Source organism: Tyto alba, unplaced genomic scaffold (genome assembly GCF_018691265.1).
Source record: "Tyto alba isolate M040663 unplaced genomic scaffold, T.alba_DEE_v4.0 Super-Scaffold_14, whole genome shotgun sequence".
NCBI classification, from domain to species: domain Eukaryota; kingdom Metazoa; phylum Chordata; class Aves; order Strigiformes; family Tytonidae; genus Tyto; species Tyto alba.
Window position 1 is genome coordinate 6,606,363 of NW_024881276.1, and position 576,716 is coordinate 7,183,078.

At 36.8% G+C, this 576,716-nt stretch overlaps 2 protein-coding genes and 1 long non-coding RNA gene across 18 annotated transcripts; 1 reads left to right on the top strand and 2 right to left on the bottom strand.

Annotated features, from left to right (window-relative positions):
- Nucleotides 1-128,014: 128,014 nt before the first annotated feature.
- On the bottom strand, nt 128,015-288,475 carry LOC104365725 (pseudouridine 5'-phosphatase). Of its 3 annotated transcripts, none has more exons than XR_006164900.1 (5): nt 288,206-288,475; nt 261,046-261,264; nt 248,988-249,217; nt 132,137-132,237; nt 128,015-128,210 (listed from the first exon to the last, which is right to left on the bottom strand). XR_006164900.1 is itself a non-coding variant. In XM_042788257.1 (5 exons), exons 2-5 carry the CDS (start codon nt 287,011-287,013, stop codon nt 215,007-215,009), a joined length of 657 nt encoding a protein of 218 aa, XP_042644191.1. In that variant the 5' UTR covers nt 287,014-287,073; nt 288,206-288,302; the 3' UTR covers nt 214,774-215,006. The 3 variants fall into 3 exon arrangements, 2 of the variants coding, with proteins under 2 accessions (XP_042644191.1, XP_042644190.1); XM_042788257.1 differs by lacking the exons at nt 128,015-128,210; nt 132,137-132,237 and adding exons at nt 214,774-215,183; nt 286,983-287,073 and having other exon boundaries at nt 288,206-288,302; XM_042788256.1 differs by lacking the exons at nt 128,015-128,210; nt 132,137-132,237 and adding an exon at nt 214,774-215,183 and having other exon boundaries at nt 288,206-288,472.
- LOC122152915 lies at nt 268,230-282,207 on the bottom strand. Its single transcript, XR_006164901.1, has 3 exons — nt 282,176-282,207; nt 279,424-279,428; nt 268,230-268,240 (listed from the first exon to the last, which is right to left on the bottom strand). It is a non-coding gene; the product is annotated as an uncharacterized LOC122152915 (long non-coding RNA).
- STS (steroid sulfatase) lies at nt 287,538-410,438 on the top strand. 14 transcript variants are annotated; one of them, XM_042788247.1, is made up of 14 exons: nt 288,011-288,236; nt 289,060-289,243; nt 299,450-299,545; nt 300,621-300,899; nt 302,217-302,318; nt 317,073-317,225; nt 319,017-319,138; nt 321,767-321,889; nt 327,539-327,962; nt 335,401-335,537; nt 359,963-360,100; nt 372,346-372,505; nt 375,104-375,225; nt 404,722-410,438. In XM_042788247.1, exons 6-14 carry the CDS (start codon nt 317,080-317,082, stop codon nt 405,102-405,104), a joined length of 1,755 nt encoding a protein of 584 aa, XP_042644181.1. In that variant the 5' UTR covers nt 288,011-288,236; nt 289,060-289,243; nt 299,450-299,545; nt 300,621-300,899; nt 302,217-302,318; nt 317,073-317,079; the 3' UTR covers nt 405,105-410,438. The 14 variants fall into 14 exon arrangements, with proteins under 14 accessions (XP_042644183.1, XP_042644182.1, XP_042644181.1 ...); XM_042788249.1 differs by lacking the exons at nt 288,011-288,236; nt 300,621-300,899 and adding an exon at nt 287,538-287,598; XM_042788248.1 differs by lacking the exons at nt 288,011-288,236; nt 300,621-300,899 and adding an exon at nt 287,628-287,836.
- The last annotated feature ends 166,278 nt before the right edge of the window (nt 410,439-576,716 follow it).

A 576,716-nucleotide genomic window follows, 5' to 3' on the forward strand; every position in this document is an offset into this window, starting at 1 on the left:
AAGATCACCTGCCTAGTGAATGAAGGGGAGGCAGTGGATGTAGTTTTGCTGGATTTTAATAAAGCTTTTGATACTCTCTCTCACAGCATCCTTTTGGAAAAGTTGTCCAACTGTGGGACGAGCAGATTCACAGTACACTGGGTGAAGAACTGGCTGAAGGGCAGAGTCCAAAGGGTTGTAGTGAATGGACCTACGTCAGCCTGGTGACTGGTCACCAGTGGTGTTCCTCAGGGTTCTATTCTAGGACCAGTTCTGTTCAATATATTTATCAATGATCTGGATGCAGTAGTTAAATAGACCATTAACAAGTTTGCTGATGATACCAAACCAGGAGGTGCTTCTGACTCTTGTCATTAGGGACAAGAGGCCTTGCAGAGGGATCTAGATAGAATGGAGCACTAGGCAATCATCAATGGCATGAAATTTAAGAAGCTCAGATGCCAGATTCTGCACCTGGGATGCAATAACATTGGGCATGAGAGTGGCTGGAGAGAGACCTTGCAGAAAAGGATCTGGGGGTGCTGGTCGGCAGCAGGCTCAGTGTGAGCCAACAGTGTGGCCTGGAAGCCCAGAGGGCAAACCGCACCCTGGGGTGCATCAAACAAGGCATAACCAACCGGGCAAAAGAGGTGATTGTGCTGTTGTATTCAACATTGGTGTGGCCTCACCTGGTGTGCTGTGTGCAGTTCTGGGCTCCACAATTTCAGAGGATGTGAAGGTCCTTGAATGTCTCCAGAGGATGGCAACAAAGCTGGTGAGAGGGCTGGAAGGCATATCTTGTGAGGAGTGGCTGAGGACTTTGGGCTTACCTAGTTTGGAGAAACAGAAGCTGAGGGATGACCTCATCACTCTCTACAGCTCCCTGAGGAGGGGAAGTGCAGAGGGAGGTGCTGGTCTTTTGTACCTTAGGATCCAGTGAGAGGACTTGTGGGAATGGTTCAAAGCTGCTTCAAGAGACGTTTATCTGGACATTAGGAAGCATTTATTTACCGAGATGGCAGTCAAACACTGGCACAGGCTTCCTAGAGAGGTGGTCGATGCCCCAAGACTGTCAGTGCTTAAGAGGTATTTGGCAAGGCCCCTAATAACATGCTTTAACTTGGTCAGCCCTACATTGCTCACGCAGTTGAGCTTGATGATCGTATCCTTCCAGATTAAATCTTCCCCTCCCTTCCCATGAAGAAAATATAAATTCCTGCCTTTAAGGTTAAAGACATAACCTGAATAAATAGTAAACTTAATTCTTATTTTCTAATCTAAAAGAAATTCTCTTCAGAATTCTGTAATTCTTAATTACCTGTTCACTCATTTAAAAATGACCACTGCTGTGTTAAACTTGATGAGATCATCTTAAAATGCAGCTGAGATCATCTCAGAGTAACATTAGAAGAGATTAATAATGATTATCATACATTTGTTGTATATAATGGTTCAAATTGAAAATATTTCTTACATGCACATCACGGAAAAAACAGAACGGGTGTGTATATCTATAACATAAATATAGCTACAGAGACATTTTATTGCAGATACTCCATGCAATATGAGAATATTTTTGTCTCAGGTTGCACTACTGTATTTTAAAATGTCTACCAAAGCTAAGGATTATTATTTTTAAGATGACATGGCCAAGTAAATCTTTCTAAGGAGTTGTTCATAGAAAAAGAGATTTAATCATTTAGGTTTACTTAGATACTTAGATATTCTCTAAGGCCATACCAACAAATGTAGATAAAGCAGTCACAATTTCTATCTCAAATAGACTTAAAAATAAGTGTGTTCTGTGACATCTCCACATAGTGTTACACCTGCTCAAATGAAAATAGTACATTCATGCAGCATGGTTTTTTCGTCGGTATAATTTTTTACCAATCTTAAAAATCCAGTCCCACAGTCATAGCCTGGCTCCTACTTATGGGGAACACAAGAATTAATTAGTAGTATTGCTTTTGAGAAACAAATGTAACTTTAATGTTGACATCCTATTTATCCCCTGTTGAGAAATAAAGTATTTTGTGTATTGAAATGATGAATTATAACCATTAAACAAAAATGTAATGCGTTTGTTACAGCCACCAAGTAGACAAATTACCATTATGCTGTGCAAGTAATACTTTACAAACCCATTTGTCACACAAGAGAGGTGTCATATGCAATCTGATTCACCCTGCTTAATGTATGAAATGAAACCTTGATTTTCTTCAGTAGATATAGAACAGTAACAACTAGCTTACATTCCAGAACCAGTGATAAATACTTTGTTTTCTTAAAAAAGCAAACAAAAATTCAGCACCTCTTGTGCAGTTGCAAGAAAAATCTAGGGTTACATTGGATTTTAATTGGTGTTAAGTATATTGAAAGCTTTTACATATCACACAAATCAGAGCAGTTACCACGTCACAGTTACCAATTCAGCAGAACTATTTAAACTTTAAACAAATTCAGCATGATAGATCTTTTGCTGATGGAAATCAGCAAAGATTTGGTCAATTTAAGTACAGCTTCACTGACTTATAACTCATTTAAGTGACAATACTTCTTTCCATATCAATACAATTTAAAGTTTGGGGGGGTTTATTTAAAACATATTGTAAATAAGAGATACCTATTCTAAAAAATCATGTCTGCCCCTTGGTCCTATTAACATAAATGAGAGCTTTGGCACTGAGCTCCAGAGGGGCATAATCCCTGTGATATTAACAAATCATCTAAATCAATGTCTTTTGGAGACTGCTGAGCTATGGTCCAGGACGCATGCAGGAATTCTGTAGATTTTATTACAAGAAATACAAGAGACCTCATGTGTACATGTATATATATATATCTTTGCCCTCCCAACTTAACTGCAACCTCAGCTCTGGTGAGATTTAGAAAGAAGAGCTAAATATGGTTACCTAGATATCAGATTTTCACATCAACTGTATTTGTCTAGGCATGCCTTTATAGTCAATATACAGCAAATGGTATCTAGACTAGCCCTAAGTAGATATTTAAGAAGATAAACCTTACCTAAGAATTCCAGTTACGTCTTTGGAGAGCCCAGTGTAGCAGGCTTACTCTGTGCAAAGTGTGAGAGAAAAAGAGTAAAAAAAATGATCAGAAAACACCGCCATTTAAAGAAAACAGTTATTTAGGAGTCTTATATATATAACAGCATAGAACAGGTCAGGAAAAAAAATCAAACATTAGCCATGAAGGAAGAATAATTACCTGTGCATAATGAAAGGTCATTCTGTCATTACTTCTCCAGAGCAGAGCTCTTGGGAATGTGTGAACAGGATAGAGAATGTGTATGTTCAAACAGGTAGGAAAAGACATGTCACTGTAAATAGTTTGCAATGCGAAGAGTTCAGAAGAGGAACTGAATAATCACCTTTGCAGGCCACTATATAAAATCTTCATGAATCGGGATGCTGACACTCTGGAGCATACCGTGAGTTTACAAATTCCCCATCCCACCAATACATATCTACTTTTTTACAGCAGTTCACAGCAATTTTGTGTTCTCATCACCTGATTTCTGACATCCTTACTGGATGTAAAAACACAGAGAACCATAGTAAAATATACTTATATGCTGGGAACTATGAAAGAGAGTAAAAATCTTCAGTGGTTCTGTTTTCCCTCCTATAATAGATGGTGAAAGAAAGAATTTAATCTCTTCTTGGTAGTTTTGTGATGTGATATTTTATATATGTCTTTCAAATTTGACCTTAAGTTTCCCTACTGACTTTATTAAAAAGCCAATTTTTTCAAGTGTTTTAATTCTTCTTCCATTCCTGTCTGCGTAGAGTAGTTCCATGGACTGGTCTTGTTCCTCATGAATTACTCAAATTCAAACTTCAGGTAATCATTCAGTGCTCTGTAAAACAAGTGAATTCATTCAGTTCTAGGAATTCAGTGAAACAGTCTTTCATTTACTTTTCTTGTTCCAAAATTAATTTCTTCCTATAAAAAGGTGTAACTCCTCATTCTTGGTAGTTTTTTATATACCAGACTGATAGATTTGGTGGCCTGGTAAGCTCTCCTTTCCTCTCCCATCAGTCCTTTGTCATTAAGTTTTTTGGTTTTGTATTTTTTTTTTAAAAAGTGCTATATATTTTGAGGAATTTTTTTTTCTGAGTTCTAGGTTTCTAGAGTTCTTTCTTTGATCCAGGACAGGTAGTTTTACCCTGTATAAAACTGAATAAGCATATAGAGATTACATCATGTCATTTTGGCCTTTAACCTGTTATTCTTGCTCCTTTACAAAGGATATATTCATTGTCAGCAGAGGCACCACAAATAACTTGGTCTTCAGTGGGACCTCAATTTATTAACTTCTTAATACTGATATTGACACAAAAGAAGTCATAAGTATAGTTACCTCAAATTTTCATTAGTTCTTATCTTGATTTCTCTAAAGTGACTTGAAATATATGTCAAGACTGTAAGAGGGGTTTACTTTGCCAGAGTCAGCAGCTCTCCTGGGTTTCTGCTCTATTTTTAGCAGCACTGTGGAGGTCTAAATTGAAATCCCAACACCAATGAGCCAGAGCAGTTGTCTTGAACTCTCAACCCTTTGTTCACAGCAGATGCCTTCAAGGCAGACTTTTTCTCTTCAGTTCAGACCGGAATAAAAAAGTGTCTATCTTGAGTAATACCAAAGCTGATACAACATTTTATTTTTAATTAAAAAATGCAAGGCAAATTCCCTCAAAAAAAAAAAAAAAAAAAAAAAAAAAAGAAGACATTTTAAACTATGAAGTCAATATCAAGTTAAAAGAGTGGTTAAATCTGTATTGTGTTATACACAAACTTTTCTGACTTACATTGATAATGAAATACAGCACAAAATCTCTCGTTTCAGTGCCTTAATGAAGATTAATTTTATATTGATGAAGACTTCAGTATCATGGAAAACATGGTATGTACACCACAATATTAACCTGAATGACTAGGTTCTGCTTACTCACCAAAGTTCTGTTTCAATATTTTAGAATGATCTGAGCATTATATTCCTCTCTGAGTACAGTTCCATTTGTTCCTATCGTAAAGTTGAAGGGATGATTCAACTGCACTTTTTTCCCTAAATCATTTAATAAAATTAACTACAAAAATTCGATAACAATAACTGTACGTAACAAACCTGTGTACCTTCAAACTGCAGTCTACAAAATCAATTAACATGTATTTTCAAGAGTAAAATTCCTGACTCTAAAAATCACATAGTTAACTTTTTAAAAAAACCTCATCGATGTAAAATGGAATTATACGTACATTATACATATTTCATCTTCTCTACATTCAATAATTACAGAGCAGCAGATGTTCACATGCTAATGAACAAACATCTGCAGGTGAAGAAAATGCATCCTTACCATCTCAAATTTTTAGGGACTATGGAACTGATTAATTCTAAATAGAAAAAGAATAATAATATCATGTATTTTTAAAAACAAGCAGATAGCAATTTTCTGATTATTAAGAACACTGATTCACAGGATTTATTTACTGAATACCCATTATGTACTTACCACCACCTGAATACTTACAGTTCATACTTGAGAAAAGGCACAATATTAGAACCATAGAAGGCTTTGTTCAGCTTCCATGAAACAGTAAAAAGGAAAAATTTTTTGAAGGAAATTCAATGTATATGAAATAAGTCCTAGGAATATTTGCTAGTTTCTAGTTGTAGGAGAGTAAATATGCAAAGTGTGAGAAGACTATAAAAAGAATAGTTCCTTCCTGGCAGAAAATAGTAAGGTGCAAAACAGAATAACAAATATGAGTGTATAGCTGCTATAGAGGTGAATTAAATTGACACAAAGTAAGGATTAGACAAGAAGACTGGACCCTTTTCCTGCTTTCATAAACATGTGCATAATGTAATCCCTCCATAAATACAATAAAGTCCCTTTTTAGAACCAGCTTTAGCTAGTTGTAAACTACTTAATATTTGTGGAGAACAATTATGTTCTTTCTCAAGCTTTCTTTTATCAAGCCAAAGAAGCAACATTTTTTTCAGCTACTCTGGTAATATAGGCTCTATATTTTCTAGTAACCTTTTCTGAGTCTAGTCAAGTTTAAGCACTTTTGTTCTCTGCTTAAAATACGTTACAGTTTTATAATCCCTGTCCTCAGATTGTTTGGCCCCAACCAGGGTTGAGTCATCTCAGTCCTGAATCCTCCTCCCTGCTTTCTTGGTGCACTATCCAATTGATTACTTAGCAGGTCTCTCCAACGAGATAATTAGTATATTTTTTCATGACTCTGCAGGGAGTGACTTTATGATTTACTCCAGCTCTTCATCCCTTTCAGGCTATGCCCTCTGGTGCTCTCAGCCAGAGAGCTCCTCTACTCAGCGCTAAGCAGCAGGGCAGGAGCCTCTCCAGGCATTACTGCTGGACACCCTGCATCCACGCCTTCCAACAAAGTAGTACCTCCACTGTTAACAAATCTATGTCACACATTAGTAGTGAATATTAATCAATTAATAAAAAATTAATTGTAATGAATTAAGTGCCCAAAAGAGTGCCCAAGAGTCAGGAAGCTCAAATGTTGGTGTGCTAGTTCTCACTTACATTAGACACAGACTTTCCAGTTACATTACTGTCTTACGCAGACATAAGAACTGTCTTGAAATATTCTCTACTGACTTAGGTTAAATAATTTACTGGATGAGATTGTGTTATCTTTTCTTCTTTCATTTGGGAAAAATAGAAATAAAATCCAAATAAGCATAGATGTCATCTGAAATAGTTACAATCCAGTGGCTGGAGAGAATTGGCATGCAGTATGCAGGCTCTTGTCTCTCTGGCCAGGGATTAGGTTCTTTCTAATTTATTTCTTGAGGGAGAAAGGTAGTGGAAAAAAGATTGTATCTGTCCTTACGAACATAGTCTGCATTCACTAACCAAAACTGGAATCCAAGCCTGTGTCTGTACTTTCTCAGGTGAAGGCTATAACTACCAGACAATTTCCCACTCCAGTGTAATTCTGCCTCTCTTATGTGTCTCAGGTCTGAGAAAGCTTCCTGATTAAGATGTTATCAAACCAGTATAATTCTGCAACCATTCAGATGCTTTTGTACCTACATTTTATAACAGCAAAATAAAAAACAAGATATTCTTCAAAAAATATTCTGACAGCTTTCTGCTAGCCAATAAAGACAAACCCTATGGTATTGTCTAAATGAGCATATGGGCTCCACCAAATACTAAATAATAAATGAGTTCTCATTCTGGCCCTATTATTTTTAAATACAGATGTTGTTACCTTTGGCAGAAGCATATAGTCTCTCCATCTTTCCCAGCTGTGTAATAGAGGAGCATTATTAGCTTTCATTAATTACTTTAGTGGTTAATATACAAGGAAAATGATAAGGTTTATTATAAAATCCAAAAGACAAAATATTATATAACTCAGTGTGGCAGTGTTAATGTTGGTCTGGTAAACATAACTGTTCATCTAACTTCTCATGATTAAAATCTTAAGTTCCAATGGCTTTTCTATTTTTGTTTTACTGTTAAATAAGTTTACATTGTAGAGCACAAATTAAATCAATTCCTGAACTTATCAATGAGCAAAGCTTTTTTTTTTATTTTTATTTTTTTTCCTCAAGTAAAAAAATATCTCTAAGCAACACAAATTTATCTTTTTAATATTCCTATTACTTTTTTATTAACTTAATGATACACAGTTGTTTGCATCTTCTTAAGCCTAGGAAGAGCTGGCTACTGGACCTGAAATAAGCATGTGTTTAATTAATTTACTTTGACACCTGAAACCTTTCAGATGGTGACTGAAATGGACAGGTACTTCCTGTACTAACCCTTTGACCAGAAATTACACACATTTAAATTATCAAATACATTAAATCCCACAGTGATGAAAGACAACAGCTTGAATTTCTTTACAACATAACTGTGTTGGAAATACATGTGAAAGCAGAAGCCTTCACTGCATTTGGTCAACACTGTATTCTTATTTTCACTAATTTATTCCAATGATTTAAGATTTTTTTATTTCATAGACGTGTAAAAATAATTTAATAATACTCTAGCATATGATCTTGTAAATTACAATACACTGAAGTGTTTTACATCAAACATTTAATATATACTTTATAAATCAAGAAGTCCAGTGTTCTTCTCATTAAGTGAAAAATATACAAGTCAGACTGAGCTCCCCCACCTTATTCCTCTTTCTAGAAATAATTCTAACCAGTAGAACTGTAACATCAAGCTCAAGTAAACATAGAAAAGATGTTAGCTATAACTGATTTTGATGATGCTAAATAATTTTGAACAACACTTAACCTTAATACAATCACATACCTTTTATTTTCTTATTCTTTTAAATACACGAGTCATACTTTTAAATATATTACTCATCCATGGTCTAGTTCTCAGAAGTAGGACATTACCATACAAAAGATATAGATCCATATAATGAACTGACAAAAGCAGAGAAGACAAACAGCTTAGATTGAAGAGCGTCAATATTTTTAATTCTTAGGATTTTTTTTTACTGCATTATATTTTTATTTCACCATTCTCTCTTTCCATTAACAGTATATAAAGTAAATCATAGAATCACAGAATGGTTTAGGTTGGAAGGGACCTTAAGGATCACATCCCCCACTACCAAAAACCCCTCCACTCACACAAATCCAGAACATGAAGGAAGTATTGTAGGATGTCAATGGTCATCAGAAGGAAGGTTTGGTCAATAGTATCAACAGAGAGGATCAAGAAAATGATAGTAAAGAACATGGATCTGAGGTAACATGGAAAAAGCAATATGACGATTTCAACAATTTCATGGAACAGAGATCATAGAAACAGGTAGAAAAGAGATGATGAATGATGGCTTATTCTAAAACATTGCTAAACAGACACACTATTATTTTCTAGGATTGTATCTTGCATAACAAGAGAGTAGTGTTCAAGATGGATAAGTTATTCACATTTAGAATGATGGCTTTATCAATGTCTGTTCACAATTTGTAACTAGTGTAACAATATTAGGTAGTATTGTGTACAGATGCACAGAAAGATGGACTAGCTACACTTAGCAATTATGCTGACAACAATTTTCTAGACATTACATTATCACTGATACCAGTTTCAAGAAAATCTGCACTAAGTAAATATGATTATGAACTAAGTATTGCAAGAATTAAAAACTGGCCACTGTGTTTACATAAAACAAATGTAAACTTTTTGCTAGGAAATCTCCACGGGAATCCATTTTCATTCATTCTCTGTGTACACACTGAAGCATTTCATTTTCCCAGTGGGTAAACTAATTAAATCACAGAATAATACTAATTCTTGAACACAGAACTGTGATAACTTTCAATGCAAAAAAAAAAAAAAAATATTGATGCACATTGCTTTAAACAAGACATATCAAAAAGAAATGAGAAAGCTGAGCACACACAGGTCTTCTGATTTGCAGATACCATAGGGATGTGTTCTTAGAATTTTTTTTTGTCCCTTCCCTTGAGAACAATATCAGACATAAATATAAAAAATCATCCCGTGCATCTAGGAAGTATGTATAATCAATTTACAATTAAAGAAATAAAAATTATAATTATTAGATGGGTCTCTTAGAGGAAGCATTTGAATTATCCACAGATAATTCTCTTCTACAGTTCATTCATCACCTGTTCAAATGTCCAGAAAACTTATGTGATAAATTATGAATGTGCTCTAACCTTATGTTAGAAGTTAAAAATTAGAGATGTTAGTGTTAATTCTCAGGAGTGTGATACTTAGGCTCTGTGGGAGGCAACACAGAAAGTAGTCTCTCAAGTGGATTCATAGATGACAGAGGAAGCAACGACATATACAAACACAGACCAGCAGAGAGGTTTGGAGAGAGCTAGGGTAAACATGTGTACTCTGTGAAATTAGGTGATAGCACTTAAACACCAATTTACCTGATAGCAGTTTGCATTTCTGCAAGTTCTTCATAGTGGAGGCTATAATCAAGGTCCTAAATTCATCAGGCTTAATTTTACATTTCTGAAGTGGCAACGAGGGCACTTTTGAGAAGATATTATCACTTGAACAGCTTTTTTCCGCCTTTACTGATGTTAACCATTGTCTCTCACTGAGACACTATGGCCTACTTAATCAGTGTAGAATTTACCTTGAGTCCATAACAAGACCATTTACTTCCCATCTGGTTCTACTCTGAACACTCAAATGGGACCTAAATGTCCATAGACCTTGTACTTGCCCTTTGAAAAGGATGATTTCACTGCCAATGAAAAATAAAGATGCCCATTAAACAACCCTTTAGTATTAGAAGATATCCTTCCCGAAATCATTACACAGGGGTGAGCTGTTTGTATAGCTGTAGCAGAAGAGTTTTCCTAACACTGATCCATTATAGGTTACTGTGAAACTCTTTATGTCAGTGAATGTAGCTTCAGGTCCTCCCATACCCTTAAAAAGTGCCTTGTCCTAAAATACACAGGGATAACAGCAAAAGTTTTTGTTCTGTCTAGGTGGGCCTTTGTAGCTACAACAATTTCCACAGATATTAATGGTAGTCTGGAAGTAATACAGAATCAAAAGATTGATAGATATAATTATTTAGAAATTTAAGTACTTCAAAGCCGTAATTCTTTTTTCTTGGACACATAAGAGAAAAGTGAGGTTATGAAGGCTCCATCTGACCCCATTCATGTTTGTTATTACTAATACTGGAGTCCTTTGACTTTTATTCCAGAGAACAAAAAACTTTTCCTTTGCTGCTCTCTATATCTCATACTATTTGAAGTGCCATAAGGGAAATCAGATGCAACTAGCCCTCCACTGAAATGTAAATAGAGTGTAACAGATCAAATTTACTTCACTGTAATCCAGTAGGACAGGAAATGAAAGTAAGAAAATACAGGGAATTTGTACATGTAGAATGTGTTTACCCCAACCTAAATAGAGCTAGAACTTTAGCGTACATATCTATGAGAAAAGAACATCACATACTGACCACATATAGCTTGTGTATAGGATGCGTATCTCCAGTAGATCCATAGTACCTCTTCCAGGATTACTATTTTAGTGTTGATTCTAAGACATAGAGACATCTGACATGTCCTATGCCAGCCTGTGAAGATGACTTAGAAACCTAAGGATATCTAACAAGGGACTAGGTATCACCCCAGGGTGATATCCTTTGTTATCAAATAATAGAAATAGGCATTCCTCATTTTAAGGTCTAACGGTACAGTAGGGAGGGTGGATGGAATCTTAAGCAACTCATCTTACCATTAATTATAGAAGAACATAGCATGGGCTCAGATGTGGATGCCTACATTATAAATATCTGAGTCTGGCTGATAAAATTGCAAACCACATACTTTGCTATAACAAGATCATGTCCACTAGATCAAGAGAAGTTATTTTCTCCCTCTACTGGGCACTGGTGAGCCTACACTGGTAGGCTGTGCTCAGTTTTGAGCTCTCCTGTTCAAGAAAGACGTATATAAACTGGAGATTGACCAGAGGATGTTACTAGGGTGTTCATCTAGGAGGGGGAGCCAAGAAAGCTGGGCTTATTTAGTCTGGCAAAGAGGGGGCTAAACTGTAGTCTAGCAGAGGCCTGTAGTTATCTGAAGGGCAGTTATAAAGTTATGGAGCTAAACCTTTCTGGTTAGCGTAAGGACACCAATAGAGAGCAACAGCTGCAAATTGCAGCTTGGGAGGGTGAGGTAAATGTCATGAAAGAAAACTCACTGTGCATGGTGCAGCATTGGAATGACTTGCTCAGGGGGGTTATGGAACCTCCCTCCTTGGAAGCCCTCAAGGTTAGATTAGACCAAGCCATGATGAATGAACCCATCTACTCTTGGCAATAGTCCTGCTTCAGTCAGAGCACTGGGATAATGATGTTCAGAGATCCCCTCCAGAGAACATTTCCACAATTCTGTGCTGTTTAAAACAGTACATATTAATGTTGGATAAGCTGAAATAAAATGTATTGATATATATTTTGTGTTCAGTTTTAATGGTGAAATCCTGGCCTCATAGAAAATCAACGGGAATTTTTCCCTGACTGTTACGGGGTGGAGAGGCAATGTTATTTGTTACTGAGGAAGGGCAGAATCATGCTGTAACTTAAGTTACAGAAAAGTCAAACTCAGAGGAAAACAGGAAACTTTAATAATGACCATTTTTCCTTTCTTAGTCATACTTTGATAAATATCAGAGACAGTTGTTATACAATCTAAGAAATAAAACAAGTTCTTAGATTTGTTTGATGTAAGTAAGTATCAATTCAGCACCTAATCACTATTCAGATATTCCATTTTATGAATCTATTAGTTGATCTGCTCTTGCATACTGTGTGTGCTGGAAAGGTGAATTTTCCAACTAGGTAAAACACAGATATGTAAGTCTATTTTCTGGTCTCTGTTCTAATAGCTTTAAAAATAACTAATACTTTAAGTCTCATCTTAAAAAAAAAAAAAAAAAAACACACAACAAAAAACCCACCAAAACCTCATAACTATATGCATATTAGCAGCATTATTCATTTAGTACGTTGAAAGCACATATTTAACTTCCAACTAAAAATGCCAAAAGAATCATCCCCCGAAAAATATCTAAATATAGATTACTTCATTACCTGTAGATCAGTCTCAAAAAGGATGCAGCATGTGATATTCTAAATGAGAACCGACTGGTTAAATTCTGTGCCTCTTGCAATCAGAAGGAATAATTATTACAGCACCAACTGTTAATCCTAAGAAATCACAACACAGCTAGGCAGCCACTAAATTCTATTATAAAGTGTAATTATTATTATTAGACTTCTTTCAGAAAATGAAGGGATGGAAACATTATGCAAGTACTCAACCTTTTTTAGTAGCTAGGATATTGTTCTTTACTGTGCTACTAAATATATTCATCTTTAAAAAGAAAAAAATCTCTCAGTTCTGAAAACACTAGCTGGTTCTTGTCTTTAATGTTTAATCAAAAATGTTGAGATATTCTAATTTTTTTCCTGAAGTAGATTAGATTGCAAATTAAGATATGTTAAGCAGGAAGAATATGTAATAATGCTTTGTAATTAGCCCGATCTTGAACTAACTGTATTACATTACTGATGAATGTACTTCTCATGTGTTGTTTTTCTTTTTTTTTTTTTTTTTTTCAAATACTTAACATATTCTGTCACTATAGTGCAAAGAAAAAAAAAAAAAAATCATGGCCATGATGTGTATAAAGAGTTATAACTTTGGGAATGTATATAAATATTGAAGGGATAATTTTATTAACTAAACTGGAATCACCTTCACTTTTTTTTTTTTTAAAAAATACTTATAGGAAATTAAATAGGTCTACGGATAAGTGAACGGATGCTACAGCTATAAACCCTGCCCTGCGACTAAGGCATATCTCTTTTCCTGACTAAAGAGTAATGGTTCCTGTGTTTCCTTCTATATTGCAACAGTTTTATTTTCTAGCCACTTATCTATATAGAGAGTTATTTATCCCCTTACCCTCTTGTTATCATTTAGAGCCAGTGGGCAACTATGCACCAAACAGCCACTTGCTCAACTCCCCTCTACCTGCAGTGGGATGGGGGAAAAGGAAAGGAAGAATGAAAACAAGAAAACTTGTGGGCCAAGATAAAAATTGTTTATTAATCAAGGATTGTTTAATAAGAAGGAGAAGTAGAAAAAGAGAGAAAGAAAAGAAAACAAAAGATACAAAGGCAATCACTCACCACCTCCCACGGGTAGACTGATGCCCAGTCAGTTCATGAGCAAAAGATGGCTAACATCCCTAAAAGCTCCTGGTTTCCCATTTTATTGTTGAGCATGATGTTATATGTCAGTGAATACTTCTTTAGCTAGTTTGAATCATCCACCTGGCTGTGTGCCCTCCCACACTCTCGTGCACACCCCCTCATCCACCCACTATCTATTCACTGTAGAGGCAGAGAGAAACAGAGAAGGCCTTGACACAGTGCGAGCACTGCTCAGCAACAGCTCAAGGTGAGTGTGTTATCAGAATTGCTTTTGGTCCCCAGTCTAAAACACATGCCCATATGAGCTCATATGAAGAAAATTAACTCCATCCCAGCCAGACCAAATACACCTCTCCACACAGAGAGCTGAAATGCTGTTTAAAAAAAATATTTAAATTAGCCATACATTTTATCTTCTGTGTTAACTGTAACAGTAATTTATCTGAGAAAAACCTACATGCCAAGAAAAAGAAATACAGTCCCAATTTTTCTCATAAATTCTTGTTGACTATTTCTAGCCAAATTACTCATCTTAAGGTATTTCTGAATTTTAACCAACAAATTGCTTCTAATAACTTCCTCACCAAGAACTAAATCTATATTGGTTAACTATTGACACTTTCTGAGGTGCATGTTCCACTGAATTATATTTGCCTTGGAAGTCTGAGCTTAGTAAGGTTGGAAATGAGATTCAGGAGTTTTCCATAAACGTTGTTATACTGACAGGTTTTCCCTGGGACTAATTTGTGATGACTACCTCCCACAAGCAATCCTACCCATCTTCCTGAACTGATGGCTGCCATTTGTTGCTTTATTTCATGTATTTGCTAATTAGCTTTATTCATTCAGAAAATTCTGTAAGTAATTCTCACCCTGTCAGCTGTTTGAGGACAGATTGGCTCTGGCAGCAGTGGCTCATTCTACTGGCTGGTGGCTCTGCCTGAAGCTGTCATGATGCTACTATTCAATGACCAAAAGTGACCAAACAGTCACATTTTTTTTTTTTCTTTTACACCTGGGGATTAGAAACAGGCTGTGAGTTCCTTACATGGCTCTACAAGAGGAAAGTTTTACCCTTAGCCTGGATTTGATCTCGTCTCTCCTGCATCCAGACCTGTGCACTGTGGGCATGATGTGCTGCTCCTCAGCCCTTCTGCTGGATGTTTGCTGCCCACATGGAAGCAGTGACTTCTGTGCACAGGTCTAACTCGCTGTGTCTGCTCTTCAGTGTTTAGGGCATTATCTTTTCCCATACTCTATTGTAGAGTCTAGTAGTTACTATACAGTCAAGCAGATTTGCAAAAAGTCATGTAGAGGGCATGTAGATACAATGAAAAGTGAGGGAGAGATAGAGACAAAGCACAAAAATATGCCAGCTATCTTAAAGCCAATGTCCTGGTCACAAAGTCTAATTTGCTTTTTTGACAAGTACTCCTTTTAGGGAAAGACAAACTAGGAATAGAATAGAATAGAATAGAATAGAATAGAATAGAATAGAATAGAATAGAATAGAATAGAATAGAATAGAATAGAATAGAATAGAATAGAATAGAATAGAATAGAATAGAATAGAATAGAATAGAATAGAATAGAATAGAATAGAATAGAATAGAATAGAATAGAAGTTGCAGATGGAAGGGACCTACAAGGAACATCTAGTCCAACTGCCAGGACAGTTAAGGGTGGTTGCAGGACATAGCTTTTTTACTATTCATTATCTTATAGTGCTTGCCCAGTCTTCAAGGATCTCAACAATGTAGGAGACAATCCTGAAATTCTACCATGTCACTGGCAGTAATGACATACTTCTTAGTACAATAGGACAAAGAATAATATATATTATTACAGGAAATGTGTTATTTAATATTATCAGCTTGCACACAGTGTCAAAACCAATTTTTGATAAGTTTAGATTACCATTTTCCTCTTACTGAGTGTTAAAAGTACATTTGTTTTGTTTTGTTTTGTTCTTTTTTCCTTTCCCAATGGATTTTCTGTTCTCTCTATATTTTAACTGCTCTGAAAACCAGTTTTCGTTTTACCTATATAATAAGTAATAACATTTCTCTTTTAATAACTGGGTTTATAATAACAGAGTTTGTTATGGAGGGAAGCTACTTGTTATAACAACAGTAAGAATTTAAGGTACTTCATGTCTATTAGAGGAAAACTAACTTATTCAAGTGATTTTATTCCTACAAGCTTTCAATTAACAAGATTACATAAAAAAAAAAAAACTTATCAAAGATAGGGGAATCATTCTAGAAGGCTAGAACTTTTCTTGGAAACTGTAATTACTTAGATATTGGTTAGGAAAACAGGTATGAAAGTTTATGAAAAACTGATTTTAAAGGTAATGCAGGACTGGTTTATTGCATAATTTACTTAAAATCTATATTAAAAACAGAACAGTAACCAAAAAGCTACTCTGTGTTTTGGGCTTGAAAACATGTTTTGTTTTAATAACAACAGAAGAGAAAGACCCATCTATTGTGTGAGCATAACATGCACTCGATGCCTTTTAATAAAAAAGACTATTTGTTTACTAAAATATTTACTCTTTCCTTGAAAGAGTAAAATCAATAAAGCAATATACACATAAACCTCCATATATATATATATGTATCTGAGAGTATATCCAGACTACTAGTCAGCACAAAAATATTTCATCTTCAGCTTTGACCTAACTATTCTATAAAAATGCACAAAGCATTTCATTGAAGGCAATGGCTCCCTCGAGATTTTCGTAACATTAAAGCAGACTCTATAACTCCTTTCCTCCAATTTCATATTGCACCACCATTTTTTCTGTTCTTTGTGTTTTTTATTTTGTTTTGTTTTGTTTTTTTTTTTTTCTTCTAACCTGGGTTCCTGATCAGCTTCTCTAGTGAGAACTGAAAACAAATATGGTTAACACAAGTAGTTAACATGAATGGGGGGGTGGAGCCCTGGGATGACAGTTATGCAATAACTTGCTTGAGTAATAACAAAATAACTAGTCCTTCATTGTATTTTTTTTTTTTTGTGTAATTATAACAGTTGAGTATTGTTTATTTAGCACTTTTCCTCAGCTCTGAAGATGTGGGTAGATTCTTTGTAAAATAGACACAGTGGGGAAAAAAAAAAAAAAAAAAAAAAAAAAAAGATCAACACCGTGGTAGTAAGACTCCACACTAAAGAATAATACAGACAGCAACAGCTCCAGAGAAAGCCCTTGAAGACCATGGACCTGAATCCTCTTTGTTTCGCTCCTCAGCAAGACAAGTACACCTACACATGACAGCTGGATGTAAATTTTTTGCCATTCTAGTCTAGAAACTTCTCATTACTAGATTTCACCATTGTAAGATTACTTTAAAAAGTACTAAGTGTTGGAAAATAAAGATGTATTATTTTTGAGTGCCCTGGAAATCTGAATAACTTTCAGAAGCTTTTGTGGATCAGTCTGCAGTTTCAAAGAAATGTTATTTTTGCCTTCAGGTGAACTTGTCCAAGTCCCAGAAGAGCATGAACTTGGACTGTCAGTTTTAGACCATGAATCTACAAGTGCTGTCTGTGACAGTCCCAGTGCAAGAAGTTCCCACCCTCCTGTGAGCCCTTGGCTCCTTGTTGCTAGTAACGGAGCATCACCTCTCAGTCGTTCTCACACCAGTATTTGTAGGATGAATCTACTGCTCTCTGTAAAAAAACAGACAACTTTTTGAATGGGAAGTGGAAGTAGAAAATCTCTTTTTAAAATTTATCAGCCCCTGACTGTCTTCCAGGCTGAACTCAGAAGCAGTTTCTTTGGCACAACTGGGAGGTGTCACACAACAGCGTGGGAATGAGAAACCAAGTGGCAGTGGTAGGCACTGTGACAAAAGTGATGCCACTGAACACTTCAAATGGTGAACCTATGGTTCCCGTTTATCACCTGCAGCTCCTTGAAAACAAATGTGTTTGGGATCTGGAATTTGCCTGAAAGTTTTAAGCTATTTAAATAATGTATCTTATGGAGGTTTTTAGTCACCTGTGGCTAAAACTTTAAAGTTACTTAAATCATAAAAATTTAGCCTACAAATTTTACTCACTCTGCTCTATGGAAATTTAAGTTCCGTAAATTGCAGCTACAGTTTTTTGATTTTATGATCCCTGTGGTATCCAACAATTAAATTTTCAGACTTTCTAAAAAGAAGCTGCTAAGAGTTAATAGATTTTGAGTTGTGCCTTTTGAGTTTTTTTGAAAGGGTTGCATCTGTGCTTGTCATGTGAAGGTTTTGTAAACTTTGCTGAATATCACTGTAAAGCTTCTTAGCTCTTCATGAGAAAAAGAAACATTTGTTTCCACCTGTTTTACCAGTGAAATTTTTAAAATATCCAGGAATTGAAGGTATGTATGCTGACTTTCAGAGTAGGTCTCTCATTCCCCTTGAAAACATGTAGACCACATGGCCACAGATATGTTTATGTGGTGGTTGATTTGTGGTATATGCCTATATAAAATACTAGAAGTAGCATTCTGTATTGGGCAAAAAATGTGAAACTAACAAAACTTACTAATTTTAATTAGTTAGTTACAACAAAAGCACTAGGTCTAAAATAGCCAAGATTTTTAGAATGTGATATGTCTCAGTCTAATTTAGGTTATTTTTTACTATTGGGACACCATTACTGTGTAGATACCAGCCCAAATTCTGGATGTCTACAGAAGTAAACCTCTTAAAGGAAATGCCTAATTTATCTTCACTTCACAAGAGGGGAATAAATGCCTGTGTAGACCTCCAGAGTAAAATCTTATTCACCCAACTTAAGTTCTTAACTTCTGTAAAAAGTTCCTCTGTAGTTTACAACTTAGGCTATTCCCTTGTTTCCCTTTTAAATAAAATTAATTTATGCTCTGCCTAGATGCAAATTTAGACCAAATAGAACTAAAGTATGTGGCAGGTACTACAGAAATAAATAGTATCTTGATTTGTGCAATTTTAAGATAAACATAGGTAATGGTGTTACTCTTAGTTTAACTTATCCTGTTTTTTTAAGATAAGGTAGAATAAATTGCATTCTGGCATTTCCATGTTTGTCTTTAGGGAGAGCAAGACAGTGAGCTTAATTTTTTAAACAGATAAAACCGAGAGCTATAGTCAAACCCAGCCAGCTAATTAACAGAAATTTCAACTTGGTTGGCTGAAAGGTATCAACATCAAGGCAATGTGACTACTGGTAACAATTTCTAAATAGGTCCATTGCAAGATGGAAACTACAGTCTATACAAATAGGGAAATATTTTCTGTACAGAAGTGAATTTAGTATTTCAATGATGACTGAAAAATGCCCTGGATAGTTTATTAACAATAGTAATACATACAGTAAATACAAACTCAAAGCTTCTATAAGCTGTCCTTCAGAATTCTCAAACATGTAAGAGATGATATTTATATATTAAGAGGGCTCTGCAAAGTATCTCATCTGAAGTAATAACTCATCTTCCTGTGAAGCATATCCCTTTGGATAATTACCTCACTGTTCAACAGAAGAATAGAGTTAAGAATCCGCAGGTTAAATGTCGTGATGCTCATGCTATAAATCTGGTTAGATTACCTCTAACAAACTTACAAAGTTTGGTTCAACTCACTAAGTAGTAGAATCTAATGATATTTGTGATACCATCTTGTATCCAGGATGTCAATATAGCAAAAGTAACACAAGCTCTATGGGAGACCAGTAAAACCAAGGTCAGACAGGATACATTATGTCACTGCAAACCAAATATTACTAAACGCTTACATTTAGGAGGTCAAACAGAGTAGTAAGTAACTGTTTTAGAGTTATCTGATAGCTCCCTAGATCCCGTTCAACTGTTCATTCAACACAATACTGTCACTTTCAATTGGAAAAATAACATTTTTTACAGTTATACAAATTTATGTAGAAATGTTCAGCTCAAATATTTACAAAAGCACAGAAGTGGAACCACCTCTGGGAATGAAACAAGAATCAAAAGGCGAATAGGTGTTGGAAAACACACTATGAACAGAGCTGCAGCTTGGGACTGTTTGCATCTGAAAGATTAGAGTGTATGTTAATTTAAAATATTCAGTGCAAGAATGAAGTAAGAGACTGGGGAATTTACATATATGAGAAGAATGGCATCTGATTTAGCTATTTGAACTTATTTGTGTTATAAATATGTACTACGACTGGGTTTTATCAAGAGCCATTTTCACTATTATTTTGATGGAAAAATGATTCCTTATGTTGAAAATTTATTCTTTTTTCTATGTATTTTTCAGCTTTAATAAAACCTTAAAATTTTCCAATGAACTTTGATTTTTTTAATTTTAGTTTAATATTTTTCTCTTCTTTTTTGACAAAAATGTTTTCATCTATGAGTCTCTCAGGAAGTACAAGTTACAAGCTCAAAGCAAAACTATAAAACAGAGTATATAATTTGTATTATATGAACTTTCAGAAGCAAAGATCTGAGAAGCTTAAGTTTCCTGATCCAGTTGTCAGGCTGAAAAGTCAAGAAAGAGTTTTGTGAGCCTTAGCCCTGTTTTGAAACAAAAGAAGAGCATATTTTTATTGGTTAGCTGAAAAATAGGAAAATCCTGTAAAATAATTCTCTGAAATGTACTCTGAAATACATACAGTAGACAAATTTAATATTTGAATTAGAAAGAGATGGAGACAAGAATGAAAAATATTACCTTATAGCTCTTAGTTAAATTAAGTTTATGTTTGACAATATATTCATAATAGTTTAAACAATTTCTTATTGAAGAGGGATTATACACATATGAATGTGTATTATATATTATGTTATATTTGCAGTACAGTAGATCTAGTTAACTGAGCAATAATTTTGAACAACTGGATTCTTTGTAGTTTCAAAATCATGAAATGTAGTGTAAAATAAAAACCCTAAATAATGAGAAAACAATGATATTTCATGCTGTTTATTAAATTTAAAAGATCGGTTCATGTAAAGACTCATTTAATGGCATTTTATAAATATCATAATAGTGAAACATCTCTGCACAAAGAACTCAAAGTAGGCATTTTCTGAATCCATTCTACTAAGCCATGACATTTGTCACTGTCATTGTGACAGCTAGGGATTAAGATCCCATAAGAAAGGCATGTCTATTTCTTGATACTGTGTGTCAGAAGTGCACTTTCACAGCTAGCTGTAGTAAGTGTGCATGTTTGTCTGCATGGTCACAATAAGATGAGAAGAATTTACAAGAACTTACAAGAATTATCATATCATAAAATCATAGGATGGTTTGGGTTGGAAGGGACCTTAAAGATCACCTAGTTCTGACCCCCCTGCCATGGTCAGAGACACCTTCCACAAGACCAAGTTGCTCAAAGCCCCATCCAACCTGGCCTTGGACACTCCCAGAGAGGGGGCAGCCACAGCTTCTCTGGGCACCCTGTGCCAGTGCCTCACCACCCGCACAGCAAAGAATTTCTTCCTTATGTCTAATCTAAATCTGCCCTCTGTCAGCTTAAAGCCATTACCACTTGTCCTATCATTTCACCTTCTGATAAAGAGGCCTTCCCCATTTTTCCTGTAGACCCCTTTTAAGTACTGGAAGGCAACTATAAGCTCTCCCCAGAGCCTCCTGTTCTCCAGGATGAACACCCCCAACTCTCTCAGCTTGTCCTCATAAGGGAAGTTCTCCAATTAAGTCCATTATAGCATAAAAATGCAGTAAGCATTATAGGATAAAAATGCGGTAAGCCTTTGCTATGAGTTATTTTTAAACTACAAGGTGAAGGCAGTAGTGCATGAAGCAAACAAATAGAATAGCTGAGGAGAATGTGCACATGCACGTATAATCTGTGGTAATGTGTTCTGTAGTCTGAAATGAGGCTGGGACTGGGATGGCCTGGAGGTACCCTAACAACGTGTCATGTTGTGGTAGAAAGGGCATTGAAGTATGGTACAGTCTCACTAGTGATTTTTGGTTTTCCTGTTTTGGTCTTTGTTTCCAAGAATCAGAAATAAAAAGTCAAGCATGAAAAAATGTATGGAAATTAATATATGCAAAGAGCGATAATAAAATTATTGTATGGCACTCAACAACAAAGAAGAGACTGATCTGTGTCCTGGTTGGGGCTGGACTAGAGTTCCCGTTGGTTCGGCAGCGGGAGGAGTGCTGCAGCACAGAGACCCCAGGGGCTCCCCAGGTCCCAGTGCCCTCACCTGTGTGCGGGGGCGGGGGGAGCACAGCTGGAGGGCTGGGCCCCGATTGGCCGATAGTCCATGTCACGTGACATCGTGCTCACTATATAAAGGCAGGAGTGGGCCAGGAGGGGCTCTCACTTCTGGGAGTGCTGCTGTGGGGCCTTTGTGTTTGGGATTGCTGGCTGGGAGCAGGTGGGTGTTGGTGGGTGGTGAGCAGCTGTATGGTACATTACCTGTTGATACTGCTGTCAGCGTGTTGTTCTGTCACTGTTATTAAACTGTTTTATGTCAACCTGTGAGTCTCCCTTTGCCCCTCCAATTCCTTCCCCATTCCCAAGTCGGGGGGGAGGCGGGGCAGTGAAGTGAGCAGCTGTGTGGCATTTAGCTGTTGACCAGGCTCAAACCATGACAATCTGCTTTTTCTTCTTATCCCCTTCACGTACAAGGCATTTAAGTATATTATGACGGGTTATCAGGATCTAGTCATATCATTTCTATGTCATTTGGTGATACCTCAGCGCACATGTATTTGTATAATCTGTCTCTTTGTCCACACTGGGCATTAGGTACACATTATAAAGAGCTAATAAGCCTATCTAGTTCTAATCTAAATAATTGACTAAAGGTTGCTGAAATGGAGGTGAATAAAGTAGAAGAAACTCTTAAGGTTTTACCAGTTTGATCTCAGTAGGAATAAAATCTTTCTTAACCCAAACAGTCACACCTCCAGTATCCTCAAGTCATGGCCCTATGACATGATGGGGGACCACTACATAGGAATAAGCTGTGCCTCTCCTCATCCTCCAGCCCTGAATAGTGAAATGACTATGAAATGGAAGCCAAAAATACACAACCACCATATTGCTTTGACTGGTCACTGTGAATCAGACATTGTGAGGAGCAACAAGGAGGTCTATTCTGAGACAACTCCTTTTTTTCTAGCTCCTTCCTAGTCCATCCCTTATAACCCACATCAATGATAAAAGTGCTTTTCCTTGTAATGAAGCACTGCTTCTATTTTGTAGAAAGAAATTAGGTTTGGAAAACATCAGTCAAAGGTCCTGACATCATATTTTTCTGCGTGGTTAATCTACTTTAATCAGTAATGGAAACTTGGGTTAATAAGGCCACTCATCTGCAGATTTAGCCCTTAAACATATCTGTAACTGATGAATAGAAAGCTCTAAAATCATCTGGTTGCATGAGAAGACAAACTTTCAGCGGACCAACTGGTTTAGCCTATGTGTACACTACTGCAACTGTGCTGAAGTCAGTGGAACTTTTACCTACACAAAGAGAAGTAATGCAGTTATAAAGAAAGTTAAGATATTTATCCAGAACATTCACACCTCTTTCATAGCTGTCAGACTTTTATCGCTCAGTTAAGCCAAAATACTAGTAACAGCCAAATACATTTTAGTGGTCTTTTTGTCTCTTTGTCTCATGTATTTAAAATGGGAAATAAGGTTGAATGTGAACTTGTAAAAGATTCCATTAATCTGTAATTTTCATCTTCATTAAAGTTCAACTTATTTCCAGATCATGAGGCAAAAATATATTTTTGCATGTTTTGTCTGAACAGGACTCTGTGCAGGACTCTGTGCAGGACTGGGGGAAATAAGCCAAGGAATTTTACCATTAACTTAAGCTTTCCTTAAATAGAACTTACTTAAAAACTGAGAAAATTAGAAAACCAGATTTGTCCAACTGAGTATATAGTTCTTATTGTTCGGTATATAATTTAAACTTCTGAGATTTTTCTAGAGACACAGAATATTCAGGTTAGAAGGATTTATAGTGGTTTTCTTTTTTAGTAATCCTTCTGAATTGCTGGGGAATTGATTTCTCTGATGAGGTGTCTCGTCTTGCCATAAGCGACTACAAAGACAGTGATTTCAGAGGTTTTCTATTTCTTGTTCTGTTGTCGAATACCATGTATTTACAAAATTTTCCTTGGCATACTAAGAAACAAGTTATTTTCACTCCTGACTCATTTCTAGCTGATTATTTCTCTTATTCACTTAAAAAAAAAAAAAAAAAAAAAAAGAGTTAAAATAGAGATTTGTGCATTTAATTCTCAAATAAGTATTTTCTGTTAATATTCTGTAATTATTTTCTGCAGCTTTTTATTTTTCTCTCCTTTAGAACACAATCTGGTAACCATTGTAAGCCTCTGACAACTTTTGACTTGTTTTCTAACAAGTTCCAAATGTTACACAGCAGCTACTGAAAATTAATGGAAAATAACGATACTGGTTTTTAGAAAGGTATTTTGTTCCTTCAGAATGTCACTACCTTAGTGAAAAGGTCTGAAAGAAAACTACAGAGCTCTGGATTTTTTCTTTATTAGTCTGACATGATATTTTTTCAAAAGACAGAATTTTGTCAGTGGAAAGTTCCCTTCTGTATGTAAATCTTCTACTGCATATGCTAAGATATTTCAACTCTTCAGTGTGTTTCATTTGGATAAACTTGAACTGAGTATTCTCTTATTTACAGAAAGGTCTTTTATTTCTAAATATAAACATATTTCCCTTCATTTTTGTTTGCAATGTAAATTACACAATGTGCTATTTGTGATATACACCTGTTGACCAGTATTTTATAATTAGCAAATGTGTTAAAGTAATAATTTCTTTTAGAGGCCAAAAAAAATCTAGCCCCCTTGCACAAAGTACATTTTATTAGGTAGAAGAGGTAGCAAAATGGTAAAAGGTGACCGTATCAGGTATCATTCCTCATTAGTCATAATTAATTATCTGAAAGGCGTGAGCTTTAAGGTTCTTCTTATCTGGACACATAATGCAATAAATTATATAATAAAAATATATTACTGTTTTTATCCTTATCTAACAAAAAGGAAGACCTAGATTCAGTTCTTCTGAAGACAGTGGAGCATTTTTTTAGGAGGGTAGAGGCTGATTTATGACCAATTATGATTTTTGTAAATATGCATATCACTTTTCATTTGAACTCTGTTTACTAGTCTACTTCCAGTAGAAACACATTATAGCAAGATAGTATTATGCATTTTTTCCTGCATAGATTAATTTTCCTCTTCTTTTTCTTTCTCAATACTTACTGTTGTTACCAGATGAAATGATTCTTCCCATGTATGTCACAATGCTGAATTGCTGAATTAGCCGTATTTCAGTCTGTTTAGCTGATAAATATAAGGACTGGTAAATTTGCAAAACCTCTACTTGAAAACAAGCACATAGCAATTACATTAGAGACCTGAGAATTCTGACCATCACCATGAGACTTTTTTTTTTTTTTTATTCTATTGTTGTGTACTAGGTTCACATGACAAGTTTTTGATAGTGGGGGTGCTGCAGAAGTGGCTTCTGTGAGAAAGATTAGGAGCTGACGTCTTGTCGGTCAAAGCCAGTTTCAGTCGGCTCCAATACAGACCTGCTGCTGCCCAAAGCTGAGCCTGTCAACAACTCTGATGGTGCCTCTGTGATAACATATTTAAGAAAAGGCAAAAAGTGCCTTGCAGCAGCTGGGAGAGGGGTGTCAAAATATATGAGAGAAACAGAGCTGCAGAAACCCAGGTCAGTGAAGAAGGAGGTGCCCCAGAAGCTGGAGTAGAGAGTCCCCTGCAGCCCATAGAGAGGAACATAGTGGAGCAGGTATCCATACTACAGACCGTGGAGGACACCAGAGCAAGTGGCTGTCCTGCAGCTGATAGAGAAATCATGCCAGAGCAGGCTCTTGGCAGGAATTGTGGCCTCTGGAGAGGAGTGCACGCAGAACCTGTAATGCTGTGGGGGACCCACACTAAGGGAGTCCACTCCTGAAGGACTGTACCAAGAGGAGAGGACTCACCCTGGAACGGTCCTTGAAAAATGGCAGCCTGTGGGAAGGGCCCACCTTGGAGCAGTCCATGAAGGACGGTCTCCTGTAGGAGGGACCCCACACTGGAGCAGGGGAAAGGTGTGAGCAAGAAGGAGTGTCAGAGACAAAGTGTTGTGACTTGGCCACGACCCTCCTTCCCCATCCCACCCTTGTGCCACTTGGAGGGGAGGAGGCAGAAGAATCATGAATGAAGTTGAACCTGGAAGAAGGAAGGGGGTGGGAGGGAAAGGTATTTTTAGTTTTGTTACTGTTTCTCACTATCCTACTCTATTTTTAAACTGCCAGTAAATTAAATTAATTTCTCCAAAGATGTGTGTGTTTTGCCAGAGATAGTAATTGATGGCTGATCTCCCTGACCTTATCTTGAGCCATGAGCTATTCATCTTATTTAATCCCCCTGTCCTGCTGAGGAGGGGGAGTGAGAGAGCAGTGTGGTGAGTACCTGGTAGCCAAGTAAGGTCAGCCCACCATATCATAGCAAAGTATGTATAGTATATATGCTATTGCATTATGGGAAACATATCTGGACATTTTAGATATGGCTGAAATTGAGAGGTTCAGATTATTTTTTATTATGACTATTCCTTTTTTCTAATCAATAGTGAGATCAGAGACATTCAGATTTTTTACATGAATGACTTAAGGCTTACAATCTACTTTGATTAGCTTTTCAAACTGCATTTAGGTAGGTAAAAATCAGTATCTTTCATAGTCTTTCTATAAGTAGTGAGATAATTACGTGCTAACTTAGAAAGGGTGACAGTTTTATGAAATCTGTCTCTCCTTCTGCTCTATTTTCCTTCTTTCATTCTCCCTCAAGTCTATGAGCTACAAATTGTTTCATTTGATTTCATTTCAATAGGGTTATTTTTCAGACCATGTGTGACCGTTCAAAGGCCCTTGATCTGGAGCTCCATGATGGGTTTATGGGATATGGACAGATGAGCTCAGAGTGAATGATGACTGGCAGGACTTTTCTTGGGCACTTCAGAGTCTTTGGGGTAGCTGGTGGGACCAGACAGATATTGTTATGTGCAGCAGGGAAGCTCCTGGGGGTGTCTGGAGCTTAGTTTAGGCCCTGCAGTGTTAAGGCAATCCAAGGGTACTTCAAGGGGGCAGCTTTCAGGAGCAGCTCCGTAGCAGTGAAATTGCCTGTGAATATATCCAACACATTTCACTGCTTTCTAAATGCCAAAGAGTGGGAAGCTTTACCATTAATAAGATAGATTGCTATGGTTTTCTAATGATCACAAATGGACATTTGCAAAATAAACTGGTGTTTTGAAGTATGCAGATTTCAGGACAAATCACTAATTGCAACCTATAGGAAGGCCCAGATTACAAAGTTTATGAAACAGTGACTACATTTTCAGTGGGCAGCATGGCAAAAGCTTAAGAACCTGAAAATTTAACTCCATACTCCTAAATGCATTTAGAGACGTTAAATGTTTAAAAGAGCAAATGGCTAACTAAAATAAGAATAGAAATGTGACATCATCCAGATAAGACTTGAAGAGTAAAGACACTAGAATTAAGTGTTGGGGAAGATAGACTCTAAATTCAGTGAAGTTAATATAATTCTATTTCATGTATAAGACTAAAATACTTAAAGCAAATACTACTTGCACTTTGTGAGGCATAGTGTTAGCATCCCTCTTTGAGGGCTTAGAGTCTTCAAAGCCTACTCTTAATTTTATAGTTTACATCCATTTTCAAATTAGAATCATGTAAGTGTCATGCCTTTTGAATCAGAGACAATATGACACTCAGTGTGTTAATGCATTAATACAACATTCAGTGCCAGTAGTACTTCAGAAATATAAAATAATACTATACAGAACTTTGTATGCTTATGCAGTCCTTTCACCTTTAACTATTCACATAACACTCCTTAGAAATGTAGCCCAGAAAATTAGTGTGTACTTTAGTGGATGTCAAGAAGTTAAATTATAGCTGTGCACTGTTTTTTCCCAGGTCATTTAACAAAGAGTACACATAGTCTTGAAAATTACATGTGTTTTATAAAAAACAGTTGTCAGAAGTGTCACAGGAATCATATAACTTTAATATGCAATTTTTAAATGAAAACTTGTGTCTCCAAGAGATGAGGAAAGTGCCAACGTATTTAAAAAAAAAAAAAAAATGAAAAATGGTTACTATTTTTAATCTGGAGAGGCATTCAAAGTTTCATGTACTTTCAGTTAATGGAAAAGTTTGAGCTCAACAGAGCTTGTGGGTTGCTATTCCCTGTGACATGTATGTTCCTGATGTTCCACAGGACATCTGCTTCTACCAGACATCTTGGCCTCCTTCCGTAGGAGAGATAAAAGCTAGAATTCCTCCTTAGTGCTAGCAAGCAGAAATAAAAGCTGACTGTCTAAAGCTGATGTGCTTACTAATTCATTCTTAAAATGTGGGCTTTTATGAAGACAAAGTTTCTTGCAGAACAAATAACATCTCTTCAGTGAAGGGTGATGATTATTTCTCTTTCACTTCAGAGAAAGACTTTAGTAACTCAAAAGCTCACAAAAAGCAGTAATAATCACCCTTCATAGATCAGATATCCTGTAGATATAAAATGCACAGTTGTCACCTCTATGAGTCTTCAGTTGTGGAGTTGACAAACAAAGAGAAAGTCTAAGATTTCCCTTCCATGTAGACACTTCCTAATTCTTTAAAATCTCTTTTTTCCTTCTTTTTTCCCCCCATCTTTTATCTTGTAGCCTTTGAAGAGCAGATCTACATGCAGCTGCAGGAGGAGAAGTCTCTGTTGTAGGGAAAGGTGAGAGACTGCCTCCATGGACTCTCCTGTGGACCAATGGAGCTTCCTAAGAGGTCTGACTGAAGGTCTTTTTTCTACTGTGCAAGGTCTACTTTATCTCATTTTGACTTCTGTGTCAAACAGTCATGCCACATGGGTGACAGAGTATCTGTGTTAAAGGACACCTCCTCCCTTTGTCAGGATGAAACAATTTCCATAACAAAAGGGCAGTCTGACATCAAAATTAAAATTCTTTTGACAACCAGCATAGGAAGTGTGTGTAGATAAATGAAGGTGACACCCATAGTGTTTTAGAGCAACTTCATGGATTCTTTGAATTTTACCCAACAACCAGTGTCCTAACCTGGAGGCTTGCATGTGGTAACTTCCTGGCATTCTCCAAAGGAAAGGGAGGTGACATATTAACCGAATGTATGAACTTTCTAGCTGCTGAAAAGATACTTCTGCTCTGCATGGAGGAGAATTGGAGCCTTACCTTTCCTGAATTTAAATAAATAAATGCTAGAAATATTTTTTATTATAAATTAATTGTATAAAAGTTTTCAAACTGTATAATTAGAACTTATTGTGACAATACAATTTAGCAAAAATGTAATTAGTTTTCTGTTTTTCTGCTAATTACAAGACACTTCTGATCTTGAGCTTAGATTAAACACAGGATGAGTATGAAGACCTATGAATCTTCAACCTCTGAATTCTCTGACTATATTTTTCTTTCACCTTGAGTCAAGACATTTAACAGAGTATTTTTCTAACTGTTTTATTAGCATAGAAACATTAATCTCTCCTTCCAAAATGATCTTGTGATGATAGTCAATGTTTGTAAGTCACTTTGGAGATTTTCAGCAGCAAGTACAAATTAAGTGCTATTATTCATTTGTCTCTTCTTGTAAGAGTTTTCCCCCCTTTCTAAGCCTTTGAGGGAAGCAAATAAGATCAAAGCCTTGTTTTAAGAAAAGTCTTTAGGAAATATTTTAGGGAAGCTATAAAGACTGCATGTCTTTAACAGCTAGATAACTCATCCCCTTAATTCTCTCTCTTCACAGGCACTGCTATCCCACTCCTTTCTCCAATATGGTATGAGACTGATGTAACTAAGATGCAAGAGATGACACAATGTGATGAGTTGTTTTGCATGTTATTTGAATTGCTTTACTTTCCAACAGCTTTTGTGGGTTGTTGCCCTGCTTGTTGATTCAACTTGGAGAATTAAATTCAAAGCTGGTAAAAACTCAAAATTCTGTGAGAAAAATTCAGAGGTTCTCATTTCAAGAGATAAACTTTGCAGTAATTCCTTTAAGAAATTTGTAACATTAATAAATATCTTGTGTTATGAAAAATATTTAATTGAATAAAAGTTATATTTGGTTTATTTTAAGTTATATAACTGATGATATTTTCAGTATTTCTTAACTAGTCTGTGGCAGCATTACATAAGATAAAATTGTAAATGACTACTGATACAACACAGTATGTTTAATAATTTAAATTGTCTTTTTATATAAACAACAAAGAAATAAACATACCTGCTACTTAGAAATAATCTTATTTTTTTCATAAAACTGATTTCTGTTTGCACTGAAAAGGTTTGACAGAAATTAAAAGAAAATTAGAAGGAAAAAATATAGCTGTCCTCAGTTTTCTTATTTTAACTTCCAATAACTTTTCTATGTCAATGAAAATAGCCTAAACGAATTTTCCCCCTCCCACACCAAAGCCAAGAGTATTGGTGGCTGTGATAATTTTGTTTCTTCCAGTAATTAACTACTCTGGGGAAGGAAGAAGCCTCTGGTTATATTATTATAAAGCTAAATAAGCTACCATCTATGGAAGATATAAAGTTTTCATGAGTACAGCTCCATCTTTTACAATGTGTATAAAATGAGACCTGAGGAGGTTTTTGTAAAACAAGAAGCAAGCCAATGACTTTTGAGGAAGGATGGTTACTAGAGCAACCTATTAAACATAGCTTTATACTATCAGCTAAATATATAACTTACACTGCTCCTGATAATTGTTTTTACTTATAACCCAGAGGTTATTTATATGGAAATCTTGTAGCAAGTTCTGGAATCAGGAAAAATGTGTAACTTCGCAACAGCTACCCACAGCTAAGGAAGGGCATGGCTGTGATCCTGGAATTGGAACTAAGAAAACTTGTCCTACCAGGAATTTAAGATTTTAGACTTTTTAAGTCATGAAAAGACCAGAAAATGGAGGGAGAGAATGTACACTTATTTAAAATATAAATAATACCCCTTCATTAATCTAGAGGTTAGGTTCCTCAATGTTCGTAAGAGACTTGAAGAGACTGGAACTTTATGTTTTGAAATGCTTCCTTGTTCTCAACTAAGATACACTCTTAAAAAGTACCTCAAGTATTCACATATTGTCCAACTTCTGGACACAAAAACTGACAAGACCCTTAGCACTGAGAGTACTATGAGCACTGCTCTGTGGGTCTTCCTCACTGGAACAGGGTTGTTATCTGATTTGGAGAATATTTAGGTCTAACTGTAATATGCTGCCATTAGTCTCACCTTCCCAGTACCACATGCACTGGTACAGTTCAAGAGATCTAACAGCCCACATTTATAGACACGTTTGTTCCAATATCCTACAGCCACCAACTAACCGGTGAAGAAATATATGTATCAAATCTTGATCTCCAGTAAGCTCTAATTTAGGTAAGAAGTACAGATAATACAATAGTCAGGCAGAACAGGAGGTAGAAAGTGCCACTTCTGATAGAGCCATCATAATAGGTTCCATTGTTACATCGTACTAATTGTTCTAGCCCCCATTTTTCTCATATCTGACCTGTGTGTTTTCCTTTTGGAAAGAGCTCTTGTTGTGCTTGTCCTGCATCTGCTTGTGTATTCAGTATGGACAATTCCTCTCTTTGTTTTGCCAGTTGTTATTGGCCTCAGTCAGAGACAGCTTTTAAGTTAAATGGCCATTTGGCAACTTCACTCCTCTTCAAACTTCTCTGAAAGGAAATTCATTTAGCAGGTGCACACTAAGCCATTGGCAAGTTATTGACAAATGAATAAAAGAGGTCAGCCTAGACTGACATGAGCACCCTTCAGAGAAAGAGCATTACATGCCTTATAAAACAGAAAATTGACAGTCAGAGGACACAGTCTCAGAAGCCAGACACATATTTCTAGATGTACTATTTCTTTTTTTTTTCTTTTTTTTTTTTTTTTTTGACTACAAAGATTAGTATGTCAGAAATAGAAACCAAAGACAAAGATGTACGAGTACTGGGTTTTCCATTTATACTTTTGTACTCTGCTACATAAAACGTTTATCTGAAGAAAAAAAAAAAAAAAAAAAAAGAGCAATAATCTAAATGAGGCATCTTCAATTACACTGCATTTCTAAGTTAATCACTTCCAGATATGTAAACTGCCTATAAGTCAGAAAGTGTGCAGTTTTTCATGAAAAATGAGTAGGAACAGGCCATCTGAGTTTGGTAGACAATATTTTTTTTAGAATGTTTAAGGTAGGGAGAAGAAAAAATTTAGAGTAATAGGGTTTTTTAGATAACAACTAGTACAAGAAAGAATACTTTCAATGATGCAGATAGTAGACTCTGACCATAGAAAATATAGTTATAGGTTAAATTATTATGTCATTATGCACAGATTTCAGTGAATGTGTCAAACTTTTAAACTAATTAGGCAGGGCTTCATGCTCTGACTTTTGGAGTATGCTGCAAAAGATCCTGTGGGCTGTTTTTAAATTCTTAGATACTAAGACTGTGATTCAGACATTCAACTATTTGCTTTACCTAATGAAAAAATATCAGATCTTCTTGTAATAGGCATGCGTTGACACTGAGGAAATAAAGCAATTATTGTCATGCTTTTCTAGGATGTTAAGGAGACATTTAATATCAAAATCCTGCCTAATATTGTTCTGAAGTCTGTGTCTAGAACAAGTATTTTGAAACTTCTGAGTCGAATGAGAACATTTGGAGCTATGATTCATTCCTAAATACTGAGTGCTCAGAATTATGCACAAATGTCTCCAGATGAGCTAAAGAGAGCAAAATTTTGCATAAAAATTCATTTACAGTATAATTTAAAAATTTTAACACTTCACAGATACAGTCTGAGACCTTACACTGACAGGAATATGATCAGTCATGGCAATATGTATGTCTTGGTCACTGAAGGATCAAAATATATAAGCATTTTAAACTATTTGAATATTCTTCTGTTTAGAGATAAATGTCACAGGTTCAAGAATAACTTCTAGATGTAAACAAATACAATTTTTGAATTGGAAAAGGATGGTATCATGAAGAAGACATTTATACCTTTCAAGCATCAGCTCAAAATGAGACTAGAAAGAACAGCGGATAGTGGAAGGTAAAGGTGATAAGAGAGTCCCTGTGGATGTTTCTTCCACAGATGGAGATTGAATGACAAGCTGTCTGAAGGACAGAACACAACTAAATGAGTCAGGAGTTGATCTAAACCAGAGTAGTCCCCAGGTAAATATCTTGTATTTTTATCTGTACACACCAATGTCTCCATTACTACTATCTTGACACATTCACCACTAAATTGAAAGGAGGAAGGGAATACTGAAGCATGGTACCACGTAAACACACCAGGCATTCATGAGATGGTCAGGATCAAGTGCTACCTCTATCTATATTAGAACTATACTATGGAGAAAACACAGTTACAGACTCTCTGGGACTGAATTATGTTACCACTTTGCCTTTTCCAGTGCCTGAGAGTTTCTTCTCAGATGTACAGCACCTCATGAACCTGTGTTCAGATTTTGTCACGTACCAAGCTAATTGATTCAGTGACATTACCAGGATCTTATATGGATAATCTTCACACTTTTAATATTTTACAAGTAGCTGCTTTTTTTTTTTTTTTTTTTATTCACCTCTATACAACTTTATTTGCCATATATATGTTTTCCTAAAAGAAGATGATTGTATTTCATTACCAGTTGTCCATAATAAAATAACTCTATTATTTGCATTTAATACTTTTCATATTGTAAACAAATCTTTAATAAAACTCTTGTTCTGAACTGTTAGGAACTTATAGAGCTTCAAAGAGTTAAGCGTAATTATTGTCACATTGTAAATTACATTATTTTGTCCATTTATAATTAGGTGATTTATGTTTATTTGTTCGGTTTTGTTGTTTTGTATGTGTTAATCACTGAAATCAATAAAAGTTTATAAACTTATGTGATGCATGACTTCTTTGAAATATTGTTGAGTCAGAAATACATCTATACAGGAAAATAAGAGTCTAATGGAAGAACTAGACATTGAGTCCTGATGCAATTTCTTGAATGTAGTATTCCTGATGAACCTTGTGCCTTTCTATAAGGCTCAGAGTATACCTACAATGAGAAAGTTGTCTTCAGTGTGTTGAAGACATAGCTCTCTGTAATCAGTCTTGGGCATCGGCAGCAGTACAGCTACCCTCTTCAGTACTTACAGTGGTCTACAAAAGCCACTGAGGAGACTAAATTAGCTTAAGTCAACTTTGATGTTGCTGTAGCTGTAGTAAAGCCATAGGAAATGTACACTGTACTGTTCATAAAAGGTCATACTGTTCAGAAAATCAGAGCATGTAACGTATTACATGCTGGATTGTACAAAAATTAATTTAGTGAAAAATATTTAGTAGATTTATGATGATAATGAGATCATGTCATAAGAGAAGATGTGACATCTAAATCCTGTGTATGAGGTGTTGTCAATACACAGAGAGAAATGTAAAAATTAAATGTGGGTGTTTGGTTATATAAGAATCTATGCAAGTAACTTAAAAACAGGTACATAAATTATATGTAAAAACAAAGCAACCATAGGTGAAATGATCAAATATTTTGGGATGGCTTTAGATATTCCAGATTATGTTGAAGTATTAGTTTCTTGTCTTAGATTTATTCTTCTTAAAGATTTACTAAAGCTGAGGTGAAGAAATGTACATAGGACTGTGAGGAAAAAGAAAAAGTAAAATTGAAAACAAAATCCCCCAAGTCTCAAATCTTCTATACTGGACCAGTTTGTGGTCATGCTACTACTAAAATCCTATCCTGTTTATAGTATAATGACCTTGAAACAGAACCGTTTCTACTTGTTTTAAAGGAAGAAATGTCCTGAAGAAAAACAGAAAAAAATACCAAACATGCACTAAACTTAATTTTCCTAGCAGTATGAATCTTTCTCAGGGCTTAATTAGTTTTAGTTCATTATTGTTTGTCTTGGTTCATAAGAATCCTTCTTAAGAGAAAAAGTCTACATTGTGTGAGACAATATACAAACAGAAAGCACTAAACCTCAACTAGACCTAGACCTGTGTTTACAACAGGACTTTAGGACAATCAAATATATGGGAAAGTTTCAGTCTCCTTGTTTTTAGACTGTTAACTGTCTAAACACTTTAGTGGGTATACTTTTCATCTTAGTCTCTCGGGAACACTTTGATAATGTGGGGGGGATGGCCAGTTGGGAAGTATGATAGATCTTTAGCTGTAGCATTTCCAGATATGATTTAATACTCTTGATGCTGGGAAATGAATCCCAGTGGCTTAAATACTTGGTAGTTTTCTAATGCATAGAATTTATATTTATTGCATACTATCCCTAAAAGAGATTGAGCTAAACCAAATCTGAATCTTTTTTTCTTACTAAACCCAGTGATTATTATATGAATATACATTCCATGTGCTAAAATTGCAGCTCTGGGAAACTTAATGATCATATTTGGTTTGTAAATAATCTTTGACTCAGAACAAAAATGGAAATAATTTAGAACATATTATATTGTTCAGTTCAATAGCTGATCAAACAGTGTAACTCATTTCTCCACATTTGATCATCAAGGGCAATTACATCTCTATCCTTAACAACTCCAAAACTATGCATGGGAAAAAGGAAGCTCATTCAGAATTGAAAAGAATACTTAGAAACATGGAGGATTACTCTAAACACTGAACCTCAGTTCTGCTGTTTGGAATATGCCTTAAATTCTAGGGAGGAGAGATTTAACAATTCAAGAGGTATGTACTTTTAAAGTTTCAATTAGAAATTATTTGTTATTAGCTTTCCATGCCACTTTTTATTTCCAATCTTCTAACTAATCTTTTACCTTTTTTTTTTTTTTTCTTTTGAGGAATTTTTTCTTAGTTTTACTGTAAGCCTTCTCTGTTAAGAGGGACAGGTTGAGTCATGGTGAGACTGACATACCCATGTTGTGTTGTCTGCATGGTAGTAGCAAATCCAAGAAAAGTAGTGTGTGACAGCATCCTGGATTGACTCGCATGTCTGTCTGGGGAATTAAAGGAGCTGAAAAATATTTCCTGCTAAACGGCAAAGAAGTAATTTAGGAGCTTAAATTGCCCCTAATGTGCTGACTTCTGGGAAGGCATTTCCTGTGGCAAATGTAAACCATTGCTTCTTTCTCTCCAAGGAGTAGGTGGCTGAGAGAAGATTCCGGATCTGGATGTACCTCAGATGATTAGTTCACTCTCTCCTTCTCACTTTTCTTGTCCTCTTGAAGTCTGGTTCAGTTCTATTTTACTTGCTAAACTCATCTTACCTATTCCTTCCCTCACTGAAAGATATATGCTTATTACAAGGGATGTTTATATTGGTGGGTAGTCGTTTGAGCCTGGTCAGCAGCTAAACACCACCCAGCTGCTCACCCACCCTCCCCCCACTTGGGAATGGGGAGGGAATCGGAGGGGCAAAGGGAGACTCACAGGTTGAGATAAAAACAGTTTAATAATAGTAGCAGAACAATACACTGACAGCAGTATCAATGGGTAACGTACAATACGGTTGCTCACCACCCACCGACACCCACCTGCTCCGGCCAGCAATCCCAAACACAAAGGCCCCACAGCAACACTCCCAGAAGTGAGAGCCCCTCCTGGCCCACTCCTGCCTTTATATAGTGAGCACAATGTCACGTGACATGGACTATCAGCCAATCGGGGCCCAGCCCTCCAGCTGTGCTCCCCCTGCCCCCGCACACAGGTGAGGGCACCGGGACCTGGGGAGCCCCTGGGGTCTCAGGGTGCTGCAGCACTCCTCCCACTGCCAAACCAACGGGAACTCTAGTCCAGCCCCAACCAGGACATGGTGGGATTGAAAAATGTATGATTTACTTGGCATATACAGAGCAAAAACACTTTCATAAAGCCTGATGAGAGAATCTGTTTTTTTTGCATCTGTAGCCAGTTGTATTAAGAGAAGGGATGGACAGGGGTAATTTTGAGGCATTTGGCACATCAAAGCATGGCAGTGCCTAATAAAAGTATTTCTTCAGACTCCAGTTCTTTCTGTCTACTTCCATATGCCCTCCTGATCTGACACTATGCTAAAACACAGTCCTCCAGAAAATGAAACATTAGGACTTTCACTGGTCCTTTTTTGGAGAAGTGCTGATTTTATGTGAGACTACACACACAGTAATCGGTGAGAGTCTGTGACCTACTATTTGTCTGACTTTATAAATTGGTCAATAGAGAAAAATCTGAAAGTATAGAAGTAGTCTCTATAAGGAACTGTTGCAGACACTTACGATATTGTACACATTTCTAAATACAATCATATCATATTATTTCTCCATAGCAACTCCATTTACAGCTTGCTAAAAATCTGCTTAGATGACATGTTATTTATATCCAGCTTTTTAAAAAGACTAGGATAATTTGCATGTTTTCAAGCAAGGCATACCTGAGGCAGTTATGAACTACTCCTTCAATTTGCATTTACCATTAATACAATTCGTCAGTAATATACAGATGTATATATGAACACAGAAGGATATCAGACACAAATATGTACCAAGCAGTTACAGTAGAATTAAATGTCTCTTAATGTTTCAGTTTTATTGGTAATTAATATAGCTATTAAGATTCTGTTGTAATTTATTGTAAACTGGTAATAAATGGTGTGGTTTTTTTTTTAAAAAAAAAAAAAAAGGTATTTTGTTTTAAATACATTATTGGTGAGATCAATAGAACTGAAACAATTTGTTTATATGCAATGAGAAACCAGTGTTCTGTACTTTATATTTACCCAACCACTGATATTTTTTAACAAAATTTATTGCTTATTTTTTGTAATTCCAGTTCTATAACATTTTTGTTATTAAGAGAGAAAACAGTAATCTTATAATCACTTATTGGGGACTTTTAAACTGTTATTATCCAAGATCTCTGTATTACACAAACCTCTTCCTGATAGAAAGGTGATGTTACATCAATATTCATGGTGCTTTGGTCTTAAAAACACATTGTGACTGACATTCATATTTCTTATTTCACTGGTTAAATTATTTCACCCCATAGTTTTATTTTTCAGTTCTGAGCCAGTCAAAACCATGAAAGCAATAGAAGATTTTAAAATAAAAAATTATTAAAAATCATTTGGGAAATTGTGTGGTGCTGGGAAAGGATAAAGTATTTGGATATAACTGTAGCTGTATCTTTTTCTCATATAGACATTTTATGGTTAATTATATATGTAGGAGGCTGTGTAAATTTGGTACACAAATGTTTGGACAAGAACAAGTCATGTTGGAAACCTGTTGTTCATAGAATAATTCTAAAATAATTATGTTGAAATGGAAGGATTGTGTGGTAAAGTCAAAACATCAGTGACATTTCTTATTGATCACTCTGAAAATCAGTTTGCATAGAAATGGTTTGTATGATACAAGAAAAGTTAACATAGGAATTTTTGTGCCCAGAAATGAGGATTATGGCTGTGTCAAGGCAAACCAAACCCTAGCTAACAAGATCTATATGACAAGATATTCTGGAGGTTATCATAAAGAAGAAAAAATCAAAACTTGGAAAATAAAATAGCTCTGGTTTTGGCCACGTTAAGTGAATACATAAATGGACAACTAGAATAAGATATTTGTGGGGGAGTCAGTATGAACTAATGGAGGTAGAGCTGGGGTGATGGGGAAAATCTGTAAGTCCCCAAAGCCAAACCTTGAAACTATAAGCATGAGTTCTCTCAGGGAAAAATCTTGACAAGACAATGGAAGAAACTCCTGAAGACTCCCAAAACAAGAAGCAGAAGATTGTCAAAATATATGCGGAACACAGAGATATAAGTGAGGAATCATGCACAAAAGTCTAGGATAATCATAATGAACTCTGGTTTTTAAATGTTGATAAAAGATAGTCATATTTTCTATTTCAGAATTTCTATGATACAGTTGTATAAACAGTTTAGGAGACTGAAGAGACTGAAGAGCAACAAGAAGAAAGTTCTCTTTTGGAAAAAAATGTTCTTCCAAATTGACAGTTTTAATGAAATCTGATACTGAAAGCCACTCACCACAAAAATTAAAAAAAAAAAAAAAAAAAAAAAAAAAAGTATGTAAATAGACTCACTTTCTCTGAGGAACATTGTCAAAAACTTACATGTTCACGAAAATCAGTGCATATGAGCCATTGTTTCTAAAATCTACAAACATTAGGCTTTTGCAAAAAATATTGATGACATGGAGTTGTGCCTGCAGCAATCCTATGTATAAAATATTACTTGCTTATCTGAAATATGAGATGGGTGCTTCTTAGTTTCTTCAGAAATGAAAAAAAGCAACCTATGTCTAAAATTCTACCATATTCAGATTGCACATTACATTAATGGTATCTTGCCACTAAGTGTTCAATCTGAGGCTGAGTTACTCAGATGAGATCTCTGATGCATTTATATGGATTTACTCTTTTGTTGATGCTCCAGCACTGTAAAATTTTGCACCATGTTCTCACTGTCATACATGTCTTTCCTTTTGATAGTGAGAATGAAGTATTATTAAGTTTTATGGTAGATTTACATAATGGAATCCGTAAAGGGAAAAATTTAGAAGTGTTGGTGACTCTTCAAACAATATTCTTAATTTTAAAATTACTTTGCCATAACAAATATTCATAATAGCAAAGTGACTATGACTCAGGTGAAATAGAACTAAAGAATGCTGAAAGAGAAAACCATTTAAAGATATGAGTGAAAATCTTATCTATATTTTTTTGCTGTAGATATATAACCTATTTTAACCCAAAGGCTTTGGAATGGATCTTCTGGCACTGGTATGCCGGGGATAATATATTTAGTTTATGCTAGAGTTATTTATTCATTTCAGCTTAAAGGAATAATTCCAATTATTGCAATAATTAGTATTCCATAACAAAATCCATTCAACAGTAAACCCAGCCTTCATAAGACCTTGGGCTACTTTTATCTTTATAGACTTACCTGACACGATAAAAATATTGAATATTCCCCTTCTCAAGGCCATTGCATTATTTTGTATTTTCTGTGAGTAAGATTCAGCTCATCCCAGATCATTCATTTAGGGGTTGAATGTGAGCTAAGTCTTTAAGGTTCTTTCACAATTCATACATCTCCAGTCATTGTGTTCAAAAAATTACTCAGTTCACCCTGAAGCACACAGTGAATGGCAGATTGGTTGCACTGTTCTTTAACCAGTTTTCTTGAGCAGAGCTTTGTTACAGAACAACAAGGAGTCATTTAAAAAATATCATGGTATTTAGTGCAATTAGTTAATAGTCAACACTTGATTGTTCTTTGACTGGGAATCCTGCTTTCGATTGTTTGCCCCTTATGCACAGCAAGACAACCACTGTAGATACCGTGGATTTGCACAATTCATCAGTCTTTCATGGCTATTTGTTGTGTCTACCTCCTTTCTACTGTACAGGAGAGCAGGAGGTTTTAGACACTTCTTTGAAGAGAAAAGTAAAATTCTGCAAGTCTCTTGATTTAGAAATAATCTTTAATTGCCCCAAGTTTCTATCTTTGGTGAGTTTCTACTTCTGAGAGAAATTGCTGAGGATCTAAAAATGCTTTTGGACTAACTGGCTGCTTTCTTTCTGATACACAGGAAGGTGTTAGTGATGGTATTTGTAAGCCCTGGATGGCCTTTTTGTTCTTATGCTTGCTAGAGTGAAGCCTTGTTAACAAGCTAGACCTTTATTTCAGTTCCTTGAGCAAAATGCCCTTGGACTCTTCCACAGACTTTCAATCAGATTCTCCAATGTGATCTTTTTCTAGTCTACTGTAATGGTCAGAACATTCATTGAGAACGTGGGAGATCAAAGTTTTTATTCTGCCCGAGGAAATTCAGATTTCTCCTGTTTCCTGGTGGGTCATCTAATCAGTAGGCTACAGGTTTTTTAGAATGTTCAATAAGATGAGTGATCGATATTGCTCCAGCTGAAACTTCACAGAGAATAATACAAGAGTCATTCAGAGATAGGAAACACAAGGATTAATAGTCTTCTGTTGTCTGATTTACTAAGTATTCACATGGAAGGGGAATAAAGATTTACTGGCTGATCCTAGAATTGTTCATGTATTTCATTTGTGCAAAGTGCCAGAGAAAAATGTGTAAGAAAGTAAGGAAGCAGTGACAAGCACTCAGAATCCTTGCATCTGTAAGTAGCTTCCCTAAAGGTAGATGACTATAGTATGTATCCTTCCACTTGCCTAAAGTTTTGTTCATCTATTGATCTGGATATGTAACGGATTTTTAGAAAAGTAGTACTTCGCATTTATTCACATTGGAGAAGAGGTAGGTTTGTTTTGTTTTGTTTTTTGTTTTCTTTTTTTTTTGTTTGTTTGTTTGTTTGTTTTTTCTTCGTTGTTGTTGTTGTTGTTGATGTTTTGTTTTGTTTTTTTTTTTCCCCTCTGTCAGTATTCAAATTTTTAGTCTAGGCTGACTTTAATAAAGATCTCTTCTGTTTCTAAGCATCCAGAAGTTTTTAAAGATAAAGATAACATGAAACACTTACTATTAGTTATTTTTAGTACTACTGATTTTTCTGTCACCTTCTGATAATGAGATGATAACTGTAAATCCACCACAGCTACACAGCTAGAACTAATCAAGCAGGAAATGCAGTGTATCACAGTAATTCTGTGGCTCTATTTGAGTGTGATGGGTTGGATTTATTGCAGTAATCAGCACGAGAGTGTTTTCTCCTTAAATTACTTTCATCATGACTAGAGTCTCCTTTTAAGTTGTGAAAGACTTGTTCCAATGAAGAAACAGTTCTTGTCTTAAGCAACATTGTACTTTAGTTTGTGCTAATGAGATAGGGAGTTATCATTAATTTGCTTACTTACACATGAGGCAGAATGTTGATCAGAATGACTTTCAGAATAGGACAGAGCCTGTTGGCCCAGGCAAGTCCCTGCCACTCATCTCCCAGAGAAATATCCTGGGAAATATAATGGGTCAGGGAAACAAAGTAAACAAACAAACAAAAATCCCCACGACACATTTTTGGTGCAAAATCCAGTCTTGACAGAACAAAAAAAACCCATGACATTTTGGAGAAATTCTACTAAAAGACGAGACCGATTTGAGACAGAGTCTGAGGTAGGGGAGCTAGCAGCTTGCCTGGGGAGATGTCTCTGCTGTGTGAGAGCAAGAGAATTCAGTTTCATTGAGCATTTGGGTGCTCCCAGGTATGACATGGCTCAAAGTGTTTCTTTCAGACCTGTCTTTATGACACTTGAGTTCAGTTCTGCATAAAGTCTTCTAGCATACAGAGTTTCAAAATATCTTTTTTGGGGGGATGAAAATCTTATATAGAAACTTTTTTTGCACTTGAAATCAAAGATTCAAATTATATTTTAGACTTTTTAGTTGTAGCTTGTTTGTTTTTCTCCTACATTTTAGGTTTCCGTTTTCATTACTGAAACTAAAACTTTTTCAAAATGTTAGAAATATCTACACATGGGAATTTTGACCACCTCCCTGGGGAAGCACAGATGTATCTTTGCAGACTGAATTGGCAGAGATACCAAAACAGTGATTCAATGGATTCTCCTTCAGACACTCATTCATTCTCTTCAAGTAAAATCACAGAGGAAAAGCCAGAGTTTCTCTATTTGCAGGGAATGTACGAAGATCATGAGATCTGAAGTGCAGTTTTAAAATACTTTTGTACATTTAAATATATATGAGGCTCAGAAAAGTCTCAATTAGAAAGAAAACCAACAGACAATCCTGAAATACTTAGATAGATGAGGAATAATTAAAAGCAGAAGGAACAAGTAATGGATTAAAATTCTCATAGCAATAGAGGAACTATTTACTAGATGCATTTTAATTATTTTAAGATAACCTTATAGACACAACAGAGAAAGTTAAATATAAATTTCAGATAGAAAATACAGATAAGAAACCATTTAGGAATGTTCAGTTTACTTGTTTCTGGCACTGCTTTGGAGAGCAGCACATGGAAAAGTAGTATTAAAATAGGCAAACTAGTGCTTTACAAAAAATACTACAAAATCAGAGAGGTGAATTGTTACTCTCCTGTAAATTAGTTATCTTAAGTTTTACTTAACATCTGTTTCCCTTTATTATTTCTTCATCATTTTAGATATCCTAACAGAAATTTATGGCAACTGAGATTGGTTAGGACCATAGATTTGATAATAAATGACATAGAACCAAATGAAACAATACAATCTTCTTCTGTATTAAAAAAATATTTTTAATTCCTTCTATTTTTTAAGGTCAATTGTTTTATTTTTCTTCCTAGTCAATCAGTGTAAAAGAACACAGTCGTCTTAGTTTCTGACTCCTATACATGTAGCAATTGGGCCTATATTTAATTTCGTTTTCATTCCTGGACTTCCTTCTACAAGACTTGTCTTTCAGTTTTTCTTACATTTTCTCAACTGTCCTAGTTTTTTTTTTTTTTTTTTTTCTTTCTTTGACCTTCAAATTGAAGACTTAATATTATCCTGTAACACTGTGTCTTTCTAAATGTTCTAAAACCTTTATTTTCTACATTAGAAGCTGTTGCATGACTCTCAGACATGATTTCTCCATCATGCTTTACATTTCAGTATTACAGCTCTGGAAAATATGACAGATGGGTTTTGTTATCTTAGTTTACTGTACGTCTAGTATTCTCCGCATTTCTTTTTCAACAGGTTTGTTCATACATCATTTCAATTATGATGATATTTTTTCTCATTTGAATTTTATTCTAAACTCTTTACTAGTTTCAGATTACACTTCAGCATTTGTACATTCTTTCTTATTAAATATCTATGAAGAATCATTGGTCATACAGGTAAAACAGGTAAGAAATATTCCACTGTACTTTTTTAACAGAAACTCTGGACTTATCATAAAGCAATACATCTCAAGAGAAAGACTTCATTTAAGTGAGTTTCCTAACAAAAGAAAAAAATTGAAGAGGAAAAAGTAAAGATTTTCTAAAACATTCTATTTCAACTTTTTAAAGTAAAATTTCCATTCATCAGTTTGTAGTATCTTCCTTCTGCGAATGATATTAAGTTATATTAAGAAAGGTTAAAGAATAAATATTTCAAAATTTAAATTTTTCAGCTACCTTAATCAATTTTTCTAGTTTGGAGTGTGTTGATGAAAACCCAAGATATCACTTTCCTGTCTCATTTCAGGATGAAAAAAGATCATAATATAAAGAACTTTCATGGAGGAGGAAGTCTTTTTCTGTGCAGAAATTGGTCAAAATAGGCCAAAAGTGAAATATCACAGCTGAATGCAGTGCACAACTTTGGCACCTCAGAGTACAGTGGGGTTTGATAAGAAGGGAAAATGTGTCAGATTTCTAATGGCAGCTGCCCCTGACTTAGTGAGATAAGAAATAATCTGTGGCAGTCAAAGATGTAAGGAGCCCAAAAGGCCAGTGTAATCTATTGGGCTGAGAGGAAGAAAGCCCTGAAGGCTGGAAGGAGATTTTGAGCTGGGGAGGAAAGAGCACTGGTGTGGGAACTAGAAATGCCCAGCTTGCCAAAACATCTTGCTGCAGTTCAGCCTCTCATTTGCAGATAAAATATTACAACGGACAACTAGTAACAAATAGCAAAATACAAGTCACATAAAAAAGAAAATAGGGCCTTATGCAGTGGCCATCAAACTCAGAAGAAAATTTCCTCCAAAATTTATGGCATTTTTAATTAGATCTATTATAAATGTATACCATATTTGTTTTAATATTAATAAGCAGTATAGAAAAGTATAAGATAATTTTAAATGTACTTTCAGTCAACATTTTAATAACATAGAATTAAGATTCAGCTTTGCATGTACTTTTTTACTAGAGATGAGTTAACACAGCCTCTCCATTTTTCATGTCACCTTTACTAATACAAATCTTTGCATATGATCCAATGTTGTTCCATAAAGACTAAGACAAAATAAAAAGACTAACAAAAGAATAAAGCTGTACACATAGGACTGACTCAGAAGAATTCTCAGGCTTCCAAAGACATAAACTTGTAGGTAGTGTAGAGCTAAATCATATTTTTTAGAGTCCTTCAAAGGATTGACCAGAGCTCTAGCTCCACAAGGAAGTTATCTTTTTCCTCTGGAAACAGTGATGCATCACACACCTTCTGTTCAAGTCTGATCATTAGCACACATCATAAATGTAACTTACAGCTTTAACACCACCAGCTGACTTAAGTACCTGAAGCAGACAGAAGACTGAAAGGGAAGAGAAAGGGGACATTCTGCATTGCCTAAGAGTGCAGGGATGGTACTGTCATGAAATCAGCAGAGGGAGTTTGTGACTATGACAGTATTTTCATCATCACTATTGAAGCACTGTACTCTGGGAGAGGAGAGACCAAAGACAGTGTGAACCAAACACAACTGTAGCATTTGCTCTACATAACTAATAAAAGGACTGCAATGAAAATGGAGCTAGTTCTTTATGCCCCTATATACAAGTTGTATCTCTACACAAAACTGTTGAGGAAAGTATTGGTGTTGATTGCTTATGAAAGAAGAATTAAGTTGCTGTTTTGTTTTTATTTAACCTTAGTTTTGCGGTACTCATTAAAGCCAAAGAGTTAATTATTAGATGAGCCTTATTAATACAAAATCATGCCACCTGTTATGCCTACTTTTCAAGACAACTAATCCAGCAAATGATGTATATTAATTTATCCACTTTTCCAGACTGTATTAAAATGGTTGTAATCTGTATGTACAGAATACTAGTTTTTAAGACAGAAATAAAAGAGATAAGGAAATATACCCAACACTACAGATGTTTGGACATGTGCTCAGCTCTTGTGTGGAACAGCTTGGAAAGATAAGAAGAATTTCAACAATGTTTAAATTCTATAACCCAAACCAGAAAAGGCTTAAAGCTTTGCTAACACAATTTTGAGGATAGCCTCTGATAAATTTAAAAGATTTATGATGATGCAAGATTATATGTCAGATGGCAGGGGGAAAAAAAATAAAAATAAATTTTGCAGAAGAAAAAGTAGATGTTCTATACCAAACGTCATAGAACAAAATACTATATTATGCAGTCTCAAACAAATGAATCAGTAGGTCACAGGTTTAGGTTGGTTTACCCTGTGGGTGTAATTGTGTTGACAGTGATTTACCTCCTTAGAAAAGAATTATCAGGTTTATCAGATTCCACAGAAACACTGGAAACTGTTGTGAAGGTCACAGAAAATAGACTTTTACACCTATCTGAAAGAATTAAATTACAGAGAAAAATGTGTAGGAATAAAATATGTTTTATTTAATGAGGTGAACTGTGTGACAGTTACATACAAGGGTGTTTGCATGCCTTCTCAAACTTGTTCTAAAAAAATTAGGAGAACATCAGCAGACCAAATGTCAGACATTGCTAGTCTGTATCTTTAATTTGAAGATCCCTAGTTGAGTTTCCAGGTGCTGGGCAATATGGTAACCATGATAGAAGTGGGGCTTTTGAGAGATTGTTGTTAACCTCAAGATCTTACAGGGAATGTTCTTTGAACTAGAAAAGTTTTCAATTTCCCAATGGCTTTGGGTCATAATATCTATGTTGAGCACAGTCTTCAAATGACAACTGCAGATGCACAATCATATGGCAATGAGAAATGAAGGTGTAATCTCTTAGCTATGCAGACTTTTTGTGTTAGCTCCAATGGCAACAGCTCTTAATTTTAACTTACTGAGAAAGAAATGCTGTTTCAAATTTGTTAGTTGAGATATGGTCACCAAAAAAATTCCTGCTAAAAAGACTATGTTACACAATTGATCTTACCCAGAAATTATATTTGGAGAGAATATTTCTATCTGAAAGTAATAAACATCAGTATTGTTCCTAAACATTAGTCCCTTTATTGACTATTGTCTCTTGAGGTGCATTAAAATGATGAATGTGAATCAGGAAAAATGTAACTTCCTAGTGGAATTTAAAATACACATTTCCTCATCCTGTAAACATTTCACTGGCTAAAGTTTTATATCGAGAAGCAAATATATAAACTATATTCAATATATGAATTGACAAATGTTAAGATGAAGTAATTTACTTTACAGCTTATCAGACAACTTTTCATCCTTCCACCACTCTTGTTTACATTTTCCTTTCAGATTTCTTGGTACTTTTCTACTTAGTGTAATAGATATTATCAGTGTGTTACAATACAAAATGTTTGTGTTACAAGTGTACTCAGTGTATCTGAACAAAAATTATGAAAAAATGCAATAGCTACTTTCAGATTTTAGAGGAAGAACTAGTAGTGTAAAAGGAGTAAAACCACATTTTCACTGTGGGTTTGTGAGGGGTGGAGTGGAAGATTTTTTCAACATTGGAGAAGGAATGGGGAAAAAAAAAAAAAAAAAAAAACCAGAAAAGGAAGTAAAAATAATCTAAACTGAAAACTAGAGAACAGTGATCAACCAAGTCTTCACATAACTTGCTTCACCAGAATCTCTGTTAATGCAAAAAAATTAGCACCACTATTATCCCTGAAACTCATAGAAAACTCTTAACCATCATTTTGCAGTAGAGACATCAGAAGAAATTCTGACAAGAGTCATATCAATTAATGAAAGACAGACACCTATTCAAAAGTCTTTAGAAGAAATTATTCATACTGAAAATGAACACTGAGAAAGGAAAAAAAAAAAAAAAAAAAAAAAGGACATTAACATCACAGGATAAAACCAGGGGAGAAAAGCAATAATGTAGGCCTTGGGATAAAATATTATGAAGAAATAAAAAAGGACCCTAGAAAAAAAATTCATAGGAAAATTCATTAGCTTTGTTTCTCTAGTGAGGGTGCTACACATTCTGTGTTGTTTTAATGAACATGTTGCCAAGGAATCCTTTAAAAGACAATAAGAAAGTAAGATATAAAGGAAAATCATAGAAACAGAGAAATATGGCTAGTTCGTAGCATTCACACTGCTAGCCTTTGAAGGAATATAATTTAAAAAAAAAAAAAAAAAAAAAAGAAAGAAAAAAAAGAACAAAAAAGAAGCTGTCACTGTGGACCAGAGATAGAAATATATGAATTCAGTTCATTAAGATTTAGATCCAAAATGATGAAATTGGCAAGAATTCTGCAAAGAACAATATTTTCAGATAAGAAATATAAAATAAATATATTCCAAAACAGCTATCCTATGCTTCAGATCTGAACATGCTTCATTAAGTATAATTTCTCTGGAAATCCTGATGAAATACTTCTAGAAGAATGATTTTTACTCCAAGTACTTTCTGTAATAATCTTTCATGAGTCTTTCATACTACTAAGGTCTTGTGTGTGCATCTAATTGTGTAGCTATATTACAATTAACTTTCTGCAGGAGAGAAAGCCAAGAAACTGAGCATTCAAAAAAAAAAAAATAAGCAACCCTTAATTGCATTCTCCTAGGTACAAAGAATAGCTGTGGCGACATTTTCAATACCCTTCATTCTTTAGTGAAGATTCTTGGGAACTGAGCATCCTAATCTCCTGTTCCTGTCTGTGAATAGGAATATTCTGTCTAATGCTTTCCCCTAAAATATTTCTTGTGGATTTGGAATTTGCCTTACCAATATCTTAATAAAGATGTTCAGGTTAGCATGGAAGCATTGTGCTCCTTCTTTGGTATCTTGTTCTGGAGTGGTGGGTATTGTGAGAGTTGGTAAAATACAGGAAAATATGGCAAAAGAGACGTATTTCAAATCATATCCCAGAAACAGAATGCCTGCAACTTGCTAGTCACTTCCAACTGAAAATGTCAATACCCATCAGATATATCCATGCAGAGCCATGTCTCATGGGTAGCAAAGGAAACTCTTGTCATGAGCTGGGGTTTAGCTTGACTAGAGAAAATAAATACAGTGCATATTTTGACTGGAATATCTTCTGAAGGCTGGGAGGCAATATAAAGCTCCATATGTAAATCTGTACTGAAAATATTTTTTACACAAGCTACAAGTTCTCAGATGCACTTTACACAAAAAATACTGAGTAAAAAGATTTGTTTCACTGTTAGTGTCTGAAAAGCCTAGTAACACTGAGTTTGAGATGAATGACCTAGCTTTTTAGGATTGAGGAATGTCATGATAAGTATTCAAAGGCTTTTGATAGAACATTCTTACTCGTTTTAATAGAGTATGTATGTGTTACTGACAGTGAAAAGCTCAAACTGACAATGGTGAGCACTAAGGGGAATCTCTAGGTTTAGATTTATGAATTCCTACTTATTAGGCTCAAGCTAGCTCTTATGAACACATAATCAGTCAGCTAAATATTTAATAATTATGTTCTATTGTAAAAATAACTAGAACTTTCAAAACACTCATAACATAAAATCAGTATAGCTTAGTTCCATTAAACGTAATTGGTAAGGTTATGAATGATATTAATAAATATGAAGACAACATTGTTAAGCAACATCTCTTAAAGCAAAATCTCCTTTAAAGGAAGGAAAAAGATAAATTATCTGCTAAGAGAGGAAGAACTGCCTCAAATGTAAAACACTAAGGAGTGCCTTAAAGATTTATAAATAAATTCTGATATGAAGAAAGATTTCTTTTTCTCATGACAAGAATGCACTGAAAATACCAAAACATGATAGGAATAGTTAAATACAGATATGTATATAACACAACAAAATTAAAATAACATACTTTTTCATGTACTGGAGTGAAATCTAATAGACTGTAGATACCAAGTACTATTAATTTAAAATTGGTTTGCATAAAAAGTATCTAAGGAGGAAAAAAACCCTATATGAATTATAGAATTGATAACAAGAATGATCCAGAAAGATGATAAGGTGACAGTGTAATTCAACATGGGACCAGATTCTTGTCTTCTTTGGACTTCCACTTGTTTATGGTAAAGTGTTATGAGTCCAAAATCCATTACTTCTGTTGTGTTAGGGACGACCTAAAATCACATGTTCCTTCTAGGAAACAGTTACAGGATTTTTTGGAAACCACTGAGTTTAAGGAACGAAACTAACAGCTGTGCTGCATTTTCATTTACTTTTGTTGCTACTTTAATTACAGTCTCTACTTATTTAAAGTGAAAATGTACCTTGAAGTACAATACCATTTTATTAATCTCAGGGTTATTTTACATATTGCTTCATACTATAAAACACTTCAGTATATGGTAATGACTTTTCTTTAGGAATGTATTGCATATTTGAGAGAAGTTATTCTACACAATTAATTCGATCCTAATAGAGAAAAAAGGGACAGAAAAAAAAAGTTATGGAAGAATACACAAAAAATTCTATGATACTGGTATAGAAAATTATTTTGAACTTTTAACCTTAAGGTTAAGCATGCTTAAATCTCAGTAATCTGCACCTCTAATAATTATAATTTTTGGTATTCCTATGCGGAAATAGACAGCTACACTTATTAGAGAGACTTACTGAAACTTCATCAATCTGTGATATACCTTTTTATTATCCCTTATCCCTACTGACTGTTTTGGAGCTGAAGTGTTAACGCATACTGTATTTTCCCAGTTGCTTTATTCTCTGATAATAATGTCAAGTGGTTTTGACATTACAACATCCTCCACTATGATCAGTCATCTTATTGCAAAATAAAGAACTTGGAGACTGCAGAGGAAGAAGAGATTACAGAGTAAGCTTCTATCTAGTTAAAATTTTTAGTATCATTAAGAAGAAAGACATTGACAAGCATGCTAAAATGAAAGAGAGATGTGCACTCCTTCAACTAGGTGGCTAGGGTCTGAATTTTGTCTGCAGTAGAAAATATAAATATTTCCAGAAGGTTAACTATTATCTAATATTGAGATCCACTGGCATGTTCTCCATATGGTTGAATTCTCTTAATTCCCAAAAAAGGGTACTTGTATGCAGATTGTATATTGAGGATTATCCCTTGTCTCTGTTGACTCCTAGAATGAGTCCAGAAGATGCTTGCAAGAGTGCTTCTTGTTCAATTGCAAAAATCATGCCAGGGACCATTCTAGCAATATGAGAACATGGATGGTTTAGTTTCAACTTCCGGGAACATTCCCTGACATTATTCAATTTACTAATATAGAGTAGCCAAGAAGTACAACAGAAGGACAAGCTCTGCTCTCTTATGTGTGTCTGTGGGAAACTTGACTTTAATAGGACATATAACAACTTCCTTTGTGGAAAGATGAATGGCTTGTATGTTGTCCCTCAAAAACAGTCACATCAATACAGGGTCACATGTCATCCTGTTTAGTGCAATATAATGAAACTCTCAGGGCAAGTTATTGAGAAATATTCTTGTTTTAGAAAAGGGCAAAGGAAATCAGTAGGACCTTTACTGTTTACATGTTCTGTCAAAGTTAATAGAATAAACTTAGTTTTTGTGCGTAGTTCATCTGATTCAACAGGGACATATTCATTGAACAGTTAAGTTAGTCTTTTTAGTTAGTAGTAAGAAAGTTGTTTATAGATGTGGTTTGTATCATCCTCAAATAGGCATCTAAAATAGATTAGATGAATCACATTCTGAACTTTTCAACATATCTCCCATTGACTATAAAGGTAACTTAGGTGGCTGGTTCAGTAGATACTCAAATTAGATAACCTAAATTGCTACCTTTCTTCCATGCCAGTGCCTTGCATGAGCTTTCATGTAACCAACATCCTACATTCCATCTATGCATGTTTTTTTAAACTTTCACAGTAGGACAGTGATTCTGTCAGAGTATCATACTCATTTTCCTGTCAACTGACTTGTAGTTTCATTCACAAGTATTGCAACACACAAAGCAAATAGAATGATTAAAATGCAGCACTGAAGATTCAAAAACACAGAAGTATAATCTAAAAAGTAGAAAGAAATAAAGGCAAAATTTGAAGCCTTATTTAGTTTATTGTATAAACATTAGATAATAGAATATACCAATATTCTACCACTGACTTTATTGGGTTTGTTCAGTTTCTCTGTACCACCTTTTAATCTTATAATACATAGCTTGAGTTGTTCAACTTTTAGAAAGAGGGACCAAAGAACATTTATAGATTTAAAAGCCCATGTCATTTTTTTATCTGATGTTTTTCCTGTCTTTTTACTGTTTGTTGGGGTTTTTCCCCCCCCTGACACTTTATCTGATGTTGATGTTTTATCTGACAGTTTAAGCTAGAAACTCAACAGAAAACTGGAGTTGCAGAGGTACATGAAAACTGTAGAAGAAGTTTCATTGCTACAGAGCTAGAAAATTACCTTTGATACTAAGAAGTGGCAGTTTTCTTTAGTTTTGCTGTTTGCCTCTTACCATTTATTAGTACATGCTTCCTTAAGTAGTTCCAGTCAGTTCTTATCAGCTTTAACATCAGTAACAAAATTTAGGACTTATCTTTGAGAATGTAATGTTAATGTTAAAAAAACAATCACGTGAATATAATACAATGAAGAAATGAGAAGCAATCAACAGCCAGAAGCTTGGGATAAATATTAGAGAAATAATGGTGTAGCTGTGAAAGCACTTGACTCAGACTCGAGTAACCTGGACTCAATATTAAATTCCCTAGTAGTCTCCTGGATTGTCTTAGGAGAGCATTTAACATATCTGTCTGTATCTACACTGCTTATTTTCAACAGTCTTAGCTACATCCTCAAGGCCTAATGGTTTGTCTTTCCATGCTGTTTTGGCGTTAGAACATACCTGAGCCATAATCAGAGCACTCAGGAAACACGTTAGAGTATGTGCTCCAGAAACCATACAACAGTCTTGAACAGGCTTCTCATAACATGCTTTAGATACTTAAAATATCCCCAGAAGGATTCACAAGCGTTTGTACCATGCCATTATATTAGGTTAATACACACAGGGAAAAGACTAAACTCTGCATCATTTACAGAGCATGTGTCCACGATGCCTGCACAGCAGGATAATCCCCTTCATACTGTGAAGGAATCATATGTCTCATAATCAAAAAAATTGTGAGCATAATGATTAATAGAACCAGAGCATTCTTTATATGTACAGGCTAATAAGCAGAGAGCTGTTCACCTGCCATAGCAGGACACCTTTTTCCCTAACGCTGTGTCTTTGAGGGATTGGATGTCTCACTTTGCAAACCTTATTCCACTGCCATCATTGTGTTGAGACTTGGGATGCTCAGTAATGCAGATTTTCCTCACCAGGAGTTATGTCAGAATATCACACTCACATTACACTTTGAAGGGTAATGCAGTGTTAAACTTATATGTATTTCTGAAATCCTTGGTAGCTGCTATTTCAGTATGTGGCTGTAGACAGTGTGCAGTACAGACACAAAATAGAGAAAAGTCTAACCATCTTTAGATGGATATGCATATTTCCTCTGCTATACAGGTTATGATGCTACTGCCTTCTTGCACAGCTGTCCCATGCTTCCTATCTTCTGCATGCCCTGTCCCTCTCCAAGCTGAAATTCTAAGGAAAGCCTCATGATCACATGGATTCTTTTCTATAGGACACTTTGAACTTTCACCCCTTGCTGACACACAAATTTCTGGAGTGTGCTGGGTGAAATTTTTAAATGTGTTGGAGAGGACAACAATGGGAAGTGATTTTGAGGATCTGTTATGCACACATCAATAAAGCACTGACCAGCTGATGACAGAGTAGACTGAATTGACCATGAGATGGCAAAATTTAAGAGCCTGAGGAGATAGAGGAAAACCATTAGCAGGCTGATGATCCCAGATTTCAGTAGAACAGACTTTGACTTGTTCAGGTTGAATGAAGTCCTGTTCTGAGGCCCATTTCAGGGAACAGCTAAAGTGGGGATCCTCCCCAGGGAAGGTGAGTCGGGAGCCAGAGGTGACCCAATGCTGGCCAGGCTGGGTGCTGTGCTGCTGCAACAAGGCACAGTCTGATCAGGGTGAGCAGAACAAGAGTAATGATAGCAACAGGGTCTTTCAGGGCTCTGGTGATAATCGGAGAAGTTGAGGTATTGAGTCAGGTCCAAGGTCATTCTGGGAAAGCAAAATGACAATTCAGTAACAGGTGGACACAGCTGGATATGTTTACTTAAAGCATAACTCCATGTGTCCATGCAGGCTGGGGACTGGCTAGCTAAGAGGCTCTGCGAAAAAAAGACTCTACTGGCTGAATCAGCATTACATCTTGCAGAGATGAAAGCTATTTGAATACTGGAGTGCATTATCAGGATTACAGCCAGTAGGTTGGAAGAAATTATTTTTCTTCCTTACTTACCACTTGTGAGTCCTCATCTTGAATATTGTGTTACTTATGGGCTCCCTGGAACAAAAGAGATATTGGTAAACTAGAGAGAGTTGATGGAGAGGTTAGCCTTGAGGAAAAAAATTCTGAAGAAGGGTCTAATTGCTCTTTTCCAGTATCTACTGGGTGATTACAGAGAAGAGAGAGCCAAAGTATTTTCAGATAGGAATGAAAAAAAAAAAAAAAAAAAAAAAAAAAAAAAAAGAGGCAATAGTGATAAGTTGCAAAAACAGAAATTCTGACTGAAGATAAGGTGACAGTGGGAGACATCACCAAGAAAGTTGTTAAACACTGGAACAGGTTGCCCCAAGAGGGTTTGGAATCTCCATCCTCAGAGATATTTAAAATTTGACTGAATATGGCTCTGAGCAACCCGATTTAACCTTGAATTTAGCCTTGCTTTGACTAAATGACTTCAAGAGATCACTTCTAATCTAAATAGTTGCATGATCTTGGAGCAAGGCAGGGGGCTAGGAACAGATTGATGAAACCCACATGGAACTGTCTCATATACAAGCCAAGTTTTACTGAATTTATGGCTATACATAAGAAAGCTAATCTGGACATGTCATGCCCATGCTGTGGATAACGCATGACACTTGTAGGTAAATTCACTCCTTCCTATCCAGGGCCTGCCCATGTGCCAGCTCAGTTCCCCCATCTCTGTCACAGTCCTGCCCCGTAACAATGAATGTGGCTTACATACCAAATCACCATTACATAAATAATAGAGTAAGACAGAAATAGTGCTATCATCCTCTTTATGGTTCCTGGGATGCATCTTTTTTTCAGGGATGCAGCCAAATGAGGAGCAGATCTGATGTTATCTGCATGCTAAGAGTATCTGTTTTGCCACTGCATAATCATTAATGAAAGTCAGGTGTTGTGCCAGCTGGAAAATTTCGTTGGTTCCCTCAGGGAAGTTCTGGCAGAATAATGCTATTAGGACAGGTGTCCACTGCCTGCCTCATCTTCTCTTCATCTGTGTGGAGGATACCTGCAAAATAGTCAAATAACAATCTTGCCAGCCTCACCTGGACTTTCTGAGGAAAGCAAAACTTTGTTGACATTTCTAAAAATGAGCTAAGGGAAAATATACCCCAAAACACACTTTGCCCTGTAGTTAGCTTAGTGTAGGTATATCTGTGCACTGAAGTGACTATTTACTTTATGCACTATAGTCATGTCTGAAAAAATGAAGCTTATCAGTTTTCCATAGACCATCACCAACACCAACTCCAACAAAGACCCTGAGAAATCAGAAGCTCAGGCACTTGGAGGCCAGCTACCTTTAGTGAGGCCAAACTACAGATTTTGGTCTACTGAATTTTGTTGCCTGAGGGAGGTAGAATAGAACTTAATTTTCTTTTTGGAAGGGGATTGTATTGTACAGACACACAATTAGTATTTACTCTCCCTTCTATTTTATTCTTGCTGCCTTTTCTTGATGCCTATAAGGAGACATTTAGAAGTCTTCTAGAAGAATCTTTCTTTAAGATAAATACTGTTATGACCTATGTCCTGAATAGTTAGCACTGTTGCCCAAAGGTTTCTGAGTCATCACCTGTTTATTTTAAAACATGTGTAAGGGAAAATCCAGATGTTTGTTCCAATGGCAAAAATGTCTGAAGATTAGTCATGGGAGTTTGCTTGGAAAAAATTGTGAGCAGCTGGGAAAAGTGCTAGACATAGAAAGAATGTAAGTGGACAGAAAAAAATCTTTATGTGATGGAAACAAAATTGGAGAGTTTGCTCTAAATCCAGCAGCAAAGGCAGCAGAAAGCTTCATTTGGTCGCGTGTGCCTTCATTCATACCTAATTCTGTTTGTTTTATGGAAAAAAATCTTGAATTCCTTCTTTTTTTCTGACACATACTTATTCCTTTAATGCTTTTTTTTCACCACAGAAAAGACTTAGGAGTTTGAAATTAAATTATCCCATAATGCAACTCTGAACTGTGCACTGGAAGAAATTCTTTCTGACTCCACTGCAGTGAACAACGTGCGCCAGAGGCATGCTATCTAATTACCATACACTTTCTTGACTAGTATTGTAGGGACGGAAAAGGTAGTGTGAGCAACCAAAATATGAAACAATAAAATGAATTAAGCTGCACACAGCAAGAGTAGGAAAAATGAGATGGGAGTTGTTTTTGTTAAATGTTTACTGTTCATGCATGGCCTGAGGCTTAAATTCTTGACTAGTAGAGGATTTTACAGTTTTATGGATACCATCTTAGGATATTAAAGTAATGTGGTATGTATTGCAATTCTTGTTGAAAGTGCATATTCCCTGCTTATCAAATACAATTTCTGGTTTGGTTGTTTATTCTGCATTTCTTGGAAAATCATTCTTCAACCTTTCTTAGCTCTAAATACAACCATAATTAGACTTACTCATCTAAAAAACAAATGTCACCAGAAACTCTTTGCATTCCTTCTCACGTTTTAAGATCTTTACTCTTTTCTTCTTCTACATAATTCACTTGGCAAAATACTTTACAAAGCCTCTGGTTTCCAATAAAGGAATAATTGTAGTAGGAGATTACCAAAAAAATTCTGTCCCTAGTCATGTTTTTTGTAATTACCTCCTCAAGTTCTCTCTTCTATTAGTTATAAATTTATTTAGAAAACAGCCTGTTCATCAATAGTTCAGTAAACAACAACAACAACAACAAAAAAGTATCTTTGTATAGAGGAAAGCATGTGGCAAAAGTGTTGTTAGGTCTTGAAAATATTTTTTTCTGTAGTATGGATACAAATCTTTGTGTCTCTTTGGAAGGTTAATGTCATTAACAGAAGAATGAACTTTTCCTACCTCCATCTTCCTTTGTCTCATATTACATACATGTCACCTGAAAGATTACCACATATTAAATGGTACATAAATTACATAAGCAACCAAATATAACTAAGCAGACATAAAGTACTTTGTAGCTTTGTACCTAAGTAGAGGGTTGCTTGCACAGTATAATATACATTTAATATTCTTTGATGGGTCAGATATCTGACTTTTTCCCCACAATAATGGAATGTGCAAGTGTTTACACACCATTTTCACAATATCCAGTATTTAACTTTGTTGCTAATACAAGCAATTTGCATGAGAGTGCCAGTATCTTCTATCTACTTGGCTTATTAAGATTCCCTGAAAAATGTTAAATTCACACTGAACTGAAGGCACTGTTTCTTTTCATGTAGGTATTTTCCAAGCTTCTTCAAGATCCTAGCCAGAAGTAAGAATTTCAAACATGTTAACTTGCCCATGTAGCAAATGACAGTGATGGGAGTACTCTGTCTCCATGAGGGGTAAGGTTAAGATCCAGTTAGAAATTGACAGGACTAGACAACATTTGGTAGGAGAAACGTTTTTTAACAAACTCAGAATGAACTTTGGCGTTTCACTTTAATGGCAGAGTAACTATATGCAATTCATTTGCAATTATATGACCTAGCAATGTGACATGCTTAATAAAATAAGTATTTGAAAGGTATGGCCAGAAAAAAAAGTAAGCTCCTGTTTTTACCTAAAATATTAAGTGATGCAGAGTATGAAGTTTTGTTTTGAGGTGTTCCCTTGAGGCTTAATCTATATAACTCCAAACACCCACTACAATTTAATTTGAAAAGCTGAAACTATTGAAGTAAATCCATGTCTGCAAAGAAATTAAAAGAAAAATCACAAGGTCATGATCAGAAGTAGACTAAATAGGTAAACCAACTCTGTCCCTGTATGTCTTGTAATTAATCTTCTTAACACTGCATAAATTATGGGTAGGACAGTTGGGACATTTTATGGGCTCAGCACTGCACCAGACAGGAAAATCTGCCAGCCCAAGTGTTGTCAGCCTCCCAAGGCAGTTGTATAAGGGAAAGGGTGATTTTCACTTCTTGGTCTGAAGTTCTGTTTTCCCAGTAGTGAGGATGTAGTTGATCTGCATAGAATATTGGCCGCTGGATTAAAGGTTCTTTCAAAGGAGGAATCAAACCCATTCTGTACAAGGAAGGTAAAGCTGAATGACCACATTTTGGATTGTGGCAATATATGCTCCTTATGTTGATAGTAATGACAAATTGAAACTTCATTGATCCTCTCTATTTCATTCCCTCTCTCTCATTAGAGGTTCGTTTAGTACATTTATAAGAGTAGATCTGTATTTTTTATTTGAGATTCATCAGTCCAGCTTCTCCAGGAATGTTCAGACTCCTATAGAATGCACTGCAGGACGGAATGTTAGCTTTAGGAAGGACAATAACTTTAGGAAGGACAGTGGTCTGCCGCAGTTATAGTGCTTCTTGAGGATAACTACTTGTATGGGTTCTCTCTCCCATCCAACTTCCTTGTCATTTTAGAACTTTCTGAATCATTCTTTTATGGATGAAAACTATATATGTAGGCCAAATGCTTATTACTATCTAAAAGCAAAATATTAACTCTCTTTTCCTCTCTCTCTCTCTCTGAAAATGAAATCAAAGAGTTAATATGCTCAATAACTACTGTATTTTAATTGCTTTCTAACCATTATACAGTTTCTTGAACAAAGCAATCTGGAAAAGGTTAGAATGCTTTCCTTCTATGTTGATAAACATTTATCAAAAATATTTTAGAAATATTTTTAACCATCTAATAACAAAGACATTTCTGCAGTATATTTACACTTAGTAGGAAAAGCTGTTATCTATATTCCTTTTTGTTTTAAGATATCAAAAATGTTTTCAGAATATTTTAGATGACATATAAGTGTCACAGAGTACATAATTGCAGAGAAAAAATGAAATGGCTCACAAAATAATACCGCAGCAATATTGCTGATCAGATATTAAATAACAATGTTTGCACTGATTACTTGAAACAAATCTTTAATTATTAAATAAAAATCTACTATGGAAAACCAGAAATGTGATTCCGTATTTAATAATTAAATGTTTTCAATTTTATTTCAGAGCAAGATAATTCTAGTTGTAGGATAAGGCTGGAAAATATTATATGCTCCCAACTGCACTCCTTATTATAATGTTAATATCCAAAATGTTGTGGAATACTTGTACACAATAGCCATTCCTTTAATGAGACCTTTCATATCAGTGAATAAACTAGGATCCAGCAGGGATTTGTTTTCCTTTTATTTACTTCATTAGCAGCACTACCAATGTTGCATATAAAGCCAGCTGGAAAAGCAGAACATTTTTGTATGCATACCTTCTTCTTAATGAAGCCACAGGACAATATTAAATTAGCTGTGGAAGTTGGTACTTTCTATTGTAGTTGTTGATAGCATGACACCTTCTCTGTGTTAATCTACAGTAAGTGAATACGTGACTGTCTTCCATTTGACCACATTTCAATACCCTACAAATGTGTTATAAAAGATTTAATTTATATAAATTATTTTAGATACTAAAAAAAACTTTTCTTATGGAATTCCATAACACTAATTCCAGTCTTGAAAAAAAACTTAAAATGGAATTGCAATTTATACTAATGAGAGGGCAGAAAGGAAAAAAGAAATCTTGCCTACTTCAACAATAAAGGCATGTGGTAAAACATCTTCTTTTATGTAAAATTCCTATTGATTTCAGTAAGGACATCTATCTAATAACTAACTGATAGTAGGAAATGTAAATGTCATTATCTCTACATAAATTTCTGCAAAAATGAGCCACACATTTCTAAGTTTCACATCCGTAAGACGAGAAAAAGAACAGGAATATCAAGACAAAACCTCCCACTTGTTAACAAGCTATAATACAAACAGAAAATTATGTACAGTTCTTCAGAACTGGAGAAGAGATTTCATTTATGCAACATGGGAAGAGGTAGGGAAAGATTGTGTATTACAAATAATGTAGCTAAAAACTCAGCCACATGAACCTTTCTTAAGAGCTATTTACCACAGAGTGGAGGGAAAGAGGACAGAAGAAGGGAATGAGAAGACATGCTGCAGTCTCTCATGTCTGGTAAGAAATCATTGTAAGAAGTTGGTGAGCAAGACTGTTCAGGAGGAGCTGCTCCAAGTAACAATCTATCACTCTGCTTGTCCCTATGTACTCCCAATAATTTCTAACCTGAAATCTCATGACTGTCTGTAAGACTTCTTCGGAACACAAGTCTTTGGGTTTCTCCATGCTAGCATTAACCAAAGCTGAGCACTCCAGCTCTCACATCACAGAGTAATTCCTAGGCTTTGAGGAAAGATCGAGATGCACAGCAAACAAAGTGATGGAGAAGGACAGTTGTCTTAAAACCTCATATAATGACTCAGCTTAGCTTCACACTTCCTTCTAACATGTCTAATCAGGAAAAGATGCTGTGGTATGATCGGTGGTTCTGGGATCTTGTAAATACCAGTGACTATTCCATTTGGTCAGACCACAGTTCAATGAACTTCAGTATTCTGGGCTTCTGGTTCAAGCCAGAAATGTTACTGGAAATGTAAGGCAGTAACTATTCAATTTTTCTGCCTTACCTGTCTTTCTGTCTCTCACAGAACATATCCAGATTGCCCCTGTGATGCTGCCAAGAAACTAATGTGTCCCTACAGGGCTCACTCAGAATTAACAGTCCAGCAGGATTTCATGACATAGAATAGATTTGCAGTCATAAGTCTATGTCTTGGCATAGCCAGAAATGTCTTCTTATCCAAGAAGTTAGGGCCAGCATTAGGACTTATCTCCAACAAGCTACTGCAATTTTCTGCCCTTCCATTGGCATACAGAACACAGCTTTCTCTAAAAACAACGTTAAATGTCTTCAGAGATGCTGCAAGGCTACCCCAAATTTCTGGAGGCAATGCCTCTGATTTTCAGGATAACAAAGGCCTGTTTTCTAACGGATCAGATCCAGAACTCTGAATGAGTCAGGGCATGACTGATTTTGGAGGGAAAATATGTGGTCTTTTGTGTGAAGAAGAAAATGAGGAGGAAATAAAAAAGAATGGTTTGGGTAGAAGTGCCTCATGCCTATAAGCAATGTAGATCAAGTTCTATATATCATGGATATGTTATCTACAGAGGCTCATCATGTTTTCTGAGATTTATTGGGATGGGCATGTGTAATGTTCTCACCACCCAAATATCTAGGGCATTCTTACTGAGAAGCCAACAGCTTCAGAGTTAGATAAGGTCCAGTTAGGGCTGTGCAGCCACTGCTGACTAGTGAACCTCAGGAACTTGCTGCTAATGTCTGCAGCCCTTCCCACGGTCTGCAGTTTCTTCAGGACACATTCACCTGTGCCAGGATGGGGTCCTCCATGGGATGTAGCATGGATATTTGATCCGGAACAGTCATTTCCATGGGATGCAGAGGAATCTCTGCTCCAGACCCTGGAGCACTTCCTCCCTTCCTTCTTTCTCTTTGGTGTTCACAGAGTTGTTTCACTTTTTTTTTTTTTTTTTTTCCCCTCACTTCTCACTACTGTGTGGCATTTTGATCTTTCTTAAATATATTTTTACATAGACTCCACCATCTTGGGTCCATTTGGGCTGGCTTGAAACTTATGTCCTGCACAGGGCAGCACCTGGCCTCTACTAGCAGAGGCCGTCCTGCAGCCTCTGCTGCCAATACCTGGACACCTACACCAAATACACTTTACATCCCATCAGTCCTTATCTGTTCACACTTTAGTATGTGATATGCTAATGTTTTGCAACAGTTTCATGAAAAGCTGTCTTTGACTACCCAGCTTGATCTTGTCTTGTGGAGTTTTGCTAAACCTAGAGACTAGACAAATGTGTTTGGCAGTGCTGTTTTCAAATTTTTGTTGAAAGCTTGTTGCTTCCCTGTGGGATCTACTCCAGAAACGCTTGGGGAGGGGGATACCTGTGGATCCACCACAACTTAAAATAACAACAGCTACCTAAGTGGCAAAGGTATACAGTAGATATCACAAAGTGGTAAGTGAATCAGTCTGAGAGACTTGGACTGTCATTCTACTTGTGTGGTGCAAGTATGGTAATACTGACTTATATCATTATCTGTTAAGTGAACATAACTGCCTTGTGAATGCTGATGCTCTGCACAGTCCCAGAGTCTGAGAGAGCTGTCAAGACTGATTTCTGCCAAGCACTAGGATGTCTGAAACATCATACTAGCTGGGAATTATGTGCTGCTACATGAAGATCAGTGAATCATTAGCTACTACTAAAAAAACAATACCCTCAGCACACAATTAATAATCAACTTATGGACTGAAATGTAGTTGCTTACAACATTCAGTGAAAAAAAATCTCAGACAATTTGTACAAACTGAAATCTTTGTGTTTTGAGTATGAGAGAGGCTAAGTTTGTTGTGGAAATGGCCTACAGCAAATAACTGTCTACTTTCTGCTAGTATATACTGTAAAAGATAGTTGTTCTGTGGATGTTGAGGGCTGAATCAGTCATCTGCAGATTAAGGCTTTATTAAAATGACTTTTGTCTGAGAGTGTATGGTGCTGGATAAAGTTTGATATGCTTCTGTAAGATACCCTATACAGTTAAGTGATCTCCATAAAAAAGGAGTTAGGAAATTCAAAGCTCAGCTGTAGCTGAAAACAGTAAGAGATGTGAAGGGCAAAAAGAAACAATTCTTTAAAAAAATTGGTGGCCAAGAAAAGACTTAAGAAACTGTAGTCCATGGGTCAGTGGGACAGGGGACATCATGAAAAGAGGCATGGAAAAGACATTGGTTCTTAATATCTGCTTTGCTTTAGTTTTCACTGGTAAGGTAAAAGTCTGCTCACAGGCCTAGTGGCAGTCTGCGAGCACTGCCCAGAGCAACGGAGGATGGAGTGAGGGAGCACTTTGGACTGTTGGGTCCATGGGATCAAATGGTGCATCCAAGGGTGCTTAGGGATGTAGCCAATGTCACTGTGAGGCCACTCTCTAACATCAGAAAGATCATGGTGATTGGGGGAAGTCCCTGAAAATGAGAAAAAGGAAAAACACCAATCTTCAAGAAGGACAGGAAGGGGTGTCTAGGGAGAATCAGACTGGTCAGCTTCACCTCAGTACCTGAGAAGATGATGGAGCAGCTAATGCAGGAAGTGGTTGTCAAGCTTATGAAAGGCAAGGAGTCAACATGAATTTACCAAGAGGAGGTAGTGCTTGACAAAACTGATTACCTTTTGCAGTTAGAAGACTGGCCCTGTGGACAAAGGGAGAGCTGTGTGCGTTGTTTACCTTGGCTTTAGTAAAGCCTTTGGTATGGTCTCCTGTAGTATTCTAAGAGGCAAACTGTTGAAATATGAACTGCATAAGTCAGCTAAAAGGCATACTGAAAATTCCTGGAAAATGGCTGGATCATCAGGATTGAAAGATTGTGATGAGCAATGTGAAATCTCACTGGTGGATGGTAAGCAGTAATGTGTCTCAGGGATGAATAGTGGTGTGAGTATTTTTTGATGTATTTGTTGATGATGATGGTGAAAGTTTTGGTATGACACCAAATTGGGGAAAGAAGGGCTGATGTGTTTCTATGATTTGGAAACAAGTTAGGAAAATCAAGGAGCATCAGGAGTCTTATGGATGAATGAGGAATCAGATGTTATGATGAGCATCTGGGGAGAAATTTGAACTGTAAAAAGATAACAGAATCAAGAACAGTGAAAAACAGGAAAAAAAAAAAAAAAAAAAGCAGTGGAACAGTTAATTGTTCACTCTACCTTATTTCTAACTTAATTATTCATTCCACATTTATTTTTGCATTTCCTACCTTTCCAATATTTAGTTCAGTAACCTTAAAAGATATTTTGTTTGTACAGTCTGACATATACAGGTTGTGTTTCTTTTCGTGTACTAGAAAACACTTACCTTTTAGCATGAAATTAAAGCCAAATAAAGTGATGTTATCAAACTTCTCATTTTCTACAGGAAAAAAAAAAAAAAAAAAAAAAAAAAAGCTTTAATTTGGAGATTTTAATCATTTACTTTTTCACCAAAAGATGTCCTAAAGATACAATAGTAAAATAAAAAGCAAAGCCAAACTATAGAAAAGGTGTAAGAAGACAATGAAAACAGTTTAATAGGTGGGAAAAAGGAGCCTGTGTTCACTCATATACTATTTCATATGTCATATAAATTATATCAGTCATTCTATGTGTCTTGAAATAGTCTGTGAATGTCATTGTCTTACAAATGCATCTATTGACAGGTGTTTTTCCATAGTTTGTGGCAATCCACTAGATTTTGCTGACAATAAGCCATTCTTTGGAGGATTCTGGCTGAATTCAACATTTAAGAATAGAAAAGGTTTTCCAAAAATGGCTTGAATCAAAAACAAAGAAGACAGCTGGTGGATAAACAGGTCAATTTTTCTCATTAAGGTACAGAAAAAACTGCCTGCTGCATACAGCCTGCCCTTCTCACCTACTGCAGCGAAGGCAGAACAGTCTTATCAGGTAAGGTCATTCTGCATGGCAGCTCTGCAATTTCTGTCTCACCCTTCATTAATCCACAGGGGTAACCAGTAGGAATCCAACAGCTCTTCGTCACTTCAGTATCAAGCGGCATCAAAGCGGGTTGTCAGGATCATCATTTCCTTCCACCCTATGTGAATAAATAGGAATAGTAAAAATCCAACAAAGTAAAACAAAAAACAACCGGTGTAAATTTTACTGGGCAGAGGGAAGTGTTACATTTTTTATTTTCTTTATTTCTTATTCTGATTGTTGGTAATGTGATCTGTATTTGTATTTTATCTAGGAGAACATTGGAAAACCATACAACAATTTCAGAAATCTTTTTCTGCTCAAAGACCTCCTTTATAGACATGTCGTAAACTGTTTCCTGCCCAGAATTCAATATGAATGTGTCTCTGCCTACTGAAGTAAATAAATACCTTTTTTTATAAGAAAAATATGGTAAATGTGGATATTTAGAGCACAATCATCATAATAAATTCTTACCTGAAGAGCTTCTGTCCCTTAAAATTTAAATGAACTAATAGTGTAAATTATCCTTTTGGCACAAGATTTTCCATAGATATCCATATTCCTGGTATGCTACATCATACATTATGATATCCATTCTTAATACTATAATTTCCTACTAGGAAAGACATAGTATTATTGTGGATTTCCCTATTTTTAGTGTAGAAACTCTGAAGAAATATAAGCAAGATAATAAGAACATGCAACGGTATTTGGGCAGAAGTTGTTGCCTGGCACCAGCGAAGACAAAATCACTAATATGATGATAAATTCCCAAATAAGTCCTGCCTTATAGCAGTGCCGTGTGCTCTGTGTGCTTCTCTCATTCATGATGTTTACTTCAACAGCCTTATGCTCCCCAGTGATAGAGCATGAATAAAAGAGCAAGCAGTAAACTGTCAATTTATCACAACTGTACTAATGCAAACTCCATGTGGAGTTCTATTCCTCTTTTCTTCCTTAATGCTTTTTATCAATGTTTCAGAGTGGTTGCGAAAAGCTGTTAAAAAAATCTGTTATCCCCAAATATTATATAGTTTACCAAACACTGCAGAACTCCAGTGGAGATGGTATAAGCAAAGCACAATTCGGCATCCAGTCAACATAATTCTTTAAGAGGACACAATGTAATCTCATAGAGCATACAATTTAAGTTTTAACTTAAAATGTTTTTTTTAGTGATAAATAACGCAAACAATAGGTTAACTAACAACAGACAGGCAATAAAGGTAAAAGAAGAAACTACATACCTTGTATTTTTAGACCAAAATTGGGAAAATTTTAGTTAATATAAATAAGGTAGGAGGGTTGTTGCAGAAGGCAGAGACTGGATTAGGAAGCTGTTTGCATTAAACAGTATAAGATTAAGTGGTTGGAGAAAGTACACTAATATTACCAACACAGGACCAAAACTATTTATTAAACTCTGACCTGTTTGATGTTTTCTCTTTGCCCTGGAAGTCTTCTGTGAACAAGTGAAAAAGAAAAATGAGAAAAGTAAGAACTACTCGAATAAAATACATTAGAAAAGAAAAAGAGACCAGGGCCTAGAAGTAAAATTCATTACAGTTAAAAGTCTTTACCTCAGCTCCAGTACACAGCTGTTCTTCCTGCCTGAGTAGCCATAAAGCATGTGAGAAGCAAAGCTTTTGTGATTTAACATTGATCCAGTGAAAAGCCAGAGCAGAGAAAAGATGATTCAAAATGGATACTTAGCAGAAAAGTTCTCTTTTAAAAATCCCATCAGTCTCACCATCATTTTTTTAATGATCTTATCTATCATAAATAAGTCTGTAGGATACCCTGTAAAAATCTATATGATGCAGATTTACATATGCTTTCGAAGTTATTTCTCAGTGTGAGAGACATCACATGCTATTGATTCTGATTACATACCTAACTGTCTAATTAATTTAGGCAAAGGATAAGGGTTACCTTATCAATGAAAAATTTAACCGGACTGTGTAAAGCTGTAGAGGTTTTCTTTTAAATACAGCTTCATCCATGGTGTTCAAGAACTGTACCTTGATTTGATGGGAATTTCTGGACCTTTTGAAATAAAAAACCACCAGAAACAGTGATTATTGGCCCTACAGCAATTTACTGTTAGTTAAACAACTTTCCCTAAAAAATTGATATTGGCTTGATGCCTTCATATTACCATCAGTGCATGACAATCATAACTTCTTTTATGTTTTTTTTTATTGTTCATTCATTCATTCATTAATTCAGCCTGTCAGGGAGTCAGTTATTTTATTTAATTGAGAAATCAACTGAAATTTGTTTAACGAACTTGAGCTGTGGTTTTGAGCCAGCATTCTTGCTTTGCTTCCATGATCTGTTATTATTTTTCATCATTTTCATCAAAAGCTTATTTTTTTCATTAATTACAGAATTTTCATTAGTGGCTTCTCATTGAAAGTTTGGCAAACAGCCCCTAGTTTAAGAAAATAAACACCAACCCCCCCCCAAAAAATTTAGTTAAATGTCCCTTACGTTAATCTGATTTAAGCAACTTAAGTATCTTTTTAAAACATTAACAGTCATAATTTTTAAAAAACAGGGACAGAGATTAGCAGGGTCTGTAAAATTTGTCCGTGAGCCAGATGCATGTGTGCTCTCAGGCTTCTTGAACCTAGCTGTGCTACATAGGAGAGTCTGTCTGTAGTCCCACACTGTAAGCTTTAACAGAAGTAAAGAATAAAGGGAGCAAAGTAGCAGGGAAGTATTGCTTATGCCAGTTCACTGCACACCAAACGTACTGAAAAAACAGGAGATAGAAGATGTTACCTCTTTTGTGGTTACTTAAATGCCAGTGGGTCTTTATGGCTGTAGGTATTCCAGATCTTCCTCTGTTAGGCACAGCAGGCACACCTCATCCTCGCACTATCTGGATGCCACTTTCTTCAAACTATCGTAATTTACCAAAATGGAAGATGACAGCTGTAGTTATGGGAATCTTTTTGTCTCTGAATCAGCAGATCTCTATTGATCTCATCGTATTTAAACATGATTACATTTGAAGCTCTGATTCTTCAGGGAATACTTCAGGATGTTTGTTTTGCCTGTTTATCAGCCATTCCCTTGTCCTCTACTCATGGTCTTTGGAAGGTTTTATTACATAACAGGTCCATAGGCATCCCACTCCAAGCTAAAATGTTTCCCAAATCTTTCTTTCTTCTTAATAATCCAGGCACAGTTTGTATTCGTAGGAATAGAGTGGATTCCTTTCCTTTGATTAACGGCTCCCATGAAACTGACTTGTGCTTAATGAATGAGAAAGGAGCTGGTTCCAACTTTTTAAATGAAGCCTGAAGATACTTCTTTGTTTTTCCACTCTCTAAATTTTACTCCATACTTATGGTGAGTGGGTCAGTATGTCTTAAAAAAAAAAAAAAACAAAAAAAAAAAAACAAACAAACATATTGTTAATACTTTTTGTGCTTCTTCTTGAAGAAAGCAAAATTTATTCTTCGGATTTTTTTTCTCTTCCTCTTGATTATGCTTCACATTGGCATGATGCTGTTTATTTTTCACTGAGATATACCTTTATATGAACTTCATAGAACAGTAAAAAGACATATTTCCACCATAGATATAACTGTTAGAGCTCTACAATGTGGTTGTAAAAGTGCCACATATATGTTCTAAATGAGGAAAATTTCTTGTCCTTTAAAAATACATGTAAGCAATAAATCCTTACACCAATATCTTAGGAAAAAAAAAAAAAAAAAAAAAAAAAAAGAAAACTTGAGTTTTCTTATATGATGTCTTCCAATAAAACTCTGTCTCTAAAAGACTGTTGTGGAGTAGAAAGCCTACGCTTCTGGCACATTATAATGAGATGAAGTGAGATGACGGTGAGAATGTGAACAACACAGCTTTAGAGGATTGTCTGGATGACAAAAGAACCATTTCAAAGTGTTTCATGGAGTGTGCTATACTTTTTGGTTTTCACTGTTATATTTCAGATAGGGGATCCACCAACAAGGATTGAGTGGCAACAAGGATAAGGGACATTGACTGTCAAATCAACTGTCTCTGTCTCTGTCTTACTCCTTCTAAGAATAGAATAATCCCATCTTTTCATAATACAGTGACACTGCTCAGATCTTTCATTATGCCAGGATTAAGAAGAAAAACTGGGGGTGGAACTGAGAGGGGAGAGCGACCTCAGTTTGATTCTTCTCATTCCACCAAAGTACAAATTCCCTCTTTGTACTTTCTCATCTGATTCAGGAGGCAAACCAACTCCACCTTTTGCTCTTTTAGATTTGAAGGTTATTAACAATTGCAACATTAACCTGCTCAAACCTTATTTTAATTAGCTTAGGTAGGATGGCAGGATTAAGGTAGCTGGTAGGAGCATGATGTGATTTAGTTCTATTTGATGCTTCTGCCTTAGTAAATGCCAGAAGAAGGGAACAGAGTATTAATAATCATTTGTATCCAGTATGCTAACAGCAGATCTCCAAGAGAATGCACCCTGTAAAATAAAGCTCCAAGGTAGCAATCCCCCCCCTTGCTTTTAACTCAGCTAAAAAAATACATGCAAACAAGCCCATTCAAGACATATCTGACAAATGCAGGGTTAAATAAAAACACTAGTATCCATTTAAAAGCAGAGAAGCAGTTTGCTGGAGCAGTTATTTCATGTTAATCACTTTGTATTTACTGCGGCTTGAGAAAGACGCATTTGTTATGCAGACAGTGTTCATTGTCGTAGCTTGATCATTAATGCACTGCTGCCAGCAACAAAATGAATTAGCTCTCTGAATACTAAACTGGGAAACCAACATTGAACCAGAGAGTGGCACAATGACACTTACAGGATTAAAATATACCACCCAGCTATGAGAGGGTGCATTTGTGGCCTCTGTTAACTACCATCTATTTTTAAGATTAGTATTAGTAGGAAACTCTCTGGAATGGTTGAAAATCGTAGGACAAACAATAGTGATCATTTATGTTCTCATGGGAGTTTATACTCTTTCTGGAATACAAATCTCTCATGGATTATTTCCCATGCTTGACCACAGCCATTTTTTCCCATCAACAATTTATCATTTATCCCTTTACATGCATGCTTTGAATTTCTGCAATTCCTAGCATACTGTAGATCCATAGCAGCACTGTGGAAAGTACATGAATACAAAACACCAACGAATCAAAGCCCTACTGTGCCTATGAAGCGATGTCACAGACATGTGCAAAAGCAGAATAACAAAGCAAATGCCACCTGTCACTCTGAATGTTTTTATACTGGTTTTGATGTCCCTGTGTCACAAGAATAACAACATTAATCTCAGAATGGTAGGTTGTTACTACTAGCTATAACCTGCTCTGCACAGGTCAGTAAACTAGAAAGGACTGATTGTATGTTTAAAATAAAAGGTGGGGGGACCAGAGGGAGTGAGGAGAAAGAAAAAGCAAGGAAAACCAAACAAACATACAAACCAAAAAACAAACAAACAAAACAAAACAAAACAAAACAAAACAAAACAAAAAAAAAAACCAAAACAAAACAGGAGGAAAAATAGCTCAGTCAGCCAAATTTTTTGGTGGATTTACACTGCATCTATATTTATTTTAGTGGGAGCTCAGGGTTTCCCCTCTAATAAAATGTGTTCAGATCAGAGCAGAAGACAGCAGCTTCCTCTATCTCCTAAAAACCCTGGGCTTGGTTCCCTGACATATTGCAAGCATGACACTCCCAAACATTCAAAAGGAAGGAAAGGGCATCCAAAACAATACGAGCCTATAAAAAAATTGTTGTACATTTTAGGAAAAGTATCACGTGCATAAGGTGGTCACAAATTTCAGCTTGATGAACAAAATCATGTACTGAGTCATATAGAAAAAATCCAGATTCTAGCTGAATTATTTATGTTCTCCTGGAAAGAACAACATATAAGTAGCACAATATTCCCAACTCCTGTGGGAGTTATTTCCATCCCAATTAGAAATAAAAGGCATTAAGATTTTTTTAACATTGATATGAAAGCACAAACATGTCAGAAATCACTTCATAGCAGAGATGATGCAGAGAAATGCCTAAAAACTATTGTATAATTGATGCCGATGGCTGATTATTTTTTCTGGATTATTATGTTTTAAAGCTAATATTTTATATTGCAAATTATAACTGAATCACTTGTTATGTTTACTCATGTATGATCTCTTTGAGAAATGCAGACCTTCAGGTTTAGAAAATAATATGTTCAAGACTAATGTTCAAGAATGAAAACAACCTGTGGGAGAGGGAAATTGTCATCAACATTATGCAGTTTTGTGACCTCAAAGACTATTATCTGAAATACTAATAATGTTAACTTACTAGTGAAGTAACACTCTGCAGTTAATTAAATGTTTGTACAGTAATATGAAACAATTAAATAAGAATATACCATAAACATTAGAGTTGCATGAATTGTATTTTCCTGTCGTTTTTGAAACACGTTACAAGAGCAACTTCAAGCTCCACAGAATTTCCTCTGTGTAGTTAATGCTTATCTCATTTGTCACAGCACTCCAGCCAGTTCTTTAGTGGAACGTATCAGGTGGTTAGCAGTAGATTGTGTGACCTGAAGTAACAGAGGGCAACACAAAAATGATACTTTATCCAACTTACTGGTAATTTCTGAAAGCAGAATGTAGTTTCAAAAGTTAAATTTGCCCCAGATACAGTGACAAGCACTGTAATTAGAAAAAAAAAAAAAAAAAAAAAAAAAAGTAAAAAAAAAAAAAGACATTTCAAGGTAAAAAACCGAAACATTTCATAACCAATGCACTTAGCTGCAAAGTATGTGCCAAAAATCTCTTAAAGGTGAAGCAGCCTGTTTCATTGTTTTAACTGTACAACACTGTTCAGATTACACAAGGATTCATCTTAATCATCTATTAACAAAAAGGATCTATGAAATCACATCCCCATTTTAGGAAACTGTACAGTGTAGTTTCCATTTCTAAGAGGATTTATAGCTTAACACATTAACTGGTAATAACACACTGATAATGATTAAAAAATAAACATTTTCCTTACTGAACAATTAGTTTGCGTCATACCAGAGTCGTGGTTGTGTGTTTTTCCTACATTTTTTCATAAGGGCTCTGAAATTTACTGAACCATATCATCATTTGTCTTGTAGTTGTTTTAGTTATATTTGGTTAGGTGCCTTGAGACCCACATGCACTGAAGTCATGATGGCTATCACTACTATTACAGAAAAGGACTTCGTATTTAATTATATTACCTTTCTTCTGACAGACTGAGAATCTTGAATGGGAAGAATAAGTACTTTCAATACTCCTTATTTGTATCTTAAATCAGAAATTACATATTTCACTGTGTATAAATGCATATAGCACTGAAAGAAAATAAAAATAATGCTGGAGGCTATGCCAATATAATTTTTTTGGGTGAAAATATCTTTGTATAGTAGGGAAGAGGTTTCCCTTGGAAAAAATAAACCAACTTCTTAACACTACCTAAAGCTGTGTGAAATAACAGAAAATACGTATGAAAATCTACTGACTTCTTCTCCAGCAAAAGAACAACTTTTTACAAATCTCATCCCATGTAATCGTGGATCTTCCTCTGATGTTCTTGAGATATTCCTCTGAGTTATTTTGCTTAATCTCAAAAGTGAGAAAAGTGAGTCTCAAAAGCTTTTTTTTTTTTTTATCCAAAATCTATTTTTATTTGCAGCCTTAGAAATAAATTATTCTGTCTCTACATTTTCCAAAATATTTGTAGTAAAAACATTGGCAAGTTCCTCCTATTATTCTTCACCTTTGGTAAAAGCAAAAATTCAGTAGTCTATATTGGTAGCTATGGGTTGTTCACAGTTTTTTCCCTCTTCCTCCCAAATTATTGATTCTTGGCTTTCATTCATTCATTCTAGAATTTTTCACCTTGTAAAGAGTCAGAATAGTCTATTGAGTGAGACAATTAAGGTCTTACTCCTTACTCTTTCATTTATCTTTCCTTACATCTTTGTGTTTGCCTTTCTTGAATATTTAGGTCTTTTCAGACTGTTATTTTGGGTCTCCACAGTATTAATCTATGTAGGACTTTGATCTTTGTCTTTAAATGTTCTAAAATACAATTACACTCTATTGATATTTTTCATAGATTTTAAAATTTCTGTTATCTTTTTTATATACTGACATCATAAAAATCTTGATCCTTACTTTTATTGACCTAAATGCAAGATAAAAATATTTCCTTTAGGCTTCTGATCCATATACAAATCTCTACCAATCCCCTTTTCTCTGCCCTCCTTGTATGCATTTTCCTGTTTAGTAGAACTTCTGTTTTCTTGTCCACTACAGTATCTATTTGGGGGATTTGTAGATTGTTCTATCTTTGTTTCATCAGGTACTCATAACAAGATCTTTCAGTCTGTCTCCAGTCTCATAAGTTTTATTGGTTCTCACTGCCACATTAGTTCTGTCCTTATTTTTGCAAAAGTTCTTTTCATGAAATCAAACTCACTTGTGTTGCTGCATGAATTAACTCTCTCACTGGGTAGGGGGGCGGGGGAGAAATCAAACCAAAGCAATCTCCCAGACAACCAAAAAATGAAATGGGGAGATTGAAATAAACTAACTATCAAATTCCACCTGTCCCAGAAATAACAGAGGAGGACTATTTCCATAAGTGGTTTCTTCACAACTGTTATTAAGTCCTACACTTACAACAATCACAAGGTCTGATAAAATTTTTATTTTATTATACATGTAGGATCTGAGAAATTTATCTGCAGCTCAGCAAACACTTCTGTCCTACATCCCATTTTAAAAAGTCTGTCTGAAGCAGCTGCTGTATAAATGCTAAGGGTACTTGAATGCTGTCAATGCATTATTCACCTTCTTTGCTGTTGTATCTCACTGCTTAACCATCTCCAGGCACTGTAATACAAGAGGTGCTTGACTGGGAAGAGAGATTTAGGGAGAAAATACAGGGAGATATTATAATTAATAGAAACATGGAGAAAAAGTTCCCACTGAAACAGTTACGAAGGATTATTTTCATTTTCCCACTATTTTTCATCACAAATTATGTCTTTGCTACTAACCATACCACCCATTCTGTTTTCAAGCTGCAGCAACATGCTGATCGGCAATTCCTGGTAGAACTCCAAGCACTAAGTTGTAGAGGAATTCCTTTCAATAACATGTATTTTTATAATAGAAAATCAGAATATTGTTTTGCATTAAGAAACAAAAAGGAACTATCTATGAATTATCAAGTAAATACATAAATACATGCATATGAGTTTTTCTGCATGATTATTTTTCTGCAGCAAGAAAGCAGAATGGAAAAATTGCAAGAAGAAAAACTGAAGAAAGAAAATTCCTTGGTAGAATATAACAAATGTAAAATCAATTCTATGACTTACAGCACTGTACACCAGCTGTTTTACTCATTATAATATGACCTAGATTTTAAGGGTTATGTTTACAGTGTAAAAATGAAGGCATCATATTGGCAGGAGATCAAACACCAAAATGGTTGGTGTCACAGACTTGACAGACAGATTGTATGCATTTCTACGATTTCACTTTAGACTGTCTCTGGGATAGTCCTGTAGAGTTAGTACACATTAGCCGTTTGTGGGATTTAGGTACATGCCTGGAACGTATTTCTTGGTTTGATACTTTGTACATGTGTGACAACTACCAGGTCACTTCCATCAACATCTTTTTTCATTTTTTCCTCTTACTGAATCAGATGCCCATTTTTCAGGCAGCTGGGACAAACTATTCAAAAATGTGACTCGCCTTGCTTTCTTTTAGTATTTAGAACACAGTGATGTTAATCACTCTCTGGAATGGCCTGGTAGTGACCAAGACTATCAATGAAATCACTGATCACAGGCTCAGATGTAGTTACCTACATTGTAAATATTCAGTGTTACAGAAGATGAAACCCACCTAATACCCATGAAAATCTTATCATCATGTCCTCATTTGCAGAGTAAATCAAAGTATTTAGGTAGCTTTCCAAGTCTGCATTTCATGAGTCATGTGTTGTGCTTTCACTAACTTTTTTTGTTACAGAAGACTGATTTCAGCTTGCACTGTTTATAACTAGCATTCTTCTGCTACTGAACATCACAGAGGAGATGGCATCTTCACCAGTTAATAAAATTGTCAGATGCAGTAGTCCTCGATAACTGCACAGATATTTGTACACTTTATTCTTCCAGCATAGTTTCCTTTGCTTTGGCTTATCTATTTCCTCAGTATTACCAGTACTAATCCTTTCTGTCACCAGTGCTATTAAAAAATATAAATGTCTTTATATTAATTGAAAGTTAGAGTGCTTTTCTTCTTTTGACACATTAGGATAAGGGAAATCATTATTTCAAACAAAAAACACCTGGCATAGTCAATTAATCTTTGGGGCTCACTTGATAGATGTGTTGCAATGAGTTGGTCAAATTTTTAGTGAGGAAGGGACAACATATATTTGCACTACAAATACAACCATACCCTCATTTTCACATGCAAATATTATAATCAAGTACCACTTGCTCACAGAAGTACCTCAGTTTCTTTGAACAATGTGCTTTCACATATTATTTAAGTGATCCTCTGAGCCAAGTTCCAGGGGAAAATATGTAAATGAAAAACAATAACAGAACAAAAAAATATATATTTTTTTTTAGCTTAGCCAGCCAGCACTAAACTTCATAAATCCATATATCTGAGTGTTCCTTTTTCCTCTTTTGGAAAAACTTTTTAGTCTGACATCTGTCATCGATTCTCACTTAGGAGCACGGCTTCACACAAATATTTATGTTGCACTCACCACTGCCACCGCTCCAGGATTATTAGGGAATTCATTCTCATATCACCTTGTGGTATGAGCTAGGATGGTCAACAGAAACACCAAGAAAGAAAAAGGATGGTGGCATCCATCTCCTACACCTTTATTCATACAGGAAGTTAAACGCTCATTTTCAGTTAGTAATTTAGGCTGCATGCATGGCCAATGAAACTAAGAAGCACTGCTGGGCAGTGGGTCAGCCTGTCAGTGTAGGCTGCTATGGTGGAGTGTGGATACCACTTCCTCAAATCATGCCAGCATTGACATTGGAGGGGGGTGATTGCAAGTCATCTCAGGTGGCACCTGGTAATCGTGTGTGAGAAAATGAACTGAACCCTAGATGATTAGTTTGAAGTAGGTATTTAATAGCTAAGCATGAAGACATCCATTGCTGTTTTGAAAGCCTTCGAGCAACTTCTCCAGCCTTAAGCTGTCCCTCCAGAAGGACAAGGATATCTCCTGTCATATCTGCCAGACTTTTATAAATGTCTCAGGTACCTCTGAAAGTATCATAAATAGTATAAAACACCTATGTTTGGTCTACAGAATGGTTCCCTAGAATTAGGTGTGCTGAACTAGTGAAATTTTTAAAATGAGAAAGAAAGTCTAGGTAGGATGAGGGAACTGAAATCAGGTGCCTACATCCTCACTTAGTATCGAACACTGAACTGTATTTCCATACCTGATGGTCCCTTATAACATATAAAATACCTATATTATTACCTCTAGGAGTAAACTGGTCTAATACTAATCTCTCATGAATCTTTAATTTCTTTAATCTTCTATAACGGACGAAATTCCTAGCTCTTGCATTTTTGTTCTGTTGTGTCATCACTCTGTGCTGTAGCAGTTTTATCTGAAGAAATTGAAAAACAAATAAGATGGATCCATGCTCTACACATTCTCCTTTTTTACTCACCTTGGCTGACATGCAGACTCTTTTTTTTGAGTCTTGGGCTTAAACATAATTAAATTAAATTAAATTAGTTCTATAACCTAAAAGATAATCGTGCTGAAATAAGTGCACCAACATGAAAATTACATGACGGTGAATTTGAAAAAAACTAAGTTTTGTCAGTTTTACCTTTTGACCTTTTCTGAAAAATAACATGACTAGTCCATTGGAGAAGATCAAACCTTATATTTATAATTATTATTTTATCTAATAATTATAGAATCATAATGTGTACTTAAGAGGGTACACAAAGAAATTCAAAGGGCACATTCCCTGGTAGAGGACTATATAATAATAATAATAGATGTGAGGCAAGAAACAGACATAAGCTGGAAATTAGAGCAAAGAAGTGTTAGGGTTTTAGCAATACAATTATTTAGTGATTTAGTTTACAGGTAGAAATGCACAGGTCAGGAGGGACATAAAGAGTGACCATCAAAATCCCTGTTATGGGAGATGGGAAGTGAGCAGATTCTCCCAGATAATAAATTAAAAAATTATTCATGTTTTTTTAATCATTTGTAGTGAAAACAATCGCTTTCTGATGAATACTGTTGATAATAGTAACAGCAATAGCCTAGAAAATGAGATCATAACACAAATAAATTACTTTAGTCCTTTGATCCCTATGCAACTAGTTTTATGTTGCTGCTCTCACCTATCAGCTACTGAAAAAAATCTCCCCATATGATATTCAACTGCATAAGTTGAAATCACACAATATATTCAAAAGATTTTTCTGTCCTATAGATATAAATCTTTGTATTTAATTGACTTCAATGAACATTTTGTATACTCATGTATAAAATAGAAGTATAATTTAATGGGATATTTCTACATTTAAAATTAAATTTTTATTTTAAATTTGACATATCTAAAAATTTTCTGAAAGAAAAAATATAAAACAAATTAAAATTAAAATATCAATACAAGGAAACAAACTAAAAATATTTTCCATTTAAATGAAACTATGTAATGTTCTCAAAAAAAATTCCTTTTCTAATAAGTTTTTTTTTAATTGATCCTTGAAAACTTTTTTAAAACCTAATCGTATGAAAATACATTTTATGATTGCTTTTTTTTTTTCTTGAAAATAATTATTGCTAATTTTAGCATATTATGTTTCAATTTGTTTCATTCAGCACATGGTAAATGTTTCAAGCAGTAGGATGAAATGTAAATGCACAGAGATATGGTTTTTACAAATGCTTTCTTACGTTCGGATGAGCAAGAGTGTCATACAAGAGCTACATTTTACACCATCCTTTTTTCAGAGTAAGTCTTATACTGATGAAACCTTATCTTCACTAGAAGATGAAGACTAATTTTTAAATTACTAAATCTAAATTTTGTCCATCTTGAATCAGCTGACAATTGGAACAGAGTTTATTTACTACATGCATATCTTTAATACAGAGAACAATTTGTCTGCACTAACATTATCTATAGTCCAAAACAAGTGTCAACACCATGTGAAGTTCATTAACTGCAGATATTCACTTTACACTTCAACAGGACTTTTTCTGTAAAGCACTTGTCTCTTAGATGTCAAACAAAGGAAGTCATTAAAGTTTCTTTGAGAATTTGAGGTTGCTTTTTGTTGATTTTGCTGGGCAGAGAACAAGTTCAAAGGATGTTTAAATTGGATATCATGTTATATCTTGAAGTTTTCTGGTCCTCTGTGTTCAGTTGTTTCTATTATTTGGTCTGTCTCTGTACTACAGAACAAGTAGAACTAGCATCAAATATTTATCAAATATTTAAAAGTCACCCTTTTTAAAAAAAAGCAGTTTTTTATACTAAGGAACTAAGATGTAGTGTTTAGTATTCAACTCTTTTAAAATCTATTAGCACAAAATTTATATTAAGGGCTGATGATGATCCCATAGACACACCATATAGTACTGGAAATTGTCTTTAGGAACAGTTTTAGGTTTATGACTTAATTCTATGTGTCTTACATGTAGCTCAGTACTACACAGCGTAAAAAGAAAGGAAAAGAAAGAAGAAACCTTTTGTCAGTCATCCTTGTAGCAGTCATTAGTTCTGCTTTCAGCCACCAATTCACACAAACCAGTCTGTGTAGGTGGGGGATGTCCGAAAAAAGAACATTTAAACAGATTAATAAATGATTTCATTACATAGAACTGCTTGAAGAATACATAGTGAACCAGCTGTTATCCTGGTGACAGGAACTGTCTGAACTCCACTAACTCTATGCAATAAATTTCAGGACAGAATGAGGCAGTATAATAAGAGAAATTAGTCATTCAGAGGAACTATCTAAATTGTTTAAATATGTCATAAAATATAGTAACTATTAATGTTTCAGTAGCAAAGAGAGAATCAAACATTTTGGTCAGTTTTTGACTGTCCTTCTCATGCACCTGCAAAGTGTGAAAGATGTGTATCTTCTCTCTAAGCTCCTAAACTCCAAACTTTATATGATAATCAGGCAAAATATTTTGGCCTAGTATTTATAGAGCAGAATCGTGTAGTTTTCTATACGCTCCTAGGACCAGTTGGGAGACCACTGTGTGCCCACACAGCTTTTATTATTTTAAATACACTTAAAGGCTAGAAAGGCATAGAAGGCATCAGAACATATGTTGCACTGGATATCCTTGGTTTGCTTTTCTGGTATTTTTTCCATCTGACTGCAGTGATTTACAAGAGAAACATATAGCTAGAACAGGATAGAGAGCCATGGCTAGGGCAAAATTTGTGAAGATGCCATTTTCACTCATCAGGTAAAGATGCATAGGTAGAGTGCCAAAACTGAGGGCCTAAGATTAAAAGCTTTCTGAATATTTAGAAGTTTTCCATCTAGGTGGTAATGAGGCTCTGTCCTCAGTGGTAGTTCAGGGAGAGTAGATGGATTGAGGTACAAAGTCTGACCAACATTTTTTAGGCAGATAGATTGACCTTAGCTCTGATGGAGATAGCAATCTTTATGCAAAGATATAAATTCATGATTTTATTTGCACTTGTTCTTCTGCTTTAATTCCTCTGTCTGTGTGATGTGTTCCTCTGAGATTTGTATAGCCATTTTGTAAAGTCTCCATGACCAATGTTACCAGGCACCAGAGTGAAATTTCCCGTGGGTAGCTGGGTAGTAGATATAAATGTTTTTTGAAAACTAATAGAACACAACTAGGATCTGTTTCTTATCAGCACAGTAAGGCTGCAGGGGTCCACCAAGACAGACATGAAGAAAGCAAAGTATATACTCTTCATTTAGGTGCATTGAAATTATAATCTTTAATTAGAAAGGAGTGTAATTAAATCCGATATGTTTTTTTCTGTTTCATTAAAAACTTCACAATTTTGTGCCAGTACCCAATCCTATATGGAAGATGGTTCTACAATACTGTACTGCAAATAAGAGACGAGTGAAGACCTCAGTGTGTGAAGTGTCAGCACAAGCTAAATAAAAAGACTGTATGAGCTGAGGCTCCTGAGAGAAAAATGCAGTGCACAGAATGTACATGTATATCCCTATGACTTTTGAAAGTCTATATGATAATTTGATTATGTAAAGGAATAATTATTTCATTTTTGTGTGACCAACTGCTGTAACACTGCTGATTGGTTGATTTACATTTTTTTTAATACACAGCCCTAAAAAAAAAGATTTATTGTCATTCTCGTATGGTGTGACATTTTATGAAATCTAAAGAATTTAAGTGCCCATTACTACAAGATTTAGAACTTGAAAAATCTGAAAGTGTTTGTGGCCAGTCATACTCCTGTCCTAACTGACCTAGATGTGTTGCATATCATAAAAAAACCCATATTGCCCACGTATTTAGAGCCTAAATAAATAATAATAATAAAAGGTCCTATAAAAGTAGGTAGAAAAACATAAACTTTCCAAAACTTTAAAATTGCTCAAAAAAATCATTAAATTTTTATATTTCTGTGCTTTTTCTTTAGTTGTATATGTAAATGAATAATAACTTCATCAAATATTTATTTCTGAAAAATGACTAGCATTTAACTCAGGACACAAAGATATCATTATACTGGGAAGCATACATATATTCTAGAGAACTTTTTCCCAGTAAGAATGGACACAGACAGAAAATTAATGCAATAAGAAGCAATGAATTTTGGAGATTAATCACTTGATAAATACACAGCCTAAGAATCATGTTCCTCTGATCACCCCCATTTCTTCCTCTTGGGATGTTCCACAGCCTCCATTCAGGCACATGAGTAATTTCTCAGGTGCTGGCAACATAAGCATGTTTGAATATGTCTTACCCTGACACAAAGCTGGAAAAGAGGTTGGGATGCAGCTGGACACTCCTAAATATAAAGTCTCAGATATGAAGACAGTATTAGTAAGCTGTAGCCATGAATAAAAATTAGAGAAGAAACTAAAAGAAATGCTAAAAGTTGAGCTGTAATTCTAATATACCTTTCAGAATATTTACCACATTGATGGAGATTGAGTGAAGTGACTGAAGGTTGGAGAAAGGCAACCATTGCACCCACCTCCAGAAAGGTCCAACAGTCCACCTGGGAATCATTCAGTCCCTGGGAAAATCATAAAGCAAGTCCTCTTGGAGCACTTTTATGGGCACATGGAGCAGTAATCATGGATTTTTTTGAAGGTAAATAATTCTGACTAACTTCTGTGATAAAATTACTGGATTTATGGACTAGGTGAGAACAGTGGGTGTCCACTCTACATTGAATTTAGCAAGGTTTTTAACATTATCTCCTACAACATTCTCATGTCCAACTTAGGTCACCCAGACATGTAAAAATCTGATAAGATAGTTGGGCACAGATACCCATAATCCTGTGGCAAGTGTTGTACCACACAGAGGTCTGTTCTGAAACCTGTACCATTTAACATCTTTATCAGTGATGTTGAGCCAGTGCTGAAAAACACACTTTTCACATATTGATGGTGATGACAAACCACAGGGTGGGAATGGGATGAACTAGCTAATATGTTAGAGGAGGCAGATCTGCCATCCAAGGAGTTGGCCAGTAAGAACCCCATAAAGTTCATCAACAGGGCAAATGTCAACTGTTGATCAAGGGAGGAAAAAGGCGTTGTAAAAACACCAGTTGGGGACAGGGGAGCTAGGGAATAACTCTGCAGGAAGGCCTTTGGGGTGCTGTTGACAGTGAGTTGAACATGAACTCATGGTGTGCCATGGGAGCAAAGGTGTCCAACAGCTCCTGAGCTGTATGAACAGTGTCACAGCCTGTAGATCAAAGGAAAGGATTATCCCCTTATGTGGCACTCATCAGACCACATATAGATGCTACATCCAGTTGTGGGACCCAACAGAGGAAAGACAGGGACATACTGGAGGGACCTCAGTGGAGGGCCCCTAAAGTGGTGGGGCTGGAGCACTTGCCCCATGAGTAGAAGCTGGGGGAACAGAGTTGGTTCAACCTGGAAAAAGGGTGGCTTTAGAGGCACGTAACAGCCGCTCTGTGCTTATGAAGGGTTATTGAGGAACCAGAGTCAGGCTCCTCACCATGGTGCAGATCAGGTTGTTGAGAGACCAGAAGCAGAAGTTACAACAAAAGAGGTCCATACTTGGTATAAGGAGTAAATTTTCCTCATGAGGACAATGATGCAGTGGGGCAGGTTGCTGTTTTTGTCCTTGGAGAAGACGCTGACTGGACCAAGCTCTGAGCAGCCTGGTCTGACCCCATAGCTGGTCCTGACTTGGTGGGTGGTGCACTAGAGACCTCCTGAGGTCCCATTCTGCTTCATTTATCCAGTGATTTCTATGATCATTCAGACATTGAAGAGTGTAAAATATGTTCCCTGTTGTTTTGGCTCTGGATAGCAGAGATAATCTGGCATATGTCAGATTATCCTATTAGAGATGTTAAAGTTCTCTCATTAATTCCAAAATTATGTAAAGAATCTAAGCAGCATAGAAGTAAAGAGGATCCAACCCATCCTTAGAAAAGAAAACTAGGCAAGATCCTTTTAAAAGGTTTTAAAAGAATCTGCTTTCCAATGAGATTCAATAACTACCCACTTGTAGTGAATTAAATGTATATATAAGAAAAAAAAATATATATAGAGAGAGATAAACAATAATCTGTTAGGGAAAGTTTTTGAATAAGTTTGGTTTATTCAAAATAAAACCCCTGTACAAATTCAGTACTAGCTTGTGCTGTTTAAAATCCAACTTTTTGGTTGTTTTTTTTTTTTTTTTCTTTTTCTTTTCTATCCTCCTATCTTCCTAGTCTATCCTATTTTGTGTTACCTCATTTGTCATACTTCTCCCTTCTCCCTCTCTTTCCATTGTTTTACTACATACATACTTCTTGCTATGTTATTGATAATTTTGCACTATAATTTTGTAGAACTCTTAATAATTACATCATTTAACTTATATCAATGATTGTTTGCTATGTAATGATCATTTCTTTCTTTCTTTTCTAAAAAAAAAAGGGTCACAAAGTTCTCAAGACATTACTTGGTTTCTATTTGCTTTTCATTAGTAGGATTTTAAGGGCCTGTCCACAGGCAATGAAAATGCATTACTGCAGTAATAATTTCTAGGCATGGCAATGTCATAAGAACTATTCAGCATTGTAAATGTGATCATCTTAGTGCAATTATGAAACTTACAAAGAGCACCATTAGTGAGATATTTCTACATAAATTCATATTTTTCAGTTATTTTATTGCAGAAGGTAAAAATAGGTATTGTAGCAGAAAATTCAAAGAGAAAAAAAATGATAAAAATCTAGTACAATGCTTCTCCTCAGCTATGTTGGGTATGAGAGGACTGTTCTTCATAGGAGCTACTGTGCAATACTACTGACAATCTCAGCCAAAGTCTTGGAACATAGGTGGAAATTGAAACCTGTAGAAATTCATCATTCAAAAATTCAAACAAAGATAGTTTTTTCAGTTTTGCTTATTGGAGATAAGAGTTTTGATGCACAGGTAGACCCAGGTGACATTCCTAGTCTCAATATCGAGTATTGCAAGTGCCCTTGAAAAAAACATAATTTTGAAACTTATATTTAGAGGTATTTGTTTATTTACAGAAATATATTTTACTTTCATTTAGTTTTTCAGCCCATACTGCTAAAATTAATGAAAAAATATCTAGGTATAATCCTATAATCCAACATTTCTTCCAAAAATAATTTAAGATAAGTATTTCAATATGTTACCTTTCCAAAAAGAAAGTCAGATAGAAACTAGTTTTACCTGTGCGTAGAAGGATGCTAGATTTCAAATTATATATTGATGAAATTATCTATATTTTTACATTTTTAAAACATAGCACACATCATATTCTGTTGTTCACTGAACTCATATTTCAAAAATACTTGTAACAGAAGTGAGACAACAACATATAAGAAAAAAAATACTTGTAAACCTTCATTTATTGTGACTCATATCCCTTTGATTCTTCAAAACTGGTTTAGAGAGAAGTTACAATTATGTGTGGATCTTGCAATCATAGTGTAACAAATCAAATAACAAAAAAACTCTGAAGAAAATTGTTATCTGTATAAAAATGAAGGGGAGACAATTCTGACTGGAGTCTAGAGGCTTCTACCTGTTGTGTTAAATGTCAGTTTTGGTCAAATGTCCCTGTTACCTATCTGAATTTAGGAGACTTTATCAAGAGTTTTGAAACATTGCTGTACTAGTTAAACATTGGAAAGATATATCAGAAATATTTCATAAAATATATTCTTAACTGAGATATTCAACCTGTGCTATCTAACAAAAGATAACACAAAAATTATGAGGACAGGTTTTTTCCTCATCCAGACTTACAATTTAAGCTCAATGCCACATTATTCTGTCACCTGGACTCTTAAATAAATTCAGCTGTTGCTTTGCGTGAGTTAAAAATACATGTCTTTCTTTCAATATCCTAAATGATGCCTTAGGAGCACTGTAAGGGTAATATTTAATTTAGAGGCTATGTCAAACCTACACCATACTGATTCAATCCAGCATGCTGTCTCTAAAAGGGGATATAAACTGCAGATTCAGAATATAGCATAATAAGCCCATGTAAACCTGTTTTTCACTCCATGTTTGACCTATTTTTAACCCGATGTAATAGATAGTTGTCTGATCTATTCTTGATCCTGTTATGAAATAAGAGCTTGCTTGGATCAGGTGGAACCAAATGAAATTCACATAGATCGAGTCAGGGGTACCATGTCTCATCCCACCAGTGACACACATGCCCAAGACAGAAGAGTGGGACAAGACCAATTCACACAAACACAGCCTTCTTCCTCTTCAGGACCAGCTTAGGCCTAATCACCTGACTTGCCCAGAAAAAAGCTCAGTTCATCACGTAGCTACAAAGACAAAACATCTGTAGCCATTAGATGGATATTGATATGGATATGATTAAATATAAATATAGATATATGTATATGATTATAAAATAATTTAGTGTGTGTTGACTATATGATTCTGTCATTTAGGCTCATTTTCCCTCATGATCCAGTGCTGTAATCTCATACATATCAAAAAGAAGGTACAAGAAATTTTCTTATAATAATGATTCATTATCTCCAATTAATAAAGTCTAATGGTCTCCTCTAATGTTATGACATATCTCTGTAATGCTACCTTCAGGCTTCCATTAGTGCAAAATGTTACCTACACAATGAATAAAATTCCCACTGCACGTCTTTTTGGTTTATGCCTTTCTATAGTAGAACAGGTTGCAACCATAGAATCTGAATGTCTAATTATATCCACTAACATAAAGAACATAAATACCTATTAAACTCAAACTTTCAAATAAAATTACTATTAATTGATGCCTTTGTTTCTTGTGGGTTTTTTGATTCATGTATGTTCAAAATTTTATTTTCTTTCAAGTGATTTTCATCATTTTTAAGGCATCTTTCTTTTCTTTCCTGAACAGATGGAAGATGTAATCCCTTTTCTGAATAGTTTATGATTCTAGATGTGGCATAAAAAGCATGACCATCTAAGATGTTTCAATCTCTACTCCCTTATTTTTTTACATCATATTGGCTAAAATATATAAAAATAACACAGTATTTATAAGCACAAAAATCATATTGTATCTCAGGAAAGTATGAGAAATGTTCCAGTTGATTAAATTCAAGTTGTTCTTTTTACACATTTAAATCAAGCAGGGAGGAAAAAAAAAAAAATCACCAAACACTTGGCAATGAAGAGACAAGAATTAGAAGAAAAAGAAACACAACATTAATTTTAGAAGCCACATTTTATTAAAATGCTGTGAGCTCAGAATAGCTATGGGTTTGTTAATAACATGAGATGAATGAATGGACCTTCAATACTGTATAACAAATGAAGAAGCAACTATGCTCCATAGTCCCATTTTCTCATTATTTAACTTATGTTTGCCACAGGGCGCTTTCGTTGCATATTTGTTTGCTGATTGTCTTTCTATATCTGTTGTTTGGCTGCACACTTTTATAAATATAACACCAAGTCACAAGTTTGTTTTCTGCATGTCTTTGACTTACTAATTGTTTACTGAATGATGATTAAAGGATAAAAACTATGTTCTAATGCCCATGGTTCTAGTTTAAGATCTCCAGATTGTATTCTTATTGTAACTGAACATACTGTAAAAATATTTAAAATACTTCTGATACTCTATTGTATTCACAGAATTGACTGAAAAATGTTAAATCCATTAGGCAGTTAGATACTGGTCTCTGTCAGCCATAAATCCTTGTCATCTTCATACATAATCTGTTCAGCAAATCAATGCGATAGAAGCTGATTTCTAGCTATTGATCTAAACCACTTTACATATAATAAAAACCTGATTCTGACAAATGATAGTATAAAAAGAAAAGGATGTGTAAATTGCTGTCATTTGACAGCTAGTATCTGTATTATCCCCCTACTTACAGAACAGAGCAGATCATTTTTCAAAGTTTTTAAAAGACTAACTGCTGTTTGAATGCCTGTGAGGATCAAGCAAACTGATATACATTGATGTACATAACCTTATAGTTTATGTCATTGACCCTATGAGCAACAGAGAACTACTGGAGTGATCCTTGTGCTGTAGTTCATAGGCAATCACAAATTCAAAGCTTATCCTGTTGTCAGTGCTGAGATCTTTCAGAAAGTTGTAGGAAGGCTGAAGAAACTGAAAGTCTCAGCTCTGTGATTTCCAGTATCCTGTCAAAAAGGTTGATACTTTCCACCAAATTAAGCTTTGAGGATTTTACACATGAATGCGTAATGATTACAGACAGAAGAAAAAGGTATTGATAGTGTCTAATTATGGTAATTTCAATTTCCAAGTTGCATTACTTTTAATTTATTGTATCCTGAATATTATGAGACATTCATTCCTTCCTCTCTCAAAATTTCTTGCTGACGGTAAGAAATTACTGTAAACTGGCAGATGAAGTATCATTTAAAACATTTCAGATTTCATTAAATGTCACCAAAATCAAAGAAGGGAAAAGGATATTCTAGTTTATGGCTGGTAAACTTTGGATCTACCCAGTGTATGCCTCAAAAATGCTGACTTCTGAAAGCATGAGGTTTTGGGGCATCCTGCCAAATAATCTTCCCTGGAGTACAATAAAAACTTCAACTGCTGTCACTGGATATCAAAGTCTGCTCCAAAGACAGAGTACTCCTGAAGCAACACTTCCTTTATCCTTAGCTTACAGGTCTCTATTTCAGACTCAAGTATTTACACTAACCTAAATGTTACATCTATAAATAATCTTACTGATCTTGCACATAAATATGAGTGTATACTTCCCTTCCCCTTATGCAGTACATCTGTGAATTTGTCCCTGACAGCAGAATAATTCACCAGCTGGGATCCAGGGCACATGTCTCCGAACAGGCTTTTCCAGAGCTATGCTCTACCTCTAAAGACTCGTCATCCATGGGAAAAGAAGCCTAGCAATCTCAGGAGTCCAGGTGGTGTAGCCTGATGAAAATCAAGTAAATTTAAGTGAAAAAGTTTAATAACTTCCTGTGACGGTCTGACGGAATCACAGTTAATGTCTCAAATGTCTGATAGAGCACTTTGGTAAAGGAAATGGTCTCTATGGAAACACCAGGGATGTTCTGTGTAATGATGGGAAGATGTGGTAAGAAGGGAGGGTCCCACAGACGTGGGACCACACTTTTCTGAGTCTGGACTTCCCTATCTTTAGCAACTGTGTAAAGAGCCAATAGAGAAGCCATTTTCACAACCCATGAACAGAGAAGGTCAGACACCAGTCATACCTGCAGGGAGGGGGAAGTAACTCCCCAACAACCCCCAAGGCCCACTGACCCATTTCCAGGAGACTCTGAAGATAGAAACAACCCATGCACCAAAGACAAGAGAATTCTAGAGGCATAGACTGCACATGACACATAATTAGCCTAATAAGTCCGAGTGCCCACCCAGAGGAGGTGCAAGGGATTATGAAAGGACTCAAACTGAAGCCCTCAGTGGTGGTGCCCATCCAGAACTGGACTTTTAGGCTGGCTGGACCAATGCTGGAAGCAGGACTGCTGAAATCTTTCTTTTTTGTCTCTCTCCCTTCCTTTCACGCCCTCTTTCCCTCTTTTTCTCTGTTTTTATCTCCCGTTCTCTTTCCCTATATCCCTGTATATACAGCAAGGCTTGTCAGGACCTGTTTTACAGCTTGCAGGGGCACGTTTACTTTGCATTTTGCCAGCATGCATTCTAAGATCTGTGTTTTGTTGGTGCAAATTGTGGGGTTTACATCCTGTTGCAGAGATTTCAAGGCTTACTGATAAATCTTCATGCCAATATCTGTTGTGAACAAATAAAAGTTGAATTTTGTGAATCGATGAATCCCTGGTATCATTTTACCTTAATCCTGACCTGGGAATCAGCAAATCTGAGTCACCGTCCCAAGAAATTGGGACATGACACTTACTTTAAAAGTACCACAAATTAAAAGGTGTTAAGATTTTAATAACAAGTAGTTAGAAAGGCACTGTACTTGCATCCATATTCTTCAATTGTAATCTGACAAGTTTTCAGAAAATTGGGAAAATGGGAAATGGGAAATCTGGGAATGCAGAAGAATATATGTTTGGCTGAATATACACTGAATCTACCTTAAAACACACTTGGAAAAAAAAAATTGCGAATGATCCTATCTTTTAAAAGAATGTAAATGTGTATCTGAGGCAAAAAATCCTTATTTAATTCACAGATAGAAAGGTTATCTGAGAAAATAAACATTCCACATACAGAAAGGTTGTGTGAAGATGGGTGGGCTACAAAGTAAGCAGCTTATCTAAGAAACCATACACTGCTGAATAGCCCACATTAAAGATAATGAATAGCTCAGGTAGGACCAGCTCTGAACTGAGTATATGAGTGTAACAAACCCCACTGAATTTTGTACATGTCTCTTTTCTTCTCAACTGATATTTTGATATCTTGTACTATACTGTGACATAAGCACTATTTTATTATTATAAAGTGGATTACTTAAGTATCTAGTTGAAGGTTTTGTTGGCTGTGATTACTTGGTCTGGTTAGGCTCCTTTGAAAGCTGATTTATAAATCTGGGTATAACACAGGACCTAACACCTGGTTAGATGATATGGGGAGTAAGGCTGTAGAGTTCACAACCTGTACTGGCCCTGCAGGTTAAATGCAGGCTTAGTCTCCTGGTTCTGCTGTGAATCTAGGACTCTGAGCTGTGGTGGCTTCGGAAAAATCTGTGTCTCTGATTTTATCTCAGGGTAAAACAAAGGACTTTGTGCTACGATCTGAGAGGCAGCATGAAGGAAACTGTTCTCTGTGTCTCCATGATACCCATTTTTCTTGCTCCAGAGTCATCCTTTCTTTAGTCATGTTCCTTCTTTTAGAATTACTTATTTTACTTTTACAGCAAAATGAAAAATACTGAACCTCAGTTTCTTGACCAACCAGCAAGGTAATATGTAGAGATATGCTGGGTGGTAAATACCACCAAAAAATAGTTTCATTTTTAAAAGCTCTAATTTCTCAGTCTCTACTTCTGCAATTGGGTAATTCCTAGGAAAATAAAAGATTATTTCTTTGGTGGTAAATAACATAAACACCATTAAAAATGGAAAAAAAATAAGAGGTACCTTTTTTTTAAGAGAGTGTCTTTGTGCCTCTGCATTGTCCTTGCAAAACCGTTGTCTTAATCCACCTTTCCAGTCACAATTGTTTTAGCCCTTAACAGGACTTCCCTCGTTTCTTCCACTTAAACTTGATTTTCCCTTAATAGTTGAAGGACGCTTAGACAGCATCACATTAATTTCAGTGGACATTGAGTTTTATCTAATTCAGCAAGCCAGCCTTTGTTAATTAGGCCTCACAGGACGAGTGATTGTAAAGAACATCTCTAACTGTCACTGATCAATACCCGCAACAGAAGCAGTTCTAGCAGTCAATTACTTGTGTTTCTAAGAAGGAAGAAGGGTTCTATTCTTGTTAACTCCCTACATTTTTTTAAAATCACAAGGCCCCTCAGCCTACCTTTGTATCAGATTCAACCAGATGCATACAAATTGTATTTTCTCCTCCTAAAACTGCGGCAGGTTCATTTGCAGTGAAGTCCTCTGCAGCCCAACAGTGCTGTTCAGAAACATCTTATGATTCTAAAGCTGTAAGTTTGACTGATGGGGAAGTCAACGCTCCAACAAAGCTAACAGAGATTCACTGTTTAAGCCTAGAGACATGGGCTCTGTTTGATTAGGTCTCAGAAGAATAAGTATATGGAAAGTAATTAAACGTAATGCTACCCTGTAGTGCTTCAGAGATAAAGAAGGAATAGGGAGAAATACATATCACAGCTATTAACATTTGTTGGTCATTTATTTCAGTGAGGATATATAAACATATATGCATTTGTATATAAATTAGACCTTTGGGCACTTCCAATGTCTGAAAATATTCCTTTCCACCTTCTAGAACCTGTTTGTTAATAAGCTCCTGCTCCTCTCTGGGGGGTTATGAAACAGTCATTCTTGTCACTGAGGATTTAGGGTTAAACCCCCCCAACTTTCTAAAAACATCACTGAGTTGTTATAATGCATCATAAACAGCTGATCATTCTAAAAGAGCTGGGTGGGAAAATGTTTTCTCTGTTCATAGGAGAGTCCTGAGAATTTATAAATCTTCTCTTACATCACGCATTTTCAAAACCAGCTGATGACAAACCAAAGTGCAAGACTGTAAAGAGACTGACTCTTCACTTCTACACTGAAAGGTCAATGTTTAAAAGTAGAATTAACAGTGGAAAGGTATTTTCTTTTTTTTTCCTACATGAATAGCCTCCTTTAAACAGCTTTTTTTAAGGGTGCACAGAAAAAGATTGCTTGTTAAGTTGCAGTTGAGAGATTGTATGTTCTGTTGCAATATTAAATGAAGATATTAGCATAAAGGCTAAACATTCATCAAAAGATAAACATGCCTAAGCTTGGGTGTTAACATGTGAACATGCCAAAGTGCCTTGCAAAGTCAAAGGACACCTGAGAAATAGACTTAATTGAGTTTAGAGCACAGTTCAGCCATTAGACACTCAGTTCATTTGTTCATGCATAGTAAGCTAGTGTCTGCATACAGAATTCTGAGATGCTAAGGTACTCTGCCAACCCTCCAGCTGCTGCCACAGAAGAACATGTCTCCCACCAGTTTTGTGTCAGATTTGTGCAGATGTCCTAGATATTGTAGGGTATAGCTCTAGACACATATTTGAGGACAGTAGCATTGAAACAAAGATGTTTTCTTGAGAGTAAGGTGAATTATCCACTGATCTCTATTGACTTAATTGGTCAGGGATGGGATTTAGTTGATCTTTATATCATCATTTGAAATTCTGTATTGAGTCTAAGACATCAGCACAAAAATCTAAGATATCTGGCCAGAAGATACAAGACTTAGAAAGGTCATGCACACTTCTGGGCAGCAACTCTTAGCCAGATGGGACACCTGCAATATATAAAAAGATTTAATCTTTTCCTGGGTCTCTTGATTGTAATAGAAGCATAGATACCTAATTTACATGTGACACCTGAATTTATGTATCTGAGTGTTGACTCAAATTACTCTTAAAGTGAGACAGGAAAGTACAGAGTTATGCGCATTACAGTCGTGTCTATGGTCTCCATCTACTGGAGTATGTTGCATTATCATGGCTTCATGCTGATCCTCCCAGGACTGATTGATCAGGTTGTGCCTATTCAAGCTCTCAATCATATAATTGCTAAATCTCTGCTGTAACTCTGATATCTCTGTGTTATACCAGTAGCAGCTAAAGTAATAATAGAAATTATAAATCTAAAAGCAATTGAAGCTGTAGATACTCTGGAACATGTTGGTGCTGGCAAGAGAATCAGAACTCAAATCTGAGAAATAAAGAGAAATTAGAGAAAGGTCAAATTTAAAACTATAGAACAAACTGAAAATTATTGATGCATATAATAAGTAGTGCAGAAATAAAAGAAGTGACAGGTAATAATTATAAGAAAGTTAGAATTTTAAATGGAAGAGCCATATATGTGACTGATGTACATTAACATGACTGTTATGCACAATTTTTCGATATAAGTTCAGGCCAACTGCCTGCCAAAATCTAATTATTTATACAAATTAGGAATTTGGGGAGCTTAAATTTATGAAACTGAAAAAAAATAAAAATTCCTACCTACAAGTTTGTGCATCTAGTTTTAAACATGTCAATACACAAATTCAGATACAGAACTCTACATTCCACTAAGATGTGAATGTTATGGTGGACTACTGGTATTTTTACACATCTGACTCCTTAAATTTATCAAAAAGCCAATTATTTCAAGTTTCTTACTCTTACCACGCCCCTAGTTTCATAATATTTTTGTATCTTGCATGTTAAATTTAAGCTATATTTCTGTTTCAGCATGTAACTCGTCAGAATGACCTTTTCTCTTTTTTTTCATAATTAGCCTTCATTTACCTGTTTTCTGACTGCTCATCTCTGATTCATGTCTCTTTATCTTTTTTTCCCACTCTGATGTTATCCTTCTCCTACCTCTAGAATGTTCATCTGTCTCTGGTATGTCCTTCAACCTCATTTGCACCAAGAATCCTCTCAACCATTTTCTCCTTAACAATCAACCTGTTCTATCTGCACAATTTTTCCTTATAAATCACACTTGTTATTCCTTTCAGACACTCTAACCTATGTGTGTCATGGAACAGCTTGTAACATCATCGTGTTAGGCCTCAGATATTAAAAAAAAAAAACAAACAACAAACTGGAGGCTCTTATTTGATGTCTCAGTAGTTTCAGTAGTTCTACTCAAAGCATTTATTTTAAGAAAAAAAAGGTGTTTGGAGTATATATAGTTGCGAGATTCTCATTCAAAAATATGTCTTTTCCAAATGAAAAGATATCTTCCTGATATTTCTATGTCTAACTTCAGAGAAGGATTTTTTTCTCTTCCATAATGGTTGAATATCACAAACACCTATGGTGGATCAGATAAAACTTTTATTATTTTATAGGTATTAAAAATTCCTTTTACTCCTGTAAGTTAACACAAACCCATCCTTCAAAAGCTTTAAATGAAAGGACAGTTCTCAAAACACCTTCCAAAGCAATTAAATACTATATTCAAAGGCACCTGTAAAGAACTCTAAGCAAACCATTATTTTCACATACACTGTACTACATTTTTCAAATCCAAGTTGACCTTAAATTGCAATGTATTATGATTGCAAACACAGCCATTACACTATTTACAATACTTACCGAGACAGAATACATGGTCTTGAGAGCCTAAGAGATTTAAGAAATTATTTGCCAAGTCACTGCTGGCATAAAAAGCTACGTTAACAAAAAAAAAAAAAAAAAAAAAAAAAAGACTGCTATTTATGATGATAATGAGCAGAGGTTTTGACAATAGTGTCAAATGTTTCACATCTAAAATAAAACAAAACCTTCAGTAATTCCTCTTTTAAAACAAATTGAATTGTACAGTACTGTTGTTATGCAAATTAGCTCTATTAAAAGCACTATTTGCAAGCTTCAGGGCTTTGCAACTCCAACATAAAATCTTAATATATTAAAGAAGTGAAAAATAGGGTATTATGTGCCTTTATGTCTTAGAAGTTCACAGTGTGATAAAGGCAAAAAAAAAAATATTCAAGAGCATTGTAATTTGAAACGATATAACCCTTTTTTCAGTTTTAAGAACATTAAGACCAGGATATGAAGAAAATAAATTGCAATATACAAATAATTTATAGTCGTTGTGGAAATTCTATTCCCTGGCAATCAGTTTTGTGTATGAGATAATACATGCATTATGGCTGAAGAAACATCCCAGGACAATTATGAAATACTTAGGTCTTAAGAACATTGTTTGCATCTCTCCACAGATAATACAAGCATCAGTAAGACATCTGCTTCAAATGAAAAGGTAAAATTCTTAAATATAGATTTTATCTATATGAATACATAATATATAAATACGTAGATAACACAATAAAGAAGTTTTTATATAATTTGAAAGGAAGATTTTGGAAGTATGAATATGATAGAGCAGTAATTATTTTAATAATGTGTCAGAGATGATCTGAGCATTGTGCCAAGAGCTAGAACATCATAGCTTTTATAATTTCTAAAAAATATATGCCATTCAGAGGCTACTCATCCCATCACTCCAGTCCTCTATCCAAGATTTTCCTCTAAAAGGAGTCTGGCTTTTTAAATGTATAAATAGTACAAATGAAGTTTCAGCAGTATGACCCAGAACCTGTGTCCTACTCTTGGCCTTTAGGCTACACTTAATTACCCTGGATTCCAAGAACTACTTATTATGAAAACAAATTTTAAGGCAATAAATGGCTTTTACAGATGACTACATCAGAGCAAAGCAGATAATCACAAAAAATGTTTATACTAAGTACATCTAAAAACCATGAACACTGTAATAAGACATCAAAAAACAAAATTCAATGAACATGAAAATTTGCCACAATTGTTTCCTTTTCTTTGAAAGTAGTGTTTGAAGGTTCTAAAAGCAAGTCAACATTCAACAGAATGGCTTGTGTGGAAAATGCTTTGTATAACAGAGACAGTCAGTAAGGGTGGTGGTAAGAGTGGAAACAGGACAGAGACCCAGTTCTGATTTAAAAAGATCTTGTTTGGAAGAAAATGGGCCTTGTTTTCAGGGGTGAGGTGGGGAATAATCTGTAATATTGAAGTTTTGAAAAACTCAAGGGTTTGTGGGTTTTATCATGAAGAGAAATCTGCATTTGTATGTCATGGTTGCTAAACATCTACCTTGATTCTAATAGTATACTCTCCCATAGAAAAGTCAGTGCAAAATAATATGAGACTGCATACCAGCAACAATACTTGGTATATTATCTTGATCAATATTTTGATAGTAAGTCTGTAAAGGGAAATATTGGAAAGATTAATTATGACACTAAATTGGTATCCAGTTACACACCATCACTTTTTCTGTCATTTAAAAGAAGTGAAAACCAGCAACTGTCATTCTCATACTTAAAGACAAAGAAAGACTTTAAGTCATTTGGGTAAAAATTGAAATATTTTACCACAATGTATAATGCAACTTCTTTATAGGATGGCATTACCTTTCATGGAATCACATCTAAAGAGAAGAATATTACCATTAGAGGTCTGAGTAGCTGATGTATTGTGTTAAGTTGAATAAGATTTAGCAATAATGTTCATATAAAGAAAATGTACTGTTTACTTTTGGTTGAGAACTCAACTAGCAGCATTTATTCTCTAATAAAGAATGTCATCTGCAGAGTTGTTATTAAAGAATCATAGGCTCATATATTTTAATCTGTAACTATGAAGACAGATTGCATGAAAAGCATCTTATTGCCATTGTTTCTGCACTGCATTACTTTCTTCTCTGAGGTCATAGAAATTTCTTCCTGCTACTGTTTATATTGGAGTCATGCTATTGAATGTCCAATTTGAAAACAAAAGCATTTCAAATAAGTACTAATTCTAAATGAATTACTGAAATTCATTCTTCTTTCTTTCTATAAGATTGTGTAGGAAGAGCATATAAGAGAATATTTTCCATTAGAATATCTTCAAGTAAGATTTCTGTTTCAATATTATTCATGATTGTACATTATCCCACAAACTGCTCAAGAATAAAGATTATTTTCTACACTTGCAAAGCTTTGATCAGCTCAGAAGTTATAGGAAAACTAACTGTACATTTTTATTTTCAGTGATGCTATTTTTTATCTTTTGTTTTAATTATTTTCTGGAAGCTGCTAATCTTCAGTGGAAAATCTGACACTCAAACAGGCAAATCTTTGTCCTTTACTTCAATTGTATTTAAGAAACATTATAGTGCAGCAAACACCTACTGTGGAGCACTAAGATTATTTTGAACTGTTCTTGAAACTCAGCAGTACCAAACGCACACACTGAGCAAATTCTAAATAAGGTTGACAGAGCAGAGAAAGGTCTGCAAAGATTATTGGTCTGATGACCTTGTTTACAGTTTGCTTTCATCTCAAAATGTCTGAGATACATGGAGTTAGTAATACAATATAATATTTTGCCCTTATGCAGTAGTTTTCATCTGAGGTGTCAGAGTTTACCAACAGAATTCATCTCTGTAACATTGCTTTAGTAAATCTTGTTCCACCCAATTACTTAAGGTGAACTGAGGCACATATGAATATCTACTTTGTAGTCACAAAGAATGCAAAACAATTAATGAAGGAGATCTAGGATGCATCCCTGACTCAAAATTCACTATCAACTATACCCGAACTATTCCTAGGAGATAATTATCTATTCTGTTTTACTATGTATATGTATGTCTCCTGCAGGATATTCTACAACATCCCTGGGCCGTTAATTTGCTGATTAACTATAGGTTTGAATAGGAAGTTTCACATAAATGTCAAAACTAAATACCTCTTGGAGTGATTGATACCTACGGCAACTTCTGTCCTCTTTGAACATGTAAAATAATTAATTCTTCCTATTTTAACTGCTCTTTCATTTATTGAAAACCTATCAGGTCTTATTTTGGTCTTTTGTTTCCTAAGCTTCTACTGATCATTATATTCATTTTCCTGAAGACATTTTCAAGTTTTTGGCCTTCAGCCTTCTTCGGTCATTCAGTTCAGCCTTGATATATAAATATTATTGCAAAATATATACTGTATCAGACTGAACTGAATAACTGGTTTTGCGATAATATTTGTATATACATATATCACTTGAATATTTGTTTCTTCACAACAGCATGATATTGTTAATGCTTCAAATTACTAAACCCACTAGATGATTGTTTTCTATTAGAAAGACCCCAGCAACATCTCAGTGATAACTATCCTGAGTAGTTATCCAGGTATATGCACTTCTAGAAGCTTAATCTAAAGTATGTTTTTGTAAATTCTGAATCTTACATCATGTATGAGAAACACTGTCAGAATCCTAGTAAACTCAAATATATAAAGTATGTGTTTCTTCATATTTTCCTGAAAACCCTGTTGTGTTTTTTGTAGGAGGAAATTAATTGTGATATTGTTTTATGTTACTTAGGTCCTTGTTAGCTCTCCTTTCTGTCTTTTCTAAAATAGGTACTAAGTTTATCCTTCTGTATTCTTTTTTTTTCTCTTTGAATTCTCCTTGGTAACTGTAATTATTTTATTTAGTTCTCTCAGTACCCAAGAGTGAATTAAGATGATCTGAGGTCTTTAAACTTACCAGAGCACTTTGTGTACAGTTTAGGCCCCCCACTGTTTTATCTATCTGATCACACTTGAAAGTAGTCTCAAGAAAAGTAAAAACTCATTCAACATTTCAGCCATTCAGCATAATCTTCAATAGCTTCACTTTTCTACTTTGCAGTGAACTATCTCTTTTGTTGTTTTCCCCTTCTAATACACTAAAAATCCCCTTTTGGTTCTCTTGTGATATACTTGGCTTGAGGTACCTTATTTTGTACCTCAGCCTTTTTGATTTTGTTAATATTCTGCTAGTGTTCAATTAACAATTCTTAGCCTTTCATTACTTCTGTTTAGCAATTCTATTCCTTCAGCAATTTAGTCTACTATCTAATTTCTGTGTAACTTTTTTTTTTTTTTTTAGTTTAAGGTCATGTAAGATCCTAGATTTTATTCCATTTTATCTCATTACATTTCCTATCATTTTTTTTCACATCAATTATTTGTGTCCCTAAGACTGTTTTGTTAAGGAATCACCAGTTCCCTAAAACATCTTATTCTTTAGACTTTCTTCCTATGGGGCCTTGCCTCCCAGAGCTCCACTGAATATACAGAAGTCTATTGTCCACTATCATTACTCTGTTTTTGGTTTCTTTCCTTTAGAATGATCAGGAATTCTTTTATTTCAAAAATACTCTCATCCAAGTTACTCTTACTTTCAAATTTCCAAAATTTCTCCCTAATTTTAGTTAAGCCTATAAACCCCTTATTTTTAGCCTTCATTTCTCCTTTCAGTATATAAAAAGGTCATTCATGCATTTTTAACTCCAGAGTCTGGTTATATCCGCATACATGGTAAGATGCATTTGTTCAACTGAATAGATCGTCAGACTGCACTCAGTATCACTCACTAGTGTAAATGGAAGAACTGATGCTTCTCTTTAAGATACCCTTGTATAATCCACCAGGTTGTTTAGTCAGGTGTCTCATTATTTCTGTCATCTCTGGACAGGTGTCTTGGCCACTCCTGGTTATTACTTCAAATGGTAAGAGGTGCATATATATATATATATATATATATATATATATATATAAGGGACTGAATTAATATATCACAACATTGCCTAGATCTCAAATAATGGTGGGATTGCAGGCACTTAGCTCATATAATACTTAATCACGTGCTGATAACTACACTATAAATGCTTAAGTGTATGAGCCTCATCCATTGATGCCCAATGAACAACTGAGCTGCAGAAACATAAGTAATCAATCTACTATTATTTCTGGTGCTTGCTGACCTTCAGCTTTTGCCTCAGAAGGGCAGGGTAGTTCCTATGTCTACAAGTTCAATGCTGCTAGCTCACATATAGCAGGGTGCCTTCACTCATTACAGATAGTTCAGGAAATTAATTTATTCCTAAAACTAAGTGAGATAAATCTGTCCATTAGTCTTCATCACACCAAGTTCTAATATTGATTATGTATTAAGGGTTCTATTTCTTCCTACAACTGTTCCTCATCCTTTTGTATTAGTAAATAAAGAGCTAAGGTTGACAGCAAATTTATTGACTATTCCTTTTCTTCCTCATCTGCATAATCAATACCACTATTCCTCTTGGCTATTAGATTTTTGTGCAAATTTCTGTTGGTTTTATTCTGGTGTTTCCTTATCTGATATAATTTGTTATTAACTCCTCATTGAGTTCATCTATATTTCTGAGTGGTGCAGCACAAAGAGGGAATCACAAGCGTTACATTGGTGTTAGATGGTGTCAGGTAGTGATAGATCCATTATGGTTCTAACATCATGTATTATGATCGCATACCTACCAGCAGAGAAATTACAACAGTTCCCAGTGCTAGATACATACTACATGTCTATACAATGCAAAGGGATGACTGTATAGATGGCTAATGCAAAACAGATTTCCATGTAGATTCACAGATTGCCTTGCCATTACTACCAGCATCAGATCATCTTTAGTTGCTGATGTTGCCATAGACCTCTGAATTAACTATCTACACAGTGCTCCAAAATGTCCTTTACACTGATGAAGCACTCATATTTCCCAGTCTTCTCAGACTGGCCTCTTGCTCTGGTTTTCCTCCAGCCCACTTCTTCAGAGAAGTCTAAGTATGCCAGATTGTTTTAACTCACTCCCCCAGGGACTTACTGGCATGAAAATTTAGGCTGTGGTCCTTATAAATGCAGACAGAATCCAAGCTAAGGCAGCAAGTCTTGGATGCAACCCTCACAAATGTAGTTAGAAGACCGGATAGGAGACAAGGTCCTGATATTACTACACATATTTAAACCTCCTGCTATGAATTCTATTTGTAGTTCCTCTTCTCAGGTTTCTGTTAATTCATTATCTGTTGTGTTTAGACCTTCTTGTCTAGGTCTTCTGTCATGGATGAAAATGTTTTCTGCAGAAAGCATTTCAGTGCAACACAAGCAGACTCAAACTTGTTAGCAATGTGCCATCTTAGGGACTGGGAACAGTCTAAATGTAGGAGCAGAGGATCATAGATTATTTTACCATGAGAAGCAGAGCAGAATCTGTAGCTGTGTTGACATAAGCATAATTGAAGCAAAAACAAAGTGTCTTTTTCTATTTTGGTGGCATATTCAAAACCAGAAATGCTCTTCCTTAGATGTTAGCAATTAATTAAAGCATAATGATTTTTAGGCAAGTGATACACAAGGGATATAAATTTTTCTCCAATTTCATTTAATCGGTTTATCAAAAAGCTGCAGTTCTATTTTCCAATAAGGGAAGAGCATTCTTCCTTGCTGATTAACTTTTCTTTGTGGCAGATAGTTTATTGCTTCTGTTGAAAAAAATGTCATACTTAGATGTTAATATAATCTTCACCGTGATTCTTCACTTTGAAGTAATCAAGTGGTTTATGTTGGGGTGTTTTTTTTTTGCAGACAGCTGCTCAGAAAATTATTCTCAGAACATACTTAAATTTCCACTTTTCTATTTTCTTTATACTTCAGGTTACTATATCTCAATAAATGATACAATATACAGGTCTATACTTAAAGTCTCTTTCTGCTAATGAAAGCAGAAAAGGTGTGCAAATGTAAATACTACGAGTTCAATTCCCTTTCACAATTGTGTTGAGAAATTTTAATCCAATTGAGGGGAAAAATAGGCCTATAAAGTTTGAAAGAGTGAAGTAATATTTCCTACATAGCTGCTAGTATTCATAAATGTATCAAGAACAAAAGAATCCAGATTGGAATTCTTTTCCAGTAACCACTTCTGTCCTGACTTGTAAATGAATAACTGCTCAGAGAACAAAGTGAAAATAGCACTCTTTTTTTTTTTTTTTTTTTTTTTTTTTTTCCCCCTTAAACCATTCCACTAAAAACACAAAAAGTGCAAAATAACTCAAATTCTTCTCTCATTTTTATTTAACTGGTCTTGCTGAATATCATTGGTGTTAATCATAGCTTTTTGGAAAACAGCAGAAAATAGGAAATGTGAGGGTGAAAAAAATGACAGTAAATGATGTAACATTTGTGAATAGATAAATCCAGACTTATAAAAAAATATCATATGAGGACATTTCTCCATATGCAGCAAATAACTATGAATCATACTTGGGTCATGAAGCTGTTCTCCAAATGTCTTCATCTTCAGTGACACCCCCCATCTGTCATGACAAGTAGAAGTCTGACATCAGTCAAGATACTGGTTTTGTGCTTCCAAAATAAAATTGTATGGAGAAAGAAGCAGACAAACACAAGCAAAATGGTAAATTTTACTTTGCAACTAACCCAGACCTTTGACTTTATTGACAGTCAAAATCCATGGGCTATGTCTATACTAATTTTATGTCTACCACTAAAGGAACATAGAGTTGATTTAAACAAGTCTGCACGCCTTGATTTCAGAGCCAGGAACTAATACTGGTTCTTTTTCTTTCACACAGTAGACATAACTTAAGGAATGTTTCATGGTTGTAGGTCTGGGTGTGCACTCCATTTGCATTCTGGCTCCACATCTGATCAAAATATTGCCATGGTTTGAGCCCAGAGGGAAACTGGGCACAACACAACCTTTCACTCACTACTTCCCTCCCAGCACTGGAAAGGAGAAAATGAAGTAAAAAGGCTCGGTAATGGAGATAACAGGGAGGGTGACTCACCCATTATGGTCATGGGCAAAAGACAGACTCATTAGGCAAAGAAAAAGAACAACACTTTGATTCAAAGACTGACAAAAACAATTATTAACAGACAAGATAGGGACAGTGAGAAACACAAACCACATCCAAAAAACACCTCACCGCACCCCTCCCTTCTTCCTGGTCTCAGCTCTGCTCCCCACCTCTCTATCTCTTCCTCCAGCTGCGCAGGGGGCAGGGAATGAGAGTTACAGTCAGCTCACTGCTCCTTTCTACTCGAGAGGTGGGGTGAACACTGCACATTCCTCCCCTGCTCCCTGTGGCTCCCCACTCACTGGAGACAGTCCTACGTGAGTCTTCCCCACGGGATGCAGCTGTTTCCACTCTGCTCTGGCGTGGGTCACCCTTGCATGTTGCAGTTGTCCCAGCATCAAACTACAACAGCGGGAGCCAATTCTTCCCTCAGGATCACAGCTTTAAGCACAACCACCTGATCAGGTGTTGTCTCCTCCACAGGCTTCAGGTGAGCCTGTTAGTGGTCGCAATTGGGACTAGAACTTGTCTACACAAAGCAGATAAGCAGGCACTTCTTTATTCCAGCACTGGGGAACATGGGGGATAGCTCCGCCAAAAAATGTGTTCACTAACAGGTACAAAGCACAACATATTTATACACTTTTTCAGCAGAGTCATGGTTACATAAGACCAACAAAATTCATAAAGTTTAGTTTGACCTTACTAATGATTGGCTTTCAGTTACCTCACCTTACCTATATTCCCATTCTACAGAAATCATTGGTCATCTTTACTGATTGATTGGAATAGAATGAGGAGAGGGTAAAGATCAGCATATTCATGTTATTTCCTGGAAATCATTATCATATGCAAATGTCTCTAACGCATGCGTGGTTATGTTGGATGGGGTCCTCTGGTGGACGTTAATAGTCTTCCTCACTGTGTCTGCTGATTGAACTCCATCCTCGCGCATGTTCAATTCACCTTTGGCAGATGCTCATTTCTTCTTTGGTTGATCTTCCAAACCAAACCCAGTATCTTCTGGTACCTGTTGTTTTGACTCAAGATCCATAACCAGTTGTTTTGATTCAGAGTCCATAATGATTTCCATAGTAATCGAGGCAAACACAATGCTAGTTGCTCCTAAGATCTTAACATATCATATGTTCTCATAGCTACTATAACTTCATTTTAAATCAAAGTCATATTTTAAACTAAAATCAAAATAATATTCTAGGATTCAAGCTATTTTATTAAGGTAATTGCAACAAGCCCCTGCTCCAACCTGGACCTCCATGAGTGGCAGAGTGGGTGGCCCTGCTGTCTCACTACGGGATACACAGGGGCTCTGCTCTGATGCACCTCTCCCCCTTCCTTCCACTGACCTTGGTGCTCACATAGGTTTCCTCCTCACAACTCCTCCTCAGAAGTCCCTCAGCTCCCTCTCATGTTCCTCTTCTTAAATATGTTATTGCAGATGTGCAACCACCGTCGCTAATTGGTTCCGTCTTGTCCAAAGGCAGGTCTGACTTGGAGCCAGGGGAGCTTTTGAGAAACTTTTCACAGTGGCCACAGCTGTAGCCCCCTCCGCCACTACCAAAAGCCCCATGAATCAAACCCAGCACAAATACAGCAACCTCTCTTCTGCATCATCCATTCTATACTGTTCAACACCATGTCAGAGAGTATTGGAACATTTTAAAGTATAAGCAACTTATTTTTGCTGGTTTTGACAGTAGTCTGTTTGTCCATGATGTATTAATTAATTTGCCTGGTGGAAAAGGACCTGCAGGTATTGGTCAACAGCCAGCTGAATATGAGCTGTCAGTGTGCCCAGGTGGCCAAGAAGGCCAGTAGCATTCTGGCTTGTATCAGAAATAGTGTGGCCAGCAGGACTAGGGAAGTGGTTGTCCCCCTGTACTCAGCACTGGTGAGGCCGCACCTCAAATACTGTGTTTGGTTTTGGGCCCCTCACTACAAGAAAGACATTCAGGTGCTGGAGCATGTCCAAAGAAGGGCAACGAGGCTGGTGAAGGGTCTAGAGAACAAATCTTATGAGGATTGGCTGAGGAAACTGAGGTTGTTTAAACTGGAGAAGAGGAAGCTGAGGGGAGACCCCATCACTCTCTACAACTACCTGGAAGGAGGCTGTAGCAAGGTGGGTGTTGGTTTCTTCTCTCAAGTAACAAGTGATAGGACAGGAGGAAATGGCCTCAAGTTTTACTAGGGGAGATTTAGCTTGGATATTAGGAAAAATTTCTTCACTGAAAGGATTGTTAAACATTGGAACAGGCAGCTCAGGCAAATGTTTGAGTCACCATCCCTGGAGGAATTCGAAAGACAACTAGATGTGGCACTTATGGACATAGTTTAGTGGTGAATTCAGCTGTGCTAGGTTAACAGCTGGGACTTGATGATCTTAAAGGTTTTCCCAATCTAAATGATTCTATGATTCCAGAATTTCTTATTTGTGGATTCTTCATGTTCTGTTGCAATTTTTGCACACTTTTTATTTTATTGTTGACATGTTTTTTTTTTTCTGATTTTAAATATAGGAGTTTTTCTTTCAGCAATGGAGAGCCTCAGCTGTCTGAATATGTTACAAAACAAATCAGCTTTTGGTTTTCCTCAGTTTTCATTTTACTAAAAGTGACTCCTTACTTTTTATTTCCCTGTCTCAGAAGGAAAGGACAGTAACTTTGGCATGAGCTTATTTGTTTCTCCATTTCCAGCTGACATGCTGTCAAATGATATTAATTCATTAAGTCTACATTCATTAGCATAATTGCTTTTGTACTTTTTTAAAAAAGTTGTCTCTATTAATCAAGTTTGATCACAAGCCTTTATCCCCAAACTTTAGTAGTTCTACACTTCATACATCAGATCTCATGACTTTGTAAGATCAGTATTTTGCCAGCACTAGATGTCACTGAACTATACATTACTTCAACATTGATATGTGATCATTGTAGCCCACAAAATGAGAGATAATATTCAGTTCTATATGATCATTAGAACTGGTTTAAGATTATTATCTTTAACAATTTCAGTCATCATTGCTTCAGCAAGTTAGAAATGTTTTTTTTTTTTTTTCAAGTTTCACTAGCTGTCCAAAGAGTTTACTCAGAATTTCCTATTAAGTCCCTTTTTAATCTGTGCCTTACAGAATGGTTTGAGTTGGAAGGGACCTTCAAAGATCATCTAGTCCAACCCCCACTAGATCCGGTTGCTGAAAGCCCCACCCAGAATGACTGAGCATTTCCTGTGGGGATTCCACAACTTCTCTGGAAACCTGTTTTTGTATCTCATCACCCTAACTGTAAAAAAATTCTTTCTTATGTTGAAACTAAATCTACTCTCCCACTTTAAAACTGTTGCCCCTTGTCCTTTTGCTACAGGTCTCAGTATCTCTCTGTCTTTCTTATCAGCCCCTTCAAGTATCGAAAGGCCACAATAAGATCTCCCTGGAGCCTTCTCTTCCTCAGGCTAAACAACCACAACGCTCTCATCCTTTATTCATAGGAGAGTTGCTCCATCCCCCTGATCGTCTTCATGGCCTCCTCTGGACCCACTCTAACAGGTCCATGTCTTTCTTGTGTTGGGAACCCCAGAGCTGGACTCAGTACTCAAGGTAAGGTCTCACCAGAGCAGAGTAGAGGGGGAGAATCACCTCCTTTTACCTGATGATCCCACTTCTTTTTATGTAGCCCAAGATACAACTAGCTTTCTGGGCTGCAAGCACACATTACCAGCATCAAAAGATTTATTAAATGTTTGTCGTGGTTTAGGCCTGATTGACAGCCAACCACAATGCATCAGCTCTCTCTCCCTTCCCCTCCGGCAATGAGAAGGGACAGAGAGCCAGGCTTGGGGTTCAAGATAGGACTGGGATGGGGGAAAATCCCCCTTTTATGATCACGAGCAAAAAGCAGACTCGTTAGGGGAAGAAAAAAAGAACATACATTTATTACAGACACTAACAACACATAACAGAGTAGGACAGTGAGAAGCATTGCCACATCTTGAGAACACCTTCCCCCCACCCCTCCCTTCTTCCCGGGCTCAGCTCTGCTCCCGATATCTCTACCTCCTCCCCCAGTGGCGCAGGGGCAGGGAATGGGGGGTGCAGTCAGTGCTGCCACTTCCTTCATCTTCGGTGAGGGGAGTGTCCAAAACTTGTTCCCCCCTGCTCCATTGTGGTCCCCCTCTCACAGGAGACAGTCCTCCACAAACTTTCTCCTACTTGAATTCCTCCCATGGGCCGCAGCGTTCCCCACACTGCTTCGTCATGGGTCATTAACTTCCTCCGACTGGATTCTCTCCCACGGCTGCAGCCCTTCCCGAGCTGCTCCGGCGTGGGACTCCCCCGCATGCTGCAATCCTCCCAGCGCTGAATTACAGCAGTGGGGCTGCCTTTTCCCATGAGACCCCGGCCTTCTTCGGGCACAGAACCTTGATCAGCTGAGCAGGAACGACAGGCCACAAATCAATGTCTGCTCTACCGTAGATCTTCATGGGTGGCCGGGGGGGGGGCTGCCCTGCCGTCTCACCACAGGATACAGGGGGGTCTCTGCTCCGGCACACCTCCCCCCTCCTTTCTTCCTCCATTCCTCCACTGACCTTGGTGTTCATGCAGCTGCAGCGACTCCTCCTCACAAGTCCCACTGCCCGTCACCACGTCCCTTCTTAAATACGTTATCGCAGAGGCGCAGCCGATTGGCTCAATTTCCCAAACAGAAGTGGAGCTGACGTGGAGCTGTGGGAGCTTCGAGAAGCTTCTCACAGGGGGCCGCCCCGATAGCCCCCTCCCCTGCCACCAAAAAACTCCACCACTCACTCAACCCAGGACAATGTTTTTGAGATAGAAAAATGTTCTGTAAAAATCTGATTTACAAGAACATTTTCTGAATGTCTATAAAAGTAAATATTACCTGTTTCTTATATTTATTGCTAATTTGTTTTGGGGGAAAAAAAAAAAAAAAGTAAAAATAATTACCTGATATAATAATATTCCATGGCTTTTTCTTTAAGCTGAACTGGTCCCTATTCTCCCATATCACAGAAATCAGTATAAGCAAAGACTTCTTTTTACCTCAAAACATTAGATTATCAGAGAATTAATGTATGGGAAGTATACATTTCTTTGCAAAAGTACCAATCCTCCACATGTTATTTTGAAGATATTAATGCAGAAGGGTCCTTTTCTGGCTTTCCCCCACATTTCACTTGGCTCTTGTCCCATTTTTCTTTCTGGAACACATTGCTAATGTATTTCATTTCCAGCATGCCACTCAGCAAGGATCTCACAAACGCTCACCATATGACAGATGTCCTTAATGATGCATGATCTTTCCAGACTCATTTCATTCAATTTTTAATAGCAGATCTTTGTAAATCTTAAATTATCCTTATATGACCATCACACACTTACACACTTACAAGAATGCATATTCAGACAATCAAACATTTCCTAATGTTCATCTTCTCCTACTATTAGATTGAATGTTTCTCCCCCTTGAAAATAGCCTTAAGCAAACAGGTCAACACATGTAGTCTCTGGAAAGCACTGGGAACTATAACTCTAAAGTAGCAACTTCAGTAATAATATTTGTTCACAAGTTCTAAGAATGTTTGAAACGGATTACTTTGTTAACAAATTCACAGCAAGCTTATCTCCTACGCAGAGCTCTTCTTTGCAATCCAAAGACTAGCATATATCCCCACTACAAATTTGTGGGGATATATGTGGTTTGAAGTGTATCTTGTAGGACTCTCTCAGTTAAGCCTGGTAGCTACAGCTCAGGTAAGAGTTCCTGAGGTTCTTTGAAATCATGTCTTAAAGTGCATGCTAGCAAAGAAAGATAACAAAATGTTGTGCACCATCAGATAGAGACAACAAAAGAGAGAACCTCACTTTACCACTATAAAAAAGCTTGTTGGACTAGTTTCTTGGGTACTGTCTACTGGTTTCGTCTATGTATCTTAAGAGGGATGAAATGGAGTAGAGTATATTTAGTGAAGGTAAAGAGGAGAGCAGCAAACAAGGGGATGGAGATACCACTTTACAAGAGAGAAAAAATGTCTGATATTCTTAAATTTGGAGATAAAAAGGCTGAAGGATCAAGACTTATAAAAACATGAAGGTGGTGTATAGGGAGAATGAAGAATCAGAATTTATCAAAACATGCTGTTGTGTTTCATCCCCAGCTGGCAACTAAGCCCCACCCAGCTGCTCACTCACTCCCCTGCAGTAGGACGGGGGAAAGAACTGGAAGAGTAAAAGTGAGAAAACATGTGGGTTGAGATAAAGACAGTTTAATAAGTAAAGCAGAAGCCACACACTCAAGCAAAGAAAAACAAGGAATTTATTCACCACTCCTCATGGGCATCCAGGGGCTCAGCCATCTCCAGGACAGCCGGGCTCCAACCCACATAATGGTGACTTGGGAAGACAAATGCCATCACCCCAAATATCCACCCCTTCCTCCGTCTTTCCCCAGCTTTATATGCTGAGCATGATGTCATATGGTATAGAATATCTCTTTGGTCAGTTGGGGTCAGCTGGGCCACCTGCATCCCCTCCCAACTCTTTCTGCACCCTCAGCCTCCTCATTGGTGTGGGAGTGTAAGAAGCAGTAAAAGGCCTTGACGCTGTGCAAGCACTGCTCAGCAATAACTAAAATATCCCTGTGTTATCAACACTGTTTTCCGCACAAATCCAAAATATAGCCCCATACCAGCTACTATGAAGAAAATAAACTCTATCCCAGACAAAATCAGCACAACGTAATACCAGAATTTACTGCAGTTGTGAGAGACCAGTTCAGAACAAACACAAGAAAAAATTTATTTTACATGTATTTTTATTGTTTGATACTATTTTGTCTGTTTGTAGAAAGACACCAAGTCTAGTATAAACTGGCCCAGAATGGAGGTAAAGGAAATACAAACACAGAAAATGCAGCAAGAACTATAGGGAAAATATCAAGGGTAGAAATGCCAACCAAGCTTTTTAACTTCCTGGTTTTAAATCAGGAAGTTCATCTGAAAAACTTTGAAGATCAAATGAAAAATTTGAAGTCAATTTAGCAGAAGAGAAACACCAAAGATTGATTGAAAAGCACTCAATTTTGGAAGACTTTCTTTATCTCATACATGTTGAAAAAGTGCTATCATAGGATTGGAAGTTTCCAGTGAGTTATTGGAATACATTGGGGATGACTTTTTTATTGCAAAAAGTACAAGAATTAGATCACAAATGTTTTAGAATTAATTCTGCATAATAATTTAGAATCTGAAGGCAGAGAGTAAAGTAAGCAAAAGGGATCAAAAACTATATACTTCACAGTTCTGCAGGAAGTAAAGAAAAAGCATTTCTTGTACTTCAAGAGAGTGGACTTAAGCAAGCCTGAAAACTTGTTTGTGAAGAAAGTAATTTAAAGGAAAATGTGTAGAACAAGTGATATTTCTTAAAAAGACAATATTAAAAGCTTTGAGGTAAACTATCTACATACCAAGGAAAGGTAAGATTAGGTCAGAAACCAATGTAGTTGAAAGAAAAATTCTTTAATAATCTGAAAAGCAAAAGACAATCATAGAAAAAGTGAAAATAGTAACGTAACAAAATGCTCTATGAAAACAATAAAAGCACATAAGTTGTAAAATCAGAAAACCTAAGGAGTTAAAATTAGCAGAGAATATCAACAACAATAACATGTTCTCTAAGCACAGTACGAGTTTAAAAGAGATTAAGGGAAATGCTGAGTTGTTCCTTTATGAGGTGAGCTACAGAATAAGATAAAAGACATTTGAATGTTGAAAGCTTTTTCAACTTCAACCCTAACAAAAAGAATATCATAAGCCAACACTCCAAAAATTACAACTAAAAGCAAGAGCATTAGAGAAGTCAACACAGCAAATGGTAGCAAGACATACCTAATCCTGGCAACCTGTCAATGAATTATTATCTGCTGCCTCAGCAGGAAGAAATCCACTTACCATAATCTCATAATTTCCCAGACAGTCAAAAGACTTCCTGTTCATTTAAATTATATTCCTCCTTTCTCCCCAGGAGACTATGTATTGGGGGTTTTGGTGCCATTAAGTCGTCTTATGTCACATGTCCCTCTCTTTCACTGAGAATAGACACAACTAATAAGAATTACTTCATCATCATCCACTTGTAGTCCCAGCTGCTATCGGAACAATTTTTGAAAAAGTCAGGTGCTTGGAAAATTGAGACAGAAATTAAGGGTCCCAGGTAGTTAACTAAGGCTGTAAGAATCTAAAGTACTGTACTTATAGCTGTGGTCACCAGGTTGTGAATTGTTGCAAGTAAAATTCTTCCTGCTGAAGCAGAGGATTCATGAGCAAGAAAATCCTTCCAAACTTGTGATTATGACACTTCAGAGCACATCGCAGGGCATACTTTGATGACTAACATTAAATGTCTGGGAAACTTTCAGGCTAGGAGTCCTGTACTGGATTGTGTATTTTGCTAATGAGTACACTTCATGACTGCACATGTTATGTAGAAAAAGTTTTATTTTAGAATTAACAAAATTGGAACAATTATCTGAAATCTGCCTGGATGCAGGGTTCAAGGATGAAAGACAGCAGCAGTGGATGAGGATCAAGTCACGAATTAATTGAAAGTCCAAGAGACATAACAGAATGCACCCAAATCAGAGACGGCCAATGACCTTACAAGACCACCCTCCATAATCTCTGAAAAGCAGTGGAAATTGGAAGACATTTCTGCAAATAGAAAAAAGCAAATGTCATACTCAACATCAAAAGGGGACAAAAGGTCAATCCGGGCAGGTACAGGCCAGTCAATTTCACTTTCATCCCTGGAAAAATCATGGAATGAGTGTCCTTGAAGCCCAGGAAGCAGAAGGTGACTAGGATCAGTCAACATGGATTTACCAGGGGTATAGTGTGCCTGACCAACTTGATTGCTTTCTATGATAAAATAATTGGATATATACATGAGGAGAGAGGAGTGCATGTCCAATACCTTGACTTTAGAAATGTTTTTGACACTCTCTCTCTAACTTTCTTTTGGACAAATTAGGGTATGACAGTGAGTGAGCAGTCAGCTGAGCAAAAATGTATTTTGATGGTTGGACTCAGATGGCAATTGGTTGTACTCTACTGAGATGCTTCCAACAAGAGTCGTACTACAGAGGCCTATCCTGGGTCCTGTTATGTTTAAAGTCTTCATCAGCAAACTAGAGGAGGTAATGGAGAGCATTTTTATCGAGTTTGCAGATTACATCCGACTGAGGTGATCAATTAATATGCTTGAGGGCAGGGCTGACATTCAGAGCATCTCTGTGGAAAAGGTTCTGAAGTGATGGTGGAAACATCATGGTGTGCCCTGGCAGCTCCAGGGCTATATAAACAGGGGCACAACCCATAGATCAAGGGAAGGAATTGTCTCCCTTGTTAGATCACATCTATTACAAATGCTAGAGAAATTATGTATTAACAAAGAGATGTATGAATGGAAAAATCCCGTAAAGTCAGGAATCTTATTATCATATTCATAACTGAAAATTATAGTTGTGGACACCTGTCACAGTATATCTTTCAGACTAAGTAATTTCAACCCAGTTTCTCAAGAATTGAGAAGAATAATTTTCAATAGAATTTACTTCAAAATTAAGAATAGTATTTGCTGCTGTAAATAGTAGAACACATGATTTTATTAGTTACAGAGATGGTATAGAAATACATTGTATTACAGAGCCATAGCAATGAAAGGGTCTTTAAGAGGTCATGTAGTCTATTCTCCCACTAAGAGGCAGATGAATTAATGTAAAACATTCCTGACAGATATTTGCCTAAGATGTTCTTGAAATTCTTTTCCAGAGCCTCCTTAAACCATTTACTCTGATGTTGCATTAGAGTGTTTTCCTTTAGGCAAACCTAGGTCTCCTTTGCTTCAGTTTAAGAATGCCACTTCTTTTCAGTCTCAAATTCTGCAGGATAGTTTTGAGCTATCAGTGTAAAAAACCTTTTAAAAAACATCATACTTCTAGGAAGCAACAGAAAACACAGATTAAAACAAAACAAAACAAAACAAAACAAAACAAAACAAAACAAAACACTTCTACATTCATAACACTGAGATGTAGAGTTGAGACCTCATATGGAATATAAAGTACAGTTTTGGTTACCTACATTAATGAACTTAAATTGAAACAGGTTCAGAGAAATGCCAAAATAATTACAGTAATGGAAAACCAAGCTTATGAAAAGAGGTTAAAGGACTTGACTTGTTTATATGAGGAGTCATTTAATTTTGTTAAGCTAAACATTTGGGGCTTTGAAAGAAGTTAGAAAGAACTAATTAAATTGAAAGATAATGCTGGTGCAAAGGAAACAGCTACAAATTGATTCTGAATATATTTTCAGACAGAATAAGAAAAAATATTTACAATCATGAAGTAAATTTTCAGATATGCCTATATGCAAGACTTTGGGGACAATTAATTTAATTGCTCTAATATGGTATTTGATAAAATACTATCTGGGTTGCATCAAAAGAAGTATGGTCAGCAGGTTGAGAGGTGATTCTGCCCCTTTGCTCCATTCTGGTGAGAACTCACCTGGACTATTTCATCCATCTCTGGGATCCTCACTAGAGGAAAGATATAGACCTGTTACAGCAGGTTCAGAGGAAGGCCACAGATATGATCAGTCACCTCTCCCATGAGGAAAGGCTGAGAGAGTTGGGGTTGTTCAGCCCAGAAGAGAAGGCTCTTGAGGAGACCTTATTTTGGCCTTTCTGTACTTAAATGGGGTTTATAAGAAAGATGGGGTCAAACTTTTAGCAGGCTTTGTTGTGGTAGAACAAAGGGTTTTAAACTAAAAGAGGGTAGATTTAGACCAGATATAAGGAAGAAATTTATTACGAGGGTGATAAAACTCTGGAACAGGTTGCCCAGAGAGGTTGTATGTGCCTCATCCCTGGAAGCATTCAGGGTCATGCTGGAGGGGGTTCTGAGCAACCTGATCTAGTTGAAGATGTCCCTGCTCATTGCAGAGGGATTAGACTAAATGACATTTCAAGGCTCTTTCCAACCCAGATTATTCTATGATTATATGAATATTTATAGAAGAGCTTCTGGTGCTTCTACAGTTATAAAGCTCAGATAAGCATCATTTAATATCAAACCTGAATGGAGTCAAAAGAAATAATTTTATCTTAATGATTATTATGTGTATGTTTTGTTTCAAATATTTTGTGTCACTTTCTTGCTTCAAAAATTCCAATAATTACCACAGGAAGCAGAAGGAGGTTTTTTGAAGATTCATTTCTGCGGTACTTCTTGCCTTAATGGCCAAGTGTAAGGATCACTGTTACTGACAGTGCACTGATTCTCCAAAAGTTCTCCAAGTTTTAAGCAACATCTCTTGCATATAACGAAACAACCCCAAACATAAAGTCAAATCAAGAAAGATCCTTACTTACCCCAAGAACAGATACAAAGGTGTTTAGAGAGTTACTGAGATTTTACATATATGATGTCAATAATTGGTTTGGTTTCTTGCTTACTGGAATAATATATTATATTGTCACAGAATCATTTACATATTTATATAAATTAATTTCCAGTTAATGCAGAGACATATGAAGTCAACTGTGGTCTTGATCCCTCCTGTTCTATACCATTTATTTTATGATGTTGTTGTTGCTTGCAATACATTTCTTAAATTTCTTATGGGATGGAGGAAAACATTTAGCACATTGTAATTTGCGAGATTTGTTTTATGTGCCTTCTGTTTAGCTGTTTTTTTTTCTTTCATAATTTCCTGTGATTATGAGGATTTAGAGAGAAAGTAAGGGGAAAAGGGAGTGAAATTTCAATGCCCACATGCTAAAGTTTTTAAATCTCCATTTGACATAATTTCAGAATCTCGGAAAAGTGTCTGGTTCTTCTAGACCAAATCAGTCACTTTCAAAAAAACGTTTTGTGTCACTGCTGGCTCAACATGAGCATGTGACATTCTTCAATAGCTAAAATTGTCAACTCTGATGAAATAAAATGGGTTGTTAATATATAATGATTTAATTCTCAATATCTGAATTCTAGTGATTAATCAGTAGAAAAAAATATAAATACATTTCTCTGGTCCAAGGGCTAAAAACAAATAAAGGGAACTAAACTTTCAGCAATGCATTTTCAATAACTGCAGTATCACTTAGCTAGTCCATTTTTTTTTTTAATGCATATTTTTTAACAACACACAGTTGCTAATGTGAGACCTGTGAGACCTGTTACCAAACAAAAAAATATTAATATTTGATATTTTTGTCAGAGATTGAAAAATTCATATTTGAAGACTGTTTTGGAGATATACCTGCCTGCTGAGATATATTTTACTGGATGGGGTTAGATTTGTCTGCTTGTTTTTAAGAACTTGGTTTTGAGAACAAAACTGGAATATTCTTTCAAGCATTATATAAAGTTTGTATTTAACATACAAGTCCTTAGAAATTAGTAATTTGGATTTTATATACAAAGCTTTTCACTAATCACTTTATCATTCTTAATTTAGAAATGTGAACACTTGCTTATCTAGTTTTAAAGGCAGCAATTTTAAAGGCTAAGCAGAAAACATAAAATCTTCAGATCTATTATTTAAATAGAAAACAGGTCACAACATAATATCACATATAAACCCACACTATCTCCAAATATGCCATCAGAAATTGATATTTTATCACAGTAATCTGTCTTCACCTAGAACTGCTAATAACATCATGTAGAGGTGAACCTTCACCTGTTGACCCAATTGAATGGTTAGTACTTACATTCTTTCAGTTGCCTTTGGCTGGCTATGAATGAGACCAAAATTGCTCAGGATAATTCTTTTTTTCAATAGGAAAAAGCTGTATCTCATATGTGAATTAACATATTGAAAATTCCATTGTTTAATTGAAAGAAAGACTTGAGATTGAGATTCAGTATTAATGCCTATTCCCTTTGTAGTCAATAACAAACACCACTGAATGCTTATGTTAGTGGCCTTTTTTTTAAAATGAATGCTATAGTGGAATAACAATAACAAATGCAGTAATTACGAACATCTAACACTCTTCAGTAACTCTAAAATTATAAAACTATACCTGTTCTTGCTGGAAAACAATATATTTAAATTACAATTAATTTCAAATCTATAATGAGCCATACTAGAGGCAACAGTAAATAAAGCTTGGCCTTTAAAAAAAAAAAAAAAAAAATGAAATTACTTTAAGGAAGTCCTTTAAAACTTCACGGCTATACATTTGAAGTCATTCTGTAGCCTTCAGTATCATCTCTTCTATTTTACTATTAGAAATCTACATACAGTTCTATGTCCTCATCACTCCCATGGCATTCCTTATTTGTTCAGTCAGGCATAAATGTTCAATTACATCATTGCCAATATTCATGTAAATCTCTACTGTTTGGAGTTTCTTTAGCAATCAGTGCTACATTTATTTCTGTTTTATTCATTATGGCATTCAGGATGCCAACAGGTACAGGTACTTCTACAGGACCTTTTGTCCTGTAACTTATTGCAAGGAATTAAATAGATTCAAATCCTGAATAACTAGATTCATAGCTGTCATAGCATTATCCAAGAAACCTTATAGTCCCTACCCACAGTTCATGAGAAAGAGGTAGTATGTGTAAGGAATAAAATATTTAAATTACACCAGGTTCCATATCCTCTCTTCCTGAAGGAATGACAGCATTTGAGCTTGTGGGGGTCCCTTGTGCGCATGAAAGAAAGGAAGCAGAATTATTTCACTTATTTTTTAATTTATCTTAAAAAAAAAGTCTTGTAACAAAATAGTTATGTTCAGCAGACAAGATTTGTGATCTTGAGATAGGTCCATTAGTATTACATTTTCCAAAGCATTAACTCATAGCAGTCACCAAGGAGTCCTCATATTGATAGAAGGGTTCAGGAAATTAGAGTGTGAGAACAGACTAGAAAGTGTGTGTGTGGGGGGGGGGGGGGGGGGGGGGGGGGAGGCGGGGGGAAGATGAAAAATTTTTTTTGAAAGCACAGAAACCAAAAAAGTGATTGTGAATAGCAGATTTTCTTATCCAGAAATTTTAGTACTAAAATACTTATTTTATTCTGCTGCAAAATAAATCTGTCCCCTAATGACGGACCATTTGGTTCTGCATGACTCAGAGAAAACTCATTTCTATCACTGGTTAATTTTTGCAATTGACTGAAATTTAAATTAATCAGAGGTTTTTACCAAGATAATACATTACGAGGGCATAACTGAGAACAGTGACATAGGAAAATGGCAATAAAACCAAACAAAAATTAATTATCTCATAACTGTAACGAGATAAGACTTTTCATATACTACCATATTAATATGATATCCTTTAATATGAAGAGAACATGTAACAGTTGATGACCTCTTGGACACAGATGATTGAATCTTAAAAGGAGAAAAAGATAAATAACACAACTTTCAAAGTTGCAGTAAGAATTATCTTCCAAGGTTAATTTAACCAACTATAGTATCTATAACGGTTATATAAGAATAACATCTATAAGACCACTTATCTGAAAATAATAGATCGCTTTCAGGATGGTAGGTTCAGAGGACAGATTATTAGACATAACAAAATCTTGATTTTTAATCACTAATCTTTCCAGCAAGGCAAGCTGTGTATTTTCTATTTACAGGAAACAAGAAAAGCATATCTAAACTTGAATGCAACTATTTTTAGGGTAGCACAGGAATTTATCTAAAGCACACAAGTTAAAAAGTACCTCATTTTAACAGAAATAAAAGGAATCAAAAATAAGTCAGATATTAAAAACATAACCTGGGCTTACAGAATCACGAGAATGCTTCTCCCATGACAGCTTGTCTTTCAGGATATAGTATGGTGTCATATGCTAGAATTTATCCAAGAAGCTCTGGACTCAGAAAAGCAATTATACTTTACCCTTCATCTCTCCTGCTTAAGAGTCCCATTACCAGAGTTTACAGAAATGTTTGTGCTGTAAATATTACAGGTGTTACTTTAGGAAAAAGTTTTGATTGCAGAAAAGATTTTTCGGGGATGTGAAATTGCTTTGATACATACAGACACAGGCATAAATTGTATATGGAGTAGAAAATAAAATTAACATTTTACTTAAGTGTCTCTGACTTGTTTGCTGACATTAGCCTTAGTGTTTACTACAGTTCTTCCATTACAAATCTCCGCAAAGCCTCTGTCTCACAAACATTCTCATCTGTGCCCAACTTCTTTGAATAAAGTTATCCCTTTAGCAAAGTTGGTATGACAAAATCAGGTACTACTGAACAGATTACATGCTTGCACATTCATGTTTGAATTCAATTTCTTCTTGTAGTGTTTTGAGCAGGGTTAACAGCCAACCACCACAGATGGTCACAAGCAAAAGTCAGACTCATTAGGGGAAGAACAAAAGAACATACATTTATTACAGACACTAACGAAAACACATCACAGAGTAGGACAGTGAGAAACATTGCCATATCTTGAGAGCACCTTCCCCTCACCCCTCCCTTCTTCCAGGGCTCAGTTCTGCTCCCGATATCTCTACCTCCTCCACCAGCGGCGCAGGGGCAGGGAATGGCGGGTGCAGTCAGTGCTGCTGCTTCTTCCATCTTCGGTGGGGGGAGCTTCTGGAACTTGTTCGCCCTGCTCCATCATGGTCCCCCTCTCCCAGAAGACAGTCCTCCACAGGAGTCTCTCCCCCACGGCTGCAGCCCTTCCCGAGCTGCTCCCGGTGTGGGCACTCCCGCATGCTGCAATCCTCCCAGCACTGAGTTGCAGCAGCAGGGGCTACTTTTTCCCCACAAGACCCCAGCCTTCTTCAGGCACAGCGCTTTGCTCATCCAGGTGAAAACAAACACAGGCCACAAATCAACATCTGCTCCACCGCAGATTTCCATGGGTGGCAGGGGGGGGCCGCCCTGCCATCTCACCACAGGATACAGGGGGGGTGTCTGCTCCGGCACACCTCCCCCCTCCTTTCTTCCTCCATTCCTCCACTGACCTTGGTGTTCACGCAGCTGCAGCAACTCCTCCTCACAAGTCCCACTGCCCGTCACCACGTCCCTTCTTAAATATGTTATCACAGAGGTGCAGCTGATTGGCTCAGCCTTGCTGCAGAGGTGGAGCTGACTTGGAGCTGTGGGAGCTCCGAGAAGCTTCTCACAGGGGGCTGAAGAGCCTCCTCCCCCGTCACCAAACAAACAAACAAACAAAAAAAAACACCACTCACTCAACCCAGGACACTGCTAAACCTGGTCAGTCACTCAAAGTTGTATGGTCTGTGAGCCAGAGAACTAAATATGGCACCCCTCTAGAAGCAATATGGCTTCTGACAATGGTTTATGAAATTACCTATTTGCATCATGCCTCTGAAAAGTCCTTAGCTGAAGAGCAGCAAAGAGAGACTTCATAAAATATTATTATTTTAATAACAAATTAGTATGGTAGAAATGCATTTTATGTCTTCAGAATGGATCTTTTTTGGATATGGGGTTATAGTCATATACACACTCAAGTTTGTGTGTCAAATATGTCATGGATAATTGGAATTCAAAAAACTGACCATACCACACATACATGAGGAATTGTTTTCAGTAACAACAACTGAGACATAGTAGCAATGATTGGTGGATATCAAGGGAGTAAAAAGTATTAACTATTCAGGAGTGGTAAAGTGGTCCAAAAGTGTTAATATTTCAGTAGGGGCTATGTATACGCTAATATCCATAAGATCACCTGCACCTCCAACCAGCATAGACTCCACAACATGTGCCACAATGGGTTTGTGAATTTATGGCCATATCAGGTGTGGTTAAAGTTTGTGCATCTAAATTGCCACATAATGAACTGGTGGAGTATAAATAATCACAGAGCAATGAGAATGACAGCATATCTGAGAAAGGTGTGTTCTAGATAACCATGTACAGAACAAGGGATTGCACTCCCTGAGTAGTAATGCATGTATGGTAATTGCAATGAATCCTCTTTTGAATAAAGACCAATAGGCTTTAGTGATAAGGATTTGATTCACCACATGGTTAGATGGAAAAGGACAAGGAAAGACCATTTTATACTTCACTACTTTACTAGAAAATAATACTACCTGAGCAGCCATTTTATATGTAACAGTTGCTGTAACAGTTGCTAGATTCTTTGACTCATTTTGCCCTAGAAGAATTAATACATTAAAAATCAATCATTTTTGACTTTCATAATCAGTTACTTTTTGGACCTTGTGGTTTGTTAGGAGGAAACAGTACGTGAAGCTATTGCATTGATGTAGTTCTTCTTGAGATTGGATGGTTTTCTCACTACTGTAGGAATCAAAGAAAATATTTCTGTGAAGGTTCAACATCCTCCTTCAGTTCATTTGTTGGTTGGTGGGTAATTTGACAAACCTCTCCAGACAACAGAGATCTATTAGATCATCTAAAATATCATGGCTGAGATCAAGTCTTATCAAGACTGTTGAAGAGCAACACAATATAAGTGCACAAATTGATAGAAAAAGGTGTCATTATAGTGACATTATAGAAAATGCAGTCATCATTTCTAAGCCAGTGGAGATCTAATTAAAAGAATATGGAAAGCTATTATGTCATGCAGAAGTGAGTATCTATATTTTATCAGATTAATGGTTTTCTATGTACAAGTTATAATTTGGATACAGGCTGATCTTAGTGGTCTTATCTAGGTATGCACTGCCACTTCGGATGTATTTAGGTGTTTGGCACACTTAGACAGGCCTGGAAGACATAAAATATGTGGGAAATCTGTGCTCTTCTGAAAGGTGTTATGAGGTCAAGGTGGGATAGCTCACGTGGTCTAAATTGACACTGAAGACCACCAGAGATCTCAGTTGACTGTGATAAGAGATAAAGACACTAGAATCACATGCATAAATCTATACTGCAGACACATGAATTGAGGTGATTGAATCTGGATCTAACTCTGACCCAAAAGGTAACTTTACCTTAAGAAATTTTCTGAAAAGACATACTTGTATTCATAGTCACTTATGTGACTCTGAAATGGGCTTGTTTGGGAAGCTGACCCACTGGAATAGTTGGGGAGTAGCACTGCATGGTCAGAAGTGGGATGAGAGGACAGGATCATGGAAGCTGTGATGATCCAATCAATCAATATAGCTGAGTTGATTCAGTGTCTTGCTGTACTTAAAAGAGGGCTGTTAGACTAACCCAGATATCTTACAGAATTGTATCAAATCTGTTCCAGAGACACACAGCTGCTCTCAGATTCATGATGGATTTATTGTGATTTATTTCCTAGATTTAGAGTTAACTAGAACCATGTTACTGAGAAAGAGCACAGTTCTCATAGTTCAGGTAGCACATCCCTGAAGACTCTTTTTGAATGGTAACTTTTCTAATGAGATCTACTATTCCAGATCTGACAGCTGGTAAACCTGAGAGCTATCAAAAAGCAAAAGAATTGAAATTATATCAAAAGCCCTAGATCAGCTAAGAAGATCAGCAAAAGAGGTGAAAGACTTTATGGATAGATGAGAGATTTTACATACAACTAGAACTCAAGAGACTTGAATTCAGAACTATTAAAGAAACCATCTAATTTCTGCACCAGTAGAGTTTCCACTGAGAGAAGAGGAACAATGATATACTCCCTTCTCTTATTTTTTTTCCTTAAACTGGAAGAATTAGAGTGTGTCTTACAAATTACTTGTTCAGTGTCCATAGCAACACCACCTTTGGCTTTCTTTGGGATTATAGGCATTATTGACATACAAATAATAATGCAACTGGAACTTTAATATAAGATTTTGAATATCAGATATTTAATTTTTGCATATAATGTTTTCTCTGACAACAAAAAAAAATGTGCTTCTTTTCAGTATCAATGCATTTATTAAATTTTGTATCCAAATTTTTCAAAGACACAGAAGTGCAGGAAAAGTCTAGTTCACAGGAAATGTGATATATAAATTAATAGTTTATCATTTATTTCACACTTGTTAACTATCATCTCCTCAGTAATTCTCTGCACATGCTCAGTAATCCTCCAAGATACTTATGCCACATTGAAGAAAAGGTCACAGTAGAAAAATCTGGGATATATGATGAGAAGTTTCATTTGAAACCTGACTTCACAATGAACTATAGGTTTTTTTATTGTAGTACAGGGACAATTTATTTTTTAGTTAACAACTTTACAGTTATAGCTGAGAAACCTTCTTATTAGATTTCCTTTTCAAGTGCTTATAGCTTTGTGAAATAAAAGCTCTTTGGGCTAAACCTGCCCTTGATTCTTGTTCTTTTTCAGTTCTTTGATTTTCTTGATAATAATTTACTATTAACATTACACTGAACTATTAGTAAGTTGCATATTCTCCCACTGCTTTTTATTTCCCTTTCACATTTTTCCTAGATGACTGCAGTTATACATTTTAGGCAGTACTGAGCATCACATATTAAGATGTAATAAGTACTGGTTAGCTTACCACTGTGTATCTCAGCTAGCCAACTTGTCCTACCTCATAATTTCTACTCTTATGTGGACTTATTACCACCAATTAGTCACTAGGGGTCCCTTTACTACCTATTAGTCATTGTTTTAGCAACCAGTTGCTCAAACATAATCTCTTAGATCCATCTTAGATGTCCAATAGTATCCTGCCTGGCCTCTTCCTGCTGCTCCAGAAGGACACAGGTTTTTTATGGATCCTATGTCATATTAGCTGCACAGATGTCTCAGACACCTTACCCTCAAATAACACTAATCTCCTAGATATTATCTTCTGGTTCATGTACTCCATATCTAGTCAACCAAGTAACTTCCATGCTCAACAAGCCCAACTCTCCCAGCTTCTCAGCCTTTCCTCAGGAGGCAAGTGCTCCAGTCTTCCATTACCTTGATGGCTGTCCTCTGAGCATACTCCAATTTATAGATAACCTTCTTGTTCTGGGGACACCAAAGCCGGGAACATTATTCCACATATTGTCTCTGCTTAGTAAAGGAGAATAATCACTTCCCTCAATATACAGGTGACATTCCTTTTAATATGTTCCAAGGTGCTGTTAGCCTTCATTACTGAGAGGATGCACTGTTCACTCACATTCAATTTGTTATTCATAGGGCACCCAGGCACTTCTCAGCAAAACTGTTCCCAAGTAGTCAGTCTCCAGCCCAGCTATTGTAGTTTAATCTATCCCAGGTGCAGAATTTATCTTTGATGAATTTAAAAGGTTTCTGTCAGCCCATTCCTCCAGATTGTCAAGTTCCCTTTGAATGGTGGACCTGCCCTCAAGTGTATCACTTGTGCATCCTAGTACAGTGCCATCTCCAAACTTGATGAGTGTGTCTATGTTTTATATCCCAGGTTCTTCAAAGGGATATCAAACAGGATAAGTCCAAGTACTCATGAAGAATTCCGCTTGTAACTGATGCCTTCACTTGAACCACAAGAATACAGTTTTTTACCAATCTAGTAGTCCACTTAGTTAGAGAACAACCCAGCTTAGATACAAAGATGCTTTCACAGATCATGCTATCATCAAGATGGATGATATCCAGTGCTCTCCCCTCACATACACTCACCTTAGATTTCAGAGTCTCTAAGTCAAACTGAACCTCATCTGTCATGTTCTTCACACTATAGGCGTGTGTGTAATGAGTTGTGCCTTTACAGAATGTCCAAAAAATCAATGACAGACAGTTTGAAAATGAGACATTGTATTGTAGTGGTTATTATTAATATTATTATTATTTGCCTTTTTCAGAATTAATTGATCTATTTATGTATCTGAGCTTTGAATCAGACTTCAGAGAATACAAACATACTCAAAAGTAATCTTAATATAGGAACAGTTCTTCATAATGCAAATTGTCTAACCCTAGAGGTTCAAAACTGAATTTTAAGCTGTGGGCCAAATTAATCTTTAATGTAATTTCACTGATGTCAGTATGCATAACATCAACTATTAATTTGACCTAATTTATTAGGAAGACTTTGGGCAGATTGTAAATGCTACGGAGTTTGCACTTTGTATAAAAATATATTATATATGATCATGAAGCTGAGTGATTTTTATTTGTGGCCAAAACCATTTGGTTAAAATCTACACATTTCTCTTTGAAAAAAAAAAAAAAAAAAAAGGAGAAATATTTAATTAATCAATCATGTTTCCATATCAGCAGAGCACTTAAAAATACAATTCAAGCTGAAGACAGCTTAAATATTTCACTCTGTTGAGACCAATGATAGTTTGGATTTTGCTGACTAACATTTTTTTTTTAAATTTACTAACAGATCCACAAATAAAGAAATAGTGCTAATCAACAAGTAAAGAAATAATGCTGATCTAAAAAGGTAAAATTCACCAAAATGATAAATGTATTCACTTACTGTCTCACAAATATGTGTAAATATTAATTATTCCACTTGAGGGCTACTTATAATTTTATTCATTAAAGGATGTTATAAAAAATAGTCTCATAGAAAAAATAAAATGAGGAAAAAAATGTAATGTTCTCGTCACATAACTCTGAGTGAACATATGAACAAGTTTAAATAACAAATAAATGCTGAAATGTCTCAAAGAGTAGTACAAGAACAATGATATTCAATTTTAGTTTATCTCCAAAGATATTGACATGGCTTTTGGCAAAAATCTGAAGTATCAGACAGATAGTTATGAAGCATGTTCTGTGGTACCACTGTAATCTCGCTTCTCTTATTCTTCACTGATGCATGAGACTATAGTTTCCACTTCCTTCTCTTTCATTAGCCAAAACAGATTACCACACTGATCCTGTACCACTAAAGACTTTTGGAACTCTGTTGTGGCTTGAACCTGGCTGTCGGCCAACCACCACCCAGCCACTCACTCACCCTCCCCCACCTCCAGGGTCTGCGAAGAGAATTGGAGGGGTAAATGTAAGGAGACTTGTAGGTTGAGATAAAAACAATTTAATAATTGGAATAAAATAAAATTAAAATAATAATGATAATGATAGTAATAATATAAAATAAAAAAGAGTAATACACAATGCGATTGCTCACCACCTGCTGTCCGATGCCCAACCCATTCCTGACTAGCGATCCCAGAAAAGCAAGAATCCTGAAACCACAATCCCAGAAGCAAGAGCAAGCTTCCTGATCAAACCTAATCTATATACTGACCATGATGCTGTATGATATGGAAAGTTTCACTGGGCAATTTGGGTCCAGTGCTCTCGCTCTGCTTCCTCCCAGCTTCTCATGTACCTGCTCACTAGCAAGACCTGGGAAGCTTAAAAGTCCTTGATTTCTTAGCAACAACTAAAAACATCAGTATAGTATCAGTGTTGCTCTCATACCAAATGCCATACTGAATCCAAACTACAGCATTATTCTATCTATTAAGAAGGAAAAAAAAAAAAATAGCTCTAACTCAGTCAAAACCAGGACAGCCTCAATTAAGACTAACCTTGAGTTTCACTAAGTTAAGAATTCTGTATCTGAAAGTATTAATTTTTCTCTAAATTCATGATTATTTAGTAATTTTTCTTTTGTTCATGTCGGTCTTCCCATCCTCAGAACCCTTACTGTTGTAAAAGTAGATGTTTGTGGGCTTTCTTAAGTTTTGTATACACAAGGATGAAAAAGCTGACATTACGAGAAAATACGATAAACTGTCTGCCTCTTCTGTAATTCACTGATAAATTCATACACTGATGTTTAGAATGTTTGTCTGCTACCAAAAGAAGTCCTTAAGCTGCAAAATCCTATATATTCTTCATAGGACTTTCTAGCTATTGGTACTTTCTGGGTTACATGGTATTTTTTTTTTTATTTTCTAACATTTGCCACATGTTTGTAGCTCATTTACTTTCTTATACTAATTTTTCCTTATGAGAATATCTAGGATCCACAGGGTTCACAGAAGACATAAAAAATAGACAATTTGTTTTAGGTATGAAAGTATACAGAACAATTTTTAAACACTGACTTTCTAAAACACAATTGCCAGCAATTCCAGGACAAACAGTTCTGCATTCACAGTGGACATTAGTCAGTGGCTCAATTGAATCTGCAGGATTTAATGCAGATGAACGTCACAGCTCGTCATCTCCCATATCATAACGTTCACACTGTATATCATAATGTTAAGAAGTTGTAATTACAGAACCTTTAGCATCCCTGATGATAAACACAGCTTTGAAATTTGAAGTGTTGGAGTTAGTTGTTATTTCTTGCTGATGAGGTGTCCTGTCTTCTAATTGTAAAAAAAAAAAAAAAAAAAAAAAAAAAATTCTTCTGATTTTCAGGTAGATAATATTGTCACCACTGTCCTGTATTTTTTCAGGTCATAACTCTTACATGCCTAACTTTAAACTGACATTCACACTGCTTGTAAGACTGGACACACACAATGGAGAAAGCAATTTTAAGGAAGTAGCAGGTGCAATACATTACATTTTTATGTCTCTTATTTTGGACAGGAAAAGTTATTCAACATTCCCACACTGGTGAAACAGAAAGCTGCAGAAACAGATTAATTTTCTTTTTTTAATATTTATTATTCTTTCAAAAATCTTGAAATAGAAACTGTAAACACTTTAATGGCCTGAAAGACTGTCTAGTTCTGTTGCTGCTTCAGAACACACCACTGTGGCTAGCTATATGATATTCTGTAGCTCCTTCTAGAAGGTGCTCTTTCATGACTCAAAACAAATACCTGCTCAGGAAGAAAAATACATTTGACTATCAATTAACACAGTCTCTCTGTGTGTTGGATTAATACACTGTGTTTTCAATTTCATGCTAAAACCAGTAAAAGGACATTATATATGCATAGTGATAACTTTGGACCTTGAACAAAAATGTAAATTTAGAGCATTTTGTTATAAACTGGCCAGAACTAATGGCTCAGGCCCTAATTTGTCTTGTATTTAAACTGTCAGGCTGGCTCTCCTAATTCTGCTTTCAAAACCCACTGCTCCCTCTGGGGCAGCAGTGTGTCTGTATAATGCTGAAAATCCTTGTACTTCTAGGGTGGATTCACTCAAGGATACTCTATTTCAGCTCCCTCCTGCCTGGGGCCTCTAGTCTCAGGCTGCTTTTCTTTCAATTTTTCTCCAGTTTCTTGCTTCTTTGCAATAAAAATACAATGTCAGTACTGATTTATCACTTCACAAGTTGTCTAATAACTACTAAAGCACTGAAAACCACAAAAATCTCCATAGAGTTACAAGACAGAAAATACTTGAAAATTGGAAATAACATTCATATTTGCCTAGGCAAAGGCAGTGAAATCTAACATTTTGCTGAATGATAGGATAGGCTTTCTAACAACTTTTTCCCTTTCCATCACTATGTCTGAACACAGCTGGTTCTACACCTGAACCTTTGAATTCAGTTTAGCAATCTGTTATCACAGCAATTAGTTCAAAAGCAGCAGTTGGCAAATGCCAGTTCCTCAGCAGCAATAAAATATCTTTTATTAGTAGTACTACACCATTAGCAATGTTCACAGGGATTTTACAACATGCCTGTCATCTTTCTGTTTTCCTGTAGGGAATCAGCACTAAAAGAAAACTTAGACATAGAATATCAGCAGGTGTATGTTTATTTTGTATTTTATCTTAGAAGAGGAAAACAAATTAGTGCTATATCAATGATGTCTGATAAGTTTTCAGTTCTTAACTAGCTTAGACCTATTTTTCCACATAATATTTCATTAAGTCTGAGTCCTATATCCAGACAGAAAATTTAAAGTCTGGTTACTTTATTTTGGTTAAGTAGTTTAATATAATTACTACTAATAATATTTCAAAAAGACAATGACAGAGCTCCTAATCTGAACAGAAGGTTTGTAACCTTTATCCTGATTTCATTGAAAATGTTAAGATTATATCCTTATAAGCAGATGAAAACTTCTTTGTTTGTTTTTTAAAAAACTGCTGCTTTTTTTTTACCTTTCCAAAATTTAAAATTTGTATACAGTTTGTTCTCTTTTTATATACACAATGTAAAATGCCTAGCACAAGACCTGTCAACCTCAAAACATTCAATGGAAACAAATGGACACCCACTATTTTAAGAGGGAAAAGATTGGATAGAACTCTTCAAAAGTCCACTTTGATAATCTATAGCCTTTCAAATTAGAAGAAAATTTACAACATCAGAGTAATTCCAGGCAAAACTTTATCTTTAGCAAGTTATAGGTCATGAATCAGGGTCTCAATAATTTCATGGGTTTTTTCATTATGTTGAATATTCAAGTATGGTGTGTTTTGTTTGGTTGGTTTGGTGGGTTTTTTTAGGTTGAAATAAATAAAGAGACATTTATAGCCCTCTGACTATGTTTCAGATGATGGCATTTCTGTGGAATGTTGACACCCTTTTTTATATTTACACATAGGTCAGATCCAGTACAATTCTCAGTCCCATTTATAACAATCTTTCATGTCATAACTTCACTACTTCATGTTCTTGTAAACAGACTCTTGAGAAGAAATTATAAAGTATGTGTGTGTGATTGTGATGTTCATGTTTGCCTCAGCACACACACCAAAATAATGACTCCTATTTTAAGGGATACCAATCCAAAATTCCCGGTTAAAGAGAATGTACTATGATCTTGTTAAGTTGTTCCTCTGATTATCTTAATTGTTAAGGGGGAGAATAGAAGGATCTTGTTTTGAAACTGGCTAGCTTTAGTATAGCATAACTTGCTTTATGGTTCAGTTTCATAGAATAAAAGCTCTTGTCCCCCACTTCCATCTATTTTTCTGTCTAAAGATACCAACCACTGACTACAACCTCTTGTCTCTTCTGAATGCAAGCAACCTTTGACTACAGAAAATGGTGTTCCAATGATGACTTAATTCAGTTCAAGAACAGCAGCATGCTTTAGGCTCACAAGTCTTTGGTCGCCATAGTAGTCAGCATGCAATCATGCTTTTAGACTTCAAGTCTCAAGCATGTGTCACTTCCCATTCCTCCTTTAACTGATGTGCTACTATAATTTAAAATGTCTACACGATACCTCACAGGTGACCTTTCTGTAATGTCACACCAGTACTGTGTTTTCTTATGCAAAGTATATGACTTGTGCTTGATTTATTGTCTTGCTGATTAAAAGTATGAATCTGTAAACTTAATGGCCGCTCTTAAACCCTGCAGTTATAAACTTAGATTATAATTATTAATACGCATGGAAAAAGTAGCTTATTCTGGTTAAAACAACTAATTTTGATGAGAAGGCATGGTCTTACACATAAATTGCCAAAATCTTTCCCTACAGAAAGGAAACTGTTCAAGAAGAAAAAATATACATTTTCTCTTCTTAAGCATGCTACTACAGTAGTCACTGGATAGAAATTTATGGGCTTAAATTTATAATATATGTTAATATACAATGCTATTGAACATGCAATCTTGTTTGACTTCTTGTTGTTGGAATTAGGAAAAGAAGTCACTATTTCAAATAAAAGAGAAAAAAGGAAGAGCAACAGCAGATGAACACCACACTGCTGTAATAAAAGATGGAAATCTAGACTGTACCAGCCTTTTTATTTCAATGCCATTTAAATTGACATTAAACATTTTTAAAAGTATATATCAGGGACAAGTGATTAAAACTGTTCCAGACTTTTTAGTAAAGAAGGATGATAAAACTGTACAAAAGTTAAATAGTATTTGTTGAATATTTCTTCTTTTTATTTCCAATCTTAAAGGTGTACTCAGAGCTTACAGTTCATAACAAATTTTCCCCTTTTAAAGTAAATCAGCATGGACACTAAGAAAACAACAACTTTCAAAGCATAATAAATTAGATTAGCAGCTCTTTATTGTTTTAAAAGAATGGATTGAAAGTCAGTCTTAGGAATCACTGACAGTTGACCGAATAGAGTGTAGATTATTCCTCAAGCTCTAGAGAACAGATGTTGGTAAAATGACAAACTCAGGCAACTTGACATGGATGTTGAACAAAACCACAGGAAGGATAATATGGTGTGCATATCTTTCTGGAATTAAACACAAGAAACATTATTAATGTCAATTGCATGACATCATGGAGAAACAATCTTGCTAAACATACTTGGCATTCTTATTTAAGAAGATTATACATTTGATTGACAATGGTATTTACCATCCAAAGCTTGTAATCTTTCATGTGTGTGAAAAAGAAAAAAATGCCAATGCCTATTTCATCAAGAGAACTCAACTCTTGAAGGAGTTTAATCTGACAAAGGATGACCTTTAGCAGTTTGGAATAACTCTGATCTAGTACTTTAGCTACTTTATCCCTGCAAAGGTATACGAATAAAGAACCATGTAATCCACTCGATTATGAACTCTCAGTATGTACTAGATACTATCACATACTATCTGTGAAGATAAAATTGGCAGCAGCAACTAGTATTTTTTGCACAACATTCCAGGAAATCATAATATTGGCATTGTCTTTGGAAGTAGCTTCCTCCTGAAATAGATAGAGCATGTGTTATGATGACTTACTAAACTAGTTTTCCTGAGTAAACCATTACTTGAGGTTTGTCGTGGTTTGAGCCCAGCAGGCAACTGAGCACCGTGCAGCTGCTTACTCACCCTTTTTCCCTATCAGGAGTGGAAAGGACAAAATTAAGAAAAATGGCTCAGGAATACAAACAAGGAAAGGGAGGGGTGACTCACCCATTACGGTCATGGGCAGAAGACAGACTCATTAGGGGAAGAGAATAAAACATTGCTTTAATTCAGATGATAACAAAGACAAAACATAACAGACAAGGTGGGGACAGTCAGAAGCACCGCCGCATCCAAAAACACCTGCCCCCACCCCTCCCTTCTTCATGGGCTGATCTCTGCTCCCCAACTCTCTTCCTCTTCCCCCCCCCCAGCTGCACAGGGGACATGGGATGGGGGTTACAGTCAGCTTGCTTCTCCTTCCTTCTCAGGGCAGGGAACACAACACATTCCTCCCCTGCTCCACGTGGGTCCTGCCTTACTGCAGACAGTCCTTCATAAACTTTCTTCAGCATGAGTCCTTCCCATGGGATGCAAGTTTCCATGCAGCTCTGGCGTGGATCACCCCTGTGTGTTGCAGTCCCCCCAGCGCTCAACTACAACATCGGGGGCTTCTTCTTCCCTCAGAGTCCTGGCTTCTTTTCAATACAGCCACCTGTCCTGGAGTGGCCTTATCCACAGGTTTCAGGTTGGCCTCTACTCCACCTCTACAGGTGGCAGGGGGTCAGCCCTGCCATCTCACTATGAGATACAGGAGTCTCTGCTCCGGCGCACTTCCCACACCTTCTTCCCCTTCCTTCCATTGACCTTGGTCTTCATCCTTCTCACAACTCCTCCTCACAAGTTCCAACCCCGTCCCAGGTTCCCCTTCTTAAATACTTTCTTGCAGAGGTGCAGCCACCATTGCTAATTGGCTCAGCCCTGGCCAGAGGTGGGTCCCACTTGGAGCCGGGGGAGGTTTCAAGAAGCTTCTCACAGGGGGCCACCACTATAGCCTCCTCCCCCACTACCAAAAACTCTGCCACAGAAGCCCAGCAGAGGTTTCTGTTCCTGCGGGAATTTTACTTTTAATAAAACTAGGTGATATTTATCTAAATTTATATTTCCAGTATAATGTATATCTTGTTCATTACACATTGTACACTATTTCTGAAAACCATTCTGAAAGGTTATAAATAATACTGGTTGAAAGAGGATTCCGTGCAACAAAACACCACACATTACTGTTTAAAAAGCCTAATATCGATAAAAAATAGGTTATATATATCCTGTTTTCTTAAATCCCATGTCATACATCAAAAGCTGAGGATGGTATGGTCAGAATGGGAAAATAAGCTCCCTATAGTAAATCTTAACAATGAAAAAACTTAAATGATAAGCTATCATCTGTATGTTCCCAGAGTTCCATGACAGCACTCTCTGGTATTACTGAATGACTGTCTGAGTGTTAGTCATAATATTAACAGAGGGAGTTGGAAGACATTATGCAAAAGTATTTCAGCTTGTATAATGTATCTGAACTGTTAAAACTTCTTTGAAAATAAATTGTATACATAATCTTGTGTGCCTATTCAATGATAAAAAGACCTACTGAAAGACAGTTATGTGTCCACTAACTGGATGAGATTAAAGTTGGAAATGGATCTACAACAAAACATTAGACTCAAATATTCAACCTTGAGGCTGAACAGAAGTAAAACTGGTATAAGTTTTAAATTTTGTTTCTAACCTGTCTTCATGCAAAAACAGGCTGAGACAAATCAAAATCTTTTATAAAAATCTCTGATCTAAAAACATGTCCACATTCTCTTTGGGATTCAAGATCATAGTTATATGTCTTGGATACACCTCTAATTGCAGGTTTAAATGTTTAAAAAGGAATATTTTTGCATTATTTTAAGCTTTTACAGAAACCTTTAACCCTGATTATGTAAAGCTTCTAGTTTCTTGTCTTCCTGTTAAGGAAGAAAAATGTATTAGAATATTAGCCCTTGATATATTCCAACTCCTAATGTGCTGTAGCATATTGTATTGCAGGAACTGTGATAAGACTGACCTTTTGCATTAATCCATAACGCTTTCTAATAGGGTAACATGAAAGTGTTCCATTTGCTGGAGACTCACATCAGAATCACACTGGAAATCTGATGCTGCACAATTTCAGTAGACCAGATTGGAAGAAACCCACCACTTATTCTTAGCAACCAGTTCAGAAAGTATATATATTTTAATATTATATACAACAAAAGCTCTTTGAAGTCAAGGTTGTTAAAATACATAAAAGTGGTATGAAAATATGTACGGCAGACTATACAATAGAACTGAACAAGTTCTGAATATTTCCTTCTAGGTGGATCTGATAAATATTAGTTAAAAAATTTCTCTTTATGATTTAATATAGCCACTAGTCAGTAAAATACTTAAGTTTTCTGTAACACAATCAGTTTGTGACTATTTAACAATAAAATTCCTAAACACTTAGCGTTAAATCCAGGAATGATGACTGAAGTTTAATATTGCAGCTTTTAGATGCTCTCTAGCAGTGGAATCTCAAACTCAAATTTAGCTAACCATGTTATAAGCCGAATTAAAATTCACAGTGAAAGAGCTGGGAAAATTGAGCTTTGTCTACTCATGAACATGTGCAGGTATATCCTGCTAATTCTGCCTGTGCTGTCCTGCCTGGCTGACCATAAATCAGCTCCAGCTCAGAAAGCATTGATGTGGGTCACAATTACCAGAGCTAACTACCAGCTGCTCAACATACCTGAACTTACAGCATGATGTTGGTACAACTCTTTGACCAGATTTGGTTTGTATATCAGAGCAAAGGTGAAAAACAGATCTATCTACACCAATGGGTCAACAGACAGCTTAAGGATAGGATCTAATCTGTGAAACCAACTTAACTGACTGGATGTTGCCTTCAGCAGAAAATGTCAAGATCTTAAGTCTGACCCTTACAAGAAAATATAGACCATAATTCCAAGTTTATCACAAATGCTTCTGCTAAACAATATTAGTTTGATAACTATATAGCTTAGTTTTCAATTAGCTTGATGGAATTTGTAATCATCCTGCCTAAGTGATTAATTATGTCATATTTCATTTTTGTTTATTATAGTTCATAACGTTTGTAAAAAGCACATTTAAGTAATCTTTTCTGTCAGTAATGAATTGGGGACAGACTCAGGGACAGCATCCAAGAGAGTCAGCAGTTCCACCTGAGAGGTTAGGCATTACTTTTTATTCAGCCCTCTAGTTTTCACATTCATCAGCCTATAGCACTGTCAGCCATTAAAATTTGCATTTCCAATGTTTGCTAAAGGAGTAAATGGAAGAAAAACAGGGAGTACAAAAGACTAGATTCCAAAATTTATTCCACTGTGGCATGGCTATCATTTTGTATGAAGTACTATTATCTTACCTTCCTAACTTTTTAGACAATATGAATTTCTTGAATTAGATGCATGGGTCCTACACTTTACACTGGAGAGAGTTCTCAGGGTGGGACCTACAGCATACCACCTGTGGAATAGCAAAAGAAGAAATTTCATGTTGTAGTAGATTCTAAGCAAATGTTTATAATACATGACAGCTTCCTTTGGCTTATTTTGATGAAATAGAGAAGATTAGGTTTCTGTTTTCCAGAAAGAATACTCTTGATTTGAGAGTGTTTCTTTTTTTTTTTTTTTAAAAAAAAAAAAAAAAAAAAAATTAGGATTGTGGAAAAACTTAGAGCATACTGAAGTTCAAATCTCTATCATTTTATGGACCCCAGGGATTCGTGGAAAAGTTTAATGCCTTTTTTTTTCTAATTGCATTAAGAATTTGTAATTATTGTCTACAAAAGATATCCAGTGTTCAACAGAATCCTCTTTTCCCTTTTTTATATGAAACACAACAGTTGTTAGGCAAAGGCAAATGAATGGCAACATTAATATTCTTGACATGCCCCAATATTGTGATGATGAATGCCACAGAGGAGCCTATAAATAAAAAAAATAATGAAGCAATAACGTAAATGGAGGTCATGGGTGTTCTTTCCCCCTCCTTCACTGTTATTAGTGAAGCACTTAAACATGTCCTTATTTTAGGTATGTGAATAGTCCCATCAAAGTTAATAGTACTATTCACATGTTTAAAATTAAACATTTGCATAAGTGCTCTGCAGACTTGAAGGCTTTAAGTGGAATGTTGTACCAAAACTGAACTCAACTTGGTTTTAAGAATAAGAGCAATGACTTGAAATAAGTTTCCAAGCCCGATGTCATCAGCCACTCTGACCTGCCATCTAGAAAAGCACTGATGACAGGTGGAATAATCACTCAGAGGTCACACTGGAAGTCTAACTATAATCACAGAATGGCTTTTTTTTTTTTTTTTTCTTATCCTCTAGAGATTCACTGACTACAAAAATTTTGCTTCTCAAGCAAAAGTGCTGAGAAGGAGGAACTGTAGATTTGCAGCCGTTTTACTTTAGAATGGTGGTGCATAGTTGTCACTTTGTGTAGGGCAGGATCTGAAATGCTGTGGTTCAGGAAGCAGCCACAGAGATAGATTCCTGCCTTTTTGGTGCCTCCCTGACATTTCTCTTGACTCCTCAGAATCAACACATAGGTTAAGAGCTTGTTTTCAGAGTAGACTGCCATCACGGTATTATTTATGGGATCAAGTGGTATAGATACCAGCTAGAGGATTATAGATGAGACATATGCATTGCTTATCTGAGTAACTGAGCATCTCATATGTGGGGGTCTAAGGAAATTAGAGCCTAATGAGCAAAGAGGGAGAGAACTGCCAAATTCCTCCCTTGTGTACCTCTTCTAATATCAATCTTTCTCTGAGTTGTTTCAGTTCTTGAAAACTTAACTGAAATAAGAACTTCTCTTGCTTCTGCTGATATTTCAGAAAATTGTTTTTCAGTCCAACACATCAAAGATGGTTTTAGTTTCAACAGAATCTAAATGCCTGTACGTTGTACACATCCTCTGTACAATTACTTAAATAAGTTGTTAATCTTGCAACATATTTATCATGTATGAGCACTGTAACAAAAATTTACAAGTTAAAAAAAAAAAAAAAAAACAAACAAAAATCAAAACTGTTAAACTAACTACTAAGAAACCCGGTGAAAGACTACTACCACCCATTATTTTCACTGTTACAATACACTGAATGTTCAAAAGGGTGTAATGTGTTCCTCCTCAAAGAATGACAGGCCTGCTTGTGCTTTACTCTAGGTAAAACAATCTTTTGGAAAACAGCCAGATGAACTTTGCAGATTTGATCAACCATGGATCCAGTTAACTGTAATAACATGAAGGTGTTAATCATCAGACCTGCAATAGGTGATGAATTATATAGCTCTTTTGCCTGCAGTTGCTGTTCACAGTCTGACCCAATAATATACAAGAAAAATTTACAAATGTAGTATAGCACCTATGATATTCTTAAAATGAGCATTTTAAAAAGCTAACCTGAACTGATTTATTTAAGGAAGTCATATCAAGGAAAAATATACATGTGGAAATAAATAATTTGGACCAAATGTGGCTTCTGTTGACTGAGTCAGAAGACTGTGTAACTCTAGAGGAAAAAAGAAAGTGACTTGAGTTGCAGATTTTATCTCATTTGTAAGATTTTTTCATGGGATCCTGTCATATTACAAGTCTGAATGCAGCTCTGACTTTTCATGCTTATCTTATCCTAAACAATTTTGCGTTGAAAACTCCTCTTATTATATAAAAACATATTATCCAATATGGCTTTATATCCCATGTCTCACATCCTACCCTAGGATATATTTATATATAGAACACACACCAGTTTCAGATTTTATCATAGGACCACTATATCATGGGCTCCAAGAAAAAGGCAATGTTCACACATTGAAGGAACAGCTGGCAGCTGGTGTTTTTAAGCTGGTGATGTATGAACTTCCCTTCTTCAGAGTATCTCTGTGAATTAGTTCAATTTCAATCTATGCTGAAGGCCAACAAAGATATTAAAGTGGACAGTATTCACTAGGACTCACTTAAGTCAGCAAAGTCCATTGGGGTATCTGACTTGAACCAGTTGAGGCACCAGTCTTTAAGTTTTGAGATTCGTGTTGTAGTAACTCTGGAAGTGTAAGCTTTGTAAACTATAGTGAATAATTATTATATTACATATGGTTTATTCAAAGACAAGATACTTTGGGAAAATGATGTCACTTTTGATCTTAGTCAATAAAACATTGTTTTAATTAGTACTTCATAATTACAGTTCAGCAATTTTATGGGAACTTAAATTTATTGGTGTGACTTTCCAAATGGGTAGGAAGAAGAAAGGAAAAGACATGATTTTTCTTATTTCCTTTCTACTACTGTATGGACTTTAGGAGCAGTAACTACAAAGAATGTTTGAAACATCAACTTTTCTGAGAAGTTTGAATAAAAATATTGTTTATTATACAAAATTCAAAATCTGCCTGCAGTTTAAGACTCAAAACAAATTCCAAACATCATCCAATCATCCAGACTAACAACACCTTTCTACGTCTTCTGCTTCACTAACTGGTATTCCTCTATACTTACCTGTTTTCCACTGTTTCATCTAATGTTTTTTATCCAAGGTAATAGTTATGAGAGATGGAAAAAACAAACAAACAAATAAACAAACAAAAACCAACTACAAACAAGTAATCAAAACCAGTAATAAGAAGATAAAAATATAGCCAACTGGCCAATTAGCGTATTGTCAGTTTAAAGAAACACAGTGAGACCACAGCTGCACTGCAATAATACTGCAATAACATAGTTGCACTACAACATGGTCTGTTGCTACATAGTATTAATTTTCAGCACTCGTACTGTCACGTGTGTAAGCAATCAATCACACTGTCTGAGTTTTAAAGACTTGCTAGTTAACCTCCAGAAAACGATAAAAATTACAAAAACATAGTATTTAAAATGAAGAGCCATGGCTGCAATACAGTTATCCTATCACTTATCTCTGTTATATTTTTATTGTCTTCTTCACCTAAATTCATGCCCCAAAATGTCAAGCATCATCAAATGGTAAAATTTAAAAAAAAATATGTGGGGGGAAAACTCTAATGAATCAGAAAATATAGCATTTATATATATATATATATATATATATATATATATATATATATACACACACACATATATATAAAAACAGTTTTTCCAGAGTATTTCTTTCCACTTCTAAGTTTCCCATTTTTTTCTGCATTTGAATTCTGAAATGTTTTGGTTTGATTTTTTTTTGCCATTCTCACAGTGTTTCTTGGATACATGCTAAACTGAAAGAAAATGTAAATTTGAATAAATCTGTGATTTCATTGTCCTGTTGATCTGTAATTTTCAAATTTAATTTTAAACTGACATAAATTAAAATTATTTTATACACATTGGGAGTAAGTCAAGAGAAAATTAAAAACTAATTGGTAATATTTTCACTGAAATGGACATATTCGCAATTATTTGACAAGGTTCTCTAAAGCTAAAAAAAAGTGTCAGCCTACCATGTCCTAAAAGTGTCCCTGAGGCTATCCATCACTTAGATTTAATAAATCTATTAAAAAATCAAGGAGAAAAGTTGTATTTTAAATATATTTCCTTCATTTTAGTTTGAATTTCAACCTGTCGTTTACACTGGAAATTAAAATAAATGAAAACACAGTCCCTTGATTATCATCAATATGTCAGTCACTTAATCTGGTAACTAGCTCTCTCTTTTAAAATTCACTTTTTAAGGTGTTGACATTGATGTTCTTCAGACAATTTTAATGATGAAGAATTCAACATACTATGAGATACTGAGGTTTCAACTTTTCCTTTTCAGGAATTCATACTGCCTGAAATAAAAGTGAAAATATATTTTCCCACAACCTCTCCTGTCCTCAATTTAAGCCACAGATGTATAGATGGATGCTAGCACATTTTATTTTCTGAGCACAAGTAGAAAGTTGGAAATAATTAAATAAATTGTCATACTTGCAATGTAATCAGTCAGACAATTATAAATGCCTACGGTATATAGTGATGAAAGAAGCTACCACATGTTTCTGAAGAAACCACATAAAATACCTTGTTTGCCTCTTTTGATGAGAGAACTAACCCAACTGCAAAAAGGGAAATACCAAACATGATTGACATATCTTGATTTTAGGAACAGATAACTTACAGAATATTCTTCATAATCATTCCAAAATGTATGGTCTGACTAAAACGATCATAAATTAAATGAACAACTGCTTGAATATATTGCTCTCACTAGTTTGTTATCTAAGTGGACAAGTAATTAAAGTGAGCTCTCCAAAGAGTCAGAATATTTCAATATTTTCAGTAATGTCTTTAGTGATAGAAAGCTGAATATAGTTACAAAATATTACTACAGTAAATGGTTAATAAATCACAAGCTGTATTTGAAGGTAATACTTTAATTCTACTGGAAAAAAAAATTACAAATCTCACATAAAATAACCAAAAGGTATTTATGTAATATGTTACATTATTAATGGAGCCTCAAAAGGAATAATGGATCTAGTTTTGGGCATCACATTTCATGATTTTGAACATACTAGGTAATGTCTAGTCATGGGCAACAAAAAATAGCTAAGAAAAGAAGCAGAAAGAACTGAGCTTGTTAAATATAAATATGCAAAGATTAAAGAGCAGGGACAGGATAATAATATTCCACTAACTAAACAATACACAGAGACAGAACTGTGAAAGATTTTTTTCCATGTTCATGGGTGTTGGACTAGAAGAAAACTATCTTTTTTTTCTCCCCTGTAAGAAAAATTCAGAATACATATTAGAAAAAATATAAGAAAAATATTAGACTGTTCCAGATATTAATGAGAAAGGTTATACTTTAAAAAAAGGTTATGAAAAAGAGGTTAGATAAATATCTTCCAGAATGGTCTAACTGTACTTGATACTAGTTCAGTGCACAAACGTGGCTAAATTATCTGTAATTGTTTCTTTTCCAGCTGTGATTTTCCTGACACTTTAACCCAACAATTATGTAAATTATTGGGAAAATGTTCATTAAAGGAAAGAGATACTAAACAGTATCCACAAAACACCAAGGTTCATAACATTAGAATCTGGGATGCTAATGATGTCTGTCAAAATTGGCCAGGTTTTAACATTGTATGGCCTGTTTTCATCTTTTAATTTTACTCAACTTTAACCGATGACATTTTCAATGTTCAGGATGATGTTTTAACAGATCAGCTAAAATGATTCTGCCTTTTAGATAAAGGCTGGGAGATATTGTCCATACCGAAAATTCTAATCTGATTTTTTTTTTTTTTTTTTCTAAACTGTCTGCAGAGGTTTATAGGCTCCCCCTGTTTTTGACAAGGAAATGTAGGCAATGGAGTCTGCTATGAACTTTTATCTGTTACAGCTCCTTGATATTTGATGGTGAAACTGGTTTAGGTCCTGGCATCTACATTGAGAAGAGGAAACCAGTTTTTCCTGTGCCTTGAATATCTTTCCCTTACACTATCTTTTTTTCTTCTTGGCACACAATCTCCACTTTCCCTTCCTCTCCAAGGCAGTACAGTAAAAGAAGCCATCACCAGAATAAAAGGCAGACAGAAGAGATACCACACCTGGAATATACTTGGAGACAGTGTCCTTCATCGCAGCTGAGAACAACAGCTGAGAGGAGGCCACGGTAGAAAAATCTCTCCAGTCTAGTTCTGGGTTGTCCAGTACAAGAGAGACAAGGACATAATGGAGAGAGTCCAACAAAGGGCCACAGATCTGATTAAAGAACTGGAGCATCTCTCCTATGAGGAAAGTCTGGGACTGTTTGGCCTAAAGAAGAGAAGGTACAGGGAAGATCTCCACAGTATCTATAAATACCTAAAGGAAAGGTGCAAAGGACATGAAGCCAGGCTCTTCAGTGGTGTCCACTGACATCACCAGAGGCAACGGGCACAAACTGAAACACAGGAGGTTCTGTCGTCTGAGTATCAGAAAACACTTGTTCACTGTGAGGTTGACAGAGCATTGGCAGAGGTTGCCCAAGGAGGTTGTGAAGTCTTCATCCTTGAAGATACTCAAATGCCATTTGGACACAGTCCTTGGAAAACCAGCTGTAGGTATCCCTGCTTGTTTTTGTATACAGTTTCTGCAAAAACAGTCTTTTCAAGTATGACAGTATATTTTCTCAGGTTATAATTTCATGTAGACATCAGATAAGAGTCGGGGAGGCAGAGTATGGAAAAACAGCTCAAATTAGCTAACAAGACCCTGATAGTCTTAATTGTTTGTTCAAATGAACCCCCATGATATGCACTCTTGTCACAATTCATATATCTATATCTGTCCTTAATATTTTAGAGGATAAAATAGACTTAATCAAAGCTATTCCCATATTCTTTACTACCAATTTCTGAAGGACTAAGAGCAGAGCAAATGAAAATATTCAGTAAGATTGCTTTTCAAAATTCCCAGATCATTTAGACAGATAAAATATTTCTTGGACTTTTGAAATAAGGGACTAACACAGATTCAGAATTCATTTCTATAATTTGTGCTACCAGACATATTTCTACTTATTTCCACTAAATTTTGCCAAGTGGCTGATCCCACACACACAATTTGTCTTTCATTTTAGATATTGAATTGCACTATTTATTTTCCTTTTCAGAATCTTTCTAAAGAAAATATAATAATAAATCAAGCAACTTGTTGACTTCAGAATGACAATTGAAGAAAAGAAAGACAGCTGAAGAAAAGCAGTGACAAGCATTGATAGCATGAAGCTACAGGCTAAAGCTAAAGTATTTTACTGTGTTAGGAAGTCTCAAAGGAATATGAGTTAAGTCTCAAAATCAATACGAAATTCACATATTTCAGCACTTCAATAGTTTCTATGTAGCCATCACGTAAAATTCAGTTTTATTGTAGAGACAGTTATAGTAAATGTGAACTAAATATAATGGCTTGAAAATCACCTGTACTGAGCCAAAGATTCCGTTTATACTACACTTAACCTGTTTCCAGGTTTAGAGGAATATCACTTCTTATTGTAAAAAAAAAAAATACTAAAACTGAGCTCAAATAGTATTTTGGAATTCCACCATTCAATTCAAATATTTTTTGTTTGTATAGGACACTTGTTATAATAAAATACAAGAATGAGCTAAAAAAATATTAATGTTACTAAACTGTTAAAAAAATGTGCATGTTATTTTTGCAGGTAAAACAACTTTTATTCCTTGAGATTAATTGTTAGAATGACAAAAACAAGTTTTCTAATATGAAGTAATTCAAGTGATATCTTTTTCTTATAGCTGTTCAAGGGTTGAAACTAATTACTGAAATAAACCTTGTTTTCCGTGTTCCAGTATTTATTAATTCTTTATTTTATTTATACCCAGCTGTTCAACATAGACTACTGAGACCTCACATGTGTAAAGATCTGATATGAAACTCAGTACCTTAATCGTTATATTCAGTTAGAGAAATCTTCAAATGAAGCAACATGTTTTAATGTCAAACCTTTAACATATACCTAGTCTCTTCACTGTCAAGCAATGTTTCTCTGTCATATAAGTTTGCCTGACTTTTTTTTTTTTTTTTTTTAATATATTTCAGCAACAATCAAAGAAAAAGAATCTTTGTCAGTCAAATATAATAAGACCGAAAAGGAAAGAAGGAATGAGTTGATCGGAAATTAACAAAAAGAACATGTTTTGTATTGAGATAACACAAGCTGAGTTTTAAAAGTGAAAATCAAGACACAATAACTGAAGCAGTCAGAAGATTTGGAACCTGTAAGAAGGTCATGGCATTCATGCAAATATGTAAAGAAAGTGACTGGAATTAATTGTCATTAAAATACTTTGCTAAAATGTTTTCCAAATGCTGAAGTGTTGGTTTGGGTATTTTTTTTTTCTTTTATAGTCCTGCTCGAGATCTCAAGTCCCTCTTTCCATCTCATCCCCATTTGGAGCAAGGACAACAGGAAGCACTCAGCCATGACCCATCCCTTTATCCAGTGCTCATACTGGTGGAAATAGACCTCCAAATCCCAACTTTTATTTTTTTTCCCTTAAAACTGCTAAGGAGTTCCTTCTTTTGTCTAAGAAGTAGACTTGATAATTAAAGTCTGCTGAGTTGATACTAACAGAGAAAACTTCAACAAACATAGTTCTAGTGATTATCAGTTGTCTTGAATTCCCCAGCATTTGATCTCAGTCTCACAAAATAAACACATCTTTTGACAGCATCTATTTATGAAACTGAAGCTGCCACACCTGGTTCTCTGACAGGTACCTGATCACAGAATTTCAATTAAAAGCTTTTCACACACTGACAGGGCTGAGCTTTGGAGCCATTTGGATCTAATTCCAAATATTGTGACTAAGAATGGAGGTAACTGATCACAGACATTCAAAAATCTCAGCTTCATCCAGCTGTTCCACCTCCTGTTTCCTGCATTATTATTTGAATGATGTTCTTTTTTCATTCTGCCAACTATGTTGTATTTTTAGACTTTAATCACATTTTAACATATATACTTTCTGACTCACTATCTTAATTTATTTTCTTTTTTGGAGGAGTATTTATAAATCTAGTTTCCTATTTTGACATTACTACTGTTTCATTGTTTCATGGGTCTTATACAGAGCTGGTTTTAAGTGCCTATTGTTGTTACAATGATTAATCTTTCTCTCTTCAGCTTTTTTCTTCTAAATCGTTTTTAGAAATTTATAAATAAAAGCTTGGGAAATTTGTCATAACGTATGCTTGCTCTTAGCATAAGGATATTAATGCTTAATCATTTAATTGGTTGGAACTCTGGTTTTATCTATAGTTGTAAACTAAATATGGACAGATTGCAACCCCAAATACTGTCAAATGGACATCCATATTATTAATATTGTAGTATAATTTTCAACACATTTTTGGCCTGGACTGTCTAGCACCCTTTCAGGGGTTGTTTGGCCATGGACAGTGCTTAGATTAATTGGGCTGTGTGGGTCAGGAACCATATTAACCCCCTTTATTGATCAGTATAGAGGTTGCTCATAAATTTATGTGGTGTTAGAGAGAGGAAGGTTTACCAGACAGGTGATTCTTTTGATCAATTTTCACTTCCTGGTGCAGAATCTCCAGGGGTCTACTGGGCATCCAAAACAGGAGACTATTTCAAAAACAGTTTCATCAGTACTGAGTAGAAGGGAATAAACCCATTTCTCATTAGGACTACTGTGATTTTCTAGTTTTAGTGCTTCTCAAGTCCATAGAACATAGACATTCATGAACATTTTAATTAGGCCTTGCAAAGATGCTAAAAAGAGGTGTGAAATCAGTGTTGTAATTTGATACACCATCAATTCTAAATAATATCTCTGATGACAGCTTTATATAATATTTATAGAAATTTAATTGTAATTGGCATGGTCCAGCAGATAAAAGGATCTATCTTAACTCTATTTAAAGTCTATGGAAAATCATATCTAAGTCATAGGATTGTAGGATAATTCAGGTTGGAATGATCTCAGGAGGTTATTTAGTGCCAACTTCTGCTCAAAGTAAGGTTAGCTTGAGGTCAGACCAGGTTGTTCAGATAACTTAAATTAAAATTATGTTGGACCTGTTTTTCAGTTCAATTCCTCTCCTTTTCCAGAGATCTTTCAACTGAGATTGAGGCAAGAAGCTAATTTTCCATTTTATCATAGCATTATTAGTATCTTATAAAAATAAGTCATTCTGAATACTTTAACTTAATATTGCTACTCTTTTAACCTAAAGTAAAAGTAAAATAGTATTTGTAATACAAAAACAAATTCAATCTTCAAGGTGCATTTCTCCATAATGCTGGGTTTTCTAAAAACAATTTAATTCTCAACAATCTCAGTCATTTACTGAAGAGTATTAGAGTTAATACACAATGTTTTTGTGAATACTTATTTTAAGGATCACTTTTCTATCAGCTAGTTGCTTGTTTATACATTACCTGAGGTATGCTTTTATGGTCACTTGAAAAAAAGTTTTAAGACATTGACAAGAAAAAGTATCTATAGGAGGAGAAAATCTCCACCTATGGGGTACTAGTACTTCAATAAGTGATGGACAAGGAAGATTGTACAGTGCAAGGATAATTCTGAATATCTTCCCGGCTACATGAAATACTGCCAGAATCCTCTGAGAGACATGTGTCTCCATCCTCTAATTATAGTGTGTGTTGCTGTCAAGGACAAATGGAGAGGATGTATTTTTTGCAAATATGTATTTGTACTTGTAATACAAAAAAAAAAAAAAAACTAACAACCAACAACCCACAAAACACCACAAGAAACTGATTCATAGAGGATCTTTTGATGGTACATAAAAAGCTCTATCTTTGTTAATATCAACTCATGATATTGTTCTTTTAGCTATATGAAGAATAAAGTATCGTTTATATATGGTTTTTGGATTCTTGTATTTCTATTTGCTTTGACCACAAGATAGTAATGAATAATATGAATAGTAATTTTATAGCAGAAAAGATACTATCTTTGTATCTTCATCTACATTAGACATTTTCTTGCTATGAGTGATATTGTCATATAAATTAATTTACTATTACAAATAAAAAAAAAAGGAATTCTTTTAAAGAAAATTTACTCAAAGCAGAAAAAGATTTCCCAAAGAAGATTCACTGCAGAAGAGTTGTGTCCCAGATTATATAACAGTGAGGCATCCACATTCATCAGTACAGTACTTGCATCCAACCCTTTTACAGAACTACAGATATGAATGGATTAAAATGAAATGTATCAGAAAAAAAGAATACTTCAAAATAAATATTTTATTATTTTTTTAATCTGTTCTGCTCTATAGGTGACAAGGAATAACATATGTTTCTGAGTCAAAGCCTTTTATTTAATCTATCGATAGAAAATAAATGGTGTTCCATTTTAGAGAAATCATGTTGACTTCTCAAAACTTTCTATAAAAAGATTATTCCTGTTCTGGGTAGATTTAGGCAGATCTAATAGATCTACAAAGTCAAACCAGGATACTGGGATTTTCAGCCCCATGCTTAGAATCACCTACACTCTATGATGGGTTCTCTGGCTGGAAGATACTCAAAAAAGCTGCTTAGAAGTAAAAAACAAGGATAAAATTTATTCTAGAGTAAACCCATGATGCTAAAATTTAGGAAAAGATTTTTCAAACCCTTAAAACAAAAATTTAGGGAAAAATGTTCTTTTAGTCTTCCAGTGGCCTTAGCCAAAAACAAAGGTTCTTGTACAGACTGGAAGTACAAGCAATTTAACATAAAACATCATTTACACATTTTTTTGAGCTTTCTGTGGGCGGTAGAAGCCGATTCAGCAGTCCTCACATATGACAGATGCTGTATATTCCGCAAATGTAAGAAGAATCAGGAACAACAAAATAATAACTCTATGGTATTATTGCAGTACAAAAGGATTTTGTGGATCTTGACAGGAGATACAAAGATTATTTAAAGCCAATAATATTCTTTAATGGAATAATAATCACTTCAATGCTCAGTAATGTTTAATTCAATGGCCAGTGTCATAGGAAGGAAAAATTGTCAGAATACTGGTTTTACACCTTGATAAACTGAGGCAAAAAAAAAGGTTAAAAGATTTTCCCCAAATCACACAACAAAAAATAACCATCAGGGTTAAAAAAAAAATAATAATTTATTTGAGATATGCACAGCCTTACTAATCAGAGTAGTTTCTTTCATTTATACTTAGACTGAAAGCAGCTAAGCTAGATGGTGTCTTTTGAATTATGAAGATACAGCTGTGTTGAGGACTTATGAATGCCTTAATGTATCTTGATAATTCTTACGTCCTAGAGGCAAAGTCCAACAAACCAGTCAGTATCTCATAAAACATTTCTGCTAATCAGAGCCCATACATCTGTCTATTCATCTACAAATATCAGAATGATTATACTTAGCAATATATTTATGTAGGCTACAGGAGAAATGAGCATGGTCCTGAAGGATCTCTTAAGAAATTTATTCTGAAGCCTTGGACTCTTGAAAATTATCTCTACTGGGACTTCAGGCCTAGCTGTGTGTAAGGGTCTTTTCATTCTTTTGATTCTGAAATTCCCATTCATGGAGGCTTCATCTGGGACTTGTCCTAAAATTTAGTTAAAGCTGCCTGAGCTGTGAGATGTCCCAGTTGTAGCATTCCTGCTCTGTATTTTGTGCAATTCATCACAGTAGAACATGACAGAGAATAAAGACTCCTGGGTTTATTTTAAAAACAAAACAAAAAAATCTGTGTGGCTCCCCTGCTGGCTAAGGCACAGAAGATTCTGGGAGATTGCCTCCTTTTCCTGCCATAGAATTTACACAAGATGCTGTGCACTGAGCTGTGGGCCCATTCAAAGTACGGATGAGGGCTCTATTTTTCTCTGTGATACAAATCACCTTTCTTACACAAGAGGTACACAGAAAACTTACCCAGAAATGAGAGGGCTGTCTTGCAGCCCATTTTCAATGAACTTCTGCAGTAAAAAGCCAAGGTCAAGGTAGCATGGACAATGTGGTTCACACTTGAAGGTATTGGAAGACATGAGAAGAGCACTATGAACTAGCTTTAATCAGTAAGGTTCTGGTCATTGTACAGTCTGCAGGGAAAAGACTTGAATGTAATCCATCATTTTCCTGCCAGCGAAGCCAGCTGGTTCACTCAAGAGTAGAATCTGAATGTCAGCTGACATATCAGAATATGGGTGACTGGGGCTTGGGTCTGAAGGAGAACTGCAACCCACATTAGTATAAACATGTAGCAGATGTGCAATCAGCTGTAGCATAGGTTAAATTCACCATAAAATTTGCAATTGTGAAAGTTTCTGCAGTTGAATAATTCTGACTGTGAATTTCTTCTCCCTCCTTTCCATACTGAAAGAAGAAAAGGTCTAAAGATTACCCCAAAATGCAAACTCACAAAGCAATTGCTTGAACTGAAAGATAAGCCTCACAGAGTAGAAAATGCAAATAATTTGGCAATAACTAGAGCTTTCAAGACAAATTGCAGAGATTTTCTTTGAAGAGAAAAAAGCTAAAAGAAAAATATTGAAATAAAAAGAATGAGATTAAGCTCCTGAAACAGCAGTGGTGTTCAAAATATGGTTAAAATAAAAGTTTAGCTGTAATCAATAAGAGAAAAACGTCTTATGTTTCTAAAGTTTCAAGCAGGGTCTGTCTAATTGAGTAGATTAGAAATTATGTAATTTTGCTTTAGAAACTAGGCAGAAATTTGGGCCTACTGTATAAAAACAGTCTCCTCTCTTTGGCTACTTAACCTAAAAGATAGTTAAAAACACTAATTTCTCAGGCCGTACATATGCATTTCGAACCCATGCACAAACATTCATAAACTGCAGACACTGAGTGAAAATAACACAGAAAAGCTCTCTTGTGCTCTAAGGTTCAACAGGATTTTTGAGAAGTTGACAGTGGATTAATCTATCAGAGACCAAAAGAACATTTATAGGACCTCATCAGAAAAAAATTTTCCTGTTCTCTCCGCCCTCACAAGCACTGTAACATAACAATTTTGATCCCAGGAGTACCAATTCTGTCAGAACTTAGGTCTTACATTCACAAGTTTCACTAGCCTTAAAGGTAGGAAATGTGTCCATGTGTTATATATTAAAGTTTATTTATGTATTAAGATACTATTTGTTTAAAAAAATGGACTGGACAATGTCATGAAAACTGCATTAATGAGACCAATTATATATTCAATGGGGTATGGCATGGATATATTACAGTAGGACTGAATTACTATTTTCCATAGCTGAAATTTTGTAAATGTTAAGAATTAATTTATAAAAATAAATTCAGGGGGAAAACACACATACTCCTTTAATAGGTCAATATTATTGACAGCTCAGTTGGAATTGCTACTAGTTAAAGAGTTACCCCAATGAAGGTGGCATACTTGAGAGAGATGTCAGTTCAGATGAGAAAGAAAGAAATAGAAAATGGTTGAAATGGGATGCTCTAGCAAGGCAATTCCATAAACTTTGTGAGCTGCAAGCCAAATCAGATCATTTAACACCATCCAGTACTAGTAGTTCTTAGCACCTAACTCTAAATTTGTCAGTGGTGAAATAAGATGTTTGCAGCCTAACCTTCCTCCTCTGTGGGTTTTTGGTTTGTGTTTTTTTTTTATTTTCTGATACTAATGCTTAATCCTCCACCTCTAATAAAAGGATCTTTCTACAAACAAAGCACAAGCTCTGACTAAGCCTGGTATTACTGCCAGTGACAGTGGCTCATCTCCAAAATTGGATCCAGAGAAGAAAAGAGCAATAGGGTTCTTTAAAACTCACAGGAATATGATTGTATTGCAGCAGAAAAGGGTAAGTGCATGACTGACTATTCTTTTACATTATTACCAGCTGTTGCAGAGAAGAGTCTGGTCCATGGTCTAGGCCCTGACACAGGGCCTAGGATGTTGGTTTCTGTTCCTAATCTTGCCTTGAGATGATCAAAATGCTTTTAAAAGCTGTTTTCACTTTTTTTTTTTTTTTTTTCCTGCCATGATTTTTACCATATATCTTCTTTGATACGCATGATATAGTGATCCCATTGTAATAGGACAAAATATGTTAATAGTATATATAACCAAATTAGTGAGTTGCTAGTTTAGCAACTTAGGACAAATAATTTTTAAAACATCAGCTACCCTAGTTTAGTTATATCCTTCTGTTCTCATACACAAAATCCAAGAGTATTTCTAATGAAAATGACATACATGATGATTACTGGTGTTAACATCACTGTAATACACTTCTAATTTTGTCCTCTCATACTTTTGCCACTAGATTGTTAAACCTGCATCAAAGCTACCAGTAACCTCTTGTAAAATACCTAGGGAGGCTCTTTCTATTCCAAGATCATAAGATTACTCTAATTTTTAGATGAAGTGTCTGGTGCTGCCTGCATTTATAAATGATTCACTGTGTTAGATAATATTTTTTCTTACCAAATATGGCAACTATTGTGTGTTTCTTCTCTGCAGAGTGACCAGGGCTGCTCAGAAAGTAGCGATTCACTGTTATGAAGACATGGACCCTTATAAAATAATTGAACAATGTTGAAAAATAGTAATATTCATCACTGAATGGATTAACAATAGCTATTTCTACATTTCCTTTTCATTCACATTATTGGAAAACAACACCTTTAGATGTTCTTATTTTCATCTGCTAGAAGTGTGTTTTCTGCCAGCTGATGTAACAGTAGCTATCTTACATTTGCCAAACTCAACTGTCATTTCTTCTTCAGTGGTTATTCCAGAATGTTGTCATATATCTTACAGTTAAATGAAGACGATCTAATCCATGACACTGAGAATTAATGTGAAGCAAGTGTGCAGAAGTTCAGTATGAGTACATTACCTATAAAGAAAAACAGCAGAAAGTATTTTACAGGGGGTTGGTATGTCAATAAATAGTAACTGAAGAGCCAAAAGGAGAAGTAAGACTAGGCATCTCAGATTCTTGGAAATGCTCCCAAATGTAATCTGCAGAGTCTTATGGTGGACAATACAACTGCTGCTTTCTAGCACAGGGTTCAGTAGACTTTTTGTGTTCACTGGTAAGATGCAGTTGCATTAGTATGTGTACAATATACCTTCTTTACTACACTCCACCACTGCACAGCTTGCTTCCATTTATATTGCTTCTAAAGCACCATCATTTGAAAGGATATAGCTTCTGGACACAGACAATGTACTGTTTAAAAGGGTAGGTTCCGTTTCTGTCATTGGCATATAGCATGATAAAAGATATGTTACTCCTTCTGCAACTGCACTTTCCATCTTAAAATATACAGAAAGACAATGGCTTCCTCTGTAAACAAGCAAACAATGGCAAAGTGTAATGTAAGTATTGACTTATTTTGAGAAAGTGTCTAGAATTTTGTCCATAACATAAGAACATCCAAAACAAATAAAACCCCTGCTCTAATAGGGAGCTGTGAGGATTGCACTGTCTGGTTCAAAATACTTTGATCTTTTTCTTGTTGTAGCTGCAAAGACCAAGAAGATATTTTGCCTTCAAAATCCCTACAGTCTCACCGTCTGCCATTAGCTACAGAACAACATTCTTTGTCCTTAGAGAAGACCCTGACTGCAGTGTTATATATTGCATAGTGCAGAGCACATTGTTGGCAATGAACGATCATAATAAAGGCATTTGACTTCTGAACGTGGCAGCTAAATGTGTAAAAGACTGACTCTATTAGGAAAAGAAGAATAGGCAATTTCCAAAATGTTCTGCACTTGATGCGTGTTAGGCTTTCCGGCTGTGTAGGTTGAGTGGATCACAGGTCCCACACAGGCTTGTGCCAGAAGGCACTGATGAATGAAAGTCTGGGAGCAAGCTTCAGGGGAAAGGAATGAAGTGTTCTTAAAAGTATTTTGGATGACTGAGGATCTACTGATTTTTGAGTTTTGATTTGAAAATTGACAGCTGTGCTCTTCCAGGAAAATACAAATTCTGGAGTCAAGAGAAAAGAACTTGATGTTGGGGACAAAAAAAGGAAACATGAAAAAAATAATACAAAAAAAATGGAGGACAGGTTGCAGTCTGATTCACTTTACATGCCTCTTTCCAAGGAACTTCTAGCCATAGGCAAAACAGTGTTTGTACCACTGATACCTCAACTTTCCTCTTAGAGTTACCTGCAAGACAAATTTTAAAGTTATGTATAAAAAATAAAGTCAAAAAAAATGGAAATTAGAGGTTAAATACATGACACTGAAGCATCTAAAATCTGGATCTCTGAGAAAAAGTTAGTGTGTCTTGATTTCCTCGATAATTTGTGGTGAAGATTAGGTAACAGAACTCACTTGTCCTTTCTTAAAATAAAATTAATGTAATCCTGTGTAGCCAGTTATTTTCTGAATTGTTGATAGACTCTGAGGAACAAACTAAGACCCATCTCAGCTTGGGACAACCAGACTAGGTGTTATGGTTTCACTGGGACAGAGTTAATTTTATTCCTACTAGCTGGTACAATTCTATGTTTTGGAATTAGCATGAGAATAATGTTGATAACATACTGATGTTTTAGTTGTTGCTAAGTAGTGCTTATCCTAAGCCAAGGGCTTTTCAGTTTCCCATGCTCTGCCATTCAGGAGGTGCATAGGAATAACCCAGACTGTTGAATGAGTCCTGCTGATCATTTCTTGACATAGACTATCTCAGGACAGGATATTTCAAGGACCCAAAAAGATACTGTTAAGATTTCAGTATAGCTGCCTCAGAGACAGAGGAAATTAAGCAGCTGTCTCCCTTGCCTGGTGTCTTGGACAACCCTTATATTTTGAGGTTGCTGAAGGCTGAAAACCAGCAGGTACCAATCACTACCACAACAGTGCATCGGTGGCAATATCGCACCAACCAAGACTCCTTGGTTCTCATCCATAAGCTGATTCATTGTCCGGAGGTCCGATGGGTCATCATCGGGACTTGATTACCCTTTAACAGCCCTATATGGCCAGTGCAAAAGTCTAATGGAGAGTGGAGACTAACAGTATACTACCATGGCCTGAATGAGGTCACACCGCTGCTGAGTGCTGCCGTGCTGAACATGCCAGAGCTTCAGTATGAACTGGAGTTGAAGGCAGCCATGTGGTAGACCACAACTCATATTGCCAACACATTCCTCTTAATCACTTTGGCAGCAGAGTGCAGGCCACGGTTTGCTTTCACCTGGAGAGGTGTCCAATACACCCGGAATCAACTGCCCCAGGTGTGGAAACACAGCCCCACTATTTGTCATGGGCTGATCCAGACTACACTGGAACAGGGTGAAGCTCTGGAACACCTGCAGTACATTGATGACATCATCATGTGGGGCAATATAGAAGATGATTTTTAGAAAAGGATGAATATAGTCTAAATCTCCCTGAAAGCTGATTTTGCCATAAAGCAAAGTAAGGTCAAGGAATCTGCACAGGAGATCCATTTTTTAGGAATAAAATGACAAGATGGACATAATCAGATCACAGCTGATGAGGTTAACAATATAGCAGCTGTGTCTACACAGACTAGTAAAAAGGAAACGTGAGCTTTCTTAGACATTGTGGGGTTTTGGAGAACGTACATTCCAAATTACAGTTTGATTGTAAACCCTCTCTGTCAAGTGACCCAGAAGAAGAATGACTTTGAATGGGGCCCTGAGAAAAAACGAGCCTTTGAACAAATTAAATAGGAGATAGTTCATGCAGTAGTACTTGGGACAGTGTGGGCAGGGCAAGACATAAAAAATGTGCTCTACATTGCAGCTGGGGAGAATGGCCCTACCTGGAGTCTCTGTCAGAAAGCACACAGGGAGACTGGAGGCTAACCCCGAGGATTTTGGAGTCGTGGGTATTAAAAATCTGAGGCCCACTATACTACAACTGAAAAAGAAATACTAGAAGCTTGTGAAGGGGTTCAAGCTGTTTCAGAAGTAGCTGGTACTGGAAGACAGCACCTCTTAGCACCACAACAGTTGGTTCTGGGCTGGATGTTCAAAGAAAGGGTGTCCTCTACATATCATGCAATTGATGTTATGTGGAGTAAGTGGGTCACACTGATCACACAACGAACTCAAATAGGAAACCCCAGTCATCCAGGAATCTTGGAAGTGATCATGGACTGGTCAGAAGGCAAAGATTTCAGAATGGCACCAGAAGAGGAGGTGACATGTGCCAAAGAGGCTCCATTGTATAATAAGCTACCAGAAAATGAGAGGCAATATGCCCTGTTCACTGATGAGTCCTGTCACACTGTAGGAAAGCATCAGAGGCAGAAGGTGGCTGTGTGGAGTCCCCTACAACAAGTCATAGAAACTGCTGAAGGAGGTGAATCAGGTCAGTTTGCAGAGGTGAAAGCCATCCAGCTGGTTTTAGACATTGCTGAATGAGAAAAATGGCCAGTGCTCTATCTCTACACTGACTTATGGATGGTGGCAAATGTCCTGTGGGGGTGGTTGGACACAGAGCCACTGGCAGCACAGAGGCAAACCTGGGTAGAGAATCTGGTTATGAAAGCACCTCATGTAGATGATCAGGTATCCAAGAGTTGGGCTACTGAAGAACATCAAAACAACCAGCAGGTGTTTCAAGCTGCTTGAAGTGGCTCAGGTGGAACTGGACCGGCAGCATAAGGGCGAATTATTTCGAGCTTGGTGGGCTCATGACATGGTAGGCTCTGGCCATCAAGGAAGAGATGCAACGTACATAAGGGCTTATGATCAAGGGGTGGATCTTACCATGGACACTATTGCGTAGGTTATTCGTCGATGTGAAACATGTGCTGCAATTAAGCAAGCCAAGAGGTTAAAGCCTCTGTGGTATGGAGGATGGCGGCTGAGATTTAAATATGGGGAGGCCTGGCAGATTGATTATATCACACTCCCACAGACTTGCCAAGACAGGTGCCATGTGCTTACAATGGTGGAAACAACCACCAGTGGCTGGAAGCATATCCCATGCCCCAAGGCACTGCCCTGAACACTGTCTTGGGCCTTGAAAAGCAAGTCCTGTGGTGGCATGCACCCCAGAAGGAACTGAGTCAGACAACAGGACTCATTTCTGAAACAACCTCACAGACACCTGGGCCAAAGAGCATGGCATTGAGTGGGTGTATCAGATCGCCCAAATGTACCAACCTCCGAGAAAATTGAACAATACAATGTTAGAGTCCACTGAGAGCAATGGGGGTGAGACCTTCAAACATTCGGATACACATGTAACAAAAGCCACCTGGTTAGTCAGCACTAGGGTATCTGCCAACCAAAACTTTTACAAAAATATGCTGGGGCAGACATTCTGGGATATTCCCGTCTTGAGGGAAAAAAAAAAAAAAAAAACAAAAAAACAAACAATCTGTGGGATTGTTTTTGCTCAAGCACCTGGATGCACTTGGTGGGTGATGCAGAAGTATGGGTAAATCTGATGTGTGACTCAAGGGGATTAGATTTTGGGTGAGAACAATTAAATTGTATTATGTTAATTGCTGTATAACACTGTATATCATCACTTCTATAGTGGCTGTATGTCATATCAAGTATATTGCAGTAAAAATCACCTAAATTAATGAAGAAGGTACTTTGATGAAACAGAGCAAAGTGTAGTGATAGAAGAACTGGACATGTGCAGTGGTGATGGAACCAGAACTGGCTTCAGCACTCACACTATCTTTCCTGCCCTGAAAGACTGTTAGGACAGATGGACCCTAAAGTCACAGACTGAATGAACTCAATCGATATTTCATAGGGATGGCCCACAGACTGAAGGAATGATACCTGTCTGTATATATCAAGAGACAGGAAAGGTGGTGGTAGTTAATTAAGATGCATTGGAAAGTGTGGGACATGGACATTATATAGATGGTATAGAATAAGGGGTGGATGTTTTCCTGGTTGTGGCTGGGATAGAGTTAATTTTATTCTTAACAGCTGGTACAGTGCTGTGCTTTGAATTTAGTATGAGAACACACTGATTGAGAACACACTGATATTTTAGTTGTTGCTAAGTAGCACTTAGGATAAGTCAAGGACTTTTTAGTTTCCCATGCTCTGCCATCAAGGAGGTGCACATGAAGGTGGGAGGAAGCATGGCCAGGAGAGCTGACCCAACCTAGCCAAAGGGATATTTCATACCATAGAGCATCACACTCAGTATATAAACTGGGAGGAGTTGTCTGGGAGAGGCTGGTTGCTGCTTGAGGACCTACGATTGTTGTTGTTATTATTATTACTATGTAATTATTAAACTGTTCTTACATCAATCCACAATTTTTTTTTTATTCTTTTCTCTGATTCTCTCCCCCATCCCACCATGGGAGGAGGAATGAGCAAGAAGTTGCATGGTGCTTAGTTGCTGGCTAGGGTTAAACCATGACATTAGGCAAGATGAATCCCACCATGCATCTTTAAATTCATATGAAGAACAAGACCTGAATAACTGCAGCAGTGCTCAATAAAAAAAACCTAAAAGCTATGAAAACAAGAATGAGAGACAACACTGAAGGCATAAACCTGAAATGAGATAGATAATAGGAGGACTATACAAACAAGAAAATAGTGAATTTAGAGAAAGTTATTTGAAACACAGCAAATTTAGAAATTTAACTAAAAATATTTTTAGTCTAACTGTTGAGGTAAAGTTTACAGCAGTTACTCTCTGTGGGTTTGGAGGTTTTTTACATTTGAGATGTGATTTATTATGTGTTAGCCTAATTTTTGTGTCCAGGTCCAAATTTTGCTTTTTTTTCTATGTATGTAAACTGCCCTACTTTTTCTGAGATCAGAAGAGCTATTCCAACTTAATTCTGCTGAGGATCTCTCTACAGCCCTAAAATAGGAGGAAGGACAACAGGTGAAAAAAAGAATATGTGTAAGGAAAAAAAAAGACAACATTGTAATGCACGATAAAGCATAACAAAAACCTATTCATAATCAAAGCACCATAGGAAAGGGATGTTAGTGATGTACTTTAAAGAAATTTTTCTAGCAACACAGAAGGGAATTGACTGAGATATGGAAAGGCAACTATTTACATGGAAATTTAAATTTTATTTTTATTTGATACACAGTTGCTATGATATTTTCATAGAAGGACTATTTTTCAAAGGTTGAATTGAAATTGAATAAATCTTACTGACTGAAGAAACTGCACTTGCTACAGTGATGCACATGAAGGTACACAATGGAAAGCAGCATGGTGCCTGAGGAAAAAATGGCCTAGCCCAGAGAGCTGTCTCCCTTTGTTGGAAGAGTAGAGGCAAGAGCATTTAACAGACACAGGACTGCGAGTGCTTGTTTATGTAAATATTTGAAAGGGAAGTATAACCTAAGAGTGGATATGCCCTACTAAATCCCTTCTTAACTCTCACAGGTACAGAAACCTTAATGTTTCACGTGAGCAGACACTTCTTCAGACTCATGCAGAGAAACAGGCTCTCCTGTGCTCCATCATCTATCATAATCCACGTCTATCTGATGACAAATTGCTCTCACCAAAAGGGCCTCTATTGTTGATTAAATGTGTGATGTGCATATTTCAGCAGTTTGTAGTATTTAAAGGCTGAAGCTCTGTACATGTTTTTTGCTTTTTCCCCTCATTCTCTTTAGAAATACTGGACATATTTCTGAACTGATATTTCTTACATGCATTTTGAATCCTCAAAGATACTGTCCCAGCTTCTCTAGTCAGTTATATTATAGTATCAAATTGAGGTTGCCATCACAGTGACACAGAGGACAGATATCTTGTAAAGAGTAGAATGCTGTCTTTCAAAAGTCAAAAGGTCCTGTGATTTATGGCAATATAAGATATGCCCTTATGGAAACTAACTTTGCTTTTCAGATGCCTTTTTTTTCAGGTGCTTTTTTCTAACAAGATGAAGCCAAAAAGCATAAAGGTGAAATTAAGTTAAAAATGAATTCTTTATGCAAATGCCACATTTTACTTTCAAATTCCTAAGTACAATTATCCATCATGTTCCAGAAAAATGGTGATAACTAGAAAAAGCAGATAATGGATAAGTACTGTAGCAGACCAATTATAGTGAATGCTAAAAAATGACTTCTTTACAAACTCATTCTCAACCCCTTCTGTTCTTTTGATTTATGTGTCATATGACTTTTTAATCTCTAGATTTTATCCTTTTTTTCAGATACACCACTAACCGGCTTACATTTAGGGGAGAGTGGGAAATAGAATTGGCTTTATTTCTGTATAAGGCAGATTGTATCTTCCCCAAAGACTTTTTTATGGTAGTTCTTTGCAAAAGATATTGCTTGTGCTCTGTGGATACCTGCAGTGTTTGTCCAAATTAATCTTGATGTTATATAAGAAGTTTCTCATTAAAGGTATAGGCAATATCTGTTTGCTTTTTCCTCCAAAGATTATGCCAGGAACACAACATATCAAAACTATCTAGCAAAATTGCAATGTTTCTGTGAAATGAGGAGACAGATGAAGGAAGGTTTTTGGTTGAAAGGATGAATGGTAGCTCTCAAAACTTGGTGGAACAAATATCTTAACCTTTTGTAACACAGAATTTACAGAACCGTATCAGGATATCACTGTGTACCAGGATCCAATGCTGAGGACAAAAGACTGCTACAATCAAGCTTAAAAGAGCTGACAGTAGAAAATACAACTCTATGTATCTCTGCAACTATCTCTTTCCACGATACTTGTAAGAACATCTTACAAAGTGTTGTGGTTTGAGCCTACTCAGCAGCTAAACGCCACGCAGTCGCTCACCCACCCTCCCCCCACTTGGGAATGGGGAGGGAATCAGAGGGGCAAAGGGAGACTCACAGGTTGAGATAAAAACAGTTTAATAACAGTAACAGAACAATACGCTGACAGCAGTACCAACAGGTAATGTACCATACAGGTGCTCACCTCCCACCGACCAACACCCACCTGCTCCCGGCCGGCGATCCCAAACACACCACAGCAACACTCCCAGAAGTGAGAGCCCCTCCTGGCCCACTCCTGCCTTTATATAGTGAGCATGATGTCACATGACATGGACTATTGGCCAATCGGGGCCCAGCCCTCCAGCTGTGCTCCCCCCGCCCCCGCACACAGGTGAGGGCACTGGGACCTGGGGAGCCCCTGGGGTCTCTGTGCTGCAGCTCCTCCCGCTGCCAGACCAACGGGAACTCTAGTCCAGCCCCAACCAGGACACAAAGTCCTAAATAATTCTAAATATTTATATATATTTAAATGAAAAAAAAATAGCATTTACTACATAGACATTTCATTTTATTCCTATTAAAAAAGCAAGAAAAAAACATTCCAAGTCAATTAACAGGAGTTTGTTTATGACCTGTGTGTTTTATCAAGTTATTGTCTCATAGAACCTAACAGATAATGGGGGAAAGTGTTTTCATTCAGATAGCTTATTCAGCGTTAGTAAGAATATCCTTGCATGCCTGTACTTTACGACTACCTGTAACACTTCCTAAGGGTATAGCAATAAAACAGGATGGCAGCAAAGAGATCAGGCTTCACGTTAAGGTTCTCTGTCATTTGTCAATACCTTGCAATTGTAGACAGATAGTACTTTCTCAAGATCTCATTCTTATGACACTTTCTTCCTGCTGCATCAGCACTTATTACTGAAGCAGTCATTGCAACTTGTTTAACATATCTATGAAGCCACGAGATCTATTATGTGAGGATTTACCAAGAGCAAAGAGGTTTCAGATAAAAATAAATTTGAAAAGCAATCACTGTTTGCTGTGACAATGCCTGTTTTCTTTGTGGTCACCATCAATGGTTGCTATATGAGAGCTTTATGAAAAAAAAAAAAAAAAGACAAAAAACACCCTTATTTACCCACCCAACTGTAATAAGAACAAGAATTATTTTAATGAGCAGATAATTTTGCTATGCTCTTTCCATTCTTGAATGGAGTTATAACCCACAAATATTTAAATATTTCCATAAAGCAAAGTAAAAGCAGTAAATTTCAGTGATTCTAGTTATGGCAAGACCTGAAACAACTGCAATTTGCACCAGTCAAAAGTTAAGATGAGTATTTGCTAGCAAATCTGAGGTCCTAGGAAAAAAAAAAGGAACAAACAAAAAACCCCTCACTATGTCTTTGATTAAGTGGGATTAATTTGTAACTAAGTGGTGATGAAGAACACTGGCTTGTTAATATTCTAGTGGGAAATTTCTAATTATCCACAAGAGCGGATATTAACTAGTTCAAGTTCAAGTCACACAAGTTGCATGATATTACTACAGCATTCAACCTCTCCATCATAATACCCTCTTCCCAGTTTTTTAAATGATTCTGTTCTTTTGCCACTTCTCATGAAATACCATGCAAGTATAGGCAGAACCTGATTAAAAAACCCCAAACAAACAAACAAAAAACAAACAAACAAACAAACAAACAAACAAACAAACAAACAAACAAAAAAAATCAAACAAAAAACCAACAACAACAAAAAAATTGCATTTTCTGATGTATTATTTGTAATGCTTTTAAAAGTACACTTGGAAATCCAGAGAAAAAACAAAACCGATGGAGGACAGGAAAGTTGTCTCTAGAGAGAAAACATACCACATACTCATTTGGTGCAATATTCTGCATACACAGTGCAATACTTACTCATATTTCCAGTCTTGAAAAGATTTATCCTGACTGCTAAAGTTCCTACTTCATGTAACATAGGAGCTCATTATATACTGAGAAAACAGTGCAAAGAAACTCATTTACTTCATGGCTAAAATATTTTGAATGCTCTACATCAGTACCAGGAGAGCAGATATATTGCTAATTATATTACAACTAGTTTTTTACCTTCTTAGGCATTACTTCGATCAATCACAACTCTTATTTTGTATTTAAATAGTTTAGGGAAAACAACAACAAAAACCTCATACAACTATTTTATTTAACATTGCATAGAAGTCTGTATTATGTTATCTGAAAAATGGTTTTCAGTACAAATACTTGATATTTCTTATTCTTTATTTCTCTCAATTTTATTACTGAAAATATGCAAGTACTGAGAAAAAAGAGGAAGGAAATATTAAAATCAATAAATCAGAAATTAATACATGATTCTTTCACTTTTCTGCTTCTTGGGGAGGTAAGATTTCATAATTAAGAACACTTATATCATTTAACTGTTTCATTAAATGTCTTCTACCAGTTTTGTCACTTACATCGTCTTATATTCTACTTTTCAGAAATATAAATAGGACATATATAAAAATAAGGCAAATATTGAATATACAGCAGCTGTTCTGTCTGCACTAGATTCCATTAAGAAGTATTAAACTTCAATGACATTGAGAGAAGTCAAAAATAATCACTGCTATTTGACTTGGTTAGAGACTCCATTAAAATGCTCCCACTGGGGATCACACTTATCTATCACATAATGCCAAGGTTTTGAGACCTACACCTGGCTCAATCTAGACACGCATGAAGAGCAACTCTGTGAAGTCATAGGGGCTCTGCCAACTCAAAAGGACTCCCTGGAAGATGCATCAGGGCTTTATCAAGAAGATAACAGGAAGAGATGTGATGGAAATGTAGGTGAATTCAATTTTTTTCCCCTTTTTTTAGTTTTGCTTTTGCCCCTGACATCTTTGTTTCAGATTTTTAGGTAATACCATCTTATATGCACAATATTCAAGCAATAAGAAGGAAAGGGGAAAAAAACAAAACAAAACAAAACAAAACCAAACCACTAAAGTAGCTTCTGATCTTTTCCCAGCATTTAATTCTGCTGCAAATAAAAAAGGTGATTTTGTTCCAGAAAGAAAGAAAAATGCTTCCTACTGTTCTCTCATACAAAAGCAGTACTTTTTTTTTTTTTTTTCAGCGAATCATCTGGGAACTAAACTGAAATTATTCCTTTTTCAGAAAAATAGTAGAAGCCCTCCAGTAAAGAGGTGCAATGTGTAGATGGATCACCTTTGTCAATCACTGTCTGAATAGCATCCATTGAATAAAACTGTTATCTTGGTTCCTAATGTCTGATAAGTCAATTCCATGAAACTCGCAGAAGACAAATAGAAAAGGAGATAAATCACTTATGACCCCACCCCTTTTATCTAAACTCATGAAAAGAAAGATGAGTTTTAGGATTATTTAAACTTTAATGATTTCTTGTTTGTTCTCCTTTGGGATGCAGTACAAGAGGAGGGGAAGAGACAAAAACATGCAAAAATGTAAACAAAGGGACCTACCTTTCTCAAATAGTGACTGAAGCAGCATTGTGTCTTTGAGCATTGATTGGCGTTGCTTGGCATTAATCTGTACAAGTGTTTTTATTCTATGTTAAACTATCATCCTGTTTGCAATACGGATTATGCTCTTATACTATCAGGAAGTCTTAGAGTTTCCCCTATTTAATATTGTGAAAGACTCCTACACCCTTTCACTCGGCCTGTCCCTCCTGAAGTGATGTAATTGGAGAGTTTTTCCGACTGTTTATGTAGCATTAATTTAGTTCTTTCTTTCATCTTTGTAGATCAGGTTGGTCTAGACTAATACTAATTTACAATCGGAGCCTGAAAACAGAGGTTTATTAGTCTTATATAATCAGAACTCTCTTTCCAGTCAAACGGTGGTGCTGAACCTTAAACCTCAATGCCTTTTCCAACAAACAACATTTATACAAACTAACTTTTCAGAATAATACAGAAACATACAGTACTTAGACTTCATATTGTGGGATACAGAGATCCTCATGCAAAATGCTTGCTAACTCGGTTCTTCCATTCAGTGCTGTGCAGAGCCCAATCTCCTGGACCCTTCCAGCCAAACAGCAGCCTTGCCCAGCGGCTGTGCCTGAGCTAGAGCTGTCCTCCCTTCAGGGCTGACGGTGAAGGCCCCCACCCACTTTCCCTTCTTACGGGTATAATCTGCTTCCTAAGTAAAACAAGCATTAATATGATTCCCTGAGAACTGATAAGAAAGTCTTCCCAATTAGCACTTATCACCGTTTAAGATGGCAGTGCAGGGGGGAGGGAAAGATTATAGGTCTTGGAACCCGCAACTCTTAATTTTGAGAATAGCAGTGATAAGCACGTTACAAAAACTTAGTTCCAAGATTTTGCCCAGCAAAAATGCATGGCTGTGTTCGCTGTTATATAACATTTTGAATATTTATTAGTAAGTTTACACAGACCTAAAACTTACATTACTGTATAATCTTAATTGTTTATAACAAATGAAAACTGCCATTGTAGGCAGTTGGACTTCAAGGTTCTTGTGTATTTCTGTGGAACACAGCCCTGACACCAAATGGGCATTTATCAAACCACAGCTTCAGTCTGTACCAGATTCTGAATGACGATGCTGAATTTTCGATTCTTTCAACAGGATTCCACCTGTATTTATGTTGCAAGGTACATGTTGTGTCCCTGAGAGCACCACCAGCCCTGACTGTCCCTGCCCAGCCCCCCGGGGGTACCCCCACCCTGCCCACGGCCCGGCACCCCACGTCAGCCCCCGGGGCTCCCCCCACCCTGCCCACGGCCCGGCACCCCACGTCAGCCCCCGGGGCTCCCCCCACCCTGCCCACGGCCCGGCACCCCACGTCAGCCCCCGGGGCTCCCCCCACCCTGCCCACGGCCCGGCACCCCATGTCAGCCCCCGGGGCTCCCCCCACCCTGCCCACGGCCCGGCACCCCATGTCAGCCCCCGGGGCCGTCAGCCCCTGCCCCAGCGATCCCCCAGCAGGGCCGGTCTCCAGCTCCCCACAGCCCTGCCCTGCCCGGCCATGGGCCCCGCCGAGCCGGGCCCCCCCGCGGGCCCGTGACCCACCCCCATCCCCAGGGAGGTGCCCGATGCCGGGGCTGGGGCTGCCCCGGTGCCCCCGGCTGCCCTGATCCAACGGGCCCCGGCTGCCAGGCCCTGCCCTGACCCACCACGGGGAGACACAACACTCCTGGCCCCCGGAGAGACACCAGCCCCAGGGGGCCCTGGCAGTGAGGTATGGCTATTCTGGATGTTTCCAATATGCAGTATGAATCAACAGAAACCAAAGCATTTCAGGTCTTTTTTGTATGATCCAAAGAGGAAAATAGATAATTTTCTTACATTTGCAAGTAATCTTCCTAACTGAATATTTTTAAAGAGAAGTGGAACCTCCAGAAAATATTCTATCCCTCCAAAGAACCACGTCAGAGAAAAGAACAAATGCAGGATTCCTTAGTTTTTAATTTTGTCCCTAGCAGATCCCCAAAGTTTATCCTTTGATTTTAGCTGATGTGTTTTGCTGCAATCTATCCTTCGTTTTTATTTAAGTACACTGATCATTTGTACCATGAGGTATTTTTTTTTTTATATAATCCAGTGGGACTCCATACTGAAGAAAGGATATACCATATGCATCACATTGAAAGACCAGGACTTCACACATAAACCAAGCTTCCCACTAGAAACAACCAAAAAATGAAAAGCCAATAAAGGAATTTATAAGAGAATTATTTTTTCAGTTCAGCCTTTTTTTTTTTTGCTTTTAACATCATAAACTGTTAATTGTTTTAAACAGTCACCTGAATGCATTGCTTCATAGACAGGGTGGGTGCTAGAAAATACAAGAAGTCCCTTAATATTTCTAGTTTTTGTGATGAGCAAAATCTGCATTAACCTTTCCCCATCGTCTTGAAAAGCTACCTAAACTAGGCCAGGGCAAGAAGTATAAAGCTTGGCAGCCTTCAAATCTCTGGCGAACTATTTCAGGGAGTTCTAATTACAATGCAATAGTGAGAGCAGAATCTGCTCATCACTGCTGAAGCACAAGTCAGCATTTGTAAACGGTTCACTCTGACAGCTGTCTGCTCTATGCACTCCAAAGATCTCCCGTTTAATGTACTAAAGCCTATCCAATAGCAAATCTCTTTTCCCACATTAACTGTTAAATATATGTAGTCTTGTTTGCTTTGCCCACACATCTAGTTAAAATGGTGGTCCATATGCTTATCATAGATGAATTCATACTTAACTAATTCACCAATATGCAAGGAAAACACAAAACCAAATGCTCCTGTAGGCACCTAGGAATACTTTACCCCTACAGCATCATTAACCATATCATGGGACTGGGTCATATTTCTATTTCCATTCCTTCTATGTTCCATTTTTTATGTCTCTCACATATATTGTTCATTCATGTTAAAAGACAAATCAGAAGTCTTTATTTTAAAAATTATGTGATCCCAAGAAGAAAAAGTCTCCTTTAACATCTTTAAAGCTATCTGAATAAATTAACAGTGCAGTCAAAGTTCAGTCAAGCTTAGTTAAAAGGACAACTAATTACTGAAGATTTTACAGTTAATGTTGATAACATGAAAAGCATCATTCTAGAGGAGTTACAAGAGGAAAAAAACATGCTAATCTTTAATCAGTATCACTCAATGACTAAGTAGTGTTTGATATTCATTAAATGGGGAGGTAGCTCATAATCTCTAACTGATAAATGATTAAACACTGAAGTGTTAGATTAAATTTTGGATGATTGGAAAAACTTTTAACTGGAGGCAAGCCAAATTGCTAGAAAGTAAATTGAATGGTCTCAGGGGCAAATAAATTTCTTTAATGGTCATTATAGAAGGAATTTCATTAATCTTTTTGTTCTTCATTTTGTTTTGAATACATACCTTATTTTTTCTAACAAAGTCTGATATACTAAATAAGAGATCATCTTGACATCTGTAAAATATTATGAAAAGGAAATAGGAATTTAAAGTTTATTCCACTGTTGCTTTTGTTTGCTACTAGGCAGAAATGAACAATGTCATCTTGAAAATCATTGGTCACTACAGATAAAAAGACAAACTTTTTGTGTTTCTTTTATATGTGTCCCAAGTTACCTGGCAAACATATGGAGCTCTTTGTAAGAAGGAATGACTGCAGAGTTTTGATTGTCATGGTTATTATGTTCTCGGTACAACTTTCTCCTGGGAAACGGTAGAAGAGGTCCCTGGTTCTATCTGCCAAACTTCAATATATGTTTATGGCATGCAGCAAAACATAATTCATAATGTTAATGAAAAAAAAAATAGAGGAGAAGGGGAGCTAGTGTGCAGGATAACAGAATTAAAAATAAGTTTGAAAGTATACATCTTTCAAGAATGTGAAGAGAAAAGAACAAAGAATAAAATTGAGATTTCAGAAGTTCCTGATTTTGACCTAACTCTATTTCCACGAAATCTTTTGTTGGTAGTCTCAATGGGAATAGAAATAAACCGATACTGAGCACTTAGAGTATACCATGGTGAGTGGCACAGAGAAAAGAGTCAACGGGGAACAATTGTTCTCTCTCTTTTTTAATCAAAGATCCATAAATATCAAATTAAACCATTTTATTTCAGGTTTAAGCCAAGAAAAAGTATTATTTCTTCACACAATGAAAAGTTATATTTTTACTACAGGATGTTATGGAATCAAAATCTTTATGACTGGACAAACTCACAGCAGAAAATCCGTCAGGACTACTAAACACAAAAACAGTACCTCTCACTTCAAGCACTCACTCTTGCCCATGTTAAAAATTACTGAAGTCTGGGAGAATATCTCACTAAAATATTGTCATCTGATTGCCCTGATCTTATATCACTCACTACACTATTCTCCCAGTATTTAGTACTGGCTGGTTTTTGAGAAAGGAGCCTGAGCAGTGAGGAATTTCAGCCTGATTTATGCAACTGTCATATATTTCTGAAAATAAATAAATAAGTGTACCAGAAGTTATTGTCTTTCTCAGATGACGAAATTATTCATTAAAAGTGATCAGACATTAAGGAAGGATCGTATCTTAGAAAATTATTTTGTTGTTTTAGTGTGTTTGGGTAACTCAAATCACTTAATCATTGTAACTCAAATTGTAACTTTCAATCATATTCTTACAGACTGCAAACTGAGAATCAAAGATGATTTGAGTTCTCATAGGCAGAAATATGAAGGAACTGCTACTTTATGTGCCCATAATATTACAAGCTGCTTGAAGAATTAGGAAAAAAAAGAAAAAGAAACATGATCTTACTTCATTCACCTTAAGATAAATCTATTCCAGAATACGATAGGTTTCTCTGGCTTGGAAAACTGAACTTTCCATTTATGTTTTAAGGGAACCCATTACTCATAAAATAGTTCTGTTCCAGACATGTAGATATAATGTAATTAAAATAGGTAGTGCCCTTGTAATACACATCAAGTAATTCACATGTTTTCACTTTATGATCCAAATTTTTGTCTGATGTAAGATGGCAAAAAGAACAGAATTACACTGTCAATACCATTACCGATAGTCTTTCAGCTTGCAACAAGGAGAATGGCTTAAATGTGTTCTTGTTGGGAGATGGATGTAACAGAAGCCTGATGAACTCACAGAAGCAGATAAATTAAATTGCATGCTCTGAGAAGTTATACCATGCAGATGTAACATAGATAAACAACTAATTTCAGATTTCACTGAAGTTCTGAAATTGTTAAAAGCATAAAAGTTTCAGCTGCTCTGAATTTTCTGATGAATCAGATTTTTTAAATTTAAAATATTTCAACAAAACAATATCAATTATGAAAACCTTCTGAAGGAGTACAGGCAGAACTAATTCAGAGCTTTTCCTGGCAGCTCATGTGCCATACCACCAAAGATCAAGACCTAGTCAATTCTGCTAAATAAAAGAAGACTGATCCATGACTCTGAAATCAAGTGGCAAGAACTGGTTCCCATCCACTCATTAAAGCTAGTTTTCTGTAAAGCAAATTACCCATGTGTATATTGAAAATCACTCTGCCTTGAATCTCCCTGGACCTTTTGTATTCCGCTTGACAAAATTAATATTTTTTCCGGAAAGGTGGGGCATGAGGGTCTATGGGTTGCTTGAGCATACAGCACAGTTGAGACAGAGCTGGAGGACTGTCTGGGGGAGAAAAATCCAAGCCTGGTGGTGTTTTCTCAGTGCTGCCTTTTGAGCTCTGTGTCAGGGTCATGAGGGCAGCACCCCGCTCTGCCACCCTCCCCGTCTCCTCAGGCTCTGGCTGCCTGTGCTCAGGCCGGCTTTCCTGCACCCTGGCTGGGTAACCTGGGCTCAAACTGCCGGGAGGGAGGGAGACCTTGCCACTCCTGCTCTGACTCACCAACTTGACATCCTTTAGCCTCAGACCTGCCTTGCTACTCCAGACTTCTCCAACCATCACTGGACAGTGGCTGGCCCCGATTGTCTTTGCCCTGATTTTCTTGCATGGGTACCGTGGGAGCAGGCTCTGGTTGCCGAGGCCGCTGCCTCGCTGTCACCCGTGGCTCCCCATTCCCTTTCCATTGAAGAGCAGCTAGCTCCCTCTGCTTCCTGACAGCAGGTCCCCGGAGCGCAGCCCCATGGGACAGCATCTAGGAGTTGCATTAGCGAGACCAAGTCAGAGCAAGCCTAAAAGGAAGCAAGAAACAAATTAACAGCTGAGCTATGCGAGTAGTCAGTGCATGTGTTCTCAAGCCTATTCCCTCTCCTGCCTTTTCTATAGCAAACTCACCTTGCTTCACCCTTCAAAGGCTGCACAGCTGGGAGCCTGGCAGCTGGAAACCCTTCGCTGCGCTGGCTCCAGTCTCCATTTCCAAATCATCAGCAGATAGCCTAGAAATGGTGAGCCTGTGCCTTTCACACATGCAGGGGAATTGTCTCTCCAGAGCATGCCTCTAACCCTCTGGAGCAGAGACCTAGCCTGAAAGTGGCAGCTCATGTCCAGAGCAGATTTTCTGAGGAACCAGATCACAGACGTAAAGAAGGACAGGTCCCTAAAAGCTGATCTATCACTCCCCCTCCTTAGTTGGATGAGGGGAGAAAATACAATAAAAGGCTCATGGGTTGAGATAACGACAGGGAGAGATCACTCACGAGTTACTGTCATGGGCAAAAAAGACTTGAATTGGGAGGAAAGTTAGTTTAATTTATTACCAATCAAATCAGAGTAGGACAATGAGAAAATAAAAACTAAATCTTAAACACTTTTTCCCCCACCCCTCCCTTCTTCCTGGGCTTAACTTTACTCCTGATTTCTCTATCTCCTCCCCAGCAGGGAAGGGGTATGGGGAATGGGGGTTGTGGTCAGTTCATCACGTTGTCTCTGTCTCTCCTTCCATCTCAGGGGGGAGCACCCCTCAGACTCTTCCGCTGCTACAGTGTGGGGTCCCTCCCACGGGAAACAGTCCTCCACAAACTTCCTAATGTGAATCTTTCCCACAGGGCTGTAGTTTTCCACAAATTGCTCCATCGTGGGTCCTTTCCACAGAGTGGAGCAGTTCAGGAAGAGTGCTCCAGTATGGGTCCCTTCCATGAGGTCACAAGTCCTGCCAGCAAACCTGCTCCAGCATGGGGTATTTTCTCCATGGGTCCACAGGTCCTGCCAGGACCCTGCTCCAGCACAGGCTTCCCAAGGGATCACAACCTCCTTTGAGAACATACACCTGCTCCGGTGTGAAGTGTTTCATGGGCTGCGGGTGGATATCTCCCCAACTGTGGACCTCCATGGGCTGCAGGGGAACAGCCTGCCCCACCGTGGTCTTTACCACGGGCTGCAGGGGAACTTCTGCTCCCTGGTGCCTGGAGCACCTCCTCCCCCTCCTTCTCCACTGACCTTGGTGTTTTTCTCACATATTCTCACTCTTTCTGGACGCAATTGCTGTTGTGCAACAACTTTTTCCCCTTCTTAAATACTTTAGCCCAGGGGCTCTACCACCGTCGCTGATGGGCTTGGCCTTGGCCAGCGGTGGGTCCATCTTGGAGCCGGTTGGCAGTGGCTCTGTTGGACATGGGGGAAGCTTCTAGCAACTTCTCACAGAAACCACCCCTGTAGCTCCTCCGCTACCAAAACCTCGCCATACAAACCCAATACACTCATCTTAACATGAGGTTAGGATGAAGCCAATCCTGGTTATTTCTGGCATTTTCAAGGTATCAGTTCCTGGATGTGCAGCAAGGAATGTAGAAGCAGATCTGAATTTGTGTTATTCAGGCTTCTCATTTTTGTTACTAAAGTGATAATCCTAAAGTGATAATTCACTAAGGTAAATCCTGTGAGCCTGGATTCAAAGGGTTTGAGGATTTCTAGGTGATCAGTGGCTGTAAAAGTATTCATCTCCCAGTGCTCCTTTGCTTTTCTGATTCTGACATTGGTCTGGGACTCTGGAGTGCCTTGAATGGACTGAAAACACTATGAGAGTTTCCCACTGAGTGCTTCCTTACACAGGAGAAGGCTTGTATAGAGCAAAATGTCGAATGAATGCCACTGATCAATAAATCTTATCATTGTATCTGATTACTAGATAGGTAAAATTGGGTTTCATTCTACAGTACTGTAGATGAAATAGGAATAAATACATAATACAGCATGATAATTTGTTTCTTAAATAAAAAGTAATTAATTCTTTAAATGAATTATTTGGAAAAGATTAATCCAATGTTTCTAGTTAAAGTTCTAGAGGTTTTTCAACAAATCTGTTCCTTCTTTTTATTTAATAGGCATTTTTTTTATTCAGAAAATTCTGAATTTCATTTGAAAACAAAAAAGAAATGAAGAAATTAAGATGGATATAAAGAGTTTAACAAGCTACTGGATCTCAAATTAAAATGTAATTTAAAGTTGAAATCCAAAATCTGTCTTTGTTTACCAAAAAAACATAGAAAAGAGAAAACATTGGGAGTTGGACTCAATGATCCTTATGAGTACCTTCCAACTCAAGATATTCTATGATTTCATAACACAACTGTGAGGACATTTGCATTATATAGTGTTTAATTTATATAATGTATAAGAATAACATTTTATTTTTATTTTTGAATGTCGTTGATTTTACAGTCCAAAAATTACTAATTTTCTTAACTATAACCTTTCTTATTTAGCTAGCCTGTAACACTTTAATAATAGTAATTTAATTTAAAATTACATTTTTAACTAGTTTACAAAAGGCACGCAATTATTCAAAGTAATAATATAGAAGCCACTTTTACTTAATTCCATCTAAAGTACAGTAGGAAATAACTAATAATATCTAAAGTCTAATAATATCTAAAGTAAAAAATTGCTGTGGACATTACCTGAAGACTATCGGAGTACACTTTTACACCTGACTAAACTAAGGTTCCGCTAATATAAGGAGTCATAATATACTAAGCACATCTGAAATTAAGATGTCTAGCTCATCAGCCAATGCAACGTTTTGACAAAAACCTTGATATAATGAGAATAATATGGGTGTTTTGAACAGAGAGCTTTTAATATGATAGTTCACATCTACATTGCATAGTGGGTTTTAATCTGTTGGAAGATTTAAGCAGTTACTAAGAATGCATAAAGCTGGTACTGAGATAGCAATGCACTGAACTGACATGACTCAGTTTTACAAATAATATGTGTCAGAAGTAAGAAATGGCTGATTTTTTTTCTGCTTTAACATTTTCCATTGGAAAATGACAATTCAGCAAACTCAACTTATTCCACAAGAATATCCATTTCATTGACACTTCTATTGAAGAACTGTATAAATGATTCATTTCAATAAGGTCAAAGAAATAGATATTTTTTACTTCTATATTAATATAATGCAATCATTGTGTTAATAAAATCATAGACATGTCAGCCTTACTAAAAAAAACATATTTTAAATGTACCAAAGTGGAACCCTTTTATGAAGCCAGATGAAATGTTTTCAATTTTCCAGAATTGAACTGAAATCTAGAATGCTAATTTTGAATTTTTTAATTCCTCTTGGTTCAGAAAATGCAACTTTCAAATATTAGAAGTGCCAGACTTTAAGAAACTCTTGTTCCATGCTCTGATGAACTATGCCTAGAGGAGAAAAAAATAAGACTGAAAGAAACCAGTAGTAGGAACACAAATGTTTATAATGACTAATGTTTCTGAGTGTTTCATTTGGCTTTGAAAGTGCCAGTTTCTCAGAAAGTGGTGGGCCATATACACCAGTATTTGTCTTTAACATGTGTTTTGTAAACTTCTCCAGGCTCCCACAACCAACACAACTAACACAGTTGAGAGAGAAAGCGGTAAACCTAAGTAAGGCTTATTTCTTAGTTAAGAAGTAAAATAATTTACCTCTTAGACTTCAAGTAAGAAGTATATAAATTGCATTACAGGGAACTTAGGTATTGCTGTTCATTCTGGTAATGAAACACAGTTTCAAGATCCATTATCCATTTTCAACCTTACTGATTTCTGGTTCACCCTCCTTTTTTTTCCCCCCTCAGTGGAGTTGTAGACAATTTCAGAAGTTCTGTCCATAAATTGCATCACATTTATAAATTTAGTTTCCTCAATCACCTTTCATAGAAACCTTTGAAACAGCCTGTACAAACCTTATATTTTAAAGCACTGAATACCAAGTCAATACTCACTGAAGGCATTGGTAATGCACTCCATAAACATCTTTTTACAGGTTTTAGTGTTTTCCTCAGAGTGTGAGCTTTCATGTAAAAATAAATTCTCACACCCTTTGTCTGTGGAAGTAGCCTTGATTCCTTAAATCAATAGATTTCTGTCTTGTTCACTCTGCAGTCAAGACAGTCTGTACAATATAACACCTGCAGAGGTGTGGATGTCTTTCATCTGAATAGGATTTTAACTTCAGAGTCAGTATTTGACTCTTTAAATCTTAGGGCTCAATTTTCAGTTTGTAACAAACTGCAGAGAGCTTGTGACCAAAAACACAGTTTAGTTTCCAGTTATTCTTGTTTCAGCAGGAGTAAAGCTGATAACGTTTACTTCCCAATGTACCCGCAGGGAACTAGAGTCTCACCACCTCAAACAGCACCCGGGGATCTGCTCTCTACACGGCTTGTGCTGCAACTGCAGTAAGGCCAGTCTGACAGGGAAAGAGTGAGTTCCTTCAGCCTCTTTGCTGCACGGGTCTGTGGAGGGAAATATAGCCATGTCCCAGGGTTCACAAGGCAATTGAACAAATAGATTCCAGGTGGCCAAACCTGTATTTTTACATGCAGCGTCTGATACATACATGGGATGTTAGGCAATCTCACTTAGAACAAGTGATAAAATGTTTCTCTTTGTTTTACACAGGTGAGTGAAAACCAAATCAAACTGAACTGCATGTAAATGAATTTTGCCTTTTTTTCTATCCAGACCTTAAGTCCCAGACATAATTATAACCATTTTTACAGTGTTAAAGACTCATTGATTTCTCATGGAAAATATTGACAGACATTACATACTGGGGAACAATATGCCCACTGATGAATTATAATGACAAACAGCCTCCACTCTACCTTAGCAGAAACATTGATTAAAACAATTTTGCTTATGTTCTACACTTAGGATAAAAATCTTTTGTATAGATTTTCTTGTAAAAGAATAGAGGCTATATTAACAAACATGTGAGTACCTAATAGTAATGGAAGACATTTCTGAAAGCACTTAAGATTTTTAAAGTAGAAATCATTTGAGACAAAATTAAATGCATTAGAATTGTAAGGGAACTTCCTGAGAACACTGTAAAATAAAGTAAAGCTGAGATTGTCTTTTGGAATCCAAATGATACAGATAAGTATCTGAAGTGTGATGCAACACCTCTACATTTAGCTTATGCTTATTCTACATGAGTGCTTAGGCCTCATTTATTCCCATCTTCCAAGGACTGTTCACATCTTGTGGATCTTAATTTCTTTAGGCACTACAAATTAACCTGAAGTTCCCTGAACCACTGACGTAGGCAGACTCAGGGAGTGTCCTGGTCTAGGCAAAAAGTCATTTACCTCCATATTGCTATGTACAGATAAGTCAGTTTTACTGAAACCTGTGAGAGAGGCCTAAGAGGTTAGATGCAGTTATATATTTCACACACAGGATGTGGAAAATCTGAGCACAAGGTTTTGTTCAGCCTGAACAGCACGTAGCTCCAAATGACCACAGAACTCTGCGATATCCTTGGCAAAGCTGACAAGAGTGACGTTTTGGTCAGGACAGGCATTTCTGTAACTATAAAATTTACCAGGTGTTATTTAACTTTTGCACAGTTCACACAGCAAAAGTAGCATAAGTACTATAAAGAAAATGTAGAAAAGGATTGCAACATTTATTTTTAAAACATCTAGCTCAATAAAAGGGCATATTGATGATATACTTTTGGGGGGCTTCCAAAAAATAATTCTTAAACATCACTAGCAGTCTTAGGAAGTTCTCAAAAGGATAACACATACTAACACCAAGGTCAGTGAAGGAACGGAGGAAGAAAGGAGAGGGGAGGCATGCCAGAGCAGAGACCCCCCCGATATCCTATGATGAGATGGCAGGGCAACCCCCCTGACACCCGTGAAGTTCTATGGTGGAGCAGACACTGATTTATGGCCTGTGAGGGGGCCATCATATGGACAACTAAGGTGGCTGCACCCAAACAATGCCGGGATTTTGTGGGAAAAAGCAGCTCCCGCTGTTGTAGTTTGGTGATGGGAGGATTGCAGCATGAGGGGGTGTCCCACGCTGGAGCAGCTCGGGAAGGGCTGCAGCCTGTGGGAGGGGGACCACACTGGAGCAAGGGGAAGAAGTTCCAGAAGCTCTCCCCACTGGAGATAGAAGAAGTGGCAGCACTGACTGCACCCCCCATTCCCTGCCCCTGCACCGCTGGGGGAGGAGGTAGAGATTTCGGGAGCAGAGCTGAGCCCAGGAAGAAAGGAAGGGTGGGGAGAAGGTGTTCTCAAGATGTGGCAATGTTTCGCACTGTCCTACTCTGTTAAGTGTTTTTGTCGTTAGTGTCTGTAATAAATTTATGTTCTTTTTTGCCCATGACCATAAGTAGTGATTTATCCCTCCCTGTCCAATCTCAAATCCCAAGATGACTTACTTTTCCCTTCTCATTGCTGGGAGGGAAGGGAGGAGTGAGGACCTGTTTAGTGCTCAGTTGCCCTCTGAGGTCAAACCACAACATTATGGATGGGGAGATACAAAGAAAAATTACCTCCACCCCTTCTTCTCAGGCTTAATATCAGTCCTTCATTCTCTGCTTTTTGACCTCAGCCCATCCTGGGCAGTGCAAGGGGGATGGTGAATGGGGGTTACAGTCATTTCATAACAATTCCTCTCTGCTGCTACCTTTTTCTCACACTCTCTCCCTGCTGTATCTCCTGCCAGGAGCCTGCTCCAATGTGGGCTCTCCACTGGCACCAGATTTCTTCAGGGAATATCCATCTGCTGCAACGTGGGGTCCTCCATGGTCTGCAGTGTGGATATCTGTTTCACCATGGTCCTCTGGGGGATGCAAGGAGACAGCCTGCTCCACCTCAGTCTCTCCATGGGCTGCAGGAAAATCTTGGCCCTGGCATCTGGAGCAGATCTTCCGCCTCCTTCTTCACTGATCTTGGCACCTGCAGGATTCTTTCTCACACTTTTGTTTCCTCATTCCTTTCTAACACAAACTACCATGCAGCATTTTGTCCTTTCTTAAATATGTATTCCCAGAGGCACCACCAGCATCACTGGTGGAAGTGGCTAGAGTGTCTGGCATGGGGCAGTCCCTGGCCTTTCCTCACAGATGCCAGCCCTGCAGTCCCCTGTCTACTACCAACACCTGGACACCTACACCCAATACAGTAACAAAAAAATCTGACTCCTCCTTCCTGAAAAATAGAAAATAGTTTTTAATTAGAATTTTCACTTCTTATTCTTTTTCAGTAAAAACTTTCCAGAAAGGAGTGAGCTGTTTTTATATCACACTGTAACTTTCTGCCTTCCTTGCATTTTAATGCTCACAAGATTGCTTTTCTCTTTTTCCATTTGCCAAAAGAAAAAAAAACAGAGTTTTTCCTGTCTGTGATTAAAAGAACCATAAAATTATGGCTTAAAACCCCCTATGCATCTTATTCTGTATTCTGCAAATGTTTCTAATTAGCTCACTGGCTGAAGTGGTAAGATTCATTAAAAAAAAGACAAGGGGTTTTGGTGTTTTGTTTTCCTAATTAGAGGTCAAAAATCTTTGGAACAGTAGCAAACAGAAATAGATGTAGGACATACTTATAAGGCACGAGAAGCATACAGCTCATAGCCATTGGAATATATAGATGCAAAAAAAATGTATATAAGTTTTTAAAAGTGCATTTTTAGAAGAAAGAGACTTTAGAGGCTGTTAGAAACAAGCATTCCACTCTGGCCTGATCAGCAGATAACATAATTCTAATAGCACATAACTTCTTTTTTTCTAAGTACAAAAAATAATTAATAGATTAGAACTGAACAGAAAATGAAAAGTACCTGCTGGTCTGTTTATTCCTGTGCCACTAATAGCTCCAAAAGTGCCCCATCTTTGTAAGACTTAAATCAGTTACACACTGTTTTGCCATTTGTGCAATTAATATAATTAATTTCAGTAGAGAATGACCCCCAAAATAACTGTTCTCAGGAATAGGAAGGAGGAAAATCTATACATAAAGAACAGAAAAACAGAGACTGAAGGAGGAAGTTTAAAAATTACAAATGTAAAAGAATTCACCTTTCTGTCTCCTCTAGTGCCTGATGGTGCATTTCAGGCTGATTTTAGAGGTGAAGAGCTTCAGTAGTTGACCTTGAAAACCTAAAGAATAGTCATATCAGTCTTCTTTTCAACTGTGCATCAAATAGGATCAGTTCCTAATTGCAGACAAGGTGGAGAAGTTGTTTTGGCTACAGTATATGCAGTTAGTTATTTGGGAAGAGAAGGCAGCATTTGTTCTGTATTTTTAGTGTGTCTGAAAGAGTGCACAGAGGAACTGCAGCCTATAACTACAGCCTCTTCAGTAATAATGCAGCTAATTAATAGCAATCCATTATGTCATTTATACCATATATAAAACTTAACTTTTCTGTCAGGATCCAGATGCACTGTTCAATAATCACTCAGAGCAAAAGGGCTTTACACTTTTAAACTTCAATGCCTAAGTTCTAGCTGATTAGCATTGTATGACTTCAACATCTGTGCACTCTAACTGGTTCCAAATGCCTTTTTTAAAAAGTGTGTGGGGGTTTTAACTGCGTTTATTTGATTGGAGTTGTAGAGGCAATTTAGCAGCAACCTTTCACTGCTATTTTTAGTCTCACTTTAGATTAAAACTAACCTTCTTGTTCATTCAAGCAAATCTATACCACTAGATTGATTATAAATTGGATTAGTGATAGTAGCTACTGTTCCACTGGCAATGCTGAAGAACTAGAAAGGCACGAAGGACAAGATTTGCAAAGTGGACTTGGATGTGTATTTGTCTTGTTAGGTGAAACTAGCAATTATGAAATCCAATTTATTTACCACCTACAATCCTAAATATCTGTGCAGTGAATGACTGAACAGATTTTATGCTTAGTCTACAGCTAATTTTGAGACTGTTTTGCAAAACAACTCCTCTTATTATTTCACTTACCTACTTACTCTGATTCAATAGGCATGCTCAGAGCTTCTGACTCTGCATAAATAATGCCAAGAAACTACTTCTCAATAAGTAATTAGGGCTTGTATATGAAATATGGAAGATCAGATGAAATTCCTTTCTTTAATTTTTGATCTGGAGTATGAATTTGTACTTCAGTTTCTCACAACCTCCTTCCTTGTAGGTAAGATGGCATAGGCAGCAGCTTATTTATTCTTACTCTGATATGTTTTATGCATGCTAAAACACTTGCTGTGCCAGAAAATAACAATGACTCTGTGGACAGATGATTAGCACAATCACCAGGGCTCCAGATCCTCATTAACATCCTCCTCACTGCAGAAAAGTTTAACAAGAGAGATTTTGCCACACCATAATATACCTCAAAGAGACATATAGAGTCAACTCATGCATAAAAGCATGTTTCACACCACTGAAATGAAGATTAAAATTAATAGAATATGGGAAACCAAATTTTTAATTAGGTGAAATGTCTGGCAAGACTATCTAGTGTCCAAAGTGGGAATTCTGTTATGCAGCCAAAAGACTTCTCTCTAAAAGTTAGATGTCAAGTTATTGGATTAATCAGTTAGACTGCCCATATTTCTTAGCAGTTAGCTTAGACGACTCCAGGTGAGCACATGGATTTACCTGAGACTTATATCTAGGTGCCTGCCTCCTTCTGTGATCATAAAGCATGTATCCCTATACATTATCCTTATGCATCTATTTTTATACATATAGCATCAGGTCCCTGAGGGAACTTACAGGTCTTATTGTCCCTGCCCAAACCCACCTGCTCCCCACCCCACCGCCCATGGATGCAGGAGCCCTGCTTCAGCCCACACCAGGGTCTTCAGTCCCTGCCCCAGCCATGTGGCTGAAGTGCTGGTCTCCAGCCCTCTCTCTGGCCCTGCCTCCCGGGAAGGACCTTGGCTCTTCTCTGCACGTTGCTCATCTCCTGTGTGGACCCTCATGACCCCACCTCCTTTTGCCCCTCACTGGTGCCCCTGGCTGGCCTATAGCCACGGCCCATTGCTTGCTGTGCCCAGAGTTGATGACCCTGTTCCTAGCACCCAGGGCTGCCCATCCTGTTCAGACCCTGTGGGTCTGCCCCCCTTGGAGCTCCTCAGGGAGCTGCTGGCCCTTGCTGCACTCTTACATGTATATCCTATGAGCTTAATTGGGAGTTGTGAATTTATCTAAGTACATTAACATGGTATTATGACACTTTGTAATCTTAGACTAAATTCCTGTTAGAATTATAGATGAGTTACTTGCTGAACAATAGGTCCACCAAAAGTCCACAGGGAGGGAAAAAGAAATCCATGTGAACCCAGGCCTCATGAGAGACAATAGCTGTAAAATGTTTGATCTCCAAAAGAGATTCTTGGTTAGGGGAACAATTCATCTGTATAGAGTATGTCAGCAAACCCTCACTTGGCGAACAAATGAGACAGAAAACTCCTTAGCTCTGAACTAACAGAGAAAAGCTTGTCATCCAATGGGAATTGTCTGTATAGTTCTGAAACATAATTCTAAAGGACAGAAAGTTATAGGATTCGCTCCAGAGTGTATAGAAATGTCTGCTATAATCCCTCACTTTTTAGGTATCTAAGCATGAAACTGAGTGTGTTAAAGATATTGCCAACTTAAACCCACAATTGTCTCTTGCCTTGCCTTGTCTTGCTTTGCCTTCCCTTCCCTTCCCCACCTTCCCTTCCCCTTCCCTTTTCTCTTCCCTTTTACACGTGCCATTAGAAGGATTCTTTTGGCATACTAAATTGGTTTGACCGTTTTGGTTTGCTAAGTATATATTTCATGAAAGGTGCATCCTTTACAATAGAGGCTGCAGAACTGGCTGTTAAACAAGCAGCCAATTCCTCTATAAAATATTTGATTGTTCCCTAAGTAAATTAAATAAATCAACATATTCAGTGAATAAGGCAACAATATCACAAAATCTGCAGCAATCTCGCTCAAGGCACTAGACATGTCAAAAAGCACCAACTTAGAAAAAATAATCCCTGTGGGCTAAAATCTCAGACATACTCAGGTATATGTCTATCTAAATATTAAATTTCTACTACAGTCCCTATAATCAGTGCCACCCACTTCTGCTTAAAGTCTTGCTTCTGCTGCCAGACGTATGCAGTCAGTAAACTTCAAGTCAGTAAACTGTTCAGAGCTCAGTTCACCTTGAAGCTTAGACAATCCTCCAAATCACTCTTACCAGTGGCCTGAATCTATAGCAGGTATGAAATACACCTAAAGGTAGAGTCTTCCTAAAACACTTCTGAACATCTGATTGTGTTACTCCAGAAAAGTTATATATCTAAACCATAACAGTTTTCCACTGTAATTGTGAAAACAAGGGACTCCTGCCTAACCAGAGCTAGACAAATGACAGACCTGTTCTTTCCCTGCAGTTCAACCCTGGCTTGCCTAAGGCAGTTGCCTTCTGAAAAATCTTGGTTAATGCACATACCTTGTAGCAACAAGACACCTAGGAATTGGGCAGTGCAGACCCAAAACACCTTCAAGGACCTAGACCTACATTATTATTTTCTCTAGATTTCTTATTCTCTTCAGATATGTGTTTCAGTGTATTTCTGAGCTTCATCTGGCAGCACAGGAAATTACCATGTCCATTGAGGTTTCTGATGCCTGAGACCTTTGTTACAATATGCTCCAAAATGTGGTTCAGAAATATGCTCTGTGACCTCCATTTGTCATAAATTGCTCTCTGCCTGACAAATGGAATAGCTACTTATTTGAAATGTTTTAAAAGTCTCTAACATTCTTCTTGTTTTTGCAATTAAGGTAGGTCTACAGATATTTTGGTTCAAAGGTGCTTCTCCTCTACTCAAATATAAAACTTGTATATTCTGATGCTAAAACATACTGCAGGCTATTGTGGCACTCCAGTTAGGTGAACAGAACAGAGTGGCACTTTTTCACATTTATTGCTATTTGTTTGATATTCTCTTGTCATTTTACAGGCAATATAGAAAGCAATGAACCTTATTTTCTGACAGATCTGCAGTTTTAGGGGCATTGTTTGCTTAAAGAAAAGTTTATCCTTTGTAAAAGAAATTGTAATCATACATCTTTTCTACTCTGTCCTGTCTATTGGTTCCAACATAGACAATGAAGAATCCAGATGTAGCAGGAACTTGTAAGTTACTAAATTTTTTATTTTAATTTAAAACTTGCATTTTAATGCATCACTCCTTGATGAATCTCAGGAACTGCTGGTCAATAAATAGATGCATATATATCAAGCAGGAAGCATTTCAGGAAATGTTATACACTAATAAAGTCATGGGTTGCAGAAGTTGCCAGAAGAGATTTAGATCAGAAAAAAATGCTGTTCTCCAAGCAAGTCTTAAAGTGGTTTTAACTTACAAGGTGTCCTCCATGAATCCTGGATATTTAAAACTCATTTAAGAATCTAGTTTTTTTCACCTGGGAACTGTTTAAATTACAAAGTAGAAAGCTCTCAATTTACTAAATACCTAATAGTTGTATGTCATTTGGTTAAGCACCTTTGTGTCATGATTTTTTATACCATTTTCAGTTTATAATATGCTCAATTAATTCCTCTTTTAAAATTATTTGCTACATTTGTAACAAATTGAAAAACACTTTACCTCAAAACTGGATGAAAATATATTGTCTTAAAGAGGCAGAGAATATCAGAAGAGGGAGTAGGGGAGTGACAAAGTTGACCACAAATAGTTCAGTTGTTGATGCTGTGTTTAATAGCATTCTCAGTTATTAAATTCTGGCAACCAAAGGGTCTACCTGTAAGTCAGCTGTGACCTTTAACATGAACAAATATAAACAGGACAAGATCTAAGTTTAAAATAGATCAGTATTATCTACCTGTAGCTGTCAGAAAATGGCAGCAGTAAATCTTATACTTCAGTTGACTTAGCATGATGCCTTTCTTTGTGTCAAAATGAAATAAGCTTTGAGAACTACTTGGATTTTAAGATATTTGGACATAGCCTTTGTTCCTCTCTTTTTTTTGTTGTTTTTTGTGTGTGTGTGTGTGTGTGTGTGTGTGGTTTTGTTTGGTTTTTTTTTTTTGTTTTTGTTTTTTTCTCAGAAAAAGTTTTATTGTCTGTGTGAGTGTCTCCATATGAATTGTCAGGCAGAAAGTACACATTGGTGACTTTGAAACAGCAGTAGTCTCTCCTGAAAATGACAGGACCTGGGGACATATAAGACTTTAATGACATACAGTCATCTTCAAGCACTGCACAGAATTCTTTAATGATTGTTCACTGCAGTTATATACTTGATATGATGACTCAAAAGAATGATTCGCTGAATGGAAGAGTAGATTCACTAAATAGACTGATAACGTCAGAAAATTGTAAGTTCCAAGGAAGAACATCTAAAATTGACTTGAAAGTTGTTTGGCATGCTTCCTAGTACCATACAATCATGTAGGATATTAAAGAAATTAAAACAGGGCAATTCATAAAATAAATTGTGAGCTTAAAAAAAAAAAATCACAGAATGGTTGGGATTCTTGGCATTATGAAATCAGTGTAAACTATTCCAACACAAGAACTGTCCCAAACATTTCAAATTCAGGGTGTGTTATGGGCATTCCCAGAGTATCCAGTGAGATTTTACCTTCTCAATAAATTAAAACATTATTAAAGCTACACTAATTATCTGTATGCTTTCACTTGCACAAGATTATACTCTTTAAAGACAAATAGCAAAAAGGACGATTCGCTGTGTCAGGATAATAAAGCCTTCATTACACTGTGGCCCAATTTTTCTTCTTCCCTTCCTTTTTTTTTTTTTTTTTTTAATGGGGAAAGCTATAGAAATCTTTGCTAATGTTAATAGGCAGCAGAGAGACTTAAAATAAGCATGTACCCTAAGGATATACATTAAAGAGCAGCTCATGCATTTTTCACCCTGAAGGAGGTGTTAGGTTTGTGGGTCACTGATTCAGCAAGACTGAGATAGAAACGGGTGACCTGAACACTGACTTGCAATAGCTAGAGAGAGAGGTTAAAGGGGAGCTGGTTAACCTTTACAACACTAACTACTACATACAAATTACTTTAACAAAACTCTTCTTCCTGAAGCTGATGGCATTCAATGCCTTTCCCATACCAGGGCATTCTCCTTTGAAAGATGGAATTTTGGTCTCTAGCAATGATTCAGACCTATTTCTTTTTTCTTTTTCTTATTTTCTTTTTTTTGTTTTTTTTTCCTTTTTTTCTGCCTACAAGCTGGTTTAAAAGGCTAACAAGAGAGAACAACTGTCACACTGCTGCCAAGAATATTAATTGACTATTTGTGGTTGAAGTGAGCACTGGGGCCTTCATGTCCTGGGTATGCTTTCCACAGCTCTCTTCTGCTTCTGGGGGCAAGAGCAGGGTTTTACTCACAGGAATTTCCAAGACTTCTACAGATTCCAGTGAACATAAAGTTAAAAGCATTTCTTTTTGCCCCCTTTTAAGTTAAGCTTCCTTTACACCTGGGAAACAGGCATTTCTTTCCCTGTCCATTAACTTCCTTAGGTTTCTGAAAAGATGCTGGTGAAAATATGACCACAAACTCTCATCTTATTCCCTTATGGCCTCACATGATATGTGAGAAAGTATGTGGATGGTCTTGTGAGATATTCTTTCCTTAATAATTCTGCTTTGGGGGCAGACAGGCAATAAATAAAACTGAAATATACCTTTAGCTATTTTAGGTTCCTGAAGCCTCTAAATCAAGTTACATGATGGTCTGGACAGTGTTTTTTAAGTAAAACTGGCTATTTACTCATTATGATCTTAATTTTTTCAGAGGAGGAAAGTGGCTGAAAAATAAGTGAAGCAAATTCTTGCTGTCTTTTTCTGATCTTGACATCATAATACAAGGGAGACTAACTTACCTCTTCCACAATAGAAAACAGTGGTTGGGGTGGAATTCTGGAAGCCCTCACCTAAGAAGCATTGAAGATCTCTCTGAAGAACCATTAGAACTGAGACTCAGAAGCCCCTTGAGTAGTCATCAGCAAGTTATTTTTTGACAGAGCTTACACTGGAAAACTGGTTAAAAAAAACAAACCAAACCAAACCAAAGCACAACACTGCTGATTATGAGGAATTCAAGCAATAGTTTTGGATGACTAAAAGATAAGAGTAAAAAATTAAATATTGAAATAATTCATTTTGGTAGTTCCAAAACATTGTTTTTCATTTCTGTAAAAGTGAAATTACTTTGATGAACAGACATATCCCTAGGAAACCTAATTAAGCAATCTAGTCTCATTTTCTCCACTTACCTAATTCAAAAGAGGTTTTTTCACCAATTTTTCTCACTGTCTCAATTATTTCTTTTAATATTAGTCCATAAAAAATTTTATATTAAGTAAATCAGTTTCAGCATAAGCTATTCAAACAACTCACTGTCTCTTACAACACAATTGGTAGTTCCTATAAGGAAGAAGGCAGCTTCAGAGACAAGACAGAAATGTAGGCTTTGTACTGGTCCTCCCATATCCCATTCTAATGGAATAACCACTTGGTTGGAAATGGAAAGGGAGATCAACTCCATATTTCTTGTGTGACATGGGGTCTATAGTATTAAAATTTAACTACGTGGACATAAACTTTTGTTTTTGCTAGAAATGCCTGGGGGGGAAAAAAAGTGTCATAAATCACTAGCTTTTAAATGAGTTGATGGCCAAGAAACAAAGCTTGGAGTGAACTTGAAATGGCATTTTTTTTATCTTTCATTCTTCTTAGGTCTTACTGGAAATTTTTACCACAAACCTAACTTACATCACCGGTAGTCGTTATTCTAATTTTTCAGAGAGAAAAAAAAAATAATCATTATTTTCCTGTATAAAATTAACACATATAAAATCTGATATTTTCAGGTCAATTTTACTTAAATATTTATGTAGCTTCAACTTGGTTTATCACTGGAAATCAAAAAGTATCAGGCTTTGCATTTGGACTAGAAAGTGGTGAATCTTATGGTCTTCAGTTTCTCCAAGCAGTGAAATCCACTGTTCTATTCTAATCTCCAAAATTATGATGACACTTCCATTCTTATGGAGTTAGGTAGTTATATTCTGAAGGTCAGTGTAATCCTGGATCTGATCAGTTGGAGACTGGAAGATACTGGAAGAAACATTAAATGTGACTCAGTGTTCTTCCTATAAGGAGCTAGTGCCAAGAGCTGAACAGTGGGTGTAGGTACTTACTGTGTTCAGGCTTCAGTAAGCTTTATCATGATAATTAATTCATGAGATAAGGAAGGTATACATGATTAAGGTCATTTCATCACCAAACAAAAAGTGAGAAATCTCTTAGTCCTGGTGTTCATGTATAGGTTGCTATTTATAAGTCCAGGTTCAGAGGGGTGTCTAGAAACTAAAGGCTGTTTTGATGATTTGTGCGACATGTCTTCAAATGAAGAAGCGAATATGATGGAAAGCTCCCTAGAGGTTTTCTTCTGCCTGCAGGCATAACCTCTTTCTTACTTGGATTTAGTTTCAATTAACTCCTTGTCAGCTATGTGCTGAGCTCAGCCAGGCATCAGAACAGTCATCGACCTTCATAAACTGTAGAAAATAAATATTTTTGAATACAGTCTGAATAATGCACCAGAGCCCATCATATTCTAGCCTTTTTTCCATGTTTGGTTGTTAACCATGGTGTTAGCAATTGCAATTGTGAAGAAAACTCATCTATACAAAGTAGATAAGCAGGCATTTCTTTATTCTAGCGTTGGGGAACATGGGGGATAGCTCCACCAAAAAATGTGGTCATCAACAGATACAAAGTACAACATATTTATACACTTTTTCAGCAGTGTCATAGTTACATAAGTTCTTTTACATAAAAATGCACAGAGTTCTCGCTTCTTAATTTGACTTTTACAATGATTGGTTTTATCAATTACCACACCTTGTCCATATTCTTATTCTAAAGTAATCATTGGTTAACTTTACTGATTGTAATCCTTGATATTGAAATCAAAGAGGGGCGGGTAATGATTAGCATATTCATGTTATTTCCTGTAAATCATTATCATATGCAAATACATCTAACACATGCGTGATTATGTTGGACAGGGGTCCTCTGGTGGTTGTTGATAGTCTTCCTCACTGTGTCTGCTGGTTGAACTTCATCCTTGCGCATGCTCATTTCAACCTTTGGCTGATCTCCCAAAACAAGGCCAGTTTCTTCCAGTACCCATTGTTTTAATTCAGAGTACATAATGATTTTCATCTTAATCAAGGCAAACACAATATTAGTTACTTATTTCTAAGACCCTAACATATCCTATGTTCTCATAGCTACTATAACTCTATATCACCCATATAACCAAATATCAAAATTGTATTCTAAGATTCAAGCTATTTCATCAGGGTAATTGTAACAACGTGTATGCTGATTCAGCATTACTCTGCATTTTTACATGGTTATTTATGATCCCACACAGTGTCTGCAAAAAGATATCTTCTCTAAACTGATCATATTTTGCATCCCTTTATTCAGTGGCAGTTATTGGAACTCTAGACATTTGGTTTATATGTTTTTATGGTCTATATTGTTTTAATTTCTACCTTTCTTCAGGTCTGTTAAGTGACATCTAAATCAGTGTATCCCCAAGACATGTAAATCACTTATTACCTGTACAGTCAACAACTGTATCTATATTTATTGTTGTAAAAGGGTTTGACCCAGGTGACTAATTTAAATGAAGCCATAAAAAATGTTTACCCAGAACAAGGCACCTCTTAAAATGTATTGGAAAAGTGCCTGGAGCTAACCTGACAAAAGGAATATCTTTAAGCATTACCTCTAGTCATGATCTGATATTAAAATACATTTTAAGTACTATCACCTGAAAGTCAGCTTCTGTTTTCTTTCATGAGGCTGTTTGGTATGTCAGAAAATGAGATAAAAGACACTGCCTCGGTTGAAGCTATCTGCCAAAAAAATCAGCATCTCATTCAAGAAGAGTATGATGATGAGACAAACTTTTTAAGAACAAGCCCAAAACTCTAATCACAAGAGTGCCTTAGGGTACCTTGGTGATTCAGACTTATTCTAACTGCTTAATGGAGTGGGAACCTTGACAGGTATTCATAGTATAGGAAAGAGCTCTATCTCAGAAATTACTTTAGAAGTGCTTTTAAGTACCTATCATGTTCCTACAGGCAATGCCCATTCATAAATCTCGCATGAATCTGCCAGAAGTCTGGAAGAAATCATTACAGAATTCCTCAGTATATGTAGACCTGTTTAACTGCTTAACACCTGGGAAGGTCCAAAGGAACATCAGTGGCATTCAGTTTCTGCTTACATATCAGTAGGATGACAGGGAAGTTATTGAGCTAATTGCAGAGGCCGTCTCAGGAAAATCATAATGGAAGATGAGAATGACATCTCTCCATCCAACAAGACTATATTTTAGTGAATAGTCTAAGATACTGCCTCCCTCTAAACAGGAAGTTCTTTTCGTTATACTCATTGCACAAATTAATATCAACCTAGTATTGTAATAATAGCAATTTTCAATGGTGTTTGTTACTGCTGGAAAGGGGTTTTTTTTCTCCCTTTTAGGTATTACAGAAGAATGCAAAAGAGTATAGACTGTTTTTTACTGGCTTTTGCCTAATATAGCAGCAAGAATATTGCGTGATGAAATGTGGTCTAAGGAAAACTTAAAGCAAGCACTGAACATCATGGCTTGTCTTTGAGAATTCATGAAGACCAAGTGACACCTCAGATGCCTGCAAAAGGAGGATCCTCATTGATATTGTTATAAAAGGTCATTTTCTAAGCAATGTGTAGCAATTCGGTGCACTTCTATAATAAGGGGAAGGAAAGAAGCAGTAAAGCTTCAAGTTGCATATTTTTCATTTTGGTTATAATTATAGTGTTCTCATAAGGAAAGGGGAAAGTAGATGAAGTTATCTAAGAACAAGTATGGCATCTAGTAATAGTGGTAAATATTAGTAGCCAAGTGGCAGAGCAGAATCCAGCTACTGTAGGACTATGGATATACTTTCTTATCTAGGCCTGGTAGTGCTTAATATTTTGATTAATAACGAGGATAGTGGAATAAAATGATGACAAAATGTTAAAATTACATTGGTCAGGAAGGGGACTCAGGACCTTTGGAAGACAGCCTTAGAGTTCAAAATGATCTCTGCAGTTTGCCATGATCATCAGTTGTAAAGTCCTGGTACTGGTGATAATAACAAACACACAGTCCTTGGGAGGTAGACAAGCAAAGGAGAGCAAGACTGCACTAAGAGATAGCTAATGAGCACTAGTGGCAGCGGAAGGGCCTCTGCTGGGTATTATACATTAATTTCACAGTGGCACTTAGGAAAAATTTAGAATTAAAATGAGATCATAAAAATCACTAAAAAATTTAGAAAATTTGAATGTGAAGACAGTTTAAAGGAATTTGCCTCTGATTAGAAAAGACTGCAACTGAATTTTTCAATATAAAAGGTCGTAATTAATGAGCATGATCAATTTTTGTTTATGTCCCCTGAGTGCAGTACATTAAGTATTCAGCTTCATTTACAGCAAAGAAAATTTTGGATAGATCAGGAAAACACACTGCTAAGTAGAAGGATGGTTAAAAGTCAGAACAGGCTTTTTAATAGACTGCAGAAAGAGTATAATATTGAGCTCTAAAAGAAGTTATACAGGCTTCTGTCAGGAACAGCCTGGCTGTACTTAAATTGTCTCAAAACAAGGAGACAAATTGTTTTTTTTAAGGTATGGGTTGGGTGTTTGTTTTGGTTTTTGAGTGTTTTGTTTTTGTTTTTGGTTTTTTTTTTTTTTTCTTCCTATGATTTTCTTGTTTAGGAAGACTTGTACTTAACAGATAAAATTTACTTTTCTGCTTGATGTTGGTTTTCCCACAAGCCCATGATGATTTTTCATGTTCAAAACATCATATCCAGTTTATCAAGCAATCTGTGAGCTATGAGGTTTGTAGAAAATCCATCCTATCTTGCTTAGCTATTCTTGATGCAGCAGTAATAATGAAGCCAATACGTTAAACCAGGTGACTGCTAGATCAGCTACTGGTAATCACTAATATGTAGAAAGATTCTAAATAAAAATATTAACATAAAGCATAGAGATGATAAAGATAAATTGTAGAAATTGAGTCAAAACGTACTAGTTACTAGTATATTAGAAGTATTACAGTGAATCTTAATGTAAAGATAATGTAGGATTGAGTGAAAAATCTCTAGAAAACTATTTAGAAACCCTATGAAAACTACAGAACAAAAGATGTCAGACTTCAAAACATTACCCGAAGAGGAATTGTGTAGCCAGAACACCATGTAGCCAGAAGGGTATCAACAAAATCTGAAGGACATGTCCAAGAAAGAAACAAAGAAGCTTTAGAATTGCATGCAATTCTTAATTAAGTGGTCGGTCATGCTGAAACTATCAGAGTCACAGGAAGAAAATGCAGATAGAGAGGAAACTATGAGTCTTCCATAATGAAAGGACTAAAACAATCCATCTTTAGGAAGAAAACAGAGGTTCTTACAAACACAAGTGTCCAGCAGAAGTCAATGACTTAGAAAGATCCCCGAGATAAAGCATAGGAGCAGAGATAAAGCAGATAAAGCAGAAGAGCAGTTTTGTGGTCACAGATAAAGAGCATGTCATATCCACCTGTAAATTTTGGAAACAGTTCATTAATGCATTGCTTAGACAGAACTGAATAGGAATTGAGCAATAAAACTTCCCTATATCAGCTTAGTCATAAATTAAGACAACTCAGCTGATCTTGCTAGCTCAGAAAAACAGTTATTATTTTGCCCAAGAAAATGTTGGTGCTGCCTCTTTTCAAGTTTCTCTGAATCAAAGAAAAGAAAAAATGGATTAGCTACTTTACTAATACTTAGAAAATATTTCCTATTGAGATCACAATGCTGTTTTAGCTAGATTCCAATACAGTTATAATACAATGGCAATTAGAGAGTTTGCAGTCTATTCTTATGACATATATAAGGCTGACTTATTCCAAAAGACCATAGATATTTGAACTGTGATATTTTCCCCAAACTTTCCAAACCAGAGAAAATAAATTAAACTATTCAGCTATACATTGCATAAGCTGAAGTCAGTGCCAATTCTCCTTTCTCCTCTTACAAAAAACTACTAAAACCTCATGTGGAATATTGTATTTAAATTTAATTTTCCTGCATTAAAAATGACAGAGACGTTCTGCGGTTAAAGCATCCCAACTGATCTGGATATTCTAAGAGCTTACTCATGCTGAGTGTCCAGAGGAGCTGTAGAGTTGAATTCTGTGAGACTGAGGAGTTACCTAAATGTTACAGGGTAAAAAAATAATGTTTTTTCATTGTGTCAGGAACAGAAAACTCTGTATTTGGAAAGTCAGGATGTCAATAAATTTAGCAGAATGCTTATGTCACATGGAACACTGCTGAGAACACCATCATTCAGACAGGTTAGTGAAACAATACTGAAAACAGACATGCACAAGTATTTTGAGTTCAAGAGAAATCTGAATCTAGACAAGGTAAGCTGACAGATATTATTATGGCTATGTTAATTTATGAGTACTTTAAATGTTCTACCCTATATACTGGCAAGTGTAACTATAAGGAATTAGATATTCCTGTACCAAAATCCACTTCTGAATAAATAATTTCTTGTAAATAACTCTATTGGAACATGGAATAAGATTTTTTTTTTAATCTGTTTTGTTTTTCACAAGTGCATACTGCCGAGATGCTCATATTGCATATTTTGCAATAAAATGCATAAAAATATAAGAAACTGAACTGATTTACTTAACTACATTTTCTTGAAAAAGCCTCTATTATTTTTTTTCTCAGACAAAAAATTGCTTGTTTAAGTTTCTGTCCTATTACAGATCCAACTTTCTTTTTATTTTGCCACAATTATTATATATTAAGGAACTGTGCATGTGTTTTAACATCCATCATACTTTTATTGTTTGGGAAAAGAAACTGTATACAGAGCCTAAATGTTCAATTCTGCAGAAAAACAGGTAAGACAAAATTAAAGAAACAAGATCCTCTTAGACAACTACCATAAACTGCAGAAGAGAAGGAAACTCCAAAAAAAATCATACAGCTACTTTTGGGTGTCCAAGTTGAGTAAAAAGTTTAGTATATTTTTAAACCAGAAAAGTGCTCAGAAGTCCCTGAAACATGAAATGTCATCTGATCAGCAAGAAATCCTAATTGCTTTTGAATTTTGGAAAAAGTATTTTCTGCAGAAAAACTTGCACTTTTTCCCATCACATTTAAACAAGTCATGTAGAAATGCACACGGGCATCTGAAAAAGAGCACAGCATTTCATCTATACAAGCTGGGTTCATCAATTTAGTTTGATATCAGAAGAGTATCATCAAATTATATGAGCTCAGATCTAGGCAATAATTTAAACCTAATTAAATAAATAAAAATATTGGTGTTTTTTTAATTGTTGTTTTGTATTTTTGTGTAAATTACTTGTGATTTTATTTCTTATACTTAAAAGACTTGTGGGTTTTATTTCTTCTACCTAGTTTTAGGATTAGATCACCACTGTTGCTCCCCTCACAAGCTATTTTAATATAAACTGGAACTGTGTAATAACACATCAGTCCCACTGCTGCTTTTTCATATAGGTGTATCCTGAAAATGCGAATTGTAATCTTTCCATATTCTCAATATTTTAATTTTATGATTTAATATCACTGAAATTCAATATGTAAACTAATGTTTTAGCCACAGGAGGAAAGATGAAACCAGACAAACATGGATTTAAAGCTGGAGGGAAAGAACTGGAAACATTGCACTTTATCTTTCTGTAGGGCCTTACACGTTCAAAGTGCTGTATGAGCATTCATTAGCGAAAAATGTCTCCTTTCATCCTCTCATAGTAATTACTGAGAGAAGTAGCAAAATGTTAGTAGCAGTAATGTGCATAAACACGGCACAATATAGTAATCTACCATGTATTAATTAGCATGAGAGTAGAAGAGAAAACTTTTATTGGAAATATTCCAGGAATCCAAAAGCAACAGGAAGGGAAAAAACTATTTCAAAATACTTGAAGGTAACAAGATAAAAAAGCAAAATAAAATAAGCAAATCTGAAGACAATAGTTGGCTGCAATGTTTGGGTTTTTTTAAAAATTGTCATAGAGAAAGGGGAAGCATTATTTTAATGATGGATCTCCATTCATTCTCATTCATCTTGTTGCCTGTATTCACAGAAAAGAGTAACTGTCTGTTGGCTGAACCTCAATTAAATATTATCAGCAAGTCATCTTCCATTATAACCCTGTTTGTTCCCCATAGCGAGCTTGTAAATCACCCAAGTCAAGGACTGTGTCTTTCTCAGATGCTGTGCAGGGTGAAGACTGTCATCTCTCAAACATTTCTTGGAATTTTTCTCTTCCCCTAGGCAGTCTCTAACCAGAATTTTAATGTGATTTTCCACTGGTTTGTTTTATTTTAGAAGTCTGTGGCAACATTTCTTTTTTGTTTTAATCAATTTTCCCACTAATTTTCTGTTTCAATGAGAAATGCAAAACTTCATAATGCTTTTAAGAATAACATCTGTTCATTTGCATAGAGAAAATCTTATTTTATCTGTTATTTCCTCATTCTACTAGTAACTAACAAGTGAGGAAAATTGAATTATCTTTTAGTAGAAGGGAGGGAAATAAGAATTATTTTTTTTCTATATGTATATAAAGCTAAAGTGATGTAGCTGTTTAAAATTCTGCCAGAGTAGTTGTATTTAAATACTTTAAAAGAAACAAACAAAACCAAGAAATTATGACTGTTCAAAAAAAAAATCTAAATATTACCAAATGTTTTGCTTCAAAATAATCATTCTCATTTAATAAAAATATCAATACCTATACATCAGTCCTATGTCCTTCAAAGACACATGTGGACGATGCACCTAAATTTTTCAATAACATGTATGCTTGGTCCAGTAGGAGTTGGCATTTCTCCCACCCCCTTCTTTGAGTTTTGAAATCTTTTTGGTATGGTTTACTACTTAAAAATGTAATTTACATCTGGTTTCTGAAGTTTTTAGGCATATGAAGGAAGACAGAATGTCTTAGAAAAAGTCAGAGTTGATTAAGAGAAGAATGTAGCCATGTGAAAAATATTATTGTCACATGTGACTTAAAAACATAGTTGAGGATTTAAAAAAATAGAGTAATAATTTGATGTTTATTCACCCAGAGATGCAAGAGTATGCCTGAACATTACAAACTGATTCAATGGACTAATACACTGTGGGTATGTTATACACATTCCTGCTTACTGATTTGTCAGGAAGCTTCTTGCCTGCCAAAGAAACTCTCACTTCTATTTATTTATTTTATTTTTTAAACAGAGTCCATTTCAGCCTCCTTCATGTCTTTGTTAGCAAAAGGGTGAGTTGCTGTCAATTACTCTGATCTGTTTTTTCCATAAGTACTTAATAATCTGTCTTTTATGGGCTGTCCTAACATCACAAATACCCAGTATAATTTGGACAATCAGAGAGGTAACAAAGTTAGTTCTCAGTAAAGCCCCTATATGTATCTATCATATTACATAAACAATTGATAAAAAGCAGATATCACTAATAAATTATGTTGATCAATATCTCTATGCATTTCAAATAACTGAATTTCTGATGAAGGTCTCTGTGTTCTGCAATTTGTCTCCAGGGCATGGAGATAGCTATGGTCATTTTCTAGGATTTTTATTTTCCTGTTAATTATCTGTCTTTTCCAAGAGAATCGAAAATTCATCTGTGTTGTAGAAAAATATCAGATTGCATAGCAGAATAATACAATAAATTTAGAATTTAATATTCAGCTTTTAATTTTAATTCATCACACAACCCTTCAACCCTTACACATTTTATCTTCACTAATTAAAAAAAAACAAACAAACAAAAAAAAAAACAATTCCAATACAGATACTTTTAGGATTAATTTTAGGATTTGCTTACAGATAGCAAATATTGAATTATATTTGAATGCAGAAGAAAGGTCTCAACAATAAAAAAACTCCATGTCACTTTGCAAGTAATTTTTTTCCATACAAGTAATTGAAATTGTGAATGATTTGTGAATATATTTTATTCTGAGAGTTTAAAAACTAATTATAAACTTCTGAAATCTCAGGCTTGTAATTTTCGGTTTTCTGCCTGCAAAGTGTACTGGTATACTGCACCAAGCTCTCCTACTACTGATGCAGAGTCATATTTTGCATGCAAGTGAAATTATTTATTTACATTTCAGTCATTTTATCAACAGTCAACTTTAGAGCTTGAAAGACAGCAAAAGAAACAAATAGATGGAAATTTTTACAGGACATGATCTTCTTCATTTACATCATATATCCCATACTCGCTCCTAGTATCGATGTTTCTCGTATGACAAAGTTCCAAATCATTTTTTCACCTGAAAGTGGACATTAAAATGTGTCAGCCATAAATCAGGTGAAACACCGAAGACTTCTGAATTGCTCATAGGTTCAAATAAGAGAACCGCACAATGTAACTCTGTTGTGGAGGTATTGTTGGTTTGGGTTTTTTTTACTTTTTTGGTACTTTAAAAACGCTATTTCAAAGCAATGAAATAATAAAATAGTTAGATATATTTTATTCTCTTGCATTTTCAGAGAAGTTCATTTAAAAATATATATACACTAAAAGAATATGGATACTTTTTTAAGAAGACTCAAGAGACAAATTTCAGACCTTATGTAACCATCAGTTTTACTGCCCAAAGTATTAAAAACTGGACATTTTTATCTTTCAAAGGTGATTTTACTTTCATTGTTTCCACATTGACTTTCCTGGGCTACAGCTCTTATTCTATATGGATGGTTCTGCAAAATACTACAATTTAGAATACAAGGCATGGATAAACAGATCCAACAGATGCCATCTAAAACAAACATGACCCGTAAGAAATTGTGAGACAGGATATCTACTGGAAGCTAATATCATAAAAATCCACACATTTTTAATCACAAAGCCATTGAGATCTTGCATGCATCATCTTTGGGATTCCAGCATCTGGAATCAAACCAGTGGAAAAACCCACAGACCCAGAAATCGTCTGTGCATTTTCCATTACTGGAGACGTTAGCTACCAGCAACTTCGCTCCAGTCCTGTGCTGTGCACTGTGCCAGGGTTTCTTTGCTCTATTTATTAAGCTGGCGGCACAGGCAACGTTAACTCTGGCATTGCAATTCTGTTTGCAGTCAAAATTGGTTGTTCCAGTCAGAAAAGCCAAGCTGAGAAAGTGGTGGCATACTGATTATCTCTCAATAACTTTCCATCCAAAATTCTTCTGGGAATGTGAGGGAGGAAGGAGACTTTTTGTTATACAGCAAGTGAATGCAGCATTGAACCTGAAAACCAAGCTTTCAGTCACCATAAGTCTTATCATCTGCTTTTTATCTGGGGGTCTGGTGGGTCCAGTGTGCTGAGGTAACAAAGAAGCAATGGCAATGGAAAACAGCCTGTGAAGGTGGTGGTAGGGAAGAGGGGATGCCCAAAAGAACAAGGAGGCCATGGTCCTTCCTGGCAGCAAAACTTCTCAAGTTGCTTATTGTGTTTCTACGTCCTGTCACACCATACGCAGCTGTGCAGAGAACTAAGACATTGCTCAGGATCCACTCAAGCTGTCACAGGCAGGAGCAGTGGTTTATTTGGATTTGTAGAAAACATGTAAATAAAAGATATTTGGATGTCATCTAGTCCATTCCCTGGCCCAAAAGCAGGGTCCACTGAAAATGTTCAACAGGTGGAGCTGATGTTGGCAATACCAAGCTGCAGTCAGCCCATCATGTCAGCATCTGCTCTGACATGAAGAACTGAGACACAAAGACCTAATCACAAATACACATCGTCACCACAGTTCTTTGCTAGTTACACTTATACTAGTAAATTAAGACTGGCTGGGGCATGGTCTGCAGTACAGACATGTAAGAATCCCTCCCATCCAGAGGCTAGCTTACTTTTGGGCATGGCTGTGGCTTGTGCCAAATAACCCTCTCCCTGTTCAGGAGAGAGCACAAACTAGAGACACTCCCCAGTGTTCAAGCCACAGACCCTGTGGAAAGACAAGAGTTTAGTCACACAGACATAAACTCTGTTGCTCCAGGGCCACAGAACAGGATGCGACCAGCTTCTTTGATATTAATACAAATATAGTCGCTAGGAAAATGAGCCACTTATCTAATTTTCCTTCAACTTTTCTCATCCTTCGTGGTCTGGCATTGATCATTCCTTTCTTTTGGCTCAGATTTCCGTACGTCCTGTTGCAGAAGCAGAGGTACATCCCTGTCCCTCTGCAAACGCGTGTTTCCATCATCACAAAATTCAGAAGTCATGGATTTTCAGTATTCACACCAGATAGAAAGGAGGTTCACAGCAGGACCTGAAGCTGGGTCCGTAGTTTTGGAATTCTATCCCAGTAACTGAATTTCAGAACCCTCCTGTATGCTGGTCAGCAAGCATTTACTGCTTGACCCTGTTTTCATGGTATTTTGTTAAAAAGGTAATGTTGCATTCATATCCCCAATCTTTTAGTGCATTCTAAAATCTGCAAAATTGGTCACGTTTCTACCTTCACAACGTTTCACAAACAACCTAGGACAGCTTGACTGCATGACTTACATGCCAAAAAACTACAGTATAGTCTCCATGATGTGAACATAACAGCACTCCCATGGTTGCCTGTCATGATTAGATGCAAGTATAGGAAGGTGCTTATTTATTTTTTTCAGGAGAAAAGATTATGCATTACCATATGGGGATTGTGCATTACATTTACCTGTGCAATAACTAAATTTTGAAACTATTTCTAACCATTTCTCTTCTGTTCCAAGCAGTTCCATATCATGCTTGAAAAATTTCTTTGTCTGCCAAAAGATCTCTGAATACTTTATAATGTTGACTTCTTCCTACTCAAAAATCACATAAGCCACCCCACCATCAATATGCAATTATATAACATTCCTATGGTAACTACAGCAACTGCTTACATGGAAAATTAATATTGGAAGACTAACATATTTTTAGCCATCTTCTAATACAATTTTGCTGCTCAAAATCTCAGAGGAATGGTACCACTGTGAGATGGTGCAACTCCTTGTGACACATCAAGTACTGCTCTTTGAGGATTGCTATGTTAAGTGGCCACTAGGAGCCTAATTAATATTTTCACTTAGTACTACTCTCATACTCTTGAGACCCAAACCAGATTTGTATAGCAAGATGTTGCTTCTAAAACAATAAATCAAAATGAAATATTCCTTGGCCATCTTCCTATAAGCTGCTAAATGTTAGTTGCCTCCAAAAAGTAGAAATCAGCATCACTATTAATGCAGAAAAAAAAAAAAAAAAAAAAAAAAAAGCATAAACTGTGATCTGTGAGCCTATTGTCTCTACCTATCTACATTCTCCATTCTCTTACTGTCAGAGCCATTTTCTAATGTTCTGCAACACTGCTGAAACACAAGAGAAAGATGAAGATCCCTTATCTTAATCTCAAAAAAATATCACTATTTTTCAGTGATTTCAAGACCTTAGTCCTCACACAAAATCCTATAAGAGCAACCAACTAGACTCTCTAGATGCTGATTTGGCAGAATCATGACAGTTTGCACCAACTGACATCTAGCGCATTACGTTTTGCAAACTATATGTGCAGTTTGGGTGCGTGCCAGCCCTGATGTTGAGTAGGCAAATATATATTCCATATAACAAACTGTTGTCTGTCTGTATTTTTTTTTATTATTATTATTACTTAGTAGCTAGGCAGATCAGAAGCTCAAGAATCTACTCTATCATTTAGGAACAGCTTTTGAATTTGTTATGGTCCCTAGAGGATTTTGGGTCTTCTAAACTAATCAAGGATTTATGAGGCATAAATACTACATTATGTCTGTGACAGATGAATTTTTCTCCCCACTAATGATCCTCTGGCCAGTCTAAGAACCAAGGAATGTTCTCGGATGAAAAATAGATATTGTAATACTTTGCCTGATGGAGTCATACCACAGAGAGATGTGAGGGAGGACCTTTTCCACAGGTGGTCATACAAGTGTAAAATAGAAATGTGTTTAGATATTGTGATTGTGAAAGTTCGTTTGTTTTGAATATTATCTGTCTTTTAATGAATACTAAAAACTTTTTATGTTCAATAAGTTTGTTAATTGCACAAAATTCCATGTTGTGCAGAAGATCTAAGGAAAAGATTAAGAGCTTAAATTAATATAAAATAGCTCCATTGGCACGGATGAAGTCACAGTGGTTTATATCAACTATGAATCTATCACAAAAATGAGATGAGTCTAATGGTTGTGAAGAACATTTCTTTTTGTAAATTGTGGAAGATGAAAATGTGATATTTTTAGAAGCAATATTGTAAGAGACAACTTATGCATACATGACATTAATGGCATAAGACATTAAGCTCTCAATGAGTGCTTTTCCCTGCTTGCATGCCAATGCATTATTTTATATTTAACTGACATCTCAGATGGGTATCTGTTCTTTCACCTCCTTTATTTATGTGAGATATTTTCTCCTTTTTCTCTCTTACACGATTTGTTTGTTTGCCTTGATATTTTTAGGGTCTGCACATTTACTCTGGGAATAGGTTTTGTTTGTCAGGATGAGTCATGCCCACCCTCTTTCTCTCATCCATACAAGCACACAAGCAGAACCGAAATGTCCCCTATGACTTCAGAGGAAGAAGACATTCTCTTGGTAACACGTAATTTATTTCATCTAATAGAGCTCTTATCACAGGTGTACAGTGAACAAGAGCTACTTTTGACTCCTTTAAAGGTGGGTTTGGTTTTGTTTTGCTTTCTTTTCATTCCCAATGGAGATAATCTTCACTAGATTCACACTTCTTTTACAACATGTGGGCTAATGCAAAAATCTGTTGTGTTCCTTACTGTTTAGTAAAATACATACTTATTTACCCTTACATATTTTTTCCCTGCTTCTCAGATTGAGATGTCAATATTCAGTGCCTGACCATACATTGCTTTATAGACAGTGTGTTTTATGTCTCCAGTGAGAATTTTATCTTCCGTGATTTTTGTAATAACACTGCAGTTTTTAGTAATATTGTGCTTTTGTTTTACATGCCAGCAATGTTTAATTCAGTTGTATCTCTCTATTTCCCTTAAACAGAAATGTATGCATGTTTGCTATCAGTTATCATAACTGTAATACTTCTTGTATGTAGGACAGTGGTGTTTTTGCTTCCGTGACACAGGCACATGCATGTGATGCATACATGTAATGGACAGGAAAGTGGCAATTTCTAAAGAGAATATATTGGAAATGCATCTTGTTTTATAAATATGTGTAGCTATCTCAATCAGCAATTTTGTTTTTCCTTTTAAAAGATATATTTATGGGTAAACCTCATGTCAAAATTGTAGTTACTGACTAGACCTAAAACATAGGTTTCTTTGGATAATCAAATCAACATAAGCACAGTAAGCATAATGTACTATTTTTTTCATTTCAGTCCTGGTCACAATATATAAGATAACCTTTTTGTTCCACTTTAAACTCCCACACTCCACTCAATTTTTCTTCTTAAATTGGATTAGAATCTCTTGAGTGGAAACAATTATCTTGATTCCCTAAATTCTCTGTCAAAGAAAGAAGGTCTCTGAAACAGAGTGGGAGGAACCATCTTCAAGTTTATCTGTCCTTTGTTGTGAAATCTGCCAAACATTTTCCAGAGAGGATTTGAAAATAGGAGATGAGAGAAAAAAACACATGCCAGAAAAAATACACATACTTCCGTTTGTATTTTACTTTTTTAACTTCATGGTCATAAGAGCAAATCTATAACTATTTTAAACTTCTGTAATTTGAAATCTTTTAGTCCTTTCAGTCTGTCTGCACTGCTCTTTGTAAGGCAAACTCACAAGGACATTATCATCAGCTAGTGCAAATCACAACAGTGCCATTGTGGATGTATGAAGTTCATAAACAACTATATTTTTGAACCTTCAGAGTCACAGGCATATACTGAAATCACAGGAATACATGGAAATGTAGTTTTCAGCCTTCTTATCATCTCCAGATTTGTCCACTGATTCGAACTGAATTTGAGAGACTAAGCTTGCGTGAATTGTGCGTGGAAGGACTGAGAGAGAGAGAGATGTAGAAGGGAAAGCAAACATATAATGCATATTCATCAGTTCAATGCACAAAAGTAATCTGATGAATACTTTATAAGTCTAATTTACAAGTGTGCCCTAACTCCCTAAGTGTGAATTGTTTAAATACAAAGTTTGTACATCCTGTATGGCATACTCAGATTGTATCAACACTTCAGTGTTTTGTCTCATTCCCAGCAATGGAATGTGCTTCTTGTGCATGTTTTGCAGACTAAAATGAGCCCCAGTGTTAAGATACATGGAGGATACTGCTCTGAACTTCCAAAGTGTGATGGCTCATTTCCTTCAATTCTTCTCATTGATTAAAAATCTAATACATATGAGAGTTTTTGTCAGCTTAGTTACAATGTTACTGTTAATCACTTGGTGAAAAATTTGCAAATCTCATGCACCGCTGATGTAGGCCAAGATAGAGCAGTCCAGTTACTAGGACTACATCAGTGGATGTATCATAATTTACACTTCCGCTGCCTTCTTGAATCATTGTTCCTGCAAAGTAAAGACAAAGCTGGAGATGAATTGTTTCCTCTAAGAAGTGACAAGGGGAACATCTGTCTTTATGGAAGAGAGATATTTCCAAAAGCATACATTAAAAACACCTCCCTTAGGAATGGCATGTTCTAACCTCAGAGGAAGCCCTACCTCCTCATCCACAGATTATCCCAACAAAATAGCCCAAGTAGTGCCTGGAAACTGACAGGTACAAAACCTTTAGCAGGCATGAGTTTCTCAGATGAATCAGTTGGATTAATTTTCAGGTCAAAAAGAATTAACTGTGTATTGAGAAGGATTCTCGTCTTAGCTGATTAGTAACTACTGTCTTCACAAATGTATAAAATGCACAAAGTTAAGGATACAAGATATTATGGGCTAGTCTATGGAGCTGCACATTTGTTCAATGCCTGACTTTAGCTGTAGGCATGTGATGAAGGGGAAAAAGACCATGAAAACAAAGAGACTATCATTAAAGGCAAGCAGTATATATACAAAGGCGTGTATCCTGACCTGTCTCACAAACAAGGCATTTTGCTAGCAAGAACTATGAACAGAAGTCATCCCTTTTATGCATTGAAGTATATATTTCCCCAGATCTTTTCCAACTTCAATATGCTCTTATTATTTATTTTAGATTTATATTTTTTTTTACTTCTCTAAGCTTGGGCGTATTGAAAAACTAATTTATCTTTCCAGCCAAATTATTTTTTAAACTTTTCATGCATTAGTTAAGTTTTTTATGCAAATTCTAAGAGTAAATTTTTATCTTAAGAAAACCTCAAACCCTGGTTTATCTTTTTTACATTATTGAAAAAGTTTCACAGTAGTTTTTTTTTTTTCTTTTTCAAATGTCTACATCTTCAACTCTTTTCTAAGAACACATTGAATAATTAAATGCTTAGTGGGCAGGTTACTATAAGCTTAAGCTCATATAATTACAGTAAAGTATATTTGATTGTAAATCTGCATTGTTTCTTTCATAAAGTACCTGTATGGTTGTCTGGACAAAAAATAATCAAAATTTAGAATGCTCTTTCCAAGTCATTTAGAGAGTACATAATTACGAACGCTATACCAGCTGCTGTATCTTTTAATGATACCATTGATCTTTGTTTTCCTCTTTCTACACTTCTAAAAAATTAATATTAGTCCAATAAAGGGGAGTATGTTTACTTAGGAAATGTGCAATAAGGATCTGATAAAATTATTTAAATCACTTCTAACTAATAGAGAATTAACTGAAGGTTTAGTTATAGCCTAGGTATCAGGATTTATATCCTTCAGCAGCAAGGGTGAAGCTAGCAGTGATGCCGCTAGAATGTTCTAAGAGCATAAGCAAACATATTTGTAGGGAAAAGGAATAACAAGGACATTTGCTGCCAAATTGATGCTATGATTATGAGTATTAAAAGCCTCTAAAGAGATATATTTTACAGCAGAAGGAAATAAACCCAGATCAGTGAGTTGATAAAGCTCCTACTGAGCAAAGGTATGGCCTGGGTCCTCACGCCTGTGCAGAGTAACTTGCATGATTCTCAACACACAGCTTCAGATCTCAGATGTCTCAGCTTAAGGAGCTGCCAACAATGAAGACGCTGTAACTGTCTTGGATGTATAAAAAATTAAACTGCAAATTCAAACACCTTAAAAACTGTACATCTAAGAAGATCCACTAGAGAACTTTACATTTTCTGTTTCTACTTGTGAGGGCAGAAATAATACTTTCTATTTTATCAAAATGAGGAGAAAAATCCCTCAGCAGAATATTTTGGAGTCCATAGCCCTGTGGAGGAGTATGACACTTTTTATGGAAATCTCTGCTACACTACTAGCACAATATACAGATTAAAATACATGAGGCAGGTACATACTCAAGGACATAATATATGCATGATGGAATAAAAGAGAAATGTTACTGTAGCACAAATAAGTTAGTAGAGGTGATTCTCTTAAAATCTTTCAGATCTGTAGGAGGTGGGGAGGGAGATGTCTTTTATATCAAAAGGTTATTTTGGTCTAACAGTCTAGAGGTATTCTGCTAGACAATTTGTTTTTCCCTCTATATTTTTTCCATTCTTTCAAGTCAATGTCTCTAGCACTCAAAATCAGGTGGAAGGAAATGTTTACTTTGGAATGTTAAATTTATTCTTTTGCTTACAAAAAAAAAAAAATGCAAAAATAGGTATATTATGAAAACATACATGCATATAATGTACACATATATACATAGAATCATAGAATCATTTAGGTTGGAAAAGATGGCACTCCAGATGATCTGCTCCATAACCTTCCCTGGCACCGAGGTCAGACTGACCGGTCTGTAATTTCCCTGATCCTCCTTCCAGCTCTTCTTGTAGGTGGGTGTCACATTTGTTAACTTTGTCAACTGGGACCTCACCGGTTAGACCGGACTGATGATAAATGATTGAAAGTATCTTGGTGAGCACTTTCACCAGCTCCCTCAGTACCTTCGGGTGGATCCCATCTGGTCCCATACACTTATGTGTGTATAAGTGGTGCAGCAGGTCAATAACCATTTCCCCTTGGATTATTGGGACTTCATTTTGCTCCCCATCTCCGTCTTCCAGCTCAGGGGGCTGGGTACCTGTAGGACAACTGGTCTTGCTGTGAAAGACTGAGGCAAAGAAGGCATTAAGTATTTCAGCCTTTTCCTTGTCTTTTGTCACTATGTTTCTCCCAACATCCAATAAAGGATGGAGATTATCCTTAGCCTTCCTTTTGTTGTTAATGTATTTGCAGAAACTTTTTTTTTTTTTTTTGTCTCTTACAGCAGTAACCAGATTAAATTCTAGCTGGGCTTTCACCCTTCTAATTTTCACCCTGCATAATCACACAACATCCTTGTAGTCCTCCTTAGTGACCTGCCCCTTCTTCCAGAGGTCACAAACTCTCTTTTTTCCCTGAGTACATACATAATATTTCTTATGTTGAATTATGAACTATTTAATATAATGATATATTAAGCTGATTAATTTGAATCTGACCTGGTGAATTTGATAGTCTGGAAACAGTATTCCTCATTCATCAAACTTTTAAGTATCATTACAGATGAGTTAGACAAAATATTTTTGCCTTCTTATTAACTCTGGTATGACCACTTAATGCATTTTTTAAGTTATATTTACTTTCATAGAACTAAAGAAAATGCTTGGGAGAGGTTTTTTTAATGAAAATAAGGAAATTATCCCTGGAAACCTTACCTCCCCTTCCCCTTGTCGTGTTTCTCAGTTTTTGTTAGTATCCTATTAAAAGGAACTGCAAAAGGATTAATATTTTTATAGAGCTTTTTTGTCAGTGCTTGCATGAGATCTCTATGGGGTGACCCTTTCATTTACCTTGCTGTTTCTTTCTCTGAACCGAAAAAGTGATGGTTTGTCTTTCCTGAGGGAGGCAAAGTTGATGGCTATATTGCCACCACTGTTCTCAGCATTCTTGTGAGCAGGAGCATCTCTGAAATTCCTATTTGGACAAAGAAACCCAGCAAAACCCAAACCCATGAAAATTCATTGTCAAGGCATTTCCTGAGATACTATGTTTTACATATTACACCTTTCCACCTGAAGAGATTTAAAGCTGAATTTAATTTGGAAAAGTGAGATTGTATTTTACAGTGAAAATTTCACAATGCAGTCATTTGTCTCCAATGCCCATAAAGAATGATGGTTGTCCAGCTAGCTATACAATTCTTTTTAAAAATTTCTGAATTGCTTTTGAGACTAATTCATATAGCTGGTACTAAAAATGTATGAAAAATTATGCCTGGCTGTTTTTTGCTAGTGAAAAAAGCTTCACTTAGCAGACCTGAACATGCCATAAGAAGATCTTTCAACAGAATGAAAGGCTGAGAACATTTTTCAGCACAGACTTAACAGTTCCTAAATCCCATTTTCATATATTATAAGACAAAATAAAATTATTATGATATTCAGATCTGACCTACTCCTTGACAGACAAGGAAATATTTCCCTGAATTAGGTCTTGCATGAATTAAACATAAATTTAAACCAAAACCAAAATGAAACCAAATTTTATAGTTCTGATTTCAGTATTTCAAGAAATAGTGAATTCAATACATTGGTTGTCAAGTTGTCCTAGTACTAACATCCTGTTCCAAACATACCTACTTTCTAATCTTAATTTATCTAGATTCAAATTTAATACTTCTAGCTTACAAAAAACCTACTATATTGAACAACTTCTCAAAGTTTCCTTTCTTGTAGTGGTGGCACCAGTACCGAACCCAGAGGCTACTCTCTGCTCCTGCTTGACATCTCTCCAGGCACATGCACCAGTCTGGTTTCAGCCTTTCTGCTCATGGAAGCTCTGCCTCTCTTGCAAGGCAGGGGTGCACAAGGGACCCCCGCAAGCGCGGATGCCCTTCTGGATGGGGGAAGACAGCACAACAAGTGCCTTTTGGCCCCTGGGGCCAAGGATGCCTCTGCTGGAAATGGGGGCACATATAGGGATAGATTCTAGCTTGAAAATTAACAGGTTGCTGGGTCCCAGAGAGCAGATATTTTTCAGTTGTGGGGTAAAAACTGTTCTGGGCAGACTGGCTGGCTGCACCCAGTTGCTGGAGGGATCCACATTGCACATGTGTACATATATATATTCTCAGTAGCCAATCTCCACCCTGCTCAGGCAGAGAGGGAGGCAGGATGAGTCCCCTGGTGCTGCCAGTGCTTGTGCAAGTTCTCCGTGTGACTGTCTGTTACCTGTGGAGCTGGCTATTTAGTGAACTATACCATACTGAACAATGTATGTGGTGTGTACCTGCGCTCTGCGGGAACACATGCTCAGCCTCACTGCAGGTTGGAGCTGGGGGCATGCAGCTGCAGCTGCCACCCCACTGCAAGATTTGACAACTCCTAACCGATACGTCTGCTTCTTCACCAGAGGCTCATTTCCTGTGGACACATCCAGCGTGATCCCAAGTGGTTTTGGAGCCATGGTTTACCAGAACAGAGTTCTCTATCCTGTGGGAACAGGCTGCATCCATAAACACTTTGCTGAGAAACACAGTTAGTAACGTGTGAAGAGTTTCTTGACCAGCATCAAGTCATTCTTCTGCCTCCACCTTCTTGTTCCCTCCTTCTGTAATTTGTGCATCATTTGAAGTTTGTATCAGTAATTATTTACTCCCAAGACATTCATAACTTTATTAAATAGGTTAGAGCCAAAACTGATCCCTGTGAATCAACCTCCGTAGCCACTTAACAAGTCCTGCTTATAATTACACTAAATTTAGATAACTTTTAATAGATTTTTATATATAGCATGCATATTTTTTTTTTAGTTTCACATTATTTATCCAGATACCGTGCCATATCACATCAGAATAGAAACCCAAGAATATTGTAGCAACAGTACCTCTATAAGGCAAATTTGTCCATGTCAAAAAAGCCCTCAAGTTACTTTGACAAGATCTGGTGTCTAGAAACCTGTGTTGATTTGCATTAATTAAACTGCTCTCTTTTAATTCTTTATAAACTGAGTACCATATTAGGTGTTTCATTTTATTTCATCAGACTGATTTTAAGGTGACAACCGCTTTTAACTAAATAGGTTATTCTATTTATTCTTTTAAAAATATTGGAACAACATTCATTTTTTTCCCAGATATTTCTATATCCTCCATGTTTCCATACATTTGAAAATCAACCTTGACAGTGTAGAGAACTCCTCTGACAATTCTGTTTATAAATCTTTGATGCAAATTACATAGACATGCTGGTGGTATATTCAGGTGAGAGGGAGAAAGAGCTTAACATCCTTCAGAGTAACTTTTGTAATGGAAATTTTTCAACAGCTGTGATGGGACTATACTATCTGGATGTTTTCCAAAAGAAAGCAGAAATACCGAAGGAAACTTTCTACTTTGTCCAATAATAATCATTGTGAATTCATTGTATTTTATTTTAATCCTTGTTCAAACACAAACACATGCCCCAAATAGAGAATTAGCCACATCATCTCCTTGCTGATTTGCTACCCTGGAAGGTTTGGGTCCATGATTTAAGACAGTGTACTGAAACACCTTTGCCATGATGGGCACGATGGGAGCATTCTCAGGAGGCCTCCTGAAGGTCCCCAGTCACATTAGCTCACAACCAACACAGGAAAGGCACAGAAACATTAATTTCACTAAGCAACTAAAGGTTTGCAATCACATTCATCTCATTTTATTATTCCATTACCTTTACATTGTGGTTGGTCACATTTGCACTGGAGCAAAACTGAAAAAGAAGCTGAATCAACAGTCAGAACAAAATCCACTCAATGGTTAAGTTAAGCCTTCTCCCTCCAACCTAGACCTGAAGTATGCATTGCTTCTATCCACAGTGTGGAAAGACAGTTTAACTGCATTGCTTACAGTTGCCCTGGCTCTATGTAGGCAAAGTGATTTATTTTTTTTCCTCAGTCTTTAATATTTTTTATTATTCTGAGATGCTAGCTTCTTATTGCATTGATCAGAGGGAGTACACATAGTAATCCTGGGTAATTAAGCTCCATATCTGAAGGATAAAAAAGAAAGAAGTATAAAGAAAAAAAGGATGAAAGAGCTGTCTCTTTTCTTTGTAAAGAGAATGGACAGCTAGGGGTTTATATGCATTCTAGATTTAGGAGCCATTATTTGCTTGTTATTACAGGTTTAACTTTATTTTATATTAGTTTTTAATCTTAAGCAGAAGTTTGTCTTTGTAAAATTTACAGCTATAATTTAAAAATTAAATTATTTGGAATATGGGTAAAATACAGCACTTGGGTAAATTTGATATCTTCCTTTCAATGGTCATTAAGTTGTGCAGTTATGGTTACAATATTTCTGACAGCAATGGTCTTATAAAAAAACTAATTACAAACTGTTTACTTGACATATGATATAATATTAAAGCAAATTTCCTGTTAAAAAATCCAAATGCCTGACTAATAATTTCCCATTATTTCAAATCCCTGTTTGCACTTCATCTTACAAGTTTTTAACTTTTATGACGCAGAATTATATTTTTGTGTGTGCGTTTTGTGATTAATTGCATCTGCAAAGCTCATGTCTGCTGATTGTTTACATCTGTAATCAGCTGTGCAATCAGACAACTAAAGGAGTTGAATAACTCAACTAGTTTACATGCATTTCCAAAAAAACCTGCAAGTACAAGAGGGGAAAAGTATCATGCCATCATTAGTGAGTTATAATCAAAGACCTCACAGCTGTGTTTTGGACTTTAGAAAGGGGTATGACTCTGTAATGGTGATAATTCTTACTTCGAGCATTTTGCATACACGGACAGTTCTGATTTTCTGGCACAAGGAGCTCTGTGCACTGAAGGTGGTTACTGATACTGAAGGGGAATTGCCATCTGTCTGCTCTGCAGTGATCAGACAATCACTGATTGTATGCACATTTTACTCATAGTTGTTGATACCTTTTTCCTGTCTCCTTTTTGATAACACATCTAATAGCAGTTATTTTATCATGTAGAAGCTCTTTGAGCACACGATGGTCTAGTTAGTCACCCCGACTGCACATGACAAGTGTAGCCCACGCAATGGGTCAGCTTTGTATTTCTAGCAGTCCCAGTGCATTAGTTTTAATCTTCAACATCAAAAGTGTTTTGTGTTCAGATCACTAGGTATAACCATGCCAGCATGCTGGGCTGTAAACTGAGAAATCTGAGGATGAGATTCACTGTAAAACAAAGATCTAGGTGGTGTTTTCCCAAAAGACCCCTCAATGACAAATTTTACCTTTTGGCAAATAAATCTCAGGTCATTTTTAATTTAATTAGCAGAATGCACTTTTCCCTTTTCACGTTTGAAATGGCTTGTGTTTTCCCTGTGTACCTTTTCGGTCAGAATCTGGTATCAAAGACAATGTCTTTGTCTAATGCATAAGTGCAAACAACTGTGGTTACTTGGAAATCTTGGAATCTTTAGTTTTGGATGGTTTGTCTAAAATTTAATCAGACATTTCTTTGGGCATTTTACTTACAAAGAGATGACTTACTGAATAAAACAGATAAGAACAATACATTTTTACTCTTATACAGGTACAAACCTCAAATATTGAAAAATAATAATAATTTGGTGAGAATAGTTGAAGGGGTTTTTAATTATCAGGGCAATCCAGATGAACATCCATACATTTAAAGACATCATTTATCTTAATAATTTTGATGTAAACATACCAGAACTGACAAATGCTATACCAAGAATGACATCTCAGCTATGGAACACAGAAGGGATGATGGCATTTAATCATTAATATGAGAATCACATATACGTTGACGATTTCTTACTTTCAAAGATGAATTCATATGACCCATATTGTTCAATCGTGTCAAATGTATTGATCTACTGTTAGGAATTTAAAACATATTTTAATCCTTGCATTTAACTTTTAGCACATGCTAAACCCAAATGCTCATATGTGGCAGGGGGAGGGGAAGAAGAAGGTAACAGGGGAAAGAGGGAGATGGGCTAAATGGAAATTGCCAGCATATACTTGTGTGATGTATAGCCCATTTAACAGATGATTTTATGAGCTGCAATCACCTGCACCTCTCATGAGAGATCTCTTTCTTTCATTCTAGCCATCACAGTCAAACAAGAAAAGTGTGTTGCACCCTTTTAGTCTTATCACTATCACTAAACCAGGTAGGAAGATGGTATCACAATATGTCATAAATCATCATAGTCTGCAGTATTATTTAAAAATTTTCTATAGAACTGTATGAACAATTCTACAGTTCATGTTCCTGTACATCAATTAAGTGTTGATGAAGTTTGCCTAGAATCACGGCATGAAGTGTATTGGACATTTAGCTATAAAGAAACTCAGTGCAAAGCGGTGTTGGAAGCTATTCAGTAAAACCCAACCCTCATGAATTCAGAGGTTTGTCTAGTCCTGATGTTCACTTGCCCCTAACCAGGGCTTAGAAACAGCATGTCTGAGAAAATACATTTTACTGGCACTTCTCTGATGTTACTACTCTGTTCTGCAGTTACTTAGCTCTTATTAAATAAAACAAAAAACAACCAATCAAAAATGAAAAACCCAACCCAACCCAACCAACCAGTACACTTGTAAAAAAGACCAACAAGGCCAGTACTGTGGTAGCAGCTTCAGATGGCTTAATGTAATGAAAGGTGTAAGCAGAAAGGTTTGTAAATTATTGAACTAAGAATGTAGGGAATAAAAATCATCAGAAGACTAGAACAAATAACTATGATAGTTCCTAATGGATGATCCTGATCACCTTTGTGAGAGGATATCTCAGATACTTGGTATGTAATCACTCACAGATACACTCTACTAAATGTACAATTCTTTCCTTCTTTCCTTCCTTCCTATTTTGCAAACCACCTTTCTTCAACCATACAAAAAAAATAACAATAATTTGCTAAAATAGCCATGGAACGTGTTTAGTACACTCCAGACAAATAGATTAATTTCCAATCACACATTTCTATAATGTATGTGCTCTGTAATTTTGATAAAGTCATTACTAACCAAAGTTATATGACATAGGCTAAGGAAATACAAGAAGATGAAATTATATGATTAATACATTTCCATACAGTAAGATTTGCATTAAAGGGGGGAAGAAATCCACCATGTTTTCCTGCCACATATTGCACTGAAAAACATGAAGTCACTTTCCTAATGTGTTTGGTCTGAAGAAAGTGAATGCCATGGGTTTTACAATTTTTCATATGCCACCATCAATAAGCACAATGTTGAGGGCCATAATCGATAAGTTTACAAGGCTGCAGTCATAGGCCACCAGGAAATCCATTTTGACTTAATCAGCTTTCCCATTTTTCAGGCAAAATATAGCACTTTTGGATAATATCCAAGCAATGAAGACACAGTAATAAGATAATTCAATACAGTTCGCACAGTCTTTACAGTTTTTAAATCAAACTGGTATTTTAGCAAAGATTAACAGTTGTTTTCCCCCATGTTATGTACCCCATTCCTTCCCCTTTTTTAGTACTGTAATGAAAACTGTGGTCCCCCTACTTAAAACTGGCTTGTGATATCCCTGTGGATATTCTGCAGTAGGTTAAATGTGTGAAACATTCCTATGTGATAAAATTACTGTTTTCTGAAATTACATTCTGCTACAGCAAAAAGACATTTCACAAGGTACAATATTACTGAATGACTTTCAGAAATTTCTGAAAAATGAAAACATTGCTTTCCCTGCACATACCTTCTCCTTCCTGAGCTTAACTACCATGGTCCCGTGCTTGGCTGTGCCTCAGATGACTAACTAAAGAGAAGGTGAAGCTGCAGCTGGTGTAAACAATGAAAACCCCAGCTGTACTCGTATGTCACACAGAAGCTTGTTTGCATTTCTGGTAATGTTGTCCTGGGTTTGAGTGAGTGGTGGGGTTTTTTGGTGGCAGGGGAGGGGGCTATCGGGGCGGCCCCCTGTGAGAAGCTTCTCGAAGCTCCCCCAGCTCCACGTCAGCTCCACTTCTGTTTGGAAACTGAGCCCATCAGCTGCGCCTCTGTGAGAATGTATTTAAGAAGGGACGTGGTGACGGGCAGTGGGACTGGTGAGGAGGAGTTGCTGCAGCTGCGTGAACACCAAGGTCAGTGGAGGAACGGAGGAAGAAAGGAAGGGGGGAGGTGTGCCGGAGCAGAGACCCCCCTGAATCCTGTGGGGAGATGGTAGGGTGGTCCCCCCTGACACCCATGGAGATCTACGGTGGAACAGACACTGATTTATGATTTTACATTTTTGCTAAGGAGAAGTGGAAGATTTGACTCTTCTGTTTCCTTTTCCTTCATTTCATTGGAGTGTTTAGTTCTAGAGTGAGCCAACTCCTAACATTTTGAATATGATGACTTAGAGCCCATAGGTCAAAGGGCTGAAGAACAGAAGAGACCAATAACCTTTCTCACGCTAACCCATGCCCTCTAAAATATATTTTCTTTATTGCACTGAGCTACCTGGTGCGGACACAGCCACCAGCACATTCAGTGAGCCTAGCTTCCAGAGTAGGCTCCTTAGCCCTTGGAAGTTCTGGGACTGAGCTTTAGTTTGACTTCGCATCCTCCTTCTGTTCTCCACTCTAAAAAGGTGATTAGACCCAAAATTTGTGAAGTGTCAGCCAAAAGGAAGGTTAACATAAAGTGTTGATGACAGCTATGTTTCTCTTGGGACAGAGAAGTGTTCTGAGAGAGTTCTTTTTCCTCTATTCTAGTCTTCCCATTTATTTCCACTAATCTGGCAAAAAAACTGTTCAACCCTCTCAGGATCAACACACAGGAATTTCAGTGAAGTTACAAAGAAGTAGACACAAATAAATGGAAAAAAAATAGAAAATAAAAGTTTATATTTTTTTATTTTAATTTTTGTTTAATACTATTCTAATATTAAAATATTAGAAACAAATAAATTTTTCATATGGCCTGTGGAATTGTGGAATTTAGTGGATAGCTAGTGTTTTTGGTGTCTAAATTTATCAAGATAAAAAAACTCAATGAGGATTTCTGTATGGATAACCAATATCTAAAACTAGTAATAAAGCAGAAAATTTCTAGCTTCATTCTCTAATTGTTAAAAATACAGATACATTTTAATGCAGTGGAAAATAATTTAACTTCTTCTTACTGTAAAGTTTCTTGCAATTTTTTCTAATTTATTTAGCTTGGCTTCTGCTGAAGACAGTTTTTGGAATATATGCAACATGAGCTTGATTCTGGGCAGAGGTTCCTATGGTTTAACTATAGCATTCCTTAGAAAGACATCTAATCCAAATGAGGAATGAACATCTCAGCTTTTCCTGATCTTCATTTATAGAAGGCAAATGCCGAGCTTTACAGAAGACTGCATTTTGAAATTTATCCTGTTCCAATGCATTGAATTTTCACCTGCATATATTCGATGAAATTCCTGTTTATATCTTTGCAAATTGGAAATTCTACCAATTTTAATTCCATTGGAGTTCCAGTAAAATGTAAAACCTAATTCGCTTCTGAGGCAGAAAAGAGTTTATGTTCCAGTAGAACACTTCATACATTACTAACTTGTCTGTTTGCCTTTCTTTATTTTTTCTTTTTGTATACTTTCATGGCTGAATTTATCTCAATCTTGATGCATTTATCCTATTTTCCAATGGTAAAAACTTGGTCATGAAGTTTTGCCTTTATTTTATGGAGGCCGGAATTCTTCTCAGGATATGCCTGAGGCATATGTTCTATATTAATCCAAATAAAACTAAACATGTCCTTAACATTAAGCTGGTGCTTACTTTCTATGCTTAATAAAAATAAATTAAGCATGTGCATAAGTAGTTCTTGGGATTGAAGTCTGCTTGCTGAGTTACAGGATAGAGTTTTTGGATTAGTTTTTTAGAGTCCTCTTCATACAAACACAGATGGAGCATGCAAATGTCCTGATTGCTCACATGTCCTCATGATCTGTAGCCAGTAACTGGTATGGATTTTTTTAGTTCAGTGAGAACAGGACTTCATCTGGAAAGCAGCAGATGGAAGGAAGGGAAGGAATCCAAGATTTCAATCCCTTTTTTTTTTTTTTTCTTTTCTGAACAGATGTTGTTGAGATGATCGAGCTACAGAGCCACAAATCCAACCAAAAAGTGGGCAAAGTAATATATACAAACATATGTTGTTATTTGGTATATGGTTAATCAGACAGGCTACAGTCATCTACTGCTGACATGAATATCTACCTCTCATATGATGGAGATGACAGGATTTTTAAGATTACTATAGATGAATGACAGTGATTGAGAGACGGTACTCTGGATGGGTGTAAGTAAGAGGTCAAGAGTTCGGAGTTGAAATCAAAGCTGAAGCCGAAGTCATGGCTGAAGTCATTGCCGAAGTCGTTTATTGTCAACAATTCTTCTACAGTTATACAGTCTCCAGCAATACTTGTTAACATTTGATTGGTCGTTACCCTCTGTCCATAATACACCAGACAACTCATTGGCTACAAGTTAGTTACTGCTATCCTAAGCCTATTGGTTAGTTAGCTCTTACAAGCACAAGCACAACATCCTTATCCTGTTTTTCTACATTCCTGTTTGCTGCTCCTAAGGCTTCTGGCTGACCAAGGTCAAGACGTCCTCATCATTCACTAGCTGTACAGCACTCTCAGTTCTTCCCAGCCATCCTGCTACAGATGAAGAATTTAATTTTGTGTGCTCTTTTGATTTCTCATTCAGTTAAGACAAAAGCTAACCACAACACTGATACTTACTTTAATAACAGTCAAATGGTTCAGCACAGGACCAGGAAGGTGGCCAAAAGCAAGCTGTAGAGTATATGAAAGAGAATTTTACTAAAAGGAGGAGAAGATTATACCATATGGTTCAGGTTCACAGCTTTCAGTTCAGGGCAATAATCTCACTAACAACTGTCAGGTGGGATACTAAATGCATGGAATAATAATTGTATGGGTTAGGGTTTACAGGTGGGTTAAGAAATAATAGTTTTCTGACTACTAATTCTCAGCAAAAGATAAGGCTATTAAACTAGAATTTCAGGATATCCTGATCTCATCATGGTGGTCACGATAAAGTAATTCTGATTTTGTCAGTGATATGTTTATTAACGTCTCTACATCTCTGTTGTGGAGGCTCTCAAAATAAACAGGACATGCTTAAAATGAAATTTAGTTTAGGTACAATCAATTGGCACTCCAGCAATCATTAATAAATGACAGATCCAAATGTCCATGAGAGGAAGACTATTACTACGCAGTCAATTCAAGAAATTCCTAGGATTTAATAACAAACCAAAATGCACAATCACTCACCTGAAAAGTGAGTGCTCTCAACCTCAAGGAGTTTCTTTGGGCAGCATCTCCACCAAGGGGAGAGTCCTTAACCACAGCTTTGCTGCTCCAGAGGGGACTAGCTCAAAGTGGCTCCCCCATGGGCCTCCATTTATACCCCAGTCAAATTTGACATGCGGTCAGTACCAGTTCTTACTGGCTGAGGCCCCAAACTACCATAAAGACCTGAGAACAAGGGCGCAAAAAGAGAATCAGCAGCCACTACGCCTCAACAGCCAGGAAGCCCCATCTTCGTTGGGTGGGTGCACATGCTACAAAGTTTAAAAAGAAAATTCAAGACTTTGATGGCAGTTCCTTCAATGTAAAGTGTAAATGAGATGTGCTTCATTTTTACTTTTTGTAAACTCCCCAGTTAAATTAAATATATGCAAAACTTTTGGAAAAGTTACTAATTGCAGCTTATTAAAGCTTGTTCTACCTAGTAACTTTCCTGTTGAAATTCAGTAATTATGAACGAAGGGGATCCCAACAGGCATCTGTTTTACACTTGAAAGCTCAGAATTATTGATCGACAGTAACACTTCATGTTATGTAACATAAGCCAAAGGAGGAATTATACAGCAAAATTTCTATTACTTTGTCTGGAAAGTCCATAAATGGAATTCTTATTGGATGGGATGTGTTGTTGTCACTGTATAAACGCTAATGACTGCAATATCCATGGACCTAAAGAAATAACATAATATGCAAAATACCTACACTGAAACAATATTTACCCTTTTTTCAAAATATGCTTCCAGATCCTTAGATGAAAAGCATTTAACTGCAAAGCATTATACTATATGTACTAAAAAACTTCTGGTACCATCTAGGTCATATTTAACTGACCACATGGAATAAAATTTTCTTAATTTCTTGAGGTATGAACAGACTACAGTAACATAAAATAATAAGTCTACATAAAAGATGTAAAATTTTGGTGTTGTTTTTTTTTTTTGTTTGTTTTTGTTTTTTTTTGTTGTTTTGTTTTGTTTTTTTTTTTTTTTGTTTTTGTTTTTGTTTTGTTTTTTTTTTAATCCAGGAGGAATATAACTGTAAGGAAACTCACCCTGAATATTGAAGGGTCTATGAATAATTAATTTTTGTTCCTGATGAAAAAACCTTAAACCTAAAACTGTTAAACACCAGAAACACCTAGAAGATATTTTTGTGAGGAAGATCATAGTTCAGAAGATGATATTAAAAAAAAAAATTAGGTCAGAGAAGTCTTCTCATAATAGATGGAAATTCTGTTATTTGACATATTTCATGCTCATTATCTTTTTGGACTTTGATATTTTACCAAGATTTTGGAGTACCTTATGTACACTCAATTAGAAATTTATTTTTTTAAATGACTAATACAATCATTCATTTCATAAAACAGTCATAAACCCTACATAATATATTTTTCTTTAGAGAAAGTAAAAGACATTTTTTCCACCATGTCATACATGTACTTGTGTACACCAAAATATGCCTACATGTTTAGCATTTTCTAAAGAGGTCCTTACCCTTGTCCTGAGGAGATGTCAGGAACAGGCAGAATTAAGAGTGACAGATGACAATATAAACATTTTGTGGAAATTGTGGTAGCCAGGAAAATAAATTTTAAGTATTTATATAAATCAAAATTACAATTTTTGTATTTTAAGAATAGATAGCAAAACTCTCTGTAGGGAATTGGCAAAAAAGGGCTCAAGAAAGAGGCAAGATTGGAAAAGTAAGGATAGCCTACAGAAAGCTATTTGGATACAAAGGAGTTAAGGCCATAGCTTTATCAGAATTGGAAGCAGGGAGGCAGGGTGGATTAATTTCACAAGAATGAAAGGGAAGTTTACATGGCAACATGGAAAATGAGAAGAATATAAGGAAATGAAAGAAGGAAAATGTAAAGTATTTTGGGTAAACTGTAGGATCACATAATCTTGTATAGCTCCTAGCAGGTGATCACCATGCCAAAAAAAATAATGACAGAATTATGGCATAATGGAGGTTGTAAAGGACCTCTGGAAGTTGTCTCATTCAACCCTCAAGAGGAAAACACAATAAGAAAACACAGAAAATATAACAAACCCCCTGCAAATAACTGCAAAAAAAAATGACAACACGATATGAAGGGGAATAGATGGGCAAGTACAGGATTAGGAAATGGATAAACGTGTTGATAGCAATAACTGTATTGAATAAAAAAAAAAAAAAAAAAAAAAAAAAAAAAAAAGTAATGGGATAAATCCAATCCAGAACAGATTTCTGGTTAAGATCTAAGCAGAAAGTCATTCAAGTGCAAACAGAACAAGAAGTTTCCAATGCAGTTACAATGAATTATCTAAATATTTTCACAATATTCCCAGATGTATTGGGTTTGCCTGGCAAGGTTTTGGTAGCGGAGGGAGGGTGGGAGCGGGGGTGCAGGGGTGGCTTCTGTGAGAAGTTGCTAGAAGCTTCCCCTATGTCGAACAGAGCCAGTGCCAACCAGCTCCAAGATGGACCTGCTGCTGGCCAAGGCTGAGCCCATCACCAATGGTGGTAGTGCCTCAGAGGTAACATATTTAAGCAGGGGAAAATGAAAACTGGGCTACTCTAGCCAGAGAGTGCAGTGAGAATATGTGAGAGAAACATCTCTGCAGGCACCAAGGTCAGTGAAGAAGGAGGGGGAGGAGGTGCTCCAAGCACCACAGCAGAGATTCCCCTTTAGGGCCTGGTGAAGCCCACGGTGAGGCAGGCTGTGCCCCTGCAGCCCATGGAGGTTCATGATGGAGCAGATCTCCACCTGCAGCTGGTTGAGGACCCTACTCGGAGCAGGTGGATGCACCTGAAGAGGCTGTGACCCTGGTGGAAGCCTGTGCTGGAGCAGGCTCCTGGCAGGACCTGTGGGCCCATGGAGAAAAGACCCCACTCTGGAGCAGGCTTGCTGGCAGGACTTGTGACCCCATGGGGGACCCACACTGGAGAAGTCTGTTCCTGAAGGATTGCACCCGGTGGGAGGGACACATGCTGGAGCACTTTGTGCAGAACTGCAGCCCTGTGGGAAGGACTCATGCTGGAGAGGTTTGTGGAGGACTTCTCCCCATGGAAAGCACCCCACTCTGGAGCACGGGAAGAGTCTGAGGAGCCCTCCCCCTGAGGAGGAAGGAGCAGCAGAGACAACATGTGATGGACTGACTGAAAACCCCATCCCATGCCCCCCTGCACCACTAAGGGGGAGAAGAGATTGAAAATTGAGAGTAAAGACCAGAAAGAAGGGAAGGTTGAAGAAAGGTGTTTTAAGATTTAGTTTTATTTCTCATTATCTGACTCTGATTTGATTGGTAATAAATTAAAATAATTTTCCCAACTTGAGTCTGTTTTTCCCATTACAGTAATTAGTGAGTGATCTCTCCCTGTCCTTATCTCAACCCATTAATCTTCTGTTGTATTTTCTCTCCCCTGTCCAGCTGAGGAGGGGAGTGATAGAGTGGCTTTGGTGGGCACCTGGAATTCAGCCAGGGTTAACCCACCACACCAGAAAACTCTGTGGTGTGCAGAGAACAAGGCTGGATTCACTTCACAAAATGAAATGCTGCTTTAATTTAGCATTTATCATGAGGACAAATCATAAACATTCCAGTCAACTTTCGAAGCCTACTGTTTGGAAGACTTGGTGTTAACAGGATTTTTGTGCTCTAGTTTTGAGGAAGAGAGGAAAATATGCAAAACAATCATAAGACCATAAGAAAATTTCATTCCACTTTCGCGATTTCCCATCAAGTGCATGTTCACGGACATTAGGCATTAATCATATGCTGGTAAACCAAACAGTTCTGGTTTGAAATCCTCCATGGAGTTCAGCAGTAGTGTTGCCTCCTTTTTAAGATCTGGATTTAATTTTTCATCTGGAATCATAACCACTTGCATTCCTGCTGCCAGGGCTCCTTTGACTCCAAGTGGTGCATCTTCAAACACAAGACACTGAGAAACAAGGAAGCAAGGGGGGAAAAATTAAAGAATAATGTTACTATGAACTTTTAATCTTTTAAATGATCCCGACTAAAACTAGTATGAGAGCTAAATTCGATTCCTGGCTTAGACACCCCTAATTAGAACAAGGGCAAACCTCTCAATTTGAACATCTGCATAGTAATTAACCTTAAATTCATTTTAATTCAAAAAAGCATCAACACACATACTTAAATCCCAGCAACTGGTTATCCAGATGTTCTTAAGTGATTTGTTTTACAGGGATGGGTTTAAGCACAAGCTGAAAGTAGAGTAAAGCAAGTGCTTAAATACCTTTATAAGCAGGCAACTTAACTGTTCAAGACCAACTTTACAACCTGCAAAATGGCAAAAGCTGTGCTTTCACTCACAGGTGTGGCATTTCCTACATACACAAGAGGGGGGAAGACTACACTACCTAGGTCAATATTAGGACTTTGGATGAGTGGAGAGTAAGATGGAAATCACTTGTCAGAAGAGTGCTGTTGAATTCATGCTCTATTTGCTTAATTATTCTAGAGAAATGTTGAAAAAGAAAATCAGCAATAATATCGGAAGGTTACTTTTAGAGAAGAGACAGTTTAGTCAGGTAAAAGTTCTGTGTCTTACAACAGTCACTATCATTCAAGATTGCAGTTTGGAAGCAAAGTTGTTAACAATAGTCAATACATTATTTATGTAAATTTTGTAATTTAACATCAAAATATTGAATAATAAATATATAACATAAATAAAAATATATTTTAAAAAAAATCATCCAGTCTGAACTTTTATATAATAAAAGAGAATACTTCTGGAGTTCATTCCAGAATGTTTATCTTCCTGAAGCATGTCTTTCTGATATTACCCAGTCCTGAGTTTGAATTTTTGGTCACAAACAATCCAAAGCAACCTTTGGAATCCAAACATTCAAAAAATTCTGATCTACGCTGACAAATGGTTTCTACCACTTCTGCAATTCAGACTACATTTATTATCAGTATTTTCAGCACTGCTACTCCTAATAATACCAAAATTACTGCCACAAGTAATTTCATTAATTCAACACAGATATTGGGATGGTTAGTGCAATTTTCCCCACAGCCTTCAGACAGTGCAAATCTGCCTTATCACAAATTTCTCTCTCATTCATTAAGCCCTTCTCTACAGTCATTATTAATCTACGAAATCCTTTCCTACATACCCAGGATGGATTTTCTTATCCTTTTCTTCACAACACAATAGACTGTGGCAACTAATACCAAATGGGTGAGAGTAATGATTTGCTAAACTTAGTTTAACTTTTGACTGAATCCAGATATGACACATTGGGACAACATACAACAGCACACCATATCTTTTAGGCTCTCTACCACACAACTATTTAACCAGGAAAGATGAGGGATGGCCAGTGTCTGTCTGTTCTGGCTGTGCTCCAAGAGAACCAAGCTGCAACCTGCAAAAATTTTATGATGTTCAAAGAAGACATTTCTGCAAAATGTATTAAATGCCTGCACCATATATACCCATGTGTATCAGAGACTGTGAAAGAGGAAGAAGGAACAAACCCTTTCTTTCTGCTTTCTTTTTAAAATATTGATTCTTGCTTGTCAACATGTCAGCAACCACTTTGAGTCTGCCAAGAGAAAGTAAGAGCTGCTTTCTACCTTGCATGTAATAAAGTAAAATGTAATGATTTTTAGTGAGCCAGCGGAATCACAGTAATCTCCTTTGTGCTCCTTTCCTTTATATAGTCACTGAATTCCAGTGTGAACAATGTCATATTTTCAAATGTTGACCATTATCACTGTTACTAACTACAAATATGTAACCAGATGATCCTGCAAAGCTTGGAACAACTCCTATTAGAATGAAAGCATGGTTCTGCCTATAGGTTTTGTTCTTAACAATACCTTATTTTGTGACCCTGAGGACTCTGACAGTAAATGAAATCCTGACAGGTTTTGCTTTTTGAAGAATAAACTTAAATGCTGCACAAAACAGCATTATCAAGGCCTTTCAGAAACCGTTTCTAATCCAGCTCATACAAAGAAATGTACTTCACTGCTCTGCCTTGAAAGATCTAATTGACTTCCATGATGTCACTAAGCTTACTGTACGAGAGGAGTCAATGCTTATGGAAGGCAATATGCATAATGAAAAGCTTAACTAATTCCCTGGAACTAGAAGCAATTAAAACTCTTAATTACCAAAGAAGCCAGGCAAATGACCCATAATTACAGCAGCTTTAATGTTACAGGAAGTAAGTGTACTAGGTTTTCCTCCAGTCTTTCTTGCTACTGACACTTCCTGTCAACAGCACGGCAACATTTTTAATGGATGACAAAAGGTTTACAGAGGTTCACATACCAAATGGATTTATTAACTTTGCTGCACAGAGATGTTATAAACTGTTCACTGTCCTAGCCCACCCACATACTAAATTTAGAGATATGAAGGCAGCCAAGTTCTTCCCCATTTTGCATAAGTATTGCAACATCAGCAGCGCTCCAACTGAGAGAGACAGATGAGATTTATACAGACTTCAGCTAAGATTCTGGCTGCTTCTCTGCATTATTTCTAAAACTTGTGCCACTGATCAATACCACTGCTATGAGATCTCTCAAAAGGTCATACTAATATAGGACAATTTTCATTTTGGAATGAACTAGATGCTTAAAAAAAGTAAAGTAGTAAAGTATACTAATTTATATCTCACTGTCTGAATCTAGAAAAGGAAAAATTAATCACTTAACCTAAGAAAGAAATAATAAAATCACTGCTGCACCTCTATCTCATTTTCCTACATGAAATTTAAGAATGTAAGAAAAGAGTGTTAGTTAGGCCCTTGATATGTACAGTAGGCCCTCTCCAACTTACATACTGTAAGTGTCAGGATGGAATATTTAAATAACTAACAGGGATATCCATAAGTGTTATTGACATTAGTGATAACCAAGAAATCTGGAAGAATAAAATATTAAAATCAGTTTTGAAAATAAGATTTTGAAAAACCTGTGAAGATAATATGTATGCCCGGGAAGTGCTTATCGAACTAATATCCTTGACCACATATGATACTATTGTATCAACTCTAAAACAGAATGAAAGATGAGACTAAAGGTGGCGTAATTTATACAGATAGAACTCGTCTGCAAATTAAACACTACCATCTATTGTTCTATAAAGAAAGAATGAAAAGAAAATTTTCATAATGTTTAAAGTGGGTAAATATAGCCTCATATTATTTCATATTGTATTAGAAGAATTTTCTGTTTGCTGGTTCTGGTCTCGTCTGCTTAGGCCTTTAATTTCAGTGAAAACATTTGCAGACATGGGGGCTAAACCACACATTTTAGCACTTTTTCTTTGAATCAGAGTCTTACTGGTAGCAGTATCAAGTATGTCATTCCCTTTGATAAAAAGAGTGAGAAGAAAAGCAACTGAGTATTTGTTAACTCCTTTTCCTCCTTAAATATTTTCTTTTAATATAATATTATTTTTACATTCTATTCCCCATATGCTCCATGGGAAACAGCTACTCTGGAATTAATGAGAACATATTAAACTTCAGTTTTCATTTCTTTTCTGTTATCACTATAACATTTACCTTGTGATCTGTTCAAAAAGAAGATAACATGGTTAGGTCTCTCAATGGGCAAAATACACTTAAAGCAACTTCAGTTCTATTGAGTCTTAATCAGAACTAAGTTAAAACTACCCCACCTTCTGAGGAACTACTGACAGAATGACTCTCCCACCATGCATAACACCCCATTTCAAAACCATTGCATGTATGTACTCCAACTTAAAAAAAAACCACCAAAAATCAGAAGACATTCTGGGAACAAAAATGGTTAAAAAAAAATAAAGAATAATATTGAGTTTTATTCCTCCCTCCTGCTGAATGAAAGCAAAAGGGGAAAACAGTGGAATTTTGAGGTTTGAAATCACAGTTTCAAAAAAACCCTGTAAGACCTCTGAGAGATTACCCCTATGTTCATTCTCCAACTTCTGGACAGGACCAAACTCCTTCTGTGCTTGGTGAGAGAGACTGTAGAAGATTATTGTATTTTCTGTCCTCAGATGATACAGATATATTTGGTATCAGTATGTGACATATTATGTTTGGGGTTTCTTATGGATTGCATATTCTACTTCTGTAACTTCGTTATTTATCATTGATTTTTCTCTTTCATGACCAAATCAACTGGTCAAAAGCACAATGTGTTATTTGTAAAATTTGTACTCTGGAAACATTTGGTGACCCTATACATTAATTTACATATACATGCACAATGACTCTTCTATAAGCATTTAAGGCCTAATTCCAATTCTATCATATCACTAAAAAAAATCTCTGTTGATATCAATGGGCATCAAAGTGAGCCCCAAAACAGGCTGAAGGAAGAAATCCACCATGTACACTCAGCTCATGTTGATTTCAGAACTACATTGTTCATCTCAGTGAACCAGAAGGCAGTGGGGCCTTTAATTTCTAAAGGTAATTTCTTGACTGTTCACTTCCAAAAGTATTTTTACTTTCCTCATGTGAAGAACTACCTCGTACTCTTTGGTCATAATTCAAAACTAGGGAGTGTCTAAGAAATAAATGATCAGTCTGAAAGATACTACTGCTACAATCATGTTTTTTTATTTTGTTCAACAACTGTTATCTCTTTTTCCTTGTTGACTCAATTTTTTCAGATTTTCAAAATAATTCTTGTACTGACCACCTGTGTTAGTGAGTGACACAAAAATTTTCAAGAACTGTAATATAATTTAGAATACAACACAGACCCATATATATCCTTTACAAAATGTTGAGATGCTGAAAAGATGTTGTTTATCATTTATGGGAGATGGTGGAAATTCAAAAAAAGAGAGGAAACACCAACAACTTCACTAACATGTCGTAACACAGATGCTGGGCTTTTTTTAGGTAACTTGTGTTTTCTTTTTTTTCCTGCTCTTTGATATACAAAGTGTCTAGGAACAAGGGAAAAATGTATTTGTGCATGACCCATTTACCACTAGAGTTACTTAAACATTATTGAATTAATGCATTTTAAACAGCTACCGTATTTGTAATTTTGGCCTCCCGCTATGTTAACTTCCTAAAGAATTAACAAAAAACAATAATGAAATAACTTGATTAATGTTCTTTTCCTAATCTTTGGATTTAGACTCTTTCCAGAAATAGTTGGTAAAAGTCTCAGTAGTGATAATGAATTACACCTCATTTTATTTTAAGGATATATGCCAATTTGACTAGTCAGGGATTATAGAATCATATTATATACACTGTTTAAGAAGGTCATGCAGTTTATACCTCCACGATTTAGTTCCATTAAGAAAAATGAGGAGTAAGCCAAGATGTTTTTAAATGCTATAACAAATGAACAAACAACCTGAAAACCTATAATCAAATGAATTAAGTATCAGAGTATCCAGAATACTAACTATCAGCTACCATTCTTTATGATTCATATTAAGAACTGTTTGGAAATTATAGGCACATATGCTTTTTAACTCAGATTTTTATTAAGTTGCTACTAGGAATACAATGCAGACCGGTACAAGAATCAAATTATTTACCAGGAGACTTATAAGACAAACTCCCAAATAATTAGCATGATTAAAAAAAAAAAAAAAAAAAAAAAAAAGTGTGTTACTTCTGCACATAATTAGATCACTCTGCATTTCCAGCTATTGTATAAATGCCACTTTATATTTCAGCTCACACCAGCAGCTACTCTCTCACAAACCAGTTCACAGGGAATTACCTTAAGGTGAGCCACAAAGAGTAAAACAGTTTGGATGGGGAAGAAGGCGGAGAAATTTCAAATTTCTTGCTTGTTTTCAATACTCAATCAAGTGAAAGAAAGTGCCTCTGTGAGTGACAGCCGGGCCCAGACACAGCGGCTCTGTGAGGCAGGGAGAAGGTCACATTTACATGCGGGGTTACTCTGATCATTCCGGATGGCTGGAGCACTCTTTTCACAGAGGACTGTGTGTTTAGAGGACAGCACACTGGGAACTTTGTATGGCAACTTGTGTTACAGGCCTCAAGAAATTCCCAGGCGTTTCTGAAACAGTGTCCAATTATCCCAGCAGCAGAAATCTAACTCAATCAACTGCAGCTAGGATTAGCCACAGAAGAGTATTGTTCTTTAACGGAGAACAAAAGGCAAATACTCGAGATGCTCTCTACTGAGTCTACTCATACTGCGTAACATGCTGGGGTTTTATGCTACTTATCTCTAAAAGTGTCCTAAAAAGGAATTCTGTGCAATGAAATAGTTAATTTGTGCTGCCTTCCCCTCCAGAGAGAAGCGCATTTACTAAAACACTGACTTTCTTGACATTCGAGTACCTGCACCTTGCCTCCAGAGCTCAGAATCATAAGATAATTTACACTGGAAGGGATCCCCAGAGGCCATTTAGAGACACCCCTACTCAATGTACCTCCAGCAAGATCAGGCTACCCAGGGTCTTGACCAGGTGAGCTTTGAGTATCTTCAAGGATGCAGATTCCATATACCTCCTGGGCAACCTGTTCCTGTATTTCACCACCCCTACTGGGAAAATGGTTTGCCGAGAATCTAGCAGGAGTTTCTTGTGTTCCACCTTGTGCCAGTTGCCTACTGCATGATCGCTCAGCACCTCGGAGAAGAAGATAGACCCATCTCATGAGCAAACATATCAGAGATACAAACCAGACACCTCCAAAGGAGGAGCTGTTTTGATGAATCCAAATTCTAAATTTCAAACTGAAACTGGAAGTAGGCATCAAAAGTATTTCCTGAATAAATGCAATGACTTTTTTTTTTTTTTGCCACAGGGAATGTCTACGAAGTCGCAGGTGCAGCACAGCAGGCTGACAACGGCAAGTACCCTGCCCTTTTTGTGTGACTGGACATCACCACTTGTCTATAACCAACTCAGCAGTGCTGCAGAAGGCAGCTGATTCCAGTGGAGCAATCTGATTTTTTCAAGCACCATAATCTTTTGGCAACGGTTTATTTTTTTTTCTGTAATATCGCCTTGACCAGTGTCATTTTCTCACACAGAAAGACCAGCCTGCATACTGAAATGTACCTTAATCTGATCTAAACTGTATCTTAATTACTGTATTATCTTTAACAGAGGTGTTAATAACAACCAACATATTCTTCAGCCATAAAGTAATTTCCTAATTTCTCCATTAAAGAAAGAAAGGGTGACAAGAGCCATTCAACTTTAAACAGGTTTTCATTTGGAGTGAAAAAAAGTCATAGAAAAGGTCTTTTTTTTTTCTATTGAGTACAAGCTTCTAATTGAACTGTACATGACATAGTGTCACTGGTCTGGAGTGACTTGTGAGATGCTGCTCTGTTACACTTAAATTCTTCATGATCAGGAAAGAAAGCATTTTTCTTCCAAACTTCAAACAGCTGAAAGTTATCTTTTAGAGAATATATAAGACTAATAGCATAAAACTCCAAGCAGGAAGCCACAAACTAGCACCTTTAAGTAAAACAAACAAAACACTAATAAAATTCTAATTATAATTTTCTACATATTTCAACTACAGGAAATAAATACTTATATTAAAACTAGCAATTCCCTGTTGTCAATATAGATTTCCTAAGAGGAAGGCGGACAACAAAGTACAAAAGTAAGTTGGAAAAAATATTAACTCCTAATTTGTTGAATTTGAGTAAAAACCTGAACTGAATCTTAAAGACCTTCTGTTGGAAATTGGCTTTTGTAACTCCTAGAATATAAAAATAAACCATTTTTTATGACACCTTGGAAGAACAACTTGATAGTACTCTCTTCACAAAATCCCCAAGAGAATGAAAGTAGGCAATTAAAAGCTGGTTTTATTCCAGTATAAATCAAAACCAAGAACAACTACAACCTTTTAAAAATATAATATCTTGGAGAGAATCACACCTCATAGGAGGGTTAATGAAATTGAAGAGCCAAAGAAGAGGAATAAGCTTAAGATAATCAGCACCAGAAAGAACACTTAGAATCTCAAACAAACACACTATTTTGAGAAAGGAAATAAATTAACATCATAAAGAGATATAAATCTGTAAAGCTTCAGATTTTGAAAGACAATAGTACAAGGTTTGACTCTGGGTCATTTTGAGGATGTTTGCTAAAACAGAGTTACTTCCATGTTTTCTTTTGAACTCATTGATATTCAAAGTACTATTTCTACTAAAATATGAACCTGTAAAGTAGAAATAGTATTAACAGTAACTGTTATAAAATTAGTCTGTTACATCTATGCAAGGATAATATATACTTCAATTTGATGTATTTACGTCATATGCCATTAAATTCCATGAACATGTTTAAGACAAAAGTAAAGTGACCAAATTAGACAATTTTCTCCTGATCAGGCTCCAACATGTTTCCAGGAGACAGCTGAGCCAAACTAATGGTTTGCTGCCTAAGAAAGTTTGTTTTTTCTTTCTTTTTCTTTAATCTCCTGTTAACCAATATACGTTTCCACCTGTCTCCTAGTGATGGGCGTTGTGTTTGTCTGCTTTTCTGTGAATCAACTCTGTACCCCAACAGAAAACTATTCTCCTGTTAGACTCATAAACTGGAGAACAACCACATAACAGGGAGTGAGGAGGAAGACTGAAGAGGAATATAAATCCTTCTTTTTGGGGCAGTGTGTAAATCATAGAGGAGTTCATCCCTTCAAACTACAGTCTTATTCCTGCCATGCCTTGTATTTGGCTAAAACAGACTGTATGTGTAAAACCACAAAATAGCTGTGCAAAGTTCTGCAGAACCTGCTCTTTCAACACAAGCCCAACTGTGGGCATGTGATTATGATTATGAATGTCCCAATTTCAAAATTTATTTTGCCACAGCAATCTAAAAATGTCAAATCTGAAATTAAATGCCTCATTATATCAATAATCAGATCTATTTAAGTAACTGCCCTCATGATTTCAAAAGATGATTTCTCAGTCTCTTAGTTGTCAAAGCTGCTTTGGACTGTGCTGGCAAACAGAGCTCAGAACTCAAAATTTCTTACATTTTCTCTACCTGAGAAAGTATTTCTCTATGCTAAATACAGTATTTCTAAAGAACATGAAATCTACCACCAAAAGTAACAGAATTAATAATAAACACCATATTTCTACATATACAAAGTATGACATACCCCTTTTGAGCTATTTATTATGAGAAATAATTAATTCTAGGGAGAGCACTCTCCTAACCCTGAATGAGGGATTAACTTTAAGTGCACAGCAAGATCTACTAGATCAATACAATTATTATTGATAAAAAAATGTATTAAGAATAAGAGGAAAGTTAAAAAGAAAATGTCAAAATTATTTTTTTAAGAGTTCAGTAAAGAAGTAATCTCTTTCACATTCATCTCTAGCTTATTTTTATCAGCTTGCTTTGTTTATTTTAAGGAAACAATAATTACCTAGGTATTTCAAGCTATAAATAAGTGTAAGACAGAAAGCCAGAGAATATCAAGCAGTTTTATGTGAATCAATCATTAAAACAGACTACTCCTCTAAAAAATTTCTTTCCACTGTAAACTCTAAGTTCAAATATTTCTATAAATATGAAAATTAATACACTCTTAAAATTAATTCACATGTAGGAAGTTATTCAAGTCTTAATCTTCTGTTACAGTATATTTCAAAACACTTCTGTCAAAATTCCCCTAATAATATCATCTAACTATTTAAAATACTACACAGAAACATTTCTTCTTAAAATACATCGACGATCCACATTTATCAAGCTGTGCCTAGTTTTCTAGTAGCCCAGCTCTATCAGGTAAAAGTGCTACTAGTCACCTCACCCAAAGGCTGTCAGTTCTTATTTTGACTCAAGAGTGCTTACAGGCAGCATAACAGGTCATTTTCAGTGAGCGAAAGGGGCAGAAGATCTAAGTGAATGTTTCAGAGTAAACAATGAACAAAAATAGAAAAACATGCTTATTTAACTCTGTACGTATACATGGTGTATATACGGTGTATATAAGTATATACAGATAGTCCCTTTCTCTGTAGCCTAAGGTTTATTCAGTTTAATATATATTAGATTAGTGACTAACACAGCCATGACACTGGCTTAACATTAACATTAGTTTGGGAATACCAGCCATGGAATCTGCATCTACTAACTATGCCTGTCACACAACATCTTCCAGAAGTAACTTCTTTTGGGTACTCAGCTCTTCAGAGAAACAAGTTCATCATTATCTAGGGTCTCATCAGCTTTTTCTTAATATAATTTTTATTTAAAAATCCTCTCATCTGTATATTTCAGTTTGAAATAATGTCCAGATGTCAACAGGGTATCAAGCTGACAGATGGTAGACTAATTTAAAAGGAAAACTACCACCTATCTACCTGTAAATCGACCTCTCATGGGCAAAGTCCTCAAAACACTGCAACAGCCCATATGCTTAAGTGAAAACTACCTGCTCATCCAACACAATAATGATTTTATATTAAAAGTAAGAATCACCACTTACCTAACTAATCCATTGATCCGAAGTATCCTGCGTTTATTGACCTTCAACAGTTTGAGTGAGTTTGGAAAAGGGATGAGGGTTGATTTCCCATTTAAACAAAACATGTTAATTTCTCTGTAACTGTTGGAATTGTTACTATAAAGCTTGTTGCCATGTTATTGTGCTAGTGTGTTATGGATTACAGATGCCCACGCACAATATACATACATACTCACACAGCAAATTCTACATAAATCTCATACAGATTCACAGAATCATAGGATACCAGGATAACTGAGGTTGGAAGGGACCTCTGGAGGTCGCCTGGTCCAGCCCCTTGCTCAAGCAGGAACGTGTACAGCCAGTTGTCCAGGACCATGTCCAGACAGTGTTTGAGTATCTCCAGTGAAGGAGGCTCCACCACCTCTCTTGGCAATCTGTGTCGGTGCATGGTCACCCTCACAGTAAAAATGTGTTAGCTGATGCTCAGAGGGAACCTCCTGCGTTTCAGTTTGTGTATACTGCCACTTATCCTGTCGCTGGGCACCACTGAAGAGAGCCTAGCTCTGCCCTCTTTGCATCCTTCCTTCAGGTATTTACATACATTAATAAGGTCTCACCTGAGCCTTCTCTTCTCCAAGATAAACAGTCCCAGCTCACTCAGCCTTTCGTCATACAAAAGATGCTCCAGTCCCTTAATAATCTCTGTGGCCCTTTGCTGGACTCCCTCCAGTAGCTCCATATGTCTCTCCTACTGGGGAGCTTGTAACTGGACATGGTACTTGAGGTGTGGCCTCACCAGTGCTCAGCAGAGGGGCAGGATCACCTCCCTCAACCTGATAGCAACACTCCTCATCATCAGCTGCCTTTGGTGCAATGGCACATTGTTGGCTTATGGTCAACTTGGTGTCCACTAGCCATCATAATTATCTTTTCTTCTGAGTATGAAATCAATTTGCTTTTCTTTCCTGTTCAGAAGTGTGCAGCCACACTCACTGGTGCAGAGATGGATGGTACTGTAATGGAACTTCTAAATTTAAAGTTTTGAATGACAAATGTGCAAAAAATACAGACAAATCATATTGCAAAGTGTCCATTACAGAACCTATGATGAGAATATAAAACACTCCATTAGGAAGTGTCTCAGTCACCCCAATACTGATACAACACATTTCTTCACGGTTAAGTCAAAGGCAAATTGCCTTCTCTACAAATGCTTGCAGTCAATTTACAAACAAGCATCTGAATGAGAGTTAATGTGCTTATAACACATACTTATTTTGGGACAAAAACTAAGTCATTTCTGCCTAAGCACAGACCACTTCTCTTTGCTTCTTTTTAAAATCAAATTATGTGTATTTATATATTAGTAAGACTACCACAGCATACTGCAAACAGTGATTTTACACTGCTCTAACCATCACAACACATGACTTGAAAGAAACCACCTCTAATACAGCAACACTATCAGTTCAGAAATAGATGCTGCCACAGGTATTGCCAAGAATCTGGATAAACTGACAGCTGAGTGCTACGAGCTGTATTTTGCTGATAGCTTGGAAGCTTCAGCTCTCAGACAGTATATAAGGATTCCCTGGGGAAACCAGACTGCAGCATGTATGTCAAGGTGACAAAGTATCACTGCCACACAATCCACTGAAAGATACGTTCTGGCTACCAGGTAAAATATGCTGTTAAAAAAAAAAAAAAAAAAAAAAAAAAAAAAGGACAGGCTGTCAGGTGAAGAAGCAAAAGAGAATCTCAAACACCATGATTCAGTATACAGGAAATCTCTCAAGTAATTTTCTCCCCCATTTTTTTCTGATTAGAAATTATAGTGTTTTCTATCACATTTAAAAACTTTGCTAATTGATTTCAACTACTTCTAGTGACATACAGGTAAGAGTCATTACAGATTATAGAAAAATTATAAATCAGAAGGCAAATATGTCTAAAAACTGAGGACTGAAATTTCTTATCTACACATAAAGATTGTCTTGGTGATACACATTCTGGGTTTGCAGGTCTTGAAGGTGTAGCTAAACACATCTGTTCTGTATTCTTCAAAGGTTTGTTAGTTCTAGTCTCAGACAGGAAAATAATGTGAGAAAAGACACTAGAACTTCTATTTTCTACAATGACCCTGCACCTGCAAATAAAACACTTCAATACTTCAAAGCCATAGAGAACAGTCTCCTCATTGACAAGTAAAGTAGTAACTTAACAAGTAGTTCTTTGCAATATCAAGAGATAATGGGTTAAAACCAGAAAGAAACAATCACTTTATCTACAACTACTATAATCTCAGCCAGGTCAAGTTTAAAATTTGTCACCAGAAGAAACAGTAAGAAAATCTTACAAAATCGAGTGACAATTGTCATTCTGAGCTTCTTCAGATTACCACCATCTTGCACCTAGACAGAGAGTAAAGTTGTTGCTCATGACACTCTAAATGCTTTTCTCAATCAGATGTTCCTGTGCTTAGCAGCAGCAGTGCTGCAGGTTGCCAGCCAAGGTTCTGCACTCCCACGTGTTCTCTTACTTTCAACTACAAACATTTTCCTCCCTGCTTTGGGTGCCTTTCTAACTACCCTCTTTGATGAAAAGAAGGACAGCTTAGGTAGACAGTTTTTAATTAATAAGAATCTTTCCTTCCAAATCTTTGGTGTTTAGGAAACCTCACATTATTAATAAGACCAAAGAGCATCTATGGAGCATTAGCAGTTAAAGTTGCCAAGTACGTTTCTACAGAGAGGGATCTGTACATTTTCATATCTAGACATATATATATGTGCACACACGTACACACGTTAGCTTATGCAATAGAAGTGCTCATCTTTGCACACAGGAATCATGGCAGGAGCAAGGAGAGCAGGTGGGGAAGCCCAAATCAAACCCTGCCGGGCCGCTCCCAGGCCCACCACTGCAGCCATCAGCCCAGGAGAAGCTCATCCCTGGGCAACCCCGTGAGGGCAGTGGAGGCCCCTGGCCCATCCACTCCTGGTGCTACAGGAGCCCCCAGGTGGGCTCCGAGGCTTGGCCAGACCCACCCGGATGTGCCAAGGGGGGAGGCTCCATGGGTTGGGGTGCCCCATGGGAATGGGGGACAAGAGCAGCTGGGATGTCAGCAGGGGCCATCAATCCACGTGCCTGGCCATACCTGTGGCCAGCCAGCACAGCCTCTCCTGTCTCCTCTAATTAAACTCCTTTTCTGACAGTCTTTCTGAGCAAAGGCTTACTACTGTGCATGCACACGTGCGTGGAGGTCTCACTGCCAGCCCTGCCACGTGCCCACAGCACAGCACCTGCAGCGAGGATGGGCGTGCAAGTGAATGTGCAAGTGCTAGTGAAGTGCATGCTGGACTAGCTGGCAAGTAGGTAAAGTGGCCTGGAAGTCAGGCATGTCTCTACGGGTGAGAGCACAGGTAGCACTAGCTCCTGGAGGGACAGGGGAGGCACAGGGCAGCCCTGACCAGCTGCTGTAGGGACTATGACGTCTGGGGCTGGCCAAGAGACCTGTCTGTGTGTCCATGAGAGACTCTCTGTGGGAGGTGATGTGGGGAGCACAAGGATCCAGGACCCATGGGATGGGCTAAGCCATCCACTGCGTGGGTATGGGTGAGAGAAAGTGGAAGGGGAGAAGGATCTGCATCAAGAGCTAGAGTGGACCTGTGCTCATGTCTCCAGATGCCAACAGCTGGGGAGACTGGGACAGCTGAGTGCCTAAATCCAGCTGCTGGAGGGATCCTCTTTGCACATATGTATATATTTTTCACCAACAGACCTTCATTCTGATCATCCAGAGAAGGGAACAGGATGAGGCTGTTGGTGATCTCTGTGCTTGTCTGAGTGCTGTGGGGCTGTCACGTGTACGTACATGTATGCCTCTAGTATACCCTGTGTGTACTTGTGTGACTACTGGAAATATGTTCTCAGCCTTGCTGCTTGTTAGATTTGGGGCCATGGAGATGTAGCAGCCTTGCTGCTTTTGAGTTCTTGGATTCAACACAACTGTTACATACAAATGCATATATGTAGTATATATAGTTTAAAATATGTACCTGCATATATCTCTACACAGATATATCTCTATACGTACAGATATAAAACTGCATGCATTTATAAAACTTACATCAAACGCAATAAAATGTCAAGAAGGGCTGGGGAGAAAAAGGAGACTTCCATGCTACTTTGTCAGGACTGAACCAAACCCCCAGGATGTTCTGCTAAAATTGTTCTGAAATTCAACATAAAAGTAACACCAGCACAGCATCAAACATGTTTTGGGAAGGCATTGATAAACCAAAGTCAGCAGTCTTAAATTCAGCATTATCTGATATTTCATTGTCATTAAATGTTCAATCTAATTCAAACATGTGCAGTGACACTTCACCTCTCTGAATGATACCTAATTGGGAAATGCGGTGGGTGCGGTCCTTGTTAAACTTCCTAACAGATTTAGCAAAGTAAGCTGCAATTAATATCCCTCACTTCATCTGACATTGATGATACATACTAAAGTCTCTCTGACATGACTGAATTTATGTATCAGACACAGTGCAGTGTGCCACTGATATTTGTACCCAGTTTCCTGTTGTTTTCTCCAATTGTTTCCATCCCAGAAACTGTTGCTGAATCTGAAGAAGGCACACAGGAAAAATTAAGACAGATTTTTGGTTTTAATCATTCCAGTGTCCTTCTGCACTCTACTAAAAATCTGTTACTAAACAACTAACAAATAATTTTCCACTTTAAAATTAATTATGACATCACCAGCCAAGTTTTAAATACAATACTGCTTCCTAAGCCTTTTATCAAAAGATATCCTTGCTGACTGTTATTGCAGTTGGGATATAGGGTAGATTTGTCTGGCATGTCTGTGCATTAAAGTGACAAAACAGATGAATCGACAAGATCAACATAGGTGTAGGTTTAAAAACATAAAGTTCTCTAAAATACATAAGCTTATTGATACAAGCAAAAGCTTATAAAGTCAACAGAAGATTTGACACAGAATTATCTGCACCATGAACGTGTGTATTTGTTGAAGAACAATATAATTTTTAACTTTTTGTCAATTAATGTGATTTTTGTTTATGTTCTCCACAACAAAAAAAAATACAAACTGTGCCACAGACCCATAAAGGAATTTGCAAATAAAATGTGAGCCACAGTCAACTGAAATAGTACTGAGCCCTTTACTCTACTTATAAAGAAATGTAAAAAGGTGGTTGGTTTGTTTGTTTTTGTCAGGCAACACAAGCTTTTAATATCTCTAGTCATTCAGACCTTCAACTGAGATTTATTAACCTGTCAAACAAAAGCAATTTTACAACATATACAACTGCAGTTCATTTCAGAACATTTATTGCTCTGTAAACAAAAAATCCAGATTCTCCTTAAACAATCCGTACCTTTTCTTCTCCTTGAAGCAAGAAGGAAGGCATGGTAGAGAAAGAAATTCTGAGTGAAACAGGAAGTAATACTCATGAACTTATTTTCAGAAAGATATAAAATAAAACAACTATTTACAGTGACTACCTCTCTTGAAATAAATCTTTGGTCCCAGTAACTTACATCAAACAAAATCAAATAGGGGCACACAAACGAGAAACAGTTTAAATTAAAGGTGGTCACGATACTGAAAGGAGGATGGATTCTGCCCAGATGATGATGCAGAACATCCCCCACATTTGGGCCATATGGATGAGAGGGGAGGGGAAACAGAACAGGGTCACAGCTCCATGTTTACACTGTGCACTTTGTGCTATGCAACTCCCTAGCCGTGAGTTAAAGCTAAAAGCAGTGTCAGGTTTCTATATGCTCTTCAAATCTTTAAACACAATAAAAAACAACTCCAAGAAAATCTAAATAACTGTGGAAGGTTATCTGGCTTATAATTTAAATTAATCCTATCTATTGAGTAGAAGCTTCACTATGAAATTATTACTATTTTGTAATAATCCTCAAAAATGCAAGGATTATGTTTGAAAAGTTAATTAGTCATTAAAATTAGGAAAGAAGAAAGCAGAAGGATGATGATGAACATCAGGAAGCCCAGTAGACTGTCACCGATGTGGCTGAGGTTGTAGCAGGGGAGGGGTCTACAGAGGTGGCCTCCTGTGAGAAGCTTCTCAAAGATCCCCCAGCTCAAGTCGGCCCCACCTTCGCACCAAGGCCGAGCCAATCAGATGCGCGTCTGCAATAACGTATTTAAGAAGGGATCTGGTGAGGAGGAGTAGGATTTGGGAGAAGTTGCAGGAGCTGAGTGAACACCAACGTCCATGAAGGAACGGAGGAAGAAAGGAGGGGGGAGGTGTGCCAGAGCAAAGACGCCCCTGTATCCTGTGGTGAGACGGCAGGATGGCCCCCCACTGCCACCCATGAAGATCTACGGTGGAGCAGACATTGATTTATGGCCTGTGAGGGGCCTCACATGATTGACTAAGGTGATTGTGCCTGAAGGAGGCGAGGATCTTGTGGGAAGAGGCAGCCCCTGCTGTTGTAGTTCAGCCCTGGGAGGATTGTGGCATGCAGGGGTGTCTCATGCTGGAGCAGCTCAGGAAGGGCTGCAACCTGTGAGAGCGACTCCAGTTGGAGAAAGTTGGTATCTCACATTGGAGCAGCATGGGGAACGCTGTGGCTCGTGGGAGGGACTCATGCTGGAGAAAGTTTGCGGAGGACTGTCTGCTGTGAGAGGGGGACCATACTGGACCAGGGGGAAAAAGATCCAGAAGCTCCCCTCTACTGAAGATGGAAGAAGCAGCAGCACTGACTGCACCCCCCATTCCCTGCCCCCTGTGCTGCTGAGGAGAGGCAGTAGAGATATTGGGAGCAAAGTTGAGCCTGGGAAGAAGGGAGGGGTGGGGGGAAGGGGTTCTCAAGATGTGGCAATGCTTCTCACTGTCCTACTCTGTTAAGTGGTGTTGTTAGTGTCTGTAACAAATCTATGTTCTTTCTTTTCTTCCTCTAACGAGTTGGCCTTTTGCCCATGACCATAATGGGTGTTTTATCCTTTCCTTTCCTATCTTGAATCCCAAGCCTGGCTTATCTTCTCCTTCTCATTGCTGGGGGTGAAGGGAGGAGTGAGCAGCTCTGTGGTTTTCAGTTGCCCTCTGAGCTCAAACCACGACAGTGATTCTATCATAATAAAATCAATATTAACTTTAGACTGAGATATCAAAAAATGTCTGTGTCTGGACTGTGAGGACATCCCGTTTCCTGAATCAGGGGGTGGGGAAAGTAGGTAGAATGAGGTGATGTTCCCAGATGGGAACAAATGGGGCAAGGCTTGTCCAGCAGAAATGCAGCAGAAAATTTGGAAGAAGACATGATACTGTAGATCTACTGTAGATCCTGCAGTAGAAACCATGAAACTAGGGTAGAAGGGCTCAAACGGTTCTGAGAGATGTTTAGAAAGGAGTGGCTTCATTAGGAGACTGAAACAGAAGGACTAAGATACCTACTTTGAACATCTACACCCGAACTAGTTATCTAGAGAGAAACATGTGATACTAGGGAACGGGTTACTTCTGTATGGGATGAGGGTCTAATCTGTAGTTTGACAGAGGGGAGGCAGCTGCAGTTCCATGTCTCCTGGTCCAAACAGTAGTGAGGCTGAGCATGCATCCCCAGCAGGCACATGTACACAAACACATACATAAATAAATATATACGTGGCTGGCCACACAGATCAATGCAGTTAGACTCAGCACTCACATGAACCCATGGACTCGTTCAGCTGGCTCTTCACTAGCGCTCACACAGTTGTCCACACTCAGTCCGGCCACTGGCATCACAGATACATGGGCCAGGTTCCTGTGACCTGCGGTTCTACTCCAGGGACTGGCACTTGGTTTCGCCCAGTCGCTGGCACCCAGATGGTTGCTCACTCCAGCCGCTGGCACCATGGACACATGAGCCTCTGCCCGGCATCTGACTCCAGTTGCTGGCCACACACATAGAAACACATTCACACACTGACACGCAGCGCAGATGCCCTTCAGGAAAAGAGTTAGACGTGGAATTTGGTAAGTTAGTACAGACTGCTCAGGAGAAGGGCATGGCCAGACAAGCGTGTCAACAATTTACACACATCCAGCCCTTTCAATGCCCTTACCCCCCTACTTCCCTGTAATAAATCCCGAGCAATACCCAAATGCTCTTCCCCTGCATCCCACAATGTGTGCCATGCCCCAGGCAACATTTCCCCTCAGTCCAAAAGGGGATGCAGCATTGATTCACCTTGCTGGGTCTCATTAGCTGGTTGATTCACCTAGATGGATCTCCTGGGACAGCCCTGGGAGGGCTGTCCCTCCCTCTGAGTCCTTCATCTGGGTTCCTGCCTGCCTTTTGGACCCTGTGCTCCCCTAGCCTTGTGGAGATGGACCTCTGATGGGCTGATGGTTCCTGTAGTGGGCCTGGGAGCAGCTGTACAAGGTATGATTTGGGAACCCCTACCTGTCACTGCCTCTCTGAGCACTTTCATGGGTGTGCAGACAAGCTTTTATTACACAACCTAACAGCTGAATCCTGTGGTGGATGTTCCTTAGGATCTATCCAATTCTATGCAAGTTTATGCATCACATGCTGCTTGATTCCTAACATGCAAGACCAGGAATTCAAGTAGTTTCTTTCACAGGTCTTTAGAACTAGGGCCTGGCATATCATATACTACCCTAAATATAGAAATCAATAGGAGAAAAAGAGATGCTCAAATCAGACATCCTATTTTTTCTTTCTTCTCGATGCTGCTATTATTCTAACATTCAGTCTGATCCTAAAGCAATACAGCACAGCATGTCACAAGCATTATTATGTCTTCATACTGCTGAGTAACTGAAATCCTTTTATTAAAATACAGCATTCTGTGATGGATTTCTTCATCCTTGGACTGACATTGAGCCTGAAGCTCTTACTAGTAATCACTTTACACAAAGCCAGATCACATACTCAACTCAGACAGAGAAGCTAAGGACTCAATTCATAGATTTTTTTTAAAATGGTGTGAAAGCTGGTGAGACTGAATTGTTCCTGCAAAGAATGGATACATTTCAAAATTTCTGAGAGAAGCTACACTGAAGGCCTTTTCTGAATAATCGACTTATGGAACGTTTTATTCATCCTTCATTAACACTGCCTTATTGTGAGACATGACTCTCATTGTGACAGATGTGACACTTATTAAAACAAAATCAGTTCCCAAAAACATCAGAGAAACAAGAAGAAAGTTATTCCACTGAAAATTAATCATCTTAAAGAAATATTAAGACTGTCACGTGCTAACACCACAGCTGTAAAGACGATCTGTAAATAGTAAGATATCAGTAAAACAGTCTTCCACCAGCCTACTCAAAGTCAACCATCATCTTTCAAGTGTACTTGCTCTTCAGCTGATTGCTAAGATGATAAGAAAAAAAAAATAATCAAGTGACAGGAGAAAGGAACAGTAATAAATTGTCCAAATGCCTTAGAATTACTAGTTAATGCAAGACAGAGTAGATGAAACTCCGACGTCAGTGTTTCTAAAGAAAACCTCTTTACTTTGAGAGACATGCCAAAGTGCACATTTGCAGCTGACTCTTCTTTCCACTATCTTCATGAGATTTTAAATTTAGACATGTAGCATCCTAAATGTTTGAAGAGTTTTTGTTGTAATGTTAGCCCTGTCACATCATCTACCAATCCTCTTGAGACAGAATGCTTAGCCTCAAAAAAGTAAGTGCTTTTATTATTTCAGTATATACATCAGTAACTTATCTACTGTTTCCTCACTCTTCATCTACACTCCTTAAAAAATGTTTGGAAAGCGTTAAAGGACAAATGGGTTACTGCACACTATTAACTCTTCATAATTTATAATGAAACTATATAGATTACTTAATGCAGTCACAAATTCAAGTTTTCATTTTCACCTTCAAGGCCCTATATTATCTTACCCACAATTACTGTATGTCTTGCTTTTATTTCCTTCTACTCCCTAGACATCATCTATCCTTTCACTTAATTGCATTCTTTATCTCTTTCTCCCACTTTCCGCTGTATGTCTTATATCATGCTGACCTCTGTGCCTTGTACAATCTCCATGCCTACACTCTTCATCCTTCTTCAGCAGTATCTTTAAAAATACACTCTTTCAGGAATCATTGGTACATTCTCTTCTTCTTCCCCTTCTTATTGCTGAGCTATTAACTGAGATTTGTCTTGCTGAAACCACTTTTGCTCTCTGCTGGACCAGGGTAGCAGAGAACATAGCTGAAAGCCAATGCAGAGCTGGCTGATTCACTGCTTAATTCTATCAGAAATTACCTCTGTTAACTCTTTAACTCTGAGCAAAATTGAGGCACAATACTTTCTTGTCATCTAAAATAGGAACTTGGAACCTTGTTCACAAGCTACAACATTAATTAAATAAATTCCAATCAGTGTGTGCGTGTGGTGATTAGTTTCTACACACTACCTCTTGCACTTCTTACAGTCTTAGATGTTTATATATATTTCATAGTGCTCTGACAGTTGTCCAGAGCAGGCTCCATGCCTATCATCCAGTGTAGATGGATTTGAAGCTTTTTTCCCCCTTAGGGCTTGATGTGTACTTAAATATAAATATGATGTGCACAGTGAGCATCCATGGCACACAACCATCAGGAAATGAAGGCGCATTCCCAGGTCTAGTAATGATCATAGTATGGCAGAGTCACAGCATTATTCCTGACTCCTAGAACACCTGACTGCAGGACTCCCAGCTTCCCAAACTTCTAACACCTGCTCTACACAATATAACTCTTCATTGAAGTTATCATGTGACCATTGCACTAGTTATTATTATAATTAGAAAATATTCTCATCTTATGAGGAAAACAATAAAATAATTGCCAAGAGTTTTAGAGTTTTTGCTGAAGTTTAAGAAAAAAAAATCCTCTCAATTAAAATTTTTGGCCTGAGAAGTTAAAAACCTCACAACTTAAAAGCAGTCTTCAAAGGAAATATCATAGCTAATCTTAAAACTGCAGATGCATTTTACCTAAGATACATGATTATTCTTTGCAGAATAAAAGGTTCTGCTGGCATTCTCTTGGGATAACTGTATTATTGAAAGTGGAAAGCATTAAGATAAGTTATATACTATTATGCTTTTTGCCCATGGCACTTTTTTTGAATCAGTAATATTTTGAGTCTGTAATAGTTTGAGTCTGTAATAGCTTCGAAGCTCAGGACAATAGGCTGCAACCTCTAATGTTTCCACTCTTTGGTCAGAAGCTGCAGGATGCAATAATGTGTTCTGGAGACAGCAACTGAATGGATCACTGTGACCAGGTTCAGGAGAAAGAGGGCAATTTCCTAATGGAGGAAAATGTTCTGTAACAGAGATATTTTCAGTAACGGATGAAATCTCATCAGCTTGTCTTTGCTAGTCAGCAAGACCCTGAGATTTGAAACAACTAAACTATGAAGTTGTAAGGGAAAGAATGTTGTTTTCATATAACAAGCCTGATAAGAATAACTAGAAGTGATACACTAGAGCATTAACGAGAGCGATTCACAACCACTTGAGTCCCTAGCCTATGGGTTGAAGTTAAGTGGACTTTTTGTCAACTGTGATGACACAGTTCTTGGGACTGGTTTTAGGTGGATGGAGATACCGAAAGGCTTGGGGAACCTGAACTTTCTAACTTTTCATCTTAGTACGCTTGCGTGATGAGCTCATGCATATTACCTTCTCTGCCCTGGAGAGAGCCAAGGTTCATTTCCATGAACATGCAATGTATGAACACATACATGAAGGGGCATGTCGGTACTAGTTCAGGAAGTCTGTACGTTCTGTGGTACTCAGCCAATGAGGAATCAGGGGAGGGAACTTGCAGTCGGGAGAAAGGGATATAAACCACTGCACGATGGCAGTTAGGCGTGTCCACCTGGTGGGGCACCCAGTCACAAAAGACCATAATAAAAAGTGCTTCACAATGCATCTTGTCTGAGCCATTGATCATTGGCAGTTGATCATTTCTCACAAAGTGAAGGAATTAATAACATTAAATATCTTTTGTCATTACCATGCTACCATTTTAGAAAGTAGTTTTAGATGTATTTTAAAAGAATTCTGGTGTTACTCAGGGAATTAATGACTAATAATCCTTACCTTTATACTCGGTAAAATCTGCTGATAATACAAACTTATGTAGGTTAGCTGGGATAAGAAACATCTGTAAGAAACTTGGAGTGACAACTTAGTCTACTGGGCAGTCAAGTGTCAAATGAAATAAAATGGTCAAGAAATGTAAGCAATTCACATTAGCTGGAAAAAAAAAAATAAGTGACATGTACATCTTGTAACATTCAGTTTAAGTACTGGACATCACTGTAGACAGCTCAGTGAAATCTCAGACCTTGGGTGATATTGTATATATTCACAGACATATATAATGCTGTCCCATCAAGAATACTATCTACTGTATGCCACAGACATTATTCTATGTTAAAATGTTTTTGATATGAAGTGTCTGAAGAAATGCAATCATAATGATTATTAAAAAAAAAAAAAAAAAACCAAAACAAAAACAACCAAAAAACCAACCCACCACCACCACGAAAACCCCTCAAAAATCCCCAACAACCATTTCAGATGGTGAGTCTGAATAGACTGTAAAGTGTTTTACTTATGGAGCAAGAAATAAAAAGGGATGTGATGAGTAGCACTTAAAATACTGAGTGGCAGATCAATTATTATTTATCTTTCTCATTCACAACATGGAAAAAAAGATGACATTCAAAGAAGTTAAAAGGTGAGGTATTCAGAACATATGCAAAAGATTTACAGAATTCATTGTCCCAGGTAGTCATCAGCACCAAGAAAAGAAACAAATACAGTGAAGAGGCTACTAAAGCCTTTTTTTTTGTTGTTGTTAAAAAAGAACCTTCAATTACTTGATATGGGAGCAACAGAATCTAAGTGGATAAATTAATCCCCTCTAGCTAAAAGGCAGTTATTAAGCCTCTGGTATTAGCTGTCATCAGAGATGGTACTGAATAAGATGGATACTGAATCTGAGCATGAACAGCAATTCCTATTTTCAGTACTATTTAGACAAAAATGAAAAGCTTTTTTTTGATGGAAGACAGCATTTCTACCACTACCTGGAATTGTTTTCTACTTTAAATCAGAATCACTTCAGTCTTACTGAAGCTTGACTTAAACCATTTCCTTCTTGGCTTTGAACCATGCTATTATTCTAAGATAAAGACATGCTGGAATGGAAATGTTAAACATCCTTTTTTAGCAGATAAAGCTGTCACTTCTTCAGCTCTTGTGTGCGCTACAAGGTCTGTTATCTTTATACCACCAGTCTATCACAATAATAATAAAAAAAAATTCTCAAACACTGCTTTATGGAGTACACTTTGTAATCATCTTGTAAATGCACTTATTTTGTGATACAACACTCAGCCTGAGCAAAATGCTTTGCCCTGTTTAGACTATAAATAATTTGTCAGTGTTAATTGATGGTCCTGTATGTAAGCTTCTGCAACCATGCCAAAAATCCAGACTTATAAATTCTTTACCACACAACAGAACAAGCAGAACCCTACCATGAATACCAGCTCTCTGAAAATTACCTACAACCGCATCTCCACAAAGACCAAGTAACTTAAAAAAAATAAGCAAACAAACGAAATCTCCCTCCCCCAGTCTTAGTGAATTAAAATAACACATAGTTAACCTTAGTCTTTCAAAGGTTTCTGGAGGTCTCCCCATGACAATATATTACAAAGAAGCAACCAAAAAACACTGCTAACAATGCAACTCTTTGTTTCAGTCTTCATTCTTTGTCCTGAAACTGTTGAAAAACATTGTTACAAGCTGTGGGGTGATTGCAAAGGTAACTTGAGATACAGAGAGGATCAGTGCACTAGATCTCTCTGAAAGAGGATTTATTCATGCTTGCTATAAATGAAAAGACAATAAAAACATTTTTTTTTTTTTGTGAAAATTCTTGTTAATTAAAATCTAATTATTAAATGACTGCTCTGTTTGGTATCTCAAAAAAATGCTCAAGGTCTTGCAAGAAAGAAAAGATAACTCAGTGAGCAATTTATCATAAAAGAAGGATTTTCCCCCTTATTTTTTACTACTTACCATGCATAATTAATATGTGATAATACCCGTAATGAGTTCCCTAAAACAATTAGCAACACATCTCCAGTGACCTTCTAATCTGAATATAATGCTTTTAGAATTTGGAGGTGTAGCAGTCTCTTTGTGCTTACACACTCACCTCACGTATAAGTAAAGAAGGCTGCAGAACATAATTTCTTATTCTGCATCACATTTCATCAAGTCCCTTAGCAGCTACTTGATACATTATCAAGACAAATGCAAGGAAAAAAAAATATTTCTGCCTCTCCACCCCCAAGTAGGGTACACCAAAGACTCAAAAACAATTACAATCATTCTTTTCTCTTCCAATCAGATACATTAAATGAAAGCAAACCTTGACCAGGTCATTTTTTGTATGGAATTTCAATGACTTTTTTCATCTCCGTAAGACAAATACATCCATAAACAAACATGCACTGCAGTAACAAGGGCAATGTCTGGAACACTTAAGAGCTAAATTAGTTTCAAGCCATGTAACATCTCATTTTTCTTCCACAAATATATAATAAAGACTGCCTGCATGGGGAGGGGTGTGTGTGTGTGTGCACAAGCAAGCACACATGCCTCAAGAGAAGAGAGAGGAAGAAAATCAACCATGTGAACTGAGAGCATAATAACTGAAAATAAAACAAACTACTTTATAATTGTCTCTTTCCTTTAATTGTCTTGTAAATACAAAATAGTGGCCTATTATGGATTTAAGGAAAAGGTGCATGTGTATAGCAGATCTTCAGAAGTCTTGGATTGTTAGATGTGGTGAAATACCTCACATTCTTCTTTCCACAACCATATCCGTTATGCTTATGAAGCTGGAAGCTGAGCTTCATAACCACAGACCTCATCACCCAGTCTGAGAGACACAAATAAGGGCTACATTCCAGACTATTCAGAAGCTGAGGAAGGTGCAGGCTACAGCCTACAGACTGTCCAGCAGCATATCACGTAAAAAGTACATTCCACTAGAGTGCCTGTGATCTTTGCGTCCCAAGCTGTAAGCTTCTAGCAGTATTTCAAGATGGAGGTCTTAACACATAAATAGCCTAATAGGCAATTTGTAGATATAATTTATTAATAATTTATTCCTTTACATTTCTTCAGTGTCTGTCTGAAAGCAATAGCTTCTCCAGCAGTGGAGGGGAGTGTAAAAAAAAGTTATGCTATTTATTATTTTGCAGTGCCCCAGAGTAGCAGGAATTCAAGAACTAGGCCAGCAACACATACTAAATACTCTAATCACAACTTGCCATCTAGAAATAAGTCCTCAGTCACACTGCAGCGCAAGAAAAATAAAGGCTTTATGAAATCAGGAAAAATTTCTAGTCAAGAACCTTCCTAAGCAAACAGCTAGTGTACCATGTGGTAACTAGGACAATCCCCAAGGAAACCCGAAAACTATAAGACAGAAATGCTCAGGTTGAAGAGTGCTCAAGAAGCTGTTTTCCCCAATTTTTTGAGGAAGTATTCCACAGTGGACAAGATAAGGACAACCCTCTCTTCTGATCTGCTTTAAAAAGAAAACAGACGTCACAGATTGCTGTTATGTCCCCTATGGAGCCAATTTTTCTTGACATCTTTAGGAATGTGCTGGGACTACTTTTCCAAATGATGCATTACAAAACAGTAACTGCAAAGGATGTTTAGTTCCTGAGAAATAGTCACAATACATTGTTGAGATTGAGCATTTTGGATGCACACATGAAAGCAAAAAACTATAATGTCAGAAAGAGAAGTTCCTACTGAACTTGGCACCTGATCTAGGTTAGAATGCAGACAAGTGGAAATGTTCTGATCTCAAGACAATAGATATACTCTTTTAGATTTCACTTGCTATCCACTCTCAACACTTAAGGGTATGTCAGCATGGAACAACTAAACTAATCTGGGTACACACAAATGATGTGACATACTTCATTCACCTCCCAATCACCCCATGTACAGTAACAGTAAAATCTGCCATATGTAATCTAAATCCACCAAGGGATTGAACTCTGCTTTTGCTGCAAACCTAAGCACACTGTGTGTAGGCCAGAGCAGCGGTTTCAAGCTCTCAGGTTGCTGAACCAGTTGCTCAGCAGTCCCACCACCTCCCAGGGAGCACCACACAACACACTTCTGCTAAGGGAGAGTCCTCCCTGCTCTGTTCGGAAGCTGGCCACTGTGAAGCACAGGATGCGAGGCTAATGAGAACACTGCAGGAACACAACCTTGCAGATAAGGAACTCCAAAGGGGCACTCTGTGCAAGCAGTGAAGAAATTATCTACAAAAAAGCCCAACAAGAAGACACACATGCCAGAAACGCTCAAACATCCCAGACCTTCAGTCAGTGTACTAACCGTCTAGCTACACAAGAGTTGGCACCAACAAATCAGATGACACAGGAAATTCTTTACTGTCTCTAACCCATCAACTGCTTAATTTGAATTAATTAATCAGCTGTAATTACATCGGTACAGGTGAGAAAGTCAAGTGGCTTCCAAAAAGAAAGCTCAAATTCTGCATTCTAGCTCTAAATGCACTGGCAGCTAGAATGAGTTGTGGAGCAACACCGATCCCTCTTCACTTAGTAAGTGGCTGCTGGCATGTGCGGTATCTGCTCCTGTATGGACCGCAGTGTATGTGGACAACAGTGGTTTACCAAAAACTCTTCTTCATCTGTCCTACCGAACACAGCCTAATGCTTGAAAAGTCAGGTGTGCTATAACCATTACGGTCACAGGCCATACAACTGAAAAAAGTAAATATCTAGCAATATGCCAAAATAACTGGTAAAAATTGAGAGCCCAAGCAGATAAGACAGCAGAGCCCGGGTGAATCAGAATGGTTTATATCATGAACAGCTGTTTAGAAGAGTGGTTTAGTTGAGGAAAACTTGGTATTGTAGGCCTATTCAAAGGACAGACTAGACCCAAAGTTGAAGAGACAGCCATTAATATAGGTTTGAACTAAGCTGAAAAATGTCTATGTATTTTTACATTTAATGCTTTTGTATTTTTCCTAATATAAAATGTCTGATTTGTGAATTGCAAATATTCAGGAAAGAGTGCCAGTCAATTTATTTATAAAATGGGAAAGAGGCAGATTTATGATGACTAAAATATGTGATTTCAACAGCAGGGATTCCAATTTACTGCTCAGTACACCACCTAAACCAGCTGTTCATGCCTTTGTAATTCCATACCTTATTTAAAGTACTCCTAATAAATTTAACCTCCAGGTATACACAAGGAATAGCAGAAACATCACTAATAACATAACTGCTTATCTGAAAACCATATTAAGTGAAATACATGCACTACATACATTAGAAGTGGTGTAGTTGAAGGGGAAAAAAAAAGTAGAAAAAGGAAAAGAATGGGGGGGTAAGAAACAGAAAATCGTTTTTGGCATTCTTTTTACACATGCTCACAATAATAACAGTAACGTTAAGTTCTAAGTGCTAAATCAGCCTTCTTCACCCTCTGTTTTCCTTGTACAATATATACTAAAATTACAAAACAGTCATAATGTTCTGAATCTTTATTACTCTTTCACTACATCTTTTGTAGCAAAAAAGTCTCAGAAAATTTCTCTTTGAACTTCTCTTTTCTATGACATAAAAAATCCACAGAGACTCATAAATCCTAATGCCATTTAATCAGTCTGAAAAAATTTAATGAGCTCTCACTAGATTTGGTACAGAAATTATTCGTAACTATGGGATCAATTAATGAATTAGAAATGGAAGAAACTGCAAAGAAATAGTGATTTAAATTAAGACGATGATTTACATTACTTGGAACTTTTTCAATAGAACAGATTGATTCTTCATAACAGAGTTATGACCATTTGTATTATTACAATCTTTTCCTCTTTTTAAACAACTGATATAAATGGCATTTGTTTGTTTTAAAATTACACTACTAGTAAGGTCCTTTATTTTAGAGAAAAGCTATAGACAAAACAAGCAAAATATTGGAAAGAAAGGCCTTGACCTACCATATTCTCAAGTAGTTAAATAATGAATTCATGTGTTTTTAATGACATGAATGTATTGAAAGTATGTATACAGGCTTGCATGGGAATCTCTGAAACCCTCTGAGTTAAGGCCATATTTGAAATAAATTTAGTAGCATAACATTTTTGTTACTATGAAACAAAATTGTTTCAAGATAAAATTTAAGTTATAGTTGATTTGTGTATCATATACAAATACACAAAACCATTAAGGTTATTACGAACTCCTTAAAATCAAAATTTAACATTCTAATATTTATAAATTCCAGAAGAATGTTTTTAAATAATTTGAGCCCTTTAAATCAAAATGGAACAGGAAAATATTGTTTAGTGAAAGCACTTTTGTTTCCTTGCTTCTTCGAAATCAAATCTGTGAAGTGTATCACCGAATCACAGAATGGTTGAAGTTGGAAGGGACCTCTGGAGCTCATGTGGTTCAACCCCACCAGCTCAAACAAGGCCACCTACAGCCTGCTGCCCAGGACCAGGTCCAGACAGCTTTTAAATATCTCCAAGGAGGAAAACTCTACCATCTCTCTTGGCAACCTCTGACAGTGCTCAGTCACCCTCACCGTGAAAAAGTGTTTCCTTATACTCGGAACCTCCTGTGTTTGTTTGAGCCCATAGCCTCTGGTTCTGTCACTGGGCACCACTGAAAAGAACCTGGCTTTTCTTTATACTCTTCACTCAGGTATTCATGTACATTAGCAAGATCCCCCTGAGCACTGTCTTCTCTTCATCAGCAAACTGCCCCATTAACCACATCATTAATGAAGATGCTGAACAGGACTGGACCCAGTATCCATCCCCAGGGCACATCCCTAGTCACTGGCATCCAGCTAGACTTTCTGCTGGTGATCACCACCCTCTGGGCTCAGCCATTCAGCTAGTTTTCAACACACCTCACTGTCTGCTTATCTGGCCCATACATCAACAGCTTCTCTATGAGGTTCTTATCGGAGAGAGTGTCAAAGGCCTTACCGTAGTCCAGGTAGACAACAGCCACTGTTCTCCTCTCTTCTAACAGGCCAGTCATTTCATTCTAGAAATTTATGAAGTTAGTCAAGCATGACTTCCCCTTGGTGAAGCCATGATGACTACTCCCAATGATTTGCTCATCCTTACTGTGCCTGGAAATGGTTCTCCAGATTAGTTGCTCCAACACCTTTCCAGGAATCAAGGTGAGACTGAGCAGCCTGTAGTTGCCTGGGTCCTCCTTCTTGCCCTTCTTCAAGACAGGAGTAACATTTGCTTTCCTCCAGCCTTCAAGCACTTCTCTCCATCACCGTGAATGATCAAAGATTATGAAGAATGGCTTCACAATGACATCTCACAGCTCCCTCAGCACTTGAGGGTGCATCTCATCAGGGCCCATGGACTTATCCATGTCCAGTTTGTTTACATATTCACTGACCTGATCCTCTTCCAACAAGGGTACATCTTCCTTGCTCCAGCCCTTCCCTCTGGTTGCTGGGACCTGGCATTCGTAACTTGCTACATGCAGCACTTCAGCCTTTTTCTTGTCCTATGTAACCAAGTCCCCCATCTCATTTAGCAATGGGCCTACATTTTCCCTAGTCTTCCTTTTGTCTCCTGTGTGCTTACAGAAGCCCCTCTTGTTGTCTTTGACATCCCTTGGCATATTTAGTTGAATTTACCAAATTTCACAGTTGTGTCATCAATGAAACTCAGATTTTGCTTCTACAGCACATTTCAAAGGTTCTCTTAAAAGGAATTCTCGTTGTAAAAATTTGAAACATAGTAAACCAGTAAGTAACTAATTGTAGAAAAATATGAAAACAACTTATTTTCCAAATTATGATCATATAAAGGTAGGAAAATCATAAAAAAACCCGAACAAAAATAACACTCTGAAAAGTTTTTTTCAATTGTCTAAATAAAATGTATGGAAAAGAACATAGTGTTTTGAACATTGTGGCCTGAAATTTCTACCATATTCAAGCACATGTTGTTTCTACTTATGTGTACAGCTCCAGCTGGTTTTTGTACAAGTTGCATCTCTGCATTTGAGAGCAGAATTTGGCATGTATCTAAAACAAAAATTTTAACTTTAGTATAAGAAAACATTTCTAGTATTTAATCTGCAGATCACATTTTGATTACCCGACTGATTTAATTAATTACTCATATGACAGTGCATTGCTACTAATGTTGGAAGTTCAGGTGAAACTTCATGCATCACAAGATAGTAAGAGTGGGGCTGAATTTCAAGGGTGTAATTTGTTTGAAATTCTTGTGCTGTGCTTTCATCATTATGCTTATTAAGTTCCTAGTTAACCAAAGGCTGCAAACTGAAAGGTCAACATTTAAGAAATTCCCAGACGGACAATCATGACATACTCCAATGATAATAAATCAGACAGCATATCCAATTTTATATGTTTTTAGAACTTCCTACTTGTAGAAGTATGCCTCGACAGCAACAGTCACAGTCTGGTATGCCACTACAGTCTAAATTCTGGATTTGGCCTTCTATGGCTACACTGTATTTTTCACTCGCAGCAGCAGCGAAGTTTTGAAGCAAATCTGACAGTCCTCAGTTGCTACTTGATGGTTTGTTTCACTAAGTAGTTTCAGTGTGTACTAGGTTGCTTTAGCAGGAAGCTATAGTAGGAAGTCCTCTCCAGGTGCATATCAAGCAATATAAAATACTTAAGGAGGACATAAAGCTCCAAAGAACCATATGCAGCTTTCAGCCAGGGATCAGAGGAAATCTAATTCAACAGAAAACATTCAAATCACATATAGCACAGATATATGGGGCTAAGTACCAAATACACTGCTCTAGTAATGTTTCTCTTAAGTCCAATTACTTGCTTATGCAGACATTACCTATACCTCCTGATAATTTGCTGCAGACTTGCATGTTACTGATTTTTAGCATGCAATCCAAACCTGTAGCTCTACTAGTTCAGTGCTTGACACTGCAGATGCCATCACTACATTGCAATTGATCATGAATGTTTCAGATAATTTTGCATGTACTGTTTTGATTTTCTTCTTCCTGGGAGTTCTGTGCTTGTGCTAAATTCTCACACTTCGACATTTGGGACTTTTGTAGATTGTGACAAAAAATTCAGCTGAAGTATCTGCACTAAGGGAACTCTGAATGCTGTTAAACTTCATATAAAGGAAAGGCAAGGGTTCAAACATTTGTGCTCTTCAAAGAAAGCTTAAATAAAATAACTATACAGAAATACCGTGAACACTAAAATTTTGTCTAACATACCTTTAAAACTTTAAAATTATTTGTAATAAAGATGCTACTATTAACTTCAAATATTTTTTAACACAGGTAAGGCTACTTATTGCTGAATAAATAAAAATATCTACAGCACAATGTCATTGGTTTTGTTGTGGTTTGGTTTTGGTTTAGGTATTTTTAATGGTTTTTGTCCTTTTCAGCTATTACCACCTTGTGACTTTTCTGAAATAGAGCCAAATAAATTTAGCATTTGGGAAAGCTGTCCCCCTGGATATCACTATTAGGCTCCTCAGTTCAAGAAATAGTTTAATTTGTCATTAACACAGCTGACATTCAATTTACTTACCTCTCCTTCAGACACCAGTTACAACCCAGATTTATATAAATTCTCAATACTCTCTGCTCTTACTTTCAGAATTACAGAACAGTTTACAGCCACACCGCCATCCAGATGAAAAGCATGCATTACGCACCTCTCATCCTGTTTCACAAAAAACACAACATTACAGGAACATACCCTGATTTTTTGTTCCCTAGACATACAGTTAAGCAAGAAGTAATAATTTTATATGAAAGCAACATTAAGCTGTGGTTTAAGCTTGTTTTCAGCTCCTTTCTCCTACTCCCTCCAAAACCCTGGGCTGCAATATTTGCTCTCAATTGAGTATTGAGAACACCGTCAAAATTCGTAACAGTCTTGCTTGGCTCAGATTTTTCAACATTTGGAACTGTACCATACATACAAGGCCTACTCACACAAGTACCTAACATGTCCATACAAGTGCCATCTGCATGAATATGTATCTTTTCTGAACATCTAAGCTTCCAAATAAAGTTGATGCACATACACAGAATGTCAAGAGCACTTGCAACAGGAAAAAAACAAAACAAAACAAAACAAAACAAAGCAACACAAAATCCCAACCCAGTTTGGTTAACAGTGCTAACAGTGTTCACAACATGCCACATTGCATCACGCTTATTTCACTTTGTATTTCAAGGCAACAGCAAATACCATTTAGACTGGGTGAGGACTTAAAGTATGAAAGTCTGGAGAATTTAACTAATCATTCTGTATGTATTTGTGTAACCATTTTTTCCTCAATAATCCTATTGAGAGAACAGTAATCACAGTCTAATCCACCTAACGTTGTTCCTTTAAAACGTCATGCATTTTTCTGTAGTAATGAAAATACAAAACTTCAGAACTTACATTCCACTCAGAACAGACAAGAAGTGAGAAAAATATTTTAAGGAGAACAGAAATTTAATTTCAAACAAAAAGCAAAGACATTATTTTCACTAACTCGCAATTTATCTTTCACATATTCTCCCTACAGATTTCAATTTCAGAATCAAGTTTAGAAAGTTATATATAAGAGAGAAACTAAACACCTCTACTATTTGAGAAAGATTGCTCAAACTGATCAGTTTTAAATCAGAAACAAGAATTATGATCTCAGAGATTTAGAATGCAAGAGGAAAGAGATGGCTTAGAAAAAAATATATGCACTCTTTACAAAGAACTATCTTTAATGTTTAGACACTTAAGAGGTAAATCAGTCATGAATGTATGAAAAATTAACTGATCTATGTTTAAATAACAGTTTCCAAACTTTGAGTAGTGAAGCTAAGCTTGCAGATTTATGCATAGAGTGGAAAATCATTACACTTTCCTATTACTGCACACTACCATGTAGTAAATCAGAGTAATCTGCATTACAAATATATGTAGTGGGGCGAAATTATGCTTTCCAACAATCTCTTGCTTCAACAGCATAAACATATTTGAAAACAGAGGTTGCTGATTTTTATGTTCATATTAAATCTTTATCTAAGTATTTATCACATAAAAAGATATAAATCCAAATATAGCCCAAACAGAATATTCCTAACTTTTCAGTTAATTTGTTCTTTCTCCTTCTTACCTTCTCTGGAGGTGCAGGAGGGTGAAATCTCTTTGCACAAACTAGAAATGCATCGGGCTGTGGCTTGCCACCTTTCACGTCAGGGTCATCTCCCATCACAATATGATGAAAAAGACCAAAGAAATCTTTGTGTCTGGCTGTTTTCATCTGAAATGTCACTTCAGCTGAACTGGTGGCAACAGCCATGGGTATGTTGTGTTTGTGTAAATGCCGGATCAGCTTATCAACCCCTGCAAGGGAAATACGTAATTTTTTTATATCAGTGCATATATGTAGGTATATGTATTAATATCTACTTACAATATATTTAGCAGTATTGAACAATGTTGTCATAATGAATATAACAACCTATTTCAATCAGATAGTATAGAAGAAAATTCTTTCTATATCTGAAACATTCCTTCACACAAAAATCATAGAACATTCCTCAAGGTATACACTTGTTCTGTCATCAAATTATGCTTTTTTCAAAATATGCCAAAAATGGGTTAAACATCATTGTGTAAGTGCACCTACTAGAAGCACATTAAGCAATATTCCCAACATTATGTTTATTATTTCAAACTCTCTGTGAGAGAAAAGCACACAGGGCAACATTTTCTTTTATACACAGTTACACTCCTGAAAAAAAAATAAAACCAAAACTCTTTTCACTGAATGGTATAGTTTTAATTTCTGAAGCAGGTATCCAACTGGCTTAAACCAGCCCCTAAGAGAACTCAGTTTCTCTCTTTTGCAATTACTAAAACAAGTAACACTAGGCAGAGGAGAAGAGCTGTCAGTCACAGCGTTAATACCAGAGCTTTATCTATTAATGCTGTGAACGCAGGGTAATGAACACCTCAAGCCTAATGGGTAGAAACTTCAATCCGATCCAGTCTTCTAGGGAAGGTTAATCTAGGGAACAGTGAAAACACAGCAGTCTGTGTAATAGGGAAACATACTTCATTATTCCGTACAAGTTTTGAGTTTCCTATGCAGAGGTTTCAACGTTTCTCTGCTGCAGCATTCTAAATGCTGGATATGTCTCCCAGACCAAAAAATTATCAGTGTCTAATGGAGAATGAGAGTGAACCAGCTTGAGAACAATTCTTTGTTTTAATCTTCCAACTACATGAATTCTTATCCTACTTTTCATGGCTGGTAATACTAAAATAATGTTATTCCCTGCCTCCTGATTCAATGTCATACTTATGGCTGGCCCCTGACCCCTCAAAACATTCCTACTCCTCATGTTCATTTAATTATTTCCTTTGCCATCCAGCATCTCCAATTCAAGCATTTCACATGCGATCCAGCCTTTCTGCTCCATTTTGACAATTCTACAAACAACAACTTATCTGCAATACATTTTTCCCAAGTACAGTCATATGCTCAACTCTGAGAAGTTATAATTACTACTGATAATAAAGTTTGTAGATTAGTAAATAGGTGCATTAACTAACCCATTTATCTGGAAGTATGACCTGTAGATGTGGCTCTCTGCAGTTTTATTCTCTATTCTCCAGAATCTAATCAACCAATTAATAATTGACATTTCTAGCTCCATGCTTGTATTTGAAGACAGTCTTTAAACGCATGCACTTCTGTGATGCTAGATTTCCAGTGGACAGAAACAACAAACGCTATCTCTCCTCTAATGTCAATACACCACCCGTTTAAAAGCCTTCCTATGCCCCCTTAAATGGTTATACTAATAATAAGCAAGTGCATTTTTCCCAAAGGATGTTACTCTATCCTCTCACTGAAATATGATGCTAAATACAAGTCAACTTTTTATTCCAGATACAGATTATGTCTTAATTATGAAACATGTGAGGTAAATCCATATTAAGTTAATGGAAGTACTAAGATCTCTTAATGTAAAGTAGTAGCTTAAATGTTTCTTTTTAAATAAAATGCATTAATTCAAAGGAATTTATGCTAATTAATCTGCAACATTTAGCAAGGCTAGTATATAGTGTGTAGTAATATAAAGAAGTCTAAAGATTACACAAGAATTTTACTACCTCCTATGTCCTTGCTATGACATAGTTTTCTCTAAAGTTGTGCTCTTTTCAAATAGCTAATTTTCTTCAGTCCCACTGCATCACAGCTTCAATTCATCTGTCACAGGGTATGTTTATTCTACATTTCTATTGGAGTTAGCCAGCCACAGAAAAGCACTCTTGCAGAAAGGTTATTTCTTCAGGGTTCTCTCTTATATTCCCCCAGCACTTGTCATGATTTGGGTGTGTAAACGTGTGTGTGCATGTTTACTTTCTTTTTTTGGCTTCCCTCACTACAAGGGAGCTAAACCAAAGCTATCCCTAATAGCTCCAGAGAGAAAATATTTAAATTATTCAGAAAAGCACTTTAATAAAAATATGCCATTTAAAAAATTATTATTCACATATGTGTAAACTTAGTAAGATAGATAGAAAAAAACATAAAAGGGGAAAACCAGCTGTGCAGAAAAAAATTAATTTGCATATGGAAGAATAGCTAGCATAACTTAACAAGCTCAAGACAGTAGCAGTTGAAAAATATTTTCATTCCAGGTTTGTTATTTCTTTGTAAAAGCTACAGATCAATGAAACCCATTTCTTTTTCACATCAATTACCACCAATATAGCTCTAGACACTTTTCCACATCAAAGTACTGACACAATTATTGTACTAATTCAACACATAACTCTTCGTTATGAAGATAATACCTTTCTTATCCTTCTTGCATTTTTGTTTTTGTTTTTTTTTTTTTTTTTACAGAAAACGTCAACAGAAGGGGAAGTGGGGAACTGATTTCAAGATCTGTAAGAAACTTCCCCTGCATACACTTTGCCATTATATCCCCTATAGCTACGCAGATTTTTCAGTTAAATGAAGCCTTCAGTTACATCAGAACCAACCAATTAAAAACTCAATGGCTACGCAGAAGTACGGTAAAATTCCGGTGAACTTGCTAACTTCTAGCTTGTAGTTACCATGTAAGGGATCGAGGCCCATCCGTCACATAAGGACCCATTTGCTAGGCTTCCTGGGAACACCCTCCACCCTTCCCACTGAAAGCTTGGCCACATGCAGAAAGTTTTTTTTGGTTTTTTTTTTTTTTTTTCCCCCTTCTTTTAAAATCAGGAATAAATATCCCTTATTGCTGTGTTTTACTTCCAAATCTACTCTTTCATTTCAAGTAATCAAAAAGGTAAATAGTGCTTCTTTCCCGTATCTCTTCAAATATTAAGTTTTAGAACAGACACAGAAGTTTACTGTATTCTAAACATAATAGTTAAACGCTGGTGACTACTGGAAAGAAAAACAGATGAAAAGAATTGTAAGCTGAGTTTAGTTATAGAAACTGAAAAGAAGAAGGATCAACTTAAAGTGTCAGCAACTTTAAAACTCAATCATAAATGTCAATGAAGTTAACTTCAGAAAAAGAAAATGGACTAAACCAACAGAAATGAATTATTTCTTCTGAGACCACAGATGCATTTTAAAGGAAGAAATCAGCACTTTTGTTCTGAAAGTTGCAGAAAAATGTATATAACACATATATAATTTTTCTTGTTGTTAAAAGGAACTATTATTCCTCCATTAGACTCCCAATCTGGTGTTTGTTCTCTTTAGATTCAGCCGAAACCACATTGACTAGTACATTGGACCAACTGACAAACTAAAATTAAGACTTATACTGAACCATAAAACCCTTGGGCTAACTGTTGCATTTTCCTCTTCATTGACTAATACAAACATGTACAGCAAGAGTTCAGGAAACTAAATAATGCTACGCTAAAATGATATAATGATAGTCCCTATCTAATTATTTATGTTATTACAACACTGGTTTCTACATGATTTTTTTTTTTTTTTCAGGTATCACATTTTATAATCAAATGGTATTATTCATTATGAAGTGAAAATTAACAAGACTTATCTCCTAAGAGCTAATTCAAATTTATGGAAAACAAAGAGAATTTTTATTTTCCTTTTAGCTTTATTCAAACATGAGCTCTGCATCATATGGAATACTTCAGAATGGTGAACAACACATACATTTTTGCTACATTTTATTTGATACACTTTCAAATTTTTGCATCATCCCTTTTCTTGTGTTTGTCTACCACTGAACAGAACACTGTTCTTAACTTGCATCACTTCTGGAACTCCAGTTTCAGACCTATTTCTTATGAAATGCCTCCAGACAAATAAAGAGATAATATAAAGCTCCTCTATTTTCTTCTATGTAAGTCTTCAACGAAACTTTCATCTTACAAAGCATCTTCTATTTTTCTCTTTTCCTAAAGTGAATTTTCTATGAACATGTTACAGCAAACTATAAGAATGGTTTTCAAGAAACAAAAGAAAGTGATCTCCATAACAAACCGGGCAAATATATGAGATAAGGAAGGGGATTATTCATGCTGCTTCAGCACTGAACCATAATTTCAGTTTCATCTCTTCACTAGTTGAATGATTTCTGGTGTTCATATTTCTGCTTACAGTCGAGTCATTTGAAGGCATAACTACACCAGCATGCAGACAATCACACACTAAGCTCTGACAATACCTTAACCCGCAAATCTCTTATTTAGTAGTCTTACAAGCACAGACAAAGTCCTAGTCTTATTGTTTCGGGAATATACTTGACTTGTGTACTGACAGCACAGAGTGCAGGAACAAGGTCATATAAATGCCCAATCCTACACAGACAATCCCACTGTCTTTCCTGATGTCTGTTTCAATCCTAAAAAGATGAACAAAAGCTAAGTAAGAAAAAGCCCTTAAAAAATTAATGGCTCCCCATGGCCCTCTTAGGCAAAAGCATACATTGTAAATAGGACCACAAGAAGTTAGTATTCTAAAATTTATGAGGTAGTTTTTATGAAAGTAAAGCTTCAAAATTACATTACAGGAGCTTATACCTGGCTGAGGAGGCCTCAAATAAACAGAGTGGTATTTTCAGCAGCAAATCTTTTCATGAACATCACAGTGTACTATACCTCTCTTGCATCGATAGAAACAGCAAATCAGTGGGCAATAGAGAAGGCGGTGCACGTGTGAGTTACCTCTTTTAAATGTGCTGTTTGAAAGCTAATATGTTCTGCTAGGACGAACATTTAGCAGACACATCCTCATTTTTCCCACCCCCAGACAACACCCAAACAGCTCACAGGGGTTTCAGTTCTGCACCAATAATCATAGATAATATTCCCTTATAGTCTCCAACTAATTTAGCTATGGTGTTAACCAATTTAAGAACATTTTGAGCAAGCTGAAACAGTGCACCATCATATATATTAATACATTGTATTATTCCAAATGAATGTTGTCCTTATTCAAACAATTATATAGTGTCAGACATCTAATAATCAGAGAAATAGTATAACATAGGATTAATTTAGTTCAAGATAGTAAATAATGAAAAAAAAGCAAACGGAACACCATAAATACAGCATATTCCTCCTACTAATTGCCTACTGGCAATGAAATCCAGTTATGTTGTGGAGTTTCCATAGATTCCACCTGTTCCTTTTCAGATTCAAGTGAAAGTCCAAGATAAACTATTACAGGAAGTTAATGGTTACATGTACAGAAATTATAAAAGATAAGGAGACTTAAAATTATTACTTTGTGTCTTCCTCTTCATAATTGCTGTTTCAGAAAGCAAACACATGTGAACTCTTAAATCATGGAATCACAGAATGAATCATAAAATCATAGTATGGTTTGGGTTGGAAGGGACCTTAAAGATCACCTAGTTCTGACCCCCCCTGCCCCGGGCAGGGCCCCCTTCCCCCAGCCCAGGGTGCTCCCAGCCCCGTCCAACGTGGCCTTGAACCCTTCCAGGGAGGGGGCAGCCACAGCTGCTCTGGGCAATCTGGGCCAGCGCCTCACCACCCTCATAGTGAAGAAAAAAAAAAAAAAAAAAAATAGCAAATGAGTATTTTAAAATGGCTATGAAGATAACTTCCTACACCCAAAAGCTTCTCCACAGTTCAGTTAGTTTAATGACAGATATTACTTCTCATTTAAAACTTTCTCTCATATAGGCCTCAAATTATTATTCAAATAACAGTATTACTGCTATCCACAACTGCTGTGTATCCTTTGAATTAGTTTTGGGGACTACACAGATAGTTTAGAAAAAGTGAGTTATTAAGGACATTTTGCTTGTTAAATTGTCTTATCCCCCTCCCCAGTTAGTTACTGGATATTTGGTTATTTATCCAGATAAATTCCTGTGCTACTCTTATTTTTCGTTTTTATTTTGTTATCACAGTATGTAATTTGGTCTCCAGTTAATTTTTATTGTTGAAAAGATACTCATTCTCCTTACTTCAATAAGCTATATAGGCCATTCTCATATGATAATTTAATCATGAGTATTATTAGTTACATTTAATTTATTGTCAATTGTAGTTATAAGCCAAAGGAATTATTCTCTCCCTCAACTTTTTGATAAGAAATATTCATTGAAAAATGAGGTGGGGTATTTAAACATGCCACAATGTTCTTTTTAATCAAGAACAGAAACTGTATTTCATCAGCAACCATATCTTTTCCTATGCATATTTTATTTTATCTTTATATGCTTTAGTCTTCTTTAACTTTTTTTATTTTTTAATCTAAGCGACTTAGTCTGTTTCAAAAAATACTGATTTTTTTTTTTTTCCTTTTTGTGTCATATTTGATCAGTCTGTTAATCTGTTACCTCTTTTATCTGGTTTCCCCTTTTCTTCACTGGTGTATGTGTATGTTTCTTTTCTCTTTCCCTGCTATATTTTTGGAGCTCATCTACACTACGTAGCCTGTGCTAATATGAATGTTCTTGCTAAATCTTGTGGCTGAGATGCAGCGTATTCTGCACAAGAAACAACATGGCTACAGGCGTTTTTTAGAGAATAGTGTCTTGATCAACAGACTTTTGCCCTTTACACTGAAATTTTTGTTGGAAATATATACTGATCACTAAGCACTTTCTTCACATAGCTCACACACAAATTAAGAGCCAAATACAACTTCACGCTGTTTTTGCAGACTTTCCGCACTCACTCTAAGAAGATCTTCATATACATGTATTACAGTGCTGCTCCTCATTCACCACCATGTAGATACAGTTAGCTTTCAGCTCACACTAACAGCATGAGAATGGAGGACACCTGACCTTTGGGGCACCAAAATCAAGGCTCTTTAGAAACCCATATTCAAGTCCACTTCATTTTGCTGTAACGTTACACAAAATAAGCTGTCTGAGAGCATTCAGAGTGTACTTGGAAGAAAAGATTTACTGCTGAGAAAAAGACTAAAGGAAACCTAAGTCCTCCACACATTGTTTAAATTAATTGTGTACATGCATTGTACATGTCTTATATAATTTATGCCCAGTTGTGCACAAATGGAAATGTTAAGGATAAATATAGCCTCAGTATGAAAAGACTGCTCCTCTTGTTCAAAATCATTTACAGTTCCTCCACTGAATGTGATATCAGAGCAAACTTAAAGTTCTTCAAGATTTCGTCACTGTCTTTAATCAAAGAAAAGCTAACATTACCACTCAGAGCTTTGTCAAGTTGATTAGCTTTCTAGCCAATTCAATGATAATTCTTTAAGTTCATAAAAGTGATTCTATGGTAAAAACCTCATCAGTCTCTGAACACTAAAAGCACCTAACCAATTAAAAAAAAAAAAAAAAAAATCCCATGTAGAAGAAGAAGAAGTTGTCTGCTCAGTTAAGTCACAAACTGACTGAAAAATATTTTTTTTTTTTTATGTAGTCTGGTGTGCTACAACAGTTTCAAGCCCGTCAGCACAGTGCTATTCATTATCTACACTTGCTCTCAATACCCAAGTAAAGACAGTATTGATACTATAAAGGTGACAGTGTGACAGAGATGGGGCTGTCCACCACTTGGTGGTGTCTCTGATGAGACTATGGAAATGTAATCTCAGATCCACCTATTTCTTTTTTGTTCTGAGATATTAAAAATGCTTCTGCAATGTTATGTTATCTTTTCACTGAGCTACAAAAGTGGATGTGGAAACCAATACTCTGCTTCCCAATTTGGAAGGTATTGGCCATTAGTAAAGAATTCTATCTTCTCATTTATTGCTCTCTAAAAAGTACCAGAGATCTTTCTGGTGGCAGAGACTCCTTGCTCACCAAATCGATAATCTCATTTTAGTCCAGAAATAATGATACATGCATGGCCATGGAAAAAATGTAAGTGCTAAATTTTACACAATTCAGAACCTCTGTCAGCTGTGTTGCTGACTTTCTGGTAAAAGCATTTTTGGGTTGCAATCCTTTAGGATTCAGTGCAAAGGCCAAATGCTTGAAATCAGCCAAACAGACAGCATCATTCTGAGTTTGCAGCTAATTGATCTTTAGGGGTTACAGGCTCACTGAGCCCAGCATGGACTCATAGAGTTTCCTACCGTTAAAACAATAATGTCAAGGAAAAGAAAAGATAACATGGTAGGAAGTCTGTTTAACTGTTAAAGGCACAACATGAATCAAGGAAACAATAGCTAAGGAAACTAGACTGCTGGTTGAATGGAATTGTTCAAGAAAAAAAATATATATGACTTTAGAATGAGCTGTCATTGGAACCTGAACTGGTTTTCTTCTTTCTCTTTTTGTGATTTCTGACTGGCTTCACTTGGTACTTAACATGGATCTATGAAATTACCTCCTCATGTCTGCAAGAGACAGTCAACTGTACTTGAACTGGAAAACAGTTTGCACATCACATTTTTGCACTGGCTGAATAGGAGCCATAACAAAGAAATCCCAGTTATGAAAACAACCCAGGAATGGAAGATGTCTGAAAGGTGTATATAACCACACAATCCTTAAGGATCTGTGGTTTGTGATCATGATGAGCCAAAAAACAGAGACTGCTATGAAATGATGGCATTGATTTCATAACCCTGACATCATTATAGTAACTGTTGGAAGCTCTGTAACTTGGAGTTAGTTTTTTCTGGCTCTGTGTGTATTTTGGGTTTGTGTTAAGCAAAAGCACACCTACACATGTATAGGTAAATGTACATATGCATGGTTTTCTTCTGCTCCACTTGTCATTCCTCATTCTTCTGACAATCAACTTCCCTGCAATGTAGTACTGCATTTGCAGAAACAGAAAGCCTACTATGTTACTCTTGCAGATAACAATGTCTGTACTCTGACAAAAGTATTTAGAAAAGAGCACAAGTGGCAGCCCTGACATGTTGTTAGTGTTGCCTTGAATTAATTCCTTTTTCCACTGAAATCAAAACCAGCCTTCCCTAAGATTCTTTCAGAACTAAAAATAAATCTGTGAAAACCTCTCAAGTAGTTATCGGAAAATTCCACATTAGAAATGGATATATCCTCCTCATAGATGAAATCTGTGTTTTGACCACAGCCTGATATATTGAAGCTTGTCAGCCAGTTCGGCCATATTGAAGTAATCAAAATTCCATCATCAACACCTAGTGTCCTGGAATTGTTGTACATTAAGTGTCATGGCTGTGATATAGCCTGTCAGGCAAAAAAACTACTTTGCCAATCGTATATTTGTACAACTTCCACATCATTCTAAACCAGCACTGACATACCTGTCAATTACTTGATTTAGGAATTAACAGAGTTACTGCTGGCACAAACACATGCATAGCTCCTTCTATGTCCAGAAACAAGTGTACTTTCCTTGAGTCACTTTTTCAAACACTGTTGGTCATCATTCAGCACTGTTCTCCACCAAACCAAATTTGAATCTTACTTTTTGGAAAAACTGTAGAAATTTATTGGAAAATAGAACCTCACCTGCCTATTAACTGCCAGAAGATGGCCAGAGGCATGTCAGAGTTATATGCCATTAATCAATACAACAATTAACTTTCACTTTCCTATATTTAGCTGTAACTATCTGAAAGATCAGTTAGTCAGAGAACATTGTAAATTCAACATGACACCAGAATTTTACATCTTACACAACACCTGCACGAAGTCCGTTCTTAGTTAAAGAACATTAAGAGGCTGTAGAATAAATCCACAAGGATTACATTAATAAATACCCTCAGAAGATACAAAAGGACAGAACAAAAGTAGTAGATTAAAAAAAATCTGGTTGTCAGGTTGAAGAACAGGTTAGTCCTTAAAGAAACTAAATAGTAAGTAGCTGGAGTCACTTCTTTCTAGATTATTAGCTAACATCAACCTGCTTTTCTCAAAATTCATGGCAATTCAACTTGTATCTCATATGCTGCTACTAAATAAAATAGAGATCCCATTACTTCAAGTGACCAAGTCCGCCTTTGCTTCTCACAATGGCCAGTGAGCATAAAGTATTTAAGTTCACACCAATTCTGCTTTAGAAAATATCCTGAAGAAAGTTATCACATGTATTTAGTTGAATTGAAAAGATAATCAGTTGAACAATTCTGGCAACGATAAAAATGTTTACTTGCTTCTCCCAGGAAGAATTCTGCTTGTTTCACTATAATAGCCCAGCTTCAGCGAGCCCAGGATTCACTTTCTGAAGGCATGAACAGTACAAAACTTCGTTTCCTTGAGCTAATCTGTTCCATCACCTCTCTGTAACTCTGTTCAAGCCAGCTCAGCCACACTATCACAATCCTCAGCAGGCACAGAATATCCACTTGATGGTATCCATTACCTGCTTTGTTACTTTACAGTGACTTGCTGTGCCTCCTAACTTTTCACCCAGTCTGTCCATCTGTCATTTTCTGAGCCCAGACTACGGTTCTTCTGTTTGTCTTGCAAAATATACAGCAGCAAAATTAGTCCCAGAAGTTTGACATGAAAAATGAAACCACATCCCTCCATCTTTCTTGTTCTCCTGGAGAGTTTAACTAGGCTTACAGTTCAAGGTGGGTTTGTAAGGGAGAAAGATGAAATTTGAAAAACCTTGCATATAAAAGACATCAGAGACATAACCAAATAAGTTAGCTGCAAAAAATACTCAAGTTTTTAAACTGCCTAAAAAAATTACACTTTTTATTTTTGCTGCTTGTTTTTTATTCCTAACATATCATATATTTTTAACTTTCATCCTCTTAATGCATTATGAAACTAGGTATAAAAAAGTACCTAAAAATTAAAACATTAATGCAATGTAGATTGTCAAACAAGCACACATTCAAAGAGAAAAATTATAACAGTTAAACTTGTTATAGTGACATGTAGCTATTTCACTTCTAACACTTTTTTTTTATTCCTCCCCCTCTACTCGCTCCTATTTTTTTTTTTTCTTCATAAATTATTGATATTTGCTCCAGGAAGTTTAACATTGTACAAAAAGTTAACAGCAATATGAGCTTTAGGTATTGCTTGTCTTGCATGGCTGAAGATTTTTCTCTAAGCATTTCAAATGTAAATGTAATAGAATACAGAAGTCTGAGTTTACACCACAGATATGATTCATCCTCTTGCTTATCTCAAGGTACCTGGTTTAAGCTACTCATCTGGCCTTACTGCACAATCACTGGTAAAATACACATATCTTCAGAAGGTGATGAAATTTACCTGTTTTAGGATAACCTGAGAAACCCTCCCTCTCCATTGACACACAGCTGGCTCACATACCATGCTTAAATTTCAAGGTTCAGGTTAGGCGAGATTAATCCCAGCTGAAAAAACCCACAGGCTCATATATTTGCCTACTTATTTAAAAGTGTATTTGTGTTTAACAAAGTCAGGCTATGCTCATAGCCAGAGAAAACTAACTTGCTGAGTTACACAGCTGCCAACAACAATTATAAAGAATTTGTGGTTTACCAAACAGAATTCAAAAACACTTACCTAGTCTTTTTTCTTCTTTCAAAACATATAGAAAAAAAAAGCTGTTCTCCAAGTATTCAAGAAAAAAAAAAGTTTTCAGTTCCTTTAAACAGGTAAAATATCTCTTTAACAGGTAAATAACAGGTAGATTTGAGTAAAACTTGATACAACAAGAATGATGAAACTGAATCTGTAAGAGAAACTGTGTTGTGGAAGGCAGATTAACAACTTCTACCTTGGTTAGGATTTTAAGTAATTCCATAAACATTTTATAAATATTGAAGAGAAATATACCTGGCATCAATTCAGCAGTAGGGAATATCTTCTCCTGCTTCATTTTACTTTCATGTAGTAACTCTTCTTTGGTTATTGGAAGATCTAGAACATCTCGTATAATCTCTGCCCCTTCTAGGGCTTTTTTACCCATGACCAAGGATTTCACATCCCAGGTATAGGTCTTTCCATAACGCCCACAGATATCTTCGAACACAACTGTATAGAGACGCTCAGTATCTGCCAAAAAAATAATAATAATAAAAAAATTGGAACTATATACAGCCAGCTGAGCAGCCAGTCTTACAAGGAGGACCACATAAATGGTCACAGAATGAACTCCCAGGAGCCAGATGGCATATCCATATCAAAGTGGACAAAATTGCTTTCCTTCATTTTCAGATGGGAAGCCAGACTTCTAAGCTCGCCTCAGAGGTACCTAGGTTTTTCAAGTCTTCACTTCTGTGTTAATAAAAGATTACTGAGGGTCATAACAAAGAACTATATGGACCTTCTCTTTCATCACCTTTCTTTACTATACAGGTTAGCAAGAATTGCCTTAATTAAAATAATCTATTTATTCTTTGTATGAGAAAGGAAAGGAAAGGAAATCTAGTACTTGGGGGATGTCATTACATATTTCATGTAAATTGAAAAAAAAAAAGATTAATTATTTAGAAGTGTCTTAGAACAGAAGCTTCAGAGTGCCTTCAAAGACGCTACAGTCATTATTAAAGTGCTGCTGGCACCTCTGCATTTACATGTGATTATTCAAGCAGAACACACCCACTTGTATTTCCAGGGGGTTTCTGGCAAGAGTAAACTTCAGGCTGAATTTTGCCAGTGAAACTATCAGCTTCTGTGTCAAAGGTGGTTTTAGTTTTCAAACTGATTTTTTTTTTAAATGCAAACAGTTCTTCTTGTCTTTCCCTCAAGACAAATCTTTGAAAAAGAAGGTGAATAAAATTTAATTTAACACTGAAACAGGGAAGAAAAGTCCTTTCAACTCTTGGCTTCATTTCAGCAAAGATCTTGAACAGTGGCTTTTCTACCAGTCTGTTTATCTTTCTTAAGTAGTCTCCTTTGAAACATCAGCTACTGCTGCTAACCATGCTTTAATTTCCCTTTCATGCATATCTTTGCCTTCTGTATTTGTAAAGGTATGTTTATTATTATCACTTTAGCAATGAAAGGCAAAAGCGAGGAAATAAAGTAGTTGCTCTTGTGAGATTTATTTAGAGAAATTAGAGACTTCACTTATCAACATGTCCTTTGCCATGGAAAAATATTTCTTATAGGGATAATAAAATAGTGAAATTATTCAGGCGGACATTGCCTTACCTTCTGAATATATAAGAAATATATAAGAAATTAAACTTAATGTTTTAACATAGATACTACAAAGAAGACAGGCTGAAGAAAGAAGAGCAGAGCCCATGATGGCAATATGCATGAAGGTCTTCCCTGCAGTCTGACAAGTGCTTGCCACTTAACCGCAGTAATCTGTTTGTCCTGAGATTAGCAGATGATTCTGACCTGAAATGAGAAACACAGGGGCTGTTTCCCATCATCTCACCCACCACCATGTGAACATGCAGCAGTGCAGAAGACATGCTCTGCCACCTGACAGAGCGCTCTTCTCCATGTTCCCCTTCAGTAACTAGAAGGGACGTTGAGCCAAAAGATCAACTAAAGACCCAATATACTTGTCTGGACTGCTCAACAGGGCAGCAAATGGCTCACAAATAACTCTTCACTTAAAAATGAAAGGAACGAAAAAAATAGCACCTGTACTACTCTTTGTAAATGCTTCTTGAACGACACTTATGGAAAAAATCTAAGAGTAATCCTGGAGACCCATAAAACACACAGGAAAGGTATCAGAGCAGAAACACAACCAACTGGTCTTTGAAAAGTGTTAAGATGGCAAACACCAGGAAGGAAAAAGAAAGAACAACAGAAAAAAAAATCCCCCAGTTTGATTGATACTGCCAGGTGGTACTCTCTATGAGCTGAGAAGGTGAATTAAGAATACAGTGTTTAAGATTTCACAGTCCTCTCTTTCCTTTTTTCTGATACACTGTTTTTTTCCTTCTATAACTCAGACTCACCAGGTGAAGGACATAAAATTCTTACTCTAAATCTAAAATTGAAATTGAAAATTAATCCTCATCCCATTAAGTAATACATAGCAAACTAAGCAGAAATGAAACAAAACAAGGAATCAAAAAGTGTAACTGTATAACATGAATGCTTTCCCATGTCTCTACAACAATTACACGGTAATCTCTTTGAAAGTGGAAGACTCAACTGTACAGATAAAGATACTCAATTGAATAGTCTCCTGCATTTTAAATATCACATACCAGACTTGTGAACAGAATTTTCCTTTTCTTCTTAAAGAAATGCTTAATAATGTCCAGATTGCAGACCTAAAAATAATCTGTTATGCAATGTTGTAGTTTGCCAATTGAAGAGCACTCACAAACAAGTCTGAGTCAAAGCTATTAAAATAGCTAATTGTTGTCCTAGTCATACTGTGTTAGAACTTAGTTTTCTCAGTGCTGAGAAAAATAAACACAAAACAAACAAAAAAAACCCAAAATGGTTAACATACCACAATTGATCACTGCCTACATTTAATTTAAATGTGAATTAGTCTCACACGTTACTCAAGTGTTTAAAGCAACACAGATTCTTAAACAAGCAGGATGTCAGAAAGTGTTCTTTCCTTCCCTCTTCCTCGTTAATTATCCATTAAAAGAACTGGCTTATAAAACCTCTAACTATTCTTTCAAAGAGATCACTTTCACTCTGCCTTTAGTCATAGCATTTGGACCCTGGACATCAGCTTGGTTACGATGGAAATTATGATCATGATTCATGACCTCTTGTAAGATTCTACATGTTTGTAATTCTTGAGAAACAACGTGATTTTAATTCTTGTGACTGGATGTCAAAAGCATAGTTGTGGACGTTATACTTCCTTGAATAGACACATTTCACTACAGCACATGAATAAAAACAGCGATCTGGGGGAAAAAGTTACACACACAGGAGTACACACACACACACCCCAAGATCGGCTAGCTTTTTCGCTGTTGTAACAAGAAATAAACCATAGCACAACTGATTGATTAGAGTTTAAGTATATCAAAGAATCATAATTTCAATCTACTTTAAATCTGCAATACAATAAGCAATTAAATCTAATGTGCACACATGAATATAACACATCAATGAAATAAAACAAGCAAGAGGAATTAGAAGTTCACATGTCTAATTACAGGCATGTACTGGTATCTTAGACAGCATAGTATGTCCAAGACATCCACACACAGATGACATTAAAGGAATTAATCTGGGTGACACTCACACTTTACTCACAAGCAGCCGAATGCCCTATAGCATCCCAAGTGGTAACAAACACATACATTTCAGCTAGTGAACCAATTCCCAGCTGCTAGCTCCCATCAGCAATGCAAGTGGAGAACACGGCAGGACACACATGGCAGTGGCCTTTTCTAACAGTGGGAAGGAAAAGCAAGATGTCTTAGCTCCTGCAATTTGCAGTAAATGTATACCCACATATCATCATTTAGGCATTTTTATAATAAAATTTATTCTAAATAAAAAGCACAGTCAACTCCACTGGTGCTGTTTACAGTGTGTAAAAGCGAGTCACAATACATACAAATAAAGTGACAAGAATGACAGAGGCACCGGATTACTCAGTTTGTGATCTGGCACAAAAATATGCTGATGCATATTCAGAAAAACGTACAGGTCACTTAATATCAGACCACAGTGCATAATTGGTGTGTATGATCTGCTCAAGTCATTGAAGAGTCAGAATTAGATGTGCAGATTTACCTAGGTTAGGGGTATAGCAAGCATCAATGCAGTATCTAAACCTCAACTTTGTCAGAATTAATACGGAACTTTGTTTTTTCAGAATTCATTAAAATTATTGTCATTTTAAAATAATCTCTAGTTTATCAAGGAGATGAGTTTAATAGGCATGAAAGCTCATCTTAGCCATAGCTCATCGTAGGTATTGGTTCGGTTCTGAGTTCTTCTTTGTTTGAATAACCCATCCCACCCTTGTACCAAGATTCCTATCTATGATTTATCCTTCTGCAGGGAATCTAAACATAATTTTAACTATGAACTTCTGATATATTGCAGTAAATTGAAATCAGAGCCTGGACACCTAAACTCTGCAATATTATAATTTTGGTGGGGGATAGAGAAAACATTAAAATTAACTCAAGCAATAGGTTTCTTGTGTCCATACCTGTGAAGCAGATTTCTGTCTACATGTAGAAGAGAACCATCTTCAGTATTCATGTTAGACAAATTCAAACACAATTAGCCATTCTTACCGAGATTTTGGCCCCAAATTGAGAAAATCTCATTAGATTTTGTCACTATCAATACTGAACACAGATGACTATGATTTTGCTTTCCCATCAGTCTTTCACAATATTCCTTCAATCTCTTTAGGATGCAACAGCGTAAGAAGCCACACAAATTACTAAGATGCTCATTTGGGATACAAGAGATAAATATAATTATAAACAAGAACATAACTATGGAAGGGAAATTTTTGCTTCAATTTTTGCAACTCAACTGGTGACATTTAGTACAATATAAAGTGTTAACTTTCAAAAAAATCTATGCAATTGTTGAAATGATGGGGGCAATCAACATTCCAGAGTATTATAAGTTTCTTCTACTCATGAAGTTACAGTAATAATAATGACATATACATTTTCTCTCATTTCTGGATTTAAATGTAATGTAGGCCTTTGTGTGTTTATTTTCCCACTATATCAGTGGGATATATCATTAAAGAACACAGGACTTAAACACAGTAATGGCAAAAACAAAATAGTGACAGATTTCCCATCAAAGACTAGCTCTGTCAGGTCTTCAATATCACATGCAGAACTCAATCAATGGTCCTTCAAGATTCATGCCTACCTACTTCAACGTCTACAAAATCATGAAGTCACAGTTCCCTTCCCTCTCTCTCAGGCATACAAAAGACACGGCTTATCAGCTCACTGCCCAGTTGTGTCAAGTATGTGAGACTCCACAGTATAACAAATACTGCAGCACTGAATGAAAGCCAGGGAATGGATGTCTCTCAGTAAGGCTCTGTGCTCTAAAGCAGTCTGTCATCAAGCCCGCCGCTCTACAACACCTCTCCCCACAGGCAGTACATGCTCTTAGCTTGTTCCATTACACAAGTGAACCAGTTCTTAAAATGTCCATATAACTGAGGATATGAACCTCAAATAGTGATATGTTCACCACCTTTCCAAATGGTATGTGGACTATCACAGAGTTAGGAAACACCACTGCCAAGATAAAACCCACAAAACTTGCAAGGTGGTTTTGCTAAGCAGGAAGAAAGAAAGGAGTGGAAAACCACTGGCCTCTGAACAGCAAACATCCTCTCAACCCAGAGAATAATGCAAGATTACCCACAGTTTATCACTTGCAGCTCCATCTCAAAAAAATTAAGAGGGAATAACACATTATGACAAACTACCGAAACATAAAAATACAACACTTTTATAAAAACCGGCCACTGAGGGAGCAGTAGACTATGCCACTGAATAAAGCATGGTGCATAATTATTCCCCCATTCTTTTTCTATCCTTAACATTTATTTCAGTGGGAATCTGAGACTTTCCTCTTAAGATATGAGCAGTCAAGCAAGACAGACAAAACCAGTATAGGCAATGCAAAAGACTAGCAACTAAACAACTGTCACTAGAACAGGTCTGAAATTGCAAAAATTAGTCTAAACCACTTAAGAATTAGAGCTGAAGGCTCCTGAATTAGCAAAACAGTCAGAAAAAAAGGAAAGGAGAATTTGAACATTTTTTTTTTTAATAAATGATCCTTAGTAGACAACTATCTTGCAATTTGTGGCAAAAGGTCAGTCTTGCAGTTGCCTCTCAACATCCTTCCATTCACACTTTCACTACTACTGTGAAAGTTAGTTTTAAAATGCATGACTATGGCTACCCATGATGGCTAAGAGAAAACCCCAGCAGTTTAACAGCTGATCTCAAAATCACTTAGAGCTGTTTACCAAGAGCGGGGATGAGGAAGGCAGGCAACAAAAATTATTTTTTTGTGCAGTAGCCTAAGTGTTACAGCACTAGTCCAGAAAACGAGACTCAGCATTTCAATCTACCCTTAGGGCCTGAGCCTACTTCTCTAACATCCCATAAGATTTTTTTATGCTAAGATGTTATATATAGACACATAAACCATTTATGTTTGCTTATACATAAAGCATATAAGCACGTGCTTTTATATATATATATATATAGTGTGTGTGTGAGTGTATTAGTGTTGTGTTTTAAAGGCAAAAGCTCCCTTTTAAAGAATACAACTCAGATGAAGGCTAGCTCGTGAATACAAATCAACCTGGAGCCTCTTTACTTAAGGGCTCATTAAAGGGATGTTGGTTCAAACCCCTTAGCAAAGAGGGCCTCCAGAGATGAGGAACAGGAATGTTTTATTCTTTCCTGTAGTATTTCCCCCGTTCCTTTCAAATTAACTTGCTTATGAAGAAATATTAAATCTAAATTTATCACCTGACAGAGACCCACTTTAGTCACTGCCACAGCAGGAAATAAACTCTGCTTTTATGCATGCTCAACCGAAATACCACAGCCATGCCTAAATTTCAAGACATGTGATGTAGATGTACCGAACCAGGCAGGCTGAAACTAAATGTCATCTGGCCCACCAATCCAAAGGAAATTCTGCTGCAATCTTTATCTCTTGTACCTTTTGACTGATCTACTCCCATAACCAGTACAAGAGTGGGGTCAGTAGAACTGCTACCTTGGACTTCTGGAGGGCAGATGTCAGCCTGTTTAGGAGACTGGTGGACAGAGTCCCTTGGGAGGCAGACCTGAAGGTCAAAGGAGTACAGGAAGGCTAGATATTCTTTGAGAAGGAAATCTTAAAGATGCAGGAACAGGCCATCCCCATGTATCAAAAGACAAGCTGGTGGGGAAGACCGATCTGACTGAAGAGAGAGCCTTGGCTAGAACTCAGGAAAAAAAAGGAGAGTTTATGACCTTTGGAAGAAGGTGCATGCCACTCAGGAGGACTACAAGAATGTTGTGAGGTTATGCAGGGAGAAAATTACAAGGGCCAAAGCCCAACTAGAATTTAATCTGGGCTACTGCTGTAAAAGACAATAAAAAGTGTTTCTACAAATACGTTAGCAACAAAACGAGGGCTAAGGAGAATCTCCATCCTTTATTGGATGTGGGGAGAAAAATAGCGACAAAGGACAAGGAAAAGGCTGAGGTACTTAATGCCTTCTGTGCCTTAGTCTTTCACAGTAAGATCAGTTGTCCTCCAGCTACGCAGTCCCCTGAGCTGTAAAACAGCAACAGGAAGCAGAATGAAGCCCCAATAATCCAAGTGGAAATGATTAGTGACCTGCTGCACCACTTAAGACACACACAAGTCTATGGGGCCAGATGGGATCTACACAAGAGTACTGAGAGAGCTGGCAGAATTGTCACCAACCCACTTTCAATCATTTACCAGCAGTCCTGGCTAACTAGTGAGGTCCCAGTTGACTGGAAATTAGAAAACGCGACATCCATCTACAAGAAGGGCTGGAAGGAGGATTGGGGTAACTACGCGCCTGTCAGTCTGACCTTAGTGCCAGGGAAAGTTATGGAGCAGATCATCCTGAGTGCCATGACAGACAACCAGGTGATCAGGCCCAGTCAGCATGGGTTTATAAAAGGCAGGTCCTGCTTGACTAACCTGATCTCCTGTGACAAGATGACCCGCTTAGTGGGTGAGGAAGAGGCTGTGGATGTTTTTCACCTGGATATTAGTAAAGCCTTTGACACTGTTTTCCACAGCATTCTCCTGGAGAAACTGGCTATTCATGGCTTGCATGGGTGTACTCTTTGCTAGGTAAAAAACTTGGCTGAAAAATTCCATTGGCAGCCAGTCACAAGTAGTGTTCCCTAGGGCTCAATACTGGGGCCAGTTCTGCTTAGTATCTTTATCAATAATCTGGACAAGGGGATCAAGTGCACCCTCAGTAAGTTTACAGATGACACCAAGTTGGGGGGTGGAGTGTTGATCTGCTTGAGGGTAGAAAGGCTCTACAGAGGGATATGGTCAGGCTGGATTGATAAGTCGAGGCCAATTGTATGGGCTTCAACAAGTCCAATTACAAGGTCCTGCACTTGGGTCACAACAACTCCATGCAACACTACAGGCTTGGAGAAGAGTGGCTGGAAAGCTGCCAGGCAGAAAAGGATCTGGGGGTGTTGGTTGACAGACAGCTGAATATGAGCCAGCATTGGGCCCAGGTGGCCAAGAAGGCCAGTAGCATTCTGGCTTGTATCAGAAACAGCATGGCCAGCAGGACTAGGGAAGTGATTGTCCCCGTGTACTCAGCACTGGTGAGACTGCACCTCAAATATTGTGTTTAGTTTTGGGCCTCTCACTACAGGAAAGACATTGAGGCACTGGAGCATGCTCAAAGAAGGGCAACAAGGCTGGTGAAGGGTCTAGAGCACAAGTCTTATGAGGAGTGGCTGAGAGTACTGGGGTTGTTTAGACTGAAAAGAAGGAAGCTGAGGTGAGACCTTATCGCTCTCTACAATTGCCTGAAAGGAGGTTGTAGCTGGGTGGGTGTCAATCTCTTCTCCCCAGTAGAAAGTGATAGGATGAGAGGAAATGGCCTCAAGTTGTGCAAGGGGTGGTTTAGACTAGATACTAAGAAAAATTTCTTCCCCAAAAGGGTTGTTAAGCATTGGAACAGGCTGCCCAGGGAAGTGTTTGAGTCACCATCCCTGGAAGTATTAAAAACACCTGTAGATGTGGTGCTTAAGGACATGGTTTAGTGGTGGACTTGGAAGTAGTAGGTTAACAGTTGGACTTGATGATCTTAAAGGTCTCTTCCAACCTAACCGATTCTGTGATTCTATTGAAGTTCATCTTATTGTTACGTGAAAGTTAAAGGAAAGTAAAGCCTCTATCTAAATAAATAGCAAGCACCAAATAATGGCTACTTCAAAGTCATAAGATAGTTACGAGGAGCAAGTTACTCAGTAAACCATTTTACGTGATTGATAAGCCACAACTTCCAAAGATAAACTAATTACTATAATTGCTGAAAAATAAAATTACTGCTTCCAATTTAATTGAGTAATGATTTGCAAATCATTATATTTTTGATTAGCACTTAGAAAAATTCACTGAAATGATCCATTATTCATTTTAGTAAGGAGCAGGTAGAAGTCTATTCTGGAGCTTTACTTTTTGCAAATCTATTTCTTTTTTTCTGTTTTACTGGAATATTAATGTAAGTACATTCCAAGATATAGAAATATGCTACACAGTGATTACTTCACTTAGTCCAGAGAAACACACTGCCACTGGCTAACTCACACAAAGTGCTGTCAGTCTGTCTGCCCTTCTCTGATATTAGATATTCTACCATGAATTCAAGTTATTGCTAACATGCCTAAAAAGAAAGTAATTTTGGTGTCCAAAAAATAAAAGTCACATAGAACAGTTCCCAAACAAGTATCAAGTATTTGCCCTTCTGGGCTTTTATTACTGGGAGAATTCTTCAATAGCAGCTACAGAGGAAGCCAATTTCTCATTTTATATGCAAAGAAACATTTCACTTCTGTGGGGAGAGGAAGAAGCTTCTGAACAAATTCAGAAGGCTTTTACTTTACAGTAATGCAGCAGACATACCTTAACACTATCTTATATTCACATATGCACCTTATCCTTATTTTTAATGCCACAGGGAAGTGAAAGACACAGCTCACAAATAAACCATGCAAACACTCTTTTGATGTGGAGCTGTAAACAAATAATCCACCACCAATACAAAACAGGACATGAAAAAGTAAAGAGAAATCTGTATTTCAGTTCCAGAGCATGAAGAAAACCAACTTTGAAATAGAAGGCAATATATATCTGACTTAATTCAAAACATTCTAAAACTGTACTTATTAAACTATATGACAGCATCTCATTAGTTTAAAAATAGAAAACTATTGATTCACAGAAACTGCCTAATATGCTTTCTTAGGCATTCACACAGGCCCTAAACCATTAAAAACAGAACTATGCAAACAGCAGTTGATATGGAGCCTACACAGTCCCACTTGTTGGGCCAAAACCTATGGCTAACAGAGACGTTGCTTCTTAAAATGTGCATGACAAGGCCCAAGTCAGGTAACAGGTACACTGTCATTACTATATGAGCTACTGTATCAAGGCAACAGTATTATACAAGGACTGTTCTCATCTAGAAGAGCAATTACCAGTTCTGGGAAGAACAGCTTATAGCATGTTCACAAGGAATTTAGCCTTTCACCAAGGAGGTATCTCTTCTTCTCAATACGTTGTTGACAATGTATGGCAGAAGTTCACTGACCTGAGGAATGCAAAACAGGGTTTAAAAAGTTCTGAAATGAGATGTTCCAAGGCACTTAGATAAAACTATCACACAAGGTAGATGAAACCAAAAGGGTCACTATGTTATAAAAGTCAGAAGAAGAATAACCTAATATATCTTCTTAATTAAGATATATTTTCTCAAGGTAAAGCTATAAGAAACACAACCTTCCCTGAACATACATCCCAGAGCTGTTCTGTTTAATCCACAACCTAAAACAGTAACAATGAAAAAAGAATAGTCAAGAGAGGGGGAAAAAAAAAGAGTCAGAAGACTTTATTACTCCCTCAAAAAAAAAAAAAAAAAAAAAAAAAAAAAAAAAAATGAGACCAACGAGAAAATTCTCTTCAGCACACCACAGTTCTCTTCTAATGCCAACTGCCTTTTTTTCAGAAAGCTTTTGCTTGCACAGAAGACTACATATATGTAAAGACTTAGGCGAGTTGCTAATTCAAGTTGTTTGACTTCCAGTGTTACACATTCCTAAATCACTTTTGCAATACTGTCCAAAAAGTCAGTTTCCTAAACAGTGGGAACATTTCAAAAAAACACTGACTTTAATAGAGAACAACAACATTATTTTTCCAGTGTGGCTTTGGATAATGTTCTCAACTTAATTGTAGCAATATGTCAAACGTACTACCACAATGGAAGTGTAAAGAACAACAGATTAATAAAGATAATCCCTTCCATCTATGCAACAGTGCCTAAAATTTTTGAAGTATATCTGCTGATGGAGTAATTTCTCTGTGGTGGTAATACTAAGAGGAGAAAACCAATCAATCAGTGTGCTTGATTTTCCAAGAGAGAAGACATTTCATCATGGCTGACCGCCTACAGTCAAGAGGAAAGTGTCAGATATACTGCAAAACCAGATCACTGTATGTCTTCAATAATTGTATACCAAGAAGTCTTAACTAAAATCTAAAATACAAAAAAAGAATCAGACCTTTGAGATTTATGAGGCAAATGTGCTAAAGCAAACTGAAAATTATGTCTTATGAGCTGTAACCACTTTGTTTGAAAAGCGTAGATGAAAACTCAAAACCATGGTATAGATACTGATTTAAGGGACTTAGAACAACACGTGGTAAGCACGCACTTCTACTCAGGCAAGCCACAGGCTTCACTGAAGTCACGTGAGCACAATGTTCACCTCTCACATGGGCCTAAGGATCAGAGTAGAGGGCTATTCTCACGGAGCACTGAAAAACCTCACATGGTGACAGCAAGAGTTGTCCTATCTCCAGACTCAGCACTAAGCCGGAGGAATGTCTTAACTGACTCCTGGGTCAAATACAGCTTACAGCCCAGAGTGGGACCACTCAAAGTTAACGGACTATCACGACAGACAGTACACAAGCTCTTCTTGTTTCCTAACACCGTGGGTAGAAGCATAGAACTACTGGAAGATGGTAATTTGTTTTAGACTATAATCATCTTCCTTATAAATAGCATGGTGAAATAAAAACCTATACTTGGCCACAGAACTAAGCCCCATTGAACCCACTGTACCTAAATCATCGAATGGTTTTTGTTGGAAGGGATTTTTAAAGATCATCCAGTCCAAACACCGCCCCCGCCACAGACAGGGACATCTTTCACTACATCAGATTGCTCAAAGCCCCATCTCACCTACAATGCTTTTGCATTTCTGAGCTCAACCATTTGTACTCCAGCACCCGAACAGCAGATGCTGTGTGCTGAGGACACCTTGTACGACAAAAGGAACTTTTCTTATTCCCAGGAAACAAAGCCAGTCTGCTACTTAATTGCAGTAGGACTGTATTAGTACTAGATCTTTGTATGAGTAATCCCCAATAAACTGCCACTTACAGAGTTCAGTATGCAATAACAGCTAACAGGATACCTTTTCTTCATGAGTATTTACACACTGATTCTCAGTTCTGCTGATGATGAGCAGTACAGTTTTTCTCCCAGTACATATTTGAAATTTTGCTGAAAATCTTTGGCCTCTCTGTATAGATGTAGTCCAACTAGTAATATTACTATATACAATCACACTAAAAATAGAGAATATGTTAGCCTTTATTAACTGGAAAATCTTATCAGAATATTTTAAGCTAGGCTTCTGTTGTGTAAATTGTTGTACAAGGTTGTGTGATCTGCCCAAGAACTCTACATCCCACCATACAAAGTCTCTACTTAATATGGCAGACTGATTAGGAAGCCTGAAAAAAAAAATGTAAATACAAGGCATCAACTACAGACCCCCTAAGAGATGGAGGAGACATTTCAAAATTAAACATTTAATGCAAAATACCTGTGAAAGGGGTTTCAAGCATCAATCTCTTCACCGCACAGAAAAAATATTTTATTTTAGAAGTGCTACAGAGAACACTTAAAAAATTGGCACACATGAAGTACCTAAAGGTGGATGTACTGGACCCAGTCCCAACTTTAAAGTAAAATATTTTAGCTTTTAAAGCTTTTATAAGAGTGGCATTCCCTGTCATGGTGGAGGTGAGAGAACCAATCACCTGTTAAGTCCTACGCCTGGACCAAACTGACCTAATATTATTTTAGCACACTATAACAATTCTAAACTAGTATAAGGTCTTTAACATCAAAATCCATTTAATCTAAATCTCTTGTTTAAAACAGAGGAGAAATAATGAAACAGTACCGGGGATGTTTTATAAAAAGACATAAAACTTATCCACACTACAATCCTGGAAGAATACAGTGATTACAAAACAGTTCAGACAGAATCTCACTAACATGTCAATGAACCCAATTCACATGAGGACTACAAGAGAAATAGAAAGACTCTCCAACAGTAGCTATGAAGGTTATATTTTCAGCTCTCTAAGAGGGGAAAGGTTGAATCTTATTTTGCTAGAGAGGGGTTCTGGGCATAATGAAAATGTTACGTTATGACTCTGTTTTGAGTGTGACAGCTTAGAGCTACAAGAAACACCACTGTGTATTCTACTAAATGAAATAAAAAATATGTGTTGAGAGACTCAAAGAGTTCAAGAAACTTTAGTCTGTCATTTCATTCTTCCATATGATTAATGTGCTAAAAATAAAAAGAGATATTTTGAATTGAACTAGGAGTCATTCCACTTTCACTCAATCTTTCTTCCCTTCTACCTCAGTTCTGCAAGCTGAGGTCAAAGTTTACACCTTGAGACACAAGCAGCTTCACTCTCCTGTGGTTGTAATTTAATAAACCTGACAGGGGAGTTACTTCACTGGGGTGTGCTTAGTTCTACTATAACAGCACTTGCAAAAGACAGGCTGGCAAAGTATATGCTCAGTAAGCAGATAAGTGAAGATTTTTTACTTTATTTCCAAAACAGCCCCAACTGCTTTCCCTCCATCCAAAAACTAAAAAAGAAACCAAAAATCCACTAGCCTTTCTCTCACTATGCAGAATTAGGTACATATCTACAGAAATCAATTAAGTCTCAATGGTACAAGCAAGAGACAATCAAGCTCACAGCTTCTGAATATAAACATGTTAGATAAGGCACCCATTTCCAATTCCATAGTAACTAACCTGAAATTAGATTTACAAAAAAAAAAAGTCTTTGCTCCATAGCAACAACTTGCTATCATTCTGCTTGTAAATGTGAAAGTTGTTTTTGAAGGTGCACTGCAGGCAGCTTCCTGGTTAGAAAGGAGCAAGTAGTTTAAGGAAATTAGGAAAAAAATTAGTCTCTCTAACACCTGACAAGCTGTGACAAAAATAATAGCTAGAAACAATTAACATAAGCATCACTTATGCAACTATGTGTAGTAACTATGAAAACGATTATGAACAGCCATATTGAGCAGTATCCAAACAGAACTGACACTCAAAATCTAGAATGAAGGGAAGTTACTAACACCTGAATATGAAATAACTCTGAAAAATGCCATTTGTAATAGACACTGTTCAATAAATAGCCTTCCTGACCCCATTCCAGTAATTTCCTTTTTCTGGATCTAAAATCAAGCCTACAGTCAGCAAAATAAAAAGTGTCTGCTACATTTCCTGAATACACTGATCTGAGCCACTGAACTTAAATGACTTTTAGACAAAAAGATCAAGCCTTAAGGCTATACCTTTTGACACACTAAGTTTTGAAACTGTTAGAATGATTAACATGTCCTAAGCACACACTTAAAGCTGCATATCCAGTTCAACAGGGTAACTTACATGATTCCTGAATGTAAGGAAAAAAGTAATTAGAAGGTATACCAGTTACAATAATAATAAAACAGCTTGTCACCAAAGGCTTCTCTTTTCTGAAAAAGAGGAAACGTACCATACGCCACATCTTTCTAATAGCCTCTGGATAGTAGTTTTCAAAGAGATTTAAAACTTTGTACAAAAATGCAAATATGGTATTCCATCAACAAGCTGAAAAGCTTTTTGTTTTTTTTTTTTTTTCTGCTGTCTGAAGAGCAAATCTGACTATTAATATAAGAATCCAATTGTATGAAGTGTTTCAATCAAATAAAACAGATCTGAACACTGTTGAACATGGCTACAATCTACCCTCCAAAATGTAAAGGGCAGCTTTAGACACTGAGCTTGTCATAAGCAAAGAGGTTGGAGGTTTTTTTCTTGTGTTAAGTTGACACGGTTCATGGTGGTACTGCTACAGGGCTGTTGGCCTGTCATCACTTCTGTTACAAACTTGTATTTTCTAGAGCTTTAAAACTTTGCTGGTAACAAATAAATAAAATGAAATTACACAAGAATTAAAGCTGTTTTCTTCATGAAAGGGATTTCTTCTGACGGTACCCTCCACCCTATTATTACCATCAATTATAGAAAATCTAGCAAGTATCTTGAGAATTTAACTCTTTCCCCTGGACTGTCAGAGGAGCTTAAGTAGGTTTTGAATTGGAAATGGGATACATACACACTGTCAGTACTGAAGCCATTAAATTGCATCATCATCATCACTCTTTTAAGAAAATAATTTCCTTGATAGCCTACAATTGTCTCAAATGCTCTGTTATAGACAATTCAAGTGGGTAATACATTTTTCAAACTTAGACTTCCATTAAGTACAGTTATACAATACCTGTAATCATTGACTTTGTAAACTATTTTGTGAAATATTTGATTTATGTTTCTGGGCCTATAGTATCTATAAAAAATTTAATAGCTTTGAAGAGAAGAGTAGGTACTGTTATTTAAACAGATCTGTAGGATTCTGTAACATCTGCATGAACCCCTTTACTTCCATGAAAGGAAGAAGCAGTACCTATAAGGTACTCCTTCTTACACCGCTGATATGGCACAACACTTACGTATTTGGCATCCTGTAACCACTCATGAGTACAAATATAATCTTTCTGAATGATGTATTTCCACGCTGTGCACACCTCTAAAAAAAGAATGGCATGAAAGAACAAGGTTTGGGGAATAGTTATTGATAAGCACTATCAAATCAGCTGCCAAGTCAAGAAGTCTCAGATAAGATGAGGATTTCAAGACTTTAGTGAGAACAATTTTGGAGAAAATCAGATCAAATCTCAGTTGGGCCTAAACTTAGAGAGTTGTTTTTTTACCAAGCCTGTTTTTAAATCACAGCACAAGACTACTTTAAAGAAAGAGGGGAAGAGAAGAAAGGTATATGTAGGATCCAACCCATAAAGAATGAAAGGGTACTGGAAGTATTTTTCTTATTGTAACTCTTTTGAGGTATAGTTAGAAATAATGTTAACATCAGTGAAACAATTCCTTGTACTCAAAATTTCTTGCTCACAATTTCTGTATGCAAGATACTATGAAGAGAAAGGTAAACTAAATATCAACTGAAGAGTACACAGAGGAAAAAAGTATTCTGCCTTCCTTTTCTTTTTATACAAATACGGAAACATTTTGGTCAAGCAGGGATATTTGTTTTAGTCCCCTGAAAGCTACAATTATAACAGAAGGAAGAAAAGAAAACATTGATCTATTCCTTGTTGAACTACACTATTAGAAAAGGGAATGGGTGAAGAAGGGTGTAACTTTCACGGCTTTGCCATAAATCTTAGAATATGGCTTTACTTTTTCCTTTCTTAGTAGAAACTTCTAAGAACATATAGTCATTTCTCAATTAACCATGGCAATGAGGAGAGAAAAAACATGCTATCACACAATTTAATGATCTTGTATTATTGGCTGGGGGAAAACAAGGGGAAACATAGAAAAATTTATGTAGAGAACAGCTTTAACCAGTATAATCCAGACAAGTACCAGTTACAGATCCTGAAATGCCAATTCTTAAAGGGAAAAACTTTTATTAGGGAAAAAACAAGGCCTAGTTAATTCATAAGCCTTATAATTCAGTTTTATTGTTAACTCTACATTATTTTTCTTCAAGAAAATTTTGACATATTTTTAAGGCATTTATCTTTGACAACTTCAGAGTTACTGAAAAGCCACTCATTATCTTAATAGTTATTTTAAATGGAAGAAATCCTCTCCTTTATGTATATACACACACATGAAAAGACATCCCCTGTATCACTAAAGCTTTATCCAGGAATTGTAGGGTTTTGTAGAGCACTGGCAATTTACAAACCGGAAGAATATTATCTGAAAGATTCTGAAGTCTGTAAAACAAAAAGATATCTAGGAAAAAAAAAAAAAAAAAAAAAAAAAAGCATATATAGGAAGCCTAGAAGTATGATGAACACTTCACAGATTTTCTTCTATTTATTAAATATATTTGAGATAAAATCAATACTAACATATCCAAAGAATTATAACTGCAGAATTTAGAGCAGTCTTAGAAAAAAAAAAAAAACAAAAATAAACATAAAAGAAGAAAATTCCTAATGCTATGACGTTTCCCAAGATGCCATCAAAATTCAGAAGTTTTTTCAGAGACCAAGATGCCATATAAAGATTTCTATACAAAGAATATTTGCATATATGTGTAAGTATTTGGATAAACTCTTACATGTTCTTAACACTAACATCAGTAAGTACAGTTACTTCTGTAGGTCCAACATACACATTTTGGAAATCATAGACTATTTCTTAGCCCTGGGACCTAGAAGCACTCAGGTCATATGTTATTTCAAATCTTGTCCCAACATATGTGCAGACTGTCTCTTCTCTCCACCATCCCTATGAAAGGAATGGCCTGGACAGCAGTAATGGTGCTACAGCAAACTCCAGAAAGTTCTCATCTCTGAGCACTTCAGGGACCAGCCTAGACAGGGAAGGCTGTGTGTGACAGATCACAACCACCCAAAAATTTTGCAGCAGTATAGTGTGAGGCTTTTAGAAGATCCAGCTGTTTTTAAAGGTATGAAGACTCAGGTAATAGGCAGCTAAAAAACATGCCAAAAGTTCTTTAAAACTCTGAATACAATTATCAGGGAAAAGCACAACTTTTTTTTTTTTATATATCTGTAAGAGAGAACTCTAGGGTATTTTAATGAAAAAAATTGGTAGAACTGGCATTAGTATAACAAGTGGTATAAAGATGCAAAACTGTTTTTTTTTTAACCTAACCCTTAGAACCCAGACCTTCAATTTTATCTTGTTATTCTACAGTGTTTCCAAGAGTACACACTAATTACACGCTCTCTGTAACAACTTCCAAAAAAGGGAAGGGAAATAGTTTGCTTCCTTTTTGAAAAAGGCAAAGCCACGATCAACAGTAAACCATGCAAAGTCAACAGTAAGTCAAGCATTTTAAGAAACTAAATTTCATAATACTGTACAATTTGCAATCAACTGCCACATAAAAAGTTTAAAGTTCTAGAACACACAAAACCAGAAAAACAACACTACTTCTTGCTCTTTACTCTTAGATGCCTTCATTCATGGAAAATTAGGATGTTCAAATTAAAAATGGGAGAAGGATAAATATCATAAAATATGATCTACAACAATTATGACAGTGCAAGTTATTAAGCAGCAGAATAGTAATTAGATATACTACAATACCTTACTGGCCCAAATATTTTCATTTTTCTGAGATGTTCCCCACGAAACAGTGTTTTTAATTTTAAAGACTAAAAATGTATTGCATTGTGATACACTCTTTGTGGCTCTGTCTCCCCTGAGCCGCAAAGCAAAGAATGTTTTGTTTGTCCAACAATAATGTAATGCTATAGAGAAGATTCAGTCCTAGCATAAAAAGATCCACCATTTCACATGGTATAATTTCTTACACCATGGAGCAGAATGATGACATTATCCAAGGTTATGTCACTTTACAGGCTTTCATGGGTCGACTCTTTTGCCCTGAAGAGACAGGTCAATGGAGCTTTCTGTATGTAAATCACAAAACCAAAAAAAGTCTTTATCATAGAGCAATTTACTCGAGTGAAATTATATCTCAGTGTACTCATGCTCTACCTTAAACCCATTAATTTCTCCCTCTTCAGAGCTTCTGATATACTACAATCCCATTTTTTTCATTAAACACACATTCTCTTTCATTCCATTCTTCCAATATTAGTGCAACTTTTTTCCTCTTCCCTAGAAATGTTCCCAAATGAACAGTACCAGAATCAAACTCATAAAATATCCTAATCCAACAAAGACACTTTCCTCCATGACTGGTCAGTAATCAAATAAGGGTCTATTAGTTTGAATACATACTCTGTGGCAGTTTACATTACACCCAAATGGACCAATTAAAGCAGAGCAAAATTTTAAACACATAATGTTCAAAAAGATGCCCTAACATGAGCAAGCAATCTGTGGTACATGGTGACACCGTGAAAGAGAACCTGAGTAAACTAATTTTTATGCACAGCAGACAGTCAATGCCCAGGAGTGAACAAGAGGGCCGAGCTGCTTGGCAGCAAACCAAATCAGTTCAGCACCCACAAGCACGGGGCTGCTGCAAAGGACTAGCACGTCTCTGTCCTCCGGAGAGCGAAGGTTACACAGGGGCTGATGGAACTATTACACCAGGTCAGGGAATGCGTATTAATGAACTGGGAGAATGAAACACTGGGTAACACCATACGTATTATACAGTGACAAAGGTCATGAGTAAATTCCTACGGATGTTAGATAGAAAGACTGGGCTGGCAAAGTAACAAACTGGGCTTTCCTCTCAGTTGTCTTACTTTATCCTGAAACAAACTGCACATGAAACTTGCCTAAAAGAACCACACACAGGCACAGCAGAGATGAAAACCAACAGCACAGGAAAAAAGTAATATATGGAATGCTGATACATAACTGCTGCCCAAAGGAAAGCTTTCAAGATCTAGAAATAAACCTGTTTCATCAGAGACACACAGTCTACTAGATGTAGAACTTATATGACAACTTTTACAAAAACACTTCATATACCTCAAAAGGCAAGAAGGAAGAAAGGTAAGAATACATTTTGAAAAGAAACCAGCTGTTATATCTAACAACAGCAAAACCAGGCTTTTGAAAGAGCTGTGCCCACTTAGATGAAAGTTTTTCCAAATTACAGCACCAGATTTATTGCCAAACTACTACGGAAAATTGTACTTATTATAAGAGAAGTTATTGAAAACTGAAAACTGCACAAGAACAGAAAGTATACTTAGAAATAGCAAACACTGATACAGTCAATAGGTGTGCAACACTTCAAGGAGCAAAATATTGCCAAAAAAAAAAAAAAGAAAAATAAAGTTCTCAGCCATCAAAGCAAGAGCCACAAGAGACAGAGACAAGCATTCCTCACTGGTTACTGAAGGAAAGGAAGTCAAAAGTGAGATAAACCAGCATGGGTTTCTCCTGTCAAAGTACCAAAAAAAGTCTTGATAAAGGTTGGCAGTACCTCAGTGAATTTTTAGGTCAGAACACTGATTTTATTATTATTACTACAGGGGAGGAAAAGCATAAAGCAAGGTCAGGAGTCTCTGTCAGAACCATTATAAAATACAAAACCAATCTTGGTTAAATTATTCTCCATAGTCTTTTGAAAGAAATGAGGATCAATACAGAAAGGTACAGAAACACATAGCAGAAGCAGCAACAACCACTAGCAATCTCTACATCATGAAAAAAAGAATCAGTTGTCTATAATGAAAGCAACAAATACCAAGTTTGAAGGGAGAAGACATTTAGCTTAATTTCTTTTGTATTGTTAGTTAAGATAGTTCCTGGTCTTTAAAAGATCAATGATCATATTGTGAAAATTTTTATCACCCTTAAGGTTTGTTGTCAATTAAAAAAAAAAAAAAAAGTAGTAAAAAAATGGTAGCAAATTAGTAAAAACAACCAAGAACCCTCCCGCCCCACCATTAGAAGTATAAAAGCCGGTGTTCAAGAGTGAGATTGTCTCTCAGAAAAAATAAACCAGCGGAACTCACAGAGCAGAATTTTGCTAGTAAACTGTCCTACCCAGACAAATTAATCTGTCCTTAAAAAATTCACTCTCAAGAGTTCAATTAGCCAACTCACAAGACGTCATGAATGAATTAGAACTACTCAAAACAAGAGCTGCAGAGTTGAGCCCAAGATGGCATACAGTGTTACTACTGCCAGTGTAAGAATAATAAATCCAGGGTTGTTAATGTTGTTTTTCTTCTTAAGTAAAAAGAAAATTGGAATGTAGCAGCTGGAAACAGTGTCATTAAAAAGGAAAATTCTATGCACCTTTTCTTTGCGTGAAATTCTGTTCCATTTATGACACCACATTATTTACATTCAAAGCAAAATAGCTGGAATTTTTAAACAAAACAATGTATGTAGCCAACAAATATAAAACCTTATCATCTACAAACAGATCTGAAAATCTGCATTTGGCACAGAAAGAGAGTAATTTTTATAAATGGTCTAACTGCTGTATGCATCTTTAAAATCACTAAATAGAACCTTCAGACTCCTAGCACCTTCAAAACATACCTCTCCACTTACTAAAGGCCGTCTATAAAACTGAATGTGTGTATCAGTCAGAAAATGAAAGCCACATTATCAACAGTGGAAATTTGAAATATCCTGGGATTAATTTACTTAGCATGCAGGTTTTTTTCCTTTAAAACCAAATGGTTTAGGTCCAGTGCAACTAACAAATAAATAAATAAGCACCAAAGATACATTGCATTTGTGTGTAATTTATGTGCAATATTAAAATGAAATTATGGATCTTTCAGCTTGGGAGCATGCCTCTGTTAATTCCCCAGGGAGAAAAAAAGATCATTGCTAATGCTGCCCATAGCACTTTGAAATGTGGTAACCATTACAGAAATGAAAAAAAAAAAACAACCTGTTCTACAGATGCAGAATTAAATTCAGATTCTGAATTATTATAATCACAAACAACTGGCAACCATGTGGATGTACAATTTGCGAATCAATCACGGGAATAATAAAAGATAGACTCTAAATTAGTATGTTTGTTATGTCCTTGCCAAAATTTTCCTTGCTGTTAAATTAAAATGTTAGCTTTCAAGCATATGACAAATCTTATTTACTCTATTTATGGCTAGTTAATTCTCAATGAGGACCTGTTTTACTTATCTCCAAAATCTACTCATGAAGCATCTATGAGATATTTTAATTTAATAATATCCTTAATCTCTTTGGTTTTGCAACAAAATGCAAGTACAGAACACAGGGACAAGACAGTATTTTTGTTTCCTTCTGGGTTCCCCGTAATCAGATGGAAACAGAGAATGACAAGAAAGTAAGTTTCCACTACCTAGGAGCAGAAAATAGGCTTACAGAATTGCCAGTTTATAGCCTAAGAAGATTAATTCCTGCACTTAAACCATAATAGAGGACAATCTAGAGAGGACTGATGTTTAGTTGAATTGGTGCTATTTGCTCTGATGCAGAAGAAATAGGAAGCTGTTTTAACCTCCCATTCACACTGTAAAATAAAAGACACCATGCACATAAGCAAACTCCAGTGTGGAACTCTTACCAGTTTTTTTGTAACAACAATCTCCTAGGCAACTTCTGCAATGAAATGAAAGTAAGTATACATTTTTCACTTCTGGCCTTGTGATGAAGAGTAGGTAAGGCTGAAGAAGAAAACATGCCAAAACTCTTGTGAATCTCACAACACCGCAGTGAATTTAACTGCAAGTTAATTTCTTCTGTATTACAGGCCAGAGATTACCTGTATGCTTAGCTATGCAGGAGTTGCTTAGAAGCAGCACAAGAAATGCCAGCAATCTTCTGCACGCAAAGGAGACAGCAGCTGTAAAAGCAGCAGCTGCTGGTCCCAGCTGCCTACACTTCTCGCCCCTCTGCGAATGGTCACAGCAAGCTGGCATACCTGTGCCTGTGACTGCAAGTGATGGCGAAGGCATCTTGCAAAACTAAGCTGCTTTAGATGCCATCCCTCTTTTAGATCTACTTAAATGCACTGGCTTGACTTATGTCAAGATGCTGTTTCACAACACTAAGGGACACCGGTGAGGATAATAATTTACAACTTGGCCACTCCTCCTAAAAAAAAATAAAACAAAAATAACTACATGACTAAAACTTCCTAGACTAAAGTGTCATGTTCCCCTCATGTTAATTTAGCTTTAGCTCAGCTTTAAGCACAACGCTAAGAAACATCTTACCTTTGCAGTTTTCCTAAGTTCATTTGTTAATTAGGAAAGGTTAATATTATACATGCAGTTTGTAAAGAATATAATTTCTAATGTAAAATATTTTCAGCCCTCTACAAGTTTAGGCACGGATCAACAAATGCAACATTCAATCGGTGGTAGGGGAGCAATTGGCTACAATTGCAAAACAAAACCACTTGTCATAGCTCAAAATACAACCTATGCAGTGAGTTGAGAAGATAGATCCCAGGGGGTAGTAGTCTAGCTGTGCATTTTGTATAAATTCAATAGAATTTTTTCCTTCTGCATCTTCAGTGCTGGTTTTGTATGTTTTTACAATATGCTAAAATGTCAGGATCAGATATTAAATAGTAGAACTAAAAGAAAAGTATTTATTTAGGTATTGAAGATCTCTAGCTTCTGTTCTTTTTTGTTTGGTTGGTTTAGCCAGCTAATCCTGTACTGCGTGTGTCAGATAAGCACGTAAGTATGTTTAATAGTTTTAATTCTACTACATACTAGCAGTTAGAACAGTAGTCTCTGTAGGAAAGGACTAAAGCCTTTTAAAAAAAGCATTCTACTGTACAAGTTCTGAGCATTTATTGTTAAGATTTGCTGTAGGAAAGCAAGTAGAAATTTAACACTACAGAAGTGTGGGTTTGGTTTTGTTTGGGTTTCTTTTTTTTTTTTTTTTTTAAATACAGCAGTACAACAAAAATCAAAATTTAGTTATCCCTTTTCCTCTGATTTTTACTACACAGTGAAGTGAGTACCACTTATAAACTATGTTAACTAAACTGTGCTGCATATGTATAACAAAGCATGATGTAACTGTATTATGCTACCACAAATATTTTTTTTTTTAGAGGTGCTGTTCACATATTTTACTTACTAAATGAGAGCATTACCTTCCAGTGTGCTAATTTCCTGGCAACTGGAACAATAGACAAAAACCCTAAGATTTCATCCAGCAGCTCAGAGGGAAAGAGAAGGTAATCCAAAAGGAGAAAAACGCAGAGGAAGGGTGAATTGCATTGATTATAAGTGCTGAAAAAAGGGTGTTAGGTAACACTTCAAGTAATGATACAGAAGGACTCCAAATGAAAGGGATTAAGTACTTCCACTGGCAGTTCAGGGGCAAGAACTTCCCTATTGAAGGTAAACTGATATATCAAGGTGGGACTCAAGGACAACTTAATCAGTCTCAATTATGTAAAAGAGATGGGGAGAGAGAAAGTCACAGATCAGACTCAGCAACTTTCACATAGCCTAGCCTTAGCCACTAAAGTATATGGATGCGGGTTCTGTGGGGTAACACTTAGTTTGTTTGCAAAGTCAAGAACCTTGTAAGTGCCTCCTCAGACCTCATTTAAGGATTTTACACTCACAGTTGTGAAGTATTCATGACTGTTTTGGCAATCTTCCTATCAGAAGATACCCCACCTTCTTTAATCAGGGGCCAGTATGTCAGCTATAGAAAGCAAGTTCATGGAAAATTACATTAGATCAATTCAGTGTTCATTTTTTCATCATTTATATATCATATAAAATTGACAATGTTTAGGTAAAAACATCCAAAATATTTTTTTAAAAAAATTCTGAAAATTCCATATAGTCACACACCACCTCATTGTAAGAATTATTGCAAAACCTAAAGCTTCAGATTCTGAAAAATGCTACCAGATATGGAGGCACTTTAAAAAGTTACAAAATAGTTTTAGATATCCAATACCGAAAATTTTGTTTGTGCTCTTTTAAAGGAAACAATTTTATCCAGATTTCTAGAGCTTCTAGAAATATGTATGCAATTCATTTTATTATCTTCAATTAACAGTATATGTAACACATTAAAAATTTCATAAGAAAATTAAAGGAGATCTTATTTCTCATGTAGGTTTACATCAATATAATCATTCATCTCATTCAGAAGATTTACAGCAGACAGGTTGGGCAGAAGGTGTCTAGCCTTTGTGCCTCCTACTTCATTCCTTCCCCAATATTATTCAAAATTTCTTCAAACATTTAGGAATCTTGGGGAAGTCCAAGCAGTTTCCTGACTGACTTTTTGCTTCCTAAGGGTCACAACTCATCATGAAACAAACTGGTTCGCCAAAAATTATGTTAAAGTTGTGATGGAACTCAAAGTATTTAGAGGCTGAAACATACTACATGTCCTCTGAAGAGTACATTATGAAAATCCTCAAGGTAGTGTTCCATTTATGTCTCCATACTGAAAGATACTTAAGAATAATTTAGTTTAATGTTATGTATAGTTACAGCTTTCATCACAGTTGAAAGATTACTGAAATACAACACAATCTTTCTATGCAACTTTTTTAAAATAGAAGAAATCACATCCACTTTGTTGCATAACAGTAAGTAGGGGGTATGGAAACACAACACAACAAATATTTATCAGTGCAAAGGAAGCCTCATATATAGGAATAAAAATAAATTATACCAGCAGGCATAAACTCTTCATGTAAATATATTTTATACATACGCACACAAAATGCCATAATTTATGTCTGATCTTTTATTTGAATCCAGAAAGTGACAAAGTATTTCTCTGGAGCTGTACTTTACAACAGATAAATTTAATGACACCAAGAAGTAGGCTTATACCTCAAGTGTCTCAATCTTGGCAAATTTAGGTCTAAGAATTATGGATCCCTTATAATTACTTTCCCAGTATGAGGTACAGTTCATAACCTAGAGTATTTTTAATGCTTCTTCACTGTATGAACCCCGGGAGTTTCGAGAACTAAACATGACTCAGAACCTCGATTTGTATTGGTTTTGCCTGTTTGGAAAGTTACAGAAAGACAATTTCTAAATATAGACAGGATAGCATTCGAGAAAAACGTCTTTAGTTCCTAGAATATTGTACAAAGCTAACGTGCCTATCCTGTAAAAACCTGTGCATAATAAATTCACTTAAAACTGATACAGAAACCTTACATATCCATATCAATGCCTAAATATTCATATTGCTTACCTAGACTGTCCTGTTCAGGTGAGTATTCCATGTCAAGCAGATTTTCAAATTCTGCTAAAAAGCAGTAGTAACTAGAAAAGCTTTCCTGAAACTTCGAAGTAAGAATGAAATTTAAATTATTTGGTCTGAATTAAAAAAGAAACAAAACCATAACCCCAGTCTATTTGGGACCCCAGTGATGAAACTGAAAATGAAACTGAACTCACTGTTTTGCATGATGTATTGAGAGTACAGTTGAAACAGAAAACAAAGGCTCTAAAACACTTGAAACTATTTATGATAGTGAGTAAAGCCATTTTTGTTTTAAACCACGATAACTGAATTGCCTTCACCTGTTAGAGGTGTGAAGGAGGGAAAAAGGCACATTTCTTGGAAACCAAGTAATTCATTAGACTTCACAGGAGTCTTTTCAGAAAGAGCAACAATTCGGGTTTTGCAGGAGGAAGGCACACACCTCAAATTTTCACTTTCTCAGAATTCACACACATCCAAAGCTGCTTCCTGTGTGATAATCCACATGGACTATTTTTTTAAAAACAAACAAACAAACAAACAAACAAGTCACACATTATCGTACAGGAGGTCCTGCAGCAGAAGGCCCTGATTCAGCAAACAGGTAAGAGCAGACTTAAATACTGTTCTACTCATATAGACCATTCAAATCCCCAAAGCCAATCTGGCTGTAGCACGGCAGGGGATGGATCTCAGAGTAACCCTGCAAATCTGGAAGTCTACTGAGAAAAACTGGGAGATGACTGTCACAGTGGCTCCCGCGCTTTGCAGCTGCAGACTGCAACTCGAAATGCTCAAAAAAATGCGCGCCCGCACCCTGCGCAGCACAAGCAAACCCCAAGGTAAGGGGCGCGCTGTGCCCGGATCTTTTAGTTCAGGCGAAATTTGCCCAGGAAAGGCAGGGGGGTGGCGGGACGAGGAGAGGAAACGAATCGTTTCCTGTTGCTTTAGTTAATCCCTTCAGCCGGGTTTAAAGCCGCGGCACCCGGGGCGGCCTGGCTGCCCGCCCGGGCCCGGCCCGCTCGCCCCGGCCCCGAGAGGCGCCTCGGCGGAGGGGCGGCGCGGAGGAGGAGGGGAGGGGAGGGGGCTGCCTGCCGCCAGCTCCGGCGCCCGGACGGGCTGCGCCGGGCTTCGCGGTGCAAGGGGGGACCGGCCAGGGCGGGGAGGGGGGCCAGGCCGCGGCAGGGGAGAAAGGGGCGAAGGCTACACACCCAGTAGGAGGCCGTCCATGTCAAAGATTAGGTGAGTGACCGGCCGCAGCGCGGCCCCGGAGGAGGAGGAGGAGGAGGAGGAAGCAGCGGCCATGGCGAGGCCGGAGCAGCCGGGAGCCCGCGCGGCGGCGCAAGCGCGGCGGCAGGAGCCGGGGGAGCAGCGGGGCCGCCGCGGGGCAAGGCCGCGCCGCGCCGGGCCCTGGGGCGGTTGCTGGTGCCGGCAGCGCCGTTGGGGCCTTTTCTGCCCGTTCCCTTGCTGGTTGTTTTTTTTTTTTTTTTTTTTTGGGGGGGGGGGGTGTTTTTTGTTTGTTTTGTTGTGTTTGTTTGTTTTTTTTTTTTTTTTTTTTTTGTGTGTTTGTTTGTTTTGTTTTTTTTTTTTTTTTAAGCAAAGGCCGTTTCTCTTCGTCGCGCCTCTTCTGGTGGAGAGCTTCTCTTTGCGAATGCCATTTGGTACTGCTTATGGGAGCTGCTCGCGTGCTTAGTCAGTGTTACCTCGCAAAACTTTTGCGTGCTTGTGTAGAGGTTTACAAGGGTAATATTAGCGCTGGTTCATAATTGGACCCGTAAACAAACAGGCGCAAATCTGTATAAAACTGGCAGGAAACAGTAAAGGAATGCTGTGTAAACCCATCTCTTAAGGGTTGCCGAGTGCGAGAACGGTTAATTGTGGGTTGGTTTGGGTGGTGTTTTTTCTGAAACACTCAAGAAGTTCTGAAGTTCAAGAAACAAGCCCGTGTGCTTGAGACGAAAGAAAATCACCCCGCACGGACACGTCATCCGATTTTGACTGGGCAGTTGTGAGGGAAAGAGGTAACTTTCCTCATCAGTCTTCCCTTCTCTACTTTTTCATACAGGTAACTCACCGTTGGGCATCGAGATCGCTGAAATACCAGCTGCAGAAGAAGACACGAAAAGAGCTGTATCAAGCTCCCATGGTGATGTACTGGCTTGAAGATTTGTAGTGCTTTGCAGTTCTTTGTGAAGGCAATGGTTAGTTGCAGCTTCGCATAATGGAAGTCCTGCCTCTTTTGCCTGTAGGTAGGCCTCTCAGCAATTCCTTTTTTTTTTCTGACAGTGCCTTCATTTGAATTGGCAGTAATTCACCCTTTTAGCAAGTTAGTGATGCCTTTTAAAGCCCTAACTCTTAAGTGCCATACAATCATATTTGAATTTTAATTTAACCCCCTTAGCATCATGCCTATCCCAAAGCTTATCCCTTAAAACAATCCTCAGCCTACATTTGTGAGAAATACCATAGGCACAATGTCCTCATACCTTCTCCTATCTTGGAAATAAGAATACATCCTTTTGTACCTTTTTAATAATAAAATGACGTTCAAACAAAGTTTTTTGAGTTTTGGGTCAGTTTTCTACATTTTTTTAACTTGCCTCATTTTGTAATAATTATGTTTAATAATGCTGCTTAGGCCCTGCCTATGTGGACTGCACAGTCCCTCAAATGTCTTCTAAAATGTTATGCATTCTCATGACATACACCTGTTCTTGAGTAGATTTAAGAAAATGGGTCCTGTGCTTCCTGATCAAATTTTACTTTGTAACCTTACAATATGAGTGTTAAGAATGCCAACAGCTGTGTTGTTTCTGCAGTAAACACTATGTAACAAGTCCATGTCCCGACTTTGTTTCAGAAACCAAATTGGTTAGTTTCCTTAGGAGTTCACTTAGGGGGGAGCATGGCTAGAATCAATAGAAAGGTAAAATCGTAAATACAGTACATCACAAAGTGTTAATCTGATAAAAGGAATAAAAAGATCATTATATTAATTTCAATATTTGTAATGGTCTTTTTCTGCTATTATAAGAAAAAATTTTTTTGCTGTAAGTGTGAGCAATGTTGGGGCAAAAATTTCTAGAGGGTGAGTAATGAGGTTGTATGGCAGTTCTACCTGAGGTAGATTCATCCACTTTCTAAGTAGAAAATATTCTAAAATACCCATCTTTATTTGTATTTGTTGTCATACTAACACCTTCACTTTTTAACAAGAAAAAGCTACATCAGTCAGGTATCTTGATTCATACTTCTAATCAGAGAAAAGCAGAGGTATTTTGGTCACAACTCCACCTCCTTAAAACAGGAGATATTTACTATTTTTAGCATGTAAACTGCCATTTAACCTCAGAAAACATAAGGCTTACATATAACTTTTGAGTATTTAAAGTGGAAATAAATCCTAAAGACAACCTTTATGAAAAAAGCCCACAAAATTAAAGTGCAGTACACAAGATGAAGCTTTTTAGGGTTAAGTGGTCTGTGTTACAAATCTTACTGTGCACATTTTAAGACCGTTAGGTTACCTGACAGGCTGGTGGCCTCCATTTGCTTTGCTTTACTCTGGCTCATCAATGATAATCAGTGTAATGTTAGTTTATTTAATTCTTCAAAGCTCCATTCCAACACAGGGAAATATTCCTAATATAGACAAACTGTTTAGGTTTATTCTGCGTGACTAAGTTTTCTTCCTAATAGAACTGGATGAAAGTCCAAACAGAACTTTTAATTCATGGTGGACCATAATTTTCTGAATACACAAGTGAAAATACTGATCTACGTTTTATTCAAGCTGCCTTAGATATTTGTTCCAAATGTCTCAGTGGTAGTATTTGTTTTTTGGAGTTTTTTTAAGGACTGAAAAGAAATAGAGTGAGTATTATGCAACCGATTTGTTGTCGTTGTTTGCTACTTTTTTTTTTATTATTATTTATTTTAAGTCTGGCTTACATGATAAGGACTTTATTTTAATAACTTTTGAGTTGTGGGAAGCATACTGTGGTGGAGGTACAGTAACTGTGAAAACTGGTAGTTAATTACATGCTTACAAACCTGATGTGTGCTTATTGAGAAGGGTGAACTTGGGTTACTGAGGTGTAATTGTGCAAGTAGACTTGAATCCTGCAAAGTCTGAAGAACACAGTTCATGTGCATTTTTTAATGTATTTAACTTGCCATCTGGGCATATACCAAAGCAGATGAATAAATCTTTGAGGTTTAAAGTTTATGGTGTTACATTACATTGTACATATACAGCTGAATGTCCAGGCTTTTGAACAACTATAAATTAGCTGCCTACATGTAGCCCTTCTTACCCCAAACAAGTTTATTTTCTCTGGCTTTGTAATATGTTAAAATCACTTTGCTTTTATTGTTCTTGCATGTGAGATAAAGTGAAAATACCCGTGTGTGTATCCATGGGGTTATTAAGTATGCGACACAATGTTTTATGTACAGAGTCCTTTTTTTAACTTTTGTATGTTTGTTTGGGTTTTCTTAACCCTGAAGCTAAAAAGTTTACACATCACTGAAACTTACATGACTAAGTTCTTTTCCTGGAGAATAAAAGCATCAGAATAGACTTAAATATTTTCTTAGGAAATACACTTGACTCAAAACTGACAGTTTCCTATTTCACTACTTCATATTGTGCTCAAAACACAGATTCAATTACATATTTTTATACCATTGTTTGAAGCATCATGCACTATGTGTTTCACACAGAAATTACTATTTTTCTTGTTCTGCAGGTGCCTCGGCAAAGAGGATAAACAGATTATAATCTGTTTTGGTTTGAATATTAAAAAAGAATCTAAAGACTTGAATAAATCCAGTAATTTAAAAGCTTTCACAATGATTTACATGAACAGCTGTTAAACCCACTATTAGTAACAAATTACTTGGAATGACTTACAGTTAAATGTAATTTAATTCAGGTATCAGCTGAGATTCCCAACAGTTGCTGTAGTTGAGCCTATAAACCCTCAGAAAAATGAAACCCCTCCCAGTGCTGGATGTCACTAAACAAGAGCTTTTCACCCTAAGGATATGAATTAAGTGAATTTTATTGTTTCAGTTCATGTTTTTATGGTTGCAAAAGGGAAAATGAGCCTACGTCTTAAGGCAATTAAATAATACTGTACACCTGCTGATCTAAGTCGTGTTTTATTGATTATGTAAGTCAAAAGGGAGTAATTCTCTTTAATCAATCATGGGTCTTCTTATAGCCAAGCAAGTAGGGAGAGGAGAGCCATCCATTTTCTGGAATTTGATTTTGGCCACCAATTATGAGTGGGTTAGTTACAGAGGCAAGAAAAATGATGTGTTATGCTTGAGGAGAATAAAGTGAAGAAGATACAAGTTGGTCATCTGTAAATTTAAATGAGGCACTGTAAAAAGGTTCTTAAGCAGTAATGAGGGGTGAAATTCTAGAAAAGCCAACCAAGCACTCAAGAGGGAACAAGGGATCTTAAGATATTTTTAGACGTCAATTGCTGTATTGATGAGACCGTATAACAGAAGGAACAGTTTCTGAAGCTGGGAAATGAAGCCTTAATGTCATGCTTCAGGGCTTTTTTTTTTTATTTCCATTAACGTCAATGAGAATCATTTTCTCCCCTCTATGGCTTGTGAATTAGCTTTTTGACATCATTTCTGGTCTTCCAGTAAAATATTGTCTGCACACAGACAAAGTGTTCAGGTGATTATCAGTGTCATTGTAGTTGAAATCCTGATGTGCATAATGGGTGGATCCCCCTTAGCCTTAAACTACCAGAAAGATTAAGGCAGAAGGGTTTGCATCCCTGGATAAGCTCTGAAATGTTGCATCTTGTTTCACTTTTCTTGTGTGATATGAGCTTCCTCTGTAGGATCACTTGCAACATTTGTTTAGATAACTTTCCATTGTTGCAGGAGCCTAAAAATATTGGTTATGCTCTTGGTTTTCTTTCTTGTCTGCATGTGAATTTTATGGCTATATTTTTTTCATCTTACTACAGTTTGATTGTGACTGATTATAGGAAAAAAAATGTATTTGTAGTGCCATGTGGAATACAGGTTCTGTCAACCTTGCTGAGCAAGACATCTATCACTTGGTTGCCAGTGGTAAGGGTGGAACTGAATGCAGTCACCCTCCCGGTGGTCCCTTTCAGTCCTGTGTTCCTAAGATCAACCTCTTCAAAAGCTGCAGTAATTACATCCTCAGATAGAAAAGAGAGAGAAGGAATTGTGATTCTCAGGGTTACAAGGTCTCTAAGCCACTGATCTGTAATGTTCCAGATTCAGGTTTTGTATGCGTATTCCCCACTCAGCAAGCAACAAGCTGGAGAGTTGACTCTCCAGAGCCCAGACATTCTGCCTACATTGTGGGTATGTGCCCTTCCAATTTTATGTCTACCCAGAAGAGTCAAGCAGAGGTGAATGAGCTCGCTGAAACTCAGCTCACAGCGTCTCCATGGTCAGGGTAAACATGCTATCAGCCTAGGTAGTGCAGACAGACAGTCAGAGGCTAGCTGTTGTACAGTATGTTGTGGTTTGGGCCTGATCGGCAACCAACCCCCACAGCTAATCACCCTCCCTTCCCCCTCCCCACCTGGGAATGGGGGAGGGGATTAGAGGGGTGAAGGGAGACTCGCAGGCTGAGATAGGAACAGTTTAATAATGGCAATAAAATGAAAACAATAACGATGATGGGGGGAAAACAAAAAGAAATATATAAACAGGCTATGTACAGCGTAATTGCTCACCACCCGCTAACCGATATCCAGCCCGTTCCCGGCCAGCGACCCCGAGATACCAAGATCCCACAATCGCAATCCCTGAAGCAAGAGAGCTCCTTCCCAACCACCCCTCCTCTATACAGTGAGCATGACGTTCCATGATATGGAATATTTCACTGGCCAGTTTGGGTCTGGTGCTCTGGCCATGCTCCATCCCTGCTCCCTGTGCCCTTGCGCACGGGCAGGACATGGGGAGTCGGAGAGTCCTTGAAGTCTCAGTAGCAGCTGAAAACATCAGTGTGCTATCAGAATTCTTCTCATACCAAACCCAAAGCTAAATCCAAAACACAGCACTCTTCTAGTCCCTGAAAAGGAATATTAACTCTATTTCATCCCAAACTAAGACAAAGTACTACAGTCTTTCTCTTTTTTTTTGCAGTGATTTTAGCAGTCTGAGTGTCTAGATCTATATAGCCAGAGAAGCCGTAACACCATGCTGGAACATCCGAAGTAGCAACTCTGATGAGGAAGCAAAAATGGTGGGAAGGAAGAGAAGAGGGGGCAGTGCCAAGTGAAGTTAGCCAGCTGCTTCTTGAGTCCCTATTGCAGCTGAGTTGTATTAGATCTATAGGCTGTTCTTGACTAGGAGAGTTGGGACTTTTCTTTGACTGCAGGAGTTGGTGTACCTCTCAACCAAGTCATAATTCCATTTTTGTAACTTCTCCCCTCCTGAAGCTACTGCTCTGTCTTCTTCCCTACATGTGCAGACATGCATTGGTAGCGTATTCCAGAACATGCTGTTGTGGACAGCCAATGTCATATATGTTTTGTAGCACTAGCATATAGGGCACTGAATAATTTTGTGAGGAAATAGTCCCTTCATTAGGTTGTCCACCTACTTTAAGTTAAGCATATGTTTACATACCTTGAGGAATTAGGTTCAGTGTGTTATCACAAAATATATGAGAAAATGATGCAGCCTTGCTTCTTCTTTCATACTTTGAACTAAAACTTTCTTAGCAGATCAATAACAGGTACTTGCTTTCATAAAACATTTGTAAAACAAGAAACACCACTTATAAATGTTGATACAGTTAGATATTGGGGATACCTAGAAGGAAGCACTGTAATCCCAGTGCTGTCAACCCAGTGAGACTCTGATTATTTTTTTATTTATTTTTATTTTTCCTAAGACAGCTAGCTCCACCTACTAAGTGCATCTCAAACATTTCACCTTGGAGTCTGTAAGGTGAATGATTGCTCACAGTGACACTGCAGGATTGAAAAATTCCTACATTTCCATTTCAGGTGTTTACATATAGGCAAGACCACAAAAGATGCTCAAGATGTATGTGAATTCTTCAAGACAGATTGGTATATGCTTAAAATGCCTGCCCAGACATTATGTCTAAAATCTTCTAAATCTTTCAGTGAGTCTTTTACTCTACTAGGATATCCCGTGTTCTTTTTCCTCTACTTTTTTTTTGGGGTGGAGGGATTTAACAGATTTAAGTCCTTTAACCTTTCCTCATAAGTTATGCTTTCTGAAGCTTTTAGTATTGTGATTGCTCTTCAGGATTCTAGTTTCTCTGTATCCTTAGAGAAGTCCAGCACTCAGGTACATTTTTGTAGCTGTGGGTTTTATAAGCAACAAATAGGCCATCTTTTATGAATAAACTGCCGCCTTAGTCTTAGATACAACATACCTTCGAATTAACACAAAAATTGATTTACTATTTTTGCTATTTATTTTATTAATTTATGAATGATTTGTAATTCTTAAGAATATTTTTTACTACTGCTGCTTAGTCAGGTTGTCTCCTGTCTTGTACTGAGCCAAAAGTTGAAAACTTTTGTTGCTACTTGTCCAATATAAAATTTTCTTTATGGATCACTTCTAGCTGTATCCTCATTAATTAAGAATAGTCAGTATAATACTTCACTGAAAGAAATCAGTGGCAACATAGCTATCCCATGAAGAGCTCACTACCACTTCATAGAGTTTGAAAGATTTTTCTGCATTTTTAAGTACGAAACACTATTGTCTTGCAAGCCTGATGATGCAGCTATCTGCAAGAATCTGTGTTAGAGAATGATTTGTTTTATTTCTGTTTCAAAAATATTGCATGTGGCATTTAGACCAGTGGCTGCTACAAGCAATAGGGAATGAGTTTTATACTAATGACTGCATTTGACAACCTGGCTCCATAATATGGTTTTCACCGATTTTTCCTTTTTAGGCCAACAATTGCGCCCTCATCTGGAAAAATTAGACTAATGCAATTGTCCACAAGCTGTTGGCAAGATTTCTAATACTAAGGTGGCTGTACATCCTAATTAAGAAGGATGTATCATCCAGAGGGTGGCAACCTCGTGTTGTGGTCATGAAATGAGGTGGGGTTAGGCTGTATTCTTGAGTTGCAGAGCTCAGAGGAAAACCTGCCTGCTTCAGGAAGCATAGAGCTTGATGTCACTCTTGTCACCAAATTTCTACCAGCATCTTCCAGGGTGGTGTCTGCACTAAAGCTTTTTAAAGTTGGTGGAAATATATTGCCCACTTACAATTCTTTGCTATGTTTAGCTGGGCAATTGTTGCTTCTTGAAGGACCTGACAAAGGGTGGTAACCTGCATATCCATCTGTTTTTTCTGGTTTCATCACATCCAGGAAGTATAATAAAATCTATCTAGTAGATTCAGTGAAGTATATTTTTCTTGTCTATTCAAGCCCATCTTTCTTCAAAGATCCTGTTCTGTCTGTGACTTGAGGTAGCTTAGACAACTATTTGATAGCCAGAAACTGTGGCTATAGCAACTATAAAACCTGGATCTTTATTTTTGCATAGCATAACTGATATGCTCTTCCAGCTAAACTATATGTAACTCTTAACCAAACTTAAGCACAGCTGTGAAAAAAATACCAAAATCATTAGATCATATCGCTGAATTACATACATTAAAGCTATTGTGACTTCCTCAGAACCGCATAAAGTCTTCTGCAATACACAGATTTTACATGCTCATATAATGATTCTCCTACATCCTTCAGGATAGCTACATGGCTACAGAATTTTTAGAGTGAAACTTGTCACTGGTGTTTTTAGACTAAGCTAAAGAATGAATGAGGTTTAAACATCTTTTTTACACTGAAGATCTGTTGCAGAATAAATATCCTCTAACATCCAATAATACAATTTGTACAAAGTCCCTAGGAGCAGCAGGGCTGTATCTTTTAATTCTGGATATGTGTGCCTTCCAAAAATATCTTCTGAAATTAGCTAATTTTCTTGGGTTATGCTATGATAAGAGAAGTTAACTAATACCCTTTTTCCATTTTTAGTTCTGTTATTGGTGTATTTCATTTGAATCCCTGTTAAATACAAGTCTGTGTTAGCAAATCTGTGTGGAAGCATAAGCATTTAAATGTCTAAGACAGCAGTGTATCATGTTTTGTTTTTACAAAGATATATGTACTGTACCTGGTAGATGAACATTTACTGGTGTGATGAAGTTCGATCCTAAACTTTTAAAGCTTTGGCAGAGAGGTTTCGATGCACTAAGACAAAAGGTCTGTCTCGCTGAAGCTCTGCCCTTCCACTAGATTCCAATAAATCCAATCATGCATCTTTCTATCTCCTTTTCTTCCCAAACACTACTTAAATATAAATTCCTTTACCAATTTGATGAGTTGAACTCTGTTATACATATGAATGTTCATATATAAATGAGTTGATACTGTCTCCCACTTGGTGACCAGAAGACCAAAGTATCTTAAAAAACAATGTTTCTAACAAATTATTAAAGAAAAAGCAAAGTTGGACTCTGTGTTCATATCCATGTGGAAAAAAAACAACCAAACCATGGAAACACCTATTGGTCAAAGCAGGTAATATAATCCATTAAACAACATAGCTCTGTTTCATGTCACGGGAGAATACATTACTGCGTAATGTAGTACCCCAGTTACCACAGCCTAAATACAGCCTCCCTGTTAGCATTTCAGTTTTCTGTCCTACTTGCGCTTTGAAGTCATTGAGTAATTGTCACTTTAACACCATTTAGTGATTTCTAATCACACACTGAGAAGAAAACCAAACAAAGAAAAACCCTCATTTCAGTCTTCATTCAGTGCTCAAATTTGGATAGGAGAGGAGGAGGATGTTTGGTTTTCACTCATTAACCCATCGTAATTTTTTTGCATACTGTTTTAATTAGCATGAATAGATCTTTTTACACTGTATTTTGGTTTTCCATATGAAATGCCTTGAATTGTCACATTAATTAGAACCGACAAGACTTTTCATTCAATCCATCTATATTTTGGCACACATATCCTTGTCCTGTCACTACTTTCTTCTAATTTACAAGATTACAAGTTTTTAAATTACTGTTGCTTAATAATAATTTGTTTTAATAAAATGTAAGTAAATAGTTATTATACATCTCTGAAGAGTTGCAGTGTATGTATGTAAGACTTGGTGAAGTACAAATATTTTTGTGTTTTGGCAATGGATGTTGCAGATCACCTTTTGCATCTCATACTACTGCTTTTGTCTATATGAAGCATTTTTTCTCAGTACCTTCTAAAATATGATTTATCTAGAAATATGATGTATCAAAGAGATTAAAAACTAGCTGGTTATTTATTTTAGGGACATTGCCAAGATTTTTTAAAATTGTCTTTATTTTCACTTGTTAATGTTTTCAACAATTACAAGACAATAGGTGCAGAACTTTTCAAATGTTTGAGGTAGAGCTAGTATTTCCTATTTGTATTTGAGACAGAGAAAAGGTTGCCAATTTAAAATTGTTTCAAAATTGTTACAGTACAATGTTATTTCAAAGTAGAGGGAGGAAAAAAGCAGGAGAAAAACTCTGAACAAGCTGTACTGATTTCTTGAACCACAGAACAATGTCAATTAAACTTTGCATTTAGACAGCTGTTCAAAAACATTGGTTCAGTTTGATTTCTCCCAGTCATTGTTAGCTTCAATATTTTGCCTGGAATAAAATAAAAATTTTATCTTTAGAATGTATGGCTTTGATTCTGTTATGTTTCATTGGCATTGCTTGTCACAAATGTTTGGACATGCATCTTGTCTCTTACCAATCATGTTTCTTTGTGAAAAATACATTAATTGGGATGGAAGGAGGAGGATAACATGTAGACTAGCTATCACTTTTCAAGGTTTAATGAATTATTTTTCATATTAGGATCCTTGGAATTCCTGGAGCAGTCATCTTCTGGGAGCACATACAATTTCTAAGAGAATGTGTAGTGAGCAAACCAGGATGGGCTATGGTGTACAGTATTTATATAGAGAGAATCTCTATATAGTTCTGTGCATCTAATGGAAAAGTTTGAAAAACGCTAATCTGAAATCATGCTTAAAAATGTGTTTTAATGCAGTTTCTCAGAAGCTGCTAGTAGATATTCTGCAGGAACCTTTACCAAGTGTAGAGAAGGAAGAAATGTACCTGAGAGCGTGATATTGCCCTTTTTACAAAAATACGATGCAAAGTCCCTAGCATTTGAAAAGCCTAACAAGAGATCTTCAGCAACAAATAAAACCAGTGTCTTGGTTAGGCGTGTGTATATATGCATTATGAAAACCTGTTGAGATTGTTTCCTACTAGTGAGGTAGTGTCTTATCTAGAAATATTGTCAGTGTTGTATAAGAAGAGGTTGTCTTTTTCAGTGTTGCCCTTCTTTCTTCCCCTCCACCTTTCTGTTCCAGGTCACATGACTGGACTTTGTACCCATTTACTGAAAAGTGCACAGCTGTCTTGTTTGAATACTAGAGGCAGAAACTGAAACAATTCCGTGCTGCAAGGTAAAATGCCCTCCTGTCCCAAAGTCTGTCATTTATATATGGTTTCATTGTAAACATTGGGGTCGTATATAGTTGGAGTTCATATTCTTTCACAGCTCAAAGCAAATACTTTACAACAGGAAATTAGTAATTATGAGAAGTAATAACATATGCAGGGTTGTCTTTTCCTCGTTAAGTTAATACAACGTATTTTATATAAGAAATTAAAAAAAAGGATGTTACTATTTTCTACTCCTGTCTGTAAGATACTATCAACTGTAGTGGCAAATTATTTTGTAACAAAATGTACTTCAATATTAAGCATTGAAATGGAGTAGGACATTCCATGCCTGAAATGGGTTAAAAAGTTTATAAGCTTTACTTGAATTGTGAAAGCATTTTGAACAAAAAAGGAAGCAGGGTGTTTGTGAACTAGAACATTTTACACCTTGTGCAACGGTGGTTTTTCTCTTACCACTTAAGCTCTGGTTGTTTAAAAAGTAATTCTAAAAGTGTATGTAATTTTGATTACGGAATCTGTTTCAAGAATCAACTGGAAATTAATTGCTAAACAGTTTTGGAAGGTGTTAGGTTCTGAAATAAGCTTGTAGTTTTGAAGTGACTCTGGTTTGTGTGCAGTATATGTAATCTGACAAAATCTGTTTGATTCAAAGGTGGAAGCCTGCAAGACTTAACTGTAAGCAATATTAAATAAATCTAATCTCTTTCTTTGTAATGTCATACACATCCAACCTGCTAACTGGGGGTAAACACAGCTAGTGAGGGGACAGTATCTATAAAAGGAATCGTTGAGCTAGGATGGCAAGGAATAGTAAAGAGAAAATGTAAGGAAAAAAGTCATCAATTCGGAATAGGTTGTATATTTCTGTACATACAGAAAGACTACATTTGCGCAACTGCTCTGAGATGAGAAGAAGGAAGATGAAAGACGATGAGCCTGTCTAACCCAAACAAGTGTTGAACAGAATCTGACCACGCATTTTGCTTGTTATGCGGTTTTGTAATGACTTGTTGACAATATGGATTCCATGCATCCTGTTTTCTCACAAATATATTTTTTTCCTTCTGCCCTTAGGGCTCTCTCTAGGTGGATTTTAGTAAGTGCAGACCTGTATCTAGGTATTAAATCCCTGTCAGACCAGTAGCTGAGGCTGTTTTAATACCAGGAGAGCCACAGGTGCCAATAGGGAGCACTGCGTACTGCTTGCTGGTGGAAGAGCCTGTGTTGCGGGGAGAGGAGTCATGGAGGAGGCAAAGAAGCAGCAGCATCAGGAGCAGTAATGGTAGAGTGGTAGTGATAATAGCAGTACCTGGGGAAGCAGAATTGGAGGCATTGAGGAGCTGCATCCAAGAGGTATTCAGTCCGAGTTTAGTTTGGTGGCACAGTAACACGAGACTCTTGAGTAGGAAGGGATTTGGAATAGAGTAGGGCATAATTTAGAAAGATTAGAATTGCAGAGGACTTTGTAGGGTGGCTTCCTGATTGTATGAGAGGAAGTTTGGGGATGAGGAGGAATTAAATTAAATTAGTTTAGGGTGAGAAGAGGAATCAGAGGAAGACAAGACATTTGAGATGGATTGTCAAGTGCTTAACAAGAATTGAGGCTATGGCACGCTGGGCTGTGAAGATAAAAGTTTAAACTGCATCAAGTTCACAATGGTGGTTGATCCTGTACTTTTTCATATCCTGGACAAAAGTTTTAAATTAAAAGCTAACGGTGTAAAAATGGCCTCATCTTTTTCTACCATGCTAAAAAATCGGTTGATCAGCCACACTCATAAGGAAATCTTGGGCATAGATCTCAGACAGGCCTGTTTTCTTCTGACGTTCTCTTAAACTAGCCAGATTGGTGGTTGTATGGTGTTGTATACAAACATGCTTTGTACAGAAATCCCTAATGTTACAAAATATATTTAATTAGAAGTCAAAGTGAGTAAACTAGCAGACTAGCAGGCTACTTTATCCTTTTTTTGTTTGTTTTTTTTTTTTTTTTTTTTTTGGTAATGTTTATATTCTTCACTGCTGACAGAACTGGCGGTTATGATGAAGAAAATTAGAAGCTGTTGACATGGATTAGTTATTTACAAAAGTTCGTCTTAGCTACGTAAGAAGCATCAAGTTTCCAGTTCACATAAGTTATTATAATAGAGAACTGGATATGTTGTCTATTATAGCAGTTGGCTAATAAGAGCAGTAAAGTATTAGTCCTGAAAAATGCATGTTGGACAGAGGAAAAGATATGTTCTATTTCACTGATGAACATAATCAATCCTTTAAAAACATAAGGTTGTATTGTACCTGAAGGCACAAAGCAAAGGAAAATGTCCTTTCTTAAAAACTTACTTAAAGACATTCCAATATGATTGAAAAAGCATGTTACTCATTTCAAACATACTTGCAGCATGTTACATTAGAGGCCAAAAGATAATGAGACCCCTGGAGCTATTATGGAGAAACTGTTCAAATGCTAAAAGGAAGTTAATACTGGTGTACCACAAGAAAATGTGTACTGCAAGAAAATGGAAAAAAATGCCTTTTTGGAATACTTGTTATAGTGATTTATGCTCTTGAAATGTCATACAAAATAAGGTGAAAATGAAGTGAATTACTACAGTCTTGAGCTAATGATCATTTTCATTCATTTTGTTGTGTTGGGATTTTGCCTCTTAGCTCCTATGTGTGAAGGAATGGTGCTCTGATTTAACAGCAAGAATTTACAAGTTTCCTAGAGTCCCTATGAAAGAGAGGAAGAAAGAACTAGAGAAAAGAAAGGTAAGGGGAGGGGTAAGGGAGGGAAGGAGCAAAAGTTTTCTACTCACCCAGAGCAGAAAGAACCTGGATACCTTGTGGCTTAAATTTCTGTTTTTCCTGCATTGCTGTAATATGATATATGCATTTCTACACTCTTTGTTCGAGATACTTTTTTTCTGTCAGACACTAAGGACACATTCAATGTCTTCTTGTACTGTAGACAGATATTTTTAGTCTTACATTATTTTTTGTGTCAGATATCCTTCAGTTTAAGACTTTTATTCTATTTTTTGCCTATGATGTTTAAATTCCGTCCCTCAAATATTTCGCCAAACTAAGCATATTCACAATTTTTATTTTTATTTTTATTTTTTGTCTTGGTGGGGGAGTAAATCAGCTATTCCTTTGTACACTTACTGAAATTAGTAAATTATTAAACCTTTGGAATTGTTATAAAAAGTTGGCTAATGCATGTGCCTTATTTTGTAAATGTCTTTGACCTTTGCCCTTTGGCTTGTACATTTTTTAGAAGATTCTGATCTATGTAGTTTGACGTCAGGCAGTTATATAACCACTATGAAGCCTTCTTTTACCAACTGTGCAAGTGTTCTTTCCAGGATAAATATTTTCCTGGTTTTCAAAACCTCCTAAAGTCATCATCCATGCCTTCTGACTCCAATTTGATTTTAAAGCTCTTTTGTACTTCTAGTGTTTACAGTAAATAATGCTAGTGGAGTATCTCTGCATTAGAGCTGGTTAGAAAATGGCTTACCTTCTTACTATTTTATATTTCTGAAGCTTATTTTTAACCATGTTAATTGGGGCAAAATCAAAATGATGAATGGATAATTCTATTCTGTTTGTTCTAATTTTGCATCAGGTCTTAAAAAAATGGGAGATTTGGGAGGTAATCTTTTAACCGTGTTCAAAATAACATAGTAAAAACATCTCCCTGCACAAAAGAACAACAGAAGTTGTTTGGTGTCACCTTGTAAATGCTAAAGAGGCTCTTTTTCTAGGTGTAATAGTAAAGGAGAACAGTTTCATTTTTAAATTGTAACACTTTAAATAACTTTTTTTTGTTTTAATTTTTTTTTCCATTATAAATAATTTTGTAACAAAAATTCCAAACAATTTTTCATGAGACACATTCATGACTATTTGCAGAGTGAGGACGTATCATTCCCTGAATATTAGTTGTATGATAGGAGTAACAAAAAATATTTTTCTTTGTTTTAGAAACTGTAGAGAAGGAATTTGGTCTTCAATAAGTCCATAAAACCATTCATTAATGCATTTATTTATTTTAAATGTCTCTTCCATGAATGAAGAGGAAGGAGAAGCTTTTATGTCTTGTAAGATTCCTGCTTACACCAGCAACACCATAAGTCAGCTGATCTTGAATTATTTTTTCCTTAAAAAGCTTTTCCATTTCTATCCCTGGTAGAAGGCTCACATTTAGAATCAGGACTGATTGGATCACAGCAAAGAAACTTTGGCTAATGAAAATCAATTAAAGTAATTTGCCATTGGATCCATTCATCCCTTTTCATTTTAAGTGTGGTGGTTGTCCCTGGCTAACAGCCAAGCACACACATAGCCACTCTCTCACTTTCTTCCCTCCCCTTCCCAGTGAGATGGGGGAGAAGATAGGAGGAGCAGAAGTGAGAAGACTCATGGGTTGAAATAAAGACAGGGAAATCACTTACCAATTACTGTTGTGGGCAAAATGACTTGGCAAATTTAATTTAACTTATTGCCAGGTAGCATAAATATTTAATTACTGATTGGGGTGTTAAATAACAACAAAAAAGGACAGGCATTTAAACATGCAAAAAAAGTTCCTTTCCTCCCACTTTCCCTAGCTCAACTTCAGATTCCTCTCCCCCACCTTCCTAGTCTTCACACCATCACTCCAGGCATCTCTTCCTGCTGTGTTACTGCCACAGGTTGCACCAGTCCCTTCGATGAGGTAATGGGTGGCACAGGAGGACAAAGTCAGTACTTAGCCATTTCCCTCTGCCACTCCTGGTTGCTCACTTTTTTTCCTGTCCTCTGGTATGGGTCTGTCATGAGCTGCAGTCCCTTTGGACACATACTGCTCCAGTGTGGAACATCTCCCGTTCTGGCCTTGTTCCCTCCTCCTCCTCTCTCTCTGCGCTGCCCTCCCTCCTCTCTGTGTTCCTTCACCCGCAGTGTTTTTGACCTTTATTTTAAATATGTTTCCCCAAGATGCCACCAGCTTGGCTCATGGGTTTAGCTGTGTCCTACAGTGGGTCCATTGCAGAGCTGCCTGGAACTGGGTGTGTTCAACCCCAGTCTCTTCTCACAGAAGTCCCCCCTGCATCCCCCCTGCTGCAAACATCTTGACACCTGCATCTAATACATTACCACGAAGAAGTGGTGTTTGTTTCAGTAGCTTGGTAAACTGAGATAATCTGAATGCAGATACAAGAGATCTTTTGTTTGGATAAACGTGGGAGGTATGTTTCTTTTTTATACTCTATTGCTTTTTCTAATATACGTTCTTTCTAACAGTGTTTCTGGAAAGAATGCAAAGACTGGACATAAGTAATAGTCCAGACACAACCATTTCTTCTTGATTAGTTTCCATAACTTCTAATACAGCCGTTCTCAGACTCTGCAGTGGGGCAGACTGAGCAGCTCCTTGTGGACAAACACGAGAGCTGCTTGTACCCCTTTCTCCATCAAATGATCTGAGTATATCTGTATCATATAGGAGTACTGTTACTCTCTCTTCTTCTACCCCTTATATGACAAGACAAGCATATGAATCCCTGTCCCATGATGAGAATGAATGCATCCCCATGGTGTGGATGAGGGTCAGGGGGACATGTGTGATACCTGAGCATGTGAGTAGGTGCATTCCAGTGACATGACCAAGATGTGCACTGTCCAGGTGAATAGCTGGACAGTGGACATACACATTAACAAGACTTGTTCTTGTCATATGTCAGGAGAAAAAGTGTTTTTTCTTACGTGACAAGGACCTTATGAAAGAAGGTAGCAGGACCTAGTAATGATTGGCCAGTCAGGCCAACAAGGCTGTTTTGTTTGCCTTGTGTGTGTGTGTAGCCCTTAGGCAAGAGGGCAGCAGGGAGTGGGCTGTGAACCACAGTCAGGCTGAGCTTGCAGTCTGCTAGTTGCTTCTGACAACAACTTCCTTGAAATATCATCTGGCTTGAGTAACAGAGGGGAATGTAATTTCTATTCTGTCAGACCTCTGTCAGAGATAAAGTTTATTTGTCTGATCAGACTTGCGATTGTAACCTGAATACAGGGTTGGCTATAGGTGACTTCAATCAGAGAATTGTCAATATTTCTATAAAATAATTCTTACTGTTGGATGTGATCACTCTTATATCAAATATCTTTTGTTTGAGAGTAATGAAATAATAAAATATTTAAGATAGAATATTAATCAGATTGCTGTACAGTCTGGAAAGGAAAAATACTTATATGCATCACTTGGAGCAAAATTTTGCAACTAAAACTCATAAAGAGTTGGCCCTAGTTCTCAGATTTCAGTGGAATTACTCACAGAGTAGGAAATTGTCACACCAGTAAAGTTGGTAGAGCATGTTTTACTAACTGAAAAATGTAGTCGTTGTTTATTACACAAAGTTGTTTTTTCATATTTTATGCTGAGTGCACACAGACAATCAACCATCAAGGTGGAATTATTTCCTGTAACTTTATTCCTTTTGTACACATCTAGTCTAAACTAAATGGTTAGGCTGTCTTTCTAGGCCATGGAAAAAGATCATGAGCATTACTTCCAACATTTTATTACACCAATCTTAAGAAGAGATGAATCATCCTCTTAAGGTGTCTGTCTCTTCCTATTAATTAGAGAAGAAGCCTAGATAATTAGCTCAGAATGAATGCATAACTTCAGGATGAATAAATTCAGATGGATTGGTTTGCACCATGAGTGCCTAGTTGATATGGGCCATCTAGGCATTTAACTTCTACATGGGTGAAATTAATATTGACTGAATGCAGTCTTTTCTCATTTTTTGTAACTGGTACAATCAGCTATATTGAGATCCCTTGAGTGTTATCATAATGCAAGTATAAATAACAATAGAGCGGTTTTAAAAATACTAATCCCACACTTTGAGAACAAATTAATGCAAATGCAACCTCTCTTTTCTTTAAATGAAACATATTTTTGGAAATAGTATAACATACTGAAACATTTTATTGAGGTACTACTCACTAGCTTCATGTAGCAAAGAAAAATTAACAGGCCATTTCAGTGCAATTTCACTTGTAAACCACTTTGACGAGGAAGGTGGTTGTAGATAGAGGAAAATCCAGTAATATTATGTTATAAAATCCAGAGCTTTGATCTTGACAGACTCCAGAGGATGACAGCGAGTAACTCAGTGGAGAGAGATGGGTTTTTTTGGGTTTTGAGATTTTTTTTTTCTTTTAATCCTGTTAGGTTTAATGTTTTCCTCTGATAGGCATTTTAAAACTACCATTTCAGTGAAAAAGGCTTAGAAACTGCTTTCAAATTTAATTAAATTAAAACCTAGTGGTTAGCCATTTGTCTTACTGTCCCTCAAAAGACTCACATACCAACCTTCACATCTGTGCACTATTCCTGTGAAGGCAGTGTATTGGTGGAGTTTAGTGTCTTCATCCAATGTTACATACAATTAGACTTTTTTTTCTCCTTTTTAAACATTTTGTGGACTCTTACTTTGAATAGGAATGGAAACTCGGAAGAGTTTAGCTATAATTGGATGAAGGTGAAGAGACTGTAACCAGTCAGTGAGATGAAGCTATGGTTTATATGTTGGTGCAATTCAAATGGACATAACAAAACTCTTCTGTGAATTCTGTATGTAAGACTCACCGTCCTGCAGTGCTGTACAATCTTTATCTGCTTGCATGAAAGCAGAAGTACAAGGTTTTAGTTACACAAGTTCTTCTTCCTCATGTTCATTTGACACTCTTGAAAAAGGCAGTATCAAAAACAATCCTTTCACACATCATCTAGCTCTGGTATATTAAAAAAACCCCTGACTCAGCAGCTTTCAAAACTATTAATTAAGCTAGGTATCATGGTTGAGTTTAACTAAGCCCTCAAAATATGTAAGCATCATATTACATATGTTAATACAGGGTTATAAAGTTCTTATTCTAATACACATACACATTAAAACAGATACTTATTAATAGCATGTGTCAACATCTTTACATGTTGCCAGTCAGTGTCATGCAATATTTACTGAAGTTGATACAGATTTCATAAATGAAGCTTTCTCATCTCTCTCATCTTTCTGTTCCACAAACAACTTATGGTAATTTATTATTTATTTACACTAAACAATAAATGTATGCATAGAGATTCAGATCTAAAATCCTTGTGAAGAGGTGAACTGTAAAGACAGGGTAGAGTTGAATCCTTCCTACAGGCTCTCATATTTTAATAATGTGCAGTCACTGAATCTGAAAGATTTCTTTTAGTTGTTTAGAGAACTTTCTTCTGGTTTCCAGGAAGGGACATGACACAGTCACTAGTTACTCATGATTAGCTTTTTTTCTTTCTTTTTTTTTTTTTTAAATTAAAAGATTTTTCTCTCTGAGGATGGTGTACAACTGGCAAATAGGATGACTACCTGTGTTATCTTGTGGTTTTCTTTTATTATGTTGCTGACCAGAGCCCATACTCAAATTTCTAATGAGCATTTGACTAACTGAAAGAATATTGTGAAACAGTGATCATGGAATAGAGTATATGCTCTAATATGTGTGTAATCAATATGTGTATGTAATCATACGGGGTTTTTATTACAAATAAGATAATGGCATATCACAAAAGATAATCTTACCTTCCATCCAGGTTATAATTTTCTACCAGAAATAATGTTTATTATTTATTAATACTACCAGTAAATTCTGTAATTTAGTTGAGATTAAACTAGCAAATTATTGAGAGGCAATTTTTAAAAGATACTTAAATTGAATTTATATCTGATGGGGGCTGTGTGGCTTCTTCTCTATTTGATTCAGACACTGTAATTAATCTTTATTTGATTCAGACACTGTAATTAATCGTGCTTGAACAAGAAACATGATTATTTGTTCTGATGTTTTTCCCAGCTCATGTTAAGTGAAATTTCTGTCTTACAATGAGACAACTTTCAGTAAATTAAATACAGATTTTCATTTATGTACATAGTTACCTGAAGATGCATATTGAAATCTAATGGCACTTTTCAGAAAAGCATTCTGGCGTTTTTACAGACAGATAACAATTTACAGGTACAGACAGACCCAGCCTTCTTTGCCCACATGGTGAGAGGACTGAATGCAAATCAGTTCCAACCTGGGAAACAAATAGTTGTCCTAATCTGGCACTGAATCTGGAATGCCTAACCAATAGGTAGGATGGAAGATTCCTGTGTCACTTAGGCTTTTCCAGAAAAACAAACAAACAAACAAAGCCAAAAAAAAACCCCACACACAAAAACCCCCCACCAACTGATAAGTACTTCAAATGTGCCTGGACGTGAAGAAACCGGAGGAGCATGTCTGGCTCTGCAGGGCTGGAGAGGATTCTGAGAAGGTATTTTACCAAGGAGGAGGAGAAATAACAAATTACTGAAAAAATTGCATTAAGAAATAGTAAGTTTACACCTTAAAAATAAATGTTAGAAGCAATCGTATTGCTAAATTTGAGTTGCCAGTGATCAATTAAAATGCTGTAACTAACTTTTTGCATGGGCTTAGCTTGTTGCAAATGCAAAGTAGTGTTGTTTGTGTAAATGAATTAGCATTAGGAGCAAGCCAAAAGCATATGGTTTTATTTCTCTTTTTTTAGTCATATGACGTAAAAGATGCAACAGATATGACTGACTTGTAAGAGAGGAATTCACTGAGAGATTTGAACAACTCTTAGCCGGATATCAGAAAACTATTAATAGTATATAATATTACTTTACCATTTGTTACAATTTAAAAACTTCCTTTTTTGTTTCACGTGAAGCTGAGGAATTTTTACTTTGAAGAATCTTGTGGTGGGCAAGGTTGTCTTCTAGTTTGTTTACAGTGTGATTCTTATGACTCTTAGGGAAATTTTTGGAGTCCTGGCATTCATTTATGCAAGGTAATTATTATTTTTTCTTTTGCATACCACTTAAGGATAGCACAGAATTTTTAATGAGGTGAATATTTTTAAATAGTGCTTGTTTCATCAGAAAATACTATACATTAGTATACAGCATACAGTATATTAAGTATTTTTTCAAAGGGGTTCTGTTGCATTAAAAGAGTTGTTTAGAGATAAATTACTTAATCAAACAATAAAAATGCTGGGATGATTCAGTTGGGAAGAGGGGGTTTGAAAGAGCTTCCTGTCATTGTACTTTTAAGAGATGCATGTGTCTGTAGTAATCAGGATAAGGATGAATCAACTAGCCATATCTTGAGCCAATTATCCTGGAGCGGGGAGGGGGGGAAGGAAGACTTCTGCTTCTATGTTATCTGCCAACATTTTTTTAATGCAAAAAACTAAAGCTTAAGTGTTTGTTAAATAATTATTTATTAGAATCCAAAAAATGTGATTTGAAGATATGTAGCTGTGCTGGGTCTCTGTGGTGCAGTTTTTTGTTTGTTTGTTTTTTGTTTTGGTTTGTGGTTTTTTTTGTTGTTGGTTTGGTTTGGTTTGGTTTTTTTTTTTTTTTTTTTTTTTTTGTCTTTTTTGTTGTTGTTGGTTTTTTTTTGTTTGTTTGGTTTTTTTTTGGTTTTTTTTTTAGCAGGTGTGGGGGCTACAGTAGTGCCCCCTGTGAGAAATTCTCGAAAGCTCCCCACCCCCGCCCTCCCCCGGCTCCAAGTCGAACCCACCTCTGGCCAGGGCTGAACCAATCAATTGTGCCTCTGCGATACCGTATTTAAGAAAGGGAACCTGAGAGGGGATTGGGACTTGTGAGAAGGACGGACACTGATGTCAGCGGGAGGAAGAAGGATGTGGGGGAGGCTTGCTGGAGTAGAGATGGCTGTATCCCATGGGGAGACAGCAGGGCCACCCCCCTGCCACCTGTGGAGGTCTGTGGTGGAGTAGAAGCCAACCTGAAGCCTGTGGAGGAGCCCACGGTAGGACAGGCGTCTGCGCTTAAAGGAGGCCGGGATTCTGAGGGGAGAAGCGGCCGCCGCTGTTGTAGTTTGGCGCTGGGAGGACCGCAACACGCGGGGGGGACCCACGCCGGAGCAGCTTGGGAACGGCTGCGGCCCGTGGGCAGGACTCACGCCAGAGAAGGTTTGTGGAGGACTGTCTGCAGTGAGAGGGGAGCCATGTGGAAGAAGGGAAGAATGTGAGGCGTTCACCCCACCTCCCGAGAAGGAAGGAGCAGAGAGCTGACTGTAACCCCCATCCCCTGCCCCCTGCGCTACTGGGGGTGAAGAGGTAGCGAGATCGGGGGCAGAGCTGAGCTGGGGAAGAGAGAAGGGTAGGGGGAGGTGTTTTTGGATGTGGTGGCCCTTCTCACTGTCCCCACCTTGTCTGTTAAGTGTTGTCTTGTTAGCATTTGAATTAAAGTGATGTTTTCTTTTTCTTCCCCTAATGAGTCTGTCTTCTGCCTGTAACTGTAATGGGTGAGTGACTCCTCCTAGTCCTTTTAGATGGATTCTTTGAGCCATTCCTGCCCCACATTCTCCCCTCCCCATCTCTGCAATGGGGGAGGGAGTGAGCGAGGGGCTGCGTGGTGCTCTGTTGCCCTCTGGGCCTAAACCAGGACAGTAACAACGGTAGAGTAAGTGTGCATATGCCCCCACATACATGTGCAGATGTGTATATTGTCATATCTATGTATGTATGCACGTATATAGGTCCATATATAATGATTAAAGTATTGTAGTTTTCAGTATCATGTATGAAATCCAAATTCTTATATGGATCTTGTTGCAGGAAGTTAAGCACCTCTAAAAATCTATTCAACTTAGCGGCCACATTGGGAAGAAAGAAGGTCCTATTATATCAGAGAGAAAGTGAGGCAGAGATTAAAAATTGCACTTATATATCCTATATGCAATAAAGGAAAAATGTTGTCACCTGAACCTAAAATACACACCTTCATAGCTGTGGCCTACTGCACGAACATCTCAAGGATGTTGTGGAAATAAAAAAAAAAAAAAAAAAAAAAAAATCTAATTGCTTCAATGCAAAAAAAAACAAAACAAAATTTAACTGGTTCAAAATTGACTAAAACAAATTAATGAAGGTAAAAAGTTCAGTGAGAAGCTATTGAATACAGTGCTCTCCTGTCCAAAATACCCTAAATACTGACTGCCAAAAGGTAGAAGGGTGCACTAGTAAAAGAATATACTTGCCAAGTTTCTTTCGTTCTTTCCTTAAGCATTTGAGTTGGTTGCTGTTGGACACCAAATACTAGGTTAAGTGGAAGCTTCATTTGATTTGGTGTAACCATTTTCATGTTAAGTCTGCACATGCCTGTCTTTTCACTATCAAAAATCCTGGTCTGACACAGACAAGCCTCAGCATTCTCAGAGTTTCATTCTTCTCACATCCTTCCCTTTTTACTCCTCTGAAATTCTTTGCTGTTGTCCGTTCCACTCAATTTCATCCATCCAATTTTTCTTGCTTTCCAAGCACATCCATTCAACATGCATTAAAGTCTGCTGCAGAGAGAGTGCACCAGAGAAATCAGAGTTGTTGGGATTATTTTTTTTTTCCTGTTTCCTTGTTGATTTCACTTCAGGGACATGACATCAGGTAGAGGCAGATAGCCTAATGCGTGAGAGTGTTTACAGATATTCCACAGTGGAGGAGTATCCAGCAATACTGAATCAGACACATCATTCAATAACATTTTTTTGTTGTTGATTTGCAAAATGAGAAATGGAGGTACTAAATAAAGCTAGTTTCTGCAGGAATAGATCCAGAAAATAAGATTTCCAGCCACCTTGCAAATGACAATGATTCAATTGACATTCAGCACAGCTATTGTTAACTTTTCTGTGTAGATTTATTTAAAATATTGTATGAAGGGGCCATATAGCATATACAGCAGAAGGTTTGAAAGTTTTACCTTTGACCAAGTTGATTAATTTTCTTAGGTATTTTGGTGAACATGTTATTTTTTTTGCTGATGTCTCTACACAGGCTTGAAATTGCTTTAAAATACAGATAAATTGTAGTCATTTAATTACTAAGATATTTCACTAATTTTTTACATTTCTTTCTGTAAAATAAAATACAACTATTATTCTGGTTTCTAGCAGTAACTTTGCTCAGTAAAAGGAAAAATAATTTATACTGTTCATTAGTGGCTAAAGACCCCACACATATTCAAAAGGACTACTCTTCATAGCTTCGTGCCTTCTAATTAAAACATGTGATGTTTTGTTTGTACCAGTTGAATTAAATCTTGGAATTGCTGTTTGTAAAACTTACAAAACCAGCTAGCTTTGTACCTTTAAAATGATGGTTTTATTAGTGGCAGGTTTATGTATTTCTAGATTTTACTCAGACAGCATGAAGCCCACAGTGAAACTGAGGGCACTCAGTAATTCTGTGAAATATATGTGCAGGTCCTGCAAGCATCCATGCAACTCTATATATAATGTCACCAACATATATGTCACCCTTTTCAACGTCCCTATTGCCATGGACCTTGAGACCCTTGTAGTCTGAACAGTGGAGTAGGAACATAAGATACGGCAGCAGGTTGTTCCTATCCTATGGGGCCAGCATGTTCGTTGTCCTCTTGCAACACATGGGAAGCAATTCACCCGTGTTTATCCTTTCAGGGAAGAAAGGTGAAACTGCCACACAGATTAAAAGTCTGCACTCCGGCAGGTGCTACACAGTGTCACTAGTATGGTAATTTGATGAAGGGTTGGTTCGATGCATCCTGCCAAACAGAGCTGTGTTTAGTGTTCATGCAGAGTTTGTATGTCTGGTGGGGTTTTTTGGTAGCAGGGGTGGTGGCTACAGTGGTGGCACCTGTGAGAAGCTTCTTGAAGTTCCCTCGGATCAAAGTCAGACCCACCTCTGGCCAGGGTCAAGCCAATTAGCAACAGTGTCTGCACCTCTGCGATACTGTATTTAAAAAGGGGAATCTTCAAGGAGGAGTGGGAGTTGGGAGGAAGACAAATGTGTGAACACTGAGGTCAGTGGAAGAAAGGAGGAGGAAGTTGGGGAGCTGCACCAGTGGAAAGATCCCCCTGAACCCATGGTGAGAGGGCAGGGCTGCCCTCCTCTGCCACCCATGGAGGTCTACAGTGGAGCAGGGGCTGACCTGCAGCCTGTGGAAGAGCCCACGCTGGAGTAGGTGATTGCATCCGAAGGAGACTGGGATGCTGTGGGGAGAAGCAGACCCCACTGTTGTAGTTCAGCTCTGGTAGGACTGCAGCATGTGGGGGTGACCCATGCCAGAGCAGCTTGGGAAATGCTGCAGCCCATGGGAAGGACTCATGTCAGAGAAAGCTCATGGGGGACTGCCTTCTGTGAGAGGGACCCCACACTGGAGCAGGAGGAGTATGCGAGGAGTTCCCCTCTTCCCCTGAGAAGGAAGAAGCAGCAGCACTGACTGCACCTCCCATTCCCTGCCCCTGCACCGCTGGAGGGAGGAGGTAGAGATACTGGGAGCAGAGCTGAGCCCAAAGAAAAGGGTTGGCGAAGGTGTTTTTAAGGCGTGGCAGTGCTTTTCACTCTCCTACTCTGTCTCTTAAGTGTTGTTGTTAGCGCCTGAATTAAATTTGAGTTCTTTTTTCTTCCCTCAAGGAGTATGTCTTTTGCCTGTAATGGGTGATTCATCCCTCCCTGTCCTTACCTCCATTCCCAAGCCTTATGCTGAGGAACTGCATTGCCCTCTGAGCTCAAACCACAACAGTGTTTCAGTGTTAAAGTTTGTGTATGTATTTTCCATGTCTGAAATGAAGTAGATTGCTTCCCATGTGTCCTAGTTTTGAGTGAGTAGTGGAGATTTTGGGTAGCAGGAGAGTGGGCTACAGTGGGGGCCCCTGTGAGAAGCTTCTCAAAGCTCCCCTAGCTCCAAGTCAGAGCCAATCAGCTGCACCTCTGTGATAATGTATTTAAGAAGGGACCTGGGAGGAGGAGTTGGACTTGTGAGGAGGAGTTGCTGCAGCTGCGTGAACACCAAGGTCAGTGGAGGAATGGAGGAAGAAAGGAGGGGGGAGGTGTGTCGGAGCAGAGACCCCCTGTATCCTGTGGTGAGATGGCAGGGCAGCCCCCTCCTCCCCATCTATGGAGATCTACGGAGGAGCAGAGACTGGTATATGGTGTGTGGGGGGCCCCACACAAAAAATTAAGGTGGTTGCACCCAAAGGCAGCCAGGATCATGTGGGAAGAAGCAGCCCCTGCTGTTGCAGGAAGGGCTGCAGCCCATGGGAAAGACTCAAGTTGAAGAAAAGTTCTGGAGGACTGTCTCTTGTGAGAGGAGGAGCACTCTGGAGCAGGAGGAAGAAATTCCAGAAGTTCCCCCTGCCCAAAGGTGGAAGAAGTGGCAGCACTGACTGCACTCCCCATTCCCTGCCCCTGTGCTGCTCCAGGGAGGAGGTGGAGATATGGGGAGCAGAGCTGAGCCCGGGAAGAAGGGAGGGGTGGGGGAAGGTATTTTTAAGGTGTGGTAATGCTTCTTGCTGTCCTACTCTGTTAAGTGGTGGTGGTGATTTTTTTAGTGTCTGTAATAAATTTATGTTGTTCTTTTCTTCCCCTAATGAGTCTGACTCTTGCCTGTGACCATGATGGGTGATTCCTCCCTCCCTGTCCCATCTTGAATCCCAGACCTTTGCTTCTTTTCTCTTTCCCGTTGATAGGGGGAAAAGGGGAAGTGAGCGACTGCATGGTGCTCAGTTGCCCTCTGAGCTCAAACTAGAACACCACGGGGTAAACCAGATAATGATCTGTCACCGCAGTGATAAGACTGGGATCCTTAGATGTTGCTGGCTGAATTCTAAACCAGAACTGTTGTCATCAAAGTGGTGTCAATGGGTTATAAAGCATACATTAAACAGTAAAAATAGGCTAATATATTTATTAGTGTTTTATACGTATGTGAACAATCACTAGAAGAGTTTAAATCCTCTTTGCACCTATACTTTCTGGCAATAATGAAAGTTGGGAATCAGAAGTCCCAGTCTGTGTTCGTTGATGTTCACTATTTTAATCTCTTCTGACTTGTGTCAGTCCCAAGTCTTATCTGTCCAGGTTCTTTCCAGTCAGTTATCTTCATCTGCCTTAATCATAACTCCTCAGGTCCTTCATCCCAGACACTCCAAGTTCTCTCACCTCTTTTCCTCCATTTGTTTTCCTATCCACTGTCATAATATCTCTTCCAGTTTCTTAAACCTTCTACCATTTGTCCTCATTTCAATCTGCATTTCTCATTCCCGCTGGGTCTCAAGCTTCCCTTCTTGCTCTTTGTTCAAGTCAGTGAAAGCTCTTATATTTCTGACTACTTCATCTGCTCTACAAATACTTTTACCCACTACACCTCACTGATTTACGAATCTGTCTCCCTTGATGTCTAGTCTCTTGGTACCAGCTCTTCCAGTTCTGGATTCTTCTCTCCAGTTACTTTTATCTACCATAGCTTACTGATTTACAAGTTTTTCTGTTTCTTGACCTGCTGTCCCAATTCTCTCTGGAAATTCTTGTTTCTAGTTCCTTTTCCTACTCTTTCACTTTCAAATTTCTACCTCAGTATTGGTTTCCTCCACTTTCCTTCTTGTGAAGCATAATCCAGAGTGCAGGTGTGACTCATGTCTCATCTGCATTTGAAAAAGGCTGCCTGCATCAAGAAAAGGTAGGAGAATTACAAGGGGCAAAAGAGAGAATCTCTGATGTGTATACCTGGCACAGTCCATCAGAGTCTAGAGACACTCCATTTCCACCTGGACATAGTCAATGCAGAGATATTACAAGTTCCTGTTTAGGTAAAATAACATTCATAGCATGCACATCTTCAAATAGACTGTGCTTTTATCATAAAAACATATAATGGTATGTAGCATTGTGTACAACACATTCTTCTTCCTGTTTGAAGTTGGATATAGCTTGAGCATTGTTTATAGAACACTGTGATAGAATATAAAATATTTTAACATAATTTTGGTATAACACCTGATGTTTAAAATGTTTGTGCAAAGCTTTTTCTTAAACATTCCTTGCAATAATTTGATAATGCATCTCTTCACCCCTTTTTCCATAATACTTATTCCTGTCAAGAAACTTAAACTGTATTTTCTTTTTTCATTTGTTGAAGATAAATTCAGTCATTTACTTCAGTAGCAGAATTGATAAACTTTTTTTCTGCAACGAACCTTGGAAATTTTGGTTCACATTCTTTCAGATTCTATGTTCCTCAAATCACACTTATACCTGAAAAAAAAGACAAACCTTATTTGCTCTCAAGATATATTGCTGTATAGTACATCTGTGTACCCAAAAGTATTGACACTGAGGTTGTAACCAGTTCTTTGTTCATCTTTATTTAAGGCTTCATTTGTGTAAAGGGATAGAAGGAAAAATTAACTGTATACTAAAAGATGAATTTTTACTTATAAGAAATATGAAAGAGAAAATAATGTTAAAAAAACCTCTTGAGAAAAATAGTACCACATAACAATATACAGTATCATTTTCTTTTTCTCTTCTACTATACAATCCAGGGCAATAATAGGACTAGATTAGATTAACAGTGAAATTTTTTTTAAAAAATCTATCTGTTAAATTTTCCACCTGTTCTTACACACCAGGAAGAAGATGAGACACCTTTTATTTCTAATAATTTGCCAGTGTGCCACAAACAGTGTCAAAACACACAGTGCTTCAAATCCCAGTGTAATTTTACTGATGGCTGATGATCTTGGTATTGGAGACCTGGGATGTTACGGGAACAGAACGTTAAGGTATGATGGTACATTTGGGGGAGTCAAAGCTTTACATTTAGTTTTTCCATGCATTTTTAAAGTTAAAAACCCCCAAACATTTGGAGATTTTATTAAGTTATTTAAGTAAACAAAGTTAATAACCTTTCCAGAGAATAGAATATTCAATTTTTGTTTTCTTAATAAGAAAATAACACTTTGATGTATTTATCATGCTGAAAAGTTGCATCATAAACAGAGAATTGAGCAAGCAACCAAATAAGGGTAGGTCTAGAGAAGCAGAGTATAATTAAGTTTTGTTTTAAAATATATATAATGCAAATACTATGAATTAAGCATATTTTGAACCACTCATGATTTGAGACAAGCTTGTCAGTAACCAATTGGAAATAAAGTGCCGATTTTTTCTTTCATTTATCTTCATGTTGTAGTCAATAAATTAATTAAAACAAATGTTTATTTGTTACCTGAGAACGTTACCTGAGAAACGTTCCCCAGGATGATCTTTACTACCAGCTTAGGTATGACAGTTGTATAAACAGTGCAAGTTGTACATCATCATTGTGTTTCAGCGGTGTAAAGTATTTGATTAATTAGAAATTCAGACTAAAAGTACCATCCTGTCAAATGCTGAATACTCTTGTTCCTGATGAAGTTAATTAGAAGTAAAAACTCCTTGTAACTAAAACAAAACAAAAACAAAATAAAAACAAAACAAAACAAAAACAAAAACACAAAACCCCCCAAAAAAACAAAACAAACCACCAAACTCTTAAGTTACAGCTTCTCATTTTAAACAGGAAAAAAAGTACGTACAATATCAGTGCTTAGATCACTCCCCTCACAAAGACCAGAACTGCACCAAGACTTATGTTCTCTCATGTGAGAATTCAGAATTAGATCTTTGGAAGACAAAGAAATTTCATCATACTGCTTGTTATCAGTAGGTGATGTGATAGATAACAAAGTCTGTTGGAAAATTAATGATTCTGACTATTCAGGTTTAGATGATGGGAGCACTAGCGTGCCTTGAGGTCATGGTCGTTAATCTCCCAGATCAGGGACGTATAAGAGCATGCTGCAGCTCTTGGCCAGTCTGCATTCCTAGTTTTGTTCTGTAGAACCAAGGGCACAGGATTTCTTCCTGCGGGAATAAGTCTTCATCTGCATGATGACCCAGGTAACAGACAAGTTTCCCATGCAGATATGGAAACTTGGATGTGCTCCTGGGTCCAATATTGCAGACATAGTCATATCAGACATTAAAGCATCCTTAATATATAGCCTAACGCAGAGTCATAACCATTTGAATCTCCCCTAATAACTGGTACCACCACACAACATTACACCTACCCCAAAGTCTTTTGCTGGGGAAAGACAGATGTGACATCAAGAAAGGAGTAGGGAAGCACAACCTTTGTCCCGTCTCTCCTCCCTATTGCTGAAGTAGAAAGGCCATGTAAGTAACAAAGTTACAGTTCTGTGTCAAGGAATGCATTAAAAAGGGCTGCAATAGAGTACATCCAGGTGTCACAGTTTAGTACTGGCCATGAAGAGTAGATGAAAGTGAGAAAAGAGATTTTTAGAACAATGCCACAGTGTCTTCTTCAATGTTGACGCCTAATGTAAAAGTGTTTCACACAATAGTATTTAGAATTGCAACACCAGCATGGTTTTGATAATTTGCATACAGTAAGTCTTGACTTGATTTTCCTGATAGGTTTTGACTCAGATGCCTTGATCTCACCATACCCATTTCCAAATAATCATCTCTAGGTATTTTTTTTTTTTTCCATGCTTATGTTTTTCTAGAACCCCTAATATCGACAAGCTAGCAGAGGAAGGAGTGACACTTACTCAGCATATAGCAGCATCCCCACTTTGTACTCCAAGCAGGGCAGCTTTCCTGACAGGACGATATCCTATCAGATCAGGTAATAATCCCATTATCTTATTTATATATAAATATCATATTTTATCTGCAGTAAACTGTATGCAATTTTCTCTTTTGGGCTTTCTTGATATCTTTATCATTACTGGACTAGGTACTCATTTCAGTGACTTAATTAAGCTCAGCAGAGTTGGATCAACATTGGAAATCTTCCATATATATGGAAAATTTTCATATTTCAGAAGTTAACACAAAAATAAAGATTTTTTTATTGAGAAAAAGATTTTTTTTTTTTTTTTTAAATACTGAGGAAAAAATCTTATTGTGGTTATTTATTGTTAGGAGAAGACAAATACCATCAAATTTCTCCACTGTCCACATGGCCCTGGGCTCTTTGCCTGTTTCTCCAGTTCCATTCAGGCTGCTCCCAGGACGTTGGTGGGCAGCCTGAGTGTTGAACATCACAGAGGTGCATCTAGAAAGACACAGTGGAAGAACCCGGTGTAAATCCTTCTACTCAGACATTTCTTCTTCTACAAAAACTTTTGGTTTAGACAAATTGTTGTGTTTTTTTTTTTTTTCTTTTTGGAGGGGGGGGATTGGAAAGGGACAGGAATGTCGTGACGGTATTTCAGCAGGCCTTAAAATTGGGAAGAAGAAAGCAAAAAATGTCCCTTCTTTCTAGGTGTTTTAGTTCCATATCTACCCATACACAGTGTTAAGTATGCTATGAATACATGCATTTAATAACTTCTCTTACTTTTAAAGTACCTGATCCAAAACCCATTTGAGTCAGTGAAGATCCAGTCTGTTTATTTTAGTGTGCTGGGACTAAGCCTGTCAATGCTTAGCCATGCAACTTTAACATTCCCTTAGCATCATTTTTAGCAAGGATCATTATACATTAATCAGATCACTTGTTCATTAGTGATAAAACATCCTGTCCTTGCTTCTGGGAATGAAAGCAAAGCAAGACTCTGGAGCCTACTTGATAGGTTCATGCTCATTCAGATCAAGTAACAAGCTTCTGCAAAAGTGCCAGCTAATATAACTTGCTAAATTTTCCATTACATTCAGTTGCAAAGGAAAATTTTATATACCTGTTACAGCTATATTGCTATTAATATTTACTGTAGGTAAAGCCACAGGTCACTTTCCATTACAGTCCTTGTTCTTATTTTGGAACAATTATCATCTGAACTGATTTTTTTCATAACTGATCTCTCAGTCATACCAAATCATTTCCATGTGGGTGAAAAAATTGAACTTTGTCTTAATTAAATTATGAAATTACTAAATATGGACTACTTCCAAACATCACTGAAGAATTAGTAAAGGATTATTATAGAAGATACTAGAATCATGATTTGGAAAAAATGTTAGAAATTTAAAACACCTGCTAATAAGGCTGAATAAAGATGTTCCAAAATGCTGTATTTGATGAGACACATATCCAGAGAAAGGTAATGATAAAAAAAAAAAAAATCACGGTTTTATAATTTCATTATGGTAATTTATGGGAATTACACTGATTTCAGTTACAAGTGATTGAAGTACATAAAAATAAATCTATATATATACAGAGAATATAGATATGTATAGATGACTAAAACTACTTAAACTGTTGATCAATAAATATAGGTGGAGTGGAAAACTTAAGTCAACATTTGAAGGGTAGGTTGAACTCTCTTTAATAAACCTGTCTAACGAGTCTTTTTCTCATCTGACCACAAGGGATACCTGAGGGAAGATTCTTGTTGTCTACATCAGTCATGTAACTTTCACACTGCAATCATCCACTTACATAATTCAGACTTCCTGGAGATACATCTGCACAGATTTGCATAGATATTCTGTGTTCTGTCTGTCTATACTTGGAGCCAGATCTCATCTGCCATCCTAGTAATCTAATTTTCATGAGCCTGAGCTCTGAAGTTCCTCATCCTGAGAGTAGTTTATAAGCTCAAGTTTGTGTTCCTCAGACTCTCAATATATGGAAATTACTGTGCCTTATTTAGATGTTGTCTTATTAGATGATACCTGATACTGCTTTAATTCACTCTATGTATTGAATCATGTGTCTCCATGCCATTGGAGCACTGATCCTCTCCCATCAAAGCTGAGTGCCCTAGCCACTTTATTTCCAGAGTCAGACTCTCTCTTGCTGTTTTTTGACCTCATGATATTTACATGCCCAGCTGTAAGACGGCCCTATTTCAATTGCCTTTTCTCAAATAACCTCAAAGCCTTGTAGAAAACCATGTATGATCAAAGTGGAAGCTCTGAGAGTAGAACTTGGGAGTGATTTCACTTATTTCTCAATTCCATTCCTTCCCCGTGTACAAGAAAAATAAATTATGCAGGGTCAACTTCTTTCAGATATGTTATACCTCAGAACATCTATAGAAGGGTCTGCAGCTGTTTATGTGAAGGCTGGCCTCATGGTTATAAGCAGAGAATTTTTTCTCCATTTCTCAATTTCTGGTGTCAATACAGAAAATATCTCACTCCATTAAATGGATGGTTGTATCTGCCACTCATAACATTTAGCGTCTGGTGGTAATATGTCATTTAAGTGATACCACCTAAAGCAAAAAAGTGCATGCAGAAAGAATGAATGAAAATTGTTTCATTACATTATCCAAGTCTCATTAATTTTCATTGTATTTAGGAATGGCTGCCTTCTCACGAGTTGGTGTCTTCTTATTTTCTGCCTCTTCTGGGGGACTTCCTTTTGAAGAAGTAACTTTTTCCAAACTCCTGAAGCAGAGAGGTTATGCAACAGCTCTAATAGGTAAAATTACATACATACAGAGCATTATTTTTCATTAATTTAAATCAAAAGATCAGTAGCTTTCCTTATAGTCTATTAAGGGTCTGCATTAAGCTTTTTTTCCCCACAGCGTAATGACTTTATTTTTCTGGCACAAAGCTGAGCACATTCCATTGCATACATGAAACATTAATCAGGTAAGTATGTCTAATTCACTTGTGTAGTTATAGTCTCATCATGCAAAGTACTGAAGAAACATAATGAACAAATTGAAAATTAGTCAAGCTCTTGAAAAGTTTTCAGTACAAATAGGAATTTGATTACAGTAGAGAGACAATGAGGGATTGATCACAGGGTACAAGTCAGCACAGTGGTGGGATTAATTTCACCAGTTTTCAAATATCCATAAAGTAGATAATGTAGTACCTGGGCTAACCATCTGGATTCTCTTCTCAGTCATCAGACAGAAATGAGCATTTCCAGGAAATTTGTCTCATCCTGTGCTATATGTTTAATATAAAAATGTGTTTCTTTCTCATTATAAAGATAATTCAGACAACTAACTGGAGCATAAATGTCCAGTGATGGGTAAAAGGAATCCCATTAGATGAATATTAAACAGAATTGAATTAATGTCATAAAGTTATAACATTTAAATAATGTGATTTTTTTTTTTTTTCTCTCATTTGGTCACTGTCTTATTCCACAATGCTTACATTTTAGAGGATTTTTGTGAAATACAATTTGTATTACATAATGTATTTCTGTACTGGAATTGTCAGGAAATAGTTGTTTGGAGAACATCATACCGGAATATTACTGCATTAATTTAAATGATGAATGCACTCAATTTGATTTTAAAATGTAAAAAAAAGCTTGAGATTTTGAGAGTATTTTTTGTTTAAAACCCCAGGTTGTTTAGCAAGCCTAAAAATTCACACCACTGTTCAAACAATATCTATATTATGTAGATACCAGTGTCAGTGTTCCTAACTAAAAATCCTACTTAGCTATACCCTAGTTTTAGAAATTGTTAAATACCTTGATGACCTGAAAGATTCAAAACAGAAAACCAGAAAATCTTAGCAGAGGTATATTTAGTGCTGGCATACTCGAACCATAGTGCAAAGAAGTCATTCATAATTTGTCATGTTCATCGTGGAGTTAATTCCTATTCCTCCATATTCAGTTAAAGACTGCAAAAAAATAATTTTTCTGTTTGTAACAAGTACTGTAATACAACTCATTTTCTAGGTCTGACCTAGTTAATGTTCTTTTTTTAACTACTTTCACTGCAACTTGACAGCTTGCCACTTAGATCTCCAGAAGTTGTCTCCATGATGCTTAATGAACAATTCTTCCAAGTGGCCTGAATGATAGCTATGAAACCATAATATGTAATATTACCATATCCTTAGAGCACAGTGAAGGCTTCCAAAAAATCAAGAAGTGCATTAAAGATGAAACATATGTAAATGACAAAAAGAAAAATTACGTAGATTTGAAGACTAGATAGGCAGACTGTCTCCCAGCCAGCCCAATTTCTGCCTCTCCTGATATTCTTATCACATCATATTGGTCTAGGGCATGGAGTCTTTGCTTGGTTCAATCTAACTCAGCAGTTCTCAAACAATTAGTTGTTAAATCCTACACCAGTGATGGATTGGCATAAGGGTAATTTGAAGCCTTTCAGTTCCTCAAGCCTGTACTGTCACTTCTTTTTTTTCTGCCAAGTTTCTTTCCCTGTTACTCTCTGAGGACATTTTTTTCTTCCTTAAATGCATTTTCCTTTCTTTTTTTAATTTTATTCCTTCCTCTGAATATATGCTTCCTCTTGCTTGATGCGTTCCTAAATATATTTTAGCTATAAATCTACTTTATGTATACACTTTTTTACCTCATCATTTTTCCCTTGTGACACAAAGAAGGTGACATCCAATAGATCTGGCAGGAAGAGACACAGTCAGAAGATCTGCAACAAAACCAAGTTTTCTCAAAAAAGGCAGATGCAGTGAATATGTAATATTTCATAAGTTAAGGATCCTGGAGAGCAGTGAGAAATGTTGAAGTTTTGTAGGAAATAGCTATTAATAATGGAAAAATTCCACTGAAAGCGGATGGGTATTATTTTAACTACTGCTGTACTCAATTACAGTTGAGTAAAGGTCAACTTTTCCTCATGACTGTCATCCAGTGTGTTGTCTAACGTCCAGAGAAGTTTAAGATCCACCTATGTAGTTTATCTCCAAAGTTTAAAATACTAATAGATAAACTGGTACTTGTATCTTTCCTCCAGAATTAGGTGTTTTAATACAAGATTGGTAAAGTCTATGCAATAAAATTAATAGAACAGTTATTGATTGAACAACTTAACATCTGACCATATTAATAATATATACATATATACTTTATATTATTATTGCTATGTATTTCATATAAATATATTTCTTTGAGCACAAAAAATATTTCTAGTTGCATCTTGCTCTGAATCTTACATCTTAACGTTTATCTGAAGAACACAAAATCATACCAAAATAAATGTCTCATTATATACAACTCATTCTTCAGATTGCTCCCTTTTCAACTGTATGAGGGGAAAATAGAGAGGAAACATAGATTTTTGTAGCCTTTCCAGCATTCTGGGTTCTGAAAAACTGCCCTCCAAATGAAGTTTCTTGGATGAATAAGACTTGTCTCTCATTTCCAATTGCCTTTCATTGCATTGCTTTTGCTCTGCAGTAATCCTAACTGTGGCCTAAGGAGAGGGAAAAAAGCCTAAATCTTGAACTGTCAACGCACTCATAATTTACAATTAACAGCATAAATTTCACTCAAAAGCTTGGTAGAATCTGCTGAAGAGTGTATGATGCTTGTGTGAAGTGTCCATACTATGAGGGTTTTCCTGACAAAGCACTGAGAGCATTTTGCACTGCTCTCAGATTCAGAAGGGCCCCAGAGTGTAGAGCCAATTACAATAATCTGTTGAAACACTAGCTCAAGGCAGGGGTTATTGTCACAAGGAATGAAACAAAACATGTGTTGTAGACACAGTCATCACTTGCTTTTTCAGAGAAGTGCAGGATCTATCAAAACCCTCTACCTCCTCAGCCACTTGAGAATGGCAATTGTGTCTTTCTATCACAGCTGCTGATATGATTCGAACCAGTGCTTCTGTTGCTTTTTCCCGCTAACCTTCTGCCTGCTTTGTTTGGCTTAAGTCGCTTCTGAACATATCTTTTTTTTTGAGGCCCAAGTTCATCCTGACATTGAACAATTTGTTGTGCTTGTTAAAACCCTTTCAATAAAAATAGGTCCTATATTTTCTTCTGTCCTAATCTGGTGTTACAAGAGTCTCTGCCCTGGTTTACAATGTCTAATTTTATTGAGATCCAGTTTAAGGAAACTTCTTCATATCATAATAAAGTAGATTTAATTTGTTTGAGTTTCTTTTTCATATTTTTTTACTGAATTATATGTGCATTGAGATTGATGGCTAACAGCAAAAATTAAAAATGAAAGCTTTAGGATGATTTATATTCATGATTATAAGCCTCTACCTTTATTTCAGTTATCTAACTTGGTGTGAGTTGTTTCATGTTCACCTTGATACACATCTGACTTTATGATTATTGCATAAAAACAGTCATGTAAACCTAGAGAAATCACTGAAGTATGTATTTTCCAAAATCTGTTTCTTTGCTTGCTGGGAATCAAATTCAGAGTTGCAGTCTTAGTTAGCCCTTTATGGCACCATTATAATATCTAAAAATTCAGTACGGTGGTCTGCATTGCTGTTTTTGTAATTGGCCACAATAATGTTCACTGGACCTTGTCAAAAATAGTGACAAGAACCATTCTGCCCGCAGAAAGCAGAATGCTGCCTCAGGTGAGGGGCCATCTGACAGTAAGTGGGAAAACTTCTGATGGGATGAGAAAGCTGTAGAGGCCTCCGTTTCACTGGCACATAAGCAGACTTGAAAATGCCTTTATACCCACTTCTACGATATACAGAAGGTATTTCTAACCTAAGACCATCCAGGGGTATATGAGGAGAGCTGGACTCAACCAAGTATTCACATAGGCTCAAGATTTCTGTGGCATTTTTCTCCACCTTTGCTGACAGATAAACTTTAGGTACACAATGTTCTCATCCCATACCTTAGTTCTGTCATTTGTGAAAGAGAAATAATGACATCAAGCCCATTTGCTAGGTACTATTTCAAAAAATCAGAACTGACCAACATCTTTACCCTCTTCAGTACTGCAGTACTTGCATTTGTCATTGCGAGAGGCAGAAGTGCAGGATAAATCTGCTGCTCTCTGGAACCTGCTTGCATCAGGACTCTTTCTTACAGATGTGTAAAAGCTAGGAAGGTTCGGGCAAGGGCGACATTCTATATATGTTTTTTTTTTTCCTTTCATGTGTATCCTGAAGCCTCTAGAACAAAAAATTTCAAAGCGTTTTGGTCTAGGTTATGGGGTTGAGGAGTTACTGGCTTTGAAGTTTTTTTATTTATTTCTTTTAAGATCACACGCCCTGAGTTATGCTGGTCATGTTTAGATATTTGATTCAGAAAAAAAGAAATAAAATTTGGACCAGAAATATATATTGTTATCTGTTTCGTCAGGTGTGACACGTTTTGTCAAATACTCAAAAGACTTCCTTGCTAAAATCAAAAAGCATAGCTCTCACCATAGATTATGTCAATAAGCTTAAATGAATTTTAATTTTTTTTAATTATGCATTTGAATTTAAAAAGAAGCTATGAAAGTTAGGTCTATTCCACTAAGAAATGCATAAGCATATCATAAGGGGTTATACCTGAATCATAGAACAAATTATCTAGATACTTACTGTAATCAGCATGAACAGAGATTATGCTACTATAATGTAAATCAGACTCACAGTTTTCTTGTGTCAGTCAGTGTCCAAGATTACTGCAGAATTAGAGTGATCTCTTAGTGAGACAAGTTGCTGTGAGAGACAGTATTTGGCTGTAATTTATTTGTTATTATTGTTTCTTTTTTTTATTTTTATATGTATATAAGTAAAATATATATAAATAAAAAATATTTTTCCTCACTATATATATGTATATAGTGAGGGAGATTTGTGATTTCAGAGATTTTGCAATCATTTAAAAAATAAATGCCTTAGTAATTTCACTATTCTTGATTTATTTCCTGTTTGTTATTGTTTTCTTTTTTTTTTTTTTTTTTTTTAAACTAGCCAAATGTGAATGATTTGCTAGAAAAATTTCAGAAAAGATATTTTGTAACTTTATATTGGCTTTTCCTAAGAAAGTAGTAAGTGCTACAAAATGGTAGTTTCTTATGACAACTTAACTATACATGCACAAAGGCTTCATTTTCAAAGTTAACTATCTGTTAGGGCTCTGTTGCTCTTCAGTGACATGCTAGCCCACTCCAAATTTAATGGTCTCCATCAGGAGCTGTGCCAAACTATTTCTAACTAAAACAAAGAGGCAGACATGAAACAAAGTCTTTGATGAAGGCATAAAGATTAGATAAAAAATAGGGAATCACATAATAAATGCTGGAAGCAGTGAGATATCAGTCAGACAGTGACAGTTTCATGTTTGGAATAGTGTGTGTTAAAAGTCTGATGATTTAACTACAAAAATACTCCCTGTCCTTCTTTCTTTGTAGGAAAGTGGCATCTTGGGATGAACTGTGAAAGCAGTAATGACTTCTGTCACCACCCCCTCAGTCATGGATTTGATTACTTTTATGGGCTTATTGTGACCAATTTTAGAGACTGCAAACCTGGCCAAGGCAGCGTATTTTTAAAAGGGGTAGAGAAATCCCTTGTCATCACAATCCAAATTGCTGGAATCACTCTGGTCTCTTTGGCAATAGTGCAGTACATTGGCCTTCTCAAAGTACCTTTCCAAGCATTGAGTTACTGTTTGTTAATAACCGCTATTTCACTTGCGGTTTTGATTTTTTTCTTTTATCATTTTCGACACTTGAACTGCTTCTTAATGAGGGACCATCAGATTATCCAGCAGCCACTATCCTATGAGAACCTGACTGAGAGACTGACAAAGGAAGCTGTGCAGTTTATAGAAAGGTGAGTTCTAGCTATAAGTTAATGCTGGCATTTCTCAATGACAGTGCTTCTGAAAAAGTAGGAAAAAGGTGTGAACTGGTGGGCATGAGGAGTATGTCAATATATATTATCATAATTTTTTTCCTTTAAAAGATGACTGAAGTGAATTGTTTTAGTGAAATTGATTGTTTTTTGTTCTATTGGCTATGTCATTTTCTCTATAAAAATTAAAAACCATATATGTTTAGATGCTTCAGAAAAAAAATGTCAAAAAATATCTAAAGTTATTAGAACTTTCATTCTTGAGAATTTAATGTAGCTTGAAATATGAAAAATCTTTTTTGGTGTGACTTAATTATTTGAAAGCACACTGCAGATTCATAATCCATGACTTTTAAGGAATGGGAAACTTCGTCACTGATTTGATGCATCCATTAAATGGCATTCATAAGGCCAATTTTTAAAGATACTGTCACTTTAGATGCTTCTGCTTTTATGCCAGATTCACTTTGAAGATATTTGATTTTTTTTTGAAAGCAATGATTATGATTTTTTAATAACATCACATTGGATCACCTAAATATTGGATGTACAAAGTCATCCTCATTCATTATTCATTTTTTGCAAAGTTAGCTACTTCAGTGCAATTGTTACCACAGGACTTTTAATGGGATCAAATCATAAAAGTATACTTTTGTATATTCTGAAATATAAATCCATATATTCAGAGAAAAAATATTTTATCCATTTAACTTCTTGAAAAATATGCCAAAGCATTTTTCTCAGTAACTTTTGAAACAGGTTGCACCATTTCTAAAAACAGATAATCAAAAGTAGAAACATGATCTAAGACATACCAAGTCCCTTAATTACTTTTCAGAAAAGCATGTACCAGGTTGTTACTGTGAATACCTTCACATGGTGTCATTGTTGAATGAAAGCTTATAACAAAGAATCAGAGGCTAAATGTTCTAGACTTAATGAAGTCCATGCACGCAAAAGTCACCAAGACTGTTCAGAAGAGAAAATGTCTATCTAAAATCTTGATCTCATTCTGCATTTTTTCTATAATTTCTATCAGTATAAATATTTGGTATGGCCATCTCTACTCATCATACCAAAATAGAATTGGTTTTATGTCAAAATTTCTTTAAGAATGTCTTGGGAGCAATCAACATTCTCATTAATAATTATAAATAAACTAAAATATCTTTATTTTGTCTTGTCAGTGGTGAAAGATATAAAGATGCCTTCTCATCTACATTCTAATTTAACAGTGAAGTACTTTGCTTGCAACAAACATACACACACATACCCCTCCCCCTTTGAAACCTGTTAAGAGTTTTAGTGACCAAGCATTTGATGTTTTTAAAAGACTGTTGAGTACGTTAACTATATGTCAGCAGAATCTTCTATGATTAGCAAGTATGTAATGTGCCTGTAGTGATCATAATGTTTTGGATATCACTGAATGTTTCATTGATTTAAATGCAATGACAATAAAATTGTAGCCCCAAAAGAGGTGAGTTCAAGATTGGAAATCAATGCTAGAAAACTCTTTTAACTTTATTAATATTCATAATGTGCACAGTGTTATTTTATAGCTTAGTTAATGTTTACAGCTGGCAAGACAATGTATCATTTAAGTCAGAATAGCTTTGTTGACTCAGCTGGAGGTAAGTAGCTTTACATCAGCTGGGCAATTGGCCCCATTTCTCAATGTAGTTTCCACACATAGTGAAGTTAAATTAAAAGTCAAGGTTAATAATACATATTTGTAATTTACAATAAACTTTGTTAAAGGAATTCTGCAATTATAGTGAGAATTATAACCCTAACCCAGCTCTTCTTTAGTCTAGCATATGTGTATTACTGTTCTCATTTTTCCTAGCTAGACTGAAAGAGAGCAAATACAAGATTCAATGTTCAGAAATGGCACCGGAGAAGAACATACACAATTACAAGCATCAGGTCCAGTGTGTGAAAACAAATACCACTAAGTTAGTTGCTCACCTTAATTGTAAGTGGGTAGGTCAGCTCAGTACATGTTAATTCTAATTAATTTTTCCCAAGAGCAAGTGCGTGTACATATTGGAAACCTATCAGAAAACTCTCTAGACATTACAGTATATTTGAAAGTCAAATAGATGCTAATTATTTCATGTTATGTTCAATGAGGTCATCACTCATACATCTTCAGCACGTCCTTTAATGACCAGCTGCACAGACAATCCAAATTTGGAAAATGCCAGAGACCAGTTTCTAACGTATCAGAAATTAACAGCACAAAAGTACCACTCTATGATACAGAATACCTCTCTGACAAATTCATATAGCTGATCACAATTAATAATAATATTTTAAAACAAAAATTCTAATGAAAACTAACTTCTGGAAAATAGTGTTTGCATACAAACATGTTTATTCAAAAGCTATGGTGAACATGAAGTTGAACAATTTTAATGAAATTTTTTTTCAGTCATAGATTACATAGCCATAATATTCAAAATTTTGTAATGACAGTTAATAATTTTTTCTTATCTATTTTATTTTAGTCCTTGAAACATTGTTACAACACACATTCAGATTATTTTTTCATCTACTCTAGCAAACTGTGGCTCAGAGTTTTTTCATATATCACTAGGTCTTAAGATCAGGCAGTTGGCATGTTGTACTGGAGTTACAGTTCTGAAAACAAATCTTATATTAATCCAGAAAAAATATTCCTTATAGTTTACAGCAAAATACAAATTATAGAGAAGAGTTTGGGTATGATATATATGTACATATATATTAAAAGAAGGTAGGAATTTATATGCCATAACAACTCTATTGGATCTTCTTCCCCTTTTCTCAGACCTCTGCTTGTTCCTTTTGAATAAAAATCTAACAGGAAGAAGCTGTGAATTCATATACTTTAGGGCCATCTGAAAATGAAAGATTTAAGTAATTTAAGAATGATTAAGAACCTAACTAGTTCTATGATGAGTAACAGCCTGCATTGTAAATGAAACACTTCTAAAAAGCAGTAGATCTGTATACTGGGCTCCAAAGTTTTTTGGGGAAAAAGGATTAAGTAATAAGTTTAATTTGTAGTAGATGAGAAATTTCTTTCTTTTGCCCATGCTTATGAGAATGTACTTTTTGAAGGGGAGAAAAAAAGTTATATATGAAGGAAATAAAAACATATATGAATTGTGTACCTTAAGCATTTAAAAGAAATAGGCATGAAATCAGATATGTCAAAAGCTTCTTGTCTATTTGCATGGAAGAATCATTTCATAAATGCAGATAAAGTAGTAACACATCCTACTTTGAAGACCTTCTAGAAAGAGTCAGATTTTCCATATTTTTTTTTTTCCTTTTCTCATTCCGTTTTCAACACCTTTTCTGATTTTGATGTTACACCCAAGCGGTCTAGAGTTTTCTGATTTTGAAAAGTTTTGAAAATATGAGAGCTGTGTTTTAAGGTGTGTCTTTTAAAAGGGTAGACAGAAATACTCATTCATGGATTCATTCATGCTAACAAGGATTTTAGCACTGTTAGCAGTCAGAACAAAACAAAATCCAGCTTTTAGGACAAAGTCCTGCTTTGATACAACTGAGCCAAGATTTACCTTTTCTTTCTGCAGGAACAAGAAGGCTTAATGAAGTACATTCAGTCAGTTCTGTTACAAAGAGCACACTGTCTAATTGGTGATCTAATCTGAAAGTACAGGATGAAGCCATGGGAAATAAGCACTGAATGAATTTTTCCACCAGGGGGGATATTGAATAAGAATGTTTTTAGTAAAAGGAGACTTACAGGGAAGGAAAAGTTAGGTTTGCATCTGCCTGTGTCAACACATTGTTACATATTTGTGCTGAAAATATATCTTCAGATTATATACTTCAGCATTTTTGCTTTCTTTCATTTTAACTGTGACTATGTGAAAATGACATTCATATACATTCAATAAGTCTTATTAAAACATAAGTATTTATCTTTATACAAAGTAATACTTTTTACCTCTACATCTCTTTCAAATAGTTCTTTGCAGTTTTTTGTTTTTTGTTTTTTTTTTTTTTTTTTATGGGTGGATTAGCTGTAATTTATAAGACTTTGGGGATTACAGAAACAATTGTTAACGCAATTTTAACACAGCATCATGTTTGTCCAGCTCAGGCAAAACCAAGTATATCTGCCTTTATAGTCAGCTGCTGTGAATCATATTACCTTCACTGATAGAAGGGGGTTAAAAATATGTACTTTGTGACAAGATGTGAAGATAGTTTCACATCTAGAAAAAAAAATAATAATTCAGAAAGATCATACTTGTACATCATAATAAAGTTTAATTTAGAATTTATTGTGAAAAAGCAAAATGGATCCCCATCATGGCGTGTTCCCATTTTGTGTTCCATACAGATTCATACTTGAAATCTCAGTTTGATTTGACAAGTGCAGACCAAAAAATTCAGAGCCCCACCTGTTGCTCTGCTGCAGTGATCTTAGATTAACATCAATGCACATAAAAACAAACAAAATTACCCAACAGGTGTTCAGTCCAGCAAACATTTAGAGCAAAATTGCAGGAAAAAAAGACCCTTGTGTGAAGTACAAAGTCATATTAGTTGTAACTTGCTCTCTCACGCACTTTAAAGCTGTGTTTTACACATCAAGCCTGAACTGAATCTCTGAGTAACGTAGACTCCTCATACTAAAAAAGAAGAACCTAGTGCTTTGCAATACAGAGGAGTCACCAGCAATGTGATGCTTTTAGATGTTTTCAAGATCAGTTAAACACACATTAAAGAATGTCTTATGTCAGATGTGTGTAATCTCTCTGGCTACTCAGTAAATTGAAAAGACTGTGTGTTTCATGTTAGGATAAAAAAATTCACTATATTTGAGTAAGTGAATCACAGATCTTTTGAAACTGAAGTTCCTAGTGTTTGAACTGTGTAAAAGATAGTGGCGATACATTTTTGAAGGAGCTGTTTACTGAAGTGGTTCAGGATTTAAGCTGTTACTGTCAAATTTCTCTCCTGCCTACTAGCTGATATTGTCATTCCATTTTCAAGGTCACGGTAAAGGTAGTCAGTTAAGATTCTCCTCAAAGAGTTTTGGCAGGAGATAAATAGATGCCTGTGATCTTTTGTAGGATATTAATAGGTGAGACACTTCTCCACCTGACAGTAAGCTGTCAATCAGAACATGTCAATTTGAGTTTCAAAGAAGAGAATGATGTAGTGCCCTTCCATATCAATCACTGATTTGATGACTTTTCATGACAGTTGTATTTTTGTGTCAGTTACATTAAAAAAAAAAACAACCCAAAACCCAACCAAACCAACAAATCTGAGTTACTATCTCTTGAAAATAACATAGTGGAAGCTTTTGTTACTCACTTTTAGCAATACAGGTATATATTTAGAAGTATGCACTATCTCTGTGACATTAGAACGAGGCAGTTTGCATGAAAATTAAATTGTGCTTACACCATTATAAGTATAAAGCACATTTTTGTGGTGCTTTACCCTAAAATTTCTACATTACTCTCAATTCAATGAACTGTGTTTAAGGAAAAAGTCAAAGATAATCCCATGCAGTAGAAAAAATCAAGTTGTAAAACAAAAATCAGCTGCCTTGCAGAAATGTTCTTTAATGAATGGTCAGTGTAACATTAATGTACATATTAAATATTAAACTTATACATATTTTTTTGCTTGCAGTGCTGATATTTTCAGTCTTTTTAATTGACTCAGAAGTCTTGTATTATTTGTTAAAGTAATGAAAGGTACTCACATGTATGACCTCTCAAATATCAACAAACACAGCTTCATGGAAAGTGTATCTTTTATGAAAAATATTGTCTTTTTTTTTTTTTTTTTAATCTATACTGAGGCAATACAGGATATATGCACAAATATTTTAAGGGAATTACAATAACTTTATATTTTCCACATGAAATTGTTCTATTTATTCTGTCATTTTTTAAAAAAAAAGGAGAAAGTTTTTATGAAGAAAAAGACCCAGTCAGAAACACACTTATCAAGTGAGTCATCTGGATAAAATTTTCCCAGTTTATGTACTGCTGTGTATGCCAGTGAAAAAGAAAGCTTTAACCTTGCAAATTGTGTAAAAATAGATCCAACCAAAGTTAGAGAAAAAATAGATCATAAATGTATTAGTTTAAGGCTAGTTATTTTTTCCTCAAGAGTACATTATTGATATCAGATGAATCCCTTTTATTGAAAGACTTATGTTAGGTCTTTTTTTTTTCATTCTAAAAAACCTGTATGTGCATGTCTGTATCGTTCCTCCCATCTTTAAAGGGTGGATGAATCAACTGCATGAGGAAATATATAGTCTCCTTTTGATATTGACGTGAATAATAGGTATTATCCACCACAGACTGATGAGGGAAAATATGGTAAATAAACCCCAAAATACTCTGTAATTAGCTGTATTCTTTAATGTGATATCCAGACAAGTTTTCTGGGTAGTGCTTTTGTGATTCAACTGATATTTAAAATATGCATAATGTACTACAAATGTTGTTAGAGCATATAGCAGTAAATTTGGCTGGTACTGTACAAATGTAAGTAAAGTTTTATAAATAATTCATAAGGAAAAGTTCTTACTTGAGCTGTGCTTTCACAGCCTGCTGGAACTGATCATAAATATCATGTTGACAGATCACATGAACAGCAAAATTTACAGAGAATCTATTTATTATACTCTTTCTTTTGTATCAGTTCAGGAAATAGACTGAAGACAGTGGAGACTGTTCATTACTGTGAGTGGAATAACTTTATATTAGTATGTACTTTGAGATTATTTATTCTTTGGTACAACATACTTGTAGTGTTATGTAATGATCACATGCATACATACACAGAACATTAAATGACAAGAGATTTTGTCATACACCTTAGCCTAAGATGGAGGAGAAAAAGTACTAGTATACTTGATTTAACATAGTTAATGATATTATGGTATGTTTGACCCTGGTCTTCATAATAGTCTAGTTGATCAGCTTACATATGACCTTGCAAAGAAGGTAGTTGTGTTTCACGCATATATGTAGTTATGAAGGTATGTTTTTGAAGAGCAATTGTACTCGGGTTTTTAAATATGTACTTGTAAAATTGGGAGAGGTGGTTTTAGCCAGAAACTGCTAGGTTCCTGTCTTTAAATAAGTCCTTTTTCAACATATATATTGCAAAGTGTAATTAGTTAGCTTTTGTAATTTATTTTTCCTTTCAATTCAGTATGGAGTTAAGAATGGCATTCTTACTCTGTGTGTGTGTGTGTTCACACAATACTCCTTTTCCTCCTTTTTTTTTGTTTTTGTTTTTTTTTTGAGCTCTACTGTAGAAAGACATTTTTGTAAAAGTTTTGTTATAAAATACACTAAGAGTTTGGTGTTTTGTTTTGTTTTTGTTTTGGTTTGTTTTTTTCTTTTTTTTCCAGGAACACTGATGCACCATTTCTTCTAGTCCTGTCTTATCTTCATGTTCATACTGCTCTATATGCTTCAAAAAATTTCAGAGGAAGGAGCAAGCATGGTTTATATGGGGATGCAGTGGAGGAAATGGACTGGAGCGTAGGTATGTTACATGTGTTTTGAACAGCAATGGAGGGAACTTATTGAAGACTTGTATTCATGTCCACCAAATGCAGACTTCTGCAATTTGAATGTCTACAGTAGATCTGATACACTTGTCCTTTACACTTAGGGGAAAGAAACAGTCATTTAAAAGGCACAGTCATCTGACCTCTTGTAATATCTGTGACCAAATTTATTGTGTCCTACAAATACCTCTTATGTTCTTTGATTATGAATGTAATATATACAGTATGGATTTAGCAGAGATATGGACACCATTTGGAGTAGTTAAATCAAATCCCATGAACTGGTGCCATCTGGTCTCTGTAGGTTATCTTTATAAAACAATATACTAATTCTAAAAGTGACCATATGATATTGATATCAAAATATGAAGTGACTACAATATGCACTGTTGGCAAAAGTAGTGTGCTAATTATTTTAGTGAGTTCTCTGAATTAGTGAAATCACTCAGGTGAGGTCCACTTCTGCTCATGAAGAATAACGAAAAGTAAGCAATTTCCCCTACAGAGCCTTCCATTCTCTCTGAGGCTGAAGAGAAGTTGGTCATTACATCTTTCAACAGGTTTCCCATATCTTTAAATGTATTGGCATGATTCTCTGATTCCATTGATAATCACCTGTGAAAACAACTAACAGTTCATATTTGAAAATAATAATATAAGAGCATAGCAGTATTAGGAGCTAAAGATGAACTTACACACCTCCTTCCTGTACACCTGAAGTCAATTCTGTTCTCAATACAACTCAGTGCAAATTGGCTTTCTTCGAGAAAATGTTGCTTTCTTATTAAATTGCTATAAACAGACATTCATCTTTGGTGCATACATATTTTTAAACTATGCAAACGTGCAGCTAAACATCATGTACATTGCTTTGCATATTTTGCATCAAGAAGTCTAGTTGCAGAAGCTATGGGACAAAAGACAGCACAGCATATTTAGTGATTTGTAATGTATTTAGTGCAGTATTTGCCAAAATGGGGAAAACCCTTGTAGGAAACTGTGATACATGTAGGAAGGGTTTTCAATGTGGGAGATAAGAAAAAAAAAAAAAAAAAAAAAAAAACCAAACAAAAAAACCCAAACAACTCTTTTGTAAATCAGGTTTTGTAATGAGAGAGTGGTTTTCATTCCAATTGTATTATACCCTGAATCTTTATCATTTGTGTCAGTGGCTACCAGCATTTGGTAAATCAAGTGCTTGCATTAGGTAAAAGTATGCATCTGTTGTCATTTCTGATTACACCCACATTGTAGCAAGCTACAGAGCATTATCTGATCTTACTGTCTGTGTTTGATTTTACTATTTCTTTTTCTGTTCCATAATACTTAGCTTATTCTTGATCATTTGCTGCTGCCGTTACGTTTTGCTGCCTCCTTCAGGAGAGTGGCTCCGGGGTTTAAACTGCAAGTTGGAAACCAAGGCAGCTGACATATTCCTGTTTCAGGCTATTTAATGATGCAGAGGTGGTAACAGATTGAAAACCACTGCTCTCTTCCAGAATGACCGCAAGCTCTTAGGAGATGTGTCAAACAAGCCAAGCTGTAGGACAGAAGCATGTTATTAAAACAGCTTGGGATAGATCAGAGATAGAAATTTAGTGGTGATAACACAGGAATTTCAAACAAACTCAAGGATACATGAGTTTCCTTATGTATTGTCCTTTACAGTTCATTACAGGAGCATCAGGGGCAATGGAGGTAGGTTAATCAGGAAACAGATCCTTGTCTGTCATACAAACATCAAATATTCTTTCAGCTGGGGGTCTGTTTACTTGGTTTTGTTTATGTCTTAAAAGACTCCTCTGTTGACAGGTAGCATATTTGCTTCAGGAGGTAGAAAATGTGTTTAGTTTCTATGTTACTTTCTCCTCTATTATTAGAATGATGAAAAAAAAGTTATGTCTGGCACTTCCAAAGGAGTCTGAAGGAATAATGTAGCTTTTTTTTTTTTTTTTTTTTTTTTTTTTTCAATTGAAGGGAGTACTTATTTCCATTAACCTCCACTGAAAATTCCAGTCTTAATGCATCAGCTCTGTCAGACAAAGTAGATTTATTCAGTATTGCTGATGTCAGTAACCAGTATTTTCTTGGAATACCTCTGAAGCTGTTACAGTAGAAAAGTCAAACAAAATTGTCTGTAAAAGCTGAAAAAGTAAAAACTGTAAGCTTTCCACAAAGGGAGTTTTTATCATTCACTAGATAGAAATTAGTATTTATGCATAGATTAATGTAACTTGCAAAAGCAATAAGAACAAAATATCCCAGATAAAACAATATGCCCTCCTAATTAAAGACAACACAAGCATAGGAAGAAAAGATGAGTGTATGGAAAACTGTGTTATAGTACAACATATGAAATGTTTGGCATCTGGTAGGAAAAGAAGCACCAGTTTTAACTCAATTCTAAGAGAAACTTACAATGTATTATCTGCTGACTGGGAAATGTTGTTGAAAACCTTTGTGGATCATTAAAATAGAGAAAAGTGTAGAAGAGATGTTATAAGTAGAAGTTAGAACTGTCAGGAAACAGTGATGAAAAAGTTATGTCAAGATTGGACCATAAGATGAAAATGAAATATTGTTCCTGATTTGAGAGATCAGCTGGAATCGGAAAGAAGACTTTCACTGCCATTTGCAAGAGAAAAAACAACAACCTTTCTAGTAAGACAGAGAAGTCTACTCAGACTGAGAATTCTAAATAAAAGACAATTCCATTTTCGTTTGTTTATTTATTGAGAATCAATTACCTAATTGGACAATAATTCAATTACAAAGCTATCTCTATGCTAGGAGGAGAAAAACCTATAAGACACATGAATGAAATACTCTTTTGAATATTTCATGTTTGTGACTTCTTAAACCAATACTGAGGGGTATGATTACTGTCTATGTCAAAAATATGAAATACAAAGTCTCTGGATAAGCTTTGGGTCCATGTGTGTCTACTGCTTTTACATACTGATGTGTGTATAACAGAATTCAATGTTTAAAGCATTCACAGTTACAATGTCACTGCATGTGACATCTTAAAGATTTATTCTCTGGCTAATAACATTAATTTTCTTCCAATGTAGGCTAAGCACCTTATTAATGCTATTAATTATAATTCATATGAGAGCAGATGAAATAATCTTACAGTCTAAAACTGGAAGAAGAAATTATGAATGAATGAATGCAATACTATCCTTTTATTCCCTCTTCTCTTCTTCCTTTCCTTCATTTCTATTGAGTATAGGAAGAGAAATGAATATGTGCAGAAATTGTTTTTGATGTAAATTGCATTACACTAATTTAATCCAAAACCGATCACTGCAAAGAGTTTTGGAGCCCCCTATAGACTTGAATGCAAGCTGTGTGAAAACACATTAATTCAACACCACTTTTGCAAATGGCTGTTTATCGTTCTGTTAACAGTAGCAAAACTGCATATCAGTTCTTAATCCTTTGTGGAACAATCACAACTGAATAGCTTAAGTGTAAAAAAGTCTCAGAAATTGCAGTCTGGCACAAGCTAGGTAGCTGCAGAGTGGGGGCCTTGTCTAGATATCTTTATTATGTGAATTACCTACCAGCTGAAAAAAATCTTAACTGCCTCTCTGCCATCATATTTTAATTTGTTTTAGGAACAAATTATACCAAGAAAATACTACAATCGTCTGATACTTAATTAGAAGAAAAGGAGTGGAAATATATCCCAATATATCTTACATGTAACTTGTGTTTGAAATATCTTAGAAGGTTTAGTAAAGTTATATATGAAGAGAGTAGCTCCATATTTCCCCAGTACAAGAGAGATATGGAGTTACTGGACAGTGTCCAACAAAGGGTCATGAAGATGATTAAGGGACTGGAGCATCTCTGTTATGAGGAAAGGCTGAGACAGCTGGGACTAGAGCTCTGTTCAACCTGCAGAAGAGAAGGCTGAGGGAGGATCTTATTAATGTATATAAATAGCTGAAGGGAGGGTGCAAAGAGGATGGTGCCAGGCTCTTCTCATTGGTGCCCAGTGACAAGAAGCAATGGGCACAAACTGAAACACAAGAAGTTCCCTCTGAACATCAGGAAAAAAACTTTTTACTCTGAGGATGATCAAACACTGCACAGGTTGTCCAGAGAGTTGGTGGAGTATCCCTTCTTGGAGATATTGAAAAACCATCTGGACCTGGTCCTGGGCTCCAAGAGGCCTTGCTTGAGCAGGGGAGGTTGGGCAAGGTGACCTCTAGAGGTCCCTTCCAACCTTAACCATTCTGTGATCCTGTGAGATGCTGAAGAAAAGAAAAAAGCTATTCACTAAAGTCAATTCATACTTTGAAACAAAATCAGACATAACCTTTAAAAGTCAGTCTAGAGGAACCGAAGAACTCTTTATTGAAGCAAACAGAAGCAAGATACTCTTATGATACTCTCCTCTCTTGTGAAACCCCACCTTGATACTACATTAAGCTCTGAGGTGCACAGTACAAGAAAGACATGGACCTGTTAGGGCAGGTCCAGAGGAGGGCCATGAAAATGGTCAGAGGACTGGACAATTCTCTGAAGAAAGGCTGAAAAAGTTGGGGTTGTTCAGTCTGCTTAAGAGAAGGCTCTAGGGCGACCTTATTGATGCCTTTCAATCTATAAAGGGGGCTTATAAGAAAGATGGAAAGAAACTTGTTACCAGGGCCTGTGTTGACAGGACAGGGGGATACAGTTTTAAACTGAAAGAGGGTAAGTTTAGATTAGATATTAGGAAGAAATTGTTAATGATGAGGATGGTGAGACACTGGACCACGCTGCTCAGAGAAGTGGTGGATGCTCCATCATTGGCAGTGTTCAAGGTTAGGTTGGGTAGGGCTTTGAGCAATGTGACCTAGTGACAGTTGTCCCTTCCCATGAAAAGGGAGTTGGACTAGATGATCTTCAAAGGTCTCTTCCAACCCAAACCATTCTGTGACTCTATGTTACTACAACGATGACAAATTTTGAGAATGCTAATGGTATCTTAAATAGGATTTTCTTACAAGGAAATACAGTGCCTAACTTTTTTTAACTGAAAGAACTTATGTAATTAAAACATTGGATATCTGAATAAATGGAACCTTACCTGACGAGCAGTTATGACTTGTTAAAACATTTGTGATACTCTGCTACATAACCCTCTGGGGCAATATGTGGCTTATAGTGAAATACAGTGAATCAGAAGTAAAGTATATTTCATTGAGAAGGGCCAGCTAGGGTGGAATCTAGTAGTACTAACTGAAAATCAGACCACTTTCACACTTTTTTTCTTTGATTCAGCTGTTATGATTAAGAATTTTCTATAAACATATATCTTCACACAGTGCTTTCAAAGAGGAAAGGAAGGGCAAAAGCTCCATCAAGTCGACTCCAGATTTTTATGGAAACATCTAATTTACTTGTTCTGTAATTAGATTTCTCAGTATTGTAAAAGAGATTATATCAATATGTATGTGCAGGATTATGCTGTAGCTCTTAATTTCTACAGTGCCTAAATGTGAGAGGATAAAAACTAAATGCTTATATGTCTTTTATCTGATGAATATGTGCATGTGTAAATAGATAATATGCAATGTATCTGGACTGATCACGTCCTCTACTTTTAACTTGTATTCAACTCTGGAATTATGTGAATCAAAGGTCTAAGTGGAAATCATTCCAGTTTAATATAAAACATTTCTATTGACCCCTATGTCTTTTTTATCTTTTTTAATAATAGATGCACCACTGTTTAAGTAATAGATGGAATTAATGTTTTCAGAAACAAAACAAAAGCTACTTTTAGAAAATTGTAAAATATTTAAGGAACAGAATGCTGAGCTATGCCAACAAGATTTTGAGTAAAATTCTTGCTCTGATGAAGGTATCATAGTCTAAAGCATTCACAAAACAGAAAGAAGGGTCTAGATGTTACAGCCAAAGAATTCTTGAGGTTCTGAATCATGCTACATTCACCCAATTTTTCAGTTTTTATATGCTTTATTAAGAGCATGTCATCTGTCTTCTATTTCTTAGTAAAAGTATTTTCTTTCTCATTTTAAAATAATAATTTTAAACTTGCAAGCCTATAAACTCTTAAATTTAACTTATTATTTTTAATTACTAAGTAATTAAAACATATTTTTAATATTTATTTCAAGTTATTCTTCCTTGAAATTGTATCCTTAGATGTTTTGGTTTTTTTTTTAATGTTCTTTCCTATATTGAGCAGTAACTATTCTACTTCTGGGAAACAGCATAGTATTGGTAAGTTTCATCTGAAATCTATGTCTCTTCTTTTACATATAATTGTTGGTGGCTGTTATTGAGAATTCTTAGATCTTTATTTCACTTTGCAATGTTTATATGCTTTCAACCTCTATTTAGAATCCTACTCTATTCAACTCTCTGAGAATTCTGAACTATGCTAAAAATCAAAATAATTAATACTATGAAAGCAAAACAAAATCATATTGTTTTGAGAAAAATTGAATGAGCTAGACTTATTTTCATTATTATTTTTTTAGGAAAAAATCTTGTACGCAGAGTTAAGCCTAATTTATCATGGCTTTTCATCTAGTGTAGTCATCTGAAACAGTGCAAAGTCGATTTAAAAGATAAGCAAAGCAGAATGATGCTACAGTATCAGAAGTGGTGGATAAGAAGGTTCAGATCATTTTATCCAGCTATTATGAATGTGACAAACTTAGCTGAGCCTGAAAACTTAAAGATGGAACTAAAAATCTGGAGAGTGAAGCCTGATGCTAATGGTGCATTCCTTGACCTTGCTTTCCTGAATTTACACCGGTATACATCTCAAGTCTAGAAGGTTTATTTTTAAACTGTTTTTGTTGTGAGAGATGTTCAGCCAGAATCTCTGAGTAAGAAGGTATTTAGCCAATACAGGTACTCTGCGATTAGAACAGCATTTCCCCACACTGTTCTGCCATCCTGCTCTTATCTTAACATTAAAAGACTGTTTCTTTACCTAAGATGGTAGTTAAGCGCTTGAAGCACATTCACTCGATAGGCCAGATCTGGGAAAATTGTCAATAAGGGTACAGATTAAAGACATTTGTGGTTCTGCCTTTTATGATGTGGATGCTTTCCAGTTACGATCTGGGCTAAAACCCAAACTCATTTCGTATGTCACTAAGCAGCAATGACTTTCAGTCACTACTGAACGGGACTGAATTTAAGAGGTGACTCAGTGATGAAAGACTCCCAATTCCACTATGATAAGCCTCCTGAGCTACCTAATCCTCCTTAAGTACAGTTTCCTTTTTCTATATTACATCTTTGTACACAGCAAAGCTCCTGCTTAGAACATTATTTACAAGATTACAAAGCACATCTTAAGCAGCCATACCTATAGCATTTTTTAAATCAGTCAGGTTTAAATAATGTCTTAGTAGCATGCGCTCCACGATGGAAAACTTCAGCGTGATGCAGCTTGTGGTAGTAGATCTGTGTTGTTCAAAATTTGCTGCCAGCTACTGAACAGATTTTATTTGCATCTGATATTTCAGGAATTAAATTGTCAGCAGAAGATGTGTTAGTGCATTGTGCATTTTACTTTACAAAAAGCTAATCATACAACTTTCAAAATTTTAAAGGCTTTCTATTAGTTATTAACCTCTGAAAACTGGGTCTAATACAAAACATTGAAATTACATCTAACACGGTGATCAAAATGCTTTAATCAGTGAAAAAAATAGCATTGCTCTTTAGACAAGTTAATTTTCATTAGTAGGAGAAAGCTCAAAGCTTGTTTTAGATAAGGCAGGGATAAGAGAATCCTAACAACTCTCCAACAATGAGGATGGGAAATTCTGTAATGAAATGTAGTACCAACTGTTTGTCTAACCTTTGCCCCTGAAGTTTTAATTTCACATATAAATTATATGGTTGGATTTTGCTTCTTGCTTGAAGTGGGTGGGGAAAGTCATTATCAGTGGGATTAAGAACACAGTACAGATTTAAGCCATAACGGATTTGCAGGAATACAGTGATTACTATGTATATTTACATGAAGATTGCAATGAGGAAACTGAATGGGGCTAATTTTATCCAAACTGTAGATAATCTCCAGAATACAGATTGGGAAAGCAGTTTAAAGGAAGTTACTAAAGATTTTGCTTGTGCAATGCCTCTGCATAGCAATCTTTTTAGCACAGATACTGTGAACCTATTAAGAGGAATTATATTTGCCCTGTCCCAAAGAAACTCAACAGGAATTTAGTAAGTCAGTCACCCAGAACAAGGGATCAGGATGGCAGAATTTTCTCACTCTGGCAAAAGTGTCCCTTTTGTGAACCTGAAACCACAGATTTTGCCACCCTTTTTCTTCAGCACTTGGATACTGAAAGCAGTATCTGTCTAGGTATTTATAGATCTTGTAGTCATGGTATTAATAAAGGATGCAACTGATCTAGTAGGTGAATGATGTTGCTGGTAGGAGTTACATCTCTGTGAAAGAAGCCTAAACATGAAACAAAAGAGCAGAGAAACTAAATTTAGGATTTTTAATCTGGGCATGTAAACCTTCCCACCCACACCCCTTCCTTGTACTTTCAGATAGTTTTGCAGTGGATTACCCAGTACCTTAATATAATTGATATAGTCCATTAATTCATATGAACATTCAGAAGGCACAAGTGAACATTGTAAGGCTAGGAAGTCAAGTATTCAAAGATAGGAAAAATCTGTCTTCCTATGCTTGTGTCTTACGGTACAGTTTTTAAGCATGTGTTTACATGCCATTTCTTTTCCCACTGGAACCCTGTCTCCTCATCACAGAATGCCTTCTTAATGAGAAGCTACTTAACACTAAGTATTCCTCATTGTTAAATATGAATTCTCATGTTTTATTTAACACACACTATTGAAGTTCTGTTTTGAAGACAGATTTCTTTGACATCTCTCATCTTTTGTGTGTCATTACTTCGCTAGAGTATATAACAGATTTGCAAATAAGCATTTCTCAAAGTCTTTGTAAGATAGGGGAATCTCATTAATCCGTTTCCCAGAAGAAAAGCTGAGGCACAGAGATGATGTTCAGATTTACCTACTGAGGTATAGCTTTGCTGCCACTCATCAACTAATCTAGCTCTGGATCCCTAGTAAAACATTAGGACTTTAATTCAGCCGGCATGGGAATGGGGAAGAAGGGGAATCAAGCCATTTATCCTTCCAGATCTTGATCCATGTTGGGGGTGGGAAATGGTTAGAATGTGCATCTGGACTCAGGAACTCAGGTTTTCTTCTGTTCTTGGTGATTAAGTGGTAGTTTTTATGGATATCAAATATCTTCACCAACATATGCACTATAGTGATATGAACCATTTCTGTGATGATTCAGGAAATATCTTCCAGCCTTTTAGTATTTATTCATAGCTGGCTGAATGTCATTTAGCTGTAGAAAATACCTAAAACTGACCATGTGTATTTCAGTTTCAGTAATGATACTGAGAATCCTAGAGGTTCTTTTAAAATTATCCCACTGTTTCTTGGAGAAAGTCATAAAACTTTCTTCTGAAATGTTTATTAATTATTCTGAGACCATACTGTTAAAAAAGAGGGGAATTAGTTCTTAGTGAAAACAGTAATCATACAATAAATCTTGCAGCATTATCGATTCTGTGTTGTAAACTATTGTTCATTGACAAGCTGGTTCCTATTAGTGAATTGCCATGCAGAAGTTTTATACTGCTGAATCACAGGACTCAAATTCCAGGTGGTAATAAGCTCTTATTGATGAGGTTGGTAGAACTGACTTTTTATTGACTATGGCTGGGTTTTTTTCAATGGTACACTTGACTGCTAAAACAACCACACTATAAAATAGGCAAGCTAGTGCTATTACCAAAGATCATTATTCTTCTAGAAACCAGTTGTGTATTTTGCATTGCAGAAAGTTTTTATCATTCTGTATGGTAATGATATATAATAATGAGATTAATAATGGCATTTTTAAGGTTAGGGAAAGCACTAGAGTAATGATGCTATGACTAGTGAAAGGCAGGCTTGTAAAATGATAACTTTGCTCTTCTCCAGGTTTTTCTCTCACTGCTTGTTTGTAAAATAAGGCATTTATGTTTTAATGTAGGGTGCTGTTTACGAAAAGCTGATATTGAATCTTTATTATGTTTTCCTACCCAGTATTTTTTAATGTTATTGTTTTGGGGTTTTTTTTGTATATTTAATTTAGTGTGCTCAAGGTATTTTTAACTACTATGAATGCTTTCTTTTTGTTTTGTCTTTCTTTTGTCAGTTCTTGTATTTTGTATACACACTTGTCTTTTTAAATCATTCCCTCTCGCTACCCACCCATGGAAGTTTCTTTATAACATTTCCTTATGAGGAGCACATTGTAGTAACCTTGAGAACACCCAATAGATTTTATGTTACAGTAGTAAGCTCAATATCCAAAGGAACACCTGACCCCTGAGGGCTGAGTTGCTCACTTGAGATGATGAAAGAGAGACTCCAGGATAATCAGATTCCTACCTTAGACCATCATGAAGTTATATTCCACAGCTTCAGTGGATTTTGCAGCTTGCTGATGCCACAAGAAGGGAAGCAGAGCACCCTTCCCTCCTTTCCCTCGTTTTTTCCTAACCATCTTCCAGGGAAAACAGAAAGGAAGAGAAAGAGGAGAAGCAACTTTCTTTTTCAGCAACCACCCTTTCAGCAAACTACTAGATGGACTAATCTATAATATCACACTATGTTTGCTTAAAATTATGTGTGACTAACTTGGCCCTTAGGTACTACAGTTTACATGGTTTTAAAGTACTGATGCCATTTCTGTGTTATGTGGATAAAGTATTTAGGTTCTTTAGGCTCTTGTATTTCAGTGGATGAGATATTCGTGGGTTAGAAATTGATTTTACTTCCATTTCTGAATCAGACTAGAATTTAAAAACAAAGCAGGCAAACAAGTAATAATCCAAATGTAAATGTGCTTTAATCTCACAGAATGGCCTGGCCTAGAAAACCAATATGAATTTTAACTTCCTGCAAACCCAAAGTTAACTTAATGCCAGATGTTTGAAATAAATTAGTAGCTTGGGATGTCTCAGCATTGCTAGCAAAGTTGTAGAAGATACTATTTTTGACACTGTGAAAAGCATAGATGTGTGTATAGTATATGGCTGTGTGAAAGGTAAGAAAGTGCTTCTAATCCAGAGTACAGTTGATTTTGGCACCACAGAACAGCAGAGCACACATTAAGCAAGTAATAAATAAATATGTTTTTTTCTTTATTTACAATTGGAACAGATATAATTTATCTGTTCAGTTTGGTAGATGAAAATTTGGACATGCACTGGCAATGTGAGCTTGAAGCCCAGAAAGCCAGCTGTGTCCTGGGCTGCATCAAGAGAAGCGTGGCCAGCAGGTTGAGGGAGGGGATTCTGCCCCTCTGCTCTGCTCTCGTGAGACCCCACCCGGAGTGCTGTGTCCAGCTCTGAGGCCCCCAGTATAAGAAGGACATAGACCTGTTGAAGTGGGTCCAGAGGAGGGCCACGAAAATGGTCAGAGATTTGGAACGCCTCTCCTGTGAAGAAATATTGAGAGAGTTGGGGTTGTTCAGCGTGGAAAAGAGAATGCTTCAGGGAGACCTTATCGCTGCCTTTCAATATGTAAAGGGGACCTATAAGAAAGACAGAGTGAGACTTATTACCAGGGCCTGTATGACAGGACAGGGACAGTGGTTTTAAACTGAAAGAGGGCAGGTTTAGATTGGACATAAGGAAGAAATTGTTTACAATGAGGGTGGTAGACATTGGACCAGGTTGCCCAGAGAAATTGTGGATGCCCCATCATTGGCAGTGTTCAAGGTCAGGTTGGACTTTGAGCAACATGACCTAGTGACAGCTGTCCCTTCCATGGCAGGGGAGTTGGACTTGATATTATTTGAAGGTCCCTTCCAAACGAAACTGTTCTGTAATTAAATGACTCTATGATCTTTGTAATATCATCACATCATACTGAAACTTTCAGAAACATTTAATAATGTGTAATGTCAAAGAGTATGAAAGAGCCATTGTAATTACATTTTTTCAGATGATCACTTTGTAAAATCCTGGGACTCCTTAGCTCTGAGGTTTGTAAATCTGAAATTAGAATTTCTTTTGTCTGCTAAAGAAGTCTATGATTCAATTTCTTTCTGACAACTTGGGTCAATACGAAACCTTCAATGAATGTATTAAAAAATTTGCTATGAGTGGTAAATAGTAAGTAGCATTTTCTTTAAAACAGAAACAAGGGTTAAAAAAAAATACAATAACTTGATAATACCATGTTTGAAAACAAGCCAGTTCTGTTTATAAAACTCTTTCATACATAATTGAGCTACATCAGTGGCAGCATTTTAACAAAATATCTGTGGTAGGACTGCTACCATCTCTGAAGATGAGACTTCTTTCCATTTTAGTAGATTCTTTTCTTTCCCTACATGTCAAAGAGATCTTGGCCCACCCAGTAGTATACATTTAGAAATATGGTATGATGCATAGTACAAAAACAGAGCCTTAGCACTGAGATTCTCTCTCCCATATGATATAAACAGTCCCATTGAACTAAGTAGTCGGGATAACTTGAATGTATTTCCATATCTGCAATACTAGTTTTATCTTCCTTTAAGTAAAGTTTTGCCTTCCTTATGTAAGAGAGATGCACTTTCATCTAAGAGTTTAATCTGGACTTCTTTTCTTGTCAACTCCTCATATGCCACAAACAGATAATTTATTCTTTTTTGTTCTTTTTGAATTTTTTTATTTGCTTTTATTCCATACTAGTTATGCCCAATGGATTGTCATAGGAGATCACATAGTATTTTTCCTTCCATTTGGCTGCTTTTCATTATTTGGCATCTCCTACAATGATCAGTCCCTATTGATAATAGCTCATTGAAACATTATTATTTAAACAGTTCTGGAAAGACTAGGTTTTAAGAAGGAGAAACAAAAGCATAATACAATTGAGATAAAAAGGGTGATATCAATTTGACATACTTTAATATTATACCTCCTTTTGGAAGGTGTTACTTTTTAGATGAGCTAACATAACTTTTTTATTTAATTTAAACTTTCCTTTTATATAGAAACATTTCTCAGTTCCATGAAACTTATGTATTAGTTATTCTTCACTGAGAGCTGAAGAAGGTATCTTCTTAAATCCAAAGAAAATGAGATTAAATTCGGAAGATCAGCATCTTCATTTAGCAACATAGGAGTGCTTCTAGTTGGCAGATACCCAGGAACCTCAAAGTACTTTTGTTTTTAAAAATGAGGTGTTTTTTAGGGACTTGGTTTAAAAAAAAAAAAAAAAAAAAAAGAGCAGTCACTTGACTAAGCAAGATGATAAATATCCTCATAATTAACCATTCTTTTTAACCATGCTGGGATAGGCCTGTTGTTTGCATAGGATGATGTAACTGCACTGAAGTCAGTGAAACTGGTCTGACTTGAAGTCAACAACTGTGGGTGCCATATGTAAAGGTTGTGATTCTTTAAAAACATTGGCATCACAACCTTCCAGACAATCTGTATTTTCTGTTGATTTATTTTTAATAAAAAAGGAAAAAAAAAAAAAAAAAAAAAGTGACAACCATGTAATAGAAGAAGTGTATTCTTAGTTTCAAAGCTTAACCATAATGTCAGAAAGATAGTAAACAAATGGTCCACCTTTCTAATATGTGCCAGACAGTGCTAAATGTATGGCTAGCAATCACTAGCAAAGCAGAGGAGGAAAGCAGAGGTGTCTGCCAGAAGCTTGCAGGCAGGAAGCAACACCATACAAGTGTCAAATATCCATTAGCAGGAAAGTACAGGGGAAAGCAGAGCCAAAGGTAAGGATGATGTCTGTGCAGCTGAAAGTGGGCTGAAATGTCCCATCTGTCTCATGAAGTCCTAACCAGGGCCAAAGCTTCCAACAACATAAAAAGATGTGATTCAGGACAGAGTAAAACGTAACGCAAGTTCCTTTGTATCCACCACAGCACATCCTACAGGATAAAGTTTAAACATCTTAACATGGTGTTATGGGCAAAGTGCTGCTATGATGGCTTTTTTTTACCAGTATTATTTTAATAAGGCACAAAGTGGGCAATTGTCTTTAAAAAAATCCCTAAAACATTTCTATAGGACATATACTAAATATTCTTGCCAGTTTAGACCTGAGATATTCAAGCCCTGTATTCCTAATTTCTCAGTCCATTCACATTTTAACTTTTCTGATTCTGCTGTAGTTGGTCAAGCAATTCTTGCAATAACCTTCAGGTGCTGCTCATAGATGGCCAAGTTAAAGACAGCTTTGAGGACTTTATTGGCAAAAAATACTAGAGAATAATATCACATTTCTCTCTCAGAATGTAAACTGTTTTTTTTTCTGATGTGACATTTAATTACTTCCCTTGTTCGATATTAACTTTAAGAATATACAATAAGAGAGTAGGAAATAATTGTTTTAAATAGGAGGCGCTGATACAGTAAATGCACTATCAGGAAACATCTGCACATTCTCTACCCTACTGTTGTCATATTTAATTGTTGAATCTTTATAACAGTACATCCAGTTGCTGAGTACAGCTAGCCATGCTTTTCCAGTGCCTTTTAGAGCAGAAATATGTTTACTGTTGTGTACTTACTTCTCTCTGTATGTGATACTGAAACACCAGTCTGTTAAGGAACTATTCATGTGTAATGTGGAGATTTCAAACATTTCCTGTTCAAGGATTTCTGTCTATATACAGCTTCCATAGATTTGATGTTATTGGTTCTGAAAGAACTAGTCTTTTAAAAAAATACATTAATAGAGAGGGACTAACCCTATACCTGCCTCTCTATCCATAGAAATAGTGCTATTCCCATAAGAAAGAAACGTACTTGTTGGGGCCTTCCAGTAGTTATTTGCCATCTGTGCTTTGGAGAGTTTACCTTGGCAATATACCTTTTCTTCCCCAAATACTATCTATTTACAGTTAGATTAATTGGTTCCTTGTATCTATGTTAATAGTTCAGCTGATCTGTGGTGTTGTTATGTGAATGATCCTTCCTCATCTCATATTTAGCCTTCAGATTTATCCTTAAAACCACATCTCACTGTGATCCTTGTATGCAAAGCAGAGCCCTTCCAGAAATCTGTCTTACTTTCACTCAGGTAAATTTCATAGGTCCATTTTTGTAATTTCCCATTACAAATGAAGTGACACATAGCACTCGTACTGTTGAACCTTTGTAAACTCATATTAAGAACTATATTAGTAATTTCACATGTCACATATTTGCTTTATTCATGAGTAAGAATTAGGTAGAGAAAAGGTAAAGAAATGAGCCTGATGATCTCAGGGCCCTCCATGATCTCATGCCCCCACCACGTCCTGGGGACATCAAATATATCTTGGCCTAAGTAGAGACCTCAGGTATTTCCAAACCAATTTAAAACATGAGTGACATTTCTCTTTCCAGACCTCAGACAGAAAAAGACAGATTTTTTTTCTTTTTTTCCTTAGACATCTGCTGTGCTACTGAATACTACTCTGAAACTTCAACAAAAGCTCTTTCTAAATCGTCTAGGAATATTTTTTCAAGATCCCTTAGATGAATTAAGGAATCAAAGTCCCATTTCATAAGCTAGTGATCTGGTCTAGACTGAGATAGTCATCTATGATCAATGAGGATTACCTGAAAACTTATTTGCCTTCCCTTCTGAAAGGATCCTCTGGAATTTAAATCAGCATAAATACGGTCATATTGAACACACACACACACACACACACACACATAACAAAAAAAAAAAAAAAAGAAAAAAAAAGAAAGAAGGGGAATAATTTTTTAAAAAGTTTAATCATAAAGAAAGATTAGAAAGATTTGTGGCCTTCAATTTATTTGTTGTTTTTTGCTAAATTCAGAATGTCATCTAGACAAAACAGATTGGAGTTTACATTCATTAATGGAAAATTCCCTTCAGGACAATTTTCACAGACTTACTTCCTTACTGGTATTAATAATGTCCGTACAGAGATTCATTCACAACTAGCATGGTTTGGAGGTGGTGATTGCCCAGTAGGCTTAGGTACAAAAGCCACTGAGTTGCCCAAAAGCAATTAAAGAAGTAGGTGAATTAACAAGTGCGCATGACGATGGTCATCTCAAGGAGAGAAAAAAGGCATCTTGTATTTTGGGGGGTGAGTTAATGCACAGCTACTTTCATATGAGATTAGATTTTCACAATTAAAATCAGAAAATCAGGAAATGAAAATATTTAAAATTTCATGAGGAATATTCATTTTCTCCTGATAGAACTACTCTTAACTTTATGGTATATGATTGATAGCAAATGATTAAAACCTGCTCACAAATTCAGCAAAGATTAAAAACTGGCTGTTTTAAGACAAGAAATGCTTAGGCTCTAATGTCAACCAATTTTATCACAGTTCCAATTTTATTTAATATAAATTATAAAAATGAAGCAAGCACACTGACAAATACTTTGATAATTTCAGAAAAGTGCAGAGGACTGAAATGTGGGGTTAAATTACTTGCCCTCTTTTAAATTCTTCATAATTCTTCATACTTTAATCAGGCAAAATTTTGACATTATGCATTTGGATCTAAGAGCATATACATATTCAGTTTACAACTCAGTCTGATGTTAATAGATGTTTAAACCTTTGAAGACAGAGAGAAGTGTTTCTTTTATAACTCCACAATTATTGAATCAATCACTATCAGCATATATTGGAATGATCAAATAGCTGAAGCCTTAACTTCACCTGACAGTCTAATTAAAAAAAGAACAGCACCCTTCATTTGTTATTACAGTTTACCTAGGTCCTACCTAAGGAAATCCCTTCCAAAATTTGAAAGAAAACATGGGAGACCTCAAAGTGGGGAACTAGACAGTGTCTTTTGCATTATGTATCTTAGTTGTATGTGTGAAATGGCATCTTATTCTCAGATATATGCAGAATGAAGATGAAAATTTATCCCAAAAGTTATCACATCTGTCATGCAACATACAAATGCAATGGACCCTCCTAAAATTGCATGACCATCTCTCATATTTTAGCATTTTAAGTACTCTGAAAGTTAAGATTTACATTAGAACTACATAGCCTTATGTTCAACAGATGTAAGGTCTCAAAGTGAATTTCAATAAATTATTAGCTGATACTAATAAGGAGATAACTGAATAGTTGTACTTTTGACCTTTAACGATCCATCGTTAGTGTTATATTACTGATGTAAATATGAAGACTTTTACAACCTGCATTGTCTATATTGCAGCTAAATTTACAGGTCTTCCAAACTGTCATAATCACATCTTAACTCTGTGCTTTATTATCCATATGTATAATATGTATATGTACTTTAATATGTACTTTACATATATGTAAAGTATCATTTCAACTTCTTTTACATTTACAAAATAATTTGGACCCTATATGAATAAGAAAAATAAAATATGTGATACTTATCTCTAGGAAAATCTTATGTATAATTACGAGTCAAAATTTGGTTGAATTATTCATAGCTGCTAAACAGTGCATACCTAATCTGCTGTGCACTATGCTGAAAATTTATCCTGATTGTCTGAAAGACACACTATAAGACTGTATAAACAGTCACAAGCCAATTACAAGTTTGCAATTACATGGCAATCCAAATCCAAACAGAAGGCAAATTCACACTGATATCTTAGCTGAGCCGACACCAAAGTTGCTTTGCTTTTTTAAAAAGACTGCCCTTCTCCAAGTGCTTACACTGATTTTTCTTGTCTCACCCTAAGTCTAAGGGAATCCAACAGAAAAGTGTTTGAAGTTCTACAGACTATCTTGACCTAACAACTACTGATTTGAATGGTAATTGTAGGTAGTTAAATCTGGGACAATTGCCTCACCTTACCTCACTGTGAAAATAATTCAGATTTTTTGGGTCCATATTCATTCATCTTAAGATAGGTGAGCTGTGCATGCTTATTTTGCTTCATTGACTTCAAAAAATGTTCACAGTAAATATGTCAGCAGTAGATGTGTACACTGTATGTAAATCCCACCCTCTGTATCTACAGTATGCACGGGTGGAGGCTTGATTTTGCTAGCACCAGACTTTCAGTGTAGAGTTAATCAATCCTATGATGTTTTGAACTGCCACTAGTGGCAGGTCTGAACTATCTTCCAAGGTGGAGAGAGACTGTCAGCACACCAGCAGAGACAGGAAAACCACTTCAAACCAGCTCTACTGTGGTCCCGTATACAGAATGCCCATCAGTAGTGTGAGTGCCTTACATGAATTCCTGGAGTCCATCCTCAAGTTTAGTTTAATTTGAAAGGAATCCAGGTTACAAAACCCAAGAGGCCTTTGCTATGCAAACAGCAATACATTAACTGTCTTTGATTTGATTTACTGTAAATATGTGCTCCTAGTCTGAATTAAAACACTAATATAGATGTGCTTTTTCAGAACCAGATGCTACTTGTTTGGCAGAATGTCCTGTTAACACTGAAGATCCCACTAACCTATAGTAGTAGAAGCTTAGCACATTTGAGACTCCAGCTTTGTACTTTGGTGAAGACTCCACTGTATGGGCTGATTCCATAGTGAAACTTTAAAAATAATGGTAGCACAGTAGGACCGATTCAAGACTTTCCATTGAATCTACACTCCACTTCCTTCCTGCAGGAATTATTGTATATTTTGTAATTAGTTACGCATTTATTTTCTGTTCTAGACAAACAGCTGTACTATTCACTCTCACCTTTGAGATTCATTTGCTAATGCTCCCCCTATGCAGAATCACTTGTCTTATTAGGTGGATGTGTTCTGTTGACTGGCTAGATAATGTGCCATAACATCAATCTATTGCTTCATCCCAGAATTTCCACTTTTCAGTGGCTGTGTTCTAGCTCTGAATGTTAAACATGTTGCATGCAGAGTTTATGTACCATTCACCATATGTGCAGCCACTTCTTGTGTTGCTGTCAATGGTTTTATTATTTTCCATCTTACCTCAAGTGTTGTGCTCAATGACTAGGTCTGAAAGCGATAATTACTTCCCCACTGCAGAAACAAACTGATTTACATATTTATCAAGGGGAAACTGGATGGCTCTGAGCATACCACAGGAACATTTGCATATTTATAACCCAAAATGTACAAAACCTAAAATTAAGATAAGGATGTCTTGGTCTTAGTTACTAAGCTTGTTTTTATACAAAGGTTTTAGTCAGTGAATTTTGTAATCAGATCAGTGTATTAAAGAGTGAAGTATATTTTATCATCACACAAAATCAACACAGGAATTAAAATGATTGTTAACTTCTGAATGATGATGTGCAGATGTTGCAACATTAAGTTTTCATAAAGTGAAAATCTTGGCCTTTGAGCCCTGAAGAGGTCATGAACTGTGGAATTACCTTAATTAAACTCCTGTAGGAGGAAGAGGGTCCCAGGAGGTTTACTATGTAGTGACTGTGTAGTTCAATGCCATCAATGTATTTTCTGGAATAAATATGGGCTTCCAGATACTTACTCATGTAGGGTTAATTTATAGGACTTTATACATGTTCAAAGCACTCTTGGCTTGCTACTCACAGAGGTGAACCCCTTCAGCTGACTAAAAGTCAGTTGTGATTCAGGTTAATGATGCTATTCAAAACCAAACATTAGTATCAGTAGGGAATTCTGAAACAGCAAATAAAAAAAAGCAAAACAAAAAAAAAAAACAAATTGTCTCTTCTAGGCAGATATGTGATGGCTGATCTTCCCAGATCACCCTTTCTCTAAGAATTGTCTCAAGCTTACTGTAGCATTCTGGGTAAAACAGAGGGATGTGAAAGTCTTCTGGAGTGGGAAAATAATGTTATATTTAGAGAAATTCCCTTTATCATAACCTGTGTTGTCCTTAGACAGATCCTTAATCCTCCTTCTGAATCTTATTGTTTCTTTGAATCTAGCGAACTGCTTTAAAGCTTTCCTCACAAATAGAGAGACTATTTTGTCCTAATGCCTAGATTATACAGAGGTATTCTAGAGCTTTTTATTCCCAAATTCAGCAAGATTCTAAATGATTTCAAAATAATACAAATAACATTTCTGTCCTATTGACTTCAAATGACAGTAAGCTAATTTATGAATCAAATGCATATGTTCATATGCTTTCTTGACTAAACCTTTGAACAGTTTTCCAAATCACTAATATGTTTGTAAATACAGTATTGGTTTTCAATGTTTGTACCTTGTTTTCAAATGAATAGTCATTTTCTATAAACCCTGCATCTTAATGTAGTTGAGTACAATAGGAGTTTTATGTGGTTCAAAACTGCAGAAATTACATTTAGCATTAGAGAGGTTGGTTCAGCTACCATTCATGCTGTGTTGGAGAAGTTGAATAGTGTCATGGCATCCTCAGTTTACTTCTAAGGAATAAAGAGATTTTATCACTTTCACATGGCTATCACTCCATTGAAATTGTCGTTTTCACTTTAAGAATGAAACAACTCTATAATTTAACATAGCTTTAAGCAAGAGTAGAGAACAGAATGTAGAGAGCAATCCTCAGTATATTTTGGATTAAGCTTTACTTAAATTTTGGAACTTTGATATACTAATTAAAACAAGTAGCATCTTAATGCTGTTCTTAATCTGTTTTGTATCTTAAAAAATGCAAATGAAAGAAAAGTGTCCAATGATCTTATGTCTTTGTCTGCTGCAATGTTAGTCACCTACGTTGGGGTATACATTTGTAGAATGGCAATAGTAGGAAAAACTTGATCTGAAATTCTCATTGCTAAATATCTTCAGAAATTATGCAGCTCCTTCAGTATTAGATTGATTTTGTTGTTCAGAAATGTTGTCTTTCAAAATCTGTTCTGTTCAAATCAGAAAAAATGTAAATGGTACCATCCACAGAGATCAGAGCAGCTGTTAATTTTTTAGAACATGGCTTTTAAGTGAGTCTTTTCAATCAAGAATCCTTCCATTTTTATTGATAATTTCCTACACTGGAGATAGCAAGCTATTGTTGCTTGGACAAAGCTACAGTTTTCCCAGTGTTTTGGCTTATTTATCCTACAGTTTCATATTCTGTATAAACTCTTTACATCCAAAAACTATTTTAAAATTTTTATTGCTTTCTGCAACCAGCAATGGGACTCAAAGGGAATACTAAGCCAGATGAATCCCTATTCTTGTAATTCAAGAGCATATGACATATGATACCCTTCCAATCATATTTCATGGGTGAAGCAACACATTTTTACCATCTTCTCTTACTCAGACATCATTTATTTGTTCACCACACTCAGTGGTGTGTTGCACATGTAGTTGCATGTCTAGCACTTTGGGTAAGATTCATCTTACTGTCCTTGATGTCTAATATAAAGGCATTTAATTTTGAGCTAGTTGCCTGTCTTCTCTTTTTAGTCAACAGGTAAAAAAGACCTTTTTGCAGTTGTGATTCAGCTCTTCCAAAGCCAATTAAAATAGGCTAGATGAAAGTCCTCCTTGTTCATTAACTGTCATTGCTTGAAAATATATATACATCAATTTTCACTTAATTCTAAAGTCTCTGTGAAATCTACTGAAATAATAAGAGTTGAGGAATTAGAGTAAAAAAATAAATTAAATTGTTATAAGAAAACCATAAAAGATGTCTTTTGCTTATTTTGTAGTATTTGCTTCTAAAATTTGTATAATATAACACATGAAAGATAACTGTTCATAGAGATCACAATACATTGCATTTTTCTTCTGTATTGATTACCATTTAGAAATGCTAATAAGTAAATGTATTGCTTGTGTTAATAGCAGCCACATAATTCAAATACACTTTAATGAGCCTTATCTCCTGGTAGCACACACTTTATTGCTTATTTATAGTTTTCATTCTTGAAGGTGTCAGTATTCAAGATGAAAACAAAAATGGAAGTCTTGCTTCATTTCTGTGAATATTTGTGATTGCCATTCTCTGACAATAGTGTTATTTAAATTACCACTATTAGTCCATATGTATTAAAAAATGCTGTTCCTAAAATAAATTGTCATTTTATCATTTGATAATTAACCCTAATGTAGCCAATCCTCTTAATGTTTAAAAATCCAAATGAAGGAAATGGAAGTTTTACCACTGAATTCAACAAGATTTGGATGAGACTTTCTATGTATTTTGTTGTGGTGTTTTTTTCTGAAATGAGTAACATTTGAGTGTAAGAATTTATATTTTTTTCAGGCCAAGTCAAGCTACTCAACCTTGTTTCCCCAAAAAAATAAGTCATCATAATGATAAGTGCTTTATTTCATTATTTGTGATAGCGAGACATTTTTCATTGCTTCTTTATTTTCCCAAATTAATTAGGAAATCAAAATAGCCTTTATTAAATGACAGCATATGTCTCTAATCACCAGAGATCATTTAATGTGATGTGCTGAGTGGAATTCTTGTTTTATTTTAATTTTGTTTTATATATAGGATTAATTTCAAAATCCAGTTTCATCAAGGAAAACTATGTAGGTAAAAAAATGCATTTGTGCATGTCATTGCACATGTATTTCTTTGTGTAATTCCATTTACTATTATTATTATAGGATCATAAAATCATAGATTGATACATATTATAGTATCATAAAATCATGGATTGATACAGGTTGGAAAGGAACTCTGGAGGTCATGTGGCTGAATACTCACACATAATGTCCTAATTTATTTATATACTCCACTTTTTTATTCATCATTGTTGCCTTTCTAAGGGATATTATAATTACTTAGCAAGTACATTCTCCAAACAATCTCAGAGCCAATGAGAAATTGTCTTTTTCTTTTCTGGCACTAAGTCCACCTGCTGCAGCAAGCGAATGGCTTGTCAGATGGATCTGCATGATTTTCCATCAACCCACCAACTTTAAAATGTCAGCCTTTGTAACAGATTTTCCTCAGCTCTGTTGGGAAATTTCAACTCCCACGAGGTTTGAAAATTTACATAAACAAATTCTCCTACTCTTACATTTCTTCTTTGCTCCTAGTTTACAAACAAGACCAATAGGTATCAGTTATTTAACTGCTGATGTTCCTTTATTCATGACCCAGTCATCTGAGCTGATGAGAAAGGAAGACAGTCAACCTTTTTAACAAGGCAGTTTTAGAATGCTATAACATTAAAAGACAAGTAGAAATAGTAGCAGTAAGGTAAAGTAACTACTCCTTATCCAGAAAAAGAGCATAGCAGCAGAAATGATGATCTGAAAACTGTTTAAGAAGGCTTTGTATTTCAATTTTCTTATTATCTCATCTTCTTTGACAAAATAACTGGGCACCAGCTGAGGAATTCTTAGTGGACAGGTAGGCAAATCAAAATTAACATTCAAATTGGACCATCCTTGGATGCTTAAGTAAAAAGAATAAAGATAAAATAGCTGTGAAGACAGAATTATCTTTATATGCTCTGAGATCCCTAAAGGACAAGGTTAAAGCTCATTCACAGGCTGATGTGAAGATGTTCTTATACTTTGGTCAGTTTCCAGGACCAATAACTTTAGATACCTAATCAGTATAAAATTCACTAGAGCAAGTTACAAAGAGCAGCTTCACTCTCATTCATGCAGAAACCCTCTTTAAAGACCTCAGTCTAAATAGGTTTGAATGTAATTTATGTGCACTACAAGGCTCTCCACAGTGCCAAGGTAGTGTGAGAAGCCCTTTGTGAAAAAGAAGCATGAGCCCATGGTGCCTTAGAGTTACAGGACATATCCATGTGGATTCCTCTTTTAAATATGTGCGTATGTGTGTGTGTGTTTATTACCCTGCACGTTCTGAGTTTAGTCAATGTCTAGTCTTATATGATGAGAAATTAGGGAGTAATTACTTGGCTTGGTAATGAAACCATGTGGTCTCCAGAGGTACTCCATACATTAACTTCCTTCTTTTTCTTAGAATGTCTTATTCTAACATTCACACTGAGATTTTTGTCATGCTGCCTCTATAGGTTGCTAGGCAGCAAAGCTAACCCCCAAACTGTTAGCTCTATTCTTCATGCTGAGACTCTTTCATATATCCTCAGCGGTTTGAATCTTCTTGCTGAGGGGTTTTCTTCATTGAGAGCAACTGTTTCCAAAGGTCACTGGCTCTCTATGGATCAGCACTTTTCTCTGATGTGCACAAATTTTCTCATTTTATACTTCAAGAAACCCTGCAGCACTTGAACCATGGTCCCAATTGCAACAAGCCTTGTGCAAATGTCCCCTACTGTATGCTGCATGGTGCCAATTGCTTTGTATAATAATGTTTATATGGGAAGTGATCTTAAAAAGGTATAAGGACAAAAATATTTGTATGTTTCCAGGCTAAAGAAAAAGCCAGTTGAAGACATTAAAACTGCTATTTTTTCCTTTTTTTTTTTTTTTTTTTTTTTTTTTTTTTTTAGGACAGGTTCTGGATGTGCTGGAAAAATATAACCTGACTGATAAAACTCTTGTATATTTTACATCTGATCAAGGGGCTCATGTTGAAGAAATCTCCAGTTCTGGAGAAGTCCATGGAGGATACAATGGCATATATAAAGGTGAACATTCTCTGATGATTCTTGAAAATTGCATCAGAAACTATAATCTCATTGGTTTTGCTCCAAAACTGTAATGTATTCTGTGGCCAAGGTCAAAACATGATTCCTTAGTAGTAAACTTCTCATGACTGTCATTATAAATTCAAATGTAAGCAGTAAATATAATGGATTTACTTGTCAAATACAGCAGCTCAATGACAGTACATGCTCCTCTGTAGAGTTTTAACATGAGCAAATATACTCTTGAACTGGGCAGAGATACAGTTTTGGAAGGATGTCTGTTCCTAGTTCTTTAATGGCTAGATAGCAAAATAGAAAGGGAAAAAAAAAAAAAAAAAAAAGGTGATTTGTGAGCCGTCAGGAATCATAAATAGGAGCTAAATACCATGGAGTGAGTGGGATCACATGAAGATAAGATATAGAGGAGATGGGAGAATCAGTAACAGAGACCAATATATTCATTGCAGAATATGTAGAAAAGGGAAGTTAGGTTAAAAAAGAATAAAGTAAGAGTTGGATTGAGTTTGGGATGGGCAAGGTCAACAACAGCCAGAAGACGGGAAGATTTCAAACAGAAAAGACTGAGTTGGATAAAAGAGTTTTGAAAGTAATGCATAACACACGTACTGAATTGAAGACTGATTTGGAAATGGAGAGACTTTAGTTAAAATAATGCAGTTTAGTTGTATCTTTTTAGGTCAGGTCTTGAGGGCATTAATACTCCATAATATTTTTATTCTGTGGAGACTTAAAATTTATTTAATGTCTATCTTATTTTAATACACTTTGTCTTGGTGATATCACACCACAATACTGAATGATACTGCTTTTGTTGCAATATGGTGATCGTGTAAAAACAAAAATTGCAGCTTAGCAAAACGCCTTCCACAATTTGTCTGTATCCCTGTCTTGGTGATCCCTTCGGTCATGTTGTAGTTTGAGCTCAGAGGGCTACTGAGAACCACACATCCGCTCACTCTCCCTTTACTCCCCAGCTCTGAGAAGGGAAAAATAAGCCAGGCTTGGGATTAAAGCTAGGACAGGGAGGGACAAATCACCTATTATGGTCACAGGCAAAAGGCAGACTCATTAGGGGAAGAAAAAAAGAACGTAAATTTATTACAGACACTAACAACACTTAACAGAGTAAGGCAGTGAGAAGTGTTACCACATATTGAGAACACCTTCCCCCCACCCCTTCCTTCTTCCCAGGCTCAGTTCTGCTCCCGATATCTGTACCTCCTCCCTGCAGCGGCACAGGGGGCAGGGAATGGGGGGTGCAGTCAGTGCTGCTGCTTTTTCCATTTTTGATCAGGGGAGCTTCTGGAACTTCTTCCCCCTGCTCCACCATGGTTCCCCTCTTACAGGAGACAGTCCTTCACAAACTTTCTCCAACGTGAGTCCCTCCCATGGGCTTCAGCGTTCTCCACTCTGGTCTGATGTGGGACATCAACTTTCTCCAACTGGAGTCCCCTCCACAGGCTGCAGCCCTTCCTGAGCTGCTCCAGTGTGGGACACCCCCGCAAGTTGCAATCCTCCCAGCACCAAACTACAACAGTGGGGGCTACTTCTTCCCACAGGGTCCTGGCCTCCTTCAGGTGCAATCACCTTAGTCAATCATGCAAGGCCCCTTACAGGCCGTAAATCAATGTCTGCTCCACCGTAGATCTTCATGGACAGCAGGGGGGGTTGCCCTGCCGTCTCACCATAGGATACAGGGGGATGTCTGCTCCAGCACACCTCCCTGTGCTTTCCTCCTCCGTTCCTCCACCGACCTTGTTCACGCATCTGCTGCAAGTCCTCCTCACAAGTCCCTTCTTAAATATGTTATCTCAGAGGCAAAGCTGATTGGCTCATCCTTGGTTCAGAGGTAGGTCTGATGTGGAACTGGGGGAGCTTCGAGAAGCTTCTTATAGGGGGCCAGGGCTGTAGTCCACCTCCTCTGCTACCAAAACCCACCACCACTCACTCAAACCCAGGACAAGTCTTCAGGAATGTAATACACCATTGGACACCTTTGAGAGTATAGTTCCAACATAGGATGAACATAATTATTGTCACCAATATATTTTTGAGAAAATCAGACAATAAGAGATACTACAATGAGAGAAAGAAGGCTGTAGAAATGGAGGAATAATTCTGCTTGATAACATGGCCATAACATTCAGTCACAGGTTTGTCATAATTAAAGACTTTTACTATTCAGTCACAGACTGCTCATAGACAACGTTATCAAATATAAAATAAAGGATTGCCTCTGACCAACTACAGAAATAAGTGTTTTCCAGTGTACAAGTTGTGGACACACAACATCAGGAAAATGAGCGTCAAAATGTTTTTAATAATCTTCAGTCTTATTGAAATAGGGTAGGAATGCTTGGTTTTATTATTTTTAATGAAATACAGTGAATATTCTTGTCTTTTTACCAGAGGTAAAGTTCTTTTCATTCTTTCACTAGGAAGTGGCTGTGTAATTTGTTTTCTCCTCATATTTGAGGGGACAACTTCAAAGAAATCTAGCAGGTTTTGGTAAGTCTTTTACCAAACATAAAACTTTTAAATTGTAGAGAGAAAGAAGTAAATTGCCTATAGGTGTGATTTTTTAAAAAAAGTAACATTGCAGAACTAGAAAATCATGTAGTAGTTGAGTCTGGAAGGCACCTCCCAAGGTCTGTAGTCCTAGGCCCTGCAGAGGACACTGGGTCAGCTAGAGCAGGTTGTTTAGGGCTGTGTCCAGTCAAGTTATGAAAATCTCCAGTGATGGAGACTCCACAGCCTCTCTGGGCAACTCGCTCCAGTGTTTGATCACACTCACTATAAAAAAAAAGTGTTTTTTCTTATGTTTAAATGGAATTTTCTGTGCTTCAGTTTGTGCCCGCTGCCTCTTGCCCTGTCAGTGGGCACCGGGCTCTATCCTCTTTACTCAGGTAAACCCATGTATCCATACAGATGGGTAAAATTCCACTGAGTCTTCTCTTCTCCAGGCTGAACACTCCCAGCTCTCCCAGCCTCCCCTCATATGTCGAATACTCCAACCGCTTAATCATTTTCATGGCCCTCCTTCAAACTTGCTCCAGTATGTCCATGCCTCTCGTGTACTGGGGAGCTCTGTTCTTGGATGCAGCACTCCAGGTCTGTATCACCAGTGCTGAGTAGAGGATAAGGATCACCTCCCTCAACTTGCTGGAAATGTTCTTCCTAATGCAGCCCAGGATGATGTTGGTCTTCTTTGCCACAAGGGCACATTGCTGGCTCATGTTCAGCTAGTTGTTTAACAGGACTCCCAGGTCCTTCCATGCAGAGCTACTTTCCAGCCAGTCAGCTCCCAGCCCTTGCTGGTGCTAGAGGTTATTCTTCTGAAGATACAGAACTTGATATTTCCCTTTGCTGAACTTCATGAGGTTCCTTTTGGCTCATTTCTCCAGCCTGCTGAGGTCCCTCTGGATGGTAGCACAACCATCAGTGGATTAACCACTCCTCCTAGTTTTGTATCATCTGCAGAACTGCAAAAAGGAAGAAAGATAGGCATATACAGTAAGCAATAACAATACAGTGAGGTTTTCAAGCAAGAAGACTCCACAGTTTTTAATTATTAGATATCTGTCTGAGAAATGACCCTTATGTTTAAAGAGCTGCGAAAGAAATGCTACACAAGCAAAACAAGCAATGCCGAAGTCATGCTGTTACAAACCGTGTCCCCTTGGGCTAACACCAGAGTGAAATGTATCTTGTATGTTAGCACATAGGCCTTATATAGTGATTTAAGTAATTAAGGAACCATATGGTTACATATCTGTAGCTGTAGGCACTGCCTGAGGTGTTTTAGAAGCTCTAAAAAATATTTGCCTTCTAGAATGCCAGACATAAGATACAGGATAAATGATAATGAGGAAAAAAAAAAAAAAAAGACAAATGCCATGGAGAATATGCCTTCCTAAGGAACTTTGATTGAATGGAGATTTTTCTATCAAGCATTGCAAAATTTTGTATCTGGGCTTATAGAATGGAGAAAAATTTGAAATAGATCTTACTTGAATGAATAAAAAATCTGATTGATAGGATTACTTTGGGAATGATGGGGCTTCTTATCTTTGAAATTAATTGCGTGGTTTACATAGCATAGCAAGCTACACTATGCTGGCAAATGTAATATATTATGAGATAGAAAATAATTACTATATAAGAAACAAAATATTTGTTATATGAGAGATATTCTTAGTAAAATAAAAAAAAAAATTAAAAGACCTATGCAATCAGTTGAATATGCTTTCACCATTTTAAAATACAGTGAATTCTTCTTTACTTTCCATCTCCATATCAGTCCTCAATTTAACAGGTACATTATAAATCATTTTCAAAAGAGCTGAAGTGGAAGTGATCAATCAATTGCATAATTAACAATTTTCATACAGAAGAAATTATTCATATTAACAGTTATATACAAGATACATGTTAGAGGTCTGTACAGATCTGGTAGATTTAATGAAAAACAGACCTGTAAAGCCCTAAGTCTCAGGCACTGATACAGCAACATGTCTAAAAAAAGCGGAAGAACATTCTTTATGGTGCTTGTGCTCACATGTGCATGCACTAGGAATTTGTTTCGTCTGGTGAGTAGTTTACAAAACTGGGAGACATGCATGTCCTTTCTCCCTGTCTCTGCTAGACAATCTCCACTACTTATCTTTTTGTATATGATTGCTGCATGAATGTGAATATGAATCAAGCCACTTAACCCTCTTGTCAGAGCTGGAGCAGTATGCTCAGTAATAATTGCTTCTGCCCTAAAATCAAAAGCTCTCCAGATCTCCACAATTCGAATTCTCTAATTTGTCTTGATACCCAGCCAAATGAGCACAAATAATAAAATTTAAGAGGGGTTTGGAGAGTTAGGCTAGCATTGAAAGATTGAATGTAAAAAAGGGAAATTGCTATTTGAAGGTTTTATTACTCTGGATTCTGACTGTGGAAGAGACACTGTAAATTTGGATAGCCCTTGAAATTAGAAACCAGAGCTAATACAGTGTTTAACTAGTTGCTGTCATACACTGTCTGGTTTCTCTCTTCAGTAACTTTTTTTAGAAGACATTATACAATAATATGGAAGTGATGGATCAAAGTCATGGCCTCTCTTTCTAGTGGACTTTTTCTGAGAGTTATCAGGATCAGAATCCTTGGAGGAAGATGGAGGAGCTGTGTAGTAAATAAAGAAGATCCCTTAGAAAATCTCCTAATCCCAGATAGCAATACCTTGGTTTAAGATGTGAATCCTGACAATTTAGATTTTACAAAGACTTTTATTACTAGTTATATAAATTCTCACCATATGAAGATGAAATTTCACTTTGAGTCTTTCTAAATTCTTGGCATAAATTAAATAATTTGCCAGTGAGAATACTGTGCTTTCATTCACTGCTTTTAAATGGGACGGTTGAAAATTCCACGGAACATCTTGAAGTTTAATACTGTTTCCTCATTGATATAGGATAAAGGAGGGAAAACTAATTATACCTTCCTTAGTTTACCTTTGCTTTGTATACTTTTATTGTGCCTCTTTCCCTTTAATACCTCATTCAGAAAAGAATAGTCTCATCATTCTCTTTCATCAGTCTTAACTGGTGAGTTTTTCCTTGTCCCTAATTTCTTGTTATTTTCTTCTGTGAACTATTTCTAATTGTGCAATATATTATTTTAAAATGACTTTACAATTATTGCCATTCAGGTTTTGCCATGAAGTATCACTACTTGTTTATATACTTATTTTTTAATGTTATACATTTCATCCTACATACTACCTGTTGTCTTTGTATCTTACTGATTACAGCTGTGCATTAAGCATTAGTCTTTTCATATGTTCTTTTTCTTAAGTATACAGTGGACATTACGATATGAATAACTAGGACGACAGGCCCTAGTTCAGTTACTTTTTCTCTAATGTTCATTGTATTGTAAATGTTTTTACAGGATTTGAACTTGCATCGTGCTTCCTGTTCATCCAACTTGGGGTGAAGTCCATTATCTTTTCTTCTGAATTTGATCAACCTCTGACACTTTGTGTCATATGTGGAGTTTTCAATTCCACAGCTCACTTCCCTTCTAAAATTTAAGTAAATATATTAAAATAGCAACGGACTTAATAGAGGCTAGCATCATGGTACATTACTTTGACTTTTTTGTGAAGTGTCACAGGCTGTTTGTTTTATCTCATTGTTTCCTGACTACTATTCAGATTTTGATTCATGACAACCTTTTGTCTCCTAACCCATGATTAATGTTCCAGAAACTTTGTTTTTCTTTGAGAAACTCTATACTTGTCAAAGATCTTTCAAAGATTTAAAGCTAGATACAGCTTCTAAAACAAAAAGTAGTGGTTATTTTAGTAAGAATTTCTTCCCAACATCTTAACACCTTCTTACCTGGATGCCTGAAGGACTTGTAGGTGCATTTATGATAATATATTTTTCCTTGCTACTTAGGATTTTGATCAGGAACTGATTAGAGAAATTATCAGTTTCTCTCAGAAACCTGGTAGTTCATGTGGACCTATTGGGCCAATATGTCCTTTGAGTCATTTGGGTTTGCTAGTTCCTTTGGAAACTTCCAGTTTGTGATACATTCTTTTTGAAAAATCTCTGTTTGTTTGTATTTTCCTGTTTAGCTCTTATTCATTCATACCAGATCACTGAATGATTTTTTATATATTGACATATAAGTAATTTCGGATGTACAATTTATAATCTTTAAGTTATTTATAAAATTTAAGTTATTTTGAGATATAACTATAAATTATGGTCCTTTTATCCTGTTAATATTAACATCTTCAAATTGAAATATGAAAACTATTGTGTTTAAATAAAGTCTCTTAAAACTTTCTGTGTAATTTTTCCAGCAATTTTTTTTTTTTTTTTTTTTTTTTCAGTTCTGTGACATTTCTCTGAAAGGTATGGAGCTTTGAGGTATTGTTTTTGTATGTGAAATCCAGGATACCTGCACTGATTTCTTCTTGGGTGTTTTTCACTATCTTTTTCATTAGTATGACATCTGCAATTTAAGCATGCCCATTTGAGCTAGTCACTTTAGCCTTCCATTAGGAACAGAAATAAGGGTAGTTTTTTTAAATACTTCAGATCTCTACTTTAGAATAAGATTAGTAGAATAAATAGAATAAATTCTCTCTATTGAATAAACAAGCAGCACAAGACAACTGGTCTAAAGGATGTCATTATGTTTTTCTTTGTTACCCTCAGATATTGAATCTATTTTGTGGTAATTTTTTAGTTGATTAGTGACTCATTTGTTGAATTAGCTTCAGTGTGTTATGAAATGTCTCTCCTGTTATGTACTTTATAGCAGTAAACAGTGAAGGCATTAAAAACTTTTCATTTAAAAGCTTTTCTCCACACTTTTTCTCATTATACTATTCCACTGATACATAAGCAGACAGTAGAAGTCCTCCCTCATTATCACTTGTTGACATCTACCCCAATCTGTTGCATATGGGATTTTCTGTGGAGTCTCCTTGCATCTCTTAATAGTCTTACTGTCATCTTCTTTTGGATATGTAGCTAAATATAATTTGCCTGTACCTTGGACCTACCCATTAGAAACATTGCCTTTCTTTGTATTTATGAAGCAATTAGCACAATACATATAGGCACTTGGCTACTATCATGCTACTAGAGTAGATCATGAGTTCTGATGTTAATGGAAACTAAGTCAATCACTAATAATGACAAACCAATTGAACAACATTAATTTTAAGTGCTTTGTGCCTTAGAAATAGGTATATTCATAGTTACTTTGTTAATATCCATGAAAAATATTATTCAATGTTTCTTAAAGACTTAGACTCTGATTTTTTAAAACTACCAGAAATATGTGAGAGCTAAACAAGGACTGGAGGAATCAGTTGCCCAATATTTTATTGAAATGTATTATTTTTATACAGTTTTATATACTGCAGTGATAAGTTCATTCAGCAGTGTTTCATGACGCTATTAGCAAACCTTTTCCTATCTGTAAGCCACAGAGAAATCAAACTGACCGTAACTTTGGCTTCAGTACTATTCTGTTGCGTATTTAGTGATATTAGTTGGAGTTACACTTTTGACTTTAATGAGAGCAGGAATTGACCTTTTTCTCAAATGTACAGTATTTTTATATTCTCTCTGAAGTGATTCAGATTTTTTAATAATCAACCCATCTTGTCATTTTGACTGAAACAGAAAATATTCTGAGAGACAATTTCATTTGATTGAAAGAAAGGTCAGATGAGAAGATGTCCAAATGAGCTATGTCTACTACATTCACCTGTACAAGAACAGCTCAGGTTGAAAATTAACAAAAGCAGTATATGAAACAGATTAAAAATCAGTCAAATAAAGAGTGAGCTTGCTATCAAAAATAAATTGTTGTTTGATTATTTTTAAGGTAAGCGATAGTAACTGGTTTTGATTGTCAACATTTGTAGCATAAACTTTGCTACAGATAGATACATTAATTAATTTCCTTGTTTTTTTGTATCTTTCAAGATAAATTGGGTTTGGAAGCTTTGTTTTTAGAATAACATAAGAAAGAAGGAAAGGATATTATGCTTATAATCCACATGATCTAAGAAAGTTATTTTAAATAGTTTTCATTATTCATCATTCAAAATATTAATAGTGATATACCACAGAGTTCCCCTTTATATATCATCCTTTGTAAAATATCTGTTCCCAGAGTTAGGTAATAGCAGTCAATTTAATTCAGAGGGAAAAAAAAAGGAGATATTCTTTTTGCTAAGTTTTTAAATGAGGTTAAAATGGAAATTTGATATCATGTTGTGGATGATTGCAGAGAGTTATGTCTGTACTTTACCTGCTCCTGCAGATTTTTCAGGAAAGGTGAATGTAGGCTATTGTTCAGTATAACACTGAAGGGTACAACTACTCAAAAAGCATAGATAGCTAAGCATGAAAGTACAGCCCGGAGTGTTTAATGCTGTTTTCAAAACATTTTTAGAAGAATTTAAGAGAACAAAAATAATATATAGGTAGGCTGCCTAGAGTTTGCCAGTCATACAGACTACTAGGTTGTTGCCTTTCTCTGTTTCAGTGTTGTGAAGTCCAAGCAAAATACAGAACTAGTGAGTCAGATCCTGAAATATTGAGAGATTTTCTTTTTAAATAATGACCTTTTGTGGATTTTTTTTTTTCCCCTTCTAATATTCTAGCCATTTGAATGTTTGCTTCATGTTTCAGGCATTAGTAGTGAAACCTTGATTTTTTTTTTTTTTAAAGAAAAAAGATTGCAGATAGCTTGAACAATGTTTAACAGCTAGACTTTTAAAGACAATGTATATAAAGGGATTTGTAATCTTATAATGGTATTAAACAACTCTAGTGATATCACTAAATTTACAAAGTTCTAATAAAGATGAACATCACATAGACACAGATAATAAAAGAAAACCTTCCACAATGACCTCTATTTCCTGCCCTGGTTTCCTGCTATTCCTAATCTTCAGAGACATAAAAAAAAAATATGCTCCAATTAGTCTTTTGAAAGGAAAACAGCAGTCACTTCCTTATTGACATAAGCAAGGAGATAGCTCTGCTGTGGAGTCCATGTTGCTTTTTGTACCTCACAGCAGGGAGGCAGAGTTTGCTGAGTGCTCCCTTTGTGCTTGAGTAATGTTCAAGTTTTCTTTTCTGTTCTGTAGTGATTCAAGAAAATTGTATTGTGAACCCAGGAACTGTGAAAGTGATCCAATGTCTAGGTTTTAAGAATTGCAACTTGTGGGAATGGAATTCACCACTTACTCTGTCTTCAGATTACACAGGAGGCAACAGTAAAACAAGAATTTCTTTAAACAATCCAATCTAGCTAACACCGTGTTACTAGATTCAGAGAGGTATATATAAATAAAAGGAACCTCACACTTAAAGCTACATATTGTACAGATCTGTTCATAGACTTTTCTGTCTATCCATACTGTCTAGCTAACAAGCTGCTGTGATGTCTACACGGAACTAGGATCTGTCTCATGTACTAAATCATCTCCCCAGCCTAGGTGTTCACTGAAAATATCTTGATTTGAATATATCTGTAATTTCATGTCCTCATACTTTTCTTATATTTTTATTCAGATATCACTATTCCCACTCAAGAGAATTCTCTGTGAACCATAGCTCAGTCAGTGTATTAATCTTGACACTTTCCTGCTAGGTAACACATAATCTCCACCAAACTTCTAAAATCCTTGTGACTGTTATACATGACAGAGTCATCTTTTCTACAGAAGATGCACACAATCTATTGACATCTACACCAGTCTCGACCCAACCGCATTAACAACAGATCAGCATACTGTTGGGTGAACACTTCCGTCTGCTAGGTGACAGGTGTTTTAAACCTCACTAAATAACAATTTTATAAAACTAAATCTACATTTTTGTTAGATTTTTTGGTTTGAAAATCATATTTTTTTTACAATAATGTAACCAAAAATATTCTCTTTAAGAATTCATCTCATTCCTGAGTTTTAGAATAGGTAGCCACATGCTTTATTTGTGAGAATGAAATTACATTTGACACTGTGACAAGAGTAAATTTTTAAGACTGCTCTAAAAGACAGATAGTCTTGTTAACACCTGAACTCTACACTGCTTTACAAAACCAACTTTAGCAAAGATTGTTTCTTATGCAGTGCTGAATATTAGAAACCCTACGTTTTCTGATGTCAGATTAGATAATTATGTGTCCCTAACTATTCAATATTATTAGTTCTGATAAAGCCCATGAAAAAAGTAAGCAAAAATCTGATATAAAAAAGAACCATGAGCTGAAGGTTTTTCAGCCACAAGATCTGTATACATATATAAAATGGGTAAAGATCTATGCAAAAAAAAAAAGAGTTTTCTCTCTTGAAGTTCACACATTTACAAACAGTGAAAAACCTGTACAAAATCTTACTAGACAGTGGAAAACCTGTGGAAAAACAGATGGATTATGAATGACCCAGTGCTGAAATAGAAAAGATCACTGAGGAGTTGGTAAGATAGACAGCATGTATGGCAAGGTCTCGGCTTGACACTGAAGATATTAACATCTCTGTGGTCTTTTGAAGGTCTAAGAGGCTGAGGAGACAGAACTATTGAAGTACTTTGTTGTAATATTTTGTGCATCTGTGGGTTTTTTTACTTGAAAATGGGAGATACAGGAAAAATAGGCTTATAGTATTTTTATTTGAACTATGAATTGCTGTGTGATTCAATTAACAGCAGGAGTTCAACACATATGTTCTTTTTCTTTCAGACACTTCTATTATACATAAAAAATTTCTCAATTTAATTGTAAATGCCTGGCCCAGACCACGCTTAACCACATCCAAACCCCATCTGTTTATCAGAAATATTTTTTTCCAAGTGATATATTAATTTCAAAGATCAACCTGAAGTGCTGTACACAGTCACATGACTGTGTAAGGCAGTAATAATAGTACTTGTGGTAGCCCTTCATACAGAGTTGTATCATATATTAAGTAATGATAGAAATGTTACCATAGAATAAACACATTGCCCTTCTGTAAAGATGTCAGGAGGACTGGACAGTGATGGTTATTGGAGAAACAAAGGAAATGACTGCAGTGTAGTATTGAATGCAATCAGTTGATAGTGTATTTGATGCAACTGTGTTGGTTTGGAAGTCGAAAAGGTCTTCACATCCTGAGATCTACTATCACTGTAGTGAATTTCTTCCTAATGTTTTGAATTGGAGAATTGAGTAACATACTTAAATTAGTATTTTCTTCTATCTAAAGTCATTAAGCACCATTTTTAATAAATTATCATATATCTTCTCTGGGTTCATACCTCAGACATCTAGGCCTATCTTAATTGATTTTTGATTCCTGTTTTTTGGTTATATCTTCACATAACTATGTGGCATACTATCTAGATCAAATTCTATATGAAGATTCCTGCAATGTGGCTTTTTATCTCCTACAACTGTTATTTACCTGTTTTAGTTTGTAAACTAAATACATTTTATAGGCTCTGTCTAATACATATTAGTAGATTTCTGTAAGAAAAGTACCGACTGTAGGTGGAAAAAATAAACCTAGCAAATTAAAAATAAGATAAATATATTTAATGAAAAGATTCTGTCCAGACAGAATGTTTAATGTTTGGAAATTGAATTTTGGGGAGGTATTTTTCTAAGAACAAATTGATTTCATAACAAACAAAACTTCAATTTTTCAGGTGGAAAATCAATGAACTGGGAAGGAGGTATTCGTGTGCCAGGGATTCTCCGTTGGCCTGGAGTGATACAGGCTGGTGCCTATATTGATGAACCAACAAGTAACATGGATATATTTCCTACCATAGTCAAACTTGCCGAGGCACAGTTACCCTCTGACAGGTATGCTCTGTAGTTCTATATTTTAGAGAAACTCTCATGAGTGTTTTATATGTTCTAGTGATGTTTATTAAGATAGAGGTGAAAATTAAAAGAAAAAATTAAATTTTAAAAGCACTTTTTTGTCATTACTTACAGTAATATGTTGTTTCTTTTCATACGGACATACTGATATATTTCACAGAAATGTTGTATGTAAATACAGCTTACCTTGCACAACAAGCACCAAGCAATAAGATAAGAGAATAGCACTAAGAGCAACATACTGTCAAATCAGAATTACTTACTAAAACCAAAAATGAATGTATCAAAAAATGCTTTGTTCTTCATGAGCGAATGTAGTAGAAACAGGAACTGCAGGGGTAAATTATTTTAAACTTCACAAGCTCAACCTTGGTATGTTTAGTATAGCAAAACACATCAAAATGCCAGCTAGGCTTTTCTCACAGATTTTTTTGTCCTTTACCATGTTAGTGAAAATAATCTCTTACAGAGTTTTGCAGCCTGATAAGAAGACCCACTGGGCTTCTAAAATTCATAAGATGTTTTATTGGCACTCCTATATCCCTGTGATTTTTCTTGTTTGGGAGATAGTCTCAGCAGCAAGGTGCCTCCACCTAAAATCTATTGCCATCCAAATCCAGTAAGTGGAGAAACATGATGATATGCACATGCTTTAAACACATCTACCATACACAAACGGTTTTTGAGCACAAAGAATCCAGAATCCACGTGGGGGGAAACCAGTAGTGAGCAGAGGCACTCTGCTAATGATGATTCAGTGAGTGCTTGAAGGAAATGGCAGGGCAGGACATGTGTAAGAAATGAAAAATTAGTCAGACTGGTCCTGAGAGATCCCCTACTAGCCGTAACTCTGTCAAACCTAAGCAGTTCATATTGTTCTTAATGTGGGCAGATCTTAAGCACTTTCATATTGCTTGCATGAATACTAAGCACCAATGTTTTATTTTGATCTCTTTGATAGAAATCCCAATATATTTGTGTAACTTCCACTTGCAAGCTGCTCCAGTGATTCTTCTGCGTAGACTAGATGCCATAATTACTGCTTCATAGTAGGTCATGGACTAACTTGAAGCATTTTTAATCCAGCGGCTGAGTTCCTATCACTCTACTGAATTCTTCCTGAGAAATAAGAGAAATGACTACGATTAGGATTCAGTAACTGGGATGAAACAGGTTGAAAAGGAAAAGAGGAGATACTCCTCGTAAAGAAGCAAAATAAGTCATCAGGAAGAAAAGTCTCATATATCCCCCTGAAACCAGCAGCTGTGCAAATGCAAGAGTGCTGGAGACATATTGCTGGAGATACCCTTTTCCCCATCAGCAAGCTGTAGAACAGAAAGTGTACAATAGACGTGTGTCTGTTCTGATCTCAGCTTGGTATTTAGCAAGCCTGCAGGGGCGAGACAGGAGTGCATTACTCAGGTGAGAAAAGATGACAAATTGAAAGTGGGAATGTCTTTAATACAACAGATCCCTACAGACAGGGATGCACCAAGAAAGCACAGTTATTGGACAACACAGCTTTAGGAATTCCAGGATGTTTTCCTGCCCATCCTTTGAGAAGAGTCCTACTAAGCATGGTGCTGTTGCATACAATTGCTGCCAAGAATTTCATAGTCATACACAGCACATGCCTTAAAAAAGTGAAGTTAATACCTGTCTTGCAGTAGTTACACTGGTATTACAATGGTAATGAAAATTAAAATAGACATTTTTAAACTCTTAAAAAGTTTCAAAAAAGTTATGAAATATGCTCAAAATGCTTAAAAAATAATTACCTGCTGATCTGTATATCAGTAAAATGTAATAACCTGTAAAACTTCTCGTAAAATTTGTAATTCACACCAGGTCAAAAGTGCAAATTGTGATTTCTTCCCTGCCATCTGATTCCATCAATTCAAAGTCTTAGCTTATGGAAACATTTAAATGCCTTGCTTATTTTATAACTCCATTTTGATGTAAATTGACTGACTCCTTCAAAGCATGATTAAAATAGTCCAGTGGCGTTTAGAGAATTTATATATATATACACATATATATATATATATCTGTGTGTGAGTGTGTGGCTGATAAACACATATTTAAACATAGTTAATTTTCAACTTCGAAATGACTATTTCTGTCTTAAATTCTGGCATACATATTTTGCTGGACAGAGTTCTTACGATTACTTCCAAGGATGCTAACAGAGCACAGCATATAATTCTCCTGGTTTAGTGTTATTTTGGCCAGACTACTCCCAAACAGCTTAGGTAAACCTGGAGGACAGTGTTGTAGCAATTTATTCACATATATCTGGTCATTTTCTCAGGGAAAAAAAAAAAAAAAAAAAAAAAAAAAGATAAAAATCTGTTGAGGAAACAACCATTCTTAATGGCAAAATGTAAAATTAATATTTCTTTAAATAATGTAAAAATGAGAGGGCAAGAGCACCTGAAAGCTTTTCTCTGAATTGACCAACTTGAGTTAGCCAGTCAGATTTATTTTTTTGAGCGGTGGAAATGCCAAGTTTTAATAGCTTCTCAGTAAAGTGAGGTTTGGGTTATTCTTCTGATTTTGAAATGTTTTCTTACTTAGAATTATTGATGGACATGATCTGATGCCCTTACTTCAAGGAGAAGTTACCCGATCCAAGCATGAATTTCTCTTCCATTACTGTAATGCATATTTAAATGCAGTGCGCTGGCATCCAGGAAACAGTAAGTAAACTTGCCTGTACGCATTTTAAATATTTCATATAATTTTTATTGCATCTTGAAAAGTGAGGAAAAAGCCTTGGGCTATAGTAACAAATAAATTGTTTAAAATATGTAGCCTTTGTCCTTCTTTTTCACTTTTCTTTTTGCTAGAGCACACTTATTCACCATTTTAATGTTTGACATCAGTTTGTTGCTATGCATGAATGTTACATATCAATACAAAACTGAGATCTATGGTATCTGAAACTGGTTTGTTTTTTTTTTTTAAATATGCCTGAGAGAAAGTCTGTGTTACAGAATGAAGTAGCCAAGGTTAACTGTTACATCTTCCTAAAAATGTACAGGTAGTAGGATAGCTTTCTGAATAACAGTGCAAGTATAATGTCAACTTGGTTAATTTTATTATTGGGATAGCAAAGTAAAGAGAAGGACTGAGTCAAAGTCATAATTATCCAATAAATTAACACAGTATTATAGGGTCAATAATTGAATACAGTATTATAGGGTCCCTTTTCATGCTTTTTATGAATGACATAATTCCACTTTGTAGGCCAAGGAAAAAAGCATTTCCCACTGATTTGCTCCATTTTAACTAACATCTCACTGTTTCTGGTAGCAACTTCCACATTAACCAAAGGATATTTCCCTTTCTATAAAAATCTCTGTGCTGAATTAAGTCAAATACATATTTTTCTCATCTCAGTTGACACTCAAAGTGATGACTTGTGTTACAGCTTCAAAATGATAATCTAAGACAAGCTTTGGTGTAGCATTTTTTGGTTTAATTACCTTGGGAAGGGACTTGCTTAATAGTCAATGTGCAAAGTTAAAATGGGTTGGAATCTTTGTCTTCCTGGTCATCTGTAGGCCGATTCTCTACCTGTCTTGAACTTTAAACTAGAAAAAGGGAAAATATTACATATCACATTTATTTATTACTCCTTTGCCTATATATTTTGCATTTGATAAATAATCATAAGGAAGAACCAAGCAATCAGAAGATGTAGTTATCTAGTACCATTTTATATCCAAGGTTGGATGATATTATTCTGTGTCATGTTGAGGACAGAAGTAGATAGAGCTCTAGTCAGGCAGAGAAGCTGTTTTTCTCAAGAATACACCATTGCAAGATGAAGCACTCCATGTGTGAGGAAAGGGTCGTCTTTGTTATTTACTGAAGGGGAGTTTAATGGGAAATGAAGGGAAGCAATGATGAGGGACTAGTCTATTCTATGTATTTGAAGAGCAAAAATATGGACTGTGATTCTCCCTTTATCCTTTCTCCAAAGCAATCAGAAGAGAAAACCCACTCATAACCTGGCAATAACATTTTCATAACACTTGGCTGATTTTTGTATGGAAGGTTGTCATGGTTTAACCCCATCTGGCAACTAAGCCCCACCCAGTCACTCACTCCCCTCCAGGGGGTGGGGGAGAGAATTGGAAGGGTAAAAGTGAGAAAACTTGTGGGTTGAGATAAAGACAGTTTAACAGGTAAAGCAAAAGGGACTCACACAAGCAAAGCAAAACAAGGAATTAACTCCCCACGGGCAGGCAGGGGCACAGCCATTTCCAGGACAGTTGGGCTCCATCATGCGTAACTGTTACTTGGGAACACAAACATCATCGCATCCAAATGTTCCCTCTCTTCCTTCTTCTTCCCCCAGCTTTATATGCCGAGCGTGACACCACATGGTGTGGGATGTCCCTCGGGTCAGTTGGGGTCAGCTGTCCTGGCTGTGTCCCCTCCCAAATCCTTGTGCACCCCCAGACTCCTCACTGGTGGGGTGGGGTGAGGAGCAGAAAAGGCCTTGGCTCTGTGCAAGCGCTGCTCTGCAGTAACAGAAACATCCCTGTATCATCAACACTGTTTTCAGCACAAATCAAAACCATAGCCCCATATTAGCTATGAAGAAAATTAACTCTATCCCAGCGAAAAACGACACAAAGGGGTTTTGATATACTACCTGTCAACCTCCATTGTAGTGTGACAGTAGGCAATAGCCAGATATTCCTCTCTACTCTCGTTTGTACCAGTCCCCTGGGAGTGCTCAACACCTCCTTTTTCACTTGTCCAATCTCAAATCTTCAAAAATGCCTTTTCCATGTAAACAATGCAATCATGTTTTCAAAGATATTGTTGCAGTCAGTGAAATGTTTGCTCCTATTTATCTCTCTCCCATGTGTTATTGTTGTATAGAGATAAATATACTTGCATTACAGCTGTACGCACCTGATGCTATCTGAATTGCTGTGGGTACTTGTGGAAAAATGGGTATGGTTGGTTTTTCTTCTGATATCTCAGCAGTTCTATATGAAGCAAGCGATAAGTTCAAAGTGCATTATATTACTAGTTAGAGTATTATTGTCTTCTAGCCTCCCACCACCCGCCAGAGCTCATTCTTTACAGCTAATCTGAGAGTCCATCACCTGCTTCTATTAAGTGACATTTTAGTATGTGAAAATGAACACAAATAAAGCAGAAATACAATGCAATGTTTTGTTTGTTTTTTTCTTTTTTTTTTTTTTTTTTTTCTGGAGAAACATTTATTTCAAACATTTATTTAAAAATGATACAGAGCTCTTCTGTAGTAACAGAGAACTAAATTAAAAGTAGCCTATAGCAACAGTTCATTCCCTATACTTAGGAATATGTCCCAGAAAGTGAATGATGCCATGTTCATTAAAGACAGACTAGAAATCTGGAAAATTTTGCAACTTTCCTTTAACCTCAGCATGCCAGTTCTATCAGTTACAGGGCTGTAGGTCTTCAGGGTTTGGATATAGACTGATCACCATTCCTAACTATATATGCATGCCACGCCTAACACACTTCAGGGCCTAAGTACCACGTTCCTCCATAAACACATACATTTTCCAGTATCCAGAAATGACTAGGATCTCTCATCTTTTAGTTGCACCTTACCAATGACTGTAGTCAGGCGAATAGCACTTAATTCATAGATGACTTCCAGAAGCAGACACTTAATATTCTTAAGGGAAGTCTTGAAGAGGTGTGTCATGGTTTGAGCCTGGTCGGCAGCCAAACACCATGCAACCACTCTCTCCTCCTTTCTTCCTCCATTCCCCCACTGACCTTGGTGTTCACGCAGCTGCTGCAACTCCTCCTCACAATTCCGACTCCTCCTCACCAAGTCCCTTCTTAAATACATTATTGCAGAGGCGCAGCCTATTGGCTCAGTTTTGGTGCAGAGGTGGAGCTGACTTGGAGCTGGGGGAGCTTCAAGAAGCTTCTTACAGGGGGCCACCTCTATAGCCCCCTCCCCTACTACCAAATAAACCCACCACTCACTCAAACCCAGGACAAAGTGTTATTCCTTATCTAAGAAAAATGAGGAAATTCTTGAAAAAAATGTCATTAAGGGAGAGTTGTCTCTTTCTGTGTACTGTAAATGATCTTTTAGACCAGAAAAGACTTGTGTTGTTCTTAACCTCTGTTCACCAGATAGTTAACTAGGTTGACTACAGCTACTTTGGAATTGTGTAAGAACATACCACCTGCAGATTATGCCTGTACGTACAGGCCAAATGCTGACCAGCTCTATCTCCCACTAGACCTGAGACTTAGCAGAAGATAGTGTGATAGTGTGAAATTAGTAACTCCAGCCATGTTCAGCATCGTCTCCACTGCTCTGGTGATGGGCCCTTATTAGAAGGACTCCATTGTGAAACTAGTCTGAGACTACATTATAGACTGCTGATCCCTTCATTAAACATGTAATGTCTATTAATTTTAAAGATGCACTTTTTGAAGAACAAAACAGAAACAGACAGAAATTTATAGAAGGAAAAGCTTACAGCTGTTAAGGAAAATGTTATTTATTTATTAACTAAAGTAAAATCTATTCTAGATAAAAGGTAAAGATGCATATATTCTCATATTTCTTACTATATTTTTGGGGAAGTCTTTGTATGTCTGCTTCAGCTTGCATGTTCTACTTTTTTTCCTAGACACTCAATGTGTAGGATTAGCTTTGAGTCTAAGGAAAAATGCATATACCAGGAGGTGAGAGGGAAGGAAAAGTTCTCCTAGCCATTTGGTCCTTTGTTGCCTCTATCTATTCTTTTACTTTCCTTAGTAACTTTATCTTTGCCATTATTAGATTTTCACTGTGCTTCAGTCCAAAAAAACCTTTTTCTGGTTTAATTTTTGACTCTTAGGCTATATATATGAAACAGGTAAATGTAGTTTATGTTGAATCTATAGTACTTGCACACCTTTCCATTTCTTGCAAGCTTCTAGAGTCTGACTTAAGCGGGTGTGTTTCTCACATCATTAAGAGAAGGTCAGAAACTTCAGAATGAGCAATTACCATTTTACATTTATATATTTAGAGGCTAAGCATTCCTCATAACCAAATCAATACACATCTTCATTAAGACGTATTAGTTAGGTCAGTTATTGCATTCACAATATGCTTTCCCCTTCATCAGCCCTTTGAAGGAGTGTTTAGAGGGTATGTGCTACATAATGCTTGTCTCAACCAATACTTCAAAATCCTTTCTAGAGAGACATGACGAAAAGAATCTTTCTTTCTTCTACTTTCCTCCTCTTTCTCAGCCACAGAAAATAACACCATTTTTTTTCTTAATTTCTCTTTGATTCACTTACATTTTGCCTGATACTAAAAAATAATGTACATTATTCTTTATATTCTGAATTTAAAAATGAATTAAATATCAGGTAATTTTCTTTGCTTATGATCATGTCTTGCTCTCACAGACTTGTGCATGATGACACTGGCTATCAGTGCCTTGGAAACAGCCAAGACGTATAGTCCTAGTCCTTGAAGGATGTTTTCCTGTTATTTTGAAACCTTATAAATATGTGTAATTTAATTGATCTGTTAAAAATACAAGGAGGAAGACATGCTAAAACATCATCAATAAAGTACTGTGATTTTGCACTATCAATGCAAATTCTCCACAGCTGCATGGTGTACCATATAAGTACCAATATACAAAAACAATACCTTTGGTAAAAAAACCCAAACCTTTAATATCTGCCATAATAAGGTATAACCATTTAGGGATTTTTAACCATTAAATATTTACATTTAAAACAGGTATAGGATTTAAAACAGGTATAGGATTTAAAAGATATAAGATTTGCCTTTACTTTCTTGAGCTGAGCCACCCAAAGTTTTATGTAGCTTTCTGTTAGTTGTGTATGTTAGATTATGCTTTGGTCTATTTTAAGTCTGATGACATGTTCTTCTGCTAGTACAAGTAGGCCAGTACTTGTTTAGCATAACTGAGTATTAAAACACTATCAAGAGCTCAGTCTCCAGAAGATTACTGGCATATAAATCAGTACTATTAAAAATGCATTGCTATGACAACTTAATTATAAGGAGAGAATTCATCAGATACAGAGCAAATCTACAGTTGTATGGAATTACTGCATCTTTCAGACTCCTCTGATTGTATGCAAAATTTTTATTTGATAAGGAGGAAATATATTGTAATCCTGTGTAATAAACACTGAGAAATGTAATGCACTACAGTCTGAACTATAAAGAAATAATAATCTTCAGAGTATTTTGGTACTACCGATAAAAATATACTGATGTTTCTGATAAATGCTAGAGTGACTTTACTAGCAGCATTTCAACTTTTCTATTTCAAAATGGATTTCATTATTCAGTGAAAATGCCATTAAGTAAACAAAAGAAAAAGAGACTTGCTACGGCAAGTTAAATTGAAGCACACTAGACAATAGAATAAAACTAGCTTATCATGCAAATATAATGACTTTTAAAGACAGTAAAATTTCACTGAAAATCTTTACATAGAAATTTTCCACTTTGCCTCACTTAACAAATAGGATACATTTCAACTAGTGTTTATTCCGAGTTTCTTGTATATTGTGATCTACTGGAAATACTGAAAATAGTTCAATCAAATTCACCATCCAGGGATTCTTTTGATATTATCACAGAATTAATATCTGTTCTGATTCCTGGCTGTTGCAATGTCTTCCAGAATCCAACTGTGTATAGTATTTCATGAGACATATTTTGTTCTTTGGCTAGGGATGATGGGATCTTCCCAGTCATATATTTAGCCTTTTCTGCAGTTTCAGCTGTTAGAGGCTAAAACTAAAACAAAAATACAATGAGGGGAGTATTTTCTGTTTTGCAGTTTTCAGACTAGATACATGGGATAAATTTACAGAATAGTGGGTTTACTTTAAGAGGTTCCTACAGGTTTAGTTTGACTAAAGATATTGGACTGATAATAAGGAGAGGACAAAGCAGGAAAAATCAGCTCAGAAAAGCCACTTTGTTACATGTTCTGGTTTGGACAGGTACAGCCTTTCTTGTGAAATGGAGTTAAAATAAGACCTGTTTCTGAAGAAACTGAAGTAAGAGGAGGAATACCTTGCACTATTCCTTACCTCTTGAAAAGACTTTGATATTCATGTCTTAAGGGGTAGTAAAGGTAACCTTATTAGTTAAGAGGGTTTGCATTATTTACAATGACATCCTTAGTTTTTGGTAATATCTCATGGAGTCTTAATAGTTAAAAACTGTAAACTGATTTCAAAAGCTTAAAGAATGCTAACTTGTGAACACAATAATTATCCTGAGAGAGAAGGTGCAGAGATGGAGTCCAGGCAGGTAGCAAAAACTGAGAAACCTCTATGAAGCTCTATAGAACCAGCTTAAAACTTTTTTTTTCTACAGTCAAGTTCTCAGTTTGAGTGTAGGCGAGGCTTGTGGTTGTTGCTAGCAAATGAAAATACATTAATTTATATGTGAGAAATATTTTGGAGTGTAAGTTGTGACAATATACTTCTATTTGAAACTGTCAGCCCTTTCTTGTTCAGTCCCCTTAGAGCATTTAAGAAACATAATCATTCAGTCATCCACAAAGTAAATTAACAGTTCTGTTTCCTCTGAAGTAAAAAGTATTAGAGCTATCTCTAAATATTTGGTTTTAAAGATATCTTTTAATATTGCTTCTACTTAAAATAATCAAGAATTTTCAATTCACACATTCTGTGAAGCCTCATAAGTGGGTTTCTGTCCTCACTCTCATTACTTTCGTAGTAATGGGAGAGCAATTTTTTCATTGTGTTCTTTGCTATATGGTGAATGAATGTTATGGTAGCTTCATATATAAATTGTAGGATGTGTTTGTCATACCCAGCAGACCCATTGGCAGAACCCATACCCTTGCCTAGCTTTTTCCTGTTCTTTTGCTTGCTTCCCTGAGGAGCTCTTTCCGTTTATCGTTTACTTGCCTTCTCTGTGGTGAACAAAAGACTTAGAGCATGCTGTTACAGATTAATAAGGATTCACATCGACCCTGAGAATGTCAGCAATTATAGTTACTTGCTTTCACTGCTTAACAATACAAAGGAAGTTTGATCCAGGACTTTCTTCTTTTGCACAGCAACTTCAAAGGGAGAGATAATACTACCATGTGATTATAACTGTTGTCAAGGAAACATTTTGTTTTCTTACAAAGAAATATCTTATTTTAATCAAATCTTATCATGCCACCCTCATATATTTTCTCAGAAAAGAACAGATGAGAAAGGGTAAGAAAGAAAGGATAAACATTAGAAGGAGTAAGATTTTCCTATTGTCACAAAAATTTTTGCTTTCTAGCTAGAAAGAACAGACTTCTTTAATCATAGTAAAATTGATGTAGGAATACTTTTGTCTCAGAGAGTCATTCCTTCAGTGAAAGACCATGGTAAATGTCTTCTGACATTGACATTATACACACAGACTTTCAGTGATCATATCATAGTGCTTTTTCTTCATACAAAAATAGGTAACATAACGTACTGGTCTATTGAATCCAAGATATCCTGACCTAAATTAGTAATGTTCTTAGTGAATGCAGAAAGGTTGGCAGGTTTCAGTGATCATATGAAGGCAAAGGCATTTAAAGTAGCTAATTCAGTATTATTTAAACTTCATCTTGAATGGCTTGCTGTCAGATATTGTGTCATGCACTTGTGACAGTACAAAAGAAAAGTCTTATGGATTTTTTTCTGTATACTCCACAGCTAACACTTAAATAGAAAAAAATATCTGATTTAGAACAACTGTCTGATCATATTTTTATCTATTTGTAAAGTTAGCAATAGTCAAAACAAATATAAATAACAACTACTACATAAAAGAGTAGATAAAAATTAAATGAAACTTTCAAAAATTAATTTCAGTTTACCAAGTAACATAAAAAGTGGGTCTTTAACAATTTCTGGAGCATGACACTTCTAAAAATATCTTTAGTTCAGTGTTGGATTGGAGCCTGCAGCATTCTAGCATTCTGCATGTTACATTCAGAACATAACTAATTTTAAAATTGAATTCAAATGGCATATGTTGTCTTAGGCGATGTTCTTCAAGGGAAGTAGTTAATGCATAACCAACATAGAGTATTCTGTGTGCCACAGCCTCTAACATCCTATTACTCCTAGAGAATACAGCAAAGTATCTGTTTATTAGAGAAATTCCCTGGAAACCTGACTGTGTAGAGCAAGATGACTTGTCAGCATGTCGTAAAAGACTATGCCATGAAAGGCAGAAGAATTAATTACAGAAGAAAACTGGATGCTCACAGGGTGGGTGCACTTGGACAATAGTATGATGGAGGCCAGCACGCATCTGTGGATGATGTGCACTCTTCACTCTGTAGTTGCTTCTGAATGTAAGGCCTGATCAGTACTTTGGAAAGAACACAACCAGAAATATTCAATAATCAGTGTAAATGTCCTTAGCCTGAGAAAAGCTCACATCCCAATACAAACAGTGACCTTCCTGTTGATTTCAGAGCTTTTTATGTGGTCTCAAACTATGAGAGGACGCAGAATGCATTACATTTTGAAATATCTTTTGTTAAGACATCCAGAGTTTCCTAAAACTAAAACGAAGTAAAAAATCCAGTTTTTTAAATTTGTTTCTTGTTTTGTTGTTCTTAGTAGGGAAATTTTGTCAATGGATTTGTGTAAAAGCTTTTTGAAACTGAAAAAGACTGCATTTCACTAGATTTTTATCATAGTTCTTTCAAAGACCTCTTAGTAGAAATGCAAAGCCCATGAAGTAATATAGAACAAATTCCTTCAGATTGTGACATTTTTCAAAATTATTCAAAGTTTTACCCCAAAATTTATTGAAAATAACTCTTCAGCTGAATTTCACCCATATTCATCAGAATAATAAATATAATGCATTTCTTTTTATTGACTCCATGGTCTCCTAGATGTGGGACTCTAATGAAAATATTTGTGAGACTCGCTCTTCTTCAACACTGATATTTTAAAGCAAAATAGGTTCCTACCATTCATAGTAGGAGGGGGAAGTTAGAAATCATGGTGCAGTCACATTAAAAGTCAACAAGACCATAAAATCCCCATAAAGGTAATGAGAATTCAGCACTTAGAATTGGCACTAGCGTAATAAAGAAAGGCTGACCCTTTTAGTATTAGGGAATGTTGATCATCCGTAAGATAATTTTGTCATTACCAAGTGTGTGCTAATTTTTAATTTACAACCTGCTACCTGTCTGTTGTAATTAATTTTTAATGGTATTATATCACAGAAGCAAGCTTCTCCAACATCTCACTTGCTCAGTGAGCAGACTAGAGACTTCAAGACTCAGTAGAGTCTTCATGATAAACTTAATTATGTTATCTGGGCAATCTTCAATGCCATAGGATGTTATACAGGCAGGATTTCAGTCTGTAGGTCTGACCCATCCATATAGTCCTGTTCAGTGACAAGCGGAAATTGAATTTCAGTCCTAAAAGCATTATGGTTACCTTAGCGTCAGTTCATATACCTGATAGCAAAACTACTTAGCCAGCAAAGCCTTATATTTTGATTTCAACAATATCTTGATCTACTGTGCTGCTGATGATTCCAAACCAGATGTAAATCTCTACTCTAGCCCTTCCTTACAGAATTGTCATTTGGGAAATTTTGAGTTGATTCACATATTTTTCTTTTTTTTTTTTCTGAACAGACAAATTTCTCCCTTCCCCTCTCCCAACCCCCCCAATTCCAAATTCTAAATACTGTATCTTTTCCAAAAGCCATCACTGTTAATTAATCATTTGGTGGAGCTCCTAAAACACTGCTATGATACTTATACACAGAATTAATTAGAGGGAGGGAATAGCAAAGTATAAATTGTCTCATGAAGATTTTCAGTCTAGTGCTACAACAGTATAAAGTAGAAATGCTAGACAAGACATTGTGAGTAAATAAATCTACCTGAGTGAAGAATTACTTATTCTCTAAAAATGGTATCTCAACATTCTGTGGAGTTTCTTTTGAATATATTTTCCTCCAATTCCAATGTGCAAAACATTAAAATTAAGACTCATTAGTTCCTCATAATCATGGTGTCTTATAGAACTGCAAATCCGTTAGTCATGCTAGGGTCTAGGTCCACTCTTTTTCCTACATCTGGTCATGGAGGCACTTTCATGAACTTTCTTTACTTATCTTCATCTTTCTGATTATCCCAACATTCAGCAAAGGAAATGGGAATTTGTTGCAACTACACTGCTGTTTGCTTTTAACCAGCTGTTATTTTTTCATTGTAGGCATGGTTAAGTTGTAGTAAGGGAAAATGTAATTCTTGCCTACTGTATGTAGACTGTGGATATTAAAGCATTTATGCAGAAAAGGAATTTGCTGTAGCATTTCCCTGTTTCATGAAGCATACCTAACTTAGAAGCTAAAATAATACTTTTTGCATGAAAGCTTCTATTTTTTTATCTGCATCAGGTGCACTATATGATATCATGTTTTTATTGTCTGATTTTTCAAAGCTTAATCCTCAAACTTAATTTAGATTCAGAAGCATTATATAAAAGTTTAGAGCTGCACCTATAGAGGATGATACTGATGGTTCTATAATATTGAGTGGTAGATTGAATATAGTATTTATAGTTGACAATGATTTTTGTATTCTGAAAACAATACTATTGCTACTAAAGCCAATTTTTAGCTGTAGCCAGAAGCTCTAAGAGACTACATCTTTATGATTCAGAAACAACTGTAGACCATGAGTGTTTAGGTTAGCTTTCAAAAAGCAACTTAGAAGAAAGCCAAAGATAAACAAAACCTATTTTTTTTCCAGAGATAATCAGTTTAATTGGTAAGGACTATTTGTATGTATGCCCTGAAAGCATGAGCATATGTGTAAGTATGAGGAGAAACATGTTCCACAGAACTGTGAATGATTTGAATTGTGTTTTGAGAGGGAAGTTTTGCCATAAAAGTTTGAAATTTGCTAAAAGACCTAAATATCATCTGGAAGAATTAATCTTAACAGAGTGGGTCAGCAGAAGCAGACCAAAGCTAAAATCAAGAGAATGAGGGAGAGAAGAAAATGTAGCTATAGTGTCATGCTGAAATTGAGGGTTTGAATAGCTGACACTTTTAAACAAATATAGAAAACACGTAGAATTCTGTTTGGAGTCCTGTTTGCAATGATCACTTTTAAACTTTGAAGGAAAACTTTGAAACTTCATACATTATTTTGATTTTCATTCTCTATTTTTATCTTTTTAGTATGCAAAAAAGGTTAGTAATCTGATGCATTCTTTAGTTGTAGAAAATATGCGATGATACTTGAAATATGAACTATAATAAAATTAAATCAATTATGAAAAATGGATTATGATACTTAAAATACTTGGATTATGACATTTGAGTTTATCAAAACTAGCAACATTTACGGTTGTTTTTACAATTAAAATTATTCTATTGAATATCATACTTTGACAATTTACCGTTTTATCCTTCCAAAAGTCTTGCAAAGTTCATTAATAGGCTTATTTTAACACACGAGTAAGTACTGAGCATAAATGTCTAAGTTTAGCTTCATGATCAATGGAAACATAGTCAGTCAGTGGATAGAAAAGCAACTGGGAATTGCAAAAAAATGTACAAGTATACAGGTTGTTCATTCATCTGCTTCAGTTCATTCAACTCTGCCTTAACAGAGCTGCTACGTCATTTAGAATTTCTGGTGAGCTCAAGCATGCCAAGTAGCTCCAAACACCAGGACTATGTAGTGATAACAAAAGGCTGGCTTAGAAAACCTTGGTGGTGCTCACAGTGAGGCTGTAATAATCAAGAAACGGTGCTGAGAAATGTTTTAACTGGATTTTGGAACTTGACACTAAATAGATTATACAGTGCCTCTGTGGCTCCTGAAGCATTATCAAAAGCCTCTTTTTTTCTCCCTTTCATAAACCAAAATATTTCAGGTCTCCAGTTAGGAAGTGTTTTAATTTCTGCCAGTGTTTTTAAATACTTCTGACATACTATTTTGGGGAAAAAAAAAACAAAACAAAACAAACAAAATTAAACAAAACAAAACAAAACGAAACAAAACAAAACAAAAACAAAACAATCTAAGTTCTGAAGAGTATATTTGAATGTTTAGCAACTAGCAGGTTGAACTAAAGAAAAGTAAATGTACTACTCATATTTCAGAGAATATTCTGTGTACATATATTTCAAAGTTTATAATCCAATTATAAGTAACCATAAGAAGTGTTTTTATTTTGAAGATAGTAAATATGCAAAAATCAACATACTGTGTCTAACACAGCCTAAATCTGAAAAAGTTTATAAATTGTTCTCTTGTAATCAAGTGAGAAAATTAAGTATAAATTATTTGAATGCTGTGAAGACTCATTCCATTAGTGAGTACTCCTCAAACCTAAGATGCTGGCAAATGATTATAATTAACAGTGACAGTGTCTACATGCACAACAGCCTCAGTGTTCCCCACTAAATATTTCTTCATGTGTCAAGCTTGCTAAATCTGTGTTATTGTCATGGCATGGAAGAGTCAATAACAGGTTTGTACCACATTGACATGTGGACCTCAGTGCTTGCCTGAACCTATCAATGCAATCTCTACATAGACACACAAGAAAAAGTTCCCATGACAATTATACTTGATCTTTCCTAACCAATTTCAAGTGATTTGTTCAGTTTGTGGACTAAATTGACCTCAGATATATCCTTACCAATATTCATTGTTAGATTTTGTATTATTTCATTTGCTGCATATTTCAACAAGGTGTATGAGAACACTTTGTGTCTCAGGCAGATAGAAAAGTACCTTTAGGAAGTCTTAATTTGCATTCTTGGACATCCAAGGATCTACATGGCTGTGCAATATGTCTGCTTACAGGTATCTTACTACTCCTCTGACAAATTCTGATCTCTTCCTGAGGAGATGGTTGTGGAAGCAGACAACCTTTTTTACATTTAACTTTTTGGTCTTTTTATGTTGGATAGACAAGAAGAAAGCAGTGATCCAAAGTTCTGAAGTTAAAACTAACAGACCTGTGAGATTCAACAAGACAGGAAAAACTTTCAAAGTAAAGATGAGGATCTGGGTGATAGTAACATTGTTTACCAAGTCCATCTGCCTGACTTCCATATGAATGCTGTTTGTTTGGGAGATTTCCTAATCTCTAGTCTTAATTGAATTTCAGGTTCCTTTTTATGTCTACACAGCCTAAGTGCCAAGACCTTGGTTAGAAATACCGACTGTGTTGGTAAAGAAAGAAAGTTTAATCTTGGACATGATCAGCATGAATGCCAGACAGTTAGAGACATCTTTGGAAGTGTAAGAGAAAGTTAAGCAACTATGTAAATGTCACCTGAATTTGTGTGTTTTAATTAAACACTAGACTGATATTGTTGCAAATGTCTGTCAGTGTGCAATGCACTATAGTATGAAGCAGAATGGATTACTGTAAACCACTGCTGAATGCTAAACCAAACCTGATTTACAACTGAAAATTATTTATATAATCCATTTAATTTTCCATTGCAACAGATGAGGAATGTGTGTGTGGTTACTTGACTTATGGTGAATAACATAAAAATGCATAGAAAAAGGAGCCATGGTTGTGAATACAATAGAAATACATTTCCTGATCTTTCCTGTTACTGTTAGTATTGCCACAGATCTTTAAAGAGTATTTTGACAAAGAGAACTGATAAAATCATGAGATGTACACTGAGTTTGCAGAACTATGAATTAAAAATTGAATGTAAGTTTCAAAAGAAAAAAACAACTACCAGTATGCAGATGTTTGTATTTCACAATATCCTTTGAGTGCTGTCATCACTTTTAACTGCAGTGAGGAGGGAGGCCATATACAAAATTTATAACTTGTCATGTAATGCCAAAAGCACTTTCAGTAGTTTTGAGGAACTACAATGTGTATCTGAATGACTTTAGACTGCAAGCTGGTTTATATTCTATTTATTTATATTGCTTTCTAAAATAATAGGTTAAAGCCCCTGAAGTAAACCATAATCTATGGGAGCATATTCTTAGACCAGTAAAAAGATGTGGGATTTCATGTTCAAGGATGAGGTTTTCTTTGTGTAACTCGCCTTTGTAACTGTCTTGTGTTGCAGAGCCTAGACCTCATAGTGCCAAAATAAATAATAATAAACGTTGGATTAAGTTTGTGACATAATTGCCCTCTTCAAAGATACTTTGAGGCATGCTAGATTTATTATATTTAATTATATAGTTAGATAAAAATAGGAGATCAAGACAAAGAGAACTAATATTGTCTCTACCACCCCAATCACAACAGTGGTGTACTTACTGTTCTTCAACTGTGCTTCAGAAATTGGAGGGAAACAAAAAACAAAAAACAAAACAAAACAAAATTTCCCACTCATGTATCATGGAAACAAACCTCAAAAACCCCTACCGTTTGTGGCCCATGAAAATTACTGGCCAGAAGTTTTAAGTTAGAATCTAGATTATAATCATTTTTAGGAGAGAACTCAAACACTGCCTGAAGTTATATCAATTTTGTCTTTTTTACACATAAAAGTGTAAGGAGATAGGAGACAGTGAATGAAGGATTATGGCTGGAGTTTCCCATCTCCATTACTGTTTTCTTCTAGTTTGAGATGAACTCATTCCATGGCTGATTACATCTCAGCTGAGAACTCTGCACACTATGTAGGACTATTCTATGATGCTGAATCTCTCCAGCAGGCCAAAGAGGTAGGAAGGGCTTTGTTCAAATACCTCATCCAGATCCATGCACCACATAGCTCAAAACCACCTAGACTTACCTGGATATACTAGGTAATATGTCATGTATACATATCCATGTATATGCCAGAAGAAAAGGCAACAAGATTTTACAGATAGGATGTTCAGTAACGGAGGAATTTATGCTTGGAGTTAGAGGATGTTGCTAAGAAGATGTGAGTTTAATCTTCAGGAAGGTAAGATTTGAATGCTGAACACTGATTGAGTTGTAGAGTTGAGAGTATAGTTGTCCAGCGAACAGGACACTTGTCTCTGTCTTGGTAAAACTTGATTCAGGTTTCTTCTTCCTATAAACTTTGAGACAACATTAAATAAATCACTCATGGTGTATCCATCAGTATCAGTGCAGGAAAGAAATAAAAGTTTTGATTTACTGTTTTATAAGGCAACAGCCCAGATTAAAAAAAAAAAAAAAAAAAAAAAATTACTTTTTTTTTTTTTTTTTTTTCTCAAATAGTTTAAAGTAGGAGATTTGATGGGAGTGAGGAGCATATGTAGATCATTGCTTAAACAATTAGTTGAGCACACAGCAGCTTCAGTCGTGGATTACATTGTACTTTGTTAAATTTAAGCATGAGGTTATTATTTGTATTCTTAAACTGAGGCAGAAATATTTTGTTGAACTGGAAGCAAGCAAGATGAAATCATCCTCTCAGTAAATTCACGGGGATTTTAACATTCACTTCAGTGCACCACTACTCTACAAAAGGTGTAGAAATGGGATTTAGAATAGACGATGCAACAGGCAGTTGAGGGATGGGGCAACCCAAATGAACTCTGAGACAATCATCTGCACCAAAATCTTTATTTAAACTCCAGCAAAAGTTCGTGAAGGATTTGTATTTGAAAAAAGTTAGTAGATAAAACACTAAGTGAAAGGAGTGTGCCAATAAAATGTCTTTGTCTTCCGCAATAAAGGAAATGAATGATAGTCGCACAAAAGTTACAATAGAAGACACCATCCATCAAGAGAGCTCTTAAAAAATACATTGTAGGGAACAATTGTGCAGTGGCAGGGGGATGAATTAGATGACAAAAAGAAAATTCATTTGAAATACCTGAAATGAGCTTTTGTTCTTATTTGCTACAACTGGAACAGAGGAGACTGCATACATTAATATGAAAAAGATACAGGTGTCACATAAACAGAGTCAATGCAGATGTACTGTAGCTATATTTTAAAGGTCATCGTATGATCATTAAGGATGAGTAAGACTCATTAAAAAAAGTGTACAGAAGTAACATATATGAACAAGGAAGGAAAACCTCTGTATTTTCTGGTGACATCTGTTAAATATGTACGTTTTATATATAATTGAGAGGAAAAGATGTTTAACACACGATCTATGAACACTGTGAGATCTTTCATAAGCAGCAGTGCCTTGCAGATATTTGATCTCAGCAAAATTAAAGATGGTCTAGAGAATGCTGGAGATACAAGGAGTTTGACTCTCTAATTTAGGATGTGTATTGAGTTTACATAGCAAGGACTTGGTAGCAAGGCATGGCTACAGGGGCAGCTTCTGTGAGAAGCTGCTAGAAGCTTCCCCCATATCTGATAGAGCCAGTGCCAGCTGGCTCCAAGATGGATTTCCACCGCCCAAGGCTGAGCCCATCAGTGATGGTGGTAGTGCATCTGTGATAATATATTTAAGAAGGGAAAAAAGGTGTTGCACGACAGTAACTGCAGGAAGAAAGAGGAGTGAGAATATGTGAGAGCAACAACTCTGCAGACACCAAGGTCAGTGAAGAAGGAGGGGGAGGAGGTGTTCCAGGTGCTGGAGCAGAGATTCCCCTGCAGCCTGGGGGGAAGACCATGGTGAGGCAGGCTGTGTCCTTGCAGCCCATAGGGGTTAACGATGGAGCAGATCTCCACCTGCAGACAGTGGAGGACCCCACTTGGAGCAGGTGGATGCAGCTGAAGAGGCTGTGACAGTGGTGGAAGCCTGTGCTAGAGCAGGCTCCTGGCAGGACCTGTGGACCCATAGAGAAAAGACCTCATGCTGAAAAAGTTTTTCTGGTAGGATTTGTGACCCTGCGGGGGACACACACTGGAGCAGTTTGTCCCTGAAGGACTGCACCCCAAAGGAGGGACACACAGTGGAGCAGTTTGTGAAGAGCTGCAGCCTGTGGGAAGAACACATGTCGGAGAAGGGAGGACTGTCTCCCATGGGAAGGACCTCATTCTGGAGCAGGGGAAGAGTGTGAGAAGTCCTCAACCAGAGGAGAAAGAAGCAGCAGAAACAACAGGATGAACTGGCTGGAACCCTCACTCCCCATCTCCCTTCACATCAAAGGGGGAGGAGGTAGAGAAATCAGGGTCAAAGTTAAGCTCAGGAAGAGGGGAGGAGTGAGGGGGAAAGTGTTTCTAAGATTTGGTTTTATTTCTCATTATCCTACTCTTGTTTAGTAATAAATTAGTTTTTGCCCAAGTCAAGTCTGCTTTCCTGTGCTGGGTTTCTGTGGCAGGTTTTTTTGGTAGCAGAGGAGGGGGCTACAATGGTGGCCCCCCGTGAGAAGCTTCTTGAAACCTCCCCCGGATCCAAGTCAGACCTGGATCTGGCCAGGGCTGAGCCAATTAGAGATGGTGGCTGCGCCTCTGCAATAATGTATTTGGAAAGGGGAACTTGGGAGGAGGTTGGAACTTGAGAGGAGGAGTTGCAAGAAGTGCAAACACCAGGGTCAGTGGAAGGAAGGGAGAGGTGCGCTGGAGCAGAGACTGCTGTATCCCATGGAGAGACAACGGGGACCCCCCCACTGCCCCTCAAAGAGGTCCGCAGTAGAGTAGAGGCCGACATGAAGCCTATGGAGAAAGCCACTCCAGGACAGGTGTCTGTGCTTAAAAGAAGCTGGGACTCTGAGGGGAGAAGCAGCCTCTGCTGTTGTGGTTTGGTGATGGGAGGACTGCAACATGTGTGGGTGACCCATGCTGGATCAGCTTCGGAACAGCTGCATCCCGTGGGGAAGACTCATGTTGGAGAAGATTCATGAAGGACTGTCTGAAGTGATAGGGGAGCCATGTGGATCAGGGGAGAGTTCCCCCTGATCAGGGCAGAGTTCCCCCCATCTCCTGAGAAGGAAGGAGCAGCGAGCTGACTGTAACCCCCATCCCCTGCCCCCTGCACCCTTGGGGGAGGAGGTAGAGAGATTGGGATCAGAGCTGAGCTTGGAAGAAGGGAGAGGTGGGGGTAGATATTTTTGGATGCGATGGTGCTTCTCGCTGTCCCCACCTTGTTTGTTAAGTGTTTGTGTTTTTTTTGTTTGTTTGTTTGTTTGTTTTTGTTTGTTTGTTTGTTTTTGTTTGTTTGTTTTGTTTGTTTGTTTGGTTGGTTGGTTGGTTTTTTTAGCATTTGAATTAAAGTGATGTTTTATTTTCTTTCCCTAACAAGTCTGTCTTTTGCCCATGACCATAATGGATGAGCTAGCCCTCCCTGTCCTTAGATAGATCCTTTGAGCCATTCCTGCTTCATATTCTCCTTCCCGTTCTTGATAGGGGAATGGGTGAGTGAACAGCTGTGTGGTGCTTAGTTGCCCTCTGGGCTTGAACATTTCCCTATGACAGTAATCAGTGAGTGATCTCTCCCTGTCCTTACCTTGACCCATGAGCCTTTCATATTTTCTCTCCCCTGTTCATCTGAGGAGGGGAGTGATAGAGCAGCTTTGGTGAGCACCTAGCATCCAGTCAGGGTCACCTCGCCACAAGGTGATACTTCAATGTAAAAGTGACTCCAATAGAACTGTAAGTGACCCCAGCACTGGCAGTGCCTTTAGTGACAGAGCAATGTCTTCCAGCACCTGAGCAGACTGAGCAGGACTGGGTGCTGATAACAGGGTCTACCAGTAGTCTCAGGCTAGGCAAAGTGGTGATTCAGGTTCAAGGTCCATCCAGGGATGGGTGGAACTTGAACCTGAAGGTTGCCTTCAAGGATGTCTTCAAGGCAGTCCAGTCAGGAGCAGGAGGAAATGGGATTACAGACAGAGCTGGAAGAAAGGCTACCGAAGGCCATCCAGAGACAGGCCTGGGAACTGACACTCCTGCAGCACCACTCAGGCAGGGACTGATGGCATCAGGTTGATCTGAAATGGGAATCCTGATCCACGGGCAGGATGCCTGTCTGGGAGCCCACCCTGAACCAATTACTCTCATCAAAAGAGAAACAAGCAGAATTCTTCTCACCCTAAAGCAGACTTCTAACAAAGGTGAGAAGTAGATCAGTATAGGCTGGTAACTAGCTTACATAAAGACCTCCATATTGCAGTGATCCAAAATTAGGTGAGGTGACCAGATTGTCAAATTGCATACTAAATAGGAGCGTAGTAATGAGCAATAAATCCTGCTCAGTACCTTGAATTTAAAAGTAGAAATGCCTCGACACCTTTTTTACAATGTGAAAAACATTATTATTTTGCTAAGTGTCAGAAATGACACTGTGGAAGTCTTTTGAAGTTGACTGGGAATTTTTGATCATGTCATTTAATTAGTGTCATTTTTCTTTTAAATCAGCAGAGGTTCTAATAAAAACCTGCCTACAAATATGCAATAAATAAGATAGCCAGGTTAGACTGTAGTAAAATACAGAGAATGAATTTGTTTTATAGTACAGAACAGCATTTTATCCATGCATCGGTGTTATGAAAGAACTGACAAGAAAGGTCAGAAAAGAAAAACGTGGATGAGATACAGCTCCTGATTTGAGGCATAAAGATCTTTAAAATGTAATTAAGAAAGTGCTACTTGCTTTGCTTGTTCAGTTTTCCTTTTAACACAAGACCAGAACAGTCATTTACCTTGTCTGTCAGCTATCAGCTCTCTGAGAATCTTTTTATTCTTTCTTACAGATGTTGTTGTTGATTGGGGCAGCTCTTAATATAGACACATAGGTGTCCTTCCCCCAAATCACTTTATAAACTTCATTAAGTCTCATTAAAAATCATTCATTTTCACCAGCCTTTTTCTTAATAGCAACACATATGTACAAACACATATATGACAAAATAACCTGTCAGAGAAACTACAGAAACTGGTAACAATGAGTAGCAAGTTTCCATAGATACATAGACATATCTTTTACTGATATTCACACAGTTTCATGTTATATTCTATGGCAAATGTTTTTCTTGAGATTTCGTCAACAGTAAAAGGCAAGTGCTGTGGGCCACTTTTCAGATTTTGAAGGTCACCATGCATGAAAAACACTGAAGTGTCAGCATGATATGGATTTATGTCTATTCTCAACTGGTTCAGCTACACAATCCCATGAAAGACTTAAATAGCATCAAGTATCTAATTCACAGTATGTAGGTCACAGCAGAAAATTCACTTCTCCTTCAGTAATAACTCATAAGTCTGCAGGTTACTTATACCACGTTTTCGTTAGACAAAGAGCAGTCCTTTTCTCCCCTCTGAACTGTATCCTTTTCCTCTGTTTCATCCTTTTACCATCTGTTTATTCCCCTTCCAATGCCCATATACAAGCTTCTAGTCTCCCTGATAGTGAATCTCCTTTTGATCCTCTTAATTGATCAAACTCTTGTGTGAGTGTTTCCCTTCTGCAATAGCAGAAGCTGTAATAAACTGGCTCTCATAAGGGTTTTTCTGTCATTTCCCTTTTCTCTTTTTTAGTCTCACAAGTTCCTTCACTTCCACTGTTCTCTCTAGAGAAGTCTCTTATCAACAGAGGTCAAGTGTTTTTTTTTTTTTGGTTTTGCCTTTTTTTTTGTTGTTTTTTTGGTTAGTTGGTTGGGGTTTTTAAGATCTTTTTGTCTTCTTTCTTTGCTCCTGGTTTTCTTCTTTGATGGTATCAAGAAGACACACCTTTTTGTACTGCATGAAACATCTGAGTCACTTATTATTTTTTCTTGCTGAAGTCCATTATGACCTTTTAATTTAAGTGATTATTGAAGATATTTTGTTGCCCCTGTTTCCTAACTTGCTTTGTGAGCACCATCTTCACTCTTCATTTGCTCCCATGTTTTGTTTTTTTTTTTTCCTCTCTACCTGATCTTGCCCATTTCATGGAAGCACCACAATAAAGAAAGCATCCAAAACCCCCCAAATCTTCTCAAAAATCCCTCTTTTGTGTTTAGTGTTTCAACAGCAACAGCTGGAGGAAGCAGAACAAGCATCAAGTGTCATTTACCTAAACTATCTCATTAAATATTTTAATTTGCTATATTGATCCTCATATCAGAGCAGCTGCAGCTGAATTGGGGTGACACAGTATGGGCATATTATTTGGTAAGTGTGAAATAACATAACTGCCAAAGGGGAGAAGAACATTTCTAGCTTGAACAGACACCACAAAACTGTTTATATCAAGCTCAGGAAAATTGACCTAATCAACTGATACACATTTCTGCTAACAATATTTTAGCTACGAAATGTTTCCCCTGACAAGTATGACAAATACTGTTACAGTATTTTCTTGCCTCTGATTTGCTCTGTGACAGTGGCAGCAGAGTTATTGTTAGGCTCAGGCAAAGCTATTTATACCCTGGGACTTACAGTGCTCCACTCCCTACCAACATTCCCCTACTCACTCTGGGAGAGACAGACAAATAAAGGGAAGGGAAAAAAAAGTTATTTTTTAAATTTTTTTAAAAGATGTTTACCCTATTCCTAATCATTGTAAGAACATAAACCCAACTTCCTAATCCAGTTGGTCACACTGAAATGAAATAGAGACCTTTTCTTCTTTTACTTCTGTTTTCTGTCTTATTTGCACTTCTCTTTCTCCTGGTTTAGACTGCAAACTAAGGGGCAGGAACAGCTGTAGCATGGAAGGCACAAGTCAAACCTTCTGTACACCAATCCAGTGAACCATTCCTTTTCAAACACATCTGCCCTCCAAAAATCCCAAATAAACAAAACCCGCAAAAAAAACTGATTTTTTGGATTACTTTATGCATGACTGAACAGTTTACTAGCCAAAATGATTTTGTATTAACTGAGTGACAGACCTGAACTAACATTTCATCAATATGATGCTGACCTCACCATTTAAGTCCTATATAAGGAACAGTTAAAATGTATTAATCTCATCTGCAGCTCCAGGAGACACTTCTCTGTTCTTGTTTTCAGTAGGAAGGAGATTTTAGTAGGTTATAGTTCTTCAAAAGGGTAAAGCCTGTTTTTCACTGTGCCACACATATGCATTCTTTAAACTGGAAATTAGGAGGAGACACTCAAGATTCTTTCCCTTTTCCATTACCTATTGTCATCTGGAGAATAGCTGAAGATCTCTGCATTCACCTTGCATACCACCAAGTCAAGAAAAAATTCCCATTAATATCCTAAAACTCTTCTCTTCAAACTCAAGCATTCATGCTGACTGGAGAACTATGAAATTAAGTTTGTTTTTCACATAGAGCTCCAAACTGTCAGACTGCTGGATTTCTTTGAAAAGCCTTAACCTTGAAGAGGTCCACATGAAACCAGAAAATAGACTTCCATAAATTTTCCTAGGGTTAAATTTATATAAAATCCTTCCTGAATATCTTTAAGAGAATATCAAGTGACATGTCCTCTTAGTGTTTAGGTTTAATTCATGATTTTGGTGGATTTTTACATTGTTTGAACGTATGCTCATTAATTACATTATTCTTCATCACAGACCTTCAGTAAACTTCTACTTTCAGTTTCCTTAAATGTATTGGTTCCAAATGATAGACTCATAAGAACCCTAATGAAATAGGTTTAAACTTTTCTATGCATCTCAAGACTCAACTTCCATCTGAAATTCTGGATATTAACATATCTCCAAGCTATCAGGTAATATTCTTTTTCATAGTTCCAATTGGATTAATATCTATGCAATTTTGCCAATTTATCTTTCTAGTTGAAACAAAGGACAAAAATTCCTATTTACTTTCAGCTATTCATCCAAAAGTTTAACATCATCTGTAATCTTTTGCTAGTTTTGGATTCTGGCAGACATGTATTTTCTAACAGTGGGACAAAAACTATTGTCATATATTTCAGATGCTAAAATACACATAATTTAATGTTGTCAATAAAAATTCAGTCATTCAGAAATTTTTTTAATATTTAGGAGTGACTGATGCTGAGATTTTTGCACCATATCACTTAGAAAATGTTGCTTTTTTTAACATATTTTTTTTACTCTGTCAGAAGGAACCATTTTGTTATGTTGTCACGTTTAACTTATTCAATTTTCAAAATAAAATAAAACATTTTTGGGAAGGTTTCTCCAGTATTCTAGTAGTTTTTTAAGAGTAAAAAAGAAAAAAAAAATCAAAAATTAAACTGAGATAATTGTAAGGAGTCATAATTCACCTTTGTCCTCAACTTTTTAAAATAAAACAAATTAATATTCAGTATTCTTTGGCAGTGCACAAGATTCCAGGCTAGTTATTGCATAGTTATTTCTTTGTTTTATATGTACTTCTTGTTATATAAAGGTAAAACATGCTATCAAATTTCAGTTTAATGATTTGGAATACTTCATTAGCATTCTGTGTGTCAAGATTTTTTTTTGACATCCAAAATTTGAAAAATGTCTGGAGAAAATAATTTATAAACAAATTCCTAGAGATTGTTTTCATTTTGTTTGGGTTGGTTCAAGCTCGTCTGAAAATGTTTGCTAATGTTGCTTAAGACTTCCTTTGCATCTTTGTCTCGTATATTTACTTGATATCAGGAAAATTGCTGCCTAAATCTTGCAAATCTGTTAATTTTACTCAGAGTGGTCATATCCACTTTATGTAAGAGAGTAATGATTGTTCCCAATTTGCTTTCTGTTAATAAAATGTGGTTTTGAAGGACAGAAAGAAAAAAAGACAAAACACAATTCCAAATAGGTTTCTCTGTTTTTTTTTTTTTTTTTTTGCCATCTTCCGCAAAGTGGCTATGCTTTGTTACATTCTCAAGTGTGTTACTCTTTCAGTTCATAACTGTATCTCTTACTGACCACAGTGGGAAACCAGTACATGCAAATCAATACTATTTTTCTCACAAGCAATAAAATAAGGCTTTTCTGTTTTCAAAGACTTTTGAATACAGGTTGGAAATGACCAGTAATTTTTTTTGTGTGCTTGGATATACTAAAAATTACATGGACCATTCAGCAAGTAAACAGATTCTTCAAACAAATCTTTAGCAGGTATCTTGATTCTTGATTATGTGCATAAAATTACTATGGTTGTATTCCCCGCCCCCCCCCCCCCCCCCCCAGGGCAACATGTATTCTTCCATGTTGTTTTTAGCTAAGACTTCTAAATATGAGGCATAACATTGCATTACAGCACTTCTGATTTTAGCAGCATAGTCTCTATACCCACAGATTCTTCCCATTTGGGACTTTTCTTAACAAGAAAAGAAAACACTGTAAATGATCAATCAATTCTTTTTGAAGATGGTGATGAAGAATTCAGGAAAATAATTATTTGTCAGCTGCTACTGTTCAGCACATAATCTTAGTTTTGAACAGAATTCAGTGGAAGCTTCTCATACCACAGCACTTACTCTCTAGATAATGAGCTCAGTCATGAGATTTCTGTCTTGACTTCAGCAGTCTGAGTGTGGTTTCACTGTGTCTCTTATTTTTCCTCCAACAGTTGTTCAGTATGATTATTAGATATCCACCAGTGTGTAATCCTTTCTGTTTTAGAGGATACTTAACACTGCAGCTTCTATGCTTAAGATTTTAAAAGCAATGCTGCTACTGTGTTGTTTTTTTTTTTTTTTTTTTTTCATGGTTTTAACTCAAATACTGTATGTCCTGCACAGTTCTTTATGCAGCAACTGATTCTCATAAACTAATATTCTGTCTTTAAATATCACTTAGTTGTTCTCCACCTACACTGGGACATAATGTATTGTCTTTTCACTGATGTAACAATATACCATCGTAAGATAGCAAGATACTTAAAACAAGTATCTACAAAAATACAAATTTTCAATGAAAGAACAATAAAATTACAAATTTTTACACTCAAATAGCAGATTTTTATTAGCTGTTTGAGGAATGCACATAGTCATAAAAATTATATGTATATTTTCTTTAGAGTAACCAAATAGTATTCTCTATGTGCTAACTACAGCTCTACAAAAATGTAGTAACCAAAACCTTTTCTAAATTGTTAAATTATTGAAGAGCTGAATATATACACATGTGTTATCTATTTTATATGAGATTAGCAGACACCCTAACAATTCTAAATGATTCTAAATATATAGGAAGCAGGAAGAAAAGATTCAATCTATTAACAATAGATATCTGAAGAATGTAATTTTACAGTGAGTTGCAGCCTTCGTCTGCTACTCTGTAGAAATGCTGAAGAGCATGAGTTAGAATGTGGGAGCTGACAATGGCTACAGAGCACACTCGACACAGGGAAAGTCTGTGGGCAATTTACATTGGTACTCCTTGCCAAAAGGGTTATGCTCAAAGGCACCTGAAGTCAAGGAGAAACCAGCTCCACATTTTACAGTGAAGAACAGACTTGTTTAACTTGTTCTTCTACAGAAAGAAGAACCAAAATAATATGAACAAAGGAGATGACACTAACAGCAAACCTATAAGGCTACTGTCATAGATGAAATTCAGTAAAAATGAGGTCCAGACAATAACACAGCAATAGCTGCTATTCCCTTCAAGAACTGCTTATCAGAAAACAACATTTAGCCATCAGTGATTAAGAGCAGTACTATTATAAAAGAAAAGACATCCCTATCCAGTGTGTCACTTCATCTTGGAAATATTAATGTATTTTACTGAGAGACTTTTATTTAATCTCATGCCTGCTACCTGTCTGTTGGAGCTATGGCTGTCTGTATAAGTGTGAGAGGATAAATATATGAGTGAAGGATAATAAAACAGAAGAAGAGTCTGTTAGGGAAATCAAACTCTGAACAGTTATTTTCATTTAGCAGATTTGCTTGAATTAAATACAACCTATTTTAATTTGAGACTATATGTACAACTTCTGTAGTTTTTGTTTTTCTTAGTGTGTGAAGGGAAGAGGTATTGTGAGAACCAAATAGGTGAAATTGTTGGACAGTTCAGAGAACTGGAGAATTGCAGGAAAAATGGATGCTAAATAAAGTAGCTGTGAAGCATTGGCACTGAGTCCTGAAGGGTGCTACAGTCTTAGAGCTTGCCTGCTGTTTTAGAAGGGACCTGATATACTTGATTGTGGTGAATCCCTGACAATTTTACTATCTTCACTGAAGAAGAGACATACAGTTATCTTTTTATGTAAAGAAAGTTTACTATCCAGATCCTTTGCAGAACAAAGGTACTGCTAATTACTGAGAGATTCACTTGATCCTTGTAGTTAACCCTCTGACAAAATGAAATTATATATCAGATGAGAGAGACTGGGAGAGAGCTCTCTTTTTAATATCAAGCCTTATACAGTTCATCAGCTTTACAGATTCGAAGTCTGACAGCTCTTTATGTCACCTAGTATATTATGCTGGCGGCTCCATAGCCGCAGACACTGACAGATATGCTTTAGTTTTTATAATGGTTAGGAAATCGGCAGTTAAAGTCTGCACTGCTGTTCCTCCAGTGCCACATGAAGTTCCAGATCCTTGCTGAAACATTGCTGCAGTGCAACAGATGAATGCTGCACAATGAGACTTTGCTCTCCCAGAGCTCGGTGCTTTGTACAGTATAATAATGACATAGCTGATAAACTAACATCGTCTCTTCAAAACACTAGCAGTGTGATTCAGACATGTGATGTCACACATGTCCTGTCCCCAACTCGATGCATGATTTTGTAACATGCCATATGCCAGTATATAGCCAAACCTGAACAATTCTTTATTCTATGGGGAAAAATAATCATGGTACAACTTCCTTATTTCTTTCTTTTACCCTTGTCTTACCTATGTAAACTGCTTGTACCGACTTACATTAATTCAAAATCTCCAGCTTTATATTGCTATCTGTAAGTCCTTCAGCTGGCCTGGTGCTACAGTGCCCAACATCAAAAAAAGCTGACTGAAAAATTCTTTTCGATGCCGTTCAGCACAAGCGTACCATCAGACAGATGTGTGGTGAGACAGCCTGACCACAAAGTTCTCATGGGCATTACCTTACTGGAATCTCTTTTAGTTGATGTTTTAATAGCTATATATATTTTGTTTTTCTGCTCTTCTATCAATGCGTTATAGTGCCCTGAATCAAATTCTTAGGTGGGACAAATATTGTATGGTCTACAAAGGCACACAGTGCACCAATGAATAAAGCCCTTTGGCTTTTTCTGTTCTTCATTGCCCATCTTACCAATTAAATATTTTTAAGGAGCCTAAAGGAATACCTTCCCAAAATTTAAATTCTCTGGGAAATGTTCCATGTATATGTTCAAAGAAATTTAAGGGGTACTATTAGATTTTGTTTGTTTATTTTAATACTGGGAAAACAGAAGAGAATCAAAGTATGAAACCAGCCTTTCAAAATCTTATTGGAAAGGTAGATGAATGAATGCTGCCATGCCTTGCCTTGTCTTGCCTTGCCTTGCCTTGCCTTCCTTTTTTCCCATTAAGACTGTGCCATTGCTGCTGTCACAGCCAGAGCCTTTTACAGCCTGCCACGTCCTATTGTCTGTGCCAGCAAGTCACTCTCAGCCTTTAAAGCTCCTTCCCCTTTGCGGACTTCCAAGCAGAATTCAGAGGGTGCTCCTAGTCTAATGTGTATAATAACCATCACCCCTCCGACCCTGATTTAAGAGCAAACTAAGTGAAGTGGAAGTATCCAGGCTCTGTCATTGAATTGGTTCCTAAAGGTAAAATATCTTATAATGTGAAAAATGCTGTGGGATAGAGAAGCTGTAAAGAATCTTAAGGTCAGCTACTGTCCTTTAAATTCATGCTATAGACTAGAACTGCAGCCTGTGACTCTTTAGTCAACTGAAACATTTATTTCTTTAAACCCATTTTTATCTGTGAAAAATGAGTATGATGTAGTTGCAGCATGGCAAGTGCCAGTTCATCTCTGCCTTCTCACATTTTCTACTGCTTTCCATTCTGTTCAATTGATGAATTGATTAATGAATATTAACCACTGTAGCACACATAAATCTGTGACAATCTGTTACCAGATTAACAAGCTTTCTGTGAATTTAACAAAATTCAACGAAATGCCAAAACCAGTTTTTCCCCCAGTATTTAAAAATATGAGGTGATAGAAAAAAAAAAATGTTTTTCTCAATAGGGTGCTGAAGAATGTAAATTATTGATGAATGTGTATTTCTGATGTCTGTATACACCCAAGTGAGTAGGTAGTCTGACATCTTATACCTCACCTATTTAGTATCCTACTTTTATTAATTATAAAGTACGGATTTTTGACTCTAATTAATTATTCTCTGATCCACTTCTGAAGAACTGTATGTTTCCCTGGCTGTGGGAGGACGGTGTGCTTCCCTGGAAAGGCCTGTCTGTTCCTGCCTTCCCTGTCTGTTCTGTGACACTTGAGGAAAATAGTAACCATTTTTTGTTTAGTCCTTTCTTGTTAAGTCCTTCCAGATTCTCCAGTGTACCTTCTGTTCAAGAGAACTTCTTGAAGGAACCAACTGATATCTGCTTATTCTTAAACCAGGAAATAATTATTTTTAAACAGTGAAAATAATGACTGAATTTACACTAGTGCAGACAGTTCATTTTCTGTACACAGCGAATTAGGCTGAGAGGGAATGACCAATCTATAAATTAAGACCTTTGGTTTCCATTTTAGAAAGCAGAATGTCACCTAAAAATTGCACTATCATAACAGTTATTCATTTTTGGAAAAAAACATCTAGAGGCCTAAGACAGGAATTTAACATCCATTATACCTTTTCATGTAATCACATTTAATAAAACGAGAAACTCTGTCTCCAGGTGTTTGCAATGAAAGTATGTGGCAGAGGACAATGGGTTAATATATATAAAAAAAAAAAAAAAAAAAAAAAAAAGAGAGAGAGAAAAAGCTAAAAATAAAATTATTTTGATTAGCAAAATAAGAAGCAGATATGGTCTGACAGTGTCTGGATATGGTCAAAGGGTAAAGGTACATTTTAATAAGTCTTGAAGAAACAGTACAATGGCTTAGCAAATATTTATGCAAATCTTAGCAATGTTTATGTAAAATCACAAAGTTCTTTTAAGTCTTCTATGATTTATTTAATCAGAATACTTCCAAGGGAATTATATGATCATAACTGTTTCATAAATATGTGTAGCATGAAAATTGCAATGTTTTGCTTATTTTTGTTTTGCTCAATTTTGTTTTACTCCTTCAGTATATTACAGTTGCTGTACAGAGCAAGGTTGTACCAAAAGACCAATTTCCTGTGATGTAAATTTGAGTTTCATAAGACTAGGGGACTTTTAGTTTGTCATTTTGTAACCAGCTATTTTGTGTCTGTAAATTGCAGGCGAATCTGTCTGGAAAGTCTTCTTCTTCACTCCAAACTTCAGTCCTGAAGACTCCAATGGTTGCTATGATTCTCATGTTTGCTTCTGCCATGGAGGATTCATCACATGGCATGATCCCCCACTGCTCTTTGATCTCTCCAGAGACCCCGAAGAGAAAGTCCCACTGACTCCAGAAACAGAGAGCCGTTTCTATGAAATCCTCAAGGTCGTACACCTAGCAGTAGACAACCACACCAGATCCCTGCATGCTGTCCCTGACCAGCTGTCGTGGGACAACCTTCTCTGGAAGCCGTGGCTCCAGCTGTGCTGCTCATCTCTCTTTCAGTCTTGCTACTGTGACTATGACTCAGAAGGGAGCCAGCTGGAGATGCATTCAGGATAAACAAGCTGCAATTTCCTTTCAGAAACTGGAACAAGAGAATGTGGGTAGCTGACCTGAACCACTGCAGTGCTAGCCTTCAGAAGGTTTTGTTATGTAGGAGGACCTGTCTTTAAATATATCATTGCAGTAGAAGAGAATTTCAGTCAAGAAAATGTGCCAAGAGAAGGAGGGCAAGGCACACCTTTTCTGTCTATATAATACAAGAATCAGTAAAAAGCGCATGTTACTTTCCTCATCTACAAATGGGTAGGCTACAGGCATTTTCTAGAAGAGATAATTTTCTAGATCATCAACTTCAGCTTTTTTCTTATACAGCAAGGAATTTACCTCTAGTTTCTGTCAATTACAACTACTAAATGCACACTTTTCTTTCCTTTTTGCCAAATGTTATCTTCCATTAAAAAGACATAGCACCAAGTGATTAAAAATAGAAAATAGTGGAGAGGTCCACCTGTGATTATAATTTGATAACTGATAGTAAGACCTGAAACATCATCTCTGTCAACAAGCATCAAAGATATGAAATAATAAACAGATTGCCAACAATCTAACATTGCATGTGTCATAAAAATGTGAAGACCTTTGTAGTGGAAGAACTTACATCCACATTAAAATGGTGCTTCCTAGCTAGTGTCATACTGCATGGCAGAAACCTTTGTTTAAAAAAGAAACCACTTCAAATGCACCAGTCGTGCTTGAGTGTGTACCATAAGTCTCCATATATATATACATATATATACATATATATATATATGTGCAAGCCAAATCCATAACTCCACCCCCAAAATATAAATCTTTCAGTCCTTGATACAGACACACCCTTATGGTCATAGCCCAGTTGCTAAAATGAAAGATTTGGTCCATACTTACTATCTGTGTTCCAAATTCACATTCATTGCAAGGATATCTTTCACTATCTACCATACCTATTCTTCCACTGATTAATGTAGTGCACATCACAGATAAATAAAATTCGGTCTTCCTTTAAATATCTTTGCCATCATTTAATCTCTCTGAATAGGACCTATCATTTTCTGAGGAGAAACTTGGGCTCGAGTGCTTAAAGCCAAATATAACTGTCTCTGAGTTCTTAGCAGGGCCTTGGGAAATCTACAGTACTTCAGGGCTAGCTTCTGTATCCATTTTTATCTGCATCTTATTCAGGCAGATTTTATTTCCACTCTACAGGCAGGCAAACTATTTTCTTTGGCAGAATGTACTAGAGGAGAACATACCAGCAAAATACTAAAATGATTAGATGCCTGATAATAGAAGGTGACTTGCTCCTTATCAGAAAATACTAGTTAATTCCAACATTATAATGTATTAAAATCCGTTTGGTGCAAAAGTGATCTGTGATGATAATAATGCAATAGTTTCAGTCAGCCAACATTAAGGTTGTGACCTGGTTCTTGGGAGCTATTGAAGCCTGTCCTGTAAAAATGTATTGTGATATATGGTATATTTCTCTGTCTGTAAAACCTAGGTTTTATTTGATTTTTCTGCTGCAGTTTCATTCAAAATTTAATTTTTCACAATATCCAGATGCCTGTCCTGGGAAATGCTCTACTTTTTCCTTGAAGTCCTATTTTTGATGTTTCATCTTGTGCTTATGATTGTGTATCTTAAGCATGTGCTCTGCAAGCTCTCTGTAGGCAGCAAAGTCTTGTGTATGCTGATAAAGTTAGTCTGTTCAGGTATTTCCCTGTTAACCACTCAGGACTGTTTATATTGTACCTGGAAAGCTATCAGATGGCTATTCGTGTGGCATAATTACCTCTTTGCTTTATTTAATCACTGAATGTGCTACATAAACTTAGGAAGGAAGATGCCTACAGTTTGAATACATGTACTCTTCTGCAGTGATAGCGGCTGCTTCTCAACATCACAACCAGATCCATACACCCCAAAGTTTTGGCTCCTCAGGCCTTCCCCCACAGCAGGTGGGCAGCCCAGGCTGCCAGCTCCCCCAGCACTGAACTCCACGGCATGGGGGGAGGCTCTCTCCAGCTCCCGCAGCTCTGCTGCAGCTTACACACAAATTTTCAAGCAAATATTCCTGCTGAAGCATATGGGAGAAAATATGTTGTGTGTTAGGTATATATCAGTAACTCAGACAAGTTGTTTGGTGTCATTGGATCTGTTTTGTTCCCACAGTTGCTGGGCTGTGACCTTAACAGGGATCTCAATTTATATTCTCAAGGACATCCACATGTACTTCTTTTCATCAGGAAGATGCTACATTGCTCTTATTTCTTTTCTTTCTGGAGGTGCAAGAATTGTTCTGTTAGGCACAACAGCTGTTCTGTGCTGCCTGACTGAGGTATCAAAAATGATGATTTTTCTGCTTCTCTGATTTCTTCTTGCCTGAATATGTCATTTTTTCATACCCTTCTTGGCTTTTGGTGGCATCTCTCTAATCTCCTTTCTTAAAATGTCCACATCCCTCAAACACTTTTCCACCTATTTGCCACATAGTCCTCCCTTTTGTTTGACATATTGATCACGATGGTTATTTTGCCCTCATCAACCAGAAAATGCAAAGTGGTCTTTGTGAAAAGTTTTGACTTTTAGGACTCCTTGACTCTGCTAACCTTCTACTTATTTAAGGTCTAGCAAGGATTAACTTTGCATTATGAAATCTAAGAAATTAAAACACACCCAAGACACCCTGAATAATATAAGTAATTTTTTGTTTGTGGCACAAGCTTCCTATTTTCTAAAATATGATTTCATACAACATTTAATATTTTGACTGAAGCAGTTAAACCCGAAATCCATTTTTACAAATGTTTTTTCAAGAAAGATGTTATTAAGAATAGAATTTTTCATACTCTATGTTAATGCCATTTCATTTAATACTTAAAATAAATTTTCCCTGTATTGCAAATGTATTATAACTTCCAGTACTGTACCTTCTGTTCTGGAGATGGCATGTCAAACCATGGTAATTAGTCTTGTTTATCTGCAAAATAAAATGAGAAACACAGGATACAATTTTTGTAGTGACACTGCCTGAACTAACAAGGAAAAGTATTGTTTTTCACAACAGGTTATTGATGAAATACATTTGATTCACAATTTATTAACAAAGAAGGCTCAAAGAGCATGTGTTGCTCTGGTACTTTGAGACTGTCTTTCAATCTATCATTTAACGAGCATCAGTATTGTAACATGGTGCCTATTTGTAGAATATATCAGTTTAAACTGGGAGTTAAGCTTTAGAGGGAAGTGTGTTCCTTGACAGTATTATTTAACAATATCGCATCCTAGTTTGTCACAGAGTCCCTGTATGGCCCAGAGCAAGTAATTTAACTCTGTTTCTCTCTTCCTCCTCTGCACCCAAAGAAGGATAACAGTATTTCTCTAACTGTTGGGAATACTGAAAGAACAAAAAATGCTGAAAGTGGTAAGCTGGTAAAGATGAACTTTCTAGTCAATAAGGCACCTTCTCTACAGAAGGTACAGTTTAAGAGCTGGAAATTTAGGATGTAGAAGATCCCCCTATACTAGGAGGTATAAGATCCTCCTATACTAGGAGGTATAAGATACCCTTATCTGTGCTTACTGTTTAGCACTTGTGGGATCAGGGCCTGCAGGAGAAAGTACAGATGGCTAAAAAAGACGCACACTGGGGATTCAGAGAAAGATATTAGTCACATTTTTCTAATTATATTTATTCTCTCGTTTAGCAGACATAGGAGACTATATGGAATTATTTAAATAATATTTCCCCCACAGGGACTGGATGTCACAGGTTCTTGGCTCTTAAAAATAGAGATATTTTGACTTCAAATTACTGCATCAGAAAAAAAAAAAAAAAAAAAAAAAAAAGGAAAAAGGAAATATGAGCCTTGGAAATAGGTGTTATCTTACTGAAATCCAACTGGAAGTTTGCATAGGACTAAGCGAATATTTTCCATATCCGTCACAGCTCAGTGAGAGTCATCACTTGCCAGCAGTAGTTTATTTCGCGTTGTAGTAATCTGAGATCTGGGTGTCCAGATGCGTGTACAATGTAGAAAATTTCACATGAGATTTGACCTGATATAGGAACAAATGGAGAAAGAGAGAACAAGAGGGCAAGTATAGCTACAAAAATCCTATGCTCTAATAGATTACATGCATTAAAATATAGGGGGGTTTGATTTACATTAGTACATGACAGTTCTGTGCATAAGACACAACTTTTTATATTCTCTGTCGTTTCTCTTTCCTCTGGCATTGCCTGTGCAGCATCTGAAATATGCCCTGAGGAGCTCACTTTCAAGAGTCCACCTTGTCCGAGTACAAGCAGAGTGGCCGGCCACGTGGGCAGGAGGAACAGCTGGCATAGCAAAACTCCACACTGGGAACCACCAGGGAACAAATGGTTTCTGGAGGTTGTCTCCAACCTGAAGGCAGAGGCCTACTAATTGCTGGTTCCTCTGGGTCTGTCAGGGACTGCAGGTGATCGGGAAGAATGAGGTTGCCTCTGTGGCTGGCTGGACTGCAGTGTATTCTGCATCACTATCCTTTGGTGTCAGACGGTCAGGTGGAAATTTGCCGGGGGCCCGCTGGGGTGCATGTCCCCCTGCCTCTGAATAAACACACCAAGCATCATTCAGGAGGTAACAGATCTGAATCTGAAGTTCTGGATCTAAAACAACAACAGTCACGCATTTTGTTCCCTGGAAGACCAGAAGACCTGAGCCAGGCTCTAGGGACTCCCCAAATTGTAAATAATTCAGGGAGTCCTGGAAATACCTTGATAGATCATATGGCTTTTCAAAAATGTTTTAGTGTTCTTGGTAGGTTTTATTTACATCAAAACCAGTAGGAATATGCCTAAAACGTTACCTGTACAGCAATGGATGTTGCAATTTATTCTTAAGATTGCCCATGGTCGTTTTAACCTGCTGGTTCAGTACTTAGTGCCGTGACCTTGTGCCAATAAGAGGTCCAGCAACTGAAGGTTTCTTACTGAAGCTTGCACTATGCTGGCTAGTGAGATAAAAAGTGGCTTGATTATTCTCATATCTCTAATTCTACTGTCAAAGTTATGAAACACTGCAGATCTTGCAGCGTGTGGATTACAGGCTTTGCAATGCTTATACAGAATCTCTTGAATACTTAAAAAAACATTTATTTTATATAAATCATGGTAGATTTCCTTTGTAGATTAATGTTAAACTTCTCTATAAAAGAATGATGCCACAGATATTTTCCTTGAAAAATAAAACTATGTTTGAAGAGAATAGATTCAGCATATATGGTCAGCTTAGTTACAAAAATCCCTCCAATATTGTTTATTCTACAACTGTCAAATAATAAAGCCTTTTTATGCTGATAATATTTTATTGTACCTGACTTTTGTGAAAAATACTGTGAACTAGTTAAAATTATAAGGAAGAGCTCTTTGTTGTCACACTTAGTTTAAGAGAATTTGATATGATGTTGCTTTGGGTAGCAATATTTATTATAGAAGATTAGACACAAAGCATCTCAAAAGCCTTATGGACTGAAGTTGGGCTGCAAGAGAATAATTTTGGTTTAATACGGTCTTCATTGCTCACAAATGAAAAACAAGCTATGAAGAAAAAAAACCCCAACTTTAAAAATGCTTTGCCTGTGCTGATAGTGATAAAACAAATAGTAGAAATTTCTAGCATGTGTGAGAACTTAATTAATTTTTTCCTCATTTTTATCTTTTATCTTATACTTCCTCCTGGAAAATAAACATAATAATCAGGTTTAGGAAAATATGCTGATTGGTTTGCAATTGTCAATATTGCACTGTCATATGTAGTGCATTGGAAAGTAACTGTTTAGTGTTATCCACTGTCCAGATAACTGTTTAAGCTCCAGGGAGATTGTTAGAATAGGTAAATTTTATATCTTAACACCTCCTTGTCTGATATACATGAAAAACACAGTCATCCAGTAACATATCATCACTCACCAAGCTTTTAAAAAGCATATTGTTCTGCAAAAGGAACTGCTTCATGCCCCATCCTTCTCCCCTATGATACTCACTAAATGAAAAGGGAAATCCTTTCTGATACTAAGATTTATGCTACTGTATGAGAACCCTCTTTGATTGACTTTCAGAAAAATTCAGTCACAAGAGGCCACCCCTAGCAGCTAGATGACATTATGCCCTTTCTGGAAATTAATGACAATGATAAAAGTCTTTTGCTAGAGCTTAGGCAGGTGCATTGATGCACATTAAATAAATGCTGCAGATACTTAGCTTTGCCCATTAGTTTTTTAGCAGTCAGTACCAGACTATGTAGATGGATGCAATCTTCACATTTTAAAACTATGCTCAGTTTCAGGTATCTCTTGTGTTTCTCCTTTTTGCCTTCCAAACCCATGTTAGGGAATGCAGTTTCATTTTAAAAAGTCGACTTAGCAGATTTACCTAAGACTGCTTTATGAAAATGTAAACCTTTCCTTTGTATCAAAGATTATTACACTGTAAAAAGAATCAAGGTGATTGTCCATTGAGATCCAGACTCTGGCCTTCTCAGATTAAAGCCAGGGTCCAGATCTAACAGTATAAAAACCACTTTTCATGCAATGAAGCGGTTTGCATCCATAAAACTGCCTTAGGTAAACCTGTAGAAAGACAGTAATGTTGTAGGAGCCTCTTGAGGAATTGTATCTAATTAAGCCAAAGTTCCTCTTATGTCTCGAAAGCAATGCAAACTGGAGCAGAATTTTTGCTATTCATTAAAATGTTGCTACCAGTAAAACTCTGCTAATCAAAGACTCGTAGGGCACCAACACTCTAATATAAGCTGTGGCTTAGACTTTTATCCTATTGATTCTCAGGGTACTGAACCTTCAGCTTTCCTGAAAGTAGCCTGTGTAGTTACACTAGGCTGACAAAACCAAAGGAATATATAGTTAGGAAAGAGGTAGGATAAATAAGCCTTTTAGGAGACGTAGATTATGTTTACAGACTGAGGCCATAGGCATGCTTTCTGTCTTCTGACACCAGCAATACACCCCAGCCATGATCTTATTCTATACAGGCTGGCCTTGCTCTGCTACGGGAGAAAGTACAGAGTCCATGGTCCAAATGGAAGTCTGTGGTCCAAATGTACATGGGCAACCCCACATGGTGCCTAATATTTTAAATTTTATTTTTTTAGAAGAAGACTGTGAAGTTCATCAGAGCATACATCTACACACCAGCTTAGAGGAGGCAAGTGTGATATCAGAAGGTTGAGAGATGAAATCAAGATCTAGGAAAGTGTACAGGCTGGGAATGAAAAAAAAAACAATCTTTATCTTTTGGTTGAAACTGTGCTACTGAATAGTAAACAATTTTAAATCCAGGAAATCAGGAAGATAGTAATATTCCCTTGCAGTAAGGGCACTCACCTGGGTTGTGATGACAGCTTTGCTATGATACATCGAGACAGAAGAAGTATTTTTAATCACATGAGGTACATATATTGCCTCTGGAGCAGAGAGGGACACACCTTACGACTATGAAGTCACTTTCTGTCACCATTACTAGCTCCCTGATCCAGTGAGTCTAGGAGTCTCTCCTGCAGAGTGGCAAAGCAGTGGCAGAAAGCGCCTTATACTTCTTGCCCACCCTCTTCTCACACCCAGTCAGCTGCTTAGGGATGCTTTGTTTTAACGGCATGTCCCATCTAGAAAAATGTTGAGGAGGGAAAGCTCAAAAGAATTATCTGTCTTCTCTGATCCTAGGGTCTGAAAGAAAACTGTGGTTGTGTGGGAAGAACATCATTCTTGCATGGCCAGGAATGCTCTGAAAGTAAGATCAGAGTCCTTGAGTGTTCTAGGTAGGATGTATTCCCCGGCTCCAGAAGGATTCAGAAATCACTGTAGGTAGAAGTGCAATTGTAGGCCTGAGATTTATCTTATTTAAGTTCATACACCTACAATGAAGATATCTAGAGCTGACCACACCTCCATTTCTACCTAGGGGAGACAAAACCACAATGTGTCTAGACTAACTTGTATGGCTATGTGAAGGTTTCATGCCTGTTTCATGCCTAAGTCATCAGTCATGCCTAAGAATATTATTTTTTTTCTTTTTCATAAATTTAAAAATAAAAGCATAGGATAACCAGTATAAACAGCATAAATCTCAAGACATCTGCGTTTAGAGAGTTGAATCTCACTTCTGTCTCCTGGAATCTTTAAAATCTTTTTAAAAAAGTGAGGCACGTACGAAATTTGAATGCTTTCAAAAGTATGAACATGGAGATTTTCACAATTAGAGTTTTGCAACTAAATGTCTAAGTTTCACTTAAAGGACTTTTTAAAAGGCTAAGCTTCTTTATTTTCTTGTTTGCTTGCTTGGTTTTTCGCTCTGGACTTCAGATCTTTTTGTCTCTATCATGCTCTGCAAATCAGTGAAGAAATATTCTATTGAAAGTATTTAAAAGAAGTGTCATCATTATACAGGACAAACAACTTGTTTTTAAGGACATATCAATCATTTTATATGTCATTTTGATTGTTTTACTAGGGTGAGATATTTCAATTAGAATATAGTTTTTCCAACAGTAAATTAAGATCTTTTCCAATTTACATTTTCTTTTAACATCAATTATGATTGTATTGAAATAACTTGACTCAAAGAATACTGCTCAGCTTCTGGAAAAAAGACATGACATTCAATATACAACAGTCAGTCTCTACTATAGTGAATGTTTAACTGCCATGTTAAAAAGTTTACCTTGTTATATGCATATCATACATTTTCCATCTTCTTGTATCTTTGGAAATACTTCTTGGCCAAGCAAACAAACTGCTCTGAATTATGCATGAAAAATTATTTTAGGGCTCCACTTGCTAAGCATTTTTCAGAGTTTGTTTCTTAAGTTAAAAATGTTTACCCTGCATTATATTGGGTATAAAACTAGTTGCAGCACCTTAATGGATTTTGTGTCTTCATATTCTGTTTTATCACATGACTAAGTGCATATCTAGTAAGCATATGAGCAGAGAGATCCTAGTTCAGCTAGGCATTTGAACACAGGCTTGCAATTTACCTGTATTCATCATCCCACTATGTCCAGGATCTTTGCTGAGTGAGACCTCAGAAATACACAGACTGAGTTGTGTATAATATTTTACTCTGATTGTCAATACCTTTAATTTACTCTAAAACAAGAATCTTGCATATGTTTTAAATGCCAGGTGTTTCCAATCTTTCCTGCTCCATAATTTCAGGCTATGTCCATTAGATATTTGTAAGCTTGCTTCCAGCCTTGCTCTTTGTTGGAAATACAATGCAAGCTAAGATTTTTTCTGAGTTCAACAGCCAATTACTTTTGTTACTAGGATACTGTTTACCATAAAGATCATGATGTAGAATGTACGGACTAAAAAAGATAATAAAAAAACCTAACAGAACAATGAAAAGCTTTCAGAGGAGATAAATCTAAAGACACTGAGGGTCAACTACTATCCAGCAATAAAATGAACCTTTTTACATGGATCAGAAGAAGCAACACTCAATCTGTTAGATTCAACTGTTAAAAACAGAGAACAAAAACCATTTAAATGAGGGATGAAAGAAACATTTTTCACACAGAGTTAGAAACGAGCTAAGCCCAGCATTAACTACTATCACATTGGATTATGGCTCCATAGAAGTAAAATGCTGTTGGCAGGACAGGAAATAAACTGAAAGGTAGAAAAACTGGATGCAAGCATGAAATATATGAATTACTCAAGTAATCAGAGAAAGATATATAAAAAAATTAAAAATTACACCAGCCTCACTGACCTTCATGAGCAGAACAGAGAGGAAGCAAGAAATTTAAAAATCTAGAGCAAAATAAGAAAGCACGTTTACAATTATTTCTGTGAGTGGTGCATTAGAAACATTTCTCACTAAAATGAGTAGGGAAAGACAGATGCCTTGCCTATCCTATAATCTTATACTTGGATGGGAAAAGATCTGTTTAATTTAGACACCTATGAAGCGCTATTGATGGGTGCACAGTGGAGGAAGTGCCTCTAAATGCCTACTTTTCATACATATATTTAGTGCAGAAATGTAGATGCCTCTGAAGGTTTCTAGAGAAAAGTCATATTTGCGTTAATTGTAAGCAACAAAATTAAACACAGAGTTTCCCCCTCCAGATGTGCTAAAACAGACATTCTTGGGGCGAATTTGAGAGGAAGGAGCAATACAGAAGTAGCGGTTTTGAAATTGTTAGAGATCTGGAATAAAGGATATCCTCCAGCATCATCAACAGCATTTATGTTTAGTCTGTTCTTACTCCCTGAATACAATGTAATAAACATTTAAGTATGATTTTACCAGACTATCTTGTTCAATGTTATTATAGGCCAAATAATTAGACAGACAAATAAATATGGGGGCAGATAAAGCATGTTACTTTAAGAAACATTATGACTGGCTTTGGGGATGAAGAAATTACTCTTTACTTCACCTACATTCAAAATATTTTATGTTTGGACAAGTCTCTTATTTTCATTTGCTTCTATTTTTCTGAATGAAAGACATTAACAGGAACTGACTCAGATTTGTTGGGCTAAATGCTGTGATCCCATACTGAAGAAGCAATATATACATGTATTTCTAATTTTGTTTAAAACACATCTATGCTTAGGGACATGTAAATTTGTTTTGATATGAATCACTAAGTCAGTAACTCTCTGTTCTCATTTCTCTCCCCAGCTTTAATTCTGCTCTTTCCTACTTCCATTATAATGTAACAACATAATCCTAAATATTGCCAAATAACATGTCAAATATAATGCCAAATATAATATCAAATGAAATACTAATATTAATAATTACTACTACTACTACTAGTAAATAAAATTCCAAACCTTCTTAAAATGTAGCTTCCAAAAGGAATAGTGAATAACACTCTTAGTAGCATAAACTCTTTTTCAGTTCTGTGCTGACAACGTCAAACTGCAAACCATCAGCTGAGTAAGCTCAGTATAAAGCTCGTTCTATCTACATTAGCTACACTGAAATCTGAAGTACAGCCACATCCAAAACTGAATTTAACATTAGCAAAATATATGACTCAGACCTATAGCGCACGTTTTTCTTTTTTGTCTGAATATTATAAGCATACATTTCCCCACACATTTTATGAATTATTGGTACTGTATTTACTATAGACAACGTAGAAAGATACAATATATCCAAGAAACAAGATATCCAAAGGATGATGCAAATTTCCTCTGATGGAAAGGACAGGTAACTGTCTAAATGAGCTGTGATCCATATTGGTTATTTTTGTTCCTAGCAATTCCTAATTCACAGAAGCACACAAGACAGAAATTAGCAAGGGACCTTCCAGAAAACAAGAAAAGAAGATATTTCTAACTATTTTAGTGTGTGAATCTTTCTGGAACATAAAATAGTGAAAAAGGAAATGTTGAGAATTGAAGAAGCAGACTCTCCACTCATGCATTATTAACTGCCTTAAAATAAGTAACATGTATATGTCAATATTCATTAGACTATACAAAGTATATTAATCTGTTTAAGGACTATCATATTATGAAGCCTACCCAATATAAGTGATTGTTTAGGAGCGAGAATTTGCAATTTTAGTGGACTGTCTACAAGTTCCACTAATCACCTTAGATGAAAATCATGCTTAATGATCACAGACAACAAATACAGTTTCTTTATCCATGTTTCAATATTCATTTACATTTGGTTTTGTGTCACTGAAATTAATTGGAATAAACGTGTGTCAAATAGTTAAGAAGTCAGTAACCTAATTTCAGCAGAAAGATTAATTTCAGTTTCACAGAAATGTCTGTCTATATTTTTCTTCTATTTTTGTCCTGTGATCTCATTTTACAATATATGACAACCATCATCTGCTCATAAACCCTGATTTTGAAAGCCTAATAGAGCAAACAGAGGTTGTATTCAAATTTTGTGTTTATATAAGAAAAGAGATTAACATAATACCTATTAAGATGTAAATGATTCATAACCAACCAATTCATGGACACATTCCGTTATTCATACTGAGTACATTATGTGGCATGAAGATACTGTCATTTGAAAGGTGGTCATGATGTTTACAGAAAGCACTTTGTTAGTTCACCATACACCACATGACCCATAGGATTGCTGAGTATCTCTCTCTCTGTTTGCCTGTTAATTCACACAAAATAAAGCATTTTGCCTAAGTGTCCCCAAACCCCAACAATTTGTCTTTATTTGGGGCCATAATGGCAATATCTAATTTCAGCTATCTCTGCACCGAATAATATCAGTGGTGAAGCATGCACAGACCAATGAAAAGAACGGCACTATACAGGGATTATGGTTCTGTTTAGTAATTTCTCTCCTCCTTCAGAACAGTCAGCAATACTCTAAAAGTTAGTGCAGCAGCTGAGAGAAACATCCAGTCCCAGTATCAGGATCGCAGTGATGTTTTCAATGTATTCAGTCAGTTCCACAAACACGATTGTTCAAATTCATCAATTTGATTTTGATGTTGGGGTTGTTTTTAGTTTTTTTTCTCTTCTAATTTTTGTTGTTGATTTTGTTTTGTTTTGTTTTATTCCCCAACCCCCACCCGAATCCTAAAGTTCTACTGAGTGCTAACACTAATCCAGAAGCAGTTTTCAAGTTCATATCTTCCATGTTTAGATTTTTACCCAGCCATGAACAATGCAGATGATTGATGTATCTAGAAGTGAAGAGCTTTTTGTTATTGTCACTATGATTGGCCAGAAATTATTCCTAAGTGCAGTATATGAAAGGACTCTCAGCCTTCAAAGGAAAGTGTAGGAGGGGGTGAGAATGGAGTGACAGAAAAATTTTTCTATGTAGAAAAAATCCATCAAGTTTTTGTCCTCTCTATGCCATTGTGATTTTGCTCTTTTTCCTCATCAACAAGAAGTCACATTTTCTAAAGAAGATATTAACATTGTTACTGGCTTTAAGAAGTGGTTAACAGGAGACAATCAGGGTAGAAACCCAGGGAAGTGGGGAATGAGGTTCAGGAGTAAGGTATAATCACTGCTTCAAAAGATATACACATGCTTCTCCTCTCCCTCTCCCTCTCCCTCTCCCTCTCCCTCTCCCTCTCCCTCTCCCTTCCCTCTCCCTCTCCCTCTCCCTCTCCCTCTCCTCTCCTCTCCTCTCCTCTCCTCTCCTCTCCTCTCCTCTCCTCTCCTCTCCTCTCCTCTCCTCTCCTCTCCTCTCCTCTCCTCTCCTCTCCTCTCCTCTCCTCTCCTCTCCTCTCCTCTCCTCTCCTCTCCTCTCCTCTCCTCTCCTCTCCTCTCCTCTCCTCTCCTCTCCTCTCCTCTCCTCTCCTCTCCTCTCCTCTCCTCTCCTCTCCTCTCCTCTCCTCTCCTCTCCTCTCTCTCCTCCCTTCCATACATTAAGGATTGTATAATTTAAACTAATTTATTAATGGGAGCCCTTTGAAAGCAGGTACTGAAGCCATTGTGTGATGCTGTCCATTCAACTACATTGTCCTCATCTTTTTATCTGTGTTCTTGTATCATCAAGATTAAATAATACTGACAGTTAAAAAGCCTTGGTTTCACTTGCTTAGATATATCTGGAGATCCATGCCAGACTTGAGTTCATTTATGATGTTGCTTGACAACCTGATCCTTTGAACTCAATCTGTACTTGATCCTGCACCTCTATGTTGCCATGGCTCCCAGATAAAATAATGTAACTATTTTACCCTGGAGGCACACCAGCAACTAATATATTGCAAAGAGTTCTCCTTAGTTGTGCTTTCCATTCTGGAATACTGATGCACAGACTCTCTTCATGCACAAGCATGCACATCATTAAGTTTCCTTTATAAACCTTCCCTTTGGGAAAAAAAAAAAACAAAAAACAAAAAACAAAACAAACAAAAAAAAAAAAAAAAAACAGAAAAAACAAAACAAACAAACAAACAAAAAACCAAACCAAACCAAACCAAACAACCAAACAAACAAAACCTAAAAGGATATAACTTGAATTTCTAAAACTCTATTAAAATGATTATTATGATCTCTACCCTGTTAACCTTTATGATCTCATTTTCCACAGTTGCTTTAAATTGCTTCCTGCAAAGTGCCAGAACAGGTCACATTGGCAATATGTTCATCATTTTACCTGTAGTATCAATGGGTAAAAATGATTCTAATAAGTTGTCGTGGTTTAGGCCTGATTGGCAGCCAACCACAACGCAGCAGCTCTCTCTCCCTTCCCCTCCGGCAATGAGAAGGGACAGAGAGCCAGGCTTGGGGTTCAAGATAGGACTGGGATGGGGGAAAATCCCCCTTTTATGATCATGAGCAAAAGGCAGACTCGTTAGGACAATAAAAAAAAAACATACATTCATTATAGACACTAACAACACATAACAGAGTAGGACAGTGAGAAGCATTGCCACATCTTGAGAACACCTTCCCCCCAACCCTCCCTTCTTCCCGGGCTCAGTTCTGCTCCTGATATCTCTACCTCCTCCCCCAGTGGCGCAGGGGCAGGGAATGGAGGGTGCAGTCAGCGCTGCCTCTTCTTCCTTCATCTTCGGTGAGGGGAGTGTCCGAAACTTGTTACCCCCTGCTCCATTGTGGTCCCCCTCTCACAGGAGACAGTCCTCCACAAACTTTCTCCTACTTGAATTCCTCCCATGGGCCGCAGCGTTCCCCACACTGCTCCGTCATGGGTCACTAACTTCCTCCGACTGGATTCTCTCCCACGGCTGCAGCCCTTCCCAAGCTGCTCCGGCGTGGGACTCCCCCTCATGCTGCAATCCTCCCAGCACTGAATTACAGCAGCGGGGCTGCCTTTTCCCATGAGACCCCAGCCTTCTTCAGGCACAGAACCTTGATCACCTGAGCAGGAGCAACAGGCCATAAATCAATGTCTGCTCCACCGTAGATCTTCATGGGTGGCAGGGGGGGGCTGCCCTGCCGTCTCACCACAGGATACAGGGGGGTCTCTGCTCCGGCACACCTCCCCCCTCCTTTCTTCCTCCGTTCCTCCACTGACCTTGGTGTTCACGCAGCTGCAGCAACTCCTCCTCACAAGTCCGACTGCCCGTCACCACGTCCCTTCTTAAATACGTTATCACAGAGGCGCAGCCGATTGGCTCAATTTCCCAAACAGAAGTGGAGCTGACGTGGAGCTGGGGGAGCTTCGAGAAGCTTCTCACAGGGGGCCGCCCCGATAGCCCCCTCCGCTGCCACCAAAAAAACTCCACCACTCACTCAACCCAGGACATAAGTATTCATCAATAATTATGGTGCACTAAGATAATATTTCACCTATCTTTCTGTAAGATGTAAGAATGATAAAATGCATACCACTGTCACACAGAATAAAGTGCTGTTTGGAATATCATAAACAAAATACAACATAAAATAAAAATACATGTTATGTCTTCGGAATGTAGGAACATAAATAGATTCTTAATGTAAGCAGTTTTTCTTCATAGAAAAAAGGGAATTTAAAATATATCAGAAAAACATTTTTCTATGAAAGGCTGAAGCTGCAGGAGGTGACTGAAACCTTTGCAATGTTGTGTGGTACTTGTAAAATCAAGATTGCTAGTTATAGAATAAATTATTTTCCAAATGTTTATCACACTAGTTTAGATTCAAACTGTGAGATATGTAGTCATGGTGGCAAACATTTCCCAGCAATCACAATATTTTCAAAGAACTATCTGTAGTGAAGCATGATATTAATCTGAAGGTGGGCAAGATATGAATATGGTACTAGGGGGTCACGCTGACTTCTTGAATTTTGTTTTTATTATGAAACATTTAATTGTGTAATTGTAGAGGAAAACAGGATTAAATAAATCTGGTTGCATTTTTTTTTATTAATATTAAATGAAATATTTTGATGAAATTATTTTTCTTTCTTGAGCTATTCCTTTTTATTTTTGTTCCTTTTGCCTTCTCTCTCTCTTTTGCTGAAAATTTTATGTTTAAGATTATACAAATTTGGACTTTATTTTCTCTCTCTTTTCTGAGAAAAACATGAACATATTTTAATGAAAACTTTATTTTTTGATTAAAAAGCTATCTTTCTTTAGCAGAAAATATAAGAACAATTTTGCTGGTAAGTCAGTGTTGTCATTCCCCTGTTTTCTGTAAGGCACTGCTCTTGTGCATGCCCTGAAAGCATTATTGCAAGTTAAAAGGAAGGATGTACGTCTGATGCCTACAGTCAGGGATATAAAACCATATATCAACTCATAAGTAGAAGGGGATCATTTTTCAAATACTAAGTACTCCCAGCTATCTCTGAGAGCTAGATACCATATGTTTTGTTACCAGATATAGCATTCTGTTGTGATGCAGCATTGCTTAAAAAGACATTTCTCAGCCAGTTTAGATTTTTCTGCTCCAAGGAATACAAAGTTTTGTGTCAACTAAAGGGTAAGGGTTTTTTTTGTTGTATTTATTACTTCTCTGTGAGTATTCTGTGCCCTCTGCCCCCATGGAGCCTGCCCTTTTTAAAAAGTCTTTGAAGCATACATTATTTTGGTGTTCAAGGCACATTATTGTTTCAGTCAACATTTCAGTAGGGCACTCTGTTACTGCCAGAGCAGAGATAAGTCCCATTCAGCTCAGTGTTAGATAACAGATCCCTGAACAAGATTACAAAAGCAGAGCAAAACCATATAGCTAAGAAATTAGTCTCTATCGTATGTAGCACTTATACCACATTCATATCTTTGTATTTATAGGATGTGCAATGGCCTCTCACACAGAAGGTACAAGACAACAAACAACTGTATTCTTCAGCCTGGAGAAGTTAATCAGATATAGTACTGATTACTAATGATGAGAAAGAAGGGACTGTGGGGGTATTTTTTTTCCTGGCTTTCTGATGTTTTTTTCCTTGTGTTGGAATGAAAGTCTTTTGGCTATAATACTGAAACAATAAAGTGGAAGTTGCTAATTGAAATATAACTATTCTGCATTGCTACAATACATCTCACCTTGTAAAGAATTTCCGAAATTCGATTGTTTATCAGTCTGTGTGAGTTCCTTGCATCTATTTCATTCTAATTTTCATTTTTTTGGCTGTTGATACTGTTTAAAACAGTTTATTATGGGTAATCTACTGCCCACATCAATACTGATATACTTGGCATTAGTCTACTTTATTGTGTCGCAAGAGCTCTGACTCTCCTGCTTCCTCACCAAAGCTTGTTTGCCATCAGTCAAGTCATCAAGACATGCCACTTATATTTTTCTATTAATTCAGACCTGATGAACAGGATTCCCTTCTTATAAATACAGCAGTAGGAACTGTGGAACTGCCAACCCCAGCTCCAGGGTTTCCCCTAGAGAAGAGATCCTTTCTCAATCTACCCATGAAGGCTTAAAAAAAAACCAAACAAACAAACAAATAAACAAGACAAAGTTCTAGGTATAGGTTTCTTTTTTTATTTGTTTATTATTTTTATTAAAAAAAACCTGCCAGCCCTGTTCTATCTGGGATAACTTGAATTGCCAGCTCTTTCATAGGGGTAATCAGTAACTTGAGGTGGGACCATTTCTTCAGCCTGAAAGTCAGTCTTGGGGCTTCTCACCCACTTCCCCTGACCTTCCTCCTTTTTTTTTTTTTTTTTTTTTTTTTTTCCTAGGAGTAGGTCAGTTTTGGACGCATGCTCCAACAGAGATGTATTTCTGCAGGGTGGGGGGGTTGCTGTCTCCCTGCTACCTCAGTACTGGATCGGGTAGCTCCAGGGATCTCTGGCCCATTTTCCTTACCAAGTTTTTGGCTTTACCTGTGTCACCCCTCGTGTTTCAAAAGATATGCTACATGACAAATCAAAGGAATGGCGGGGAGGGAAGGGAAGGAGAAGACAACTTTGAACGTAACAGGATTTTTCTATTTAGACCTACTGACTGCTTGTAGAAGGTATCAGTTGACACCTCTGACCTTGTCCCATAACCGTGCTTGCTGGCCGCCTCCTCAGTGGAGGAGGAATACTTTGCAAAAGATCTTTCATTGGTTATATATCACCTACAGACTAAAGATAGACCAAGATATTTCTCAGTGGCAGGTTCTTAAAGTACTGGATGTTGGAGTTTTACCATCACAAGAAGCAGGCCAGCAGAAGGCAGCCAAATTGCATTATTCCTTGTAATCACACACCAAGAATTAGTGACTCTGAAGTGCTATGTTATATCAAGCAGACTTGGTATATATTCCAGGGGGTATTCCTGTTGCTTTATAAAACTTTGATCCTATATTTGAAGGGAGATCAAACAAGTTAACCAAACTATGAAAGAAACCTGAAAATGAGGACAGAGAAAGTAGGAAATGGCTTAAATATAATCTAGAGGGAATAAAGAGTACTTGCTGAGGAAGACAGCAAAATGCTTCCTGAAACATAAGAGTTTAAAATGTGAGCTCTAATTTCTTCCCAGAGGAGCACAATTAATTCAGACGGTGAGGGAGGCAACCCTAGGTCTGTGGCAGGTCAGGAGCTAGGTGTTGTGCTTAACTTCCATTTTCTCAGAAGGACAGTGTGGAAAGGAATCTGTGAGAATGAGAACTTTAATTGTTTCTTATTTCAGTGGGATACACTCAGCTTGTTACACTGGGATGTCTGTGTTATGACAGGCATAACTGCACTGGGAGTAAGCTTAACATAGGTGGAAAACTGGATTTTCTGATAAAAGATGCCAGACAAAGAAGAAACATTTTCCAGCCATCTGAGGGGAGACCGTTACAAATCGAATGTAGATTTTATTGTAGGTTTAATCTCAGGGGGAACAATGTACTTGTGTGACAAACTGAGGAAGCAACAAGCAAGGAGGATTTAACATGCACAAAATATTAAGACACAAGTTTCAAATAAATGGAGGCATGGAGCTTTATCTTTCAGCTACATGGTTTGTCACTGGAAGTGCTTAAACTAAAAAACTAAGTGCACAACAGCTACTAGGAATTTGTATGCACAAGGTGCCAGTTTGCCTATAAAATAAGAGCAAAATGAGAAGAGTTTAAAACACCAGACTCTTGAATGGTAGCCTAGAAACGGATGGCAGACTGCAGATGGGAGAGTATGCTGAAACACAATGCTTGGGTATTGCTAACATTTCCAGTATTTATTTCCTATTTAAACACCTGTGTCATCTGTTTGCTGAACAGGAGGAGATGCCTGTGATGTTGCAGCTCAGATTTCCAGTGAACACAGAAACTTATGAAATGTAAGATGAGACAAAGTTAGCTAGAGCTTGATTATATACAGAGAATAATTAACCGTATTTACCCACATACATACTTCTGAAATGATACTGCCAGTCAGCAAACAAACTCTCAGTCAGGGATCGGAGCCTAGCAGATACTGATGGCTCTGGAGCTGAAGCTGACTGGAGGTCACTGCAGAGGCATGACTTTTCTGCATTGCTACATTTCTTACTCACTGCAAAATGAGTTGCTTTTTTACAAAAAAATAAAAACTTGTAAGAATCTGCAAACAAGAACACAGATCTTTCTAATAGTGAAGACTTATTTGATTAAAAACAAAAAAAATATTCTGCCTGCTATAGTTACAGCTGGGAAGGAGATGGTCTCTCATCAGGAGTTAATCACTGCTATGAAGAATGTTTGCATTAATATCATGGTGGCTCCATGTCTGTCTATCTCTCTCTTAATAAAAAAAGTGACAAAAACCTGGGTTTAGTATTGCTCAAAATAAAACTTAACATATTTTGTTTTCCCTCCAGCAGATATTCTATTCTGCATGCAAAATGTGGTATTTCTGGGGTGTGGGGGGTGTGTGGGGGGGGGTTGTTTGTTTGTTTGTTGTTATTTTTTCAGTCAATGGAACACCCATCTGCAATGAATGTTATTTTTGCCTTTGTGCTTGGATTTCAAGTTACAAAACTCAGATTTTGAGATGTCAGGTTTTCCATACCATGCAAAGCCCTGTCTCTTTGTTTATCTTACATGGCAAATTAATATAGAATCCTTTTGTAGATGTATATAACTCAAATAACCTTGATGTGAGAATCTTCCTTTAATTGTGTCGGATATATCAAATATTCCCAAACTAGGTGAAGGATGCAGTATGCTAACTTACAATAAAAACTCAAAGAATGATTCTGATAAACGGACATTGACTGCAAATTTGTGGAAATTAATTTAAAAACACTGATTAAATCTTTCTCAGGAATTGTTAAATAGATATTAATGTTGGTCTGCATGGATATGCTTATCTAATCATGGTAATACAGTAGCACATACTATATAATCTTTACAAGACAGAAGAAGTGTTCCAGAATTCTGTGGCCTTTTAGAGACAGGAAAGAGTTGTACTACATTTTAGCTCTCACTTTTCATTGATCTTTCTTGTTTTCTGTGCTTATGTAATATATTTTCTAGTATACTTCTCCGTTTTTTTCTTTACAGCATTCAAAGAAAGTTATAAGGATGTTGCCTTATCTGAAGGAAAATATTAATATAACACTGTATGTACATAGACAGTATTGCTTTGAGTTATTCTTTTGGTAATTGTATACATTTTAGAGGGGTAGTAAGCAAAGAAAATTCCATACAAAAATCAGTTTTAATTTTGTCAATTTTATAGAACACAAAGTCATTCATACAGCTCAAGAAAGAAGAGATGTACCAAAATGACTGTATAGTGATGGACTTTTCCTGTTTGACATGTTTCCCTTTGAAGAGAGAGGACCAGATACATCAGAGAGATTTAGGCACTGAAAAGTCAGTTAATTTTAATTTAATCATAATTCAATCAATTTCAGTCCATGGAACTTTAACATCTAAATGCCTTTGGGGATGTGGGTCAAAGAGACTCAACATATTTAATATCTACATTCAGACACACAGATTAACACCTATAAAATGCCTCTGAGATATACTTACTCAACTGCAAAGGAGTCATAATTTTGCTTTATGGCATTACGATGGAAGTTTTTTATCTTAAACAGAAAACTTCATTAAGTTATAAATTTTTATTTTTATCATATATACTTTAATGTTGCTACCACAGAATCACATAATGGTTTAGGTTGGAAGGCACCTCTGGAGGTCATCTGCTCCAACCCCCTGCTCAAGTAGGATCATCAACAGCTGGTTGCTCAGGACCATCTCCAGCTGGCATTTGAATATCTCCAAGGAGTGAGAGTTCACAGTCTCCCTGGGCAGCCCATGCCAGAGCTCAGTCAGCCTCACAAAAAAAAAAAAAAAAAAGTGTTTCCTGATGCTCAGAGGGAACCTACTGTGTTTCAAATTGTGCCCATGGCCTCTGATCCTGTCACTGGACACCAATTAAATGAGCTCCTATCTGCCTATACACATATATTCTTACACAGATTAATATACATTTAAAAGTACACTTATACTTACTATTATTATTCTCAGATTTATGCCTCTTGCTACCTATCTTGTTTAGCATATCACTGTAATGGATACAATTGTCTTAACTGGATATTTTAGAATTTTTATTATGGCAAGTATAAATGAAAACCAGTTCTGTTTTTATTCTTGTATGCTTCATGTTTTCCATTTTCTCTAAGTAATTTTTTTCCAGTATAATGTTAAGTCTGGTTATGCAGATGTTTCCTGGAATTTGAATTGTTTTCCCCCAAATTAAAATAATATATAGCTCTATTCTAGAGTTCAGTTTGCCTAAATAGGATCCATCTGAAGTAATCCATCATCTCTACTCTAGGACCTCTGCTTGGTTCCTGGATAAGAAAGAACAATACAAGCTGGGTTATTTGATGCAGCTTCTGTGTTCCCTGTATAGATAGTGGAATGAGAGTCAGGTGCCTTTAAAGGACTGCACATAAATTATTTCCCTTCCTTGAGATAACAAAACTGTAAAATTTTGTTTACCACTAGATTCAATCTCTGTATATTTTTTGCTTCTTATTCTTGTAACTATAACAGTTTAATTCCTGCTAGGAAATAAACATAACAATTTTTTCTGGATCTTGCCATGTCCTGATCTCTACAGATGTTTCTAGCTCTGTTCATTGTGATGTTTCCTGTGTGCACTTTTGTCTATGCTCGATTTTATGAAACAAACTGCTAGCTGAAATACACACAGCTGAATTTCTATACAGTGTCAATTTACTCTTACATCTTCTTCATAAGCATCACTCATCCCAGGGGTTCATTTGTATATTTCACTTTATGACTTTAAGATGTTTATTCTAAATTTGCCCTTCAGATTTCTCTTCTACTTTTCATGGGTCATTCATTTAGAAGAGAGAACTGTAGCACATAGTAAATAGTAACAGCTGCAATGGCAACAGTGGCAACAGCAACAATGCAATTTTAGTAGCCATGCCTATAATAATATATAAGATTGACACAGATGTGTTACTTGCAAAGTGCCAGCTGCTGGCTCTTCTTTTCTTGTTGACTATAAGCAAATGAAAAAGAAATGAAACAGATTATTTCTGTGACACATCACTTACTTCATAGATATTTCAGCAAACGTAAGGGCACATTTCATAGCTGAATATATTTTACCCTTGGATACATTCAATTTGTATTCATTCTAGAATTTACTCTGTTAATTAGAAAAGGTTATAGGATTAATAAGCAGTCATTGCTAATGTATGCAATGGACTATAAGCTTCAGTTGATGTTTTTTCCTAAAGAGGCATTAGAGATTAGTTCATACAAATCATAGTGAGCAGTATATCCTATCTTTCAAAGCTGGTCTTTATGTTGCTTTATAATCTCTGAATCATTTCTAAAATCCCTGCCAGAAAAGCCAACAAAACCCCAGCAAAACCTACCCTACCAACACAAAACTATACATTGTAATTTCAAACACTTTTATAGAATTAATTTTTAAGGAATCCTTTGTTGATGTAAAATGAGATAGCTTAGAAATGTACAGAGACTACTACAGCTGTGGAAAGACCCTTATTTGTTAAGAAAATGTAATGTTAAGTACTTGGTACCAGTGAGCAGTCTATTTTTTCTGGTTTCCAGGGCATTAGGCTGATCCTTGGTGTGTGCTCCAATCCCAGCCTACCTAATTATTGAGATACATGATGATGGCCCAGAAGGGCAAGGTCCTCTCTGCAGTTGAGCAAGATCATAGTGTCCAAACTCCATCTGACAAGAAAGAAGGTCAGCCAGTGACCTCTTCTTTGTGGTCACCCAGAGCAGGGGTTCACTGCAGTGTAGTGTCAGAGTGGCCTCTAGAAAGGTGGTTAGAGAAGAGATTCTTCCTCACTTGGACAGGTTTCCTGATCAGATCGCTCAGATATGAAAAGAGGCTACTAAGGTCAAGCATTTCACAACGCTGGAAGGTGAAGCATCCACTACATCCTATATTCCTATTCATTTTACTACTGGCTTACTGAGCTAATTATTTTTCCTTTTGTATTGATGTTTCCCCCACTGAAATTTGGAGGAATATACTCCAAGATGATGCAGAACACTCAGATGCTTTTTACATATAATCTGTGTCCAAGGACATTAATAAACCCGGATCTGCTTTGCCAAGACCTCATCTCCTCACCTCCACTGCAGCTGCAGGAGAAAGAATAAAATTTCGTTATCCACCCTCTTACTTTGACTATGGACAGAAGGGACAGGTCAGATTTTGGGTAGATCTGGAATTTTCTCGCATGTCAGTCATAGTTCAGTCACTTTAGTTTATCATGACATTTTCTTAGTCTGACACTGCTGGAAAAAAATTAAAGCTTTTCTAGAACTTTATAAATATAGAACTAGAAAAGAACTTGGAAAATCACCCTCTCCCTCTGCTATTTGTAAAATATCTAAAGATTTCCTCTGACATTTTTTTAAACTGAAAAAAATTATCTAAACCAATTGTTTCCCACCAAACATGTTGATTTCAATATATAAGCATCGTTCAGATTTTTTTAAAAATAGCAATATCCACACACAGACACTTAAATTTAGTAGTCATAAATAATATGAATCCCAACTCACAGGCCAGATGCTTCAGAAAATAAAATATATAAAGATATGTCTTTTTGTACTCTCCCAAAAGCTTTGGTAAATTCATAACTGTTGAGAGAGTGTCTAAAGGACATCTCAAGAACTATGAGTATTGCATGTTTCAGCATTAAAGTTTAGATGGACTTTTAATTTTAAAAAGTAGCGGTTTTTTTGAATGGTTACAATACATATCTTGCACAAAATTATGGAACCTGTAGGGTTTTAGCTGCAGAAAATGCATGAGCTTTTTTATTTAAAAATCTTATTTCAAGGGAAAAAGTCTGTAGGAGTTTTAAGAAAATATATTCAGCCAAAAAAATTATTTCCTACGTAACTGAGATTCACCTTTGATCCTTTAAATGCTTTGATATCATGGATCTAACTCAGTTAAAGAAAATAACATTAGTGACAAAAAAGTCAAACAAATATTTATATAGTAAATGTCATTTGAAATATAATTTAGCTTCTGTAATTGGTATGCCCTATATTTCATATTAGTAAATACTAGGATTATTGAAGGCAAGGGAAGAATCCTATCTAAGGTAATTGAAAGATTCCGTGGTGCAATAATTGAATTAAACTCAGAAACAATTTTAGTTGCCCATTCACCCATCCTTTAGTCTGTTTATTGTCTTTCTTCACTGATAATAAAAGCTATATTAAATCCTGTACTTTCCTATGCAAATTGTTTTGGTGAAATATAAGCTCAGAAATGTATGAACATATTTTCAGAAATTCAGGAATGATCCACATATACTTATATGTCCCTCTTAAACAAAACACTATATTTTGAAGGCATGAAAATCTATGTGCATTGTGGTCCCTTAAGTATATCTGCAAATTCATGTGTAAAAATAGCCTATATTACAAAATTGTCATAGTTCTTTATGATATTGTAACATCTCACTGTTTTATATAAATACAGATTCTAAAATTTTTATATTAGAAATTAAATATTAATACACAATGTGCTTTCAAAACACAAGCCTCAAAATGCAGTTCATATTTCACTTTTAGTACTCAGCTGAAAATCCTCATGACTTTTCAAGATAAATCTGAACAGTTACTAGACATTTTTGTTTATGACTAAAGGCTATCCACATTAGTCCATGCTGACATAACAGTTAAAAGACAGATTTTGCAATATAGTTTTGAAATATCCAAAACTACTGTGATATGGTTTATCCCTCTGCAGTGTTGTCACTGGGAATATTTAATGAAAAAGGATTAGCAACTTCTAACGGTGGTCTAAACTTCAACAGTTTTCAGTGGGAGCTGATGAAAATTATGAATTAGAAGAGGTTATATGCAATGTTTATTTGTACATTTGATTGCAGTGTGGTTACATGGTCATTTAAATAAAAACTTCCCATTTTGTTTTGGAACACATCTTAAATTAGCTAACTAGAATATTAGCTAGTTAACCTAGCAGTTGAGACACATGAAGCTATTAAATCAGGTTTTCACAGTTATAAGTAATAAGCAAATTATGCCCCCAACTTTTATAGATTAACTGTTTTTAAGAACCTTTATTTGTAGTGGGCACCATCATATTGTTGTGCTACCTTTGCTACATTTCCCTTTTCTTCTTATATCCCCTTAATTGTTTGCATCCACTTACTATTTTTATCAGTTGCGTTCTTTTGTTTCCTGCTGGATTACCTTCCATACAACATGCATATCCCTACCTTCTTCCCCTTCCCAGCTGCTAGATCAGCAAGAGAGCTGTAAATTGTCACCAGAGTAAAACCCAAATCTGAAACTTTGCTTTCACAAAAACAAACTTTCAGGAAAAAATTGTGCATTTATGAGCTCAAAACATTAAAAAAAAAAAAGAAAAAAAAAAAAGAAAAAAAAAAAATGGTCTTGAGTTTAGAGGACTTTCTCTGGTTTTATGACAGAGGACTACTGGCACTCCTGGCTGTGAGCAGTGGGCTGGGGAGCCCCTGGCAGTTGTGAAGTGACATTGATTGTCTTTCAAGTTGTCGTGGTTTGAGTATACAAGTATACAAAAGGAATTAGTGGAAAACAACATCAGTTTTAGAGGATGGCTGTAGGGGTATCAAGAAAGCTTCTGGCTTTCTAGAAATTTGTGACTGCTTCCTAAAAATGGAGCTCAGTAGATGACATTTTTTTCCATGTATCATGTATTACATGGATAAACCTACCTCAGCCATTCTCTCTAGACTTTAAGTATTCATCCCAACATCTTGCCTGAAAATATACTTAAAAATTGTAAACTGTTTTCTGTTTGAATATTTCACATGACTTCATGAAAGGTCTAACAGAAGTTAAACTTAGTTTATTTGACCTGGTTTGTATATTTCAGTTCAGTTTTGTTTTCTCTTTGTTCTGATGTTGATGAGTATACTATCTTCTGTACTGAATGTTGGATCTCTTAATTCTTAAATACGTGATTCGCAGAGGCGAGGGATGGAATGTCCTGGGTTGAGTGAGTGGTGGAGTTTTTTTGGTGGCAGCGGAGGGGGCTATAGGGGCATCCCCCTGTGAGAAGCTTCTCAAAGCTCCACCAGCTCCAAGTCAGCTCCACTTCTGTTTGGAAACTGAGCCCATCAGCTGCGCCTCTGTGATAACATATTTAAGAAGGGACGTGGTGACTTGCAGGGGGACTTGTGAGGAGGAGTTGTGGCAGCTGCGTGAACACCAAGGTCAGTGGAGGAACGGAGGAAGAAAGGAGGGGGGAGGTGTGCCGGAGCAGAGACCCCCCTGTATCCTGTGGTGAGACGGCAGAGCGCCCCCCCTGCCACCCATGAAAATCTACGGTGGAGCAGACATTGATTTATGGCCTGTGGGTTCTGCCTGGTTGATCAAGGTTCTGTGCCTGAAGGCAGCCAGGGTCTTGTGGGAAAAGGTAGACCTGCTGTTGTAGTTCAGTGCTGGGAGGATTGCAGCATGCAGGGGAGTCCCACGCCAGAGCAGCTCGAGAAGGGCTGCAGCCGTGGGAGAGAATCCAGTCAGAGAAAGTTAGTGACCCATGACGGAGCAGTGTGGGGAACGCTGCGGCCCGTGGGAGGAACTCATGTTGGAGGAAGTTTGTGGAGGACTGTCTGCTGTGAGAGGGGGACCACGATGGAGCAGGGGGAACAAGTTCCAGAAGCTGCCCCCACTGAAGATAGAAGAAAGCAGCAGCACTGACTGCACCCCCCATTCACTGCCCCTGCACCGCTGCGGGAGGAGGTAGAGATATTGGGAGCAGAGCTGAGCCCGGGAAGAAGGGAGGGGTGGGGGGAAGGTGTTCTCAAGATGTGGCAATGCTTCTCACTGTCCTACTCTGTTACGTGTTGTTAGTGTCTGTAACAAATATATGTTCTTTTTTCTTCCCCTAATGAGTCTGCCTTTTACTCATGACCATAAAGGGTGATTTTTTCCCCATCCCATTCCTATCTCAAACCTCAAGCCTGGTTCTCTGTCCCTTCTTATTGCTGGAAGAGAAGGGAGAGAGAGTTGTTGCGTGGTGGTTGACTGCCGACCAGGCCCAAACCACGACACCGTGCTTGAAAATTAACATCTTTTACACAAGTTCTGACATCAGTGCCCTGAAAATACAGGTTTAAGTTAGAGAATAACTATCTGAACCTGCACAGGAATGTGTTGATTATTTTCAGTGTTTATAAGCCACAGACAAAAGAACCCTGTCCTTGCAATGTGATCCTCCTTTCTGAAGATTATGCATACGTGTAGTGTTAACTGAAAAAGATACCTTCTTTCTCTCTGATTTGACAAGATTTTTTTTTTTTTTTTTAAGTCACACCTCTAGGGAAGAACAAACAATCTGGGACACTATGAAGAGTAAAATGAGATCATTTCCCTTTTCCCATTAACAGGAAAAAGGGAAAAAATAAAGCAGAAACCAGGACTATGTCACTTATTCCTCCATCATCTATCTGTCTAACAGCAACAGGAGAGATCCTTAACTATTCAGATGCCTAATAAAAGGCCATATGCAGAGACTCTGTAAAAGCAGAGAGAGGACTGAGGTACAGACCAGCATCCACCCTTAGGAATGAGGTTAAAGAATCCCAGAAAAGACATGAGAAACAGAGTTAAAGGAGGAACAGATTACCAATTCTGAGATGCAGGGGAAGAATTAACTGTTAGGTGAGGAATGAACAGATGTGGGTTCATTAAAGATTTCTGTCTCTCTTTTGCTCACACACATACACACTTTTTCACTTTAGGTTCCAATTATTTCTATTTCACACTGTTGTTTGTTTTGTTCTTGCCCCAGCAGATATTTAAGATTATGTAACATGGATATTTGATCTTCTTTTTAGATGAGCTCACTGAATCTTAATGTCTAATGTTTTCATGTGATTACAGAAGAGTTCTGATGGAAGAGAATTAATCTCTGGGAAGGGTATAAAACCCCAAAACCATATTACCTGTCTTTACAGAACAGAAAACCACTGTGTATACATTTTTATGTATAAAATGTTTCTGCTAGAGACATTTAAAATTATCACTTTTTTGTCTCTTTAATTCATAAAAATCTTCCCAAGCCAACATGTTACGGACTTGTAAGTAGAAGCTGACAGTGAAGGCTTGACTTGGTCCACCATGAGGCAGTATGCCTTAGTGAGTGTACTTGTTCTTGAGAATCTATAAATGTCAATATTATTAACTAGTTCACTGTTCATCAAAGCATGTCAGAGAAGAGAGAATTTGTTCTCTGAAGAGGTGCTCAATCTGAGTGACAGCCCCTTTTTGTGCCATGAATTTATGGGTTTGGGAAGTATACATTATTTACTTTCTTCCACAGTGCTGGAGCCCAGCAGCTCTCTGCAAGGCATTTCACAGGATATGCCTCTGCTGTAGTGAGGCCAGGTTCCAGACATCCTTGCTCAAGCTGTTGCCCACTTGAGTTCAAATACAGATATATTCTTCCCCTCCGAAGGCACATATCTGGAGCTGGGCAGCTGCTCATTTGCGGTAGCCCACAGCTGTCTGGGTTGCTTAAACCCATCCTTGCAGTTTTGGACATAACTATGCTTCTTTCAAGGAAAGCCTTGCCAGGTAGGAAGCTTAACGAGGCAACAGTTTTCTGGTATCAGTGTTGGTTATTTCAGCCTAGGACAAGTCAAGACTGAATTGCTGAGACAACGCATATAAACATGTTTCAGATACTGTTGCAGTCCTCATCCAGACATTTCTTATAAGGGTTGTCTGTGAATAATAATTGCCCGTTGCCCTCATTTAATAACTGTAATAATGTTGTTAAACCAAAGTGCTAACATCTGAAAAATATGATGGTTAAGTAGTTTGAAAGTGTGACTCTCAAGTAGCTGAAGAGCAACCTAATGAGCAAGTTGTTGTAGTTTGTCTGAGGACTGACAATTCTCTACACAAGACGCCCATGGTGCTTTATGAAGGAAAATGTTCAAACGTGTCATTAAAAGATGCGTACTGTGTACTGAATAGAGTGCTACTAATGACTGCTGCTTATGTACACACTCAGCATACAAATAGTCTAATTGACTAATTAGAAAATGCATGTTAGAAGATGACAACCAATGGAAAACTAATAGTGTACTGCATAAGGAACTGCTTACTTGTGTGAAGAGGAATTGTAGTTTTGATTCTTTATATTGGACTGCTGACCAAGGAGATACAATTTTGTGCTGTTTGATCACAGTGCTATGTATACATTTGTTAACTACTATAAGTTCCCCCCAGATAAAGAAATCTGACTGACAAAAGCAATATCAAGCTGGTCAAGCACTAAATGAATGTGTTCCCTTAAGAAGATAGAGTTAGATAGAAACTCTGGACCAAACAGCTGCAGCTGATGGAAAAGGTGGAAAATCTGCATCTAGTATGACATGAGTAGGGCAGAGCTGCTGAAATGTCCCGGAGAGCTGATAGTGGAAACGGGGCAGAGGAGCCACTAGCTGATAGGAGAATGGGGACCTGTAAGGACTGACTAACAATTCCAGTTTACATATGGTCTCTATTTTTGTTCTTAAATGTTTTGATACTTCACCGGCCTTTCCTTTTCTTGTGAGCAAAAACCACATCCTTATACCAACAGGTCTGAGATGTACCCAGAGATGAGCTCACACAGTGACCCTCTGGAGAAGAAGGAGTAAAGTCATTCTGCTCCACTCCATACTCCTGCAGGTGGCCCATTCTTCCTTCCAGCAGTGTATCAGTAACTGCATCATTCAGTTTTAAACAGCTCAAATGCTCACGCTTCTCTTTGGAGGGTGTTGCACAGCTTTGTATAAGCTTTATTTGGGAGCTCTCACAGTGGTTATCATTCCCATCATATCTTTTCTATGCCTGCCCCCACAATGATTCCTGTGACACACCTTTTGCATAGTACCACCCAGGCAAAACAACCCCCTTATCCAATTTAAAGTATTGTTTCATCTTCAGTTTCTTTCTTTGCCTGGGGACATGAGAGGATATTAGGAACAGGTGGTGGTAGCCAAAGTCCTAGATTTTGCTTTATTATTTGTGTGCATTTACAGCCTTCCTAGGTGACAGTCTCATTTAGTCGGTGCTACAGGCAATCTCTGTCTGTACCTAAAAATATCTTTAACAGCTGCACATAGGGAACAATCATGGGGGAAGGAAAAGAAACGTACAAAAGCAAAAGGCAACTTAGAAAGGAATTGGAGCCAGAGGAATTCAAGACTGGGGTTCTTTTATTACCTAAAAATACATTTATTTTGAGGAACATGCAGAGTTTCCTTTTACTGATTCTATTTTTGTTGATATTTTGTCCGTTGCCATTGTTTGCTTAAAATAATTCCTCAGGAGATAGCTGGTGTCTGCAGGAAGCAAATTTTAGCAAAGTAGCTCTGAAAGTGAAAAATTGGATTATTCTCTACAGAAGACAACTACTTTATACAAGCATGAAGAAATATCTGTGAAACTTAGCATTATATATTGGGATGTGTGACAAGTTCCTGTAAACTCACAGATACAACCAAGAAATAGTGTGAAGAAAATATTTCTCTCTCTCTTCATACCTTCAGCTGGAAAGACTGGGGGGTAATATCTTTTATCTCTTTTTGGTACTCACTGGAACATACACATTTAAAAGTTCTTTTCTGTCCTTTCTTTCCAAAGTCCTTGTAGCACTTATTATCTCACAAACTTTGCCTTATCCTCTTCCTGCCACCCTGTCACCACTTCAAAAATAGTTAAGCCAGGGCTGAGAAAAATCATTCTCTCTTTGTAATCCCAAAGTGGAGACCTTAAACTGGCAAACAGAAACCAATTTATAATGCCTTTATGAACTATCCCTCCCTCTGTTTCCTTCCTTTTCCTTAGGTTTTCAGCTTCCTTATAAGAGTTTTGGCTGAGGTATTAGACAGAAAATGCAGTATAGACCAGTTTGCCTATAGACACCCCATCAGGGCTGCCTGACACTCCAGGTCAGCCTGCCTGTTTGATACTTGTCTAAATCCTGATTAATTTCCTCCTTTCTCCCATCCCATCCCACAGCTTTGAGATCATGACAGGAACAGGTTTCAGGATGTCCTAGTTTTCTGAGGGATAAAATTAAATATTTTCCTCATCTCAGAACAGTGTACGATGGTGAATAGGTTCTAAGATTCATGTTGTCTTCACTTGCAAGGTGTTTTTAATTGTTCAACATCATATTACTTTCTATGTCCCTGAGGAATTTTAATTGAAGGTGTGTTAGAAAGAAAGACCTACTCAGAGATGTAGAAAATTATATGATGTTCTTCGTATCCAGTATAAGAATTATTATTTCATAGTATTCAATGTACAAATAAATGACCACTGTTTTTGCAGTCTTTTTAGTCTCATGTTACAAGGGACAAGTAGCATAAATTTGTGCAGCATGTCCCTGATAGCAATGCAAGAGCGCCCACACATGCTCACAATTTTTTCTCATCTTTTCCACATATATATTATCTGAATTATAAGAGGTTTTTTTCTTTCTTTGTCCCTCACTTTGTTCTAGACAAATATTTGTCTACCTTGCCACAAGACCCTCTAGTAACTGGGATTCTACAACATTCCTAAGTACTCTTTTCTGGTGCTTCACTAAACATTATTAACTTAAATAATTTCCCTCTAATTCCAAAGAACAAAAATAAAACAGAACACCCACACAGACTCCATTGATTCCAAGTCATTTTTATTTAACTCATCTCTGGCAAGATTCTTCTAACCTACATTTAGATGCTCACAATATAAATATCTAAAGTTAAGCTGACTCTCATTGGCTCCTTCTACAGTCAATGGAGAAAAGAAGGCACTTCTAGATTTCCATTAATCTGATTTATTTTAGCTAAATAGTAAGGCTAATCATGCTCTGGAAGTTCCTACTTCACTTATTTATCTAGACAGGGACCTTAAGGAAATTGAGACATATGGCTAGCGTTTTACATTTACACTGGTAAATCCAACCTAGAGGAGAACACAAGAACAAAGTTACTACTAAAGCCTTATGAATTATTTCTGAATGAAAGTGAATCTTACCTATGGTGCCCAGAATCAGCCAATAACATCATAAAATCTGCTCAAACATCAGAGATTAATCTAGTATCTCATAGTCAGTTCAAGTATGAAAAAAAAAGGAAAAGAGAAAGTGAAGAGGACAAAAAAATAAATGAACATTGAAGCTGCCCAAGGGTTCTTTACAAATACATCAAGGCAATAGGTTATTTACAAATACATCAAGACCAGAGAGTATATGCATTAAAAAGTGAACAGGTGAATGAAAATATTAATGATTCATATAATAAATACAATAATGAACTCCTTTTAAAGAACCTAGGATTTAATTAAAAATTGAACTAAACTAAACTAACAGGCTTCTAGCTTTTATAATAAATGTGGAGGAAACTTTCCAAACATTAATGTTTTTAGAGACACAACAGTGATGTGACTGCCTCTGAAGTGAATGCCTACCCGCTTTGATTTACCCTTGGCCTCTACTCATCTCACTGCACAGCAGTACCACAAGGAGTTCAAGCCATCACAAAGTAATGTGAAGACTTCAATCAAGTCACCCCTTGGGGAAGACTCAAGCCAATGACTGAAAGAAATAAGGAAAAAGAAAAGACTTGCTTGTAAGTTTTCATTTCATGCTAAGATAAATTTGCTCACATATTTACAAGAACACAAACAAAAGCTAAAAGAAAGTTATAGCTGTCAGTCTTGAAGTCAAGCACTCAAAATTTTTCCTTTTTTTTATTTTTCCTTGGTTTTATTATTTATTTAATTTATTAAACTATTTTCTTAGTTTTTCAGATTCCTGTTTCTCCCAGAAGCCTGCCTTATTCAATACAAAAGAGACAAGTTATACATAGAATTATCAAATTTTCAACAGTTTTCTTTTAACTGAGTTGTTGAAAGTGTAATTCATTGAAGAAAATGACAGCTGCAGTGATAAGAAATCTGGTAAAGATGTCATAATCTCATAGTGAGGTGGACCATGCATGAAGACAAAATTCAGTAGTCTTCAAAGAAGGTGAGAAGAATAGAGAAGTAGATGTTAGAGATATAGAAATTATTAAGTTTGATTTTTGCTCACACTTTTCTGGTAAAACACCAGAAAGCAGAAAAACAACTGCATTCATTGAAAGGCAATGAGGACTTTAAAGATGCAACCTGCTTGCTAGTTCACAAAAGTACAATTAAGTTTTTACAGACTGGAGCTGACCATCATGAATGTGTGACGGCTGGCTGCCCCACTGGAAGGAGCCAAGGGTGGCCATGGGGCCAGCAGGACCATGGCCTCCCAGAGCAGGGTTCTATCTAGTATATATGTACCCTCTTTCAGTTTAAAACCCCATGTCTTATCACTTCAGGTCCCACTAAAAAGCCTGTCCCCATCTTTCTTATAATCTCCCCTTTAAATATTAAAAGGCTCCAATAAAGGCGTCCCTGGAGCCTTCTCTTCCCCAGGCAGAAAAACCCAAACTCTGTCAGCCTTTCCTTATAGGACAGGTGTTCCATCCCTCTGAAAATTTCTGTGGCCTTCTTCTGGACCTGCTCCACCAAGTCCATATCTTTCCTGGACTGAGAACTCCAGAGCTGGGCACAGTACTCTAAGTGAGGTCTCAAGAGCGGAATAGAGGGACAGAATCACCTCCCTTTACTGGCCACATTTCTTCTGATGCAGCCCAGAATACAGTTGGCTTTCTGGTCCACGAATGTATGTTGGCAGCTTATGTCCAGTTTTTTATCCACCAGTACCCCCAAGTTGTTCTCTGCAGGGCTGCTTTCAATTCCTTCATCCCCTAGCCTGCATTGATACTATGGGTTGTCCAGACGCAGGTGCAGGACTTTGCATTTGGCCCTGCTGGACCTTGTGAGATTTCACACGGGCCCACATCTCAAGATTGTCCAGGTTCCTCTGGATGGCATCCCATCTCTCAGAGGTGTCAACCACATTGCTCAGTGTGGTGTCATCTTCAAATTTGCTGAGGGTGCACTTGATCCCAGTGTCTGTGTCATTGATGAAGATATTAAACAATACTGGTCCCAACACGGAACCCTGAGGGACACCACTCGTCAGTGATTTTCATCTGGATATTGAGCCACTGACTATCACCCCATGGATGTGACCATCCAACTAATTCCTCATCCACTGAACAATCTGTCCATCAAACCCATATCTTTCCAATTTAGAGAGAAGGATATTGTGCGGGACCGTAAGTGGCTGTGTGGTGCTCAGTTGCCCTCTGAGCTCAAACCACGACACAATCATATAAGGCCATGAGGTTGGTCAGACAAGTCTTGTCCTTGGTGAAGCCATGCTGGCTGTCTCAAATCACCTCCCTGTCCACCATGTGCCTTAGCATAGCTCCTAGAAGCATCTGTTCCATGATCTTCCCAGGTACAGACATGAGGCTGACAGGACAGTAGTTCCCAGGGTTCTCCTCTCTACCCTTTTTAAAAACAGGTGCAATGTTTCCCTTTTCCCAGTCACCAGGGACTTCACCCAACTGCCATGACTCTTCAAGTATCATGGAGATTGTTTTGGCAATTACATCAGCCAATTCCTTCATGACTCTAGGATGTACCTCGTCAGATCCCGTAGGGTTATGTATGTTCAGGTTCCTCAGGTGATCATGAACCTGATCTTCCTTACAGTGGGAGAGACTATGCTCCCCCAGTCCCTGTCTTGCAGTCCATCCACTTGAGAGGTGTGGGAAGACAGACTGACAGTGAAGGCAAAGAAGTTGTTGAGTACCTCAGCCTTCTCTTCATCTGTTGTTACGGGTTTGCCAGTCATGTTCATCAGGGGAAGTATACTTTCTTTGACCTTCTTTTTCTGGCTCACATACCTATAGAAGCCCTTTGTGTCCCTTGACAAGCTCAGCTCCAGCTGTGCCTTGGCCTTCTTAACTCCTCGACAAAGCCTTGTATTATCTGATTGTGCTTTGAACAGAGGTTCGACTACATAACTTTTAGAGGTTGCTTCCAGTCAAAATTTCTATAATTACACACCTTTTAGAACTTGCCAAGGTTGAGAATGAGAAGTGGAAAACTCATGCAGCATGTTCAGAAAATCTTGGAAGAACAAATTTTTTTCACAGGATAAAATTAAAACTGAAAAGCACTAATCAAGACAGAGAGCTAATGTCAGGTGCTTGTGAAAAGTCATACACACACATCTGACCTTTTTCTTTTTTGTGAGCCCTGGATTCATGCAACTTAATACAAGGTTTGATTCAACCAGCTGATACTAGGTTTGAGTCAAAGAGGTCTGAGGAACACTGAGTTACATGAGTTTTTATTTCCTACATCTAAAATAGAAATGTGTGAACACAAAAGAGGAAAAAGGTAAATACTACATATACTTCATCAGAATTGACTTCATGTTATACCTTGCTGAGTTACTGAAAATGGACACTTTTTAAAGTGAAAGCCTGTCTTTGTATTTCTGCAGCTCTCTGTGTTGAGAGTCACTGAAGCATCCTTGGGACTGAGAACTCAGAGTTCTGGAGTATAAAAATAACTACAGAAGTGCATGTTTGATTAACAAAAATAAACACCTCAGCAAGTTCTGAACTGTGAATCAACAAATGAACATAACTTGGCTGTAAAAGATTGAGTTCTAAATTAAAAATATTTGCTGAATTTCTGATCGTCCACTAGAGATTTGCATTACAGATAAGTGACATTTTGAAAGGGTCATATCACTTTTTGCATGTGTTTTAACACTGCTGAAGCTTAATTTATGTTCTGTTGTTGGATAGAGGGGGAAGTATAATGGATTTTTAATTATTCCATGTTACAAAGAACAAATGAAAGGCAGTGCAGCTTCTAGACAAAACAGGAAGGTAATTAGGAGTTACTAAGAGCAAATTACACAGTCATGACTTATTTAAGTTTTCTTGGGAATGTGGCATTCTTAGATTTTAAAAGGTATACATTCCTGTCTTGATTCACTCTCAGGGTACAATATTTTATCATGGTTTTAAAATTATTAACAAGGTTGCATGCACCAGATTAACTTTGGTTTATTTATATTTGTACATATTTCTTTGCTTTTGAGTAAATAGGTTGATGTACCATACAAAGACAACAAAGCCCTGTTTAATTTTTCTGTTTTTTCCAGTTCCTCAACTAAAGAAAGTGGAAAGTTATTCACATACTTTCATAAAGTTCTTCATTCTCAGATCATGTAATAAAGTACACCATTAATGGGACTTTCAAGGTTTAGTTCTTTCAGTAGCTGCTAGAACTTAGAATGAGAAGGTAAAGGTCCAAACTGTCTGATAGTCTGGTTTTGGCAAACTTTTGCATTGACGCATTTCTGAATCTTAAACACTTTTGTTCAGTGCTGGCTGATTCATGGCAGATAGTAGTTTCTCTATCTCTTTCTATTTCTTCCTGTTCACCAAGAACATTATCTAGCATATATTAAAGTCACCAAAAGTCTTAATAATTTTAATATGGATTTAAACCACCACAACACCAAGACCATTTTTCCTCCCTATATCTACCAGAACTTTACTACTAAAACTAAGTTTCACCATTCTCACTTCTCCCCACATACACCTTTCCAAGTCCTCCATGTCTCATTTTTTGCTCTTTTCAACCTGGTTGCCACAGAAAACAGATTTGACATGGGTTTTCGTTAAAGTAGGTAAAATTATAAATGATCTTTGTTTAGGTTATATTCATCTAAATATAGTAAATTTTGGTGAGTAGACAGAGTTCAGTTCAACTATTCGAATAGTTTGTGTTTTAGAACAAATCTGGAGATCTTACAAAAAGATATTTTCTTGGGAAATTTAGAGCTGTTCTGCATTTGGTTGTGAAATACTGTAACAAACCCTGTTGGTGTTTGATCATTTCCAGTTCCATCTGGAACCCATAAGGAAAATTTGAATACATAAAAATAAAATGTTATCTGAATATATCAGACCTTCATTAAAGGTTTGGTCTAATTTCTGGTCTAATCACAGATGAAATTCAAGTGGTGATGGGGGACACTTAGATTTGGACTGGTTTATATCTAATTTTCATCATCAGGATAACTGCCTTCTCTTGGGAAAAAGAAATAATTAAAAACTGCTACTTTTTGTCAAGATTATGGGAAAGAGATACAGGAAGTAAATGGATTGGATTCAAACACCTGTGATGCATTTTAATAGGCTTTGAAGGACTATGAGGAATTAAAAGTAAGAATTCAAAGTCAAAAAGTTTGCATTGCACCTACTCACAATAATTTAAACAATTTGTTACAGAAAATTCCCTACATAAGACTGGTTATGGACTTCCAAACTGAGTCTTTATACATCAGTGACAGCTATGCTTGAGCCATAAAGGAGATTTTTATTCCTGGGTTACAAATTTCAAAATAGATTGGTTTCATTGCTTTTTAGAATATTATTGTATTTCACAGCAGAAAAATTCACAGTGGGACTTTTGGAAGACCCCTGGTGTCTGGAGATCTTGGGCACAATTTAGAGGGCTTACAATTGAGCAGACTGTGATTCCACAGGAAACCTACTACTTCCATTATTTCGAACCATGAGTGTTTGGTTCTTTTAGTTTTCTAATACATGCACAATGTGTGATGCAGTTAGGTTTTTGATTTATTTTCACAAATTAGATTTAACAGTAAATGATAGCAGTTTCACCAGAAATGTCCCATATACCACAGAGACTGTGGTCATGTCTGCTATCAATAACACAAAGTAATATCTGAGACACTCCAGGGGCTACTAAAAGATCAAACAACATCTACAGTATTGAGTTCTTAAACCAGAAAGCTCTAAAATGGCCACATCATAAAATCTACCTCTGTGAGTAATGGCAGACATGAATACAAGTCTCAGGCCCAAACTTAAATATAATGTATTATTTCTGTTCCTGCCACTCCCTGGTGACTGCTATTGTTCTCTGCAGGATGGAGCATGCAAACTACCAAAAATTTGTGTTTGCTACTGTTGGAAGACTGTCTGTGAGAACAGATAAATAGAAAGTCAGGCACATGCCATCCACTCCTGTGGAAGTTCTCCAAGAGGTATTTCAACCTGCAAACAGGGATTCCCTGCTCTGGGGGAAAAATGTGGGAAGGCATTTGCCTGTTTAGGAAATAATGCTGGAGGTTGGGCCTGGTGAAGGTCTTTAGGGATAAAGAAAAAAGAAAAATCAATTTCTTTTAAGGTTCAAGATGATAGTAGATAAGTGTAGATGGGAGAAATTAACTACAGCATTTATGCACATTAGTGAAAAATGACCTTTTAATTAAAATTAATATTTTGTATCAGAAAAAACACAGAATTTGAAGATTAATTTCTTTATCCTCACTTCTGACCTTTTTTGTCATTTCCTGAAACATCACAAGTAAAAAAGATAACAATGAAAGAAAGAAAACAAGAAAAAAGCAAAACAAAACAAAAAAATCCAGAAAACAGAAAGCAAACAAACAAGCTTCTCAGGGGAGCATGAAAGCTCATCAACCTTTATAGTGAGTCTTGAGAAAAAAAATAAAATTGCTCCAGGAAAAATGCTTTATGATGTTACTTTTTGCACTCTTAAATTGGAATATCTTCTGCAATAATATTGCAGCCATATTATATTCTTGTCAGCTGAAGCCCTATTGTTACTAAACGCAGCAAGCATTTACCTTGCAAGTGCATAGAGACTAGGAAAATAAGGACCAGAGTAATGCAGTCAGTATGGACTATTAAAACTAATAGCACCACCTACACATGTTGCAGCTAACCTCATAAAGGTGAAAACTGTATTTCTTGATAGAAATATTAATTGCTACATAAATAAAGCTGGGAGAGATCTGTGAATTAGGTTGCCATCATCCACAGGTATTAAAATAAAAGTACTGCTGAATAATGAGCAAGTTCTCTCAAGCCCTCGCTTGAACACCCTGAGCCTCTGTGATGCACAAAATGAAAAGGACAACCATTTGAAAATGATCCCACAAAAGTGTACAGACAGATAATGTAGATGTTGAATAACTTTCCCAGTAAAGAGCTGGCTTGCAATCATGGGGCTATCCTATGTGCAAAGGAGCAGCCAGTGAGGATTAGACAAGTGTGAGCAAGATTCGACAGGTTTTCTGGAGATACATGTGTGGTTGACACATATTTTTACCTGATTCCAATTTCCTTTTCCAATCTGGTATCTCCCAGGGAGTATGTGACCCAATGGCTATTGTTTTGGGGTTTTTTTAGGAGTAAGGCTGTCCTCCTTCTTTGTAAACTTTAATGGGAAAAAGGTCTTTTGATATGGGTCTTCCACACCCTTTAGATATACTTGGTTTACTGGGTGATGTGTACTGAAGACTCATGCCATTTATAATCAGAAATCATCCAGTGTGGCCCTGAGAATCTCTCCAGTGAAAGCCAGTACAGTTCCATTGACAGGCTGTCATGGTTTAAGCCCAGAGGGCAACTGAGGATCACAGGGCTGCTTGCTCACCCCTTCCCCTTCAGAGGTGGGAAGAAGAAAATACAACAAAAGGCTCACATCAAGACCAGAACAAGGGGGGATGACTCACCAGTTATGGTCGTGGGCAAATGACAGACTCGATTGGGGACAAAAAAGAACATCAGTTTAATTTGACCATTACCAACAACAACACTAATCTACCAATCAAATCAGAGTAGGACAGTGAGAAATACAACCGCATCTTAAAAACACCTTCCCCCCACCCCTGCCTTCTTCCTGAGCTCACATTTGCTCCTGATTTCTCTACCTCCTCCCCCACAGCAGAACAGAGGTACAGGGGGATGGGGATTGAGTTCAGTTCATCACATGTTGTCCATTCTGCTCCTTCCTCCTCAGGGGGAGGACTCCTCACACTCTTCCCTTGCTCCAGCATGGGGTCCCTCTCACGGGAGACAGTCTTCCATGAACTTCTCCAACATGGGTCCTTCTCACAGGCTGCAGCTCTTCATAAATCTTCCAGCGTAAGTCGTTCCTATGTGTTGCAGTCCTCCCAGCAACAGTCTGCTGTTCCCACAGAGTCCTGGCCTTCTTTGGGTGAAGCCACCTATCTCAGTGTGGGGTCCTCCATGGGCTACAGGTGGGCATCTGCTCCACCTCTGACCTCCATGGGCTGCTGATGGACATCCTGCCCTCTCACCATGGGCTTCAGAGGAGTCTCTGTTCCGGCACACCTCCCCCTCCTCCTCACTTCTCCAGCTGACCTTGGTGTTTGCATAGGTATTTCTCTCACTCCTTCTCCTCTTATTCTCAGGTTCCCCTTCTTAAATATATTATCACAGAGGCCCAGCCGCCATCACTGATTGGCTCAGCCTTGGTGCAGTGATGGTTCTGACTTGGAGCCAGGGGAACTTTGAAAAGTTTCTCATAGGATGCCAGTCCTGTAGCCCTTCACCCACTACCAAAGCCCTGCCACACACAAGCCCAATACACAGACATAGTTGTGACAAATCAGTGTCATCTCCAGTGGTCTTTGGTGTCACATCACTGTCATAAGGAGTGTAATTCTCTTTTTCAGCAGATTGACAAGATTTATTCTCCTTTAACTAGTCTCAAGCTAGTTATGTTACTTTAGCTAATAACTAATTTCTTACTGACCTCAAGAAAATTGATGTAAAGTAAACAAATGGAACATAAATCAAATTGCAGATGAAACCTTCGTGCCACTTAGATCAACAGATTTGCTATCAAATATAGCAGGGTTAAGATGTCCTGCTTGAAAAAAAGGTTAAGGAAAGAAGTCAATTAAAAAATATATCTTAATCTTATTTTTCACATCACTGGAATGTCAACCAAAGACACTAGAGAACCTTATGACATATGACTGACAAAGTTTTTGTCTTTCTGCCTGTAGTCTCAGAAAAAAGAACAATCAAATATGTTAAGTCTGTTGCCTTTTGGCAAAATTTGCAACATGATCTGAAAGAGTATTTATAAAATAACCAAGAGGATTTGCTGATCAAAGCCTGAAGCCCTGCCTGGATTCTTTTGCAGTTCTGATCAGGACAGAGAAACAGACATTGGGATCAAGAAGCTGTCATATCAAAGCTGTTTTCAGTGTGTTGCAACTACAAATTCAAATTGTGATGCTATTACAGGGGATCAGTAGATTATATTTAATCAATTGCATAATATGGTATGAACAGAGAACAAGCTTTAAAAATCTTCTAACTGAAAACCTAGATCTATTCAATGCACAGAAATATTTATTACCAAAAAAATATAGAACAAAAGTTTATCAACTTGATGTAATCAAAAACTCATGAACAGAAGTCCACAGGATATTAACCCATTCCAGAAACATGATAAAGTACCCTGAAAGGTGGAATTTCATTGACTAAAGGGCCTTAGGGATCCCTTTCTTCTTTCTCTACAGCATTGGAGTGAACTTATTCATTTGGTTACCACTTGGTACCACATCTGCAAGGTGGACAGAACTTTCTCTTTTGCAGCACTGTATGTGTGAAACTGTTATAAAAATGCAAGATAGATATAAATAGTGAAAGAAGGTGACTCTTGTAGCTCAGAAGGCAGGGTGGTACTTGGCTCGTGGCAATGTACAAGCTACAAAATCTACTGTGGCTGCTGCTGCTATCCACACAGTAGGCTGATCCAACAGAGTTCAGGGACAACAATCCTTCTGTCACTAATATCCGTTCCCATTTCCACTAAGTAAAACTTTATGGTCTGGGAACAGCAAAAAGAATCATATAGAAGATTTCCAGGTGTTCTGACTCTTCTGATTTTCCAGTGGTTCTCTCAGTGGATTTTAAGTGATGTAGATCCTGTTACATTTCTTTCATTGAGATTAGAGTGTGACACTAACTAAAGACCACATGGAGGTGGCAACATCATGCTTTCACTGAAGGAACACTATGAAAAACATATGGCTGACGAAAGAGGGATAGTACAATGAAAATTCAAAATTATATGACAATTAAATATATTTAATACAGAAAGTCTCTAAGAAGTTTCTTAGAATTAGTAAGCAACACATTTCCATTGTTTTAACATAATCCAACAATAAAATTCTGCATTCGTCTGAAAATTAGAAGAACTTATTCTAACATATTAACAGAAACTTAGTTCTTCACATTCATCTGTGATTAAATAGATATTATGGAGCAAAGTGACAAATACCTCTGAGAGCTAATTATGATTTTCCTTAAAAGTTTCCTTTTTCTAAACAAGGTCAGTGCAGAAAGACATGTGAAAATGAATAAAAAGAATGAGGTGTAATTTGACAAAGTCTTTACTATAAAATTAACAATATACATTTATGTCAAGGTTTTAACAGCACAAATGTAACACATTATGTAAACATCTTGGTTGATTTCATGTTAAACTTTAAAATGTAAGTGTCCACCCCCAAGTCCTAGACCACAAACTGCAATCATGAGTAGCATTTATCTACTTTAGAATGTGGAATTGATAGTACTAATAAGGTAATACATAGTTTAATAGGACGGAGGTACATTAGACACTGTTTATTTATGTTGTTGACATTGTATATGATAAAATATTAAAAATTTCTCATCGCCCCAATGGATAGCCATATTTTAGGTGATGCAATGAAAAGGAATAAATATTTTACTTTTCCATAGGTCATTAAAATTATATATGCACAATACACACACATGTGTAATTCCTTCCAAATTCATGGTTTTAATTTTTATTCTACAAAACCATTAACTCTTTTTCATTTATAGCTCTGAATATAAATAAATTACTAAACCAGGTCAACTTTTACCCATAGATTGTATATACTCTTCATCAGCACCTTGAAAAGAACAGTGTTATTAGTAGAGATACAGAATTGGAATTATGTATTTTTGTGAATTCTTATTCTACTGTAAATGCTGTAAAAGGAAATGTAATTATTAGTCCTATTACCATAAAAAAAAAATTATATGAATGCCAGTAAACAAGATTTGGCAAGAATCCTTGGATTGAAATTATGTCTGCTCTTCCCATTAATTCCCTTTTGATTTAACAAGTGTAGATGTGCTATACTTTCTGACAGTGTCATGCAAGAAACTAATAAAATGCATAATTTCAACCTATCAGTGAAAAATAGGTTGTTACCTTCAAAATAGTTTTTAAAAAACATGGCAAAATAGCAATTAAGCAGTTTGAATCCTTCAAAATTTCATGCCTGACAAATACTTCTTTCTTTGGTGCAAAACAAAATGATAAATTGTTTATTTCAAAATAATCATGATAAAAAAAATGATTAGCTTCACTAAATATTATGGCATCATATTATCAAGAAATGTCAGAATGAATAGTTAAATATATACTACTTATGAATAAAGATGTTAGCTGCTGACCTACTGAACTAACACAGCTGTAAATAGCTGAATTCTTTTGGCATTAAAATTTTGTCTGTGGTATTCAGTGGCATCACCACACTTAACTTAAGTTGTCTCCAACACAGGTGTAACATTTAAGCTAGAGTATCTAGACCTTCATTTTATTCTGTCAAGACCTACTAAATGACATCCATGGCCTCCAGAAGTTTAGTCATTTCACTGTGATGCAGAATATACATTTGATCAGATAATTGCACCCTGATCTCATCTGGCTAGCTACTCTGCTGTAATGGAGACCTAGATGTGTTACTGACATGCAGAGGTCTATTTTATAAATGCCTAAAACTAATGGACCTACCACCCTTAGTGTAGGTATCACAAAATCCTTCAAGAAGGAAGAAGAGGAATGCAGAGGAGACTGGCCTTTTTTCATTTGTGACAGTAGCCAAGCATCATTACATACTATTAGTCATCATGAAAATGACAACTGTAAAAAAAATGAAAAAACAGATGTCACTTTGGTTTTGCACTAGTATACATCAACCTATAAAGTAGATCAACACCAACATTCACACTTCAGACTGATGAATACAAGGAAGATAATAAAATGAACTCTGGATCTCAACTGACAAAAAGTAGTTTCAATAGAGTACATAAGGAGAAGTTTCAGTGTAAATCTATATAAAATAATTATTATCTAAAACTCTTTTCAAGTAGTTTTTCTTGGAGAGCTTTGAATGGTGAACTTAATTCTCTTTTAAGTAGTGACAATGTTAAGTTTAGGATAATACTTCACTTCTCAGACAAAACACAACAGATCTTGTCAACCAAAACAATATGAGTTCAGGAGTATAAAGATCTGTCTCAGGAATAGCAAGAAATTGGCTTTTGTGTGTGCTGCTTTGTGGTTATAATAAAGGATAGTGCTAAATTACAACATTACATTTTTAAACAAATGCAGAAATGATCCAACTTAAAATGAGAGCAAATATAACAGATTAGGACAGTATCAAATGAATTGTTATCCTGCAGGAAGCATTATATTGAAAATTGCATAGTATTTCTCTCTCTAAATATCTTTGTTCTGAGAAAATCTATAGCTTTAAATATAAAGAAATTAGTAACAAAGGAAGGAGACTATGAAAAAAAGTAACCATAACAAGAAGCCTTGCTAACGTATTTAGAAAACAAGGTATTTAGGACTGGAACATATAGTGGTTTGAGTCTGGTTGGCTGCCAAACACCATGCAGCCACTCTCTCCCCCTTCTCCTCTGGCAATGAGAGGGGACAGAGAGCCAGGCTTGGGATTTGGCATAGGACTGGGAGGGGCAAATCACACATTATGGTCATGGGCAAAAGGCAGACTTGTTAGGGGAAGAAAAAAAGAACATACATTTACTACAGACACTAACAAAAACACTTAACAGAGTAGGACAGTAAGAAGCATTGCCATATCTTGAGAGCACCTTCCCCTCACCCCTCTCTTCTTCCTGGGCTCAGCTCTGCTCCCAATATCTCTACCTCCTCCCCGCAGTGGTGCAGGGGCAGGGAATAAGGGGTGCAGTCAGTGCTGCTGCTTTCTTCTATCTTCAGTGGGGGCAGCTTCTGGAACTTTTTCCCCCTGCTCTATCGTGGTCCCCCTCTCACAGGAGACAGTCTTCCACAAACTTTCCCTCACATGAGTCTCGCCCACAGGCTGCAACATTTCCTTACACTGCTCTGGCGTGGGGCACCAACTTTCTCCAACTGGATTCCCTCCCACAGCTGCAGCCCTTCTCGAGCTGCTCCAGCGTGGGACACCTCCGCATGCTGCAATCCTCCCAGTGCTGAACTACAACAGTGGCAGCTACCTTTTCCCACAAGACCCCAGCCTTCTTCGGGCACAGCACCTTGATCATCCATGTGAAATGAAACACAGGCCATAAATCAATGTCTGCTCCACCGCAGATCTCATGGGTGGCAAAGGGGGGCTGTCCTGCCATCTCACCACAGGATACAGGAGGTGGTCTGCTCCAGCACACCTCCCCCCTCCTTTCTTCCTCTCTTCCTTCACTGACTTTGGTGTTCACGCAGCTGCAGCGACTCCTCCTCACAAGTCTGACTCCTCCTCCTCATGTCCCTTCTTAAATATGTTATTGCAGAGTCACAGCCAATTGGCTCAGTTTTGGTGCAGAGGTGGAGCTGACTTGGAGCTGGAGGAGCTTTAAGACTCTTCTCACAGTGGTCCCCTCCCCTGCTACCAAAAAACCCCACTACTCACTGAAACCCAGGAGAGAACAAAATCACACATTGTACATATTTTACGTGGAATTAAATATATATAAGTATAGGTGTTTATGTGCGTGCATACTTATTCTCCTTTGGGATGACCCCCCCCCAAAATTCATCCTTTTGTTTTAAACTGTATGAAACAGATAATGGAATCAAGAAAGGAAATACATACATTTTTGGAAGTAAATTAAACAATTACTAGAACATACTTAGGTACTAAGGCATAGTTCTTTTTCTGAGACAATAGTTTTCCCAAGAAAAAAATCTGATACTTAAGTAACAGGGTTGATGATGTTAGCATACTTTTTCAGACATCTCTAAGTGACAGAAAATGAGCAGAAGTGACAGGTTATTCAGAATCAATATATACTGTGTGCAGTGAAAACTAACACAAATGAAATACAAGCACCCCGGTTATAGAGAGACCAAAGAAAACTTGATTGAAGAAGTAATTGCAGTCTTTAATGTTTGCATCTGCTTATTGTCCACTCATACAAAATATCCTCCTGACATCCTATTCAGTATCTGGCTGGAAAAGTATTGACGATTTTAGGGTAGAAGCTGGGTTCCATAGTTTGAAAGCATAATTTGCATCCTGAGGAAAGAGGAGTCCTTGTAAACATAACTCCATAGGACAGATCTACGGTTGTGCTTCTTCGGTACCCTTCTTCGCTGTGAGCAGGGTGTCAGAGAGGGAGAGGGATGAATAGATTTCCTAGTCGTGAAAGTTGTCTCAAATTGTGATTATTAAAGACTGTTTATAAAGAATCATTTGTGAACTGTATGGTTACATATGTATCATTCAATTCAACTACAGAATTGTTGTGCTATTACTGTGTTCTGTTCTATACTATTCTGGGAACAGTATCCAAATAGGGAGGTTTTTTGGTCTGAGATAGTTAGGAAATGAGAAATATATAGTATAGTGAAATGATGCAAGTCCTTCACAGCTGTAGGTTACAGCTTCTCTAGTAAATCACAAGTCCCTCAGTCCGTTGACTGACAGAGAAGCCAATTATCCAGATCTATGCTAGTAAACTCCAGTATCCCCAAAAACTGGATAGCCATAACCAAACTGACTGCTGTGAGTGGGCTCCAGTCCATGCCAGCTATGAACCACGGTTGGGAATTTTTTACGAGACCATCAGTGGGCAGTCTCCTCAGGGGACTAGAATGGACCCAGCTTCCCAGGTTTGGAGAAGAAACTATTCCAGGGATTATTTACACAGGCATACCTGGAGGCAGCTTTCAGGACTTGGAAGTCTAATGTATTTGCTTTGACACTGTCCCCGAATCTGCTGTTGCTGCCTTTTTGACCTTTCTCCTATCACCTGGCTTGCACATACTCTGCACACCCGCTCTCCTCCTCATCAACTCTTCATTTTTTGTTAATTTTCCTGTTGCCTCTTCACCCCCTCTGCATGACTGTAGCATTGCTTCTGCTGCTACAGCTTGTCATCATTTGCCACCAGTTTTTGCTGTTCACTCTTAACAGAATTGCACCACCATGTTGGGACCTGGATGATCCTGTCCTGAGCCATACCTGTGCCTACACAAGTAGTCATTAGTCCAAAGTGAATAAATGTTCCACCTGGCCTTGTGTGAAATGGCTTAGTTATTAGCTGAGACTATTTGTGGCAATTTCATGTTGCATCACAATTCATGTCATTGCTAGCAGGGATGCACCTCATTTGAATCCTATGTCCTGTGAGATTATTTAAAAATTAACATTACAACTCAAAGCAGTGTAAATAAGCTGGATATCTGGTCAAACCTAACAAACTGGGTGCTTTAACAGTAATAGGAAAAAAAAAAAAAAAAAAAAATAGCTCTTTTCTGTGTCAGTTTTTGGCAGGAGATAGGCCCCTAAGTCAGCTCAGCCATAAGCAGAGGTTTGATGAGCATAACATGCAGTAGAGTTGTAGCTATTATCTGAAACTTCACATGTTGTACCCAGCTGTTATTTTCTTGAGATGGTCTGTGAGGTATCTAAAATCTGTTGAAAAGGACCTTTGTGAGCCTCATTTTTTTGCTGAATGTGTCCATATTACTGTGGTGCAACAAATTATCCTATACCATAAAGAAACAAATGCTCAGTCAGTAGAAAAGCACAAGGTAAAATATCTGGATTTAGAATTCAGTTATTTTCTCAACCTTAGATCTTATTTGTGGACTTATCCAGCAGCCTGATTCATCAGGATCTAAGTTTTTCTTTGAGATCTCAATAGATTTTGGTCTGTGTTTGAACTTTTAGATCTGCCAATTCAAGTTATGGACTTAAATGAGTTAGAAATTGTAGCAGAGAAAAACAAAAAACAGATCTTAAAAAAAGCACCATCAGATTGTACCAGTGAACCTAAACTATATTGCAGATGCTGTTGAAATACACTGTCATCTTTGCTCTGCCTTCAACAAAAATGAAGGCTTAAAATGAAAATGTGTTCTTCAAATAACATACAGAATAATTTACATGCAATGACATGGTTTTTCTTATCCACATAAGCCCATCTGTGCAATAGAGAATATGACAGAAATAGGAATTGGAAGGCAAGGGGGAAAAGATATCTATCTAGCACATCAATGTTCATATAGTAGATCAACGAAAGTAGCACATTAGCAATATAAAATTCTGCCTACTAGCTGCCTGGAAGGGACTAATTGATTTGCATGAGTGACCAAAATCTCATTATGCTTCCCAACAGTATGGTGAAGGCAGCTGAATATGTTCTGTGCCTTGGCTGGTCCACTTCTGTATTGGCTTTGAAATAGTGTTGCAGTTGTGTGCTGGTCTTGTTTAAGCTGTACTGTAAATTGAGACCCTGGCTTCTTTAACACAGTTTATCCCATATCATGACAATATGGACACAGGAAAATAAAGTTAGAGGGGACCCTCCAAAGCAGCTTTCTTCAACTAATCGCAATTACTTACTAAAAAGCCATAAGCAATCTGTCTACTGAACTTCTAATAGCCCAGACCGGCACCAAACTATAGTGTTTGTGGTTATCCAGGTGTATACCAGAGAAATCTTGAGGAACTCTCCTTTGTTGAAACATAAAGATTTGTGGTATCATTTTGTACCTGACAAAGCCCATAAATCTGATACATTATTTTCTTTGGTATTTGCCTTTCAAAACCATTATGGGAGCAGTCTCTGAGTTTCACTCATTACAGGACTAGTGCATGGATCCTTTGGTACGTGATCTGCAAGTGGCTGGAACTGGGAGAAAGTAGGCTGAATTATAAATTTGCATAAAAACTTTTGGCTTTAATCACCATTTTTGTTCTGCAGGTCAAAACACGAATAATTTTTTCCTGTGTGTTACAAAATGTTCTCTGACCACAAGGGTACTTGTAATTGCATTCCCAGAAGTAATACTGCATGGTAGCATCCATTCAGTAATTCATAGCAAAGATCATACTGTTGTTGGAACTGGATGTCGTTGTGAAAGAACTGCTGGCTGTGTCTGTTGAGTTTTTCCTCATATATACAGTATGTACGATCATATCTTAACTGTTTTGAAATTCAGTCAAAGAATTGTTGAAGTTACAGGATCCTCCACTGTTCCTACTTTAGTAGCAACTTATACATGGGTTTTATCTGAAATAAGCATTTCTTTCTGAGTTTGAAAACTGAATAAAAATCTGTGGGGTTTTTTGTTGTTTTTTCTTGTTTCTTTGGTTGGTTGGTTTTTGTGTGTTTGTTTGTTTATTTTCCCTGCTGTGACTAGTTACCATGCCAAGCATCTATTCACAATCCCTATACTTTGACATCAAAGGGAAACCTTATATCTAAACTACCTGATTTCCTAGGAAACTTGTTTTATCTCATAATTTGAGTGCTTTCAAATCCCCATGCAAGGTCTACAATTTGTACAATTTAGATTTTTGAAGAGTCTTGTGACCTTGAGGCAGATCTGCATTTCTATGTGTTGTTCTACTGCAATTGCAGGCAACTTTTATATGCCTTAAACTCTAAGAAAAAAAAAAAAAAAAGTATTACATCTTAGTTATGCTATAGTGTTTTATATATTTATAGTTGCATATAAAGCTAGCAGATTTTTTTTTCAGATAACTGAATGTTTGTTTGTTTAACTTAAATGTGGTTCTCATCAACTCTGTATTAGCAAAATAAATGTAAACTGATAGCTGAACAAAACAATGACGAAACAATAATGTGGACTTTGTTATTATTTTCTGTGTAGTGTATTGCATTCCTCAGTACCAGAACAATAAATTCTCTTAAAAAACAGAAGTGCATCTTTCTTCTAAGAAACTCACAGAATCCCCAAAGTTTATGTGAAATATCAAATAATCAATCTTCCATAACTTTTGCTTATGCTTATGCCATTTTTTCTCTTTTTTGAAAGTAGTAGCAGATGAGATTACATTGAATAATACCTTGCGACTAAGAAACACTTATATTATTTTTTTATGGATGATTATGACTACCTACCTGTCACTCAGTTATTTCCTTGTTAACTATTATGTGATAACACTTCCCATTTATTTAATTTTTAAATAATAAAAATCAAAATTTAATAATCTCATTCTCAAAAATAGAGAAATGTGGTCCTGAATAACTGCTAAAAGATCTTAGGAAAAATAAGGATCCTGTTTTTCTCTGAAATAATTTTGGGTGTAGGAGTTCAGAATCTGAACAAAATTCTCCCAAAATAGGAAATTTGGATAAAATATCTTGGCTTGTTCCAGTTTCTCATTCTAAACATTTACTTGGGACCAATTATTTCAGGTTACAAAAATCAACCTTATATGCATGCGAGCAACAAACAAACACAGTCCCATGGATATATATTGAAATTCTAAGAGTATCTCTTTAAATAAGAGCATACTCATGAATTTAATCATAGATAATTGAGACTGTTATTCAGTTAATTGCAAGCATATACAAGCCTTGAGAAGTAGACTCCACTTCAAGGCTTTTCAAAAATCTGTTTGTGCTTTATCTACCATTTCATAAAGTCTGTCTTGAAAACTGCATGGCCAATTTTTATTTGTTTAGCTGAAAAGACTGTCCCAGAAATGTAGCTTTAGATCACACTTCATACTGATTATAGACAAGTTTTGGGCAGTAATATTTGTTATAGATGTAGGTAAAGAAAATCACCATCAAAAGAAGTACTCTTAAAAGCTATGTGAAAATTATTCTTTGACTGAAACAAAGGCAAGAAGAAAAATTGCTACTGAAAGCTTTCATTGACATTTAGATTTGGGAAGACTGATTTATTTGGAAAAAATAAATTTTGTTTTACCTCTGTTAGCAGTTAAACAATGTACATGACTGCTCTTTTAATTCAGTTCCATTTTGTGTAAATTTTTGAGCTCTTGAGATGTCATCTTTTCTAATGCATTATCTAGTCTCATACTAAAAACTTAATGCTTAACCTTAACAGATTCCCTAAGGAAGACAGGTACAATCAGATATCCTCTTGGGCTTTAGGAAATGTACATATATTGCCTTGATGTCAAAATCCTGACTGAATCATCAGCTGCCCACAATCTACATTTATCCGAAACATCTAGAGTTTCAGAAAACATATTCACTCATATTATAGGACAAGGTGAACCCAGAAAAAGACTTCAGCTAAAGTTAAATCTCTCTGGAGAGATGGCATTTTATGCCATGTTATTTTTGTAGTCATTTCATGATGGGAAGAGCTACACATTCTGGAAGTCCTCTGCTGTCTGCATGCCATTACCAACTGATATGAGAAAAGCAAACATGCCTGCTTGTTTTGCAGAGGAAAATAAAGGTTTACTTTTTTTTTTTTTTTTTTTTCAGATATCGTTGCCATGCCAAGAATTTTGTTTGCCTGTTTGCTTTTAGTTTAGTTTAGTTATGTTTTGGGTTTGTTTTTTTTTTTTTTTAATATTTCTTGCTTCATTATGTTTGCAAAAATGAAATAGTAGGTAAACCCTGTTAGCTAAGAGATAAACAGCAATATAGGTATCATGATGCACAGAGAAAAATTTCCTGAATTTAATAGGAAGAATATGGTTAGCCAGGATTTTCCATGCAATTTTTTCTGTACTTAATTATTATTAATGCAGTTCAGTGCTTCTTTAATTTAAAATCTAGAACATATGAGCTTCAGCTCCTAAACAGTGTGGCAGTTCTTGTTTGACTATGGTTTGTAGGACTCTTAACTTCCTAGGGCATCAGAAATCTTTTTTGAGGTTTTTTTTCTGTATAAATCTCCATTGAATTTAGTCGATTTTAAACAGATATGTAGAAGACATATTTATTTTCTAGAATTTCAGAACTTACTGAAGACTGGAAATTCCAATTCCTAGATGTATTTTTTAAGTCATATAATTCTGATATGACTTGCATTTCTCCCTAAATTTGCCTTGGTCTGTGCTTTTTTGTTCCTCCTAATATTAACTTCACATTGTCTCCTGGATAGTATTTCATATCAACCTTTTACTGATGTACAGACAGAAACAAAAACATGCAATAAGTGACCTTGAAGCTTCACAAAATTCTTTCATTAGCCCATTTGTTTAATGCACAAAGGGACCTTAAACATTTCCCATTCTTGTCTCAGTGAACTCAGTTGAGGAGAGTAGCTACTGTTTTTCAAAATAAAAATACATCTTTCTGTTACTTAGGTCTTTTTTCCTAATTATTGATGAATACTTATGGAAGGTATTAAATTTTTGAGCCTCACTGCTGTTGTTATAAATGTTTCTGCCCCTTGGCTGCTACTGGAAGCAGATGGTAGGCTGACAAGATCTATTTAAGGTCCAAGTGCCTTGAAGGGAGTAAAAGCAGTAAAGGAAGGTAATTTGAATTTTGGTGAGTATAAATCATACCTTCATCAGCCTAATTGTAGAACTGGCCTTTGATCCTGGAAGAGAAACTTCTCACACAGGAATATGTACTTCATATCACACAATATGTGGTGATACTCCATCAAAAAATCTTCAGTACAGATCTTATACCAAAGATCCCAAATGTCCTATGCCTTAATTCTTCCTATGTCCCATGCTTTGCTCCCTCCTGTGATTAAAGAACACAGATGTCCTGAGACAGACTGACAGTCCCTTCGGTCCTGTATACTCTCCTTGACAATGATCAGAAGCTGATGTTGAGGGAAAAGTATAAGAACTGGGGAATAATCTGTGATATTTTTTTTTCCCAATATTTAACTGATCATCATTTATTTAAATCTCTGCCACCTATGGTTTATGTATTTCTTATTACTTCTGGATTCTTATTCCATGGGCCTGATAGGAACCAATGCGATCTGCTGTTGCTTTTGTCTTGGAAGAAAACCTCTATTACTTTTTTTTAAGGTCTGTTGTATAGACAGTAAAGACTAAGCGTATAGGATATGAAATTCTCTGTGAAGATGCCCAGCTATCATCTTTGTCTACAAACTGAAAGCAGTTTTGGGCAGGTTTCAAGTGTAGGTACTTAAATTACTTATCTGAGGACGTGAATTTTGAAGCTGACACTTACTTTTAGAAGATAGACCACTGCCAAGTGTTGAGTAGGCTGACAGGAGGCAATCTACAAAAGAGATTGAAATAATATTATTTACTGTTATAACAGTAGAATGTACAGCCCAGAAAGGCTTTAAAATATACCAAAATTTTTCCCAAGGATATGACTGGCAGCAATAAAAGCCAGATTCAAATCTGAAGGTGTCACTATTAACAGACTGGCTGAAGCCTAAAATCAGAAATCCAGAAAAATCAACCTAAACTTTCCAACACTCAACGAACAGTTTTTTTGCCTTTTTCAGACATTATTCAATTAGCTTAAAAAACAATATTGTCATCAATGGAAGAAAAATCCAACAAGATAAATAAACAGGATAACACATAGTACTTATTTCATCACATAATTATGAATTTATAACATTTCACTTGAAGTTTAGGATTGTCAGTTCTTGCTGGGTAGCAAAGCCCAAAACACAGGATGCGGTGTTTCCTGAGCTGCTCCAGCATGGATCACTCACAAGTGCTGAAATCCTCCCGGCTCTGAACTACAACAGCAGGGACTGCTGATTCCCACAAGATCCCGGCCTCCTTTGGGCACGGATGCCTGCTCAGGTGTGGGGTCCTCCACAGGCTGCAGGTTGGTTGCTGTTCCATCCTGGACATCCATGAGCAGCAGGCTGGGGCAGCCCTGCCATCTCACCACAGTCTGCAGCTGGGGGTTCTGCACTTCTTTCTTCTACTGACCTCAGTGTTTGCATTGGTGTCCTCCTCGCAACTCCTCCTCACAACTCCAACTCTTTCTCCCAGGTTCCCCTTCTTAAATAAGTTACCGCAGAGGCACAACCACTGTCATTAATTGGCCCAGTCCTGACCAGAGGCGGGTCTGACTTGGAGCCAGGGGAGCTTCGAGAAGTTTCTCACAGGGGACACCCCTGTCACAGTCCCCTCCCCAGCTACCAAAAACCCCACCACACAAACCCAGCACAGCCTACTCCAGTCATCCTATTCCTCTGGACATTCCTTTTTCTGCCCTTTGTTGTTAACCATGCCAGCTCACCCAGTAGAGACACAAGCAGATTTTTATTTTGCATCTAAGCAAATGTGGGATTCTTCTGAATACAAAATAGTTTTATGCCACATATAAGATTCTGGGTTTGATCAAATGAAACACACATAGACAAGAGTCTTGATTTCTTTCTAAGGTCTCACCACTGAGCCTCAGTGCTAAAGGCTATTACTTGACGGTACATGGCCACTTACGTATAACATTAAGACATGGTTAGTGTGACTAGACTCCTGCAGAAAATTACAATTAGAAATTTTCCTCTATTTCATGATAGGACTTATTCTTTGACAGCAATGTCTGTCAGTCATAATACAAAACAAAGTATATAAAACTGAAATTTCAGAACTATCAATTGCTCCCATCATCTTTTTTTCTCTAGTCATGAACAGCAATCTTTGCCTTTTTTTTGGTTTCTGTTAGGAATTCTTGTTAGAGAGAACAGAGGAAGCCTGGAAGTTTTGTTCATGTTACACGACAGCTCCCAAGCCTACACAATAATACGCTTATTTGTTGCTATTACTTGTTACTCTCCAGATTAGAACACAAACATGTTTTATTTTTTATTTTTGAAACAGTTTGAAAACTACGTATTTATGATTAAGAAAAAAGGTTAGTAATATTTGGGAAAAAATAAATAAGCACTATCATTAATAGTTACTTGCAAATTGAGCAAAAGTAGCAACCTATTTGCACTGTACTGTGTCTTTGTTACAATTGTTGTTTTATAAAAGGCAAAATTCTAACCTGAGACCAAACACATACTGGTGAAATAATCACAGTAAATATCTGACAAAAATAAGGAAAGAAGTTGTTTTTCAATTTTCATATCAAAATGTTTTCTACCTATATATGTAACTGATAAGAGTTATAAAATAGATAGAACTATTTATTTTTACATTTTGTTTGCTAAACATGAAATAAGACAAATTTATTTGAATGAGAATTTTAATGAGAATAAGAGTTTATTCAAAAATTACTAAAAATAAAATTAAAGAGGAACCAAGCATTTTATGGAAGATAAAAAATTAATATATTTAAGACTATTTAACACATATATTATTTTTTATTATTTAAGTATACATGTACATTTATAAGCCAATTTTCTGTTGCTTGTCAGCTTGAACAGTAACCTGGAAACCTTGCTGAAAGCTAGAAGAAATCTGGGTTAAAGAAATTGTTCTATTGCTGCAATAGCTTCACTTCTACAGACAAAAAAATATTTTACATCCTATTAATTAAGTTAAAAGGTCAAAAAATCTAGAGACTACAGCTAAGAACCTCAGTCAAAATAAAAAGGTCAAACGTGTAGCACCAAAGCAGATATGTGTATGTAAGACAAAAGTTTTTTTACTCTAGTAAAATGCCCTGAAAGTGAGGCCTCTGAGGCGTATATACCCCACAAAGGGAAGAGGCTCAAGTTAGAACAAGCCACTCCTGACCAAGATGTTATGTCTACATGATGCTGAGTAGAGAGGAGTTCCATATACAGCTCCAGAATCCCTCCAGTCAAACTCACTTAGATGTGCATATTTCATACTTCACAGTACAGGCATAACGCCAATTAATTTTCAAAGTGTGGGTAGGTGGCCTTGTTCAAGGAAAGGAAAACCTTGTTAGGCAAGTTTTGCTGTTTGTTGTAATTAGGGAAAGGCATATGAAAGTCAAAATTTGGATATAATTAAGCTCCAAAATATAAATTTGTCCGGTTGAAACCCATCCTTTTATAGGGACCTGGATGCAACTGAATTAGAACCAACATTTCTCTTAGGATGGTTCTCACTTAAAAGTCACTTTATTTGCTTTCGTTGTAGTCATTACATGAGTTAGCCATTGAAAAGCTCCAATAAACTGTGATAGAGTTAGGAAACATTACAGAAAAATTCTTGAGTGACAGAATGCATTGTTTCAACTGGTCAAAGTAGTTAAATAAAACTTGACACTCTGGGAAAAATATATTGAGAAAGATGCAAAGTTCTTGAGACGGGAACCGAACAAGTTTGGCTAATAAAATTTTATGTGCTCATAAATGTGCTCAGATTTATGTGTCAGGTAGCTTTTGTTGAGAAATAACTTTTTATTGGAAAGATTCAGTAAATAGTCATGCAAATTTTTGGTTTGGACTACATTAAAAACAGGAAATAAAATAAGAACTAATGTTTAGAGCTACTTACATCTCTAGCTGTCAATTATGCAGGTAAATTGTATCTTATTTTAATCCTAGTTTTAGGGTCAGAAGGCTACATGACCATCTACTTAAAACACTTTAAATATTAAATATTAAAAATATCTCTGTAAAAAATATCTCTATAAAAATATACGCTTCCTCATTTTTTCTAAGTCTAAATAGTTTCTTCTGTGTGCATATACATTCTGAATTATGTCTTTCCATAATATGCACCATATTGTCTGTATAGAACTTTTACCATCATAATAAAACATCTGCATTTGTTAGGTGTATTAAAACAGAAAATAGTTTTGCAGCTTCAAAGTCTCATTGTATTCTTCTTCAAAATATCAGCCAGAACTATTCTTATTGCAAAATAAACCAGTGAAATATAATTAGGACAATACTCAAAGCTCTCCTCTGTTCAGTTGTCATCGTTGATTATCTTAATGGAAAAACTGTCTGGATGGAAGAACTGGTTTCATTGAAGTCAATAGCAAACATCACCTTGACAGGAATTTGACCAAGATTTCCACAGAGTGAACTGTATTGAAGATGATATTTTTTTTGAAGCAGCTTCGATCCCCAAACTGCATGCTTTTGACTAGTCACCAAACTGAATCTGTCAACTTTGAAAATCTCATCTATGAATCACAACTGTAACACAAATGTGCCAAACTCATACAAACACATTTAAGTGAATGTATCCCAGTGAAGACAAATCCAACCCCAACTTAAAAATGAATAAAAACTGTCAGTGCTTAATAATGTCTAACTTTTAGGCCCACACTCTAGATTTGAGGTCTAGGCATCTCCAGTAGCTCTTATAAAAATTAGTCCAATTACATGAACTAGAGACTGTTAAGGTAGCTAACTGAAAATACTGTGGGGATAAATGCCCTTCCCTTGCATCTCAGCACTTTATTGAGCCTTGGAAAGGATACTTTATTTCCAGTGTTTATAGCCTGGAATTTCCCAAAAAACTTTCTTTGAAAAATGGAGTCAGATGAAGCCTAGTGTCATGATTTAAACCCATTCAGCAGCCAAACACCACACAGCCATTCATTAACCCTCCCTGTGCCCAGGGTATGGGGGAGAGAATTGAGAGGGTAAAGGGAGACTGGTAGGTTGAGATAAAAATAATTTATTAATTGAAATAAAATAAAACAATCGCAATAATAAAAAATCCAAAGGGGTAATACACAATGTGATGGTTCACCACCCACCGACTCATACGCAGCGTGTTCCCAGCTAGTGATCCCGAAATACCAAGATCCCAAAACTGCAATCCTGGAAGTGAGAGAGAACCCCCTCCTTCTCAGCCGGCCCTCCTTTATATACTGAGCAAGATGTTACATGATATGGAATATTTCATTGGCCTATTTGGGTTTGGTGCTTTGGCCATGTTCCTCCCAGCTTCTTGCACACCTGCACATGGGCAGGACATGGGAAATTGATATCTCAGCAACAACTAAAATGAGTAGTGTATTTTCATCATTATTCTCGTACCAAATCCATACTGGATCCAAAACACAGCACTGTTCTAGCTACTAAGAAGAAAAAATAACTCTATCCCAGCCAAAACCAGGACACCTTGGAATCTGCAACACCTTATTATTAAACACATCTAGGTCTAAATCACTAGATTTTAATACAGGTAAAACATGTACACTTTCTTCCTTTGCCCAGATCTTAGCTTTCCCTTTACTGGATAGTACCAAGACTCACAAGATAGACCCCATTCAGTGTGAAGGGATGTTAATTCTACGTCCTTCCTTTGAAGCCATTCTACTCTGCAGAAGAGCAGAAAACATTTAAAGTGTCAGAGATTAAGAGCATGGGCAAGAAAGACTAGACCAATAATTAGGGCATTTATCTGTCAAGGGAAATTCAAAGTTCCAAGTTTATGGTCTCGCTTTTATCATTCATCTGTACAGTCTTCCAGGATTAAAGATAATAGGATAAGACTTGCTTAACCCGGGAGATATTACAGTAATTTTACAGCCTCTAGCAAGTTAGAATTAGCAAATTGTGAGCATAGCAAATGTTTATGAGATTAAATACATTTTTCAGTTAATGATCTTTGTTGGCAGCAGACCCAGAATGAAGACTGCTTAATGGGTGTAGGTAACTCCTGCTGACCAACTCCGTGAAAGCTATGTGGTGATGACAGCCCTCAAGTGAAAATAGACATATGCATAAATTTCAGGACCTAAAATGCTTAATGGGGAACCACACCAGAGAGGAGAATTCTCATAATTATAAAACTGTTAAGTGAACTTTACATAAGCAAACCTGAGAGACAGAAAAGCACTTATTAAGAAGATTCTGTGAATAAACAGTAGTAATGACTATGGTTAAATGTCTCTCTCTTTTTTTTTTTTTTTTTTTTTTTTCTAGCAGGAGCTATCTAATGATGTATTTTTTTTATACATTTTGCTAAGACACTTCACAGTGTAATTGCTACTCTGTGTTTCAACATCACAGTAATTGGCACCACTCTTAAACTTAGTGTCCTTTATGGTGTCCTAGATGTCCTACTATTTAAAATGTCATTCTAATTCTATTTCATAAAATCAGAATCATAGAACGGTTTGGTTTAGGAGGGTACTTTAAAGATCAGCTAGTCCAATTTCCCTGACATGGCCAGAGACATCTTTCACTAGACAACATTGCTCAAAGCCCTGTCCAGCCTGGTCTTGAACACTTCCAGGGCGGGGGAAGCCACAGCTTCTCTGGACAACTTGTGGCAGTGTCTCATGAAACTTATTGCAAAAAATTTCTTCATGATGTCCGATCTAAACCTACTCTCAGTTTATAACCATTTCCCCTTGTCCTGTCACTACAGGCCCTGGTAAAAAGTCTCTCTCCATCTTTCTTATAAGCCCCCTTTGAGTATTGAAAGACCCCAATAAGGTGTCCCCAGAGACTTCTCTTCTCCAGGCTGAACTCTCTCAACTCCCCAAACTCTCCCAACTCTCTCAACCTTTCTTCAAAGAGGTGCTCCAGCCCTCTAATAATTTTTGTGACCCTCCTCTGGACTTGCGTTAACAGGTCCATGACTTTCTTGCGCTGAGGACCATGGAGCTGGATGCAGTACTCCAAACTGCCTTAGAAGGGTAGAATGGAGGGGGACAATCACCTCCCTCAACCTGCTGGCCACACTTCTTTATATGCAGCCCAGGATGTGAATTGCTTTCTGGTCTGCAAGTGCACATTGCTGTCATGTCCAAGTTTTCACCCATCAGTATCACCAAGTCTTTCTCTATGGGGACGATCTCAATCAACTCATCTCCTAGCTTGTATTGATATTGGGGATTGCCCCGCCCAGGTGTAGGTCCTTGCACTTGGCTTTGTTGAACTTGATGAGCGTCAGACAGGCCTACTCCTCAAACCTGTCAATGTTCCCTCTAGATGGCATCCCTTCCTTCAAGCGTACCAGCTGCAGCACTTTGCTTGATGCCATCTGCAGACTTCCTGAGGGTGCACTCAATCCAACTCTTTATGTCATTAGCAAAGATACAGAACAATATCAGTCCCAATACAGCTTCATGAGGGATGCCACTTCTCACTTATCTCCGTTTGGATATGGAACCATTTACTGAAACTCTGGATGTGGCCATCCTTCCAATTCCTTATCCTTAACCTCTATTTCTCATAAAGGTTTTGAGTGACTTCAGAACCTGGGTATGAAGAGAGGGAATTCTAGGTCATCAAGATTAATAAACATCATTCAGAATGGGATGAGGAAGTAAAGCCAATTGTTTTGAATATTTTAACTGCAGAAAATGCAAAAGTATGTTTCCTTTAAAATATATTTATATAGTTATATTATATACACACATAATGTGTGTGATTGCAAGAATGTATAGAGAGAAAGTGACAGAGACAGACACAGAGAAAGAATGACATTTAACTGATTTTTTTGTATCATCATGTCTGTCTTTTGAAGAATAGATCAAGCCTGTGAAGAGTGGAAATAGAACATTGTCTACTCCACTGAATTGCTTTGTGAGAAGGTCAGGGTAAAGAAAATTAGGGACCCTTTTACGTTGCGCTGTCTGTCTAATTCAGGGAAAAACACATCACTTCTGAGGAAAGAGTTTGACTACTTGAGCTCAAGATGTAATTGGTGCTCAAATATTTGCAGAAAGTTATTATGAAAGTGACATGCAAACATAGATGCAGCATTTTAAAAGTGTGCGTGGGAATACTTTGTGTCAGCTTCATCATTCAAATGCATTTTTAAAAGTTAAATGGTTTTGTAGATTTTTAGTATGCTTGTAGGTATGCCTGTATTTTGTGTTTTGCATCTTCATGTATGGTGGTCAAGATCTGATATAACAGGATTTTGAAGTCAGAATGCAAAATTCATGTTTAGGCTCTTTAAAATGAGTTTTGGTTTTCAAGAAACATTCATTATACACAAACCAGATGATGCTGGCTCCTCACACCAAATATGTAGGAATCTAAGTAGCATTTCATGTAAGGTATTTGTAAAATATTTTATGTAAAATAATTTTTAGAAAATTGCCTCTCTTAGAACTACAAAATGAGTTGTATACTGAAATCAGCCCCTCACGCTTATATGCAACTGTTAAAAACCACTCAGCTAAGAAAATCAAAGCTAGATAATGCCTATATAAGGATGCTTGTGTGCTGTGCAAAAGATGTAATAATATGATCATATACTGTATCTAGAGCAACATATCTTTATTTTCCACCCTCTATATTCAACATATGTTTCCACCCCTTATTATATGGTACTTTAATCAAAATTTGTGTATGGATTTTCTTCAGCATCCATCACTACTGGATTTGAGAATGAAAACCTTTTTTAATGCATTACCGTAACTTTTCTGTCAAGAAAGGGGTTCCATTTTGCCACTGGAAGATAAGAACAGGTAAAATAAGTATGAAAATGTTCTGCGAGATCAAGTCCCTAATTTGACTTTTCGAGTACCTGTTATTTGCGGAGTGCTTAACACTGAATAGCACTTATGTCCAAAATATAGCTCCCACTCATTGCCATTTGTTACTGTGACTGAGTAGCATGTCCACCAATTAGATATCAGGTCATCAAGCTGAGCATTCAGAATAATAAGAAACACATAATAATGACCATCTGTGAAGAGACAGATTAACTGACTTGGCATAGGAATTTTCCATAGAATAATTTGTTTGCTTTGACTAATGAGACCTTTTTTCTCTTCTTGAAATCACATTAGTCACACAGTACACTATTTCTAAATTCAGCAACAAGCAGGAATCCTGCAATCAAAGCTTTCTTCACCACAAAATGTTGACTTCTTAATGTTGGAGATCTACTCTGCACAGGAAAAGGAAAGGGAAAAACTAGTACGTGATCATGTAAAGGAAGCCTCAATTCTGTTGTATTTTAACAGTCTATAATATCTTGACAGATTTTAACAGTGATGGCTGCAAATTTCTACTCTCGTGTACTTTGCATGGTTAAACAACATTTCTTAGTCTTCCTAAAAAGCAAGATGGAAAAATACAAATGTGACCAAATTAATACTAAATTTTAGTTACAGAACTTAGAAGATATGAATCACCTTTCACAGTTTTCTGTAGTCTCTCTCTCTTTAGGCTGATCGGAAAAGTTGGCTTCAATTTAAGTGCCTTGATTAAGTCCCAGAAGAGAAAAAAATAAGAAAAAAAACAGAGAAAAATATCTTGATACTGTATTTTCATAATGCCATTTTCATAAATCCATTCTAATGAATATGTTTTTAGTTGGCCATTTATGCTATTATTTTTGCTGTTCATGTGACAAAATGATATAACTTCAGTATATTGTTAATTGATAACAACTTGCCCACAAATGTTGGGTTTTTAATACACAGTGCAAGATAATTTATAGACTTTTTTTGATATTTTCATTTTTTGAAAGCTGATACATCTGTATATTCTTCTGTTACAGAACTGATGAGACAGGACATACCTAAAAATGAGACATTGTCATGGTTTGATCCTAGTCAGCAGCTAAAAGCCACACAGCCGCTCATCCACCCTCCCCCCACTTGGGAATGGGGAGGGAATCAGAGGGGCAAAGGGAGACTCACAGGTTGAGATAAAAACAGTTTAATAACAGTAACAGAACAATACGCTGACAGCAGTATCAACAGGTAATGTACCATACAGCTGCTCACCTCCCACGGACCAACCAACCAACACCCACCTGCTCCCAGCCAGCAATTCCAAACACACCACAACAACACTCCCAGAAGTGAGAGCCCCTCCTGGCCCACTCCTGCCTTTATATAGTGAGCACAATGTCACGTGACATGGACTATCGGCCAATCCGGGCCCAGCCCTCCAGCTGTGCTCCCCCCGCCCCCGCACACAGGTGAGGGCACTGGGACCTGGGGAGCCCCTGGGGTCTCAGGGTGCTGCAGCACTCCTCCTGCTGCCAGACCAACAGGAACTCTAGTCCAGCCCCAACCAGGACAGACATCTAAATAATACAGTGTGTTCAAGCATTTACCTGTCTCCCACAGAGCCCCACTAATCTTATTTGCTAAAAGCTTTCACACTCTTGTCCAAACAATGAGCATTGTCTCAGAGCTTGATCTCATCAGGTAAAAATACAGTGCAGAGAAGGAAAAGAAAAACAGTCTGATATGAAATGTAAGGGTAGTAGGGAGTAAGAGGAAAGTCGGAAAATGAGGTCTTAGTAAACTATGGCAAATGTCCCACGGAAAATAATCTTGCATTGCAAAGAGATAAATGATCCTTTTCTCTGAGCCTATATGATGCCAGAGAGAAACAGTTCTTACTGCAGATCTCATTACGTAGTCTCAGCCCAGGCTATACTAAACCAAAGGTATCTGATTTTGAATACAGACAAACAGAAATATAAAATAATTCAGCTGGTAATACAGTCACTCCTTTCTTACTTCCTTGTAACAAGTTAAAGTTCACAGCAGAGAGCATACAAACATAACCCTGCACTTTTTCCTTTTATTCTGAGACAGCCTCTCCTTTAAATTACCAGTCAGGGGAAAAGCTCATTTTTATTTCAGAGATAAGATGGAGCAATCTCAGAGCAAAGTTTACACCTGGTTATGCTCAAGCTGCCTAAGTCCTTGAGGAAGCCCAGGCTTTCAGACATGGTGTTCAAAGAGTATCACAGCTGCCTGTAGGTCTGGGGGACAACAACAGGAGGGATCTGTGTTGGAGATCCATGTGCTGTTCAGGAGATGTGTGACCTCCTCCTGAAACCCAGTCCTTTGAGCATGGAGGTTTGTGCAACTCACTAGTGAACTTCAGGCTGGACTAACCAGTGAGGTCTACCTCTGGAATGACCAAGATGAGAGTCAGTGACTGAGAGAGGAGGCCAGGCCCCAGGCATGGAGATCTGATGAACCTAGAGCCTGGGATTGTATTTAAGGGCCCTATGAATCTGTGGGTGTTGGAATCACAGAAAGAAAGGGTGTGTGCACATCTCAATGGTGAGCCTCAGCCAGAGAGGAGTAGAGAGACTGGGCTGTGTTTTTGGGAGTGCTGTGGGTTTTTATGCGGTATTGGTAGAGCCACCTGTGCTGGTCTGTGTGAGTGACTGTTAGTATCCTCTGTGCATTGTGTGAATTGGGTGTATCTATCTCTGGGAGTTCATCTCCAGCATTGCTGCCGGCTGGACTTGCAAAGGGGAGTGGAACAGCACACACCAGGCCAGAAGGGCAAGCCAAAGGTGTGCAAGTACACCAGATTCAGCTCTCCTTGTCTAGGAAAGAAGAATCTACAGAGTCCTGAATAGCGCTGGGTTCAGCTATTCCTTCACAAAGGCAGCTGATAAGGGTGCCAGAGAATGAATGTGATGCTGATCTATAGTCTAGTAATTCCCACAGTGATGCCCATAGCATAAGGAGGAAGGTTGTTTAATCTCTGTGATTTCTGGAAATGTTTGTTGTGTTTCCAAGAAAGGCACACTGAGCAATGAGGGTTTTGAGGACTGTTCCTGTCATTAGGTCATTTTTGATACCTATTGAGGAAGATTCTGTTTTCAGATGCAATGGGTCTGCCAAAGTTTCTCTGCTTATTGATTGTGGACAGCCTGTAAGAGGATCCTGAGGTGGATGAATTGTGTGAGAAGCTGCGTGTTTTTCCTTTTCCTAAATGTCCTTATGAAGATTTGAAACAGAAGGAGGCTGGCTGAAACAAAATAATCAGTATGCACAAGAATGAATTCATGCAGCCAGCTGATGAAATGCAGAAACACAGTTACCATTGGAAACAACCATTCCACTACAGTTTTTTTCACACCTGTTCTTCAATGAGCAGCACTGAGATGCTTCCTAAAGGTGAGCCTATCAACTAAAATCTGTAACTCTACTGGATATGAAAATCAGACATATAATAGATGTATTTTCTTACAGTCTATTACAATTTCCTTATGATATTTTCCCATGACAAAAGTCCTAATAAATTTTTCTTTCAGTTTGTCCTGGTTGGGGCTGGACTAGAGTTCCCGTTGGTCTGGCAGCGGGAGGTGTGCTGCAGCACAGAGACCCCAGGGGCTCCCCAGGGCCCAGTGCCCTCACCTGTGTGCGGGGGCGGGGGGAGCACAGCTGGAGGGCTGGGCCCGGATTGGCCGGTAGTCCATGTCACGTGACATTGTGCTCACTATATAAAGGCAGGAGTGGGCCAGGAGGGGCTCTCACTTCTGGGAGTGTTGCTGTGGGGCCTTTGTGTTGGTGATTGCCAGCCAGGAGCAGGTGGGTGGTGAGCAGCTGTATGGTACATTACCTTTTGATATTGCTGTCAGGGTATTGTTCTGTTACTGTTATCAAACTGCTTTTGTCTCAACCCACCAGTCTCCCTTTGCCCCTCTGATTCCCTCTCCATTCCGAACTGGGGGGAGGGTGGGTGAGTGGCTGTGTGATGTTTAGCTGCTGAGTAGGCTCAAAGGATGACACAGTTTCACTGAGGCTTATGACTTCAATCAATGTATATAATAAATTTAAATAATCTTAATGGGTTTTTGTTAAGTGTAGAATTGTATGTTCCAAATTTAACCTTTTGTTACACTTTACCAGACTTGATAGAAAGACACTGAGTTTAAAAGCTTGCCAATTTTTCTAGGAATATCAGCTGGTCCAATGAAAGATAGCACTTAACACTATAAAACTCACCAGGACTTTAGAACATCCATCTGTCACAGTCCTGCTAGTTCTTCATATTTTGATATGAATTTCCTTATACTTGGGCACGCTTCTTAAATGTTGACCTACAACCCTGAAGCAAAGTTTAGCCTTCATCGAAATGTTCTCAAAATAGGGTTTGCAAAAGACACCTCATTAACAATCTGTGGAAGATGCCTTGAATTTTCAATTTGTGTTTGGCAACTGTACTGTTACAAAACTCACTGTCTGAGGGTTACCAAATACTTGTTCAAGTGCAATACTCGGGACCAAAACAAAACACCCATGTTTTAGTTCTGCTTGGGTAAATCTCATAGACTGCATATTCAGGTGTTTGTGGTAGGCTCCGAGTCATCCATTTGCCCCTTGATAAATATGATTTTTTTTTTTTAGCTTCTGTGGTAGAGAAATAATTATGTTTAGACCTGGTAGCTGTTACCTGTGGTCTTTTTAGCACCGTTGTTCACTGTCTTTTCAGTTTACAGGCCACACAGCTGATTACATATCTTCGTGAGCTGAAAAAATCTCTTGTGGAAAGGCTTCATACAACTCCTATGATCTGCCTCTAGAAGATCATAATTTATCTTTATGTATGTTTAGGCAGGCTTTTGCAGGTGAACAAGACTGAGTCCTGCTTAAATTCTGAGCTGACTGGAAGTGATGTGGATGCATTACCGGATGGCTGAGCCTTAGTAAACATACTGTCTTTTCAGCAGGATTTAGCACTAAACCAAGCACTATGGTAACTGCATAGTATAAACATCCATCTGCCTGGACTAAGCAAGCGTTTTGTAAAACAGCCTAGGGACTCAGTTATTACAGATATGTATACAAAGTCAGTTCACGTTTATCCCCTCATAAATTTATTTCTGTTGCTAATTTTTCATCTGCTGGTGGGAATTACATACACCAGTATAGCCAGTGGCATAAGGTTCATGGGTCTTGATTTCAATGCCTTCTTATAACAGATCTTTTATGTGGTCTTGGTCGAGTCACTACCTTTAGATTCTTCTAGAAAATGGAGAAAGTAATTTGATTCTCCTTCTAGGGTAGGAAGACAACTTAGTTTTTGTAAAGGTTTCAGATACTAATGTGAGGGAATTCTAATCATTTAATAGACTTCTAGACAATTTTGTTAGTATCCTTCTGAAGAATGTATATTTTAAGCTGCCAAAAGTAATAGGAAGAGAGAACACAATAATGTTAAACAAATCTATAAGAGGAAGTGAGTGATCATTATAGTAAAGTACATAAAGATGTCTCAGCAATTGACTCCATCCTCATAATACAGGCCAAGGCAGGATGATGCGATACAAATGTGTGTGATGCATCAGACAGTGGAGAAGTGGTGGGAGGACAGGGGCTGAAATTCCTTGGCTCCTTTCACTCAGTACTGTCTATGCAAGACTTCTCCTTTACCACTTCTTTTGGATTATATCGGATATTGCTAAACATCATTGTATTACACACATCATTGTTGTTCGTTTGTTTTTTTTTTTTAATTCAATCAGTTAATATTTTTTCCCATAACAGTTGAGTGTATGATTCTCACTCTTTGCTAGTTTGAAAGCATTCCTAGCTAATCCATCCTCTATTTTTTTTGTAAAAATATGAAAAATTCTCATATGTGGAAATTATTTTAAGGATATTGATTTAATCCAGACACTCCTTGACAGTATAACTTATTATTACTCACAACATAAGGATTTTTATTTTTTTTTTGCCTCCATGAGAATAGTACAATCCAGTTTTTTTGTGAAGTCACATAGAAAAGTTAGATGCAGTATCTTGCTAAATTAAATATAATTGGTGCACTTCTTCTGTCCTTTTAAGACTCTCAGTAGAACAGTGTGTCTTCCAGACACAGCCTGTGATTCGTGAACTAGACTAATTTTATTTCTCATTAATGGATTTTCTTCAGTTGTTAATTTAAATTCCCTAATTACTGTCTTAATTTTTTTTTTCCCCAGGGAAAAATAATACTAAAACAACCTTGGCAAATTCCTAAGACAAGTTTTCTCTCCTCTCTTTTGATTTGTGGCAAATAAAATGATACTTTTTTCACCTACTTCTTTGAGCAATGCCTTTTTACTACTTCAGATCCATTTTCTTCCTCTTCTCTCTTCTCCTTTTACCCCATGTTTTATTCGCTACCTGTGCACTCCTGCTAAGACTTCTTCATCTTTGTTACTAGGTCATCCATCACAGCTGCCAGCTATTCCACCTTTTTTTGGCAGCCAGCCTCCATCTCCTCCTTCTATTATTAGATACTTTTGCCTTCTGAAGTGCCAGGCACTCTTCACATCTATAGCTAATGTACTCAGCAGAAGAAAACATCATTATGGCTTAGATTATTTTCCTGCAAAACAAAATAAGCATCATAGAACCTAGAAATTCCTGTTTATTCCCATAGCTGAATTTCTACCATAATATGCTATTACAAAATAAACCAAACCAAAACAAAAAACCACAAAAACAGAAAAACTAAAAAAAAAAAAAAAAGTAAAAATTAGAGTATATTTGTATATTTTTGAGAAAATTAAAAATAACAAATCATAAGAATAGAGAAAACTGCACCTATACAAGTATACTTGTCTTTGGAGAAATAGTTTTTTGCATTCCCACAAGTGGAATAGCTATTCCCTTTGTCATCCACTCAAATCTTGTCATTAGATACTGAATCCAGAATCAAATTCTTTAACTCAGTTTTTAAAACAAAAAGAACAAAAGGCATATTTTTCGTTGGCAGCCAGGCACTCAGATTCAAAGCTCAAAGTGTCATCATTTGAAAATGTAACACCATTCAGAAGCTGCGTAACTCAGTGCCTGCCTTGCAGCCAGTGACTGGATGTCGGTTATTATATCGCACCACAGGTAAAACTCCACTTTTACCAACTCTCTCTTCCTTGAAAAAAACCTCTAACATCAGGAAGAGTTCCATTCACTTTAATTCACTTTACATCCTTTTTACTGGCAGCTTCAAGAAACTGGCATCTCTTACAAAGTATATCCTACCCAGCAAATGAAATATTCACTTTATCTGCCAGCAGAACCCAGGACCTTTGCTATTCTTCCACATACATCAGGAGAAAAAGGGGAAAATAAAGTAAGTCCTTCAGAGAAATTAATGTTGGGTGACCACTTTGTTCTGAAAACAAAGAGAGGTAAATAAAGGGATATGAATTGATAATTTAAGAGAAAATTATTGTGAAACTCTGTTAAGGTACAGGTTCCAGTTTGTCGCTCAGGTAATCTAAGGGAATAGGTGTCAAAGGTCTTTACTGTCATAATTTATATATTTTCAAAAGTTTTCCCCCAGCTCCCCGTAACTTCTTATAATCAGTTTTAGTTCAAGCCTGACACTATTCAGGGTGCTCCTTTTTAAATCGAGATGAAAATTCCTTTGATACTTTTGCAAGTTTTTATTTTTGTCCACTGGTGGAGGATCAGGGAAGATATAACTGCATTGCTAGTATTTACTGTTCTGCTTCTGATTTACCAAGTACTTAACTGCATCCATTTGTTCATTAACTTTATTAATGCTTTTTTAAAGAGGAAATAAAGAAAGCCTGCCAATATTACTTACTTTTTTATCAAAATTAACCTTTTTTATTGAAAATGTTATTTGTCATTATTTTATGAATTTAGTGTGCCCAAGGAATATATATTGTCTTATCATACTTTGGGTAGCAAGATTTTTCTTTCTGCATGGCTCAACATAGACTTGCTTATACTAAGAAATAGCAATGCATGTCCTCTCAAATACATTTGCATTAATCTTAAACATGAGGAAAGCTCAAAATGGAAACAAACATAAGAAAAATTTAAGTTCCCGACAGCAAGGTTGGAAAGACTATTACAAAAGAAACATCTAAGGATCATGCAACATACATGAACGACATCTCTCCCAATTCTTATTTAGTCTTTCTCTAGGACATTTTTCTCAACCCTGAACAGATCAATGATAGCAGATGCCTGCAATGTTGCTTTTAGAGATAGGACAAGTGTTTAGGCTCTTTTGTCACACTCTGTCCCACTTCAGCAGTGTTGTGATGTCACTGTATACAAATAAATCTTCAGAGCTATTCCTGGAGATCTCTATCCATTCCTACCTGTCTTCTAACCCCAGTAATATATGTAGGCTGCTTCATCATGTTACATATTTAATTATCTCTGGCACTTACAAAATCCTTGTTAAAACACAGCTTCAAGTCCATTCAGAATTACACAAAGATTCCTTAATATGTTAATATTGAAATATGTTCAATATTTCTCAGATAAGGTTTGTTTTGCTGTTTAAGCAGTCTATTGAATTATCATATTACCTGCCTTTTCCCTCCTTACATTATATGATTTGCATTGACCAATGTTACCTAGTCTCATAACAATTCATAAACAACATCTTGCAAAAAATATCGATGAAATAAGATAGCCAATATTATAATTTACATAACTGTAAATAAAATCTTAAATCATTGACAATATTACAATATTACCTTGTTGAGATTAATTTAAAGACTTCTTTGCAATATAGCAAAAATATTGTTGATTGATTTAGTATTTGGATCATCCCTTTTGCTTCACAGTTTTTTCAGCTGTATAAATTCAGCCTGCCACAGAATGCTCTCAAAGCAAAGATGTTCAGAGCCTGTTATTTCCAAAAGTAATTTAAGTTTTCAGCATCTGGGTGCCTGTACCAGTTTAGCATAGTAAGGCCTAAAAGATGGCCTTCTATCACTCTTTAAATTCACTTTTGAGTTGAAAACAAGTTGGCCATCTCTTTACAATAAAACTGCCAGTGCACTGTCATTATAGATATTAGAATATATTCCAATGACCTTTCATTAAGATTAATCTTGCAAAGGAAAAGTTTAATTTTATGAACAGTAGTAGAAAGCAGTTGCAAGAAATCCCAGTGGACTGGTAAAAGTTAAACATGTATGAAGCATTCCTCCAGATTCCATGTATCCCTTGTATATACCAAGACTATATCAAGGTTTCCTAGGTCCAATTAAAAGAAATCAATGATCCATGAAACTGGTAAGCTGATATTCAGAACAATGAGCAACACTTCTCTCACTTTTCTATGTGGAGAAAAAACAATGTCGGTTCACGCACTGCAACAGCTTTGTAATGAATTCACACAGAACATTAATGCATGAGCTGAAGAACTTCTGAGAAGACAAGACAAAGAAGATGCCTAGGAAATTAAGGACGACCTCTATTATGCTCACAGTGTGTGTAAATATGTGGCTACATATGTGTATATGTGTGTGTGCGTGCGTGTGCATATTGTATGTGTAAATGAAGGATCATTCTCATTTGTGGCACTCTATTTTGGGCTCTGTAACAGAAGATATTTTAGGATACTCTCACAGAAGTCAACAAATGGTTTTGGGTTTAATTTGATGTAGTATCCATACACACAACATTATTTAAACTCTGTCAGCTCATTAACTTTCCCTTAAGACTCATGTGAAAGAGTTTTCCACCTCTTTGCTTTTCTTACATGTTTGGCATGAGAAAAGAATGTCTAGTTTTTTTATTTAGGTTTTACTACAGCAATGTAAATCTCCTTGTTGGCAAATACATGACGCTGCTTGATTGTCTCATTCAAGAATTCTGTAAGCAATAACTTTAAGTTAAACTAGGTGCTTAAGGCTATAAATAACTTGTGCAGTTCTGTGGCACATACAAATTAACATTGGCACTTTCCTTCTTAATTTTCTTAGACCTCTCACTGTTCCATTTTTATGGAGATCTAAATTGCTCATATATTCTTCTTTTACTGTATGTTTTTTAAAGTAAATTTCACACTCTGTGGAAGCAGACAGATTGGAACATGCAGACCTCTTTTTTTTTTTATAAACTCTGATAAGTAATAAGAGCAAATGAAATTCTCACATCTGACCTACTGCCATGATTTGCCCTGATGATGACACCCTCTGAAGGATGAAAGCAAATTGTTCTTCAGTCCCATTCTGTCTTCTTTTTCTTTTTAACTGAGAAAGCCAACCAAGCTGTTAATAAATGCAAACTGTTATGATTTTTTTTTTTATTCATTTTTTGATGTGGAAAATTGGGCCAGTAGAAACCAGACTGAGATCAATGCATTTCAACATGAAGCATGAAACAGCCATCTGAAAGTAATATCTCTTATTTAATAGTTTGAGCTTGGTAGTGGAAAGCTGATGTCTACTTTTAGAAATCTGACCGCTACACCTGAAGCAGTCATGCAATGTCTAAATTTAAACATAAAACCACTTCTAGATAAAAAGATTGCTAAGAAGTAGTCTAACCCTATGTGACACACCTTTTAAATGTTGAAACCATGTCACTGACCTCCATTTACAATACAGTTACATTGATAAATTGTCACTGTTTCTGAAAAGAGGCAGCTGGGGAAAGGATGGCTTTTTCACAACTTATCATAGAATCATAGAATGGTTTTGTTCGGAAGGGACCCCAAAGGTCATCTAGTTCCAACCCCCCTGCCATGGGCAGGGACACCTTTCACTAGACCAGGTTGCTCAAAGCCCCGTCCAACCTGGCCTTGAACCCTTCCAGGGAGGGGGCAACCACAGCTGCTCTGGGCAACCTCTGACAGTGTCTCACCACCCTCACAGGGAAGAATTTCTTCCTTAGATCCAGTCTGAATCTACCTTTATTCAGTTAAAAACCATTACTCCTTATCGTATCTTTGTACTCCCTGATAAAGATTCCATTCCCACCTTTCTTGTAGGCCCCCTTTCAGTACTGTAAGGCCTCTATAACGTGTCCCCAAAGCCTTCTCTTCTCCAGGCTGAACACCCCCAACTGTCTCAGCCTGTTCTCATCAGGGAGGTGCTTCAGCCTCCTCATCATCTTTGTGGCCTCCTCTGGACCTGCTCAAGCAGGTCCATGTCCTTCTTATTTTGGGGGCCCCAGAGCTGGACACAGTACTCCAGATGGGGTCCCATGAGAGTGGAGTAGAGGTGGAGAATCACCTCCCTCAACCTACTAGCTACAGATCTTTAAAGATATGTTCTAATTCTTTACTGAAAAATTAGATAACTGTTAATTAAACATGATTAAATACTATCCCACTTCCAGATAGTCTGTTGCCAGTTGTTTATCCATTCTCCAGATATGAGGCAGAGAGTGGAGGTTTCTTCCAGATCAGACTGACAAAGCATGCAGAGATTATTTTTTTGAAGAAGTCTGCCTTTCTTAGCAGTAATACATTTCCTAGAATCATCTAAGGACCTGGATGTGAAGCAGAAGTCTTCAGTCTCTCCTATTCTCTTTTCAGGGCACATTTTGGTTTTGGTTTTTGCTCTTTTGTGGTAGGGCTTTGGTTACTACATGAGAGGAGATGCTCCCTGGTCCAAAGAGTTCAAAGTTGTCACCCTACCAACCTGTGGTCAGGGATTGCAGAGTACTAGAGTCACTGGTTTAGGATGGCACCTCCCAGGCCTGTTTTCCTAGCTGAACAAATAATCAAGAGCTATATTCTGAGCTCTGTGAAGATTTTAAGATTTTATGTAGATGCTGGGATATTATGTGCTCAGAAAAAAACATTGAGGTGGAATCAGCTCTCTGGCTTTCATTTATTTCCATTTTTATGGACTATTTTATCATCTTTTTATTGGAAAGTGATTTCAATGTTGCCCTTTCATATATGCTACCCTGAGGACAACGTTATCTTTTCTTTTTACTAACAGAAACTGTATATTTTTTTTGTAAGTGGGAAACAATGTGAGTTCGGGGTTTCATTTTGTTGTGCAAGAGAAAATATGTTTTGATAAGTAATAGAAAGCACATCTACATTTACTATTTTCCCCTGAAATTATAAAATATATGATTTGATTGTTTAGGAAATTTTGAACACGTGACAACCTGCATCTGGACTTTAGGGTACATAACTGAGATCTCTAGAGTTTAGAAAGATTAAAAAAAATAAAATTATATTGAAATATAAATAGCATGTGGTTGACTAGAAATTATTTACATTCACCTCCTGAAATAATTTATAATTTAAGGTTACTAGATTCACTTTTTTCAGTAGCAATGGGTTTTGGTGATATGTTTTTTTCTAATGCCCAAACTAAGAAATGTGCTGTCCTGTGAAAAATGACTTACTAATGTGAATTATTTTCTTGCAAGTAGTATCAGCTCTAAGAAGACAGGCAAGCCAGCTTAACCTATAGATAATACCATATAAAACAGAAATACTAAAGACTAAAATGCCTGCTATTACTCACTGCAAGCAAGCAGCATTTAGATGTTGTGCTTCTGTGGTCCTTAAGGCTAGTTTTAGGACACTTACTAAACTGTCTCCACAGTGTCTGTGGAAAATCTCATCTTACTAGTTTTGCTCTCTGGATGTATGGACCTCTCAGGAGTTGTGCACAGCAACCTGCATACTTAATCACTTGTTTTCTATTCTATTTCGTCTGCCTATGTGCCAGGTTCCCTTTCCAAGGTGTCTTAGAGCTGCAGCTATTCATGGTGACTCACCAAGTCAAGTCTCTCCATGTCATGTGCAAGCAGTGGGATTTGGAGAGGTAATTTCAGTGCTATAAGCAACTATGGCTGCACAGAAACCCTTTTAAACAATCCAGCTTAAATTCTTGAATAACACAACATGAATTTCTGCCCAAATAGTACATGTCACTATGTTAAGACTATCTAAGCAGCAAGTGAAAATTCTATCATTGAGAACTTGCTCCCTCTTTCCCTTAAAAATCCATAGTAAATTGAGTAACTGTGTGTTTCAGGCCTTTTCTTGGTTTGCTTTAGGGGTAAAAACTGTAGGGTTTTTTAAAATAATAAGCATTTAGAGACCATTAGAGTCTACAACAGCTTTAAAGAGCATACCCCCGACTGCTGTAAAATGTTTCAAGTTGCCCTTCCTGCCTAAGCCTTTCATGAGCATCTAGGAGAGAAGCAGGGGGGAGAGAGAGTGGAAGTCCTTTGAAAACATTTGAACTTCAAATAAGGATGACATTAGATTACATTCATGAGAAGAGTATGCTATTGTGTGAACATAAACATAAAGATTTTGCAAGTATTAGCAATCTCTGGGGTTGCAAAAATGCACTTCCCTTTATGGCCAGTGCATAATGACATGTTTGAACAGATGGATTTTTCCTGTAGACAGCAGCACACCTGAGGAATCAATGTAGTTAAGAAAGAACACCACAAAAATAAAACAGACTATACTAATGATATTCTAAATAAATATATTTTTAAGACCTAGCTTGTAACTGGTTAAAAAAACCCCAAAACTCTATTTGCCATTGTCGTGGTTTGAGCTCCGAGGGCAACTGAGCACCACACGGCCTCTCACTCCTCCCTTCCCTCCCAGTGATGAGAAGGGAAAAATAAGTCACGCTTGGCATTAGAGATAGGACCGGGAGGGGCAAATCACCCATTGAGGTCATGGGCAAAAGGCAGATTCATTAGGGGAAGAAAAGACAGAACATAAATTTATTACAGACACTAACAACACCACTTAACAGAGTAGGACAGTGAGAATCATTGCCACATCTTGAAAACACCTTCCCCTCACCCCTCCCTTCTTCTCAGGCTGAGCTTTGCTCCCGATATCTCTACCTTCACCCTGCAGTGGCACAGGGGGTCAGGGAATGTGGGTTGCAGTCAGTGCTGCCGCTTCTTCCATCTTCAGTGTGGGGAGCTTCTAGAATTTCTTCGCCCTGCTCCATCGTGGTCACCCTCTCACAGGAGAGAGTCCATCCCACAGGCTGCAGCCCTTCTGGAGCTACTCTGGTGTGGGACACCCTCACATGCTGCAATCCTCCCAGTGCTGAACTACAACAACAGGGGCTACTTTTTCCCACAAGATCCTGGCCTCCTTCGGGCACAGTCACTTTGGTCATCCATGAGAATCCCCCCACAGGCCATAAATCAGTGTCTGCTCTACCGTAGATCTTCATGGATGGCGGGGGGGGTGGGGGTGGGGGCTGCCCTGCCATTCACCACAGGATACAGGGGTGTCTCTGCTCCGGCACACCTCCCCCCTCCTTTCTTTCTCTGTTCTTCTGCTGACTTTCGTGTCCATACAGCTGCTGCAACTCCTTCTCACAAGTCCAACTCCTCTTCACCAGGTCCCTTCTTAAATACATTATTGCAGAGGGGCAGCTGACTGTCTCGGCCTTGGTGCAGAGCTGGAGCTGACTTGGAGCTGGGGGAGCTTCAAGAAGCTTCTCACAGGGGGTCACCACTGTAGCCACCTCCCCTGTTACCAAAAAAAAACCCACCACTCACTCAAACACAGGACAGCCATAAACACAACAATATTATTACAGGATCTTAGTTCAATTCAAGTTATAGACCAGCTGTTGGACCTCATTATGTTTAAATTGTTCTCTCATTCTCATTTGTGCAATTTCATAAAATATTATAGGGTCTTGTGGGCATATTCTCTATTCACTGAGTCTAAATGTATGAGTAGAAAATAAAACATCTCAATGCATTTGAGGACAAATCTAGGGTGTGGGATCTTTATTATCTGCTGATTCTTAATGTACTACTTACAGAGTGAAATAATGAGATTTCACTGTGTTTAACTACACTCACTTAATTTTATTTAATCTATCTACAAAATCTTTTCAAGATTACATGGTAACCTCCAAAGACAAAAATTATGAAGGCTAAAGCTATACTAAATCCATGGAAAAAACAGAAAAAATGTGTTAGTTTATATTTTAAGGGATAAATAATTCTGACCACAACCACAATAGACTTAAGTTGTAAATTCTCAGGCATGTTAATGCATTCAGATGATGAAAACATAGTTGGCAGTGATGTCTTAGTACAAAAGATCACTTTAATCATAGATATGATCATGATGTAGATTTTACATTTGCATTGATCTTTAAACATTTCTCCTACTTCAAAAGTCAGTAAAGATAAATTTAATATCTACCTTATCTGTTGATCTTTATGTATTAATTTATTTTCGTCTAATAAAATGTTGTAATCTGACCAGATTTCCAGTGGTTGAAAGTTACTGGTGTTAAAGTACTTTTTACTACAGTCCCTGAATTTAGTAGTTTATAACATACTGTTCATTATTACTTCATGACTACTAAAATCTATTAGACAGACCTTTTGTTGCTTGTCTATTGACAAAAATACACTACATATGCCTTATATTTTAATGGTGTTTTAATTATAGTTATAATAGTTAACATGCCATGAATTTATGTTCAACACAGATTGCCTCAGCAGTATAATTAATAAGCACACAAATACAATTGGTGAAGAGACGTTCAGACTCCCATAGGAATAGTCACTTACAAATTTCATCATGCTAAACCAGAACTTCTGTTTCTGCTTGTCATACATAGAACAGAGTTTTCCTAATAAACTTCAAGTGAGTTTTAATTCCAGTTCAATTTCTCCCTATTTTACATTTATCAAGCTTCCTCAGCATGCTCTTCACCATAGAGTCAATTCTAAATGTACAAAAGCAGACTCCTGCTTTTTCTGTGACATTTTTTACAAGACTGGCATATATGACTCCTACAAAGTCCAGTGTATCACAGCCCAGTCTCCTCTGCAGGCTACACACAGAGAGCAGCTTTGTCCCCACATTACGAGATTGGACTGCCTGACTTCCAGAGGTCCTGCACCATTCTCTGAGTTTGTGAAATACCAGGACACTAATGTATAATTAATCTCATGAGTGTGTGAAAGAATTAAATTAAAATTCCTACAGATTATTTATTTGGATCGTGAACTTCAATTAAAGCTTCCTTATGGCTGTGGCATCTGTATGATCTTCTTTCCATTTGAGCTCACTGAGCTGTTGAACAAGAGAGTTTCCACTTTAACATTTCCTTCAGAGCAAGCAGATGAGATACGTTTCCTCAGCATGGCTGCCTCTTTCACTAGATGTTGCTCAGTGTAATACCCAATGTGAAGCCTATTGAGTTTATTAGGACGCTACCAGGTTCAATGGTTGGCCGACCCAAAGATGAATCAACTTCCTCACTCTTCCCCTGAAATGTTGACCTCTCCTGATCACATAAACCTCATTCTCTTGGGAAGCCTGGATAAAAATGAAAGGGAAATAAGAGAACTTATTAGAAAATATCTCCAATAAATTAGTCTTAAGAGAGATAATGGTGCTGTGTAAATTACTTTTTATTGCCTAGGAATGGGAACTTGAAAACTTAAAATTACTAAGGATTGCATTATTAACTGGCAAGCAGATGACAATGGAGTAGAATAGTTTATGGTTTTTTATAGCTCTAATCACTTATTATTTTGAATGAATTCAGGGCAGGAGGCAAAACCTGTTTATTTTGTTTAGCATTTTATTAACAGTTTTTTCTTGGTTTTTGTTCTGTTTTAATTTTCCAAAATCAGAGCACTGAGCTGTCAAGGTGACAGGTGGTTATAGAAACTAGGAAATGAAATAAATAAACCAGTCACTTGGTCTTATCTCTGCATCCTTGGGATATCTGGCCTCAGAAAGTACTGCCTTCTTCAGCACAAAAAACCTGGAAAGATAAAGTAGTCCAGTACAGGCATCATGTACATTATTTCTCAGAGCTACTGTTTCATGCTACCTTGCAAAATCTCTTTTACCCTTATCCAAAGTTTGAGGCTTTTCTTTAAAATAACAAGTGGCCAAGTAACTTCAGAATAGAATGAAAATGAAGGACAGGATTCCCGTAGTTTAGGCTTTTGACCTGTATCATTTCTTCATTTTCTTCAAAATAGGGATTTCCTACCTCACCAAGTCAGGGGCTTTTTATTATAAGGCAAGGGAGAGGAGGACTCTTGTTTCTCAAAGGCTTTCATTCTAGTGGAAGGGAAGAATTACTCTCCTTTCAATACAGCTTCTGAAATGGAAATGTAAACAATGGCCAGAAACTTTGAAGACTGAAAAATCTATGTCAACAACTCCTTAGAGTTTATTGTATTTGAATAGTCTCAGTGAAATGTTTTCAATTTGACGAATGATAAAGGAGTTTGCTTAGAATTAGTTTTGGTACATTCTACGGGGACGGACACTGTTCTTATCAGATAGATGTTCTATTTATCCCAAGTTTTTGAAGGGTAGGAAAAATTTTAGTACTAGGTAAACTAGTTATAAATTATTATAATTGTTGACTAAGTAGACTATATTGAAGAAAAATGTATTTTTTCCATCCATATGCTCCTACAGGTATTTCCATTCATACTGCTGTAACTTTTATGGAGATTGGGACTCCACTGTGTTATACAACACAAGTGTACATATTTAGAAACATGATTTTATAAGAAAAGAAGAAACTATTTACAGTCGTATTAATATGGTATTACAGGAAATTACTTCTTTTGTTTCTGAGATGGCCACCTCAGCAGAAGCGTATCAGAAAGAACAGATATGAACATGTACATAATCTTCCTGGAATCTAATCAAGCCAGAGTGTAAATCAGCATCTCGCTGCAGAGTGAACTCATCCATTCTTCTGCTTCCATAGCATAGTGTCTGCTGTTGGAATGCACTTCATCCTGATTCAGTTCTATTCCATCATCTTTGCTCAGATTTCCCTGTAAGGAGACTCACTGCATTTTAGTAATGCCTTCTACGTCAATGCTGATGTCTGCAAAATAGTTAGGTATACTGTTGTGAATCACACAGCAAAGTCATCCTAGGCTACATTTTGGTTTGTTAAGCTTTTGCAAGAAATTTTGAAAACTATTTCCATGGCATTTTTTTCTTGGATGCATCTACATTCTGGAGTCCCTCTAGAAAGAGATCCTTGAGGGTCTTGAATGTCTATGTTGTTAAAAGAATGCATTTGTTCTGATACAATTTAACGGAAATATTGTCAGAGGAAATTGAACATTCAGTAGAAAGCAGCTGCCTGTGTCTATGGCTTTTGTTAAGGGTGACTCTGAACATTTTGGTTTCCTGATGACTATGGCTAGCATCACAAGATACCTGTTCTATAGGGTGTGCTTGTCATAGTACAGCAGAATGAAGCACTAACAGAAATTCAGGTTTAATGTCGTTCATGTTGCTGCCAGTAGCTGTTTGTGTCAGATGGCTATTTCTGGATATCTCTGTTATGATCCCAGTGGCTTTGGTCTTTTTTTTTTTTTTAATTATTTTTCTGAACTTTTTTGCACCAACTGTATCAATAAAGTTTATCTGTGTTACTAGTCAAGCAACTTGTCAGGGGAACATGGAGTTTCTGCTCAGACAACCTCATCTACAGATCAACTTGGCAGAACTAGAGTCCTTTAAAATTCATATGAAACTGCTGCTGGAATATCTGAAACTGAAGATGCCACTTGCAATAGAGGGATGATGAAAAAGGGCTGACTAAGTGTCATGGTTTGATCTCAGAGGACAACTGAGCACCACATAGCTGCTCACTCCACCCTTGCCATTCAGGACTGAAAGGGAAAATATAAAGCAAAAGGCTCAGGAATCGAGATAAGGACAGGGAGGGATGAATCACCCGTTATGGTCATGGGCAAAAGGCAGACTCCTTAGGGGAAGAAAAAATAACATAAATTTAATACAGACACTAACAACAACACCATGTAACAGGCAGAATAGGACAGTGAGAAGCATTACCACACCTTAAAAACACCTTTCCCCACGCCTCCCTTCTTCCCGGGCTCAGCTCTGCTCCTGATATCTCTACCTCCTCCCACCAGTGCCACACTGGCCGGGGATGGTGGGTGCAGTCAGTGCTGCCACTTCTTTCTCCTTGGGAGTTGGGGGAACAACTCGCATTCTTCCTCTGCTCCAGCATGGGTTTCCCCTCTCACAGGAGACAGTCCTCCACGAGCTTCTTCCAACATAAGTCCCTCCCACGGGCTGCAGTATTTCCCAAGATGCTCCCATGTGAGTCACCCCAGCATGTTGCAGTCTTCCCAGCACCAAACTACAGCAGCAGGGGATGCTTCTTCCTGCAGGGTCTTGACCTCTTTGGTTGCAGGCACCTGCACTAATGTGGGCTCCTCCACAAGCTGCAGGTCAGCCTCTGCTCCACCATAGACCTCCATGGGTAGCAGGCAGGGGACAGCCCTGCAGACTCACCATGGGCTGCAGGGTGGCTCTGCATCAGCACACCTCTCCCTGCCTTCTCTTCCTTTCTTCCACTGACTTTGGTGTTCACATAGATGTTCTCACAACTCCCACTCCTCACAGGTTCCCCTTCTTAAATACGTTATTGCAGAGACGCAGCTACTGTTGCTAATTGGCTTGGCTTTGGCACAGAGGTGGGTCTGACTTGGAGCTGGGGGTGCTTCAAGATGCTTCTCACAGGGGTCACCATTATAGCCCCTTCACCTGCTATCATAAACCCCCACCACTCATACAAACCCAGCAGACTGAGGCTTCGTATGCATTGCTTTGGTACACAGGCTCAAACCCAGGCTTGAATTTGGACAGAAGGATGATTCCAGCAAGCTCTGCCAGCAGATGCTTGGGCTGTGCATGAGGCTTTCCTCTGACCTGTCTGCAATGCTCCCCTGCCTGAGTTCCCTCCTGGGCATCCTGTTCCTTTGCTTCACACTTGGTCCAGGTTCGGAGGTAGGAGTGCAGTGCAGGGTGTCAGTGGACTGGGCTTCAGCACACAGCAGTGTCATAGAATGTGTAGCCTTGCAGCCTGTGCAGGACATATGAGGGAAATATTAATTGTTTAATGAACTACATTGGTCAAATATTGTATTAAACAGCCAATGAGGCAGAGGGATGAGTTAATAAAAATAACTGAATGCCTCTGACTGAGGAATCTGAAGACTGTGTGATAAAGGAAGCAAGAGGAGGACAGAACATTACAGCCATGCTGGAAGGATATTTCTTCATTTTGCCTTCAGATTTTCAGGTCATCTTTATTTGTACCAGTGTTAGATGGCAGGATATTTATGTATATCCAGTTTAAATTCTTATTTTTTCTCTGTGAAGCAGGTTGAATTGAATCTTACTTCAGAGTTAATTACAGGTGGAAAGTAGTAAGAAAAATTCTTCAGGTGCTGAGGGAAGATAAAGACAGTGGGTCAAAGACAAATGCAACAGTAAATTCACACATAATGTGTTGTTATTATAGATTTCCAGTAAAGGTGAAGCCTACAGAATACAAAATTGATTTACATAGTACCATGTCAAGTTGCAGGTGAACCACAGATAAAATCTCATTAGTGTAAACATATGTCAGAGAGGAAGCATTAACTCCTAAATTTTTAATGATAGGGTTTCTGCACTTGGACAATGAGCAAATGACAGTCAAAAGCAGATTTAGTGAAGAGATTTATATGAAATAGATTTAGTCAGAAACATTCTTTCACCAGCAGAATAAGTTATTCCATTAGCAAATTCTCACTCACGTTTATTATGTACAAATTGCTATATCATCAATACACTCTGCACCAAGCATTAATCTACACTGTATTCTTAATAAAAATTCTTCTCTGTAGGTATAATACTACAGATTGCAAGGAACATCAGTCAGTAGTGATGGTTTACAAATCAAATTTAGTGGGGCAAAGCAGTTTAGCAGTGTGCATCTCATTCTGTGGCGTGTAAAATCACCCACATGCAACACTTGAGCTGCAAACATTTCAGTTTAACAAGGATGATGAAAAAACTTCAGTAACGTATACAACACATGCTTACTGCATTACAGTAATACTCAGCACCCTCATGTTTAACTCCATGGCAGTCAATAGGGCATAATAATGAAGAAGTGAGATGACACAACCAAAGTGCAATTAGCTGGAATAACTTTCTGCCTGTGTTCTGTCAGGTTGTGGAATATTTTCAAACATAGCAAGTAACATTATTAATGCATTTAAAGGTAGACTGACCAAAGTTCTGGTTAATATACAATTGAGAAAACTTCAAAATTAGCTTCATTAGATTATATTGTTATTTACCATTTCAAACTTCAAATTTCTTCAGTTTTAGGATATGAAGTAAAATTACTGATCTTTTAATAAAGAATTTCAAACACGCATAGCTATATTTTTCACTACACAAATATTAAGTACTGGTGCATTCTAGTTCAGCTCGTTATAATATTAGGAAGGATTCCACTGCCCATCAGAGAATAGGAAATCCTGTCAACTTTTCCCAGTGGTAGGAAAAGAAATGGATTGTCAGTTTTTTGTTTTGTTTTTTTTTTTTTTTTTCTGCAATTCCATAAATACCTATAAATACTTTCTGGAAGGTCTCCAGGGAGTTCTCAAAATGTAGGAGAAAGCTCTTCAAATAATAATTGAACATGGCTTCACAATGATGAAGCAATAAAATATATTTGAGATGGTAATCTTTACTTATTACTGTTTTCAATTCAGCAGTTTGCTATGTAACACAATGTTCATTTTACTATTTCTCTTTTGTTGTAAGTGTAGGTATGTAATGATTTATGGCCTCCTACAAGTCAATAATTTGAAAGAATATCACTCTGTTACATACAAGGACTTTTGGATATTGGAGTATGATGATTCTTTTTGTTCCAGTCTCTTCCGGGCTTTCCTAGTTACACAATCACTACTTACAGAGGACTGTATATGTGTGGTTTTGTGTCTTTTTATTTCTACTGATAATCTAGGTTAATATTTAAGACTCTCTGCTTTGAACCTTTAACCAAATTGGACTGTGGGAGCAGCAAATATGTATATCTACCTTTTAGAATTTGGTTCGTTAAAGGTTTTGACTTAATCCAGTAGACTTTTGGGAGAGGATTCAACATGCAGTTTAGGATGTTGATAGTCCTTATGAACACAAGGTGTGAGTCAGTTACTCAAGCCTAGATATCAAGTGTTTTTTTAAGATCACATAGGGTATCCCATCTGGCCTATAGATATCAAAGCAGAAAGTATAAGTCTCCTATAGGTCCTGCACTGCATCTGCCAGACTATGAAGATTTCTTGGTTGGCACTAGACCCTTATGTTCCTGTCTAGATGCCCCTATGTGAGCTAGAAGTTCCCGTAATGCCCAGCAGACATCTGGAGGATACAGTTGATGGATTGTAGAAAGTTATTTAACTCATCCTTTTGTAACTTGTTTTTCAATTGTGTAGCTTTCTCGAGTCTATTGGATTCATCTGAGTACAGATGTTAGCAGAAAGTAGCACTAATTCCCTTTACATTATACTAGAGCAGCTGATTTGCAACCCTTGTTTGTCTTCATATTTTCAAATGGGAAATTTTCATCAGATGTACCTGACCTCTTGACTTGACTTTGCTTTTAATGTCTCTTTGTTGCAAACTATTAAGCAGAATTCTGAATCTTCAACAGACTTGCTTTTCCAGATCAAATCTGAATCCTGTCAGGATGCTGTTTTTCTTTTATATGTCTCTTGGAAATACCCTATCCCTACTTTATTAACACAAATATCTGGATTTGCATGATTTAACCAAATTCTTTGCAAATTTTCCAGATTAAATTGATGCTGGCTCTTCTATCCTGTGATATGATTTTGTTATTCTGGGACATTGATTTGTAGTTTCAAAATGTGTGGTAGTAAGAAATGTGTTTTAATAAATTGCAGATGTTTCTGGTTTAAGTTGGAATGCCTCCCCTTTAATTTATGGCAGGTTTAATTAGGTTTTTTTCCTTTGGTCTAATCATTATAAAGTTACTCATTCTAGGGTATTTCTTGAGCTCTGATGTCATGTTTCAGGGACTACTTAGAAAGGTATATTTCCATTTATGGAATGTTGAGTTTCTGTTTTACTGCTAGTTGCCATTTATTATTTTAGAGCTGTTGGCTGCTACAGTTTATCTGTATCATTCTCAGCTTCCTTTTCTTAGAACAGTTTGTGCAGCTAGAACATTTATTTATGTTTCAGGTGGTTTTCTTCTGACCTTGAAGAGTCAATAAAAACTGTTTTCTAGTTAAAGTATGGAAACGTCGCTTCAGGCTTCTCTTCCAACATTTTTTCTCTTTTTGTTCCTGCTTTAAGAGATTACATATTTGACCATATGTTGCTACTTAATTTATTTTTTTACTTTTTTATTTGCTTTCTTTTTGCATGTTAGATATAGCTAGCAATTTAAGATAATGTACAAGCATTCATAAAGAAAATCAGCCAGCCGTTCACTTCTCCACACTCTCCATGTCCTTCTCAATATACTCAAGCTTATCCAGTGTAATGGCAAATAAACTGTTTGTTTGAAATGGGGACAGGGCTCAGTTATGTTAGTTTTTCTGCTTCATTACTCAACTGGGAAATGGAACAAATGGGTACTTATTTACTTCCTGACTGGGAAAAGGAACAAACAGGTGCTTATTCACTTCCTGAGTTGTTTTTTGCTTACACATGATATTGGGGTTTACTCAAAGCCCCCAACACCATGGAACCAAATCAATTTCCATGCTGCAGAGCCCACTTTACAGCAGTAACCTTGGGCTGCCTGGAAGCAATTTGTTAACCTCTGAAGTTCATATTTCAGTTGTCAACAGTAGTGACATTTGATTTGCTGAATTAAAGTAAAGAAAAAAACGAGTAGAAGTAAAAGTTTTTTTTGAAGAGAAATTGGGAATGATGTGAAATGATCATGGAGAAAGCAGTCATTTCTTGCCCTTGAACATTTCTGGGCTATATTTAACAATTTTATGTAGTAATCCTACTTGTAGAAGTTTAGATAAATCTTGCCTTATGGGATCATAAAGTTCAAGAGTTTATGGTGATTGATTGAATAAAATAGGGATGCTAATTCATGATGTGCAGTGTGGCATAACTCCAGAAGAGGAGGCCGAAGGGTGGGATGCAATACAGTGGCTGGGCAACAAGCCAATGCACAGCATCATTGTAATTGCAGATGAAATAATAATTATTTGTGATAGCTTGTTAATCAGTGAAAGCATGGAAAAGGCTGCTGACAAGCGCCATCAAGGTAATTAAGGTGAAGCATTGAATTTGCATAAATTTACACTTTGATCATTGTTCACAAGATACTGCCTCCCGAAATAGACTTGGCTGGTTTCAAGATGAGCACTAAATCATAGCAAAGGAGTGCAATAACTGCACAGCATCAATAATGCTTACAAAATACAGATGCACCTTACATAGGCAATTATCTAAAGAATCTATTGTCCTTAATCAAAGGATGATACTCAAGTTACTTTTTCAAATTACCACATAGTTCTAGTTAGCATATGATTTTCTAGTTGTAGCTCTTTAATGAAGACACAAAAATCCTTTAAGATGAGATCTTTGGAGAATACATTTGATTGTGCACCTTGCTTGAAAAAATGGAACCTGTTAAATGAGGAGTGCTGAAACTGATGGTGTCATTCCCCATATTATTTTGACATACTTGTTCCAGCTGCCTTGGAAGCATGCATTTAATCAGCTTCTTTAGGAGCTGCAGATATGATACTCTCGTGATCTAAGGCTCTAAGTCACCACCTCTGATGGGAGGCTAAGTTCTAGTCCTTCAGGTCTCTGTGCTGGTTTCCTGAATATCAGCTGCCAGGGTAATATTGGCGCTCAGCCCTGTAGCCACAGCTCCACAGTCTGCCTTAGATCCAGCGCTGTGATTGTTTTCCCTTGGGGAAACAGCAACAGGGTCTCTTGGCAGTGCAGTCTCCTAAAGGAAATAACAGTTTATGTAAAACAAAGGACTTTGGAGTCACAAAGCATGCGAACAACAAAAATCTAGACTATACACATCTATTCACTCTTCCCTAAGGTTTATCGCTTCCTGGAAAAACCCCACTGAGACTTCTGGAGTCCCTCTCTCTGTCAGCCTTTCTCTCCAGATAGATTCTGACAACTCATTCCCCACTGTCCTTACTATGATTTTTTAAAGCTCTTTAGTTTTCTTTTCCAGATTTAGTGGGTTCATCTTATTAGAAATAGTGGTAGGTTTTAAACTAATGAGATGGTTAACCATAATTTCTGAGTTATCTTATTTATATGATATTGCTGTTCAGTCTGATTTTGACTAACATCATGCTAAAGGAACCTCTTTTGCCTCCTTTGCTGAACATGTAATATTCATGATCCTAAGTATTTCAGTATCGATAGATCATAATGTAAAAATTCCATATGTGTCACGTGGGTAACTGCATATACACATGAAATAATAATTTAGCTGCTAAAGAATTTTCATCACCTGTGCTGGGAAATTTTTCTCTTGCTTCCTTGTGTTCTCATCCTTCATCTACAGTAATGCTGTATAAAATTAAGAATCAAGGCTACTATAATCATAACCTGCTGTAAGTTTTTTACACCTTATTTATTTATTGGCTTTTATTTTATTCCTTTCTTATGTATGTTTGTTTACTAGGGAAGTTGCAAATTACACTGTCTTATTTGAGCTTTTTTTTTTTTTATTTTAGCCATGCAAATTCTTTTGCCTAGATACAAAATTTTAGTAGAAAGAAGAAAATGTATTTGTCTAGTACAGTATGTGCTTGGTATGTTTTTATATTCTACTTATTTAAAAAGATGATCTCTTAAAGCTGTTGATCTGACACAGACATGCAGCATGTAGAGTTTACTTTTACAGTACAGCAATAAACACATCTATTGAGGTACCAGAGATTTTCTACTAAGACAGATCGGTTGGCATGCTGCATTTGTATTCCATGCAATCTTCATGCAGCAATGTAATTAGTTGATTAATAATGAGTCTCATTCTTGTATATACAAGCATTCCATACAAAATTCTCCTGGTGATATAGAAACTATATATGACTTGAAAGTCTCATCTGTTCTGTCACTGTTTTTCTCCTGTTTATTAATAAATAGATCAAAATATTTTACAGAATACTAGAGAATTAGGACAGGAGATACATACCAAATGCTGAAGATGCCTTCCCTACTATAAATCTGATGTTCTTACCACATAAACATAACACACAAGTCATTTCTCAGCTGAAATGAAAAGGTTTTGTAGAAATTTCATAGCACTCGAACCTTTTGGAAGTAGTGGTTTGGAAGCCTGGCCCCCGTAAGTCAGTAACAAACGCAAACTGATTTCAGTGTGGCCAGGGTTTCACCTATAGTATTCTGAAGTTTTCCTTAAAAATTAGTTTGGCTTTTTGAACTCAAGATATCTTGGTCTTGTTTTGCTACTGGAATGAGATGTGACAAGGAGAAGAGAAGATAATATAAAATATACATAACAAAAGTGTGCATATATTTCATAGGGATTTTTTAATGAGGGATTAGTTACACGGGAGTTTAGGGATTAATTAACCAATACCTAATTAAAACAGAGTTCTAAAATGGATTCTCTGTAAATCTGAAAGTCATGCTGAAGGAGAAAAGGTGGATTTTTGTAACTAACCAGTAATATCAAATAGAACAGGGAAAAAAAACAGAAAAAGAAACTAGAAAAGTGGAAGAAGGAGGTTGTTTCCATCTCTTTCTTCCTTTTGTCTGTAATGGACAAAAGACCTAATTTGGCTAGCCCATTTATTGACCTATATTCACAAATTGAAAAGTCATCTGATCAGTAAGGCTTCCTGTAATACAGGCTGAATAAAGAGCCAGAGCGTCTTGCTATGCTTCTACTTTCTGCTCTCTAGAGTGGATAGGACTCACTGAGGAGGGAAGAAACGCACATAAGAACTGATACTGAAGTCTACTCTTATTAATTGCCCTTGATTATACTATCAGTCTCTTAGCTGTATTATCCCCATTCTTGTATCATTTTCTCTGCCCTGATATTTTTACTACATCTTCATTATATATACGCTTTGTTCTGGTGACTTTCTAATCATAGTCTTGAACAGTCACTTAGAGTTTCATTATACTGAAAAGAAGATGTTTTCCTGGAAGACTAACATGAAAAACATGATGACTCTCTAAAATAACGTCCACTTGTATTTTGATTTTTTTTTTTCCGAATGCATGTAAAATATAGACAGTATTTTTGGGAAGAGGGGAGGAACTCTGCATGATATAAAGCTTCTTTTTAATTTGAAAGAAGCTTCAACAGGAATTCCATGTCCAGACTATAATGTGGGTCCTTTTTTTTTTTTTTTCTTTTTTTTTTTTTTTTTATCTTACACCAATTTTTAAGGCTAAAATGAGCCATAATAAACTTCTGTTTGAAGCTCCTATATAATATCAACTATAAAATTTCACCTTGCAATAACTTCTAAGAATTTAATAATTTTTGGATGAATAAGTACAGATTTTACAAATACAGTCTTAGCTCAAAAACTTTTACGAAGGTGCCTCCACCAATTCTCCTAGGAAGTTTTTCAAAAGGTTAATCACTCTTAAAATATGTGATTCTTCCCTTTTGAAATTGTCTACTTTCAGTTTTAGCCCTTGAATTTTTTAATGCTTTTGGAAATTCATGGTCAGATGGTTCTGCAGTATGACCAAACACTAAATCTTTGTCAAGGTCATTGCTTCTTCCCAGGATGCAGTTCCTATTCAATAATCTTTTGTCCCTCCATATTTATGTCTTTTCATCTGACTCTAGGAAAAATGGTAGCTGACAGAGCCCATTATTCCTCTTTGACTGTGACCCTCTTAAAAATGGTTTGGCTCAGTTTAAAAATGACCCCTGTAATTATTTATCACTTCACTGGTCCTTGGTTGTCTATAAACCTTGAGAAAGAATTTTTTATATTTTCTTCACTTCTCTGATGGACACGTTGAGTCTCAATGAATTGAGGATTAATTCTTGAGGCTTTATATCCATTCTGTGAATTCCCATTAGTGATTACATTTTGATATCTGCCAGTTATCACTTTGTCATCTATTGACCAGGTACTACATCGATTTTGAATAGTGCTAATTCCTTTAATCAGAATGTTGTGTGGTAAAACCCAGTTTAGCTGTCTACATCAATTTTCCACAAAAATTTAAAGCTCAACAAACCCCAGTTCTTTTCATAACAATTGACTAAACCAAAAAGATACATAGTTTAAGGAAAAATCTGTGTTTTACAACAGTATTTCTCTGATTATATACAACAGTCACAGGCACAAGTGTAATGTTTGCAATGAAATAGTAACCAGTCCCAACAAAAGTCACCATATGATTCCACTGTCTAATGTAATATGTTATTCTGGGATCAAACATACTGTATAACATTGCCTGACTAAATAGGAAAGAAACATGACAGAGAATATGATCTATTCAATTAAAAAATACAGAATATACAATATAATCTGTAATTCAGAAATAATGCCAGGTTGTGGTCTGTATATCTCCTGTTGTTAATTTTCACAAATAGAAATAAAGTGGCTGTCACCCCAGGAACCCTGGTGAACTTTTGTTATTTTTGCTTCAGAAGATTTGGGATTTTAAAAATGTTTTCTTTCCAGCAGTGCCTTATATTGGTGTTTCATAGGCACAACTATCTGCAGAGTAGTATATGAAAATTAAATACACAGCAATTTTAATTTAACTCCCTTAAATAAAAATGATTTCAAAGCAGGTTTTGGGTGAAGTTTTTGTGTATTTATTCCATATCATCTTTCTCATTTAGAATTCTGAGTTAGAAACAACATTAAGTTTTTCTCCGTAGGTCTAACTTAGGTTCATATTTAGCACATATCATTGATAACCATAATTGTTACTTATCTGACTCAAAAGTGTCTCCTTTCACGCTGAATGCAATGTCAGAATTATTGGTACATTCCAACCATGAATTAACTAAACATGTGATCCTGTTTCCCATACTTTATAGATGGACTTTAGAACTTTACTGAAGTACATTTCAAAGCCAGTGTAAGTACTTGCCTTTGACAAAATTCCTTAAATATATATATACATGATGATGTAATCAGTAAAACTGATCAAAAACAGTAAAATTGGTTGAAAAATTCCAGAAAAGTTGTTTTTCATTGGTATGCAGCAACTAAAATAAATTGAAATAGTCCATGCGTGTGTAAAGATTACATTTCTTTTAATCCAGGATTTATTTTTAAAAAATATTTTCATTAAGAAATGTGTTACTCGTTACTTTGAATTTTTAGTACAGTATTTTAGAATTAAAGAAAAAGTCAAAACAAAGATAAAATCACCATTTCGCTGAAAGAGTCACAATTACAATTGTCAGCATACAACAGAATGAGGTTAAGAGAGGTATTTCCACAAAAGTAGGGAAACAAATCTCTCAGTTCTCTGAACACTTACCAGGGGTATATATGCATTTTATGACAATGATTTTTCATCCCACCCTTTAGAGGAGCTAAGTTGTCTCAATTTACTAGAGAAGTTTAGGGAAATTCTCAACACTAAAGTTAACCGTTACGGAATGTTAAATTTCAAACTCCAATACTTTTAGGTAGGAAAGTAATATTCTTTCTCTCACCCACTCTGGTTAACTACAGTAATCACAATGTTAACTCTGTGTTTGGTTTTGATTTTCACACCCTGGGGCCAAACTGGTCTAATTCCCCTCAGACCCTTTGATGAACCACATCATAGACAGAAAATTTATCCTTGCCTACAACCTATGGTACACAGTTGGAGTACCCACAGCTCGGTGGAGATCTCTGAAGGCATGTACTTCTCTGCAGTGCTTGAGAAATGAATGTCAGGTTAAGGTGTATAGTATAAGTGACACAGTTAAGTGTTTAAAGTTGATTGGGACAAATGAGGATAGAAAAGCCAAACCTGGATAACAGTGTGGAAAGATACATAATTAAATAGACTAAGAAGATGTTAGCTTTATATTGTCTTTAATAAAGAGTTCAGAGAAAACCAGTGATTTGTTATATGTGTGTCTGAAAAACAGTAAGGGGTTAAATGGGTAACTGTGGTAATATTGCAATCAACAGGAAGCAGGTCCTTTTCCTAGAACAGTACTTCAAGTAACTGTAAAGCTATTTCTAATTTTAAAATTTATGCCAGTCAAACATATATAAAAATAACTGTTATCTCCAGAAAATTTGTAAATTATTAGATGAAAGAATCTTTTTTGAAATGTGAAGTAAATACTTGCATTCACTTTCCATGGATTTCTGCAGAGTTCTGTCACCTCCAAACTTCAGGCAGTATGGGCTGGGGACACAGGTTTTTGATTCTGTTCTAGAAGAAAATACCATAACTAAGATGATCAGTAAACTGAATTCTTATTTAAGTACAAAACAGTCAAGGTGTATAAATTAACAAAGTACCTTTAAATTACAAACTTAAATAAGTACTTTGCAGAATCAGAGTCCTAGTACTAACTGGTTTTCTTAGCACAGTGGGGATGAATAGCTAACAAAAGATAAGCCCTACTTATCTATATTGTTACCTGTTTAAAGTATCATTGCTATTAGTAGTTTAAAAGATCTAGAAGTGAGAAAGAAAGAAATAAAATGCTAGTGATGGGAAGGGTAATAGACTAATACACAACAAATATTCAGCAAAAGAGAAAGCAGTGGCTCTGAATAATTTTTTATTTTTTATTTTTTTTCCTCTGGAAGAAGAACTAGTGTACATGCTAACAAATGAACTAATTTTGCTATCAATCCAAAAAACTAAAACCAAAACAAAACAAGAACATTACAAGTGTTAGATATGGACGCTGCAAAATGTTAATGATAGAGGCAATAGGACTGTGAAAGATTTATTGACATATGAACGGTCAATGTCAGGAAGATATGACTGAAATGACAATGGTACAAAAGAGATAAAATAGACATATTTCAGGAATGATGAGATGTCATATTTCTAGTTCATGCAGGGAGGAAACTACAGATAGATAAAGATTTTTGAAATGTTATGAGGAGAACTGAAAGGCCACAGATGTGCTCTCCACTTCTTCACCAGCCAGGTGGGAGGAGTATATGGAACTAAGGTACACAGAACATTAATTTCCAAGTTGTTAATTTTAGTATAGATGTTTTGTAGCCATTGCACATCAGGCTTCATTAAAAAGCAATTAATATTATCACAGTGTTTTGCTTACAGTAATAAATTTGCTACATTCTGAACAACAATTGAATAATTATACCAGTTGTGATTATTGGTTGCACAGATGGGAGGGTTTAAAATCAAATTCACCAATAAAATTCTGTTACTGAATTCTAATTCACTTCTGGATATTTTTCTTTGTTGTCTGAAACAAATAATCCCTGTTGCTCAGTTTACTGTAAGAAGGTAAGAGCTTTTATAACTTTTAAGGATTTGAGGGGGGAGAGGGGTTTGTTTAGATTCTTCAGTCAGTGACACTTATTTGTGCTTCAGCTTACTCAGCCTAATATATACAACTGCTGGTGAGGATGGCCACATTTGCTGTGACAAACATGTCAGTGACTAAAGTAAAAAAAAAAAAAAAAATCACAAGCTCATGTAGAATCACAGAATGGTTGATGTTGGAAGCGACCTCTGAAGATCATCATATCCAATCCACCTGCCCAAACAGGGATGCCCAGAGCATGTTGCCCAGGACCATCTCTAGATAGCTGTTAAATATTTCTGAGGAGGGACACTTGACCACTTCTCTAGAAAGCCTGTGCCAGTGCTTGGTCACTCTTTCCTGATGTTCACAAGGAACATCCTTTGTTTCTGTTTGCACTCATTGTCTCTGGTCCTGTCACTGGACAACACTGAAAAGAACCTGGCTCCATCCTCTTTGCACCCTCCCTTCAGTTATTAATATACATTGCTAAGATCCTGTCGTGATTTAAACTCAGAGGTCAACTGAGCACCACAAAGCCTCTCATTCCCCTTTCCTCCCCAATGCTGGGAAACAGAAAATAAACAACGGTTTGGGATTTGAGGTAGGAACAGGGAGGGATAAATCACCCATTATGATCATGGACAAAAGACAGACTCATTAGGCGAAGAAAAAAAGAACATAAATTTATTACAGACACTAACAACAACACTTAACAGAGTAGGACAGTGAGAAGCATTACTATATCTTGAGAACACCTTCCCCTCACCCCTTTCTTCTTCCTGGGCTCAGCTTTGTTCCTGATACCTCTACTTCCTCCCCCCAGAAGTGCACGGGCAGGGAATGGGGGGTGCAGTCAGTGCTGCCACTTCTTCCATCTTGGAGGGGGAAATTCTGGAACTTCTTCCCCCTGCTCCAGAGTGGTCCCCCACTAAGAGGAGAGAGTCCTCCACAACTTTTCTCGAACTTAAGTCCCTCCCATGGGCCACAGAGTTTCCCTAGCTGCTCCAGGGTGAAACACCATCTTTTTCCGACTGGAGTCCTTCCCATGTGATGCAGCTCTTGCTGAGCTGCGCTGGCATGGGACAATACCACATGTGGTGGTCCTCCCAGCACAGAACTACAATAGAGGAGGCTTCTTCTTCCCACAGAATCCTGGCCTCCTTTGAGTGCAGCCACCTTAAAATACATGCAGGACCCCCCACAGGCCATATATCAGTCTCTGCTCCACCATAGGCCTCCACGTGTGGCAAGAGGGGTGGCCCTGCCACCTCACCACAGGATACAGGGTGGTCTCTTCTCCAGCACACCTCCCCCCTCCTTTCTTCCTCCATTCCTCCACTGACCTTGGTGTTCCTGCATCCGCCACAACTTCTCCTTACAAGTCCAACTCTTTCTCACCAGATCCCATTCTTAAATATGTTATTGCAGAATCACAGCTGATTGGCTCGGCCTTGGTGCAGAGTTGGGTCTGACCTGGAGCCAGGGGAACTTCAAGAAGGTCCTCACGTGGGGTCACCACTGTAGCCCCCTCCCCTGCTACCCAAAAACCCCACCACTCACTCAAACCCAAGACAGATCCCCAGCCTTCACTTCTCCAGACTGAACAGTCACAGCTTTCAGCCTTTCTTCACATGTAAGGTGCTCGAATCCTTTAACCATCCTTGTGGCCCGTTTGCCTTCTTTGCATCAAGGGCACATTTCTAGCTCATAACCCACCTGGTCTCCACCAGGACCTTCAGTTCCCTTTCTGCAAAGCTTCTTCCCAACTGGGCATCCCCCACTACATAATGGTGCCTGGGAGTGTTCCTTTCCAGGCTCAGGATTTTGTTTTTCTCATTGAACTTCATGAGGTTCCTGTTAGCACATTTTTCCAGCCTCTCAAGGTCCCTCCGGATGAGAGCATGACCCTCTAGCATATCAGCCATTCCTCCCATTTAGGTGTCACCTGCAAACTTGCTGAGGGTACACTCTGATCCATCATCCAGATCATTAATGAAGATGCTGAACAAGACTGGACCCAGTATTCATCCCTGGGGCACACCACTAGTCACTGGCATCCAACTAGAATTTCTGCTGGTGATCACCACCCTCTAGGCTCAGCCATTCGTCCAGTTTCCAATCCATTTCACTCTCTGCTCATCCAGCCTGTACATGAATATCTTCTCTATGAGGATCTTATAGGAGAGAGTGTCAAAGGCCTTACCATAGTCCAGGTAGACAAAAACCACTGCTCTGACCTTGTCTACTAGGCCAGTCACTTCAGCAAAGATGTTTATCAAATTGGTCAAACATGACTTCCCCTAGGTGAAGTCACTCTGACTACTCTTGATGATTTGCTTGTTCTTAATATTCCTGGAAATGGTTTCCAGGATTAGATGCTCCATCATCTTTACAGGGATTGAAGTGCGACCAGCCTGTAGTTCCCTGAGTCCTCTCTCTTGCCCTTCTTGAAGATAGAAGTGACATTTGATTTCCTCCAGTCTTCAAACACTTCTCCTAGTCACCATGATGGATCAAAGATTAACAAGAGTGGCCTCGCATTGATATCTGTCAGTTCCCTCAGCACTTGTGGGTTCATCCCATCAGGACTCATGGGTTTATTCATGTCCAGTTTGCTTAAGTATTCCCTGACCTGATCCTCTTCCACCAAGGTTACATCTTCCCTGCTCCAGACCCTCCCCCTGGTCTTGGAGACCTGGAATTCCTGAAAGCTGGTCTTGCTAGTAAAGGCTAAGGCAAAGAGGGCAGTCAGTACTTCAGCCTTCTCTATGTCCTCTGTAACCAGGTCTGTTATCCCATTGAGAAATGGGCCCACCTTTTCCCTAGTCTTCCTTTGTCTCTCATGTACTTACAGAAGCCCTTCTTGTTGTCCTTGATGTTCCTGGCCAGATTCAATTCCATTAGGGCTTTAGCTCTCCTACTTTCATCACTGGATTCCTGAACAATGTTTCTGTATTCCTCTCGAGTCACTTGTCCTTACTTTTCCCTTGTTATGCTTCATTTTTGTGTCTGAGTATGTCTAGGAGCAATTTGTTAATCCATGTAGGCCTCCTGACATTTTTGCCTGAGTTCCTATTTGTTGGGATGGAGGTCTCCTGAGCTTGGAGGAGGAGATCCTTGAATATTAACCAACTTTCTTGGGTGCCTCTTCCCTCCAGGACTTTATCCCATGGGATTCTTCTGAGTAGATCTTTGAAGAGGCCAAAATCTGCTCTCCTGTAGTCTGGGGTTGTGAGCTTGTTTTTCATCCTCTTTTCTGCCCTCAGGATCCTGAACTCTACCATCTGATGGTCACTGAATCCAAGGCTGACTTTGACCTTTACATCCCCAGTGAGCCCATCATTGTTGGTGAATATGAGGTCCAGCAGAGCACTTCTCATTGGCTATTCAATCACTTGAAGGAGGAAGTTATCACCAATTGTTCATGTTCTGCTGTGTTGTCCCTCCAGAACATATCAGGGTGGTTGAGTTTCCTCATGAGGACCATAGCCTGTGAACGTGAGGTTGTTCCCATCTGTTTGTCATGTGAAATGGTTAAGGCAGAAAATCTGAGCGATGACCAATTCATCACTATCAGTCCAAACGAGTTCAATATATTAAACTGTTATGATTCGAATACACTAATAGTGGATTGCATCTTCAGTCTAGTCATGCTTATGAACTAGCACTGCCACTCTTTGGTTGTGTTTAGTGAGAAACCAAAACGACTAGCTACTTAAATGGTACAGTTTATTTAAATGACAGACATAGAGGTTCTTATGATTGCCGGTGATAAATACACTGTCTGCAAAGCATGTGCAAATAAGAGTATACATAAAGTGCTCAACAAAGTTATAACAATACAGCCAGGCTATAAAAATAGAAAAGAGGCTTTCTAGAAAGATTTCTAAATTCTTAAGTCTTACTAAAAGGCGTCCCTATAGGGAGGGAAAGAGAGACTCAGCCTGTCTACTGGTCCCAGAAATTCATAAAATGGTGTCTTCCCACCACCTTCCCCTCTTTCCTGGGCTATTTTTATACTATTTTTTACCTTCAAGGTGGAGTTTGAGTGACTCTAGTCATAAATACCTTTATTATGATTGGAGTAAAATTCTCTGGCCTCACATTTAAAGGTATACATTACAAAAACTCACGGCGCAGACTCAAAGAGGAGTGGTCTCACCTTGGAGGCAGGTAGCCTTTGCGATGGAGGTGTGTTTTGGTATTATAATGACATAATAATGATCAAAGTTCTCACAAAGGACAGCATTTCATCAAAATCCGACAGGATGTTGGCTCAGGGTGGCCAGTATGCATCTTATCAGTCCTGTAGTACCACCTCGTCTCCATATCTGCTGTACCATCACAGGGACAGACCTTGAGCTCTCCAGCCCGCTTCGCTCCCTGTGTTGCTTTGCAAGCAGTGTTGTCCTGGGAATCGCAGATGACGTGGTGGATTCCTTGCATACCAGCTGCAGCTGCATTTTTTCCTAGCCACTTTTTTGATTTTATGCCTTTCCTTAATGTGTGAACAATGCTGTATTTTGGTCATTTTAGTAATTATTCCACATTGCTCCATATGACCATTAGAATGGTCCATATGATCTAGATATGTTCCATATGACCTATGGAATTTCCCTGGCTTCAGTACTCTCCATCCCTTTTAGTTCCTTCTGCTGCTGCTCCCATATATTAAAACTCTCGTGGCTGTTTTAAAGTTTATCCCTGCCATTGGAAGTGTAAGGACCCAGGAAAGGGGAGAACTGTGGGTTTTTATATGTGAATAGGCATACAAATAGTGTTATATGTAAGCCCAAAAGAGTTTTCAATAATTCTGCTAATACCTACACATGTATAAAGCTACAAAAAAAAAAAAAAAAATGCAGTTACATTTCTTGTAAAAAGAGAACTTCCTGAACAAAAAAGTTTCTTGGCTAGCACATTTTTTGGACTGTGTATCTTTTACTCTCTGTGAAGACGTCTCATTAATTTTCCCCTGTTATGGCTGTCTAGTAGAATTATCTGCTTTCTAACACTGTTTACAGACCTCAGATTAGGTCATTCCCTCCGTTGAGTCAAACACTATGTAGAATACAAATAAAATCTCTGGATCTTTAAAACCAGGAGGTCTAACAGATAAAAATGTATATTATTCTTAAAGCACTAAATAGTAAGTATCATTGCTGATTCCTCTCAAATTCTCATTTCTATATTATTTCGGTACTGTAAAAATACAACTTTCTTAAGAAAATTGTTATATCAAAATAAGAAATTGTTCATATTTAGACCTGGTTTGTGTCACTGTCATAACTTTCCTAAATGAGAGGTTTGTGAAATAGGACAATTAGATAATAAATTAGATAAATAATTCTTATTGTCACTATTACTAGACCTATATATTTTAGATATAAAACAAAACTGACAATTCAGGTAGAATTAATACTTACCTATATTATAGCTATCAGTAACAAATCACATATTTGTGTTTTTATGTACAATACTAATTGAATAATATTTCATAAGTTTATTGGGCTGTCAAGCTGGAAGAACTTCTCAGTCCCACAAATATGTCTAATAGTGATCAAACAATTAAGACAACTTATATTTTAGCAATTAAACCTTATCTATGTGGTTCTAGCTACGTTTATTAATGAGGAAGACCTAAGTATGTGTTTCCAAATCTATAAATTGTCCATTAATATTTTCAGTAGCAAATAAATGGCTTAGAATGAATGATACCAGAGCAATTCTTACTGGTCCAATAGGGAAGAAAGCAAACTAAACCAGCCAATCTAACAAAACAAACAAAAAAAAAACACCACAAAACAAAAGGCTAAAACAAATTAAAAGCAACACAAAGTTTTACTTATATAAAGTGTCAGGCTTTGGAACAACTTTTCATAATCTCATGCAACAGTTGTTTTTCTAAAATGCAGCATTTAGGTGAGGTTTTGGACATTTTCTCTCTCTGCAAAATGGCCTTCTGAACAAAAAGCAGTAAGCAGTATCAAAATATATGAAAAAAAAAAAAAAAACATGTCTTCCCCTACATGAAACACTTCCAAAACAATCTGGTGTTACACAAATACCCTATGAAGTGTTAGTATTCAGGAAAAACCAAACTTCTTTCAGATATTACTCAAGTTTCCTGTTAGTGAGAGTCTCATCTGTATTATTACATCATAGGTGTTCCCTGTAGAAAGCAACCAAAACCCAGGTTTCATGGATCATAAGCTTTACATAACAGTTAGCTAATATCTGCTATGACCACACCAGCAACCCCAGCTGGAGAGTCAAGACAAGATTGTCTATAGGCTGATTAAAAATAAAAGAATGAAAGCATTTGTTCAATGCAAGATACTCAGCTATAAGCAGATCTGTCAGTGCTACTGTGCAACTATCCCAAGTCTCAGTTCCAAATGACAGAACAAGTAGACCAAAACAGATCTCCAAAAGACAAAGAAGGTCTTTCTTTACTCTGAAACTTTCTTTACAGTAAACATTAGATGAATAACGGTGATGATGGTGAACAGAAACACTTTCTGTGCAGTGTGTGTGGAAAGAGAAGGCAGACACTACTCCAGCCAGGTCCTGTGTTTGGGGAAACACAAGCCAGAGTTTCTTGTTCACCTTTGGCTTATCAGTTTGCTTCCCACATTGGCAAGGAATGGAACTGGACTTAAATGTCTGACATCTGAACACTGGGCTGCTGACTATAAAAGCCAGCTGCTTGTCTTCTAACTCTGCTTTTTTCAAAGCACTGTCTGGTAGTGATGCTCTCACAACTATGACATAGCTGTGCTCCTACAGAGGAAGATGTGTGGATGAGAAAATGACAATGAGCCTCTAGCCTCTGGTTTGCATTAGCTGTCCAAGTGCAGCTACTTTCAGAAGACACCATTCAAACAACACTGAAAATAACTAAATGCTTTCATTGGTGAAGGTATACATGCCTGAAAACATTATACTATTACAAGTCTAGGAGGCACTTGAACAAAGATTTTGTGGACTTTTGCTCTGAGGTCGCCAGAGATACAAAAACTAAGTCCAAGACTTAGGCAAATTTTATCATTCCTACATGCTAAGTCAAGATCCAAAAAGTTGGATGTGACCCACTACTCAGAAGGTGCATCTCCCTATAAACATTTCTATTCAGCTGAAAGTTCCTTAAAAACTTGACATTTGGCTTCTGCATGTTTTCTTCTACAATTTCTGACTGTCCACATGCACTGAAATATGAGGAGGTGACACTTCACCCTGCTGTGTTGCTTTCCATACTGGCAACCAGACATGGTAATAGTAATGGTATGGTTTCTTTTGGCTTTAAAATTCTAAATCCAGAACTGAAGATTGAGACCCATCTCACTCTCACATGGACTAGTGGATAGAGCAATAGCCCAAGGCTTCTTAAGGCATACTCTTATCAGTGTTGCCACACAGTCATTGAAATAAATGTTTCTGACACTGAGTAGTGCCATAAGAATTGTGGCTAATACATCATCACTTAAATTTCATAACACCCCCTAGAAAACGTTGAATAATTTTGCATTTATTTTTCCAGGATACAAGCCTATACATATGTAAGTTATAACTAGCCTATAGAAGAATGGGAGGAAAAGTAGCTGCTGTTCAGATTAGCTGATTTCTGACAGACAAGGAGAAAAGCTGAAAACTTCTGTCAAACCTCTATTGGTTTAAAATCAAAGTATATTTGAATAATACCACCATGAATCTCCAGAATACTAAATGGCGCCATTATTAAAATGTGTCATATAACAGCAATTGCTAGCAATATAAAATAAAATGTGTTTCTTATTCTTTCGGTTTCCAGATTTGTTACTTTCAGCTAAAAGGAAAAAAAAAAAAAAAAAAAAAAAAAAAAGATGATGGTGTACTGTAAAGTTTCAGTCAGCTTGAGAGCTAGCAGCTAGCCAGACACATTGAAACACAGATCAGTAACAGGCATTTATATTTAATCGATTCTATTGAGCCAAGAGCAATATTTTAGAGAATAACTCCATTGTTCTCTGACAGAGGTGTTAACCGGGTGAATGGGATCGATCAGTGATGAGATGAAATGTAAATTGCTGTTAATGCTCTGCTACCAGAGGAGCAACTAAAAGAGGGAACTGTGATGAAATGGGCATGGTTACCTTGCTGCAGCAGACTACTAATATGTTTGCACTGATTCACCAGATAGAAAAAAAATGCTGAAAAAAATGGCAATGCTACTGTTCCTTCATCACCTGGAAAATGGGAACTTTCCTTCCCTGTCATGAGAAGTAGTGGGTGACTATGGAGTCCTTCTGTAATTCACCATTTCAAACTTTGTAATGTAAACATGAAAATCATTAACTCCAGTAACTAGAGGGAGGGAGATCCCAGAGGTCTCTTTTCATCCTATATTCCAAATAAAAATATCCTGTCAAGGAACATAACAAAAAATCTCAGTACAACTAATCACACAGACGCATTACTTCCTCAGGTTCTTGTGTGCCACTGGAGACTTATCAGTCCTAGTCTTTATCATCTTGCCATGTCCTACCTACTGGAGGTTATGACCTCTCCAGTCTGCTAGTTGATCTGCTAACAATTAATTTTGATCAACCAAAACTAATAATGTGGCAGTGGCCCCATCTAAAAGTTTTAAAGTAACCTGGTTTATTTTCCCTTAAGTAGACTAGGAAGCAATCAAGTGAGTATATCAGCTGAAAAATCTGAGGTGATGGTCATCCTTGGCTATTCACTGTCAGAGACGATCAACCAAGTGATGGCCTGGGGCTGATAAACTTCTTTCATGGAGTATCTAGGGTCAGAAAAGAATGTGTAGTTACAGATTAATTATAAATGTATCAAATAAAAAAAAAATAAAATCAAACCAAAGCCCTTGTAATGAAAATTTTGTGTGTGTGTGTGTGTTCAATTTACAAATTAGCCCCAACAGAAGAAATATAGAAAGCAGACAAAATTTTATGTCTGAAGTCCTAATCTGATATTTACTGGGAACGGAAAAGAGACATTAATGGGAGCAGGTGACCTCAGTATCACCTAAAGGGGGAAAGATTTCACCATCTATGATTCACTTTAGTTTTGGTCAGTATAAACAACATTTCTGCAGAAAAGATGTTGAACTGGTCGGAGAGTAGATCTAATCCAGTACAGCATTCTTTTACCATGAAATGTAGTAACTGTGAGGGCACTCAGGAGAAGCCTGTATCACTTCCAAGACAAGTCAAGTAATAACCATTGAGGTGTCCACAGAAAAATGAGATAATCAGTTCTCCAGAATGACAGCAATAATTGGGTGATAGAAGACAAATATCTCCCTAGTAAAGTTAAAATAAGAATTAAGAATCACTGACAAAAATTTTTAGAGATGAACAAATTTTTTTTTGGTTTGAAAAAGAATAAGTTTAATTTAATTATTTTGTCAATAATAGTTTGTTCTTCAGAAAAGGAGATTTAGTGCATACTGTGCATGTCAGGTACCACTCCATAGACCACACTTTTCAAAGTAGTCTGTTATAAACCGTTAGTTACATAGCACTGGATCTATAGCTCACTATATATGTATATTTTAATAAATTTATATATATAAATAATATACACATATATATATACATTGCATATGCATGAAATAGACAATAGATTAAACATTACAAACACACTCTGTTTTTGTAGCGTCCTGTATGTCCTTATCTTTCCTCACTCTTTTCTGAAGGAGTAACTTATTTACTAGAGGTCACCAATGCACTGGATTAATAGTAAATCTAAGTATCTTTTATCTCATTACCTGAAATTCTTTTATCTAAAGAGAAACTAGAATGCAATTAAACAAAATGTACACCAGACACTTAAGGAAGTTCTGTGGGCTAAATCAGTTTATCAGAGTAAGATGTTGTTTTCACAGTGATTTATGCCTCAGAGCAAACACTGAGACTACTTCTTGATGTGCTCACAGTCCTTTAAGGGGACAAAAAAGCAAATCTGCCAATCTAAAACTCATTTCTGTGACTAGCATACATGGAGAGTCATTTCATTAGATACAATTTCACAGCAGATCCCAATTTCTGTTTTCTGTAGCTGTTTAATGTTTTTTTCTAAGCCCTGGTTTGGTATTAAATACAATCCACAAGCTGTTTTTTAAAATAAAATACTTTAAATGAAATATTTAATACAATTCCCTTTTGTTGTACAAATGGAAAACAGTAAAACTGAAATAAATGCATACTCTGTGGAAGCCTGACAATATTAATCCATTACTATACTGATGTACTTTGTCACTGTAGTAGCAGGATGATGGTTTGGTTTTTTGTTTTTTTTTTTTTTTTGCTAATAAGGCTAGATAAGATTTGGCTAGTCTCATTTGGATTGGGACTTGGTGGGAAGGGACTGGGTCAAAGAAAATGTACCCCCCTACTGTGATAAATAACAGAAGAATTTTGCTTTTGCTAAAAGTAATTAAACAATTACTTTTATTGAGTTAGGCTAAAGGTGTTATTAAATTAGTGTTGTTGAAATTATAAAATTATAAAAGTTGAGCAAGCCTATTTTGATCACAAATTAGGCATATGGTTGGGCATTGTGTGGAGTTAGGCAAGCAAGAGGATGGGGGGGAGGTGTGTGGTTAGGTATCATGTAAAGGGGAACCTGGAAGGGAGGGGCTGGGAGAAACAAAGAAAAAGAGCTGCGCAGGTGTAAAGAGGAGAAAACCCGTCATTTTATCTTAACCAATGAAATCTCCTGGTTGCTCTATAAAAAGAAGTCCCTGTTGGGGCACGGGGGCACGCCTTTGCGCCCAGCGTTGTATTCGTTGCTCTACTAACTTTGTCCCTGAATAAAAAAAAACATTTTTTTTTGATAAACGTGAGCTTGTTGCTCACACCTACTAATGAACACAACTGGAAAACTGGTAACAACAGAGAAGGAGAAGGCTGAGGTACTCAACAACTTCTTTGTCTCAGTCTTCACTGTCAGTCTTTCTTCCCACACCTCTCAAGTGGATGGACTGCAAGACAGGGACTGTGGGGAGAAAAATCCCTCCCATTGTAAGAGAAGATCAGGTTCATGATCACCTGAGGAACCTGAACATAAGCCTATGAGATCTGATGATGTAGTTGCCAGAACACTCTCCATGATATTTGAAAAGTCATGGCAGTCAGGTGAAGTCCCTGGTGGCTGGAAAAGGGGAAACATTGCACCTGTTTTTAAAAAGGGTAGAGAGGAGGACCCTGGGAACTACTGTCCTGTCAGCCTCATGTCTGTACCTGGGAAGATCATGGAACAGATGGTGCTAGAAGCTATGCTAATGCACGTGGTGGATTTGAGACAGCCAGCATGGCTTCATGAAGGAAAAGTCCTCCCTGACCAATCTAGTGGCCTTCTATGATGGAATTAATACATCAGCAGACAATGGAAGTGCTATTGATGTCCTCTACCTGGACTAAATTGGAGAGATGGATTTGATGGGTGGACTGTTCAGTCGATGAGGAATTGGTTGGATAGTCACAACCAGAGGTTAGTGATCAACTGCTCAACCAATATCCAGATGGAGATTGGTGACAAGTGATGTCCCTCAGGGGTCTGTACTGGGACAAGTACTGTTTAGTATATTCATCAATGACATAGACAGTGGGATCGAGTGATCCTCAGCAAATGATATCAAGCTGAAAGGTGCAGCTGACATGTTTGAGGGACAAGATGACATCAAGAGGGACCTGGACTAGCTCAAGAAATGTGCCCATGTGAACTACCTTAGGTTCAGTAAGGCCACGTGCAAGATCCTGAACCTGAGTTGGGACAATCACCAGTATCAATACAGGCTGGGTGATGAGTGGATCCCTGCATAGAAGGACTTGCGGGTATTAGTGAATGGAATGCTGGACGTAAGCTGCCAATGTGCACTCGCAGCCCAGAAATCCAATCATATCCTGGGCTGCATCAAGAGAAGCGTGGCCAGCAGGTTGAGGGAGGGGATTCTGCCCCCCTACTCTGCTCTGGTGAGATCCCACCTGCAGTACTGTGTCCAGCTCTGGAGTCCTAGTACAGAAGAGACAGGGACTTGGTGGAGCAGGTCCTGAGGAGGGCCACAAACATGATCAGAGGGATGGAACACCTCTTTATGAGGACAGGCTGAGATAACTCGGGTTGATCAGCCTGGAAAAGAGAAGTCTCCAGGGAGACCTTATTGAGGTGTTTCAATACTTAAAGGGGGGCTTATAAGAAAGATGGGGACAAACATTTTAGTAAGGCCTGTTGTGGTAGGACAAGGGGTAATGATTTTAAGCTAAAAGAGGGTAGATTTAGGCTAGATAAAAGGAAGAAATTTTTTACAGTAAAGGTGGTGAAACACTGAAACAGCTTGCCCAGAGAGGTGGTAGATGCCCCAACCCTGGAAACATTCAAGGTCAGGTTGGACAGGGCTCTGAGCAACCTGATCTAGTTGAAGATGTCCCTGCTCATTGCAGAGGGAGTTAGACTAGATGACCTTTAAAGGTCCTTTCCAACCCAAGATCTTCTATGTTTCTATGACTAAAATTAGTCAACTGTTTTTTTTTGGTTTAGGAGAAGTTTGTAAACCAAAGCAGAGGAGTAACTATTGCTAGGTGGTATGTCTGACTCTAAGTAATTTTTGAGCATATAAATCACCAACAAAAGGTTTTCTCTATTTTCCATAAGAAACATTACCATAAAATCAACCACTACTTGACAATACCAAATTAATTGCTTAAGATCAAAGTTTTCTCTCACCTTTCCTGGTCAACAAACTTGGCATGGAAAAGTTACATCTCTTTCTACAGTCAGTTTTGAAATGAGAAAACAGTGTTTCCCATTATATCTGGCCATTTTCAGTGCTCCAACCCAAATGACTGTACAAGATAAAGGACTGGCCTTTGGAATGAATCCAGGATGATGTGTGAATACAGGTCACCAGAGCTATTGTTATTTATTACTCCTTCATTTCACTCCACGGAGAATACTGAGATAACTTTAATTAATAATGTAAGCTGAATATAAAATCTCTGATACCACTTACATCATAATAGTTTTATATCACGTTACATGTCATTAGTGTCAACATAATAATAATATCCACTTTGTAATGGAAATCATTATAGTAGAAAGATCATTAAAACAGCATAATACATGAAGAAAGTGTTATTGGGTAATACTCACTGAAGTATCACCTGGAAGGCAAAACTATGAACACTTGGAAACTGGTAGGTAACAACAGTAACTTGGGTGCTTGCCTACATTAAGAACTGGCCAGACAACATGGCAGGATGAGTAGAAGGCTGCAAATTTGACTACCCTGATTCTCTCCACTAATAAAAGCACAATATCCGTTCTGATTAATGACTGTCTTTCTGTCTTAAATCTTAACTTTTTCCTTCAGTTTCTTTGCAAGTTTTTTTTTTTTAAAAAAAAACAGTTTCGTGTTACTTCTTCTGAAGCCGCATGAAATGCATAGAAATTGTTAAGTGAATTCCAGGATTTGGACTTAATTTGTGAATGAAGAAGAATGACTAGATCTTGTGGTTGGACTATGTGATATAAATTATAAATTTGCAGGGATTTCCAAGAAGAAATATTTTTTCCATATTAAAATACATACAAGCCAGGACTGGATTAAATCCCTTCTATCACATTAAGTCTGAATCCTTCAGTGCATTTACCATTTTCCAGGCAGTATAGACAGTTTTGTAAGACTGAATGCCAAACGGTTTTGTCAGGAAAAGAGAAATAAGTTGTTCTTCTATTTCAGTCCTTCACTTACCTAATTGATGGTGTTCAGTAGGTTTTAATGAAGATCTGTTATATTCACCAAATATGGTTCCTGTGTAGCTGGTCTAATTGCTTCCATTATGCATAGTGTAATGGTGTTATCTCTGCTACCACAAAATAAATAAACAAATAAAAATAAATATAATGTTATTGGAAGAAGGCAGTATTAATCATTTTTGCAGGGAGGGGAATAATTGATTGGTTGATTTATAATTCTAAACCCTAATTTCTTTTATTTGTTGATGTAACAGTCCAAACCCTCAGGCTAATCATTTGGTTGAAGGGACTTCATCAGGTTTTCTGGATTAAGAACTATTTTCACGATACTAAAACAAAAGTAGAAGGCCATTTAACTATTTTGGCAAACAATATCAGGAGGGACAACCTTGTCATGCTCAGAGGATTATTCCTGGCCTTTATACATGACATGGTCTTCAGCTCTCTCGCATAGCAGCTTGCAGTTGCTCATAGGTTACATAGCCAAAGACGAATCACTGCACAGACATCCAGTGCAGCTGAAGGAGCAGTGATGGGCAGAGGAAACCCCGTAACGTGGTGAGGGCAAGCAGGGAACCCAAATTGGTGACTCCTTGTACTGTCAAAGACAGAGCATCTTTTTCTGTGGTGTGAAATCCAGAGGAGAGCCAATCAACTCTCCCTAGAAAGCCTTGCAGACTGGAGGGGGCTGCTGTCTAAAGGGGAGTAGGGTTTATTAAGGAGGAAAAAGCATAGCCTTGCAGTCCAATAAAACTTATGCTATGGCTGGTTGTGGTAGGTAAGCATAAATCATCTACCAATACATGTCAGATCTCTGTAGATGCAGAAGATGGTACAAATTACACTGACAGTTTGCTGCTATGTGATCACTTTAAGATCCAGAAGTTGGACACAAGGGTTACTGAGGGTACTGCAGTAACAGTTTGCTGTAACTTCTATCAAGTTGGCTCTAAAAATATATTTAGAAGAAACAGTCACTTATCTCTGTCTTTTTGGGGTCAAAGAACAATAAATATCTGACTGCCTAAGTGTTTTTATGTTGTATTCAGTGTGTGAATATGTGCAGTTATTCCTTCAGATGGATATTGTGAGCTCGGTGCAACAAAGCACAGATCAAATGCTGTATTAGAAGGTCCTCAACACCTTGTGCTGACCATGTCCAGGTATCATTTCTCTCTTCTGCCCTCAGAGTAACAGAGGCCCCCAAAGCAGATACACCCAAATGACAAATGTGTTGGTTAGTACTTCTGGCAGCACATATTCACCTGCCTGCCTTGCCAGTAGAAAGAAAAATGTTTAGAATTTATATTCATTAAGTAATTGTCATGGATTTTGTAACACAGGCTGTATAAATATACACAAATATGTAGTAAAAAAAGATCCTGACAGGCAAAATCTTTTGGAATTATTTTTTTTAAATCAATTAAAAATGCTCTGCTTGCTGAGTTAACTTTTACACATTTCCAAAGCCATAGATACAGAACTGATACTGCTATTTTTGGCTTTGGCAATGTAAAAAAAATAAGTTGTTTTGTTTATAAAATAAATGGTATTCCCACTCCTAAATGGAGGGCACTAGGAGTATGGGGATGGAGGAACTAAGCTTAGAAATCTGGATGCAGTTTCTTGCTCTTAGCAGAGATACACCATGAGCTTTTCACATTGGCACAGTAGTACCAGACTGTTACTATGCATGTTCTGAAAAGCACTCATGTCTATTCCTCTTTACTGAGAAACAAAATAAAGTCAGAAGTAAATTAAAGAAAAAGACCTAACTCTGCTAAAATCCAGAAGGATTTTTTTTTTTTTCAGTTTAAGATATGTCTTTACATTAATCTGTTTTATAGCAACATTTAGAAGCTACACCCAACATCAGAAGAGAAAGATGGCTGATTGTTATACACTTATTTTTAATTATCACTCATTGCAACAGTAATTTAAGTTCATTAGAGCATCAACTTCTTAATAACTAGCTATATTTGAAATACATAGATGTTGGTAAGGAAAATAAAAGAATCAAAGCAAAAAGATTTCTTTTTCCCTCCTGGGTAGAATAAAACTGACTTTAATAATACACTGTACAGGTGTAAAGGAGTTAAAGATATAGTTTTATCTATTATACATATACTTACATTACATTTCCTGACTTCAGCTGGTTCAAATTAGTTAGGAGTAACAGATGGAAATCACCCTGAGGTTAATATCTCTTCCCTTCTGAACTGCCAACTTCCAGCAGGTTTTTTATATCCTTAATTTTGCCATGCCACTGCTTGCAAATTCACACTGTAGGCATTTTTCTTCTTTTTTTTTTTTTTTTTTTTTTTTGTTTATATTCTTCATTATACATCAAGGATATCTTACGCCTTTTTATTCATTATATTCATCATAGCCATGGTGGTATGCTTGTCCTCATGAGTCTGATGTTTGATTATTATAAACATCTGCTATGATTTCTGTATTTCTCACAACAAATATTCTGAATATATCTGTTCTTTGCAGTTCATCCTTTGTGCATTATTTTGATTTTCACTAAAATCTTACCAGAAATCACATGACAGTTATTTTTATGCAAAATGTTGAATTCTTAATCTGATGTGTAAGATATTAAATGCTTGCTTAAGGCATTAAATGTGTGTTCTTATACTACATAAATATGCAAAGCTTTATAAGTGGTTGGTAATGTTGTACACCAAGGAAGTGAAATGTTTCTGCAAATTAAATAACCTGCAGAAAACCAGGAATAGATACAGTGGAAAATCCATCCCTATTTTGTGGTAGGGAGAGTCTAAAATAGTCAAGACTCCATTTTGCCACTACGTGACAAATACTTCAGTGTATGTTGAAGTCAAAGATAAGTTTAAATACATTCATTTGCTTAAGTGCTTAAATATGCTGCCCAACATCACAGATTTTAGCAGAAGCAAAAATTGAACAAGATCTAGTTCATTGTACACATCCTCAGACTGCCTCCCTTTCTATACAGTAGTCCTGTAAAGCCTACAGAAAACATCCTAACATGTAAAACTTAGTTCAAAGCTACACATACCATATCTCAAAACAGAATCCTTTGTGTGTGTGAAAAAATGTGTATACTTTAAAAATAGAATCATTATCTCTGTGTTCCATGGGAAACATACAGAATACTGCACGTCTCTCATAAACTTAATTTTCAATATTCTTCTTCTCAAAAGAGTTCATCACTCCTGATATTGTATATAGTGCAGGTTTTACTTAAGAGTGCTCATTAAAAGTGTACTCTCTGATTTGTAAAGTTAAGTGCTCCATAAAGCCCCATGGAATGACAGGATTATGCATGATAGATAGTCCTGTGCATGAACATTATAATGCTATTGTTAATTATGCAGGCAACACTGAGATCTTTTAAACATTTGACTGCAACATCAAGAATTGGGGAATTACATAATAAAATTTCCTTGGTTAAATCAGACATAAAAAAACCCACTTGAAAACATGTCTTTCTTAATGTTATAATAAAGGTGTCATCAATAAGGATAAGGTTCACTAAACACATTTTTAGCACTTGAATTACTAGAATAACAGGTTTACACTGTGTTTACCTGTGCAGGATAGGATTAAAAAGAGACCACTTGGTCTTTGACTTTCACAGACACATACTGAGAACAGACACATGATGGGGCTGAATAACTTTAGGTACCATTTCAGGTTCTGATGAGAACTACACACTGGTGTTCATTGTCTCATCCCTGTGTTTCTGAAAAACTTCACCCCTTCTGGTCCTTTCTTCTCAAATCTTCCATCCAGCCTCTTCCTTCCTCAGGTTTTGGTATAGCCATTCCAAGCCCCAGTTTACCAGGATTTTTGTTTCAGTTTCTATTATTTTTTTTTTTTTTTCATTCTATTTATATTTGTTTCCACTTATAAAAGCAAAACAAAACAAAACAAAACAAAACAAAACAAAACAAAACAAAACAAAACAAAACAAAACAAAACAAGCTATGAGGTCCAAAAAAGTGGTCTTCACAATTAGTACAGGTACTCTGTGTGACCCATGAGAAACCAGCTATTAATTCAAGGAATCTCTGTCCCCAGATTGAATCATGACCAGTGGGACTGAAATCTTTGAAGATTTAAGATTTTTAAAGCAAACAAGTCTTCAGAGGGCATGGGTGAACTACAATATTAAAAAAATATGTCTTTAAATTTGACCTACTGGTGCATGTTTTTGTAACATAGACAAAAGGGTCACATTTCCTATATGGGCCTTCTCTCTACATTTCAAGTCCTTTCACTACAGCAGAAAAAGGATCAGAATTTTCAAAGAAAATATAAACATTTTTTTCTTATACCAATGGCAAAACAAAGTGTCTTCATGTATACTAATCCCTAAAGATGGCTGGATAGCTTTATTCTTTTTTTTTTTTTTTTTTTCCTTTTTCTTTTAATCAGTCTACAGGCAGGGAAATTTCAGTCCAGATGGCTGAAGTTTGGCAAACTTATAAACAAATGAAATCAGGGTCTTAAAAATGGAAGTGATGGGCAACATTACTAATTAGGCATTCTATATTTATTTTGTCCAGCTGCCTCCTCTTTTCCATCTCCAAATAAAAATAACCAAGAAAACAGAAAACTGATTTTGGTAAAAGATTATGGGTTTGGGACTTTGTTGGGGGGAGGGGTTAATGAAAACCTGTGCATTAATATCTAAACATACTTTTAGGTAACTATCTTCCCTGAAAACGTCAATCTTCTTTCCAAAACACCTCTAAAAATGTCATTTTTTGAGTTATTTTAATTGCGTTAATGTTCTCTCTGTAGGTGTAAATGTTTTACAGCTATGTGCATTCTAAAGAGTGAGCTTTTCCATTTGCTTTTACAGCTCATTGTCCAGCTTTATGGGTTTACCACTTGTGATCAAAGCCAATGTCAAAACACAAGAAAAAGTAATGTAAAATCAGAGTGAAAATATTGGTGACACTCTAAACTTTCAGTTCCTTTCAGATGGCTTGTTTCATCATTCTTCTTTACATTTAGAACCTGGAACCTAACTGTATCCATCCTGTAAGCAGTCCACCAAGGACCCACCATACAATGACAGACAAGCGTATCTTTTACTCAGGCCCAAGTGCCTTGCTGTTGGTTGGCTCCATGCTAAAGGCACTTTTGATATTGTGGACTTTATATGAACTTTTGAGATCTGTGTTTTCTGGATAAGATTTACACTGCATCTCAGATGTGGTAATATGGAAAAGCTGGAAGAAGACAGTCATGGAGCCACAGCACCATCAAGTGACAATTGCCTCTGTCACTGTAAACTCTACTTCGTGAGCACACATAAGGCAGCCTCCCTTCTGCTTCTCACCCTCTGCCACAGGCAGTGAAACAATACCTTTGTAAGTTAATAATGATTGGTTAAATGACTAAATTGAACCTACTGTTTCATTATTTAAAGTGGACCTTTCTTCTATTAAGCCTTTTGTACTGTGTTTTTTGGAAATACCATGACACATTCGGTTCAGGGTATATACCAAAAGGCTGTGATCAGGTGACTGGGCTTCCTTTCCACTCACTTTTGCTACACAAGATAATGTGTGGAAAACCATTCAGTATTTCTGTTCTTTAGTTCTGAATGGAGTGTGGAAATTAGTAGCTACCCCTGTTTTAAGTGCAGAGATAGAAATGAAACACATTATATCAAGGCATGATATAAGGCTAACTATTTTATAATATTTTTTATTCCTTTCCTGTTTCTCTAAGGAATTTAGGGGGGATCAAGCTGACGATATCACCTATGTGATCATGCAGAGACAAATATGGATGTTCACAGGAGCTTTCTGAGCCCACATTATCACTTTCAGTGGATCCCATGTTCCATCAATTATACAAATCAGAGAACAGCCTGTATACCAGGAAATCATCACAGGAGTCACAAGATGGACATTACTACTTCTTTTATCAGGCCCCAAAGAGGACTTGAGGGCAGCAAAGGACACAGGTTTGTCTTGTGTGCTGAGTGAAAGGCAAAGGTGACTTTCTTCTTCCACTTCTCCCACAGCCTGGATTTTTTGAGCACCTATTTTGATTCCACATGCAAATCACCCTTGAGATGTGCCATCTCAGGCCAAAGAGACCTTTGATATTATGCCTTCTTTTCACATACAGAGTCTCTCTGGTTAGTGAAAGACAGGAAAATGGGGAAAAAACAACTTTGTGTGACACCGAGATACTCACAGGTGGAATGTAAACCTAAATTGACACTATATTTTCAAATAGCATAGCTCCTTCATAAATATCCTATCATATGAATGGAAAGAGATGACAGGATGTAACATAGAAGCTTTCATGGCCCAAAATGATTATACCACAATATAAACTAGAAGGAGGTTTTATTGACCATTAATGCATTATATATGTATGCACAGAGAGATATATAAATATGTATACATGGTGTATATATGTTTATATTATAACAATGTATCAGGGGATTTCTTATCTTCATTAATCTTACGAATTTTATTCTCAAACATGACAATCAATACTGGAACAGTAAGTAAGGACATCATAAATATTTTATTCAAACACCAGAACTCAATTCAGAAACTGGATATATGTCACCATTTGTACTTATCCTTGATTCTGGAGAACTCAAAGTGAGAGGGAGAGCAATTTGAGTTAATGGCTGTTAGACTATCAGTAAGTAAATAATGTCAGACATTAACTGACTTCCTGAGGCCAAAATCTGCAATTCTTTTAATGTCCCAGACAATCTGACTGAAGTCATTGGGTATAATCAGAAACAAATGTAGCCTTTCTCTTGGTTCTAGGTTCCTCGGTCTTGATAGGTAACTGGGGCTTAGAACCCCCTGGGGAAACATATAGGGCTCCAGCCAGATGGACATGGACTTTCAGATGACACAAACACCTCAGTGAGACTGTGAATGGAAACAGGTCTTGTTTAAGCCACAACATTCTACATAATGTTCTGCAAATGGAGAAATATAATGTGCTGCTAAAATAAGGAAAAAAAAAATCTCTATACCTTGGGAAAAAATACTGATGTGATGGTAGTAAAAGTGACAATATAAGATAGAAGTACCCAGACTCCAAAAACTCTTCATGTAGATTTCTGAAATACATGGTTCCCTGTTATGTTCAATCTGCCTGTACATCTGGTCCCAAAACATGATTTGTGATTTTAATATGGTTGGTGAGACATAAGCTAATATGTTTCTCTGCTGGAGCAAAAGCATTCAATGTAGGAATAAATAAAAAAAAAAAAAAAAAAAAATAGAGAAAATCACTAACAATTATGTGAAATGAGACAGAGAATTTCCTGTGACAACAGCCCAGGGAAATACGGTATTTCTTAATCTTACTGCCCACAGGTCACCCAGACATGTCTGTGGTCTTTATATTTAACAGCTGAATGACATAGGGGGACCTCATTCTTACAGCTATTCTCCTGCCTGAAACTTCATCCTGTTTTGATGCTCTTTACATTTTTTCAAAATGTACCTCTTGAGCTTTTGCATTAAACTTCAGTCAGAGCAACAACAGTAATAATAAAAAAAAAAAAAAGGAAGCTTTTTTTTAATTTTTTTTTTTTCCTACAAATTCCAAAGTTGTTCTGGGAGTCTAGTAATCATGGGCTTTTCAACAAGGCAGTCTCAGCTGTCTGTGTCACAACGTTCACAACACACTAATTTTCCATTAAGACACCTAGTATTACGTGTCGTATAGCAGTCAAAGGTTTGCAGTGCTGAGCAGTTTCTCTAGCAGCTGTCACTGTTTTCTCCTCTGGCATATGCATCACCCTGGTACTGTATGTAGCATGAAAGTTGTAATCAGCTTGCCTTCATTTCATTTCCTCTGTCTGAAGTCTTCTGTGTGCTGTATGCAACATGCCATTCAGTCTTAACAACACGTCTGGGAACTTCCCACCACAGACACCTCAAAAAACATCCTCTTAAGATGTCCTCTTTTAATTCTGAAGGGTTCAGCTGTTGCTTGTTGCGAATACCAGAGACAGCATCAATCAAAATGGGAAAGTAACTCTCTGCGATTTTAACTGGTAACTTAAATGATAAACTGATACATTTTTTGGCACAGTGAAGTTATTTTGTCTTTAAAATGTAAATCCTAAGTTTTGGGTTGGTATGTTTTTTCATGTCTTTTCTTACCAGGGTGAAAGTGGGTTAACAATTCTATTTAATTCTTGGAGAATAAGGCCCATAAGAATATTTTTATTGTAGTATGATTGATTGCCAGTTTCGTCAGCTCTTAGAAAGATGTCTCTAGAGATGTGATACTTGTTAGGTTCTTATTTTTACAAGCCAGAGCTCTGAAAGGGCCCACAGGGAGCCAGGCACATATTTCCTGGTGAATTTTTGAGTGGCAGGGTGACATCCTCCTCTGCATACCACATTCCAGCTCTAGGGCTTATATATTGTTCTTTCTGAATGCCAAGCTCCTCATAGGTCTAACTCCAAGAATGACGCGCATACTGTGACAGTGGGTTTTTCAACTTATTGTTGAAATGGTGGCTCATAAAATAGAATTAAAGGTGCTACATTCAAGTTTAGGCTCAATATACTTAGAGTTGCTCTGCTGTGCTGAGGCAATGGAAGATGCCATGGACTGGGAGGAAGCTTGAAGCTGCATACTCCCCACTGCTCCATTCTCTGAGGGGAGGTGCAGGGTGGTTATTCCTTCCACGGCTTGGAAACTCCTTTATGAAAGTAGACATCTGTGGCCTCTCCTGTACTGATCATTCCCTTGTAAGGTGGGAATGGAAAACATGAAGTACTCCTCTTTTTATCTTCTTACCTGCCACACTCAGGACACTCTGACTCCCATTTTTAGGCTTGCCTACGCATTTTATCCTCAAACTTATGTATCCAAGATGCACAAAGAATATAGAAGTAGGGACTGGACATCAGACCTCCTTTTTCATTCTCTTCCTCACTGCTTAGTGCCTGGGGTCACACTCCCATTCTCTGGACAATTATATGATTTTTTTTTTTTCTGCATTTTGATAGAGCTGAAATGTCAGTTATTGAGTATAGTATTTCTTTTCAGAATAGACAGTATTGTGTGCTTATGAAAGGTGAGAAATACTGAATTTGATCCCTGCTGTAGGGAGATCTGAAGCCCCCTCTCAGTGTTGTGGAGGCATGTTCAGGTCAAACCAGAGTTTTTGAAGTAAATCTCTTGCTTCTCCCCACTTACTGTGTCTTGGTTCATGTTACACAGTGAAACATACAAGTGAGTTGTCTGCTGGATCAAGTAAAGGCTATTCCAAAAGAAAGCTCTCTGAAATTCTTACAGTGTAGAGACTGAGTCCTCAGCACCAAGTGTGTTTTTGTTCTACAGATTTGCCAGTATTGCTCTGCATTACTTGTTAGTGCCAGCTGATGTGGGCTTCTCAGAGAGAACCAGGGAAGAAGGTGATCATACTGACAGGGGCAGCACCAGCATCTCTTTTAGCTTTACTCCACTTTGCTTTTCATGGAGCTTGATTGACTGGGCTTACATTCAGTGTGCTCTTCAATCTACCTGCTTGAATGACTTCAGCAGAGGAATGTCCTCTTTCAGATCTAAACATTGCTCTTGACTTAATTTAGGAATGGGATTTGTAATTGTCTGACCTATAAAACCAGAGTATTTTTCCCAGAGCAGCAACTGACTTTTTAATTATAGAGTAAAGAGAAAAATAATTAATCTTATGAAAATCAACATTGTGATTATTAGGTTCTAGGTAGCAAAGGCTAATAATTTAGTTGTATGTATAATTATATTTATATTTATTTTAGGCAGGAATAAAGCACTCACATTTATCATGAGAGGATCTTCCATCACATTTGGAGTCCAAAGAAGCTAATGAATTTATTACAGTAATAATGGAAATAAATTAAATAAATTGTCCTGCAGAAACAGAAGTTTAAGTCTGAATTTAGTATTCCTGAAGTATAATTTTTTCTGCTAATATCTATGTCTATAACACATACGTGAAAGTAAAATCTTCTAAAGTGAATCATGAAAGATGATCAGTGTTGTTTGACAGGTCCCTTCTAGAAGTGCAATGGGGAATTCCCTTCAGCTAATTTTCCACAAAACAGACAGATAAAGAATGGTCTGAGGTTCATGTGGCAGGTGATTATTCACAGAGTTTCTAATTCAGTGGAACATCCAAAATCCAAAGAATTATTATTAATTATTAACAACCATTAATTAATTAATTATAATACTGAAATAAGTGAAAAGTGCTAATTTAATTCTACTACTCTGAACTCTGTGAGAAGGTTGTAATGATTTAGGAACAGTTTCAGATTTTTCATTTTCTTTCAACACAGGATTGTGTTGATGATACTGGGAAATCAGAAATGTAATTGTAAAGTGAAGAGCTTGGGAAACAGAAATATCGAAGGAAGTTGCACAGCTAAGATTTTATAAGGAGAGATAATTAGATTTGTTCACTAAATAAAAAATGACTTAACTTTCTAGTACCATGGGATCATGGTACTAGAAGCTAGCATGCTACTGAAAAGAGCATATTTTACCATTAAAAACAGATTTAAAACAACACAGTTGGCCAAGATTTGTTTTAAAATGACTACTAGTGTTACATAGCTTCATATCTAATAATATCTCCTGAGTTATTGTAAATTAACATTATTCTTCGAATGTGTCAGACGTATGTTTTTTTCAAAGTTCAATTATTAAATTTGTAGGCTCTTCGAACTTGAATCACAAAGCTGATATTATATAAACTTTTAAAATTAAATCTGATTGGTATTTTGCATTTTATTTGTTCATGGCTTATGCTGTTTGCTCAACATTTTCTTAATTGAAGCATGCAGATTTCAAGAATAAATTTATCATCAAATATTAGAAATAACTTCACTTTCAAAATACTGTAACTGCCTGTCAACATCTTCCAGACATTTTTCAACCTCCAAATTTTGAGTCTCAAAATGTCTGAAGACACCTTGTAGCATATCCAGCTCCTTCTCTCTCTGTTGGTCAAATGACTGCATGAAAACATGAAAAGGGACAAATTCCCTGGAGAAAATCTTAGTCTCATCCTGTTTGCCCTAACATAACAGTCCACTGAAATTATGGAGAGATGCTATGATACATATCAGTTGGAAACTACTTGGAAGTAAGATGGGCACTGTGAAGTTCTCTGGAACATATCTATCAAAGACTCTCTGCATGCAAACCAGTAAGCGGACAGGTGAACATTTGATACCATCCCTGGAGTTTTGAAGTGCTTTCTCTATAACCATGTCTTCAGCACAATGGTCTCAATACACAGAGATTTCAGAATGCTTGAATACACTCATCCCCTGTGTGTTTTTCTCCAAAGTGATCCAGTGCAAATGATGCATAGAAAAAAAAATTATTTTTTCTAAGAAGGAAAGCCAGAATTATTACTGCTCCAAATTTTTGAAGCTAAATATGTGAAAGCATTTGAGTCTTGGTTCTGGTGTAAGTCACCTTTGGATAATAATCAATCTGGATTAGGCTGGTAAAACCTTGCCCTCAAAGAGAGAAGCGAACCATATTCAGTATTTTTAAAGCATCATATGGATGCCAGGTGACAGTGGCTCCTTTCAAAATGAGAAATGGAGGGCCGTTGTATTGATCTTTCAATAGAGATTAGCCCTCCTATAGTTTCAGAGTGTCCTGGTTGGGGCTGGACTAGAGTTCCCGTTGGTTCGGCAGCGAGAGGAGCTGCAGCACAGAGACCCCAGGGGCTCCCCAGGGCCCAGTGCCCTCACCTGTGTGTGGGGGCGGGGGGAGCACAGCTGGAGGGCTGGGCCCCGATTGGCCGATAGTCCATGTCACGTGACATTACGCTCACTATATAAAGGCAGGAGTGGGCCAGGAGGGGCTCTCACTTCTGGGCATGTTGCTGTGGTGCCTTTGTGTTTGGAATTGCTGGCTGGGAGCAGGTGGGTGTTGGTCGGTGGGACATGAGCAACTGTATTGTACATTACCCATTGATACTGCTGTTAGCGTATTGTTCTGTCACTGTTATTAAACTGTTTTTATCTCAACCCGCGAGTCTCCCTTTGCCCCTCTGATTCCCTCCCCATTCCCAAGTGGGGGGAGGGTGGGTGAGCGGCTGAGTGGCATTTAGCTGCTGAGTAGGCTCAAACCATGATACAGAGTCTACAGCAGTAGCTCCTGTGGTACAATATACTTCTCATTGGCAAAAATGTTGAAAATGACTAAACGTGTCTCTGTGTGTTCCTTCTTGCCCACACTATTACCAAGCCATAGAGAGGGAGGACAAAGAGCAAATCCCATTCAAGGTAATAGGCTGAGGTTGTTCAGCTCATTGCTTTTCCTGTTAGCGAGTGTACTGCACGCCTTCTTTGCAGCGGGCTGGTGCTTGTTCCACCTGCTGTACAGCAGAGCTCGGTGGCTCTGGCTGTGGCACCTTTGTTCCCTGGGCTACACAGCTGTGCTAAGGGCTCTAGCCCAAGGTGGGTTTGTTTGCTTTGCCCAGCTGGTACAGAAGATTAGCACTCCTCAGTATTTCAAGTGTGAAAATTATAAAAGTTGATCCAAAGAATGACCTTGAGACTCACATCTTGTAGGTTACTGTCCTGGGTTGAGTGAGTGGTGGAGTTTTTTTGGTGGCAGGGGAGGGGGCTATCGGGGCAGCCCCCTGTGAGAAGCTTCTCGAAGCTCCCCCAGCTCCATGTCAGCTCCACTTCTGTTTGGGAAATTGAGCCAATCGGCTGCGCCTCTGCGATAACGTATTTAAGAAGGGACGTGGTGACGGGCAGTGGGACTTGTGAGGAGGAGTTGCTGCAGCTGCATGAACACCAAGGTCAGTGGAGGAACAGAGGAAGAAAGGAAGGGGGGAGGTGTGCTGGAGCAGAGACCCCCCTGTATCCTGTGGGGAGATGGCAGGGCGGCCCCCCCCCGCCACCCATGAAGATCTACGGTGGAGCAGACACTGATTTGTGGCCTGTCGTTCCTGCTCAGATGATCAAGGTTCTGTGCCTGAAGAAGGCCGGGGTCTCATGGGAAAAGGCAGCCCCACTGCTGTAATTCAGTGCTGGGAGGATTGCAGCATGAGGGGGAGTCCCACGCCGGAGCAGCTCCGGAAGGGCTGCAGCAGTGGGAGGGAATCCAGTTGGAGGAAGTTAATGACCCATGATGGAGCAGTGTGGGGAACGCTGCGGCCCATGGGAGGAATTCAAGTCGGAGAAAGTTTGTGGAGGACTGTCTCCTGTGAGAGGGGGACCACGATGGAGCAGGGGGTAACAAGTTTCGGACACTCCCCTCACTGAACATGAAGGAAGAAGAGGCAGCGCTGACTGCACCCCCCATTCCCTGCCCCTGCGCCACTGGGGGAGGAGGTAGAGATATCGGGAGCAGAGCTGATCCCGGGAAGAAGGGAGGGGTGGGGGGAAGGTGTTCTCAAGATGTGGCAATGCTTCTCACTGTCCTACTCTGTTATGTGTTCTTAGTGTCTGTAATAAATGTATGTTCTTTTTTTCTTCCCCTAACGAGTCTGCCTTTTGCTCGTGATCATAAAAGGGGGATTTTTTCCCCATCCCAGTCCTATCTTGAACCCCAAGCCTGGCTCTCTGTCCCTTGTCATTGCTGGAGGGGAACGGAGAGAGAAGTACTGCATTGTGGTTGGCTGCCAATCAGGCCTAAACCTCGACAGTTACATACATGGGATACATACATATATATATTTATTTCTTCCCTTGTGACTTTCAGTAGGTGGTAAATTAGGCTCTAGCTAGACAGACAGGAGACAGGAGTGGGGATGGGTTATTCAAATCAGCAGGTTTCACTGGCATTGCTCAGGCTGTGTTGGTTTGTAACAACTGAGCTCTTGACACTAACTTGTCAGATCAGTCTAATTCATCAATTAAATAGATTCAGATAACACAACCACTACAAAATGTGTTTATATTTATTTGTTTCTGTTTTATACTGATGAGGTAACTGTTTCCTACAGTCTCATCCCATTGTACAAAACAAATGATGCCATAGTAAGTACGATAAAATCAAGATCCCACTATAGAGTACTTTTGAAATTATTAAATATTAATATTATAATATTTAGCCAATCAGATTTCTTTTTATCAAAGTGTAACTGCAAATATGCATTTTCTGTGGCCATCTAATATATATATATGTATATATGGAAAATTCAAGGTCATATCTCATTAAAAAAACAGGATGACTGCCATAGCTGTGGTTTATGACCTTTAATTACCATAAAACAATATGGAAATGCAATAAGTGTATTCAAAGAATGACAATAACTTAAAATTTAATTAATGTATTTAAGGAAAGACTTCATGAATTTCAAATGTTTGTATTTAGCACTATGTTTTATTGGGTTTTAGTCAACAAAACATTACACAATGACAATACGTTATGTGAATTGTAATCCCTGTCTTGAAAGTCTGATTTTCTAACACAGTAGTTGAGGTGGAGGTTTCCTAGAAGGATGGGTTGGGAAGGTAAAGAAATATACCTGAGTACTGGAAAAGTCCCAGCAGAAAGGTAGTTAGAGAGAAGAACATTTATTTAGTAAACTCAGATAAGAAATAATGGAAATGACATTGAATAAAAAAGACAAATGAGTGTATTCTTTCCTGTCACTGTCAGCAGAGTAGGAATGTGAAGTGGAGGGAAAGGAAAAGCCAGGTTGCAAGAAGTATAAATCAGTATTGATCTCAGGAGATATGTATTAATTTACATTAGTTAACATTCTGGCCCTAATCTGAAGTGGAAGGCGATTTTTATTTGTGAATGACCTTGATTAAAACTGGACAATTTGCACTTGTGGCCACCTCTAAGGAGGGTTAGACAAAGACAGATGCTGGCCTCATGACACACAAATCAAACTTTACTCTCAACTTGCGGTTTGGTATCTACATAAAGAGTACTCCTGAAAAGTTTTTCTCAGGTCCAAAAGCTGGCACATAGAAAGGTGACAGAATACCAATGATGGCCTCTTGAGGATATCTACATCAATGCTTTGTCTCAGATATTTAATGTCCCTGGAGCCAGAGGAAAGACAACAGTTTCTTCTTCTACCTATGTAATAATATAAAAAATTCTCTAAAAATTTCTAGATTTGATTAATACTTCACTAAGTGAAATAACATGTAAATACCATCAATTTGTCTTCACAGGCTCTGCAAATGTCTTGAAAAATAATTAATCAGATGATAGGGTGGGTGGATGTGCTTCAGTTTAAAATATATTCTATGACATCTCAAATTTTCGAAGTGGTTGTTTTAGTAGTTTACAATGCTTCCATCATTAATCAACCAGTTCAACAGTGTGAAATATCAAGCAGTTTCTATGACAGAAATTGTACATAAATTGTCTGAACTTATGTGAGAAAGAGAAGTAAAACCATTCAGTGTGTCAAAACAAAATGTTTTAGTGGAAAGAAAATCTCACTCACCCTAGATTCGCATTTTACCAAGTTTCCAGCAAAATGCATCTATAAGACAATTACAGTAAAATGTAACAAATTGATGAAGTAAGGAATTTTAATAATGAGTAGTTATCAATTCCTGTATTGTCCAAGCACAAACCTCAATAAGGATTTTGAGCTACGAAATAATGATGACAATAATATAAAATTTCAATAGCAATCAAAGATTCTATACAATACTGATTTAAAATCTAACAATCTTTAACAAACATATATAACATTTAAATATATATGTATATATAAAATGCATTATTCTCATACTTCCAGTGAAAACTTTTTTCCACCATGTTTTAGCAAAGACTGGCAAAAGGTTTTCTACTTGGATGTCCATCTAAATTAGCTTCAGTTGGTTTATGCTCAATTAAATAATGCAACATGAAAAGAAATAATTCATCAAAGAAGTTTCAGCAGATAAATGAGATCCAAAATGTTTAACTGTTTTTTAAATGTGTTGCAAAATTACCATGCTCACAATACCTTTTATTTTTGCTATGTTCTTAAGATAGCAGAAAAATTATTTGAATCGTTTAAAGAGGTTATAAATAGACTGGGTTAACAAATTTTACAGAGGCTTGGGAACCTGTTTTCTCAAATTTTGTATTTAATTCAAAATGATTTAATGGATTAAATTGGTTAATCACAAACACTGTAGAAAGTACTTACAGCTACCAATAGGAAATAGAAATATTTGAACATGAAAGGTGACAGCAAGTTTTGCTGTGTGTGCACCCACCTGAGATTACTGGACCTGAGACAACACTGGAACCTGCGGTGGTGATCCAGAGTCTTTGACTCTCTTTGTCTCCCTTCCTTTTATATCTTTTCCTTTCTTTTCTTTCTTATAAATTTATCAGTAACAAGCCAAATTGCTTACTATCCTTTTCCAAGTTTAAATTGTTTCTACCTCAAGTGAAATATTTTAACTGGTTGTTTTGTGTCATTTCACCTTAATTTAACCCAAGGGGATCACAAAACCTTTACGACTTCCTGGGCTCCCAGTTCTGGTCGTAAGACATAGCAGCAGTGGTATTATGCAAAAATCACTGGATGTATTTTGACCTGAAAATATTTCACCTTCTGGATTCTTACAATAATAGTCAGTAGCAGTACTCAAAATTTCCCTATACCGAAGAATTCAAATGAATGAACTCCAGTAGTAAAAAGATAAAAACAACAACAACAACAACAACAAAAAAAAAAAAAAAAAAAAAAAAAAAAAAAAGCAGAGATAATAATCTTCAGGCTTAGTCAGTAACCTAAACTTTGCATTAAGGTAAGCCATTTATTTCAAGCGACATGTGTAGATCCCTGAGGCTTTGAGGCCACAGCTCATTTGTGGTGTTAGACACTGACACACAGAGACTAATGAAAGATAAGGAAAAGCAAAGAAATCATGGAAGTAAAGGTAAGATATCTGTCAGGAAATCATGATGGACATAAACTGCTTATAGAGCCTATGTTCAAATACAATAATCTCTAAGGAATATGACCTTAACAAATGCAGTCCATTACGTCTTTAGAGTGAGTACAGCTTCAAAGCTATTTGCATGTAAATGATTGCATTTTCTGTCATCCAATATTATCTGATGATTATCAGCATAGCATTTTTTGTTGCCGTTCATGTGATTTATGCTCCAATTATGCTTAACAGCTACAGAGAAGAGCTACCAGTGTCATCAGAGCTTGGTACTCTCCTAAACTTGAATCTAAATAGCTTCAAAGACCCCATGCTCCTGGATTTTTTTTTGTAATTTCCCAGTATAAAAATGTATTGCCTTCAAGAATCGTTGCACTTTGTTGTTTGATAGAAGACTGTAATATATTCCACAGTTATCAAACACTTTGAGACTGATGGAGATGACTATTGATTTAATATAATCAAATGAAATGACACTGTGATGAAAAAAATGAAACTATGATGAAGGCGGCTATATCATTAGCTACCTAGTGATACACAAGCTTTTCCAGGCTTAGTCCCATAGAGGGATACCAATACATTAAAAAAGCAAATAATAGTCAGCACTGATAAACAAATACATCTAAATTTGGAATAAGATGTCAACGGATGAGGAACATGGTAAATATGTAATCCATAGTGCTATATTTTAAAAATTGTTAGCATATGGAGAAGAAAAAGAACAAAAGACAGCAAGCCAGAGCAGATAACATTGATTAGAAACACGGAGAAGTAGAAAAAGCCACACTACTTCCATACTCATAATCTCAGAAGAATTATGTGACCTAATTCAAACTGTGTTGCAAATTAGAGATCATAATCAGGTTGGATCTGGGCCCAACTTGATTATGAAAATTCTGTAACTGTTCACAGGTCTGAAGACATGTCAGTCTACAACGTTTCAGTAACTTAGGTGCTTGAGAGACTACAGTTTTCTTAACTGAAGTATTAAATCTGAACTGGATGGTTTTTACCCCTGCGCAACACTTACATTTATATTGTTTGAACTGTCATACTGATCTGAGAAGTGAATGATTTTATCTACTATGTTTATGTAGAAGATAACTTTTTCTCTTCTTTCTAGATCTACCATCTTCTCTACTACGATATGAAGTTATTTAAGACTGAATTATATTCTTCCTTGAGGATGTCCACTTGTCAAGGATGCTGTCCTTACCTATAGCTCTTCCCAGAAAGATGATTTAAGAAGACTAATCAAGATTTTCTTATTAAATTTACCACAGTGGAGTATAACCAATAAGCATAATTGTCTTCAGTGAAATCTGGAATGAGCTGGATTTCTGTACAGGACATGAACCTAACACAGGTTAGGTTGCAGTCTAAGCTGTTATTCTTATTTGACCTAAGCAATTATTTGGAATTCTGTAAACCAGTTTCCTCCATGAGAGAAACTGATGAAAAATTTCCAAACTTTCTGAACATAGGAAAAATTCTCGTTTGTGGTGCCAAACTCCTTTGAGACTACATATAACTTAATGTTGTGGTTTGAGCTCAGAGGGCAACTGAGCACCACACAGCCGCTCACTTCTCCTTTACCTCCCAGTGATGAGAAGGGATGGATGAGACAGGTTTGGGGTTCGAGATAGGACCGGGAGGGGCAAATCACCCATTATGGTCATGAGCAAAAGGCAGACTCATTAGGGGAAGAAAAAAAGAACATACATTTATTACAGACACTAACAAAAACACATCACAGAGTAGGATAGTGAGAAGCATTGCCACATCTTGAGAGCACCTTCCCCCCACCCCTCCCTTCTTCCCGGGCTCAGCTCTGCTCCCGATATCCCTACCTCCTCCCCACAGTGGTGCAGGGGGAAGGGAATGGGGGGTGCAGTCAGTGCTGCCTCTTCTTCCATCTTTGGTGCGGGGAGCTTCTGAAAATTCTTCGCCCTGCTCCATCGTGGTCCCCTTCTCGCAGGAGAAAGACCTCTCCAAACCTTCTCCCATGTGAGTCCCTCCCATGGGCCACAGTGTTTCCCTACACTGTTCTGGAGTAGGACACCAACTTTCTCCAACTGGAGTCCTTCCTACAGGCTGCAACCCTTCCCGAGCTGCTCCAGTGTGGGACACCCCCGCATGCTACAATCCTCCCAGCACTGAGCTACAACAGCAGGACCTACATTTTCCCACAAGATCCCAGTCTTCCTCAGGCACAGTCACCTTAGCCATGAGAAAATCCTCACAGGCCACAAATCAATGTCTGCTCCACCATAGATCTTCACAGGTGGTGGGGGGGTTTGCCCTGCTGTCTCACCACAGGATATAGGGGTGTCTGCTCTGGCACAACTCCCCCCTCCTTTCTTCCTCCGTTCCTCCACTGACCTTGGTGTCCACGCAACTACCACAACTCTCCTCATAAGTCCAACTCCTCCTCACCACATCCTTTCTTAAATATATTATTGCAGGGACACAGCCGATTGGCCCAGTTTTGGTGCAGAGAGGGAGCTGACTTGGAGATGGGGGAGCTTCAAGAAGCTTCTTACAGGGGGTCACCCCTATATCCCCCTCCCCTGCTAACAAAAAAAAAAAAAAAAAAAAACCAAAAAAAAAAAACCAAAACAAACCCCGAAACCAGGACACCTAAAAAGATATCACTGCTGTGCCACCAGGGCTTTAATGATTGAATCTAGAGGTTCCCTTCCAGCTTGCCAGTGTCCTTCTCCTCTGCCTTGCCTCCACACTCCCTCAAGCTGTTTCTCATAGTCTCTGTTGGATGTGGCTGCAAGGCTTTTAAACTTTAAGCTATTTGCTCTACTCCTACTCTATCAGGCAGCATGTCTTACCCTCAGCTAGTGCAGCTAAAACCTGAAAATAATAATGCAAATGGAAACTGATGGCTGTCTTGAGTTAATATGCCAAGTTATGAACTAGTACTGTTTCTGCAATAACAGCCCCTAGAAGAAGTAGGAAGGAAAAGCTCAAAGTAAGAAGCTCCTCAGCCACCCTGGCTCTTTGATTACATGATTACATATGAATACATGATTACTATCCTCACATACAACTGCAAAAACAAGATAAGAAGCTGCCTTTGCCCATGCAAATAACATGGTGTAGCAGTCTTGGGAGCGCATCTTTGTTTTAGCAGGATGTATACTTAAACTCAAGTCAGAGGCAATTAGTATTTCAGCTATACCTAGTCCTATGTAGAAATTCAAAGAAACCTAAAAACAGGAAGTATATGTGTTAGCCAGTATCAGCTGTGTATAACAACCCACAGCATTATTATTCTTTAAACATCAACAGGTAGTGAGTAGTAATTTAGGAAGAAAACATTTTATGAGGACCAGTATAATATCATTTCACCCTTCACTAAGCAATATAACGTAGCCATGAAGCTAATTTACATACTGACAGCTGGCCTGATAATGCCCTCCCCTCCCTGACTATCATCTTGGCTGTGCCCACACAGCCCAAGAGTACTTGGCATCCATCTCAGCACTTAACAATCTCAGTAGTTTCATAGGGTCAGAGGTGGTATGCTTAGTCTCCATAAAGTTTGCATGGTCAAAATTTTGTTTGCATTGTGATGCTGGCTTCTTACAGCACAATGGTGTTGGAATCCCATCTCCTGTGCAACATAAATGTAGCCATATGCTACTTTTCTCCTAGTGTAATCCTCTACTTCCAATGGTTTTATCCCCATCTGCCTTATGTAAGAATATATCTGGTATTAAAATAGCTTTTGTAGCAGTGGAATTTTTTCAAATTTTTTGTTAATCTACTCAATAAATTGTTACTCCCCTTTTCCACTCAAGTAGTTATGACAGCACAGTATTGAATTTCATTTTATTCAGTGGGCTGTGGCATCCCATAACTGTGACCTTTTTTGTGGACATATAGTTGTCAGGAATTATGACTTGTAGTGATCCACAAAAATGCTATTGTATTATCTCCTGATAATGTAGAATATCATATAATATATCTCTGCTGTAATAATAGCTTTTGATTTATTCGGTTCTCTTCCACTGTTTGCAACTGGGAAAATTGCAACACAGAATACAAATGTATCAATTTGTAACACCTTTTTTTTGTTTGTTTGTGAAATGAACTGGTGTCACTGATACAAACTGTTTGCTTCTCTAGATACCCTGTTATTTGAGTGTATCTTTAAATTATGATTTTTCTCTAGGTGTAAGGACACCCATAGAAACACCTTCTTTCCAGACTACTCTGCACTCTTTCCATCAAATCTGACATTATAAATGTTTGAACATAAAAATCAATTGCATGTTATGTCTAGTGCTTTTCTTAGCCCACAGAGCTACTATAACTCTTAGTTATAAGTCAAGCCTTGTAAAACTATTTAAAATGACTAAAGATATAACCTCCCTATAAAACTGCCATAATCCTTCCCTGCAGGTTATTTCAGTGTAAATTTTCTGTCACATATGGATGCTTATCTGATCTCCATGCATCTGAATATTTTGGAAGTGAAGGTAACTGTACACATAAGGGCCAAACTTCAAATATTCCATTAAATTTTTATTTAAATATATTTTTAATATAAATCATACAACTTTATCTAGCCCTCTATAAAAATATTTGTGTATATTCCACAGTAATTAAACCACAGAGAATGAATTTCTTTTAAAAACATTCAGTAAATTACTTAATGAATTACTTAATGTTACTCAGAAAACAAAATATGTGATAAACAAAATTTTAAAGGTCAAAACTGAAATGAAACACTTCAAAGGAAAATCTATGAATAAAACAAATTGTTTATCTCACTCTTTCTTTGCAAATTGTCACACTGCACACAGAGCTCCAGAATTTCACCTTTCTACCCCCAACTTGTTTTTCTAGATCTGTGTGGCCACTTTGTTTCATTAACAACTCCACTGATTAACAGCTTCAATTTTGGCAAAAGCCTCAAACCAGGCATCCTTCGTGGACAATTTTTTTCCTTCTGCTTAGAGACCTGCAGTTATCAACACAGTGTATGAATATATCAAATGCCCATATTTTGTTGGTTTCTTTGAGGACGAGATTAAAAGATCACAGCTCCTTTGCCAAGTGCCGTCGCTTAAGAGTCTTTCTTTCTCTTTCTCCTTCAAAGCACTTGTGACAAGGGGCAAAAAAGTCTCTGATGCTCTTCTTTACACATGTAAAAAAAGATGCTGCCTATCTTCAGATAATTCTTTTTTCTTTTGTTTCCTTAATTATTATCTTCCTGTGGGAAGCTAAAGTAATTTTCTTTAAAATAAATAGAGTACAACATTAGACTTTCTTGTTTTTCCCTTTCTTTTTTAGCTCTTTAAGAGGCTGTTTAATCAGATCTGTAGAAGTGATGGGGGAGTATGCTAGTCTCTAACCTATCAATTATTTCAAGTTTTTTGTGCCTATACACAGCTATTCTCCGTATTCCTCAGCGCCCTTTACAATAAGACTATTATGGCAAAGAGCTTGACTGCATTGTGGCTTCTCCTAATGTTTATTCATAAGCTTTTGCTTTTGGAATTAATTCATAAGGTCAGTCTGGGAACCCTTATACATATGATTATGTTTCCATAGGCTTCCTTCTTCACAATAACAATCTGCCACCATGCAACTCGGCATGCCTTGGGCCGGGGCCTGGGGGACCTGCAGGAATGGGTGAACAGGAACGTCTGCGAATGCAAATGCCGAGCGCTGCCCCGGGGCGGGCAGGGTCCTGCCATGGGACGGGCCAGGGACAGAGGAGCTGGAGAGCAGCTCTGTGGGACAGATCTTGGTGTGGTACTGGGCAGCTGGCTGAAAGTGAACCCCTGGTATGCCCTGGCAGCGGAGGCAGCCAGCAGCCTCCTGGGCTGCATGAACAGGGGCATGGACCATAGACTGAGGGAAGGGATTGTCCCCCTCCATGTAGAACTATGCAGACTGCATCTAGATACTACGTCCAGTTTTGACCCCAACACAACAAAGATGTGGACAGACTGGAGGGAGCTTGGGAACGCCCCTAGTAGCAGTGGAGCTGGAGCACTTGTTTCATGAGGAGAAGTTGGGGGAGCTGGACTGGTTCAACCTGAAAAAGGGACATATTTAGGGGTATCTAACAGACGTCCATAGCCTATGAGGGGTCATCGAGGTTGCTCCAAGAGGTTGTGTAATCTCTGCGTTTGGAGGGATTCAAGCCCTGGGACAACCCATGAGCAGCCTGGTCTGACCACAGAACTGGCCTCATTTTGGGTAAGAGGTTGGAATATAGATGTCCCGAGGTCCCTACCTGCCTGAATTAACCAGTTATTCTGTGCTTTCGCTTCTGATATAAATCATGCATCAGAGATAACCATGCAGAAATTCCATCTTTAAGCAGTAAAAACAGTGGCAGAATGACACATCACTCAAAATGTTATTCAAGGCATTAATTTCAGCTGGAAGTGGTGAAACCAGGAACTGCACATCTGAAGAAGCAGAAATGCTGTATAGTAAATAGTGAGTTTCTGAGAAAAAAAGTCAGTATTGTGTTTCAACCACAAAAACTGGATTCCAGAAATGCATGAGGTCTGGTCTGCTTAATTCCAGTGCATGGTTAGAGCATATCATGTAATCTTCCTTCTGTGAGAATATTTCTGCATGCTTCACAATAGCAAACAAATGATGTGTTAATGAGTATCACAGCTTGCCATACCTTCAGACTGAACATGTCTTCTGAATAAGACAGGTTGCCTAACTCTAGCCGGATGATGGTGATGAAACCACCTCTGGGAAACAAGTCCTTATGCTTCTTGTTTTGATGTCTTTGGCTGTTTATTTTTTGAAGTGTAGGGAAAGAGAGAAGGAACTGTGGAGCTAGAGAATTTCCTCCTGCAGTGAATATGGTGTAAAATCTTGATAAATGAGAGACTTTTGCCAAAAATGTGAGAATGAATATTCACTTAATTTCTGCAGAGCTTCTTCTAGGGTTTTGGTGGTGGTGGTGGTTTTGGTTTTGGGTTTTTCTTTGTTTGCTTCATGCACGATACTTTTCTTCTTATGACTTCTATGCTGAGAGGAGTGCATAATGCTGAGAGAAGAGTGTATTGCTAAAGAGTGAACTTGCTCAAAACCATGACATATTAATGCAAACTAATGAGGAAAAAAGAGTATTTGTATGTTATGTAGCCCTTTTCCAGACAACACAGGTGAATTTGGGGTAAATATCCCTGGTAGAAACCATTGCAAAGTTTACTTTGCATTAATGGAAATCAGGTATTTTTCTTATTGTTCTTTTTTTAATTCTATTGTGCTGCACATTGTGTCTTTTTATCATATCCTTTCTGCAAGATACTTCCTAAGTCCTCCATTTTGGTTCATTCCAGATGTCATAAATCAATGCACAACAGACAAGAAATCACTGCATGTGTAATATATCTGCCTGAATGTACAAGTCTATATGTTTTCACTTCAATGATTAATTTATATTTGATCTGAAGCACATTAACCAGCGTAAAAGTAATCTCAAGTGTCATTATTACATGTATTTTTAATTGCATTGTTCTTCGGTGGATTTCTGAAGTACTTTATAAAGGAGGTTAGTATCATTCTGAAGTACGTTATAAAGGAGGTTAGTATCATTCTTTTTATTTTACATATGAGAAAAAAGAGAGGTGTCTACAAGGAAAAATATATACCACAAACTTGTAATTAAATAATGAAAAAAACCCTCAAGCCTACTATTGAAATTCAGGTTACCCACTCTCTAGCACTATCTATCCTATAGGTTCCTAAATTTGCTAAATGTCTCCCTGATTGTCCTGCAAGTTCCCAAGACACCTGGACCTATGCTGAAGTACCTGTTGTAGCCATACAAGGACAGGTTTCCTACCCAGCACTCCACTGCCACCCAAGAAGCTTACAATTTCGCACTGTGGAAGAAAGATGACTAGCTGGATCCCCTGCCCCCTGCATGGGAGATCATCGATCTGGGTTGGACACATCCCAGGAGGGCACCACAGCTGCCAGACATACAACCATAGTACATCAAAGCATGTTCCAACTCACTTCTTCAAACCCAGACACTTAGGCTACCACTGGTTCAGACGTGACTAAACAAGAAGGGGATTAACTTCAGCCTGGTGGTTACCTCAGTCAGCTGGGAAGTACAAGAGCATTTCTGATCCTCAGTGCCAGGACTCTTTCAGTGACAGCCTAACAAAAAGTGCAGCAACACTACCGGGATCAGGTGAAGATCCTCCACTAGGAGTGAGAGTCAGGATTTCTGGGATGCCTCATGATTCTTTAATTCCCGGCCCAACAGTGACATGACTTTAACAGGAGGGGTGAAATCTCTCTCTGGACTTTCACTGGAAGAGAGTGCTTTGTTTAGCTGCTATTATTAGATGTAGATCTGAATTGGGAAAAGTTTATACTCTGTTCTTCCCAATGCCTTAGAGGGTAAATTAGTATTTTATGCAAACACCGATGGAAATTTGTTGTTACCGTCATTTTCAAAATAAAAATGTTCCTTTAGATAACCTGCTCTATTACAGTCTATCCTCTGAAGTAGTCTAGCTGACCAAGATCACCAGTGAATGCAGGCACCTAAAGTATTTTTTTTTTTTTTTTCTCTAAACAATAGATTGAAGATAAATAGACAGCTACCACAGGTGAACTGAACCATCTTATTAGGGATGTCTGTTCTCTCCACTGACTTTATACAGAACTTTCCTTGTGAAGACTATATTGTAATCATATATGCTTGTCTCTAAATTCTAAAGACATGAATTTGATGGATGGATCACTTGGTAGATAAGGAATTGGTTGGACAGTCACACTCAAAGTGTTGCAGTCAATGGTTCGATGTCCGAGAGCAGTGACAAGTGGTGCTCCTCAGGGGTTGGTATTGGGACCAGCAATGTTTAACACTTTTATTGGTGACGTGGACAGTGGGACTGAGTGCACCCTCAGCAAGCTTTCCGACAACACCCAGCTGTGTGGTACAGTCAATACGCTGGAGGGAAGGGATGCCATCCAGTGGGACCTTGACTGGCTTCAGAGGTGGGCCTGTGTGACCCTCATGATGTTCAACAAGGCCAAGTGCAAGGTCCAGCACATGGATCAGGGCAATCCCAAGCACGAATACAGGCTGGGTGATGATTGGATTGAGAACAGCCCTGAAGAACAGGACTTGGGGGTATTAGTGTTTGAAAAACTGACTATGAGCCAGCAATGTACACTTACACCCCAGAAATCCAACCATGTCCTGGGCTGCATCAAGAGAAGTGTGGCCAGCAGGTCAAGTGAGGTGATTCTCCCCCTCTACTCCAATCTTGCAAAACCCCACCTGCAGTGCTGTGTCCAGCTCTTGGGCCCCCACTATAAGAAAGATATGGAGCTGTTGGACTGAGTTCAGAGGAGGGCCATGAAGATGATCAGGAGGCCGGAGCACCTCCCTTATGAGGACAGGCTGAGAGAGTTAGAGTTTTTCATCCTGGAGAAGAGAAGGCTCCGGGGAGAGCTTATGGCAGCCTTCCAGTACTTGAAGGAGGCCTACAGGAAGGATGGGGAGGGACTCTTTATTGGAGTGTGGTGATAGTATGAGAGGTAATGGTTTTAAACTGAGAGAGGGTAGATTTAGATTATATCTAGGGAGGAAATTCTTTCCTGTGAGGGCGGTGAGACACTGGCACAGGTTGACCAGAGCATCTGTGGCTGCCCCCTCCCTGGGAGTGTTCAAGGCCAGGTTGGACGGGGCTTTGGGTAACCTGGTCTAGTGGAAGATGTCCCTGCCAATGGCAGGGTTTGGAACTAGTTGATCTTTAAGGTCCCTTCCAACCCAAATCATTCTATGATTTTGACTGAAAATTACTTTTCTCTGTCTGTGGGATATTAAGCATGTAAAAAGCAGGTGCTTTGGTTATCTAAGATGGAGACAGTCTTCTAAACTCCATTTCAGTGTTTTCCAACTGTATAAATCAGATATAAATATTAGTTTGCTAAGACTTTCAGAAACAATAAACTCCAAGTGTGTGTGTGCTAGCTAGACTTTATTATCCTTCTAAAAAATGAGTACCAAAGAAACAAAAAATAAATCCCAACAGAACTATTCCAGTGTTTCACCTTTAGACACCAATTAAAAGATTATTTCCTTTGAAATAATCTCTGAATACTACTAAAAGTAATGATGAGAAAGTTGAAAGTCTCTGGCAGATGCAGTTTAGTAAGCATGCCTCCACTCAGTTTCAAATTAAGGCATTGTTCTTGCACTGTTGAGTGCACTGCAGGAGGCAAGCACACCTGAGAAGTTGAGGCAATATTCTGGGCATGGCTATATACTTTTTCTTCCTAACAACACCTTCAGTTTCTGCCACTTTTACCATTCTGCATTACAATGGTCTTTCATTTCTTCCTTTACAAGTGTTTGTGAGGCCACTCCGTTACCAGAACCCTGAAAGCTTTAAAAATAATCACAGATTTAGTAATCTGTTTTACAGGGTGTCCTAAAAAACAGCATGATTTAGTAAGGGGCCTGGGAGTGTTGAATGACTGTAAGAGGGATAAGAGGCAGAAGGAGAGGAACTTAATTAACTAGTTTTATCTCCTTCCAAAAAAACATGGTGAAATGATCTTGTAGTTACCCATGGCAGCACTGAACTCAGAACAGTATGTGATTAATCTTGTTCTCAGTTTACTTAATGTGTCACACGTCTGGTAAAACACCCCAAACATATTATTTGCTAGAAGCAGCACTACCCTGGACAGATTTGTCAAACTCGTTAGTAGCATTTAGCACTGCATTTATAGCTTTTCCTATTGTAAAAAAAAATACCACAAAAAATTGATTCAACAAAAGTTAAATCAATCATTTCAATATTACTATTAAGGGTTTAGCAGATGTAGCCTACAGCTCATTTTCAGAAGTGTGGCAAGACATAGAGGTTCTGTTCTGTCACTGTTGACTTTTGTGTGGACTTAATATGGCCTTGTAATTTCCTTGTATTCTCTTTTCTCCAAACCTCTGTGATTCTCAAGTAGTTGCCTGACCCTCTGTTATCTACATGCACAGCCTCTAACTCTTGGCCTTGCAGATACTCTCAGAACAGATAAAAAACAGTCAGTTCTTATCATTGTACCCACCTACCTGCTGGAAAGGAATGGATGAAAGCAAATAAATGAATAACTGAATTTTAGTTGTGCTTTCATCTTCATCAAGAACACATTACCTGATCCATCATCAGTGATAAGCAAGGTTATACCAGTTGCATGCTGAAATATTTTTATCTATATAGGAAATCTTGTAAGAAGCACAAACACAAGTATTCCTCAGGAGAAAGCATCATTATTTAACTGATAAAGTTGTCACACTATTCAGAATAAGACTATCTTTCCTCCTTTACGGAGTGCCACAAAAAAAATATGGTTCTGATTGCATTTTACAGCTGATAGTGTAGCAGAAATTATCACTGGTAAATATGGAGGATAATGTCAGAAAGCTATCCTTGAAGTTATTTATTAAACAAAATTTTATAACAGGGATAAAAAACAAAGGAAAAAAATTAGCTAATACTATATCTAAACTTTTTAATTATCATAGATGCAAAATAGGTTCTCAGTATCTTTTTTAATTCTGCCTTGTAATAGATCATCTATGTGATATATAAAAATATATAAAAAATAAATGGTGTATCCAAATACCATGCAGCACTCTGGTAATACAGAGTGATAAAAGTGGCAGAAACTGAAAAGATCTTTAGGAACAAAAAGTATATAGAAATATCCATGTCCTTAACACATCATTTGTACATGGAAACTCTGACTTTGATACTTGCACATTTGTAAATTCCCATTACCTTATTCAAAGGAAAATCCATTGTAGAGGGCATAGAAATGTGTTTTGTATGATGTTCTTCACAGAAATTAATTTTTCATGGCAAGGTAATTCACACTTCTTGCCTAAGTTGTCTGGGTCATCAATGTTGAGTGAATTTGTTTTGATGGCAAGTGACTATGATGTTCCTTTTAGTGCTAATTCTTCCAAGAAGTGTCGGACTAAAATGTCAAAAACTAAATGAAGATGAGGTAGAAATATGCTGGAAAAATGTAATTATTGCAAGCTTATATTTTAGTGTTTTAGTCTTCTCTATGGAAATACATTTTTTGAACAAAATACATGTAATTTCACCTTCTTTTATAGCTGTAGCTTCAGACATACTCTGATGTTATAACAAAGAGAAGTGTTGTCATCTGGATTAATGGAAAGTCTAATAGTCTAGTCTGAAGCTAAATATTTATTAATCAGATTGGAAATATGTTTTTCATGTAGTCATATTAATAATTAGTAAAAAAAAATATGTATGTATCTGCTTTTCCTTGTGTTTACAGCAAAAATGTGTATTTCTGCACATCCTGAAGTAATACAGATATCTACTCTTCCCATGAAAGAAAACCATTAATAACAAATATAAATCTCTTCAAGCACTTACAAGTCACAGTGTTTGCAGCTTAATAGATCTTTTCAAATAGAAAAACTACTTTAGGAAATTATCTGTTTTTAAAAAAATAACAGATTGGCTAATGTTATCAGGAACTTAAAATTGGGGAATACTTAAATATAAATCTCAGAAGTTAACTGTAGGCTGTTGTGTGAAATCTAGAATAAAATGATTAATCATGAGAATGTTTCTTTGAGGCAGATGACAGATATGTTACTATTACTGTAGCCTGAAGACGCTACAGGCAGATATAATTAATAAATACAATGTTTTGAGGATAGGGCTTTTAACAACGCTGTTAAATTACAAATAGTATTTTTCATGGTATTTGTTCTCAGACTGTAAATAGAATAATAAATAATTCTGTTGATTTTTTTTATTATTATTTATCTTTTTGTGTAATATTTACTTCATATAAGCAGTCAATATAGAACATTTTTCTTAATGAATAGAAAAAAATATATTAACAGGCTTTTATTAAAAAAAAAAATAATCCCTAACAGTATTAATAGAAAAATTACAGAGTTTGTTATGAATTTCAGTTAAAATTCTTACCATTTGTCATTATTGTCTTAGCCTTGTACCACAGAACCACAAATAAAATCCTATATCCCTAAAAGATGTGCAAAGCAAAATATTATTTAAATATTATTATATAATATAATGAGCATTAATTCATTTGAAGGATTTCTGTGGGATGACCTATTATACACTATATTCAACACATGTTCCCCTCTAGTCATGTCAATCAACATGTCCCAGTTTTGCCTAATTCTGTGTACTAATGATTTATCTCATTAGAAGATCTCATTGTTTCAGTGTATGTGCCTGGTGCTATTTATAATAAGAGTTCTCTTCCCAGCATGGATGTGTGCCTGTCACTACCATAATTTTCAGTGTAGTCTTCTGGTTTCCTTCCCATCTGACATCCCAGAAATCTGTGTGATCATCCTGAGAATGTGCAATACTTGGCATACATAACTTTGCTCGTTTCTTTTAGGGTGTGTGTACATCATATTACTGCCAAATAGAAGGTAAAAAGTGAAGTCCCTCTCGCTGAAGTCACTGCAGAGTTTGTGCATGCTCATGGCTCAGTCCACAGCACATCACCATTTTCACAAAAGGCACTCTTGTGGGTCTCAGGGTGCTCTGCAGTAGTGCTGGATGTGATGGTCTCAGAGTTTTGAATATAATTGTTCTTTCCTGACACTCTGTCAGACCTAGACTCATGAGCTCTTTTAGAAGACCTGCTGGGAGATGCTCATCTGACGTACTCATGGCATCTGTTGGACACTGACGACTTATTTTCTACTTGCTGAAAATCCCAGAGTCCTGTAGGTAGTGAAACACGTCTTCTGAACAAAAAAACCTACTAGATACAGACTGATTTTCCCAAATTTTACCCTCAGGAAGTCTTTCCAAGACAGAGGGAACAATGAATTTAGAATTTTTGGGGCATTTTTGTATTACAGAAGAGATCTGAGCTACTGCTGACTAAATCTGGCAGAGAATCAGAAACAGCACAGGCCTCCGGTGTAGCACCAAGCCCAACATGATGAGCCCATCTGAGACGCTGATGCAGCTAAGCTGCTGCCAGCATCTTTGCACGGTGCCATTCTGGGCTACACAGACGTATCTGTTTGAGCTAGCATTTGTCTGAACAACTCTTCCTCCCTCCCTTGTTCATTTTTTGTGACTTGATATAATGCTGTGTCAAGAATGTCCTACAGCTATCTTGAAATCCAGAATTTAGGCAAATAGGTAGTTAAGGGGATAAGGCCTTTAACACTCTGTTGGCATTGCTATGGATAACTGACTTTGTGGATCCATAAAAGTTTATTACATCATACGTACCAGATGCTTAAACAAATCTGTTCATTGAACAGCTTCAGCTACATCAAATAGGAATATCAACCTCAGTCAGGTACATCTAGAAGTAAAAAGGAATAAAGTGCACTAAGTTCTCAAGAATCTGTCTTCTGAGGGTTTATCAGATCTTGATTTAAGTAGTGCTGAAGTTACACTATTAGCCATTCAGGAGTAGAAAGATTTTAGAAATGTCTAGCAACATTGGCATTTTCAGAAGATGCAGCAATAGCACCAGTCAACTTCTATGAAGTTTCTCAGCTAATTTGATTTTCAGTATATACATTTAGAAAAGCTGAAGGCTAGACAAGTATCTAGAGACAGCTTAATTACTTTCTGCCTGAGTTGGTACATAGGCACTAATTTTCACCCACACTCCTACAGAAGAACCATCCCATAAAACAACACAGTCCTTGAAACTGCTCTCTGTAATCTCTCAAGCAAGATCCACAGGTGTTATTTACACCATGATGTGAAAAACAGAAAGATGGGTAATACTCTGTCGTTTTCTTAACTTACAGGATGTGCAATTTAAAATTTTCCTGATTTTCACAGAATGGTGATACCAGGACCAGGATTTCTAGTCCAGATAGTAAGACTTTCTCAGTATTAAGGGACTGGAATCAGGTATATGACATCAACACAGCAGGCTTATTGGGTTTCAGAATGACAGCTCTTTACTGTAAGTCCATATGACACCTGGAGAAGACAACTGATCCCTGCAGGCACCTGGAAGGGTAGTGGAAAATGCACCAACATATGTCCAAGCAATTTTTAGTATTTACCAGAGACTGCAGAAATACATCTTCTAGAAATAATATAACATCCCACTGCTACAGTCGCTGACGTATCATTTTCCTAGACACCAAAAAATGGCTACTGCTTATGTGCAGAACATGTGCATTGTACAAAGCACTGAATTCTGTGGTCTCAGGTCTGTCAGTGTTTCCATAGCTGCAAGCGCTGATTATAAATTCTACTTTTGATTAATTTGTCCTATCTATTTTTTTTCATTTCTGTTATTTAATAAAGAATATCTTAGAAAATAAAGCTTGTCCTTCCTTTCATTCCTGTCTCACCAACTACTTTTACAGACTGTTGAACCCTACTTTTGCTAACACCAGTATGATCAGGACTTTTTCTGTTAAAACAATATTTATGTAGTCACCTAATGAATCTGTTCACATTACACACCTGCCGCCTTCTCTGCAGCCATGAAGTGATTGCTTTTTCTTCTCTCAGTTCATCAAGTAATGTGAGATTGTGTAAGTCAAAAATGTAGAAATTAGCACTTTTGACAGTGTACTTCATTGCCCAGTCACAAAAATGTACACACCTCAGTATCAGCTTATGGTTTACTTGTTCAGTGATAAAATATGCCCTTCAACTGTCCTCTGCAGACCTCTCCTGATGAGATCTCTGGGATGCTCTATAAAAAGATAAATTTGAGAATCTTGGATTGAGATGACATCTTAAAGTAGTTATCTTAAAATACACCAGAGCACGCTCCCCCCTCTACTCTGTTCTGGTGAGACCCCATCTAGAGTACTGCATCCAGCTCTGGAGTCTTCAGCACGGGAAAGGCATAAACCTGGTGGAGCAGGTCCAGAGGAGGGCCACGAAAATTATGAGAGGGATAGAACACCTCTCCTATGAGGAAAGGCTGAGAGAGCTGGGGTTGTTCAGCCTGGAAAAGAGAAGGCTCCAGGGAGATCTTATTGGGTATTACTAAGTTTAAATACTTAAATGGGGCTTATAAGAAAGATGAGGACAGACTTTTTAGTGGAGCATGTAGTGATAGAACAAGGGGTAATGGTTTTAAAATAAAGGAAGGTAGATTCAGATTAGATATAACGAAGGAATTTTTTACAATAAGGGTGGTGAAACATTGGAATGGGTTGACCAGAGAGGTTGTAGATTCTCCATCCCTGGAAACATTCAAGGTCAGGTTGGACAGGGCTCTAAGCAAGCTGATCTAGTTGTAGATGTCTCTGCTCACTGTAAGGGGGAATAGACTAGATGATCTTTAAAGGTCCTTCCCAGCCTGAACCATTCAATGATTCTACAATACTATGTTGTAATGAAAAGGACCTGCTCATCTCCTTTCACTGAAAAGAGCTGAGTATGACCAATGAACCTTTAGATTTGGTCAAGATGAAACTAAATATTTGATTGAAAATATGCACATCAAAAATGATGTATTAGTTTTTATATGTTCAGGATGTCAATATCAGATGAATAAAATGAAAATAACTTAATATAATTACTTAGGCAATTTTGCATGAAAAAAAATGAAATGCACTGAAATCTATTATTTGATTTTACCAAAATTATCTACTAAATACAGAAGCAAAAATAAGTGATTTTAAAGTCTATGATTTTTGTCCCTTAACTGATACTTTAATCTTTAGTTCTCCGGTAAACTATTAAAATATTAATTCCAGATTTTTTTTTCTGTGTCTCTCCTATTATGACATACCAAATATTTAACAGAGGAATAAGACAGACACAACTAGAATAAGATCATGTTTTTGTCTACTAAACCCTATAGAGATTTCAGGGGTGCCTGAGAAGAAAAAAAAAAAAAAATACAGGAAACTGAAATCTCTTCAGTAGATCAATACACAATTGATGCCAGCACAGCAACTTGGAATTAATGGACAAAAGAGTTTTATAACTATGTCTTCCATTTAAAACACAGTAGATTCATTTTTGCACAATAATCAAACCCAGGAAATACAGCCTTGAAACCAAAATACCTTCAGCTGAACATTTTTCTAAACAAAAGTCATTCAAGTGAAATTAATTATTTCCATACAGTCAAGGGGAACTGGATAATGGAGCCCTGGAGATAGGTGCCACTCCTGGAGGAAAAAAAAACCACACATTTGTTAATGTAGTCTGAGCAGCATTTTTCACATGGGCTACTCTGAGCAGCTCTGCAACCTAATGAGCCACCCTGTGAAATGTATAGTGATGGGTAGTTCAGAAGATAAAAAGGAGACTGGGTACACCTGAAATTTAAGCTTGAAGCAGTCTTGTAACTTCACTGGATGCAAATGGCCAACTGTTAGTAGATTCATTTATTCTGCTCTATTCTTTGTTATATTGTCTGGAAAGTGCTACAAGTAATGTTCAGTTTAGTCTATTTGGCAGCCTGCTTTAAAATTCCAGACCAAAAAATAAAAAGGGCTGGAGGGACAGTACTGTGATTTACAGAGACAGAAGTCCCTCAGACTGGTTATCATTCAGGAGCAGGGCTGACATTCCCATAATATTTATCTCAATTCATAAGCAATGGGATTTTATAAACCCCAGCACTTTTTTTACCTCTGTTTTTCATCCCTGCTTCTTGTGGCTCTGAAATGGACAAATTTCATATTTACCCTTTGGTCAGAGGCAACGTGACCTGTGTAGACAAGCCTGAGCTTGGTTTCCAGATCCAAGCCATCCAGTGAAGTCAGAAGTGCCATGTCTTCATCTGACAGTGGAGATGCCCCCACTGCTCTGCTGCTCTTCCGGAGGTGCTCTGTGCATGGAAGCACCACCTTCCCAGCTGCAGCTGTGCTCAGTACGCCTCGCTGGCTCCTCGGCAAGGTGTCGCACAGCTGCCGCAGCTGCAGGACCAGGGGATTCCTTCCTGACCCCAGATGGGGTTCTTATGGCTCCTCCAACACAGTGAAAAGAGGTCAGTGAGCATCTGGCTCTTCATCTGTAACCACCAGTCAGTTGTTGATTCTCTTTGTGTGCGCCCTCAAGCTTCATTTCGTCATGTAAAATGGGACTAACCTTACTTCTTCATACATATGCCAGGAAGTCTACTGAAATATTACACATGCCTTGTGAAATGTGATGTGTATGAAAGAATTACAATCTTTTCAATGTGTGATCCTCCACACTTCTGACTTACTGCAGTATTGCGGAGCCGCGGACAAACGACACGCCGAGATGGGTTCAGTGTGGGTAATAGAGCATCAATCAACGTGTCTTTATTGGTCCAGGGTACATATATTTATACAGACAATGATAATTATTATGCCTACTAGTCACTAGCTGATTGGCTTAAGCTCTAAAGGTCGTAATCGCACGGTCCACCTACTTGCAGTTAGCTAACAGCACAAGCTTCTCATAACACTAAGTTTCTCATGCTACTATTTCTGATTCCTGTTGACTTGTTTTCGATACACGACAGTACCGTAACACAATGTTTCTCAGACCACCGTTATCATAACACTGGGTTTCTCAGACCACTATTCCTAATTCCCCTTAACCTGTTTTCGACACACCACGGTACACAGGGCTGAAGCGTCCTTGACATTCCTCCTGTATCAGCAGCTGTGAGCAGCTGCAGGCAAACCCTAGTGAGGCTCAGCATCAGCAGCTAGAGCAGGCTCTGATCATACAATTGCTCGGTGGGCTCAGGACCCTTGTCTCTGAGCCATTCTCCAACAATTCCCCCTTTTTCTTTTTGTATGAGCAGAGCCCACGCTAACGTTCGTTCAAAGATTTTCTTAATACATGACAAGGCACAACTTAAGCATTCAGGCTTACAATCTATTGGCTAAAGGCACAGGACCCTTGTCTCTGAGCCATTCTCCAACACAGTATTACTTTGAAGAGGATCAGAAAACTACAGAAGCACCTGAAAACACCACGTTATGATGTTAGAAATACTAGTGATGCAATATATAGCTAGCTTGAAGAGCAGTACTCTATATTTTGAAAGAAATAGAAATACAGAATTTGATGCTTGTGATAACGGGGAAACTGCTGGAGTTCAAATCAGAGTTGAAGAAAAAAGGATAACAAAGATAATTTTCTAAGTTAATCTTTGAGGATGTTTGTTCTAACACAATTTAGGTAATGCCTGTTAGTGTTATAATACTTAAAAGTTTATCTGATATTATTTAAAAGTGTGTAATATCCATGTTATTAGATCCCTCTTAAAAGAATATTTCTGTGTTACGATTTTTTTGTTTTTCTATGTCATCAAGATTCAATAATGAGGCATCAATGGATTTTAGGGGGATTGGAAAAAGTTGTAGGCCAATAACTTCACCCTTTCCTCCTGAGCTCTTTGATCCTCTTCTCAAAGCCTGGATAAGTATAGAGTATCTATTATCAGAAAGAGTATGAACTGCCTTTAATTGCATAATGTTGAGAAGACAGAGAGCCCAATCTGTGCCAATCATAATGCAGTGCAGATTTGACCTTCACTGTCATGGAAACAGGCACAACAGTGATAAACAACTGTGTTCTACCTGCCTTATACAAACTGAAGAGGAAATTAATATGAAAACTATGAGAGAAATAAGACTTCTACAATGAGAGCTTAAACACAGCAATATTTTCACTGTTCAGGGGGCTTTAATGAAAGAAAGTCCTTTGCTGATAAATACTGTAAAAGAACCAGAAGGGAATAGATACAGAAAAAAAATAAAAAATGAAAACTTTAATTTTTCAATTAAAAGAGATGTTCATCACAGATGGACAGAGTAACTGTTGTTTAAAACCTGTAAAAATGGAATTATGGGGAAAAAAATCCAAAAATTAATTTCTTGTTTGAAAAAGTCAGTTCTGACTTGGGCAGTGCTCAGTTGGGAGTTTGATTTGATGATCCCAAGGCACTGATTTTAGAATGTTTTGATAAGTTCCAGAAAAAAAAAAAAAAAAAAGAAAGAAAGAAAGAAAGAAAGAAAGAAAGAAAGAAAGAAAGAAAGAAAGAAAGAAAGAAAGAAAGAAAGAAAGAAAGAAAGAAAGAAAGAAAGAAAGAAAGAAAGAAAAACAAAAGGAAGAAATTATATTATTTTACTAATTTCTTTTGATAATTCCTGGAAAAAAAATATCTTTCATACCTGTTCTCTTTCATTTTATTTTTTAATAAAGAAAAGTCCTGGTTGTATTCTGTTAAAAATACTGCAGTCATGAGGAACTGACATGAAAATACACATATTTGAAATTGTCCTTATCCTTCTTTATTATGATGTGCTGTATCATTCAGTGCGTTCAAACAGAAACGTACCTCTAATTTTGTTTTAGGACTTCTTCTGAACATAATTCAGAAATATGATTTTTAATGTAAAGGTATGTCTGATCGCACAATAAAGATCTATTAGTTGTCTTTTTTAATTAAAAATTTGAATATATGGAAAATTATCTGGACTTTTTTCTTGTAATTAAAATAATGGTAATTCTTTGAATGCATTTTTGGCTGTCTAGTTAGAGCTGAACAGAATAAGGTTTTCCCTGTTGAAAAATTTTGAAATTGTTAAACTTTTTTTATGCTGAGACTGTGAAAAAAAAAAAAAAATCAGTCTTTTATTAATTTTTTTTCTTTGCCATGAATCCATTTCTTTCAAAATTTCTTATGAAATAATAAATCCTACTTTAATTCTCTTTTTTTCTTTTTATATTCTTGTATATGAGCCAGCAAGACAATTTAATAGCTATCACTTTTGCTAAAATCAATTCTTAAGAGTCAAAACAAATTAAGAAGCAGACAAAACATACATTATTATGGGAAACATAGAAAACATCTTACAGAGCCAAATTTTCATAGAAATTTAGTAACTCTTTCCCTTTTGTATTTAAAATTACTTTTGTTTGGCAGAAAAAGACAATCAATGTTTATCAAAGGCAAGACCTTGGGAAAAATTTTGAAAAAACATTCCTTATATGTACTATACTATGGGCTAAATCAGCTGTAGCGTACACTGTTGTACAAGTCCCACAAAATACTTGTGTTACCCTGTGGTGGACATTAATTTATTTCTTTATACATCACTTCTACGTTTACAGTATCTTTAGGGTTCAAATGACATCAAAAATACCAAATCTCTTATTCAGGTGTCCTTGACAAAGTCTTTTGTGTTAAAACAGGGAAACAAAAACAAAAATCGTCTCATAACGTGCCCATCTCTGAGAACAACCTTCTTGGTATGTAAGAAATTAAGATGTGAAAAGATTATATTGCCTTTTACCCAATTAACAGAAGCAAAGGCTTTCTCTTGTTTCAAAGTCAATTCATTGCCTCTTCCATTTTTGTTCCCATCAAAGTTCCCAATTAACCAGGCCTCTCACAAAACTGGCTCCTTTCTACTTGCACCATGAACTTACCAACAGTTTTTTACTACAGCATTTTGTCCTGGTTGGGGCTGGACTAGAGTTCCCGTTGGTCTGGCAGCAGGAGGAGTGCTGCAGCACAGAGACCCCAGGGGCTCCCCAGGTCCCAGTGCCCTCACCTGTGTGCGGGGGCGGGGGGAGCACAGCTGGAGGGCTGGGCCCCGATTGGCCGATATCCCATGTCATGTGACATTGTGATCACTATATAAAGGCAGGAGTGGGCCAGGAGGGGCTCTCACTTCTGGGAGTGCTGCTGTGGTGCCTTTGTGTTTGGGATTGCTGGCCGGAGCAGGTGGGTGTTGGTTGGTTGATGGGTGGTGAGCAGCTGTATGGTACGTTACCAGTTGATACTGCTGTCAGCGTATTGTCCTGTTACTGTTATTAAACTGTTTTTATCTCAACCTGTGAGTCTCCCTTTGCCCCTCTGATTCCTCCCCCTCCCCGTTCCTAAGTGGGGGGAGGGTGGGTGAGCGACTGTGTGGCATTTAGCTGCTGAGTAGGCTCAAACCACAACACATTTCTAAGAACCTTTGTAGGCACGCTTCTTGCTGTTTTGCAGCATTTAGGAGAGCTCTCATGTTTATTACCAACCCATACAGGATGCTCCTCTTGATTGCCGTACAACCATTGGATGGACACAACCTGCATCTTTGCAGTGCTCTGAGGAACGCTATTGTGACTTCGACATGTGTTGAAGTATTCCCACAACTTGCTTGTTTGAAAACCCACTCCCAAGGAATGACCTCTTATCAGTCACTTGTCTTGATATCATCCTTAAGGCAATCAAAACCACTGTGAAATGCAAATAAAAACGTGTATTTGCTGTACCTAAAATGAGAAAAACAATTTTAAACATTTACAGAAGACAAAGGGGAGGAAGAACAAATAGAAAAAAAATTTCATCTTGACCTTTTAATCTCAGATTTAAGATGAAGAAGGCTCTCTCTCCCTGAAATCAGCTAGTTTGCATGGAATGACATCCAGTCAGGAATTCCTACTGCAGTTTACTTTGTCTCAAATTGCACTTACTAGAAAAAGCACTTTCTTGGAGTATGTTAATTTTGTAGCTGATCACCATAACTGAACTTTCCAGGATGTCTAGGTATATTTATTCTTCCTTAGTAATATTACCTCCTTATAATTATTTCTTCCCTCTTCAGTGACATGCTTGACACTTTTCTTACTAATTTAAGGACTGCATCACCTCTCAGGAGATACATAAATGCCACTTATTCAGACCAGGTGATTCTCATATACCAGACTCATCCATTAGCAATTCCTTTACTCAGCAATGGTAAAACTCTTAATTTCCTTTGTCCTTGGTGACTCAAGATGTACATTTCCTTGTGAAGTGTGTCCATGTAGTGAACTTTCATTTATATCAACATGAAAGTTCACAGAATCTTTGTATTAACAGGCAAATGGGTTAAAAACGTAAAGCTCATTATTTTTTTTTTTTTTACCAAGGTCAAACATGATGGTAATTAGCTAAAAAATATAACTGACCCCTCTTATATCTTCTAGTAGGACTACTGTAATGTTTTCATATAGTCTGAAATGATTAAGGGTTTCCCTTGCACTCAAGTTGCTACTTTACATATTTCTTAAATGTTTTCATAATCTATATAAGCAATTCATAAAAACTTCATGTCGTATGTGGATTTTGGTTCTTTTTGCATAGTTGTAGTATTTGCCTACAATTTTTCGTATGGTTTTCTTTTTAAATACAACAGTTTTGTTGAGCAGCTGGACAGTGCTTAGGTCAGTGATTTTTACCCAGATTAATCAATCACTCATATTGTTCCCTTCGGACATGGATTTCTCCTTTTAAACAGTTTTTTCTTTCATGTCCTTCTGTTGCTGCAATCCATATTTCTCATTTAATCCACTCTATTCTAAGATTCTCTTATCTTTCATCCAGCATCTTGCTTCATTCTTTTCTTCATTCTGGGAAAATCTTACAATTTTATCTAGTCCAAACAGGAACTGATTTGAATCAGGCTGATTTGAAAAAAAGGCTGTCATGGTTTGGGCTAAAATAGAGTTAATATTCCTTTTCAGGGACTAGAAGAGTGCTGTGTTTTGGATTTAGCTTTGGGTTTGGTATGGGAAGAACGCTGATAGCACACTGATGTTTTCAGCTGCTACTGAGACTTCAAGGACTCTCCGACTCCCCATGTCCTGCCCGTGCACAAGGGCACAGGGAGCAGGGAGGGAGCACGGCCACAGCACCTGTTTCCAGTTTGTGGCTTATGATTTCCACTGTATATTTTTACTGTTTTAGGGATTTCATAAACCATCCAAAATTACTCTTCTAGCCGTGTATTACATTCCTTAGTTCCACCTTCACAGCAGCTGCTGTTAGCTACTGCTCCTCAATGTTTATTTTCTCCTGTCCCTCTGTTTTTAGTTAGACACTTCTGTTTCTCACTCAGCTGCTCTACTGCTAGTACAATGTGCTGTTCTTAATGGATGATTATGAAAAATTGCAAATTAGTAAACTGTAGTACTGCTGTATTTTTATTAGAGAAAAAAAAGAAATGAATAAACAATGAAAAAACTTGCCAAAGAAGAAGCAAAGGGATCTTCTGCTACACCTGTGTTGCTAAACAAGAGACAAGTGACATGAAACATGTTTAAGTTCATATCCACACTGCTTGTGTGTCTGCTAAAGCAGACTGACCATATCCACATCACCTACCAACCCACTCCGGACTCTACATGATGCACATGTGTCATGGAGACAGAATAATTGTTTTCTGTTTTTCATCTCCAAATGTATGAGTGTTAAGGTGCATCATACTAGAGAAATTATTTTAAGACATAAATCCGTGCACCTGGGGACATGAATGGAGATTGTGGTTGGGCAGCTGCAAGTACAAAGGCTTCTGGGACAGAGTTGGAGGACTGCAGAGGGAGCCAGATCTAGCACAGGACCTAAATCTAGCACAGTTTTGTCCCTTATCAGCAGATCATGGTTTAAATTGGAAATGTCCTGGCATAGCCAAATGGAATGCACCTAACTGGGGAGAGAGATGGCCATGACTTTGGCAGCCTAGGCAGCTAGGGACCAAGCCCTTAAGCTCACTTCTTGGCCTGCTTTTGTTTAGCTGTGTAGGCAGGACCCTTGTCAGGCTGCTTGTTGTCACTCTTGGTTCAAAGTAGAAAATTACTTTTTCTTAAAGGTGTCACTCATTAGTGAGCTACAAGGACAACCTCCCTCTCAGTGCTGCCTCTCTCCAGATCCATGCATGTTCCACTGTTCTCTGTGCAGTGGTCCAGCCTCTGCCCAACAACAAAGAATATTCAGACTATTTCTTAGCTTGATGGCTTTTTGTAACATTCAAATAGTACAGACTGTGGGTTATGACCATCTCTCAAGGTTCTTCTGCAGATGAACTTTAGAGCCCTGTAGCCATTATGAATATGGCTGAAACAACACATTATAAATGAAACAAAACAATCCACCAGTTTTCCCTGAACACTTATCTTTATGGCTCAGGATAATTACATGCTCTAGAAGAGACAGACACTCCTCACTTTGGTATATTTCATACTGTTTCAAGGTTCCTTGTTTAGCACACAGGACAATTCTGTGGCATGCTGTGGCACAAAATTCTCACTATTTAATATTCAAGGAACTTCAGTTATCTAGTGAATTGTCACTTTCAAAATTACATACATCCAGCTCACAGTATCTTGTTCACCAGTGTGAAAGGTCTTGGATTTTCTAATGAACTTGAGCCTCCTGGCTGTACTGGAGTTACTGGATGGATTGTAGGATATTAGCTAAACTGCCTTTTTGTGGGTTGATCATATGAAAATGACTGGGTTGAATATCTTAATTATTGACATTTAGAAAATGTAAACAGTTGTTATACAACCTTGATAGTTTTGGGTTTTGGCTTTCTGGACCTTAGGTACAGACTGCTGCAGCTGCAACAGTGCTCTTGTCTTTGTTGTATTTGTTGTAGACAGCACCTTAACTTGGGAAATATGTGACCAAAAAAGAATGTAATAAATTAGTTATTGCCACTAACCCCAAATGTCAATATGCCCACTGATTACATTGTGAAGATGGAGACCTTTAGTCTTTATTTACATGTCCATTTACACTTCATGTTTCTGTTCAGTCCAGGCTCATGTTTTAATCCCCAATGTTAGCTTAAAAAAATCAATTCCCTTGCTCAAAAGTTTAATTACCCATAAATTTTTTCCTGTGTAGCTTTTATTATGATATTTTAAAAATAAAGAAATCTATTTTACCCCAAGCATAAACACCACTTGTCTGTGCTTCTTTAAGAAAAACAAGGACAGCCAATGGAAACACACTGTTCCTTCAGTGTGAAAAGTCATTTTTTTAACCCGACCAACATCATCAGGATAAAGAAAAGATTTTGAAAACATATTTAACTTTACTGCCAAGAGGATCTGAAATCATAAAAACTCAAAGACCCACTTCTTTCCTCCATTCACTCCTGTTATCGTGTCAAGGCCTGAGTTGCTACAGCAAAACACTAACAAACCATCACCTGAACTATTCTTGAAAATCTCATTGTTTTTCAGAGTTTACCAGGTGGTTCATTGTGTTGCAAGTGTTCTTGAAATTCAGCTATGTGACACTGGTATGAACTACTATATGGAAGTGGCTCAAGATCAGAAGTAAAATGCTGTTAAATTAACTGTTGCCTGTGAAATTACCCTGCATTTAATTTATTTTATAGAAGCTGATTTTTTTTTTTTAATATTAGATTTTTTGAGCCAGGCTCTGTCACATGTGCCCCCAAAGGCAGATTCTCTCTTGGCAGAAAGACAGCAGTATCCAGGAAGTTTAATCACATTCTGACAGTCATATCACACAGATCCCCATGAATAAATAAAGAAGCTGTGGTTTCCCCTCCTTGAAAACCCCATATTCCTTTCAGGAGGTGAGTGAGGTCTAATCCATTTAATTATTAAAAGTAGCCTACGTTTTGTCTTGGTTGCTGTGTAAGTCTTTTTTTTATCACAAGATCCAAGCAGTCCACACAGAAAATGTGCAGAAGATAATATATGGCAAAGTGAATTTTTAAAGAGGCTTGTAGTGTGAATTTGCTTGATACAGTTCCTCAGTGTCTGGAAAAATTACTTCCTGCTTTTCAGAATTAAAATAAAACCCTGCAACTATAGGCAATGTCAAGATTGTCTTTATTTAATAGGTTTATATATCTTCCATAGTTTGCAGCCCCAGATTTTCTCAAATTTCAAAGAATTTGTGGTCTTACACTGTGACATCATCAGATTGCACTTATTTTGTTAAATTTGTCTAAATAACAAAGATCTAACTTCATTGGGGCAATGGGGTTTACATCTATTATGTCTTTAACTTATTTGTTGATACTTAATACACTATTCTTTTCAATAAGTTTTTTTATTTAATATTCTGATCACTATGATCTTTCTCTCCAAGGACATGTTAATGAAATGCATTACAAAAATATCTAATCTGCTTTAAAAGAGTAAAGACCAAACTACTGAAGCTTTCCTCATTCCAGTATGAGAAGCAAGCACTCAAATTTAGTCTCTTCTTTGCATAAAATACCCTATGGTCAGGCAATGTTACTGCAAATTTACATGTTCAAAACCTGATATTCAAAAAGACTGACTAACAGAGAAAACTCAGCCATTATTTGCATATTCAGTATTGCTGTTACTATATACTGTTACATTTCTTGTCCTCATATTTATATTCAATGTGCATAGTTTTCATGGCAACTGCATTTCTATTATGTTTGTAATATATTGCAATATTATATAGATTTTTAAGTATAATTTTCCTGCTTACCTTTATTAAATACCTAAACCCTAATTTAAGGGTGTTTCTTCAAAAGGGAAAAGTATGGAGAAAAACTGCATTCTAATGTAGGGAAAATAATAGATGACACTATTTTATCAAAATATTTGGACATAGAGAATCCTGCAGGGCTGAACATTCTCATTGCTGAACCTTCCCTGATCCCAAGAAAAGCTAAGGAACTTGAGGTATGGTGAAACTCAGACTACTCAGGTTCTCCTTGGAACCATAAATGTAGTACTTAAACTGAAACTCAGTAGATTTATGTTTTATTTTTCCCAGAAAAACAATAAAATGTTGCACATAATGCCACACTCAGTTGTCCCATAGGTGAGCAGCTATTTAACTCTAACAAACCTGCATTTTATTATTTTCTAGATTTCCACCATAGACAACATAGATCTCTTCTGATAAACACTTTAGATCCCTATAATCATTTTTACAATGAAAAAAATACACACCTTCCTCCAGTTCATCCTTTTTTTTCTTCATCTGAGAGTTGGTTGTTTACAGAGAGTTGTGCTTGTGGGCAGTTTCTCTACTAAGTTATCCATGTGCAATTAATGATTTTTCTTCTTTTTTTCTTCTTTTTTTTTTTTTTTTTCCTTTTTCCCCCATATTATTTCTATCTCATAGTGTCATGATATCTTGGAGATCTGTGTAAACTCCCTTAGCAACCTTTGTTACTGCATCATTCTCCACCTCTCTACTCAGGTAAGGTAAATGTCTTTTCAGAAAGACAAATTCAAGGACATGGAGTATGTCTTTTCTCCATGTGAAAATACTATTTTAATGAGACCTAAGTTTGAAACCCAGAGAGTAATTAATTAACCATGATAATATGTTAAATAAATCTGTGCATGCACAAAACAAGTCAGAGGTATGAACACTTGACATTTAAGGCAGATTTTACTCTATACATCATTTATCATGTTCTCATACTTAATGGTTATACATTTTATTTAAGAAGGGATCATTTCAGGGGACAGCCAACATTGAAATTATCACATATTACGTGTCTGTCATTGAAAAGATCAGTGAAGGCCCCAACGTGTGTTTTCTGCATAATGGGACCTCATGTCACAGCCAGTGAGAGAGTTAGTCATTGTTAATTGGTCATTACTGATCATGGGAATAGTCCTACAAGGGGTTTGGGATTAATTGGTATCATCTACAGTACAGCAAAAGAGAGAAAAGTGGATACCAGTTTCTGGACAATGGATTTAGTGTTATATCAGTCACATTTTCCTTATAAACCATTAAGTCTATAGATTGATGAGACAATTTTCTTTGGCATTGAAAACTGATCAACACTATATTGTAGTAATTGATTGGATTGATTTTAAGGGAAATCTTGCAAGCTTTGAAGTTTTGGGTTTTTTTAATTCCCTCTGTAGTCATCATGAACAAAGACTATTAATCTTTAGAGCAAGCTGCAATGCTACTCTCTTAGGTTTCAAAAATGGCTTTGATTTAGACCAAACCTGGTAACACTGCAGTCCACAATCATCAGTTTTAGTAACAATGGGGAAAAGGGGTATTCAGAAAGGATTTCTGGTTTACTAACAAGCTTTCTTATTTGTAATAAGCATATTTTTAGGAAACGAGATACAGGCACCATACCTGTGCAAACCTTCTTTTGTTTCCAGTGAGATTTCCAATTTGAATCAAGATTACTTTGATTGCTTCTTTGGTTTAAGCTTATTAATTTCTATGACACTCTTTCAGATTTCTGTTCCTGCAGGCTCAAGAGAAGCAGCATTTTATCTCATTCCAGGATTATAAGATTCAAATTTAGAAGATTGAATATTTTCAATAATAATTGAGTGCCACAAAAGAATTTATTTGATGGGTTCTCACAGATTTGGGGTTGCTTTTTCTCTTTCATTAAAAAATCCTTTGAATACTTTTCACTTTGAGTTTAGTTGCAATATAAAATCATTTCATAACCTTTTTATTATTCAGATAAATTATTTAAGCTTTTTTTAGCAAGATAGTATGTTTTGTTTTAAGAAATCGGCTTACACTGGTATTCATCAGCAAAAATGTGGTAATTTGGGGTTCTTTTTTAATCTTCTTCAAAATTATTTTCATTATTATTGTAATATTTTTTTATACATAGGCCCCCAAGCAGAGCACTACTTTTTGTTTATTTGTTTTGTTTGATTGGTACAAACAAAGAACAAATGCACTGTTTCTTGTCTGATAATGCTTAAAAATCTTCCAAACAACCCCTTTACTTGATTCCATGCTATACAGAAGCCAGGGCTGATACAGAAATAATGTGATGTAAACACACATCTTCTGGGCCGTTTCCTGAAGTCAAGCACTATCTATGGAGTTCTTTGAATGATTAGGAGTTAATGTTCTATAAATCATGGGGTTTGGGGGAATTTCTGATTTTCAAAAAGTGTGATATGTCATTATTTCTAAACAAAGCAAACAGGCTGATTTGGATAACTGTAAGACACATACTGTTAACAACAATCCTGGAAAAATGCCAGGAAAGACTAAAGGCTAGAGTGAGAAAGTAATTAAGGAGTCTTAAAGGAATGTTGGTGATTACGCATCAATATACTAATGAATATGTATGTATATATAGAATTTTTAATTTAAAATAAATCGGGAGAAGCGATATATATATTTTTTTTTTAATGAGATTTTTGGGTGTTTTTGTGCTAACACTCACAGAAAAAGGATTTTTTAAAAGATATATTTTTTGCTATTTTGGAATAGGGTAAGGCCCATATTGGAAGACAAACATCTTGAACAGGATGATCAGTTGCTGTCTGGATGGTGGCAACAGTTCCTGTAGGGGTCCTTACAACAGCATCTTCAGCTGTCATAAGTGAGACTTACCCAGGAACTGCTCTTCTGCTTATGCCTTAAAATCTAGCTGTAGTCTTTCTAGTCCAAAACATGCATGACTCATCACTGTTGAATGTCTTAATTTACATTCAAGAAATCTCTTAATTATCTTTGCAAAGTACAAGAGACTGTCCTATGTGACGGTTTCTGCATCTGCAGGAACAGTTTCTACTAACCATTTATGAATGTCATATCTATGCACAATATGATTAGTTTGAAGCAGAAAGCACCTGAGAGGAGGGATCTGTAGAGGCCTGATTCTTCACCCAGGATGTCAATCAACACGTCTAAGAGTACCAGTTGATTTAGGCACAGCAGGAGCTTCCTGGAAGGAACCTTCAGGACAGTTTAAAAGTCCCACAAGGAGTACTGCACTGATAACTTTTTTGTGAAGGTAGCTAGGGGATCGGTCACTTCAGTTACTTGGTTTCAAGCCAGAGCATTGTCTCATATATGAAAGTAACTAACAGAAGACTTCATGACCACCTAAGGAATTAATGAATTAAAGGTGGACACGCAGGCACAGCCTTGATACTCAACTGCATCACAGTTATGAATAAAGAACAAACTAGAATTTTGTGCTTATAACTTAAGTTCCATGGTTCTTGCCACAGTGCAGACAATAGTATTGCTGTAATACAATTAATTCTGTAAGTCATCATACTGAGTCCAGACTGAAAATTCTGATAACAAGAGCATTGTTACACAAAATCAATTCAGCCTAGAATAAATGCATTAAAAACAAAGCAAGCTGTTTTAATGATAGATTACAAGCTTCCATTTAGAAATTATTGTGTTTTGAGAGCATCTATTATAATTACACACAGATTCATGTTTATATTGCAAATTAACTGGGTCAATATTTTTATCAATACTTTTGAAATAAATAATATTTGTTGGTAAATTCTATATAAATGTTGGAGGAGAAGTACATAAAGAAGAGGGTAGATTAGTTTTATAAGCATATTTGATCATGTACTAAAGTAAGCTCATCTGAACAAATTACATTTTAAATAGAGCTTTGACGTGATTAGCAGTTCCATGTTTAAGAGGACTAAAAATTCGATTTTTGTAATATAATTTTATTCTGGTTCAGAACATAGTCAAGATATTTCAAAGCTTCCAGCTAAAGTTAATTGTCACTGCCTTCCCTGTTCCAAGAAACTATTGACTGCCTCAGAACCAGCAACCCAATTAACAACTGTAGTTTTGCTGGAAGTGAAGCTAAGAACTGGAAATTTCAAGGCTCTTAACATCCTCCGCTTCTGATAAATTTCAAAGAGATGTACAGAAAGCCTGAGTTCTTCAATGGCCTGACAAGTTGAGGAATCGGGCAGAGATGGTAAGAATTTCTGAAATATATCAGGGGTTTTGTCAACATCATAGTCTTGCAGAATGTTTCAATATTGATCAAGTGACAAACTCCAACAAAAGATTCTGTTTTGAAATATTAATGAAGATTGATGCAAGGCCAGACATCAAGGAAGGGATTAATCTGAGAAATTTAGAACTCTACAATGTTGGTATCTGCCTATGTGGGTAGATGTCTAGATTCATTTTGCAATCAGTGGGAAGATGTGACCAAATGAATCATATCAACCAGATACTTCCATAGTGTAATTTACATGTTTAATGCAGAAATTTAACATCATTCAGATGGTGCTTCAGAACCATGGACAAAAGATCATATTTTAAAAAGAGGTGGTATATGATAAAATGTTTGAGATTCTTAATGAATGACAGAGTACAAGATATATATGGGGTGTTCTAGCAGAGAGAAATGAGTGTTCTTGAGTGCACTAAGTAGGAATTTCTTGGAAGAACAAATTAGAATAAAAAACTCGAGTGGCATTATGGAGATCAAAATCAGGATACTACAGTCTTTTCTGTTCCAGAGTTGTTGTCTCAAAAATATGTTGAAAAATAAGATTGAGTTCAGAAAAGAAATGTATTGATATTTTATGGTTTGCACTGTTAAGATGGATTCATGTCAGATGATGTGATATTGGACCTTAATGTGATGGTCCTATGTAAAAGTCCAGTGAGAGTTCACTGGAAGTTTTCATATCTATTTATTGACTATAGCAGCTTCAGTGTGCTAACCTCAGATATTAAGCTCTTATTGAAAATCTCCCAGTTAGAGAATAAATACTATACTATTTGGCTATTAATACTGACTTTTGTCTACAGTTGTCTGTTATCAATCTCAGACCATAGCTAATATGTGTTATTTTACGAGCATCAAGGCTATAGCTATTAACAAAGAGATAAACAGAAAGACCTTGTATAAAATTTGAAAGCTTTTGGCTGTAAAACCACCTGTGCGCCTATAACAGTAAAATACTGTTAAATATTAATATTAAATCACCAGAATTGACTTGATAGAGCATTCTAGATGAAAACAAACAATACAATCAACCAAATAAGCAATTCAAAGTATTTTATCAAACCAAATAAAACACAGGTTTAGTTTATCTAATTTAACAATAGTTAAATAAGGGAGATATATATATATATATGTATATATGTTATATTAAACATGGATTAAATACTTGCCTTATATTTTTTTGCTGTCAAGCAGCTAAATAACTGCTTTCTGTTGGACAAGGTATCCATTTTAATCTCATTGTCAGCTGATCTAAGACACAGTCTTTGATGTCAAATGTAACAACTTCTTCCTTTATCATTGACTTTGGGTTTTTGAGTCTCTGGTCTTTCTGTTGGGTTTATTAAACAGGAGGTCATTATCCCTGAGACCACGAAGACTGTAGTTAGATTCAATAATGTAATACATTATAAATCCACCTGGTTAATTTTCTCCTGCAAGATACACCTTTCATGCCAACTCTGAAAATGTTTTCTCATTTAATTTTCAAAATCTACCATTCCATCCTACATCTTGCCTTCCTTTTTGTCAACCTGTATGTGAAAAGAACTGGTATCTAGCAACTAGATTATTTGTTCTTTAAAGACATCAGGCTGGATCTTTGAAGCAACAGAACTCACATGTTTTGTTGAGCTTCACTTTCACAGCTTCTCTTTTTCAGTGTGAAATTTAGATTATTAATAGATTAAAGTCATCCTGAAAAAGTCAGTCTAGCTTTTCTTTTTCCATTGAATGACTAGGTTTTACATTAATAAAAATATACCCATTTGTTATAAATAATTGGATACATTAGTTGATCCTTTCTATAAGGAGATTTGCTTGGTTATTCTAAGAGTGGAGAAAGACACAGAAGTTATTTGCATGAAAACCTCTCTACCTGAGAATTAAAGAAATGTTATCATTCTTTGACTATAGAAAATTAAATGTCACCCTCCAGAAACTGTAGGGCTTCATGCTGTTAGATTAAGAATTCTGTAGTTGCAATTTATTAGTAATTAGAAAAATTACTATACAGAATACGATAAATTGTAATTTAAATATATGTGATGTCATTAATGTGTAATTTGATTGCTTTTAGTGGTAATTCCTCTGTCTTTATCATAAGTGGCTTTAAAATTTGAATAGGTGTTTCAAATGTAAAAAATCCATCAACAGTAATTTCTTATTCCTTTCTTTTGTCCCTTCTGCACCTTCCTTTCATATTTACTTACTGTAAGCAGAGATAACCCTAACAGGACATACTAATATGTGGTAGACTGATTCCTAGAAGACTTTTTATTTGCACAGCATGTAAAGACTTAGAATCTTTCAATCCTACACTGGAGATACGAGAATGTGAACAACTTGTGACAGGATTTGAGGCTCTGAGATAAGAAAAGTAGTTGCACTTGTAGTTGTAACTGGATAAGGAAGAACTTAAAAATCAACTTTAAGTGCTGGTGAAGGCATTCAGGCAATGGGAAACCTAAAAACTTTTGCCATCTCTGCTGCTCTGTTCTAAATACAAAGTATTAATCAAGATTAATTTATTCCAAGCCAAATCCCAGAATTCTGCAAAGTTGGTGGTCTATCACTTGGACAAAATACTTATTAGCTACACATTTCTGTCATCTTTTGTCAGTGGTATTTGAGTACCTTTTTCTTAACCTACATTTTTCTAATAACCTTATTACAATAGTATATTATCATCTTCTAATTAAACAAAAGGTACTCCAAATCCCTCATTCTCTTCCATTCTGCCTTTACTAATATTTTTCTTGTATTTTTTGCTACAGTCAGTCTTTATCATATAATGCAACATTGTATATAGACACTCAACATAGCCTGTCATCCACCTGGTTTGCATTGCTCTGAAGAGTTTACAAGCGAAGGCAAGAGACAACCACAGTCACCACAAGAAGGTCTATCAATGTCATACAATAACAAGGTAGTAGCATTCTATATGATAAAGCACCACAGGGCTTTTGCATTGTAGACATTTGTATCTGAACTGGTCACCTAAGATCCTTCTATAGTTAAAAAAAAAAAAGGAAAACAAAGTGTTAGAATATAACTCATCTTATTTTATGGCAGACGTCAAAACCGGATGTCAAAACAAATTACATTGTATCTTTTTCTCCATTGATTATAATGAAAATTTACAGTAAGTAGGCCAGATGCGAAGATCAATAGTTGACTGAAATTAAATCCTGTCACTTCTGTTCAATCTATCAGAGACTAACAAAAAAATGTTTTAAAGACAATATTGAAAAGACTTTGTGAAAATTACAGATGTATCTAATTACTACATGGAAGACAACACCAGTGTTATGGGCTGAAATATTCTTAAAAGGATGTGGAAATTATTTTATCATTACGGTATGGGGAGACAAACTTATACTAAACATCATACTTAATGTCAAAAACAACTAACTGTTTAAGGAAAGGAGTGACAGGGGATTGATAAGGAAAAGCTTACTACAGTCTTTGTGGAAAAACATTTATGTTATATGCAAAGAACAGAAGACAGGCATTAAAAAAACCCCAAAAGTACATTCCATACAAAAAAAAAAAAAAAAAAAAAAAAAAAAAAAAAAAAGATAATGAGAAAATGGAAGTAAAATCAGAGGAGAACAAAAGAAACAGTTTGGAAACTTTTAGCATGAATTTCATTTTTACTAGAGATGTATCTAGGAATCATCATAATCCAGGGAAAATTGACTGGTTGAGGGGGAGAAAGTCTCTGAAGAAAGAAAACAGGTTTGACAAGGAAAGAAAGCATGAAACTTCTGCAGTGTTTGTCAGATACTGGAATTTATCTTTTCTTCTAGTTTTACATCTGAGTTAATCAAATTAGAATCCTTACATAGGGATTCAGTGGAAATAAACTGCATTTTTATTTGTCTGGTCTACTTAAGATGACTGGGATAAAATCTGTTATAGATATGACATTTTTTCCTAATGACAGTGTAGAAAACCACATGGTAGATATCAGAATTGAAACAAGTTGTAAACTGTTCTTTGTGGAAGAGACTTGAAAGAAAATTATAAAAGTATAATACAAATGCCTTCTTATAAAACCAGTAAGATGTTTGTAATTTTCTCTCCACTGGAAGCAGTTTGATGGTTAAGTATCACTCTTTGTAAAGCTAACAGAATCATAAAATGTATAAGATCAAAACTGGAACATGTTTTTGATGAAATACTATCCTTCCTCTTTGACACTATTCTCTGACAAATAAAAATGAAAAAAAAAAAAAAAAAAAAAAAAAGAAACAAATGAATAAAAAGCTTTCAGCAGGAAGGTTTGGTTACGTTGTGGTTTTGTTTTTGTTTTGTTTTGTTTTGTTTTTATTTTCTAAATCAAGATTGTTATTTTTCCCTGCTCTTTCTTTTGGGGATTTTGTGTTTCCTGCTACTGATTGCAAGGGGACTTTGTGGTTTATATATCAACTACTTTTCCCCTAACATTTAAGAAAAAAAACAACCCTCTAGAGCTCTGGTAGGAAATTGTTATAAAGCATTTGAAGAAAGGAGAAAGGTTTTGAATAAGTCAAGACATTTGTTAAAACTTCAGGATTTGATAGATTGTAAAAGAAAAGCATATTCAGGCTCATGGGGTTATTAGCAGATCTAAGAAATCATGCTGGAAAAAACTTCTGTAGCTGTATTAATCACTATACTTCAGCAGAAAAGACATGGAATAAGATAAAAAGAATTAAATGAGAAAAGGGCCAAATCTTTTGCAATAACTACTTTAATTAAGGGTGAAACTACTGTTGATTCACATATACAAAAAGTTAACGTGCTAGGTGGGAGCTCTGCTAATATTTGTGATAACTATGGATTGACTTTACCTGCATCAGAAGAGCTTTTATTATGTGATTTCTTTTTATTCAGATTTTTTTCTGTTTTTCCTTTTGAAATATGCAATTACATTCTGAAGGGCTGATATGAGACTGCTAGTCCTGTAGTATAGGTTTTGTGATTAATTAATTTGGGTATTTACCTCCAGTAATATTCATAACATTTTAAAATGTACCTTTTAAATTTTCTAAGTGTCTTTCAGAAAGGCTTCTCTGATTTGGTTGGATTCATCTATCCTTTTTCAGAAATGCAGCCATATATTTGTGTATCATGCAGCTGTTATGATATTAAAAAATTAGCTTGAAGTCAGGATCCTGAATTTTTGTCCTACTTGAATATTATGCAGCACTAGGTTTGAGTTTCATAGGAAAAAGATCTTTCTTCCTCCTTATCAGAAAGCATTTGTGCTTTCATTTTTTTGTATAACCTTAGTGTTCACTGAGGCCCCAGGGAAGCTTGAAACTAATCCTTGTGAGAGGAGGAGACTGGATAGCATTGCCATTGCCCTTCCACCATCACCTGATCAACTGCTTGCCCTGTGAAAGATAGCCAGGATATATATTACCGTAAACCCAAGACATCCCAGAAGTCCTAAATTCCTCCTCATAAATTGTCAAGGTAGAGTGCAAACAGCATGCTATACAATATTTGTTGCTTAATATATTTTTGTCATTATTTTTCTCTTAAGTAATCATCTGAGTATTCTTCTGTTAGGGTAGGATGCAGCCATGATGTGGATAAAGGCTTCATATAGTTGCTCAGCTGTTTCTCCAGCAAATGAAGTAAATTATGCTTCTTGATGGGCTGTGGAAAAGTGGGAAGAATGCATTTCTTTCCCCTGCCCTCCCTTTTGGCAAATTTGTTATTTTTAATTGAATGTGAATTTGCATAAGCAATGTTTCAGATAAATACTTGAAGATTCAAGTGTCTGTGGTTATGCACAACTAAAACTGCATAATGATCACTGCTTGGGAGACAAATTTTCTGTCCCAGAGGAAAATCTAATCATTTCAAATTTGATACCATTCCAAGTCTGATGGAAAATTTAAACTGCTGACATTTTCAGTAATAACTAAATTTTATCACTACAAGATCACAGGATGGCTGAGGTTGAAAGGCAGCTAAGCAGGTGTCTAGTTCAACCCCCTGCAGAGCAGGTTGCTCTTGGCTGTGTACAGTCAGGTTTTGAATACCTTAAAGAATAGAGACTCCACAACATCCCTGGGAAACTTGTTCCAGTGCTCAGTTAGCCTCACAGTAAAAACATGTTTCCTGATGTTCAGAAACCTCCTCTGTTTCAGTTTGTATCCGTTGCCTCAGGTTCTATCACTGGGCATCACTGAGCAGAATCTGGCTCCATCTTCTATGTTGTCTCCCTTTGAGTATTTATACATTTTGGAAAAATCCCCCCTCAGCCTTCTCTTCTCCAGCCTGAACAGCCCTAGTTCTCTCAGCCTTTCCTCACAGGAGAGATGCTCCAGTCCCTTAATCATCTTAGTAGATTTTTGCTGGACTCTTTCCAGTAAATCCATGTCTCTCATACTGGGGAGCCCAGGGTTGGACACAGCTGTCCAGATGTGCCTCACCAGTGCTGAGAAAAGGTGAAGAATCACCTCCCTCAACCTGCTAGTCATTCACCTGCTAATGCAACCCAAGGTACTGTTGGGCTTCATTGCTGCAAGGGTATATCGCTTACTAACAATCAGCTTGTTCATCAGGAGCCCAAGCTCCTATCTTGTAGAGCTCCTTTCCATCCAGTCAACCCCCAGCCTGTACTGGTGCCTGGAGTTACTCCTCCCCATGTGCTGGACTTGACATTACCTCTGTCTGAACTTCATAAGATTCTGGTTTACTCAGTTCTCCAGCCAGTCAAGGCCTGTCTGTTGAGGCAGAAGAGACATCTTGTGTATCAGCCACTCATCTCAGCTTTGTTTCATCTGCTGAGAGTGCACATAGACACATCATCCAAATCATTAATGAAAATATTAAACATTGTTAAACATTATCCCAGTAATGACCCCTGGGGTACACCACTAGTGACTGGCCTCAGGCTGATGCTGATTACAAAATTTCAATGACAGCAATTCAGACAGTTTTTAATCCACCTCACCATCTCTTTATCTAGCCTGTACTTTATCAGTTTGTCTGTGAAGATGTTACTGGAGACTGTGTCAAAAACCTGGCTAACATCAAGGTAAACAATATCCACTTCTTTCCTCTCATCTGCCAAGCTAGCTCTCTCATCACAGGTAGATATCAAGTTGATTAAGCAAGATTTCCACTTTGCAAATTTATACTGATGACTTCCAATCACCTTCTTGTCCATTGTGGGTGTGGAAATTATATTCAGGAGGATTTTCTCCATCACATTCCCAGGGACTTAGGTGAGGATGACAGGCCAGTAGTTCCCTGAATCCTCCTCTTTGACTTCTTGAAGGTAGGAACAACATTTTCTTTCTTCTAGTCCTCAGCAACCTTTCCCAATTACCATGACCTTTCACTGATAATCAAGAGTGGCCTCTCAGTGATATCAGCCAGCTCCATCAGCACTTACGGGTGCATCCTTTCAGGTCCCTTGGACTTATGCCTGTCCAGTTTGTTTAAATGTTCCCTAAACAGATCCTTCTCCACTGAGCATAAGTCTTCCTTGCTTCAGACTTTCTCACTGGTCTTAGAAATCTCACATTCCCGAAAGCCAGTCTTATCAGTAAAGACTGAGTCAAAGAAGGGTTTGAGTATCTTGGCCTTTTCCATAGCTTTTGTCACCAATTCCACTGCCCCATTCAGAAGGATCACATTCTTCCTATTTTTCATTTTGTTGTTAGTATATCTGTAGAAGCATTTATTTCCCTTCAAGTGTCTTGGCAGATTCAGGTGGATTTTGGCTTTCCTAACTCCATCCCTGCTCAGACAATGTTTCTGTATTCTTTCCAGGTCATCTGTTGCTGCTTCCACCTCTTGTACACTTCCTTTTTATGTCTGAATTTTGTCACAAGACCCTTGTTGATCTATGCAGGTCTCATGACAAATGTGCTTGACTTCCTGCTCACCAGGACAGGCAGTTCTTGAACTTGGACAAGGTAATTGTTGAATATCAGCCAGCTCTTCTAGTGTCCTCTTTTTTCCAGGGCCATCTCAGATGGGATGTTTCCAAGAAGATGTACGAGCAGAACAAAGTCTGCTATTCTGAAATCCAGGGTTGAGATCCTGCCTTTTTCCTATTCTTCAGGAAAAAGTTCTTCAGGAAAAAACTCTTCTTGTTGACCAAGTGCTCCATAGCAGACACCCAAAAAATCACTAACATAAGCCTGCCTGATAATTCTGACTCACAAACTCAACTGGCTCATCGTGTCCCGAGGCAAAAGTTCCACACATCCACACTTCTCTTTCACATAATGGGTGGCTCCCTCTCCTTGCTGTCCTAGCCCAACCTTCCCAAAAAGTCTGTATCCAACTAGGACAATTTAGTCTGGGAGCCATATCAACAAGTCTTTTGTCCAGCCCCCTGATCAAAGCAGGGCCAAATCTGGGGTCAGATCATGCTGCCCAGGTCTTTCAGGAGTCCACTCTTGAAATCCTCCAGAGGAGACTACACAAACTCCTGAAGCAATCTGCTCCACAGCTCGACTGTCCTCGTGGTGAAAAACACTTTGATTAATCTCAATTTGCAAAAATAAAATATATCATTTTAATAGTATTTAAAATTTTTATTTTATTAAAAACATTAAAATATTAATTAATCATATTAAATAAAATTCTTATAATACATTATATGAAATATATACATTTCCATAAAATATTTTAAATTTAATTAATCTTCTGCAAGAACACTGTCCTGCTGAAATTCCTTCCTATTAATATAATTGTGTTTCCACCAGTAAGATCTGTGGAATATGGTATTTCCTCTCTAGAGATTAGTTTTATATGATTAAACATTGTAGACTTTTACCCCTTCACTCATCTTTTTGGGGAAAAACTTAATGCTGTTTTACAGAAGAGGATTTTATGGTTCCAGGTAGTGGTTGATGCATTATTTATATATTCTTTCTCATTTTGTTTGCCATCTTCCTTTCAGACTTGTGATAGGTTCAGATGGATCCTCCTGGAGAAAGGAGGTCAGAATAGGGGAAATTTCTCCCTTCTTGGGAAACAACTGCTCCTCCTGAGGGGAGAGGGCAGAAAGCTGCAACATATCAAGGCTTCATAGGTATGACGGAGACTGATATGGTCCCATAAACAGAATGTTTCTCTGCACACTGGGTCTGACAAAAAGAGAAACTTCCTAGGGAACAGACTGTGCAGAGATCTGGTGAGCTTCCTTTTAAACATTTTTTATTTTATTTTTGAGTCACCTGACGTAGCAACTGACATAGAATCAATGACCTTTTTATCATTAAATCTTTCTTGAATTCTCTGTCTTTCCATCTATAAATCTACACTATAATCAAGAAGGTAATTAATCCAATGTACCCATGCAACTGTTCTTAGAGCTCTGTACAAACAAATCACCTATCTCCAGAAACAACTATAAATAAATGAACATTTTATAGCAAGTAGGCCAAATTTTAAAGGATAATTAAGCACAAACGACATACAGAGAGATGCCTCCTGCGAGGCAGTATTTCAGCATTCTTGAAAATCTATCTGTATGTTCAGCTACTTCTCAGGTCTCCATGACTTTAGGAAGGACAGGTAGGGGGGACAAGGACAGGGTGTCACCCTCTGTCAGTGGCCAGATGGAGTGAATGGAGCTCTGCCTGGTGATGGATAAGGAGGCAACTGAGAGATTATGGGGGAGGATTAAAGGGAGAGCAGGGACAGGTGACATGACAATTAGGGTCTGCTACAGGCTATATGACTAGGAAGACTGAGCAGATGAGGCTCGCTATAGACAGATAGGATCAGCCTCACGTTCACAAGCCCTGTTCCTCACTGGGGACTTTAACCACCCTTCTATTTGTTGGAGGGACAACACAGGAGGGCATAAGCAAACCAGGAGGTTCCTGGAATACATTGATGATAAATTCCTTCTCCAAGTGATAGAGGACTCAATAGAGGTGTTATGCTGGACCTTGTTCTCACCAACAAGGAGGGGCTGGTGGTGAGTGTGAAGCTCAAGGGCAGTGTTGGCTGCCGTGACCATGAAATGGTGGAGTTCAAGATCCTTAAGATAGCGAGGAGGGCGTGTCATCTACCTGGACTTGTGCAAAGCATCTGACACTGTCTTGCACAACATTCTTGTCTCTAAATTGGAGAGACATGGGTTTGATGGATGGACCACTCAATGGATAAAGAATTGGATGGATAGTCACACTCAAAGTGTTGGGGTCAATGGCTTGTTTTCCGAGTGGAGAGCAGTGACGAGTAGCGCTCTTCAGAGGTTGATGTTGGGACTAGCACTGTTTGTTGGAGACATGGCCAGTGGGATCAAGTGTACCCTCAGCAAGTTTGCAAATGACACCAAACTGTGTGGTGTGGTCAACACGCTGGAGGAAAGGGATGACATCCAGAGGGACCTTGACAGGCAGGCCTGTGCGAACTTCATGAAGTTCAACAAGGCCAAATGCAAGGTCCTGCACATGGGTTGGGGCAAACCCAAGCACAAATACAGGCTGTATGATGAGTGGATTGAGAACAGCCCTATGGACAAGGACTTGGGGGTAGTAGTGAATGGAAAACTGACTATGAGCTAGCAACGTGTGCTCACAGCCCAAAAGCCAACTGTATCCTGGGCTGTATCAAGAGAAGTGTGGCCAGCAGGTCGAGTGAGGTGATTCTCCCCCTCTACTCCACTCTTGCAAGACCCCACCTGCAGTGCTGTGTCCAGCTCTGGGGCCCCCAGTGTAAGAAAGACATGGAGCTGTTGGAGCAGGTCCAGAGGAGGCCATGAAGATGATCAGGAGGCTGGAGTACCTCCCTTATGAGGACAGGCTGAGAGAGTTGGGGTCGTTCAGCCTGGAGGCAAGAAGGTTACCGAAAACATTTGTAATATTCAGGCCCATGGGACCGTTACAAGGTAGAATCAACGTTACTTGTAAAGATATTTACAGCCTGCACAAAGAAGAAAATCAGCAGGCAATACACACTGGGGAGGGCTAGAAAGATATTGCACTTGAGTCTGGCCATCTGTACAGGTGTTGTGGTTTAACTCAGCAGGCAGCTAAACACCACACAGCCATTCTCTCTCTGCCCCCACAGTGGGATGGGGGAGAGAATTGGAAAAAAGTTAAAACTCATGGGTTGAGATAAAGACAGTTTTATAGGCTAGAACAGGAAGTGAAAATAATAATAATGATAAAATAATATACAAAACAAGTGATAGACAATGCATCATGTCATGCAGGTGTTTACCACCAGTTGACCAATGCCCAGCCAGTCCTCAAACAGTGGGCCACCACCCCCCGGCCAACTCCCCCCAGGTTTTTTGTTCAGCATGATGTCATATAGTGTGGGTTATCCCTTTGGTCAGTTCGGGTCAGCTGTCCTGGATGTGTCCCCTCACAGCTTCTTGTGCACCCCCAGCCTCTTCACTGGCAGGGCAGTATGAGAAGCTGAAAAGTCCTTGACTTAGTGTAAGCACTACTCAGCAAGAACTAAAACATCAACGTGTTATCATCATTATTATTATACTAAATCCAAAACATGGCACTATACTAAATACTAGGAAGAAAATTAACCCTATCCCAGCCAAAATCAGGACAACAGGCAAATACAATACAGCACAGAAATAACCTGTCTCAAACAATAGAATTAATCTAGCCAGAGAAGTGATATCTCCAGATCAGCTCATTTACCAAACTATAGTTTAACATTATTTCAGCCCTTGATAAAGTTGTTTGGTGTCTAGACTTCAACCTCAGTACAAAACAGCCATGCTGCTTTACGGTCTGCAAAACTGAACACATAAGACACTAAATAAAACTTAGTTCTTTAGCAGATGCAAAGCAGTTTCAATATAATTGATTGAGCTACCTACAATATTAAAGAAGTGTCATTAAAATCAGCCTGTTTCCTGTATGGAAGTTATTACATGCTGCTTAAAATCCCATTTCTCCTCCCTTTCACATGAAGTCATTGAAGCCCAAACATAGAAATAAATAAGCTATTTGGCATTGGTGAAACATATCGCACAAAATCTGCTTTATGTGTTTGGACACTTTGAAACTGCTGGTCTGCTGAATTTAATATGCCCAGGACTCTAGGGCTAGATTCTGTTCTTTAATGATCATAAACCTTTTCATAAAAATTCAATTTATTTGTTACTATTAAGAGCTTGCCAGTCCATTTCAATAAGAAATTCATCAGTTGTATCATCTCAGCTTTACAGTCTCTTTTTGTTCTGAAATAATAGACCTTGGCATATGTAAGCAGATAGGGTTTTGAAGGTTTACTAGACCTTATATAATAAGCATAACACTTACATTTCCTTTTGTAGAACAAAATGGTTTATACAAAATGACAGTTGTGAAGTTCACAGGTTACTAATGGCTTGGTAAATCTGACTGAATGTCTTCAGTCTAGCAGGAGTAAAACTCAGCAGTCCAACAGGAGAATGCTTATCTGTGCCAGCTTTAGAAACAGGGAAAGTGATTTATTTCACCTCAGGTCAAGCATTTAAAGCATATATAATCCTAAAATATTACTCTACCTCCAATCAAAATACATAAATGCATGCACTGCATGCTACTATTGATTTCAACCCTACCATCTCTCCTGCACTGTGCTGTGGGATGCATTGCTGGTTATCTCAAAAGCCAGAAGACTGTGAAAGGACACACTGTGAAGGCTGTAAAAGAAGTTCATGTATTTGAGTGTCAATGTGGAATGATGGGGTACAGAACAAGAGAAATCTGCATACATCTGGAATAACACACTTTAAATTATTAAATTTGGTTAATTCAGTTTACACAGCGCTACAGCTAGACCTCAAAAATCTTACTCAAATCTTCACTACATTGCTTCTGATTGTGTCATATAATTTGTCACTGGGATTCCACAGTAACCAGATAAAAATAAAAACACACCTAAAAATATGTTTAGCTGGTGCTATCTGAAGCAAAACTTCCGTAGCATACCGGTATGCTTTCTGAATGTGATTTTCTTAGGCGATCTGTACTGGTTTTCCTCCAAAAGCCAAAGACCACGAGCCTTATCTGGCTTCTGTTCAAATGAGCACACTGGGATGTCTCTGTGTACCCTGGAAAAGTTGTTTCATTGGCCTGGCATCATAAAACAAGGAGGCCTGAAGGATGACTATAGGGCAATTCCCCTGAGCTGTATTTATGCAAATTCAAGCAATGCATCATACTGTGCAATGAAGCAGTAGAGGAGTAGCAGCATGGGAATAGTGCTGCAACCTTGTCCCAAATTCCTCCCTCCACATCATCAACTGTGTAGGAAGAAAGAGTTTTCTGTTACAATTAACTGATTTTACCCACTGAGAGGTTAAGAATTAAGAAAAAATGTCAATATAAAAATTAAGAATAATGTCATTAGTTGCTGGTACTAACTGTAGTTCTTAATTGGAGACTGAATCTCATACATCTGATTCATCGCACTGGGCATATACGAGGGTCCATTTAAGTATCTATCAGTAAACTTGCATTGACTGATTTTGATTTCATAAAAGTCAGTAGGGAAAAATAAATTCAAAAACCACATCAGGAGTGTTTATAAAGACTGAAGTTGTAGGCATAGACAAATTTATTTCACTCAGTAAAGAAAGGCCAGTTGAACCAAAATGCCATTTTAGTCAGGAACAAAACTACTCGTTAATTCATCTTATATCAATTAGGAGGATAACTTGAATGGGAGAAAGCTAAGGGACTAGTGACACAGTTTGAAATAAATTTTTTAGATCTTTTTCCTTAAGAAAATTAATGTTTTTGTTTTATACATCAAAATATTAATTTGTTTAATGAAGAAAGGATGTAGGATTAAATAAACATATTATATGCTCTATGTGGGAATTTTTCTGTTTTTCGAAGAAATAAAATCAGTTTGAATCAAGGTGAAGTAGACCAGAAGCCTCTGAAAGGGCAAGCTATAAACTAAGAGGGTGCTAGATTTCAAGGATTGTTTTAGTAAATAATAGTCAAAGGTCAAAATGCATCATATGTGCAAATCCCAGAGGAGTCAATATGTTGTGACTGATGGTTGTACACCACTGACAGCTTCAGACACACAACAGCTCAAGTCAGTCCTCTAATTTAAATGAGATTCTTCAGAAGAGAGGGGTTCCAAATGAATGAGTACAAAACGAAGATGAATACATGGTTTGGGATCACAGATGCTCACCGTTTCAACTTTTAAACCATTTTTAATATTTCAGCCACACACATGGCAGAAATAGTCTCTGTTCAGTGGGACTTTTCTACTAATTTTTGTCACCATCAATGAACCTCAAGGACTAATAACTATAATTCTCCTTCCCTCATTTTGCTGTTTCCTATTGCATCAATGCAAATCTCTGCCCTCTTCATCAATATCCATCCTAGTCCAGCTTTCACTACCACAATTGCTGCCACAATAAGATTGTTTCTACTGAAAGACTGTAAAGCTACTCCTGCTTTACATAAAATCAGTGACAAGAGTGTGATTGTGTAGGATTGTAGGAATGAGTGAAAATGAGTAAGGTGGAAAATTCATAAGGTCTTCAGAAAAGTCTTTCATGTCAATAGTTAGACAACAATCTTTTGCATATTTCTATTGTTAGTTTTAGCTGTGGCAAAAACAAGAAAGGAAATAACCTTATGAGGAGAATCCTGATTTACACTAAGATTTCCTGCATTTCTTTTCAAGTTACTAGAAGTGGGAGGTTAACAAGGAAAATTATGAGAATGAGGACAAATAGTGGCTTGATGTCAAGTGCCTACTCAAATGTTTGTGTTTCATCTATGCTAAACACTTAGAGAAACCAGTAACAAGTTGTAGATCTGTGCAGATAAATGGATTGCCTAGACATTGATGAATAAATTAATGAAATTAAATGCATGATTCTAGGTTTCTTTTTTTTTGCAGAGCAAAAATGAAGTTTTCTTACACATATATACACACATACAGATGATTTTTTCTAACATTCATACTCAGTTAAAAAATTAGAGTTTTAATGACTAAGAACTCCATTTCGTATCAGTTGCTACTACAGATGTGCCTTAGGCAGATAAAGCAAGTTATTTTATATGGAAAAAAAAAAGGTAGAGACTAATAGCAATAAAAATTTTGCCTTAATTCTAGCCAGAGAATTAAACAAGTGTCTCCTGGATATGATTAGCTAAGTTTAAAGAGAGCATTTGGAAAAAGGGAGGACAGACTGATGTGAAAATATTTGCTCTGTCCAATCAAATAAAACTAATTCAGTTAGTTTTATTGTGGCCAAAATCTTTAAATCACTTAAACACAGGCTTTAATTGTGAGATGTGTGAGATTCAATTAACTAATACCAGTAAACTGTTAAAGTTTCACTAGAATAATAATTGTGTAAGCAGGGAAAAAATATTCTTTGTGTTCTACAATCAAAAGTGAGTGAAAGGCACTGGAGAGACTGCAGAGAAGAAGGTGACCTCTAAAGGACTGGTGGGAATCTCTGCAGATACAGTTATTTGGGGAAATTATATGGCTGCACAAGAAATGACTAAAAGGTCAAATAAGCTGGCAATGTCAAAAGATCCTTTTGTGATCATGTAATGTAAAGTTGTTAAAAAAAAAAAAAAAAAAAAAAAAAGAGCTTCACAAAAGAGCTTCACAAAATCTTCATTTCTTCTCTTAGAGAAAACTCCTTTTTTTTTTTTTTTTTTTTTTTTTCCAAAAGGCTAAGTATTCATCAACTCATAAGTGGTTTATTAAAACTCTGGGTTATACTATCTAAGAAAAAGAGACTCAGAGTACCAAAAATGTAGAAAAAAATGTATTACCATAATATGATATAAGTTACTTAAAATAAAAGATGATGTACATGTCATCTTTTGTAACCTGAAATGATTAAGAACAAATATTAAATGGAACAACCAGATTTCACATCCAGTATAACTTACTGAATAGGAAAAAATAAAATGGATGTAAGCTTTTGCTTATTCATATGCTCTCAAAATTTGTTTTGGCATGTTCAGAGATAAAAAGCAAGGGTGATGTTTTTGCAGTCATTCTGCCTGAAAATAGAACATGTTTACTGTGAATGGAATGACATTGTTTGCTGACTTCTGTAATGCTGCTCTTGCTTGAGAAAGGAGCAAACATAAAAGGAAAGTAGAATTGTGTTTTGGTTCAGAGAAGTGGATTAGCGATCTGAGTAAATATGATGCAGTGTTTGTTTAAGGGATTTCTGATCTATAAACATGAGGTTAAACCCTGGTCCTATTGGAGGCAATGGCGTAATTCTCCCTTGACTTTAGTAGAACCAAAGATTGGCTCAGAACAATTTAATATCATAAAATTTCTCACTCTAAGAGAAAACTTGACTGAAATGACTGTTTTCACAACTCAACTCACTCTTCTATATCCCAAAATCATTGCTGCGAAGAGTGTGTGTGAGAACGCAATGAAAACACTATATAGACTTTCATTTGAAGAAACAAATAACCCAAGTCTGAATCCACAGTATTTCTTCTCAGTAAATTACTGAGTAGATTAGTATAATCCTATCAATAAAAGATGCACAGCCTTTCTGACATATTTTCTTAAACAGAATCAACCTTTATATATTAACCTTTATAAAGACCAG

What these genes read in the sequence shown, in the direction of transcription:
- LOC104365725 (XM_042788256.1), bottom strand. Translation starts at nt 288,299, where the DNA reads ATGGCCGCTGCTTCCTCCTCCTCCTCCTCCTCCTCCGGGGCCGCGCTG. An exon ending in CATGGACGGCCTCCTACTGG is followed by an intron (nt 261,265 to 288,205) that starts GTGTGTAGCCTT and finishes TTTTTTTGGCAG; the next exon opens with ATACTGAGCGTCTCTATACA. An exon ending in CTCCTGCACCTCCAGAGAAG is followed by an intron (nt 215,184 to 248,987) that starts GTAAGAAGGAGA and finishes CTTGTTTCTCAG; the next exon opens with TGTCTTGTGTTTGAAGATGC.
- STS (XM_042788242.1), top strand. Translation starts at nt 308,864, where the DNA reads ATGTCTGGCTCTGCAGGGCTGGAGAGGATTCTGAGAAG. An exon ending in CTGGCATTCATTTATGCAAG is followed by an intron (nt 309,442 to 317,072) that starts GTAATTATTATT and finishes CTTACACACCAG; the next exon opens with GAAGAAGATGAGACACCTTT. An exon ending in GCACAGTTACCCTCTGACAG is followed by an intron (nt 372,506 to 375,103) that starts GTATGCTCTGTA and finishes TTTCTTACTTAG; the next exon opens with AATTATTGATGGACATGATC.